The sequence below is a fragment of the Homo sapiens genome, chromosome 5 (assembly GCF_000001405.40).
Source record: "Homo sapiens chromosome 5, GRCh38.p14 Primary Assembly".
In the NCBI taxonomy this organism is placed as follows: domain Eukaryota; kingdom Metazoa; phylum Chordata; class Mammalia; order Primates; family Hominidae; genus Homo; species Homo sapiens.
The window spans coordinates 174226695-174782023 of record NC_000005.10 but is presented as its reverse complement, the minus strand read 5'-3'; the positions used below and the strand labels follow the sequence as shown (position 1 = coordinate 174782023).

Below are 555329 nucleotides of genomic sequence, written 5' to 3'. Positions count from 1 at the left end.
GGTGTAAGAGTTCTATACCTAAAACTACAGCACACTGCTCAAAGAAATTCTTAAAGGAGACCTAAATAAATGCAAAGACATCCCATGTTCTTGTATTGGAAGACAATATTTTTAAGACGCCAATACTCCCCAAAGTGACCTACAGACTCAATGCAATTGCTTTCAAAATTCCTGTGGCCTTTATGCCATAAATTGGAAAAGTCAATTCTCAAATTCATATGGAATTGCAAGGGACCTTGGTTATCTAAAACAATCTTAGGCAAGATGAATGTAGGAAAACTCGCACTTCCCTATATCAGAACTTTCCACAAGGCAACATTAATGTGGTACTGGCATAAGGACACACATACAGGTCAATAGAATAGAACTGAAAGCCCTAAAATGAAACCTCAGTTTTATGGTCAATTGGCTTTTGACAAGGGGCCCAAGACCATACAAGGAGAAAGAATTGTCTTTTCAAAAGATGGTGCTGGGACAGCTGCATACCCACTCACAGCATGTACAAAAATCAACTCACAATATGGCTGGGTGCAGTGGGTCATGCCTGTAATCCCAGCACTTTGGAGGCTGAGGCCGGTGGATCACGAGGTCAGGAGTTTGAGACCAGCCTGGCCAATATGGTGAAACCCTGTCTCTACTAAAAATACAAAAATTAGCCGGGCTTGGTGGCGCACGCCTGTAATCCCAGCTACTCGGGCTGAGGCAGGAGAATCGCTTGAACCAGGGAGGCAGAGGTTCAATGGGCCGAGATCACGCCATTGCACTCCAGCTTAGGTGACAGAGTGAGACTCCATCTCAAAAAAGAAAAAGAAAAAATCAACTCACAATAAATCAAAGATCTAAGTGGAAGAGCTAAAACTGTAAAACTCTTGGAAGAAAATATAGGGTAAATCTTCTTGGCCTTGGATTTGGCAATGAGTTATTAGATATAATGCCAAAAGCACAAACAATTTAAAAAATAGGCAAATTGGACTTCATCAAAATTAAGAATTTTCATGCATTAAGAACACTATCAAGAAAGTGACAGCATAGCCCACAGAATGGGAGAAAATATTGTCAGATAGTATATCTGATAGGAGTCTGGTATGCAGAATATATGAGGAACTCTTGCAACTCGACAACAAAAAGACAAGATGATTTTAAAATGGGCAAAGCATTGAATAGAAATTTCTCCAAAGAAGACATACAAATGGCCAACAAGCATGTGAAAAAATGTACAACATCAATGGTCATTAAAGAAACAAAAATCAAAACAACAATAAGATATCACATGATACCCTCCAGAGATCACTTCACACCCTCCACCCTCCAATTTTGTCGAATAAAAAAAAACAAAAGTTGGTCAGAACATGGAGAAATCAGGTCTCTTGTTCATTACTGATGGGACTTTTACTTGCCATAGCTGCTGTGGTAAAGCTAAGGTGGTTCCTCATAAAGTTAAACAACTATGTACCCATGATCACTGACGTCAGGTGTTCAAACAAAACAAGTCTTTAACATTGTATACAAATATTCATAGAAGCCTTAATCATAATAGCCAAAATGTGGAAACAACTCAAATGTCCATCAACTGATGAACAGATAGGCAAATGTGGTCTGTCCACACAAAGGAATATTATTCAGCCATAAAAAAGGAATGAAGTACTGACACATGCTCCAGCATAGAAGACCCTCAAAACCATGATGCTAAGTGAGAGAAGCCAGACACTAAAGGCCACATTCGGTGTTTTAGGCATGGTCTTGCTCTGTCACCCAAGCTGGAGTGCAGGGGCTCACCCAAGCTGGAGCACAGGGGCATAATCATAGCTCACCACAGTCCCATTCTCCCAGGCTCAAGTGATACTCCCACCTCAGCCTCCTGAGTAACTGGAACTACAGGCACATTCCACTATGCCCAGCTAATCATTTTGGTTTTTAGTAAAGACAAGGTCTCTATGTGTTGCCCAGGCTGGTCTCTAACTCCTGAGCTCAAGCAATTCTCCCACCTTGGCCTCCCAAAGTGTTGGGATTACAGGCGCAAGCCACCACATCCAGCCAAGCCCACATTTTATATGTTTTCATTTATATGAAATGTCCAGAATAGACAAGACCATAGAGATAGAAAGGAGATTAGTGGTGGCCAGGGAAAGAAGGAAATAAGAAGTGACTGCTCGTTGGTATGGGGTTTCATTTTAGGTTGAAAAAAACATGTACTATAATTAGATAATAACGATACTTGCACAACTTTGTGAACTAAAAACTACTGAATTGTATGTTTTCAAATTGTTAAAGTCATGAATTTTATGTCATGTAAATTTCAGCTCAATTTTTAAAAAAATGTTATATGTGCTCATTGTGAAATTTTTTAAAAATACAGTTATATAAATTAAAAGTGAACATTCCTGTCTTCTTCCACTACTCAGAAATAAACATCATGTTTTGCTCTGTGTCCTTCCAGACGTTTCTGTCATATAAACACACTATGATTAGATTTGAGGTTTTGTAAAATGGCATGACAATCATAATCCGTCTGTAATCTTCTCTATTCATTTAATGTGAGCACCTTTCCTCACCAGCGCAGATAACAAATGCTTTACATTCTGTTTTTAACAACTACTTAAGTTTCTGTAGAATAGAGAAACTACCATTTTTATAACCACTGTCCTCTAGATAGATGTTTAGAATGCATACAACTTTTTGCTATTATTAACAATGCTGCAACTATGGCCGGGCGCGGTGGCTCATGCCTGTAATCCCAGCACTTTGGGAGGCTGAGGCGGGCAGATCACGAGGTCAGGAGATCGAGACCATCCTGGCTAACACGGTGAAACCCTGTCTCTACTAAAAATACAAAAAATTAGCCGGGCGTGGTGGCAGATACCTGTAGTCCCAGCTACTCGGGAGGCTGAGGCAGGAGAATGGCGTGAACCCAGGAGGCGGAGCTTGCAGTGAGCGGAGATTGAGCCACTGCACTCCAGCTTGGGCAACAGAGCAAGACTCTGTCTCAAAAAAAAAAGAAAAAAAATGCTGCAACTAACATCTTTGTGCATTTATCTTTGCATACCTGAAGAGGTAATCCTACAGAATGGATTGATTAAATTTGAATTGCATTCATATGTATTGCATGTTCTGTCAAGAAGTCACCTGGGGGTGTGGAAGAATTAGCTGGCGTCCTTCCTTGCCACCCCCCCGCCCAATGGCACAAGTGGCAGTTCTGGCAAGGAAAGAACCTTGAGGGCTGTTACCATCAGAGGAATAGGGCTATGTAGGAGACAGAACTCTGGAGTTGCCACTTCCCAGAACTGTGACTCCAGCATTTCTCAGAGCTTCCATTTTCTAATTTAGAAAAACAAAGCTGAGCGCAGTGGCTCATGCCTGTAATCCCAGCACTTTGGGAGGCAGAGGTAGGCAGATTATTTGAGGTCAGGAGTTCGAGACCAGCCTGCCCAACACGGTGAAACCCTGTCTCTACTAAAAATACAAAAAAAAAAAAAAAAAAAATAGCTGGGCGTGGTGGCACCCACCTGTAATCCAGCTGCTGGGGGAGGCTGAAGCAGGAGAATCACTTGAACCTGGGAGATGGAGGTTGCAGTGAGCTGAGATCCTGCCACTGTACTCCAGCCTGGGCGACAGAGCAAGACTCCGTCTCAAAAAAATAAAAAAAAAAAGTATCCAAAACATGAAAATGATGCAAAAAGTCAGCTGTCTAATGAGCTCATTCAATTATTTAATACAATGATAACAAAACATTAATTCTCCAGGAGATGTACCTTTGTTTGATTTGCCATTTACTATTATTAAGTCTTTACCTCTGTGAAGTTGCAAATTAACTTGTAAACTTCTGAGCTGTAGATATGCATGATGCTGTTGGGTTCTCTGGGATCCTGCCTGAAATGGAGATGCACCTCCATGAGGCTCCTTACAGGGTGCTCTTGGGGTCACCATGTGTATAAAAGAAGAGAAAGAAGAATTGGACAGAAGAAGTTGAGCTCAGATTCTGGGCAACATATAAGTGTCTACACAATGCAAATGCAAACCGTTTTTATCTGAAATAGAAAAGATAACTGCAAAAGTGAGGCTGTCATTGCCCTGCAGGACATGAAATGGTTATGTCTCTAGCTTAGCAAATTTATTTCAGCATGCCTTACCCAGTGGACCATATACATCTCAGTTCCTCAAGTGCTCTTTGAACCAGCTCTATCATCCTGCTGCTTTCCCTGTTAGTAAGTGAAATAAATCTTTGGCATGTTCTTACCATGTATTTGAATGAGTCATATTTTCAGCTATTTTTAAATTATTCATTGATAGTTACTCCCTGCTTCAAATGTCTGTGGCTTTCCAGTGCTCCTAGAATAAAATCCAAACTCCTTCTTGTGGCCTGTGAAGCCTCGTACCTTCTGGCCTTTGCTTGACTTCATGACATCTCCCCCGGTCTGCTGCATTCTGGGAACACAGCCTTTATTCTAGAACATCTCAAGGCTTCCGAAGAAGCTAGTATCTCTACTGGGAATTTTCAGTTTATCCCAGAATCCCACCTTCCCATCACTCAAGTCTCAGCTTACAAGACACCTTCTCTGGCCACTAGAGCTATACTTCCTAAACCTTGCCCCCCACCCCATTCCTTGCCACTCTGTATCATCTCCTCCTTCTTCTGCATATAACTGAGTCATTTCTGATACGATCTTGCTCATTTATTTGCCTATTTAAATATTGTTCTCCCTTTCGACTGTGGGAGCCCCAAAAGACTACTAGAAAAACCTGTTCATCAAGCAAAGCTAAGTGTACCGAAGTTCTGCAGTAAAGGACAGGACAACCTTAACAGGGTCTCAGTAGTGTACTGAAAATGGAAATTTAAAAAAAAAAAAGATATTTGTGGCCGGGCACGGTAGCTCATGCCTGTATTCCCAGCACTTTGGGAGACCGAGGTGGGTGGGTCACCTGAAGTCAGGAGTTCAAGACCAGCCTGGCCAACATGGTGAAACCCCGTCTCTACTAAAAATACAAAAATTAGCCGGGTGTGGTGGTGGGTGCCTGTAATCCCAGCTACTCAGGAGGCTGAGGCAGGAGAATCACTTGAACCCGGGAGGTGGAGTTTGCAGTGAGCTGAGATCGCACCATTGCACTCCAGCCTAGGTGACAAGAGTGAGACTTCGTCTCAAATAAAAATTTAAAAAAAGATATTTGTAGGGTTTTAGGTCCTGAGACAGATGATTTTAAGGCAGGTTTTGCAAGGTAGAGAACTGATTGAAATTGGGCAGAGTTGATGACATACTGTCCTGGATTGGTGGGCAAAGGAAGGCAGGGGTCTTAAAGCAATTCTTGACAAGAAAACTGTTAGTTCTAAAAAGTACACTGTTTAGCTCACAGTCTTACCTTCTAGAATCAAACTTATTTTGTGTAGCAGGCAGCGAAGTTAGTTTTTGCTGGGGTCCCTGCATTGTTTAACCCAGGAACAAGGAACTATGCTAGTTCAATTCTCTCCCCATAAGTTGACGGCCTGCTCCCTAAGAGCAGAATCCCTATTTATCTTCTTATTCCTGCCTCTTCTTGTATGCCAAGAGCCTAGCCCAGGGTCTGCTGTGTATGTTAAATAAGCATTTGTTGATTATATTAGCACATTATTACTTTGTCATTAAAAGTGGTTGGGACCCTGGGCAAGACACTTTACTTCTGCAAAATAAAGATAGATAAAGATAAATGTATTGAGTTCCTGCCATTGGCCAGATACCCTCTTAAATGCCATGAATTCTGTTATAAACCAAGCTAGGTTTTCACTCGCATGGGACTGAAACTCTGGTGCAGAAAGGCAGACAATACAGAAGCTAACAAGTGAAGAAACAAAGTAATAGCAGACTGGGGGAAGCCCACATTTCTGTGCAACTCTTGTTAGTAAGCCAGGTGCATTTTTTGAGAAGGAACCTAGAGAAAAGTTACACTCCATTGAAACGCACGGCAAAGACAGGTTTCTTCAGTTATATTTCATTAGTGTTTTTAGTACAAAAGCAATATGTGCTTTTTGTAACAAGCGAAGTAATCTTCTTAAGTATATAAAGAAAAAGTTAATAAATCTACCATCAATGTCACCAAGCATCTGGCTGGTAGGGACCCTTACACATACTTTCCCAGGTTTATACAAATATCTAAAGATAGATATAGGGCTCTTGTCTTATTCTGTTTTTAAAAAATAGACACACTTGGGTCCAGCGTGGTGGCTCACACCTGTAATCCCAGCACTTTGGGAGGCTGAGGTGGGCAGATCATGAAGTCAAGAGATCGAGATCATCCTGGCCAACATGGTGAAACCCCATCTGTACTAAAAATACAAAAAAAAAATTAGCCTGGCTTGGTGGCATATGCCTGTAATCACAGCTACTCGGGAGGCTGAGGTAGGAGAATCGCTTGAACCTGGGAGGCAGAGGCTGCAGTGAGCCAAGATCGCACCACTACACTCCAGCCCGGCAACAGAGTGAGACTCCGTCTCAAAAAAAAAAAAAAAAATTGACGCACTTTATGTATGGCCCTGCAACTCAGTTTTTACACCTAGCAATGGATCATGAATGTTCCTTCCAGGTAATAGGTAAAGATCTTACTCAGTCTTTTCCATAGCTGTGTAATAGTTGAAAGAGTAAAAGCTGCCTCCCGTGTTGAATTAATCTCTACCATTCCTTGATGTTATAGATGCAGGACTAATGTTCCAGCTCAGCAAAACCTGACTCAATCAACCATAGCATTTTTGTCTGTTTTGAGACAGAGCAAGATAAACATTCTTTGTTAGGTGATCACACTCAAATAGCTGGTGTTGGCAGCAAGCTCTCAGACATGAAACGTAAGCCCAAAGGCTAACATGTGATCAGAATTCTTTATCATTTAAATTCTATTTTCTTTTATATTCTAGCTTTAAACTAGCACAAGCATTAGAGTGTGGCGATTTTATTGACAGTCATGGTGATGATAGTAATATGTGTCTGACACTTCTTTTGGGAATCTCTGTTGTAAATATGTGTAAGGGATGTACCTTTTGAATTGAACAGTGAATCATGACAATACTTTCCAATGGATGTAAATAAAGAGAATTTTTGTCAGAGTATTTGAAACTTAGATGGTAGTGTGGACTTAATCGTTGGAAAAAAAAATGTTCTTTTTAAGAAAATGCTGAGCAAATGTTCCCTTTTTCTCAATGATTTGTAAGATTTGCTTTTTGGTTGGGAGCTTTTTAAAATCCTCCCAAGGGGACTTAATACCTGGTCTCTGTCTGAGAGCTTTTCAAAGGTTCCTCGACTCCTTCAGGTTTCAAAATGTGCTTTGGTCGAGGGTTCCCAGGGTGAGGAGAGGGCAAACTTGGGGGCACTAAAATCATTTCAAACTCCTGGTTGATGCCCATTCACAGCAAACAATACAGAGTAAGGGGGAAACGCCTCAATTCCAAAGACAGAAGGTCCAGGCTCAACTCCTGGCCCTGCTTCCTCCTAAATGGAACCTTGGACAAAGCACTTAGCTCTTTTGAACCTTAGTTTCTTTATGGTAAAATGGGAGGAAAGGGAGCAGTTCCCGTGTCGAGGGCTCGCAATGACATATCTGGGGCTCCTGACCTAGCCCCTAAATCGTAGCTGTCATCATTATGAATAAAACATAATATCTGATCTCTAGAGCTTACCCCCTGTAGGGGAGAGAGATGCGTCACCAATAAGTATCATAGATGAAGGCAAAACTACAGGAGGAACCAAGGGCTGTGGGAACTCCGCAGCAGTGTGTGGAGGGAGGCCATTGCCACTACTTTGAGAACTATAGGTAAGAATTTGCAGAACAGAGAAGGTGGAAGCAGGAAGGTCTGACATCCTGGCAGTGGGACCTGATTATATGAAAACATGGTGTGAAAACAATAGGTCAGGTTAGGAACGATGTTACTGAGATGGGTGGGGAAGGGTGTGGCAGGAGGTGGTGGAAAGTAGGAAAACTCTGCTTCCATGGGAAGACCTGGATTTGGCCTCTGTTACCCATGATTGTAGAACTGCCCAATCGTTCAGCCATGCTGACCACTGTAGGTGTCCCGTGGTCCTGGATCCCTGGAGAAGCCCTTAGGGCCACTGGGAAGCCCCCATCCGAGCTTTCAAGCCCATTCCCAAGAGAGAGGGTGCTGTGGCTGCCTTGCCTCTCATGTGTTTGCTACAATCCTAGAACTCTTCTGACACTGAAGAAAAGCTGTTTCCACTTACAACCCTTAAGAGGGAATCAGGCCTTTCTGCGCTGAGGCCCAGAGTGGAACATAACCGTGATTTACACACCGTAAACTTTTGTGAGTTTTATTCACCTCAGTGGGCTGATATTACACATTAGGTGCATGGGGGAACCTCAGTGACTGCAGGCTTTCTGTGCAGCCCAGCACTAGGTTTGGAGAAAGACAAAGCAGGAGAGGCAAGAGCAGAGCATGCCCTGGTTTTCAGATGCCTGGTTACGCCCCCGTCAGCATCAGAGGTAGCAAATTCCTGCCCTAAAGGCCAAAGTCCAGCTCACTACAGTTCTGCTCAGCTGACACAATAAGGACCTATGCCTTCTTGAAAAAAAAAAAGTTTGTCAAATACAATGCAAAAGAGCAAAGTGGATGGGAGAGTAGTTGATGGGGTTATATACCCAACTTAGTCCCCCCAGCAGGGAGGCTCCATTAGAATGGGACTTCATATCTGGGTGGCTGTCCTCAGATCAGTTCCTGGCACAGAGTAGGAAGCTCAGAGTTGGCCTTTTCTGCTCCTCAGACACCCTGTATCCCTTCACACCCCTTCCCTAGTTCCATGACCTCGGAAAGTACAAATTCCTCCCCTAATTTCCAGCTCTGCCTCCTTCTCCTAGGTCCCCATCGCTGCCCTTGGACAAATCATCCAACAGTACAGAAAGGGTTGCTTCTTGGGGACCCACGAACACTTCATTGAGCACAAGTTCTGCCGAGTTAGGCAGCCTGATCAAAAACCTGGAAAAGAAGCAAACTTCCTCCAACTCTGCACCTTCCTTCTCTCCTCCCCATTCATTCTTGGTCCTCTCCCTTTCTCCTGAGTCACCAGGGAAGCTCCAAATGTTCTTCCTCAGTTATGGAGCATTTTGGTTCTCCCTGACAGCTAGTCCCAAGCTCTTGTACTCAATTAAATATCCATTTAAGTATTCCAATCATACCATCAGGCCCAACATTTAGGGGGATAACCCATGTTCAAAGGTGTGTGAAATTATAAATAGTAAGAAATGTTTTCTTTTTAAGGGATTCACACTTAGTTCAGAGAGAAAGGCCAAATCCCATTCAAGAGAAACAAGATTTGATTTTCCTGAGATTCATCTAGAATTGTTATATATTAATTATTGATTGCATAACAATTACTCCAAAACTTAGTGACTTAAAACAATATTAATCCTTTATTATCTCACATGTTTTCTATAGGTAGGAATTTGTGAGTAGCTCCACATGGCAGTTGTGGCTCTCTCATGAGGTTGCTGACAGAGGTCGGCCAGGACTGCTGCCATCTGAAGGCTTGGTTGGGGCTGGGGGATCCATATGAACAGTCTAGAGAGCAGTCACAACACAGCTGTTGGTGAGAGGCTGCAATTCATCTCCATACCATCATCATCTCCTCAGAGCTCTTTGAGTGTACTTACAGCATGGCTGCTGACTTCCTCCAGAGCAAGTGATCCAAGCCATCAATGTGGAATTTACAAGGCCTTTCACAATCTAGTTTCATAAATCACACACCATCTCTTCCACCATATTCTGTTGGATGCATGTGCAGATCAGCTCTGATTTCATGATAGGAAGAGGCTGCAAAAGGGCATGAATGGCAGAGGGCAAGGACACCTGCAGGCAGGTGGCATCTTGGAAGCTACCAAAACTACCACAACCAGTTCATAATTTATCTACGTTTTCCTAATGCCTGTCCTTTTTCCCCCATCAACCCCTGTTGTCACTTCCATTTCTGCCAGTTTGGTAGCTTGGTCCATTAGCTCTTACAGCTCTTTTACTTCCCTGATTTAGGGTTCATCTCCTCCTTCCTCTGACAGTTAAAAATAAATTATACTCTTAGTAGTCATAAGATGGGGATTTCACACCCACCTCCATACAACTGTTGTGTAATAAATGTGCATAACTTGCCTCCTGCAGCACCTGGCTCGTATAAGGTATACAATAAATGCTAATGGCTCTTATTATTATTATTATTATTTCTATTACCATTATTACTAACTTGATCACTATCAATACAACTATACCATTATGAACTGCCTTGTGAAAAGTCTAGCCTGGAAACTTACTCCTGTAAATGGGGAAGGAAATGAATGGTAGAGACCATGAAAAGCTGCATTTCCCCTTTCCCCACCTTCGTGGCCTTCAACACACAGTAGCATTCAAAAGAAACCCATATCAGTCCCCTAGCACCTTAGGGTTTCATCCCAGAGCCTAAAGCCACATCTAAATTTTTCTCTAGATATCCCTCCTCTCCCTGCCTCCGTACCCCAGCAGTTGTATTTCTAAGGCTGTGCTTTGCTGCTCTCCTCCAAAACTCTAGCCTGTCTCCCTTATCTTCTTCTGCCTAATCTTCCAAACTTTCCGACCTCCTTTTTTCTTCTTGAAGAAGATTCAAAGGAGAAATTGAAAGGAGTGTTTGCACTCAATGTTGTGCAACATCCAAGCACTTCCTAGAGATCACTTCGCAACCACTGTATCCTAGAAATCCATTGTTATTGTGTCTTATAGACACATTAGTCCGCCATCAATTAAGTGAAATAACAAAAACAAAAATAAGCTGATCATTCACCAAAAACAATTTTGAGTAACTCTAGAGTTCCCAGGAAACACCTGAGCTGTATGTCCAAAATTCCACTTCTCTGCTGCTTCTGGGATCTTCCTGCAAGCGTTGACCTGTGCATCCCCAGCGAAAGGCAGGCAGCCAGACCCCAGCTCCATCCCCACCAGTGTGTGGCTTGTCCAAAGCTGTTCTTGCCCATTGTCATTTTCCTTAGCCTCACAGAGTTATCTGAAGATGGATAAGATGGTGCTCACCAAGCATGAAGCACAGTGCCTGGCACTGAGAAAGTACTCAATACATAGTAGCTATTTGATCCCTGGTAATATTATTCATAGGATAGCAGAGCTATTCCCTTTCTCAACAAGTGACCTCAGTTCCTGAGACAGAACCAGAGGAGCTGTCTCATTTACAGATAGGGCCAAGAGACAGGAAGAAGTTTGCCTATATCACCCAACAACAGAACAGGTCTAGAACACAGAACTCCTGATGGGCAAGCCCGTAGTTAACCAGTGTATAAAAGATGATAAGTGGGAAACTGCTGGAAACCACAAAAGCACTGTGTTCCAGGAGTGGTGATTTGCTACAGAGTAAGGATTCAAGTCTGACACCACCACAGTGAGCTGGCACATCAATTGTTAGCCTTTCAGTTTCTTAATCTGTAGAAGGGCAAAAATAACATCTATTTCACAGAGTGGTGGTGAGGAATTCGTTAGAAAATATATGTAAGGAACTTGCTAAGTAATGGGGTATTGGGGTAACTCCTTATGCTTATGGGATTAGGTTGCACTTGTAGAAACACATAAAAAGAGGCTGAGTGCGGTGGCTCATGCCTGTAATCCCAGCACTTTGGGAGGCCGAGGCGGGCAGATCACGAGGTCAGGAGACTGAGACCATCCTGGCTAACACAGTGAAGCCCTGTCTCTACTAAAAATACAAAAAATTAGCCAGGTGTGGTGGCAAGCACCTGTAGTCCCAGTTACTAGGGAGGCTGAGGCAGGAGAATGGTGTGAACCCGGGAGGCGGAGTTTGCAGTGAGCCGAGATTGTGCCACTGCCCTCCAGCCTGGGTGACACAGCGAGACTCTGTCTCAAAAAAAAAAAAAAAAAAAGAAACACATAAAAACATAGGTCCCCTCAGCTGAGTTCACTGAGTCCCCTGGTATGAGCTTGCACAGGGAGGCATAGGCCATTGTAACATGGAAATATTCACTAATGAACTGGCCATTTAACGAACTGAGTCATGCTCAGATATGGCTTCCCTTATCCCAGTTCTTTCGGTGTGGAGGCGAGTCCATGCTTTTGTCATTTCTGCTGACTGTCCTGTGCTGTCACCCAGTAGTACAATCTAGCAAAAATACAGGATCGTATGAAATCAAGAGAGTCATGCTGGCTCCAATCACTCAGCAAGGCTTTGACAAGCGGGGAAATGGTGGAGTTAGAAGAGTTTACAATTGATGAAAAGATCTTTATAAATGATAGCACCTCAAAGACAGTCAGTTTAAATAGCAACATTTAAAATGAGGCTTAGGAAAACAGGCAAAACCCTCAAATATTTTTATAAAACCGATCCTTTCCATGATGTGCTGTGGAAGTCAGATGCGATCTGAAGGGTGCATACATAGCATCCTAAAGCCCAACACCATTCGTTAGGTTAAGATTTTGCACACCAGTGCATTTATAATGTATATTCTGTTGAACATAAGATAAAAATAAACATCCACTGTGACTGTTTCATTTCATTTTTCAAGATAAAACCCCAGTCACACTTTTTATTTCACTATATTTGCTATGAAATTCTAGTTTCATATTTTAAAGCATCTACTTAAGTGAACTTTTCCTGCTGCAACTTGTCCTGGAAAAATGAGAATCTCTTTCTCCTTATCCTGGTTTCTAACTTGCTCTTCCCTCCACCTGGGATGCTTCCCTCCGAGGCATTCAAGTGGCTGCTACCTCATTTCTTTAGGTTTTTGTCAAATCTCTCCTTTTCTCTCTCCTTTCTTTCTTTCTTTTCTTTCCTTTTCTTTCTTTCTCTCTCTTTCTTCCTTCCTTCCTTCCTTTTTCTCTTTATTTCCTTCCTTCCTTCCTTCCTTCCTTCCTTCCTTCCTTCCTTCCTTTCTTTCTCTTTCTTTCTTTCCTTCCTTCCTGCCCTCCTTCCTTCTCTCTCTCTCTTTCTTTCTTTCCTTTTGAGACAGTTTCACTTTAGTCACCCAGGCTGGAGTGCAGTGGCGCGATATCGGCTCACTGCAACCTATGCTTCCAGGGTTCAAGCGATTCTCCTGCCTTAGGCTCCCGAGTAGCTGGAATTACAGGTACCAGCAACCATGCCCAGCTAATTTTTGTTTTTGTTTTTGTTTTTGTTTTTTTGAGACAGAGTCTCGCTCCGTCGCCCAGGCTGGAGTGCAATGGCACAACCTCGGCTCACTGAAAGCTTCGGCTCACTGAAACCTCCACCAGGTTCAAGTGATTCTCCTGCCTCAGCCTCCCAAGTAGCTGGGATTACAGTGTGCCACCATGCCCAACTAATTTTTTTTTTTTTTGTATCTTTAGTAGAGACAAAGTAGTAGGGGTTTAGTAGGGGTTTCACCGTGTTGGCCAGGCTGATCTCGAACTTCTGACCTCATGATCCGCCTGTTTTGGCCTCCCAAAGTGCTGGGATTACAGGCGTGAGACACTGCACCTGGCTAATCTTTGTATTTTTAGTAGAGACAGGGTTTCACCATGTTAGCCAGGCTGGTCTCAAACTCCTGACCTCAGGTGATCCACCCACCTCGGCCTCCCAAAGTGCCAAAGTGCTGGGATGACAGGCGTGAGCCACTGCACCTGGCCAAATGTCTCCTTTTCAGAGTGTTCTTCTAAATCTGCCTCTCAAAAGAAAGCCTCATGTACACACACACATACACACTCACACACACACACACACACGCATCATACTTCTGCATATCAGTACTCCCGTGCACACATACACACTCCCACACACAACCTTCACACACACACACATCTACAACTACACAAAAACACACCACACACGTGCACACACATTCCTGCACACACCCACACACAATCCTCCTGTCTATTCCTCTCTACTCCCCATCATGCTTTATTTTTCTCCATAACATTTACATCTTCTGGCATGTTAAATAGGTTTTTTGATTATTTGTCTATTAGCTGCCAAAAGATCATAAACTTTATCCATTTTGCTCACTATTTTGTCTCCAGTAATAGGCAGATAGGAGGCCCTCAAATGTTTGTGGGATGGATGAATGGGTGGGTGGGTGGGTGGGTGTGCGTATGGATGGGAAGGTATATGGACGGGTGGATGGATGGAAGAGTGGATGGGTGGATGGGTAGGTGGGTAGGTGGGTGGTTGGATGGATAGGTGGATGGGTGGGTGGATGGATAAGAGGGTTTATGGGTGGAAGGATGGGTGGGTGGTTGGATGGATGGGAGGGTGGATGGGTGAATGGGCGGATGAGTGGGTAGATGGATGGGATGGGTGTGTGGATAGATGGGAGGGTGGATTGGTGAATGGATGGGTGAGTGGGTAGATGGATGGGAGGGCGGGTGGGTGAATGGGTCCCAAAAGAACTTATGGCATTTTGTTGAAATATTCTACTTAATTCTACACCTTCACTTCAGACTGGAGATGCCCTGAAGGCAGGGTCTGTGGCCTCTTTGTCCCTTTTTTAACTGGTGTTTTAGGAAGCCTGATACAGATTTTTCACAAACACCAGCTGGGCTGATATAAAGTCCCAGCAGAGTCTTTCCCACTCTCAAATTCTGAGTATCCTTTAAAAGGCCCAGCTCCAAACTCTGACATCTGTAGAAGGTGCTGCTCCAAGGCCCAGGCCCGTGGCTTTGCCCTGAGTGTCCCTGTGCTGTATAAGTAGGAAAACAGAGGACCACAGAGCACTGAGGAACTCCAAAATAAGCACTCAACCCTGAAGGGCTCAGGGCGTGGGCAGGAATAAGATGGAGAGGCTGCAGGAGGGTGTGCGAGGTGACTGTGGTAGGTCAGTTTGGAGCACAACGTCCTCAATGTTGGGTTCCACTGCAGATTTATTAAAAACACCAATCTAATATACAGCGGAGAAAGTGAGGCTCAAAAAGTTGAAGGGTCTCTCCAAGGGCCACATGTCAGTGAGTGGTGACGTCAAGACTCCAACCCAGGTTTGATGTACCCCAGGTTGAAAATTATCTCTTTTAAACCCAAAATGAAAGTAGAAAGGAGTTATTTTGTGGTTTTAGGAATGGCCTGGGAAAATAAACTGTCATTCTCCTTCTGTGTAAGGAGATAGTACGGAGTAGGGGACACCAGGGGGCTCTGGAGACTGGGACCACAGAGAATGCCCACTCGCCCCTGATTCATGCTGACTTGGGGGCTTACCCTTTCTGTGACTTGAGTTTCCTCATCTGTACTGCAAGAGCACTAACAGAGCAAACCTTGTTTGTGGTTATGAAGATTGAATAACATGTTGCCTGGCACAGAATAAGCTCTCAGCTGGGCGTGGTGGCTCACGCCTGTAATTCCAGCACTTTGGGAGGCCAAGGTGGGAGGATCACTTGAGCCCAGGAGTTCGAGACCAGCCTGGGCAACATGGCGAAACCCTGTCTCTATAAAAATACAAAAATTAGCTGGGCTTGGTGGAACACGTCCGTAGTTCCACCTACTCGGGAGGCTGAGGCAGGAGGATCATTTGTGCCCCAGAGGTCGAGGCTGTAGTGAGCTGTGATGCACTCAGCCAGGGCGACGAGCAAGACCCTCTCTCAAAATAAATAAATCAAAAAGCTCTCATATATACATTTACAATAATTACTGCAAATAAATGTTATTTATTACTATTCTCTGAGAGTTCAAGACAGTTGCAAGGAAACAGAGCTGATATAAAGGGAGTGATACGACACACATCCCCAGTGTCTTGAGCAAGTCATCCCCTCTGACCCTCAGCCTCTGAACAATTTCAGTGTTTTACTGTTTTATCTAGTCGCTTCTACTTTGGTGTCCCTGAAGCACTTTGTACAAAAGTTTATGACAAAACTTAGCCTCTCTTCAGTTTTCCTGCCCCTGTGCCCAGCCGACTGCACCTTGCCCCACACAGGGAATAGATGGCAATCATGGGGCTCTAAATCCTTGCCAAGGACTGCACCAAGCCCATTTTCTGAACCATCCCAACTAATCATCACAGCTACCCTAGGAGGGCTATTACTATCCCCACTTAAGGGGAGGAATCTAAGACCCAGAGATGCTAAGTGGCCTGCCCAAGAACATCCTGTATGTGGCACTGCTGGGATTTGAGCCTAAGTCAAGGGATCAATCACTCCAGAAAAAAAGAAAGACGAGAGAGAGGGAAGGGGCTCAGATAGGGAAGGAGGATGGGACAGGAATATCACTTTGGACAAGTTTATGGAACCAGAAAAAGACTGTAAATGAGCAGAGACTCATATCCCATTCAGTAAGAAATTGAAGTGTGTGCACACGCACGCGTGTGCGCGCATGTGTGTGTGTGCGTGGGTGCGTGAGTGTGTGTATGTGTGTGTGTGCTGCGTGTGGTCGTGTGCGTGTGCGTGTGTGTGCGTGTGTGTATGCGTGTGTGCGTGTGTGTGTATGCGTGTGTGGGGTGTGTGTGCATGTGTGTGTGCACGCTTGCATGCAGCTTTTACTTTCTCAAGTCATACTTAGCAAGTTCACTGTCTACACTTCATTAGTCCAAGGAAGCCCCGCTAGGATCTAAATGTAAATTCAAAAGAAGTGTCACACATTCTGCCTGTTCATCTCATCTGTGTTCCCTATCTTTTGTACTTTGTATCAGACAACTGAATAACTATAGCTATGTCCCAGAAACCCAATTTCCTTCCAAAAATAGAGGGCTTTAAAGGGATATATGCGTACATACATAGGTATTTACGTAAATACATAGGCGCATAGCTTTTTTGAAAAGATTCCTTCTAGGCATGAACAAGGCATCTGTGGTCTTCCTAGTAAAGAAGGCACAGGAATCTAAACTGCCCCTCCCTGTGGCCAGTGTAGCCAGGGGCACATTGACAGCCATGGGCAACTGTTGACCCCATTTGCCCCTCCCTCTTCTTGAACCTCCCCAGGTGAGGGAATGATGGCCTTAATGAAAACGTCTCTTTCTCCTCCCTCTGAAGACAGGGATAAGGATATGCTGGGCGCGGTGGCTCACGCCTGTAATCCCAGCACTTTGGGAGGCCGAGGTCAAGAGATCACGAGGTCAAGAGATCGAGACCATCCTGGCCAACATGGTAAAACCCTGTCTCTACTAAAAATACAAAAATTAGCTGGGTGTGGTGGCACGCACCTGTAGCCCCAGCTACTCGGGAGACTGAGGCAGAAGAATTGCTTGAACCTGGGAGGCAGAGGTTGCAGTGAGTCAAGATCACGCCATTGCACTCCAGCCTGGTGACAGAGAGAGACTCCATCTCAAAAAATAATAATAAAAATAAAAAAGACAGGAATAAGGACAATAACTACCATTCAGATAAAACTTTACAGTTCATGAAGAACTTTCAGATTCCTTATTTGATCCAATCATCTACCAGCCCTGGGAGGCAGAGATTCAGCGCCCACTCTTCAGATGGGGAATCCAAGACTCTGAGACAGAAAGGGTGGCCACGGTCTGCACCTGGAGGAGCCCACGGTGAGCCCCACGCCTGTCTGATTCCTGAGCCCTTGGGTGGGTGTCCAGGGGTGAACACCAACGGTGATCCCACATCAGGACCTCGGCCCAGCCACAGGCTTGAGGCCACTAGGGAGATCTGTGTCACTGAAACTGTGACGTCAGAGGCCTTCAGTTCTTTCACCTCCTGTCATGGCCAGCAGCTTCCTGGCAACTAGAAATTCACAGCCCGGCTCTGGGCGTGTCACTCTGCATGGTGGAGGGCACAGCCCATGGGTTCTCACCCAGCCTCGCCTTTGTGTGGGGCTCCTGCCCTCTCCAGCACCACCCTCAGTAGGAACAACTAGGGGCTAAACCTGCCCTGTCCAGCCTTGCCTCCCTTCCTCCCCCTTCTCCTAGGTTCTTCCCTTTTGTGCCAGAGACCCCAGGGCGTAGACCTATGCTTTTCAATGCGTAAAATAAAATACAGCAAATGACAAAGGAAATTTAGAAAACGAAAATACAATTTTAAGAATATATTTTACAATATGCAATAAACTCAGCTGACACCTATCCTATTGTGGACCTTACAGTATTAGAAACTGCAAGATCACCAGTGGTTCATTTTAGTTTTAGAAGAACATTTTTAGTTCTAGAATGAAATGAAAACAGGCAACTTTTGAAGCTACGCAGAGAAGCACATTTGTCCTTTGAGATGTATTTACAGAATTCGTTTAAAATTAGAGATAAAAAAATCTTTTAATTTTTAAAAAATTTACAAGAAACTTGTATATGTGCGTTTTGTTGTTGTTGTTGAGACAGAGTCTCGCTCTGTTGCCCAGGCTGGAGTGCAGCGGCGTGATCTAGGCTCACTGCAACCTCTGCCTCCCAGGTTCAAATGATTCTCCTGCCTCAACCTCCTGAGTATCTGGGAGTACAGGTGCACATCACCATGCTCAGCTAACTTGTATTTTTAGCGGTGATGGTGTTTCGCCATGTTGGCCAGGCTCGTCTTGAATTCCTGGCCTCAAGTGTTCTGCCTGCCTCAGTCTCCCAAAGTGCTGGAGTTGCAGGTGTGAACCACTGTGCCCAGCCTGCTTTCTTTATTCTACATTAAATAACAAGATCTGTTTGATTTAGCCATTCCACAGTGCATATGTATTTCAAAACTTTGTCATATGTCATACATATATACAATTTTTATTTGTCAATTAAAATAAGTAATATGAGAAAGGATCTATCAGAACAGCAGACAGTCAAAAACAAGATCAAAATACCGTGATTTAATATCTAACGTAATTTAAAGTAGTAATGAGCATAAGTGATATAAAATATCTGCAAATGTAATGTGATATGGGTATCACAGTTATCAAAGTTACTGGTTTGGCCGGGCATGGTAGCTCACACCTGTAATCCCAACACTTTGGGAGGCCAAGGCGGAAGGATCACCTGAGGTCGGGAGTTTGAGACCAGCTTGACCAACATGGAGAAACCCCATCACTACTAAAAAAAGTACAAAATTAGCCAGGCGTGGTGGCACATGCCTGTAATCCCAGCTTCTCGGGAGGCAGAAAAATCGCTTGAACCTGGGAGGCGGAGGTTGCAGTGAGCCAAGACAGTGCCATTGCACTCTAGCCTGGGTAACAAGAACGAAACTCTGTCTCAAAAAAAAAAAAAAAAAACAAAAAACAACTTACTGGTTTGTACCCTACATTCATAATATTTTAAAAATGCCCAAAATGCCCAAATTTCAGTGAGAGGTTAGTGAAAATAAAGAATTTGTTCCTTTCCCGTCTAAGCTGGCACATCCCTGGTGGGGGAGGGTCTATAGATTCTAACAGCCCTGCATACTAATTTTATGTGTGTGCATCGTTTAATCCTCTGCTGATAAGCAGGAGCGAGGGAGTAGTATCTAGAAGCTCCAGCCCTACCAGGAGACAACATGAGTCCAAATCCCCACTCTGTCCCTCAGTGACTGTGTGATCCAGGCAAATTACTTAACCTCTCTGTTAAGTAAATAAGTGGTAATAATTCTCACCTCATGAGACTGCCACTTCGCCCAGTACCTGGCACACAGTAAGTATTTTAAGTATCTTTAGTTTATATTGATTCCTTTTCTTTTGGCCTTTTAAGAAAGCCCTACAAGGTAATTAGTATATCCATTTTTTTCCCCAGAAGAAACTGAGGCCCATAAAGGGAAAGTCATAAGCCCAGCATCACACGGGGTTCAGAGGAGAATTTTGTTAATCAGAGGAAAGCTCTAGAAAGGTAACCTGAAAGAAACACAAGTCTTGTCCAGGTGCGGAGGCTCATTCCTGTAATGCCAACACTTTGGAAGGCTAAGTTGGGAGGATCACTTGAAGCCAGGAGTTTGAGACCAGCCTGGGCAACATAGTGATGCCTCATCTCTGTAAAAAAAAAAAAAAAAAAAAAAAAAAAAATTATAGGGAAAGAAACACAAGTCTGGACAGTGAGGAGATACTGGGGAAAAAGGCAAAAAATATTCCATCATTTGCCAACTAGGAGATTTGGTTTCCAAATTCAAAAACACCCTTTCTTTTCCCCTCAGCAGTCAAACTGCACTATCACTGCATGCATATCTGTGCCAGTCACCATAAGCAAAGCTAGGTTTCTGTACAGTAGCTTCCCCCCGTAATCCACAGGGGATATATTCCAAGACCCCCAGTGGGGTCCACAGATACTACCGAACCCTACATAAGCTATGTTTTTTCCTATACATGCACTCCTATGATAAAGTTTGATTTATAGGAAACAACAGATGCTGGAGAGGATGTGGAGAAATAGGAACACTTTTACACTGTTGGTGGGAGTGTAAATTAGTTCAACCATTGTGGAAGACAGTGTGGCAATTCCTCAAGGATCTAGAAGTAGAATTACCATTTGACCCAGCAATCCCATTACTGGGTATATACCCAAAGGATTATAAATCATGCTACTATAAAGACACATGCATACATATGTTTATTGCGGCACTATTCACAATAGCAAAGACTTGGAACCAACCCAAATGTCCATCAGTGATAGACTGGATTAAGAAAATGTGGCACATATACATCATGGAATACTATGCAGCCATAAAAAAGGATGAGCTCATGTCCTTTGCAGGGACATGGATAAAGCTGGAAACCATCATTCTCAGTCAACTATCACAAGGACAGAAAACCAAACGCTGCCTGTTCTCACTCATAGGTGGGAATTGAACAATGAGAACACTTGGATACAGGGCAGGGAACATCACACACTGGGGTCTGTTGTGGGGTGGGGGGCTGGGGGAGGAATGGCAGGAGAAATACCTAATGTAAATGATGAGCTAATGGGTGCAGCAAACCAACATGGCACATGTATACCAATGTAACAAACCTGCATGTTGTGCACATGTACCCTAGAACTTAAAGTATAATAAAATTAAAAAACAAAAAATAAATAAATAATATAAAGTAAATTTCAAAAAAGTTTAATTTACAAGTTAGGCACAGTAAGCAATTGACAACAATAACTGACAATAAAACAGAACAAACGTAATACACAGGCATCACTACTCTTGCACTTTGGAGCCATTATGAAGTGAAATAAGGGTTATTTGAACCCAAGCACTGTGATATAGTCCACCTGGTCACAAGATGGCTACTAAGTGACTAACGGGCAGGCAGCAAATCCAGTGAATACCAATGTGGATGCGCCAGACAAAGGGAGGAGTCTCATCCCCAGCGGGATGGAGCAGACAGCTTCAGATTTCATCACGCTCCTCAGAATGGCATGCAATTTAAAGCTTATGAACCGTTTATTTCTGGAATTTTCCATTTAATATTTTCAGACCGCAGCTAACCATGGGTAACTGAAACCACAGAGCGAAGCCGCGGATACAGGAGCTACTATATTCTCCGAAGCAGCAGTCTGCAAACTGGAGGAGGCGTGTGCTGCAGCACCGCAGCCATTCTCCTTCAGGAAGCCACCCCTCTGTCCCTCTCAGGACAGGAGGTTCTGGTAGGGCAGCCCTCCTACCATGATCCAGACCAGTGACAGTTCAAGAATCAACACGAGATCCACCCCAGAAGAATGAGGGTCAAATTGATGACTTCAGTTGGAGCATTAGGAAAAGGGTCCTTTCTTTCCCTGGGGCTGCTGGGTTGGTAGGATGGAAACATGGAGCCAATGTTAGTTCCAGGTTTTATCACCACATGGGGACAACCTGCCTGACCAAGAGAACAACGCAAAAGGAATCGAGGCCAATAACTGAATAAATAATGTCCAATCAAGCCAGGCCTGAAGGCAGTGCCCTGCCCTAAACTTTTCATTTCTGTCTAATGCATTTACTTTTTTGTTTAAACTATTATAAGTTGGGTTTCTGCCACTTGCAAACAAAATCATCTTAACTAATAAACTCCCTCCTTCATTTTCTTGCCTCTAACTTCCCTAGCTCAGCTCAGTGGGGTCTAGGGTGCTACCAACACTTGTAGGCGAGAGTCTGCTGTAGTTTCTGAGCCTATCTTTCTGATGAAAGGAGAATATCTTAAACCCCTCAACACTCACCCTCTGCCACCATCACCCAATAAAACCATTTGGAGGATCAGGGTCCCAGAGAAGCCCTTGAGGCTGTGTTGCTGGCTCTGGGGTTTGGCTCTGGGGTTCAGCTCTGGTTCTGTGCTGTGCTCCCCTGGCAGAATGTCAGGCCTTGAGCCCAGTTCTGCACCATGTTTGTAGTTCCTAGTACCAAGACTTCCATTCTGTTAGTGTGCAAGTATGCCTTACACAGGCTGCCCCAAAAACAATCACTTTCCTCCCTGCTGTTTTTTTCAAGGCATGTCACCAACATATCGGCATCTTTCAGCTCAGTCAAATCCTGACTCATATCAAATTTTTGACACTGTTTCTGTATCTGGCAAGAAAATCACTTGGGAAGTCAGACATTGGGTAGACCATTAAACCGAAAATAAATTCCTTATGGAGATCATTTAAACTTAAGCCATTACAAATCCCAGCTATAAGAAGGAGGGCTAAGACTTTCTAATGCCCTGACAGTTAAAATAGTCATTAAAATCCAGCCTGATTCTCTAAGCCGTGATTTTAAAATCCTGTTGGGAAAACTCAGGAGGACAAAGTGGGCTTATTTGATGGTGGGACGATTACAGGAGCAGTGAGAGGAAAGAGAGTGAGTTTTCTCCTCTTCCCAGCTTCAGGGAGGCCTATTTGTACAACTTGCAGGGATTTCTCCAGGTGTGACCACACAGCTCAGAATAGCTTGAAAACGAAGGCAATCTCTTTCCTCTGGTGCATAGAGAAAAGGACAAAACTCAGGCCATCAGTCACAGGATGGTGACAGGTGTGTGACTCCTCTGGCCAGGAATTTAGCTCTGCGCACTGCCTTGGATGAAGCCCATCTGACAGGGAGGAAACCACTGACCAGAAGTTCAGATGGGCATGAATGACAATAGCTAGTATCTGCTGAGTGGCTACCATGTGCTAGGCACCATTTGCAGGCTTTATCTGTACTGTCTCAGTTAAATCTAATAGCCCTATGGCATCGACACTAGCATCAGTTCCATTGTACACATGAAGGAGCTGAAGCTTACAAAGACTAACTTGCTGTATTCGTTATCCATTGCAATGTTAAAAATTATTCCAAAACCTTGTGGCTTAAACTACTTTTATTGTCTCACATTTTCTGTGGGTCAGCAATTTAGAAACTGTTAGCTGGGTGGTTCTGGCTTGGGATCTCTCAAAAGGTTGTAGTCAAGAAATTGGCCAGAGTTACAGTTAACTAAAAGCTGGAGGATCCACTTCCAGTATGGCTCACTCAATGGCTGTTGGCAGGAGGCCTCAGTTTCTCACCACGTAGGCCTCTCCCTAGGGCTGCTTGAGCATCCTCACAACATGGCAGCTGGCTGCCCCCAGAGTGGATGATCCAAGAGAGGGACCAAGGAGGAAGCCACAGTGTCTTGTATGTCCTTTTATGATATCTCGACTGTCATACAACATTTCTGCCATATTCTATTCATTAGAAGGAAGCCACTAAGAATAGCTCACATTCAAGGGCAGAGGACACAGGCTGTATCTTTTGAAGGGAAATGTATCAAAGAGTTTGGACATATTTTCAAACTACCACAGTACCTTACAGAAGATCACAGTGTGGCTGAGCCAGATGATAAGACCCTGCTCCTAACCACAAAACTATTTTGCATCTCAGGGAACAACAAAACCTTCCTTTATTGTGCTGGGAAACATGAACTTAAGGTACATTATTTGAACAGATAAGACATGTGCATGATAAAATACCGAAATGATACAAAAATGGTGTATAGTGTAATGGAAGTCCCCCTTCCTACCCTGGCCCCCTAGTTCTTCTTTGGACAGGCAGCCTCTGCTGAGAGTTTCTCATGAATACTTCCAGTGATAGTCTGGGCCAGCAGTTCTCAGTGTGGTCCACGACCAGCAGCATCAGTGTCACCTGGGAACATTCTAGAAATACAAATTCTCAGACCCCATCCCAGACCTACTGAATCAGAAACCCTGGAGGTGAGGCCCTGCAATCGGTATTATAACAAGCTAGTATCTCACATTTACTTAAAACAAGCCAGTATCTCACATTTACTTATAACAAGCAAGTATCTCACATTTACCTGGATCTCGTGGGGCCCTATGCCTGGCCTGCAGTTGGAGAAATCAGTTCAAGATGGTTCTACCACAAATCTCACATGCCCGGGCCCCATAGTGTTTTCTCTAGAAGTGTAAGTTCATTTACCTGTTGATATCCTGCAGTTTTCCTCCTCAGGAAGGGTGTGTGATGTCAGAATCTTGTTTCTGTCCATACCTTTTTTACTATCATTGGAACTCCCTATTTATGGAAATCTGACTGAAACCTGTGAATTTTGTTAAAGTCAAGAAAATGATAATGACAATAGGAATGATGCAGTTGTATCTACCTAAAGAAAACAGAATATGTTGAAATTGTAATATTGACAAGTCAGGAAATGCCTCTTTATTTACCAAATTTATTCCAGGTACAAAAGTGCTCACTATAGGCTCCTTTGGCTAGCAGTCCTCATCAATGTTAAGCATGATTCAATTTCCAAAAATGCCAGTATTCCCTCATGTAGTGTTCTGGGAATGCATCCATGGAGTAAAGTGATGTCTGCTAGACAACTAGTGTACGCTGACAGTGCCAAGGTCCTTGAATTGTGTTAACATAAGCAACACATCTTACCTTTTCATATTCCAGATGTTACAAAAGCAGTAACAAGGCCGGGCTCAGTGACTCATGCCTGTAATCCCAGAACTTTGGGAGGCCGAGGCAAGTGGATCACCTGAGGTCAGGAGTTCAAGACCAGCCTGGCAACATGGTGAAACCCTGTCTCTACAAAAATATAGGCATGATGGCGACTGTCTGTAATCTCAGCTACTCAGGAGGCTGAGGCAGAGGGATTGCTTGAACCTGGGAGGCGGAAGTTGCAGTGAGCTGAGATCACGTCATTGCAACTCCAGCCTGAATGACAGAGCAAGACTCTGTCTCAAAAAAAAAAAAAAAAAAAAAAAGCAGTAACAAAAATAAAACATTATACTTCATTATTTTCTAAGCATTAGATCAACAAGCAAGCATCTGAGACCTGTGACCATGTGCCAAAATATAAATTCTGTGTGTCTGCGCACACATGTTCCTAAGGTGCGATGATGCCACACCGCCTTGCGTGACCTGGTCCTTCCACCTTATTCTGTTCATTAGAAGCAAGTTATGGAGCTCAGGCGTGGTGGCTCATGCCTGTAATCCCAGCACTTTGGGAGGCCGAGGTGGGTGGATCACCTGAGGTTAAGAGTTCGAGACCAACCTGGCCAATATGGTGAAACCCTGTCTCTACTAAAAATGCAAAAATTATCTGGACATGGTGGCGGGCACCTGTAATCCCAGCTAATCAGGAGGCTGAGGCAGGAGAATTGCTTGAACCTGGGAGGCGGAGGTTGCAGTGAGCCGAGATCACACCACTGCACTCCAGCCTGGGTAACAGAGCGAGACTCCATCTCAAAAAAAAAAAAAAAAAAAGAAGCAAGTTATGGAATCCAGTGTACACTCAGAGCAAGAGCCTGAACTCCAGAGGGACAGGAATCACTGGGGCCATCGTGGAAGCTGGCTACCTCTGTGTGTGTATATGTGCATGTGTGTAATATATGTGAATCTGTCCATGTAAAATGTTCATGTATCTGAGAAAGTTTCATCTTCTTATTAAAGATGTTCACTGTTTTATGTTTAAAATTATGAGTCGGCTGATTTTGTTGTATTATTATACTTACCCAGCCTGCATCAAACTAGGGGGAACAAATGAAGCACCGACAATTTGACAAAACCGAGAGGATTTAAATGGGAATTGAGTGGAGACCTAAACACCTAAAAATAGGGGATTGTTTAATTATGTCTCATTCTAATGACAGACTACTAGACCATCATTAAAAATCAGCACATTGTCGAAAATATACAGTACCATGAAAAGATACTCATAATCTCAAATTGAAGACTATGAGCCCAATTTATTTCAGAATGATGCCTGTATATACACAACTAACATTTCTTGAGCACTTAACTACATACCAGGCACTATGCTAACTGCCACAAATTAATCCTCTCATCTAATCCCTACAACTTGCCTATAATGTAGCTATTGCTATTTTTCAGATGAGGAAATGGAAGCACACAAGGTTAAGACGCCACTCAAGAATGGGGGAAGTTACTTTCAAATAACGTATTTATTTTCCTTCCCTTTTTTTGAGATGGAGTCTCGCTCTGTCTCTCAGGCTGGAGTCTCACTCTGTCTCTCAGGCTAGAGACTCGCTCTGTCTCTCAGGCTAGAGATTGCAGTGGCGCAATTCAGCTCACTGCAACCTCCACCTCCCAGGTTCAAGCAATTCTCCTGCCTCAGCCTCCCGAGTAGCTGGGATTACAGGCAACCGCCACCACGCCCAGCTAATTTTTTGTATTTTTAGTAAAGACAGGGTATCGCCATGTTGACCAGGTTGGTCTGGAACTCCTGGCCTCAGGGGATCCACCCACCTCGGCTTCCCAAAGTGCTGGGATTACAGGTGTGAGCCACTGTGCCCGGCCTCAAATAACATATTTCATAAGGGCCTAATGTCCAGAATATAAAAAGAACTCTTATAACTCAACAACAAAAAACAAACAACCCAATTTTTTAAATGAGTAAAGAGCTTGAATAGACCTTTCTTCAAAGAAGATCTACAAATGGCCAACAAGCACATGAAAAGATGTCCAACATCACTAGCCATTAGGGAAATGCACATCCAAACCACAGTGAGACACCAGTTTCCAGCCACTAGATGGCTACAATAATATTTTCAGGGAAAACAACAAGTGGTGGTAAGGATGTGGAGAAAATGGAACCCTCGTACATTGCTGGTGGTCATAGAATACGGGGCAGTTGCTGTGGAAGACAGTTTGGCAGTTCCTCAAAAAGTTAAGCATAGAATTATTAGCACAGAATATGACCCAGCAATTCCACCTTAGGTATATACCCCAAAGAATTGAAAAACAGTGTTCTAACAAAAACTTGCACAAGAATGTTCAGAGCAGCACTATTTGCTATAGCCAAAAGGTGGAAACAACCCAAATGCGCATCCATTGTTGAATGGATAAACAAAAATGGGGCATATCCATACAATGGAATGTTACTCCACCATTAAAAAAGTGAATTCTGGCCAGGTGCAGTGGCTCACGCCTGTAATCCCAGCACTTTGGGAGGTCGAGGAGGGTGGATGACATGAGGTTAGGGGTTCGAGACCAGCCTGGCCAACATGGTGAAACCCCGTCTCTACTAAAAATACAAAAAAGTAGCTGAGCGTGGTGGTGCATACCTATAATCCCAGCTACTCAGGAGGCTGAGGCAGGAGAATCATTTGATCCCAGAAGGCAGAGGTTGCAGTGAGCTGAGATCACGCCACTGCACTCCAGCTCGGGCGACAGAACGAGACTCCGTCTCAAAAAAAAAAAACAAAAATAGAATTGCTGGATACATGCAACAACAGGGATAAACCTCTAAACATTATGCCAGACACAAAAGATCACATATTATGTGGTCCCATTTATATGAAATATCCAGAATAGGTAAATCCATAGAGACTGAAACTAGACTAGTGGTTGCCAAGGGTTGGAAGTGGTAGTGAATGGGAAGTGACTGCTTCGTGGTTACAGGGTGATGAAAATGTTTTGGAACTAAATAGAGATGTTGGTCGCACAACAATGCGAACGTATTAAATGACACTGAAATGTGCATTGAAGAATTGTCTACTGTATTGTTGTATTTTTGTGAATTCTACCTCATTTTTTTAAAAAAAGAAATCTGCCCAAGGTCATTCAGCTAATAAAGAGCATGATTAGGACCCAGATAGTCTGGGCTCTTGCACCCACTCTTCAGCAGACCAGGAAGAAACATACCAAACTATTAACTGAAGTTTCCTGGATGATGGGCCTGAAGATAATTTATACATTCTTCTGTAAAATCTTGTCTTCCAATTTTTCTTAATAAACAATAATAAATATATGTCATTGAATGATAGGGATCTGTGGGTGTCCTATATGTCACCATATAGCCAACGGCTAGTCTAGGGGATTAAGAAGGTAGGTGAGCCGTAGATTTGCCCCTGAGTTCCCCGGCCCAGCACTAATGGCTCCTGAGCTTCTGTTGCCTGTTCTACACGCCACACCCATCCAGCTACAGAAGACCCCAGAGATCTGCTCGAATCCACAAGCTGCACAGAAATCCACGCAAATCTAGGCACTGGGGGAATGCACAGTCACCTTCTCCAGAGAGGGCCTTTGTTCTGAGCTACCCAATGGGGATTCCAAAAAAGGGGCTCCTTGAAAGAGCCCTCAGGGACCCATGAGTTCAGTTCACTGAATCTTTCCTCAAGAGGGTGCCTTGGAACCCCAGGATTCATTCTGCAGATGGCAGGTGTTTGCAATTTTGGCAGTTTCACATGCAAGTGTTAAGATTAGTCTGTGAAGTTGGTTGTTTTTGAGCTTGAATAATACACCAGACTTACAGAATCAGAATTTTTAGGGATAGGGTCAGTCTTCCATACTACAGCCCTCCCTCCCTACACACACACACACACACACGCACACACACATACACACGGCAAAGAGCACAGGCTTCGTCTCTGCTCTTTACTGGGTGCCCTTAAGCTGTATAATCATCTGGAACCCTCAATTTCTTTATTTGTTAAATGGAAAGAAGAGGACCCAGAAAAACACCTGTCTCAACGGGTTTGTAGTGATGGAGTGGTAGGAAGCGTGTGATAGGCCCAGCCCTGCTAGTCGAGGATAAAGAGGCCCTGGACATAATCAAAAAGAACTTGGGAATCATTTCCACTGGGGTTCAAACCCACCCCCACCATTTATTGACTGCGATGTTTAGACGATCCTTCACCCTCTTTGGCCCCAATAGTACCTACCTCCTACGAGTTTTGTGAACATAATCCATTCTCAGTGCTCAGCTCATGATAGATACTAAAATAGTAGATGTCATTGAAAATGTTTGCTCCCTTCTTCCAAGGAAAAGCATGGGAACCCAGCGGGACTCACTGGGGATGGATGCACCTTTCCCCCTAATTTCTTAAAGCCAAGCTACAAATGGTGTGTTCTATACACTTCAGGTATTAAGGTAACAGTCATACTCCAAGGTGGCTCCAGGGTCATCCTATTTTGTCCCCAGCTTTGCCGACTGAAAGGGAGACAAGGAGAGAATGACAGAAAAGTCACAGCACTAGGTCGGTAACCAGGTAAACTGCTAAGATCCTGTCAAGTTTTATAATACTGGAACTCAGGAGCTGAAGCAGTTGTAGATTATCACATGCCTCAGAGCAGCCTGAACCTCAGGGCTACAAAGAGTGGGCCCGGAGGACATTTGTCCCAAGGTTCAGGTTCACAGTCCACTTTATCATTGAGATATTCTCCCCAAATAGGGTTACATAATCAGTTGCAGAGATTCTGGAAAAGGATGTGATTCGTCACAGGGCTCAAACCTGGGTCCCCTTTGCTGAGCAGGCACCTAGGACCCACAAGGAAATTAATATACAATCATGGCTGCATAAGGCTGTTTCAGGCCGCATATATGACAGTGGTCCCATAGGATAATAATGGACCTGCCCTATACAGGGTTTTTTTGTTTGTTTGTTTGTTTTTTACCTTTTACCCTGTATTTTTACTATACCTTTTCTATGTTTAGATACACAAATACCATTGTGTTACAGTTGCCTACAGTATTCAGGAATGTAACCTGCGGTACAGGTTTGTAGCCTAGAAGCATTAGGCTACAGCTTAGAGTCTAAGGTGTGTAGTAGGCTATACCGGCTAGGTTTGTGTAAGTACACACTATGATGCTCGCCAACAAAACTGCCGAAGGACACATTTCTCAGGATGTATCCCAGTCATTAAGCGACACATGACTGTATACCTATTTTTCCTAAATCTTGTAATAATCTTGTGTCACATGCATTGAGCTTACATGTTTGTTAAAAAGCATCAAGCTTTCAACACCAATACTTTGCACTTAGTGTAATCTATTTGTACTTGTTCCTGGCATTTTTCTTTTCATTATTTTTTCATTACTGAAGGAGCTTCACGAACTGGGTGTAGCCAGGCCCCTGGGGAGGCCGGGAGCCCAGGACAGCTCCACCCAGAACCTCTGGTCCTGGGAACAGACCCAGCCCGCCTGTGGAAGTCCCCGATCTCCTGCCGAACAGAGGGGAGCACGGGGCCTGTGCACCTGACGGCGGACACCCTCGCCAGGACTCGCCCCACAAAAGACGCCGGAAAGTGCCGCGGGAGAAGGGGGCTGCAGCCGGTGGGAGGGGAAACGCGGCCGCCCAAGAGCCCCGGGCCGGTCGCGCCGCCCTTGTCCCCGGAGTGAACTCTCCCTCTGTGCGCGCAGCTGATGGCGGGGCGCGCGGCCGCGGCCCCTCTTCTCCCTCCCTTTAAAGAGAAGGGCGCGATTGTGTGGATTTCACAGTCTGAGCACAGCTGAAAGGGAGAGAATTAAGTCTCCCTCACGGCTCTTTTCAAGGAGGCCGAGGCTGCGATTCGCCTTCATTCAGAATATATGAAGCTTTTGTGCGCCGGGGCCGGGCAGGCGCGGCGGCCCCGCTCCCCGGCTGACACTCTTTACAGTGGAAACGTACAGTAATTAACGCGGGTTCCGCTCCCGCCCGCGCCCCGAGTTGAAGGGGCCGCCGCCTCCGTGCGCCTGGGAACCAGCGCCCGCCCGAGGCCGCATTTGTGTACCTGAGAACGCGGCGGCGCATTTGTATCCGTGCCCTCGCCGCCCGAGACCCATCCATTTTGGCGCGGAGCTGCCGGGCTGTCAGGGTGCGCCGCGGCCCCCGCAAGTGTTGCTAATCAAAGCCGAGCCGGCTCCTCCGCCCCGGGAGCTCGCGGCGGGGGGCGCTGCCAGGGCGGGGTCGGGGGAGCCCGGGGGCCGGCCGAGGTGACCCGGTGGAGGCTTCGCCATCTCTGACTGCGGGGAGTCTGTGATTCGGAAGGGGGCAGGAGGGGTGCAGACAAAATACTTCAGCCTTCCTCCATGGGAATTGTTACCATGAGACTGAAATTTAATTTATTTTTATTTTTATGTTTTTGATTTAAAAGAGATGAAATCTGGCCCGTGTAGCTGGGGCCTGCCAATATTTTGGCTGTGCTTAGTTTTCAAGCTCTTTTTTTTTTTTTTTTTTTTTTTTGTCACTCTAGGTCGGATGATTCATGCTGGTAAGCATGTTGTATCATTTATGCAGTAATGCAGCCTAATAACTCCCTCCCCTTCAAATATGTTCCTTAAAGAGCCAGAAGAATTTGTTCCTGTAGACTCAAACCTATGTTCTTAATAAAGTCTGATTGAAGAAATAGAGCTCTGGAAAAAAAAAAAAAGAGAGAGAAAAGTGGGGGTGTGGGGGGCAACTTGGCAGCTTGCTGATGAAACGCCAACATGGCCCTTGTGCTCTTCCTTCTGTCTCTCCTGGTGGTGTTACAATGTGTGGCTTAACACAAAGTTTTGCATACAAAGTTAATTTTTAAAAACCATCCTTCTCTCAGGATCCGCACTAAAGGGATGCCAATGTTCTTATTTTGTGCTCCATAAGAAGGAAGGCAATTTACTAAACTGGTAATTACTGAACTCAGTGCCCCTGGTTCAGCGTCAGGTTGAGCAAGACATCCACTCTGGGCTGTTGAGGGTTTCAGAGTGGGAATCAGTGGTGGGTCACCTTATCACCCTGCAACGAGCCTCTGGAAGCAGGTACTTCCATCTCTGGGCAGAGCTCCACTTTCTTTGAGCAAGGTGGGAGCTAGTGACAAGCCCCCAAGGCTGACATGGCGGGCAGCTGCTGGACAAGATTCTTATTAAGGCAGCAAAGTGTGGTGTTCAAGCCCAAAGGCTCTGTCTGGGTTCAAGTGCTGCTGCTACCACTAACTTATATGTGGCCTTGGACACAGGAATCCCACCTACTGTATTTCGGTTTTCTCCTCTGTAAACTAGGGATAATGATATTCCTACCACTCCGGTTGTGGCCATCAAATGATGGAATACATGTGAGCTATTGATTGGTTCATTATTTCTAACAGTAACTGCAATTTATTGAACACTCAGTGTGTTAAATGCTTTACATAGATCACGTCTTTCCATCATCCCAATAACTGTACCAATGAATATTATTATCCCTACGTCACAGATAAGGAAACTGAGGCTCAGAGAGAAACAAACAGGTGAAGAAGCTTGCTCTGTTGCAGATTCTAAGGGCCAGGATGCAATTTCAAGTCTTACTGGGAGCTGAGAACAGGGGAGCAATGTGGCCAACAGTAAGATAAGAGGTGAAGGTTAAGATTAAGACTCCCAGCAGCTTGAGAAGCAAGGAACTTTGAACCCCTTTAAAAGGGGCCTCCAAGGTCGTGGAGCACAGCAGAATGGTTAAGAGACTGATCTCCAACATAAGAATAGTCCTGGGTTCAAATCTCATCTCCACTACTTACTAGTTGGGTGACCTCGAGCAACTTCCTTAACCTCATGGGAGCCTCAGACTCCTCATCTATTAAATGGGCATAATATTAGTCTTTGCCCCATGGAGTTGTCGTGGAGACTAAAGTGGAAAATGTTTGTCTCATTAGCGATTGTGACATGAACACAGTCTCCCCACTTTGATTTGAACGGTGCCAATGTTGGCCCACTGGTAGTAAATTCTTTCCCGCAGATTGGGTGTTTTAAATTCCACCACTAGAGGATTATTGTCTAGAATGGTACATTTTACAGATCAGTTTCACATCCCACCTCATTTAATCCTCCCCCTGAGGCTGGAAATCTAGTTACTGGCTGAGCAGGAAGTAGCTCCCCTCTTGTCCCAATTCTCCCCCCTCTTTTTCTCCAGAAGTCTCCTCTGAGCACTTGTCCTGACTAGACCATCTGCTAACACTGGCATGGCACTCTAAACTTGCCCTCCCTAGCACCTAACACCTCTCCCACTATGTGCTCCACTCCTGTCTTCCATGTCTGATTAGAGAGCCAGGAAGACAGGGACTATATCTACCCCATTCCTGTCTACAGGAAGCCCAGGACCAAGCAAGGAGCACCTCTAGTGCCCCGATGGCAGCCTCGAACTCCATTTCCCACTTAAAGGGACCAGCACTCATTTGGAGAAATGGTTGATCCCTTGTCTGGGGCAGGAAATATACAAGGTAGGCCTAGATCACCTTTTACCAGAAAGCAAAGGGGCTTTCGAAGATTATTGACGTTATATTAAAAACACGGGAGCCAACTTGGAAAAGCTTGTGTTGGACAACGAGGGGGGCATTTACTCATCAACAAGAAAATGACTGGAATGGATCGAAACACATAAAATATGTTTAAAGCCATGAACCCATTGTCCTTTGGAGAAGGCTGTAGAACCAACTCATTCTTTTGAGAAATGATAACTGAACAGAAAGGATCAACATTCCTCCTCTCTTTCACACACCGACTATCCCTCAGGGCAACCAAATTGTTGATGGAGAGAAGTTTTTCTTTATAGACCTATCAGGGCTAATAAAGGAGTGGAGAATGATAGAATTAGGATGTTGCTATTTCACAACCCCTAATGAAGAAATGGATCTAGGAATCGAATCGATCATCAACAACTTTAAACAACCAAAAGAGAGAAAACCAGCTATTAAGTGCCCTGTGATGGAAGAACATAATGCCATCCATAAAATCACGTTTCCAAAACCTTCATCTGATCAAGCTTCTAGATCTGACAATTTAGGAGGATTACAGGTGACAGAGGAAAATGCTAAATTATTTCTCAGGGATTCAGATTCCAGGAACACATACAGGCAAAAGTTCTAGTTTTATCAACACGTATATTGCAAGAAAAAAAGGAGAGGGAGAAGGAAACCCAACACATTAAAAGAAACTTTGAGACATCAACAGTTCCTAATGGACTTTCTTTCCATGCTAATTTCAATAATATGTAATTTTTTAAATTATAAGACGAACAAGGAAATTTAAATACTGCCTGCATGTTTAATGATATTAAGGAATTTTTGCTAATTTTTTGATGGGATAATGATAGTATGCTTACTTTTTTTACAATGTTTTTTTATTTTTTAGAGATAAATGCTAAAATGTTTATGAATTAAATCATATAACTTCTGAGATTTGCTTCAAAATAATCCTGGAAGAGAGAAGTGGGTGAGAGTGGTTTAGATGTAACAAGGTTAGACATAAATTGATCACTGGCAAAATGGGGTGATGGTAAGTAGGAGTTTTTAATATAATTCTCTCTCCTTTGTATATGTTCGAAATTTTCCATAATAAAAAATGAAGGAAAACAAACTTTTTAAGTATCAGTTTCTGTTCATTAGAAGAGACATTTGGGAGTCAACAAACGCTTATAAAAGGGGAGGCTCATACATTCCATGTAACTTATGGCTGATTTCACATAAATAAAGAACGTGTTCATTTGTGTTTATGAATTTCCTTGCACTGTTTCCTCTGCTAGAATGTGAGCTCCACAGTAGTAGCATCTGTGTTTTGTTGTTCCGTGTACCTGGCGCTGAGTAAGTGATCTGTAGATACTGAATGAATGAATCAGTGCTTCTCAAGTGGAAGGCCAGGGCTAATGTTTCCATTTTACAGATGAGAACACTGAGGCAGAGAGAGCTGATACTCTTGCCCGGGGTCAGATAGCTGGTTCATAGTGGGACTGGGACTCAAAGCCAGTGTCTCTGATGCTCCCCATTTAGAGTCTTTTACTCGGGGCATTGTAAGCTGGTGCGGGAAGCTAAGACTGGGCTTAAAGGTCCTGGCATTTATAAGCACGTACTTGCTGTTTACTGGCTGTCCTCTGTGACAAATGGAAATGATAGTGACAGTTCACATTTCTTGAGGTTGGCGTTTTACCACAATTAACTTCTTTCATGCTTACAAGCAACCCCATGAGATGGGTTCTGCTATTACCCCAGGAGACTGAGACACAGAGGATACACATGCTCTGGCTGGGCCCAGTGGCTCACACCTGTAATCCCAACACTTTGGGAGGCTGAGACAGGAGGATTGCTTGAGCCCAGAACTTCAAGACCAGCCTGGGCAACATAGGGAGACCCTGTCTCTACAATAAATACAAAAATTATTAATAGCTGAGTGTAGTGGTGTGCACCTATGGTCCCAGCTACTTGGGAGGGTGAGGTGGGGGGAACGCTTGAGCCTGAATGGTCGAGGCTGCAGTAAGCTACCACTGCACTCCAGCATGGGTATAGAGCAAGAGACAGTCTCAAAAAAAAAAAAAAAAAAAAATACACATGCTCTGACCCTACAGCTCAAACCCTTAGTCTCTTCGTTAGATCCTTACCCCCCTATATAAAAACCTTTGAAAAATAAAACTGTACTGTAGCATTCAACCAGGGGCTGGTGCTTCTCTTGAAGACAGCACGGCATGCTGGTCTGAAGTGTCACCTCAGAGGACAGGCACATGCAATGTCCATCTGACAGGAGCCATCGGTTAGTGGGTACTTCAGAACAACACTGCTCTCAACTCTCTCATTCTCCTAGTACAGGGAGTCAGAAATCCGGCAGTAAATCCCTACCCAGCCACACACTCCCTACATTGTTCTAGACAGGTCCCTTCCCCTATCTGGGCCTCAGTTTCTCCATTAAAACCAAGAAAGTTGGACTAGACAGATGTCCCCAAAGGACACCGCATGCTCTGACATCCTTTCATTCAGCACTGAAATTCTGTGATCCCACCAAGAGAGCCACTGGTGCGTCTGGATGTCTCCACATCAAGCAGTTGGAGGCTCATTTTTAACCCCTCATAGATGTCTCTTACAAATTATCCAGGGTCATGGATTAGTTTAAATACAAAAGCTTAATTTCCTCTGCTTGGCTACTGTTATAAGCAATGATCAAAAGGAGTCAAGGCACAAACACAGTTGGCTGGAGAGAGAATGCCGGGGATGCACTGGGGGCCGTTCCCTCCCTGCACCCCTCCGGGTTTGGAAATCTTTGGGGCCTGTAATTCACTGCAGCACTGAGCAGCGCTGAGATGAATCATAACATTTTGAGCCCTCAAAGAAAGGGAGAAGAAAGGGGACAGAGGCCAGGGAGAGGGGAGGCGCAGTGTTTTCTCAGTTAAATACATGTTTTCATTGCAGTGTGATGGGCTGAGAGCAATGAATGGCCATGATTTAGTTATCTTTTGGATGGATGATTTTAAATGCTTGTTGGAAACGGCTTTCATGAGACTGATTCTTAAAGCCGAGGCACAGAGTGGAAGTCTTTGGTAAGGGAGTGCTGCTGGTCTTTCAGAGGTCGTAAAAGCTCGGGGCTTTGAGATTCCTGGTGCATGCTTTCTGTTTCTAGGTTTTCAACTGGCACATGTTCACTTCCAGCCCGTAATCCTTCAGGCTGTCATCAGACACCTTGTTAGAAGCAAAGAGAAGAGAGCAGGGGAGGGAGGGAGGATGTGACGAAGAAAGGTATGACTGTAGAATTATTCTGGTCCATGCAGTGTTTATGTGGGGCCTGCTGTGGCTTGAATGTTTGTGTCTTCTCCAAAACTCAGGTTCGCTTAATCCCCAATGCAACACCTTCTGGAGGTGATTAGACTATGAGGGCTCTATCCTCATAGATGGGATCAGTGCCCTTATACAAGGGCCAAGGGAGTGAGTTCAGCCCCTTTTTGCTCTTCTGTCCTTCTGCCACGTGAGGACACAGTGTTCCTCCCCTCCAGAGGCTGCAGCGTCAAGGCACCATCTTGGAACCAGATAACAGCCCTCACCAGACACTGAACCTGGCCGGCCCCTTGATCTTGGACTTCTCAGCCTCCAGGACTAGGAGAAATCAATTTCCATTGTTTATAAATTACCCAGTATTTGATATTTTGTTATAGCAGCACAAATAGATTAAGACAGGATTTCTATGTGCCTAATACTGTGGTGGGCACTGGAGGACAGGAAAGGAGATTAATGAAGGATGACCAGTGCTGGATGAATTATTAAACCCAACACTCTGCCCGGCTGTTCTTGGGAAAAATGAGTCAGATTTGGAAGTCTTGCTCAGTCATACCTACTTGCCTCGAAATTCAGTAGTTTAGCCTTTTCTCCTGTGTTATCCCAAAAGCCACTAGAGAAAACAGCTAGTTTAACCTTCTGTTGGAGCCCCAGTCCCTGCCTGCAGTAAGACCCCATCAGCCCATCACTCCTGCTTGAAAACTTTTAAAGGCTACTCAACGCCCAAGGATCGGGACCAGAATCTTTCACACAAGGCAGCAAATTCCCCATGTAAAAGGACTTTCTTCAGGCCAGGCATCATGAGTCGTACCTGATACAATTTATCTCATTGTATTTTCACAGCAACTGTCTAAGTGCTGTTAGGATCCACCTGATGCATATGGAGAAATCAAGTTCCAGAGAGGTCAAGCAGTTTGCCCAAAGACAAGGTAGGTACAGCAAGGACTTCAACCCAAGAGCACTGACCTAGAGCCAATACCCTTGAACACTGGGCAATACCACCCTAGTTCATCTTTCCTGATGTTCCTAATAAGCCAATCCAATCACCTACACAGTTCGATAATATTCTATTCCATTTGTCTCTGTTCTCCTTCCCCACCTCCACCTGGAAAGGGATGTTTGTCCTTCAATAAATAGTTGGAAGTTCACCACCCCCACCAACCCTGAAAACTTAGGTTCTCCTTTCTCCCAACTCCCACAGCTCTGACGCTTCCTTTCGTGACTGTACTCCTCTGGGAGGTAACGTGTAATGCCCTGGCTCTTTCCCCAACAAACTGGAAGATTTTTTAGTATAAAACTCCAAGCAGTTTGCATAGTTTATAGGAGAAGATAGACATACATCATCAAATAAACATAAACTTTTTTTTGAGACAGGGTCTTTGTCTGTTGCCCATGCTGCAGTGCAGTGGCACAATCACTGCTCACTGTAGCCTTGACCTCCTGGAATCAAGTGACCCTCCTGCCTCAGCCTCCTAGGTAGCTAGAACTACAAACATGTGCCTCCACACCCAGCTAATTTTTAATTCTATTTATTTATTTATTTTTACAGACGAAATCTCACTATGTTGCCCAGGCTTGTCTTGAAATTCTGGGCTCAAATGATCCTCTTGCCTCAGCCTCCCAAGATGTTGGGATTACAAGCATTAGCTGCTGCACCTGACCTCCTTTTTTTTTTTTTAACTGGAAATCAGGAACTAAGACATTTGCACACCAATGTTCACAGCAACACTCTTCACAAAAACCAAAAGGTACAAACAACCCAAGTGTCCATCAATGGATGAAGACTGGATAAATGAAATGTGGTATATATGTACAATGAAATATTATGCAGCCACCAAAAGAAAGAAAGTTCTGATACATGCTACGGTATGGATGAACCTGAAAATATTATGCTGATATATAAACCTGATATTATGCTCTGTGAAATAAGTCAGACATGAAAGCATGAACACTGTATGATTCCACTTATATGAGGCACCCAGAGTCGTAAAATTTATACAGACAGAAGGTAGAAGGATGGTTGCCCGGGTCAGCAGTGAGGGGGATGGGGAGTTAGGGTTTAACAGGTGCACTTTGGGATGATGAAACAGTTCTAGAGATGGAGCATGTTGATGGTTGCAGAACACTGCAAATGGGAGGGAGGTGGGAGGGAGGGAGGGATGGAGAAAGGAAGGAAGGAAGGAAGGAAGGAAGGAAGGAAGGGGAAGGAAGGGAGGGAGGGAGGAAGGGAAGGAGGGAGGGAGGGAGGGAGGAAGGGAGGGAGGAAGGGAGGGAGGGAGGGAGGAAGGGAGGGAGGAAGGAAGGGAGGAAGGAAGGGAGGAAGGAAGGAAGGGAGGGAGTGCTCAAGGGGAAAAGAACTGAGATATATGAGAAAGACTAACAATAAATAACCTTCTTTTCTTTGTCTTTAATTTTAGATTCGGGGGCACGTGTGCAGGTTTGTTATGTGAGTATATTGCATGGTGCTAAGGTTTGGGTTTCTAATGATCCCGTAGCCCAAGCAGTGAACATTGCACTCAATAGACAGTTTTTCAACCTTTTCCCTCTCCCTTCCTCTCACTTTTGGAGCCCCCAGTCTTCATTGTTCCCATCTTTGTGTCCAGCTGCACCCAATGCTTAGCTCTCACTTATAAGTAGAACATGTGGCATTTGGTTTTCTAACTCTCTTCCCTCTACCATTCCCCTCAATTTTAATATAGTGGAACTGAAAAAAAATTGCAAAAGAGCAACTGGCAGCCCCAAGTGTGTTGGAGGGTATTCCTGCCTTTTCTGATCTGCCTGCTCTCCTGGAGGGGTTGGGGCGGGCCGGGGGGGGGCGCTGGTTATGAATTAACTGGGCACATATAAAGCCAATGATACCAGAAAAGTTGCAATTGCAGCAAACACCTCCCACCACATACCTGCCAGGACTAACTTCAAAAGGCTGCATATTGGGAGGCCAAAGTGGGCGGATCACGAGGTCAGGAGATCGAGACCATCCTGGCTAACACAGTGAAACCCCGTCTCTACTAAAAATACAAAAAATTAGCCGGGTGTGGTGGCGGGAGCCTGTACTCCTAGCTACTCGGGAGGCTGAGGCAGGAGAATGGCTTGAACCCAGGAGGTGGAGGTTGCAGTGAGCCAAGATCGCATCACTGCACTCCAGCCTGGGCGACAGAGCAAGACTCCGTCTCAAAAAAAAAAAAAAAAAAAAAAAGGCTGCATAAATATTACCACATTATCTCTCCTCCACCAATCTCTCGCATATACTGACATTCTTAGCCCCTAACTCATTAAAAAAAAAAAAAAAAAGCCAGGCGCGGTGGCTCACACCTGTAATCCTAGCACTTTGGGAGGCTGAGGCGGGCGGATCACGAGGTCAGGAGATCGAGACCATCATCGCTAACACGGTGAAACCGTCTCTACTAAAAATACAGAAAATTAGCTGGTCGAAGTGGTGGGCACCTGTAATCCCAGCTACTCGGGAGGCTGAGGCAGGAGAATGGCGTGAACCCAGGAGGCGGAGCTTGCAGTGAGCCGAGATCACGCCACTGCACTCCAGCCTGGGCAACAGAGCAAGACTCCGTCTCAAAAAAAAATTAAAATTGAAATTAAAAAATAAAAATAAAAAATAAAAATGTCACGTGTCATTTAGCTTAAATTTTCTGTTTCCTGTGAAGTCCCGCCTCTTCTGAGTACCTGTGACCCATCCCTAAATGTGTGAGCCTGCTTCCTCCTCTACTTCATGCTACCTGCCTCGCAGAAAAAACGTAGGTGACAGAACATTGTAAACTATAAAGAGGTGTCCAAATGTCTGGTCTTACTCATTGGTTCTGCAGTGGGCTATAGGCAAAGCTTTGCAGTAATGGTACCACGTGCCTACCATCAACTGAGAGTAGATGGAGTTACTTGGCGTTCTGAAATGCTCTAAATACCCAAATAAATGAACTAACACAATCAAACCGGAGCTCTCGGCATCACAAAGTGCTCTTTGTCCTTTTATTTTATGTGAGTCATTTAGTTTTAATTTATGATCATATTTCATAACCTACCAGCAAATGGCCTGCTGTATATTTTTGAAAAGTGATGAAGTCCTAGTAACGTGAGACCTCATTCTGGCCCTGGGTTTAGAAATCTGTGTTCTGATAAGTGCCGAGAGACTGTCAGAGTTTGGGGGAGATTTTTACAATGTATGAATTAGTAATGTGTGAAATGATCAAATTTCTTTTCAATTACCTCAAAAATCAAGATAAATTTCACAAAGGTTTACTGTACCCCCAGCTCTGGGTCCTGTGACCTACATATTAAGTCCTTAAAAAAGGTGTGTTTCCCTCAACCCCTAGAGATACTAAGAGTTGAACACAGTTCAGGCTAGTATGGATGACACTTTTTATTCTGAAATTACTACTTTTAAATTTCCTATCTAATCCCTACAAGTGCTCTTTTGCTTTAAAACCCTATCACTGGGCTGGGTGTGGTGGTTCATGCCTGTAATGCCAGCACTTTGGGAGGCCGAGGCAGGCAGATCACGAGGTCAGGATCACGAGGTCGGGAGTTCGAGACCAGCCTGGCCAACATAGTGAAACCCTGTCTCTACTAAAAATACAAAAAATTATCTGGGCGTGGTGGTGGGTGCCTGTAATCCCAGCTACTCAGGAGGCTGAGGCAGGAGAATCGCTTCAACCTGGGAGGTGGAGGTTGCAGTGAGCTGAGATCGCGCCATTGCACTCCAGCCCGGGCAACAGTGCAAGACTCCGACTCAAAACAACAGCAGCGACAACAACAACAAAAACCTCCATTACTGGCCTCGAGGGGGCAGAAATGTTAACTATGCCTTAATTATGCCTTTGAACATACATCTGAGGGCTATAAGAAGAACCAGGAGTCCCATGTTACAGAAAAGAACACTGAGGCCTTAAAGACAATAAAAGAAGGTTTTCTGAGGATTCCCCTCTCTTTCCAAACTAGCTGTAAATCAGAGTCAGAACTCTCTCCCCTTGCATCCCTCTGGGAGAGTGCATTAATTAACTACTGGACCATACTGTAAAACAAACTCTAAAGAAGAGTTTTAACTCTACACAATTTTATAACTCAGAAGGGTTTCATTTAATGCCGTGTTTTAAACATTTTTCACTCGTGAAATATAAGGACAAGTTGAACTGGCTCTATACAGTCTGGCTAACCCACCAGTAGAGGCTGTGAAAGTTTCTTTAATGTTCATCTGTGACTAGTCATCAGAGACTTGAACCAAATCAAGAATATTTTTATAACTGCCTTCATAACACTACCTGGCCCATCTTGCCAAAGGCAAATGATTTTTATTGTTTTGTGAACCAAACCAACTTTTTAAAGGTTTTAACTCATGGCAAACCTGTACATTTTCCAAAGCTTTAAAAAGTCAGCCAAACCCAGAGCCCTCTAGTTTTCCCAGAACTGTTATATGACTTGGTAAAACATTCACCTTCATTCATTGAATGGGCCCTGTGCTCACTGAGCACCTACTATGGGCCATGCAGTGCTCTGAGCACTAGGGATACAGTTCAGAATGAAACAGAAAAATACATTGACCTAATGGGCTTCCTATCTCTTTCCTGGCTGCTAATCCCTGCCCTGGTTTACAGATGCTAAAGTGAGGTGTAGAGAGCCATCAGTGGCTAGCTTGAACTTGAACTCAGTAACTCAGATATATCATTTGGTGCTCTTTGGTGTAAGCACCAAAATAAAAGGAGGAGTATAGCCAGAGCAATCTATTAGGAAGAAAGTATGACGGGGTTGGAGATTTGTCTTGTTGCCTAGCAAGCATACTATTTTGATCTTGATGGCATGTTAAAAGATTAATAAAAATAGCAATGTTTTCTAAAAATACTTTTACTCTGAGCTTGAGAAAATATTATGTATTTGATAAAATCAAATAATATACATATGGCCAGGCGCGGTGGCTCACGCCTGTAATCCCAACACTTTGGGAGGCCGAGGCGGGCAGATCACGAGGTCAGGAGTACGAGACCAGCCTGGCAAACATGGAGAAACCCCGTCTCTACTAAAGATACAAAAAACTAGCCAGGCGTGGTGGCGTGCACCTATAATCCCAGCCATTCGGGAGGTGGGAGGCTGAGGCAGGAGAATCTCTTGACCCAGGAGCAGGAGGTTGCAGTGAGCCGAGATTGCGCCATTGCACTCCAGCCTGGGTGTCAGGTCGAGACTCCGTCTCAGAAAAAAAAAAAAAAAAATATATATATATATAGTGTATATTATCCGTATAATGTGGACGTGGCTGTAGGGGATGGATAGATATTTTTGAAAACCAAAACCCACTTCCCATCCTGCTGTTCCTGATCCTGCTGCTTCTCTTAGTGAGCTACTTAACATTTAAGGTACAGAAGAACTGGATTTCAGGTTGCTCAGAAATCAAATCTCCAGAGCCATTTGAGCTAGTTCTATCTAGCTCAGCTGAACTGAACTAGAAATATGGCTCTCTCTCTCTCTCTTTTTTTTTTTCTTTTGAAATATTGTTCTTTCACACAACTGCTAAGTGACTTTGGGCAAGTCACTTTCACTCTGAACCTCTTGCATGATATGATAATAAAATTCCCTTCTGCCCTAAGATTCTATAGTGTTGCCCTTCAATATTATTCTGCCTCTGATTCGATATTAGCCTGAAATGTCATTTTGCCTCTGATGACAACTTCTTCTTTTTTTTTTTTTCTCTTGAGATGGAGTCTCACTCTGTTACCCAGGCTGGAATGCAATGGTGCGATCTTGGCTCACTGCAACCTCTGCTGCCAGGGTTTAATTAATTCTCCTGCCTCAGCCTCCCGAGTAGCTGGGATTACAGGCGCCTACCACTGTGCCTGGCTAATTTTCGTATTTTTTTTTTTTTTAGTAGAGATGGGGTTTCACCATCTTCGTCAGGCTGGTTCACACTCCTGACCTCAGGTGATCCACCCGCCTCGGCCTCCCAAAGTGCTGGGATTATAGGCATGAGCCACCGTGCCCGGCCTACTACTTCTTATTTAAATCAATTCAGAAACCCAAGGGACTCAAAGACCATTTCTTTCATCCTGGCTTCTGCTCCTATAGGAGACACAAACCCCAAACAGTGAATGCCCTGCAGCAGCAGTTTTGAGAGCGAGTTCCTTCAGAGTCAATAGCTCAAATCTCAGCTTTGTCGTTCACCAGTGGCAAGACCATGAGCAAGCTACATAATCTCTCAAGGTCTCAGTTTCCTTGATTATAAAATGAGGATGATGTGTGACTGTGCTACTATGTGTATTAAAATGAAATTATGGAGTCCTTATGTAAAGGACTTGTTGGCACACAGAAAGTGCTCATTTAATTCAATTATTATCTAATGAGATGCACAGTACATCTCTTCTTTTTCTTCTTAGTTATAGTGAATTTTAATAATTCTGTGTTGAGAATTTCAGGAAAGTCCTGGGGCAACACAGGTTCAATACTCAGGATAACTGGTATGTGCTGAAATTCAGCAATAATAATTATTAACTTACTGCTGATTAAAGGAGAAAGAAGGTTGAGTTTGTATGTTGTTAATATTGTCATTTTGGACCCCAAAGTGTCATTTCACATTCATCTTATTAATCTTATTCTTAAAAAATAGCCTGTGGGTCCTCGTTCTAGTCCCAGACTTAGATAGGGATTGCATGTGGAGAAAAATGTGGGCATCAGTGCCCTGAAAAACTATGTCAGCAGCCCCAGGCTCTGGAAATCTTTCCTTCTGAGGCCTAATTTCCTTGGCATTTTCCTGCTCTTTGTAAGGGGGAAAAACAGTTTTACCTTCTCATGAAAGTGGGCTGTGGCTTAGTGGTGTCTATGCAAGACACGGATGCCCCTAACCTGGTAATAATTTAGATCTGCACGCTCAGTCCCAAAGGCGGTGGCTACTAGATCTGCACGCTCAGTCCCAAAGGCGGTGGCTACTAGATCTGCACGGTCAGTCCCAAAGGCAGTGGCTACTAGATCTGCACGGTCAGTCCCAAAGGCGGTGGCTACATCGCACTACCCTGTGCCAGCACCTCTTGAGGGCACAGAGGCTGAAGCATGTTGCCCCGCCCCCACCCCACATCCATTCTCGATGACTTCACTGCCCAGTTGCTTTCCTGGAATTCTCAGTCGAGATCATATTCCCCACACCCACCCCTGGGATTTTCTACGTTGTCTTTTTGGCTCCTCTCTGTTCCCATTGCTAAACAAAGAGAAATCCAACCGGAAAGACTAGACGGGGCGAGCCGCTGAGGCGGTGGGAAGGAGGAGGAGATGAACACTTGCAGCCTTCAGACTTTCCCCAAATTGGGCAATTTCACATCAATAACTGCCTTATCCATCACCACTACCTTTCAGCTAATTTTCTGTGATGGGATTTCGAGAGGCACTTTAGCGTCTTATACACAATTTCTTTGCAAAGTCAGTTTTTCCATCATCAAGCATTCTCAGCACTGAAATAAAAATAGGCAGAGCTTTGCCACTAAAATAGTGCTTTTTATATCAGACCCTGCAACCCAGAAACCCTTTTCAGGGAAATGTACACTTTGGTGGTTACACACACACACACACACACACACACACACTCTTCCAGTCTATCAAAGACTTAACCTCATCCAGGTGAAAAGACGCTGCACAGCTATCTGTCAAGCTTGGCTCTGTTTCCTTGCTGTGTGACTTTAGGCAAGTCACCTCACCTCTCAGAGCACCCTTTTTATTTTATTTAAGATGGGAATGTAATTCCCCACCTATTGCTTTGAGGGCCACATGAGATCCTGAATATGAGAGTATTTGGACACTGGCATATATTTTATACAAAAATACAGGGGATTAAGAAAGGGTATGAAATAAAGGAAGTCACAGGCTGACTTCAGATGACACTCACCCCCTTCATCTTTGTTTAGAAGTGTAATTATTGCCTCCCCATGAATGGTAAACCACATAAAATGTAGACATGATGTGCTCTCTTGTAAAGCATAGACTCTCAGCAGAAGCAGGATGGCGTAATGCAAATAGCTGGGGCTGGGGCTGACATGGATTTCTGGGCTCTGAGCTCACCCACTGTGTGATTCCTGCCTTGCTGTGTCACCTCCTTAGGCAGTTTGCTGCTCTGGGAAAATGGGAGAAACCATAGTTCTTGAATTTCAGGGTTGATTGGAAGGTATAGAGTGAAAACGGAGTGCAGAATGCTGGGGGAGGGGGAGTGGAGGGCAGCCCGGGGTGGTGGAAGTGTTCAGGCTGGAGAGAGGCCTGGGCCTCAGTTGGAGGGTGAACTCCCCCTAGCTCACTTCCGGAAAATGGGGCTAAGAGTGCCTACTTCACAAAGTTGGTGAGAGGAACTAATAAAATGCTGCCTGAATACTGATTAAAGAGGCACCTGGCTTTAGGTGCTGGTCAGCACACCTTAGTGCCCGGGACCCCAGGTCAATATCTGGCCTCTGGGAGGCACTATTGCCTCGTGCTTTTGTCCATGGGCTGTGGAATCACGGGGTTGCAAAGTCCCATCCCAGTTGGGGCACTGCCTATCTACCCCACCTCGGACGCATTAATGAATGATCTGAGCCTGGTTCCCTTGGCTCCAAAGGAGATGGTAATACCATCTCCCGGACGGTGGTGAAATCCACGAGCACTCACTAGCACCCGTGAGTTGATTGGTGTAAATCGCCGAGCAACAGTGTCTGGCACTTGGGAAGCGCTCAGTTACAGGGGGCTGTTATTATCTGCTCGGCTTGCTTCTTTGGGCGTCGAGGTGTAAGTTTAATGATGGGGGACAAGGGGCAGGGAGGAGGGCGCCTGGTCGGCTGCGATCTTCCGTGCCGGTGGAGCGGGCCGGGCCGGTGTCAGTGCGTATTTATTGATGGCAGGTATTTGGGGAGTAATTGAGCGCGGCGGCCGGCCCGGGGCGAGAGTGGGCCTCCACGAGCAATTAAATGTGATTAGGCAGAGACCTTCGGGATCCAGCTGGGTGATTGATAACCCGGCCGCATTCCTGCCGGGCCCGCGACATCAAACGGGCGGCCGGCAGCGGGCGGGGCGGAAGGGGCCGAGCGCCTGGACGCTTCCCTTCTCGCCTGCGACGCCCACGGTTCTATGGGGAAACCGGGTGACGCGCCCCCTTCCTGCGCAAGGGTCACTCCCTTGCTGGCTTGCCAGGTGCAGCTAAGGAGGGAAGGGCGCCGGAAGGGTCGAGGTGACTAGGAGCCCCCTGCGCTGGGCGCACCGCTCCTGGCGCACTGGGCTGGGCTCCCAGAATCCGCCACGAAATCGCTGGAACAGGGGAAGAGAGAATGGAAAAGAGAAGAGAAGGGGGGAAATAGGAGACGGTGGGAATGAGAATCAATTAGAAAACAAAAAAAATTGAGAGATGCCATGGAGGAGCAAAGTGACAGGCAAAGAAGGCGGTGGGGGAAGAGAGGGAAAAGAGAATTAAAAATGATAACTTGAAAAGAAGTTACCGACAATAAGAAGATAGAGGTAAAAATTAGAAAGGTACAGAGTGCGACAGACAGGAGAAAGAATGAAAGGTGGAGGAAAGGTAATAAAAGCGGGACAGCAAAAAAGAAAAAAGGAAGAGAAAGAGGTGAAAAGGAGGGAGCGCAAAAGATGAGAAAGGAAAATGAGAGACAAAAGAATGAGGAAAATTGAGCCGAAAAGTCAGAGGAAGAAAAGACAGGAAGGAAGCTAGCCTGGGTCCTCCCCTAGCCTTCCCCCACCCCATCCCTGTCCCTGACTCAATTTCAGCAAATTCTGTGCCCAGAGCCAAGCGCTGCCTGGTGCCTGGGAGACCTGGCATTTGCCCCCAAGAGCCTGACTCCTTCCCAGCCCAAGCCATCAAGCCAGCTCCTTCCCCCTCCAGGCAGGAGGAGGGGAACCCCCACATCCAAGTCTGGGGTGAGCCTTGGGCTCTCTGTACCCCAAGCCTAGGCCGCTAGACATAATTCACAAGTGGAGGTGCTGGGGGTTCCCGGGGCTGTTGCCTCGGGATCCTGGAGTCTTCGGAGCCAGGGAACAGTTTCTGTCTGTGCTGACTCCACAGACAGGATCAAAACAGCATGAAAGAAATCAGAGGGAGAACTTCGTCGGCAGGAGCTGGACTTCTAAAACCCCCTTCCGCCCCCATAGGCTTCAATATTAAAAAACCCCCTAGGAGTCTCAGACACTGTATTAATTAGTGCAACCACCCATGAAAAGTTGGGTTTGGAGCGGCATTCTTTGCCCTGTGTGAAAAACCAAGTCTAATAAACAATTGTTAAGTTGGCCTGTTGCCGCTGGTAAATTACATAGCATTAAAAAAATAATGCTTTTCATATTAGGCACTAATTAAAGGTTGGGACAGCATTAAAACAAGATAGGGAGGGGGGAAATCAAAGAAAATATAAAAATGTTCTTTCAAGAGTTATGGGAGGTTAATAAAGTATGTCTGTTAGAGTGAGCCTACTTTGCCCCCAGCTACAGCCAAACTGGAGCCACCACAATTGGGTCTCAATAAGATAATGATATTCCTTTCTCTGCTATTAAAAGCCTCCCAGTGCAAACTTAAAATGATTTATTTAATTTAGGAAATTATGAGGTGTAACTTCAAAGCCTCAGCCGTTAGTAATGGAAAATACCAGGTTGTTTAAAATTATAATAATAATTGTTTGGAGGACTCAGGACATCAAAGTGTTTTCATCAACAAATGCAGAGAGGTCCGGAGGAGGTTGGAAAGAGTCAAGGGAGGTGGATGGAGTTTGGATTTGATTATTATGAACCTTATCAGGGCAAGACTCAGGATTCCTGCAGCCGGGTCCTCTGTTCTGCTTTGAAGCGGGCTATTCTGGAAAGTAATTTTACTGCTTTTTATTTAGTTTGTAGGAGGGAGGAGGTGAGAGGGTGGCTGGGGGTGGGAGAGCGGGTAAAGGGGTCCGGGAGTTGACCGAGGGCTTTTCCTTGTTGCTGTGACCACTTTATTTTGTTAAAGAAGCCTGCAGCATCACCAATGCGGGGTGGAAAACATTTTTGCTTACAAAAATGGAAGGAGAGAGAGGAACAGACACAGTCAACTTCACCAACCAGGCCCTGTGATTTCGGGGAGGGTGTGTGTGACGTGGGTTCTTTTATAAATGAGGTTTATGCTTATTTCAAACCCAACAGTGGAGACGGAGTGGGGGTGGGGGAATGGCCTCTCCAACCCGTGGCAAATGAGCGGCTTTTATAGCAAAGAATGGCCGTGGGAGTTTTCATTCGGTCAGACAAGGTTCTGCTCAAAGGCAGGGATCCTCTTTTCAGTCGGGTCAGGCAGACGTTTCGCCAGCCACCGCTCTCAGCCAGGCCTTCACTGCCTACCTCCTGCCGCCCTGCTCCCTCCATTCCCCGCAAGATCGCCCAGGCAGGGCTGGAAGGGGGAGAGGGGAGGGCTGGATCTGAGCCCCAGGTCCACTGTGTTAGAGGAGCAATGAGGGATAGGAAGGGGAGCTGGAGAGAGACTGCAGATCTGGGATCTCAGGGTCTGGGGATCCAGAGTGTTCCCCAGGCCCTGGCATCATTTCTGAGACACCTCCTGCCTGATTTGCCCTCACCATCTTTCATACCCACCTCCTCCGCTCACACTGAGGCCTGGATTTCCCTGCCCCTACTTATCAGCTCTGTGACCTTAGTGAGCCACCTCTTTGTGCCTCAGTTTCCTCAACTATACATGACATCTATGATACCTCTCCAAGGAGTGTGTGGCAACTAAATGAGAACACCGGCGGGGGGCGGGGGGGGGGGAAGCCTAGTTCTGCACTCTGCAGGGGCTCCATAAATGCGATTTCCCTGCTCTCTTCCTCTCTTTCCAAAAAGCAGAGCTGTGTCTCTTGAAAAGTTTCGAACAAAGCACTGAAAGTATGGAAGGGTGGGTAAATTTGCGTGCCAGGCTTCTGGCATCGGACGCAAGGATATCTAAAGCCCGCACGCTAACATCTTGCAATGCGCGCCTTCGCGGGTCCCTGGTGAGGGAGAGTCCTTTTGCCGCCACAGGTTGTCAATCTGGCCTCTGAAACGCCCTGTGTGCCCGACCAAGCCTGACCGAGGCCCGGACCGCGGTGACTCGGAACCCATCCCCAGACTGCAGGCTTGAAGGGAGGCCCAGAGCAAGGGGGCGGCCCGGCTTCGCGGACCTCCGGCTTGGTTCTCAGCTCGGTAACCCCATCCACCTATGAGGCTGGGATGCGTATGTTCGAGCCTGAACAACTCTTTTTCCCCTCTCCGAGCCTCAGGTTTTGTTTCGGCGTCTGGAGCGATGGGGATGGTGCGCAGTTCCCCAGACGGATTCCAGTCTAACCCGCCAGCCACGCAAGATGCAGCCCTTTTCTCCGGATCGCACTCTGGATCGCGACCCCGTCCTCCTGGGGACGAGCAGAGTCTTAACCCGGAGCCGGCGTCTCCGGATTCCCCACCCGGGCTGAGATCGCCCGGGGCTGCGGGGTCCAAGCGGCGCCGGGAAGGAAGCTCGGTGGACAGGCTAATTAGGGACCCAACCTGGCGGCTGATGACGAAACCGGGAAAGGCTTTGGCCTTTGGAAAACGCAATCCTTAAATGAATATGGCTGGATTCCGGGCTGAGATTAGGAGTTCGAGCCGGAGAAGTCCAGCGGGACTGCAGAGACGCGCTTTCAGGTAGGTTTGGGTCGTTCCAGCGGCTCAGCTCCGGCGGAGCGACTGAGCAAGACAAAATCAGCCTCCGACTTCGAGCCGACCCCTCGGTTTGGATCACTTCTGTGCTGGAGCTTGTGAAACCTCTGAACCACGTTGCCCGACCCCGGCCCCATAAGAAAAACGGAGTTTCCGGCGCCCACTTTCAAAGTGCGTGCGGGCACAATGGAAACGCGGGACGAAGCGCCAGTCCTGGTAGGTGCCAGGTGCCAATCTGCCCGCCGCGCTGTTTACGCAGCAAGAAGTCCTCGCATCCTTTCTGCCTCTGTTCCGAGTCACCGGAGCCTCCCATCTGAACACTGACCTCGGAAAGGTATCAATCATCAGGAACCACTTCAGATTTATTTGGGCAACAGAAAGCTGAGTTTAAGATCCTTCTCAGCGTCCTCCACCTGTCACCATTTTATCGTGACGCCTCAAAACCCAAGCCTGACAGCAGTTCTGTATTGTTTCCACTGGGAGAGGGAGGCTGGGTAGCAAAGGGACTTGAACGAACCACCTTCCCACTTCAAACCGAAGAGTGTTTGCTCGGAGTCCATCTCCTTGGAAGGAGATAGGAATGGTAAACGGAATGCGATTTCACACACTCCTGAAAGGGGAGCCGGCTTCCATCCCCCAGCCCAGCGAATGCGCCTCGTTACCATGTCCACTTGCAAACAGCTATAAGGACCCTTTTCCTCAGTTTTAAGTTTGATGTGTTGGTAGCTGGGAGATTTCAAGTTCAAGATTTTCCCTTGATCATGTACAAATGATTTAGATGCTGGCCGATCTCCGCCTCACCACTTATTTAAAGCTTATCTTTCACTGTACTTTTTCTGAAAAACTCCTCGCAGCAATTCCACCTCTTTTCCATAAGTAACAAGCTGCCAGAGGAAACATTTCAAAGTATTTCAGTAGTTTCAGTTCACTCCCCACCACCACCAATCACCCCAACATGGCTGAATCTGGCCACAACTCTTGGTTGACTTACATTAAAATATTAAAAAAGACCAGCTTCCCCCTCATGTGGGTAGCACTTTCGAGCTAAGCCCAGCTAAGAACAGAGAACACCTCTTAAAATAATTGTGAGTTTGGACAAACTTTACTGCAATAAAACAAATGCTTAATTTAATTCAGAATAAGAGATAACTCTTCAATAAAATATATCAAATTGTACAAGCACCCTTTCAAAGGGATAAAGGTATACCGGAGGGAGGGGACAGATGGACAGGAAGGTGAAATACCAGGGAACTTAATGGGCTGTTTGACAATCCCATTTTCACCAAGTCAAAACATGGCTTTACCTTCTGCCCCCCAACATGTAAAAAAGTATATAAAATTTTCTAATAAGTTTAGGACATACAACAGGTACACACACAGAGAAAGCATATTTTTTTTTCTTTCTGGATCTACTAATTGTTCAAGAATATTTAGCATATAGGTAATGGTTACAAGATACTCATTTTTTAAGCAGAAAATTACTAAACCCCCACCCAAATCACCTTTGCAATCTGTGAGGATGAATGTACCTAGTATTTCTCAGAAACCATCAATTCCTCTCAACAGGTTTTAACATTTTACTCTCCAATTATCTGAAATAAAGTTACCAACAGCCTTGAGAAGAATTAGGAAGTATTTCTAATTTTCTACCTCACCTCCAGGCAGTCTCAGGATTCTTCTCATCCCAGGTATTGGTCTTACAAAAATATTCTTAAAAAAGGAAAAACTTTAAAAATATGTGTGTGGTGGGGCGGTGGGGGGCGGGGGAGAGATAGGAACAACTGTAGTATATAAAGAGGTTTCTTTTAATGCAAGTAAAATGCAGAAATATGATGTGTCCCCTTCACTTTGAATAATCTCTCCATATCTAATATTTTCTGTGTGCATTGTGTCTGTTTCTTTGTTTTCCATAAGCAGAAGTCAATAATCCCGTAAAAATCATTGACTTTAGCACATTTTGCAAATAATTTGTCTCCCTCTTTAAGAAAATACAACAAATGGACTTACACAGTGTCTTTTGGGAAGGTGAGATATAGAAAAAAAGCACATATGTATATAAATTTTGCCTTTTAAAATAATTTGAATTTTTACGTCTGCTGTATAAAAATGTATTATATTTTATTATATATATATATTTATACATAAAAACCATCAGAGCCAATCTTTGTGAAAGGAAAAGGGGGCATCTGGAAGATTACACCAAGAAAACAGGGCTTGGTGCCTCCGCCTACAGAACAAATTTCAGCTATGTCGTGTGGCCCTGTCAGCCTAGCCGCTTAGGGTGGTGCACGCAGGGTTAGCAGAGCAGGAGTACTGGCTGGTACTGCCTTCGTGGAGAGGGAGAGGAAACCCTTTGAAACAAGCATCCATCATGGAGTCTATTGATCTGGTCTTCCTTAGGACAGGTGGTACATGCCATATCCCACTGGCGTGGCATAGAGTCCCACAGGCGGGATGGGAAGCACAGGTCTATGGAACGGGTAGGATGCTCCATATATGGACGCTGCCTGCAGGGGCGAGCTGATGGGGAAAGGGAGACTGAAGCTGGAGGGCAGCATAGGTTTTGCAGCCATTTTCAGCTTTTCCAGTTCTGCCTCCTGCAGTCTTTTCGCCTTGGCCCTTCGGTTCTGGAACCAGATTTTGACCTGGGTCTCTGTGAGGTTCAGAGAGCTGGAGAACTCTGCACGCTCTGCAATGGAGAGGTACTGTTTCTGACGGAACTTGCGCTCCAGGGCGAGGAGCTGGGATGTGGTAAAGGGCGTGCGCGGCTTCCGATTGGTCTTGTGTTTCCTCAGGGTGCAGGTGGTAGGGCTCATATGTCCTAGAGAACAGAGAGAGGAGCGGATTAGCAAAAGAAAGTTACATTAAAATAATACTAAAAAAAACCCATCTCCCCCGTCATCTCTCTAGGTTTTTTCCTTTCGGGCCTCCCCTCTCAACTGAAAGCACTTAGCTTTAAAAAAATCTATATATACATACATATACACACACACACACACACACACACACACATATCTATGTATGGAAAGACATACTTTGTTTCATCTTTGAAAAAGGTACCTTTGTCAAAACTATGTGTGTTTCTTGGGGGGAGGGGGACCATATATAAATGGGTAAGTTGCTTCGTTTTTTAAAAATGAGTTTTTTAAGAAAAGTTTTGGAAATGTAATGGTGTAACTGAACCTTCTATATGGAAAACAAACAGCATTAGAGATAACAGAAATAGAACATTTAATGTAAGACAAGGGAATCAAGTGGTCGGTGAGAAATGAACCGCTATCTCTTCTGAGCATAATTTATCTTCTCTTTAAAAATGGGAGACCAGGTTCATGATTAGCCCAGCCTCCCTTGGACATGGAGACAATCACATATGGGAAGGAAAATGAAAAAGGTTTTAGCAACCGGGTTAGCTGTTTCCCTTGGTCTCCTCTCTGAACCAGAAAAAGTGGATTGCGTCAGCATATTTATGAAGGATAATCGTGCAGATAAGGTCTGTGGTAAATTAATAGCATCTTTGAATTTGGGGGCAGTCCCACGCAATAAACAGTCACAAGCTGTCATTGCATCCAGTCCACAGATTATAAAATCTGAACATCATTTTACAGATCTGGATGTGGGATAAGGTTCTTGGCTGGGCGCTTCTGTAATATAAACTTTACTAAGACGAAGGGAAAAATTAGCTAGCCCATAAATGTAAATGTCAGGGGAAATCATGCTGCCTCCAAATTGAGAGCACGTGATGACATCTTAGTCATCCCCTCTACCCATTCTATGGCTTCGGGCAAATGTGTAAATGATTTGTTTGTCAGGGGGAAAAACAAGCAAAATAAAGGTATGCCAACAGCATCCAGACTCCACATTTAAAATGGATTCAATTACAGCAAATCACGGACTGGGACATCCTTGTGATTCCATAGCATCAACTAACTTTGGGCTTGTCTTCCTCAAGGGTGGGTGGGCGGAGGAGGATAGAGCTGTGGTGATAGAATACTTAACAATTAATTTTCTGCATTTGGCTTTTACGAGCTATGCTAATTTTCCAAATGTGGCCACAGTATTAACTCTAATGTATTCATGGGAGAATGTTGCATTTCTTGTTTAGTTACTTTGGTGGCCCAAGAAAGAGTTTACACTTCATACTTGAGGGTGACACAGCACAAGTCCCAACCCAGCTTCCATTTCCAACAAGAGATGGATTTGTTCCAGTGTCGCATTATTACCCATCACTTTACTGAATCAAAAAGAGATAAGAGGCTTTGTAACCAACCAAAGAACAGAAATCTGGGAAAGGGAAGGATAAGAAACTACCATAAAAGTCTATACTTTTGCATTTGCTAATCCCTAAGTTACTAGACAGCCGGGGAGCCAGCTTCTTAATTTACAAATTAACAACACTGTCAGAGACTCTCAAGAGACCTGCAAAATTCTCGCCCTTTCTAAACTAGGCCGGGCCCTCAGGAGGACTCAGGTGTCTCAGCTCAGATACCAAGTTCCTAGCGTGTATATACTCTTGCTCCTGGCTCTACGTGGGGTTTTGAAGCACTGTGCGCCTGGGCAGGGTAATTCCAGCTGGTCCTTCGGGTTACATTTGAATTATGAAATCCAGGTGACCGGGATCGCACATGTGTATCAAAACCATGAAGCTATGAGGCTTCCTCCCAATGCAACACTCCCCATCCCTCCACCCCCACCTAATTTTAAACCAGCCAGAGGAAGGATGCGATTATATAAGGCAAAACAGCGTTTATCCTACTTCCTCCAAATAACAAAATCAGGCCCGGGCGGGTAGCTCCCTCTCGCCCCAGGCTCCGTCGCCTGGCATTCTCAGGACCCACTACTCTGACCACAGGGTTCCCGCTGCCACCTCCAGGCCCAAAGCACCAACAATTCTTCATGGTGTTTTTTTTTTGTTTTTTTGTTTTTTTTTACTTTAAGTTCCGGGATACATGTGCAGAATGTGCAGGTTATAAACTCGGTTCTCAGAATTTCTGGTTCTTTTCATGGGAAGGTCACAGCCTGGGCCCGAGGTTGCCTTACCCAGAGCAGGGAAGCTTGAGCACAGGGCAGAGATGTTTAGAGGGGTAGTAGTCATTGCCTTTCCAGACCCACAGGCCTAAAGGATGGCAGGATTCCTAACCTCTGGACACTACTCCATTTAAGGCCTGTATCATTGGCTGGGCATAGGCGTAGGCTATGTACTCAATATTTGTTAAACAAATTAAGTCTTTTAATTTTCTGAGCCTCTACCTCACTGTCGATAAAGTGGGTAAGTAACACTAATCCCTCAATGTGGTCCACAGTACTAAAATTTTAAGAGTACCCAGAGCCCTGTCTGTCTGCCACCTGGTAGGTGATCATTAAATGGTCCCCAGCTTTTTTTTTTTTTTTTTTTTGGTCAGGCCCAAACTGCCGATTCCTCTCTGAACTTTGCTGAAATGTCCTCATCTGTTAAGAGGCCGGCTGCTGCCCTACAGAGGAGATAAGATAATACGGTGAAAAGTGCTATAAAGCACTATCCAAACTTGAGTTTAAATTCTTTGAGTCCCTTAATCTCCTCGCCCTTTGAATCTTTCAGAGTTTCTAACAGGGTGGAGAGAGACTGCCAGAGGGGACAGCCACTGACGCCTGGGTATATGGCCTTGTTTTGTTAACAAAATACAGTGCGTCTAGTCTTGAGGGCTGAATGATGTAAATAGTGAAAGGATCTCTCTCAGCTTTGGAGAAAGTCCCTCCACAGCCCCCACCCTCACCTTTCCTACAGGTAGGGGATGGCGTGGTGGGAAATTAGGGGGTAGAGAAACCATAAAAGCCAAGAGATAAAAGTAAAAGAGGCTGTAAAGGATGACGTCTCCAAATTGTAAAAGGACTCAGGGACCAAAAATGGATGCTGAAGCGGAGAATTCTCTGCAGCCTCAATTCTCAAGTGGGGTGCAGGTGCGGATCTCTACCTAGTCTCTCTGGGGAGAGGACGCAAAAGTGGTCAGGGCATATCAAACAGAGGAGCAGGGCGTGGGCAACAGGTGCCCCTGGCCAATCAGTGGTTGTTGGTAACCTGGGACAAGCAAAGGCCGTCTTCTTTAAAAGCCTCAGCGTCCACGTCTGAAAAATAGGGTAGTCACAAGTCCAGTGTCTACACTTGGGGGTTCTAGTGAGGATCTCGATCTGGTGAGCTAGTGAACATCACTCTGCAAACTCTCAAGCCCTGCTGGAATGCGGTTAATTATTACTGTGAGCCAAGAAGAGCCCGTGCGCTTCTGGCCCCAGCCCGCTCCCGGCGAAGCTCAGAACCTTGCCGGGGAGGTGCTGGCTGCGGAGACCACAGAGAGACATTTCCTCCCCGCACCAGACTCTGATGCCACCATCCCTGGTGCCACCATCCCTTCGTGGGATCCGGCTTCGACACCCGCGGGACTCACGAAAGAAAATGGTTTCTCCTCAATGTCTGGCTAAGCCCAGTTAGCTCATCTTTAAAATGGGGGCACAACTCTCAGGGTTGAGTTTTGAACCTGTCTCGTTCCTGGTACATCCAAGTGCTCACTGAACATGGATCCAACTCCTTCACTCCCCAGGCAGAGACTCCGGGGAACAGTGAAACAAAAACAAGCCAAGTGGCCAGAGCGCAGGGCCGAGGGCTGTAGAAACGGACCACCGAGCGACCCCGTAAACCCAGCTGGGGTTCGCTCTTGAAAAAACAATCTGTATGTCGAGGGAGTCTCAGACACACACAGCGCGGTTATTACCCAGAGGGTGTCTTGGATGCGGACGGCGCACTGGGCGCGCCGAACGCCCCGGGCACCCAGGAGTCCAGAGGCCCTGGGCTTGCTTTCCCGGGAGTGTAGCGCACGCAGAAGGGTCTCGGTACCCTCAGCCCTGGAACACCCGCCCCCCGCTCCCTCCAGTACCCCGCGCTACCTCCTACTCCTGCCCCGGCGCGCACTCACTTGGCGGCGGCGAATATCGGCCGGGTTCCTGCATCCACGCCGCTCCATCTTCTGAATTTTCCGACTTGACCGAGGCGGTCTCGAAGGGCTTCACCAGCGGCCCGGGGCTGTGCGCTTCCCGAGCGCCGTGCCCCGACAGCAGCAGTGGCCGCAGGGTGGCCCCGGCCGAGGCGCTTTCGGCCGGCAGCGGGGACGCCTCCTTGGGCGGCTTCTTGTCGGACATGAGCGCCTCCACGCTGAAGGGCAGGCTGGAGACCTTGACGCGGCGCTCCTCCGCGGCCCCCTCGGCGCCCCCAGGCCCCGGGCCTGGTCCGGCCACCACTGCTGGGCCCTCCTCGTCGGGCGAAAACAAGTCATTGCCTTTGGACGGAGAAGCCATGACTTCTCTGCCCTACGTAGCTCCCGACGCGCGACTCCGCTGGCAACCCGGCAGCGGCGACTCAAACTTTTTTGCTGCGGAGACGGGAGGGGCGCGCTGGGAGCTGAGCCTTTCCTCCGAGGGGAAGTGGGAGACGCGCGCCGCCAATCCGCGCCGGGCCTGGCGCTGACGCCAGAGACGCTCGCCCCTGATTGGCTCTTCCCGAAGGGGCTGCCCCCCCTCCTTTTTTTTTTTTTTTTTTTTTTTCCTGTTTGAAATAAATTAGGAGTTAATTACAGGAGCAGTCAGCAGAGTTGTTATTAGGCGATCCCTGAAGGGTTATAATCACGCCGAAACTGAAAAGCCCGAGACCTAATTAAGAGCGATTATTTAAAGCGGAAGTTCGCCGAGTCCCATTTCTTCTCTCTTTTGACCCTTCTTTAAAAGGGACCCTGCGCCCATCCCACTCTCCCTCTACCGCCAGAATAAGTTCAAGATTCGCAAACAGCATTGCAGAAACATTTACGAAGCCCCTACTATGCGTCAAAATTGGCTTACTTTACAGTTCCAGAAAGTCGGTGCTGAAACTCACAGGCCAGTATCCCTGTGAAAGAAATGTATGCACTTAGAAGAGTAACTCGCCACTAGCCAGCGCTCAAAAGCGCCCACTGTTATTATTACAACTCTTTCCCCTGGAAAAGAGGGGCCGGAAGGAGCCCGAGAAGTGGTCAGGAGTGCCTCTCTCCCAAATGGTTCGGAGTGAAGAATTTAAATCAGTTGTCCCCATCTCTCTCACTAGAAAGCAAATCCAGCGCACTTTTAGAAAGTTGAAATCTCTGTACTTGTCTCCTGAACCTCCTTTCTGAGCGCGATCCGGATCCGACCTTTTTCTCAAGACAGTGCAAGTGTGCATTCATGAGTTTGTTTGAGCCTGTGTTTGTCGTGCGTGTTTGAATGCCAGTGTTTGCCTCGGAGGGTAATGGGGGTGGGGGGGAGGAGGAAAAGTCGCCAATATCTAGTGCCTCCCTCTCGTTTGCAAGTCTCAGAAATACCGGCTTCCAAGTTTGCACACCCCAGGCCTACATATCATTTTGGGAAGCACATTTTTATTCATGGCACCTGGTTTTTTATAAAAACATAGATGTCTCCACCCCACCCCAAATTATACCCTCGGTAATTCCTTTCCAAAGCCTCAGTGATGACTGTCTCAGCCTGGGGAAGGGGAGAGCGAGCTTCGAGGATTAGAGGCCTCGGATCTCTCCGCTGGTCCTCAAAATGCCTGACCTAGAAGGTTAGCTTCAAAAGACTTTTTTCAGGCTGCGGCTGTCTTTTCCTATATCTGAACGATTATCCTGCGACTGACGAGGTAAATAGGAAGTCACCCAGTTCAGGACCTCGCCTACAGCAGATGCTTGCTAAACATTCCCTAGAGCATTGGAAGGGAGAGACATTGTTTTTAATTATTTAAATGACCAAGGCTTGGAGGCTACCTCCCAGTTCAGGAGTATTAGAAACTTGACCCCTAGACCTACAGACCCTTATGTACCCTTCCCAATGTACCTCTCTGAGGCACTGTTTGCTTCACCCCAAACCTTTCCCTGAAGTGAAACTGTGCTGGCCGGAGAGAACTGGAAAAAAGTATTACCTGAATCTTAGAGGATAAAGACAGTCTGCACAGGCCAGTTAATTCAGTTTGATTAAAGATGGTCCTGAAAAAGTAAAAGAGTAAGTAAGTCCTAAACACAGTCTTCTAAAACTTCTGAGTTTCTCTCTCACTATAAAGAATATGCACATTTCTTCTTAACCAACTGGAGGCTCAAAAAAGTTAAAAAAAAAAAAACTATGAAAACTACCTGGAGATGTATGCGTTTTCCCCTTGAGTCATACCTGGTGATAGTTGATTTGATATGCATCTCAAATACAGTACAGGTAAATCCAGATTAACTTCTGTACCTTCTAGATGTACAAGGCAAGGTGCAGGCTATATATTTTGGAAGCAAATCTGAAATTCGTTTAGCCCTCAGCTGCCAAAGTGTACAAAAGGGTTCAACTTTCAGTTAGGCTAAACGCAGCCAATGTTTTATAATTATTCCTGAAAACTCCTTGTTAATATCTGTCAGCTATAAGGCACACAGGCTCATTCCTGAGAAATTCGAAACAAAAATCAATACCACTGGAACTCCTTTATTTTAATGAACTTCTCTGGGAAAGGAAAAGCCAGGTCCCCTTTACTACTCTGGAATACTGAAGTCCAGGCAGAGACAAATAAATTACAAAGCCAGGAATAGGAAAACAGAGATAAAAAAATTACCGGTGTTCAAAATCAGAGTGCCAAGCTCTGACCATGAATAGGAAAGATGCTGAGAGAGGAACCAGCCTGCTCCTGGGGTCTTTGCCAGTTCCCTCCCCAGCTCTCTGCTGAGGTGGAGACAAATCGGGAAAGGGGCTCACTTCTGCTGGGAAAGGGCTGGAACCGCAACACAACGCTAGCCCTTTATGGAAAGCCCCAAGTCTGCATTTTATCCAACTTTGGCTGCGTTTTCAGAACGTTTTATTCACCTTTTCCTGGCGGAGTGACCTTGGGCACTCTAAATTGCTTCCTCCAGCCAGCGTTTTTTTTTTTATCTCCAAAATGAGAGATAATAATCCTTACCTGAGATGACTCTGGTGGTGATTAAATTCAATAGGCTACCTAAAGTAACTAGAAGGCATAGGAGGTCCAGGTTAAAACATTATTGTATATCAAAAGCAATCACAATGTATCGAATGCTTTCTCCCTGCCAAGGATCGAAAGATAAGGTGCATCCCAGAGCTTACGGTAGGTTCTTTGTAAAATTTCCGGGGCTGAGAATTTGGCTCGGTCTGAGAAGTGTCCAGGTTTGGGGACAGTGATCTAGCGGAGAACTGGCTTTGTCACGTAGAAGGCACTCAGTAAATGTTAGTTCCCAGGGATGTATGCGTAGCTGCAATATTTGCTAGCAAAAAAGCGGGGTTCCAATAGGAACTCAGCCACCAGGAAGCATCAACTCTGAAGGATGCTTTAGTGCCTGGACCTATCCAGGATCTTATTGGTTTCTTCCAACACACCGCTGCTAGCAGATTATTTTTCCCATTTCACAGATGAATGCCTAAGGCTGGGAAGCGCTAATACTCTGCCCAAGGTCGCGCAGGTAGAAGTGGGAGACACAGGAATCCCTCCCGCGCGGCTGAGGCCTCTGAGCGTAGATCCTCAACCCTGCACCTTCCCGCGCTCCCCGGGGCGCGTTACACCCGCCAGGCCCCTTCTTGAAGCAACCGCGTACGCGCGCTGCGAGTCCCAAGGAGAAAACACTCCTTGCAAACTGTGGAGCACTGCGCGCAGAACGCAGCGTTTGTAACCCCGAGGGCCGAAGGCTAGTTTGTAACCCCAGCGGCTAGAAGGGGGCGGGGGAGGGGCAGCGAAGGGGGCTGTAGACGGGCCTGGGCTTCGGGCAGGCGCCAGGCGCGGGGAGATGAAAGGCGGGCTCCGGGGGAAGGGGCTGCGCCGGGTGACCGGCTCCAGCCGCGCCGGGCGCCCCGCCCCCGCCCTGCCCCGCCCCCGCTGCCCGGGGCAGAGGCGGCTGCCCGCGCCGGAGCCGCGTTAATTGCTCTCGGCCCCAGCACTCAGCCTGCGCGGAGCCGGGACAACCTCGCTCCAGGAGGAATGACAATTCGCCCTAATGGGACAAGCTCGCTCCCAGAGGAGTGACAATTCCTCCTAATGGGAGCTCGTTAGCGGCCTATTCTACCGAGCCCGGGTATCAGAAGCAGGCAGACCCGCGGGCGCCAACATCCGCCAGGAATTCCACAACACCGCTCACCCACCCCCCAAAACATTGGCTGTGTGACTTCGGGCAAAAGGCTACTCGTCTCTGAGCTCATTTTTCTTACTGGCTTGTTGCAGAGTGAGAATGGGGAAGGTTCGGTCCTCTGGTGTCTAGAGAGATCACTTTCCGAGTTACACAGCCCAGGAAGTCGGGTAGATAGATATTCAGGGTCACAGCTGGAGGTTTTGGGGGTACAAACGTCTTGCTTGCGAAGCTCTGCAAGCCCAAGCTTGTTCTTTCCTGTTCTCCTGTTCCCGCCCCCTAAGGTCCGGAGTCAGGACCGAGCCCGGGTTTGAGCCGGGGCTGGAGAGAAGGAGCTTTTGCCAAAAGCACGATGCAGATTACTGAAGGCCCCCTAAAGCCTGAGCTTTCTCCCCATTCCACAGATGAAGTCGTCCAGGCGCAGAGAGGGGAGAGGTTGGCCTGACTTCAGCTGTGGTAAAACCTAATTCAACACGGTGTCCCTGGAAGAAGACCATCACAAGGATGGGGGCGGGGGAGGTAGAGGTAAAAGAAGCTGCATCTCCTTGCAGGTCCCACAGCCTGGAGAGGGGATGGCGAGTTCATGGGGACATCTAGTTCTGGAGGCAGCAGGTGTGAGGGGAGGAGCTGTGGGTCGGCCTTCTGTAGTTCTATATTCAAATCCAGGCCCTACTTCTCACCGTTTTCCGCCGTCACCTTGCTGGGTCTTGGTTTCCCCTTTCAGAAAATAGGCATGCTAATGCCCATCCACAGGGTTGCTGGTGAGAACTAGGTGACAAGCCTTACAAAATACCGAGTAGCGCTGAGTGTGCTGGAAGCAGGCACTGACCCAGGAGACAGCTCTGCTTCGGATCTCCTAGAGCTAAACTGGCTTCAAGATCTAGAGCTGAACTGGCTTCAAGTAAGGTTGAACCATGTATTTCCTGTGAGACTAGATAAATCACTTCACTTTTCTGCACTGCAGATTCAGCAGCTGTAACATGAGAGAGTGCCTAGCATTTAGTAAATGTGGGATATTATTCTCATTTCTTAAGTCATTATCGATGTTACTTTTTACCTCCCTTTCCAATAGATCTTCCTGGGCATCGTGCACATTTGAAATCGAATGATCTAATATTGGATGATTCGAGGCATGGAACTCATTGAATGATTTGAGGCATGCAACTTTCTGGAGCCTCATTTTTTTTTCTTCTGTAAAATGGGAATAACTACCTACCTTTTGGGAAGGAAGCAGATTGGCAGATCTATCTAGTGAGAGGTGGAGATTAAGGGAAGAAGAAACTTTAGGTTTAGACAAACAGCAGGGAGTATCTCCTGTCTCCCAATCCCTGGGTACAGCTCTCTGGTCTCTTCTCAACCCCTGCCTGATTGGAGGAAAGTTGCCACGAGCAGGGCCGAGGCTGATTTGTCTGCAGAGAAAGACCCAAAGGACTCCCTGGAAGAGGTGGTTCCAGGAAGCTGGTGGCTGCAGCCCTAGGGAACCAGCCCGGTCATCCAGGAGAACACCTAGGGGATCTTGCCCTGCCATTCACAAATCTCTGCCGTCCCCCACCCCTTTCAGTTTACCCATCTGTAAAACCAGAATAACCACCCATACAGGGCTGAGCAGAGGTGAGGTTTTAATCGAGGTTCAATAACCGTCAGCTCTCTCCCACTTATTCCTCAAGCAACCCTGTGATGTACGGGCCCTATTCCTCCTGAAGGAAGAAAGAACTGAAGCTTAAGGCTTGATAAGGTTTTTTCACAGCTAGAAAATACCTGGCAAAGATGCAAATCAGGATTTGGCTGATTCTAAAATTTATGTATTTTGCCTGCAGCAGAGGTTGCTGTAAATGTGAGAGGAGAGGCATCTGGAATTGCTCACAGCAATGAAGTATCTACTATTTCCATTTTCTTCCGACTTGACAGATGGGCTGTTGAGTCCAGGATGGGCTCAGTCACTAGCACGGACACACACATAAATTGCTCTCGGCCCTGCCACTCTAGATTATGGCAAAGGGTACCCTGGATTATGGATTCCCAAATAATTCAACAGAAATCTCAAGTCTGTCTTACTTGGTGGCCTCCAAGTTGTTTCAGCTTCAAAATGCAGCAGACTACACGTAGGGAAGATGGGAAAAGGAACTTTGAGGGGTTACTTAATAGGCATAATTGTATTTTTTAATTAAGGCAGATAATCTCTTCCAGTTGCTCCACCCCCTTCTCCCAGTTGCCTGGTGGGGAATAAGCAGGGTTTGTTTTATTTGGAGGATAAAGACAATTAGAAGCAATTATTCTAAGTGTTGTTAGTCATTTTTGGGCGAGGAGTTGGGGTGTTGGAGCTGGGCCCCAGGCTTGTGCCAGCCTTCGGAGGGAGCTGCTGGTCATCATTGGCAGGAAGAGCCCCTGCCTTGGTAATCAGAAAACTGTGCATTTAGCTTTACTCATTGCAATGCTTTCACATCCAAAACCTCACTTGTTACTAGGAGTGTGAATCCCCTCTCCCTCCTCCCTTTCTGCCTCCACCCCTTCCTGTCTATCACCCCATTTCACCGCGGAGGTGAAATGTGAAATGTAGGTCTGAAAGGAGAGGCCACTTGCTGGAGGTCACAGAGGGAGTTAGGTAGGAGAATGCATCACATTGCTTAGGTTTGCCCAGGAAATGCTCTGAGCCTTACAGTGCCCCACTGATGTGGAAACCATGCCTTTTGGGGCCTGGATCCATGAAGACCCGATGTGGGGGCCCCCAGGATTTGTCATGCATTCACAGCACTGTGTCCAGTGCCCAGAAGAGCCTTTGGCATGGTGAGGGACTCAATAAATATTTGTTGAATAAATGAGTAAATCCAGGTGGTGGTGGAGACTGCAGGGGTGACTCACTGAAAGGTTGCCTTCCCCGGTGACTCCAGAATGAACTGTGAATTATGAGGGCTGCTCTCAGAATTGTAACTAATGCTGGATTGGATTCTTGCAAGGCAGGGGCAGAATTTTAACCTGTCCACTGGGAAAACTGAGTGTTCATTCCACCCCAGACCCAGAAAGTCGTTAGACTTGCAATTAATTGTCACATTTCCCTATAGTTACTCATTTCACAAATGGGAAGAGTTGGGGAGGTTGTGCTTGCCCAAGGTTTTGTAGCATCTAAGTGTTTCAGTCAGCATGTGACCCCAGGTGAATCTGACTCCAGACCACTAACTGATTTCTCTTCATCATCCCTCAGATTGAATTTCTCTTATTCCTGGCTAAAATCAGCCAGAGACAGGCCAGGAGCAGTGGCTCATGCCTGTAATCCCAGCACTTTGGGAAACCGAGGCGGGTGGATAACCTGAGGTTAGGAGTTCAAGACCAGCCTGGCCAACATGGTGAAAGCCCATCTCTACTAAAAATACCAAAAATTATTTTGGTATCTGGGCGTGCTGGCAGATTCCTGTAATCCCAGCTACTTGGGAGGCTGAGGCAGGAGAATCACTTGAACCTGGGAGGTGGAGGTTGCAGTTAACCGAGATCGCACCATTGCACTCCAGCCTGGCAACAAGAGTGAAACTCCATCTCAAAATAATAATAATAATAATAATAATAATAATAAAATAAAATCAACCAGAGAAACTCGACATCACACTGTTATCTTTGCCAATTTGCTTTAGTAATATCTTGATCTTTCTACATGAAGGTGTGTTTCTACAATGGAAAAAAAGAGACCCATATGTATTTAGGAAAATATTAAACTGATAGTTTTAAGTTGCTCATCCCCCTAATAATAGCGGTTGATGCTTTTTGAGCACTTACTATGTGTCATGCACTGTTCTAGGCACACAACAGGCACCAATTCATTTACTTCTCACAAGCCTCTTGGTAGATGGTATCATTATTTTCATTTATTGAAAGGTTTGATTCTCAGACATGAAAAATCAAGACATGTATAATTTCTTTTTTTAATTGTGTATTGTTAAGATGTCATTCCCTTATCCTCTACCTACCCTCCAACCCTAAGAGAGAATAGTCACCACTGTTTAAATAGGAAAAAGAAATTAGAGCTATGGGTGGAATTTTTTGCAAAAGGCATTGTAATATCTTCACAATTTTATGAGATCCACAAACTTTAAATATAGTTAAGCCTTCCTCATCACGATAATACTATCTATAAATTGAATACCCCTTATGTATTATAGCTTGATAAAACTGGGACTTTTTCTCTTTGCCACCTTTCCACAGCTTATGACTTTTGCCAGTGAATTTGCAAGTCTTTGTAGGGAAGGTGGGAAAGTGAAGGGAAAAGACCTAGACACACCCCCTGCCCACTCCCACCCACCCCCACTACCAGGAAGGAAGAGTTCTGATCTCTACCTGTCACTCTCTTGCTGGGTGACTTTGAAAAGATCTTCCTGCTCTCTGGGTTCCTCATCCCCCTCACTAGCAAAAGGAGGGGGTTTAGTTGCATTCCAAGTCTGCTCTGGTTCTATAGTTGTTCTATGATAAAAAGGAGTGAATGAAAAATTCGGCTTCTTGTTCCTGTCTACCACCAGGCTGACTGAGGTTTCCAGTCAGATGGAAGGATCACAGGAGTCAGGCTGGGTAGGTTGGAAACCAAATTTTATCCTGTGTCCAGCTTGTCTTGGGACAAGTCCTCCCACTTCTCTGAGTAGGACTTCATTCTCCACATCAGAAAATGGGGGCCACTAATCCCTATTTCAGGGGTTGAGGAGAATTACATGGGATCATGCATATAAAATGCAAGGAACACAATTTCTTCTGTTCCCTGTTGCAGGTCTCCCATTCAAGAAAGGAGGGAAGTTTTTGACTCAGCAGATGGGAAGACTGGGAGGAAACCAGATGGATCATTGCTAATGACACAATTAATGCTAACGCTGTTGGTGTGGACAGTTGCAAAGAGGCTTATGAAAATTACATTGCTAAAAACCCTCAGGGCCTTTCGGGCAGCACAAGAAAGCTGTGCCCAAGTGGTGGCACCAGCTTTACCCAGAGAAATGATTTTGGAGAGTCTCTGGACAGGGTATGAAGTAACATCTAAGTACATGACAACGAAGTGATTTCATTTTCAATGATGTCTGTTAATCCTTCCACTTTACTCAGGAGACTGTGTTTGGTGTTTTGTTTTGTTTTGTTTTGAGATGGAGTTTCACTCTTGTTGCCTAGGCTGGAGTGCAATGGCGTGATGTTGGCTCACTGCAACCTCCACCTCCCAGGATCAAGTGATTCTCCTGCCTCTGCTTCCCAAGTAGCTGGGATTACAGGCACCTGCCACCACGCCTGGCTAATAATTTGTATTTTTAGTAGAGACGGGGTTTCACTGTGCTAGCCAGGCTGGTCACGAACTCCTGACCTCAGGTGATCCATCCACCTCGGCCTCCCAAAGTGTTGGGATTACAGGCATGAGCCACCGCGCCCGGCCAGGAGACTGTCTTAGTACAACTTGAACACCACGATAATGATCACCAGTGTCCCTGGGGACAAAGCACCAGGTTTCAGCCTTCAGGAGACCACAGCATCAAGCCGGAAAATAACACAGTGTTGCTTTCACTCTACTCATTTTCAGAGTTAACCCAGCTAAGGTTGATAAGTAATACTGTGACATAAATTTCACTTTACAAATTATTTTTTAGTGTTAAAATGAGAACTTAAGTTAAACATTAATTAAATAATAGCACTGTTGGTACTGGGATAAAGCCAACAATCATGATTGTTCTTAGGAACAATTGTGTAGGTGGATGCCTGAAATTGGGGTTAACACTGATTTACAGGAGAGAACACTGCATTTCCAACAGCACAAAATCTGGATGGAATCCTGCCCCACCTCCTTCCAGCTGGGTGGCCTTGGGCAAGTTACTTTCCCTCTCTGAATCTTGGATCCCTTATCTGTACTATGAGGGTTGTGATCATTCTGACCTCCCAGGTTTGCAGGAAGAATTTACTGTGGAGATAATAGAGGACCACATTATTATTATGAAGACAGAGATAATAGAGGCCTCCACATTTTCCTGGATGTTTGGAGTTGTTAGTATCATTAGTAAACAGTGAATAGGTGAATTTGGTCAAAACACAAACTTATTTACTCTGAACCTGGTTATCTACTAGCTGAGTAGTAATTGCAAAAGAGGGGAAGAATTCTTTGAAATCCTAGTTCTGTTTAAACATCACTGTATCCTTTGTTTCACTGGTTCATCTTTAGTGCCTGGATATGGAAACTGCCATTTCCCTAGCAGGCATTTTTACAGTATCCATAGAACATCTATACCGTGTGGTCAAAATTAAGATACACCCAAGTTGCAGGCCAGGTACGGTGGCTCCCGCCTGTAATCCCAGCACTTTGGGAGGCCAAGGCGGCAGTACCACATGAGGCCAGGACTTCATTGAGACCAGCCTGATCAACACAGTGAGACCTCTTCTCTACAAAAAATAAAACAATTAGACAGGCACGGTGGCAAGCGCCTGCGATCCCAGGACTTTGGGGCTGAGGTGAAAGGATCACTTGAGCCCAGGAGTTTGAAGCTACAGTGAGCTATCATTGCACCACTGCCCTCCAGCCTGGGCAACAGAGTGAGACCTTGTCTCTAAAACAAAAACAAAAACACCCCCCCCACTCAATTTTGAACAAAGGCTGGTTGCAGTGGTTCATACCTGTAATCCCAGCACTTTGGGAAGCCGAGGTGGGTGGATCACTTGAGGCCAGGAGTTCAAGACCAGCCTGGGCAACATGGCGAAAACCCATCTTTACAAAAAATACAAAAACTAGCCGGGCGTGGTGGTGTGCGCCCGTAGTCCCAGTGACTCGAGAGGCTGAGGCACGAAAATTGCTTGAACCCCGGAGGCGAAGGCTGCAGTGAGCCTAGATAGTGCCACTGCACTACGGCCTAGGTGAGAGAGTGAGACTCTGTCTCTAAAACAAACAAACAAGAGAACAAAAACAATCTGTAAGTTGCAAACAAGATGGAAAAAGGTTTTCACTTGTCCTTTTCGTAAATGATTAAACGCATTGCCTGGTGTGCCCTTTTATCCCTTTCTTTCATCCTTCTGGCTGTTTCCCGTGTTTCTTCCCTTCTTCCTTAAGTATGTGTGTGCTGGGTTGTGCTAAATCTGGAATGCAAAGACTACCCAGACAGGTTCTTGCCTTCAACAGTCTCCCACTCCAGTGGGAACACAGATCTACCAAATACCCAGTTACCCAATACTGATGAAGCCAGACATATCTCACAGAATTTCTTTCTTTCACTCTCACTGTGTTGGCCTGAAGACAGTTTATTGAACACTTCAATAAGTTGCCAACAGTTAAAAATCAGGGGGCTTCCCATAGAAATCTGGAATCCTGGGGGCTGGGCGCAGTGGCTCACGCCTGTAATTCCAACACTTTGGGAGGCCGAGGCGGGCGAATCACAAGGTCAGGAGTTCGAGACCAGCCTGACCAACATGGTGAAACTCTGTCTCTACTAAAAATAAAAAAATTAGCCAGGTGTGGTGGTGTGCACCTGTAATCCCAGCTACTCTGGAGGCTGAGGCAGGAGAATCGCTTAAACCCAGGGGGTGGAGGTTGCAGTGAGCCGAGATTGCACCACTGCACTCTAGCCTGAGTGACAGAGCGAGGCTTCGTCTCAAAAAAAAAAAAAAAAAGAAAGAAAGAAAGAAAGAAATCTGGAATCCTGGCTTCTCTGCATCAGTCCAAAGGAGGGTGGCCCTGGGCCGTCCAGGGCAGTTTCTCTAGGTGGAACCTGCAGACTCTAGTCGCCACCAGCCAGGCGTTTGAAAGTGCAGCCCCTGTAGCAGGTACAGTGGAATGTGGTACCAGAGGGTACAGGGCATATAGGAGCGCAGAGGGGGACTGACGGACCCTTGGAGGCAGGAAAAGGCTGTTTGGAGGAGGTGGCATTTGGGGTGAACTTTGAAAGAATTTGGCAGGTTGAGAAAGAGGAGGTGGTTTCTGGCAAAGGGGGCAGGATGTAAGAAAGCGTGAGAATTGAAATGACCTGGTCTGTGTATTTGGGTGCTAATACAGATGTGGGGAGTCGGGGCACAAGCAGTCGGGGAGAAGGACAGGTGGAGCGGGGAGCCGGGACTTGGAAAGCTGCGGCGAGACAGTGAAGGGTTTTTTTTCTTTCTTCCTTCCCTCCCGCTCCCTTCCCTTCTCTGCTGTTTACTTTTCTTCTTTCTTTTCTTTTTTCTATCATCTTATCTTAAATGACTCTTAGAATTTCAAAAGCAATAGGTTTCCACTATGACCAGCGAAACAAATCAAAGACATGAAAGCAATTAATAATCTCCCTTATCTTCTCTTCATTCTGCCATCCAAATCAACTAGTATTAACAATCTTGAGGCTGGGCACGGTGGCTCACGCCTGTAATCCCAGCACTTTGGGAGGCCGAGGCAGGTGGATCACGAGGTCAGGAGTTCGAGACCAGCTTGACCAAGATGGTGAAACCCTGTCTCCACTAAAAATATAAAAATTATCTGGGCATGGTGGCACATGCCTGTAGTCCCAGCTACTTGGGAGGCTGAGGCAGGAGAATCGCTTGAACCTGGGAGGCGGAGGTTGCAGTGAGCGGAGATCATGCTATTGCACTCCAGCCTGGGCAACAAGAGCGAAACTCCGTCTAAAAAAAAAAAATCTTGACTGGGTGCAGTCACTCATGCCCGTAATCTCACCGCTTTGGGAGGCTGAGGCAGGGGATCACTTGAGTTCAGGAGTTTGAGACCAGCCTGGGCAAGAGAGGGAGACCCTTGTCTCTACAAAAAAAAAAAATTTTTTTAAAATTAGCCAGATGTCTGTAGTCTCCGCTACCAGGGAGGCTGAGGTGGGAGGATCACTTGAGCCCAGGAGTTTGAGGTTACAGTGAGCTATGGTTGTGCCATTGCACTCCAGCCTGGGCAACACAGTGAGACCCTGTCTTGAAAAAAAAAAAAACAGTCTCATGTGTATCCTTAGATGCTAGTATCTATATACAAACACAAAAATAGCAGATACAAATTCAGAAAGGTGGAAATTGATGGTGCCTTTGTGTGCTTGTGTACCTGCATGTGTGATATGCAGCTATCTACCTATGCAACTTGCTTTCTTGTTTAACTCATATCCTAGACGTTTCATCATGTCAATCAATAACCCAATCCATTCTTTTTATATTCCATAGTAGTGGCATATTATAATGCGTTTAACCATTTTCTAATTGATGGATATTATTATATTTTTTATCCAAATTGTTACTGCTACCAACAATTCTTGAGAGAAAACTTTGCAAATGTTCATAGTTACACTCTTTTATTTATTTATTGAGATGGAGTTTCGCTCTTGTCCCCCAGGCTGGAGTGGAATGGCACGATCTCAGCTCACTGCAACCTCTGCCTCCTGGATTCAAGTGATTCTCCTACCTCAGCCTCACAAGTAGCCGGGATTACAGGTGCATGCCACCACGCCCGGCTAATTTTTTTGTATTTTTAGTAGAAACGGGGTTTCACCATGTTGGCCAGGCTGGTCTCAAACTCCTGACCTCAGGTGATCCACCCGCCTTGGCCCCACAAAGTGCTGGGATTACAGGCTTGAGCCACCGCGCCCCGCCACACTTTTATTTTTAAAGGTTTAATTTCCAAAATTGAGATGCTGGAGCCAGGTGTGTGTATTTTTAACCTGAATGGGCACTGCTGGATGACTTCCTAAAAACCCTGCTCTAGGGCACATGCCCACTTGCAGTGTTCAGCTCCCCCTTTCTCTGCCAGCACTGGAGATCATTGCTCTGTTTTAACTTCTGCCATGGATGGTTTTGAGCAGGGGAGTAATAGAATTCTATGACATACCTCTTTAAGAAACTATCTGGGTGGGGTGCGGTGATTCATGCCTGTAATTCCAACACTTTGGGAGGCCAAGGCGGGTGGATCATTTGAGGTCAGGAGTTCGAGACCAACCTGACCAACATGGTGAAACCCCGTCTCTACTGAAAATACAAAAAACTTAGCCGGGCGTGGTGGCGGGTACCTGTAGTCCCAGCTACTCAGGAGGCTGAGGCAGGAGAATCGTTTGAACCCGGGAGGCAGAAGTTGCCCTGAGCCGAGATGTGCCACTGCACTCCAGCCTGGGCAAAAGAGTGACACTCTCAAAAAAAAAAAAAAAAAAAAAGAAAAGAAAAGAAACTATCCGGGGAAGCATTATGCAAAATACTGAAAGCAATATGACCAGGCAGGAGGTTGCTGCAAAGTTTCTGGGATTGCTGAAGAGTCTGGAAGAAAGGAGTGGCATTGGAAATGGAGAGTCAGGGAGGAAACCGAGAGTGAACTCTGGAAGACGTAGAGATGCTACCTAACACATCCCGGATTAGGGGGACGCTGCGCTGGCACTGCAGGTCTGCATGGTAAACTGATGGGCAGTGGTCTCTCTTCATGCTGTCTTCATGCTATACTCATGCTATTCCCATGCCACCCAAACGTTCTGTCCTCAGAGTTCTTTTTTTTTTTTTTTTTGAAACAGGGTCTCGCTCTGTTGCCCAGGCTGGAGTGCAGTGGCACAATCTCAGCTCACTGTAACCTCCCCCTCCTGGGTTCAAGCAATCCTCCTGCCTCAGCCTCCTGAGTAGCTGGGATTACAGGTGTGCGCCACCACACCCCACTAATTTTTGTATTTTTAGTAGAGATAGGGTTTCACCATGTTGGCCAGGCTGGTCTCGAACTCCTGTCCTCAAGTGATCCGCCCGTCTTGGCCTCCGAAAGTGCTGAGATTACAGGCATGAGCCACCATGCTCAGCTCAGAGTTCCATTTCAGTAGCCGCATACACCTAAGTCCTGGGCCGAGGCAGCAGGCGACTTAGAACAGAAGAGCAGTGTTGCTCCATCCACTCCCGGTCTGGGTGAGTGGGCGGGGCAGAGAGGGCAGACAGATGTACCACTGTGCAGGGCAAGCCTTGGATACAGCCTTGCCAATGGAATCCCAAGGGACTTCACAAGGCAACTGGATAATTAACTGTGTTGTTTCATCTAATCCTCACTGATTTGCTTTCTAACCGATACAGCATTTGGCAATGGATGTGTTAGAAGCAGCAGCAGTAACGGAATTCCCAAGGCTTGAATTCCTAGAAAAGGGCCAGGTAGGACAGGCTGCTGATACTGAGTTTGGAATTCCTATTAATGCTCATGGGAGCCCTTGAGAGTTTCTTTCCAGCTCCCTTTGCCCTCTACCTTTTGCTCTATTGCCCTTTCTTTAATCTTCTGGCTCTATCCTTCTCCTCAACCAGTAGAGGAGACTTATTTCCCCACAGGCCCCTGTAATTTCTTCGAGCTCTTAGAAAGTCCTGAAGCCCAGGATTGGGATCATTTTGTTCTGAAGGATTTCTCCAGACTCTGTGGGAAGCTGAGGCAGCTGTTTAGGGCCTGGGGAGAACCAGAGATTGCCATCAGTACAGGACAACCTGTCCAGCCAGCATGTTTGCTCAGCCCTTAAATGGTCCAAGAGAATATGGTAAGTTTCCTTGACAATGGATCCATCCGACTTCGTAATTAGCCCCATTCTCAATGGAGCAGAATACGGGCAGCTCAGACCCAGTCACTAACATTTCTACTCTTGGCATGAGCTCAGAACTGATTCTTGAGCAGTCACATGGATCTCCAAGCTCATGGACATCAAATAGAAGAATTTAGCAATAGCAGTGCTGGGCATTAAAATGTGAGAGGTGGAATGGAAATTACCCATTCTGACTTTGACAATAGGTCCTCAAGTCAAAAATACCCAGGTCTTTTCTTCAAAGAAGCAGACCACATTTGCTAGCTTATTAGTTCTGATCTGGACGTCGCTGCCATAGGAAGACCACAGGCTTCAGAGTCAGACAGAAATGTGGGGCTGTGTGGCCTTGGGTAAGTCGCTGACCCTCTCTGATCCTCATTTTCCTTGTCTTTAGAAGGGGAGGTAATCACACCGAGCTTGAAGAACTGTTGGGAGTATTCGTGATAAACTACAGCAAGCATTTGCCTGTTTAGGCACAAAATAGGCATTTTAATAAATGGCAGCGGAGGTTTTTGAAAACCGTTGACTGAAATGACTAACAGAGACCAGCTGACTATTTGAGGAGGAGGAGGAGGCGGGGTGATGGGAATTGTTGCCCGGCTCCCACCCTATTCCATTTCTGAGGCCGGCTATCGGTTACCCAGGCGATGCCGCACAATGCAACCTGAGTGCCGGCTAGAACTGTGCGCAGCTGCCGAGGCTCCTGCGCTTCTGTGCGGGGCTCAGGATGAAGCCAACTTGGCCATGTGTTGACACCAGCAATAAGTCAGCTCTTGCCACTGGCAGAGGTTGCCGGGGCCAGAGACTAAACTCCCACGGTGAGAGGGAGCTCAAAACCAGTTGGTATCATATTAAAAATAAATAAATCAATAATAAATGAATTTTTTCAAGAAATGGTAATTTATTTCAATTTAAATACAGCAGCAGCAACGACAACAACAAAACCTAGAAAAAACAAAAGCAGGTTGGTGTCTAGGGGAGGGGACTTCCTCGGCATGGTTTATAAACATAGTAAAAAATAAATAAATGAAGGAAAAAAAAAGAGAGAGAGAGAGAAGCAGCCTAGAGCGTCTTTTGGGCTCACTTCCTCCGTTTCTCATGGAGCATGTTTCCCATTACAAGGGGAAGTGCAGGCCACACATGGGCAGAAAGAAAATATGCAGACGAGAAAGTAATTGAGGGTGTTGGGGTCGTGGGATAAATCTGTGAGTTCGTTTTCAAAATCTTCTTGAGTGCTCCGTTACTTTTACTATTAAAGGCGTTTTAAAAGTCAACTCTAAGTCGGATTCGGCTGGAACGAACCTATTCTGTTGTCATGATTTCCCATAGAATGTGTCTTCCCATTTACTCCAGGAAAGGACTGAGGTCATTTTCGTTGCCCTGCCTCCATTTTTCTACGATTCATCTCCTATCCATCCTGCATGATCGGGTTTGGTCAGAACCCGGGCACTGATTTCAGAGGGGGTTCCCTTGCTGGCCAGGTGTAGCACATATGGAGGAAGAAGGGTGGAGAGACAGCGTGCCACCAACCCGCACATAGCCTTGGTTTTCTCTTTGCTACTGACAGGTGAGGAAACTGAGGCTCGGAGGGAACAAGCTCTTTGCTCGGGCTTAGTCAGCTATTGTCAGGGTGAAGTAGGATCCGAACTTCGGTTTTCTGAATTTAAGTCGAGGTCTGTTTCCAGCACCACAATGGCAGCCAAAAATAATTCCCTTTCTTGGAAAATGCCTCCTTCTGGAGTCTCCTAGGCAGTATGGGGAGCAAGACAGCGATATTTATACCCTTGTCTCGAGCATGAAACTGGGAGGCCCTCTAAAGTTTGCAAAGGGGGCCAACGTATACAAATATCTGTTTCTCCCAATCTCCCTCACACTCTCTTATCACCCAAGCGTTTCACTGTGAAGAAAACCCAAGCGTCATAAAAAGTAATCGGGATAGAAAACAAATCAAGATCTGGTTTGTGAAGGGAAGCCAACATTCCTCATTACCAACAACACTGCTTCTTTGGATAAATATTTACACAATCCAATTCTTCCTTTTCTCCCTCCTTCTTTGACAAGAATGTTCCTCCGTCTCGGCAGCTACCGTGGCCCTGCTGGAACAGACGACGTTCAATGTTTCCATCATAAGGCATGTTTTCTGGGGTTTATTACTCAGCTGTAAAAATGTGCTCTAGGCAAAAACTTGGCATATTAAGTCTCATCTCAGAGGTAATTGGTGGAGGGTTTTTAAAAAACCTTATTTTTCCCTTTTTACAGACAATCTTGGAAAGAGAAACAAAAAGGTCAAGAATTTACTGCTGGAAACTATAGGGTTTGCCCCCATGGGTTTTCCTCTCTAGTTTGGTTTGTTCTGCATTATTTTTGGTTTCCTCTAACCAGATATTTGGAGGCCAAGTTATAGAGGCTATAATCCCAGACATTCATTTATTCTTTCTTCAACAAATATTTACCGAGTGCCTACTGAGCACCGGCCACACGGTTCTAGGATCTGAAGGTACAATGGCAGGCAGAAATACCGGTGTGGTCTAGAGTCTTATGAGGCTGAAGCGTGCACACAATCACACACAAACCCCACATGTTAACAGACAAAGTAAAACTTAACTTTGCAGTAAGCCCAAGGACAAGTGCCCCCAAGGAAAGGAGCAGGGATCTATGTGAGAGAATAACAGAGGGAAGATTCATAAATTAGATTGTGGCGGGTTTCAGGGACAGTGCTCTGGAGAAGTCACCCATCCCCTATCGGTAAGCACTGGCAAGGGGAAGAGTGCGTGTGTGTTGGGAAGGGAAGAGAATCATTCCAGATTTAAGGACTGGTAGAGACCCTCAGTTGGGATAGGGCGTGATGTGTTTGAGACAGTGAAAGAGAGAGAGTGTGTTTGAAGCTAACCCAGCAAGGAAGAGTGACAGGAGAGTGGCAGGGCCAGAAGGCCAGGATGCCATGGGCCACAGTCAGGAGTTGAGGTTTTATTCTAAATTGGAGGGAGACATGAATTTAATGTTTCAGGTGGAGAGAGAGAAAATCTGATTTACATTTGTATTTTTTTAACTTTCTATTTTTTTCTGAGATGGGGTCTCACTCTGTTGCCCAAGCTGGAGTGCAGTGGTGTCATCACAGCTCACTGCAGGCTCAACCTTTTGGGCTCAGATGATCCTCCCATCTCAGCCTCCTAGTAGCTGGGACTGCAGCTGCACACCATCACGCCCAGCTAATTTTTTTTTTTTTAATATTTTTTTGTAGAGATGGAGTCTCATCACCTTGCCCAGGCTGGTCTCAAACTCCCAGGCTCGAGTGATCCTCCCCATCTTGGCCTCTCAAAGTACTGGGATTACAGGCATCGGTTATCATGCCGGGCCATGACTTACATTTTTAAATGACCTCTTTGTCTGCTGTATGAGATGGGATTGGGTATGTGTGGAGAGAGGCAGGGAGGGTGGCAAGAGTGGATTCAGAGAGACTGTGTGAAAAAATAGGCTGATGCCACAGTTCTGGCAAAAGAGGATGGTGGCTCGGAAGAAGATGGCGATTCTGCAGGTGGAGCGAAGCGGAATAAGAACTATTTTGAAGATGAAACCAGTTCCAACTCCTTCTCCACAAGACTGCCATGGTGATTCATTACACATACAAATCTGATTGTGTCATTCGTCTGCTCAAATCCCTTCAATGGCTCCCCAGTGCTGTTAGTGTAACCCCTAAATTTCTTGCCTTGGCTGCCAGGCCAGCCTCCTTCTTCCCTGGAGGACCTTGCCCTCCTCTGCACCTTACCATCTGTGCCCTGGGTATCTTGGCCTTCTCTTGTCTCTCAGAATGCACCTTGCTGCTTCTCTCCACAGGGCCTTTGTACATGTTTGCTTTCCTCTCTTGGAAACTTGTTGTTATCCCTCCCAGAGCCCCAAGGATGAATGGCTGTCACCAGAAAGGAAGCCACTCGGATTTTTCCTCTGGACTCTATGTGTTCTTCCTTAGGTGTAGCCAGCCCTGGCATAAGGATGCCAAGCCTAGGTGTACAGTGAGGAGGTGTGCAGGCCTGCCTACCTCTTTCTGATGTTGATCGTAGTCCCCTCTCCCATAGCTGGGCTCTAAATGTGCTCACTTCAGTTGTTAAAGTGAAAAGTTGGGCACAGTGGCTAACACCTGTAATCCCAGGACTTTGGAAGGCTGAGGTAGGGGGATTGCTTTGAGGCCAGGAGTTCTAGACCAGCCTTGGCAATATAGTGAGACCCCATCTGTATATAAAACATAAAAGAAAATGAAAAAGAAAAGTTGGATCAGGCTTTAATGTGCCCAAGTAAACAGATCAATGCACTGTAGTTTAGCCATCAAAGGCATGCAATGGGCTGGGCACGGTGGCTCACGCCTGTAATCCCAGCACTTTGGGAGGCCAAGGTGGGTGGATCACGAGGTCAGGGGATCGAGACCATCCTGGCTAACATGGTGAAACCCCATCTCTACTAAAAATACAAAAAAAAAAAAATTAGCCGGGCATGGTGGGGGCGTCTGTAGTCCCAGCTACTTGTGAGGCTGAAGCAGGAGAATGGCGTGAACCCGGGAGGCAGAGCTTGCAGTGAGCCGAGATCACACCACTGCACTCGAGCCTGGGCAACAGAGTGAGACTCCATCTCAAAAAAAAAAAAAAAAAAAAAAAGGCATGCTATGATTGGCAAGCCCTCTGTAGTCCTCCTCATTCTCTAAACTCATGCTCTGTGCCATCAGCTGGCCAGGCCAGGCTCAGAGAAAGGAGCTAAGGCTTGACTGAGGACATGCTCAGGGACTGTGCTTCACCCACCTTATCTTGTCTAATTGTCTATCTTGTCACAACAAGTCTGCCAGGGAGACAGGGCAGGTAAGGACACTGGGGCTCACAGAGGTGAAGCAACTCACCTAAGGTCATCAGGTAGTAAGCAGTGGAGCAGGGTTCAGTCCCAGGTCTGCTGGAAGGCCACCTATTTACCAGGCCTGCACACCTCCTCACTGTACACCTACGCTTGGCATCCTTATGCCAGGGCTGGCTACACCTAAGGAGGAACACATAGAGTCCAGAGGAAAAATCCGAGTGGCTTTCCTTTCTGGTGACAGCCTTTTGTCCTTGGAAGAACCTGGGTCCTTTCTTCCTTCAGACCTTCAATCTCACCTTCTCTCCTTTTTTTTTTTTTTTAGATGGAGTCTTGCTCCTATCGCATAGGCTGGAGTGCAGTGGCACGATCTTGGCTCACTGTAACCTCCACCTCCCAGGTTCAAGCGATTCTCCTTCCTCAGCCTCCTGTGTAGCTGGGATTATAGGCGTGTGCCACCACACCCAGCTAATTTGTGTGTGTGTGTGTGTGTGTGTGTTTTTAGTAGAGACAGGATTTTGCCATATTGGCCAGGCTGGTCTCAAACTCCTGACCTCAGGTGATCCACCTGCCTCAGCCTCCCAAAGTGCTAGGATTACAGATGTGAGCCACCACACCCAGCCTCTCACCTTCTCTTGAACTGATAGGGAGGTGGTACCTCACAAGTTGGATGCTTGGCTTCCCCACCAGAACCCAACTTAAAACCCAGTAATTCAACAGTAAAGCAAGAAGAACCAGAATTTTATTTGCCTCTGTGGTTCCCATTTTCCAGGTGGCAATGTTAAGGCAAAGTAAGGTCAAGGTTAGCTCCAGTCTAACTCAACTCCTCTCAGCCAGGGCCCTGGAAGCCTTTAAGTGCAGACACCCAGACCCTGCACAGTTCTTCCTTGGCTGGTGCTTGTCAGAGCAGGCAGGGCCAGCAAGGCCATTTCAACCTTGCTGTCACACAGATCTAGAACAAAGCATGGAGACTTAGGCCTGGGGACTCAGTGCCCCTGGATCGCAATCTTATGTCTACTCCCTTGAGCCCCAGGACCTCCTCCTCTGTATTCAACCCCCCAGATCCCTAGCTTGGATGCAAGCCCTTCCTGAGAGCCCCCAGACCTCTGCTGGATCTTGCTGCCCTCAGGTCTTGTTCCTCCAGCCCCACCATGATCTGCAGGGAGCTGGACTGCAGCCTCATCTCTCCCTAGGAGCACTGCTTCCTGTGGTATATGTGTGACTGATTCTCACACATCTGCAGGGACAGACCTGCTCCCAACCCCAACCCAAGACCATCAAATCAGAGTTGTATGGGTTGGGTTCATGAATCTATTTTTTTTTTGAGACAGAGTCTTACTCTGTCACCCAGATGGGAGTACAGTGACACAATCATGGCTCACTGTAGCCTCAAACTCCTGGCTCGAGTGATCTGCCTCCCTCAGCCTCCAGAGTAACTGGGACTGTAGGAATGTGCTACCATGTCCAGCTAATTAAAAAAATATATTTGGCCAGGTGCTGTGGCTCACGCCTGTAATCCTAGCACTTTGGGAGGCGGAGGCGGGTGGATCACCTGAGGTCAGGAGTTCGAGACCAGCCTGGCCAACATGGCAAAACCCCGTCTCTACTAAAAATACAAAAATTAGCCAGATGTGGTGGCACATGCCTGTAATCCCAGCTACTTGGGAGGCCGAGCCAAGAGAATCACTTGAGCCTGGGAGGTGGAGGGTCGAGGTTGCAGTGAGCCGAGATCATACCACTGTACTCCAGCCTGTGCAATGGGAGTGAGACTCCATCTCAAAAAAAAAAAAATCTATCTATCTATCTATCTATCTATCTATCTATCTATCTATCTATCATCTATCTATAGATATATATAAATATACACACACACACTTTGTAGATAGTCTGGGCAACGTAGTGAGACCTCGATTCTACAAAAAAATCTAAAAATTATCCAGGTGTGGTGGTGAACACCTGTAGTCCCAGCTACAGGAGGCTGAGGTGGGAGAATTGCTTCTGAGTCCAGGAATTTGAGGCTGCAGTGAGCCATGGTTGTGCCACTGCACCCCAGCTTGGGTGACAGAGCAAAACCTTTTCTCTAAAAAACATAAAAATAAAATAATGAAATAAAATAATTTTTTTTGTGGAGATGGGGTCTCATTATGTTGTCCAGGTTGGTTTTAAACTCCTGGCCTCAAGTGATCCTCTTTTCTCAGCCTCCCAAAATGTTGGAATTATAAATATGAACCACCGTGGCTTCCAAATCTGTTTTTAAGAGCTTCCCGGGGCATCTGAAACAAGATGCAGAGCTAGGGGCCATCATAGAAAAGAATGAGAACTTTCTTATATATAAATGAAAAAATCATTACGAAAAACAATTAGTTAAAACACAAACCATAAAACTGCAAAGACAATTTGTAACATAAATGCCAGAGGGATTTTTTTTTTGCTTTTTTTGCTTTACAAAAGATTGAAATAAATACAAGAACAATTTGATACGAAAATTGGAAAAGGATGTAATTCAGCAGTTTGCAGAAATCAAAATAATAAGAATCAAAGTATACAAAAGAATGTTTAATCATTTTATGATTAAAGAAATCTAAGACCTGTGCAGTGTCTCACACCTGTAATCCCAGCACTTTGGGAGGCCGAAGCGCCCGTATCTGAGCCCAGGAATTCAAGACCAGCATGGGCAATGTGGCAAAACCTCATTTCTAAAAAAAAAAAAAAAAAGAAAGTACAAAAATTAGCCGGGCATGGTAGCACACACCTGTGTTCCCAGCTACTTGGGATGCTGAGGTGAGAGGATCACTTGAGCCTGGGAGGTTGAGGTTGTAGTCAGCTGTAATTGCACCACTGCACTCCAGCCTGGGTGACAGAGTGAGACCCTGTCTCATGAAAGAAAGAGAGAGACAGAGAGGGGGTGGGGAGAGAGAGAGAGAGAGAGAGAGAGAGAAAGAAAGAAAAGAAAGAAAGAAGAAAGAAAGAAAGAAAGAAGAAAGAAAGAAAGAAAGAAAGAAAGAAAGAAAGAAAGAAAGAAAGAAAAAAGAAAAAGAAAGAAAGGAAACAAAATTACGCTTCTGTTTTTTCCCTAACATATTGTTTGTAATGATTAAGCATTGCAGAGGGCATTGAGTAGTTACTTTCTTACTCTTCTGATATGAGTTCAAATGGGCGAATAGACATCAGTTAGGCAATATCTGTCAAAATGTAAAATGCACATGCTGGCTGGGCAAGGTGGCTCACACCTGTAATCCCAGCACTTTGGGAGGCCGAGGCGGATGGATCATCTGAGGTCGGGAGTTCGAGACCAGCCTGACCAACCTGGAGAAACCCCATCTCTACTAAAAATACAAAATCAGCCAGGCGTGGTGGCGCATGCCTATAATCCCAGCTATTCGGGAGGCTGAGGCAGGAGAATCTCTTGAACCCTGGAGGCGGAGGTTGCGGTGAGCCAAGATTTCGCCATTGCACTTCAGCCTGGGCAACAAGAGCAAAATTCCGTCTCAACAACAACAACAAGAAAAAAAAATGCACATGCTGTTTGACCTAGCAGTTCCCCTGGTCAACATTTATTCACCTGAAGGATCTACTCACAAGAGAATGGAAAGGTTATACACCCAAGGACATTCACAGCAGCATATTTTTGATAACAAAAAGTGTAAATGACATAAGTGTCCATTAGTCAGGATGCATTAAGTAACCGAAGATCCAGCTATAGAAAGGAATACCAGAAATCAGTGAAAAAGGTAAGGGGCAGGAAGTGATCCCTGTGATAAATAAAAAAAATACTTATGCAACAAGAATGTATTGAGTGACTCTTAGGTATTTGGTACCCCTCTAGTTACTCAGGATCAAGAAGTGAATCACAGTCTGGGCACGGTGGCTCACACCTGTAATCCCAGCACTTTGTGGGACTGAGGCGGGCAGATCACAAGGTCAGGAGATGGAGACCATCCTGGCTAACATGGTGAAACCCCGTCTCTACTAAAAATACAAAAAATTAGCCGGGTGTGGTGGTGGGCGCCTGTAGTCCCAGCTACTCGAGGCAGGAGAATCACTTAAACCCGGGAGGCACAGGTAGCAGTGAGCTGAGATCACACCACTGCACTCTAGCCTGGGTGACAGAGCGAGACTGCATCTCAAAAAGCAACCAAAATAAAACGGTTTGTGTTTTGACTAATTTTTTTACATTCCCTTATGGGAATGTAAGTGTGTGATGCACACAGACCAAGTCCATGGAACTGATTGGCCACTAGAGGAGACTAGGTAATAAATAAGTAGACAATACACTTCCTGTGTTAAGTAGTGGTAAGTGCTATGAAGAAAGTAGAAATTAGAACAGTGTAAGGTGAAGGCCAGCTGGGGAGGTAACTCTAAAACAGGATGGTTCAAGAAGGTCTCTCTGATGAGGTGACATTTGAGCAGAAACCTGAAAAAACTGAGGGAGTGAGCCAAGATGCCACATCTGTGGGAAGAGTGTCCCAGGCAGATGGAAAGGCAAGTGCAAAGGCTCTCAGCAGAACTGGCTGGATTTGTTGAAGAAATACCTCTAAGGTCAGGTAGCTGGAAAGCTGTAAGTGATGGGGATGGTGGGAGGGGATGAGAGCAGAGAGCCTGGACCAGATCAGAGGCAAAGAAATGTTGGAGAGAGGGCCAGGCGCGGTGGCTCATGCCTGTAATCCCAGCACTTTGGGAGGTCAAGGTGGGTGGATCACCCGAGGTCAGGAGTTCAAGACCACCCTGGCCAACATGGCGAAACCCCATCGCTACTAAAAATACAAAAATTAGCTGGGCCTGGTGGCCTGCGCCTGTAAACTGGCTACTCGGGAGGCTGAGGCAGGAGGATTGTTTGAATCCAGGAGGCAGAGGTTGCAGTGAGCTGAGATTATATCGCTGCACTCCAGCATGGACCACAGAGCGAGACTCCATCTCAAAAAAAAAAAAAAAAAGATGGAGGGAGAACAAACCTGTTTTCTGGAACAATAAATAGGAAGCTTTCAATAATTTACATGTAGTGAGATGGGTTCTAGCATAGGGGTGAAAGAGGCCTATTTTTCACTTCTTTATACTTTGCTGCTGTGTTTGCATTTCCTTGCTACATAGAGGTACTGTCATTACTTATGGTTATACTAATGTAAAAGATGTTATCAGGGTAGAGGGATTATGGGCATATTTTGTTTGCATTAGACAAACAAATGAAACTGCCTCTTGGTGTGATTTCCATGCACAGCTGGCGTTGGGAACCACAGACCCCAAGGCATCCTGACCAGACCCTCCCAGGCTCATGGCAAAGCTGAACTGGGCTATGCCCTGTCGTGAGGCACTCAACCCACTCTCCTGGGTTTTCAAACATTCCTGGGAACGTAAGTGTGTGGAAATGTAACAATTCCAAGAATAACCTTGAATCCATTCAGTGACTTTGGGAGTTTATCACTAATGTGAGTAACAAACTCCTCGCTGGATCGCCCCGGGCCCAGTACAGGCAGGGGCTCAGGGAAGCTCTGCCTTGGATTGCATGGAACTGGCTTTCCCACTGGCCCATCAGGTCCTGCCTGCGGTAAGCAATGGGCAGGCCCGGTCTTGAGGGTCAGAAGCCCTCTGGCTTGGTCTTCCAGCCTTAATTTCTAGCCTGGACTATCAGCCCATCTTGGAGCCTCGGCTTGCTTCACAATTGCAGCCCTGAGTTAAGACAAGTAAGGGTGCATCTGGAACTACATTTGTTGCTTTGTTTCCTACATCTCCCAACTTCTACAAACATAACCAAGGAGGCCTCGGTTGAGGCCTCTTGTACGTGTCTCAGATCAACTCAGACCCGAGTGATAGGACTCATCTGCTGGGAGCGTGGAGCTGAGCTTTTCCAGAAAAATGGCATCTTTCTTATCACCAAAAATGATGCCTGCATTTAGATCCTAGAGCCATTTGGAGATCCCCACCTAGAGAGGCCAGCAGAGGCCTTGGCCACCAGCAGAAGCCCCGGCCACCAGCAGAAGCCCCAGAGAGCAAGACCTACTCTGGAATCTGTGTGCATTCCCCACCTGCTTCAAGGGAGGATCTCCAAGCACATTATACATATTAATTTAAAAACGTAGCATCCCGAGGGGCTGGTGTAATTATCACCGTTCAACTGATAGGAAAGGGAAGGTTTGCTGGGCTTGGTGAGGAGAAGGCCACAGACAGCTGAACAAAGGCCTGTGGGAGGCAGTAACAAGCAGCTACCGCTGGGGCTGATCTGGGCTGCACCGGCGCTGAGCCTTTAGCATGCATTGTGAGTAGCATTATTATCTACATTTTGCAGACGGCAGAAACCAAGATCCAGAGTTTCTGGACTAGAAAGTGATATGGCTGGGTACAGTGGCTCATGCCTATAATCCCAGCACTTTGAGAGGTTGAGGCGGGCAGATCACTTGAGGTCAGGAGTTCCAGACCAACCTGGCCAGCATGGTGAAAAACCATCTCTACTAAAAAAATACAAAAATTACCTGGGCGTGGTGGCAGGCACCTGTAATCCCAGCTACTCCGGAGGGTGAAGCAGGAGAATCGCTTGAACCTGGGGGGCAGAGGTTGCAGTGAGCTGAGACTGTACCACTGCATTCCAGCCTGGGTGACAGAGTGAGACTCTGTTACAAAAAAAAAAAAAAAAAGAAAAGAAAAGAAAAGGAAAGAAAGAAAGAGAGAGATAGAGCAGGGACTTGAACCCAGGTATTTGGGATTCCAAGTCCCACGGTATTTCCACCGCCCCTGTGCTGTACCTCGGTAATTATTCTTTATAGCTGCATAGTACTTTATAGTTTACAAAGCATTTAAACATGCATTATCTTATTCATTCCTCACAATAACTCAGCTAGGGAAGGAAGGGCAGATGTTTAAATTAAATAAAATTAGCTCCATTTTATAGATGATAAAATGGAGGCTCAGAGAGGGGACGATAACGTGCCTAAGTTCTTATAATAGCAATAATAACTCATACCTATATAATGAATTATAGCTTACAAAATGCTTTCTGGTTTTAGACATTACAATAGCTCCAAGAGATAAGTAGTCTTGGTGCTATGATTAATGCTAGTAGTAGTATTCTTAGTATTCCTATATTACGGATGAATAAACTGAAATTCAGAAAAGTTAAGGAAGAAGATGAAAAGTAAGTATTGGTATGTCAGACACAGAGCTAGGTGCTCTGGTTATTCTATCTCACTGAATTCTTTGAAAAGCCCTCGAGAAAATATTTGCAGAGGCTTTTCATTCATTCATTCATTCACTCATTCAGTAAATGTTTGCAGAGTGCCTACTGTGGATCTGATACTGTTCTAGGCACAAGGAATACAGCAGTGAAGAAAACAAATCCGTGTCTTCACTGAGCATATATTCTTTTGGTATGGATGGAACAGACCATAAATAAACAAGTAAATATATACTATACCAGATAGCACTAAACTCAAAGAAGAAAAGTAAAGTAAGGTAAGGCAGCAGAGACAGAAGTGGGAGGCGCTGGTTTTGACTGAGTGGTCAGGGAAGGTCCCCTTGATATCGTGACATTAAGAAGAGACCTGAATAAAGTGAACAGAGAAAGGTTTAGGCTGGGTCTCAGTAAGAGCTAATATGCTTTAGTGGGAAGCAACAGAGACACACCAGTGTAATAAAAACCCTAGTTAAAGCAGCTACTGTGTCTTGAGGGTTTAAAATATGCCAGAATTTTACAGTGTACTGCTGGGCGCGGTGGCTCACGCCTGTAATCCCAGCACTTTGGGAGGCCAAGGTGGGTGGATCACTTGAGGTCAGGAGTTGGAGACCAGCCTGGCCAACATGGCAAAACCCCATCTCTACTAAAAATACAAAAATTAGCTGGGCATGATGGCACACACAACTGTAATCCCAGCTACTTTGGAGGCTGAGGCAGGAGAATCACTTGAACCCAGGGGCAGGGTGGAGGTTGCAGTGAGCTGAGATCAAGCCACTGCACCCCAGCCTGGGCAAAAGAGCAAGACTCTGTCTCAAAAAAAAAAAAAAAAAAAAAGAATTTTACAGTGTTCTTTCATTGAATCCCTACAACCGTGGAAAATGAGTGTTGGGGGAAATTGAGGCTGAAAGATTAAGTGGCCAGTTCACCATCTTACCGCGAATGAGTTGCAGATTTAAGATTTGAACCTGTCCTTGTCTGACCCCAAGGTCCCACCCCTGACCATCCCAGGTCCTCTGTGGGAAGGCCTGGAATGAAGCACACAGTGACTTTGATTGCATCCAGGCTAGAAGGAGCCACGGCAGGAGTGATGGGAAGGGCAGCTGGCCCTGTGAGCAGAACACAGCCTGAGGGGCCTGGAAGGCCGTGGTCCACTGCATGGAGAGGGAGGGGCTGGATCCAGGAGGGCTCCTGGTCCCTGGAGGGCTGGGGGAGACACTTCCTGACATTGGGAGGTGAGGGCAGGGCAGCTTCTTCTTTGGCAATCCACCTGTGAAAGAATCTCATCTAATGTAGAAGTTCTTAAACTGGGGGTCCACGGACTACTTTGGGGGCAGAGAGAGAGAATATCTGTGAGGTTCCATGGGAAAACATAACATTTTTATTTTTGTTATCCTCTAACTAAAATGTTTCATTTCCTTTCATTATGAATGTTGCCAGCAACCCACAGTAGCATGACCAGTAACTGCAATTTTACCACCAGTAGACACCATGTGTTTTCATGCCGCCTGACAGTTCTTACAGACATCTTTTTTTTTTTCTTTTGAGACAGAGTTTCACTCTTATTGCCCAGGCTGGAGTGCAATGGCACAATCTCGGCTCACTGCAACCTCTGCCTTCTGGGTTCAAGCGATTCTCCTGCCTCAGCCTCCGGAGTAGCTGGGTTTACAGGCATGTGCCACCATGCCTGGCTAATTTTGTATTTTTTTTTTTTTTTTGGAGAGATGGGGTTTCGCCATGTTGGCCAGACTGGTCTTGAACTCCCGACCTCAGATGATTCGCCCGCTTCGGCCTCCCAAAGTGCTGGGGTTACATGTGTGAGCCACTGCACCCGGCCTTTTACAGATATCTTGAAATATTGTTTCTATTTATCATTACTTCAAAATTAAGGAAGTAATTGGCTCAGCACCATATCTTGTTTTTGTTTTTGTTTTTTTGAGACAGTGGTCTCACTGTGTCGCCCAGGCTGGAGTGCAGTGTTATGATCTTGGCACACCATAACCTCTGCCTTCCAGGCTCAAGCGAGCCTCCCACCTCAGCCTCCTGAGCAGCTGGGACCACAGGTAAGTGCCACAGCACTCGGTTAATTTTTTTGTATTTTTAATAGAAACGGGGTTTAGCCATGTTGCTCGGGCTGGTCTTGAACTCCTGTGCTCAGGCAATCCACCCACCTCGGCCTTCCAAAGTGCTGGGATTACAGGGGTGAGCCACTGCGCCTGCCTTCAGATCTTGTTGATTGATACATTAACAAAGAAGTTCCTGTATTAGCTTATGGCAACATTTTGATAACTGTACTTAAATATAATCGGGCACCTTTGTTATTTGATTTCATGCATTTTTAAATATTCTGAGAAGTCCACCATTTCAGCAGACTGCCAAATAGACCCACTTCACCAAAACACTTTAGAATGCAAGAGTGAGACCCATCTGTTTCTTTTGCATCTTTTACCTTTAATTCTCTGCTCTGGTTAGCTAAGAGGCAGTAGTGACTCTGGCGTGGAGGCTCTTGCAGGCTGGGGTCTTGTCTTATGCAACTCTTTGGCTTCAGGGTTCGTGGACAGAGCTCAGGAATGTTAGTTTAATTTGAATTTGATGTCGACATTCAAAAACTAAGAGTTTGCACACATATCTGGATTTCTGGCTTCTCTAATAGAATCAGAAGCTCTGACGGCTCTAGGGTCGGCCTCTCCCCTCCCTGTGGTGCAATTTCAAGAGTCAAGTAGGGGCCGCCACTGGGGACAGAGCACCAGGGCTCTGCCAGCTCACCAGGGCTCCTCGCACCCCGCTTCAGATGTACATTCCCTGGTGACTCCCAAAGCATTCAAGTTATTGATCCTCAGGAGGGAGGGGACAGGTATGACTTCAGGATACCCCAAAGTCACGCTCCAACTCCAGGGACAGTCTGAACAGCACGTGGTGATTCCCCGAGCTGTTCTTAAGGAAAGAACTTCTGAACACAGAAGCTTTGACGAGGCCCAACTGACCTGTCAGAACGCAGGGAAGTCGGGAGCCACAGACAGCTCTGGGCTCCGTGCTCCTAGTCTTGCTTCTGGCTTCACCGCACTCCTTTACTCAAAACCTTCCGGTTGCTTCTGTTTGCACTGAGAATAAAACCCAGGCCCTGGAGAGCTTGCGGGGTGCCTGGCCCCTCACTCCCTGCCCTCTAGCCATGGGTCCTCTTTCAGCTTCTGGATGTCGAGTCTGTTCTCACCTCCTAAGTACATAGACTCATGTACTGTTGACTTTGCTTGGCTGGCCCTTTGCCAGTGCTCTCCTTCCTACCATTCAGGACAAACGTCACCTCCTGGGGTGGAGGGTTCCCTGACATCTCTCTCCAAAGTTATGCCTCTTTCTTCTACCGAGACACTTTCTCTCTTGCTACCCTGCTTTCCTCTCCTCGAAGTCCTTAACATTGTCCAAAAATCATGTTCATAAATAACTTACTCTAGGTCTCCCTCCTACAATGCATAGTTCTCGTGGGCGAGGTCCCTTTTGCCTAGACACTGCTGTTCCATAAATACCGCTGGACAAACAGGTAACCCATGGGTGGCTCTCTGCCATCCTGGCCCTGCATCTCATCTCTCTCTCTCTTTCTCTCTCTCTCCCCCCTCTCTCCATCTCTCAACCCAGGGGTCAGGGTCAGTCCCAGGGACTGGGTAAAGATGACACTTTGCTAAATTTTAAAAAGCTGATTTTTTTTTTTTTTTAAAAAAGCATTGTCAAAATATTCTCACGGCCAAACGCTGTTGCCTGCTGCTGCCTTCCCGTAGGTTATTGAAAAAAAAAATCACATAACTTTCCTGCCATTTCCTCACGCACATCACAGGGATAAATAATATTTACCTCCTGGGACTGTTTGTAGGGATGAAATGCGACAATGACTTGCCTAGGAAGTTCCCCATCAGCAGCACACAGTAGGTGCTTGAGTAAATAAACCGAACCCCTCCCCATTCCCTGCCCCAGCCCCCGACACCCCCCTTTAAGTCAGAGCTGGAAGAAAGAGCGTCAATCACGGGATAATTTATGCAGCATGATATGCCTTTATTATTCCACGCTGAGTCGGGGCTCCTACTGTCCAATGAAGGTCAAAAGGAGGTATGGCTTTTATCTCTCCAGCAACTCTGGAAACACAGGGGGGAGGGGGCAGGCTCACAGAGGCTTCCTCCTGAAAACAAACAGATCCTCGCCCCAGCCCTGAATAGCTTTCCTCAATCAAAGCTGTAAACGTCTCAAAGCAGCAGGACTTCGCCCTGAGACTTGAGGGGGCTAATAAAGCGTTGAATGGAGAGAGTGACCCCTAACTGGCAGAGGGGTCCCCGCTGGGCTCGGGGCCCGCGCCTGCTGCCTCGTGGAGAATCCAAAGGTCACGTGTCATTAGTCAGTGTCTTACAGCGACCCTTTCAAAATTATCGATAAAGGGGAAGGAGGCCCTTTCTGTTTCGAAACCCGAAACAGTTTTCTTCTTCTCTCTTTTCTTTCTTTTTTTCACTGTTGGAAGAACTACACAGCCCCATCTTTTTCTTGTTTTCTTTCAGAGGCAAAGAGAAGTGGTTTGAAATCAGGAGTTTCATGCCTTGGGAGAAATAAAGGTTGGGACCAGACTCTTTTCCTTTTGATGCAGTTTCTCTGCGAAGCCCTGGCTCTGAGAAGTTACTGGGTTTGCGTTCCCATGAAAACGCGTCTTGTTTCGTTCTTGTCCTAAAATCCTTTTTCAACAGATCCAAATTCTTCTGAGGCCCGTCTCGCCTTTCTTCTAACCTCTCCCTAGTTTGATCAAAGGCCTGGGATGTCTGTAAAGGCATGAGGAGGGCGTGGCAACTGTGAACTATCAGCAATTGCTTCCTCTCGTGTGACTCAGTTTCCTCGTCTGCACAGGAGGACACGCAGAGTCCGGGGCCCAGAGAGAAGTGACCCTAATGACCTCATTAGGCTCTGAGGAGCACTTTAAGGAGATCATCAGCCATGCACCTAATGGACAGGGTGACAATGATCTTATTTCCTTTATTATTTACTTAGCCCCAGCAGTTTACAGCTGAGGCCAGCATGTGGTTGTGGTCGCGTTAATCTTTAACCCATTAGCCACGGATTGATTCGATGACATTGCTGGGTTTATAGGTAGTCATTATATTGATCTTTATTTGCTGTACATTTTGTGAAGTAATTAAGGGCCACATCATTCCCCTTCTGAAAATGCCTATTGGGAAGACAAATCTTGATGCATTGGGGTGTGTGTGTGTGTGTGTGTGTGTGTGTGTGTGTGTGTGCGTTGTGTGCGTGTGTGTTTATTAAATTCCTCACTTTGCAGAAAAGGTAGAAATCACCTGTGGTCAAAGTTACTCTGAAAACTGCTGAAATCCTCCATGAAGTGCTGTATCTGTAGCTGTGTAAATATCACTGTATCACTTCCATGGTGAAAACGCTCATCAGCAGCAGGAACACGTTCCTATTGCTCTGGACATCAGATGAAGTACTTGCTTGGTATGATGTGAACACATGAAGTGAATTTTTTTTTATCTTTAAACACTAGGATTGTGCTTCTCAGGGCAGGATGCTCAGAGGTGCCCCACCCTATTTAAATCTCTCTTGTTAAAATAAAATGTGATTAAATCGAATGCCCTTGTCATGTGACCCCCACAGACACAGTTTTTCTTGTGCCATCTGTTAAGTGTTATGTTAACTCCAAATAAATTAATACTCCCACATCTCACTTGTCTCCTTGGAGGGGAACAGCACGTGTGTGGGGAGGAATATGCCACAGATAGCCACGTAGTTTTATAAAGCAATGACGATGACATTGAACTTCTGAAGCCACAAAACAGTGTCCCGGACTAGGAGGATGAGGGGCCTCCCTGGCATGGGCAGGCAGCTGCCTGGTAGAGAGCTCAAGGCAGGACCTCTGGGGCTGTTGCCTCTCCCTCCAACAGAGGGGTTCCTGGAGAGGAGAAGAGGGCTGTGTTATTTCTGTGGCCCTAGTCAACATCAGGCAGGATCTAGTAAAGAGCAGGTATCCATGAACGTTTGCTGGATGAGGAAACACTAAAAAGGGATCTCAGCCTGAAGTTTATAAAAGGAGAGGGTGGGCCGGGCATGCTGGCTTATGCCTATAATCCCAGCACTTTGGGAGGCCGAGGCGGGTGGATCACGAGGTCAGGAGTTTGAGACCACCCTGGCCAACATGGTGAAACCCCGTCTCTACTAAAAATACAAAAATTAGCTGGGTGTGGTGGTAGGTGCTTGTAATCCCAGCTACTTGGGAGGCTGAGGCAGGAGAATCACTTGAATCTGGGAAGCGGAGGGTGCAGTGAGCCAAAGTCACGTCATTGCACTCCAGCCTAGGTGACAGAGTGAGACTCCATCTCAAAAATAAATAAATAAAAATATAAATAAATAAATAAATAAAATAAAATAAAAGGAGAGGGTGGGGTGCTTGAGAAGGAGAGTGTCTAGGGTGTGTCTTGTTTTCTGTCCTGCGTCAGTCTGTCCCTGACAATGTGGTCATCATCTCAGATGGTCACAATAATAACATATGATACTTCAATATCTTACCTTTCTCTATTCAACTATGCTGGAAAATAAATACAATTATTCATTCATTTATTTTTATTTTCTTAAATCACAAAACAAGGGGATGAGGGTGGGCAAGGAGGAGTTGGGAGGCAGAGCTGGGAGAGCCAGGAATTAGTTGGAGAAAAAGATGGGGGGATGGAACTGTGAAGGGTCAGGTTTTTATGTGAAAGAAAGAACAGATAATGAAGCTGAGCTTATTTTGAAAACAAACAGTCCAAGGTCAAAAGCTGTGCGTTTCCAGGACTCCCTGAGCAGGATCTCACTCTTGGCTGTTTCCCAACCCACTCGGATCGCTTCCCTTCTTTCGATTCCTGCCGCTTGCCCCAGCCTGGTCTATTGCAGGAGGCTGCAGGATCCTGCAGGGCGAGGAGGCTGACCCATTCATCTCCAGTTCCTCCTGCCCCAATCAGGGCCTGGCCAGAGCAGCCAGCTGGTCACTCAGTGACTCAGTGTTTAGAGGACGACATCCCTCTAAGCTGTGACCAGGCTTTTTGCTCACAAGCATTTAGGAGCCTACCAGGTCCTCGCCCCTTTGTGTTTTCTGGTTGTCCCCAGAGAATCCCGAAAGCGAGGTGCCTACCCAAACTGTGGAGACCCAGTTTTTGTCCTACCCTTCCTGGACTTCTGCCTTGAGAAATGGAGCCCTATGGGGGACTGTCCTTCTGAGAAACAAGCCCCTGGTTTCCTGATGCCTCAGCTTCCCCACCTATAAAATGGGCTTTATGAGACTTCCTACCTCATAGAGTTGTTTTAAGGCTTAAATAATGGATACCCGAAAAGTGCTTAGAAGAGTGCCTGGCACATAATTAGTTGCTATTGTTACTATTATTGTTGTTATTGCTGATTTTAGTCTGTTTTAAATTATTGCTTTATGTTTTATTTTATTTCATTTACGATGATTTTTTTTTTTTTTTGAGATGGAGTCTCCCTCTGTCGCCCAGGCTGGAGTGCAGTGGCGCAATCTCGTCCCACTGCAACCTCTGCCTCCCAGGTTCAAGCAGTTCTCCAGCCTCAGCCTCCCAAGTAGCTGGGGTTATTTTTGTATTTTTAGTAGAGACAGGGTTTCACCATACTGGTCAGTCTGGTCTTGAACTCCTGACCTCAGGTGATCCACCCTCCTCCGCCTTCCAAAGTGCTGGGATTATAGGCATGAGCCACCACGCCCAGCCGTACGACTGCTTCTTATTTCGTTTCTTATAGATGAATATAGTTTTGCTATATTTGCTGCTGGCTTTGATTCTATGTATTATTTTTATTATTGATAATTAGCTATTACCATGATGCTTCTCAATGATTTTGTTTAAGCAGGCTAGATTATTTTCTGCCCCGTCTGAGTCTGTTTCTGACAATGTGGTCATCATGTTAGATGGTCACAATAATAACATATGATGCTTCCATAGATAAGCCTTCCCTATTCATCTCTGCTGGAGAAGTTATACAATTATTCATACATTATTTTTATTTTTTCTTAAATCACAAGGGGCATCAAAATGCAACATGTCTCCTTTGGCTCGACTTGGACTCTAAGAGAACACAGTTGCTAAGGCTGGGAGGGCAGGTTCAGAACCAAAGGAGGCTGGGGGAGCATCTGGACCCAGTAATATAGGCTCAGTGCGAGCCTCAGTGCCTGTGACTGGGGGATAACAAACAGCGCATGCTCAGCATCGAGATGGCTAGGAGCGGCTTCGGGTTCCAGCATCAGCCCTTTCATTTGCCAGCTGTGAGACTCTGGGGATATCACTTCACCTCTCTGAGCCTCAGCTTCTTCCTGTGTAAAATGTGGCTTGTCATGAGGAATAAATGGGACACTGCCGAGTCCTTAGTATCAAATGATTCACAAATGTTAGCCTCAGTTTCTTCATCAATAAAACGGACGTGGTGACCCTCCGTGCCTGGATTCCAGGAGGATTTCGGGGTATGTGGTGTGGGTAAAGTGCCCAGCATTTGGTTAGTGCTGCATACCTGTTGATTTCTTCCCATTCGTTCATCCTTGAATTCCAGAGAGCCCCTGTGAAAGGGGAAATAGAAAGCGTGTCCCTGCCCATTTCAGGGACTTACTCTTCCAGGGAGCCCTGAAATAGTAGCCCGGCCGACGGAGCAATGAAGTGAGCCGACAAATGGGTGCCTGTCCCCGCAGGAACAGAGATGACAGCACGATTCTTTTTTTAAGTTTTCCCTTGGGGACTGACATTTTATTAGCACAGAGATCAATAATGCCAGATAAGAGACCTCTGATTTTACATCTGGGGCTCCCGGAACGATGTCTGGGAGAGAAAACATGACGTTTCTTGCAGAGGCGAATCCCAGCCCGGGAGGAGGGAGGCCGCTGGGATGTGCCGCCGGCGGCTTTTGGGCTCGGTGGGAAGCAAGTTTTGGCAACGGCAATGCTAATTGATTAAATGTTCTCATCAGAGACTACGGTGCCGAGAGTGATCACATTTTTATTTCTTTCGGGAGGGTAGGGCATCCCTTCCTTTAATATCTCTATTTATCCATGTATTTTCTATCCATAAGTACAAGAAGCCCCTATAAGTTACTCCTAGACCCTGAGGCTCAGTCTTCGTTCCTCTTAAATAACAGGTTTACTACAAACGATCTTGTGCAATTGCCCTTGGTTTTCTGGGTCTGATTGGAAACAAAATTTGCAGCTGGACAGAGTGTTGGGCTTTGAAGTTGTGGCACTGAGTCCTGGCTCTGCTGTTTACTGGGTATACGGATTTGGGCAGCGCATTTGCACTCTCTGGGCCTCACTTTTCTCATCTGTAAAATAGAAAGTTAAATATATCGATATTGTAAAAAAATACACACATATATATTTTCACCTGTGCAGGAGCAGGTGAAAAAAAAAAGCAAAACCCATAAGCTTTTCTTAAAAAACAAAACAAAAAACAATAGAAACCTTTGTCAAAAGACCCTGTTAAGAAAATAAAAAGGCAGCTAGAGACTGAAAGAAAATATTCACAATGTGTACATTTGACACAGGATTTGCAATCAGAATTGAAAAAAAAAAAAAACCTCTTCAACTCAATAATAAGAAAGCAAACAACCCAGTTAACAAATGAGCAGATTTGGTCACTTCACTAAAGAAGTTATGCAAATGTGCAAATGGCCAATAAGCACATGAAAAGATACTCAACCTGATTAGTCACTGTCATTTGCAAATTAAAACCACAATGAGATACCACTATACAGTAATAAGAATGGCTAAAATCAAAAAGACTGCCAACATCTATGTTGGCCCAGACATGAAGCAACCAGAGCTCACACCTGCCAATATGAAATGTAAAATGTACAACCACTTAGAAAAACAGTTTGGCAGTTTTTAATACTAAAATTAAATGTGTACTTATTAAGTGACCTAGCAATCCTACTCTTAGGTATTTACTCAAGAAAAAGAAAAATAAAAACTTCTACAAGAATATTGACAGCAGTTTTATAGCTGTTATATACAGCTATATATATACAATATACAAGTTATATTGACAGCAGTCATAATAGCTCCAAATTGGAAAGAATGCAGATGTCTAAATGAATAAATTATGGTATACTCACAGAATGGGATCGTACTCAGTAATAAAAAATAATAAAGTAGCCAGTGGGGCGTGGTGACTCACACCTGTAATCCCAGAACTTTGGGAGGCCCAGGCAGGCCGATCACCTGAGGTCAGGAGTTCGAGACCAGCTTGGCCAACATGGTGAAACCCTGTTCCTACTAAAAATACAAAAATTAGCCGGGGGTGGTGGCGCATGCCTGTAATCCCAGCTACTCGGGAGGCTGAGGTAGGAGAATTGCTTGAACCCGGAGGCAGAGGTTGCAGTGAGCCGAGATTGCGCCACTGCACTCCAGCCTGGGTGACGGAGCGAGACTCCGTCTCAAAAAAAAAATAATAATAATAAAGTAGCAGTAATAAAAAAGAATAAGGTAGAGGAAAAATGAATCTCAAAAACATGATGATGAGCAAATAAATGCCACACATACAAGACATACTGTGTGATTTTATTTATGTGAAGTTCTGTTACAGGCAAAATGAATGTATGGTGAAAAAATGAGACCGGTGGTTATCTCTTGGGGAGTGGTTTGAAAAGAACCTAAGGGAACTTTCTACAATGTTGATTACTATGTTTGTCTGGGTGATGGTCTCTTCATTTTTTTGTGTGTACAAATTCACTGAGCTATATACTTAAGAATTGTACATTTTATGTGCATGAATTATACCTCAATAAAATGATGTTAAAAACATTATCAGGCACATTATCCTCATGACTGAAAATGGGGAAGCAGGACAATTATTTTCCAACTGAAGCTACCTGCTCAGGAACTCATCTTTCTCAAACTGACCACGAGCAAAGCCAGTTCCATCTTATTCAAAAACATGCTTTTTTTTTTTTTCTTGAGATGGAGTGTCGCTGTGTCGCCTAGGCTGGAGTGTAGAGGCGCGATCTCAGCTCACTGCAACCTCAGCCTCCTGGGCTCAAGTGATTCTCCTGCCTCAGCCACCCGAGTAGCTGGTATTACAGGCGCCTATAATTTTGTATTTTTAGTAGAGACTGGGTTTCACCATGTTGGCCAAGCTGGTCTCCAACTCCTGACCTCAGGTGATACTCCTGCATCAGCCTCCCAAAGTGCTGAGATTACAAGAGTGAGCCACAGCGTCCGGCCAAAACATGCATGTTTTCAACCAGAATGGCTACAATGAAAAAGACAGATGACAATGGGGAGCGACTGGAACTCTCTCGTATCACTGGGGGACTGTGAATTGGTGAAACTGTCCTGGATCTGGAAAACTGTTTGACAGTATCTACTAACACTAAACACTTGGGTAGCTTATGACAGACAATCCCATTTCTGGATATATATCCAGGAAAGCTGAGTCCGTATAACCACCAAAGACATAGACAACAATTTTGTTTTTTGTATTTTAAAAGCAACTTTATGGAGATTTAATTCACACATAATACAATTCACCCAGTTAAAGTATACCATTAGGCTTTTAATATATTTACAGAGTTGTGAAGCTATCACCATAATCGATTTTAGAACATTTTTATAACCCCCAAAAGAAATCCTTTACCCATAAGCCGTCATTCTCCATTCCCTCATACCCAACCCTGCCTCAGCCCTAAGCAATCACTAATCGACTTTCTGTCTCCTCAGCTTTGCCCAATCTGGACTTTCCATATATATATATATATATATATATATATATATGGAACTGTACAGTAGGTAGTCTTTTGGGACTGGCTTCTTTCACCTTGCATAATGTTTTCAAGGTTTATCCATATTTCAGCATGTTTGACTCCTACCCTCCTTCTTATTGCTGAATAATATGTCATTTGCATGTATATACCACATTTAATTTATTCCTTCATCAGTGGATGGCCATCTGGTTTGTTTCTACTTTTTAAAAAAAAAAAAAACTTTTTATTTTATTGTTAAATATAGACACAGTGTTGTATAGCAGATCTCTAGAACCTATCCATTTTTCATAACTGAAATTTTATACTCACTGAATTGCAGCCTCCCTCCAGCTTCTGGCAACCCCCATTCTACTCTGTTTCCCTGAGTCTATTTTAGATACCTCAGGTAAGTGGAATCTGCTGTATTTGTCATTCTATTATGACTGGCTTACCTCACTGAATGTTCTCCAGGTTTGTCTGTGTCGTTGCAGAAGGCAGGATTTCCTTCCTTTTTTAAGGCTGAATAATATTCCACTGAATAACTGAGAATGTTGAAATCAGCACCCTCCTTAATAGTTCTGAACTTGAAATGAGCCCCATGAAACTTGCAGTAGAATGCCTAAATAAATTGTTGTATAATTCATACATTGAAATACTATACAGTAATGGGAGCAAACAAAATCCAACATGTAACAACATAATATTGAGCAAAATAAAAAAAAAAAGAGTACACAGTGCGCGATCCTATTCATTAAAGTTAAAAAAACAGGCAAAACTAACCTATGGTGAAATAAATCAGCACATGATTGCTTTTTGTGTGGGAAGGACAGGAATTGACTGAGAAGGGGCACAAAGGATCATTCTGGGGTCATGGAAACGTGGAAGTGTTCTATACCTTGATGATATTGCTGCTTCCACTGCTGTACACATTTATCAAAAGTCATCAAACTTTACCCTTAAAATGAGTTCATTTTATTGTATGTAATGTATACCAGTATAAAATTTATTTTTAAAATATCAATCTTGGAGGTCAATTGGAAGCTAACTGGCACATAATAGCCTTTTTTCTTTTTTCTTTTTTTTGAGATGGACTCTTGCTCTGTCGCCCAGGCTGGAGTGCAGTGGCACGATCTCGGGCTCACTGCAACCTCTGCCTCCTGGGTTCAAGCGATTCTCCTGTCTCAGCCTCCTGAGTAGCTGGAACTACAGGCGCACACCACCACGCCTGGCTAATGTTTTTTGTATTTTTAGTAGAGACGGGGTTTCACGGTGTTAGCCAGGATGGTCTCAATCTCCTGACTTCATGATCTGCCCACCTCGGCTTCCCAAAGTGCTGGGATTACAGGCATGAGCCACTGCGCCTGGCCGTTATAATAGCATTTTTTTTTTTTTTTTTTTTTGGAGACCGAGTCTCACTCTGTCACCCAAGCTGGAGTGCAGTGGCGCGACCCTGGCTCACTGCAAACTCCGCCTCCCGGGTTCAAGCGATTCTCTTGCCTCAGCCTCCTGAGTAGCTGGGATTACAGGCGCGCGCCTCCATGCCCAGCTAATTTTGTATACTTAGTAGAGACGGGGTTTCACCCTGTTAGCCAGGCTGATCTCCAACTCCCTACCTCTGGTGATCCACCTGCCTCAGCCTCCCAAAGTGCTGAGATTACAGGCATGAGTCACCGCGCCCGGCTGTTATAATAGCCTTCTAGTAAATATTACGTCTATCATTGGAGAGAAACATGTAGAAGGGAACTGAAAGGGTGTTAGTTGATGAAGTGATAAAAATCTCTCTCCCCTAAATTTGTAAACATAGAGATGAATTTGCTGCTGGTTCTGATAACTTGGTAGAAGTTGCTGTGAGCATGTTAGGCCTTGGACAGACAATACAGAAAGGGACTGAGTCACCCAAGCTTCCTATAGCAAGCTCATCTTTTCTCCGGGGAGCCAGTAGCACTGCATTTTGGAGCTGGACTTCAAATAACTATCATTGTGGCCAGGTCTGATGTTGCTTTTCATTCTTTAATAAACATACTTGCTTGCATGTTTTTATTTGTTTGCTAGTTTTAAAAAAAATTATTAAAAGCCGGGTGCAGTGGCTGACGCCTGTAATCCCAGCACTTTGGGAGGCCGAGGCAGGTAGATCACAAGGTCAGGAGTTCGAGACCAGCCTGGCCAACATGGTGAAACCCTGTCTCTACAAAAAATACAAAAATTAGCCAGGCATGGTGGCACGTGCCTGTAGTCCCAGCTACGCCGGAGGCTGAGGCAGAAGAATAGCTTGAACCCAGGAGGCAGAGGTTGCCGTGAGCCAAGATTGGGCCACTGCACTCCAGCCTGGGAGACAGAGCGAAACAACGTCTCAAAAAAAAATTATTAAAATATAGTATATGCTCTTTAACAAGCAGAAAAGTAGAAAGAAAAAATCACTTCAACACTGCTCTCCAAAAACAACTACAGCTAAAGTTTAATAGATTTCCTTCTAATCTTACCTGAGTGTGTTCTTTCTTGCTATGGGATCACACCATAACATAAGCAATTTCCACACGTTTATAAGCTACCTGTCAATGTTATTCTAAGGTACCATACCGAGCAAGCCCCATGGATTTATTTATCTATTTATATTTAGATTTTCCAGACAGAGTACAGTGGCACCATCATAGCTCACTACAGCTTGGAACTCTTGGGCTCCAGCAATCCTCCCGCTTTAACCCCTGGAGTAGCTGTGACTACAGGAGTGTGCTACCATGCCTGGCTCATTTTTATTTTTAAATTTTTGGTAGAGACGGTGATCTCACTATGTTGTCCAGGCTGATCTCTAATTCCTGACCTCAAGCAATCCTTCCACCTCGGCCTCCCGAAGCACTGAGATTACAAGTGTGAGCCACCATGCCTGACCCCTCCATGGATTTATTAACTGTTCCTTCCTGTTGTCTATTTTTCAACATTACAAATAACTTTGTAATGATTTCCATCATTCAGAAAGGTGGGTTTTTTTTTTTTTTGCTTGTGATTAATGTGATTTCCTCAAGATAGAGTCCCAAAAATGGAATTATTATGCTATAGGAATTTTTTTTTAGACAAAGTCTTGCTCTGTTGCCCAGGCTGGAGTGCAGTGGCATGATCTTGGCTCACTTCAACCTCTGCCTCCTGGGTTCAAGTGATTCTCCTGCCTCAGCCTCTGGAGTAGCCAGGATTACGGGCATGTGCCACCATGCCCGGCTAATTTTTTTGTATTTTTAGTAGAGACGGGGTTTCACCACGTTGGCCAGGCCGGTCTTGAACTCCTGATCTCAGGTGATCTGCCCACCTCAGCCTCCCAGAGTGCTGGGATTACAGGTGTGAGCCACTGTGCCCGGCCTGCTATGGGTAATGTTTTTAAGGCCCTTGATACATAATACCAACTTGTACTCCAAAACATTTGTATCACTGTAGGACACCAGCAATAGCACACAAGTTCAGTTTTATCCCACAGCCAGTGCCAGGTTTTATTTTTTTAAAAGCTTGGTATTTGGGTAGGCAGAAATGATCTTTTCTTTCCAGGTATATTCTTTGGTGTCTGAGGCATTGATACTTTTCTTGTATGCTAGTTGGTCACTGGTGTTTCCTCTTTTGGTGATTATCAGTCATTGACCTTCCCCACCAGTCAGCTGAGATCTCAGATTCCCTTTCTTCAGGAGGATCACTGAGCCCAAAGATGAGTGAATGACTGTATTGACTCCCTGACCTCTCTGCACTTAGTACATTGAATCATGGGATACGCCCCAGACCCCAAAACACTGATTCTCAGGCTTCATTGTGCTTAAGATTTACCCAGGGAGCTTGTTTAATTGTGAGATGCCTGGGCTCATGCCCACGAGATTCTGAGTTAGCAGAACTGTAGTGGGCTTTAAAAATCTGTATTTTTAACAAATAACCCAGGTGATTCTGATGCTGATGGTCCACTAAACCAGCTCCAAAGTGAAAAACTGCCTCAGAGTGAGGACTGGTTATCACTATCATTATTTTCACATCGCTGTGGTCAGTCTGGGCAGTGTGGAATGAGAGCACTCAGTTTCATCAGCAATTGCCTGGTGTATAGTAAGCACTTGATACAGCCTTTTTTCATCGGTTGACATATCCTAATTCTAGGCATTCAGTAGGTGCCCATTAACTAGTATTTCTGCTTGGCTATTAGAGGCTAGGAATGCAGTAGACAGTCAATAAAGACTTATTGCACCAGGTAAATGCAAGTGCTGGGCATACAATAGGTGTTCAGTAAATGTGACAAGCAGCCAGGCGGCCAGTAGCAGCAGGGGGCCAACGATGAGTGAATGACTGTAACAAATCCCTGAGCTTTCTGTATTTACAACAACAAATCAGGATATATGCCTAGACCCCAAAGCATTGACTCTATGTGTGTTAGGGCACAGGTTTCAGTGTAGCCCTAACTTATTCTTAAGGAGAATGGGTTGCTGGAAGGTTTCTTGGATGCCTGGTTTGGGAGGCTAAGGGACGAAGGTATGGGATCAACGTACTTACATTCCAGACTCAACCAGAAGAACTTGCAGATCCTGTGAGAAGGGCCTGCTCCCCAGACCCTCAGGCCTGTGTCTTTCATCATGTGACTTGCTATTTGCTGTGGAGCATGTGACTTGTTGTTTGCTGTGGGTTTGCCCCATTAAGACGTGAACCCTTTTATTAGCTCATTCACCCCTAGCAGCAGGCTTGGAAAGGGCTGTCACCCAGGTAATCTCTCCCGTCTCATTTTTCTTTCTTCTGACCCCTCCTCCCATAGTTTCTGAAGCTAAGATCTTCCAGAGACCTGCAGAAAGAAATGCTAACCCAAAGGCATTCAGAAGACCTCTAGAGAAGACCTGTAAAGGCATTCAGAAAGCTGCTGAGGTGAAGCTCCCTTTGAAAGACAAGGACCCCTCTTCTGGGCCACTGGGTTTTGAATAGCAGTGCAGGAGGGACTCTCTGTTTTTGTGGACTGAATGCCTCACTTTTTAGGATTCCCCTTGGTTTTGTTTGTTTGTTTGACTTTTGGTGAACATTGTCCATAAGCCCCATGGCCCATCCAGTCTGCAAAATTCCATCAGCTCTCTGAGATTTCTGAAATACAACATTTCATAAGCATCCACTGCTTAGGAGCATGGTCCTTAGGAAACAGGAAGGATGTGTACTGAGCCTTCTGTTCATGGAGGAGTTTGGGAGCATGTGTCCATGTGTGTGTGAGCATGTCAGGCACACACTTCTGATTAGAAGTAGCATCCTTGTGTTTCAGCCAGCTGTACCTTCTGCAGCTAAACTCAGAGATTATAACAGATACTGGAAGGAATGAAGACCAGAAGCGTGGTTGGGAGGAAGGGAGTAAAACAACTATGAATCGTTAGCAGCCTACAAAAATAATGCCTGGAAGAATACACAGTGACAGAGGAAGATGTGCTAGAGCTAGTTATAATTGGAAAACACAAGTTACAAAGACCAAGCTCACTATTTCAGTTAAATAAGTAAACCAGAAAAAGAGCCTGCAAAGATATTTATTAAAATATTAACAGTGGCAGGTCAGGCGCAGTGGCTCACACCTGTAATCCCAGCACTTTGGGAGGCCGAGGCGGGTAGATCACGAGGTCAGGAGTTTGTGACCATCCTGTGCAACACAGTGAAACCCCGTCTCTACTAAAAATACAAAAAATTAGCCAAGCATGGTGGTGGGCACCTGTAATCCCAGCTACTCAGGAGGCTGAGGCAGGAGAATGGCTTGAACCCAGGAGGCGGAGGTTGCAGTGAGCTGAGATCGCACCATTGCACTCCAGCCTGCGTGACAGAGTGAGACTCCGTCTCAAAAAAAAAAAAAAAAAACTTTACAGTGGCAGTCAGTGGTGAGATTGCAAGAGATTTTTATCATCTTTTTATTTTTCATGTTTTCAAAAGTTTATACAGTAAATATATTGTGTTTTTACTCTGTATTCAAAATATATACCCAAAGACCATAAATGAAAAATGATATTTTTTACTTTTCCCAATCACTATCCCTATTCTTCAGGCCACATATACTTAATAGTTTGTAGGTGATCTTCAAAAAATTCAGAGCATAATAAAAATATATATATTATATATGTGTGTATCTTTTTAAAGACACAACAGAATCATACTGTATGCACTTATGTGCAATGTCACGTGGCCTTATTCTTTTTAATGGCTACATTGTATTCCATTGCGTGGATATGTCACAATTTTTTTAGTCTCCTCTTGTTGGTCATCAGTAGCATTTTTTTCTATTAACAAATATTATATTGTATTTTTAAAAATAAGGAAAAAGACCAAGCATGGTGGTTCATGCCTGTAATCCCAGCACATTGGGAGTCCGAGGCAGGTGGCTCACCTGAGGTCAGGAGTTCGAGACCAGCCTGACCAATATGGTGAAACCCTGTCTCTACTAAAAGTAAAAATTTAGCCAGGCGTGGGGCATGTGCCTGTAATCCCAGCTACTTGGGAGGCTGAGGCAGGAGAATTGCTTGAACCAGGGAGGTGGAGGTTGTAGTGAGCCAAGATCGCGCCACTGCACTCGAGGCTGGGCGACACAGCAAGACTCCATCTCAAAGAAAATTAAAAAAAAAAACAAAGAAAAGGAAAAAAAGTAGAAAGGCAGGAGGGCAAGTAGTTAGGGATTTGATTACCAGAGAGAGATATAGAGCAGAGAATTACGAAAGGCACAAAAAGCCAACTGAGCTAGTAAAACAAAACTCAGCAAATTCCAAACTCCAAAAACTTACTGGTGAGCCCCTTCCTGGCCCTGTTTGGTACCCCTCTGATGGGTGAAGTATCGAGATGGGCACAGCATAGGAGCTAATCCTCAGAGAATGAGGATCTTTTTAATAACCCACTGACTCCCAGGGGTGTCCAAGAGAGAGAATACAGTCATGGGTTCTTAGTTTCTATTTCTGCCTGAGCCAGTAAAGCCCCTTCCTCATCCCTCTTTTTGGCTTATCACTAGAGACAAAAACTAAAAACCATGGCTTCAGGCTGCTAAAAGCCTAGAACAAAATGAAACGGAACAACAAAATAAAGCGAGTTAGACAAGCTTGCGTGAAAAGAAGCAGTTCAATGATATTTCAACCATTTTCTCTTTAAATCCAAGCCACAAAATTCTTTAGATATTGACATGTAGATATCTATCACATACCTAGTAAAATTATTGAGTGTAGGATGTGCTGTTCAGGAGAGAGATCAATGCTTTAGTGGATACCACAGACATACAAACTTAAAACCTAATGTAGAATCATCTCTTGAACAGAGGAGAGAATTCCTGACTCTATCTGGAAGGCTCTGAAGGTTTCATAGATGAGGGCACAGTGGAATTGGGTCTTGAAGGATGAATAGGAGTTCTCCAGCCAGAGAGTAAGGGCATAGCCTGGGCAAAGGCACAACAATTTTATAGTAGGATTTGCTTATTTGGATAATGGTAAGTCAGTTGGTATGGCTGAAATATAGGGAAGTGGCAGGGTTAGGATAGAAAAACAGGTTGGATGAGGTTGTAAATGTCCTTGAATGCCAGGTTAAGATTAAATTTTTATTCTAAGGACAATGGGGAGTCTTGGAAGGCTTCAAGCAGGAAAATGACACAATCAGACGGACATTGTGGAAATGATCACATTAGCAGACAGATTGGGTGTACACGGAGAGTGTTTGGAAGCAGAAAGATAGATTAGTTCAATGCTAAAAGCCCTGGAATTTTGTTTTGTTTTGTTCCTTGGTGATCCAAATTCTTAGTAGGAAAGCTAGTATCCTGCTAAAGATATGCCAGTTCCAGCCATTTCTCTTATAACCCAACTCTTATAGGATATGTACATGGGTACTCACTGCAACATTGCCTGTATTACATGGAACCATATGAAATTGTTATTTTTGTAGGTCAAAAATAATCAAATATTGATTTTTTTTTTTGAGATAGAGTCTTGTTCTTTCACTCAGGTTGGAAGGAAGTGGCACGACCTTGGCTCACTGCAACCCTTGCCCCCCAAGTTCAAGCTATTCCCCTGCCTCAGCCTCCTAAGTAGCTGGGACTACAGGCACCCACCACCACTTCCGCTAATTTTTGTATTTTTAGTAGAGACAGGGTTTCGCCATGTTGGCCAGGCTTCTCTAGGACACCTGACCTCAGGTGATCTACCCACCTCGGCCTCCCAAAGTGCTAGGATTACAGGCGTGAACCACTGTGCCCAGCCAATGTCATATGGCTCACCAGTGGCAAAAAACTGGCCGCAATCTGAATGCTGATTGGCAGGGACCTGATCAGGTGTGGCATTCATATGAACGAGGTAGCTTTATGTGGGCACGTGAGCTCCATCCTTGTCTCCAAGACATATTAAGGAGGTTCTGCTTTTTTAAAGGTATGATAATAGTATTGTGTGTATACTGTAAATGGGATCTTTATCTTTCAGAGATATAACCTGATCTATTTACAGTTAAAATAGTATGATATCTGATACTTGCTTCAAAAAAGTCCAGAGCAGGGTGGGGTGGGTAGGAAGTAAGGTGGAGGCAAGAGTAAATACGAGAACAAACGTTTGTCAAAGCTGAGTGATGGATAGATGGGAATTTATTTTACTATTTCATCTGTTTCTGTATATGTTTGGCATGTTTCCGTAATAACACATTTCTGAAAATGCCAGAAGTGGATCAGTTTTCAAAGAATGCTGCCATTGGCCGGCTGTGGTGGCTCATCCCTGTAATTCCAGCATTTTGGGAGGTCGAGGTGAGCAGATCACCTGTGGTCAGGAGTTCTAGACCAGCCTGGCCATCATGGTGAAACCCCGTCTCTACTAAAAAAACAAAAAAAATTAGCTGGGCATGGAGGCACATGCCTGTAATCCCAGCTACTTGGGAGGCTGAGGCAGGAGAATCGCTTGAACCCGGGAGGTGGAGGTTGCAGTGAGCTGAGATGGCGCCATTGCACTCCAGCCTGGGCAACAAGAATCAAACTCTGTCTCAGAAAAAAAAAAAAGAATGCTGCCGTTGTATAAAAGAAAATAATATATGGATGCATACATATATAGATACTATGCGCTGGTATAGACATAGAACATTTCTGGAAGGAAGGTTAGGAGTGAGAGGGAGATGTACTCTTGTACTTTAAAAATTATGTATGTATTATTTTTAAAAAGTAAAACACGATGTAAAAATTTTTAAAAAAGTAGACCTGTGTTTTATTACTAGCTTGATACTAACTCAGAATGTGTGTTGGCCTCAGTTTCCTCATTCAGAGACTGCAGAAAACGGTCCCTCCCTACCCATTGAGCTCGGAAGAGGTTTTGAAATGATGTGTGCAAATTGCCCAGCCCAGGACTGGGGACATGGACGTTTCTCAGTCATAATAATAAGAATGGTGACGCCACTGTGTGCACGCCATGAAATTGTAGAAGGGAAAAGAATCTTTCTGAGTCCTTTGGAAGAAACACACTATAAGGTATCCAGGTGTGATGTCCGTTTCACACTCACTGTGTCCTCGCTACTCAATAGGCAAAGAGGTCAAGTTTCTGCCCCCAGCTGTCTACATTAATCAGATTCACCAGATAATTGCTCCACTCCCTCCTCTCCTGCCCTCCACCACTTCCTATTTGTGGACTACCCTCAAACTCCAGGCTCCTTTCTCCAGGGATGAACCCAAAAGCTGACTCAGTCATTTCTGTGTGAGTTAATTTCTAAGGGTGAGCCAGAGGCAGACCTTCACAAGAGCAATGTATGACTGTGTCGGCTCACATTTCATAAAGTTCTTCCACGGTGACATTGGGGACCAGCAGAAATGGTCGACCCATGCATGAACTCCAGTCCAAGAGAGGTTAGATTACCACCTGGGCTGTTTGTTTAGAATGGCTTGGAGGTCTTGGGGCTGTTTGTCCAGCACCTTGATGTATACAAAGGCTGAACTTTGGCCCTCTTTTTCACCAACAATCTCCATCCCTGTTAGAGTGTCTGTCTTTTCTTACTTGCACCACGAGGTCTCTCCAGGGTCCAGAAGGTTAAGGGGGATCAAGCTAAGAACGTGGTTCTGAATCCAACATTCAAAGTTGATCTCTCTGGGAGCTGACAGTGAGGATTAGATGCCTTAAGGCAGCCGCTCAGAGAGGTTATTTCTTCCATTTTATTTTATTTTATTTATTTTTCATTAGAAAGGGATTATAAAATATATTTGTCTTCTTCAATAACTCATCAAATGGATTTTAAATGAGGTACCCCTTGTTGAAAAAGAGAATGTGAAACGCATGTCTCAGAGAAGTAACATTTGCAAAATGAAAGTGATCTTAGGGGATTGGGATCTCTGGAGCAAGACTTTCAAAGGCAACAAAAGGTAACAGATACTTTCATCACTCACCAGGTGATTGTCATGATTAACTGCTCAGAGGAAGGAATGTCTGTTGAACACTCAGGAACAAAGTAAATGGGGATGGGTTCATTCTACCTGGGTTGGCCCAACGTGAGACATTGTGGCATTGTAGCTTTCAGGAGAAGGGCTTGACTTCTTACCTCCAGTGATTATAATGAGTGCCAACAGATATTGAAATATTTACCCTGTGTAATAAATTTGTAATAATTTTTTTTTTTTTTTTGAGATGGAGTTTTACTCTTGTTGCCCAGGCTGGAGTGCAATGGCGCGATCTCGGCTTACCGCAACCTCCGCCTCCCAGGTTCAAGTGATTCTCCTGCCTCAGCCTTCCCAAGTAGCTGGCATTATAGGCATGTGCCACCAAGCCCGACTAATTTTGTATTTTTAGTAGAGATGGGGTTTCTCCATGTGGGTCAGGCTGGTCTCGAACTCCCGACCTCAGGTGATTCGCCCACCTCAGCCTCCCAAAGTGCTGGGATTACAGGCGTGAGCCACCGCACCTGGCTGATAAATTGTTATAAGTGCATTTTAAGTGTGTTTGTGCATTTCACAACAACCTTTGAAAGAGATGTTTTTTATTGATATTTTACTGATGAAGCAGTAAAGGTACCAAAAGATTTAGTAACTCACCCAAAATTACACTGCTAAAAAACAGAAGATTTGAAGAGTTGACACCTGACTCACAAGCGTGTGCTTAATCTTCAAAAAGTACAGAAAGGAAATAAACGCTTTCTTTTTTTTTTTTTTTTTTGAGACAGAGTCTCGCTCTGTCGCCCAGGCTGGAGTGCAGTGGCACCATCTTGGCTCACTGCAAGCTCCGCCTCCCGGGTTCACACCATTCTCCTGCCTCAGCCTCCCGAGTAGCTGGGACTACAGGCACCCGCCACCACGCCCGGCTAATTTTTTGTATTTTTAGTAGAGATGGGGTTTCAACATGTTCGCCAGGATGGTCTCGATCTCGTGATCCGCCCGTCTCGGCCTCCCAAAGTGTTGGGATTACAGGTGTGAGCCACCGCGCCCGGCCGGAAATCAACACTTTCAAAGTGGCTCTCCGGGCTCTCTCTTGGTGTCTCACCTTGCTTGATAGCCTCACCGATACCTGTGAGGTTGGCATACTTACTCTAAGCTCTCATTTGGTTGCAACCACAGAAACCCAATTCAGACTGGCTTAGGAAAAAAGACAGAATATATTGGGGACCATAATTAAAAAGTACAGGCAAAGATCTGGTTACAGACAAAGGTCTGGCTTCAGGCACAACCGTCTCCAGGGCTTGGTTTCCCTCTTGGCTGCCTCAGACCTTCTGTGTCCATAAGCTGAGCCAATCTCCATGGCCAAGGTAATGTACTTTTTAAAAATAATACGTACATAATTTTTTAAGTACAAGAGTACATCTCCCTCTCACTCCTAACCTTCCTTCCAGAAATGTTCTATGTCTATACCAGCACATAGTATCTATATATGTATGCATCCATATATTATTTTCTTTTATAAAATGGCAGCATTCTTTTTTTTTTTTTCCTGAGACAGAGTTTGACTCTTGTTGCCCAGGCTGGAGTGCAATGGCGCTCTAATTGGATGGGCCAGTTTCACAGCAACCTGGATGGGATTGGAGAGTGTTATTCTTTTTTCTGTTTTGTTTTGTTTTGTTTTGTTTTTTGAGATGGAGTCTTGCTCTGTTGCCCAGGCTGGAGTGCAATGGTGCGATCTTGGCTCACTGCAACCTCCACCTCACAGATTCAAGCAATTCTCCTGCCTCATCCTCCCGAATAGCTGGGATTACAGGTGCCCGCCACCATGCCAGGCTAATTTTTGTATCTTTAGTAGAGACAGGGTTTCACCATATTGTCCAGGCTGGTCTCGAGCTCCTGACCTCGTGATCTACCTGCCTCGGCCTCCCAAAGTGCTGGGATTACAGGTGTGAGCCACCGCGCCTGGCCTGGAGAGTATTATCAGGAATGGAAAATCAAACATCGTATGTTCTCTCTCAGAAGTAGGAGCTATGCTATGAGGATGCAAAGGCATAAGAATGATAAAATGTCCTGGCCGCGGGGAGGGGGGCAGAGGGCAAATGGTGGGAAGGGGGTGAGGGATAAAAGTACAAACTGGTTCAATGAACACTGCTCAGTGCACCAAAATCTCACAAATCACCACTAAAGAAATTACTAATGTAACCAAATACCACACGTTCCACAAAAACCTATGGAAATAAAAAATAAAATAATTGGATGGGCCAGGGCATCCTTAAAACCCAAACCATATAACTGCGGATGGGCAAGAGAGTGTCCAGAAGGAAAAGTTAAGGAGCCATTACCAGTAGGGAGAACAAGGCTGGGTTGGACCAGTTAAGTGACGCCCTTCACTCTTTATCCCTGGGTGAGGAAGTGAACAGTCACAGACAAGAAGTGATTGGTCTAGACTCCACTGACTATAACAGTTGGTTTCTAGCAATAATAATAATTAGGGGGACTAGATGAAAAAATCTGTCACAGTGTCTGGCACATAGTAAATGCTCATTAAAAGTTTGCTGCACCAAATTGAGTAACAATTTTCATTAACAAAGGAATAACTTGGCAATACTAAAAAGTTATGCTCTAGAAAATCTAATATCATAGTATATTCTTTTCTCTTTGGGAACTAAAGTAGAAAATCAATATTTTTCTTTCTCTCTCTCTTAAGATTCAAAACAACTTGGGAGGCTGGGGTCAGGGGTCGGGGTCTACCCTCACAAGTTCTCCTAGGTACTTTCACACCAGAAGTCCTGCCTCCAGCAAAGACTTCCCATACACTCCCTACAGAAATCTGCCTGTTTGTTCCTGAGTGATAGTGGCAGTGGTCGCACAAACAAATTTCTCAAAAATGATTTCTTTACTTGCTCTAAGGTGAGCTCAAAAACTTTGCCTGGATTAAACTAATCTTTGATCTAGATTTAATAAAGGCACAAATACAGACATACGCCATTTGGGTTTGAGACATACTCTGGGAACGTGTCGGCAAAGCAATTTGCTAGGACTAATGAAAGGCTTTTGGCAAAGGGGTTTCAAAGCCAGTGTCAGAAGCGGCTCTGTTCGAGGCATGGGAGGGCCCAGGAGGTGCGCAGGCTGGCTGGGAAAAGGCCTCGCTTTCTAGACTGCATTCAGATATCAGCCCCTCACCCAGCCAGGCCGGGGTGGGGCTGAGTCAGCATGATAGGAGCTGGAGGGAAACCTGTGAGGGGCACAGGGCACGGGGTGGACACACAGGAGGGTCTGAGGGACTCAGCTGAGGATGAAGGAAATTTACAGGGGGCAGGACAAACCAGGCAGTTAGTTCTAAGGAGGCTTAGGAATCCAGGCAAATGCAAGTGCCAGACAGATAGATGGTCTTGGAGCAGTGGCTGTCCCTGGAAAGGCTAACTGGGACCCTGGATGTGGCGGTGGGAGGAAAACGTCCTCACCTCTCTGTCTACCCTTTTGCATCTTACCTCTCAGATGATAGGCATGCATATGGCTTCATTATTGCACATTACAAAAATGCTATTTGCATAGACATGTAGCCAGTAATGGATTTTTTTAATACACATGTATGTAAAAGTTTAAGAAAATGAATTGGAAGAATGTTCTTTGTTTCTTGGAAGGAAGAGATTGAAATGGGTGGTAGATGGTTAAGGGGAATTTAGTTTTTTCTCTAATTTTATTTCTTTCAAGGAAATGAGTGGAAGTAAATACAAAATGTTATGTGATATGGGAAGTTTTAATATTATTCCTAATGGCGTTACTGCGTTTTTTATTTTATTTTAGTTTAGTTTAGTTTATTTGACAGAGTCCCACTCTGTCCCCCAGGCTGGAGTGCAGTAATCATAGCTCACTGCAGCCTCAAACTTCTGGGCTCAGGCGATCTTCCTGCCTCAGTCTCCCATAGCTAGGACTATAGGCATGCACCACAAAGCTTGGCTAATTTTTGTATTTTTTTGTAGAGACAGGGTCTCACTGTGTTGCCCAGGCTGGTCTTGAACCCCTAGCCTCAAGCATCCCTCCCACCTCAGCCTCTCAAAGTGTTGGGATTATAGGCATGCACCACCGTAGCATGCCTACTGTATTTTAAAACACCTGCCAAAACAAAAGAAGAATTGTCCGAGCAAAGGTATGGCACATTTGGGAAACTAGAAGAGAGTCGTTAAGTGCCAAGTTCAGGTTCTAGTACAGGGAGACAGGGGCTGGAGGATGACAGACCCAGGCCTGATATAGGGGAAGGGGGTCTCCATGTGGTTTCAAAGCCGAAGGACTCCCAACCCCGGGCCGTATCCCTCTCCTGGATTGAGTAAACAGAGTCACTGATGAAAGTGCTTGGCCTTCAGTAGCGGGGGAAGGTGGGTTCCTTGGGGAGGTATGGATTGAAAGGAAGAAAAATCGAAGGCAGAGATGAGAACATCAGGCAGTCTCTGGACCCCAGACATGGGGCTGAGACCTGTGGCTGTTGCAGGGGAACTGAAAAAGAGGGATCCCTTCTGAACCTTTCCAAGGCCCCCAGGCACCCAGTGACCCTGCGGGGAGAGAATGGAAGAGGGAGGTCAGCAGCGATCTCAGTGGTCAGCGGGGATACAATCACTGAGGGCAGAAGAACAGGAAAATATCTGCCAAGTGGCGAGGACACCTATTAAAGAGACTTAAGGGGCAGCTCCACCAGATTCCAGGCCTCTGTGCCCAAATGAGATCCAAAGCAGGTCAGAGGAGACCTGGGGTGTGACGTGGGCTTTCATTCCTGCATAGTCAGGATTTTCCTGCTGTTCCTTTTCAACAAGGAGTCTTTATCCCTGGCCCTGGGTTGGCACTGCAGGCCTGAGTCAATGGAACACTTCACACCCACTTGGCCAAGCCCATTTATTTTCATTACTCTCATACCCTTGTCAAAAATGGCACCAAGGTGTATAAAGAGACCAATTTCTGGGATTGTTTCAATCTAATCATATTAAATTATTTGCTTTCTTGGCCCTGGGGGGTTCCAACGGAAAGCGATTGAAGTTGGATCCAAAAATAGCTACCTTTGATTTCCAATCCTGGTGCTAATGTGGGTGAACTTCTCAGAGCTTCTGGTGTTGACGTCAGTGAGCCGGGATCATCCGAATTAGGGACTGGGAAGGGGGTGCTTATTTTTCTCCCAAAGCCTGGTGACAAGAAGAGACATTTTAAGTAAGGCTCTCAGCAGAGACAGCTTCAAATGCCAGCTGCCCCCACTAAAGGAGCATAAATTCAATATCTGGGCCATGTGTTGGTTGGGAAGAAAGAGATTGTGGCCAACTCTAAAAGGGCAGAAGGAGGCCAGAGAGGAGAAATAATGTCTGAAAACTGGCATGCTTTGACCACAGACACTAAAGCCAAGTCAACCAGGCCTGATGGGAAGAAACGCAGTGTCATGAAATGCAGAGGCTTTGGAATAAGGTAGATATAGGTTCATTTCCTATGTGACCTTCGGTAAGTTCCTGAATCTCCCTAAAGTTCAGTTCTCTTCTCTGGAAAACACGAATCATAAGGATCATGCCAAGTTGTTGTGTCCTTTTAAGAATGTCTGTTGAGTGCCAAACTCTGGGCACAGTTTGCAGAGAACAAGCATTTTTCATGAATGTGTTCCCCTTTCCAGCTACTACAACAGCTGCTTTGCACCACCTTCAGTCCTGGGGCCCTTCAGTGTTTTACACATTGTAGGTGTTTGTTAAATATTTGCAGATTGAATAGAGGGCTATTCTCAATTCATCCTGCAATTATCTGGTCTTTAGGGAGTATCGGTCAGGGTGAGACATAGTCCCTCCAAAATCGGTTCTAAGTAGGAGTTGTGAGAACTACATTGAGTCAAGTGCATTGGAGTAGAAAATATTAGCCAGTGGGGTCTGATGGAGATGTAACTGCGCAGGTGCCCTCAGCCTGGCAGCTTCCCCCTGATGCCATTGACAGTGCCAGGCCCATCATTATGTCTCCACCAACTCTGGGAGTAGAACAAGGATTAGTCACATTTCAGCCTAGCAGCTCCTAAGTTGCAGAGAGACACTAGAAAGAAAGACAATGTCACCTACATCCATAGGATTCAAAGGCAAACATCCATATCCAACCCAATCTCTCCTAAGGTTTATCCAGCTGTCTCCTGAGCATCTCCAGGGGGTGAACCCCTTCATCTTCACTCTCCAGCATTACCCATCTCAATAACTGGCACCACCATCCATCTGGTCACCTGGAATGGAATCACTGGTAACATTGACAAATGCTCATGGAGCGCCTCCTATTAAGCATTACATATGCAGTAGAGAGCAAAGCAGAGGAGTGACTTACCCTCGTGGGACTCACATTCTAGGAGAAGCATGATGATTACCCTTGACTTCTGTTTACTGTGATTCCTAAATATGCTTCATAGAAGTTGTCTTCTTTCCATTTCTAAAGCCACTATCAGAGTTCTGCTTTTATTTTTAGAGATAGAGTTTTGCTCTTGTTGCCCAGGCTGGAGTGCAATGGCACGATCTCAGCTCACTGCAACCTCTGCCTCCTGGGTTCAAGCAATTCTCCTGCCTCAGCCTCCCGAGTAGCTGGGATTACAGGCATACACCACCACACCTGGCTAATTTTTTGTATTTTTAGTAGAGACAGGGTTTCTCCATGTTGGTCAGGCTGGTCTCGCACTCCCGACCTTAGGTGATCTGCCCGCCCCAGCCTCCCAAAACACTGGGATTACAGGCGTGAGCCACTGCACCTGGCCTTCTGCTTTTATTATTTAGATTATTTCAATGGCTTCCTGGCTGGTCTCTGGCCTCCAGTTTAATGCTCTTTTTCAACCTATCCTCCACACTGCTCTGGAATGATCATCCCAGTACTCAAATCTGATCATGTTACTCCCCACTTTAAAAAGCCAGTAACTTCCTATTTACCAGTGGAATCAAGCCTGAACTATTAGTCCGTTACAATGAATATAGAGGTTGCAAACAGGTGGCCTGAGGTCTGTATCTTCCAACAGACAGCTCCTGTTTGACTTGTACAATATTGGCTTACAAGGCATTTAAGACATGAATCAGTTACCACCATTTACATATTGGGAGATAACACCCGAAAGTTCAGATTTCCAGCCTCTCTTGAAAAATCCTAAGATCCGGCAACCTTGGGCCAGCATCCCTGCATGGCAGCAACCTCTCTGGAGCTGATGAGCCACTACGCTTTTAATTGCTCGTGCTTTCTCCCTGCCTCTATAGCCCCCTGTTGTCCATGGACACTGAGCTGACTATAAAAGCTATTTATCACATGACACCTGGTCCTTTTATTCATTTATGTTGCCCATTTGGCTTTGCGTAGGCATTGGAGTCTGTGATCCTAACCTAACTAATTCCCACATACCTTTCCAGCATTACCGTCTTCAGTTCATTGTCTATGTCCTGGTGTCCCTAAGTCATCATGGTCTTTCATGCCTGAATGCCTTTCCTCATGCTGTTCCCTTTGTCCCTCTTTCCCGAGAACTTGTAAGCAACTCAGCTCAAAGCTCACTTCTGTCCTTGGAAGGCTGCCTTCCCTTCTCCTCTGTACATCCTCCACCCACTGTAGTGTAAGCACCTGTTGGACTTCTCTCTTAGGCTGTGAGCCCTTTGAGGCCAGGAGCAATGCTATGATTCATGCTAGAAGTATGTGTCAAGTTCCTGTCATGTGTAGGTCTCAAATGTAGTGAAGAAGACACAGTCCTTGTTATCTTGGAACTTGTATTCTAATGGGGGAACATCAAAAAGTAGAACGGGTAAATGTATTTCAAGGAGAGTTAAGGTTTGTGAATAACCGAAAATGAGATATAATGAAGGATGACAAGGGAATGAGGGAGGGCACTAATTTAGCTAGGGTGGTCTGGGAAGATCTCTTTGAGGAAGTGACATGTAGCAAGGAGGGGCCAGCCCATTGAAAGTCCTGGCACAAAGTAAGCATTAGGAAACATTTTTGGAGTAAGTAAATGGGTGTGTGAAATACTCCCCATCACCATACAAACACTGAAAGATGATGATTACATCTTATATTCGTATAATATAATGGACTGAGATTTCCCAGCTTCATGAGTTAGGCTATGTTAAGTCCCAGCACCACATCCAGAAAGCCAGTATAGGGTCTATACTGACCTGTGATTCAGGAAACATGTAATTGTACATCACTTAGGATTGCCTTTGACTGCAAATAACAGAAAATGATGTCCAGTGGTTGAAATCACAAAACTATTTATAAAACACTTGACATTGGCATCCTTAACCTTTTTTTATACCATGGCAGTCTGATGAACTTCTTGGAAAAGATATTTTAGTGCTAATATAAAATATATACAATTACAAAGGAAACTAGTTATGTTGAAATAGAGTCACTGATATAACAACCTATAATACTGTAGATGTGATTTTTGTTAACTTATTACATAATAAATGTAGTGGCAGGTCTAATAGCTACTAAAACTTAAAGTCATGATGAATGTAAAGGGCATTTCAAAATATGTGCTCCAACTATAATAGGGTATGAAAATACCTGTGATTTCTATTGGTGACCATGGTGGACAGAATAACGGCCCTCAAAGATGCCCACATCCTAATCCCCCAAACCTGAAAATGTTTTCTTACATGGCTAAAGGAATTTTGTAGATGTGATTAAAAGGATTTTGAGATGGGGGGATTATCCTGCATTATAGGGGTGAGCCCGATGTTATCACAGGGTCTTTATAAAGAAAAGAGGGAGATAGGAGTGAGTGTCAGGGCCAGAGAAAGATCTGTGATGAGAGAAGCTGGGGCCAGAGCAATGTGGGATCATAGGCCAAGGAATATGGGCAGCTTCTAGAAGCTGGAAAAGACAAGCAGCTAGATTCTTCTCCAGAGCTTCCAGAAGGAGTGCAACCCTGCTGATGCATTTTGGATTTTGCTCTCCAGAACTGTAAGATTTCCGTGTTTGTTGGTTGGTTTTCTTTCTTTCTTTTTTTTCTCTTGAGACGGAGTCTCACTCTGTCACCCAGGCTGGAGTGCAGGGGCTGAATCTTGGGTCACTGCAACCTCCACCTCCCGAGTTCAAGCAATTCTCCTGACTCAGCCTCCTGAGTAGCTGGGACTACAGGTGCCTACCACTATGCCCGGCTACTTTTTGTATTTTTAGTAGAGACAGGGTTTCACCATGTTGGCCAGGCTCATCTTGAACTCCTGACCTCAGGTGATCCACCTGCCTTGGCCTCCCAAAGTGCTGGGATTACAGGTGTGAGCCACCTCATCTGGCTGATTTCTGTTTTGTTTTGTTTTGTTTTCCCACTAATTTTGTGGTAATTTGTTACAGCATCAATAGAAAAACCAATTCAGATTTTATACTGAAAGTGGGGTGCTGTTGTAACAAATTCCTAAAAATATAGAAATGGCTTTGGGATTGGAGGTTAGGTAGAGGCTAGTCAAATTTTGAGAAGCAGGATAGAAAAAGCTTAGCTTGCTTTGAAAAGACCGTGAGTACAAATATGGATGTTAATAGGGACTCAGGAGGAAATGAGGAGCATGGTAGAGAAAAACTATATTGTCTTAGAGAGTACTTTAAATGATCATAAAGAGACTGTTGGTAAAAATGTGGATGTAAAGGCACTTTTGGTAAGTTTTCAGAAGGAACTGAGGAATATGTAATTGAAAACTGGAGGAAAGGGCGATTCTCACTATGCAGTGTCAGAAAACTTAGCTGAATTGCATCTTACATTTCTGTAGAAAACAGTACATAAGTGATAAAACTGCATATTTAGCTGAGGAGATTTCCTAGCCAAGTGTTGAAGGTGCAACTTGATTTCTTCTTGCAGCTTCCTGTAAAATGTGAGAGGAAATAAACAGACGAAGGAAAGAACTGTTAAGAAAAAAAATGAGAACTTACTGATTTGGGAAATTCTCAGCTTATCCAGATGCTAAAAGATGTTATCAAAAGATGCTAAAACTAGGAGATTTGCTGTCAGAAAAACATGCTCTGAAGAGAAAGACAAGGGCGTGTCCAACCTTTTGCTAGTGCCTCAGAAGGATAAAAAGTCAGAGTATTCAGTCACACAGAGAGTTCTTAGAAAAGATTAAGTGTATGATTCTCCTCAGCCATTGCAGAAGAAGCCAGAACTAAAGATGAAGTTATCCAAGAAAGATCTGTGGAGGGGCCTCTTATCTAATGAAGTGAATTCCCATGGCATACACAAGAGACCCACAAGGTTCTTGAGAATTTTATATCAGCAGAAACACTGCCAGTTTGGACCGGCAATCCAAGGATTAAATGAAAGATGGCTGTCAGGCTCCCAAAATTCAGCAGACAGGAAACAGGCTGATAAAAATACTCAGTGCCAAACATTTGCTAGCCTTCAAGAAAAAAGAATGATTTATAGGGCAGAATATAAGAGCAGAGGGTAGAGCCATGAACTAATGGAATTATTCCCAGTCCTTAAAACGTAATGTTTTCCTAACTGGATTTTAAAAATTGTCAAAATCGGTAATTCCTTCTTTTCTTTTATCTTCTCCCTTTTTGAACAGGAATGACTATAATGATATCCTACGCTTGTTTCATCACAGCATTTTGGAAGCAGATAACTTGTTTTCTAGTTCCATAGGCCCAAAGATGGAGAGGAATTTTGCCTCAGGATGGATTATGCTCACAGTCTCACCCCTACCTGATTTAGATGGACAGATTTGAGACTTTTGAACTGATGAGATTTTTGAACTTTGAGTTGATGCTGTAATAGGTTGAAACACTTGATGATGTTGGGATGAGTTGAATGCATGTGGGATGGGGGTTAATCTTTGAGGGTTGTAGGATGGACAAATACAGTGACGTCTACTAGCAGCACTCCAGGTACTGCTAATGCTGCTCTCCATTGCTGCACACACTCTTGATCAAAGAAAATACTAAATTTCAGTTAGGAGTTTGTGAAAATAATGATGTCATTTTTTCACCAACCAACCTCAGAAACGCTGATGTTAAGAATTCCTAACTGGGAGAAAGAAGTCCCTGGGTGGTACCAGGATCTTTGCACCTCTCTGTTACTGAATCCTGGGTATGTGGGCAAGGTTTTCTCTCATGCCATAAAATGGTTGCCACAACCCCAAACATTACATTCTTTTTTTTTTCTTTTCTTCTCTTTCTTTTTTCTTTCTTTTTTTTTTTTTTGAGATGGAATCTCACTCTGTTGCTAGGCTGGAGTGGAGTGGTATGATCTCAGCTCACTGCAACCTCCGTCACCCGGGTTCAAGTGATTCTTCTGCCTCAGCCTCCTGAGTAGCTGGGACTACAGGTGTGCGCCACCACACCCAGCTAATTTTTGTATCTTTAGTAGAGACGGGGTTTCACCATGTTGGCCAGGATGATCTTGATCTCCTGATCTTGTGATCCACCATCCTTGGCCTCATAAAGTGCTGGGATTACAGGAGTGAGCCACCACGCGCGGCCCCCAAACATCACATTCTTATATACCAGCTTCCCAAGCTGAAATAAAAGAAGGAAGGAGGAAATAAAATGAAAGGTCTTTTTCTGTAATCTGCTCTTACTTTTTGTCAGGGGTGAAATCTTCCCTGGAAGTCCCTAGCAAGCCTCTTTTGTCCCATTCACATGGTCACTCAGGCACATGACCACTGGAAAGGGGGAATTAAGGTACCATGATTGGCTTGGACCAGGAGTCAGCAAACTTTTTCTGTTAAGGGCCAGATAGCGAATATTTTAGGTTTTGTGGGCCATACTGTCTGTGTCACAACTATTTGACTCTGCCGCAGTCACAGAAAAGCAGCCATCGCTAATACATAACAAACAGGTGTGGATAGGGCTGCCATTTGTCAGGTCTAAATGCAGAATGCTCCAGTTATATTTAAATTCCAGATCAGGCCTGGCACAATGGCTTACGCCTGTAATCCCAACAATTTGGAAGGCCAAGGTGGGAGGATCACTTAAGGCTGAGAGGTTAGTAGGTGTGGTGGTGCACACCTATAGTCCCAGCTACTTGGAAGACTGAGGTAGGAGGATCACTGGAGCCCGGAGATAGAGGCTATCGTGAGCCGTGATCGTGCCACTGCACTTCAGCATGGGCAACAGAGAGAGACCCTGTCTCAAAAACAAAACCAAAAACAATAACAAAAAACTTCTGCTCAAAAACAAATGGTTTTTTTAGTGTATGTCCCATGCAATATTCAAGATATGTTTAAGTATTCACTGTTCATCTGAAATTCAAATTTTCATCTTGTTGAAATCAATAAAATTTCATCTTGTCGTTTACATGGCAACTATAGGGGTGACTATCATGATGACCAACTCTTGGTTTGCTGGAGAGATTCCCAGTTTTAGCACCAAAAGTCCTGAATTCAAGGGATCCTCTCAATTCTCCAGCAAACTAGGACAATTGGTTACCATACCAATAAAACTTGTGAACAAAGAAATTTGAATTTCATGTAATTTTCATGTTTGTTTCACAATGACTCATCTTTTGATTTTTTTCAACCATTTCAAAACACAGTAGTTTTCCCTTATCCATGAGCGATTATGTTCTAAGACCCCCACGGGATGCCTGAAACTGCAGATAGTACAGAACCCTATATCTACTATGATTTTGGGATCTAATAACCAAGATGGCTACTAAGTGACTAACAGGTAGGTGGCATAGAAGGTGCGGATATGCTGGACAATGGGGTGATTCACGTCCCAGGTGGGATGGAGTGGGTCGGTGCAAGATTTCATCATGCGATTCTGAAAGGCATGCAATTAAAAATTATGAATTATTTCTGAAATTTTTCATTTAATATTTTTGGACCGTGATTGGCCACAGGTAACTAACTGAAACTACAGAGAGTGAAATTGCAAATAAGCAGGGACAACTGTCTTGAGAAAAACATTTTTAGCTCTCAGGCTGTACAGAAAACAGGTAGTGGGTCAAATTTGGCCCATAGACAGTTGTTTGCTGACCCCTGGCTTAAACCATCCATGATTCATCCCCTGAGGATGGGCATATTGTTACTCAAACAAAATTAGCATTCTGTTAACCAGAAAGACAGGGAATGACTGTCGGGAGGCAACTGAGGGTGCCTGCCAAAGATTGGACATCTCTGTCTCTGAATACCTTGTGTGTTTAATTCTGTGAGGCTGCCGCGGGTGCCGGATTACTCAATCTTTACCTTGCAGGCATCTCTGTTGCCTCTCAAGCTTGTGTTTCCCTTAAAAGTTTTTCAAACAAATTAGGGGTGTTCTAGGCCTGGAGAAAAACATCTGCCTCTTTTCTTCTCCTGAGTAAACTGTGATCTTCAGCAAATCTATTTCTCTCTCTGGGCCACAGCTGTCTGGGAGCCCCTGGCTCAGTGTGACCAAGAAAAGACCTCTTTGGTCTTTAAGGGCACTGGGGTTTCATGGTTCAACTCATACACTTTTATGAAGGTGACCTAATTTGAATTGCAGGAGGACTCTGTGATAGGACATTATTTTCTGTTTTCTACGGGAGGACATAGAACTCCAGCAAGTTCTCCTTCCTCCTGCGTCCCCACTGCTCCTTTTCATGTCTGATCTCCATCCTGGAAGACCAACAGGGAGGAAAGTCACATATTCCAAAATAGTGTAGGTTCTACTGTCCCTGCTCATAAATTTTCAACATATATAACTTCAGAGGTGCCTGTTTATTCGTGGTTCTAACCCAATTAGGACAAATTTTCATTTCTTTGGTTTGATGTGTCTCCTGGCATCCTTAAACAGTCAACAAAAACCACACGGAGTTTGTATTGGTTCAGCTTTTCCATCACCAACTTTTATGATCTGGTTTAGAAACTGGTTGTAAAAACTGGCTTTAGACCCCAACTTGGCAATGCCAGACAATTTGCTTCTCTCCTGTCCAAAATTTAGAAGAATTCTCCCCTAGGCTGCCTAAAGAGGGAAAGAGAGTGAGTGAGATGCTAAATGTCTTGCCTCTTAAAGGGCCTTACTCTTCTGAATCAGTGTGTAGTCTTTCCACTGGTAGCAAGAGGAGGGGATAAATGAATAGAAAAAAAACACGCAGCAGCCCTCACCAACGAATCTTTCTGTCTTTTTGGGTTTTAAGTGAGCAGTCCCACATGCGTGGAGTCAAAATCCTGAGAAGAAAGCTCTTGGGTCACTAGCCCATAAGGAGAATCGGTTAGTGAAACAAATGGTCACACTGAGCAAAATTGGGCATTTATCATTTATCATGCCTTCTGGAGCCACAAGTTCCTACCAGCTGCAGGTGGGCTTCGAGGAGGCACCACCAGTGGAGACACCGTGGCACTTCCCCTGCCTCCCGGCATATGGCTGCCCAAATCTCTCATGTCCAATGATCTCGTTGCCTTTTTCTTCCCCCACTGGCTCACGGTCAGGGAAGCAGTCTGGATGAATACAAGGAACACGCTGGCGTCCACCCTACCTAAAGTTTCTGAGCATTCAGGGGCCACTGAGTTCAGCCTGCCGACCCATCGTTCCTTCCCAGGGAGTACTTCAAGGGAAACAAAAGGAGTCCTGGAGGTGTCAAGCTGCTACTTGTTCTTTCCCCAAAGAGAACCTTCTCCACCAACAATTACCACATCATCATAAACACTCAGGAGAGACATGATGTAAAAATGAAATTACTGAAAAGATTTTTGGACTAACACTCGGCTTTATATAAACTCACAGACAATCCTATAAGGCACTCAAGCAGATTATGGGTTTGAGCAAAGCTGGAAAATTGCTGCCATTATATTGTTATTATTAACACCTTGTAATTAGCCCTAAGGAATCCCAAAGTTCTCTTTCTTGATTTGGCTTTAATGAAGGAAAATTGCTACCTTTGCAAGTTGGATGGCGCCCGTCCTGATTAACCTTAAGTATACAGGACTATTATTTTGAAAATGTTTGCTGTCATGTGAATATTAGGGTTACATACAACTGGGAAGGAGGTGGGGGCAGGGAGGGTGGAGAGGAGGAGGCCCTCACTACTCTTTTTTCCCCAAAGGAAGATGAATCATGGGCTTACTTCAGCTGTGGTCATTGCTTGAAAGATCAAGAATGAAAGTCCCTTGAAGGCCATGACCACGATGCCTTTAGCAAGCTCTGTGGGCAAGGCTGTTGGCTGCCAGTTTCTCTACCTGTTGACTGCACAGGCTGGAGGAGTAATTGTATGGGGTGGTTTTATCATTATCTTGAGAGTGACCTGTGGAGACGAGATCACACAGGAGTTAGCACCTAGTGCAATAAAGCACATTTTATTTGCATGTCCCAGAACTCTCCAGAGGCCCCTCTGCAGCCTTCACAGGCACCGTGTCTCCAATGAAACGCCGTCAACATTCATAAAAGATCCCTCTACGTATCCTTGAACTCCCCTCCCACTGGCCGTGCACTATTTTCATTACCTTCTCTGGGAAAACCATACATTAAAGAGAATTCGTTTGATCTTATCTATAATTAATTTGTATTTTGATAATATAGAGGAGGAATTCTTACATGTGATGACTTAGCTGCTCATTATTTTTCTCTTTTGAACTCCTGTGACCGCTTAATAACTCAAGCCAATGCATGGCAGATTAGGACATTTTCCCCACCCACCTTTCAGGAAGGGGAAGGTGTTGCCTCTCACACAGAGACAAATTGCTTTAAATAATGACTTTGTGCAAAATTAGTCATACATAATTGAAAAATTCTATAGATGAATACTGAAGTAACTTGAGATGATCAGTTTACATAGAGCTTGGAGCTTGTCCTCCTGATGGAAGCTGTTCAAACTCACCCAGGACCTTGGCAGTTGGTCAATTGGTTTTTTAAATTTGTTTTTAGAGTCTTTTCGCCTTCTCTCCCATTTCTTCATGAGAAGGTGAAAAAGCTTATTTACAGAGAGGGATGGTACAAGAATACTCATGTAGCAGCTTAGTAATAATAGCAAAAATAATACCCTTAAGGCAGCTGACACCTCCTCACTTTGGGTAGAAGAGATTGCACTCTGGAGCTGGACACTTTAGACATTTCATTACTCTCATCGTCCTCAAAGTTCACTGCGTACCAAAGGCAAACCTTTCACGCGTTACTAGGTGCCAAAGTCTGAAAACCCCCTGGAAAGCTGACATTTTGTACACCTTCCCAAGTGACCATTCTCAATGTGCAATACATTGTGGTAAATGTGGCCTCTGTGTGTGTGTGTGTATGTGTGTGTGTGTGTGTGTGTGTGTGTAAGAGCTGACTCCTACACAGCAGGCTGAGCCTATGCTATCTAGCACTGCAGACAGACTGGGGTCGACTGTCACCCTTGCCTCTGACTAGCTGGGGCAACTTTGGGCAAATCTCTTAAATTGCCCAGCTGGGAGGGTTTCTGTGCATCTAACTGGGGTTCAAGAAAGATTAAAAATTGAATAATGTAGCCAGGCGCAGTGGCTCACACCTGTAATCCGAGCACTTTGGGATGCTGAGGCGAGCAGATCACCTGAGGTCAGGAATTCGAGACCAGCCTGACCAACATGGCGAAACCCCGTCTCTACAAAAATACAAAAAAAATTAGCCAGACATGGTGGCACATGTTTGTAATCCCAGCTACTCAGGAGGCTGAGGCAGGAAAATCACTTGAACCCAGGAGGCAGAGGTTATGGTGAGCCGAGATCGTGCCGTTGGACTCCAGCCTGGGCAACACGAGCGAAACTCTGTCTCAAAAAGAAAAAAAAAAAGAGAAAATTGAATAATGCAAACCAATGGCTGTCATGGAGTAGGTGCTTCCTACGTTTCAGCGCCTTCCCTGCCACCTGTTGGTAATGGGCTTCGCAGAAGTCTGGGTAAAGCCTTTGTTCTTGCCACTCCTTGGTGCAGGTCTGCAGAGAGGCGTTTAATCTCCCTGTCTCAGTTTCTCTCCTGTATAATGGGATAATAAGACATGACAGCTGCACATCACTCAGGATAAGAAGAGGATTAATGAGTTAATGTTTATAAAGGGCTTTGAGATCTCCCTCTGAAAGTCTCTTCAGATGTATTTTATTGGCATAGTAAGACTTCTATCATCTGTGGGAAAAAAGTCCAAACAGGAAAACATAATCATAATTCAAAGGAGCTAATGAGGATATTATAAGTGTAAATTCACCACCTCGATTGCTTGTTTATGAAGTCGTTTCAGATGGCAAGGAGCACGTCTGTGCTGGTCCTGAGTTTGCCTTGAACTCCATTCAACTGTCATTACGTTCTCTAGGAGCGTGGCTGTCTCTGGTTGTGTTTAAAAGCCCATGGGCCCGTGAAGCAGGAAAATAAAACAGAGCTGCCCCACCTGGTGTAAATTTGTTGAGGGAAGGGATGACTCCGTTTATATCTTCTGAGTGTTGTCTCACACAGACTTGCTCAATCCTCCATCCTGAAGTAATGAGAAAAGTTATGCATTGCTTACCTCAGTCAGTAATTTGCCTCTTCTGGACTGGCAGTTGGAGGCTAGAAGTCACGGGTGAGTAGGAAATAATAGAATGGATCTAGTCTGAGTGGACTTTTAACACTTTTGTAACATAATGTTTATTATCATCCCCCTAGGGAGGCACTTTTAGAGGATTTTTTTCCCCTAATCTTCAATCTTCCTCACCTTATGAAATTTTAATATCATAGATCTACTGTCTGTTTTATGTACTGTGTGTATATGTGCTTTATACATGAAAAGAGTAAGTTTTTTTACCCTCCAAAAACCAATATTCACTCCCCGTGGGGAGATATCCAACCCTTTGAGCAGGCATGCTTTAGCATGAAGGGGGATGACAAACATCTCATTGTTAACAAGAGCCCCAGTCCTGACTTTGCTTCCACTTTGTTCTCATGCCCGTCTCTCAAAATAAGCATAATTTATAATAGGGAAAACTTGGAAAGAATCTCAATATTCAAAATCAGGGGCTGGTTAAATAAATTATGGTGTATTCATAAAATGGAACATTCTACTGCCAATGCATGTGATATCTACATACACATGTTGGTTTACATAGGGAGCTGCTCAGAGGACAATTATTAAGGGAAAACAGCAGGTTACCAAGTGGTATATATATTAGGCAGAGACATTTAGAATTAGGCCTGGAGTGGTACCTGCCATATTATTGCTGGGTTGCAGAATTTGAAGGACTTCTTCCTCCTTTCCCCTCCTTCCCTTCTTTCCCTCTTTTCCTCCCTCCCTCCCTCCCTCCCTTCCTTCCCTGTCTATTTCTCCCTCTTTTAATTTACCTATATTTTCTAGTCTTTCTATAAGGAACATGTAAAATTGCATATTGTAAATGGGGAAATTAAAAGGCATGGAAACAGCCCCCACAACGTAGATTTCTCAGAGGCAAGTCAGTCTTCTGGTGGTCCAGGCCATCCATCTGGTGAGGACTGAGTAGCCTCTTAGGTACTCGCTGGAGGACGATAACCACCTGCCCATTCTCCCAGTTGTTAAGTCATCAGGATCCTCCTTGAAGCAGCAGCTCAGGATCCCCTGACTACACTGCTTGGTTTAAGAAGATGATCTCCAGCCACGTGCTGTTCAGGCTCTGTGAAAAGTCTGACTGAGGCAAGGGCAATGAATGTGGAGAAGCATGGGCTGCAGCGCCTGGGTCCTTCATCACGACTTTCAAGGATCTCTGCTTAGACCCACTGAGGACTGGAAGGCTCGGAACTGAGCACAGCTCAGCCTAACCCCCTGACGAATAGTGTCCATGGAAGCCTTCTTTATCATTGCTTCCTCATACTGGGTTCAGCTGTTACACAAGTTGATGTTAAATTACTGTTGACTGTGGTTCTCCACTGCATTTGTTTAGCACCGAGGGCAGCATCAGATGCACAATAAACTTGAATGCTTTCCAAATAAACAAATACATTATTGGGCCTGGAGTTGATCCCTATCTCTGTAGAAGGTTCAACAGGGCTTAGCCCCGGTGCCTGCCGCAGAGTTAGCTCTAAAGATAAAGCAATTTCTTGAAGAATTTAACAAGCACAAGTTTCTCTTAAAGAGATGTTATTCTTTCTACCATCAGGGATTAAGAATTCTAGAATTCTTATTCCAATTCTTAATCTCATTCCATTTCCCTTCTTGGCTTTGATTTCTTTCTACTTGGGCTTTTGCACTTGCTGTAGATTGTACCCAGAAGCTAAGTCCCCCAAAATTATTTTCGGCTCTAACTCACCCCTGCCTCCAATGTCATTTTCCTAGGGCCCTCCTGATGCTCTCCATTAGGTCAGGTTCCCTGTTTGCTATTCTCAGAACTCACTATACTTCCCTCCTTCTCCCTTAGTCCTTATCAAAGTTGTAATTATATAGTTATATGTGCAATTATCTAATGATATTAATAACCAGCACTTAATGAGTACTTACCAGACTCCTAGCACTGTGCTGAATGCTTTAATTCTGAGGTCATCATCATTTAATCATCATGACAATATGATAAAATTCATTATTATTGTCATTTTACAGAAGAGGAAATGGAGGCCCAGTTAGTCTAAAGTTGCCTAACCAGTTAGTGGTAGAGTCAAGATTAGTATCCAAGCTGCTTGCCCCCAAAACCCTACACAGGGAGTTTTTGTAACAGGGGCCTGCACAGTGTGTCCAGCGGGGGCAAATCTAGACATTAAGAGGTTAGGAACTTCCATATGAATATAGAGATGTCCAGTTTCTCTTGAAAAATTGAAAAAAGTGGCAACACTGGATCCCGTTCCTTCATGCCGACAACTGCTATATGACTGCTTCCCCATTTGATGGAACAACCTAGCTCCCTCCAGCTTGCTGGCTCCTACCCAGCCCTCTTCTGCTATAGGCATTGGAGTTTGCAGTCCTGGCACACGCTGTGTTGCTTCCATCATTTCATTAATATTTATTCTCCCTGGGCTAGAATCCAAGCCATGCTGAAGGAGTTCACAGTTTAGTGGGGGAGGCAGATCTTTAAAGTCAATTACAGGGCAGTGAGATAAATTCAATAATGCCAATGGTATGACTGTGCTGTGGAAGTCCATAACTCAACCTGGGGGCATGGTGGGTTTGGGGAACGATGTCAGACTTCTCAGATTAGGACTTCTTGAGGAGTAGAATCTTGAGAATTAGGGAAGAGTTTTCTGGAGAATTAAGGGACAACTCCCTTGGCAGACAAAATAGCACATGCAGAGACATGGAGGTAATATACATAGGAAGCCTTAGAACTTCCAGTAGTGTAGTGTGGCTGAGGCCAGGGAAAGGGAGAGAGGACTGACAAGGAGGATGCAGGCAGGGGCAGAGTCAGATGACAAAGGGCCTTGTGTGCTAGGGTTATGTCTTGGTCCATTTGTGCAGCTATAACAAAATACTGCAGACTGGGTCACTTATAGATAATATAAATTTATTCCCCACAGTTCTGGAGGCTGGGAAGTCTAAGATCAAGGCGTCAGCATTTGGTGTCTGGTGAGGACCTTCTTGCTGTGTCCTCACATGGCAGAAGGCGGAAGGGCAAAAAGTGCTTAAGCTGTTTCCTCACAGCCCTTTCGTTAGGCACTAATCTATTCATGATGGCAGAGCCTTCATGACTTAATCACTTCCCCAAAGGCCCCACTTCTAATGCCACCACAATGGTGATTAAGTTTCAACACATAAATCTTAGGAAACATTCACACCATTGCAGATCATCATTAGGATGTTCACAGACATGCAATTCTTTTCCTCCTTCCAGGCTCATGGTAGGATTTTTCTTCTCTGCCCGCTTCCACATTGGAGGGGTCATGTGACTCTCCTGGCTGACGAAATGTGAATGTGAGAGACACATGTTGCTCCTGAGTGACAGCAACTCAGTGCATTCTGCTCTCCTGCCTTGTGTGATTTTGGCACATGTGGAGATGGGGGTTTTTGTCTGCCTGAGCCCTTGAATGACTCTGATTAGAAGAGCCTGTCCGTCAAGCTACAGTGGCCACATAGTATGTGCAAGAGTAAACATGCTATATTCACTGAGGTTTGGAAGATGTTTGTTATCACAGCATAGCAGGGCCCTTCCTGATGGATCCATCTGCCAATTGAAAGAACTTAGAATTTACTCTGCAGTCCAAGGGATCAAAATGTCAAATTTCCTAGAGGGACCATGCAGGTAACACAAATGCCTAAGGAGGCAGCGTAGGATGTTATGAGCACAAGAGCAGTGCTCTAGCCATTCAGCGTCTCCCCACTGATTCCAGGTATGTTGGGCTTTCTGGTCCTCCAAAATGTCACGTTCTGTTCTATCTCCCCACCTTTGCTCATGCCACTGCCTTGTCCCTTTGACTCCACCTGGAAAATTCCATGCCTTCTTTTCTTCTTTTTCTTTAACCAGAACTTAAAGTTCTTATTTATTTATTTATTATATATATATATATTTTTTGGTGGAAGTGGTGTGAAGAAAGGATCTCCTTTTGTAGCCCGGGCTGGAATGAAGTGGTGGGAACATGGCTTACTGCAGCCTTGACCTTCTGGTGCAGCCTTGACCTTCTGGACTCAAGCGATCCTCCTGCCTCAGCCTCCTGAGTAGCTGGGACCACAGGTAGGTGCCACCACGTCCAGTTAATTTTTGTATTTTTTGTGGAGATGGGGTCTCACTTTGTTGCCCAGGCTGGTCTTGAACTCCTAGGCTCAAGCAGTCCTCTAGCCTTGACCTTCCAAAGTGTTGAGATTACAGGCATGTGCCACCACACCCAGGCTATTTTTTTCATTTTTAATGTTTTGTGGGTACATAGTTGATATATATATTTATGGGGTACATGAGATGTTTTGACACAAGCACAAAATAATCACATCATGGAGAATGGGGTTTCCATCTGCTCAAGCATTTGTTCTTTGTGTTGCAAACAATCCAATGACACTCTTTCAGTTATTTTTAAACGTACTGTTATTATTGACTATAGTCGCTTTGTTGTGCTATCAAATACTAGGTCTTATTAATGCTTTCTAATTATTTTTTTGTATCCACTAACCATCCCTAACTCCCTATAACCCCCTACTACCCTTCCCAGCCTCTGGTAACCATCCTTCTGCTCTCTATGTCCATGAGTTCAATTGTTTTGATTTTTAGATTCCACAAATAAGTGAGAACATGCAATGCTTGTCTTTCTGTGCCTAGCTTACTTCACTAAACATAATGGTGTCCAGTTTCATCCACGTTGTTGCAAATGACAGGATCTTATTCTTTTTATGGCTGAATAGTACTCCATTGTGTGTAAGTAGCACATTTTCTTTATCTGTTCATCTGTTGATGTCTGTCTGTTTGGACAGACAAAATTTGCTTCCAAATTTTGGCTATTGTTAACAGTGCTGCAACAAACATGTGAGTGCAGATATCTCGTCCATACACTGGTTTCCTTTCTTTTGGGTATATACCCAGCAGTGGAATTGCTAGATCATATGTTAGCTCTATTTTTAGTTTTTTTTGAGAAACCTCCAAAATGTTCTCTATACTGATTGTACTAATTTACATTCCCACCAACAGTGTACAAGGGTTTCCTTTTCTCCACATCCTCACCAGCATTGGTTATTGCCTGTCTTTTGGATATAAGCCATCTTAACGGGTGAGATATCTCATGGTAGTTTTGATTTGCATTTCTCTGATGATCAATGATGTTGAGCACCTTTTCCTATGCCTGTTTGCCATTTGTATGTCTTCTTTTGGAAAATGTCTATTTAAGTCTTTTGCTCACTTTTTATCGGATTATTAGCTTTTTTGCCGTAGAGTTGTTCGAGCTCCTTATATATTCTGGTTATTACTCCCTTGTCAGATGGACAGTTTGCAAATATTTTCTCCCATTCTGTGGGTTGTCTCTTCACTTTGTTGATTGTTGCCTTTGCTGTGCAGAAGATTTTTAACTTGATGTGATCCCATTTGTTCATTTTCGCTTTAGTTGCCTTTGCTTGGCGGGTATTTCTCGATGAATTTTTGCCCAGACCAATGTCCTGGAGAGTTTCTCCAGTGTTTTCTTGTAGTAGTTTCATAGTTTGAGGTCTTAGATTTAAGTATTTAATCCATTTTGATTTGATTTTTGTATATGTTGAGAGACAGGGGTCTAGTCCATGCCTTTTTTTGGATGCAACTTAAATTTCAGCCTCGGATATAAATAATCCCCCAAATGTACATCACTGCCACTAAGCACCAAGACGTTTTGTTATCACGGCTACCACAACTGTCAAGAGGGATGGCAGGCTGAAATGCCTCTCGGGCTTAGTAGGTAGGAAGAGAGTTGGGTGGGAGGGTGAATGCAGCTGTAATTGGAGAGCACAGCTCCCAGCTTCACCAAGTAGACACATGGCTCTGCTCCAGTAATGGCAGCCCTGTGGGAATACAGGCCCTGTCTTATTCCATCTTCCGATTTTTTACAAGAATTGGGAAGTATGCAATTGCCTGGGAAATCTCCAGATCTGAAAATGTTGGAAACTATTTTAGATTTCAAAGAGATGTGAAAACCTAATGTATTTTTTTCCCAGTCTGGCCCTCAGGTAATTAGCGAGTCTACTTGGTTGTGGGGGTGGGGGACTATGAATACATTTGTGAGCAGAGGCAGGGCTGGTCCAGACCAGAGTAGAGACCCTTCAGAGACCTCTCCAGGGAGAGCAGTGAGGAATGAAAGGAGGAGGTGGACATTGAAGGTAGTTGGGTACCACCAGGACTTGGTACCATCAGGACTTGGTACCTGCATGAGGGCGGGGAGTCCAGTCACAGGCAGTTGGCAGGTTCTGAGGGTGATGAAACTATCAGCTTTAGTCAGTGGTAGACGTCTAGGTGCTTCCTGAGGCTGCCTCTAACTCTGCATTTTGGTCAGTGCTTGAGCCTGTTTTGCAGGGCAGGTACTGGGCTAGAATTGGAGGGTACAAGGTGGTTAATATAAGGGCCCTACCTTCAGGGCTTTTGACACAAGACTAATTAACAGGTATAATTAGGTTAAGCTGCAGATACCAGAAAACCCAAAATAACAGTAGCTTAAACAAGATGGAGGTTTATTTTTCTTGCATAAGGGGAGTCTGGAGGTAGACAAGAAGGCAGTCCAGACTGCTTGGAAAACTCCAGGGTTAGTGGGGCCCAGACCCCAGTTCTCTTGCTTCTTTGCCATCTTCATGATGCGGCTTTCACCTCATGCTCCAAGACGGCCTCTAGAGATACTGCCATCATGCCTGCATTCCAGACAGCAGGAAAGAAAAAGGAGAAAGGGAAGAGCACCTCTGTTTTTGTGCTATTAGCCCTAACTTAGCCACCTGATCACACTCAACTGCCGGGAAAGCTGAGAAATTTCTTTATTCCACGTGCCCAGCTACAATCAGAGGTTCTGGTACCAAAGAGGAAGATGAGAGAAAGTACTTCAAGGGCCGAGTGCGGTGGCTCACACCTGTTATCACAGCACTTCGGGAGGCCGAGGTGGGTGGATTGCTTGAGGTCAGGAGAGGTGGGTGGATTGCTTGAGGTCAGGAGTTCGAGACCAGCCTGGCCAACATGGTGAAACCTGTCTCTACTAAAAATACAAAAATTAGCCAGGCATGGTGGTGGGCGCCTGTAATCTCAGCTACAGGGGGAGGCTGAGGCACAAGAAGTGCTTGAACCTAAGAGGTGGAGGTTGCAATGAGCTGAGATCATGCTGCTACACTCTAGCCTGGGTGACAGAGTGAGACTCTGTCAAAAAAAAAAAAAAAAAGAAAGAAAAAGAAAATAAAAGAAAGTACTTCAGGGCAGCTAGCAGTCTTGGCCACAGATAGGGGCGGAATGTAGTTCTGTTGGCTGAGGGCATTTGGGAAGACTGAGTGTCCCTCGTAGCCCCAGGTTCCTTATTCCAAATGACAGGCTACATTATAGACGTATATTGCAGCAAATATAGCAGGTAATGTCTTGATTACAATGAGCTCACTGAAGGGTGGAGCGGAGTGTGTATGATGTCCCGGCAGCTCTGGCTGTAGAAGTCAATCTCAGCAGCAGGCTACTGGGAAACAGCCTGCAGAGAAGATGACATAAAGGCACATGTACTAGCCAGGTGCGGTGGCTCACGCCTGTCATCCGAGCACTTTGGGAGGCTGAGGTGGGTGGATCACGAGGTCAAGAGTTTGAGACCATCCTGGCCAACATGGTGAAACCCCGTCTCTACTAAGAATTACAAAAATTAGCTGGGTGTGGTGGCACACACATGTAGTTCCAGCTACTCAGGAGACTGAGGCAGGAGAATCACTTGAACCCGGGAGGTGGAGGTTGCAGTGAGCCGAGATTGTGCCACTGCACTCCACCCTGGCAAAAGAGCAAGACTCTGTCTCAAAAAAAAAAAAAAAAAGACACACACACACACACACACACACACACACACACACACACACACTCCCCACCAGCCCTGACAAGCCGGTGGTGGGGTCAGATGGACCACTTGTGGCTTTATGCCACCAACTTGCTGTGTGACCTTGGTCAAGTCACTTCACCTCTCAGAGACTCACTTTCATCATCCATAAAATGAAGCAAAGCACAACCCCATTGCCAGCCCTGGTGTCAAATAAATGAGAAAACACATGAAAAGCAGGTAGCACAACTCACGGGGGCTGGCGCTGGCAGAATTGTTGGTTTTCTTCTTTCCCTTCACATTAGTTTAACAAAAACATAATAGCCTGTGGGTTTTCCAGGGAAGATGAAGCTTTGGTTGCGGCCTAGGTACTGGAATTGATCAATGAAGTGACTGGAAACCCAGACAACATAGGGCCTGTTAGTTTCATAACAGGAGCATACGCTCGACAACTTTGGCAATAAGGGTTATTCATTTCAACTGATATTTATTGTCCAGGGCTGGGCTATGTCTGAGAAACACTCAGCAGAGGCACCACGAAATGGCTGGCTAAATTTGGAGTTTGAAAACCGATCACACAGCTATCATCATTTCTACAAGGAAAGACACGTACGTCATTTATTACCAAAGGGAGAAATCCTACAAATGTTATTAAGAAAAGTGAAACCACTGGCCTCCTTATGTTCTTAGCTGTCTCTTACTTACAGCCGCCTGCAGAAAAGCCTAGGTGAAGAGCCCAGGAGGGGTACCCTCGCTTTTAGGTCTTGCTCCCAGATTTTGTCCACAAAGCCAAAGGTTTGCATGGGCCAGCTAGGGAGCTGTGAATTTTATCTGGAGCTAAGTTATGGATGTGTTTACAACTGGGAGGGGTGGGCTTGGTAGAGGCCCTGCTCTGTAATCTGTTCCATGGATCTATGTATTTATACTTTCAGGAATACCAAACTGTCTTGATTAATGTAGCTTTATAATATGTCTTAAAAGCATCTGGGTCATAATGAGTCACAGGAGGCAGCCTGGGTGGCTGTCATCTTGTCATTAACTTGTAAAACTTCTTCTGTAAGGGAGACTGTTGAGACTCCTAGGTCAGAGTGAGAGGTGAAGCCAGCTGGACTTCTGGGTCGGGTGGGGACTTGAAGAACTTTTCTGTCTTACAAGAGGTTTGTAAAATGCACCAATCAGTGCTCTGTAAAAACGCACCAATCAGCGCTCTGTGTCTAGCTAGAGGTTTGTAAAATGCACCAATCAGTGCACTGCAAAAATGCACCAATCAGGGCTCTGTGGCTAGGCAGAGGTTTGTAAAATGGACCAATCAGCACTCTGTAAAATGGAACAATCACCACTCTGTAAAATGGACCAATCAGCAGGACATGGGTGGGGACAAATAAAGGAATAAAAGCTGGCCACCACAGCCACATAGGCAACCTGCTCGGTTACCCTTCCATGGTTGTGGAAGGGTTCTTCTTTTGATCTTCACTGTAAATCTTGCTGCTGCTCACCCTTTGGGTCCATTCCATTTTTAAGAGGTGTAACACTCACCATGAAGGTCTGTGGCTCCATTCTTGAAGTCAGCGAGACCACGAACCCACTGGAAGGAACAGCCTCTGGACACAAGAGGGTCTGCTCTGGTACCCCAAAGAGTTCCTGAGTCCTTGGAGCTCTTTCCTTTGGGCCACACAGACAGGCTCTTCTATGGGCTGCCCCTTTTTTCTGCAGAACAAAGAGACCATTCTCTCAGAAAGATAGCCAACTCGGAAGAAGGGCAACATTTCAAACATCTCCAAAAGCACAGCCTGCATTTCTCTTTCCTCTCCTCCCTTGGAACATCACTCATTCTCCCTGACCTGGCTCTCAGTGACAGGCCCCACCATCCACTCCACTGCACAAGATTTATCAGCCCCACAGCAGTCAGCCTCCACACTACAGCCTGCGGCTCCTCTCTGCCACTTAGTATGGGCTGCATGTGGACTTGCTTCTGTCTGGAAACCTCTTCTACTTTCTTCTATAGTTCCTGGGCACTCCCCTGGGCCTTTCCCTTGCCCTGGGCTGTTGGGGGCCTCCTGACCAGTGACCGGCCTCCCTGCCTCTCGCCTCAGCCACAAGGGTCAGTCAACGTTTCACGTATGCTGTGTGGGACCTTCTCAAAAGAACAACTGGAAACTGTGCTACCTTGTTGCCCTTTTTTTTTTTTTTTGAGTCAGAGTCTCCCTCTGTCACCCAGGCTGGAGTGTAGTGGTGCCCTTCATCCTTGGAAGAACCTGGGTCCTTCCATCAGCCCTTCAATCTCACCTTCTCTCTCTTTTTTTTTTTGAGATGGAGTCTCGCTCATGTCGTGCAGGCTGGAGTGCAGTGGCGCGATCTTGGTTCACTGTAACTTCCATCTCCCAGATTCAAGCGATTGTCCTACCTCAGCCTCCCGAGTAGCTGGGATTACAGGCGTGAGCCACAACGCCTGGCTAATTTTTGTATTTTTAGTAGAGACAGGGTTTCACCATGTTGGCCAGGATGGTCTCAAACTCCTGACGTCAAGTGATCCACCCGCCTCGGCCTCCCAAAGTGCAGGGATTACAGGCATGAGCCGCCGCGCCCGGCCTGCCCTTTGTTTTTATTGAAATTGTTTTTTAAGGCCATCTGTTTCTCTTATATTTATGTATAAAAACGTCAAAATCCCAGCCGTGAATAGGGTCAAGAGTTATTCCTTTCAATTCCTTTTCTGCATCCATTCTCCTAGATTCGCTATCATTCATTTTTATGTATTCTTAAGACCTTTTTCTCTCTGTCTATATTTACCTAGATTCATACAGTTTGGGGTTTTTTAAGAAAAACAAATGGAGAGGCCGGGCGTGGTGGCTCACACCTGTAATCCCAGCACACTGGGAGGCCAAGGCAGGTGGACCACCTGGGGTCAGGAGTTCAAGACCAGCCTGGCCAACATGTTGAAACCCTGTCTCTTATACTAAAAATACAAAAATTAGCGGGCCGAGATTGTGCCACTGCACTCCAGCCTGGGCAACAGAGTGAGACTTTGTCTCAAAAAAAAATATATATATATATAAATGGAATCATACTATGCATTTTTGTTCAATAGCTTACTGTTTTCCCCAAGCAACATCCCCCTCATGTCAGTATACAGGGCTCCTCTTCATTTAAAAAAAAATGGGTTAATATCCTATAGTTTGGCATTTATTGAACCAGTGCGTGCTGAAGGATATTCAGGTTGCATAGAAATTTAGCTGTTGAAGCAGTGCGCTAGTGAACATCCTCAAATACCTTATCTGTGTGGCTGTGCATGTTTGCAGGGGCAATTCCGTTGGGTAAGAGGGTGAATTGGTTCTGTGAGGTGGAACTGTGAGCACACTATTTGCTCAGAACATTCTATGGCTCTGCACAGCTCTCAGTCCCATCTCTTGATGCAGGTCTGGTTTGGCCTCATGCTCCTACTTGCCCCCGGCCCTGGTCCCCCAGTGCCTCAACCCAGACAGACTTGCCTCTGTTATCTCATTCCTTCTTGCTCTTCTAGGCCAGACTGAGATGTCCTCCTGCTCTTCTTCAGCCTGCCTGGCCCCTGCTTATCAATTAACCACTGTCACATTTCATGGTCTCTGAATCATCTTTCATCTGACTGTTCACAGTGCTTTGTTCACCAACCTTTGCTCTGGCACAGGGCACATCACATGGGAGTTTTTTACTTGGCTGTCACCGCACCCCTTCACACACACTAGGCCCTGAGCAACTCAAGGGCAAAGCTTGGCCTTATTTAGATCTATATCCCTGGTGCCCCAAACTGAGCCTGGTCAAGTAAACATAGCGCAGATGGTTGCTGAGAGAAGGGATGGAGGAATGAGTCCGCTTACATTCCTGGAGGTTTTTCGGCATAGGAGAGGTTTATGTCCTGGTCTAGCTTCCGGGAGAGAAGTGCCTCATTCTATCCCCCATGTCCATGACATACAGTATGGCAGGCTGAATAATGCCCCCTTCCAAGGGAGAGTCAAGTCCTAATCTCCAGAACCTGGAAATGTCACCTTACATGGCAAAAGGAACTTTGCAGATGTGATTAAGTTATATATCCTGAGATGGGGAGGTCATTCTGGGTTATCTGGGTGGACCCTACATGCCATCACAAGGGTCCTTGTAAGAGAGAGGTAGAGGGAGAGTTGACACAGAAGAACAGAATGTGACCAGGAAGGCAGAGACTGAAGTGATGCAGCCACAAGCCAAGGAATGCTGGCAGCCACTGGGAGCTGGAAGAGCCTGGATAAGCAGCGTGGCCCGGCTGACTTCCTGATTCCAGCCTATTGCTACTGATTTCAGACTTGTGGCCTCTCGAACTGTGAGAAATTACATTTCTGTCTTAAGCCACCAACTTGGAGGTAATCTGTTACAGTGGCCACACGAACTACCACATGTAAGTGTTCCTGGTGCCTGATAGGATGCCAGAGTTGTGGGAACGCTTCACCAGGTAGCGACATAGCTCTTTCCTTGTAGCTTGCAGCATTGCATTAAGAAGATAAGTTCAACCAGTGGGAGACAATCTGAGCAGTATAGCGCATAAACTAGGATCTTTAGCCTTAGTTTAAAACCTAAACCGTAAACATGAAATGCCTTAGAAGGTGAGGAAGGGAGAGACCTCATTCAGGGGGCAAGCTTTAGCTGTGGGAAATATGGTGAGAATTAGGAATGCATTAAGGCCAACCTGTAAGTGGTGTTTTGTGGTTGTCCATACACGGCTAGCCACACTGTGTGACTCTCTGACTCTTCTATATTTGGGCTTGTTGGGCCACATTGTCTTAATGCTTCAGTTATGTCTTGGGAGTTAACTTGGTAAATTTGGAAGCAGCATTAACTTACTGGCCTTTTTTTATACTACTATTATTGTTATTTTAACATTCAATGGTCCCACAGTGGTAATTTAAAGAGTTAATGGAGCTCTCCAGAAGTTCTTAATGTATTTTTAGCACTGGAGGAATTTGGCCTGATACAATCACAGAGCTATCATTTTTATGAGTGTGATGTTTTTCCTTCCTTGCACAAATATTGCATCAACTGTAACATAAAAAATTAGCCTCAATCCCACCACCCAAACAACCTGTTTTCATTTTTTTTTTTTTTTTTTGGTCCATGTTCCTTTCTTTTCTCTGTCCATTTGCAGATACACATTTTCATCATCTCAATCATAGCTTACATGCCATTTGGTAGACTGCTCTTTTCTCTTAATGTTCTAGCAAAAACATTTTCCATCATGCTACATAGTGTTGAGAATTAAAATTTTAAATGACCGTCAAAGTCTTCTAAATAGATGCCCCATGACTAATGAACGCAACAATTACTGTACTGTTGGGCATTTTGATGGTTTCTGATTTTTGTTTTGTTTTCTTTGTTATTATCATAGAGAAGGCTGCAGCACGGCTTTGCCTTCATTTTGCATTATTTACTTAGATTCATTTCCAAGCTTGGCATTACAGTTGAGGCATATGAAAATGTGGTTAACATTTGAAATATGCTGCCAAATTATTTTTCAACCAGGCAGAACCAATTAAACCTGCCTAACAGCTCTGCTGCTGTGTTTTAGTTTCTACTCATCTTTCCTAGCATTAGGTGTTATCATTATTTTCCACGGAATTTATTTGATGTTAAATAGCAAATTCTTGTTTTCATTTACATTTCTTTGAATGTTCTCAAAGGTCAAATTGGTTTTTAATTGCACACATCATGCTGTTCTCTGCTCACATATGTTAGGTTCTGGATTATTTTATGATCAAATGGAATGTACTTTTTATATCCAAGTAGGTGTTGATTTTGTCTAACACATTTACTGTAATTTGTTTTTTTTTCCGAGACTGAATCTTGCTCTGTCACCCAGGCTGGAGTGCGGTGGCACGATCTCGGCTCACTGCAACCTCTGCCTCCTGGGTTCAAGCAATTCTCTGCCTCAGCCTCCCGAGTAGCTGGGATTATGGGCGCCCACCACCATGCCAGGCTAATTTTTGTATTTTTAGTAGAGACGAGGTTTCACCATCTTGGTCAGGCTGGTCTTGAACTCCTGACCTTGTGATCCGCCCTCCTCGGCCTCCCAAAGTGCTGGGATTACGGGCGTGAGCCACTGCGCCAGGCCTACTGTAATTTTTTTTAACTTTTCGAGTCTCCTTTTCTTCTAATTACAGAATAGTTTAGGGCTCAATAGCTCATGCTTTGAAGAACAGCTATGGATTGGAAACCAACTCAGCTGCTGCTTGATCTTGGGCAAGTTACTTAATATTCCAGAGCCTCGGTTTTCTTATCTGCAAAATGGGGACAATGGTTTCTCCTCTCCGTAGGTTCGGCTTTCATTTCCAGTCTGCTTCTTTTCTTTTTCTTTCTTTCTTTCTTTCTTTCTTTCTTTTTTTTTTTGAGACAGGGTCTTGCTCTGTCACCCAGGCTGGAGTGCAGCGGTGCCATCTCAGCTCACTGCAGCCTCGACCTTCTGGGTTCAAGCTATCATCTTGCCTCAACCCCCCTGAGTAACTGGGACTAAAGGCACATGCCATCATGCCCAGCTAGTTTTTGTATTTTTTTGTAGAGATGGGATTTTGCCATGTTGGTCAGCCTGGTCGCGAACTCCAGGACTCAAGTGATCTGCCTGCCTCAGCCTTCTAAAGTGCGGGAATTACAAGCGTGAGCCACCAGGCCCGGCCTTCTTTGCTTTTTATATCAGTTGCTTTTCTCCCCTCATCTCCCTCACACAGAAGTATTTTTTACATGTTTACTTAGCTGACTCTGTCTTCTTGGTTTTTCTTTAAAGTTCCCAGTGAACTGTCTCTGGTGCATGTTCTCAGGATCACAAATGATTATGACCCTTGGTGCCCAAATGTGTTCCAGATGGGCCATGCTCACTTGGTGGCATCGGTTCCAGGGCCAGCCTCTCAGCATGTAGGCTCCTACTGTCATTCCAAGCAACGGGTGTCTAGACTCAGAAGGTGGAGATTTTCCAGTACAGAAGGAAAAATGGAAGGAGTTACTCAACTCCTGAAGGAACTGCCCATCAATGCTCCCAAACGAAAGTTAATATTGGTCTAGTCATGGGCAAGAATGCCAAGAATGCTTTGTAAAGTTTTATCTCTTTGCAACTCTCCATTTTAATTACTGTCAGGAGGTGACCTACATACCTGCCAGGGAACTGTCACCCCCTACGTGGGTGAGTGCTGTGACCCACTAGGGATGGGGGAGGCAAGCCCCTGCTCCCCACTTCCTTGTCATTTTCTCTACTGTCTGAGATGCAGAGAGCTGGTCTTTGGTGTTAGATGCACCAGAATCTGAGTTCTATCTCCACCACCATCTAGTGATGGTAAAGTCATTTGCTTCCTCAGAGCCCTAGTTTGATAATATAAAAATGGAAGTAATAATACCTGCCTGGGTTGATTGGTCATGGTGTTTCAGTGAGATCATAGAAATACAATGTGCTGCCTGGCTATTGGCTGAAATGAGGGTGACTATCATCTTTCTGCCCAGTTCATTGTAAATCTGACCATGCCACTTATTCAAAACCCTTTAGTGACTCTCCAGGTTTATAGGTTCCAATTCAAATTGGTTTTTTTTTTGAGACTTTTCATGATCTGAACTACATTCCTTCTCCACTTGCATTTCCAGCTCTGCTGCTTACTAGCTGTGTGACCCTGTGCTCAGGGTCAAGCTACTTAATCTTGCTGTGCCTCATTTTTCCTGTCTATAAAATGGACTGACACATACTGCACAGGGTTGTTGTGAAAATTAAATCAGTTGCCACATGTGAAGCACTCAGGAGAGTATGTGGCATCTAGTAGGTGCTCAATAAACATCACTTGTTATGGTTATGATAACTTAACCCTCATTCTCCCCAGTGCACCCTGGGCCTTCTTGCCCATAGCTTTGCAGGCAATAGTTTCCATGCCTGTGAACTCAATTTTTCCCTCTTTGCTGCCTGCTTCATTCCTGGGCATCCTTCCAGACTCAGGCCGTCTGTACCTCCCCAAGGAAATCTGTCCAGGTTGAACAAGGAGGATCCATTATACTAGCTCTGCCTCTTGGCAACTTCACTATCTTGGGCAAGTTATTTAACATCTTCGCCTTGGTGTTCTCATATGTGAAATGGATGCAACAGAAAGTAAACCTCATATGATAAAATGAGAAGATGTAGGTAATGGGTTTAGAACGGTGCCTGGCACATGATAAGCATACAATACAAGAAACTATTGTTTTGGCATAACTTATTACACTGTACTATAATTATCTGTATACTTTTCTCCTGCTCTCTCTCCAATACTGCAAGTACCTTCATGGCAGAAATTGTGTCTTACTTGTTTTTATCCCCAGTATCTGGCACATAACAGGTACTTAATACTATTATTATTATTATTATTATTATTATTTTTTGAGACAGAGTCTTGCTCTGTCGCCCAGGCTGGAGTGCAGTGGTGTGATCTCCGCTCGCTGCAGCCTACACCTCCTGGGTTCAAGTGATTCTCGTGCCTCAGCCTCCCGAGTAGCTGAGACAACAGGTGTGTACCCCTAGACCCAGCTAATTTTTGTATTTTTAGTAGAGATGGAGTTTTGCCATGTTACCCAAGCTGGTCTTGAACTCCTGGTCTCAAGTGATCCTCCTGCCTCAGCCTCCCAAAGTACTGGGATTACAGGCATGAACCACTGCACCCGGCCATCACAGGTACTTAATACTTGTTTGCTAAATGTAAGTATCCCAAAATGTCTTTATTTTTTTTAATTTACTGAGCTTTCTGCTGAGTGAAGCATTTGAACTGCAAGAACAAAGTAGTGGGCTTGCATCTCAGACATATTCAAATGTGTGGCTTTAGGCAGGCTGGTGAGTTCTCAGAGCCTCAGTTTACTCATTTGTAAGATGGAGATAATTATACCAACTTCATGGAGTTTTGTGAGTATTAGAAATAATGTATCTGAGGCCTGGCGCGGTGGCTCATGACTGTAATCCCAGCACTTTGGGAGGCCGAGGTGGGTGGATCACGAGGTCAGGAGATCGAGACCATCCTGGCTAACACAGTGAAACCCCATCTCTACTAAAAATACAAAAAATTAGCTGGATGTGGTGGCGGGCGCCTGTAGTCCCAGCTACTCGGGAGGCTGAGGCAGGAGAACGGTATGAACCCAGGAGGCGGAGCTTGCAGTGAGCCGAGACTGCGCCACTGCACTCCAGCCTGGGCGACAGAGTGAGACTCCGTCTCAAAAAAAAAAAAAAAAAGGTCATTTAGAAATAATGTATTTGAGTGACGTATCATGGCAATTCTTTCAAACTAATTCTGTCCAAATCACAATAGAATTTTTCTTAGAACACAACAAATGGATTCTAAGTTTACTTGGAAGAATAGTAAAAGACGATTTTGTAAAAGAATGAGTGAGCATTCTTATCAGATGTTATATATGCATTAGTAAGTTACAGTAATGAAAATGGTATAGAATTTGAACAGGAATGGACAAATTGGTTATTGGAATAGAATAGACCTTCTGAAACCAATTCCTGGGCATTTGAAACCCACTTTATGATAAGGAAGTACAACAGTGGGTAAGACATGAATTTAATCAATAAAAGGCGTTGGGGAAACTGAGTATTTGAGGGAAAAAAGACAGATCATCACTTCATACCAGACTTCAAAATAAATTCCAGATGGATTATACAGTTAAACCTAACAAACAATATACATATAAGCTTTTTGAAAAAAACTAGAAGAAAAATACCTATGCTTTTTTTTTTTTTTTTTTTTTTTTTTTTTTTTTTGAGACAGAGTTTCGCTCTGTCACCCAGGCTGTAGTGCAGTGGCGTGATCTCGGGTCAATGCAAGCTCCGTCTCCTGGATTTACGCCATTCTCCTGCCTCAGCCTGCCGAGTAGCTGGGACTACAGGCGCCCGCCACCACGCCCGGCTAATTTTTTGTATTTTTAGTAGAGACAGGGTTTCACCATGTTAGCCAGGATGTCCTCGATTTCCTGACCTCCTAATCCGCCCACCTCAGCCTCCCAAAGTGCTGGGATTACAGGCGTGAGCCACCGCAGCCAGCCACATTTTTTTTTTTTAATTTAACTCTACTATCCATCTGGAATCTCTCCTCAGAAGAGAAAGTTACTTTCTTAAGACAAAAATACTGAAAGAATCTACACTTAAAAACATAACAACATATTTGTATGAAATTCAAACTGGTTTTTACTTTAAAAATCATAAAATCTTTAAAAAGGGAAATGAGGAACATTATAAAAATTGGAAGAAATTAAAACCCTTCTATGTTCAAAGTTATTACAAATAAAAAAAAGTAAAACAAGAAATACAAACAGCAAACATGGAAAAACAGTCCAACCTCCCCAGTAATCAAATAAAAGCAAAATTAAATCATCAGTCATGTAACTCCCCTGGTCAAAATCTTTCAATGACTTCTCATTGTCTTTGGGATAGTATCCAAAATCAGTAACCAACATCCACAGCCTCTTACGTTTTGGGGCCTGGTTGCCTCTCTCTTCCCAGTCACTCCCTGGAACATCTGAGGCCTCAGTTACACATGAATCTCTCCATTTTTCTTTTTTTCTTTTTTGAGACGGAGTTTCACTCTTGTTGCCCAGGCTGGCGTGCAATGGCGTGATCTCGGCTCACCGCAACCTCCGCCTCCCAGGTTAAAGCAATTCTCCTGCCTCAGCCTCCGGAATAGCTGAGATTACAGACATGAGCCACCACGCCCGGCTAATTTTGTATTTTTAGTAGAGACGGGGTTTCTCCATGTTGGTCAGGCTGGTCTCAAACTCCCGATCTCAGGTGATCCACCCACCTCGGCCTCCTAAAGTGTTGGGATTACAGGCGTGAGCCACTGTGCCCGGTGAATCTCTCCATTTTTCTGCACACGACACCTCCTTGCAAAGTTCTGAGGTTCTGCACATGCTGTTCCCTTTGAACTGGCCTTTCTGATCGTCTCCTTGATGAAGCTCCATCTTTAATTTCTAGACTCCAATTCTTGTCTGGTCTGTGCTCTTGGGAAAGAAGTGTTGGAAAGTGCCTAGCAGTTCCTGGATTTATTACTCCTCTCACAAGGAAGGGAGAAGAGAAAAGGTTAACTTCTCTCAAACTGTTCCACTTGCATTTTCTCTGGGAGGCAGGTGTGAATCCTGAATTGACCCTCAGAGCTGGGATAAGGAGGGGGTTAACAGTGAAGGTTAAACTTCTGACAGCCTTGAATAAAGATTTGCAGAGTCTCCCTGGTTCATTCTGCCCCCTTCCTATCCAAGCTTGACCGATGCTCTGCCCCCAGCCAAACTTGGTGGTCAGCTGAAAGGAGGGTTATCAGATTTAAAAAAATCAAATGCTGTTTACCCCTAGATAATCCATCCTAATACTGAAAATGTATTTTTTTAAATTTGAAATTCAAACTTAACTAGGCATCCTGCACTTTTATTTGCTAAATTTGAACACACTACCCCAGAAGGAAAGTGAAGGGCAACTGCCTAATTGTAAAGATTTTGGGAGGGACCCCTGATGGGGATGTAACTCGGAGGGGCAAGTGCCTCACTGCTTGAACCATGAGTGGTAATGACAATCAGAGCTGGCAGGGCTGCTCTATATATGGTGGCTGCTACATTCCCTGAGTGAATGGCGTCTCGAAGACTCACATGCACACCACCTGTGGGCTGTCAGGAACATACAGTGGCAAGTGCAAGGCCTTTTGAGTTAAACGGATTTGGGTCCAATCCCAGCTTGTTAGCGTGTAACCTTGGGAAAGCTCTGGAACCTCTCTGAGCCACTGTTTTATCATCTGCAGAGCAGGGATCATGACCACTTCCCAAAGCCCATTAAATAACAAAAGATGTGAGTGCACAGAGCGTGGTACTTGGCATTACAGTAGCCACAGGTGTTTTGCTTTGGAATATTTATAGAAAACAGAGTAGCAAAAGTGTTCTACCTTATCATAGTCAAAGGGAGCATGGGCTCATTTTGTTTTCTTATAATAAGATGTATGCTGGCTGGGCGTGGTGGCTCATGCCTGTAATCTCAACACTTTGGGAGGCCGAGATGAGCGGATCACTTGAGGTCAGGAGTTCGAGACCAGCCTGGTCAACACGGCGAAACCCCCGTCTTTACTAAAAATACAAAAATTAGCCGGATGTGTTGGTGCGCTCCTGTAGTCCCAGCTACTCGGGAGGCTGAGGCATGAGAATCACTTGAACCCAGGAGGCAGAATGAGTGGGGATTGTGCCACTGCACTCCAGCCTGGGTGAGAGAGTGAGACTGTCTCAAAAAAATAAAATAAAATAAAATAAAGATGTATGCTGTGCCATATGTTTATCGTTTAATGTTACAAACATTCTCTTCTTAAATATTCTATGTAAAGCTTGTTACGTAGATCTTATTATCACCATTTTAGAGTTCAGGAAATGGAAGTGTGAAGTGGTCAAGATCATGCAGTGGACAAAATGAAACATCAACCACAGCGTGGCAGCAGCCGTGGGAGCAGGGCCCTTCCTATGGGAATTCCTTACACTGACGTCTTTACAGATCTGGTCTCAATGGACCTCGCAACAGCCCTCTGAGGGTTGTTCTGCTCACTCCGCCTCCTGGGCTCAAGCGATTCTCTTGCCTCAGCCTCCCGAGTAACTGGGATTACAGGATCATTTTTCCTGTTAAGAGAAGAAGAACTGAAGCTCAGAGGGGAAATGGATATTTTCACAGAGCAGGGAATGTTGGGAGCAGGATTCAAACCCAGATCTCTTTGGGTACAGATCCTCAGGTCTTACCTTTGTGGTTTTTTTTGTGTTTTTTTTTTTTGAGACAGAGTCTCACTCTGTCACCCAGGCTGCAGGGCAGTGGTGCACCCGGCCTTCTGGTGGAATTTAATTGCAGGCTGTTTGATTTGTGTAACTAGATATTGTGTGTTCAGCCAGTGCTCTGTGCAGCACCATTCTAAACACTTCTCATACATTTAGTTCTCGGCCCACTGCAACCTCCGCCTCCCAGGTTCAAGCGATTCTCCTGCCTCAGCCTCCTGAATAGCTGGGATTGCAGGCATACGCCACCATGCTGGACTGATTTTTTGTATTTTTAGTAGAGACGGGGTTTCGCCATATTTTTAGTAGAGATGGGATCTTGAATTCCTGACCTTAGGCAATCCACCCACCTTGGCATCCCAAAGTGTTGGGATTACAGGCGTGAGCCACCTTGCCCGGCCCTTACCACGTATAATTGCCCCACAACACCTGAATTGTAGAGGTGACAGGTTTCAGGGGCTTTAGGGGTTGCTATGCCAGCACAGGCACCATTTCTTCTTCCAGCTGCAGACTACTCTCACTTCTTGGCATGTAGTAAGTGCTCAATAAATCTGCATTGGCGAAATGAGTGGATGCATCAGTGGAGATGTAGGGAAATGGCTTCCATGTGCAAAGCAAGAATTTTCTGAGTCTTCAGCCATCTCGAGAAGAAAATTAATGTAGGAGAAACAGGTCTATGTCACCCAAGGTGCAGTTTTAAATGTTTGGCAACAAAATGGAGACCCCTAGGCATTGACTCTTAGAGACTTGCGCTATGGCATACGTGCAGCCCAAATCCAGCTTTCCTGGAGAGTGGGATGTCAGGCTGGTAGCTTCATCTGTTCCCCGGGCATTCTGGCCCACATTGACAAGATGATTGAGTTAATTCAGAATGCCCTAACAAGCATTCTTCAGGCACGTTCAGGACTCAGAGCGGGGGCCTGTAGCCAGATACCTTTGCAAGGTGCAGGATTTAGGGCCAGAGTGGCTGGTTGAGGTAGAGGTGTTGTGAAACCTCAGAACAGTCTGTTCCAGCAAAAAAAAAAACCACGTGTAGCCAGTCAGTCAGGATTCCTCTGCATCCTGCAGAGGACAAACAAAACTGAGAAAGCCCAGCTGAGCTACACAGACGGGAGGGTGGCAGGGCCGCCTAGCTGATCCTCCTCTTCCTATGTGAGCCCAGGAGTGGCTTCTTGTCCTGGCCTTGACTGTGTGGCCCTAATGTGGCACCACCCATCATGGGCCAAGGTCGGGCCATCTTTAGAAGATATTCTGGAGCAATTGCTTCCTAATATATCTAGCTCAGACGTGGTAACCCAACTGAAAAGCCCTCAAAGGAGGAGGGAGTGGACATTTAATCAGTGCCAGCTGTGTGCCAGGTGGTGTAACCAGCAACCCTCTGGTTGTCCTAACTGGCTTTTAAGTAACCACTGCCCTCAGCTTTGGACCACCTGCACTGGGGAAAGTCAGTGCCAGCTGTGTGCCAGGTGGTGTAACCAGCAACCCTCTGGTTGTCCTAACTGGCTTTTAAGTAGCCACTGCCCTCAGCTTTGGACCACCTGCACTGGGGAAAGTCAGAGAGAGGAGTAGATTCGCCTTCCCAGAAGCAATGCAGGAGCCAGACACACTAACGCTCCCTAGGACCTACCTGGCCCTTGACCTTCTCTATTTTTCAGATGATGAAATTGAGGTGCACAGAGGGGCCGGAGCAAAGCTCGGCCCTACCCACTGTAGGCTGGAGTAAGGCCTCAGCCCAGCACACAAGGCCCCCAGTGACCCGCGTTCTGCACGGTGACCATACCCACTCCCCTCCACCTGTTTTGGACGGGGATCCTTGAACTGCGCTCACCATGGCTATATGGTACGCAGCCTGCTGCCCTCTGCCATTGCACCCGCTGTGCCCTCTGCTCGGCCTGCCTTTCCTCTCTCCCTATCACTCCAGTCACTGAGTTCCAATTCACACAGCCTGACCCAGCTCAAAAGCGCTGGTCACTGCTGTGGAGAAATTCTCCATGATGCCCGGCTCCCTTGCCCCTAACCTTGCAGAGACCGTCACCCTCTCATGGATGACCTCACAGTTCCTAAAGTAAGACTTTTTTCCTTTATGACATTTAAAAGATTGTTTTTGTTATCATCAAAAGAAATGATAAATTATACAATTCTCATGAAACTCCAGTATCCTCAGGGATAAATCTCAGCGTCCAGCAAGCATGTCATACTGCAGTTGTTGTTTGCAGCTTGTCCCTGTTCTAGACCTCAGGCTCCTTGTGGGCAGGGCCATGTGGGGTGCCCCTGGCATCTCAGCATTCCTCCTGCCCAACGTAGAACTGGATCCAGGGGCTGCACCCAGCACGTGCTTGTGCAATAAACCAAGAAACAAGTGAGCAAGAAACTCGATAAAACCCATGTGAAATGACTTGCGTCGGGGCTGGAGCTCAGGTGTCCTGACTCCGGGCCCAGCACAGGTTGCACTCCATGGCCCTGCCTGGCCTCTGTGGTGTACTCCCTATCTAGGGGTGCATTCCGCCAGGCTGCTGGTCTTCCCAGATTTCCAATTTACATCTGAGCTAATTTTCCTGGGGGGCAATGAATGGTTCTGGTGCAAAGCAGTCCTTGAGAGTTCTTTTTTTGTTCCTTGCTCCTTTTATTAATATTTAATTTTTTATCATTTCCCATGACAGTTCATATTATAAACCAAGATTAAATGCACGTAAATGAAAACGTACTCTATATAGCACCACAGCATTACTATAAAGACCTTTTTTTTTTTTTGATATGGTCATTTACTTTTTTTTTTTTTTTGAGATGGAGTCTCACTCTGTCACCCAGGCTGCAGTGCAGTGGCACGATCATGGCTCACTGCAACTTCCACCTCCCGGGTTCAAGCAGTTTTCCTGCCTCAGCCTCCTGAGTAGCTGGGACTACAAGCGCCTGCTACCACACCTGGCTAATTTTTGTATTTTTACTAGAGACAGGGTTTCACCATGTTGGCCAGGCTGGCCTTGAACTCCTGAACTCAGGTTATCCACCCACCTTGGCCTCCCAAAGTGTTGGGATTACAGGCATGAGCCACCACACCCGGCAGGTTATTTACTTTAATAACAACACGTATACCATATTATCACCATGGAAGGTAAATTCAGTTAGACAAGAGAATTTCACAAGTGAAATAGCGTTCTGTAGTATATAAAAGTTTGGGTATAGGCCGGGCGTGGTGGCTCACGCCTGTAATCCCAGCACTTTGGGAGGCCGAGGCGGGCGGATCACAAGGTCAAGAGATAGAGACCATCCTGGCTAACACGGTGAAACCCCGTGTCTATTAAAAATACAAAAAATTAGCCGGGCGTGGTGGCGGGCGCCTGTAGTCCCAGCTACTCCGGAGGCTGAGGCAGGAGAATGGCGTGAACCCGGGAGGCGGAGCTTGCAGTGAGCCGAGATGGCGCCACTGCAGTCCAGCCTGGGCGATAGAGCGAGACTCTGTCTCAAAAAAAAAAAAAAAAAAAAAATTTATTCTAATATAACATCAGCAGAAAAACTAGAATGCATAAGTTATTCTCATGTTTACAACTGTGATTCTTTAATGAATACTGCTATTATGCAGCTCTATTGTAAGCTTTCTAGATCTGGTTTAAACATACACGTATATATTGTCAGTTGTGGGAAGGTTTACAAATTATATTCCATGCACTTTGTGGACAGAGTTCTAAAAGAGCCAGCCAGTCCACAAAACAGGCAGAAAAAAGTTAAATTAACTGGGGCAAATAGGACTCTTACGTAACATCCAAAATATGTGAGATTCTGCAGCAAACTGGGAGTACTACAGGGTTGGCTTGTTATCTTCTTTAGAACGAAGTTCATCTTGACAATTTAAGAAGGTGGACATTTCAACAGCATCAAGTGCATTTAGGTGACATACTTCTTTTAAGTTAACTTGACTTCCTTGAAGGACCTAGTTAGTAAACTAATCAGTAGTCATTTGGTCACCAGGCAAATCAAGCTTTCAAGAAAGGAAGCCAATATTCAAAATGCTGTGTTACCATCTAAACCCACACAAATTAGTTTATTTTCAACAATACATAACTTGAGTAATGAGACGTCTAACTAAAGCAAGCTCCTCCAACAAGACCAAGACAGCATCTCTTCTTTAAGGCTTAGGTTTTGCCCAGAATTCCTGATACATGGAATAGCCCATAACAACAGTCATTGCTCCTGCAACACAGCCTTGGGCTGCCACACGCATGTGGATCGGATGAAGGGACATTTTAGCATTTCCCCTGCTCTTCAATTTGTATAATCCATATGCAACAATTGCTGCAACACCTGCCATTCCAATGGGTACGAATGGGCCTCTTTGGCTCTTCAAATAAGTTTGGATCCCTGATCTTCATTATATGAAGAAAGGGAAACATCTGTGTCTGTTGATATAGTGATTGCTTGAAGACTCTCCCTAGAGCGAGAAAACCTCTCACGACAACTGGCTTCTGATCCCCACCCGCGCGCCCAGTCCTGCCGGCTTCTCCTATAAAGACCTTTTTAATATAGACAAATTAGTTGCTAAATTCAGAAACCGAAGTTACATTTCTGGATATCTCTTGTAGCCGAAGAATAAAAGGTTTTTAGAATCAGTAAAGATTTTATTATAAGCCTGTTATTAGCTTTCCCTTACTAGCAATTAAGGTTCGCAGGAGAGGGAGAGGTCAGGGACAATGGCAAGGACCCAGATGCAGGCATCCAGGATGGTCTGGGCTCAAACTCAAGCCTCTGCCACTTCCCAGCCAGGTGACTTTGGGTTAAGATCTCTTCCCCATGACTCTCTGAGTCCATTTCCATCAGATGGGAAAGGCCACCAGGACCTTGCTCAGCTATTACGGGGAGGATTCATTAGACTAAGGTTTGTACTAGGGCTAGTGCACATATATTCAAAGCTAACTAAATACTGGTCATTTTTAATTAATGCTTATATGAGTTAGCCAAAAAAACTACTTGACCAAAGTGAATTCGAACAAACATGCAATTTGGAAGAAAGCTAAGAACAACTTAGCCAAAACAAAAATACCATTGAAAAGCAATATCCCCAGTAGTAAGCATTTGAAACACTGCAAATTTGTCTTCCTCTATGCAAAGCATTTCTGTATTTTTCCCAAAGATTTTCTATTGTCTTTCAATTGTATTTCTTTTCTTTTTTTTTTTTTAGACAGAGTCTCGCTCTGTCGCCCAGGCTGGAGTGCAGTGGCACAATATCAGCTCACTGAAAGCTCTGCCTTCCAGGATCACGCCATTCTCCTGCCTCAGCCTCCCAAGTAGCTGGGACTACAGGTGCCTGCCAACACGCCCGGCTAATTTTTTGTATTTTTAGTACAGACAAGGTTTCACCCTGTTAGCCAGGATGGTCTTGATCTCCTGACCTCGTGATATGCTCACCTTGGCCTCCCAAAGTGCTGGGATTACAGGTGTGAGCCACTGCGCCTGGCCTGAATTTATTTTCAATAATTTTTTTCTTGCTCTTCATTGTAATGGGAAAACTTAGGACACAATAACTGTTCATTAATAAGAAAACAACTTAAATGGCCAAGAAAAGAGAAAATGCTTGAGACAATCTCTCCTACTAAGGTGATTTAAGTGAATTATGGAATCTCACAGAATAGTATATATAGCACAAGCTCGTTTTTTAAATTTTATTTATTTTTTTTATTTTTTTGAGACAGAGTCTTGCCTTGTCACCCAGGCTGGAGTACAATGGCATGATTTCAGCTCACTGCAATCTCTGCCTCCCAGGTTCAAGCGATTCTCCTGCCTTAGCCTCCCAAGTAGCTGAGACTACAGGCGCCCACCACCATGACTGGCTAATTTTTGTATTTTTAGTAGAGATGGGGTTTCACTATGTTGGCCAGGCTGGTCTCGAACTCCTGACCTTGGGATCCACCCACCTTGGCCTGCCAAAGTGCTGGGATTACAGGCATGAGCCACCGCACCTGGCCAGCATGAACTCATTTTTGAAAAACACTGTGTCTACAATAAAAGGGCACGGCAACATCCTGGCCAGGCACAGTGGCTCACTCCTGTAATCCCAGCACTTTGGGAGGCTGAGGCGGGCGGATCACTTGAGGTCAGGAGTTTGAGATCAGCCTGGGCAACACGGCGAAACCCTGTCTCTACTAAAAATACAAAATTAGCCGGGCATGGTGGCACATGCCTGTAATCCCAGCTACACGGGAGGCTGAGGCAGGAGAATCGCTTGAACCTGGGAGGTGGAGGATGCAGTGAGCCGAGATCGTGCCACTGCACTCCACCCTGGCAAAAGAGCAAGACTCTGGCAACAAGAGTAAATCTCTGTCTCACCAAAAAAAAAAAAAGGCACACACGGCGACATCCACATCAAAGGACTGCGAGTGGGTGGATAACGGGGTGGGACTATGGGGGCTCCTTTTGCTTATTTTGCTTTCTTTCTATTTTACTATTTCTGAGATGAGAGTGCATTACATTTGCTTTAGGAAATAGAGTAAAAGACAAAGCTCAAAAATTTTTTCAGGCCGGGCGTGGTGGCTCACGCCCGTAATCCCAGAACTTTGGGAAGCTGAGGTGGAAGAATCGCTTGAGCCCAGGAGTTCAAGACCAGCCTGGGCAACATAGTGAGACCTTGTCTCTAAAAAAATTTAGTCTTTCGATTAATTTTTTTAACATTAAAATATCTCATTTGTTTCAATCCAATTCTACTTTTTCTGCCTTTTTGATATTTTAAAATGTTTTCAAACAGGGATAAAAAAAATTAAAGTTGTTCCCCAGTCTGTGAAATGGGAATAATTATATCTACCTTGAATGGTGATTACAAAAGTTAAGTGAGATGTTTTCTTTACAATTTCTTGCATAGTCCCAGGCACATAATAGGTCCTCAGTAAGCAGTGACCAATGATTCTTCTCTTGTGGACATTGGACGTGTCCTTTTTTTTTTTTTTTTTTTTTTTTTAAGACAGAGTTTCACTCTTTTTGCCCAGGCTGGAGTGCAGTGCTGCGATCTCGGCTCACTGCAACCTCCACCTCCTGGGTTCAAGTGATTCCCCTGCCTCAGCCTCCCGAGTAGCTGGGATTACAGGTGCATGCCACCACACCAGACTAATTTTGTATTTTTAGTAGAGATGAGGTTTTGCCATGTTGGCCAAGCTGGTCTCAAACTCCTGCCCTCAGGTGATCCACCCGCCTCGGCCTCCCTAAGTGCTGGGATTGCGGGCATGAGCCACCGCGCCCGACCAACACTGGATGTGTTCTAACAGGTCTTTGTGGTTGGACATTCATTTTGCCTCTTCTTTGGCCTGCAGGTTGTTTTGGTGAATTCTCCTGGGTGGACATTAGGGGGTTCTCTCATCACTTTTACTTGGAGACCTGTGATATATTTCTTTTCTTTTCTTTTCTTTTCTTTTCTTTTCTTTTCTTTTCTTTTCTTTTCTTTTCTTTTCTTTTCCTTTCCTTTCCTTTCCTTTCCTTTCCTTTCCTTTCCTTTCCTTTCCTTTCTTTTCTTTTCTTTTCTTTTCTTTTCTATCTTTTTTGAGACGGAGTCTCGCTCTTTTGCCCAGGCAGGACTGCAGTGGCGCTATCTCGGCTCACTGCAAGCTCCACCTCCCGGGTTCATGCCATTCTCCTGCCTCAGCCTCCCGAGTAGCTGGGACTACAGGCGCCCGCCACCACGCCCGGCTAATTTTTTTGTATTTTTAGTAGAGACGGGGTTTCACCGTGTTAGCCAGGATGGTCTCGATCTCCTGACTTCGTGATCCGCCCGCCTCGGCCTCCCAAAGTGCTGGGATTACAGGCGTGAGCTACCGTGCCCGGCGCCTGTGATATATTTCTAAGCGATCACTGTCCTTCCACTCCCAGCCCACTTCCCATTCCAGGCTATTCTTCACACAACAGCCAGAACTGCTCCTTTTGGAATTTGAATGGGATCGTGTTGGTTTGCAATCCTCCAAAGGCTTTCTAACATTTTTGAGACTGTGGTCTGCAAGCCCCTGTGCTCAGGCCCTGGCTGCTTCCTCAGGCTCACGTCCTGCCTTGGTTCTCCCTTGTTCCCTGTGGACCACCTGCTCTGATCTAACTGCTCTCCAACACACCAAGGCTGCTCTACCTCAGGGTCTTTGCATGTCTCGTCCCCTGTGAGGAACATCCCAGCAGTGCATGAAAGCATCTGCTCAATTTCCCCTCCCCTAATCTAGGCCTTCCTTGACTGCCCTCTCTGAGGTCATACCCCTTTTCCCTCTATCTCTTTGCCTCTCTTCCTGGCATTTACTACATGATATTAAATATTTATGTATCTATTTGATGCTCTCTTTCTCTCACCAAAATGTGAGCTTCCCAAGGAGATAGACTTTGTCCGCTTTGTTCACACCTGTTTGTCCATCCGGGACTTAGAAGGACACCTATCACCAGACTTTCGGTAAGCATTTGTTGAATGAATGAATAAAATAAGTGAATGAAGTATGTCCTTAATCTCGGCTACAAATAGTTAAGTAGGAATACTCTCCTGAAAATTGGTTAGAAATAAACAACTTTGGCCGGGTGCGGTGGCTCACGCCTGTAATCCCAGCACTTCGGGAGGCCGAGGCGGGCAGATCACAAGGTCAGGAGATGGAGACCAGGGTGAAACCCTGTCTCTACTAAAAATACAAAAAATTAGCCAGGCGTGGTGGCGGGTGCCTGTAGTCCCAGCTACTCGGGAGGCTGAGGCAGGAGAATGGCGTGAACCCGGGAGGCAGAGCTTGCAGTGAACTGAGATCTCACCACTGCACTCCAGCCTGGGCAATAGAGCGAGACTCCGTCTCAAAAAAAAAAAAAAAAAAAAGAAATAAACAACTTTAACCTCCCAAAGAGGAAACAACCCCTGAAACATGGTTGAGATTCTTAAAGAATTCCAACCACTTGCCATACCACCCACTGATGCATGGAAGTGAGTAATAGTTGGCCAGGCACGGTGGCTCACACCTGTAATCCCAACACTTTGAGAGGCCAAGGTGGGTGGATCACCTAAGGTGGATCACCTAAGGTCAGGAGTTTGAGACCAGCCTGGTCAACATAGTGAAACCCCATCTCTACTAATAATACAAAAATTAGCTGGGCATGGTGGTGCACGCCTGTAATCTCAGCTACTTGGGAGGCTGAGGCAGGAGAATCGCTTGAACCCAGGAGGCAGAGATTGCAGTGAGCCGAGATTGCACCACTGCACTCCAACCTCGGCAACAGAGCGAGACTCCATCTCAATAAATAAATAAATAAATAAATAAATAAATAAATAAAATAAAATAAAATTAGTGGTAGTTGACAAATAGGAAACAAGGATATTCATTTCCAACCAATCATCATTTTGACCAATTATCAGGTCGACCAACTTGCTTGTGGCCAGGCTCTCTTTCAGCCATGTCCCCTGGGATCAGTGTGAAGGTGTGGCCCCAGAAATGACTCAAGCTTGGGAGCCCTTGGAGAGCGTCTAATGCTGCTCACCCCACTCCAGGAGGGCAAAGTCCAGATTCTCCAGATCTGGGGGTCAGGCTGTATTTCTGTGGGAAAACCGCCCTTTCCGTCCCACTTCAGCTCCACCTGGCGTGTCCCAGTTCAGAATGACCCCTTGTCTCCCAGAGGTGTATAGGGTACCCATACCTTCATTCCCAGAAAGGTGTGAAGAGTCAGTTTTGAGAATGGCAAGGGAAATTTTCTGTGGGAAGAAGAAAGGCTAGGGTGAGGTGGAAGAGCGTCATGGAAAGGGATAGGTGGAGAAGCTGGGAGGATTCTTTGGTCCAGTTTCCATTGTATATTTTGGAAGTGATTGTGAGTGTGTGTGCGTGACAGAGAGGGAGTGAGAGCCCACCTGTGTGCTTCTGTATAAATGTGGGTGTGTTTTTGTGTCTGGGTCTGTTGAGTGTTCCTCTGGGCATCTTATGGTCATCTGCTTGTTACGTGCATGTCTCTGTGTGTGTGATTGTGTCTGTGGGTTTGTGTCTGTCTGTCTGCTTACTCACGTGTCCTTTTGGTTAGCTCTCTCTCAGTGCGTGCAGGTGTATAAGACTTGAAGCTGGTGTTGGGGTGAGGGGCGGGGAATCACTTCTACAGACAAACCAATGTGAGTCCAGCCTTCGCCTCTGCTTGCTGGAACTCTTCAGAAAGTTTGTGCCTGATTTGGAAGAAGCTGGGGAGATGGACAAGACACGGCGTTACATCGAGCCATAAGGGAGTGACAGGCTGGGTCTGGGAGTTGCAGCTGGAAAAACAGCATGAAATGAAGTGTCCGAACCCTTCTCCGTGTCCAACCAGAGACTCTCATGTAGGTCTCCAGACTCCTGAGCATGATCCACAGGGGCCGCCTGATGGGTCACTGATGAGCTCTTACTACCCTGCCCTGTGCTTTCCACAGCTTCCCAAATACCCTCTGCTCTTCCAGACTTAGATCTTTGCTGCAGACATGGCTTTGTCCTTCAGAACTTTGCTTACACAGCCTCTCCTTCCTACTTCCCCAACACTCAGCCTCCCTTGCCTGTATCCCCATAGGCCTGGCCACCCTTGCATCTGTGCACTTCCATCCTTGCTGCTCCACTCTCACCCCAGCAGGCCTGGGAGCTCCTTGAACACAGGGTCCTGGCTTATCTGATTTTGTATAATCAGAGCCCAGCACTTGGCTTAATGTAAGTAGAATATGTCAACTCGGCACAGGGAGGGAGTGGGCTGAGCCTAGCAGACTTGGGTTCCAGCCCTGTTCTGTCACGAGCTGACATGGTCCATGTCTTGCACTTGTTGGGCCTCATTTCATCCCCTGGGAGGAAGAAGAGGAGGTGGAGAGCACACGAACCACTCGCACACATGGCCCTCAGCAAATGGCTCTCGTGATTGTACAGGCTTACATAGAACACTGTTTTTCTTCTATCCTCAAAATTACCCCCTAGAAAAAAGGGAGTTGTCTTTTGTCTTGAGCTCTTGCAAAGTGCTTCGTTTTTACGAAGAACCCTCTCAATTGCTTTATTTTGAACAGCAAAGAAATGTTTGGGGAATGTACATTAGCCTAAAACCACCTCAAACAACATGGGCTTAGAATTCTTAAAGAGATAATCTGACAGAATCTGTAAGAAAAGGAGTCAGAAACATTTTACACAGATTTAGCAATTCTTCCTCGGGGTATGACCTCAAATTACAAGTGCTGGATGTCATGGCAAATAAGCCTTTTAAAGCTCGGCTTGAAAAAGCAATGCTGAGTGGTTCTTTTGTGGAGAGCACGAATATACACACACCCACAGAATGAATACAAATCCCGACTGTGCTCATGTCATGCAAATGGGATGGAGACCTTGTTTCCAGCGACAGCCTCAGATGTGGAAGCAAAAAGTGCTGGATCTCAGGGCAGTCAGATGGAAGAGAGGAGAAAGGTCTGAAAAACGAAACTGCACAATGCAAAATGTGGCTCTGTGGAGCAGACGCTTTAAAAATTTCCAAAATTTTTTTATTATTTTATTTTATTTTTTAGAGATGAGGTGTCACCCTGTCGCCCAGGCTGAAGTGTAGTGGTGCAATCATATCTCACTGCAGCCTTGAATTCCTGGCCTCATGCCATCTTCCCTCCTCGGCCTCCTTATGTGTGGCAAAGAATGGAGTAAAGCTGTTTCATGCAACACGTATATGGAGAAAAGTGATGTTTCTAAATGAATATTATTGTAAAATTATAAGTAATTTTCTGTTTATTTCTACGTTGCACAACTGAGCTAATAAATTGAATAACCAGGACTTTGCCTAGTTTATTGCCATCCCCAAAAGTTTATATATTCAACCAGGTCCAACCACATGTTTTTTTTTTTTTTTTGGTTCTTTGAATTAGGAATGGAAGGGATTGCTTTATCTTTGGGCATATGCAGGAGACTGAGCTTTTAAACCCTAATGAGAATTGACAAGAAGCTGAGTATCTGCGACCCAGTTTGAAGATTTTTTTTTTCCTCTTAGATTTGTCTTTGTGTTTGGAGAAAGATAAAGAGGAACATTGAGAAAATGCTCTCCTAAGGAAGAAAGGAGAGAATTCCAGAGGAGTTGCACAAACACTGTCATGACATGGGAGAATCAGCTGCTTTCTAAGATGAGAAAGACAACTACGGCTCCATCTATTGGATACTCACCACGAAACTAGCATCATTCCGAGCACGTTTCCTAAATTACTGTTTCCCCTAATCCTACTTATAAAGTAGGCATTATTATTATTTGCGCTTTACAGATAAAGAAACTGAGGTTTTTAGAACTTGCCCAAGTCCCACAGATAGGACTTGCTGAAGCTAGAATTAAGAACCAGGCCTGACCTCTTAATCACCGCCTTGTAGCAGCTCTTCTGAACATTTCCTACTGTTTGCGCAAAGTGATTACATCAGAAAGGCAGGAAAGTGTTCTAGGGAGGAACTGTAACTCAATTCCTCTGGTCACTCCTCGTTTGCTGGGCTTTGTGGATCTTCCCACATATTTCATCACTAGAGAGCTGGGGCCTCAAAGCCGAATGCATAGGGAGGCCATGAATGCAATGGAGAGGAGTGAAGGGGCCGGGGCAAGCAATCGGGAGAGGTGGGGGCTGTGGAAAAACAGAGTGCCCATCCCTCTCTCAAGGTGGGCAGAGATACTGCTCCAGCCCATTGTTGTCATTCAAATCATGGTCCCACTATGACCAGGTCTTCAAATATTTTCAGATAGACAGCCAGATTTTTGAGTGAAGGGTTATATTTAAGAGTTGATCGCTAGCTCAGGTGAGTTTTTCCAAACCCATGTAGAACGGACAAAACACATGCAGTGCTGGAGCTGCCACTTGAGCTGCTGCATTGCCACCTCTGTGTCTGGACACTGCTCTACCATGAGGCAGGTGGGATAGTGCTGGCGTCAGCATCCTAAACCATAGATTCACATCCCACCACTGCCCCTATGTACCTGGGTAGCCTTCCCGAGCTTCAGTTTTCCTGTCTGTAAAATGGGAAACACTGATCGTCCTTACTTTATGGTTTGTTGAGAAGAGCAAGAACACACTCGAGTGTCTGACTGACATGGCAAACCTACTGTGTTTCTGGCTAATTCTCGTTTCCCTGCCTCCTGTCACCTGTACTGCCTCCACAGTCTCCCTGATTGGAGCACCATTATCTTCTTTCTGCCCCGTCTGGCAGAAGTGCAGACATCTTCTTTGAGCCCTGTTTTTGTTTTTTGATTTTGTTTTGTTTTTAAAAGACTCTGCTTTCAGAGCTTTCCATTGGCTGGCTCCTTCTTGCTCACATGCCACCTCTTCGGAGGGCGGGGGCAGTCTACCTTTTTTGATGTTGCCACCTGTCTCCCATGGCACATCATCGTCACGCTGCTACCACATTGCTTTTTCAGTAGCCTCATCATGATCGTGTTTATTTACTTGTTTCAGAGTTTATTGCCTGTTTTCCCAAGTAGAGCAAGAACCTCACGGGTCTTTGTTCACTGTTGATTGCCAGCACCCAGAAGACTTGGCACATAATAGGCCCTCAATGGATGTCCGCTGAATAAGTGAATGTGTGCCGAGTGCTGTGTAAATATGAGATACAATATGATACCATGGCCATTAGGAGCTGTTTCGTTAGACAGCAGAAAGGAGAGAGGCTACTTAGAGAGGGCTCTGGGGCTTGCCTGGAATCTTGCTTTAAATCAGCATCAGGTCATGCCTATTCCTTGCTCTTTTACCCAGTAAAATGTTTTTGCTTGAGAAGCTATTACAGAGATAGAGATAATGCCTCCTGGAACACAGATAGAATCAGAAATACAGAATTACACTTTAAGCCGGCTGAAGAGCTCACAAAATCAGGCAAGCCAGCCTGGGGAAGGTGGGGAGGCTGGAATCAGGGAAGGATGAAAGAGGAAGGGGACATCTTAGGGATGTCCAGGGCCCTGCTATCTGAGGAGGGAGCAACTGGCACTTTAACCCATTCCCTTCCTTCTCTTTTCCAACATTGGGGTCTCAGATTTTAGATTGTTTGAAAGACCCCTCGCTATCTTCTGGCCTCTTGCAGTTTGGGGATGTGACTAACACCCCTTCTCAATGTTCTGTTAGTCTTTCTGAGTACCTAAAAAGAAAGTTTGGATTGTTGCTACTTTGTCCTTAATACTGCCTCTGAAATTTGCTGACCTAGCTTTTGACCAGATTCTGCTGGGGCAGGAGTGTCTAGTGAGACTTAAAAGTTGTTTACTTTGACAATTTGTCTCTGCCTATGACAGGTGCCACTTCCATTTCCATTAGTGAGCAAAAGTTTCCTTTTATTTATTTATTTATTTATTTTTTGAGACAGAGTCTTGCTTTGTTGCCCAGGCTGGACTGCAGTGGTGTGATCTCAGCTCACTGCAACCTCTGCCTCCCGGGTTCAAGCAATTCTTCTGCCTCAGCCTCCCGAGTAGGTGGGACTACAGGCACGTGCCACCACACCCGGCTAATTTTTGTATTTTTAGTAGAGACGGGGTTTTGCCATGTTGGTCAGGCTGGTCTCGAACTCCTGACCTCATGATCCACCAGCCTAGGCCTCCCAAAGTGCTGGGATTACAGGCGTGAGCCACCATGCCTGGCCAAAAGTTTCCTTTTAGAATAAATGCTCTTATGCTTAAAAAAGAGGGAGGGTAGATTTATCTTAGAGGAGGATATAAAGTAAGGAATTGCGCACATGGCATGTGGATGTGATACTCCTGCTGTTGGGGTGGAAGCGCGAGTGGCTGGTGTTAAATGCAGCCTCATGGGACATGTTCTCAAACAACTCCAAGATGTGGCCCCGGTGCAACTTGCAAACTTTGTTGCCTTTTATTCCCCTTCATTTAGGATATTTGCCCCAAGCTTAACTCCTCCCTGCTTTTCCATGCCCCTGCCTCTGGGCTTTACTCACTCTGTTCCCCCTCCTGGCCTGCCCTTCTTTCACATACCATGGCCTACAAGATGCAACTCAGATTCAGCTTAGCTACCGGCCTTCCTTAACTCTTTGCGCCGCCTTTACAATAATAACAGCTACTGTGTAAGTACTTCTTATTGGCCAGGCACTATAGGAACATGCGTATTGAAGGCTGCAGCAATCTGAGAGGTTTGTCCTTATTAAGGGCTGTGGTCAGGACCTGAGCTGAAAGCAACAGGTGCTTAACCTCCTCACTCTTGGTCACCCTTGCCTTTTCTGTGCAGACTCAGAGTCACCTGGGTTTGTCTTCTGCTCTGAGATGGGGAAGTCCTTTTTTTTTCTTTTTTTTCTGTTTGTTGTTGTTGTTGTTGTTGTTGAGACACAGTCTCACTCTGTTGCCCAGGCTGGAGTGCAGCGGTGTGATTTTGGCTCACTGCAACCTCTGCCTCCCCGGTTCAAGCAGTTCTCCTGCCTCAGCCTCCCAAGTGGTTGGAATTACAGGTGCATGCCACCACGCCTGCCTAATTTTTGTATTCTTAGTAGAGACGGAGTTTCATCATGTTGGCCAGGCTGGTCTCAAACTCCTGACCTCAGGTGATCCTCCCGCCTCGGCTTGCTGGGATTACAGGTGTGAGCCACTGTGCCCGGCCTGGGAAAGTCCTTAAAGACACATTTGTGAATCACTCTCCAACCGTGGAGGGGCTGGCATCTTTCGTGGATTCTGTGAGCCTTGAACCAGATTTTGTTGCCATTCTCCTGATATTCAAGCTGGGTGGGGCTGCAAACCTTTAGTGGGAATATGTAACAAAAAAGTAAGTATACTAATTATTTCAGGAGATAAGTCCTCACCTACCTTCGAATCCTTGTAAAAGTGGGGTTCCCACTGGGGGTGGTGTCCCAGAGTAGTGGAACAGCCGGAGCTTGAGTTTTCTCTCCACAGGACCCTGGGCAACAACTTTCTCCAGCTCTTTGAGCCTCAGTTTCTTCATCTGTAAAACAGGGCTGCTGGGAGGCTGAAGTGCAATCAAGAAAATAAAATGTCTGACCCTGGGCCTGCACGTAGTAGGTCCTTCATTCATCCCAGCTGGCTTTCTGCCCACCTCTTCTCATCCTTCCTGCCCTTGGCTTGCGTGGCACGTTCCCATGTGCACAGGTCATTCAGACTGTTTGGATAGACGACTGTTTCACTAGCAGGAGACCTTTGAGCAATTGACTGCTGAAACCTCACTTTCCTAATCTGTGAAATGGCGATGATAATCTATTTACCCCCAAGGCTTGTTGTGAGCATTAATAAGATAATGTGGGATTCATAAATAGTACCTGGCACATAGAAAATTATCTCTTACAAGACATGCCTCTAAACCATCTCATTCATCAACCAAATCTGAACCATCCAATCCCCTTTAACTTCTTGTATTTTTCCCGCCTTTCTTGCTTACAGCCACAGAAAGATTTCAAATTCCACGGTAAGTACCAGGTATGAAGAGGCAGAGATAGGAAGGAAATATATGTACAAAGTTGAGGGCTCCTAACAGCTTGAATTACTGAACATGGGACAAAGACATGGAAAATCTGACTTAAATGTGTAATTCACCTGAAGTTCTCTTCAAAGTCCAGTTTTTTTCACTTTGTTCCAAACGTTATCAAGACAAACAGATGCTCCTAAACTGGGAAAATCCAGGTTATGGTGAAGTGAAAAAAATGTTCAGTTCAAGGCCTCATGTACCTATTTTACATCCACTGAGGGCCTTTGGACCCAAAGTTGAAAGATCATCCTGGTGTGTCCAGTCTTAACGGCGAACACAGACATGGGAGGAAGTGCTCCTGGAGGAGCTCCCTGGTGCTGAGAGAGGGGGTGCTGCAGGATGGAAAGAGGAGAGGTCAGAGCAGTTCCAAAAAGGCAATAGCCAAGACACTGATGAGGCAGAATGAACATTTCTGGTGAGGCTCCAATAGCTGGCCTTGGAAACCATGTCCTGGGGCATCATTTAGGATTTATCATTTGCAAGCACAGAAACAGACATTCACTGACTAAGGGGAGAAGGGGCATACTGGAGGGAGGTTGAGCAGCCATAAAGTGGACAGAAAGCCACACTCGGAAAAGGACAGAAACTGGAGTTCTCTGGGGCTTCTGAGGGCCAGAACCGCTGGACAGCCTCATCGGTGATGGGATGTGATGGGCTCCAAGGGCTTGTGTTTTTTCTTTCTCTGCATCACTTGGTTTACAATTCCAAGCCCAGGGAGAGAGACCTCGACTGTTTTAGCTGAGATCACATACCCACCCAAGACTACAGGGTGAGTGGCGGGCACTTCAGGTGATAGCGACCCCATAACCGCACCTAGAAAAGGAGGGGTACTTCTCCAGCTAGAAATGAGAGTGATACAACGATGCGGGACTACTATATCCAGTACAATGTCTAGCACGGTGAGTGGGCCAGCTCCTGGAGAGTGACAGAGAATGATGGTTCACTGCCTTTTGATCCTGTATTTATTAGCCTTCAGTCTAAGCCAGGCCCTGTGTTAGGTGCTAGGAAAAAAGATGAATGAATAAAGGAGTCCAAGGCTGTGAACCCGTTCCTTGACGCCAATTCCCTGCCTTCTAGGAGTGAATTTTCTAGAGCTAGGGAGGTATGAAATCGAGACAGCTAGAGGATGGGAGTGGGCCCCAGGGGCTGCCCATGATAGGTCCTTAATGATGTTTGCTGAGGGAGTGGATGTCAGAACAGCAAGGACAGAAAGAGCCTTGCTTAGGGGAAACTGCAAGAAGTGGCTTCCCCAGGCCACTTTTACTCCCACACCAATGGAGTCTCAAGACTTGCTTGGCTGAAACATCTTCACAAGATTATCAAAGCCTAAAATTTTTGGCAAACACTGGGACAAATCAGGCATAGGGAGGCACAGCCCAAAAGCCTCATTTGAGGAGGTCGACCCTGGAGGAGGTGGTCTCACATATCCCTCCCCAGCAGTCATCTGTCAGGAGCCCCATGTCCTGATGGCAGGGTGACAGGGCACACAGTAGGCTCAGGATGTGGTCATGGAAGGAAGGAAGAGACAGGAGGAAGACAGGAAGGGACAGAAGAAATGCATAAGCAAGAAGGGAAGGAACTTCAAAATGAACAAGCAATGGGAATATGAAAAACTGAATACATAAATGAATTATGAGAGGAAAGCAGGCAGGCAGGGGGAAATGGAAGAATAAATGTATGCAGGTTTAAGAGAATCCAGACCCTACCATTTACTAGCTGTGTGATCCCAGGCTCATCCTATTACTTAGCCTCTGGGGCTTCATTTTCCTCATCTGTAAAATGGGCCTAATTCTGGCACCTCTCCCAGAAGGTCATGGTGAAGACCACATGAGGGGATGGATGCTAAGCACTTGGCTTGGCGGGAGAGCTCAGAGCGTGTCAGATATTGTAACTAACAGGCTGAAAGATGCAAGTGAATGAATGAATTAATAAAAGAAACCAGGAGGAGGGAGAGAGGATCAGGAGAAGACAGTGAAGGGCCTTCATCTGGTTCTCTCTGTATCTTTTGTGGCCAGCCAGGGCTAGAGACTGTCAGCCTCACAGACAGGGTACCTCTCCCACCCTGCCCAGGCCCAGCCTGTTTGATTTCAGGAGGAAGATAAGATGCCTGCACTGCTTTTTCATCTCCTGCGTCTCCAGCCCTTCCCCCATTTCACCACCCCCTTGGCAATTGGGGCCTTCAAAGTCCTTGCTGGCTCCAGATCTGTAGATAATCGTTTACTGTAATCCTACCCAGGAAAGGAGCTGATAAAGTCCAGATGGAGTGTGAGGTCTTCAAACTCACTTTCTCTGCCCAGATAACGCTGCTGGGGCCTCTCAGGAGTCCCCTTCTCTCCTAGGGGGAGAGACAAAGCGGGCAGTGGTTGTGTAGCACATGCATTGTAGCACATGACTTGTTTATTAGGAAAATCTCTCGATCTCCTGGGCATGGTTCAGGGAGGGTGGGTGGATGGAGAAGGAGCACTAGATTTGAAGTCAGAACAGATTGGGTTCCAATTAAAATGGCAGCATGAATCCCCATTTTCCAGAGTACTGGGAGCATTCAGGAATGCACTGGACATGGAAAGACCTGGGCCAGGGGGAAGGCTGAGGCCTTACCTTTGTTCTGTGAGGATCTGGCACGTCAGTCAGACTTCCCCAGGTGGCCCAGGGAGGCTCTCCTCGCACCTGAGCCACAGGACGGAAACCAGCTGGGTCCCGGACCTACCCACCGGAGGCAGCCGTAAGACCCTGCCTTGCAGTCAGACAGGCCTGGTTTGATTTCAGCCCTTTCCTTCACTGGCTGTGTGACCTTGGGCAGGTTGCCAAAGCTCCCTGGGCTTCAGTTTCCTCATCTGCAAAGGGCGTGCTAATAATCCCCACCTCAGCGGCTGGTTGAAAAAAGTCAAATGAAATAGCAGACAAGAAAGCACGCTGTGATTAGGAAAACATGCAAAAGCAAGAGGCTACTCTTCTCGCCACTATCAAAGTGGAGAGGCCATGTGGTTAGACGTGGTCAGGGGATGAGGGAAAGTTCCACCCACATACTCAAGACCCAGTGCTCCTGGCCACAGTAACACCCATCGGCCCATCTGATCCCTGAGCTCCCCTGAGGAGGTCCACGACTTTCCAGGTTAAGGTGTGGTCCTGGGCTGTGGGGTGGAGGCCCAGGGCAGTGGCAGCTCTGGACATGCCCTGCAAAGGGTGAGGGATCAGGGATGGGCTAGGGGCCCCCGAGGGGGAGGGCTTTGACTTCGCATCATTCCCCCGCCTCACCCCCTTGCTTTGACTTTCTATCCCTTTCATAGACCCATTACGTAAATCCATCCAGATTGAAGATCTGACCCTACCTACTTCTAAGAGGATTTAGAGTATTTTAAGATTAAAACCCAGAGCAAAATAAGTCTTTTAAAGACATTGTCTGCTGCTCAATCTCATAATGAGAAAAATGCAACCGAAACTACAAGAGATGCCCTTTGTACTTACCAGGTTGGCAGAGATGAGAAGCCTGATAATGCTCTGAGCTGGTGAGTTTGTAGGGGAGCAGGCATGCTCACCACTGTTTGAGACAGGGAAACATGTGTACAGCCTCTTTGGAAGGCAACTGGGTTATAGTTGTTAAAATTAAAATGTGCTTTTTTTTGGACCCTGCAATTCTAGCATTTTATCTCCCAGTTATACTTGCAAACATGGGCAAAGGCATGAATACAAGGATTTTCGCTGTGGCTAATGCCTGTAATCCCAACACTTTGGGAAGCCAAGAGAGGCGGATCACTCGAGGTCAGGAGTTTGAGACCAGCCTGGCCAACATGGTGAAACCCTGTCTCTACTAAAAAATACAAAAAAATTAACCAGGCATGGTGGTGGGCGACTGTAATCCCAGCTACTCGGAAGCCTGAGGCACGAGAATTGTTTGAACATGGGAGGCGGAGGTTGCAGTGAGCTGACATCACGCCACTGCACTCCAGCCTGGGCAACAGAGCGAGACTCTTAATAAAAAACCAAAAAACCAAAAAAAAACCCAAGAATTTTAATGGTACAATTACACATTGAGAAAAACATGAAAAGTACCTAAATGCCTATTATTAGGGAACTGGATTAATAAATTACATCGTAGCCATTCAAAGAAACATAACACAGTCTAGAGCATGTATAGTATGCTCTTCTGGGTGTGTGTAGAGGATATACACAGAGACTTGTATGTGCACAAACAAGCTTTGAACTGACTACAATAATTGCGTCTAGGGAGGGGAGCTGAATGCCTGGGGCTCACAAGTGAGGGGAGATTTACACATCACTATATTTTAAAACTATCTGAACTTTTTACTATATGTATGTATGAATTATAAAATAAATAAATATCTAAAGATGCTCCTGTCAAAAAAAATCAAGAAAACGTCAACAATCAAAACCAGAAAACACCACACACACACACACATACACACACACACACACACAGACAACACATCTGAAATTCCCCATAGGACGGCATAGCAGTTTACCTACCCAGACACTCAATAAATATTAAAAACAAAGTTTTGAATTACCTCATGAAGGAAGCAGAGTAAATGTTCTCTGGCACTTGAACTGAACAGATTTATAATACTTGTGCAATATATTTTGCTGTCAGTTTGCGGATACAAAGAAAAAATGGCAAACAGGTTACACTACATAGTTTGCATTTTCTGACATCAGAAAGTCCATACGTTAGTCTACTGAGATAACATTTCTCTTGAACCAACAAGCAATTAGCAGCTTCCCCCTTGCTCTCTGGACCCTCCCCAGAAACCTGAAATACTGATGGGTTGGTGTCACTCTGTGAGTCTCAGTTCCCTGATCAGCAAAACAGGCAAAATAACCTCTCCATAGTGTTGTGAGGAATAATTGGAAACATGTGGGTACCAGCACATTGCAGAAGCTTTGAAGGCACTCAATAGGCATTAGTTTCTCTCCCTTCCTTTAAGCACTGGAAAAGACTAATTACTCTGGGCCAATGACATTTACCTTCATGTCTCACTTGATACAGCAAATTTCAGTGCAGTTACAATGACTGTTTTACCTCTGGATTAGTGGAAAATGGTCATCCTCATTCAGAAATGAGGGTGCCATCTTCCTGGAAACAATTGGCCAAGCCTGATTACATGTAGCAACTATGAATTACACATTATAGAGTACTGACATTACTTTTCAGTTCTTGGCTAGAACTGACATTATTTTACAGTTCTTCATATTCAATGGAAACTTGGCTAAGTTAACTATTCCTCATTGATATAATTAAGAGTTTCTATTCAGGTGCTCTGGGTTCCAGGTTTTTCTCTAGGAGAGTCATGTTATATTCAGATGCATTTAGACTGGGTGTGGTGGATCTTGCCAGTAATTCCAGCACTTTGGGAGGCTGAGGCGGGTGGATCACCTAAGGTCCAGAAGTTAAAGACCAGCCTGGGCAACATGGCGAAACCCCTTCTCTACCAAAAATACAAAAATAAGCCGGGCGTGGTGGCTCACGCCTGTAATCCTAGCTACGTGGGAGGCTGAGGCACAAGAATCACTTGAACCTGGGAGGTGGAGGTTGCAGTGAGTTGAGATCGCGCCACTGCACTCCAACCTGGGTGATAGAGTAAGACTCCTTCTCAAAAAAAAAAAAAAAAAAAAAAAAAAAGAAGATGCGTTTAGCTGCAAGCAACGGCAACCCTAACTCAAGGTAAAACAGATAGAGTGAGCTTTAGGTACAATTGATTCAGCAACCAAATGATGACATTGGAAAGCCAGGTTTCTTCCATCTTTCCGGCCTGCTATTCTTACGGCTGGCTTCACCCTCAAGTTGGTAGCAAGATGGTTGCTGCAGATCCAGGGTTCCAACTAAACACTAAAACATCCTGAGGAAGAAAAGAAACCATCATTTTTCCTAGTTCCGTCTTAGGAGCAAGGAAACTAAGAAGTTACTCAGTACACTTCTCACATCATAGGCTGGAGATGGGTCACATGCTCATTCCCAAACCAATCATGGAAAAGAGCATGGTTACCTTTGGACCAATCAGGCTTTCCCCTGGAGCTAGGGGGTGGGCTGGCTGCCGGGGAGCCAATTGTACCTGCTGCATTGTCATATGCAGACAAATTTTAAAATGGCTTCCCATGATCCTTAACTCTCACACCTTTGTGTAATTCTCTCCCTTTAAGTGTGGGTGGGACCTCTGGTTTCTAACCAAGAAAATATGACAAAGGTGATGAAATGTAACTCCTATGATTACCTTACATTGTGAAAGTTTCTGTCTTGTTAACTGACTCACTCTAGAGACTCTCTTTGTTGGCTTAAGGAGGTGAACAGCCATGTTGGAAAGCCTATATGGCAAGGAGAAGCTGCCTCTGGGAGCTGAGAGCACCCTCTAGCCCACAGCCAACAAGATGCTGAGGGCTTGCCTCTTCCAACCACAAGGAAATGAATTCTGCCAACAGCCCAAGCTAGTTTGGAAGTGAACTCTTCCCTGTCAAACCTCCAGATGAGAACACAGCCCTGTCAACACCTTGACTGCAGCCTTGAGAAGATCTTAAACAGAAAACCCGACTAAGTGGTGCCTGGATTCCTGACCTACAGAAACAGTGAGAAAATGCATGTGTGTTTTAAACTACTAAATAGGTAGTAAGTTGTTATGCAGCAATAGAAAATTAATACAGTCAGTATCTTTTTGTTTTAATCAGTGACAATGATTTAATTTTTAAAAATGTTTTGTGCCAGTGAGGAAGAAAATAGCTTTGCCTGGAGAAATATGTTGAAAAGAGCTTTGGAGGAAGGGGTCTTTCCTCAGGGTCTGGGTGGCAGCAGGTGGCAAATTCTCAGAGGATGTGGGAAACTGCTCTGTAAAAAAAAAAAAAAAAAAAAAAAAAAAAAAAAAAATGGAGAAAGCTCAGAAGGAATTTGAGCTTCCAGGAGCTTTGGGAACAGAGAGGGTAAAGGAGGAGAGTCTGAGTCTTCAGGGATTATGGAGAGTGTGCACTTCAGGACTGGCCTTGACTTGCATCCTTCTCAAACCTTTAGTAAGTTCACATAAGCTTCATATGAGTGCCCAGTGGTGGGTCAGGCAAAGAGGAGCGCAGTTTCACTTCTGGGTTGAGCAGGTATAGAAAAAGGCAGAGCTCTGGAGGCGGGTCCTGGAGGACCAAAGCTCCCATAACACCATCTCCTCAGTAGGGGCAGAGTGTATTCATTCGCTAGGGCTCCCGTAACGAAATACCACAAACTGTAAGACAGTGGCTTCAGCAACACGATTTATGGTCTTACAGTTCTGGAGACTGGAAGTCTGAGATCAAGGTGTTGGTAGGGTTGGTTCCTTCTGAGGGTTCTGAGGAAGGAACTGTTCTATGCTTCCTGCCTAGCTTCTGGGGGCTGCTGGCAGTCCTTCACATTCCTTGGCCTGTAGAAGCACCATCCCAATCTCTGCCTTCATCTTCCCATGGCATTCTCCGTGTTTGTGTGGGTTCGAGGGGTGGGGCAATCTCCAAATTTCTTTTTCTAATAAGGATGGCAGTTATATTGGATTAGGGGTTCACCCTACTTGGATGTGGCTGTACTTTAGCTAATTAAGTCTACAGCAACCTATTTCCAAATAAGGGCACATTCCAAGGTACTGGGGGCTGGGACTTCAACATATAAATTTGGTTGCCAATCTCCATGACATGGAGGTTGGCAGGAATCTGGGGTAGCACTAGATTTCTACCAGCTATGGAGTTGGGTTAGAAGAGGTAATTTTGGCTTCATTTGAAGAGGTTGATAGGGCCTAACTGATATCACCATGTGAAGAAACTTTCCAAGATTTGTCTGAAATTGCTCAAACATAACAGTATTCTTAGGAGCAGTTGCTTCCTCAAAACATTCTGCAAAATGCCCAATAACCATTTCCCTGAGAACAGTGTGTCCTGCTGTCCCACAGCCCTGCCATGCCATTCTTTTAACTATGATTTGTGTCTCATCTCTCCAGTGGCAAGGAGAAAGTGCTTGAACTTTGCTCCTCTTAGTGGGGAAAAAGTCCTGCAGATGAGATCAGGGATGAAGAGGCCAGCCTCCCTGGAGACAGGGTTGGATGCTCCAACACTTCCTGGATGCCACTGTCAAATGGCACAGCTCAGCGTTTCCTTGCCAGAGATGAGTAACCTTTGGGCGTTTCCCATTCTTCTCCTATCTGGAGACCCAGCCACCAAGACAACAGGTCTAATTGACTGCAATTAACTATCTACATGTCCTTTTTAAAGAGCACTCTTGCTTGAATTCTCTAATTGACTCATTTTCTTCTGTGACAACACAGGCTAAAAAGTGGTATTTCAAGGGAGAATGAGGCAGAGCTTATTACATTATCAACAGTTCAACTCAGCATGTGCTGAGGAGATAGAGGCAGTGTCCTTGGAGGCAGAAAAGACACTCATTCTTGTCTCTATGAAAGACAGCTTTCACAGATTGATTTCTCCCTCCCTTCACCTCTCCCTTCCTTTCTTTCTCTCTCCTTCCACTTAGTGTATGCCAGGCACTAAATTCACAGAATGTTAGAACTATAATGATCTTAGAAACTATCTAACAAGGGCCGGGCACGGTGGCTCACGCCTGTAATCCCAGCACTTTGGGAGGCCGAGGCGGGCGGATCACGAGGTCAGGAGTTCGAGACCATCCTGGCTAACACAGTGAAACCCCGTCTCTACTAAAAAACACAAAAAATTAGCCAGGCGTGGTGGTGGGTGCCTGTAGTCCCAGCTACTTGGGAGGCTGAGGCAGGAGAATGGCGTGAACCCAGGAGGTGGAGCTTGCAGTGAGCCGAGATGTGCCACTGCACTCTAGCCTGGGCTACAGAGCAAGACTCCGTCTGAAAAAAAAAAAAAAAAAAAAAGAAATGATCTAACAAGATTTCCAGATAGGGGAACGGAGGCTCAGAGAAGGGAAGCAACCTGTTCAAAGTTACACAGCTTTGTGAATACCAAACTTAACTCAATTCCAGGCTCAGGGGTTACTTCATGACCATCATGAATATTTTGGGAAGAGATAAACCATACTGGATTTTCCTGTAAAGGAGAGCTATGAAAAGTTGTTCTCTATTCACCACCATGGCCCTCCCCGACCCCTTCGGCCCCCCCGCCCCCGATAATGATCTGGTCGATAGATTGATTTCCGAATTCGCTTTTTAAGACTCTAGCTTTCTTTATTTGTTTTCTCATTGGAACCAAGATGTTTTTCTAAAGGACAACAATTCTGGAGATGTGCCTGGTACAAACCTAGAATAAAGGCAGAGAAAGAGCCAATGGCAAGAAGATTCATTACACAGCAACAGAACAAGCAAACAAAGCAGCAGCAGCAACAACAACAACAAAACCATGGAGTTTGTTGGCAAAAGCTGATGTGGCTCAGGTTCTGAGGTTCTCAGGTTCTGAAATCAGGTTCTGATTTCAGGTTCTCTGGAACAGTGGCCCAACCTTTGTGAATCTGGAGGGAAGCCACTCAAAGCCAGCCACTAAAATCACCTTACAAACGGCCTTCGCCAAAACTTACTGTCACATGACACTGAGCAATAAGCCCAGAGCCGTGAGTCCCTGGAGTGCTGCAGAAGACAGCCTTCGTGGAGACGATGATCCGGGATTCCAATGAGACATGGGTTCTCCACTTCGTCTCGCCATGCCATGGCACAGATTGACCTGTTACAGGTCAGTGCTAGTGCATCTTTCCTCCCTGGTTTGCTTTCAATCAGAATTCCCTCCTTGGTCTCAGCTGAAGAAGGGCAAGTGTAGCAGCTGTATTCTTACGCAAGAACTTTGGAGGCAGTCCCAGGTCGGAATTCCAGCTCTGCCACTACTGGTTGCGTGATCTAACACACATTACTCAAGCTCCTCATGCTTCAGTTTCCCCACCTGTTTCACGGTGGTAATAACAGTACCTGGTTTATTGCGAGGATGAAATGAAATGAGGTATGGAAAGGACTTAGCACAGTGCCTGGAAGATGGGGGTGGCTCAGTAAGCCCTGATTCCTTCCCCGCTCAAGGCCTGAGAGAGTGTACTAGACTCATGGACTCACAGCTGCAAGTCACCGTGGATGATCCTTTCCACCACGGCTGCAAGAGCTTTCATGTGGCTAAGGTCATCCTCCAGGGAGCTTGCTAAAAATGGAGATTTCCAGATTCCACCCCCGGAAGATCTGATTTAGCAGATTTGGGTTGGGGCCCAGGCATTTCTCTGCATCTTAACCAGATTCTGAGGGACCCATGAGGCACACTTTGAGAGACCTCTGCATATAGTCAACCTGTGACTGCAAGAGGGGAAGGGTCGTGTCACCTCTGTCTGCTTCACTGTTTCTCCCCAGGGGAGTGCATGACACATGATAGGGGCTCATGGGCCAAATCTCTTAAAACAAAATGAAATCAGCCAGGCTCAGTGGCTCACACCTGTAATCCCAGTATTTTGGGAGGCCGAGGTGGGTGGATCACCTTAGGCCAGGAGTTCAAGACCAGCCCGGCCAACATGGTGAAACCCCATCTCTGCAAAAAACTAAAACATTAGCCGGGTGTGGTGATGGGTGCCTGTAATCCCAGCTACTTGGGAGGCTGAGGCAGGAGAATCACTTGAACCTGGGAGGCGGAGATTGCAGTGAGCCGAGATCGCACCATTGCGCTCCAGCCTGGGCAACAAGAGTGAAACTCCATCTCCAAAAAAAAGAAAAAAGAAATCTCTAGTTCAGAGGCCCCAAACTCAAGTGGTCACAAAATCAGCAGGCTGGGAGGAACTGTTGACAACTGGGACTTAGGTTTCCTGAAGAAGTGGCAGCTGCTACCCAGCTCCTGCCCACATCTGCCCTCTTGGACAGCAGGCCCAGCATTGTCAGATTTCCCAGATTTTTGCAAAAGAATAAAAAAATGTAGAAAGTAGTGTTGAATCTCCTAATTTTTACAAGTTGGAAATAATTGACAACTAATTAAAAAAACAGCTGGGCACGGTGACTCACGCCTGTAATCCCAGCACTTTGGGAGGCTGAGGCTGGCAGATCACGAGGTCAGGAGATCGAGACCATCCTGGCCAACATGGTGAAACTCTGTCTCTACTAAAAATACAAAAATTAGCTGGGCATCGTGGCATGCGCCTGTAGTCCCAGCTACTCGGGAAGCTGAGGCAGGAGAATCACTTGAACCCGGGAGGTGGAGGTTGCAGTGAGCCGAGATCACGCTGCTGCACTCCAGCCTGGCGACAGAGCAAGACTCTATCTCAAACAAACAAACAAACAAACAAAAACTCACTTGTGGGCCAAACAAGACATGTCTGTGGGCCTGACGTGGCCCGTGGGCTGCCAGTTGGTCATTTGGGGTCTGATCCCACATTCTCATGTGACAGATGAAGAAACTGGGGACCCAAGAGGGGATGGGAGTTACCAAAGCTTTGCAGTCAGGGGCGCTTTGGAGCCAGGATTGGACTCTGCTTCTGCTCTGCAGTGGTCGGTGCCTTTACCAGGCACAGAGCAGCAGGGAAGTGTCCGCCTCCAGAAGCATCCACAGGGCTTCCCCCAAGCCAGGTCTCCAGGCTCTCTGGGTCGTCTCCCTAGTCCTGCTCAGCCACCACTGGGAGATGAGGAGAAGGCTTCTGGGGCCGAGGCCAAGCCTGCAGCGGAGCTTACTCATCGCCCTGCTGCCACCTTCGCCTTTGATGTCTCGATGTTCCAGTTCTGGCACCCGGGAGGCCGCGGCACCAGGCTGCCTGCCCCTGCAGCATCCTCACACCAGAACGGCTTTTGGCAGGGTTTTCCGGGGACTTCAAAGGTGGAAAATTGCCCTGGGATAACTTCTTGAAGGCGCCGTACTGGTGTGAACAGCAGCAAGGGGAACAGTGAGATCAAAGTGGTCCCCAGCCCCCGGTTACAGGAAGATGAGGCCCAAGCCCACTCTCTGCTGAGCGCGGGGCATGAGCTGGGGCCTTCGTGGCAGTGCAGAGTTACGTGGTCAGATTCAGAATCCACCTTCTCACCCGCTCCCCTCTTGGTATTACCGGAAGCCCTGGTGTGATTGGCAGGGATTATGCTGACTAAGTGTTTCTCACCCTGTCTTCTGAGCCCGTGGCCTATTCTTTGGCTTTCTTGGGCCTCCCCAGGCACAGCCCTGTGTCTGAGGAGGAGGGGCCACTCGGTGTGACCTACTGGGAGCCCGCGACTGTGCGAGCACAGGGCAGCCAGCCAAGTGCTGATAAATTTCTTCCTCTTGGGAAGTGCCAGGCAGCGCCCCAAAAGGGAAGTGATCCGTGGGCCAATCTGCTAATGATTTATTGCTTGGTCTTCAGGCCTGGTACCTGTGGCTCCAGCTGCAGTCGGGCTGTCTGGAGAACCCTTCCAGCAGGCATCAGGGAGCTTGAGGTAGGAAATCAAGCTGCCAGCCACCAGCCACCAGCCACTGCCACCACCGCGGCCCTTGCTACCCAGAAAGGGCTGCTTCTGTTTGTTCTGTTTTGTCTTTTTTTTTTTTTTTTTTTGAGACGGAGTTTTTGCTCTGTTGCCCAGGCTGGAGTGCGATGGTATGATCTCGGCTCACTGCAACCACTGCCTCTTGGGTTCAAGTGATTCTCCTGCCTCAGCCTCCCGAGTAGTTGGGATTACAGGTGCCCACCACCACGCCCAGCTAATTTTTGTATTTTTAGTAGAAACAGGGTTTTACCATGTTGGCCAGGCTGGTCTCGAACTCTTGATCTCAGGTGATCCACCTGCCTCGGCCTCCCAAAGTGCTAGGATTATAGCCACAGAACAGGAGCAGGGCTCTAATGACCAGCACAGGGCACTCTGTAGAGTGACGTGTTGGCACTCAGCTCTGGGGCTTGCTTGGCGCTGTCAAAATTACCCGGAGACTCGATGCTAACAAGCAGCTGGAGCGAGAGGAGGAGTCCTGCCCTGCGCGGCTCAGCAACTGCTCACCACCATGTTTTAAACATGAAAGAATTCCTTGTTTACAAAAGCAGTAAGTGCCCATGGTAAAAAATTTCAAACAGGCTTAAAATGAAACATATCTCCCCTTTTCCAGTCTCACCCCCAAGAAATAAACAATGTCAGAAGTTTCTGGTTTGAGAAAACATGTATCTTTTTCTATTTTTTTTTTTTTTTTGAGATGGAGTCTCGCTCTATTGCCCAGGCTGGAGTGCAGTGGCGCGATCTCAGCTCACTGCAGGCTCCGCCTCCGGGGTTCAAGCAGTTCTCTGCCTCAGCCTCCCGAGTAGCTGGGATTACAGGTGCCCGCCACCATGCCCACTAATTTTTTTGTATTTTTAGTAGAGACAGAGTTTCACCATCTTGGCTGGGCTGGTCTCAAACTCCTGACCTCGTGATCCACCCGCCTCAGCCTCCCAAAGTTCTGGGATTATAGGCGTGAGCCACCGTGGCCTGCCGAAAACATGTATTTTGTCAAATGCTCTTCAAAAATCAGCTCTCACTAGAGACAATCTTCTTCAATTTTATTTCCCTGTAATATGTCTTTCCATCATGAGGAGATACATTTTGTAAGCACCTCCACGGTGCTCTGTTGTATGAGTGTGGTTTATTAACCGGGTGTCTGTGGCTGATCTTCTCAGTTGCTTCTAGTTTTCCGCTTTTACAATCAAGTGACAATGGACATTTGTAGGTTCTATGCAGTGGTATACTTGTTTGAGTATATTTCTGGCTTTCATGAACACATGAAAACTTTTCTCAATAACACTTTGAGGGAAGGATGATGGCAGGCATTTTCCAGATGAGGAAAATAAAGCTCAAAGAAGTCAAGTGATTTGCCCTGGCTCACCTATCTGGGGTTTATAACAGCAAGGGTTTACTCATTCAACAGGGGTTATAGACGTGCATGAACGTGACTGCTGTCATTTCCAGCCACAGCACTGGACACAGGATCAACAAAACAGCTAAAGTTCTTCCTTCTTGGTGCATACAATCTCGTGGGGGAGGTTGAACTTGTACAAATTGTGCTAAGTGCTTTGAAGGAAAAGCCAGCTGGTATGAAAGATAATATCAAGTAGACTGAGTTTAGATTGTGCAGTCAAGGAAGACTTCCTGGAGAAAGCCACATTTAAACTGAGTTGTAACTATCGAAGAATGCAAGAAATGAGAAGCTTCCAGACAGAGGGAGAAGCATGCACAAAGGCCCAGACTGGGAAAGTTCCTGCTAGTGGTGTTTAAGGACGAGATGGAACATGGTTGTGGCTGGTGAGTGGTGGATCCAGAGGGAGAGTGGAGAGAGAGGAGGTCAGTGAGACAGGCAGAGGCAGGACCACACAGAGCCCTAAGGACAACGGAAAGGGATTCTGGATTTGATCAGAATTCCGTGAAAAGAAACTGGGGCTGGAGGAGGGAACCTTTAGCTGTTTTGTTTTAGCTGTTTTATGGGGAAGCTTTAGGACATTGTGGTGGAGCCCGGAATAAAACAAACCCAGCGGCTAGCAGGGTTTTCACCTTTTGAGTGATAATAATAAAAGCTAAATGTATGGCATGTGTACTATGTGCCAGCCGCTGTGCTTAGTGCTTTTCTTGTTACCTACTTGAATCCTGACAACAGCCTTTGGAGGTAAGTGCTATTGCTGTCGTCCGGCTTTTATATGTGAGTAAATTGAGACCAGAGAGATTAAGTAACTTGTCTAAACACATCCAGCTAGTTAAGTACCCATGGTACATATGTCAAGATAGACCATATCCTGGGCCATAAAACAAGTCCTAATAAATTTGCAAGGACTGCAATCACACAAAATGTGTTTTCTGACTGCAGTGGAATTAAATTAGGAATTAATAATAAAAATATATCTAGGAAAACCCCAAATGTGTGGAAATTAAATAACACATTTTGAAGTAATTTATAGACCAAAACCAAAATTATACAAGGAAGATTATAGCATATTTTTGTTTTTTGGGTTTTTTTGTTTGTTTATTTTTGAGAAGGAGTCTTGCTCTGTCACCCAGGCTGGAGGGCAGTGGCACGATCTCGGCTCACTGAAACCTCCACCTCCCGTGTTCAAGCGATTCTCCTGCTCAGCCTCCCGAGTAGCTGGGATTACAGGAGTGCATCCACTCGGCTAACTAATTTTTGTATTTTTAGTAGAGACGTGGTTTCGCGTTGTTGGTCAGGCTGGTCTCGAACTCCTGACCTCAGGTGATCCACCTCAGCCTCCTAAGTGTTGGAATTATAGGTGTGAGCCACCGCGCCCGGCCTAGATTATAACATATTTTGCACTGAAAGATAAATACAAATGCAATACATCAAAATAATGTCAGATGCAGCTAAAGTAGTGTTTAAGGGGAAAGTTACAGCTTTAAATGCTGACATTAGAAAAGAAAAAAATGTCTAAAGTCAATGACCTAAGTTTCTACCTTAAGAAAATAGGAAAAAAAAAACAAAGTCAATCAAAAGTAAATATAAGGAAAGAAATGATCATGATAAGGACAAAAACTTATGAAACAAAACAGACAATAGAGAAAATTAGGAAGTCCAAATCTTTTTCTCTAAAAATAATTAACAAAACTGAAAAGTCCCTAACTAGACTAAGTCATGAAAAAATCAATCATCCATATCAGAAATTTAAAATGGACGATTACCACAGGTCCTAAAAACATTGAAAAATATAATAAAATACTATGAACACCTTTATGCCAATAAATCTAATAAATTAGATGGAATGAGCAAATGTCTTGAAAAATAGAACTCATCAAAATTGACATGAGAAACATAAACTCTAGCCCTAACCTATTTAAAAAATTGAATTTGTTACTTAAAAATTTTTCCTTCCAAAATACTCCAGGACCACATGGTTTCACTGGTAAATTCTGTCAAATATTTCAGGAAGAAATAACACCAATATTTCATAAATATTTTTAAAATTAGAGAAGGCAGAATCATTCCCAATTGTATAAGTCTGGTATACCTTAAGCACCAAAATCTGGCAGATATTTTTTAAAAAATTATAAACTTAATATTTTTATAAGCATACACCAAAAATTAGCAAAAAAATAGAAAATTGAATCCAACAATATATACAAATGATAATAAATCATGACTAAGTAGGATTTATTACCCAAAATGAAAGCCTAGTTTAATATTTGAAAATCAAGCTATCAGCCGGACGTGGTGGCTCATGCTTGTAACCCCAGCACTTTGGGAGGCCGAGGCGGGTGGAACACGAGGTCAGGAGTTCAAGACCAGCCTGGCCAACACAGTGAAACCCCATCTTTACTAAAAATACAAAAAGTCCTGGGCATGGTCGTGGGCACCTATAATCCCGGCTACTTGGGAGGCTGAGGCAGGAGAATTGCTTGAACCCGGGAGGCGGAGGTTGCAGTGATCCAGGATCATACTACTGTACTCCAGCTTGGGTGACAGAGCTAGACTCTGCCTCAAAAATAAAATAAAATAAAATAAGTCTATCAATGTAATACCAAAAGCAACAGAATAAAGGTGAAGAAACCATAGGATGATTTCAATAGATTGTGGAAAAGCATTTGAAAGAAGAAATTCCACCCATTCAAAATAAAAACTTATAGCAACCTAGGAATAGTAGGGAATATCCTCAAACTGCTAAAGATCATCTATTTTTAAACAAAAATCTATAGCGAACATCATTCTTTTTTTTTTTTTTGAGACAGTCTCGCTCTGTCACCCACACTGGAGTGCAGTGGCAGAATCTCGGCTCACTGTAAGCTCCGCCTCCCGGGTTCACACCATTCTCCTGCCTCAGCCTCCCGAGTAGCTGGGACCACAGGCGCCCACCACCATGCCCGCCTAATTTTTTGTACTTTTAGTGGAGATGGGGTTTCACCGTTTAGCCAGGATGGTCTCGATCTCCTGACCTTGTGATCCGCCCGCCTCGGCCTCCCAAAGTGCTGGGATTACAGGTGTGAGCCACCGTGCCCAGCCCCATCATTCTTAATGATGAAAGGTTGAATTGTTTCCCCTGAAATCCAGAAAAAGGCAAGGATGCCTGCTCTCACAACTTGTATTCAACATTATTCTAGGGAATCTAGCCAATGCAACAAAGCAAGAAAAAGAAACAAAAGGCATAACATTTGGGGAGGAAGAAATAACTCTACCCCTGCTTTCAGGTGCTATAATAATTTATGCAGAAAATTCAAGGGAGTCTAAAAAGTAACTACTGGAACTAGTAAATGAATTTAGCAATGCTGCAGAAGACAAGGTTAATATACAAAATTAATTATAACCCTTATGTTGGAACATCAAACAACTGATAACATTAAGCAAACAATTCTGTGTATGGTAGTACCAAAACATTAAATACCTAGGAAAAAATCTAATATAAAATACCTAGGAAAAAAATCTAACATAAGACATGCAAGAGTTGTGGTGGCTCACGCCTGTAAGCCCAGCACTTTGGGAGGCTGAGGCAGGCGGATCACGAGGTCAGGAGATGGAGACCATCCTGGTCAACATGGTGAAACCCCGTCTCTACCAAAAATTCAAAAATTAGCTGGGTGTGGTGGCACGTGCCTATAATCCCAGCTACTTGGGATGCTGAGGCAGGAAAATCACTTGAACCAGGGAGTCGGAGATTGCAGTGAGCCGAGATTGCGCCACTGCATTCCAGCCTGGGCAACAGAGCAAGACTTCATCAAAAAAAAAAAAAAAAAAAAAAAAAAAAAAAAAAGACATGCAAGACTTCTACACTGATAATTACAAAGCAATGCTGGGGAAATTAAGAAGGACCTAAATAAATGAAAAAATATGTCCTGTTTGGTTTGGAAGACTCAATATCGTTAAGATGGTGCTTTTCTCCAAATTAAGCTACAGATTCAATGCAATCCCAATAGAAATTTTAGAAAGTATTCTAGTGGAAATTGACAAACTCGATTTCCACGAGAAAGTGGGTATAGAATAACAAAAACAAAGGGTGTAGAATAACAAAAGCAATTTTAAAAAAAGTTGGATAATCTACCCTATTTGCTTTTAAGACTTACTATAAAGCTACAGTAATCAAGACAGTTCAGTATTAGTGAAAATGTAAACATATAGCTCAGTGGAACAGATTAGAGAGTCCATAAATTGACACACATGTATTGGTCAGTTGTTTTGATACAGGAGCCAAGGCAATTCTGTGAGAAAAGACGACTTTTCAACAAATGGTGCTAGATAAATATGCAAGAAAAAAGTGAATATTGACACAAAACCCACACCATGCATAAAAATTGAATCAAAATGAATTACAGATTCAAATGCAAAACTTAAAACCACAAAACTTTTAAAAAGAAACTATAGGAGAGGCCAGGCACGGTGGCTCACACCTGCAATCCCAGCACTTTGGGAGGCCGAGGCGGGCGGATCACGAGGTCAGGAGATCGAGACCATCCTGGCTCACACGGTGAAACCCCGTCTCTACTAAAAATACAAAAAATTAGCTGGGTGTGGTGGCGAGCACCTATAGTCCCAGCTACTCAGGAGGCTGAGGGAGGAGAATGGCATGAACCCAGGAGGCGGAGCTTGCAGTGAGCCGAGATCCTGCCACTGCACTCTAGCCTGGGTGACAGAGTGAAACTCTGTCTCAAAAAAAAAAGAAAGAAAAAAGAAACCATAGGAAAATATTTTTGCATCCCATTTCTTACATAGAACACAACAATCACAAATCATAAAGAAAAAATGATAAATTATACTTCAATTAAAATAAGACACCTTTGTGCTTTGAAAGACACCATTAAGAAAGTGAAAAGGGTCTGCAACCCAGTGAGAAAATAGGCAAAGATTTCAACAGATACTTCTCAAAAGAAGAGATGAGAATGACCCATAAGCACATGAAAAGCTGCTCAACACCATTAGTCATCAGGGAAATGTAAATTGAATGACAATGAAATACCACTACATACCCACTAGAATGGCTGCAATCAATGGTGTGTTGGTAAATGATTAACAGCTGTTCTGGGTGGAGTAGAGGTGAAGGAAGTCTGATTAGTAGCATTTGCCAGTTTCTATGGAGTAAATATTTCCACCATGGTTGATTTCAAGGTACCAACAAGAAGTCGCTGAACCCAGAATTGGGAAAAGATGCAGAGTTGGCTCCCACAAGCTGGTGCAAGCTGGGTCCAGCACACCACTGGCTAAAATTTTTAAAACTGTACCAAGTGTTGGCAAAGATGTGGGATAGCCAGAACTCTCATGCACTGCTGTAAGGGACATAAGAAGGTAAAACCACTTGGCAAAAATGGTTTTGCAGTTTATAAAAAAAGTTAAACATCATCTGCCATGCAGCTCAGTCATTCAACTCCCAAGTGTACCCAACTACCCATGGCTGTTCACAGCAGCTTTATTTGTCCTAGCCAAAATTGGAAACAACCCAAATGTCCATCAGCAGATGATTGGACACTGTGGCGTTCATACGCTGGAGTATTAATCAGCAATAAAGAGGAATGAAATGTTGATACATGAACTATGTGGACGAATCTCAAAATCATGGTGTTGAGTGACACAAGCCAGACAACAAAAAGAGTTCATGAGATATGATTCAATATATAAAGTTTTTGTTTTTTGTTTTTTTCTTTTTGTTTTTTTTCTGAGACAGAGTCTCGCTCTGTCACCAGGCTGGAGTGCAGTGTTTTTGTTTTTTTTAAAGTATGCACGAATAGAGTGACAAAGCATATCAGTGGTTGTCGGGTAAAGTGATGGAAGGAAGGCTGGATTACAAAGGGTACAAAAGCCATCTTTGGTGGTCAAGGAAATTTTTTTTTTAAGATGAAGTCTTGCTCTTGTCTCCCAGGCTGGGGTGCAATGGCATGATCTTGGCTCACTGCAGCCTCTGCCTCCCGGGTTCAAGCGCTTCTCCTGCCTCAGCCTCCAGAGTAGCTGGGATTACAGGCACCTGCCACCATGCCCGGCTAATTTTTGTATTTTTAGTAGAGACGGGGTTTACCATGCTGGACAGGCTGGTCTCGAACTCCTGACCTCAGGTGATCTGCCCGCCTCAGCCTCCCAAAATGCTGGGATTACAGGCATGAGCCACTGCACCCGGCTAGTCAAGGAAATATTTATAATCTTGATTGTGAAGATGGATTCATGGAGGTATACATGTGTCAAAACTGATCACATTGTGCACTTTCAATATATGCCATTTAGTGTACTTCAATTGTATGTCAGTAAAGTTGAAAAATATTTTAAAATACAAACTCCAGGGTTTGACCCCAGAAGTGGGAAATGGGAGAACTGAGAAAGATTCTGGGTTTTCAGTTTAACAGACTCATCAGCTGGCTTCTGTAAAGTGTGAGACCTACTAAAGAAGAAACCTCCAAATTAGATCCGGTGGGACAAGTTTAACTCTTAACGTTGATAAAGGAAGATGTGTTTATACTTCCAAGTGGGGTTTGAGGAGTTTTAACACTCAAGCAGTAGTATTTGCTTATTCTAAGTGTCTGCAGTTGTGCTAGGTGCTCTCACCTGCGGGGAGATTTGCCTGACGTTTCCCAGCTGTGATGTGGCAAAGCTGGATTATTTGATGCAACGCAGCTGAAAGCTACAGGACTCGCTTCCCCTCCACCACTTTGTAGCTGGGTCTCTCTGTATCGTTTATCTTAAAACAACCACCATCATTTGTTTTGCTCATGATTTTGTAATTTGGGCAGGGCTTGATGGGAATGGTGAGTCTCTGCTCCACGCAGGGTCAGCTGGGGTTCTCCGCTGGAGGCTGAAGGAGCCTCTTTCAAGCCACCTGCTTTCCACCTGGGAGCTCCGGCACAGTTGTAGGGATCTCCGTAGAGATCTTGCCATGGGCTGCCTTAGAGGGCTTCCTTGCGGCACAGTGGCTGCCTTCCAGGAGAGGGTGTTAAGGAGCACCCGACTGAAGTTGCAGTCCTTTTAGTGATCTGGCAGGAGTACAAAGTGTTACTTTGACCACCTGATCAACTTCCTCCTTTAACACCCTCCCTCTTGTTCACCCTCCTCCAGCCATCCTGTTCTTTCTTTTTCTCTCAAACTCCAGGTGTGCTCCTGTTTCAGTGTGTCTGCACCTTTTGTCCCCTCTGCCTGAAACACATCTTCCTGCTCCACAGAACTGCCTCCTTCCCACCCTGCAAGTCTCAGCCAGACGTCTTCATCTCAGAGAGGCTTCCCTGTCTCCTCTTTCCTTCCCACTCCTGCAACTCTCACCAGCACCGTGCAACAAACAGAACTTTCTGCAGCGATTGAAATATTCTTTATCTGTAACATTCAATGCAGTGGCTACTATCCAGGAGACTACTGAGCCTCAGAAGGTGGCAAGTGTGACTACAGAACTGTATGTTTTTATTTAATTTTAACGAATTGAAAATTAAAAATAAGTAGCTAAAGAAATGTAGCTAGTTGCTATCATATTTGGAGAGATCAGCTCTATCCTGTTACTCCATCATATTTTTTATTTTTGGTTTTTAAGTTTTTATTTTTAATTCTCGTGGGTACATAGTAGGTGTATATATTTTGGAGCACATGAGACATTTTCATACAAGCATCCAATGGGTGATAATCACATCAGAAAAAATGGGGTATCCATCACCCCAAGCATTTATCCTTTGTGTTTCAAATAATCCAATTATACTCTGTTAGTTATTTAAAAATGTACACTTCCTGGCCTGGAGCGGTGGCTCATGCCTGTAATCCCAGAACTTTGGGAGGCTGAGGCAGGCAGATCACGAGGTCAGGAGATTGAGACCATCCTGGCTAACACGGTGAAACCCTATCTCTACTAAAAATACAAAAATTAGCTGGGCGTGGTGGCACACACCTGTAGTCCCAGCTACTCAAAAGGCTGAGGCAAGAGAATCGCTTGAACCCAGGAGGCCGAAGTTGCAGTGAGCTGAGATTGTGCCACTGCACTCTAGCCTGGGCAACAGAGCGAGACTCCATCTCCCCCGCCTAAAAAAAAAAAAAAAAAAAAAATGTATGATTACATCTTGTCTTCTTCGTAACAGTTGTCAGTATTCACAATTATCTTGTCTATATAGTTTTAAAATTCTGGTAAGAACATTTAACATGAGATCTACCCTTTTTACAGATTTTTAGGTATATACTATGGTATTGTTATCTATAGGTATTTAATTTATGTTTTTAACTAGTTATTATGACAAATGTAATTCTATAAAAAATGGCCAGACTGCTAGTATAAACCTGTGTCTATCCTTCATCTGGAATAATTTTTTTTTTTTTTTTTTGAGATGGAGTCTCACTCTGTCGCCTAGGCTGGAGGGTAATGGCGTGATCTTGGCTCATTGCAACCTCCACCTCCCCGGTTCAAGAGATTTTCCTGCCTCAGCCTCCAGAGTAGCTGGGATTACAGGCATGTGGCACCATGCCTGGCTAATTTTTTGTATTTTTTTAGTAAAGACAGGGTTTTACCTTGTTGGCCAGACTGGTCTCGAACTCCTGACCTCAGGTGATCCACCTGTCTCGGCCTCCCAGAGTGCTCGGATTACTGGCGTGAGCCACCATGCATGGCTCATTAGTTGTTAACCTTTTGTCAAATATGCTTTATTTTCAGTGAGAAGAAGGAAAAAGTTTAGGAGATCTATTGTACAACACGGTGATTATAGTTAATAACAATGTATTGTATACTTTAAAATTGCTAAGAAAGTAGATTTTAAATGTTCTTACAAAAGTATGTGAGTATTGCATGTGTTGATTAGTTTGATTTTTAGTCATTCCAAAATGTATGTATATACATAAAAAAATCATGTTGCATACTATAAATATATACAATTTCTGTCCATTAAAAAAGTATAAAGAAGATAAAGTATGCTTTATCTTCTATGTGGGCATATATAATCTTTTTGAAGTGCTGGCTGAGCAATTTGAGAGTCAGTTGCAGACATCATAGCACTTTACCCCTAAACACATCAGCGTTCCTAAGAATAAGGACATTCTCCTAAATAGCCACCATGCCATTATCACATTCAAGAAATTTAACACTCACACAGTCCTTCTATCTAATATTGATACATACCGTCGTTTGGTATGTAGTCCATATTCAACTTTCACAAATTGTCCAAGAATATCTTTCATGGCAGTTTCTTCTTCCAATCTGGGATGCAATCCAGAATCACTTGTTGTGTTTGCCTTGTCTCCTTACTGTCCTTGAATCTGAAACAGGTCTCAGCCTTTCTTTCTTTCATGAGTTTTGCAGTTTTGAATGGCAAGGAAACATCTTCGGTTTTGTTTTGTTTTTCTGTTTCCTCATGACTGAACTTAGGGGATGCATTTCTGAGCAAAAGTACTTAGTGATGCGGTGTTCTTTTCAGCTTGTTGTACCAGGAGGCACACGATGTCGGTTTGTCCTATTATTGAAAATGTTCACTTTGATCACTTGTCAAAGATGATACTCCCAGAGCACTCCATTGTGAAGGCACTATTTTACCCCTTGGCAAACTATAACAAATATGTAGGAAGATCCTTTGTGAATATGTGAATATTATTCTGCTCCTCATCAAGTTTTCATTCAATGGTTTAACATTCATGGATTTGTACCTGAGTCAGTTATTGCTGTGGACTTGCAAAATGTTTTTTTCTATTTGTTTCCTTCTAAATTTATTTATTTATATTTATTCATTTTTGAAACCGAATCTTGCTCTGTCATCCAGGCTGGAGTGCAGTGGCACGATATTAGCTCACTGCAACCTCCACCTCCCAGGTTCAAGCGATTCTCCTGCCTCAGCCTCCTGAGTAGCTGGGATTACAGGTGCCCGCTAAGCCCAGCTAATTTTTGTGTGTTTTTTTTTTTTAGTAGAGATGGGATTTCACCATGTTGGCCAAGTTGGTCTCAAACTCCTGACCTCAGGTGATCCGCCCATGTTGGCCTCCTGAAGTGCTGGGATTACAGGTGTGAGCCACCACACCCGGCCTATTTCCTTCTAAATTTATTAGTTGGCATTCCACTTTAAAGAAAAGCTTTCCCTCCTCCTTTTATATGAATGTATTTATTTGTTTGTTTGAATTAGAATGGACTCGAGATCTCATTCAGTGTGTTATCATCCATTACTGTGATAATTCACTTTGATCTTAAAATGTATCTAGATCAGGTTGGTGGGGGCCCTGTAAGCTGATGTCTTATGTTCTTTTGACCTGTCTTCATCAGTCTTTCAGGTCTTACCTTACTTTCTGGCACAGTAAGCTGCTCCAGGCTTACCTTATTTGTTTCCTTGTTAAAATACTTACTAGGTGTTAAATACTAACTGTCTGTCTCCTGCTAGAAGGTAAGCTCTTCCTTCTCTGCCACCATTCTGAGCACTTAAACCCTTAGGTACAAATTGACCAAGAGAAGCCCTAGAAATCCACTTCTAAAACCCCTAAAGATTATTCTGCATGAACAGCTAAGAAAGTTCAAATTCCATGCATTTCTTAGTTGTTTGATCATAACAGCAGAGTGTGGAGCCATAAGGCAGCCTAAGTGGTTAAGAACTTGGGCCATGGGGTCAGACCTTCCCAGCTTCCTCTCTGAACTGTATTACTTCTTAATTGTAGATCTGGACAAGTCACTTTTCTCTGAGTCTCAGTTTCATCTTCTTTAAAATGGGACACTACTAATGTACCTAGCCACGTGGTTGTCATAAGGACTAAGAGAATATACGTAAAGTGCTTAGCACAGTGCCTAGAATATGATAGACGACCAATAAATAGTAGCTATTATTGGCCAGGCGTGGTGGCTCATGCCTGTAATCCCAGCACTTTGGGAGGCTGAGGCAGGCGGATCACGAGGTCAGGAGTTCAAGGCCAGCTTGACCAAAATGGTGAAACCCCGTTTCTACTAAAATACCAAAAAAAAAAAAAAAAAAAAAAAAAAAAAAATTAGTGGGGCGTGGTGGCAGGCACATGGAATTCCAGCTACTTGGGAGGCTGAGGCAGGAGAATCGCTTGAACTAGGAGGCAGAGATTACAGTAAGCCAAGATTGTGCCACTGCAGTCCAGCCTGGGTGACACAGCAAGACTCTGGCTCAAAAAAAAAAAAAAAGTAGCTATTATTATAATGTACATTTTCTCATCTCATCTTCCCAGCAGCTCCATGAGGTAACACCATTTATAGAGGAAGAAACGTGAAGTTCAGAGTGGTTAAGTAAATGCCCATGGTCACACTGCTAGATGATGAGGAAGCACAGGTAGGAACAAAATGAGAGGTTTTTCCAGGTATAAAGAAGGGAGAATTAGGGCTGGGCACAGTGGCTCACGCCTGTAATCCCAGCACTTTGGGAGGCGGAGGTGAGCGGATCACGAGGTCAGGAGATTGAGACCATCCTGGCTAATATGGTGAAACCCTGTCTTTACTAAAAATACAAAAAATTAGCCGGGCATGGTGGCACGCACCTGTCGTCCCAGCTACTTGGGAGGCTGAGGCAGGAGAATCGCTTGAACCTGTGAGGCAGAGGTTGCAGTGAGCCAAGATCGCACCACTGCCCTCCAGCATGGGCAACAGAGGGAGACTCCATCTCAAAAAAAAAAAAAAAAGAAAAGAAAAAGAAAGAAAAGAGTGGAGAATTAGGAGTAAGCAGGGCCCTGGAAGGAGCTGGGATGGAGCAGAGCCCTTTCACCCAACTCTCTTGTACCTGTTTAGGCAGGGAGAGTAACTGTCCATTGTACAATGTTGGAAGTACTCAGTAAATTTTTACTCTCAGGGACTCATCTGTGACACCACAGACCATATGATGCTAGACTAAGAATAGTGGTTAATTAAGATCATGAACTTGAGTTTGATCTGGGTTTACATTTTGGGTGGGAAATCTTGGGTAAGTTACCTAACCTCTCGGTGTCTTATTTCCCTCATCTGTAACATTTCAGGGCGTTTGCACTGGCTGTTCCCTCTGCCTGTAATGCTGTTACCTCATTACCCGCATGGTTAACCCCTTTATCGCCCTCACATCTTTATGCAAGTCACTAAGGCCTACCTTGACCACCTTACTTAAAAATAAAATTCATCCTGGCCATTCTATTCCTTTTTAATTGCTCTATTGTTTCCATAGTATTTATCACTAACACTAAGTCACTTACTTATTTATTATTTGTGTTGCTTATTATCTTTCTCACCTCATTAGAAAGAATGTCATCTGCACTAGAACAGGGATTTTGGTCCATGGATCACTGCTGTATTTCCAGCACTGAGCAAAGTGCCTGTATGTAGTAGTGGCTCAGTGAGTATTCCTGTTGTTGTTACCGTAAACAAACCACATCAGGGGCTAAAATTTGAAGGAAAAGCTCAAAACAAGCAATGTTATCAAGTCATTCTGATGTTCATGTCCCTCTGGAATTTGATCACAATTTTAATGTCAAATTCCTATCATTTTTAGTTCTAGCCTGAGGCCTCCAAATATAGCCAGGGCGTCCTCCCTCTGTACCATGAGGGGTCCAGGAACCAGAGGCATTACAGAAACGCAGAATATCTTGGACCCCATCCCAGATTAACTGGGTCAGGATTTGCTTCGTTCTAAGATCCCTGGTGTGACCCGTGCATATTCAAGTTGGAGAAGTGCTAACTTAGATCACTTTCTTCTTTCCTGGAATCTTTCTCTTTCTAGCTCCCCAGGCCTTCATCCATCTCTTCTTTCCCTCGCTTCTAACTCAGTTAGAAGCTTCCTTTCTTTGCAAGTTTCATCTCTGCAAGCAAGCACTCCCTATTCCCTCTTAGCTCTGTGTCTCTGCAGCTCTGAGTGCATGGCCCACATTCCTCTGTCTACATATCTTATCTCCCTGGGTTCCTCTTCATTAAATGGCAAGCATGTTGAGGGCAGGGCCTTATCCCGTTTATCTCCTGATCCTAATTTCTTCATCTACCTTAACTTAATTAGGATCTGTCCGAGGAGCAAAGAGATCATTTTGTCTTTGTCTCCTTTGTTTATTCTAAGGATCTAAGATGTTTTATTGTTTTCATGCATTCTTAGGTCTTCTACTGCATGCTTCCTAAAAACAGGGTCATCCTGTCTCAGACCTTTCACTGAACTCAAACTGTGCTTCTCTTGCCAGTCTCCCGATGAAGGGCCTGCCAGGGAAATAAACTTGGTTGAGACAAAATTCTTGTAAATAAGCTCATAGAGGGGACAGACTCCTGCTCCATTCCTCCCACCCCTCACAAGGTCTTCCAAATTAGCGGAAAACAGTCTAAATGTCCATCCATGGGAATAAAACATTTATGGCACAATCATACTGTAACATTTTTAAACAGAATGATATAAATATGAAATTACCACCAGGGAAAGATCTCTAGGGCATGATGAATGAATAAAAAAACTTGTGAAATATGTGCCATTTGATATCAATTACACTTTAAATATAAACATAATTATATTTATCACATGCAAAAAGGTTTGAAAGTCCACAACAAATTAATGACAATGACCAAAGGAAACTTCAGCTTTGTCTGTAATGTGTGTTTGTTTTTACATGGAGAATATATGTGCGTGTTATTTGTGTAATTGTAGAATTCATAGTAATTGTAAAACATAACTATTAAATTGATTTAAAATTTAAAAGTAAAATGGGGCAAAAGCAATTAATGTTGGTAGAACTGGGAGGTGGGGAGATAGCAGGGGCTTTGGAAATGGCTCCACCACGCAGCCTGGCTCTGACTGTTCCCAGTTTATGGATGGCTTGACTGAGACTGGCAGAGGCTAAGTGACTTGCTTGGAGTTCCGTCATTACCCGGTAAGGTTGACTGGCACAAGTGCTTTGTACTAAATGTGGAGTGGTCCCTGAGTGGAGGATGAGACAGTGTCCCCTTACTTTCTCCAGGTTAGGTGTGGCTGTCCCCATCTGTACTGATTTGCCTAATCTGATCTGCATTAATTCTTTTCTTTTTTTTTTTTTTCTTGAGACGGAATCTCCCTCTGTCGCCCAGGCTGGAGTGCAGTGGCGTGATCTCGGCTCACTGCAACCTCTGCCTCCCAGGTTCAAGCAGTTCTTCTGCTTCAACCTCCCAAGTAGCTGGGACTACAGGTGTGCGCCACCACACCCAGCTAGTTTTTGTATTTTTAGTAGAGATGGGGTTTCACCATGTTGGCCAGGACAGGTCAATCTCTTGACCTTGTGATCCGCCCACCTCGGCCTCCCAAAGTGCTGGAATTACAGGTGTGAGCCACCATGCCCGGCCAAGTCTTTTTTTTAATGAAGGCTTTTGTGCCCTGCTGCAAGACTCTCTTCCCTGAGGTGATGAAGACATAGCAGTCCTCTCTTTCCCTGAAGACAACCACTTGCCAACTCTTGCTACCCACCCACCGTTTTTTTCTTTTTGTTTGTTTTTGTGACAGAGTTTCGCTCTTGTTGCCCAGGCTGGAGTGCAGTGGCACAATCTTGGCTCACTGTAACCTCTGCCTCCCGGGTTCAAGTGATTCTCCTGCCTCAGCCTCCCAAGTAGCTGGGATTACAGGCACCTGCCACCATACCCGTCTAATTTTTGTATTTTTAGTAGAGATGGGGTTTCATCATGTTGGCCAGGCTGGTCTTGAACTCCTGACCTTAGGTGATCCACCCGCCTCAGCCTCCCAATGTGCTGAGATTACAGGTGTGAGCCACCATGCCTGGCCTCTTGCTTCCTTTTGTCTGCTTTCCACAAACTTCTATCTTTGGCCCACTATCTAACTTTACAAAAGGAGCCATAAACTACCCCCACCCTCCAATATTAGGAGCCCTAGCCTAGAGATCTAGATTACCAGCCCCTTCTCCCACGTTTTCAGCTTCTCCATAAAGCCCAACCCACTCACCACACATGTAGGCAAGGCCAGTGTCCTCAGCACAGGTCTGATAAGGCATCACCTCTGGGGATATGGAGTCTCTAATTTTTATGACTCAGAAATTCCAAGGAAAGTGCAAAGAATAAATTCATCAGGAAGCCAAGCAGAGCACGTAAAATGAAATCACATTAGCAACGATGGCAACAAGAAAAATTGATTTCAGAAGTGTCCACATACTCATTTCAAAAAAATATAAAGCTGAAAATTGTCTCCTGGGCAATGAACATCTGGAAGTGATCAAGATGGGACAAGGTAGTTGCCCATGGAGCACCTTGCAGAGTGCTTAGTACATGGTGTGTTGGGGAAGGGGGCTTGAAACAAAGTATGGTCCTTGAAGGTGTCCCATGTATCTGGTGAAATGAACTGAGTAAAATTGGACAGAGAAGGCTTTAGTCTTTCTGAAAACAAGGCATCTAGCCCTGGAAGAAATGATGCAACATCACAATGTCATCAAAGGCCGAACGTGTAAATCAACTCTGCTTTGCATGTTTATTCCAAGAATGAGCACAGTAGACATAGCAGAACCAGATTTGGAAACGGCATCTCTAATTTTGTTTGGCCAAATTTGCCAAGCATAATAGATTATGAGCCCTTATGGGTGTTCCCAAGTAATTACACTTAATTGTTTGTGCAAATCAGAGGATCTATGAGCTACAAGCCCAATTAATTAAATGTAGACACACAAGTCGGATTGGAAAGAAAGAAGGAGGGCTGGGTTCCTTTCAGAACTAAGCCGGTGTTATTTTACTTTATTTTGAAAAGCCATAAGGGGAACACACCTAATAACAGTAGCTCGTATGGAACATTCCATCAAGGTATGGCAGGCACTATTTACAGCACTGGGACTTCGCGGGACCCCCGTCAGAGCCCCAAGACTCCCAATGCTGGGGAGGGAGGGAGAAAGGAGAGGAAGGCAGGAGCAGGGCTTGCTTCACCAACACAGCGGAGAGGAGAGAAGGCAGGTGGAGAATGGGCCAAGGCGATTGGAAAATCAAGTGAACTGAAGTTCAAGGCAGTCCTAACGTGGAGAATATAATACTATTTGGACTTGATCTAGGAGACCTCAAGGGAAATGGGTGATTTCTAAAGACAAGGTTTCCCACATTACCACCATTCATAGACTCCTACACAATTTTTGTAATATTCAAGTGTTGCTTGCTTTATCATTGACTTTACTTCTTTCTCTCTTTCTTTCTTTCTCTTTCTTTCTCTTTTTCTTTCTTTCTTTCTTCCTTCCTTTCTCTCTTTCTGTCTCTCTTTCTTTCTTTCTCTTTCTCTCTCTCTCTCTTCCCTCCCCTCCCCTCCCCTTCCCTTCCTTTCCTTTCTCTCTCTCTGTCTCTCTCTCTCTCTGAGACAGAGTTTTTTTCTCTCTCTTGTTGCCCAGGCTGGAGTGCAGTGGCACAATCACGGCTCACTGCAACCTCCGCCTCCCAGGTTCAAGCGATTCTCCTGCCTCAGCCTCCAGAGTAGCTGGAATTACAGGCATGCACCAGCACACCTGGCTGATTTTGTGTTTTTAGTAGAGACAGGGTTTCACTATGTTGGCCAGGCTGATCTCCAACTCCTGACCTCAAGTGATCCACCCACCTTGGCCTCCCAAAGTGTTGAGATTACAGCCATGAGCCACCGCACCCAGTCTACATTTTTTTTTTTAATTTATAAGGCAGTTTACAAAAGGCTCCTGCCCTTTTACACTGCTGCCACCATTTCATATCTGAGTATTTTCGTCACCTACACCAGCACCATCTACCAGACCCCACCTGCCCACTCACGCAGCAGGTGACTTCCTATTCTCTTGAACAAACCACAGAAGATGCAATGCCGTAATTTCTCATTTGCCACTTTTTAAATGCGCCCCCCCCCCCACCACCTTTCCCTTTCCAGCCTATGCATCCTAATTTTCTTTCTTTTTTTTTTGTTTTGAGATGGAGTCTCGCTCTGTCACCCAGGCTGGAGTGCAGTGGTGTGATCTCAGCTCACTGCAACCTCTGCCTCCTGGGTTCAAGCAATTCTCTTGCCTCAGCCTCTGGAGTAGCTGGGATTACAGGCGCCCACCACCACACCTGGCTAATTTTTTTTATTTTTAGTAAAGACTTGGTTTCACCATGTTGACCAGGCTGGTCTCGAACTCCTGACCTCAGGTGATCCACTTGCCTCAGCCTCCCAAAGTGCTGGGATTACAGGCGTGAGCCACCGTGCCCGGTTTATGCATCCTAATTTTCTTAATGCGATCCCAGAATTCGTGTTCACAAAGTCATTTGTTCTACAAGCATTTTCTTTTCCAGAGTATTTCTCACTCGTGGCTGAAAGTCAGCTGTCCTATCAGAGGCAGAAGAGAGGTTGCTCGCAGAAAAGCCGCCACAGGGATGGTGCATTCTTTGAAGTACTTTTGGACGCCTGGCAGGTTTCCAGGTAGGGTGATACAGGCTTTCTTGGTTAAGTCGGGTCAACTAGCCTTTGTTGTAAAGGCTCAGCCCTATAATTGCTTTCAGAGGCCGCCCTGATCGCCTCTCTGAGCTTCTCAGATTTAACTCTGCACTGCAGCAGGTATCCACCCTGCCTCAGAATTGGTGTTAAGGCGTCTGCTTCAGAGCCCTGCCTGTGGATTAGTGACGGACACGCCTGGAGTGCTCTGAGATCCGAAGCTGAAAGATGGAGATTTCTTAGAGACATTATCTCAATCTCTCCACAGACAGAACAAAGCCAGCCCAGGCAGAGCAGATGGCATGAGGGAGACCCTGAAATAGGTAGAAGCAGGAGGTGAAACATTGTTAAGGACCACACAGAGGCAGTATAAAGACCCCTCTGGCAACCATTTCCATCTGCCCTAACCCCTCCCAAACCTACAACTTCTTCTCCTAATCCTAGAATCATTTTGGGTCTAGAACCCATCCTCTGTCTCAGGAATCAAGCAAAGCGATGGCAGAGCTATGACCAAAATGTAAGGGATGAATTAAGCCATGGCACCAGATGGAAAGACAGCTTTATGATTCAAGCGCAAACGATGACACAGCAGGATCGGAGAGTCTTTGACACCTTGCTTGGCTGCTTATTTGTTTTCACAAGAGTTCCTTTCTAGAACCAGTGTCTCTTGCTCATCCTAGCTGGAATGGGCCTGAGGCACACAGCAGCTACTCTCTGCTCGAGATGGCAGCCGGTTACTGAGAGCCTAGAATGCGCCAGGCTGTATGCTGTCCATGAGCTCAGTTGGGTGTGAGCTTAACCTTGCCTAATGGTTTTTGGGTGTTTGTACTACATTCACCATCTTCTGCATTATGGAGACCTGAAGGTGATCAAGGACTTTATTTTACTTTAAATGTTGTTTATAGGGTCTCACTCTGTTGCCCAGGCTGGAGTGCAGTGGCACTATTATAGCTCACTATAGCCTTGAATTGCTGGGCTCAAGCAATCCTCCTGTCTCAGCCTCCTGAATAGCTAGTATTACAGGCCACCATGCCTGGCTAATTAAAAAACAATTTTTTTATTATTTTTTTAATTTTTTTTTTTTTTGGCCAGGAACCGTGGCTCATGCCTGTAATCCCAGCACTTTGAGAGGCTGATGTGGGTGGATCACTTGAGATCAGGAGTTCAAGACCAGCCTGGACAACATGGTGAAACACCATCTCTACCAAAAAATATATGCAAAAATTAGCCAGGCATGGTGGCGCACACATGTAGTCCCAGCTACTTGGGGGGACTGAAGCAGGAGGTTGTCTTGAGCCCAGGAGGCTGAGGCTGCAGTGAGCCATGTTCACACCACTGCACTCCAGCCTGGGCAACAAAGTGAGACCCTGTCTCCAAAAACAAAACAAAACTAACATATATATATATATATATATATATATATATATATATATATATTTTTTTTTTTTTTTTTTTTTTTGTAGGGACAGTTCCTTGCTATGTTGCTCAGGCTGGTCTCAAACTCCTGGCCTCAAGTAATCCTCCCACCTCGGCCTCCCAAAGTGTTGGGATTACAGCATGACCAACCATGCCTGGCTGAAGCTTTCTTTATAACTTTGCTTCTTTCAAGGCCTAGAGGTCAGACCTCTCTGTCTACATGCAAAAGATGATCCAGCCATGTATTGGTTGCTTCTAACCACAGGCACCGTAGAACCAACCACTAGCCTTAGGAGTTCCTGGTTATTAAATTCAGTGTGGCTAAACATGCATAGTGTAGAAGGTGGATAAAAAGAAGATTTGAGAGGAGAAAGTTCTCATTCTGAAATTCCACTTCTGCCATTAGTAATAATAGTAATACCATATTTATCAAATGTTTTGAGCATATACTATGCATGAGATGCTTTCTGTACATTATCTCAGTTTATCCTGACAATAATCTATAAAGTACATATTGTTATTAGCTCCAGTTTATACATGAGAAAACTGAGAACTAAGAACCCAAGGTGTCCCAGCACTTTGGGAGGCCGAGGGGGGTGGATCATGAGGTCAACAGATCAAGACCATCCTGGCCAACATGGTGAAACCTCGTCTCTACTAAAAATACAAAAATTAGCCAGGTGTGGTGGCAGGCACCTGTAGTCCCAGCTACTCAGAAGGCTGAGGCAGGAGAATTACTTGAACCTGGGAGGCGGAGGTTGCAGTGAGCCAAGATTGTGCCACTGCACTCCAGCCTGGCGATAGAGCGAGACTCTGTCTAAAAAAACAAAACAAAAAAGAACCCAAGGTGATATAGCTAGTAAGTAATAGAGCCAACATTACTTTCAACAGGGCCAATTATTTTTAGGGTGACCAACCATTCTGGTTTGCCTGGAACTTAGGGTTTCCTGAGACATGGAACTTTCAGTGCTAAAATGGAGAAAGTCTGGGGCAAACTGGAATAAGTCAGCCTAATTATTTTCTGAGCACATTTTATTAATACAACAAAGACTTGGTTAATTTATGAGTATTTTGTTCATATCAAGTTTTAGAAACCATAGCTTTAAGTATTCTTCATTGATTTAAATTCTGTTCCTCATTTTCTATGCCTCAAAAATACCTAATTTACATAGGTATTTTTCTAGTGGTGATATCATTTGAATTGGATTTTTTTTTTTTTTTTTTTTTGAGATGAAGTCTCGCTTGCCCAGGCTAGAGTGCAGTGGCATGATCTCGGCTCACCACAACCTCTGCCTCCAGAATTCAAGTGATTCTCCTGCCTCAGCCTCCTGAGTAGCTGGGACTACAAGCACGTGCCACCATGCCCAGCTAATTTTTATATTTTTAGTAGAGACGGGGTTTCACTGTGTTGGCCAGGCTGGTCTCGAACTCCTGACCTCATGATCCACCCGCCTTGGCCTCCCAAGGTGCTGGGATTACAGGCATGAGCCACCGAGCCCGACCTTGAATTGGATTTTTAAAAAATAATCTGTAATCATTTCTTGGCTAATGCATGATAAAGCCATATATAATTCTCATTAGTGATCCCAAAATTTTATTGTTTATCTCATTACTAATCTGATTCTTCCATAAACTTGTCATCACTTTGCCTACTAACTAGTCACATAATTGACCTGCAAAGAGCAAATATCACAGTGAAAACAGAATAATTAAACTCACCTGTGATTAAAATAGTACATCAAAATGGTGGGGATAGAGTCTAGCTGTAATTGCAACAAAAACAAATAAGTTGGGCCTAATTAAACTAGAGAGCTTCTGCATAGCAAAAGAAACTATCAACAGAGTAAACAATTTACAGAATGGGAGAAAATATTTGCAAAATTTGCATCTGACAAAGGTTTAATATCCAGAATCTATATGGAATTTAAAGAATTGAACAACCAGAAAACAAATAACCTTGTTAAAAAAAAATGGGCAAAAGACATGAACAGACACATTTCAAAAAACATACAAGTGGCCGACAAACATGAAAAAATGCTTTGTGACTAATCATCAGAGAAATGAAAATCGAAACCACAATGAGGGCTGGGTGTGGTAGCTCATGCTTGTACTCCCAGCACATGATCAAGGTCAGGAGTTTGAGATCAGTCTGGCCAACATAGTGAAATCCTGTCTCTATTAAAAATACAAAAAATTAGCTGGGCATGGTGGCGGGCACCTGTAATCCCAGCTACTCAGGAGGCTGAGACAGGAGAATTTCTTGAACCCGGGAGGTGGAGGTTGCAGTGAGCTGAGATCGCACCAGGCACTCCAGCCTGGGCAACAGTGCGAGACTCTGTCTCAAAAACAACAACAACAACAACAAAAGCACTACAGTGAGATACCATTTTATACCAGTAAGAATGGGTACTATTAAAAAAGCCAAAAAACAGCAGATACTGGTGAGGCTGCAGAGGAAAGGGAAGGCTTATACATTGCTGGTGGGAATGTAAATTAATTCAGCCCCTGTGGAAAGCAGTTCGAAGTTTCTTAAAAAAAAAACTTCATACAGAACTACCATTTGACCCAGTAATCACATTCCTAGATATATATCCAAAAGAAAACAGAACTTTTTACCAAAAAGATACATGCTCTCACATGTTCATCACAGTAGTATTCACAGTAGCAAAGACATAGAATCAACCTAGGGGCCCATCAACGGTGGATTGGATAAAGGAAATGAGGTGTGTATACACCATGGAATACTATGCAGCCATAAAAAAGGAGTCATGTCCTTTGTAGCAACATGGATGCAGCTGGAGGCCATTATCCTAAGCCAATTAGTGCAGGAACAGAAATCCAAATACTACACGTTCTCACTCCTAAGTGGGAGCTGAACAGTAGACTCATGGATGGAAAGATGGCAACAATAGAAACTGGGGACTAGTAGAGAGGAAAGGGAGGGAGGGGAGCTAGAGTAGAAAAATTAACTATTGGGTACTATGCTCAGTACCTGTGTGATAGGATCATTTGTACTCCAAACCTCAGCATCATGCTGTATACCCAGGTAACAAACTTGCGTATGTATCCCCTGAATCTAAAATAAAAGTTAAAAAAGGAAAAACAAAACAAAACAAAACAAAACAAAAAAAAGAGTCTGGCTTTGTAGAGAGAGGAAACCACACTTTTTTTTTTTTTCAGAGAGACTGTCTCACTGTGTCACCCAGGCTGAAGTATGGTTGTACGATCATAGCTCACTTATAACCTTGAACTCCTGGGCTCAAATAATTCTGCCTCAGTCTCCCAAGTAGCACCACCACACCTGGCTAATTTTAATTATTTTTTGTAGGGATGGGGTCTCACTATGTTGCCCAGGCTGGTCTTGAACTCCTGACCTCAAGTGATCCTCCTGCCTTGGCCTCCCAAAGTGTTGGGATTATGGGTGTGAGCCACCGTGCCTGGCCAAACACACTTTAAAAATGTTTTATTTCTTCTTACAGTCAACAAATACTATAAATTTTCTACTTTGTGCCTGGTGCTGTGTAAGATGCTGAGATGCAGTGGTTAATAGGACACAGTTCCTGCTTTCATTGTCCAGCAAAGTTGATCATAACAACCAATTACATAATTAATTATTTTACCTCCACGATGATCCAGACTACATAGAAGTATGGGAAGTACCGGGGCCTGTGGGTGGGGGACACTTAGCATAGCAAGGTAATGACTCCAGGAACCTGCAAGGATGAAATTAGAACTCTGTGCCTGACTCAGAGGAGGTGTCTGAGAGGTCAAGGTGAGGACAGAATGTAGTGCCTCCTGCATATAGGTCTTCCAAGGATTGAAATGATGATGGAGTGAATCCATAGTTGTTAGGAAGGGAGTTGTGGAAGGAGTGAGCAGAGAAGACACCACATGGTTGAGAACAGTGATGCCACTTGACATTATCACAAATTAGAAAAAAAGTACAGCTGCGCAGGAGACCCCTAGAAAATGACTATGGTGTCACAAATTCTGGGGCAAATGAGAGTATGTATTTGTGTATATGGAGGCACTAGGCATTTTTATTTAATCCTCACTACAATTCTTCGCATTGGCCTGATTATCATTGTTTTGCACATGAAGAAACTGAGGCTCAGCGAGGGGAAGCTAGAAAGTCACCCTGCTAGAAAATAATTAAACCACATACTAGAAAAAGCACACACAGTGGAGTCATTCCTCCTAGACACTCTCAAACGTTGTGAGCTCCAGTTTTTCTAAGATGAAAATAATAATCCCTCTTTTGTTAGGGTTATTCCCATGAAAATAATCATGTGTTTAAATTGCCCACGGATAAAGCACATAGGTGCTCAAGAAAGGGCAGATTCCTGCTTGGTGTGATGTCTATTTCATACCTCAGTTGCCTTATTAGTATTGCTTTATTCTTGTAAGAGGGTTTTCTTGGAGCTTTAGGGGAATACCAAATGGAAGAGAGGCTCTGAGCTGTGATCTTTGATGGGTTGGAACAAGCTGCCGTCAGCTGCGTGGCAGGGGCAGACACAGAAAGTCAGCAACTTCCAGAACCTCAAACTCGGTGCTCATCGCTGAACTAAGCCTTAGAGGCTGCAGGAACAGGAGGGAGCACCTGCGAAGGGCTGTGGGATCGGGAGAGGCTTCCCAAGGTGCTGAAAGAGGACTCAAGACAGCAACGTCATTTGCTCACCAAGCTGCACTAATAGAAGCTAGCATGGGGTTTTTTAAGCATCCCAGAAAAATGAACACATAGGACATCCTGCATGGAAAAAAGATCTGATTGTCCTCCCTTGGTCAATTTTTTCAAAGTTGCATAGCCATATCGTGAGGCAATAGTTCTTAATGTTGAAGCACTGTAAACACAGGTGTGCATGTGCGTGCACACACAAACACACACACACCAAAAAACAAAAACCACACCAAATTGAAACCAAAACTAGACTTTGAATCAGATTAACCTGGATCTTGGCTTCTCCACCTCCAAGCCTTGGGACTTGAAGCTAGTATCTGATGTCCCTACCCTTGGTTTCCTTCTTTATAAAAGGAGAATAATAGTATCTACTTTGCAGGGTTACTAGGACTGAAGCTATGTGTAAGGCACATAGCTGAGAATTTGCCACACAGTAAACATTCATTATCTGATTTTGAGCATTCTGCTGAGCACTGGAACATAAGGGCAGCATATTTTGTGTAAAAGCCAGCATATTTTGTGTAACAGCCTTTCCTAAATGCAAGTTATCAGTTCAGATTTTTATTATAGGCCAGGCGCGGTGGCTCACGCTTGTAATCACTTTGGGAGGCCAAGGCAGGTGGATCACTTGAGGTCAGGAGTTCGAGACCAGCCTGGCCAACAGGGTGAAACCCTGTCTCTACTAAAAATACAAAAAATTAGCCGGGCGTGGTTGCGGGCTCTTGTAATCCCAGCTACTCAGGAGGTGGAGGTTGCAGGAGAATCACTTGAACCCGGGAGGAGCTGAGATCATGTCATTGCACTCCAGCCTGGGCAACAGAGCAAAACTGTGCCTCAAAAAAAAAAAAAAAAAGATTTTTATTATGAAAAATTTCAAACATAAAAACCATGATTGAGAGAGAGAGAGAGAGCAGTTTAATGAATCCCCGTATGCCCAGCACCCAGCTTCAATATTTGTCAACTCATTGGCCAATCTTGTTTCATTTTTACCCCTTTCCTATTCCCCAAATTTGTCATATTTTGAATCAAATTTGGGCGTCATTTTATCCACAGATATTGCAAGCAATTTTTTTTTTTTTTAAACAGGGTCTTGCTCTGTTTCCTAGGCTGGAGGGCAATGGCTCGATCTCGGCTCACTGCAACCTCCACCTCCCGGGTTCAAGCAATTCTCCTGACTCAGCCTCCTGAGTAGCTGGGATTACAGGCACGTGCCACCACACCTGGCTAAATTTTGCTTTTTTTTTTTTTTTAGTAGAGACGGGGTTTCACCATGTTGGTTAGGCTGGTCTCGAACTCCTGACCTCGTGATCTGCCCACCTTGGCCTCCCAAAGTGCTGGGATTACAGGCTTGAGCCACCACGCCTGGCCTGCAAGCTATTTTTAAATCAAGTTTTCAGTTATTTGTTTGTCAGGGGAAATAATCCAATTCCTTTTTGTGGGTGAGGTTTTTTAAGGTAAAATTTACACACAATAAAATTAATCTTTTGGAGTATCGTTCTGAGTTTTGACAAACCGAAATTCTTTAGACAATTCTTCAGGCATTTCTTTATCTAATTTAAAAACATATATTCCAGTACAAACTAGATGAATGAATACACAAAGTGTTTTGCAATTCTTAGTGACATTAACAGAAGAAGGGGAAACGTCCTCCCTCAGTGGGTTCCTGAATCACAGTTTATTTTGACTTGGAAACACAACATGTTTGATTGGCTGGAACATAAGCCACCCAGGAATAGATTTACTAGCATCAAGCGTTGTTTAGGGCAACTGGGTTGATGCTGAGGCTTTCATTCCTAATGGCCATAATGGATGGAAGGTTTCTAAGAAGCTTGATTATTATTGGGTTCATTAATAACTAACCCTAACATGACTCTATTGGGACTGTGATTAATCCAAATAAAAGTAACTTTGTTCATGAAGAAGATTTTTATTTTTATTTTTTTCTGGTAACTGCTATATACTCAAATAACAAAGAAACAAAGAACCAAACTAGAAACAAGTGCAGATGCCAGGAAGTCAGTCACAACTACTTTCCTCTCCCGGGATCCCCTCTGGCGGCCTGAGAATGCCTCCCAGCAAGTGCGCCCTCTATTGTTTCCCAGTTACTTTGTCATCTCTTTGTCTGATTTTGAAGGACGGCACAGTTTCCTAGTAAGAGAACCCCTGTTGGACCCAGATCAGGACAGTTCAGGAAGACGACCTCACCCTCTGAGTGAGTCTAGAGCTGCAGTGTAGCTCAGAGCTCCTTGCTTTTAATGCCATCTGTAAGAGGATAATTATTTACTTACAGAAGCACTTGCCTGGGGGCTGTCAAGACTGAATATTGCATTTCATCACAACTGGCTCTAAACAGTTGAAGCTGTTAAAGGACCATGAACTTTAAGGAATCACTGTACCCGAGACCCCTACAGCACTGAACTACAAACAACATACAGACTTAGGACTCATTCTATCTTGTCCAGAGGGCTCATTTTCCATGCTTAGTACCACCATGAATTCCCCCTTTTTCAGCACTCAGAAACCCCTGACTTCCTCCGCCTTGGAGAACTACTAAGTGAATTTCTTCATTGGCATGTGTGGCCTTGCTTGGCAGAGTTAATAGCCTCATTTTGTTTCTTGTGTTTATTGTTTTTGTTTTGTTTTATTTTTGTTGTCAACTCTCTGTTTTTTTTTGTACGGCAGAAAGAATAGAGGTTCTACCGAAATGGCCTTGACCAGCCTCACTCACTGATGCTAGTGGACATCTCGGCCAGACAACACGAGTCCCTCTGTGCTCAGCTTTGGTCTTCTGCTGGGCCTGCACTGAGACAGGGTCTCCCGGTAGCCGTCAAGCTCAGCTGGTGTGATGTGTTTCTTGCATGCACACCGAGTTTACTTTATTTAATCTAGGTGGCCTGAGTTACCACGCTTTTGATTTGTTTTGTCATTCTGGTCAGCAATCCCCAGCAAGACTTGGTTTTAACTTAGAGTCTTTCCAGTGGCACTTTCAGTCTCGATTTGTTGTGTATTTGTTTTGTCTATGTTTCATCTGGGGAAGAGAAGCAAACACTGTTTCCTTGGAGTTACTCATCTGTCTTTTGGCTGATGAAGGAATCCATTCTATACCTGTTTTTCATTAAGCAAGTTCAAAAAGGGTTAATACATTCCCTTCAACCCAATATAAACTGTTTCAATTCTACAGTGGGCAACCTTTTCAGTTGGTTGTAAACTCTGTTATACCACACTCTAGGGATATCGGATCCAGATAGAAGCAAACTGATGAATCAGATGATAAATTCTCAAATTCTATGGGAGCTCTTAAGTTAATTTCTTTGTAGAGACTTAAAAGCACTTATATAAATTTAAAATAAGAGAACTTTAGAATTTCCAAAAACAACCTAACCTCTATTGTTATGAAACATTTTAGTTCTTTTAATGAATATTTTCTTGCCGAGCCTGCACCTCTGAAAAAGAAAGGTTTAGCTGTGAGTTAAGTTAATGATTTTGGTCACTGGGTTATATACTAAGATGAAATGGAGTTCATTTGGTGCTTTTATACAATTTAGAGGGTTAATTATTGTTATATAACAGGAGAAATTTATAATCATGGATATATTTATCATCAAGAAATATTTGAGGATTAGCCTATTTTGATAATATCTTCTTTCTGATTTTAACATGATATAAAAATAATTTTAGCGTAATATTCTAGTTTACACCAGAGAGCTTAAATAATTGGAATTTCCTAAATTTCTTAGACTTGTCTTAAGCTAGTGCTGCTTTCATAAATGTTTAGAATTATAAACATGTAAATATATGTATTCAATTAGATTACAATAACCAATGTCTTCTAGAACCAAGTCTTCTAAGACATTAGTCCAATGTTTTCTAATCTAACATCTTCTAATCTAATCTAATGTCTTTTAAGAAGACATTGGTTATTGCAACTTCAGTCATGCAACAAATTATGGGAATCTACAGAATTACTAGAAACTGTTGATGTAAATTCTAAAGTGGTATTTTTCTGATACTTTTAGTATCATTAAGTAATCTTTTACTATTATTATTTTTTGAAAGGTGACTTGAATTTAATTTCTAAGATCTCTAATTGACTTTGAAATCATAAAAGTTAGCAATCAATAATTTTTATTTCAGATTTCTAAGGGAAGAAAAGATGTGTGGAGTCTTCATGTGTATTGGTTTTCTATTGTTGCTGTAATAAATTACCACAAACTTAATGGCTTAAAGAAACAACTGTATTATCTTTCAGATCTGGAGGTCAGAAGCGTAAGTCTAAAATCAGAAGTCTAACCTCAAGGTGTTGGCTGCTCTGCATGTCTTCTGGACACTTCGGGAAGAATCTGCTTCCGCGCCTCTTCCAGCTTTCAGAGGCTGCCTGCATTCTTTGGTTCCTTCCTCTAATCTTCAAAACCAGCAGCTAAGCATCTTTTCTCCTCTCTGACTTCCTGCTGCCCTCTTAAAAGGACCCTTGTGATTAAATCAGATCCACTCAAATAATATGAGATAATCTCAAGATCCTCAACTTAATAACATCTGCTAAATTCCTTACGCCAGGTAAGATAACACAGTCACAGTTTCCTGGACTAGGACGTGAACATCTTTGAGAGACTGTTATTCAGGCTGTCATCTCATGTAACTAGTTTAACTTATATTCTTGCCTCTACATGAATGCATTTACTCTTTTATAACACTTTAATAAAAATGGTAAAATCAATATGACATATATATTGTCTTATGTTAAGATTAATAATGTAAGAAATTATGGAGCGCACCTATTTATGTATGTTTCAATGTATAAACACAATGGTACAGAAACATCAATGAGCAAAAGCTTCAAATATGACAGAAATGAGATGTCTAATAGTTATCAGCAAGTTATGACTTTGGACTATAGATGTTCTTTCCATATGAGGAAATAAGGCATTATTCTTATTTGATGTAGAGCCAGTTCCCAGTACTTAAGAGTTTATCTTTTTTTTTCTTTTATGTTCCTTCTTACCATGCTTCTAGGTTGTTTTAAATGAAGCAATAAGGATTCTTCAGGAAGAATTGACTTTTTTTTTTTTTTTTTTGAAACAGAGTCTTGCTGTGTCGCCCAGGCTGGAATGCAGTGGCATGATCTTGGCTCACTGCAGCTTCTACTTCCTGGGTTCAAGAGATTCTTGTGCCTCAGCCTCCCGAGTAGCTGGGATTCCAGGTGCCTGCCAGCACACTCGGCTAATTTTTTTTGTAGTTTTAGTAGAGACAGGGTTTCACCATGCTGCCCAGGCTGGTCTCAAACTCCCGACCTCAGGTGATCCATCCGCCTCGACCTCCCAAAGTGCTGGGATTACAGGTGTGAGCCGCTGCGCCCGGCCAGAATTGACATTCTGAATTATTATTGTGTAACTTCTCTTAATTTGTCCCTCTGTTTAATAGGTAATCAAGACAACTCTCCATTGTTCTTGCAAAAATCTATTCTGAAGATTCTTTCCTATTGCTTTCCCCAAAATGAGGCTCTAAACTTAGAATCATAAAGCTCTAAGGATATCTTCTTCCTCATTTTTTTTTTTTTTGAGACAGAATCTCACTCTGATGCCCAGGCTGGAGTCCAGCGGCATGATCGTGGCTCACTGCAGCTTTGACCTCCCGGGCTCAAGAGATCCTCCCACCTCAGCCTCCTCTGGGACTACAGGTATGTATCACCATGCCCAGCTAACTTTTGTATTTTTTGTAGAGACAGGGTTTTGTCATATTGCCCAAGCTGGTCTCAAACTCCTGAGCTCAAGGGATCCACCCGCCTTGGCCTCCCAAAGTGCTAGGATTACAGATGTGAGCCACCGCGCCTGGTCAAGGATATCTTTTAAACCCAAAATACCTTTGGATTTTCCTGGACAGTAATTGAGTAAACACAGGGATTTTTTTTCCCACTATATAAAAAGAAAAGACAATGAAAATAATTACGTTTGTCTGGCATTCTCCAGATTTTAAGTCAATCAAAATTTACTATGAGAATTTAGTTACCAAACTCAGTTTGAGTTTGTCATCCTTCTTATAGAATTCCATGGAGTTTTCTTTTAAGGCGCTGTGCTGAAAATGCTACTAGCTGCAGTTATGACAGGACACGTTCACGGAAGTTAATTTCCATATCTGGGCTACAATTAATACATTTATCTGTAAAAATGACACCTTCCAGGTTAATGTTCGGCAACCAACTTCTGAGAACAAAAAGTGTAGCTATAGTGGTCAGAATTTTCTCTAAGTCATATAATGTAAAATTTTGCTAATGGTAAATTGTTCCACAGGAAGTAATTAATAAAGCTTTTTCACTTAACTCTTTCCGTGAGGTCAAGGAAAATGTCCCTGTGCTGGTTAAATTAATTATACTATTTTCTGTTAAACTTTAGGTATATTTGGTTTTAATGGTGCTTAAACACTTGAGAGGTCTATTTAACAATATTTATCAATTGCCAGATGGTACTCCTTGTGGCTTTGTGTATTTCTGCTAAGATGATATCATCATCCAATGTGGACATTGGAGCAGAGAAAGAGTCTCCCATTCTGGTAGGCATGGGTGGATTTGCATGCCAGATTGGAGTTTCAGTGTTTACATACTGGCCATCACCCAAAGGACCTGCCTGTCTAAGAGCGAACGGCCTAGAGGTCACAGGGATACTGGTTTCATCGCCTTATGCATGGGTTTCTTCCTTGGCTTGGGGTTCCTGATTAAGACTTTGCATTAGAAAGTGCCCGTAACATTGGCAATCACAACCAATGAAATTGTCCAGAATGTGCCTGCTGGTCAAACTGAACTGTAAAACCTTCACTCACTCGCTGCAATGATGTCAAACAAGAGAATCACATGTGAGTTCTTTACTGACCAAACAAGGCCGTTGTGCACTGGCTAACACCTCTTGTGACATTTGGATTAATGTTTTGGGGTGAGTCAAGAAGTTCCTATATAAAATTTAAGAACAGGAAACTTTTTGTCTAAGATGGGTTGGACTGACCAGTGGACTCTTTTCTCATAACCTGGACTTGTCTCTATAGGGGGCTGATTAGAGCATGCTACTATTAGTTATGTTATGCCTGGTTGTTGCTGTTGTCAAGCATATTGTTAACAAGGTCTTAAATGCTGTTTCCCAGCAACCCTCTTGTTGGTTCATACATCAGCTGATTCTATTTCTTTTTCTTTTCTTTTCTTTTTTTTTTGAGACGGAATCTTACTCTGTCACCCAGGCTGGAGGGCAGTGGCTTGATCTCGGCTCACTGCAACCTCTGCTTCCCAGGTTCAAGCAATTCTCCTGCCTCAGCCTCCCAAGTAGCTGGGATTACAGGTGCCCGCAACCACGCCCAGCTAATTAGCTGATTCTATTTATAAAGGAGACTTAAGTGACTTAAATGAACACAGTGAGATCTGGGACAATGGCACTGAAACCAAATCGGCAGTGTGGACCCGAACACCCGACAAATTGCTTATCCTTTATGTTCTCATCTATTATCTCAGAAAAAGGGAGAACCAAGGGGAGGATAATTTCCACTGACAGCAGTGCTTGCCTAGGTAAGAGCAAAGCTGAATGTCATGTGTCAACACAATTGGTTCGGACAAATATTGAGTGACCCTTGTGTCTCAGACCCTTGATGGATGTAACTGAAGATGTTCCTGATGCATGACAACAGGACTTAGTTTAGCCTGCTGTTTTCAGACCTCTGGTCTACCTCTATCCTATCAGAATGCCAGTCTTCCATGGTAAATTAGACTAAACACCAGGAGCTCCCCACTTCTAAAACTTACAGAGCCCTGAGTTTTCCCACAGAGAACTTGGTGAATTTCTCCACTGGAACGTGCTGTGTTGGCTGGCAAGTTTATAGGCTTGGTTTTGTCATTTTCTTTTTCATTTCTCATGTTTTATATTTTATTTTTGCCCCAACAGTAACAATATGGTTTCTGAATGTAAGAGATCAATCAGGATGCAGATTCTGCTTCTTTCTAAAAAATAAAATGAAAAAAGAAAGTTGAACTCTGGACAATCCAGTTAAAATTCTTCAAAATTTACATATGTAGGTAATGAGTTGGTGGCAACACTTTATCTTGGTTTATCCAGATTTAACTTCAGCTTTTTACTTGGCTTCATCATCAAATGGCAGGTCCCAAAATCTGTATTATGAAATAATAAACAGTGCTACGTAGCTTCTTAAACCTCACTTATTTTTATGCATTTATGACTTTTGCCATATTATTTAAGATTTTTCTTTAAATTCACTCAGTTTTTTTACTTAATTAATTTGAGAAAATAAACTTTATGTTGCCATTGTAAATGGAGAGCAATATCATCATGTAAACATAAGATAAATATACAAATAAAAACATAAGTATTTTTTGAATTGAGCTTTGTCTTGGTACTACCAGAAACATGCTTATCACAACTTGTAAAAAACTGATGTGATTCAATGGCATAGGCTTTTGGAATTCTTTCAAATGGCCAACCCATGTGTGATGCCCTAAGATCAGATGTCAGTAAAATCCAAGCCTCTGGCAGTCCAGCCTACTTCCTCCATTGTCCTGAGGCCTCTCTCTTTACGAGCATTTTATTTTTATACCTTCACAAATCTAATGCATCTGGCTTGTCCCTCTCTCTTTGCCCTGTGTCTCCCCTGGACATGCGTCAGAATTGGGTGCCCTAGCTTTGCTCTCTAATACTTAGTATATTTACTATAGTAGTTAGGATTCTGGGTTGCAAGCAATAGGAACCCAATCCCAGCTGACTTAAACAATAAAACAAGATTTATTGGAAGGATTGGGGAGACTCACAGAATTGAATGAGAAGCTGAAAAAACAGGCTCTGAAAAGAATGAGAGCCAAACACCTCCGAGGATCAAGGGCACAGGAAGAAGTGGGTAGTTTCTGCATTGTCCTCACCCTGTGACACTTCCTCTCCTGGTTATTTGGGATCATCAAGCTGCATTCATCTTTGACTTCTGGGACACCATGCCCAGCCCTTTTCAGGAAACATTACAGAATTCCAGCCTCAGCACTCAAGGGCCTGAGTCACTTAGGGCAGCTCTCTTTACTTCTCTTAGCCTCAGTTTCTTCATGTGTTAAGTGGGGGAAGATGACACTTCATGAGGTTTAGGGAAAATAGTTATGAAAAGCAAAAGCTCCTCTAGTGAAGTAAATATAAGCAGAGCCACTGGAGCTACATAAATCTGGATTCGAATCTTGATTCTAATGCACACTAGCTGTGTATCTTTGTGCGATTTATTACACTTCAATTTCCTCATCTATAAAGGGGATAATGACAATGTTTACCTTATTGTAATTAACTTTGTACCAAGCAAATAATATATGCACATTAATGTAAGTCATACAAGGAAAACAGGCAATAGATGTGATGATAGCTTTGTGAAGTTATTAATATCAATCATTCCTTCTTAGGGGTGAGTAGTGAAGCCATACCTCCTCCCAAATATAATGTAACAGGACAGTTATGAGAAACTTATGTTTTGAAGTAACCTTTTCATAGATGAGAAAGGAAGCCCTTGTTATGAATGGTGGTGCTGGATCTCAACCTCTGTGTGATCCACAAAGCTCTGCCTGCTTCAGGCTCATGTCTTTTCTGGAGCCTGAAGTGTTCTTGGCACATCTTTTATAAAAGTCGGCCTTCCTTTCTTCCTGTTGCAAATTGCATGCACATTTCTGCTCCCTGAGACCAGCCTTCATTTCTCAACCAGCCTTCTTAGCTTCCCCTCTCCCTTCTCCTTAATGAGAATAAGTTGACTTGTAATTAAGGTCATATTTTATGGACCAAGAAAGGCAGTAGCTGATGTGGCTGGGGCGGTACAGCTCCGCTCAGTGTTCCTCTGGTGGATTACCCTTGCGTTGACCATCCGTTGTTGTTTCAGGCTGGAGATAGAAGAATGATTTTGATGGCTTGAAATTAACAACTGGATTTATAGCTTGTAAATAGTCCTTGTGGCGAGATTTTCCTTTTCTGCTGTAATCCCTTCTTCCCATTCAGACCTCATTTATGCATCCCTTGCCAGAAGGATTATCCTCAGAATGGAAAACAAGAGTCTTTCTAGCATTGCAGGCTGCTTCTGCTGAGAAGCCCACAAGCAGCCTCCGTGGGTCTTTGACGTGCCCCAGTTCCGCCCTCTGGAGTGGGAGCAGCTCCGCTGGCCCACCGCAGCCTGGCTGTCTGGGGCCAGCCAAGATAGTGATCACTCACCGCGCACTCTATTTTCTTCTCTCACAGCAAGAAAGTTTCTGACCTCTTCCTATTATTTTTAATCTATCTCTTAACGTAATAGTCACTGTAAAAAGACAGGCAGTTTTCCCAGACAGTCTGGCTGTGATAGTGATGGAGGAGCTGGTTTGGAAAAATGGGAACATTTTCCAAACCGCAAAAGTCAGTCTAAGCTATTAGAGGGGTACTGAGGAGCCTGGCTGACTTTTCCTATCTTCAAATTGCACTTGCTTTTCTGACTCAAATAGGAAATAAGCAGAAGTCACCAGAGATCCCTGCTGGAAAGAAAGTTCCACATCAGAAGCAAAAGAGAGAACAATCCATGTCCAAACAGCTGTTCTGGGCTATTGGCTCTGAGGTGGGTGGATGGGCCCAGTACTAATGAGAAAGTGAGGGGAAGGACCCCGTGTTGGCTTTGTGTAACTCACACAGCTGCTGGGTAGTTGGTGAAGGGGCTTACCTCAAAACCAGTGCCCCAAGATCCGGCATGGGCAATGACATTCAGTCCCGGCCTACGTGTTATCGACAGGAACGTAAGTCTCTCTCCTTTTGCTCTTCCCCTTCCCCCAGCATCAGCCCAAAATGTTTTAGATTAACGTCAGGGTTTTAAATGTGAACGACACGTCAGCAAGCCCCTTAGATGGCATGATTTAGTCTTCTAATGTTGGATGTTTGTAGTGACTGTACATTGTACCAGCACCTTCCTCCCAGTGACATTGACATCACTCTGCTCAGATCAGTTAATTTTCCCATCACCGACTGATTCATTGGGCAGAAACCACAAGTTCACATGCCGAGGCGTGGACTGAACTCTGTGACCCCTCCATTGAAAAGGCAAAACTGTATCACTGTGTTTTCATGCAAGCAGGCACTGGGAAGCAGTTCGCTTTTCTTTCGTTAGATTTTTATTTTCCCTCTTTGTGGCAATGTAACCTTTCATGACGCTTCTTTGTAGCATCCTCAGTTGGAATTGGCCTATGGCAATCAATATTTTTGGAGCTCATTAATGGACTATGCTAAGGTGATTTCCATATACTATTTTTTAAAATTGTCAGAGCAACTTGTTGGAATAGGTGGTATGATCCTTATTGTGCCAAAGATAGGAAAGAAGTTTGGAGAGATTAGGAAATTGTCCAGCTTATAGATGAGCTAAAAATACATTGACTATAAATGATAAATTCCAAAAGAGCATGCACAAGTGTTATGTCCATTCTTCTTCTCTATACCTCTTTACCATGGTCCCTCTCTATCTCTCCTCTCTGGAAACTTCTCTGAGCAGGTTACACAGGAGAAAGGGTGCTGAGGCTTGAGCTGTCCTGACAGGACAGAGGCCAAGTTGATTCTGCAGTGTCGATCCTGCCAGCTGAGACTTGGGCTTCAACACAGCAGGCTTATGACTTGCTCTTTATCATCTGCCTTGAGTTCAAAAGAAAGATGGCAAGCACATACAGCGCCGGGGAGGGACAGATGGACTTCCACAAATGTGAACACACGCACCAGCCTGTGGACTGATGATTTCAGCCCAGCCCAAACCAAACGCTGCTCTTTGAAGGCTGCAAACTTTTCCTCATGACTCATCCTTTCTGATTCCCAGCCAACTTTCCACCATGGAAGGGCCTAAGGCCCAGCAGAAAAGTGTCTGCTTATCCTAGGAGAGGAAGTATCCTGGAGAGCCGTGAAAACGCTTCTCAGGAGATCCCCCTGCTGGCTTTTCAGATCCACCAGCTTGAATCCTTGGGGAAACATCCAAAAATTCTAGGCTCTGCTCCAAATGGAAACTGAATCCCAAATCTTTGAAACTGTGTCCACATGCATTTCAGACCACTCACTGTGAATTTGGTTATGTTGTGGTGTGAAGTTTTGGACTGATGGCCCATCATAATACTTGGGTAAAATATGAGATTTCATGCTTTTGGATTATAGTTTCCACATAGCTTCTACCTGCCAGATGCCCCTGTCTTTCTACAAGTCTTTGTAAAAATGCTTCTGCAGAATCAGCAACATTAGATCACTGGTTCAGCCGCCTGCATTGATTAAGTACCTCCATGTCCAAAGACCAACTCAAAATGGTTTAAAAGGACAGAAAGGAATAATTGGCTCAGGAACCAGAAAGGTCCAGCAGTATTTTGGCATCAGGTGAGGCTTGATCCAGGTGCTCACAAAGTATTATCAACGATTAGTTTGTTGTGTATTTTGTCTCTGCCTTTCAAGGTGTCAGCTTCATCTTTAAGTCCCAGTGGTGGCCCCTAGCAGTTGCAGGCTCTTCCCTTGCTGCAAATCCTGAGGCAAGAAGGGAGTTGTCTGCAACTATCCAGGGAAGAAGGGAAAGTTTCTCCTGACAGTTCCCAGAGAAGACAGAGCTTCACATTCTACGAGCCCCAGCTAACCTCTCCTCTCAACTCCTTTGCACTGTTTGTGCTTTGTGACCATCATCAGACCAATTCCAGGGGTAAAAGGGAGGAGATGGAGTCTTTGGCTTAGGGCAATGAAAGTCCCCCACTGGAACTGGGGTAGGGCCAATCCCCCTCAGGCCTCCTGGCTGAGAAACCTGAGGAATAGATTACCAAGGGAAATCAGGGCACTATTTCTAGGAAGAAAAGAGAGAGATGAATGTAGGGGAAGAAAATGACAAATGTACAAAGTATGCTCCCTCCTGCTGGCGTTCACATGGAAAACAGAGGAAAGAAAATTGCCCAAGGTGTTTAAAGATATTCAATGACTTCCCACTGCTCTTGAGACAAAGAAGTCTTGGCCATGACCTACAAAGTCCTGTGTGATGTGGCCAGTCGTCCCTCCAGCCCCCCGGACCCCTCCCTCACATCCTCAGCACTCCCACCACACAGACCTCAGCTCCTTGAACTTGCAGGTCTCCGCCTGCCATCAGGACTTTGCATGGACTGTGTCCTCTGTCTTCCCTCTTCACCTCATTAGCTCCTACTCAGATCTCACCTCCAGGGCCTCTACCTTAGGGAGACCTTCCCAAGGGCCCTCCCAACCAAGGCAGCCTCCTCGGATACATTGCTCTTGGCCCCCGTTCTCTTCTTTTGCAGCCCTGATGAAATCTGTTTTTCCCACTAGATGATTCCTTTCATTTTTCCAGTAAATGCCGAGTTAGCACCTCCCGTGTGTCAGGCCCCATTCTAGATGCTGGGAATAGAGCAATTAACAAGAAATGCACCCCGTTCCTTGTGGAGCCTACAGGCTGCGTCTCATGCCACATGGCTCCAATATGAAAGCCAAGATTACTAGTCTAACATGCATTGCAATGCAAACACCATGGTGCAAAAACATTAAGTAACTTATGGGAAATTGCACGTGAGATTCAACCCTCTGAAAGGGACTCTGAGCACTGTTACCAGACCTAGAAGCTTCTTTGTTCTGGGTCTGTGTTAAAATTGCATGATCCTGAGATCAGACATTTTGTGCAGCAGGAGAAGTCCGCTCCGGTTCAGTCCTCCTCCCTCAGCAGGCCAGACCCAGTCTTATTCACCCAGGGGTCTCACCTTAATAGCTCCTGAATCCCTTCCCATGAGTCCACCACAGTGCCACAGCATCAGCTGAAGCCTCCCTAACTCTCTCCTGTGAATTTGAAATGTTCTGCAAGCTCCTTGAGGGCAGGAACTTTGGTCTACTTATCTCTGAATTCCCAGCATTCTATGTGGTGTCCGCATGCAGTAGGTGCTCCATAAATGCTAATTACGTGAATCAGTGGTTTCTTTGCCTTCTTCTGTTTTTCCATCTGGTCTATTCTCCCTACTGACTTTCATCTCATTCTAACTGGTAGGACCACCTGCTGAAGAAGATGTTAATATCGACTTTACAGCAGAGAAAACTCAGATTCTAGCAGGTGAGTCCTCAGGTCACAGGCGTAAAGTCACAGCATGGAAGACCCATATTCAGTGGGCGTCGTCTTGCCACATGCTTTGACCTGTAGCTGTGGTCCCTAATCCCAGCCAAAGGCTTCACTGTTGAGCCTCAGGAAACCAGTGAACGCTCCAGGATTCCCTGCAAAATGTGCCAAAGCGTGCATACATTTGCAGAAGCAAGATCACAGCTTTCATCCGATTTTCAAAGCTATCTGGAACCAAAAAACATTAAGGATAACTGGCCTGGGGGTGTTTTCTTTCTTTCTTTTTCTTTTGACTGACACCATGCTGACACACACTGCCCCACACCAAGTCGTCTTAATAGTGGGTTCACGTGGAACAGGGGCTGCTCTCCTCCTGGGGCACCTTGGCCACCTGCCCTTGGCATCTACTATGAGTCCCAACAGCATCGGCTGGCTGCCTCAGTCACATTCCTGAAGAATATGAATAGCAGAAGAAATTGAGGATACACGAGGTAAATTTCCAGACAAGAGGAATACAGCCAGTAATATAATCCTTACATGAAGAATGAGGCTACTGTTGGAATCTCAATGCTAAAAAAAAAAAAAAATTCCAAATTACAGGGGCACGCCCAGTTAGAAATTCTGGTTTTCACAGTCTCTTTGCTTGTCAAACTTAATATCAAGGAAAATAAGCTAATTTGATTTGGCAAAGGCTCATGAAATATGGAACTGATATCTGTGGCAGCGACCTTGGATGTTTCATATAAACAGTGTTTTCCCTGCTGTGGAGGCGAGAGTTGAATAATAAACAGCATCTTTCCTTCTCCACTCACTGCCCACCGCTTCCTCAGTACCCCCCAAAACATAAAAAGTAAGTCTTTTCTGTGTCTCACAGAATTCACGGAGGCAACACTTGTTGGCTAGTTTTACAGAGCAGGGTTTCTCAGCTTTTGCACTGACATTTGGGGGTAGATAATTCTTCATCATGGGGGGCTGCCCTGTGCCTTGCAGGGTGCCGAGCAGCATCCCTGGCCTCTACCCACTAGATACCAGGAGCATCCCCATCCCAAGTTGTGACCATCGAAAGTGTCTCCAAACCTTGCCAAATATCTTCTGGGGGGAGGATCAACCCTGGTTGAGAACCACTATCATGAAGGTAAGAAAGATGGTGGTATATAATATACACACACACACACATACATACATATATATGTGTGTATATATGTATATCTATATGTGTATATATATATGTATTTCTTTTTTTTCCCTTTTCTGTCAATTTCAAGTACTAGTTGCCATCCTCAGGATCTGTTGCCTTGAAGCTCTGGCTCATCATCCAACAGATCCTTAGGTGTCCCAGGGAAGAGGCAGAACAGGTATCATCTGTTGCACCCGCCTTTGCTCCCAGGGGCTTCAGGCCTGCTTGCTGCTGCACGTCTACCTGGAAAGGGCAGCTCTCAATTGTCTCTGAGTGATTACGTACTTGATAAATCTTCTGAACTCATAGATTCCCAAAGTTCAAGAATTGCATGGTCCCTGGGCAGCTCCTTAATGCCTCCTTCTCTGTGTTGCATGGCCTTTGGTAACACGTCATAGTAAAGAGGGTTTACCTGGAGTTAGGCAGATTCATGTCAATGACGTCATGAGTCGGCTTGCACCAGCTGTGAGAGCTGATGGTTACATCTTCAGGAATTCTATAAGCCGTTTGCAGTCCTGTTGGTAGCTTGAATTTACTTATGATGAGAGTATTTACACTGCAAAAATTGGCAAATGCCACCAATCAGGGCTTCCCTCCACCCCTGCCAGCTGACTGAGTAACACATCACTGGTTCAAGTCCAGGCTTGAAACTAGGGTGGATGGCATACCCTGCTCACTGCTCACCCAATATCCATTCTGCCCTTGTTTCTTACTGAAGGAATTCTTCCTGTTTGGCCTGGCAAGGAATGCCGCAGGATAACTGCATTTCCCATCTCTCTCGCAGTTAAGAGTGCTCAAATGACGTAGCTCTGGCCAATGGCATGTAGATGGAGTTTACTAGATAGGACTTCTCAGAGACTCTTTAAAATGCAGACAAACTGGCCTGTAACTTTTACTCTCTGCTCTTTCCCTACTCTCCATGTAGATCATAGATGCTATGCCAGGTGTGGATTGGGCATCTCCCAACTACAAGGTGATTAGTGAGAGGATAAAGATCACACACGGGGAATGTGTGAACTGAAAGACAAGCAGTCTTGTCTTGATGCCTGGATGGCATCAGGAGGTCAGTGGACTCCAGCCTTGGACTCCCTACTCCAGGCTGCTTGTTGGTGGATTCAGGAATATACCACTGAATGCCACCCCTAACCAAGACCCCAGACAAATCAACTGAAAGTTTATTAGCTCTGGTTTCCCTACCTACAAAATAAAAACCTAATTCATGGGACTGCTCTGAGGGTTAAATGAGATAATGGATATAAGGAGCCTAACACAGTCCTGGCATGTGGGGTACAAGCCTCCTAATGGGTGCAAGCTGCTGTTGTTAGTATCTCCACGGTCGCCATTATCTTGGCAATAGTTAGGTGTTTGGGCATTGGCCTCCCCCTCCAGCCTTTGTGTCTTCAAGCACAAGGGCCATGTTTCGTCCACTCTCTGTCTTCAGTCTTTACCAGGTGGCCTGATATTAGCACTGATTAAGTTTATTTATTTATTTATTTATTTTTAATTTTTTTTTTGAGATGGAGTCTCACTCTGTTGCCCACACTGCAGTGCAGTGGTGTGATCTCGGCTCACTGCAAGCTCCGCCTCCTGGGTTCATGCCATTCTCCTGCCTCAGCCTCCCGAGTAGCTGGGACTACAGGCACTCATCACCATGCCCGGCTAATTTTTGGTATTTTTTAGTAGAGTTGGGGTTTCACCGTGTTAGCCAGAATGGTCTCGATCTCCTGACCTCGTGATCCACCTGCCTTGGCCTCCCAGAGTGTGATTAAGTTTTAATAATAATTATCCTTTGTTAGAGTTTTATTCATATTTCTATCCTGCCCTGTAGCACTAACTAAATTCAATTCATGCTTATTGAACGATACAGAAGAATAACACAACAATGAATGATACAAGAACGAATAAAACATTCATGCCCCCAACCTACTCTAAGGAATCCATACTCAAGTTGGGAACATAAGGAAAGCCCCTACATGACTGGATGCAAGAGAAGCATGAGGGTTCTCAGGCAACGATGAACCAAAGGCTGCATGCAGGTGGACGATGGAAGTGATGGGGGTTAAAGAAAAGGCTTCTTGGAAGAGGAGGCGTTTGGCACAGGCCTTGGAGAGTGGTAGTTCGGGGTTTCTATTATGAGGACATTATGAGCCTCATGTCTTAGATGGACGGGGTATTAGGTAGTGCAGTGGGAAACCCTGGCTCTTGTCCTGGGAATGGAGCTAAGAGGAAGTTTGGAAAGCTGGGTGGAAGGTTTGCCTGCCAGGCTGAGATATGTACATTTCACTCTCTGGAAAGTAGGGAGCCACTGAAGGTTTGAGAGCCAAGAGTGACATTAGAATTGGGATTTAGATAGATGAATCCAGCAGCCATACAGAAGTTGTTTGGAAATGGAGACAGGAGGTAGGGCACCAGTAAGCAGGCTGTTTAATAGACTAGAAAGGGGGTGCATGTTCCCCTAGCCCTGTGAACTGTTCCTTCATAGCACATGAAATCATCGCAAATTTATATTTGTTTGGTCAGTCATTTGATTAATGCTTGCCTTCCTGTCTAGACCGGAAACTCTATGAGTGGGGCATGAGTCTGTCTTAGAGACTGCTGTGAGTCCTCATCACCCAGATAGGAGATGCTCTATGAATAGCTGTCGAATGGTGAAATAAGTCAGAGAGCTGGGGTCTCACTTGTGTCTTCTGGAGCACTGAGAATCATCTCTAGGCCTTGAAAACATGGCTGGATGCTGAGAAGGCTAGTCAGTGCCCAGTCCTGGGGGGAATTGTAAAGAACTTTTAGTTGAACTCAGACATCCTAGAGATTTCAACCAAAGAGCCAATTCTGCTGCGACTTGCTGCATGATCTTAGAAGACGCTTACCATCTCCAGGTTACTGTATACAATGAAATTGAGATACACAAGCTTGAAGTCTCCCAGAGCTCTATGCATCTCATTGGGAAAAAAAGAGAGAATTTCTTGGGTACAGATTACATGCCAGACCACTGAGCCAAGGACTTTCCCTGTGTGATCTCATTTAATCCTCAGAAGAACTCTTGAGATTGGTGAACATATCCCACTAACTCAGAGGGCAGCCAGGGTACCCTGCCTCTTATGTTCTGAATCGCCCGGCTCTAGGGAGCAAACCAGGCTCCACATTTTCATACCTGGGTGTCCTCGGGAAAGTGACTTAGCTTTCCTGTGCCTCGGTTGCCTCATTTGTAAAAGGGGCCTCCAAAGTATTACCTCACAAAGGAATGGAAAGAACTCAAGTAAAGAATGCATTTAATTCATGTGTGGCCCCTCTGCCTCGTCCTTAGAGGTCAGTCATGTCAGCTCTTAATATAGTGAGATACCCCATGGAATTGCAAAGCCGTTTCCAAGAGTTCCATGCATTTATACAGGGCTGAGACGCTCACGATCACCTCCCTCTAAACTACGTGCTGCTATTTCCTGAATATAACTTTTTTTAAAAATTTTATTATTATTATACTTTAAGTTTCAGGGTACATGTGCACAACGTGCAGGTTTGTTACATATGTATACATGTGCCACGTTGGTGTGCTGCACCCGTTGCTGAATATAACTTTTAAAATCATCTCACTGTATACAACTCAAGTAAATCTATTTCAAAAGGACTTCAGACGGCTACTGCAATGGCGATGTGGTAGCCAGGACAACTGTGAGACGTGGAGGCAACTGAAAAAATAAATGTAAGACAGGCAAAATAAAAGCCTGGCTGCCTGCAGAAAGCCATATGCCCGGTCCCTTGTTGTCAAAGAGGGAGGTCTTTAGGCTTCAGAGAGGTATCAGAGGGGTAGCACTAGACAGAAATAGAACTGAGAAGGGAATCATTTCTCTATGTTTCAATCCAGCGTACCTAAATGCTATGTGAAATGTACCATACAGACCCACCCCCAACTCCCCGAGTGTGTGAAGTACCACGCCAGGCTTTCCTGCTTCTTGGCTGGAAGGCCATTTCCCCAGGCCGTGGCGATGCCTGCAGCTAGGCAAAGTCAGCCTCTTCAGTATTCCCCTCTCCCCGCTCCTCCATCTTACTTGATCTGGGACATTATTGTGGGAGCAAGGAAAGCAGCCGGGTCCTTTAATCTCCTGCATTATGGAGGGATATTTTTTAAAATCCCATCGTTTTCTTTTTCATCTCTATTACCCATTTTAACTACTTAATTTGCCAAGTTCCTGTGAGCTGCCTATTGATAATTGATAGATTGTTCCTTCCTTTCCAATTTCCGCTGTTAGTTATCCCAGGAAGTTTATTTGTGCTTTGCATGTAACCCAATAGGTTGGAGAGTGCCCGGCTGGTTTGTGGGCCTGTGTAAATTAATACTGTCCAGAAATGCAGAGGCGAGATCAGCAGGCCCTCGACCAGGAAGCTATCCGGTTGCTTCCTGGCAGGCTTCTCTTCATTGAAACGGCCGCAGCGGAGGCACGGGGACTTCCCCTTGCTTTAATGGCTTTGAGTGGCCATCTGGGGGAGATCATTGATGCCAGGCCTGGCTCTTCCCTCAAGCCAGGAGGTTTTCTTTGGTCACATAGATCCCACCTCCACTCCAGTCCCACAACCTGGGCTTTTACAAAGTAGGGGTGGAGATTTCTAGCTAAGGACATTCATTTTAAGAGATCTCAGTTTCTCAGCCTCATCCAGTTCCTCTTGTTTGTTTGCTTTTTGCTGTTATTTGTTTTTCTTTCTCCTTTTGGGGTTTATCTAGGCAAGAAGCATTAACTATATAGAGAAGCGTCTCCAGTTGGGGATTTTGATTTGGGGCTTGATCACTTCTAGAAGTTGTGGGCGATTAACACTTCTCTTATGCTGTTATGTTTGAGTATGAATTCCTTAGGATGGGGTGAAGACAAAATGTTTTATTCATTTTTATGTTGTTCATTGTTGTGTTATTCTTCTGTGTTGTTCAATAAGCATGAGTTGAATTAAGTCAGTACTAAGGAGCAGGATAGAGATAAAAGAACTTCAGACTATTTCTTTTTTCTTTTCTTTCTTTCTTTTTTTTTTTTTTTTTTTTTTCTGAGACGGAGTCTCACTCTGTCGCCAGACTGGAGTGTAGTGGTGCAATCTCAGCTCACTGCAACCTCCACCTCCCAGGTTCAAGCAACTTGCCTGCCTCAGCCTCCTGAGTAGCTGGGACAACAGGCGTGTGCCACCATGCCCAGCTAACTTTTGTATTTTCAGCAGAGACGGGGTTTCACTGTGTTGGCCAGGCTGGTCTCCAACTCCTGACCTCATGATCTGCCCGCCTCGCCTCCCAAAGTGCTGAGATTACAGGCATGAGTCACCGTGCCCTGCCAGACTATTTCTATTGAAACTGCTGAGATAATCTTTTGAATCCAAAAGTAAGTACGATCATTGAGTCCATTGTAAGTATGATCTCCAGATTTTCACTAATCAGTTGTTTGAAAACCTGGAGATCATACACACAATGTCAAAGTTTTAGCTTCTGTTGAGGAATTGGGAGAAAGAGCAACCCTTCATCTACTTTCCTACAGAGAAACAAATGAAAGTGCTGGGAAGGGGCCACCTGGTCTTGCCTGGGGTCCACTCTCCTTCTGACCACAGCCTCAACAATGGGCAGTGTAAGACAATGGTCTTAGATGAATCACAGGTGCGTATTGCCTTTTGGGTCCTGTTGGTGACTGAGTTTTGGATCCCTGGCCTGTGCAACCCAAACTGTCGAGGCGGCACTCTCTCTTTTAGGGCACATTGGATTTGCTCACACCGCTGTCAGATATCCATTTCCGTTTATTTTATTCTGTAGTGACATAATCATAGTCCCTGATCCCTAACATGAAATAAAGGACATTCTTGGCCTTTGCATTCTACATTTTTCTTTTCATTTTAAACAAGAATTTTATTTAAACAACAAGACACTTGACTTGAAGGGAAAACTATCTAGGATTGTTTTTTGTTTTAGAGTAATTTATCCCTACCTAAAGACAGATTGCGCTACATGCAACAGCTACATACAAAAAAGTTACACAATTGTCCTTGGTTTTACAATGATAAATGAAAAACATTAAAATTCTCTAGTTGAACAAGGTATGCAAGGATTTTTATATTTTTGTTGTTGTTAAAACAGTGAGAGCAAAATAACTTACTGGAATATAAAGATAAGAGCTGAATGAGCATGCCACTAATGGAGGAAGGGGATATTTTCACAGAATCAGTATTTTTCCCCATCCCGTCTCCACTTGATGTCAATCAAAACATACCATTGGCTGTTTAGTTAAAAAAAATGCAATATGCTTGTGCACATATACCAGTTACTTTACATACAATAAAGGAATGGGGAAGGCGGAAGTGAAAGAATAGAGAAAACTATATGGTAGTAGTCAGGATGTGGTGGAACCAAGTTGCAGTTTTCTAATTGCGAATGTAATCTTGGTCTTTAAAGAACAGAGTTCTGGAGTAAAGAAGCAGGTTCCCTTTTCAGTAGACACCTCCCATCTGCTGTTGGAACGCATCAATTGTATCTCCATCCTCCATTTCCAACTGTGCAGGTGTGTCTGTTTCATTGATAGGTTGCCCGTCGAATCAGAATCTGATCTGCCTCATTGACAATCCCTGTCATTCACAATAGGCTTTCATTAGTTTACTAAGTGGTGTATGCCTCTTAATCTTAAACTGTGCCACAGAACCGTCCTGCCCCGCCACCTTCAAATTAATATGATCGTTGTTCTCAGTCTTGACTCCTTCCTTGGGCTTTTCGTCGGCCATGGTGAGCACCGGAGTCTCCTCAGCTGCCGCTTCACAAAAGAGGTACCAGGTCCGTACCAAACAAGCACACAAGCAGCACCAGGAGGCTTCATTCTACATTTGATGAGTGTAGGAACTATTCTGCATGTGCCAAAGTGTAGAAATCCTAAAATGAGTTACTTTGCACCTGTCTACCCCCATTGGAGTGAGAGTGTCATGAAGGTGGGACAGGGAGCTTGTCTGTAATTAACTGCTGCTCAGCCCCTTGCATTTAACACAGTATCTGGCTCATCAAAGAAGGAAGGAAGGGTTAAATGAATGAATGGCATAATCTCTGTCCTCAAGGAACTCACCCTCTGTAAACATACCAATGCAATGTTCTGCAATAGGAGCTCTGAGATGGAAGGAACAAGGGACTCTAGAAATTAAGGGAAGGGGTACCTGACCCAGCAGGGGGAAGGTCAGAGAAGTTTTGAGAAGGACGCAGTGATATACGAGCAGGGACTTACAGGGTGAATATAGTGGGTCAGCCTTCAAGGCAACAAGTATTGAGAGGTGGAGGGAACAGAATGTGCAAAAATAGGAAAGCACAGAGCACAGACATGGACATTGCTCCCTCACTAGACTGTGGGCTACCTCTTGCTCACTGTTTTCCCAGAGTCTAGAGTAGTGGTTGGCAAAAACTAGACATTCAGTAATTCAGTAAGTGTTTGTTAAATGAGTACGTGGAGGAGTAAGGAATGAAGCTTTAGCTGTGATGTAGACATGGCATTGAATCAAGCTTGAATGCACTGGAATGCTGGGGTGAGGATAGAGAGGAAGGGATCTATCTGATAGTGGTTTGAAATTAGTGGAGACGGTAGAGATGGGTTGGTTGGGTGAGCAAGTATGAACACGCTCTGCTTTATCCTATCCTGAAGACCATATAGGCTCTGTAAGGAGGATCTCAAAAAATCTCAAACCCAACTCCTGGGACCTTCCAGTTAAACCCCAGAAACACACCACCTCCTCTGCATTTTTCAGCAGAGCAAAAGGTTCTAGGCTATTTGGATTCAAAAGATTATGTCAGCCTTTCCCTGATTTAAGCCTATTAGCTCAAATTTAGAGGCTAGGAGCAAAGCAGTCAATCAGTATCTACCACGTTCTCTGGCGCACTTAGGGTAATGATTTTATATACTCTGCTCAGTTCTTGAGGTTGGGGGTGGGGGTGAGGGGCAGGAAACATTATTTCCTCTATTGAAATCTCCAACTACATCTATCATTCAGTCAGTGAGTTGTACGAGGACTGTGCCATGCCAGAAGGCTTTTCCATCACACTTATCACATCTCTTGAGGCAGGTGCTATGAGTGCCGAGTGCCAGCCTCTGTTTACTCTAAAAGCTGAGATCTGAGACCTTGTGCCTGCTCCCAACACCTGTCATGGTTCTACTGTCTTGCACTCTGTGAACCAACCCTATGCCACCCACAGTGCATCTGGGGCCCTGAACTGCCCCAGAGGGGAGAGGTCCTTCAGGAAGACTATCCTTCCTTTTGTTCCATCATGGTAAACCTGCCTTTCCCTGAATAACTTTGTCTTAGGTTTGTTCCTTAGAAGCAGAGCCTGGGATAAGGATTCTTGTGCAAATAAATTACTGAGGAAGTATTCTGCGAGAAAATGTGGGAAGCAGCAGTGGAAGCAGGATAGGGCAGGGGAAGAAGATAACTAAAATGTGGTTTCCAGAGAGTCCTGATCCGGGGAGGAACTCTGGAGCGGGAATTGGACTCCAGGGCTTATCCCACCCAAAGGAAGGGAACTGGCTGTCAGTCCTGGCCATGGGAAAGTGCAAGGCCAGTGGGGTGGGTGGTGGGTGGTGAAACTCTGAGGCAGCTCTGGTCAGCCCAGGGCAACCCCCAGCCCAAGGCAATCCCTAGGAAAAGGAAGCAGACACCCAGCAAGGGTACTGGGTGGGGCACTGACAGTATCTGCCGCATACCTGCTGACCGCCAAAGGCAGATGCTTTAGAGGTTATCATCTCAACAAATAGATCCAGCGCCAAATCCTACCTCCTCCACTCAGAGCAAGTGACCTCAGGCAAGTCACCTAACCTCACAGAGCCTCCATTTCCACTTTTGCAAAATGGGAATAGTGTGAATTTCTAACTTCCAGGATTGTTAGGATTTAGCAAGACAATCCAAGTGAAAGAGGTTAGCATAATGCCTGGCCCTTGGTAAATCCTGACAGCTGTTATGACATTTCTTGCCACTGCTGGTATCCTAACAGGTTCAAAGTTAGAAAAGGTTCTGCCCAACTGGGGTTCTGATCTTTTGCTGAAGGATTCCTTATTCCTCTGAAGCACAAAGGGACGTTTTGCTAGAGGGTAACACTGGAGAAATAGTATGTTTATGCGTAGTATGCATATTTTTGAAAGCTAAGCTTGGTAGGAGCCTAGTTACAAATCTGGTTGGCATTTGGCAGGTCATGACACATCCTTGGGGTCCAAAGCCTCCTAAGAACTTCTTAAAAAAGAATGAGTTGTTCAAACAGCCTTCGCCAAGAAGTATGTCAACAGTCAATACCTTATTTCCCATGTGAACATCATGCAAATACAGAGCCATAAATTGCTTGCAAATTGCTGTTGCCAGTTAACCAGAGTACTTACAGGAGAAGCTTCCTTCCCTAAATTCTTAGCGAGTTTTTGATACGAAATGTAAAGATTGTTACTATTAAATTTTTATTTTATTTTGACACAGAGTCTCGCTCTGTTGCCCATGATGGAGTGGAAGGAAGGAAGGAGGGAGGGAAGGAAGGAAGGAAGGAAGGAAGGAGGGAGGGAGGGAGGGAGGGAAGGAAGGAAGGAGGGAGGGAAGGAGGCAAGGAAGGAAGGGGGGAAGGAGGGAAGGAAGGAGGGAAGGAGGGAAGGAAGGAATGAGGGAAGGAAGGAGGGAAGGAAGGAGGGAAGGAAAGAAGGAAGGAAGGAATGAAGGAGGGAAGGAAGGAAGGAGGGAAGGAAGGAGGGAAGGAAAGAAGGAAGGAAGGAATGAAGGAGGGAAGGAAAGAAGGAAGGAAGGAAGGGAAGGAGGGAAGGAAAGAAGGAAGGAAGGAAGGGAAGGAGGGAAGGAAAGAAGGAAGGAAGGGAAGGAGGGAAGGAAGGAAGGAGGGAAGGAAGGAAGGAGGGAAGGAAGGAGGGAAGGAGGGAGGGAAGGAGGGAAGGAAGGAAGGGAAGGAAGGAAGGAGGGAAGGAAGGAGGGAAAGAAAGAAGGAAGGAATGAAGAAAGGAATGTAGGAAAGAATGAAGGAGGGAAGGAAGGAGGGAAGGAAGGAGGGAAGGAAGGAGGGAGGGAAGGAGGGAAAGAAGGAAGGAGGGAAGAAAGGGAAGGAAGGAAGGAGGGAAGGAAAGAAGAGAGGAAGGAAAGAAGGAAGGAATGAAGGAAGGAGAGAAGGAAAGAAGAGAGGAAGGAAAGAAGGAAGGAAGGGAGGGAGAGATGTTCTAAGTTAGAATGGAAATTACCACATTAAAAAATGCAAACTAATCTATGGTAGTATAAAGCCGATCAGTGATTGTGTGTGGTTGGGGGGAAGGGAAGAGATGGATTACAGACAAGCTTGAGGAAACTTTTGCAGGGGGATATGTTTGTTATCTTGATATTGAGGGTTTCACAGGTATACAGATAATGCATTAAATTGTGCTTTTTAAATCTGTGTAGCCGTTAGCTGTCATTTACACTGTGAAAAAGTTGTAAATAACAAAATGAATGACTTCCCTGTTTTTTAATACTATCTTTTAAAAAATTGATGGTGGATATGTTCCCAGCTTGAAATGTAGGAGCATAAGATCTGTCATCAGCCAATAAGAAAGGACAGCTGGGTCTCCTGATGTGACTTATATGCCTTAACAGTTCCAAGAACAGGGATGCCTACTTGTCTATGCATTCCTTAAAACTGGGTGTGTGGGCAGTGCTCTGGGAGGAAGCTCTCCAGCCCCTATCTGAGATTTCAAGAGATAGGTTATCTTAAAAATCTAGAGACTGGGCCAGGCGCAGTGGCTCACACCTGTAATCCCAGCACTTTGGGAGGCCGAGGAGGGAGGATCACCTGAGGTCAGGAATTCAAGACCAGCCAGAAACCCGTCTCTACTAAAAATACAAAATTAGCCAGGCATGGTGGTGCATGCCTGTAATCCCATCTACTGGGGAGGCTGAGGCAGGAGAATTGCTTGAACCTGGGAGGCAGAGGTTGTGGTGAGCTGAGATCCTGCCATTGCACTCCAGCCTGGGTAACAAGAGCGAAACTCAGTTTCAAAAAAAAAAAAAAAAAAATTAGAGACTGTTCATGGTGGCTCACACCTATAATCCCAGTGCTTTGGAAAGCCGAAGGGAGAAAATTGCTTGAGCCCAGAAGTTCAAGACCAGCCTGGGCAACATAGTGAGACCCTGTCTCTACAATTTTTTGTTTGTTTGTTTTTTTAATTAGCCAGACATAGTGGCACATGCCTGTAGTCCAAGCTACTCAGGAGATTGAGGCAGGAGGATCACTTAAGCTAAGGCCGTGGCGAGCTATGATTTTGCCACTGCATTCCAGCCTGGGTGACAGAGTTAGTCCCTGTTTCAAAAAAAAAAAAATTAATAAATAAAAAAATTTAATCTAGGTAATCCTGTGCCAAGATAATCCAATGTGTGGATTCCTTTGGTGGAAATCCGGTTTCAATGATGTGCTTTAGAGAAGCTTGTAAATATTTGCTGAATTGAATAGAATATTAAAGGTTTTTTAAATCTTCCTTGATTGAGCTGGTGGTTTTCCCAATTTGCCTGACGTTGAAAGGAAACATGTGGGGCTGGAGCCCTTTCAACTCTCACTGGGAGGCTGGACAGAGGACTTGGGTGAGACATTTAGTGTCTCAGTGTGGAAAGGGCTCCAGCGCCAAGTTCATAGGAGGACTCTAGACTCCTGCCTTCTCCCTGCAGCTGAGGGTGTCCCCATCCCTCACATTCTGCTTTCTAAGCTATGAACAAGTAAAACACACACACTGACACCAACACACAACTGTGAGGCATTAGTAGAAGTGAAATCTTTTTTTTTTTTTTTTGAGATAGAGTCTCACTCACTCTTTTGCCCAGGCTGGGGTGTAGTGGTGTGATCTTGGCTCCCTGCAACCTCCGCCTTCCAGGTTCAAGTGATTCTCCTGTCTCAGCCTCCTGAGTAGCTGGAATTACAGGCACGTGCCACCACCCCCAGCTAATTTTTGTATTTTTAGTAGAGACGTGGTTTCACCATGTTGGCCAGGCTGGTCTCGAACTCCTGACCTCAGCTGATCTACAGGCCTTGGCCTCTCAAAGTGCTGGGATTATAGGCATGGGCCACCATGCCTGGCCTGAAGTGAAATCTTGCTCCCATCCATCCATTCATCTATCCATCCATCCATCCACCCATCCATCCATCCATCCATGCTTTTATCTATCCAAGAACTCTCTGCTGAACACCTACTATGTTTCAGGTGAAGTGCAAGGACTAGGTGATCAAAACAAGCACAACGCCTGCCCTCAGGGAGTTTACATTCCAGAGCAATCGACACAACGGTCAAATCACTAGAAACCAAAGGTAAAATTACAAGTCGGGTAAGTGCTATAAAGGCAAAATAAATGCCTGTAAACAGCAAATCATGGGGAGATTTGGCTTAATCATGAATACTAAGAAGGACGGCTTCCTAGAAGTGATAAGACATTTGAAAGAAGAGTAAGAGCTAACCAGGTAAAGAAGGAAATTTGAAGGAAGAGTAAGAGCTAACCAGGTAAAGAAGGTCGGGAGCATTTCAGGCAGGAGGGATGGCATGTGCAAAGGCACGGTCGGGGGTGGGGGGAAGCATGGTGCAATGGAAGAATTGACCAAGGACCTCTGGGGCTGGAACTCAGACAGCAAGGAGAAGAGAAATCAGCAAGATAAGTGGCGACCAAGACGCATGACTCATTACAGGCCATGGTGAGGAAGTGCCAACTATCAATTTCCCCAGAAGACCACCAAGAAAACGAACAAAACAAAATCCAAGCGAAACAAAACGAAAGGCACATTTGTCCAGCAAAGCTAGGTTTACCAGACCTACTGCAATAAGGGAGAACACACCATTAACAGAGTTTTAGTAATGTCTTCAAAGGGAAAGGTCAGGGGAGGAATGTTTATAGAATTTTAAGGCTTGGACTGGAGGACTGAAGCCTGGTTTTACAAGGCTGAGAATTAGCTGGGATTAGGCAGAGCTGATACCATAGTGGCCTCAGATCTGTGGACTCAGTGAGGAGAGAGTCTCGCTCTGTCACCCAGGCTGGAGTGCAGTGGCATAATCTCAGCTCACTGCAACCTCCACCTCCCAGGTTCAAGTGATTCTCCTGCCTCAGGCACCCAAGTAGTTGGGATGACAGGCATGTGCCACTACGCCCAGCTAATTTTTGTATTTTTAGTAGAGACGGTTTTCACCACGTTGGCCAGGCTGGTCTTGAACTCCTAACCTCAAGTGATCCACCCACCTCAGCCTCCCAAAGTGCTGGGATTACAGGTGTGAGCCACCACTCCCGGCCAAGGAGAGTCTTAAAGTGAGGTTTGTCATTTGTCTTCTTACATAAATAAGCTCTTTCAGTTGGTTCAAATACTTATCTCCAAGGAGCAGGTCTTTCTTACAGTACATAACTGGGTGATCTTTACTTACCCTCAGTAGTGCTTAAGAATGGGCTGAAGGCTGGGCACCATGACTCATGCCTGTAATCTCAGCACCTTGGGAGGCCAAGGCAGGTGGATCATGAGGTCAGGAGTTCAAGACCAGCTTGGCCAAGATGGTGAAACCCCATCTCTACTCTCTACTAAAAATATAGAAATTAGCCGGGTGTGGTGTCGGACGCCTGTAATTCCAGTTACTCAGGAGGCTGAGGCAGAGAATTGCTTGAACCCGGAAGGTGGAGGTTGCAGTGAGCTGAGATCATGTCACTGCACTCCAGCCTGTGTGATAGAGTGAGACTCTGTCTCAGAAAAAAAAAAAAAAGAATGGACTGAAAAGAATGCCCGGCCTAGTATTAACACAGCAGCAGGGAACAGGTTGCTTTCAGTTCTGAGTTTTGATATTATCCTAAGTGCAAGGGCAAATCGTGAATGGGTTTTGCATTCCCCTTTACTTCTGTCCTGGCCATGGAGTAGTGGAAGGAGCATAGGATCAGCCACCATCACAATGTCACTCTCTCATCTGTCTGGTGGGAACATAGGAAAAGATGGCTTCCTATTTTTTTTTCCTTGCCTATATCCAAGTTTTTTTTTTTTTTTTTTTTTTTTTGGAGATGGAGTTTTGCTCTTGTTGCCCAGGCTGGAGTGCAGTGGCACAAACTCAGCTCACTGCAACCTCCATCTCCAGGGTTCAAGCGATTCTCCTGCCGCAGCCTCTCAAGTAGCTGGGATTACAGGCATGTGCCACCGTGCCCAGCTAAGTTTTATATTTTTAGTAAGACGGGGTTTCGCCATCTTGGCCAGGCTATTCTCAAACTCCTGACCTCAGGTGATCCGCCCACCTAGGCCTCCCAAAGTGCTGGGATTACAGACGTAAGCCACCATGCCCAGCCCCAACTTTTATCTTTACGTGTCCCTCTGTGTTAGCAGTGGTTGGGAGGAGACACTTAAGGGCAAAACAGCCTTGTATTCCTTACTCAGTGCTGTCACTTGGTATGTCTGACCCTCAGCCTATTTCATAAGGTCTAAGCAGTTTCCTCATCTCTAAAGTAAGGATAATAACAGTATTTACTTGACTAGAGTTGTAGTGCAGATTAAACGAGATCTGTGTGTAAATCCCTAGTGCTGCCTGATATATGACAAGTGCAGGAACATCAATTACTGCGGTTATTTTCACATTGAGCTACAGAGCTGAGAAGGCCTCCAGAAGCCCCACGTCATCCCATGGCCCTCTAAAGGCAACTGCTAACTAATTTGCCGAGGAATCTTGTCCAAGTCACTGCTGGGGTGATCTCAAGTATTTTGCTTGGCCTGCAACGCTGCCTCTGCTCCCAAAACCCAGGACCTTGCCTGTCGTGGTGTTTCTTCTGGCAATGCATCCTAACGGGCCATGTGCCCGAGTCTTTTCTCCACAACAAGTCTGCAAGTGACGCGAGGGCAGGGAATGTGCTTCCAGAGCTTTTATTCTGCACGCGGTAAGAGCTCAAGGGCTCAGTTCATTCAAATGACATGTCTCGAGACCCACTCTGGGCCGCAGCTGGGTGGGAAGCATTCTTAGAACCTGCTCCTGGGGTCCTCCCCTGAGTGGAAGGCAAAGAGCCCAGACAATGTTCTCGTAGGGTAAAACACTCACCAACTGAGGCCTTAAGGAGAGACTTATAGAAGGAGTGAAGCTTCAACAGGGTTTATCAAAACATGCTTATACATTATTGCTTTAACATAAGTAAAACATGCAAATGGCAAAAATGGAAATAGTTCTGAAATAGGTGAAGAAAAGTAAGTCTTCCTCCCAATCCTGCACGTTTCCTCCCAGAGGCCCCTGCACTACTTCTAGGTTCTACCTGCAAATCTCAGCACAGACATCCCTTCTATAAACTTCTCCCCCAGCACATTACGTGCTTTCACTTAATTTATAACTTGGGGATGGTTTTTTATCGGTCTACACTCATCTCCGTCATTGTTGTTAATATAATTAACTGTACATGAGCAGATTCCATTGATAGAGACAGAATGGCCATTTCCTGTTGTTGTTGTTGTTTTTTCCTGCTGTACCCAATCATGCTTCAATGAATAATTTCTTAGAGCGCTTATGTGAGGAGTGCATAAAAACATATAGAAAATTCCCAGAAGTAGATTTGGCTGGATTGAAATATGTATGCATGAACATTTTTTTTTTTTTTTTGTAGAGTTGGGGTCTCACTGTAGTGCCCAGGCTAGCCTGGAACTACTGGCCTCAAGCAATCTTCCTACCCTGGCCTTCCAGAGCACTAAGATTACAGGCATAAGTGACCACACCCAGCCCTGCAATTTTGATAGATATTTCCACATTGCCTTTCCAAGAAACAGTAAGCGTGTGTGACCCTTGTCAACAACCAGTGATGGTTGAGCAGGGCATGGAGGGTTTCCTAGCAGGTTTTCAGGTGGATCAGGTGGACCCCTGACCCTAGAAGGATGCGAGGGAAGAGGATCCCCGGTAGGGGGCACAGCCTGTGTCCGGGCATGGCGAGCTGGTGTGTGGAGGGAGTCCCCGGGGAACATGAGTGTTCAGTGCAAGAAGACAGGAGTAAGGCAGCCAGGTGGGCAACCTGGGCCGGCTGGGAGGACCCTGGACATCTTGCTGCCCTGCTGGGACAGCTCCTTGCAGGCCCTTGGGAGATTGAGGGGGTTTTAAGGAAAGTAATGCGATCAAATTTCTTTTTAAGAAGCAGCATTCTGGCAGAATGCAGAGAGGCTAGAAGAGAAGAGATTGGGTGAGGGGATACAGTAATCGTCCTGAAGAAAAATGATGAGACTTGAAGGAAGGGGAAGTTTTGAGACGTCAGACCAGGGAAAGCTTTGAGAGCTCTTTAGGAGGTAGGTTAGACAAACAATAGCTTAGTTTACCTACTATTTTGAGATTCCTTATCTATGTGATTTTCTCAAAAACTTGAAATATTTAAAAAAGCATCATTTTCATGTTTTGTGTAACTCTGGTAACATATTTTTTATTAGTCTATTTGCATAACAGGCCCAGTGTACTATGAGAGCGAACCCAGATGGAGTCGGGTTGGTATGGTGGTCTCAGGAGACCCGGGTGTGGCTATTTAGAAAGAATATCCAGTTCTCTTGGCATAAGTAAAGGGAATAAGGATGCCAGGATTGGGCTGAGGATTAAGTCTCCACAACTCTTTTGAGGGTTTATAAAAAATTTCCTTCTCTCACAGCCCAGGTGACAGAGGGAGACTCTGTCTCAAAAAGAAAAAAAAAAATTTCCTTCTCTCAGTCAAAGGCAAAAGAAATAATCAAGTTACTTTTCTGTGAAAGTTCCAAAAGTTCCCCATTGTCTCAAAAAAAGGCACGAAGTACTTACCTATGTTCTAGGGGTCACGAAGGACAGCTTATAGACATACGCAAGCGCTTATGCCCATTTCGCAGAGGACATTACTGAGGTTCCGAGAGAGGAAGTGGTTGCAGACTCAGAAATAGAGCCCAGCTTAGTAAAAGCCTGCACCCAGACTTGGGAGATCCTGGATATTTGGATGATGGCAATAGGTCTCTCTAGAAAGTTCCCTGGATTAAGACCTTTTGTGGAAGGCCACCGACCCCCAGAGGATTTAAGCAACAAGGTTCCACATTCAGAAAGCATCATCCTAAAAGAATTGTCTTCTGAAAATATTGAGTCCTTCGGGCCTGTGTTGAGTCTGAGGTTGAATGGTATTGATTTGTTGTACAACAGATGCTCAATATTAGTTCTCCAAATTAAATGTCAGTTGATTTCAAAGGTAGTGGGCACAAGAATGACCTGGAGAAATGGTAATGTAAAGAAACGTAAAGAAGAAAGTCAGCTGCTCCGAGCTGGTGCCTGTGGACAAACACCAGGAAAATAGAAAGCAGGTTGGTCTGAGGACCCCACTGGGAGAAACACTGCTGTATTAGAAAGTTCTATTAATTGAAGCACAGCTAGTTCTAATATAATTGTCACATGGAATTATTCCTGTAGTCAAGGAAGAAGAAATTAATAAGAAAATGAGCTCACAATTGGGAATGCTGGTGTCAAATTTTGCAAGTCAAATGGTCAGGTAGTGACTTAGACATTTGCCTGATTCAGTTCAGTGTTCTCTGGAAGGTATTGACTTGGTCCAGGGAAAAGAGTGATACATTGAGAATAATGGTCACTAAGGGAGGAGACAAACAGTATTTTCATTCACTTCATTTCCTTCTGACAGTTAGAAAACCTACCTTCTGCTTCAGCATGTGCTGGGCACTGGAGACACAGGACGAATCCGATGCAGCCTCTAGGAGTTGGTAGTTATTAGAAGCGAAGGACAGCAAGCTGGAGGAAAGGCGGTAAGGAGTGGAATCGAGGTGAAAGGAGGGAGGAAAAGAGAGAGGACAAAGGAGAACAGTAGAATTGAGGAAGAGCAAACATTTCCCAGTGCTACTCCCAAAGGTCCTTAACTGTGAGCCAAGCCTCCCAGGTTGCTGCAGCGAACTCAGAGGGTGTTCCAGGCTATTTTAAATTTCAAGGAAAAGCACAGTGAGCCTTCGATTTTTTTTTTATTTTTGTTTTTTTTTGAGATGGAGTCTCATGCTGTCACCTGGGCTGGAGTGCAGTGGCGTGATCTCGGCTCACTGCAACCTCTGCCTCCTGGGTTCAAGCGATTCTCCTGCCTCAGTCTCCCAAGTAGCTGGGATTACAGGTGCCTGCCACCATGCCAGACTAATTTCTGTATTTTTAGTAGAGACGGGGTTTCACCATGTTGGCCGGGCTGGTCTCCAATTCCTGATAGGTGATCTGTCTGGGCCTCCCAAATGTCTGGGATTACAGCCGTGAGCCACCGCACCCGGCTTGATCCTTGATTTCTACAGCACTCTGTGCACTACTAGCCTGAGGTAGCTCCCAGTTTCAGTGTTAGATCGTGCTGCATTGTTTTTGATGACATCATAGCTTTGGTTTTCTGCAGTTGCTGTAATAAAACCCAAGTAGAGCAGGAAAATCAATGTGGAATTGGAAATGAGGATGGTGGTGTCTCTGCTTCCCAAGGCTTGAGAAGTTGTGGGGTACCCAGCAAGCACACATGTCACTTACTTTGTTCTTAAGTAATCATGGCTATTGAAGAATGAAACAAACATATTATTGTTCTTTCTATTTATGTGTGCTATTTTTTTTTCAAATTGCTACTAAATTGTTAGGATATGGATACTTATTAACTCCTTTGGAGCTAATTGCTTAGTGAATAGAACTTTTAGATATTTCTTTTTGCCTAGGGGCACCATCAAATGCTGAAATGCTCAGGGCACTGAACAGAGAAAGTCTGGGAGCTGTTCATTACTCTGTTCTTTAATTTAATTCTTGTACTGACACTATTAGTTAGGTACTATTATTCTTTTTTACTTTTAAGAAAACAGGTTCAATGAAGACCGACATCCTACAACTAGTTAGTGCTAGAAAGAGAAATGCCTCTAGAACAGCCTGACAGAATGTTTGTGTTCCTGGCCACTACTCTTAGCTCTCAGATACTTAGGATGTCCAATTAGCCAGTGCACCCTAAGCATTAGGAAAGCTTAGTTTTACTGAATTACTAACAAGGCCACATTATTCTTTCATCCTATTAAACTGCACCCGCGTCTTATCCTCTAATTTGAAATCCCTTGATGTCTGGGCAGCGCAGCCCTGTGAGTCAGATCGCTGGCTCCACTGCTGTGATCGTGGACAGGAACAGAGCCCTGGGGACCCATGGAGTCATATGCCCTTTAAATGTGGCCAGGCCCTTTTCCAGGCACCAGTAGGTATTCTTTCTGAGGAATGAGAAAAACTTGGAGAGAGTTCAGAAAAAAAAAAAAAAAAAACAGCCACTGTGATCACAGGGTGGGAATCAAAGAATATTACAGTGTTAGAAACTAGCTAATCAACCCTTCATGACACCAAGGAGAAAACAGGCCTGGGATGGGGGTGGGTGGCTAAGACCTTGTCTAAGGCTACAGAGTGAGTTGGTGTCAGAGCTGGGGTGAGATCCAGCTCTCTTGACATAAGCCACTGGGCAAAAATCAGGTGCAAGAAGAAAACTGCAGAAGCCTCAGTTGGGGACTCAGACCTTATATGTTCACCTTCAGCCAACCTTCAGGGTGACCTTCAAGGGTTCCCCCTCAGGTGCCCACATTGATTGTGCCTGCCCCTCTGTGCTACATATTACACGTTTTAACCTGCCAGGTCTGACTTAGGCGCTACATTTTAAAAACCAATCAACAGAGGCTCAAAACAAAGAATACTTGCAAGCTAGGCAGGAATTGAGGTGGGACTCAAATCCAGCTCGGACAGATTCCTATGATACAAGATGCTCCTCATATACCTCTTGCCATGTTTAGGTGGATGGGAGAGTATTATATGAAACTGTGAGCTGCTGTTCCCAACATTATCATCATTTTGGGGGAGTTTTAAATTCCCACTGGACTTCAACTCTGAACACATGCAGAGATCTTCCAGTTGTCTGATTCAGAGGGGAGATTTCCTGGGGTTTTCAGAGGGAAGCCATGAACTCTCATCTATCTAGCTATGTCTAGTTCAGGAGTGGGCAAACATTTTCTGTAAAGAGCCAGATAGTAAATATTTCAGGCTTTGCAGGTCTCTGTTGCTGCCATTACACACCTCTTCTGCTGTAGCATGAACACAGCCACAGAGCAATGCACCCATGGTTGGAAGTGGCTATGTTCTCATAAAACTCTATTTATAAAAAACAATGACATGCTGTAGTTTGCCAACCCCTGCTACAGTTAGTCCTATATCCAGCCAACAGCCTCTTTCTGATTTAGCTTCGATATTTGCCTGAAACACATTTCAACACAGAGGCTGTTTACTTCAGGGGCTGTTATATTTTTGCAGGGGCTGAGGGTGAGGAGAAGGAAGAAGGCGCATAGCCCAATGAGAATCCCAAAAACCCTCTCATAAGGACACGCAAATGTGCAAACAATTTTGCACACAATTCTAGGGGCGTTGTGGACATATAACCTCTCCATTCTTAGGAGCTCCATGAATGCATCTTGGCTTTCTAGAAACTGGAGAGACGGAGACAGCTGGTTGGCATAAGAGCATCGGCCTGAGAATGTCAGAACTGAGGAAGATTTGGTAGTGTGCCAAAGTGCTGGTTATCACAGAGTTTCATCTCAGCACAAAACTGCCCAGCTAAAGGGTACGTTTCTGAACTCTCTTGGGGGATACGTGTGGCTACGTGATCTTGTTTTGCTCAATGGGATAGAGTAGAAGTGACAGGTACCACTTCCAGGCCCTGACCTTAAAGACTGGATATATGCTTCCCTGCCTTCTTTCCCCTGCCACTGACTAGGAGGTGGTAAGAATGGGACAGTCTTCTTGGACCCAAATGTAGAAGCTGCATGCTGGTGATAGAAATGATATCTTACTATCTGAACTGCCTACTTCTGGGCTGTTAGGTAAGAGAGAAAAAAAACTTCACTCTTGGCCGGGCGCGGTGGCTCACGCCTGTAATCCCAGCACTTTGGGAGGCCGAGGCGGGTGGATCACGAGCTCAGGAGATCGAGACCATCCTGGCTAACAAGGTGAAACCCCGTCTCTACTAAAAATACAAAAAATTAGCCGGGCGTGGTGGCGGGCGCCTGTAGTCCCAGCTACTCGGGAGGCTGAGGCAGGAGAATGGCGTGAACCCGGGAAGCGGAGCTTGCAGTGAGCCGAGATTGCGCCACTGCAGTCCGCAGTCCGGCCTGGGCGACAGAGCGAGACTCCGTCTCAAAAAAAAAAAACTTCACTCTTGTTTAAGTCACTGTATTTCTAGATCTCTTTGTTACAACAGCAAAACATGTACTTAGTACTGACTATCTATTTTGCAAGGCCCAGTGCAAAATGCAAATGTGGAGGTTCTTGTTAGAAATGGATTAAGAATTTAAGCCGGGTGCAGTCGCTCACGCCTGTAATACCAGCATTTGGGGAGGCTGAGGCAGGAGGATCACTTGAGGTCAGAAGTTCAAGACCAGCCTGGCCAACATGATGAAACCCTGTCTCTATTAAAAATACAAAAATTAGCTGGGTGTGGTGGCAGGTGCCTGTAATCCCAGCTACTCAGGAGGTGGAGGCAGGAGAATTGCTTGAACCCGGGAGGCAGAGGTTGCAGTGAGCCAAGATTGCGCCATTGCACTCCAACCTGGATGACAGAGTGAGACTCCCTCTCGAAAAAAGAAAGAAAAGAAAAGAAAAAAAAATGATTAAAGAATTTCAAGACAGTGACAGCAGAGTACAAAATCATTTACCCATCTTTCAGCCTTCCAAGGCAGATGGTTCGCTCCCATTTTCTAACACCTGAAATGTAAAGGTCTTGAGTCCAGAGGCTGCAAGGACAGGTTCTGGATAAGGCTGCCTAGGTTCAACACCTGGTTCCATTACTTACCAGGTGTGTGAGCTTGGGCAGACCTCAGCTTCCTCATCTGTAAAATGGCAATAAGAATAAAAGACTCTGTCTCATTGCTTTGGTATGAGGACTAAATAAGGTAGTACAGGCAAATAACTTGGCATTTAGTGAGCACTTTATAAATGTTTGCGTTCATTCTTGATACATAATAAATGGGTAAACTAGATTTTCTAAACTGTTTTAGACATTCATGTGCATCTGTTCTGCTCTCTCCAATCCCTTCTTGTTTCTGTCTAGCCTTTGGTTCCTCTCATTCACCTACTTCTCTTCCCTTGCTGCAATGTTAGACTAGGCAGGTGTTTTTTTGTTATTTTGTTTTTAAATCAGGACAAAATGGTTATACTCAACTGAGCATAATTTATTAAAATAATTGCCTTAATGAATACTAATTATTAAATGTTCATTTAGTTATGTGCTTCCCTTTGCTTGTATATGAACTTCATGTTAGTCATTATGAAACAAGACATGCAGCAAACTGTGTAATTACAGACAAAACATTTAAGACACAAACCAATAAAAATCAAAGGTAGGAGAAAAATGCTTTGAAGAGAGCTGGGGAGTTGTTGGGACTTCCCGTGCCCTGCCAAGAACCTGCGGTGGGAGGCAGGGGCAGGAGGTGGGGTGTGGGGCGATGGCCCTGAGATCTGTGTGCCAGGCCTCTCTATCCAAGACAGAGAGGAAATGAGAAAAGACCAAGGAGCCACCATGTCACATCTTTAAACAAGTGGAAAGAGATGAACTGCAGGCCCACAGAGCCCTCCTTCTCTTGGGGAGGGTATGGAGTACAGGTCGGGGAAGCATCTTCATGGAAGCCAGGCTTACGGTGGGTCCTTGCCTTCTCCATTCTCACAGTTTGCCGAGTGACTGTTAAGGGTTGAATTGTGTCCCCCTGCTAAATTCATATATTGAAGTCCTAATGTCCAGTCCCTTGAAATGTGACCTTATTTGGAGACAGAGTCTTTGCAGAAGTTATCAAGCTAAACTGAGGACATTAGGTTGGGCCCCAATCCCATATGACTGGTGTCCTTATAGAAAATAACACCAGCTGGGCAGCTTAAACAACCGACATTTATTGTCTCACAGTTCTAGAGGGCAGTAGTCAGAGAGCAAGGTATCTGCAGGGTTGGTTCCTTCTGCGGGCTGTGACAGGTCCCCTAGCTCTCTCCCCCAACTTCTGGTAGCTTGTGTCAATCTTTGCTGTTCCTTGGATTGCGGAAGCATCACCTGATCTCTGTCTTTGTCTACACACAGTGTTCTCCCTGTGTGCATGTCTGTGTCCACATTTTCTCTTTTCATGGACATCAGTCATACTAGATTAGAGCCCAACCTAATGTCCTCCATTTAACTTGATTACCTCTGTGAAGCCTTTATCTCCAAATAAAGCCACATTTTGAGATACTAGGGGTTAGGACTCCGAAGTATGAATTTTGGAAAGGACACAATTCAACCTCTAACAGTGACCTTGGGCAAGTATCTTCCTTTCTGTGAGTTCAGCTTTCCTTTCTGTGAGCTCAGTTTACCTATTTGCAAAGTGATACGTTGTGATTAGATAACCTCCAAGGGCTTTTCAGCCCTAAAGTCCTAGGTAGGTGAAACAAATTCCAGCCCCGAGTCACACAGGGGCTAGATACAGCCTCGCCCCAAAGGCTGCAGAAAGAAATGCGAAGACTCCAATTTACAGGAGGCAAATGAAGGTGGAAACTGCCCACTGTGGTAAAACCACACTTCACTAGAGGGGTCTTTGTGCGTTGTTTGTGGGAGGCCCTGATCACTCGACAAATCTCTGTGTCTAAGGACTCTGCCAAGTTCAGCAGAGAGACAGATGACAGGAGCGGAGCTAGCCCATCCAGCCAGAGGAATTGGCAGTGCTGAGACAATCCATGCCACAGATAAAGCCAGAATATATTCTTTCTGTATTGAAAATTTTCCATCTTGCATGGAATTTCATGTAAATTCATCATTCATTCATTCATTCATTCAGGAAAAATGTATTGAACACCTGAATGTCAGGGCCTGCTTTGTATATTGGAGATACAGGAATGAACAGAACATAGTTCCTGTTCACATGGAACTTTCGTTTGCAGGGGTTTGGTGGAGGAGGTGCAGACAACAGACAAACAAGTAAATCATTTCAGATAAGGATGATCGAAGGCAAAGAAGAAAGAAAAGCCATCCAAAGTCAGAGTGCATATGTGTTTACTCTCACCAACTTGTGATGGGCAGAGCCAAGGGACTTTTGCCCTGGCAAGTAGCTTTGCTGGCTTCTGGAAGGCCCCTAAGTAGAGATGCTTCCAGATGTAGAGTCTGAGTAACACGACAGAAGACCACAAGGAAGGAACCTCCACTTCACCAAATGTCTTCCCCTGGGTGTTGTATAAGGAGAAATACCTTTGGAGCCAGATAACTGTGAGCTTCAGTCTTGTATTTATCACTTTCCAGCGGCATGACCTTGAGCCAGTCCTTTCACCTCTTGCAGTCTGTCCTCCCATCGGTAAAATGGGTGAATAATTAGTAGGTTGGTGCAAAAGTAAGTGTAGTTTTTGCCATTACTTTTAAGTGGCAAAAACCGCAATTACTTTCGCACCAGTCTAATACAGTAATGACCTGATTGGGTGGTTATAAGGACTGGATGTGATAATGCCTATGAAACATGCAGGTGATGGAAATTCAATACATTTAGCCACTGTGATGATTAACTCCAGCTGTAGTATGAACAAAAGAGCCCTGGGCTTGGAGTCAGGTGAGCAGGGTTCAAGCATAAGTTTTGTTAGGTCAAAATTGGGAGACTCTGGGGAAGGAGTTCTCTGTGCCTTGGAAAATGCATTCATTCATTCAAATGAGAAAACTTGATCTTAAAAAAGGCATAATAATTTACATTTCCCTGGGTTGTTATGAAGGTTCACAAATCTATACGTAGAAACTTTATTTAAAGGCAAGGCATTTGTAAAATAGCTGTTCTTGTATCACACTAAGCCTCCCTCCTCCTCCCACCACACAGGTTTCCCAAAGCCCTTTATTTCTTTATTTGTCCCCACGTTGGCTTCTCCTTAAGCCATCAGGCAGCAGACCTCCAGAGTCAACATACATCAAGTGATATCTTAAAACAAGGAGGACCAGGGTCCCAGTGAGTAAGAAGAGAAATGGTACATGTGAGCATCTGAGCCTGGGATATTGGAAATATCACACTGACCTTGGAGACAGACACACCCAGAGTGGATCCGGGGTCATCCTTGAGGCTATGTGATCTTGGAAATGGTATGTGGCCCCTCTGAGCCTCCATTTCCTCATCTGGAACACAGAAAACCCAGTTTCCGAATCTTAGCTTCCATTATTGTGCGAATTATAGAAGATAACAAAGGCAGTAATGATGATAGCAACAATCGTAATAACTCCTCATATTTATTGACTGTTTGCACATGGTTCTGTGTGGTTTATGTGCTTTACCCCATTTAATCCTCATAATGACCTTATGAGATGGTAATTATTGTAATCCCGTTTTGCAGGTGAGGAAACAAAGAAGGGACAAAACAGCTGCCAAAGTCACCCAGCTGGGAGTGTCAACGCCTGGGTTGTGGCTGGAGTCTTCTACTCTAGAGCCCACATTTGTAACCATGAGACTGCATTGCCTCTGACAGCACAGTGGTCAAATCACACAACAGCTAGACACAAAGCCTAGTACATTTGAGGTGCATAGAACAGGGTGGTTATGATTGGCATTACCACGGTCAGTGTTCCCAGCCCACAGATGATGTGGTCAGGTGTCTTTTGCCAATACTGCTGAGAGCTGCCTGGGAACAGGTTTGGCCAATGTGCTGATGACCGGCAGCATCCTTGTCTCTATTTGTCCTTAGCAGGCAGCCTTCACTTTTATTTCGAAACAGAGATATTTAAGGCTAAGCTTCTGAGTAGCGGATTTTCTTAGGTGTCCTTTTAAGCTCCTTAGTTTTGGGGTAATCTGTTACACAGCAACCAAGTGGAGGACACCAAGTCTGAAAGGGCATCAGCATGTAGCAAGAGGGAGGCGTCTGAAGCCCGTCAGGCTCCAAAGTCCCCTTCCTACTCCGCTCGAGTCCTTCCCCCAAGAGCAATAACAACTCACTAATAACTCCTCACTAATAACTCCTCACTGTCAATAAATGTGAGGAGTTATTGCTGTTGGTATTTTGATGTGCAAAAAAGCTGAACATCAAGGAACCGTGTGTCCTCGCTGGCGGACCCACGTGTGTGGAACAGGTTGGGATGCGGTGTGATCTCTGTAAGCTCTTTTACCCCACCAGGGAAGATGCTTTTGGGGGAAGGACATGAGCGGAGTAGGGGGGGATTTTGGGGCCAGACAGGCTTCAGATGCCTCCCACTTGCCATACGCTTCTTTTTTTTTTCTTTTCTTTTTCTTTTCTTTCCTTTCTTTCCTTCCTTACCTTCCTTTCCTTTCCTTTCCCTTTCTTTCTCTCTCTTCTTTCTTTCTTTTCTTTCTTTCTTTCTTTTCTTTCTTTCCTTTCTTTGAGATAGAGTCTCGCTCTTTCATTTCTTTCTTTCTTTTTCTTTCTTTCTTTCTTTTTCTTTCTTTTCTTTCTTTCTTTCTTTTCCTTCTTTCCTTTCTTTGAGATAGAGTCTTGCTCTGTCACCAGGCTAGAGTGCAGTGGTACAATCTCAGCTCACTGCAGCCTCCACCTCCCGGGTTCAAGCAATTCTTCTGCCTCAGCCTCACAAGTAGCTGGGATTACAGGTGCGTGCCGCCACACCCAGCTAATTTTTGTATTTTTTTTTTTTTTTTTTTTTTTAGTAGAGATGGGGTTTTGCCATGTTGGCCAGGATGGTCTCAAACTCCTGACCTCAGGTGATCCACCCCCCTCAGCCTCCCAAAGTGTTAGGATTACAGGCATGAGCCACTGCACCCGGCCTACATGCTTATTTTCTTTCAGCCTTGATGTCCTCAACTTATCTATTGCTGTGTAACAAATTACCCCAAAACTTAGTACCTTAAAATGACAGTATCAGTCATCTCACAGTTTCTGTGGGTCAGGAATCCCTCTGCAGTTTAGCCTTGTCCTGCTTCAGGGTTCCTCCCAAGCTGGGATTAAGGTTGTGGACTCACTCATGTGGCTGCTGGCAGGTTCAGTTCCCTAAAGACTGTTGGCTGGAGGCCTCCCTCAGTTGTTCCCTGCCACCTGGGCCCCTCCAGTGTGGTGGCTGGCTTCCTCTGTGCGATCAAGCCAGAGTAAGACTGAAGCCTCACTCTTTTATAACTTATGTCTCAGAAATAACATCTTGTGTCTTTTGGGTTTTGTTGTTGTTGTTTTCTGTGAATTTCTTCTTCTTATGTTGTCCTTTTTTTATGTTAAAAATCGTTTAGGCTGGGCACAGTGGCTCATGCCTGACATGCCAGTATTTTGGGAGGCTGAGGCAGGAGGATTACTTGAGCCCAGGAGTTTGAGGTAAGCCTGGGCAACATAGCAAGACCCCATCTCTACAAAAAAAATTTAAAAATTATCAGGGCGCAGTGTGCATGTCTGTGGTCCCAGCTACTTGGGAGGCTGAGGCAGGAGGATCGCTTGAGCCTGGAAGGTTGAGGCTGCAGTGAGCTATGATCGTGCCACTGTACTTCATCCTGGGTGACAGAACGAGACCCTGTCTCCAAAACAAATAATGTAGTTTAAATCTTTAATTGTAGTAAAATATCACAACAAAAATTCCTATCTTAACCATTGTTAAAGGTATACTTTGGTAGTGTTAAGTACATTCATGTTTTGCAACTGATCTCCAGAACTCTTTTCATTTTGTAAAACTAAAACTCTGTCCTCACTAAACAACAGCTCCCCATTCCCACCTCCCCCCATTCCCGGGCAACTACCCTTCTACTCTCTGTCTCCCTGAATTTGACTACTCCAGGTGCCTCATATACGTGCAGTCATGTAGTATTCATCTTTTTGTGAAGGGCTTATTTCACTGAAGATAATGTCTTCAAGGTTCATCCTTGTTGTAGCATGTATCAGAAATACCTTCCTTCTTAAGGCTAATATTCTATTGTGTGTATATGCCACATTCTGTTTATTCCTTTCATCTTTTCAACACTTGGATTGCTTCCACGTTTTGGCTATTGTGACTGGTGCTGCTGCAAACATGGGTGTACACATATCTCTTCAAGATACTCCTTTTAGTTTTTGGGGGGTATATATGTAGAAGTAGGATTGCCAGATCATACAGTAATTCTATTATTTTGCTTTATGAGAACTGCTACACCGTTTTCCACAGTGGTTTCTCCATTTTACATTTTTACCAACAGTGTACAAGGGTTCCAATTTCTCCACATCCTCACCAACATTTGTTATTTTCTGTGTTTTTTTTTTTTTTTTTCATTATACTTTAAGTTTTAGGGTACATGTGCACATTGTGCAGGTTAGTTACATATGTATACATGTGTCATGCTGGTGCGCTGCACCCACTAACGCGTCATCTAGCATTAGGTATATCTCCCAATGCTATCCCTCCCCCCTCCCCCCACCCCACCACAGTCCCCAGAGTGTGATATTCCCCTTCCTGTGTCCATGTGATCTCATTGTTCAATTCCCACCTATGAGTGAGAATATGCGGTGTTTGGTTTTTTGTTCTTGCGATAGTTTACTGAGAATGATGGTTTCCAATTTCATCCATGTCCCTACAAAGGACATGAACTCTTCATTTTTTATGGCTGCATAGTATTCCGCGGTGTATATGTGCCACATTTTCTTAATCCAGTCTATCATTGTTGGACATTTGGGTTGGTTCCAAGTCTTTGCTATTGTGAATAATGCTGCAATAAACATACGTGTGCATGTGTCTTTATAGCAGCATGATTTATAGTCATTTGGGTATATACCCAGTAATGGGATGGCTGGGTCAAATGGTATTTCTAGTTCTAGATCCCTGAGGAATCGCCACACTGACTTCCACAATGGTTGAACTAGTTTACAGTCCCACCAACAGTGTCAAAGTGTTCCTATTTCTCCACATCCTCTCCAGCACCTGTTGTTTCCTGACTTTTTAATGATTGCCATTCTAACTGGTGTGAGATGATATCTCATAGTGGTTTTGATTTGCATTTCTCTGATGGCCAGTGATGATGAGCATTTTTTCATGTGTTTTTTGGCTGCATAAATGTCTTCTTTTGGGAAGTGTCTGTTCATGTCCTTCGCCCACTTTTTGATGGGGTTGTTTGTTTTTTTCTTGTCAATTTGTTTGAGTTCATTGTAGATTCTGGATATTAGCCCTTTGTCAGATGAGTAGGTTGCAAAAATTTTCTCCCATGTTGTTGTTTTTTTGATAGTAGCCATATTAATGGGTATGAGGTGGTATCTCATTGTGGTTTTGATGTGCATTTCCTTCATGGTTAGTGATGCTGAGTATGTTTTCATGTGCCTACTGACCATTCGTATATCTTCTTTAGAAAAACGGCTATTCAAGTCCTTTGCCCATTTGCATCTTATTTTATTTTACTTATTCATTTTGAGATAGAGTCCTGCTCTGTTGCTCAGGCTGGAGTGCAGTGATGTGATTATAGGTCACTCCAGACTCGACTTCCTGGGCTCAAGTGATCCTCCCACCTCAGCCCCCACAGTAGCTGAGACTGCAGGTGTGTGACACCAGACCTGGCTAATTAACAATTTTTTTTTAATCAAAGATGAGGTCTCCCTATGTTGCCCAGGATGGTCTCAAACTTCTGGGCACAAGTGATCTGCCTGCCTTGACCTCCCAATGTGCTGGAATTACAGATGTGAGCCACCATGCCTGGCTTTGCCCATTTTTAAATTGGATTGTTTTTTTGTTGTTGAATTTAGGGGTTTTTATATATTTTGGATATTAACCCCTTATCAGATATATGATTTGCAAATATCTTCTCCCATTTCATAGGCTGTCTTTTTACTCTGTTGATGTGTCCTTTGATGAACTGAAGTTTTAAATTTTGATGTAGTCCAATTTGTCTAGTTTCACTTTTGTTGTCTTTTGCTTTTGGTTTCATAGCCAAGAAATCATTGCCAAACACAATGTCATGAGGTTTTCTTCCTATATTTTCTTCTAATAGTTTTATACTTTTGTGTCTTACATTTATGTCTTTGATCCATTTTTAGTTAATTTTGTTTATGATGTAAGGTAAGGATCTAACTTTATTACTTTACATGTGGATACTCAGTTTTCCCAGCACCGTTTGTTGAAAAGACTGTGTTTTTCCCCATCAAATAGTCTTGGTGGCCCTGTTGAAGGGTGACCATATATGAGAGGACTCATTTCTGTCTATTCTATCCTATTCCATTGGTCTATATGTCTATCTTTATGCCAGTACCACACTGTTTTGATACTGTAGGTTTGTAACAAGTTTTGAAATCAGGAAATGTGAGACCTCTAACTTTGTCTTTTGTTCATTTCATCTTGGCTATTTTGCATCCCTTGAGATTCCATATGAATTTTGGGTTTTTCTATTCCCGCAAAAAAAACGCCATCTGGCCAGGTGCAGTGGCTCATGCTTGTAATCCCAGCACTTTGGGAGGCTGAGGAGAGTGGATTGCTTGAGCTCAGGAGTTTGAGACCAGACTGGGCAACATGGAGAAACCCTGTCTCTACAAAAAATACAAAAATTAGCCAGGTGTGGTGGTGCACACCTGTTGTCCCAGCTACTTGAGAGGCTGAGGTGGGAGGGTCCTTTGAACTTGAGAGGCAGAGGTTTCAGTGAGCCAAGGTGGGGCCACTGCACTCCAGCCTGGGTGACAGAGTGAGACCCTGACTCAGAAACAACAAAACAACAACAACAACAACGAAAACACCATTGGGGCCGGGCACGGCGGCTCACGCCTGTAATCCCAGCACTTTTGGAGGCCAAGGTGGGCGGGTCACCTAAAGTCAGGAGTTCGAGACCAGCCTGGCCAACTTGGTAAAACCCTGTCTCTACTAAGAATACAAAAAAATTAGCCAGGCGTGGTGGCACACGCCTGTAATCCCAGCTACTTGGGAGGCTGAGGCAGGAGAATTGCTTGAACCCAGGAGGTGGAGGTTTCAGTGAGCTGAGATTTCACCACAGCACTCCAGCCTAGGTGACAGAGTGAGACCTTCTCTCAAAAGAAAAAAAGAAAAAGAAAAAAAAAAACCACCATTGGGATTTTGATAGAGATTGCATTGAATCTGTAGGTGGCTTGGGGGTAGTACTGACATATTAAAAATATTAAGTCTTTCAATGTATAAATATGGAATATATTTATATTTATTGGTGTTGTCTTTAGTTTCTTTCAGCAACGCTTTATAATTTTTTTTTTTTTGAGACGGAGTCTCTCTCTGTTGCCCAGGCTGCAGTGCAGTGGTGACATCTCCGCTCACTGAAACCCTGAGACCTCCACCTTCCAGGTTCAAGTGATTCTCCTGCCTCAGCCTCCCAAGTATCTGGGCTTATAGGTGTGTACCACATCAGCTAATTTTTGTATTTTTAGTAGAGATAGGGTTTCACCATGTTGGCCAGGCTGGTCTCAAACTCCTAACCTCAAGTGATCCACCTGCCTCCCAAAATGCTGGGATTACAGGTATGAACCACCGTGCAGGCCTTATAATTTTTAGTGTCTAAATACTCAAGCATTTTACCTCCTTGGTTAAGTTTATTGTTAGGTATTTTAGTCTTTCTGATGCTATTGTAAATGGAATTGTTTTAATTTCATTTTTGGCTCATTCATTGTTAGTATATAAAAACATAACTGATTTTTGTGTGTTGATTTTTGTATCCTTCAACATTGCAGCATCCATTTATTAATTCTAGGAGTTTTATAAGTTCATGTCATTTGTGAGCAAAGATAATTTTTCTTCTTTCTTTTCAATTTGACTGGCTTTTTTTTCTTTCTTTTTTTTTTTTCCTGAAAATTCTGGCGAGGACTTCTTATACTATGTTGAATACAGGTTGATTCAAAAGTGGACATTTTTGTCTCATTCCTGATCTTAGAGGAAGCTTTCAGCTTTTCACCATGAGTATTATGTTGGTTGTGAGCTTTTCATTTGTGGACTGTCTTATGTTGGGGTAGTTTCATGTATTCCTGGTTTGTTGAGTGTTTTTTCATGAAAGAGTATTAAGTTTTGTTAAATGCATCAATTGGGATAATCTTGTGGATTTTTTCTCATCATTCTATTAATGTGATATATTACATTGACTTTTTTACGTTGAAATATCCTTTTATACTAAGAATAAATCCCACTTTGTCATGGTGCTTAATCCTTTTAATGTGCGGCTGAATTATGTTTGCTAGTATGTTTTCTTCTTTTTTGAGGATTTGTGCATCAAGATTCATTAGAAATATTAGTCTGTAGTTTTCTTTTCTTGTGTCTTTGTCTGGCTCTGATGTTAGGGTAATGCTGGCCTCATAAAGTGTATTTAGAAGTGTTCTCTCCTCTTCAATTTGTTGAGGAGTTTGAGAAAGACTGGTGCTAATTCTTCTTTAAATGTTTGGTAAATTTACCAGTGAAGCCCTCTGGCCCTGGGCTTTTCTTTGTCTGGAGGTTTTTGGTTACTGATTCAGTCTCCTGACATCCCATCACTTTTGCTATATTCTGTTTGTTAAAAGCAGGTAATTAAGTGTAGCCCACATTTAAAGGAAGGGGATTACCAGAAGGAAGGAATAATTAGGGCCATCTTAGAAAGCTGCCTAACAGTCTTTCTCTGTAAAATGGAGCTATTCCCAATCAACTGGTTAAACAAGATGATGAGTAGGGCACCCCACAGGGTGCCTGGTGTCTCAGAGGTACTTGGTAAGTGGTGAGTCTATCTCCCATTTGATTGGTTTCACAATGCAGTCTGGTAGACAAGCCATCAGATTCCATTCTGATAGCCTAGATTTATGGTCAGCGGTAACTGTTTTGCATCCTTGTGTATGATTCACATTTTAACACAAGATTGCAGTTTTCTCAAATCAATACAATTTCAGAGGAATTTCAGCCACACCCTGTGTGTTTGTGTTCTCAGGCTCAAGCAATGAATAGGATAAGCATCCGGGTCATGGTTTTCTGATTGTAATTCTCACGGCAGCTGTCATATTTGACTCCTTCAACCTGGATACGGCCCCTCCTATACCATCCTCAGTATCATGGGCTTCTTCTTACGTGACATTTGTCAAACAGTACTGTATTTGTCCATTTCAGGTCTTTTTTTTTTTTTTTTTTTTTCTCTAGATGGTGAACTGAGTCCAGAAATGATATCTTTTTGTTTTCTGTTTATTCCTGGTGTTCCTGAGTACAAGGTAGGCCCTCATTAAAGATTTGGCACATAAAAAAGGAAAAAGAATGAATGAGTGAATAAATATTGCCCTTGCCACTATATATACCTGTCTCTCCTGCTAGTCCTGAAGGCTCTGATTCAGTCTGCATGCCCAGGGTCCAGCCCAGGGCCTGACTGATTTAGAAGCTCAGTAAATGCCATGGGTTGAAGGAGAGAATGGCAGCTTAGCATCTCCTTACCTCGAGCCCATCAGCTATTGTAACCACTGGACAAAAATAGAAAGACCATTTTAAATTCATTTGAAGGAGCCATATTCTTGAGATGTCATTCCCATAGTGTTCTCACCACGGGAGCAAAATTCCCAAAGCAAGAGACTCCTTCAATCATTTTAATGGAATAAACAGCCAGATGCAGTGGCTCACGCCTGTAATCCCAGCACTTTGGGAGGCCAAGTGCTGTAATCCCAGAACTTTGGGAGGCAAGGAGTTCAAGACCTGACTGAAATAGTGAGATCTTGACTCTACAAAAAATTTAAAGGAAACTTTAGCTGGCATTGCTGTGCACGACTGTAGTTCCAGCTCCTGGAGGCTGAGGATTACTGGAGCCCAGGAGTTTAATATTGCAGTGAGCTAGGATTGTGCCATTTTACTCCAGCCTGGGTGACAGAGGGAGACCCTATCTCCAAATAATTAAATACATAAATAAAAAATAAAACACAGCATTTGCAGTTGGATTCTCCCAGAAGCCAAGTGTGAGACAAGGATTTGAGTATGTCTCAGGAAGCACGGTTGGGAAGTAGAGAAAGGGGCCAGGATACGGAAGGAATCCCGTGCATGTCACACTAATGAACAGGCGGCTGCAGCGGACACCTGAGGCCCAGTCTCACAGAGGATCATGCTAAGCATGCCTCAGCATTGGTCCCCCTAAGTAACATGAAAGCCATGAGATTTACACCAACTCCTGTCATCTTTCTTTGAGGGCTGTGCTCCCTGGTACCCTGGTCTGCCCTCCCTGGTACCCTGGTCTGCCCTGAGGCCAACAGAAACCTTACAGAGAGAGACTCAGGTGCTTGCAAGATGAGGATGTCTATGAATGCTGAGTGCTGAGGGGCTTGGGGAGGGACACTGACAGCATCTGCTGCAAATGTATGAAATTAGCTTTACAAACCTGAACCTGAGACCCAGTTTTGTTCCTTACCAGCAAGGGAAGTCCTATCAAACTTCCCAGCCCTCAGTGAGGCCCCAGCCCCTCTATGAGGCCCTGTTCTGCTCCACTAGGGTTTTTTTCCTCTATGAAGTCATAGGACTTGGGATTATGGACGGCGTTCCTTGTCAAAGTTCAGTTCCTAGAGTTTCCGTGTCCGCTGACTTCCTTCCATTTCCCTGTCCATGTTTCACATCAGTTACTCCAGCTGAGGTTCTGCAGAATTGAGTTCCTCTTTGCAGCTGATCTATGTATGTCTCACCACAAGTATGATTCACACATTGCCCTACTGTGGTGTTTATAGCATTTGATACTTTGATTACTTTGTTCAAAGTGATATCATTTGTTTATAAGCATTTGTTAAATCCTCAGAAATCCCTGCTCTCCTGTCCTCTGGGCTCCTTACCTATGGTCAGAGTTAAGTCTCCTGTTGCTGGGACAACCCAAAGTGACTAAGATGGTCTAATCAGTGAGTCACAGGCCTGTCATATTTCTTAATATAATCAGGGTAAAAGAGAGAAACAAAACGAATGCAAAAGAGTCTTGGCCGAGTTTTGTTAGTAGTAATTGATACTAACTTAGGTATGTGGGGATCGCACTTTGCAGTGTGCCCCATCTACTCCTTGCTGCTCTTTCTTGCACCTCCCACAACATCTTCACCTTTACTACTTTAGGACCAGATAACCACGTCCTAAATGTTCCACGGAATGTGAATGTGTGTATCAGGAAAAAAAAGAAAAGATTCCACAGTCTTTTCCTAGACTAGAAAAAAAGACTTCTAGTCTAGGAAAGGCTAGAATCAGCAAAACACAAAGGTGTCTTTGCTGCTGGACTTCTCAGAGACTTGTACATACCCAAGTGTACTGTGACACTTAGTGAGGAGGATGGAGTGAGCAGCATCTCCTAAGCTATTGTGATGACAGACACCATCTGATAGCTGGAGAAATCTTCTCCAGAACAAAGCTTGGGACATGCTTTCCCGGATCGTGCATTTGCTACAGGAGCGAGACAGACTGACGATTCAGAATGCTACCACCCGCAGGCTGCAAAGTCTTCATGATGACAGCTGCTGACAGAGCTACTTCATGGATTGAATATCAGCTATGAGCTGGGTGCTTTACCATAAGGAAACAGCTTTGCCAGGGAAGACAAAAGTTAAAGCATCTTCAAGGAAAAGGCTTTCTGGTAAGGCATTTGCTAAATCAGGAAAGCTGCTTTACCAAAGGATGGAGGCTGTGTGAGACTCACCCAGGGACCTGCCCTCAGTACCAGGACTGGCTAATTTGCAGGATCCAGTGCAAAATAAACATGTAGGCTCCCGTGTTTTAATGTGACTAAGAATTTCAAGATAATGACAGCAGAGCATCATAGCAAGCACGAGGTTCTCCTAACAACACAGAGGTTGCACCCCGTGAAGCCTACCATATGCAAAAAGTGCCTTCTGTAGGAGCCGCAGCCCTGGACCTCATGGGAACCAATCCGATTGTGCCAAACATCACCTCCTCCTCCCTTCCTTCAGTGTGCTGCTCCCAGACGGGCCTCCTCCCACTCTGCCTCAGCAGGAAGCTGGTTCTGCCGGCTCTCAATGACTCAGCAGCTGATTAAGCAACGTGCTGGGAGATTACCCAGAGGCAGCATGAAATCGTGGCAGGAGATTAGGAGTTCAAATTCCGGCTTTTACTCCTTACCTCTCAACTACGTTGGGCGATTTTATGTCCATTTTCTGTACCTTAGAAAGACCCTTTGGAAAAAGAGGTTGGAAATAATGCCTAGGCTGGAAACTGTGTGGTGCGAGCAGCCAGCAAACACAGTGACAAATGAGTCCGCCTTTTGCAAGTGGGCCAGTTCCTCACAGGTATAGGATTTTTTAATTTCCTCTCTTGGAGACTCTTGGCCACATCTCTCATTTACTTATTTCTCCATTCATTCCTTCAGTATTTGGAGGGTCAGTAAGAATGAACCAAGCAAAGCAGAAGGGGAAATAGCAGTGCAAGACCCCTTGACTGGAAAGAGTGTGCTACACAGAGGGAAGAGCCATCTCCTGGGTCTGGAGGAGCTTGGCTGGTGGAGAAAACAGAAGTTAATGGTAAACAAAGGCCAATGGGTTGTCTGTGGATTCTAATCATCCTTCTATCCCCACTGCACAGCAGCCCAAGTAATTGACGGTTGGCCACAAACCACCTCCAGGAAACTCCAGCCTCCTGGTGCCTTCAACCATCTTCAGCAATTAGGCTCAGCGTGACAGTTGTTTCTGAAATGAGGAGCCGAATGAATGGAATTAATCTCCCTGATTTAAATCCATTAGTGCCTGTGATATACTGGCACAGGCATTTAAGAGCCACTTCACCTCACCCCGTCATGCCCAAAGGGTCACAGGCTGACTCATAGTTAATAGTGGGGAAGACTTTAACGGAGGGGCGGCTTTGAAGAAGCGCAGGGTGTGTTTAGAAGCTTGAAGGTTTAATGCATTTTTAATTAAATGTGCTCTAATAGGATTCAGCACCAACTATCATGTCACTACAGATAGATTCATTATATTTGTTCAGTTAATTATGCGTGCATTATTACCCAAGTGAAAACTTCGATGACCTGGAAAGAAGCTTGACTTTGAGGGACACCCAAGAGTTCTGCTGGCACTTTCAGGATTAGATTAAGCCCTTCCCCACCCTCCAGCCCCTGTGTGTACTCTCACGACCACACATGTAGACACATGTGCACACACCAGCAAAGACACCCAGGCACAGGTGTGCACACACCAGCAAAGACACCCAGGCACAGGTGTGTACACACTCTCTCTGTCTCTGTTTTCTCTATCTCACTTCTATCTCCTTTCAAAAAGAAAGGAGTGGTAGGAGATCTTAAAGTTAGAAAAAAAGCATTACCAGATTGGACTCCATCCTGTTATTAGCTGAATGTCTTCAGATATGGCACTGATGTCTGAGCCTGTGTTCCTTCTCTATAAAATGACAACAATATTATTAATAATGAGTACATCTCCCAGGATTGCTATTGGCGCCAGTGTGATTTTGCCTATGGAGTGCTTTGTGCAATGCCTAGAGCCTTGCATGTGCTTCCTGTCGTTGGTTGTAACAACTCAATCCACCTGTATCCTCTCTGTATACTCACTCCCAATATATGCATCCACCTGTATTCGTTCTGTACACTCATTCCTCCCATGTGCATCCACCTGTATCTAATCCAGACACTCACTCCCCCAATATGCACCCACCTGTATCCAATCCAGACATTCACTGTCCCCCATATGCACCCACCTATATCCAATCCATATGCTCACTCTCCCATATATACCCACCTATATCCAATCCATACACTCACCCTCCCATATGCACCCACCTATATCCAATCCATATGCTCACCCTCCCATATGCACCCACCTATATCCAATCCATACACTCACCCTCCCATGTGCACCCACCTATATCCAGTTCATACGCTCACCTTCCCATATGCACCCACCTGTATCCAATCCATACGCTCACCCTCCCATATGCACCCATCTATATCCAATCCATATGCTCACCCTCCCATATGCACCCACCTATATCCAATCCATATGCTCACCCTCCCATATGCACCCACCTGTATCCAATCCATACACTCACTCCCCCAAATTCACCCACCTGTATCCAGTTCATAAACTCACTCCCCCCATATGCACCCACCTGTATCCAATCCATACACTCACCCTTCCATATGCACCTACCTGTATCCAATCCATACGCTCACCCTCCCATATGCACCCATCTATATCCAATCGATATACTCACCCTCCCATATGCACCCACCTATATCCAATCCACACGCTTACCCTCCCATATACACCCACCTGTATCCAATGCATACACTCACGCCCCCAAATGCACCCACCTGTATCCAATTCTTAAACTCACGCCACCCCCCCCCCGCATATGCACCCACCTGTATCCAATCCATACACTCACTCCCCTCTGTATACACCCACCTGTATCCAATCCATACTCCTCACCATATACACCCACCTATATCCAATCCATACACTCACTGCCCCCATATGCACTCACCGATATCTATTTTGTGCACTCAGGGCACAGGGTTCCTGCTTTATAGCGAGTGTTTGCATGCTGAAGCCTGACCTCATTTACTCATTCAACAAGCATGCACTGAACACTCGGCAATGACTTCCTGAGTACCTACCATGTGCCCAGCTCAGGGTCCTGGGCTTTTAAGTGTTTCTCATGCCTGGTGTCTTTCCTACCACAACCAGGTAAGTACATATTACAAGAGGGAAACTGAGGCTTAGATAATTGATTCAGTGGTGTTTATTGGATTTTTTTTTATGCTAAGTATTATGTCAGAGGTGGAGAATAAAGAGGAAAAAGAAACAAGTGTGGCTCTCGCATCAACGACCTGATCTTGTCACAGGAAGTTTTTGAGAGCTCACAAAAAAGTACTTATGTTTCTGGATCTTTTGTTTTCCCTTGGATCAAATCATGATACACAGATGGAGCTGTGTATCTCACAACGTGGTAGACTGAGCGCCTCACTGCCTGCTTCCCCACAATGTTGCTTCCAAGTTTGGGGAGTGGAGGAGGTGTCTAGGGGGCCAGGAAGGGGATCTGACATATCCAGAGAAGGCTCATGTGGGCATCCTGGATAAGCCTCAAAGGTGGTGCTTCTCAGACTTCCCTGCGCTTATACCTCTTCTGGGGATCTTGTTGAAGCACAGATTCTCTCTCATTCAGTAAGACTGGGGGTGGGGAGGGTATGATGGTCAATTTTGTGTGTCAACTTGGGAGGGGGGGCATGGTACCCAGTTGTTTGGTCAAATGCACAGGCTAAATGTTGCTGTGAGGGTATTTTTTGGGATGAGATGAGCATTTAAATCAGTAGACTCTGAGTAGAACAGACTATTGTCTTCTGTAGTGGGGACGGGCCTCACCCAAGCAGTTGAAGGCCAGAAGAGAAAAGACCAAAGTCTTCCTAACAAGAAGATATTATGGCTCCAGACACACTGCCTTTGTACTCAAGGTGCAACATCAACTGTTCCCTGGGTCTCCAGCTTGCTGACATACCTTGCAGATTTCGAAATTGTCACAACTGCATGAGCCAATTTATTAACAGAGGAATCAATGGATCTCTACCTCTATCTCCATCTCTATCATCCCTATCCCTGTCTCTATCCCATTGGCTCTACTTCTCTGGAGAACCCTGACTAATACAGGGGTTTGAGATTTTGCATTTCCTGCAAGCTCCAGGAGATACCAGTCCTTCTGGTCTATGAGCCAGACTCTGAGTAAAGTCATAGATAAATATCACGTCTGTAAATAGAAAGTCCATCACACAAAAAGCCGGGGCAAGTATTTTTTTTTTTTTTTTTTTTTTTGAGATGGAGTTTTGCTCTTGTTGCCCAGTGGTGCAATCTCGGCTGTCTTCAAACTCTGCCTCCCGGGTTCAGGCAATTCTCCTGCCTCAGCCTCTCGAGTTGCTGGGATTACAGGCGCCCACGACCACGCCCGGCTAATTTTTTGGATTTTTAGTAGAGACAGGGTTTCGCCATATTGGCCAGGCTGGTCTTGAACTCCTGACCTCAGGTGATCCACCCGCCTCGGCCTCCCAAAGTGCTGGGATTATAGGCATAAGCCACTGTGCCCGGCCAGGGGCAAGTCTTAAAGTTGCCCTGAAGACCTTCAGAGTGAGTTTTCGCTGAAGCCATTCCACTGTGTTCTCTCCAGTGATGAATTTCTACCTGATCATTTGAGTCCAGTGGTTTGTCCAAGCTGGTGAGCAACTGGAGTCTCCAAGAGTGTGCCCCCACTACTTTCAAGCTCATGGTTTTCAGTTGTCTAAACACAGCTTTTCTCACACATTCTCAAGTCAAGCAGAGGCAGCAGTATCCAATGCCAAACAGCTGGATGGAAACTGAGAAGAGAAGAAATCAGAGTTGCTGCAAAAGTTTTCCAGCAGCCCAGGTGTCTGGCATCCCACAAACACCCACGCTGGCCTCAGCAACCCCCTGCCTTTCCTGACACCTTTTGAACGCTAGACAAAAACAACGAGAGCAGAATTGGAAGCCATGGCAAATGCAGCAGGGGAAACAGTTGGTCTGCAGTGTGCTTCCTGGCTTGCAGCAGACAGCACGACAGCAGACCAAATGAAAAAGGAGGGGACGAATGGGGAAGAAAAGAGGATGTCATTAACAAATGATCTTTGCCTTCCTCTCCGATAGCTCAGACCACAAGAAAGCTCCCGCAGTCACATTCAGGTGGAAAGTGCCACTTTTCAAACATCCCAAGGCCTTGCCCTGCTGGTAAAAATGGGGTAGAAGAGGCCGGGCGCGGTAGCTCACGCCTGTAATTCTAGCACCTGGGGAGGCTGAGGCAGGTGGATTGCCTGAGCTCAGGAGTTCAAGACCAGCCTGGGCAACATGGTGAAACCCCATGTCTACTAAAATACAAAAGAAATTAGCCGGGCGTGGTGGCATGCGCTTGTAGTCCCAGCTACTCGGGCAGGAGAATTGCTTGAACCTGGGAGGCGGAGGTTGCAATGAGCCGAGATCGCGCCACTGCACTCCAGCCTGGGTGACAGAGCAAGGATCTGTCTTAAAAAAAAGAAAGAAAAGAAAAGAAAAGAAAAACAGAAAAAGAAAATAGGTAGAAGAGTCTGTGATGAGAAATGCATGGGGCCCAGTCCAGTCCTGTTCAATAGAAACATAACATGAGTCACATATGCGAAGTCCAAATTTTTTTCTTTTTATTTTGAGACAGGGTCTATCACCCAGGCTGCAGTGCAGTGACACGATCACAGCTCACTGCAGCCTCAATCTCCCAGACTCAAGCGACCCTCCCGCCTCAGCCTCCCAGATAGCTGGGATAACAGGCATGCACCACCACGCCTGGCTGATTCTTTTATTTTTTGTAGAGACAGGCTCTCACTATGTTGCCCAGGCTGGTCTCGAACTCCCGGGCTCATGTGATCCTCTCGCCTTGACCTCCCAAAATGCTAGAATCACAGGCATGAGCCATGATGCCCAGCTAATTTAAAAAACATTTTTTGTAGAGATGGGGTCTCCCTATGGTGCACAGGCTGGCATTGAAAAGTTTAAATTTTCTACCAGCCGCATTAAAAATGTCAAAAGAAACAGGCAAGTTAATTTTAGTAATGTATTTTATGTAACAGAAAATACCCTAAATATGATTTCATTGTGTCATCAGTACAAATATGTAAAACAAAGATACTTTACGTATATGGTTTTTGTCCAGCTCTTGGAAGTCTGGTGCATTTCCAGCCCATCTCAATTCACACTGGCCACGTTTCAGGCTGGGCGCTACCATATTGGGCAGTGAAATTCTGAGGGGCCTTGGGGAGCAGCATGGTGTGGCCACAGACCATCAAGTTGGTATTTTCCATCTGCCCCAGCCTCCCCTAAAAATAGAAACATGACAAAGAAAAAAAATGAGAAAAAAAAAATCTTTTGAGAACTAAGCATGCCCGGCAAATCCTGCCAGGTGAATGCTCACAGTGAAGTGAATAATCACAGTGATTCTACTCAAGCAAGCACCAAATGGGCAAGCATTCTTTAAATAAACAGAAATTGAGTATATTTCAGGAACCTATGTACCCTGTGGGTCACAGAGAAGGTTAAATAAAAATTTGTTTTAAAAATGTCTCCCAAGGGGCAGTCTCTGTTGCGCTTCTCCTGCCTGTTGTTGGAAGAGGGAGTGGCTCTCAGGGTGGAAGCTGGGGGCTGAGAAGTCAGGTTGAGGTGGACACCGGGGCCTCCAGATGGCCCCAACTGCCATGGCCATTCCCAGCTCTTAGAGTCAAGTATTGACCTCACCTGTGGATCTGCAGGGAGGGTGAAACCGCAACTCAAAGCCACTCTAGGAGACTTTCAGTTTCCGGTGGGGACCTTCCATTGAGTTTCTAGTGGAGACTTCAGCAGATGCTGTGCAAACCTGGAGGGGAACTGTACCCCAGATATCTGAGTATTCTTTCATTTGGTTAGCTGCTCACTCACTCCTTCATGCGTTGATTCACACATTGTCCCAGCTGGGCTCCCTGGGAAGCAGACAGGAGCTTTATTAGGAAGTATCTTGCAATCAACACTAGTGGAAGGGAGAGAAAGGAAGTGGGATTGGGCTTAGGGAGACAAGGAGCTGTGACACAGTCTCAGTGAAGGCCCAGCCATTACTAGGGGAGTTTTAAACATGGGAGGAGCTCCAGAGCTCTCCTGACTGGGCCCAGAAGACCAGGCCTTTATACCTCCATGCTGGTCAATCATCCGATGTGGGCTTTCCTGTGAAGGAGGCTGGACACAGGGCTAGGGGGCTTTCTTCAGCCGAGAGCTGAGGATCTGCAGGCGGCACTGCCAGCCTCTTGGCTAGTAGGTCTTTTATTCCCAAAGGGACATCTGGGTGGCACATTGTAGCATTCACCACATACATCCTTTAATGTAGTCACTCGTTTATGAACTCTTGTCTCTGGGCTCCACTTAATGACTCACTCATTGATTTAATTTATAAATGCATCTCCTTTGCTGAGAACTCTCCAATGGCTTCTCTTGACACTTTGAACCCTTCATGACGTGGGCTCTGGCCCCTCTGAGCACTTGCTGGATAAGACCCTTACCCTCACTCACTGTGTTGCAGTCACCCTGGTTTCTTCCTTTTCTTGGGACACACCAAGCTTTTTCCTGGCTTAGGTACTATTGCACTTATTTTGGTCTCTATCTGACATTCTGCTCCCTTGGGTCTTTGCAAGGCTGGTTCCCTTTTATAATTCAAGTATCAGCTCAGAGCACCCATCAGATGAACTTTGCAAACCACCTCATCTACAGCAATTCACTCTATCACTTCCTACCATCTGTAATCCTCTTCCCTAGTTTATTGGTTTTGTTTTACACAATCTATCACAATCTAAAATTACCTTGTTCATTTACTTATTTGTGCATTTTTTCTCACTCTCCATTAGAATGTAAGCTTCATGAGGACAGGATTTCTATCTAGTGTTTATTCTTATTAGTTACTCAAATATTTGTAAAATGATTAAATGAGTGATTCAGAAATTTATCAATTAACTTCATTCATTCATTTATATATTAACTCTTATTCATGTATTATTCTGTTTATTCATTTACTCAACAAACTTTTTATATGTATATGTGTGTATATGCAGCAAATTTACTGTGAGCTCAATAAAGATATTCTTTTTTTTTTCTTGAGACGGAGTTTCACTCTTTCACCCAGGCTGGAGAGCAATGGTGTGATCTTGGCTCACTGCAACCTCCGCCTCCCAGGTTCAAGCGATTCTCTTGCCTCAGCCTCCAAAGTAGCTGGGATTACAGGCATCTGCCACCACGCCCAGCTAATTTTTATATTTTCTTAGTAGAGATGGGGTTTCACCATATTGGCCAGGCTGGTCTCAAACTCCTGACCTCAAGTGATCCGCCTGCCTCGGCCTCCCAAGTGCTGGGATTACAGGCATGAGCCACCACTCCCGGCTCAATAAAGATATTCTTAGCAACATTATTGCAAACAGCAAAAACACAATTATATAAAAAACAAACTAGAATAACCTTGAGCTTGTCCAACTCTAGGGGATGGCCAAAAAAATGATGGTATGGCATGATAGAAAGTGAAGACCTCTCTACACATGACACTTTGTTATGACTTCATGGCGGTGTAGCAACATGGAACAAGGTCAGTAGGTCCACGAAAAGTGAAAGGAACACAAGTTTGATGAAAAGGCGTGCACACTATTATTGCAGCTATGCCAAATGTGTCTGCTTTGGGGCGAAGATGAGAAGGAAGCAAGCAACAGTAAATAGAGTCACTCTCAGGGAGTGAGATGTGGGAGAGTTTATCTTCCAAGTATTCCTTTGATACTGTTTCCCACTTATCTTTATGATAAGGATGGGATTATATGGCCCCCAAGGCAGGGACAGATCTGTATTTCTGAGACCTGGTAAGAAGTTATATTTATAAATCTCTTCCTGCATGTCTAGTGCTGAACATGCGTTTTTTTCAGTTTAACATTCAGAACAATCCCGTAAGGTAAACGGTATCTTTTATTGTTTTGGTGGATGTGGTAGGCAGAAAATGATCTAAAACCTGTGAATACGTTACCTTACACTGCAAAAGGGACGATGCTGCTGTGGTCAGCTTAAGGATTTTGAGATGAGTTGATGATCTCAGATCTTGGATAGGTCCAGTGTAATCAGAGTCCCTAGAAGAGGCAGACAGGAGGGGCAGAATCGAAGATGTGACAATGGAAGCAGAGGTTGGAGATATGCAGGATTACAAGACGGACAACACAGGCAGCTTCTAGAAGCTGGAAAAGGCAAGAGAACGCATTCTGCCCCACAGCCTCCAGGAGGAATGCTTACCATTTCAGACTCCTGCGCTCCAGAACTCTAAGTGTATAAATGTGTATTGTTTTAAGCCACTAAGTTTGTGATAATTTTTTAATGGCAACAATAGAAAACAAACACAGTTGCTAAATTGAAGCTCAGAAAGATAAAATAACTCATCCAAGGTCAGCGGCACAGTTAGGATTGAGGTCATAAAATCTTAACTCTTCATTGCTCTCCACTGCCACCTGTCTCTGGCCCATAACTGAAGTTGGAATTCTTTGCAATGAATTATCCACAACACTCTAGACATTTGCAGGCACCCAGTTGCTGCCTTAATTCTGGAAGGTTTAATTCTAAGGATTGGGCTGACATACATATGTTTCCTTTCCTTCTTTCTCCATCTTTTCTTCCCTCCTTCCTTCCCTCCTTCCCTCTTCTCTTTTCTTTATTTCCTTCCTTCCTTCCTCCTTTATATTTATTGAGCAGCTGTTATATGCCAGGCTCTGTCCAAGATTCTGAGAATATACTAAAAGTGAGATGGCCAGGTGCCTGTCCTTGGGGACTTCATGCCGAGATTTTGCACAGATTTTGAAAATATTTAGAATTTTGTGGATAATTTATGCTATTGAAGTTCAGCTTCAGCTTTAGGTCGTTATAGAAGTGAGGAGGCATTAAAGATTTAAAATTAGGGTCTCTTTTTCTTCAACCAGGTCCTACTCCTCCAGGAAGATGATGGAGAATGCTGAAACTGTGCTCCAAGGCCACGAGAAGGAAAAGGCCTGGATTTTCTCTTCACTCTCTTTCAGTCCTGCTGCCTCCCAGTTTCTCCAGGGGAGTTTTTGTCTCCCTAGGGCTTAAGGAGGATCCTGGGCTCACGTGCTCAGGATGTTTGAAAGAACCAAAAACAGGAAGGAGAAGAAACAGGCCCTGTTTGTTAGGAAGCAGAAAAACAAAGATGCAGAGTGGTATGGGAAGGAGAACACCTGCCTGAGAGACTGGGGTCTGAATTCCATCTCTGCCTTTCACTCCCCATGTGACCTTGGGCTGGTCCATGTACCACTGTAGACCTCAGTCTTCTCATCTGCCCAATGGGTAGGACAATATTACTTAAGGCTCCTTGTCCCAGTGTTAGGGATAGAAAGGATAAAATACATGTAAAGGAGCCTGTGAAGTGATGAATGACAGATACACATACAGCCTGCAGTGAGGAGTGAGCAAACACAGAAATGTTTATGGCCAGTGGCTGCTGTGCAGATTATGTGGGTAAAGATCACATTGTACCATGAATGGTCAGGAGTATTGTTATGTAGAGCTCTGGTTTTTCATCAGATTGTGCCTACATAGATGTGTATATACACACACACACACACACACACACACTCTGTCTCTCCTCTCTCTCTCACACACACACACACTCTGTCTCTGTCTTTCTTCTCACACACACACACACACTCTGTCTCTCTTTCTTCTCACACACACACACACACTCTGTCTCTCTGTCTTTCTTCTCTCTCTCACACACACACTCTGTCTCTCTTTCTTCTCTCTCACACACACATGCACACACTCTGTCTCTCTTTCTTCTCTCTCTCTCACACACACACACACTCTGTCTCTCTGTCTTCTCTCTCTCTCTCTCACACACACACACACTGTCTGTCTTCTCTCTCTGTCTCTCTCACACACACACTCTGTCTCTCTTTCTTCTCTCTCACACACACACACACACTGTCTTCTTTCTCACACACACACACACACACTCTCTCTGTCTCTCTGTCTTTCTTCTCTCACACACACACACACACACACTCTGTCTCTCTGTCTTCTCTCTCTCTCTCACACACACACACTCTGTCTCTCTGTCTTCTCTCTCTCACACACACACACACTCTGTCTCTCTTTCTTCTCTCTCTCACACACACACACACTCTGTCTTCTCTCTCACATACACACACACACACTCTGTCTCTCTGTCTTTCTTCTCTCACACACACACTCTGTCTCTCTGTCTTCTCTCTCTCTCTCTCTCACACACACACGCTGTCTCTCTTTCTTCTCTCTCTCACACACACACTGTCTCTCTTTCTTCTCTCTCTCTCACACACACACACACACTCTGTCTCTCTGTCTTTCTTCTCTCTCTCACACACACACTGTCTCTCTTTCTTCTCTCTCTCACACACACACACACACTGTCTCTCTGTCTTTCTTCTCTCTCTCACACACATACACTCTCTCTTTCTTCTCTCTCTCTCTCTCTCACACACACACATACACACACACATACTGTGCAATGCAGTAGAAAAAAATTCCCCAGTACAGGGAAGCATGAGACCCAAGTTTTGGTTCTTCTTTCTGGACTTCAGTGTTCCCATCGATAAAATGATCAGTGGTCACCAGCTGAGGGCTATGGGCCCCATCCTGACTGCAGATGTGTTGATTGATCCAAAGTATTGAAAAACAAAGCATTTAAACATTTACCTACATTAAAAAAAATCAGAGACTTTGCCTAGAAAAAAAAATCTTGTTCCTCACTTGAACAAGATTCTTTTGAAATTCCTAAGGTCTAGCAAAACTGGGTTTGCATTTTCCAAGGCTAAATCTGCCTGGCACTAAGTGGCAGCTGTCCCTCTGAAACCGAGTGTATTCTTGCGTGCAAGCCACAGTCCCCACCATTCCCAAACGCTGCACACCCTATGGGCTTCCCTATTCAATGATGCATCTTACTGCCTGGCCCTGCGGTGACTGTGCCTCCATCCGCACATTAGGAGTGTTTCATTTCTCAGCAGCCAGACCTCAGGCACAGTGCTACCCCCAGGGGCAAACAGATACACAGGGAGAGATAAAAATGGCTATGACTCCTGGAGATGAAAAGTGGCAAGTAAATAATACCAGAATAATTCCACTTCCTGCTGTGATAGAGAACAGGACTCCCAGAAGCCGGATCTTGCACAAGCCCTTTCCTCAGTTTCCCCATCTATAAAATAAGGTAGCTGGAACTAGAATCACCAAGGCTTTTTCAGCCCTTGGGTTCTTTGGTTCTCTCTCTCTTACACACATATGTGAAGGTGCACAATGTGCTGTGTTCTTACACACAAACACATTTCTACATCTTGCTGACAATCTCTTTCCATCTATCGGTTGGAAGCCCTGATTCCGCCTCCAATCTCCTGCACTTCTGACATCACTCCCTCTGCAGGCCTCCTTTATGACTAAATCCAGCCATTAAGCTTCAAATGAGTTACCTGCTGGCATTGTGTAAGGGCAGCCAGCAGATTTAGTCACCTAATCGCCTCTCTTATCAGTGTTCTCTCCCAGCGGGCAGACAACAACACGAGATTGTTCAGCAAGTACCACAAGTCCAGCAGGAGAGGGCTCAGATCCCGCCGCGGAGAGCTGGGGGTCAGGGAGAGGCGGGGAGAGGAGGGACTGTCACTTCTCAGTGGGCGGGATCTGAGAAAGGGTCAGCCGAACAAACGTTTGTTCTCATCCGCAGTGGGGTTCTCAGGACTGTAAGAAAGAGATTTCAAAGATCCTTGAAAGGGTTCGAGTGAGGCCGGGTTCTAATCCTGGCCCTTGGTCCCCTGTGATGTAAAACAAGCCCTTCTTGGGTGGGGCCTGCCTGACCGCCCCTCTATAAAATGCATGCTCATTTCTCACTCCAGATGCCCAGGGATTTTTCACAAAGACTAAAAGGGGGCACCCCAAATCATTTCATATTCCACTTTTCCATTTTCTTTTTGGTCCTTGCAGAAAAGGAGTGACTTTTTAAGAGCCTGGGCATATTAAAAAGTGAAGAGATGCCAAATCAGAGTTACAAATACGGTGATAATAATTTACAATGCATGCTAATAGCCAAGAATATTACAGTGTAATCAAGTTGTACTATGCGTAAGAAAAGGAGTAGCTTTCTTTTTGGAAATATGAAGTGTGATCCGGATGGGGGATGCTGAATGAAAACTTTGAAGTGGGCGTCCTCTTCGTATAATCCATGTGACACAGGTGTTGTGTTTGCTGAGGAGTCTAAATTGGAGGCCTTTGGTGGGTGAGCAGTCTGGGCCTTGAGGCCACCCAGGCTTTTCGGGGACAGGCCAGGATGTCACTGCTCTGACCTGGGCACTGATTAAAGTCCCATGAAATGGCTCCCAGGTAACAATGACCCTCACTTTGAAAGTGACTTTGTCAGAACTAGGCTTAAAGTCCTCTATGCTGAGGCCCACGCTGCTCCTCTCACTCCTTTGTTAAAATCCCAGTTCCTCCTGGGAAGGGCTGCAGAAAAGCGACCTTTAGACACTCACCTTTGAGTGTGAATTAGTTAGTTCATCAGCCCCCTTGCAATGTGGCTGTCTGCTGTTCTCTGTGACACAGAAGCACACTGGATGGCAAGACTTGGCTTGGCTTGACTTGGCTGGGTGGGGAAAAGCCACAGGCTCAGGGGCTGCAAGATCTGGAATCACTTCCGCTCTACTGTTAGCCCTAGGACCTTGCTCAAACTTCTTCACTCCACTTTCTCCACAAGCAAAAATGGAAATAAATATATCCCTCAAAGGGTGACAGTCCAATGAGCTATCCTAGGCATTGAGTTTATAAGAATAAATCTCTGGCTGGGTGCAGTGGCTCATGCCTGTAATCCCAGCACTTTGGGAGGCTGGGGCAGGTGGATCACTTGAGGTCAGGAGTTCGAGACCAGCCTGGTCAACATGGCAAAACCGCGTCTCTATTAAAATTACAAAAATTAGCCGGGCGTGGTTGCGGGCACCTGTAATCCCAGCTACTCGGGAGGCTGAGGCAGGATACTTGCTTGAACCCAGGAGGCGGAGGTTGCATGGAGTAAGCTGAGATCTTGCCACTGTACTCCAGCCTGGGCAACAGAGCAAGACTCCATCTCAAAAATAAATAAACAAATAAGTCTTCATTATTTCCCAGCTCTGTCAGGGAAGCAACCAATCAAGAAATAAATGATTCACACTAAATGGTGGCAACTGTGATGAAAATGATGCAATAGGGGATTTGTAGAGAGGGCTATTGGAATGGGGGAATAACTTAATTTCATGGCAAGGAAACATCTCTTTGAAGAAATGAGGTTTGAGCCAAAGGAGAAGAGCAAAGGGCATCCTGCAATGTGTACGGAATGGATGTCGTAGGAAGGCTCTGGGTGGATGCATGGGGTAGGCGGGTGGGGTGAGGAACAGCAAGGCAGCCCTGTCTTAGCGGAGGACATGGCGGTGGGGAAGCAGAGCCCACATGGCGGGGGGGGAGGGGAAGCAGGGCCTCCTGCGTCATGCTCAGGAATGTGCATTTTATTCTAAACAAGCTAGGAAGCTGCTGGAGGGTATTTAATACTGCAAAAGTTTTTTAAATAGATGGAAGTGCTTTGTAAACTTGAAAGCACAAAGAAAAGTACTATTATTAAAAGTACTATTATTATCATATATGTATAACAACTTTCTGTTGCAGTTAAAACTATTACATTGGCAGAGTTCCCTCAGTGAAAACTTGCAGGAGCAGGATCCTGCGGGACTAGATGTGCGAGGGCTTTGGGGCCACCTCTCAGGCCATGAGCTGCTCAAAGGGAGTGGACAGTCTAGAGCCCAGGCACCCAGGACCCCAGACAGCAGGGGTCTCAGGCAGATGTGGCTTCTCCTACGGCCCTTGTTTCCTCACTTTAGTGGGGCTGGAAGGGCAGAGGCACCCGGTGATTGGTGGATGAACACCCCACAGGGTCTTTGCGCTCCCGGGCCATTGCATTGGTGTTGCTTCTGCCAGAGAAACCACCATCTCTTTGCGGGTTCTCACTTGAATTTGATTTTTCTCTGACTTACCCAGACCATGCATTATCATCAGTTTGCAATCAGTTTGCAATTGTTCTTTTTATTTTTGTTTTTATGGTCTAATTAAGGCTGAACTTCCCCACTTGACTGGCAATTCTGAGTCGAGGGCCATGCTTGAATGTGCTTACTTTTGCAGTCAAGCAGGACAGGCTGAATTATGCTACAACCACAAGCAACCTCCCAGTCCCAGTGACTTACAGCAACGAATATTTATTCCTTGCTCAAGCTCCATGCGTCCATCACAGGTGGGCTGGGGAGCTCTGCTCAGGGTAATCAGTCGGGCACCCAGGCTGATGGATCTGCCTCCTTCTTAGGCAGCTTCTCAATGCCATGCTTCAGGGCTCACTACAGGAGGGGTGGAGTGTTGAGACCAGCAATGAACTTCTTTGGAATGGAAGTGACACCTGTCACTTCACCTCACAACTCCTTGGCCAGAACCAGTCACATGGCCATGCCAAACGTCAAAGGCTGGTGGTAGTAAAGTCTTCCACACTTACGTATCTGGAACCCAGTACTGAAGGATGCAATGCATAATTTTGGAAGTGTTGCAAACTGATCTAAGACAATCTGACCATTCACCAATTACAAGTTTCTTTTGGTAAATATCGGGGGGAGATTGGGGAGGTGGGAACTATGTATTTCTCCCTCCACAGCTTCACTACTGGATAGTAGGGTATAAGGAAAATGAGTCACAGATTGAATTTTGCTACATGTACGACATATGTTAGCAAATGGGTGGGGGGAGGATTTCACTTAATAACAAACAGACACAAACAGTTATGAGTGCCTATAAAATAAGTGAAGTCCTAGCTGTCTGTCATGAGAAGTATTTTTCTGGAAAGATTCACTCCACAGTGTATGCAGCATATTCTCATGGCAAATTTAACTGACCTCATAGTACAACCAGGTGGCTGGAAATGCACCAGACAGAGAGGACCTCAGTGTCTGTACAGTCTATCTGCCCCCCTTCAGTTCTTGGGCAACACTCATTTCACCAAAGAAAAATGATCTCCAACATTCTTTATTCTAGATAAGCAACTGGATATTTGAAGACCCTGTGGACATGGATTCCTAATAAAGGTCCTTCGAATTTTCACTACTTCTGGGTGTAGATAAAATTAATTCACATATAATGGAAAGACAAAATGTGGTATATCCATACAACAGAATACTATACAGGAATAAAAATGAATGAATCACAGATACAAGCAACCACATGGATGAACCTCAGAAACAAGACTCTTCAGTGAAAGAGGCCAGACATAAGAGACCAACCACTCCATTCAGATGGGATGTCCAGAAAAATGGAATCTATAGAGACAGAAAGAAAATTGGGGTTACCTGGGATGGGGGTGAGGGATTGCAGTAAATATGCATGAGGGATATTATTGGGGTGATGGAAATGTTCCCAAATTGATTTACTGTGATGGTATGCAACTTTGTAGATGTACTAAAATGTCATTGAATTGTGCACTTGAAACAAGTGAATGATGTGTAAAATGTGCAATACAGTTATTTATAAAATAAAAAATTAACATATATGCATCACACTACTTATAATGCATTTAAAAATAACTTATAGACAATGTAACACAAATAAATAGTTTCTTTCCCAAGGAGGTTTAAACACTTTTATCTGCATTTTGTGCTTTTTCTTTTGAGATCGGGTCACAAACTCCTAGACTCAAGCAATCTTCCCACCTTGGCCTCCCAAAGTGCTGGGATTACAGGGGTGAGTCACTGCGTCCAACCTTCTATATGAGCTTTTAAAGTAATAAATTTATACAATCCCAATACCAGAGAAGCTTTGGGATTTTCCTCAAAAGGCATCTAGACAAATCAGCTAGAAAACACAACTTGTAGCTGAGATTTTATATGTGTTATCTTTTCCTATCTATACATATACAACAGGGAAGGGGGCTTAGGAGGGGGAAAAAAGAAGCCGTGGAAGGCCTTGGATTTTAAGTTTCAAGTCAGTTCTTCAGCCCTGGTTCCTTCAACTGCAAAATGGGGATAATATCGGCTCTTTGTGGGGCGTCAGCATCTGGGCTCATGGCAGACGGTGTTATTGCCCAGGCTCTCTGCAGAAAGGTGTTGGTTATCTATCATGATGGAGTCAGATCCTCAGGAGACCCTCTGGGATGCACTGAGGGGATATAGCAGTGCTCCTCAAGCTGGAGAGCATGCCAAGATGCAGAATTCTGATTGAGGACCTCCTGGGGATGCCAGTGCTGCTAGGCTGTGCCCCTACTTTTAGTTGCAAGGAGAAATAGCAACCTTCATCCAGGAGGACTTTAAACTTCCTGTCAATCTCAACTTCTCAACCACATCTGCTGATGTTCAGAATTGCTTGGGAAGCACAGATGCCTGGCTTTGCCCATAGGCCTACTGAATTAGTATTTCCTGGGTGGGACCATGGAATCTGAGATTTCTCAAAGCTTCTTTGGGGCTGGGAGACACTGGGTAAGAGAATCCTGTAGAGACTAAAGAAATACCTAGGATTTGGAGAGGTCTTTCGAGTCCCCTCTTTGAGTCCCTTCTCTGCCACTGCGTGGCCTCAGTGAGAATATTTTCCCTCTCTGGGACTCAGTTTCCCCATCTTGACAAGGTGGGTTGGAAGAGATGTCCTCCACCTAACTCCTGTCCAGTACTTCTGTTCTGAGGCTCTGTGAGCCCCAGCTTTCCTGGCCTGCTCCCCATTTCCAATTGGCTGTGGCATTTTTTTGACTCAGAGGGGCAGGCCCAGCAGCCAGGAGGCGGGGAGCTGAGGGCGGGGAGCCAGGTTTTCCGCCCCATTGCCACTGGAGCCGGGCGCCCCGCTCAGGCTATTGTACTCATGGGAGGTCTTAGCTGGCAAGGCCGCCAGCCTGACTGCTCAGGCGCCAGGGCTGTTTCATTATTTCATCAAAGTTCATTATGCTGGGGAGGAGACCAGTAATAAAACATGATTACAAGTGTCTCCAATGAGCACTTAAAGACATAATTGGGGGTGTACATTCTGCTGCATCCCTGCTTGTGGTCACATAACGCTAGGAGATTTGCACCTCTGATATATGCCAGTCTTCGTGTTAATTGAAGTGAGAAAAAAAAACACCCAGAGAACTTGATTCAATTTGTCTCTGGACTGAGTTTGTTGTTGTATATGGAGGAATGATGTGCCATTTTTGAAAACACACAATTAATTATGTGTGCAAAAGGCAGGTACAGAGACACAGGAGACAGCGAGGGACTGAATGGCAGCCAAGCATATCAGCTATCAATGGCAAAGCACTTGGGGAGAAACGGCTTTTGTTTCTTTCTTTTTCTTTTCTCTATCCCCTCCCCAGCTCACCTCTCATCTTTGTGAGACAGCAGCTGGCGACGAATGCCGGCAAGGTAAGAGACGATACTTTACATGCCAGAGCTCACACAAAAGGGTCTTCTGCCCTGTCCCAGGTCATTCATCTGAAGGGATTGCCAGGGTGCTGGGGCAGTGTTGTCCTCTGATCCTCTGAGGATAAAGCCTTGATTGACATTGACTAGTGGGTTTGAGTCCAGTTGCTCAGGATGTAGATTGGAGACCTGTGGATTGTTTTTCGTTGTTGTTTTTTTGGCTGAGCACAGGGGACTTTATTGATGGTACATGACAAGGTGGGGCGCCCTAGGCCCCTCCCTCTTCAGGGTGTCTGCATGGAAACTGTGAGGAGGGGTGATTCTTAGTTAGTGTGGTGGGGGACTGAGTGTGGCAGGGACTCCCCAGCAGTGAGGGTCTCTCTCTTCCTCTGGTGCTCTCGCTGGGGCTGGTGGTCAGGGGGTCTTACTCCTTGGCGGCCATGTGGGCCCTGAGGTTCACCACCCTGTTGCTGTAGCCAAATTCATTGTCATACCAGGAAACGAGCTTGACAAAGTGGCCATCGAGGGCAGTGCCAGCCCCAGCATTGAAGGTGGAAGAGTAGGTGTGGGTGTCGCTGTTGAAGTCAGAGGAGACCACCTGGTGCTCGTGTAGCCCAGGATGCCCTTGAGGGGGCGTTGGATGCCTGCTTTACTACCTTCTTGATGTCATTGTATTTGGCAGGTTTTTCCAGATGGCATGTCAGGTCCATGACCAACACATTGGCAGTGAGGACACAGAATCCCATGCCAGTAAGCTTCCTGTTCAGCTCAGGGATGACCTTGCCCACAGCTTTGGCAGTGCCAGTAGAGGCAGGGATGATGTTCTGGAGAGCTCCACGGCCGTTATGCCAGTTTCCCGGAGGGGCCATCCACAATCTTCTGGGTGGCAGTGATAGCATGGACTGTGGTCATGGGTCCTTCCACGATACCAAAGTTGTGGATGACGTTGGCCAGGGGCGCTAAGCAGTTGGTGATGCAGGAGGCATTGCTGACGATCTTGAGGCTGTTGTCATACTTCTCGTGGTTCACATCCATCACGAACATGGGGGCATCAGCAGAGGGGGCAGAGATGATGACCCTTTTGGCTCCTCCCTGCAAGTCAGCCCCAGCCTTCTCCATGGTGGTGAAGATACAAGTGGACTCCGCAATGTACTGAGCACCAGCATCACCCCATTTGATTTTGGAGGGATCTCGCCCTGGAAGACGGTGATGGGATTTCCACTGGCGACAAGCTTCCTGTTCTCAGCCTTGACGGTGCCACAGAATTTGCCATGGGTGGAATCATACTGGAACATGTAGACCATGTTGTTGAGGTCAACGAAGGGGTCATTGATGGTGACAATATCCACTTTACCAGAGTTAAAAGCAGGCTTGGTTACCAGGTGTTCAATACGACCAAATCCATTGACTCCAGCCTTCACCTTCACCGTGGTGTCTCAGGGATGCGGCTGGTGATGCATGAGAAGATGTGGCTGTCTGTCGAACGGGAGGAGCAGAGAACTCCTGTGGATTGTTCTTGTGGGTGTATATTGGGTAGAATTTTCCTGGGCAGTGGCTGTGTGAGCCCAGACAGGCCATATCTCTTTCTGGGTCTCAGTGCTGCAGGTAAGACCATGCCCAGGCTCCAGCCCTGGAAAGCACGGGGCATGGCCCAGGCAAGGGGGTGAGGCTGCGTGTCAGCCCTGGGTTCAGCCCTGACTCCCCTGGTGCCTGGAGGTCAGGCCCTTCCCCTCTGTGGGCCATGTAAAATCCCCACACTTACTGCATTTCTCATCAAATGGAAAGGTTGGGCTAGACAGTGCCACTCAAATTTGCCTAATTTTAAGACTCATCTGAGAAATCTGTTAAAAACTGATTTTTCCAGCATCACACCAAGGATGTCAGGTTAAAATCTCCTGGGAGAGGCCATGGAATTAGCACTCAATAAATCTTCCAGGTGATACATGGCAGTCTTAACAATCTTTTAGATGTGAGACATTCATATCATAGATCTTTGACAGAGTATACATGAGTGATAATAAAGCATTTCCATCCACTTTGCCCCCCACCACCAGCCTCTTGGTTCCCATCCCCAATTACAAAATTAGTGGCTCTCTGTGTGTGTACTTGTGTGTGTGTGTGTGTGTGTGTGTCTGTGTGTGTATTCTTCCAGTGAAATCTGTGATACACAGGCCAGTATTTATATACGTATATATTTTTTACCCTCTCCTCTTTTTTTATGTTAATAATACCTACTATGTATACTGTTCTGTGTTTTGCCTTTTCTTTTATTCAATACATCTTGGAGATCTTTTCATATCAGTTAATAAAGGCAGTAATGGGCTAGAGTCAACAGAGATGAATCTTTTCTCAAGTTCAAGTTCAGTGACCTCATGTTGGTTGCTTGAAGTTGACCATGGTGGAAGTATCTAAACCACAAGCAAATGCTGCAGTCAGAGTGAACCCCACCCCAGCCTCCCCAGCTAGAGAACTGGATGTTAAACATTTGCCAGCACACCACTAGATAAAGTGCTCTCTTTTATTTCATTTTATTGTATTCTATTTCATTTCATGTTTGTAGCAAGAATACTTACCAAGAGATTTACCCTCTTCACATTTTTTAATGGCTGTGTAGTAATCTATTGTATAGATGAACAATAGTGTATTTAATCAATCCCCTGTTGATGGACATTTACGTTGTTTCTGATCCTCTGCCAATGCAAACAATGCTGAAAGAAGCAATTTTGTACCTACATCTCTTCACATGTGTACATGATTAAGAAACATTCCTAGAAGTGGCCTGACTGGGTCAAAAGCCTGTGCCTTTGTTGTTTTGAGTGGTATTGCCACATTGCTTCTGAGAGGCGGGAACCATGCCCATTCCACAGCAACAGATGAGACGCACCGCTGCTCTCACACCCTCCACGTTATCAACTTTTAGCTATCTCCACCAAGCTAATGTGCATTTCCTCATGATGATGAGACTGAGCATTTTCCCCATATTTAAGAGCAATTTGTAACCCCTTTTCTGTGTGACTCAGTGATTCTTCTGATTAGGAAAGTTTGGAAAAGTCAGACTAACCTAATCTTGTTTTTTTCCCCCTAACAAATGGGAACCCTAAGGCCTTGAGAGGCGTAAGGAGTTAATCAAGACCCCCCTCGCCCATGAGTGATGGCAGAGAAAGGATTAAAACTGGGAGCTGTGGCTCCTTAAAATCAAACAGGGTGCCAGGTAAGCAAGTCAACCATCCAATGAATCTGTAGTTAAAAATTCCGTCAAGTGTTACAAAATGAACTACAGTGGTGGCCCACAGGCTAGATGTGGCCTGCAGACATTGTTTATTTTAGCTTCTTTTCTTTTTTAAATTTTAATTTAAAATAGTTGACAAATTTAAAATAAGAAGATTTGACACTTTTTTTTTTTTTTTTTAAGACAGGGTCTTACTCTCTTGCCCAGGCTGGAGTGCAGTGGTACGATCTCGGCTCACTGCAACCTCCACCTCCCAGGCTCAAGCAATCCTTCCAGCTCAGCCTCCCAAGTAGCTGGGACCACAGGTGCACACACCACTACGTCTGGATAATTTTTGGTGTTGTTAGTAGAGACAGGGTTTTGCCATGTTGCTCAGGCTGGTCCCAAACTCCTGAGCTCAAGCAATCCACCCGCTTCGGCCTCCCATAGTGCTGGGATTACAGGCATGAGCCACCATGCCCGGCCCATAAAAAATCCTTACTTCTGGTTTCTCTTGCGGGAAAAATAAACACAAGAAGCTGTAGCGCTACTGGACTGAATACTCCAGCGGCAGCAACCATCTGGGTGTGGGTAGCAGCTGCCTCCCTGGACAGACACACGAGCTCCGGTTCACTGCACTTCTCACCACTCTGTAGTGACCCTCAATAAGCTGTGCAGCCACTACTTGTCCTCTGTCATGAGGTATCACACTTGTGTTATAACAAAGAGGGAAGTGAAATATTTCTTGTATCTACTGCCTATCAAAATAGGATGACAAAACCTAGACCTAGAAGGTTGTATCTTTAAAGACAAATCTCAGGGGTGTTTTTTTAAGCAAAGAGCATTCCTATGTGTTTAACATGTAGAAATGAATGAATGAATGAATAAATGAATGAATGAAGCAAGTATCTGTATAGATGACAACATACAGAATATGAAATTCACTATGGTAAGAACCCATCAGCTTCCATCATTAATATTGTCTGCCTGATCTTGGAAGTATTTGGTTTTGGGGAGTTTTCATACCCTGGTCTCAAAAACCAGCAAGGGTCTTTCACAGAGGTCATTCTAGAATTTCTTTATAGGAGGGTTTTAGAAATGACCAGCTGACTGGGAGTGGGGGTTGGAGGAATTGTCTTATACTTATTATGTAAGCATGCTGATTTTACCTGGATTTTCTTTTTATCAAGGACGGCTTGGGGAAGATGTTGGAGATGGGGAAGGGGAATACCTTAAGGCTCTTGAGGCAACTTATCATTTTTTTTGTGTCTCCATCTCTGATACCTGTGAACCTGTCTTTGGCCAGGATCTTGCACAGAGAAATATCCATGGACTTGAGACATCAGAAGCTGTTGTCCCAATAGTCCAGAGTGTGATTCAGATGCTCCCTGGTCTCTCTGGCCTTGCTCTGAGCTCTTTGGCAACGTGTGGGACCTCCGTTCATCTCACCTCCTAAGCTGGGATGAGGCTTAACACCGCAGGGCTCAGCCAGGCTTCCCAGGGCTGATCATGGGCATGACGGTGGTTAGCCAGCATCCGGGACCCTTTTTCTGCACACAGAAAATGTTCGGTGGCTCAAAGGAAAATGAGAGGATGCTGTGTCCAGGTGGGCTGGGTTAAACCATGTGCTTGGGGCAAATAAGGGGTACCACTCAAAACATTTGAATCAAACCTGCATGACTAAAAGAGGGTGGTGAAAAAAGCCAAGAAGATTAGAAATGTCTTTTGAGGGAAATTGTAGAAATTCTTATATCTAAAGGGAGGAGAGCCCCGCTCAGAGGCCTCCCATGGCTCACGCATGACTTGATGGTCATTCAGCTAGATGTCCAGTGGATGTCTGGATGGGGGTGCAGAACTGCCCTCCCTCCTTGCTCAAGGCTGCCCCAGCCCCCATCACCCACAGACTGATTGCATCACACTCTCTGTAACCTGTATTCTCTCTCCAGGTAGCCCAGCAGTGGGGGCACTTAGAGAAGGGCAGGATGCCTTTGCTTATGCTAGGCAGGCCAAGGGAGCTCCAGGTGGCAGTGGGATGAAGTAGGAAGGGCCATGAAGAAACTTCCGGGAGAGGCAAATGTTCTATATCGTGGAGGGGTCTGGGCTTATCAGCGTTTGCATTCATCAGCACTCATAGGATGGTAACACTTAAGATTGTGCAATTCACTATATATAAATCTCATCTCAAGAAAAGAAACTAAGCAAATGTTGAGCTCTAATGAATGACACAGATGGACACATGCAAGCAGAAGTGTTGCAAGGTAAAGTATACTGATGTTAATGACTTTGAAATGCATCAAAAAGAATATGAGCGAACGGAGAGATGGGAAGATAATCAGGTAAGTAATAAAACAAGTAGAGTAAAATGTTAATGGTAGAATCTAGGTATTTGGTGTTCACTGCACAATTCTTTCAACTTTTCTGTATGCTCAACATTTTTCATAATGCTGGGAAGAATTGCGAATTAGGAATCCAGTGCTAAGACAATAGGGAGTAGTGGGGACTGCAGTGAACTCGGGGGCATAGGTCTCTCCTACTTGGCTGTAATTGTTAATTGGCTTGTGATTGCAGGTTTGGTGTTGCCAGATATTCTCATTTTTACATGACGTTTAAATGTAAACATTTACATTTTTCTGATGTTTAAATGACAAGAAACAATTTATGCCAATGGTCAAGTGAAACATTTGCAGGTGCACTCCAGTGTGTTACTTCTGCCACAAAGCAAAGCTGATTCAGAGCACGTGTTTTGTGATCAGACTGTCTTCTGGTCCTGGCACCCATTCCCTCTGGCAGTGAGGCCTTGGGCAGGCGTCTCACCTCTTGGTGCCTCTTTTTTTCATCTGTAAAACGGAGCTAAAAATGGAGCCTATATCAGTAGGCTAAAGTGAATCTTAAATGTGATAATACTAGCTTAGCATAGTATCTGGCATACAATAGGCATTTAATATAACTGTTGTTGCATCACTGGTTACTGGCTTTCTGGAAATATGCACCAGGAAGTTTCTTCAAGACCCTTCCCAGTCTATCCCACTCCCAGCCCCCTGCTTTGCTTTTTAATGTTACCAGCCTACAGTCATTTGATTTTTGGGGTCATGGCATATGGCAAAGAAAGAAAGGGCAGAGAGAGAAAACAGCCTCACTACTGGATAGAGGAGGTAAAGGAACCCAGGTCAACCTTCCTTGCCTCATGGACCAACTCTTCCCAATGGGAGCCAGTTTCTGGCCCTCCGGATGCATTCTGCACTGCTCCCTGATACCCAAGGACGCCACCACACCCCTTTCACAGCATACCTTTGCTTGTGCTCTACCTTTTATCTGGGATGCTCCTCCACCTGGCCAACTCCTACCCCTTTCTAGAGTTAATTCAAATTGCATTCTGGCATGGTGAGCAAATGGTAAACCTGGCCTGCAAGCAACATGTAATCAATGTTCTCAATTAATGAGGTAATGGATGATCGGATGAAGTTTTTGTTTGTTTGTTTGTTTTGTTTGTTTTGTTTTTTGTCTTGGCACCTAATTCAGTGTTTGGCACATAGTAGGTAGATGAGAAATTAGTGTAAGGTAGATATACACCTGTAATCTCTGTGACCTGTGACAGATTTATTATAGTGGAAAAATGTATTTGCTTTCTTTGTTATCAAATTCATGATTCCTAGAATCACATAAAGATGTAGAATTGAACACGAGTCAAAAGATCTGACTCTAAGGTTTGACTCTTCCCTTCTCTCTGTGATCTTGGGCAAGCCACCTAATCTCCCCAAGCTCTTGGTTTTCCTCTTCTGCAAATTAGAGACAAATTCTAAGTGAGGTAACTCAAGAATAGAAAACCAAACATCATATGTTCTCACTCATAAGTGGGAACTAAGCTATGAGGATGCAAAGGCTTAAGAATAACACAGTGGACTCTAGGGACTCAGGGGGAAAGGGTGGGAAGGGGGTGAGGGGTAAAAGACCACAAATAAGTTGTGGTGTATACTGCCCAGGTGATGGGTACACCAAAATTTCACAAATCACCACCAAAGAACTTACTCATGTAACCAATACCACCTGTTCCCCGATAACCCATGGAAATAAAAAGTAAAATAAAAGGGGGAAAAATAAGACCTCAAGGAATTGTAATAACCGGCAAAAGAACATAGGCAAGGAGTGGAAAAGCTGATAAAGTCACTTGCCCACGATCTCTTTTTCCCTCCAGAAAACATAACATTCAAGGCAGTACCGCTTTATCATAGCAGCGACTTTAGTCTCAGTTGCATGAACTTAAAACTGGAATAAGATGATGTGGATTTGGAGCCTGGCTCAGCTGTGAACCCTGGGCCTGTCCCTTAACTTTCATAAGCTTCAACTTCCTTATTAGCAAATGAGGCATAATAGTTCTTTTTTTGTAGAGGTCACACAAATTAGATAAGATAATGTGTCTGAAAGCACAGTGTGAACTGAAGAGGACTGTGTAGCTCGAAGGGTTTATTATATTAGTGATGTGCTCCCCTTCGTTGCCCTGCCTTAGGTCCAGCCACCATTGTTTTTTTTGGTTTGTTTGTTTGTTTGTTTTTGACAGAGTCTTGCTCTGTTGCCTAGGCTGGAATGCAATGGCATGATCTCGGCTCACTGCAACCTCTGCCTCCCGGGTTAAAGCAATTCTCCTGCCTCAGCCTTCTGAGTAGCTGGGATTATAGGCGCCTGCCACCATGCCCAACTAATTTTTATACTTTTAGTAGAGATGGGGTTTCACCATGTTGGTCAGGTTGGTCTCGAACTCCTGACCTCAGATGATCCACCCACCTTGGCCTCCCAAAGGCTGGGATTACAGGCGTGAGCCACCGCTCCCAGCCACCATTGTTCTTATCTGGATTCTTGCAACAGCCTCTTTCTGTTCTTTTTCTACTTCCACTTTTGTCCCTTTCCAATTCAATTTCTCCATTTCAGCCAAAAGGGTCTAATCACATCACCTTCTTCAGAAGGCTCTGTGGCCTTCTGGAAAGGCTATCCTATCTGGACCTGCCTCCCTTGCCTGCCTGGTCCTTACTGACCCCCTCTGCACCCCAGCTTCCCTCTTGCTGTGTGACAGGCCTGACCTCAGTTGCTTTAGACCTTGTGCATGTGCTTCTGTTTGCCTTCAACACTCCCCCCTCCCTCCCTGTGGGCAAGGACTGCGTCCTGTGACTGTATCCCCCAGAGCCTAGCACTGGGTCTGGCAGGTAGTAAACACAAAGAAACGTTCATTCAGTGAATGAACCTAATCCTTAAGGAGCATTCACACGATGGCAGGCTCAGGGCTCAGGGCAGTAAGATGCTTTATCTCATGCATAGATATTTCTACTGTCATAATAACTCTTTTTATTACAAGATTACAGTAAGTAAATACATAAATAAATAATTTTTGGCCCTAAAGGGAACAAGGCCTTTTGCATTTCATATTCTAGAAGGTCTACATGTCCATAATACTTTCCTTGTTGCTGGAGAAAATTTTATGATTTAAAAAATAGTTTGTTGCCTTTTTATGACCATAAGCATGAATACATCCACTGTCCTTCATTTTCCTCTTGGGGAGAAGAGATGGGCTGTGCCTCAGATCTAATGTATCTCTGTCCATCCAATACCATAATCCTACCAGCAATCTACTGGGAACCCATAAAAACTTAACATAAGGGGAAAGCCTCAGAACCCTGTTGATTGATTCAGCGGAAGTGGCTTCCAATTTCACTGCTTCTCTCCCCAGCCGGGTGACTTATAAGACTCTTTGTACCTGGACGACTTCCAAGTTTATCATGTGAGTGTTTTAGTAGGTCAATGAGATCATTTTCGAAACTTTCTTCCTATTCTTTCCATGATCATCCCACAGCACCTCACTCTGACACAAGCCCATCTAACACACCTTGGGGGAGGAAGAGTTGGTATCTGTGAACTTAAAGCAACATTAGACTTGCACATGAATCCCAATGCCACCATTTACTGCCTGTGTGAACTTGAGCAAGTGATTTTATCTCTCTGTGCCTCACTTTCCTCACCTATAAAACAGAATAAATTTTGACCCTTGGGGTTGCTGTGAGAGTTGGGTGGATCAAAGGTGCCAAGTATCTAACATCACCCCAGAGGCAGATCTCAGGTATCAGGCACCAGGTACCGGTACCAGGGACATGTGCTCAGGTGCTTTCATGCACCTTATGACTTCTGGCAAGGATAGGGAGAGGGTTTCGCCCAAGGGCCAACTCTGATGGGGTGACGAGTCTACATTCTGTCAAGTTTTCTGGGACCACATTTGGTCTCATGAGGAAGAAGGAGCATGATCTCTCTGTCAAGGTGGACGGGAGGATGAGTAGTGGTTGCTGAGTCCACACCAGCCCTGATTTTTCAAAATGTCACCCTTTGGAGACCTTTAAACACCTTGAGAGAAAGCATTTCTCTCCCCCGCATTTGAATTCCCTTCAAAGTCTGGGAGGAATGAGGGCCACTGCTTAGGAAAATGAATGTTCCTTAATCAAGATCAGAGGAGCAAAGCGGGTTAAGTGGTGGTCAGAGAGACTGGATACTAGGAGAGCTCGAGGCATCACCGTTAGGGCCAGCGTGGAAGCTGACTGAGCCCAGATGAATGCATCTGCTGGCTGAGGCACGTGCATGGTGGAGGTGGCTTTGCATGAGTCTTATAGGCACTGCCTCCATGGTCACTGTGTCCCACCTGGTGCAGAGTGGGGCCTGGGAGGGTCTGTTGCTTGGTGGGCCTTCCTGGAGATGAGGAGATAAGGAACACTTTGAAGGAGGGTGAAGACATTGAGTAAAACTAAACCTTTATTACAATTTTCTTTCCATCTTGAGTTGAGCAAATACTTGGGAGCTTTTTCTACTACTATTTTCCTGTGAGATTATGAACTACAAATTCAGAGGGATGGAAGTGAAATGTTTCTGATTCATTTACAGTTGGGTCAGCAAAATGGGCATTGGTTGGGAGGAGACCGCCCAGGAAGTTATGTAAGCTTCCTCCCGGAACCAGGAATCCTCATTCCAGCCAAGCTTAACAAAATCACCAGGGTCCGTCCGCGCTTCGATTCTAAAGATAGAGCAGGAATGGGGGTTGGGGGATTCCCTTCCCTCCCCATCATTTTTCTGGTCTTAATTACACAAATCGCATCCCTACCTCCCTGCACTCCGGAAACAAATTTTAATTCACAGTAACCGAAGGAGGACCACAATCTATATTCCAATGTGCCTTATCTCAGTAATTTCAGAAGTGAAGTGAAAAAAACAGAGATTCAGAACAACTATTTGCCTAGTAAACGGCAGCCACCACCCCCTTCATTTCCTGCAAAGAAAGCTCTGTTGCAAGCTAATCCATGCTGGCTCCACGCAGAAAACATTATCATTTTTATCGGCCTCATAAATCGCCTTTCCAGATTACACAAAAATATACATTGCCCCACTGTAATTATTCCAGACCCCCCCCTTCTCCCTTTTCATTTTGATCCCAGGTAAACCCAGTCATTACCCACATCAGTGTGGCTTCCCAAAACGTCAAGATTAAAACGGACCAGGGAGACTTACGCAAGACTGAGTCAGCCGAGCAATTTGAACCAATAAATATCAAAGTCGTGTCTAAGCAGAGAACAATTCATTTGATACCACATCTGTCAACAGGACCATGGAGGATTTTCCTTCCTGGGGCCGCGCCCTGGTGGCCCAGCTTGCCTTCTTCCTGGTGCTGTAGAGAAGCTGGGTTTGGTCTCGCTGGAGGACTGTGTCCCGTGCCCAGGACAGGACTTGGTGCCCAGACCAGGGGGGTTTAGAGGTTGAGCTGCCTGCCCTCCAGCCACTATCAAAATGCCCTGCTCCAATGCCTCAGCTGGGCAAGCGCACTCTGCAATTAGCAATTCTTTTTTATTGGTTGATGTGGGCTTCTGGCCAAGAGGAGTTGGGATTGAATCAATATTCCCTTTATTATGTCATCGCGGGCAAAAGAATTATGAAAACAAAAGCTCAATATGAAGCTGCCAATGCTAATTACTGGGTAGGATGCAGAGGCACAATAAACAAAGGGTACTCTGTCCGGGTGGGAAGAGTGAGAGCTGCCTCCTTGCTAGGTCTGGGGGCTGCAAGGCCCATCTTCCCCTGTCCCCTCAAGCCCTAGGCTCCAAGAGGGAAGTTGAAAAGGATCTAGCTTGGTCTCCATGGGTCCAGAAATCTTGGAATGCCAGTATTTAAACCAACACAACCCAATTTAAAGAAGCATTTATTGAGCACCTACTGGATACCAGGCATTGCATTTTCCACATACTGCCACCATCATTATTTATTGCTGTCTCCAGAGTCTGGTGGTAAAGAGGGTATGGCTTTAGAAACAGACACACCTGTCTTTGGATCTCAGCTCAGATGGTATTTACTATGGAAACTTGGCCTCTCTGAGCCTCAGTTTCCTCATCTGTAAAATGAAAATAATAATATGCATGTCACAGAGCCCCAGGAGAATTAACTGAGAAAATATGTGCCAAATGGTTGGCACGAAGTAGTCAATAAATGTCAGTGATTCTTCCTGTCCTCTTCTTCTTCTTCCTTCTCATCTTCCTCCTTTTCCTTATCCAACTTCTTCTCCTCCTTCTTCTTCATCTTATAATCATCATCATCATTCAGTGAGCTTCCCTAGTACCCAGAGCAGGGCTCACTTGCACATTGTTAATTGATTTTATGAATGAGTGAATGAGAGGAAAGAAGAAAGGAGATCAGGCTTGGCAATGTGGAGTGATACAAGATAATTTACATCAGTCTTGGACCCCAGAGCTGACAGCTTAATGAGGAGACAGACATATGTCAAGTTAACTGTCACAGAACGTGAGGAAAGGACATACCATCTTGTAATGGTGAACACCCACCTCTGTCCACCTCCCTGCTCTGTCTCAGAGAACCAAGTTGGAAGAATCAAACATGTCCTTTGTGAGAATGTCCTTGCTTTCTCCTTGAGTGGAGGAATAAAGTGGCATCTGCAAGCCCAGTTTTGCTCTTCCCATCAAGTCATGGGTGGTAGGAGGTGGGCTGGTCAGGGGCGCATGTGGTAGGGGAGGGTGGAGTGGGGTGGGAATAGACAGCCTCCAGCCTCCAAAGCCCATGATCTTTTTGTGTCTCCCCAGAAGCCTCTAGGGTTCACTCCCATGCTTGGCACTGCCCTGGGTCCAGCAATGAGTGCCAGGTCAGTCTTTGCTAAATGAAGAACAGTAGTGGTAATAACCAATTTTTATGCCATGAGTAACAGCTTTCAAATAATTTCCCTTTCACAGGGTCACAGGAAGAGCGTCTGTTGTGGGAATTATTATATGATCATCTCACTTTTTAAGGAAAAACTGAGGCTCCATGAGGGGAAGCGAAGAGACAGTTTTCACACAACTACTCAGGGCCACTCACTAGGTCTAGAGCCTTTCCCATCACTCCAGGCCTTCTGGAATAAAGAGGGGAGCCAGCCCTCCACCTTCTGCTTATGGGATGACTCCAGACATGTGCCAGATCCCGCGTCCCTGGCTTTTTTAGGAAGGTGAGTGCTCCCTAGCTGAGTTTTGTGGGACTCTTTTCCTCACAGGCAGATGATTCGGTCTTAGTTACTAGTTAATTGGAGGCAAAGAGCTTTGACTTCCCTTTCACATCCTGGCATTGTGTGGCTCCCAGCCATGGGATTAGGTAAGTCTCTCTGAATCCCAGATTGGAAACATTCCCATGATAAAGGGCTTCTGAAGGTGATGGAATCAGACCGTGGGAGAATCACACTTCCAAAAATAGACAAACTGGACTTCATCAGAGTTAAAATCCTGTGTGCAGGGAGGGGAGAGAATTGGAGAAGCCTCATTTCCTATTTTACTACTAAAGAAGCACATGGGTGTGTCATCAGTGTAGCTGGTACTCAAACGGGCCCCACACTTGGAGTTTAATGCTCATGGTCATTGTCCTGCAACTTTCAGTAGCTGTCTTTGAATTCGTATTTTGTAAGTGAAGTCTGATGGGACAAGGAAGACTTGGAAACTTGAAGCCTCATCTCCCTCCTGGTCCCACCTCCTGTTGCCTTCTTGCCTACCTGGGATGGTTCCTTGGCTGTCTTTGTCTCCACCCAGTGACCACTGCCATCTTCTGACTCTGGCAGGAGCCTGGGCACAGAAGCAGGGAGGGTTGGGGTTTTGGAGACATGGTCCTGGCATCTGTAGGGGCTTTACTCACTTCATGAGTATCCCCATGCCCAAGGGAATGTGGCATTAAAAAACAAACTAAAAACACCATGACAGGTCAAGAGAGATGGTGGAAGAAAGAAAATAAGCTTTTCCCATGATTTTTGAACAAGGACCCTGCATTTTTCTTTTGAACTGGGTCCCGCAAATTATGGAACTGGCCCTGGTAAGACTTCAGCAGGACTAGACACAAATGGAGACTGTGGTTGTTCTAAATCATCATCATTATATGGCCCAAGAATGGCTGCTAGAGGGAAGTCTAGGTCCAAAACAGAACAGCCCAGTGGTTGCCAGCACAGGCTATGGAATCAGCCTCTGCTCCTACCTGCTGTGTGACCTTGGACAAGTTACTTTGCCTCTCTGATAATTTGTCTTCTTATCTGTAAAATAATAATAGGGTTGTCGGGAAGATTCAATGAGAGTATGCAAGTAAGAGCTCTTGGCAATGTGCCTGACACAGAGCCAGTGCTAAATAGCTGCTGATTGTTATTGTTTGATCATCGTCATTGTCCTTGTCATGGGTGTTATTGTTACGAGTTCTGCTTCTGCCAGCTGTGTGACCTCGAATACATTATCACCCCTTGGAAACAGCTGGCATCACACCCATTATGCTCCAGGGTCTCTAAAAGTAACAGTATCCTCGCAGATTTGGTCAATTGATTTTCATCAAGGGTGCCAAGACCACACAATGGGGGAAAAGACAGTCTCTTCAACAAATGATGTTTTAAAACTTGGATATCCACATGCAAAAGAATGAAGTTGTATACCTCATACTATATACAAAATTTACTTCAAAAATGGATCAAAGACATAAAAGTAAGAGCTAAAGCTCTTAAGAAAGAAGATGGGAGAATATCTTCATGATACTGGATTTAGTAATGATTTCTTAGCTATGACATGAAAAGCACAGGTAATAAAAGAAAAAATAGATAAACCGGGCTTCATCAGAATTAAAACCCTTTGTGTATCAGAAGACACTAGCAAGAGATGGGAAAGACAATTCACAGAAAGGGAGAAAATATTTGCAAATTATATCTGTAATTTATAATTGCTTGATATAGGAGTTATAGGAGTTCTCTACATATTTTGCATATTATCAGATTATTAACTAATATCAGAGTATCAAGTAATCTAATAATATCAAAAATATATAGAGAACTCCTATAACTCCACAGCATAAAAACAAACAATCCACTTCAAAAGTGTGCAAAGCATTCAAATAGACATTTTTCAAAAGAAGGTATTCAGATGAGCAATAAGCACATTGTATTAGTCTGTTTCCATGCTGCTGATAAAGACATACCTGAGACTAGGAAGAAAAAGAGGTTTAATGGACTCACAGTTCCATGTGGTTGGGAGGTCTCACAATCATGGGAGAAAGCAAAAGGCACCTCTTACATGGCTGCAGCAAGAGAGAATGAGAGAGAAGCGAAAGCGGAAACCTCTTACGAAACCATCAGATCTCATGAGACTTTTTCACTACCACGAGAACAGCAGGAGGGAAACTGTCCCCATGATTCAACTATCTCCCAGTGTGTTCCTCCCACGGCATGTGGGAATTATGGGAGTAGAATTCAAGATGAGATCTGGGTCAGGCCACAGAGCCAAACCATATCTTTCTGCCCCTGGCTCCTCCCAAATCTCACGTCCTCACATTTCAAAATCAATCATGTCTTCCCAACAGTCCCGCAATGTCTTAACTCATTTTAGCATTAACTCAAAAGTCCACAGTTCAAAGTCTCATCTGATACAAGACAAGTCCCTCCCACCTATGAGCCTGTAAAATCAAAAGCAAGTTAGTTACTTCCTAGATACAATGGGGGTACAGGCATTGGTAAATACAGCCATTCCAAATGGGAGAAATTGACCAAAACAAAGGGGCTACAGGCCCCATGCAAGTCTGAAACCCAGCAGGGCAGTAAAATCTTAAAGCTCCAAAATGATCTCTTTGACTCCATGTTTCACATCCAGGTCATGCTGATGCAAGAGCTGGATTCCCATGGTCTTGGGCAGCTCTGCCCCTGTGGCTTCGCAGGGTACAGCCTCCCTCCTGGTTGCTTTCACAGGCTGGCATTGAGTGTTTGTGGCTTTTCCAGGTAAATGGTGCAAGCTGTTGGTGGATCTACCATTCTGGGGTCTGGAGGACAGTGGCCTTTTTCTCACAGCTCCACTAAGTGGTGCCCTAGTAGAGACTCTGTGTGGGGGCTCGGATCCCACATTTCCCTTCCACACTGCCCTAGAAGAGGTTCTTCATGAGGTCCCTACCCCTGCAGCAAACTTCTGCCTCGGTATCCAGGCGTTTCCATACATCTTCTGAAATCCAGGTGGAGGTTTCCAAATCCCAGTTATTGACTTCTATGCACTCACAGGCTCAACACCACGTGGAAGCTGCCAAGACTCGGGACTTGCACCCTCTGAAGCCATGGCCTGAGCTCTATTTTGGCCCCTTTCAGCCACAACTGGAGCAGCTGGGATGCAGGGCACCAAGTCCCTAGGCTGCACACAGCATGGAGACCCTGGACCTGGCCCACAAAACCATTTTTTCCTCCTAGGCCTCAGGGCCTGTGATGGAAGGGGCTGTCGTGAAGACCTCTGACATGCCCTGGAGACAGTTTCCCTATTGTCTGGGGGATTAACATTCGGCTTCTTGTTACTTATGCAAATTTCTGCAGCCAGCTTGAATTTCTCCTCAGAAAATGGGATTTTCTTTTCTATTGCATGGTCAGGCTGCACATTTTCTGAACTTGTATGCTCTGCTTCCTTTATAAAACAGAATGCCTTTAACAGCACCCAAGTCACCTCTTGAATGCTTTGCTGCTTAGAAATTTCTTTGCCAGATACCCCAAATCATCTCTCTCAAGATCAAAGTCCCACAAATCTCCAGGGCAGGGGCAAAATGCTGCCAATCTCTTTGCTAAAACATAGCAAGAGTCACCTTTGCTTCAGTTCCCAACAGCTTCCTCATTTCCATCTGAGATCACCTCAGCCTGGACTTTATTGTCCATATCATTACCAGCATTTGGGGTAAAGCCATTCAACAAGTCTCTAGGAAGTTCCAAACTTTCCCACATTTTCCCGCCTTCTTCTGAGCCCTCCAAACTCTTCCAACCTCTGCCTGTTACCCAGTTCCAAAGTTGCTTCCACATTTTCGGGTATCTTTTCAGCAGCACCCCACTCCTGGTACCAATTTACTGTGTTAGTCCACTTTTATGCTGCTGATAAAGACACACCTGAGACAGGGAAGAAAAATAGGTTTAATGGACTCACAGTTCCACGTGGCTGGGGTGGCCTCACAATCATGGCAGAAGGCAAAAGGCACCTCTTACATGGTGGTGGAAAGAGAGAATGAGAGAGAAGCAAAAGTGGAAACCCCTTACCAAACCATCAGATCTTATGAGACTTATTCGCTACCATGAGAACAGTATGGGGGAAACTGCCCCCATGATTCAATTATCTCCCACTGGGTCCCTCCTACAACATGTGGGAATTATGGGAGTAGAATTCAAAATGAGATTTTGGTGGGGCACAGAGCCAAACCATATCACACATGAAAAGATGCTTAGCATCACGAATCATTAGGAAATTGCAAATCAAAACTACAAGAAGATACCACTTCCTACCTATGGCTATAATAAATTAAAAAAAAAAACAGAAAACACCAAGTGTTGACGAAGATGGGAAAAATTGGAACACTTACGCATTGCTGGTGGGAATGTAAAACAAGGTAGCCATAGTGGAAAAAGGTGTGGCAATTCCCGAAAAAATTAAACACATGACCAGCAATTCCACTCCTAGATATATATTCAAAAGAATTACTAGCAGGGACTTGAACAAATACTTGTACATCAATGTTCATAGCAGTAGTGTTCACAATAGCTAAAAGGTGAAAACAACCCAAATGTTCATTAAGGGATAAATGGATAAACAAACTGCTATAGCCATACAATGGAATGTTATTCAGCTGTAAAAAGGAATGAAATTCTGATACATGCTACAACATGGATGAACCTTTGAAACAATTTGCTAAGTGGAATAAGCCAGACACAAAAGGACAAATACTGTATATGAAGTGCCTAGAATAGTCAATTTATAAAGAAGAAAGTAAATTAGTGGTTATCAGGAGCTGGAGGAGGTGTGAATGGGGAATTACTATTTAATGGATACAGAATTTGGGATTCTCTTTGGGATGATGAAAAGTTCTGGAAATGGATAGTGGTGATGGTTGTGCAACACCATAAGTGGATTTAATGCCACTAAATCGTACACTTAAAAATGGTTAAAATGGTAGATTTCATGTTATATTTATTTTACCACAATTTTTAAAAATGGTTACTTCTTAATTTCCCAGAGCCTCAGTTGTCTCACCCATAAAATGGTAGTAAGAACATACGCCTAACCTAGCTCCATGAAATAATGCTGCAGGAACATCCCTGGACATGAACAAGTCGGGAGTAAGTGTTGAAAAACTGCCTATCAGGTGCTATGTTCACTACTTGGGTGATGGGATCCATAGAGGCCCAAACCTCAGCATCACACAATATACCCGTGTAACAAGCCTGCACATGTAACCCCTGAATTTAAAATAAATTTAAAAAAAAAAAAGTTGGGGGCTGGTGTCTTGTTTCTGGCCCTGCCATGCCATTCCAGCCAAACTTGAGGCCTTGGCTTTGACAAGTGAGAGCTGGCGGTTTGATTAAGAGCTGAGAATAACACAAGCATATATTTTTTGATCTTAGGCTTATCGTTTCCTAGAACAGCATTTTAGAAATTGTTTACCCTGGAGCACTTGTCCCAGTAGTTACTCATCAATCAAAAGATGAAATAAGGCTGGGAAATCATCAGCATTTAAGGGCTCAGAGAAGTCCTGCAATTTAAAAAGCATGTCTAAGATTTTCAAAACTTCTGTGAGAATGGGTCTTTTTCCATGTAACATCTACAGACTATGTTTAGGGAAATTCTTGTCTAGAGGCATTCAAAGGTGAAACACTAAGTAGGCCTATTAGGAAAGACACTTGGCCCAGACATGAAGACAGACACACCCATAATTCCATGATTTTTTTTTTTCCCTTCATCCACTACATTAATCTGAGTTCAATTAAGTTCCCCTTAAGCAACTCATTTATTCTCTCTTTATTTATTTGCTCATGCACTCCGCAGAGCTTTACTATGCACCTACTGTATGCAGATGCCAGGAGACAGAGGTGAGCCCCCAAGGCTCAGCCCTTGTGGCACTCACAGCCCGAGAGGGGAAATAGAGAGTAGGACAGCAATGGCACCCCAGGGTGAAAGGGGCTAGTTTGGAAGCTGGGGCACTAGAAATGTGGGCACACAGAGGAGCGCACATCTAGATAATCACCAGAGATTCCCCTACCCCGCTGTAAATTGAAGAAGCAAGAAAGTTCATGGAGAGATTGAGCCATGCTTCACCTCCCCAGGGGCCGAAAGTGGAGCCTCTGAATGGATTTAAAGGGATTTGGAGACACTTCCAACTGGTGATCTTCAGGTCAGTTTGTTTAATTAACATTCAGTCTTTAAGATGTAAGCTACCAGTAAAAGAATGGAAGGTTTCACATTAAAATTTGGATTTCATTTTTTTTTTTTTTTGAGTGGGGGAACAATGGAATGAGCTGACATCTCTGGGCCCACATTCCAAATGTTGCAATTGTTTGAAGCTTGCTGGTCCCCCTCAATTCCCCCATTTCTATCTGCCTGCTTTATTTATTTAGGCTTATTCATTACATTTTCTATGTGAACCTCAGAAATATTTGAGTTTTTATCCCTTTTGAAGATACCGTACCACCCAAACTGTTCCCCAAACATTAGAAATATATAAAAATATGTAGGCTATGTTGTTTGGGTCTTTTCCTTCAATTACAAAAAGTAATATATGAAAATGGAATCATAACGTAAAATGTCACTCCAACCCCCAGCTCTGAAACTTCATGCCCCTTATTACCAATTTTCTATATACAGTGCACTTCTCCTGACTTCTTTTCCCCCTCTGCCTGTAGTACAGCCAATTATTTTGAAAACAGTTACTGTTACCAAATGTTTTTAAAGACTGGTAACATTTCCCAGAAATTTTCTGTGTGGGACACACATCTCTTGGTTTCCAAACAATCAACTGTAACAGGGACCAATAGTTTTCAAAATAACTTGTTGTTTCAATGAAATTGCCCCTTAGTTTTCCCTTGTCGGTGTTTGTGGAACTTCTATCCATGGGTGACACAGAGTTCTCTCTCTAGTGACTGGCAAGATCAGGAGGGGAGGGAGGGAGAGCAGAAGGGGAGGGAGGGAGAGCAGAAAGGGAGGAAGTGACCAGCTTGTTGGTCACCTACTGTGTGCCAGGACCGTTCTGGCCCTTTCTGGGCCTCAATTTTCTCAACTAAACTCTGAGGATAGAAGAAATATTCTATCATGGCTTGTTCATCTCTGAGACAGCATCTTGTTCAACTGGCATTGCATGTTTGGGGAAACTGAGGCCCAGAGAGGTTGTGACTTGCCCAAGATTACACAGCAGTGGAAGAGGACCTAAGAGTTTGTCCTCCTTGTCCCTCTGGCCAGTACTCCTTCCTTTACACAGGTGTTTTTCAGATGTCAGTTATTCAAGCACCACTTTCATAATTTCTGCTGTATTATCATATCATTCATAGAATTATGTACTTAAAAGTTTAAAAAAATCAATTCACTATTTTTGCATAAAACTTTATATCATTACCATAAATGGAAAAACATAATCATTTTATGTTAACAGAAGGCAATTGTACAAATTAAAACTTTAAAAACAAAAGGATATTAAATTTTAGCTTGATGCCATTGTCTGCCAGACTTCTATTTAAAAATATGCCTATCAGTTGCTGAGGGAGGTGTTAAGACAGGCTAGCGCCTAACTGAATCCTTTTCCTTGATCTAATCAGAAGAACTGGAAGGAAAATGAAAGAGAAATAATTTTCTGTTGGGTAAGTTTGACATCCTTTAAAGTCACATACATGCCCCTCAGCACCCGTAAAACAATCTTTTCCATATCAGTGTCAGCCCACTGCCTCCATCTACCCCTGAGACTGGCTCTGTGGACTGTATCAGATCCTACCCTGTAGTGCATGGCAGAGAGTGGCCAGCCCTTTATTGAGGGGAAATATTATGATTACCAAAGCAACCAGCTCTGTGGTCATTTCTCAAAGCAACCAGCTCCAGGGTTGTTATTAGTTAACTTCTCTGAAGGCCTAAAGTCGCCTCTGAATCGAGTTGATTAGTTTGTCCAGCATTGTTAAGGCTAAGACCAGAAAGAAAATTAAAAACCAAAGCCAAAACCAAAAAACAACAGCTGAAATCACTCCTCACGATCCAGCTTCTTTATTTGGAGCAAAAGCAGAGCTTTTCCCTGAAATTGGAAGGTGGAGTCACGGAAGCCCCACCTTGTCTAAAGACACCTGCAGGCCAGATGATCCGTATCCTTGTCCTTCTCTGATCATTCTTTCCTCCTTCACTGTGAACTTTCTGTCCTACCCAGTAATTAGTACTGGAAGCCTCATATTGCCTCTTTTGTTTTCATAATTCATTTACTTTTGATGATATCATAAAGAGTGCAGAAATTGCATCCCCCTCCCCTTAACGTCCTGGCCCCACGCCCACATCCACTAATACAAAGACACTAATTGCTCCTCGCTCTTGTGCCAGGCGCTTTGAAAACATCTTTGGCTAATGGATGGAATTAACCTTGTTTAACATACAAATCAGCAGCCTAATTTGCCTTGAATCCCGACTTTGTGGCTCCATGACTATAGCTGGAAGGAAACGTCTTCTCACTTTCCTGGGCCACACCAGGAGAGAAAACCTCTGGTTGCTAGGATGAGACAAGCCTTCCTCCAGGCCTCCTCCTCTCCTTCTGTGATGGAATCATCATCTGCTTGTGGCGTGTGGGTCTTTTCTCACCACCTCTCAACCTCAAGTCCCTAGGGCCGAGAACAGCTTATTCACGTTAGCGCCCTACCCTGGCACAGTCATGGTGCATGGGAAGTGCTACGGCCTCCTTGCTGAGTGCATTGAGTGGCCACTTCTACATGGAGCATCTCCTGTGTGCCAGGTTGAGTTCTGGGCTCTGTGGACCCAGCAGTCAGAAGGCAAACCTCTTGCTCTCATGGAGCCTACTTTCCAGGGCGGCTGGGCAGCAAAACACAAGGAAATGCATACATTGACTCCATAGATAAGATGTGAGAGAGTGGACCAAGAAAATAAAGCAAGCGATGGAGTAGTGAATGAGGTAGAGGGAGAGGAGCTAGGGAGGCTGGGGAAGCCTCACTGAGGTGGTGACATTTGAGCTGAGACCTTTTCATGGGGGAGCATCCTTGGTGCAATGGTAGCCCCCAGGTATACTGCCAGGCAGGCTCTCCCAGAGGCCATGAAACAGAAAGACTCATGGACCAAACAATGATGCTCAACCACATGGTTTACTAAATTGATCTAAAATATACACTGAGAAACAAGGGGAAGAAAGAAGGTTGGTTACTACACTTAGGACAGGATGCCACGGGGCAAAAGCCCACACACTGTCTGTGTTCTGGGCCATGCAACGCTTCTACATCCTGTCTTTCTCTCTCCCCCTCTTTCTGTCTTGTCAGCCTGCTCTGCTGATGGTGAGGTTATAGACCAGAACTGAGGGCCTGGAGGTGCCAGAACTGAGGTGGGAGGTGCCTGGAGCCAGCACGCTTGTTCTTCCTGAGAGGTGGCAGGCCAGGCCACCTGGCCTGAGCTGTGGCTTGCCAGTGGAAGTTAGTGTTTCTCTCTGAGGGTTTTGGACACAGGATACATTTGGCCAGAAAGGGTGTCACTAATGGTGGGCGATTTGAGACCGTATGGACATTGAGTGCCCATGGATATTTACGATTGGGTGCTCTTGTGTCCCTTTACCCTTTTCTCCCCCTGGTCACACACAGGTGCTCTACTCACTTCCGCTTTGTCTAACGCAGCTCATGAGCTTCTTGCTTACTTACTGTTCTTATGTAGTTTCACCCCACCGCTTTATTTCTTTTTTTCTTTTATTCTCAGTAAATCAAAATTGAATGTTCTTATTAGTGGAAGAAATACACATAATAGACCTGAATGTTGAGCTGCAGCCACACACGGGAGGATCTGGAGAGAGTGTTCCAGAGGACAGAGAGGCATTCTCTGTTGACTCAGCCTCACGGCTTCCTGTTCCACAAGCTGATCAGGTCTCAGGCTCCCAGCAGCTCTGACCCCTTCTGAATGGGTATGCCCATGGTTAAGAACAAGGCCTTGGGGTTCGACATACCTAGGTTAGAATCCTGGTTCTGTTGTTTACCAGCTGGGAAACATGCAGCAAGTGTCTTCCCCTCTCTGAGCTTCCAGCATTGAGGTTTGAGAACATGCATGTAAAATACTTTGCAGATAGTAGATGGCAGGGGCTCACTTATGTATTTGTTAATGCAATAGATACTTATGGAGTGCTGATCACAGCACAGGCTGTGCCATGTGATGGGGACCATGCCAGAAAAAGGTAGGCATGGTCTCTGGTCTCACTTGAGCTTAAATCTAGTAGAGGAGAGAGACATTAAACAGGCAAATATAGAAATTATAAATTGTGCTAAATGCTGCAATAAGAACACAACACTCTGCAGCCTGACCCAGATGGGTCAGAACTCCCTGACCAAAGAGGAGCAGAAAGAACCGGGTGAAGGTGGGAGGGGTGCTTTCTGCAAGGGAGGATGGTGGCTGCAAATGTCTGGAACTGGAAGGGGCAGGAAGGGATTAGCTCAAAGGGTGCCCGTGTGTTAATAGGCATTGAGCAAGACAGAAGGCACAGCAAGAGGTGAGGCTGAGAGGCAGGCAGGGAGCTTGTTCATGCCTTCACCACCACATTAAGAAGGTTACCTTTTGCAATGAATGCAATGGGCACCACCGGAAGTGTCTAAACAGGGGAGCCACTTCATCCAGTTCCTGTTTTTAAGTGTTGGGGAGAGATATTCCATCGATGCAATGGTAGCCTTCAAGTATGATGCCTGACAGGCTCTCTGAGAGGCCACCAGATAGAAAAGCCGATGGACCAAATGAAGATGCTCAAACTGTGGAGTTTCTGGAACACATCTAAAGCATACAGTGAGACGCAAGGGGAAGGAGGTAGGGCTGGTTAACACACTTAGGATACGCTGCTGTGGGTGCAAGGACCACACTGCCCCATTCCTGTGTCACGCAGTGTTCCTATGTCCTGTCTCTCTTGCTGCCATGTCAGTTCCCATAAACTTTCCCTGTTGATGGGCCTCTATTTCCATATAGCCAGCAGGCCCTTCAATGAGTTATAAGCAACAGCGACCCATTCTCTTCCTGTTCCCGTGGTTACATCTACTTCCTCATTCCCACCTGTTGCCTGGATGACTTTTGTGAAAAGGACAGAAGTGGAAGGGTCATTCCTCACATTGCAGAACTGTCTTTGGCACCTTTCCATCGTATGGCTTCTGGGGAAAAAGATAATCTTTGGCACCTTTCCATCGTTTGGCTTCTGGGGAAAAAAATAAATCTCCAATATGGAGCCTGGTGTGGTGGTTGATGCCTGTAATCTCAGCTACTCAGGAGGCTGAGGCAGGAGGATTGAGTGAGCTCAGGAGTTGGAGGCTGCAGTGAGCTATGATTGCATTATTGCACTCCAGCCTGGGCAGTAGAGCAAGACCCTGTCTATAAGTAAAAAACAAATCTCAAATATGTGTCCTAGCCTTATGTTTTCTTTTTTTTTTCATGTAAAAAGGACAAAGTGAATTAAATGTTGAGTTCCTAAATTGTCATTGGTTGAATAGTTTTAAGCAACATCAGGAATGAGACACATCATCTGGCCTTGAGAGCCAGACTTAAGTTGGGATCACTGAGAGGGCAGGGAGGTAACCTCCCCTGCCTCACCCGAGCAGCACACATGCTTTTTCTTGTTAGGAAGGCTCTTCCTTGGCAGGCTCCCTCGGCCCTGCTGCTGCCTCTGCAGGTGCCACTATCCTGGTGGACATTGCCATTCATTGAGTCAGGCCAGCTGCCTTCTGCATTTATGGGACTCCCAAGCTGATTCCAATAGAAGGGGACTCCCCACACTGGTGTCAAGATTCTGTGCCTCTGCAGCTGCAATTCCAACAGCTTATGGTGCCTACACCTCCGTCACTCTGTCCTCCTGAGAATTATCTCTACTGTGTCCTCACTCAGGCCTGGTTATCTCGATATCCCCGCACCGCCCCCCCGCGCCCCCGGCCCAGTTTCCTCTTTCTCTCCATCAGGGCAAAAATGAGGTCAGTATGTCAGGATCAGATCATTCAGGGTTTGGACCTTATGCACAAATCAAAGGTATGTGCCTCATGTCTGATATTTCTAGCCTAACATCACCTTCTTGTGAGGATAAAATGAAACAAAACTACATACAAGAAAGTTCACCATGAAGCATCTGGCACACAGTAGATGCGTGGCCAATGGTAGCTATTGTTAATTTAAGTCTTGGATTTAACACATCCTGTCATAGATTCCTTGCTAGGTTTATGATGATATTCTACAAAATTAGGACTGGAGGAGTAAGATGGAAAGGGTCATTTGCAAATGATTTTGAAAGTTCAGGAAAGGCGTTTGCAACTAGGCCTTTCCACCATGCTCAGCATTAGGCCAGCCGCCAGGTGTTGTGTGACATTTGGAGTCCCTGGGGCTCGCACCCCTCTTTGCAATACCTTCTCTATAGCTCAAGGATAACATTCAACAACCTGGAGCTAAGATAGTGGAACTATAGCCCACAGTAACGTGAAAAGGAGCGTTTAGGGTCTTTCCCTGAGTCCTGAGATCTAGTCACTCAGTAGCCACTTATTCCCAGGAAACACTGGCCTGTGAACTCTGATCTAATAGAAACACAGCCTGTTGGCCGCTGTCATCCCTGATGCCCTTGTGACTATAGTATTACTCAGACAGGTTCACAGCACATAGGATGCATTCAGAAAATATTCAATGAATAAATGAATAAATGCTCTCAAATGGCATAAAAATAAGTGAGCTTGGCTTATGGAGCAGATAGGGCAGGCATCTAAGTGTAGGCTCCTACCAGCAACCACATACTGTCTATAAAATGTCTACCTCTAAAATTGTAGCACATCCCTCATGCCAGATGCTATGCTAAGCGTTGTGTGTGTGTCACACTTAGGAAGAGAAATTTCCCAGCCACACCTGCCAGGGTGAAGCACTTTCACCCATTCCCTCTACCCCTTTACTCCTGGCCAAGCACCTCCTGCACCCTCCTCCTTCCTACCACTGCAGGGTGGAAGTTGGACAAGGACGGGAAGGATGTAGACAAAGGCTTCAGGGTATCTTTGCAGCATACGCAGCTCTTAGGGGAGGCTGGCTGGGAAATGGCTGCCCAGCCTGCCGAGAGGCGAGACGGAGGCATACTGGAATGGAAGGAAAGCCAATGCAAATCCTGCAGGTCTGAGGCTGCTTGAAGGTGATTTGCGAGGCCGACTGCACTGGAGCTGAAGACTACGTGTGTGTGTGTGTGTGTGTGTGTGTGTGTGTGTGTGTGTGTGTGTGTGCACGCATGCAAGAATCCTGCCTATACAAACACAGCAACCAGCCAGAGGCAGGCGGATGTGCTGTTGATACAGTAAAGAACGTGGGAATCCACGGCTGTCATGCTGGGTTCACAGCCCAGCTCTCCTCATCCTGTGGCCTTGGGAAACCTACTGTTTCTCTCAGAGCTCAGTCTTGTCATCTGTATACTACGGTTCAAATGTATAACTTGAGATACTGCAGTAATAGTTGTATTTTAGACACTGGCCTCTGGGCAACCTTCCTGAGTCTGAAGTTGCAACTTCCTTTAATTTTTTTTTTTTTTTTTGAGATGGAATCTCACTCTGTCGCCCAGGCTGGAGTGCAGTGGCACGATCTCGGCTCACTGCAACCTCCACCTCCTGGGTTCAAGCGATTCTCCTGCCTGAGCTTCCTGAGTAGCTAGGACTACAGGCACATACCACCACACCTGGCTAATTTTTGTATTTTTAGTAGAGACGGGGTTTCACCATATTGACCAGGCTGGTCTCGAACTCCTGACCTTGTGATCTGCCCGCCTCTGCCTCCCAAAGTGTTGGGATTACAGGCATGAGCCACAGCCCCCAGACTAATTTTTTTATACTTTTAAAAAACAACAATAACAAAAAATTAGAATAGATTGAGATTTACAGGACAATTACAAAGACAGTACAGAGCATTCCCACGGACTCCACAGCCGGTTTCTCCTATTAGTAGTATATTACCTTACTTAGTATGGCACAATTTTCACAACCAAGGGGCTGACATTGATACTTTATTAGTAATTAATGCCTCTACTTTATTCGAATTTCTTTAGTTTTTATCTAATGTCCTTTTTCTCTTCCAGGATCTCATTTAGAGACACCACATTACATTGAATCATCCATCTCCTTAGGCTTTTGTCGGCCATGGTAGTTTCTCCGACTTTCCTCATTTGTGGTGATCTTGACAGCTTTCAGGAGTACTGGTCAGGTATTTTGCAGAATGTCACTCGATTGGGATTTAGCTGATGTTTTCTCATTGTTAAAGTTACATTGTGAGTTTTGGGGAAGTCCATGGAAGTGAAGTGCCATTTTCATCACATCATATCAGGGGCGTACACTAGCAACATGATTTATCACTGTGGATGTTGACTTTGATCATCTGGCTGAGGCGCTATTTGTCAAGTTTCTCAATGGTGGAGTCACCTCCCGTCCTTCCTCCCCTTCTGTACCACAGTCTTTGGAAGGAAGTCACTGTGGCACTGACGCTAAAGGAGTGAGAGTTATACCCCACCTCCTTGAGAGTAGATTATCGGTCTTCTCATCTATAACCTCCCACTCAATAGTGAGAAACCTACCATCATTCACCATCCGTTTATTTAATTGTCCAATTTAGGTACCCGTGTAAAGTGGCTTCAGAACTGTCAACCTGTACCTCCATGGGAAACAATTTATTAACTAGAGTACAGCGCTTATGTGCAGTTCCTTTTGCCATTCGTTTTACAGATTCCACTCATTTCTGAAGTTACATAAATCAGCCCCTTTATTTCTCCACCCTCTTCAGTGAGATCGTTTCATACATTTAAAATGCAGTTAGATTCTTTTGTCACAATCTGCATTCCATCCTGGGATTGTCAAACCTCCTAAATGATTTTTTTTTTAAGCTTACATGCATTAAGGTTCATTGTTTCTGTTACAAAGTTTCCTTCCTTCCTTCCTTCTTTTCTTTCTTTCTTTCTTTCCTCCTTCTTTTCTTTCTTTGCTTTTCTTTTCTTTCTCTCTTTCTCTCTTTCTTTTTTTCTTTTTTGAGATGGAGTTTCGCTCTTGTTGCCCAGGCTAGAGTGCAATGGTACAATCTCGGCTCACTGCAACCTCTGCCTCCCGGGTTCAAGAGATTCTCCTGCCTCAGCCTCCCGAGTAGCTGGGATTACAGGCATGCACCATCACACCTGGCTAATTTTGTATTTTTAGTAGAGATGGGGTTTCTCCATGTTGGTCAGGCTGGTCTCGAACTCCTGACCTTATTGATCCACTGGCCTCGGCTTCCCAAAGTGCTGAGATGATAGGCGTGAGCCACCGCACCCGGCTGAAGGTTTTGACAAAGGCACAGTATGATGTGTCCATCCTTGAAGTGCTATATAGAACAGTTTCACCACTCTAAAAAGTCTCCCATGCTTCATCTATTCAATCCTCTCTCAAACGCCCGAACAACTGATCTGCTTATCATTTCTATAGTTTCTCTTTTCTACAATGTTTATAAATGGAATCATATAGTATGTAGCCTTTTTAGTTTTTTTTAACTAAACAATATATCTTTCAGAGTCATCCATGTCTTTGCTTAACTTAATAGTTAATTCCTGTTCATTGCTGAATAGTATCCCATTGCATGGGTGTACCACAGTTTGCTTATCCATTCACCTATTGATGGACACCTTGATTGCTGCCAGAATTTGGTAATGATTACAGAAGTTGCTTTAAACATATGTGTTCAGGTTTTGGTTAAGTTTTCAAATCAGTTGGGTAAATAGCTAGGAGGAGGATTGCTGGATCTTATGTGCTGCAGTTACTTTTAATCTCTTTTCCCCGACATAACATTTAAATGAATGAAGCATTTCTTTTTCCCCATCTCTAATTTAATGGAATCTGCACAGAAGCCCTTGTGAGGTAGGTGAATCCAGTACAGTTCTTGGCTCAGATACCAGAAACTGATACTTATGAATTCAATGAATTCAAGCAGACAAGGAAATGGAGTGATATTCAGAGCTCACAACATCAATGGTAAGACTGGACAGCCTGGCATGGAAAAGGAGGGACTATAGGAAACTAGCAGTGGCAGGACCTCACAAAGTTTTTATATGAACAGCTTGGTTAAGACGTTGCTGCCACAGGCCACTGAATGGCACTGATGATGTTGCCAGAATTGGTCTTAATTAGTCCAGTATCTTCAGGTCACACTCCCTTAAAAGTCAAAATCCTAGGCAGGGACATCTGATTGACCAAACCTGGACTCCAAGAACTGACATTAAATATGAGAAGAGCAATTACACACTATTCATGCTTCTACTCACCCTGGTAGAAGGATATGGAGCCACAAAGTGAAAGTAGTTTAATTCCCCAAAGATCATGTAGAGGAGAGTCAGTTGCTCCACCCCATACATATCAGCAAGGAAATTTCTACAGTGATGAGCCATTACGTGCTAAAGTCTATTTGTTACAGCAGCTCTGCCTACCCTTACTATTCAAGAAGCCAGATTGCAGAGGGCACAGAAGACTTGAAACCAGGATTAGGGGCATGCACTTCATGCAGGATCCAGAGGAGTGTTTTAAGATGGGAAGTTCAAACTGCAGGCTTGAAATGAAGCTGAGGTGGGTGGATTGCCTGAGATCAGGAGTTTGAGACCAGCCTGGCCAACATGACAAAATCCCATCTCTACTAAATATACAAAAATTAGCTGGGTGTGGTGGAGGGCACCTATAATCCCAGCTATTCAGGAGGCTGAGGCAGGAGAATCACTTGAGCCCAGGAGGCTGAGGTTGCAGTAAACCAAGATCGTGCCACTGCACTCCAGCCTGGGCCACAAGAGCAAAACTCCATCTCAGAAAGAAAAAAAAAAAGAAAGAAAGAAAGAAAGGAAAAGAAAAGAGAAGAAAGAAAAAGAAAACAAGAAAAGAAATGTGAGCAGAAATACCTGACTGGGACTTGGTCTTGAGAGAAAAGGCTAAAGCTCAGGTACTAAGTCTGGGGTCTAAAATCTGAGAAAGAGCAAGAGTCAGGCTGACCCACTATTTCAGAATTTCTTATAATTTACCTTTCTAAGATGAGACATAACCTTTCAGTGGCTATTGAGTTGCTCAGCTAAAAAGTTTTTTCGGAATAGGGATATAAAGCCTAGTGTGGAAGGCTGAAAAGTAGCCCCCTAAACACATCAGGTCCTAATCTCTGGAACCTATAAATGTTACCTTATAGGGAAATAGAGGATCTTTGAGGATATGATTAACTTAAAGATTTTGAGATGGAGAGATTATCCAGATGGGCTCTAAAAGCAATCTCAAGTGTCCTTCTAAGAGAGAGGAAGAGGTGGATGACACACACAGAGGAAGCCATGTGACAATAGAGGCAAAGATGGGAGTGCTGCAGCCACAAGCCAAGGAATGCTGGCAGCTGCAGAAGCTGGAAGAGTGAGGAATGGATTCACCCCTAGGGCCTTTGGAAGCTCTTGACTTCAGCCTAGTGATACTGATTTTGGACTTCAGGGCTCCATAACTACAAGAGAATACATTTCTATTGTTTTAAGCCATCTTGTTTGTAGTAATATGTTACAGAAACCATAAGAAACTAAAACAACCAGGAAATTACAGTAGGGAAGGCTAAAATGGATATAGTAGAAAGAGTGGGTGCTTTGGATAAAAGTAGAACTCAAATCAAATCCCTCCTGGTATGACCTTGGGCAATAATAGTAAACCAGCATGGGAAATACATATGCAGCCACTCGCCCTCCTATGCCAAAGCAAATGTGGCTCATCGATACCAGCATTTTTTCCCAGATATGAGCTCAGAATATATTTCAGCACAGGTCTCTTGACAACCATAAGAAATGACATGTGATATTAAACTCAGTGACTATTCCTGTAATTACACTAACCATTATTCATTGGGTACCTACTATATGCCAGGTATTTTAAATAAAAATATACTTAATTGTCCCAACAAATTGAGGAGACAGTTTTCTTCTTTACCTTGGTTTACAGACAAGATAATCATATATCAGAGTTGAACTGGCATTTCCTGAGGCACAAAGCTATAAAGAAACAGGATGGGCATTCAAAGCCAGGTCTCCCTGACTCCAAATCCCATTCCACTACCAGACTCAACCAGACACTTGGATTTTCTGAGCCACAGTTTCCTCGTCTGTAAAATGGGGCTGCTGATCTCCACCTGGAAAAGCACATTTGAGGGTTGAGTGAGATCATTAAAAAAGACAGCGACCCCAGCAGACTGTTGTCTGGCACAATGCTGCACGGGCTAATGTTAGCAATCCAGGCCTCTTTACTGCAGTGCAACGGAGACAGGTCGGGCCTCAGTTGGTGTAGCATAAAGCCCTGACCTGGCGGCTGTTGGAAACTCAGCCCATTCCTTGACACACCTCAATCCCACAGCTTGGTCTTTTTTCTCTGGAGGGACCACACCTAGAGCCAGGGAGCAACAGGGTCACAGTGACCTGGGCCAGAATACTCTATAAGGTCAACATGAGCCAGGACAAGGAATTAGAATTACAAAACCAACAGTCTTTTAACCAGGATCTAACTAAGGACCAGTCACAGGGAGGACATCAACAGTGTGGAAGTGAACAGCATTTTGATCTGTTCTCCCTGGACTCTCTGGGGGCTCTTCTCCCATTGTGGGGAGGCAGATTGAATCAGAGGAAACAGCAGGCCATCAGCACCAAAGAACCCTGGGTTCAAATCCTGGCCTTCCTTACCTACTGGCTGAGTTGTCTTGGATGCACTTTTTTACCTCCCCAGGCTTCAGTTTCCTTACCTGTAAGATGGGGGTACGAATCCCAACATGCCATGTGGATCAAATGGATTAGTGCAGGCAACGGAGTAGATGCTCAATCAGTGTCAATTCCCCTTATTTTACCCGTTCCCCCAAGTCCATGCCTGAGCCTGCTTGCAGAGCACCCTCCTTCCTGGAAACTCTCCAGCTAGATTCCAGCAGCAAGTCTAGGGTCCACTGGGAAGGGCAGTAACATCCTGGGCAGGCAGGTGCTGTCCTGGGAGGAAGGAACCATGGAGATGGCAGGGCCTCCTAACAAGTTCTAGTCCCGAGAGGCTCACTCACAGCTCTCTCTCTGTAGAACGGGGGTGGGAGGGAAAGGAGTTAGGCACAGCCCTGCAAACCTAGTCTCAAGCAGATAAAATATAAATTGCATCTTCTAAGGAAAAAGAGTGCAGTCACCTTTGTATTTTGGTATCAACAATGTATGAACAGCAGGCTCTGGGCACAACAGGAAACCTACACCCACGCTACTCCTTTATCGCAGTTCTTCTCTTGGCAAATAATTACTCTCCCTGCAGGCACCCGCGTGCGAGCCTTCTAATTATACCATTGTTCAGTTTCATGTCAGCTGAACAATAAATCAAATGTGGACCAAGATGTCTGATCAAAATGTGCTGGGGAGTAAACGGTGGGAAGCACATGACATTAGTGACGGTACTGGGAATGGGGGCATCATCTTTCTTCCTAAGCTTTGTTTTGAGACAGGCTTCCTTTTTCTCTGTTAATCCTGTTAACGTTGAGACTGTAACCTGGACCCCGAGTGACCCAGATCACCCTACCTCTGAAATGGACAGAACTGCGTTCACTATCATTTCCCATCAAGGGACTGTGAGAGGGTTTGATTAATGAACGACTATAAAATGCTAGCAAATATATAGCAAAAAGAAATACTAGCAAATATATATATTTATAGCAAATATATATAGTAAAATACTAGCAAATATAGCAAATCTTAATGAATAATTTCTCAACAACTTTTTCCTTAGTGGCATTTGGCTTTCTTCTCTGAATTTTTGCTCCCATCAAAAGCCAAGTTCCTCATCAGCGAAAGAAAGAGGGCAGTGTTTATTTTAATATTTTATTTTAATATTTTGATTTATTTTATATTTAACAGTTTTTAAGGTTTAATTAAAAAAGTTATATATGTTTAATGTGTACAAACTGATGTTTTTATATACACACACACACACACACACACACACACAGGGAAATAATCACCACAATCACCACAATTAACACACCCATCACCTCACTAATTCCCTTTTTCTTTTTTCCTTTCTTCCTCCCTTCCTCCCTTCCCTCTCTTCCCTTCCTTCCCTTCCTTCTTTCCTTCCTTCCTTCTTTCCCTCCTTCCTTCCTTTCTTCCTTCTTTCCCTGCTTTAAGGTGAGGATACGTAAGATTGACCCTCTTAGCAAATTTCAAGTATACAGTATGGTATTGCTAACTATAGTCACCACACTGTACATTAGATCTCCAGAACTTATTTATCCTGCAGAACTGAAACTACACTTTGACCAACATCTCCCTCGCCTTTCAGCCCCTGGCAAGCACCATTTGACTCTCTGTTCCTATGAGTTTCACTTTTTTGGATTCCACATATAAGTGGGATCATGTAATATTTGTCTTTCTGTGTCTGGCTTACTTCATTTCGCATAATGTTCTCTAAGTTCATCCATGTTGTCACAAGTGGCAAAATTTCCTTCTTTTTAAAGGCTAAATAATATCCCATAGTAGAAATATACCACAATTTTTTTTATCCATTCATCCATCCAGGGGCATTTGGGTGTTTCCATATCTTGGTGATCGTGAACAATGCTGCAATGAGCACAGAAGTGCATGCTTCTCTGAGATCCTGATTTTATTTTTTTTGGATGTATACCCAGAAGTGGGATCATATGGTAGTTTTACTGCTAACTTTTGGTGAAAACTCCATACTGTTTTTTATAATGGTTGTACCACTTTAAATCCCTATAAAAATGTACAAGGGTTCTCTTTTCTCCACATCCTCACCAACACTTTTGTCTTTTTTGATAGTAGAGCCATCCTTGCAGGTGTGAGGTGATATGTCATTGTGTTTTGATTTGCATTTTCCTGATGTTGAGCACATTTTCATTTCCATGCTGACCATTTGTATGCCTTCTTTTGAGACATACAAATACACCACATCATACACAAAAATAAACTCAAAATGAAGTTTTGACCTGAAACTGTAAAACTACTGAAGAAAGTACAGAAAAAAGCCTTCTTGACATTGCTGATGGCAATGATTTTTTGGATATGACACCAACAGAACAGGAAACAAAAGCAAAAATAAACAAATGGGAAATATCTATTCAGATCTTTTGCTCATTTTCAAATTGGGTTATTTGTTTTCTTGCTACTGAGTTGTATGAGTTCCCTATGCGTTTTGCATATTAACTCCTTATCAGATATATGATTTGCAAATATTTTCTCCCATTTCATAGGTTGCCTTTCCACTTTGTTGATTCTTTTCTTTCTTTCTTTTTTTTTTTTTTTTTTGAGGTTTGAACAAATTTATTGAAACCTACAGGGTGTAAGCAGAGAAATCATTCATGGTGTGTTACATTTTGCCACTACCTTGAATGTATAATTACAAAATTATAAATACATTTTCCACAACTAAGCCTTTGTCCAAAAAAAGTCACTTAGCACATTTTTAAAGGTCAGTAAGAAATGGATTTTGGACATTAAAGAGATCAAGTCACTGAATTTAACAGCAGCAGCCCTCACTAATCTAGAATCCCATAGTGCCGAAGGTGTATGAGCTAGTCATTTATTACAGCAATCAGAAGAGACAGGGGCAGGCACATCTATCGGAGGTGGTGGCAGAGCTGGCAGGAGAGGATGGCTGGGCTGGTCAGGTGAGCATGTCCTGGAGACAGCAGCAACAGAAAGCAGTCCAGCAGGCTGTGAGGCAGGTGGATGGTTCCAACTCATGTCTTCTTTGGTCTTCTACCACATACACTGTGGTTTTAGGAGGCTCCCGAGGTCTGTCCTGCCAGCTGTACTGTGGGTATCTTTGTATCCTTGATAGGTGTATCCTTGAAGAGGTGGGTAGGGCCCCCTCCCATAGGTCCTGGGCCCATGTGTTTTTGTGGATAAGGTGGGTATGGGGCTGATGGACCAGGGCCTGGATGTGGTGGAGGGTTCTCTTTGTTCATCAGGGACCTGTAAAGTGCACCTCTCCTCTCCATGAACTGGCCGGGTAGTGGTTGGGTTGGAACCTGAGGAGACCAGACCAGCCCAGAGTAGACTCACTGCACCTGCCTCGAAGCAAGTAATGAGCCACCATGTGACAGAAGCTTTTTAGTTTGATACAATCCCATTTGTTTATTTTTCGGTTTGTTTCCTCTTCTGTTGGTGTTATGTCCAAAAAATCGTTGCCATCACCAATGTCAAGAAGCATTTTTTCTGTACTTTCTTCTAGTAGTTTTACAGTTTCATGTCTTCATGTCAAAGTCTTTAATCTATTTTGAGTTTATTTTTGTATGTGATGTGAGATAAGGGTCTAATTTTATTCTGTGTATGACTATCCAGTTTTTCTAATGACATTTATTGAAGATACTATCCTTTCCCCATTGTGTCCTCTTGCCATCCTTGTCAAAGATCAGTTAGCTGTAAATATATGGATTTATTTCTGGTCTCTTTGTTTTGTTACATTGGTCTACATGTCTGTTTTTATGCCAGTACCATATTGTTTTGATTACTATAGCTTTGTAATATATTTTGAAATGAGGAAGTGTGATGCCTCTGGTGTTTTTTTGTTTTTTTGTTTTTTGTTTTCTTTTTTTGTCCCTCAAGATTGCTTTGGATATGGGTAGTCTTTTGTGGTTCCATTTGAACTTTATGATAGCTTTTTTTTATTAATGTAAAAATGCCATTGGGGTTTTGATAGAGATTGAATTAAATCTGTATGTTTCTTCGGGCACTATGGGCATTTTAAAGATTTTAATTATTCCAATCCATGAACATGGGATGTCTATCCATCTCTATGTCTCCCTTAGTTTCTTTCATCAATGGTTTATAACTTTCAGTGTACAAGTCTTTCACCTCTTTAGTTAACTTTATCCTAAGTATTTTATTCTTTTTGTTGCTATTGTAAATAGAATTGTTTTCCTAATTTCATTTTTGGATAGTTTGTTATTAGCATATAGAAATGCCACTGATTTTTGCAATTTGACTTTTTATACTGCAGAGTTACTGAATTTGTTTATTAGTTTTAATAATTTTTTTGTATGGAGTCTTTAGGATTCTCTACATATATGATCATGTCACCTTTAAGAGGAGACAATTTTACTTATTTCTTTTCAATTTGGATAGCTTTTATTTCTTTTTCTTGTCTGATTGTTCTGGCTAGAACTTCCAGTATTATGTTGAATGGAAGTGGTAAGGTTGATCATCCTTGCTTTGCTTCATATCTGAGATAAAAAGCTTTCAAATTTTCCCCATCCATTATTATGTTAGCTGTGGGGTTTTCATATATGGTCTTTATTGTGTTGAGGTAAGTTTCTTCTATACCTATTTTTTTGAGAGTTTTAAATAATAAATGGAAGTTAAATTTTCTAAAAAAAATCTGAATCTTTTGGGATAATCATGTGGTTTTACCTTTCATTGTGTTAATGTGGTATATTACACTGATTGATTTGATATGTTGAACCATCCTTCCATCTCAGGGATAAATCCTACTTGGTCATGGTGTATGATCCTTTCAACATGCTTTTGAATTTCGTTTGTTAGTATTTTATTGGGGATTTTTGTGTTTATGTTAATTAGAGATATTGCCCTGTAGTTTTTTTTTCTTGTGGTATTTTTGCTAAGCTTTGACATCAGGGTGATCCTGGCCTCATAACATGAGTTTAGAAGTGCTTTCTCTTATTCAATTATTTGAAAAAGTTTTAAGAATTGGTATTAATTCTTTTTTTTTTTTTTGGGGATGCCCTCTCTCACCACTCCTATTCAACATAGTGTTGGAAGTTCTGGCCAGGGCAATTAGGCAGGAGAAGGAAATAAAGGGTATTCAATTAGGAAAAGAGGAAGTCAAATTGTCCCTGTTTGCAGACGACATGATTGTATATCTAGAAAACCCCATTGTCTCAGCCCAAAATCTCCTTACGCTAATAAGCAACTTCAGCAAAGTCTCAGGATACAAAATCAATGTACAAAAATCACAAGCATTCTTATACACCAACAACAGACAAACAGAGAGCCAAATCATGAGTGAACTCCCATTCACAATTGCTTCAAAGAGAATAAAATACCTAGGAATCCAACTTACAAGGGATGTGAAGGACCTCTTCAAGGAGAACTACAAACCACTGCTCAAGGAAATAAAAGAGGATACAAACAAATGGAAGAACATTCCATGCTCATGGGTAGGAAGAATCAATATTGTGAAAATGGCCATACTGCCCAAGGTAATTTACAGATTCAATGCCATCCCCATCAAGCTACCAATGACTTTCTTCACAGAATTGGAAAAAACTACTTTAAAGTTCATATGGAACCAAAAAAGAGCCCACATCACCAAGTCATTCCTAAGACAAAAGAACAAAGCTGGAGGCATCACACTACCTGACTTCAAACTATACTACAAGGCTACAGTAACCAAAACAGCATGGTACTGGTACCAAAACAGAGATATAGATCAATGGAACAGAACAGAGCCCTCAGAAATAACGCCGCATATCTACAACTATCTGATCTTTGACAAACCTGAGAAAAACAAGCAATGGGGAAAGGATTCCCTATTTAATAAATGGTGCTGGGAAAACTGGCTAGCCATATGTAGAACACTGAAACTGGATCCCTTCCTTACACCTTATACAAAAATCAATTCAAGATGGATTAAAGACTTAAATGTTAGACCTAAAACCATAAAAACCCTAGAAGAAAACCTAGGCTTTACCATTCAGGACATAGGCATGGGCAAGGACTTCATGTCTAAAACACCAAAAGCAATGGTAACAAAAGCCAAAATTGACAAATGGGATCTAATTAAACTAAAGAGCTTCTGCACAGCAAAAGAAACTACCGTCACAGTGAACAGGCAACCTACAAAATGGGAGAAAATTTTCGCAACCTACTCATCTGACAAAGGGCTAATATCCAGAATCTACAATGAACTCAAACAAATTGACAAGAAAAAAACAAACAACCCCATCAAAAAGTGGGCAAAGGACATGAACAGACACTTCTCAAAAGAAGACATTTATGCAGCCAAAAAACACATGAAAAAATGCTCACTATCACTGGCCATCAGAGAAATGCAAATCAAAACCACAATGAGATACCATCTCACACCAGTTAGAATGGCAATCATTAAAAAGTCAGGAAACAACAGGTGCTGGAGAGGATATGGAGAAATAGGAACACTTTGACACTGTTGGTGGGACTGTAAACTAGTTCAACCATTGTGGAAGTCAGTGTGGCGATTCCTCAGGGGTCTAGAACTAGAAATAACATTTGACCCAGCCATCCCATTACTGGGTATATACCCAAAGGACTATAAATCACGCTGCTATAAAGACACATGCACACGTATGTTTATTGTGGCATTATTCACAATAGCAAAGACTTGGAACCAACCCAAATGTCCAACAATGATAGACTGGATTAAGAAAATGTGGCACATATACACCATGGAATACTATGCAGCCATAAAAAATGATGAGTTCATGTCCTTTGTAGGGACATGGATGAAATTGGAAATCATCATTCTCAGTAAACTATCGCAAGAACAAAAAACACCAAACACCACATATTCTCACTCATAGGTGGGAACTGAACAATGAGAACACATGGACACAGGAAGGGGAACATCACACTCTGGGTACTGTTGTGGGGTAGGGGGAGGGGAGAGGGATAGCATTAGGAGATATGCCTAATGCTAAATGACGAGTTAGTGGGTGCAGCGCACCAGCATGGCACATGTATACATATGTAACTAACCTGCACGTTGTGCACATGTACCCTAAAACTTACAGTATAATAATAAAATAAAATAAAATAAAAAATTAATTAATTAATTAATAAAAAAAGAATTGGTATTAATTCTTCTTTAAATATTTGGTAGAATTCACCCATTAAGCCATCTAATCCTGGGCTTTTCTTTGTTGGGAAGGTTTTAATTACTGATTCAATTTCATTGTTAAAATTTGTTCTTCTTAATTCAGTCTTGGTAGGTTGCATATGTCTAGGAATTTATCTATTTCTTCCAAGTTATCCAATTTGTTGATGAATAATTGTTCATAATGATCATTTATGATCCTTTTTATTTCTGACTCATCTGCTGTAGTGTCTCTCATTTCTGATTTTATTTACTTGAGACTTCTTTCTTTTTTTCCAAGTTAGTTTAGTGATGGAGTTTGCCAAATTTGTTTGTCTTTTCAAGAAACCAAGTCTTGTTTCCTCGATTTCTTTTCTACTGTTTTTTATTCTCTCTTTTATTTATTTCTACTCTTATTGTTATCATTTCCTTCCTTCTGCAAATATGGGGGTTGGTTTGTTCTTTTTCTGGTTCCTGGAGGTGTAAAATTAGGTTATTTGCAATCTTTCTTCTTTTTTTAATGTAGGCATTTGTCACTATGAATGTCCCTTTACTACTGTTTTTACTGTATCCCATAAGTTTTGGTATGCTATTCCTTCAGTTTTGTTTGTCTCTGCATATTTTAATGTTCCTTTTGTATTTTTTTGACCCAATTGTTGTTCAAGTGGTTTGTTTAGTTTCAATGTATTTGCAAATTTTCCCAGTTTCTTATTGTTATTGATTTTTAGTTTTATTTCATTGTGATCAGAAAAGATACTTGGTATAATTTTGATCTTCTTATATTTGTTAAGAGTTATTTTGTGACCTAAGATATGATCTATCCTAGAGAACATTTATGTGCACTTGAGAAGAAGATGCATTCTTTGCTTTTTGATGGAAAGCTTTGTATATGTCTGTTATATCCATTTGATCTATAAAGTTGTTCAAGTCAGTTTCTTTATTGATTTTATATCTGGTTGTTCTAGCTGTTATTGCAAGTTATGTAGGGAAGTCTCCTACTATTATTGTATTGCTGTCAATTTCTTCCTTCAGATATATCAATATTTCCATTACATATTTTAGCGCTCTGGTGTTGGGTGCACATCTATTTATAATTGTTATTTCTTCCTGGTTGATTGACCCTTTTATTATTATATAGTGTCCCCTTTTGTCTCTTGTGACAGTTTTTGACTTGAAGTCTATTTTTTCTCACGTAAATATGGTCACCCTTGCTTTCTTTTTGGCTACCATTTGCATGGATATATTTTTTCATCCCTTCACTTTCAGGCTGTGGGTGACCTTAAGTCTAAACTGAGTCTCTTATACACAGCATATTGCTAGATCTCACGTGTGTGTGTGAGTGTGTCTGTGTGTGTTACATCCACTCAGCAACTCTGTATCTTTCCAATGGGGAGTTTAATCCATTTACATTTAATGTTATTAATAAAGACTTACCGTTGCCAATTTGCGAATTGTTTTTTGTCTTTTTAAAATTGTTTTATTCCTCTTTTCTGCCTTACTGTCTTCCTTTGTTATTTTTTGCAGTGATTTGCTTTTTCTTTACCTTTTGTGTATCTATATAGTTGTTTCTTTGTGATAGCACAAGGCTTGTATTAACTAAATTGTAGTTATAGCCATCTACTTTAAGTTGATAATATTTTAATTTCAATCATATACAAAAACTTTACACTTTTACTCCTCCCCACACATATTTTGTATTCTTAAAGCCAGCATTTACTTCTTTTTTTTTTCTTTTTTTTTTTGAGACGGAGTTTTGCTGTGTCACCCAGGCTGGAGTGCAGTGGCATGACCCCGGCTCACCGCAACCTTCGGCTCCCAGGTTCAAGTGATTCTCCTGCCTCAGCCTCCCGAGTAGCTGGGATTACAGGCACCCGCTACCATGCCCGGCTAAGTTTTGTATTTTTTTTTTTAGTAGAGACGGGGTTTCACCATGTTGGCCAGGCTGGTCTTGAACTCCTGACCTCAGGTGATCCGCCCGCCTCGGCCTCCCAAAGTGCTGGGATTACAGGCATGAGCCACTGAGCCCAGCCAGCATTTATTTCTTTTAATGTTATGAATCCACTAACAAATTTTTGCAGTTATGCTTATTCTAAATATTTTTTACTTTAATATTAGCCGACTATAATTTATGCACCACCATTAAAGTGTTATATTATTATGCATTCCTCTGTATATTTACTTTTTTTTTTTTTTTTTTGAGACGGAGTCTTGCTCTGTCTCCCAGGCTGGAGTGCAGTGGCATGATCTCGGCTCACTGCAAGCTCCTCCTCCCAGGTTCATGCCATTCTCCTGCCTCAGCCTCCCGAGTAGCTGGGACTACAGGTGCCCACCACCACGCCTGGCTAATTTTTTGTATTTTTTAGTAGAGACGGGGTTTCACCGTGTTAGCCAGGATGGTCTCCATTTCCTGACCTCGTGATCTGCCCGTCTTGGCCTCCCAAAGTGCTGGGATTACAGGCGTGAGCGCCCGGCCTTTTACTGGTTAGATTTATGCTTTTGAATGCTTTGGGGCCGGGTGCAGTGGCTTACGCCTGTAATCCCAGCACTTTGACAGGCTGAGGCAGGAGGATCACCTGAGGTCAGGAGTTCGAGATCAGCCTGGCTAACATGGTGAAACCCTGTCTCTACTAAAAATGCAAAAATTAGCGGGGTGTGGTGGTGGGCGCCTGTAATCCCAGCTACTCGGGAAGTTGAGGCAGGAGAATTACTTGAACCCAGGAGGCGAAAGTTGCAGTGAGCCAAGATCATGCCACTGCACTCCAGCCTGGGCAACAGAGTGAGACTCCATCTTAAAAATAAAAAAAATAGTTAAATGATTTGGTATTGTTGTTTGGTGTGTTTTCCTTCCAATTTGAAGAATCCCCTTAAGCAGGTCTTTTTGTAAGACAGATCTAGCAGTGACCAACTTCCTTAGTTTTTGTTTTCCTAGGAAAGACTTTATCTCTCCTTCATTTTTAAAGAGTAGTTTTTCTGGGTATAGTACTCTTGGTTGTTAGTTTTTTTCTTTTTCTTTTAATACTTTAAGTATATCATCTCGCTGTCTCGAACTGCAAGGTTTCTAGTGAGAAATTTACTGACAATCATTTAGGGGTTCCCTTATATGTGATGAGTCACTTTTCTCTTGAGGCTTTAAAAATTCTGACTGTCTTTGATTTTTGAAAATTTAATTATAATGTGTCTTGGTATAAAATTTTTATGTTCAATCTATTTATGGTCCTCTGGGATTCTTGAATGTATATGTCTATTTCTTTCCTCAGATTTAGAAATTTTTTAGTCATCTTTTTTCCTTTTTTAAATAAATTAACTTTTAATTTCAAAGGCACACTGATGCAAAACCAACATTTGGCCCCTTGTGTCAGATTAACAAGGTTTTCTTGGAGCATTAACCCACTCCTTAATAAATAATGATAATGATTATAAAAAGATTTATGAAAATTATATCTTATGACCAAGGTGATTAAAATTTAATAGATTTTGTTTATAAAATTTTGAGAGACAGATTTAATTGGCCTTATGCTATCTTTATTATTAGGGCTTATTGTTTGGGAAATTAAGTCTCCTCTCTCAAAGAATGAAAATTTTTGCCTTTTTTTGAAATCTTTGAGTTATCACTTTGACTAAATGAATGACTTATTTTACAATAACCTGTGATTCTATTTTGTGATATCAAGTGTTTTAAGCTTTTTATATTTGACTAACTTTCCAAAATCAAACTCTAACTTCGGTCCTCATTAATTTTTGATATTAGGTAAACTTGAAGTCCAAAAAAGACACATTTGGCTTGTTTGATATAATAAAATCGTTGTCAAATAAAATCATTTTATTATAACAAAGGTGAATATGTCTCTTTTGGACTTCAGGCTAATAGTATTGTCAAATATGAATGGGGTTTAACCTTATTTGGATTATATTCATACAAATGTGTTATTAGTGTGTATTCCAGGATTGCATGAGATTCCTGTGATTCTAATATGTCTTAGCATACACTTTTAGTAGTAATTATGATCATTATGTAAAATTGTTGTATGCCACAGAAGTAAGCAAATTTCCTTGTGAATTGTGTTTTTAACCATTACTGTTCTAAGACTCTTGTAATCCACAGTTGTTTTATCTTTTTCAATAATTTTTTAAAATTATTATACTTTAAGTTCTAGGGTACATGTGCACAATGTGCAGGTTTGTTACATAGGTATAGATGTGCCATGTTGGTTTGCTGCACCCATCAACTTGTCATTAACTTTAGGTGTTTCTCCTAAGGCTATCCCTGCCCCAGCACCCCATCCCCCAACAGGCCTCGGTGTGTAATGCTCCCCTCCCTGTGTCCAGGTGTTCTTGTTGAATTCCCACTTATGAGTGAGAACATGCAGTGTTTGGTTTTCTGTCCTTGTGATATTTTGCTGAGAACGATGGTTTCCAGCTTCATCCATGTCCTTGCAAAGGACATGAACTCATCCTTTTTTATGGCTGCATAGTATTCCATGGTGTATATGTGCCACATTTTCTTTATCCAGTCTATTATTGATGGACATTTGGGTTGGTTCCAAGTCTTTGCTATTGTGAATAGTGCCACAATAAACATACGTGTGCATGTGTCTTTATAGTGGCATGATTTATAATCCTTTGGGTATATACTCACTAATGAGATTGCTGGGTCCAGTGATATTTCTAGTTCTAGATCCTTGAGGAATTGCCACATTGTCTTCCACAATGGTTGAACTAATTTACACCCCCACCAACAGTGTAAAAGCATTCCTGTTTCTCCACATTCTCTCCAGCATTTGTTGTTTCCTGACTTTTTAATGATCGTCATTCTAACTGGTGTGAGATGGTATCTCATTGTGGTTTTGATTTGCATTTCTCTGATGACCAGTGATGATGAGCATTTTTTCATATGTTTGTTGGCTGCATAAATGTCTTCTTTTGAGAAGTGTCTGTTCATATCCTTTGCCCACTTTTTGATGGGGCTGTTTGTTTTTTTCTTGTAAATTTGTTTAAGTTATTTGTAGATTCTGAATATTAGCCCTTTGTCAGATGGATAGATTGCAAAAATTTTCTCCCATTCTGTAGGTTGCCTGTTCATGCTGATGATAATTTCTTTTGCTGTGCAGAAGCTCTTTAGTTTAATTAGATCCCATTTGTCAATTTTGGCTTTTGTTGCCATTGCTTTTGGTGTTTTAATCATGAAGTCTTTGCTCATGCCTATGTCCTGAATGGTATTGCCTAGGTTTTCTTCTAGGGTTTTTATGTTTTTATGTCTTACATTTAAGTCTTTAATCCATCTTGAGTTAATTTTTGTATAAGGTATAAGGAAAGGATCCAGTTTCAGCTTTCTGCATATGGCTGGCCAGTTTTCCTGGCACCATTTATTAAACAGGGAATCCTTTCCCCATTGCTTGTTTTTGCCAGGTTTGTCAAAGATCAGATGGTTGTAGATATGCGGCGTTATTTCTGAGGGCTCTGTTCTGTTCCATTGGTCTATGTATCTGTTTTGGTACCAGTACCATGCTGTTTTGGTTACTGTAGCCTTGTAGTATAGTTTGAAGTCAGGCAGCGTGATGCCTCCAGCTTTATGCTTTTTGCTTAAGATTGTCTTGGCTATGTGGGCTCTTTTTTGGTTCCATATAAAATTTAAAGTAGTTTTTTCCAATTCTGTGAAGAAAGTCAGTGGTAGCTTGATGGGGATAGCATTGAATCTATAAATTACCTTGGGCAGTATGGCCATTTTCACAATATTGATTCTTCCTATCCATGAGCATGGAATGTTCTTTCATTTGTTTGTGTCCTCTTTTATTTCACTGAGCAGTGGTTTGAAGTTCTCCTTGAAGAGGTCCTTCACATCCCTTGTAAGTTGGATTCCTAGGTATTTTATTCTCTTTGTAGTAATTGTGAATGGGAATTCACTCATGACTTGGCTCTCTGTCTGTTCTTGGTGTATAGGAATGCTTGTGATGTTTGCACATTGATTTTGTATCCTGAGACTGTGCTGAAATTGCTTATCAGCTTAAGGAGATTTTGGGTTGAGACAATGGGGCTTTCTAAATATACAATCATGTCATCTGCAAACAGAGACAATTTGACTTCCTCTTTTCCTAATTGAATACCCTTTATTTCTTTCTCTTGACTGATTGCCCTGGCCAGAACTTCCAACACTATGTTGAATAGGAGTGGTGAGACAGGGCATCCCTGTCTTGTGCCAGTTTTCAAAGGGAATGCTTCCAGTTTTTGCCCATGCAGTATGATATTGGCTGTGGGTTTGTCCTAAATAGCTCTTATTATTTTGAGATATGTTCCATCAGTACCTAGTTTACTGAGAGTTTTTAGCATGAAAGGCTGTTGAATTTTGCTGAAAGCCTTTTCTGCATTTATTGAGATAATTACGTGGTTTTTGCCATTGGTTCTGTTTATGTGATGGATTATGTTTATTGATTTGCATATGTTGAACCAGCCTTGCATCCCAGGGATGAAGCCAACTTGGTCATGGTGGATAAGCTTTTTGATGTGCTGCTGGATTGGTTTGCCAGTATTTTACTGAGGATTTTCACATCAATGTTCATGAGTGATATTGGCCTAAAATTCTCTTTTTTTGTTGTGTCTTTGCCAGGCTTTGGTATCAGAATGATGCTGGCCTCATAAAATGAGTTAGAGAGGATTCTCTCTTTCTCTATTGATTGGAGTAGTTTCAGAAGGAATAGTACCAGCTCCTCTTTGTACCTCTGGGAGAATTCGGCTGTGAATCCATCTGGTCCTGGACTTTTTCGGTTCGTAGGCTATTAATTATTGCCTCAATTTCAGAACCTGTTATTGGTCTATTCAGAGATTCAACTTCTTCCTGGTTTAGTCTTGGAAGAGTGTATGTGTCCAGGAATTTTTCCATTTCTTTTAGATTTTCTAATTTATTTGCATGGAGGTGTTTACAGTATTCTCTGATGGTAGTTTGCATTTCTGTGGGATCAGTGATACTATTCCATTTATCATTTTTTTATTGCATCTATTGGATTCTTCTGTCTTTCTTCTTTATTAGTCTTGCTAGTGGTCTATTTTGTTGATCTTTTCAAAAAACCAGCTTCTGGATTCATTAATTTTTTTGAAGGATTTTTTTGTGTCTCTATCTCCTTCAGTTCTGCTTTGATCTTAGTTATTTATTGTCTTTTGTTACCTTTTGAATTTGCTTCTCTAGTACTTTTAATTGTGATGTTAGGGTGTCAATTTTAGATCTTTCTTGCTTTCTCTTGTGGGCATTTAGTGCTATAAATTTCTCTCTATACACTGCTTTAAATGTGTCCCAGAGATTCTGGTACATTATGTCTTTGTTCTCATTGGTTTCAAAGAACATCTTTATTTCTGCCTTAATTTTGTTATTTACCCAGTAGTCATTCAGGAGCAGGTTGTTCAGTTTCCATGTAGTTCTGCGGTTTTGAGTGAGTTTCTTAATCCTGGGTTCTAATTTGATTGCACTGCGGTCTGAGAAACAGTTTGTTGTGATTTCTGTTCTTTTACGTTTGCTGAGGAGTGTTTTACTTCCAATTATGTGGTCAATTTTAGAATAAGTGCCATGAGGTGCTGAGAAGAATGTATATTCTGTTGATTTGGGGTGGAGAATTCTGTAGATGTTTACTAGGTCTGCTTGGTCCAGAGCTGAGTTCAAGTCCTGGATATCCTTGTTAATTTTCTGTCTCATTGATCTGTCTAATATTGACAGTGGGGGTTAAAGTGTCCCATTATTATTGTGTGGGAATCTAAGTCTCTTTGTAGGTCTCTAAGAGCTTGCTTTATGACTCTGGGTGCTCCTCTATTGGGGCATATATATTTAGGATAGTTAGCACTTCTTGTTGAATTGATCCCTTTACCACTATATAATGGCCTTCTTTGTCTCTTTTGATCCTTGTTGGTTTAAAGTCTGTTTTATCAGAGACTAGCATTGCAACCCCTGCTTTTTTTTTGCTTTCCATTTGCTTGGTAGATCTTCCTCCATCCCTTTATTTTGAGCCTATGTGTGTCTTTGCACGAGATGTGTCTCCTGAATACAGCACACCAATAGGTCTTGACTCTGTTCAATTTGCCAGTCTATGTCTTTTAATTGGGGCATTCAGCCCATTTACATTTAAGGTTAATATTGTTATGTATTAATTTGGTCCTGTCATTATGACGTTAGCTGGTTATTTCACCTGTTAATTAATGCAGTTTCTTCATAGCATTGATGGTCTTTACAATTTGGCATGTGTTTGCAGTGGCTGGTACCAATTGTTCCTTTCCACATTTAGTGCTTCCTTCAGGAGCTCTTGTAAGGCAGGCCTGGTGGTGACAAAATATCTCAGCATTTGCTTCTTTGTAAAGGATGTTATTTCTCCTTCACTTATGAAGCTTAGTTTGGCTGGATATGAAATTCTGGGTTGAAAATTCTCTTCTTTAATAATGTTGAATATTGGCCCTCACTCTCTTCTGGCTTGTAGGGTTTCTGCCGAGAGATCCACTGTTAGTCTAATGGGTTTCCCTTTGTAGGTGACCTGGCCTTTCTCTCTGGCTGCCTTTAACATTTTTTCCTTCAATTCAACCTTTGTAAATCTGACAGTTATGTGTCTTGGGGTTGCTCTTCTTGAGGAGTATCTTTGTGGGATTCTGTGTATTTCCTGAATTCAAATGTTGGCCTGCCTTGCCAGGTTGGGGAAGTTCTCCTGGATAATATCCTGAAGAGTGTTTTCTAACTTGGTTCCATTCTCCCTGTCACTTTCAGGTACACCAGTCAAATGTAGATTTGGTCTATTCACATAGTCCCATATTTCTTGGAAGCTTTGCTCATTTTTTTTCACTCTTTTTTCTCTAATCTTGTCTTCTCACTTTATTTCATTAATTTGATCTTCAATCACTGATATCCTTTCTTTTGCTTGATTGAATTGGCTATTGAATCTTGTGTATGCTTCACACAATTCTCGTACTGTTGTTTTCAGCTCCATTGGGTCATTTAAGCTCTTCTCTACACTGTTTATTCAGTTAGCCATTCTTCTAACCTTTTTCAAGGTTTTTAGCTTCCTTGTGATGGGTTAGAACATGGTCTTTTAGCTCAGAGATGTTTGTTATTACTGACCTTCTGAAGTCTACTTCTGTCAACTCATCAAACTCATTCTCCATCCAGTTTTGTTCCCTTGCTGGTGAGGAGTTATGTTCCTTTGGAGAAGAAGAGGAGTTCTGATTTTTGGAATTTTCAGCCTTTCTGCTCTGGTTTCTCCCCATCTTTGTGGTTTTATCTACCTTTGGTCTTTGATGTTGGTGACCTATGGATGGGGTTTTGGTGTGGATGTCCTTTTTGTTGATGTTGATGCTACTCCTTTCTGTTTGTTAGTTTTCCTTCTAACAGACAGGCCCCTCAGCTGCAGGTCTGTTGGAGTTTGCTGGAGGTCCACTCCAGACCCTGTTTGCTTGGGTATCACCAGCGGAGGCTGCAGAACAAAGAGCAAATATTGCTGTCTGATCCTTCCTCTGGAAGCTTCATCCCAGAGGGGCACTTGCCTGTATGAGGTTTCTGTTGGCCCCTACTGGGAGGTGTCCACTAGTCAGGCTATGTGGGGGTCAGGGACCCACTTGAAGAGGCAGTCTGTCTGTTATTGGAGCTTGAACACCGTGCTGGGAGAACCACTGCTCTCTTCAGAGCTGTCAGGCGGTGATGTTTAAGTCTGCAGAAGCTGTCTGCTGCCTTTTATTTAGCTATGCCCTGCTCCCAGAATCTAGAGTGGAATCTAGAGAGGCAGTAGGCCTTGCTGAGCTGCAGTAGACTCTGCCCAGTTCAAGCGTCCCTGCCACTTTGTTTATCCTGTGAGCATAGAACCACCTACTGAAGCCTCAGCAATGGTGGACGCCCCTCCCCCCACCAAGCTCCAGTGTCCCAGGTCCATCTCGGATTGCTGCACTAGCAGTCAGCAAGGCTCCGTGGGCATGGGACCCGCCGAGCCAGGGACAGGAGGGAATCTCCTGGTCTGCCGGTTGTGAAGACCGTGGGAAAAGCTCAGTATTTGGGCAGCAGTGTACCACTCCTCCAGGTATAGTCACTCACAGCTTTCCTTGGCAAGGAAAGGGAAGTCCCCTGACTCCTTGCACTTCCTGGGTGAGGTGACACCCCACCCTGCTTGGACTCGCCCTCCATGGGCTGCACCCATTGTCTAACCAGTCCCAGTGAGATGAACCAGGTTCCTCATTTGGAAATGGAGAAATCACCCATCTTCTGCTTCGATCTTGCTGGGAGCTGCAGACCGGAGCTGTTCCTATTCGGCCATCTTGGAAGTGACCTCAGTCATTATTTCTTTAAATAAACTTTTCGTTCTTTTCTTTTTCTTTTAACTTTCTGTAACTTCCAAAATGCACATATTCATTTCTTTGTTGGTGTCCCATAAGTCTAAGTTTTCTTCACTCTTTTTTATTCCTTTTTCCCCTTTTTGCTTCTCTGACTAAATAACTTCCAAATCATCTGTCTTTGAGATCACTAATTCTTTCTTGTGCCCAAACAAATCTGTAGTTGAAGCTCCATATTGCATTTTTCACGTCAATCATTGTATTCTTCAGATCCAGAATTTGTTTAGTTCTTTTTTATGATTTTTATCTTTTTGTCAAACTGCTAGTTTTGTTCATATACGTTCTCCTGATTTCAATGAGTTTTCTATCAACTTCTTTTGCAGCTCTCTGAACTTCCTTAAAACAATTTTTTTGATTTGTATTGTCAGACAATTAATAGACCATTTATTGGAATTGGTTCCTGGGAATTAATTTTGTTCTTTTGAAGGTTTCACGTTTCCCTGACTTTTTGTGTTCCATATAGCCTTGCATTGGTGTTTGCTCATTTGAAGAAGCAGTTACTTCTTCCAGGCTTTATAGACTGGCTTTGGGATGAAAGACCTTCACCTGAATACAAGGGCATCAACTGGGCAGAGTATGCATAGGTATTAGCTTCAGGAGAATGTCAGGGTGTCAGGTCTTGGGATGTATAGGTGTGCTGGGTCCAGTGGAAGCTCTGGATCAGTGGGTGTAGAGCAGAGCCAGGTCTAATGAGTGCATGGCAGCACTGGGTCCCATGGATGTGCAGGAACACTGGGTTTGATGGGGTTGCAGTAGTGCTGGGTCTGGTGTGTGCACAGTGGTGCTAGCTGTGAGGAGGTTGTAGCAGCACCAGCTCTGGTGGATACTAGGCAGTCTCAGCTGGGGGTCATGGTATCTCTGGCTTGGGAGGCTCAGGAATGTGAGCTCTAGGCAACTCTGGCAAGTGGAGCCCATGTTGGTAAAGATTGCAAGGGTCCTTGCTGGCAAAGGCTGCAGCAGTCTGCAGCCATCTGGGCTGCTGCGGTCCTCAGTGGCCAGAGCTTCTAGGGTCTTCTGGCTTTCTAAATAGTTTTTCTACAATGCTACTGTTTTTCCTACCCTTTTCTGTTTACTAATCCTCAGGATTTTTTTTGTTTGTTTCATTTTCCTTTTTTTGCCTCCACTAGGTGGCTACAGTTTCTTAACTGGGCTTCAGAGCTCTCCCATAACTACTTTTATTTGTGGATAGTTATTGAATCATTGTTTTTGTAGGGTACAAGGCCTGGTACATTCTAGTTCACCATCCTGCTGACATCACTTCTCCCCACATTGCCATCCCATTTTATTATATTTCACTGAAGGAGGAGTAGTGAGTGGTTCTGGAAGGAGGAAGGAGGCTCTGGACCTGGATTTTCAGGGCATATAGGAAAAACTCTTATTTTAATACCCTCTAGTATTCATTTCCATACCTAGTCATCATGGCCACAGATGAGAAAGGAGGTCAAAAGAGGCATCCTTGACGTCTGCCATCAACCATAAACCTCCTGGCATTGTCACCACTGCAGAGCTAGAATGAATCCTATCCAGACTCAGGAGTGGTGTTGGAGTTAATGTTCTATTATATTTAATTTCTCATAGAAAGTGAGTCTGAGCTTGCTTCAGGGGCTGGCCATCTCCAGCCAGGCCTAGATTTTCTGGGTCTTTGGCTAAGCAGAGCTGTAGACTCAGGCTCAGGGCCAGCACATAGACCAGTCAGGGCCTTGCTCATTCACTTAATGTTGCAAGTGTCCGTCAGCCCTGCTCTGCACAGGGACACAGGGATAATTCTCAACCTCTCAGGGTGCTCACATTTTAATGGGGGAAGACAGGCGCTCACTCTAATTTGTCATCAAATGACAAGCAGTGACAGAGGCCATGGAAGGTATAGATGATATGCAGGGGGAGCATGACCAGTTCTGCAGGCCGTATGATAATTTCTGTGGCTCACTTTTTCTGAACTCAAGTCCATACACTGGGCCAAAGTCCAGCACAGAAGAGTTCATTCAAGATTGTCAGTTTGGCTTAAAAAATATACCTGGCAGCTGCCGGATACCCTACCCTGTGCCAGTTGCCAGGGGTGGACACATGAGGAAGATATAGCTCTGTCCTCAAGGAGCTCCTCTGAAGTAGAGGAGACAGATTTAAAAACAGATAATCATTATGTAATTAGTAAGTGCGATGATTGGGGTATGTAAAGGGTATTTAGCAAGAGTAGTAACTGAGGCCAGGCATGGTGGCTCACTACTGTAATCCCAGCACTTTGGGAGGCCACAGTGGGTGCATCGCTTGAGGTCAGGAATTCAAGACCAGCCTGGCCAACATTTAATAGAGAAATCCCATCTCTATTAAAAATTAGCTGGGCATGGTGGTGGGTGCCTGTAATCCCAGGTACTTGGGAGACTGAGGCAGGAGAATTGCTTGAACCCAGGAGGCAGAGGTCGCTGTGAGAGGAGATCACGCCACTGCACTCCAGCCTGGGCAACAGAGTGAGACTCCATCTCAAAAAAAAAAAAAAAAAAAAAAGAGTAGTAATTGAGTAGGAGGTAATCATGGGCACCAAATTGACCCTACATCCATCAAACTGAGAAAAAAGATACCCCAATATTCCAGGTCAATAATGATGCTTTCTATTTTAAACCTCCAGTTGACTGAACAATTATTTTGTTCAGAGATTAGCGCTGTGCTAATCTCTTTTCTATCAGCTCATCTCATTCTTACAGAAACCTTATAGGATAATAAGAAAACAATAAAAAATGACTCAACATTATATGTCATTAAGGAATTGCTAATTAAAACAAAAATGAGATACCACTACACACCTATTAGAATGGCCACAATCCAAAACACTGGCAATAACAAATGCTGGCAAGAATGTGGAACAATGGCAGCTCTCATTCATGGCTGATGGGAATGCAAGAAGGTCCAGCCACTTTGGAAGAAAATGGGACCATTTCTTATTAAATTAAACACACCCTTACCATGTGATTCGGCAATTACAATCCTTGGTATTTACCCAAATGAGCTGAAAACTTATGTCCACAGAGGAACCCACATAAGGATGTTTATAGCAGCTTTATCCATAATTGCCAAATCCTGGAATCAACCAAGATGTTCTTCAGTAGGTTAATGAATAAATAATCTGTGGTACATCCAGACAACAGAATGTTATTCAATACTAAAAAGAAATGAGCTATCAAGTCATGAAAAGGTATGGAGGAATCTTAAATGCCTCTTACTAAGTGAGAGAAGCCAGTCTGAAAAGGCTGCATGCTATATGATTCCAACTTAATGAAATTCTGGAAAAGGAAAAAATATGGGGACAGTAAAAGGACCAGAGGTTTCCAGAGATGGAGTAGGAGGGAAATAAGTTGGAAGAACATGGAGAATTTTTAGGGCAGTTAAACTATTCTGTATGATACTGCAGTCGTGAATACAAGTCATCATTCATTTGTCAAACCCCACAGAACGTACAACGCTAAGAGTGAATCTTAATGTAAACTGTGGACTCTGGGGGATAATGATGTGACAATGTAGGCTCATCAGTTACAACAGATGTCCTCTCTGGCGTGGGATGTTAATCATGGGAAAGGCTGTACATGTATTGTGACAGGGAGTATAGGGAATCTCTGTACTTTCCCCTTAATTTTGGTCTGAACCTAAATCTGCTGTAAAAAAATGAGGGCTACTAAAAAATAGGAAAATAATTGTTCATATTTACTGAGGCTCACTATCAGCTGGGCAGTGGGTTACAGACTTTGGAATCACTTTAGTCCTTGAAATAAACCTTGGAGGAAGGTACTGTGATCATCGTCTTCTTATACCAATGGAGCAATCGAGGCTTTCAAGGTTGAGGAAGGAGCTTCCCTCAAGTTCTTCCAAGAGGAGCCAGATCCAATCTTCCAACTCGGGTTGTCCTGACCCCAGAATCCAGGCCATTTAACCACTGTGCTAGACTCCTACTCTGAAGTCCAGGCCATCACTCCATCTTGGTACAGGTCCATATAAGATTGGCAGCTCTCTTTTCCTCCCTCCCTCCCTCCCTCCTTCTCTCTCTCTCTCTTTCTCTTTCCCTTTCTTTCTTCTTTCTTTCTTCCTTTCTTTCTTTCTTTTTCTTTTCTTTCTTTCTTTTCTTTCTTTCTTTCTTTCTTTCTTTCTTTCTTTCTTTCTTTCTTTCTTTCTTTCTTCCTTTCTTCTTTCTTTCTTTCTTCTTCTCTTGCTTGCTTGCTCTCTTGCTTTGGTCAGCAGTTGTTTGGCTCCCCCTCTGCAACAGGCTCTGTTCATTATATGTTCATTTTCACTGTCCTGGGAGATAAGAACCTTGAAATACCTGTTCTGCTTCTCCTGACCCTGGCTGCATGGAGAGGATCAGATGTGAACACTGGAATTCCAACCAGTCAGCACAATGACCTGCCCTTTATTGAACTATTTGAAAATATGGCAGAGTCCCCTTAGTGAAATGACACAGTACCAAAGAATACCAGGAAATTAAAATACATATAAAGTACGAAGAACCTGGCACAGTTTCAAACCAGTGAGCCATCAATTCTAAGCAAAGCTGCACATTTGCCTTGGAACCAAGAAGAGTTCTGGGCTTAGAAATGAGATAGAGAAAATTCTTCCCCTCTGCCCCCCAGAAGCCAGGCTTTTGGTATGCATTATTAGCCAGATTAAGGCTCTAATTGTCCCTTTATTGTTAGTGAGATGTAGCCAGCTGGCATTATACTTGTAATTATACCTGTAAAATCATTGTAGTTGTAGTTGTCTGTGCAGACAATTGAATACACATATATGAATATCACAGTCAAGAAATGGACTTTGAAGCTTATATTGAGCTCCAGTCTGCCTTGTTTAATTTACAGTTACTTTGAGTGTTCTTTCTTCCTTTTTCCATATCATATAGAGTTTGTTTGCCAACACCAGTATGTCCAGACTGTGCAAGTGCAAATAAACTCCATTGCTTCCTAGCTATGTGACCTGGGGAAAATTACTAAAGCTCTCTGAGCCTCCATTTACCATCTGTAATGAGGAAAGTAATGACTTTCTTTGAGGATAATAATAGATGCTTCACAGGGTCTATTTAAGGATTAAATAAGACCCTTCTGTTAGTAACACATACAAGCATTTTTACTTTTCAAGTGCATTTACTGAGAAGCCCAGGGTTCCCACCCTGGGCTGCTACTGAGACACAAAGGTGACCAAACATGGGCCCCTGCCTGAAAGCTCACCACGGGGGGAGGGAGACAGATGCATGAAGGACTAATTTTCACACCAGCCAGGCGTCTTCACTACTATGACCCATCAACTGTGAGAAATGCAATTGACTCAAGAGCATCATTTTAGGGAACATAAGTTAGTATGTTACACACTCATATTCTGATATCAGAAAGGATAAAATATGGAAAAAATTATCTTAGCATTAAAAAAAGTAGTGTATCTCATAATTGATATACAAAGGGCTGAGGGAATAGAAAACCCTCGCAGCTTTGAGACTGGGGAGTGGTCAGAGAACAGGATCTTAGCCCTGGACTTTGAGGGGTAGCCTAGAAATCCACACGTAGAGAAGGAGCAATGGGTGGGGCAGGGCGCAGCATGAGTCCAGGTTTGACAACTGGCAAGACATCGAAAGAGGGGAGGGTGAGTGTGGCGAGAGGGCCTTTGCCCTGGACCCTCTGGAGAGGCCCTGGACCCTCTGGAGAGGCCCAGATGTGTCTGGGTTCAGACCCCAGCTCTGCTGCTCATGGGCAAAGCAGAGCTAGCCTTTTCGTGTTCTGTGAGCATCGGTGTTTCTGTGCAAAACAGCAATAGAAATCACCACTTCCGGTTCTGGTAAGAATGACACAAGGAAAAAATATGTGACCGTGTGGGGACAGGTCTGGCACAGAGGAGGGGGAAGGAACTAGTGTTGGACTTCTTTGCCCATTTTTGCCTCCCACAACCCCCACCCACCCCCACAAGCAGTAATCTTCAAAATCCCAGTTCAGGAGGTGGATGGGCTACCCTACTAGCAAGAAGGGAGGGGCAATTTATAGTTTTCCATAGGCAAAGCACGAAGACTGGGGTCCGGGAATGAGGGGAATGGGCGAGCACTGAAGCAGCCTCATCCTGCACCAGGCAGCCCAGAGCAAGGCACAAGGCAGAAGGGCCCCCAGTTCATGGAATTGGAACAGGGATCAATATTCCCATGCCCCTCTTATTCTTCATTTTCCAGGGTTTTGTTGTCCCCTTCCTTGCCCCATTCTCTGCCTCCTGGGTCCTGGCCCCTCACCACCCCACTTCGCCTTGCCAAAATTATCAGATATGGCTGTCACGTGGCCCAGGCAGGCCGCCAGGTCAGTTCTTACACAATTTGTGGCGCCGACTTAAAGTGTCTGAGAGACTCACCACTCCATCAGGACCTGGGGGCAGAGAGTAATTATGGCTCCCTCTTTCTTCTTTTTTGCCTTTGTAAAGGTATAGTATGAATTGGTATTTTCCTCAGCGTTCCCCTCTCCTCATCCCTTAAAGCGACAGAAAAATCAAAGGGTATGCTCTTATTAGACCACACAGGAATGTGGGCAGGGAAGGAAGCCAATGGCAGGATTCCTCCGTCACCAGAGGGTTGGTGGAAAGATCCATCCAGGAGAGCTCAGAGGAGGCCCAGCCGTTGGGTTGTAGTCCCTGAACGAGCTCTGGGCAATGCATTCCTCATACACCTCTAAGCAAAAGTGTGTCAGCCCAGGTCGCAAACAGACTGTTTTTCAGACTCGCATTTATTCCATCCCATATTATTCACCTTGGCAAAGTTGTACAACATACTACTTTCCCTTCGAAAGCTTACATTCCAGTAACTTCTAAGAATATAGTTTCTGGGCCAGGTGCAAGGGCTTACACCTGTAATCTCAGCACTTTGGGAGGCCAAGGTAGGAGGATTGCTTGAGCCCAGGAGTTTGAGACCAGCCTGAGCAATATAGAGAAAGCTCATCTCTACTAAAAATAATTTTAAAAAATTAGCCAGGTGTGGTGGTGAACACCTGTAGTCCCAGCAACTCAAGGGGCTGAGGTGGGAGGATTGCTTGAGCTCAGAAGGATGAGGCTGCATTGAGCTATGATCAAATCACTGCACTCCAAATTGAATGACAGAATGAGGCCCTGTCTCTAAAACAAAAATAAAATAATATGGTTTTCTGAATTTCACAAATATTTATGTGTGTGGGGAGGTAGGGAGGTGGGGAAGGAGATGGGGAAGGAGGTGGGGAAGGAGATGGGGAAGGAGGTGGGGAAGGAGATGGGGAAGGAGGTGGGGAAGGAGGTGGGGAAGGAGGTGGGGAAGGAGGTGGGGAAGGAGGTGGGGAAGGAGATGGGGAAGGAGATGGGGAAGGATGTGGGGAAGGAGGTGGGGAAGGATGTGGGGAAGGAGATGGGGAAAGAGGTGGGGAAGGATGTGGGGAAGGAGATGGGGAAAGAGGTGGGGAAGGATGTGGGGAAGGGAGGGATTGTTTGGGAAGCTCAGTGCACTGAGGTTTTTCAGGATTATGAAAATGGATTGATGTGAGAAGGTAAAAGAACCAGTCACCATGTAGAATTTAGAAGGTTAGAACATCATTCTCATTTCTCCATTTTTTTAAAATGACCATGACATGCCCTAGGGAAGGCAATGTCACATCACTTTTTTTTAAGGGATCACTCACCATACTTGATCGTATAACTTATTGTGAAACTGGGACACATTTGAGAGTGAAAGTGGGTAATATTAATAATTATGTTGGGACAATAGGTGTAAACCTGGGTGATGACAGGCAAACAAGGAGAGAAGATCACCCTCCCTATCTGGCACCCTCACCCAGCTGGCAGAAGGAATAGAGTCTTGTAGGAGCTGGACTAGCTGTCCCCAAGCTCATGTACTAATGTCCATGCATCATCCTCAGAGGTGAGCCGTCAGTTCCTCCTCACTCAGAACCTGTTTGATCTTTGTTTTCTCAAGCAGCAAATCAGAAAGGTGATAATAGGTGTTGGGTACAGGTAGCCAGATTAATGAATGGCGGTCTAAGAATGCATTGCCCCCCAAAACAAAGTCTAAAGAGAATTTTTAGTGCTTAGAAGAGTTCCATTCAGTCCTATAGCTCCTTCCATTTAAAACAATGATTGAATTATCGAGAAAATATAAAGTTCTTTGACAGCCATTTGTGGATTCACTTCATGGAGCTAGAGATTGGGGACTAAAGATGTATGAGGCGTAGTAGCTGACTTCAAGGAGCTTATAGCCTGGAGCAGGAAACAGATGAGAAAACAAACAATAATGCATGAAATGTGTGTACTAATAGAGGGGTAGACATATCATGCAGTGACACAGATGGGCACATTTATTCTGTCGGAATGACTGAGGGCTTCCTGGAGGAGGTCACATCAGAGCTGGGTTTTGAGGTGTGGTTAGGCATTCAGGAGGCAGAGAATGGCCAGAAAGTCTTCCTGGGCAGAATAAATATCAAGAGCAACAGCAACAGGCTGCTTGGGAAGCAGCTGGGTCCTCAGGGAGGACCCATTATCAGAGCAGCAGGAGGCTCCTCCGTCTGCAGGACCGAGAACATGAGCCAGATGGAGGGCAGCTTATCCTGTGTCTAAACGTTTAAAAGTTGAGAATCAACTTAACTGTTAAGTAAACTATTTCTACTTAAAGTATTTAAAATGTGGATCTATTTTATCAAAAACATAAAGTAACTGAAAAAAGCTAAACAATAAAAAGGATTTTTCCATTATATATTTTCTAAAAAGAAATTTAAAATTTTCAAAATTATTTATTAAAATTAAAGGGCAAAATATAAATTATAATTAATGAATATAAAAAGTAGAATTACTTGTAAGAGCAGTATGTTAAGATATAATTTATTTAATTTTGTGTATATATATATATATTTTAAAATTGCGGCAATATATATAACAAAATTTATCATTTTAACCATATTTTATTTTATTTTATTTTTCTTTTCTTTTTTTTCTTTCCTTCTTTTTTTTTTTTTTTTTTTTTTTTTTTTTTTTTTTTTTGAGACAGAGTCTCCTTCTGTACCCAGGCTGGAGTACAGTTGCAAGATCTTGGTTCACTGCAACCTCTGCTTCCCGGGCTCAAGTGATTCTCCTGCCTCCCTCCTGAGTAGCTGGGATTACAGGCACCCGCCACTGCACCTGGCTAATTTTTGTATTTTTAGTAGAGGTGAGGTTTCGCCATGTTGGCCAGACTGCTCTTGAACTCCTGACCTCAGGTGATCTGCCTGCCTCAGCCTCTCAGAGCGCTGGGATTACAGGTGTGAGCCACCACACTTGGCCCATTTTAACCGTTTTTAAATATAGTTCAGTGGGATTAAATGTGTTCACATTGTTGTGCCACCATCACCACCATTTATCTCCGGAACTCTTCATCTCACAAAACAGAAACTCTGTACTCACTAAATAATAACGCCTCATTCCCCTTTCCCCCCAGCCCCTGGCAACTACCATTCTAATGTCTGTCCCGATGGATTTGACTACGGTAATTGCCTCATGAAAGTAGAATCACGCAGTGCTTGTGTTTTTGCAGCTGGCTTATTTCACTTAAGACTGTGTCCCAGGATCATCCATATCATAGCATGTACCAGAATTTCCTTCTTTAAAAAGCTGAATTTTTTTTTTTTTTCTTTTTTTGAGACGGAGTCTCGCTCTGTCGCCCAGGCTGGAGTGCAGTGGCGGGATCTCGGGTCACTGCAAGCTCCGCCTCCCGAGTTCACGCCATTCTCCTGCCTCAGCCTCCCGAGTAGCTGGGACTACAGGCGCCCGCCACCACGCCCTGCTAATTTTTTTGTATTTTTAGTAGAGACGGAGTTTCACCGTGTTAGCCAGGATGGTCTCGATCCCCTGACCTCGTGATCCGCCCGTCTCAGCCTCCCAAAGTGCTGGGATTACAGGCGTGAGCCACAGCGCCCAGCCTGAATTTTTAAACATTTTAAATATTTTCACATTTAAACATTTTAAGAAATTGCTTCAACATCCACCTAGCTGCTAAAATGGAGTCAGTATCATGCTTCGTGCATGTTATATGTAGACCTACGTAGGTGCAAATTTGAGTGTAAAGCCAGATGCTCAAGATTGCAGACTGTCCCTCAGCCTCCACGTGCAACTGTTGCAAAACCTATGCCAGTTCATAAATTCATCTCAAACCCCTGATTTGGAAAGCAAAGCAAAGTAATAAAATAGAAAACCTGGCGTTTTTGTGTGGAATCATACACTCATACTATCCAAGAAGAAAGACTGGGCAAGTTAATTAATTTATCTTTTCTCTTACCCAAGCCCTCTTGCAGCTGTCATACTCTCTACTCTTTGAAGCTGCGGCAACTTCAGTGTTGATAAGGGTGGAATGCACAAAGGCTCCTAGCATTTGAACCTGTCTACCTTTTGTTTCAAGGACAGAAGGCAAAAGACATGGAAAAGCCTTCCAGGAGCCTGAACAGTGTTCGTAATGAAGTGGATGTTGAGGGGTTTGGATCATCCCCTGCACCTGGAATTTTTTGCATCCTTTCGACATGGAAGGTTCTATAAAGGGAAGTTCAGGGCACAGAGCAGGGCACCCCTTGCCTGGGTCTGAGGGAATTACTGACCAGAAGCATCAACTTTTAGCTTGAGGGGTTGGTGCCGTGATCCTCCTCTTTAGCTCCATCAGCCACTCTCGGCTGCACCAAATAAACTTACAGTGTAAGGAAAAGTAATGTGGCCTCAAGAGAAGTCCTCCAGTGTGCCCTGTACCATGTCACTGCAGTTCATTTCTATGCCAGGTGGGGATAATGAAATGTTTTGAGGACAGGCATCCTAGAAGTCAGCTAGTTCTTCGTGCTCCCTGAAAATTAGGTAACTTTTGTCCCAAGTTTCTTTCTTCAGAGCCTGTAGAAGTCCAAAGCTTTATCACCAAGGGCTTACTTCTCATCTCCTCCTCATCTTCCTCCATTTCCTTGAGTTTTTATCTCCTTGGATGTTGTCTCTGTTCTGCACTCTGTCCTTCTAAGATGAAATTTTGAGTTTAAAGAAAAAGCACATACAAATAAAAAGTCTGTGCAAAAATGATACAACAGTAAAATTTATTTAAAACATCCTGTGTGTGTTTATGGAGCAGGGAGAGAATGCAGAGCCAGGGCTTATCTCACAGAAGGGCAAACCACATCAAATACAGCAGCAGGCTTCCTTGCTCTTAAAAGGTGCTTTGACCACTTTATTTCCTGAGGGCGTTTCTGTGACTTATCACACCAATAAGTCACTGTTGTTCTCAATATTATTGGCTTGTACCGTTCCACCGTTCCTCCTCATTTTTTTTTTTTCTTTTTTGAGACAGAGTCTTGTCCTGTCACCCAGGCTGGAGTGCAATGGCGTGATCTCGGCTCACTGCAACCTCCGCTTCCCAGGTTCCAGCGATTCTCCTGCCTCAGCCTCCCAAGTAGCTGGGATTACAGGTGTGCACCACCATGCTCGGGTAATTTTTTGTATCTTTAGTAGAGACGGGGTTTCACCATATTGGCCTGGCTGGTCTCAGACTCCTGACCTTGTGATCCACCTGCCTCGGCCTCTTAAGGTGCTGGGATTATAGGCGTGAGCCACATCACCCAGCCCTCCCCACTTCTTTCTTCTTTCTTCTCCCATCCCTCCAGCTTCCCACTTTGGAGCAACAAATTCACTCCTTGTCATATACAGAACAACTTCCTATACCTACACATACACAAGCCTCTGGAACTTTGAGCCAGCCAATATTTTGACTTTCAACACCTCAACATCTTCTCACAAACACTTACAAAGATACTTTTCTCAAACAAAGGTTATTCCCTCCCTTAGAAGAATTCTGGTGTCAATGTTAAGAGGATAACATTTTTTGTCTATTCCATTACAGAAAAATGGATGGACATGTTTTACTGCCTGAACGCTGGTGCCAGTTAGGCCAACAGTCATGTGGCAATGGCTATGAATTGCAAGCATTGCTGATTGTTATCTGCTGCTACTGCCTTTGAGCTGGAGCGGAACAGATCAACATGGGCCAAACAAGAGCCTCTTTGGAGATTTCTCTACTGCTTCAAGCACACAGATTCCAAGTTTAGAAGCTCAAGAGAAGGTTGAAAATAAAATACATTTAGTTTTTGTCATCTACCTGGGATTACTTCACTATTGGAAAAGAATATCACAAGATAATATAAATAACAAATTACCATAAACCTATTCTCGGTGGATCCTTAACCTGTACAAATGAGACCAGGTGTTAATTTGATGACTGTCAGAGCTGGAAGGGCACTAAGGCATTATCTAGTCCAATGAATGATGGTCAAACTTAATGTGGCACAGCAGAACTCTTTTTTCAGAAAGACTCGTATTCAGATGCCTGATAAAAACAGAAATTCTCTAGCTGAAGCAGGGGTTAGGGACTTGAGGTTTTATGTATGTGAAATGTGTGTGTGTGTATGTATAAATGTATATGTGGGGGGGTGTATGTGTATATATGTGTGTGAGTATGTATATATGTATGGCATTCTGTGTGCCAGGCTCTGTGGTAAGCCCTGGACTTAGAGCAACAAATAAAGGAAGACATGGCCTCAGACTTCATGGAGCGATTAGTCTAGTGATAAAGACCATTTTGCACTTCCCCTACAAGATATGTGAGGGTTTTAAAAAATTTTTGTTTTTATTTTTATTTTTTATTTTTTTGAGATGGAGTTTCGCTCTTGTCGCCCAGGCTGGAGTGCAGTGGTGTGATCTCAGCTCACTGCAACGTCTGCCTCCCGGGTTCAAGCAATTCTCCTGTCTCAGCTTCCTGAATAGCTGGGATTACAGGCACCTGCCACTAAGCCTGGCTAATTTTTGGTATTTTTAGTAGACATGAGGTTTCACCATGTTGGCCAGCACTCCTGACCTCAGGTGATCTGCCTTCCTTGGCTTGCCAAAGTGCTGGGATTACAGGTGTGAGCCACTGCACCTGGCCAAATTTTTTTTTTTATTTTTAATTGACATGTAATGATTGTACATATTTATGGGGTACAGAGTGATATTTTAATATATGTATACAATATGTAGTGATTAAACCAGGGTAATTCGCATACCCATTATTTCAAACATTTTTCATTTCTTTGCGATAGGAACATTCAAAATCCTCTCTCCTAGCTGTTTGAAAATCTACAACAAATTCTTGTTAATTGCAGTCATCCTTCAGTGCTGTAGAATGCTGGAACTTATTTTTTCTATCTAGTTGTAATTCTCTATTCAATAACCTATACAAATGAGAACAGGTGTTAATTTGATGACTGTCAGAGCTGGAAGGGCACTAAGGCATTATCTAGTCCAATGAATGATGGTCAAACTTATCCCTATCCCTACACTACCCTTTCCAGCCTCAATTCTACTCTACTTCTACTCTACTTCTATGAGATCGACCACAATTCTACTCTACTTCTATGAAATCAATGTTCTTAGCTCCCACATATGAATGAGAACATGTGATGCTAGTCTTTCTATACCTTGCTTATTTCACTAATGTAATGCACTCCGGGTTCATCCATGTTGCCGTGAATGACAAGATTGCATTTTTTTTTATGGATGAATAATATTCCATTGTGTATACATATCGCATTTTCTCTATCCATTCATCAGTTGATAGACACAACAGGTTGATTTTATATCTTGGCTATTGTAAATAGTGCTGCAATAAACACAGGAGTGCAGATGTCTTTTTAATATACTGATTTTCCTTCCTCTAGATAAATACCCAGTAGTGGAACTGCTGTATCGTATGGAAGTTCTATTTGTAGTTTTTTGAGGAACCTCCATATTGTTTTCCATAATAGCTGTACTACTTTACATTCCAACCAATAATACCTAAGTTCCCTGTTATTTTTTGTCTTTTTGATAACAGACATTCTAGCTAGGGAAATATAATATTTTGCTGTGGTTCTGATTTACAGTTCCCTGATGATTAGTCCTGTTGAGCATTTTTTCATATACTTCTTGGCCCTGTGTATGTCTTTTTTTGAGAAATGTCCTTTCAGATCATTTGCCCATTTTCTTAAATGGGATTTTTTTCTTTCTGTTGAATCATTTGAATTCCTTATATATTTTAGATCCCTTGTTGGAGGAATAGTTTACAAATATTTTTCCCCATTCTTCAGGTTATCTCTTCACTCTGTTGATTGCTTCCTTAGGTATGCAGAAACTTTTGACTTGATATGAACCCATTAGTTGAAATAGACTTTTGTTGCCTGTGCTTTGGAAGTCTTATTCATAAAATATTTTCCCAGACCAATGTCCTGAAGCATTTCCCCTATGTTTTCCTCTAGTAATTTTATAGTTTCAGGGATCACATTTAAATCTTTAGTCCATTTTTAGTCCATTTTTATGCATGGAAAAAGGTATCATTCTGGTTTTATTTTTCTGTTCTGGTTATGGATATTCAGTTTTCCCAGCACCATTTTTTGAAAAGAGTGTCCTTTTCTCAATATATGTTCTTGGCACCATTTTACAAAATCAATTTTCTGTAAGTTTGTGGATTTATTTTTGGGTTCTCTATTTTTCCATTGGTCTATGTGACTCTTTCTATACCAGTACATATAGTTTTGATATAGTTTTGTAGTATATTTTGAAGCCAGTAAGTGTGATGTCACTAGCTTTGTTCTTTTTGTTTAGAATTTCTTTGGATATTCTTTTGTCATTCCATACAAACTTTAGGATTTTTTTCTCTATTTTTGTGAACATAGAAATTGCACTGAATCCGTAAATTGCTTAGGTAGTATGGCCATTTTGATAATATTAATTCTTTGAATCCGTGAACATGGAATATTTTCCCACTTGTTTGTGTCCTCTTCAATTTATTTCATCAGTATTTTATAGTTTTTATTGTAGAGATTTTTCACACTCTTGGTTAAATTTATTCTTAAGTATTTTTTTAAACTATTGTAAATAAAATTGCTTTTTTGATTTCATTTTTATCTAGTTTGTTATTGGTGTATAAAAACACTACTAATTTTTATATGTTGATTTTCTATCCTGCAACCTTACTGAATTTGTTTATTAGTTCTAAGAGGTTTTTTTTGGTGAAGTCTTTAGGTTTTTCTATCTATAAGATCAAGTTATCTGCAAACAGGAGCAATTTGACCTCCATTTTTCCAATTTGTATGGCCTTTGTTTCTTTTTCTTGTCTAAATATTGTATTAAATAAGAGTTTGTGAAAGTGGGCATTCTTGTCTTGTTCCAAAAAGCGTAGAGGAAAAACTTTCAACTTTTCCTCATTCAGTATGACATTAGCTGTGAGTTCGTCATATATGGCCTTTATTATGCTGAGGTATGTTCCCTTTGTACATAATTTGTTGGGAGATTTCTCATGAAGGAATGTAGAATTTTACCAAATCCTTTTTCTGCATCTATTGAGATAATCATATAATTTTTGTACTTCATTCTGTTGATGTGAGGTATCACATTTATTGAGTTGCATATGTTGAACCACCCTTGCATTCCTGGGGCTAAATCCCACTTGATTATGGTGTATATTTTTTTTAATGTGCTGTTGGATTTAGTTTGCAAATATTTTGTTGAGGATTTCTGCATCTATGTTCATCAGGAATAGTAGCCTGCAGTTTTCTTTTTTTTTGTTGTGCCCTTGCTTGGCTTTGATATCAAATAATGCTGACTTCATAAGAATGAGCTTGGGAAAATTACCTCCTCTTCAATTTTTTGAAATAGTTTGAGAAGAACTGGTGTTAGTTCTTTTTTAAAGGTTTGGTAGAATTCAGCAGTGAAACCATTCAGTCCTGGGCTTTTCTTTGTTAGGAGACTTTTATTACTGACCCGCTCTCATTACTTGTTATTGGTCTGTTCAGATTTTCTATTTAGTTCTGGTCCAATCTTAGTAGGTTATTTGTGTCCAGGAATTTACCAGTTTCCTTTTATTGCTATAAACTTCCCTCTTAATACCACTTTTGCTATATCCCATAGGTTTTGATCTGTTTGTGTTTCCTCCTCCTCCTCCCCCTCCTTCAACTTCCTCCTCCTCCTCCTCCTCCTTCTTCTCCTTCTCCTTCTTCTTCTTCTTCTTCAGGGTCCTGCTCTGCCACCCAGGCTGAACTGCAGTGGCATAATCATAGCTTACTGCAGTCTCAAATTCCTGGGCTTAGTCGATCCTTCCACCTCAGCTTCCCAAGTAGCTGGGACTACAGGCACACGCCACCATGCCTGGCTTTTTTTTTTTTTTTTTTTTTTTTTTTTTTTTTTTTTTGAGATGGAGTCTCACTCTGTAGCCCAGGCTGGGGTATAGTGGCATGATCTCAGCTCACTGCAAGGTCTGCCTCCCAGGCTCAAGCGATTCCCCTTCCTCAGCCTCTCCAGTAGCTGAGATTACAGGCGTGTGCCACCATGCCCAGTTAATTTTTGTATTTTTAGTAGAGATGGGATTTTGCCATGTTGGTCAGGCTGATCTCGAATTCCTGACCTCAAGTGATCCACCCTCCTCAGCCTCCCAAAGTGCTGGGATTACAGGCATGAGCCACTGTGCCTGCTGCCTGGCTAATTTTCATATTTTTTGTAGAGACAGAGATCTTACTTTGTTGCCCGGGCTGATCTGAAACTCCTGGGCCCAATAAATTTTCTGCTTTGGCCTCCCAGAGTCCTGGGATTACAGGCGTGAGCCAGCACACCTGACTCCCAACCAATTTTTATGTATTTGTAACATTTCCAAAATTCCTCTTGTTACTGATTACTAGTTTTATTTCATTAGATATGAAAAGATACTTTATATGATTTAGGCTTTTTAAGAGTTGTTGAGACTTGTTTTGTGGCCTAACACATGGTCTTTCCTCCATAATGTCCCATTTGCTGATGAGAGGAATGTGAAATCTGCAGCTGTTCTATGAAATGTTCTGTAAATGTCTGTTAGGTCCTGTGAGGTCTTTTGTAACAAATCTAGAATAGCCTTTGATGAAGCTCATGGAAAGTCAAAAGCTCCAGGAGAGATTTTGCTTATCTTGTGAAGAAAGTTGATAGACTCTGAATGACAGAGGCATTCTCTGAGTATGAGTAACACATTTCAGAGTTTGGTCTGGCTACATGCATATGAGGGATTTGTTTAGTAGGCAGCTCTCTTAAGAAAATTGACACTGTGTCATTTAAGCACAAGGCAAAGGGGGAAAAGAAGAAATAGGTCTATTTTTCCATTCATTCATTCACTCATTCATTCATTCACTTCTTTAGTCACTATTTCTTCTGAGCCTGCCTCATCCCCTGAGCTAGAAGCTTAGTCTGGCAGGGACAGAAAAATAAAACAATTATAATATGATATGTAATTAGTCATTTTTTAGAAAGACAAACATGGTACCATGGGAACACTTTAGAGAGGAAGACAAATGATTCAGGGAGGAGGGGATGAGGGATACCAAAGAAAGTAATAATTGCATCCAGGTGCACAGGTGCCACAAGCTTCTGCCACTCATCTGGCTCCTTCCAGGAGTGAGCAAGCCTGGGGATGGAGTCTGCCTCAGCCTCTGGACTTAGCCCAGGCCCTCCATCCTCTGTAGTGTTTTAAAGAATTCATGCGCTCTATGCTCTACGTTTTGCTTAATTAGGCAAATGCTTGAAGTTAATTACCTGGCAATGCCTTATGGGTTAGTCATGCTACTCCCAGGGCTGGCCATTTAGAAGGTTCCTGGAGAGTGACTTGGGTCAGCGTGTGCTGACTCTGCACTGAACAGGAGATGGGAGGAGGAGGTGGGGGAAGGGAGGGCATCAGAGGGTCTGGAACATGACCCCTACTAGAGGAAGGGATTTAGCCCACATCAAGGTGTTGGGGCTTTATGCGTGGATCTGAAGTCAGACTGACTAGCCCCAATGCCCGACCTCACCCGTCAGCTGACTTCTTAGCAGACCTTTCCACCTCTCTGAGTCTCAGATTTGTACTGCTCCCACCCTCCTCTTCCCATGCCTGTCTCTTTCCTCGTGTCCACATGTCTTAAAAGAGGTTTTCAGTTTTTTAAAAATTGCATTTATTATGGAATAATTAATTTCTTCCAAATTTTATGAAGCACAGATTTGAATAACTGATGATAAGTATAAAATAGCCACAGTGACCACCTTGGGGTAAGTCCAGTCTGTAATAAAGACGCTTGTTGATTTCATGACCATGGGGACGTGTACAGCTTCTTTTACAATATGAAAGTGAGGCTTCCATCAATACCCTTGGAGACCTTGAGAGACCTGAGAGATTTTCAGTTAAAAAAGAAAAAGTTTATCTCAACCTCCATTTTATAGAGGAGGAAACTAGGACCTAGAGAAATAACAGCAAATCCAGAACTTGACACAAATCCCGTAAGCCTAGCCCAGCGATTTTTGCTTTACAACTCAAGCCTTCCTCTGTCCTCCTCTCTTCAGTGTGTGTGTGTTGGAAACACAAGTTTGCTGGAGAAGGATCTGCTGAAAGGAAGCCACAGTAGGCTGGGTTACCCAATCAGATGCTATATTTTAACAGCGCCAAATGGTGTAAAAGCTTTAACGTCTTTGTCTCTGAATATTTCCACCAAATAATTTAATCAAACTGGAAAGGATGATGCTTGCTGAAAGCAATATTTGTATTCTGCATTCCTAAACCGTGCCCGATGCAAGGAAGTGGACAGCTATGACTTCATCTGCTCAGCCCTCTCCTCTCTTCTGGGTTAAGCACAGCCTGACCAATCAGAATCCCTCCTGGGAGGCTTTCCACAAATGCTGAGGGAAGATCGGTAGTGTCACTTTTGTAAAAACGTGAGCCAGAAGCTGTAGGAAATGCTGAACTCTCGCTGGGTCGTGAAAGTCCATCACGGTGAGTGATAATGCCATCTGCCCTAACAGAGGCCGAGAGAGAATTCTGGGGATATTGCCCTCTTTGGTTTTTATTTTCCTTGGGGCTTAATTGTGCATCTGCTTTTCTGCGGGTACAGGGACCTCCCAATAAATTCTCAACCACACCTAACCTAGTTCATTGTGTAGCTCTGTCCCTTGCAACTCCAGCATCCTGACTGGATCACATTCCAGTAAATGCTAATGCTGCTTTTTTCTCCTTTTAACTACCCGTGCTGAGCACCTCTGATACACAAGGCATGATGCTGGGCATTTTTTTAATGTGGAATTTCCTCTTAGCAACTGCATGGTGAGGTCAGAGTTATTCATTTGACGTTTGCGAGGAGGAGACAGACTCAGAGCAATTTTCAGTACTTTTCACGCTCACCGCAGCCACTGTAATGAATTACCACAACTTGGTGGCTGTGAAACAGCTGAAATTTTTTCTCTCTCAGTTCCGGAGGCCAGAAGTCAAAAATCAATGTGTCAGCAGGGGGTGTTCCCTCCTGAGGCTCTAGAGGAAACTATGCTCCTTGCTTTTTCCACCTTCTGATGGTAGCCTGCATTCCTTGGCTTGGGGCTACATCACTCCCATCTCTGCCTCTATGGTCACCTTGCCTCCTTCTCTTCTGTCTATGTCAAATCTCCCTCTGCCTCTCTCTTACAAGGATATGGGCCATTGGATTTAGGGTTCACTCAGATAATCCAGGATGATTTCCCCATCTCAAAACTCTTAACTTCATTACATCTGCAAACATTCTTATTCCAAATAAGATCACATTCACAGATTCCAGGATTAGTATGTGGACACGTCTCTGGTGGGGGAGGATCACTGTTCAACCCCTACACTCACATCACTAGGAGCTGCAGAGCAGGCACCAAACCCAGGCTACCCAAACCTCTGACCAGGGCCCTTTCCAGCCAATGACATAGATCCCAACAGGAAGAGGGACTTAGAGTCACAGAATTGAGGGTTACCCAGACCTCCTTTTATAATCTCCTCTCTTTAATTTATAGATGGTAAAACTACAAGACACAGTAAGTGATTTGCCCCAAATCTCATGTCCATCCTTTGCCAGAATCATCCACAATCTTCACATGCCATAAGACAAACCCAGCCTCACTTCCAGAAGATCCAGAGCTCCCATTTTTTAAGGGTGTGACCTGGAACTAGCTCATTAGTTCATCCTAGAAGACCCTAGGATTTATTGTTATTATTTGCCTTTTTTGGTAGAGGGAGAAGCATCCCTTTGCAGACAATCATCGTGGTCCACGTTATAAAGGGGTTAGCCCTGTGCTTGACGGATTGCCTACTACACTTTATTAAAGCCCATTACAATTTCCAACATTTGTCATATGAAAATGCCTTCTAACAAATACCAGCTTGTTAGAGAATGGCTGTTAGCAGGATAAATTGGTCTTGCTTTGCTCCTACCTCGTCAACTCCAACCCTAGCACCTAATCAAACTTTGACAATCAAAACCCTATATAGGTTTCCTAATGGATGCAAAACAGGTGGGGAAAGCACGGTCCGCTGCAGTAGCATCCAGAGAACACAAAATATATCAACTTCCACTCCCACAGTACAGGCTTGCTTCCCCACAAAACTGGACAAGAAGCAGAGCTAAATGAACCATCTCTTTCTGTGCAAGCTATTACCAGCTAAATGACTTAAAAAAAAAAATCCAGAGCAGCCCGGGTTGAGCTTCCATCCTAATGAAATGCAGTCTGGTTGAAGTGTTGCTGGTTATACAAGGCCCGGTGCAGAAATCCTGATCAAAGCCTCTTGGCATCTGAAGTCATCAGTAATTCGACAGCCTATTTGGGTGAAAAGAGCTCCTTTCTGGCTGTTTCACTTCAGGCCCACCCCAGAGAGGGGCACAACTCAAGCAAACAAGACTGCTGGCAACTCAAGATGCCTCTTCCCAAGATGTGACATGAAACACAAGTCAGCAGCAGCAGCCGGATGCAGCGATCAGGTTTCGCGGGGGGAGCAGCTGTGTACATCACACATGCTATTTGCATGTATGTCATCTGTTCTGGTGAGGCTGAGACATGTTTCACAGAGACATGAGCAGTGGCCTTTTGACCTGTATGAGGCTGAGAGCAGCTCTCCCCAGGAGCCACTGCTCTTCCAGAGAAGGAGCAGTGACAGTGTAAGCAATGATGAGAACGAGGTGCTCCTGGTCACTCTTGGATTTCATTAAATATTGCCTGATACCTGCTTGTGCCGGACATGATGCTGGTTCCTGGCTATAAATATTCACAACCTCTGCCCTTTATGAGTTCACAATCTAGCAGAAAAGATGAAATATCGGAATACAATTACAATTCACTTAGTCAGTGCTATGACAGTGCAGTCCTAAGACTATGAGGACACAGAGGGCCCTAACTTGGTGCTGGGAAGATAAAGAACAGTGCTCAGCTGAAGGGACAGTAGCCAAGCAGAAACATAGTGGAGAGACCAGGGAGGGGGGAAACTGAAGTGCATACTCTTCCCAAGCAAACTCCTCTCCAAAGTGGTTTGTTTTTAGCCTTTAAAGGTAATATTTATTGACAAATTGTTATTAAGACTATACTAAAATATATTAGCAGAGTTTGGGAGCATTGGCTCCTGCCTATAATCCCAGCACTTTGGGAGGCCGAAGTGGGTATATCACTTCAGGTCAGGAGTTTGAGACCAGCCTGGACAACACGGTGAAACCCTGTCTCTACTAAAAATACAAAAATTGGCTGGGTGTAGTGGCGGGCACCTGTAATGCCAGCTACTTGGGAGGCTGAGGCAGGAAAATCAATGGAACCTGGGAGGCGGAGGTTGCAATGAGCCAAGATCGTGCCATTGCACTCCAGCCTGAGTAACAAGATTGAAACTTCGTCTCAAAAAAAAAGAAAAAAAAAAAAGAAAAAAAATTAGCAGAAAAAGTGTATAGTATATGACTGACATATCAGTGATCAGACTGTGTTATGTGCAGAAAAGGTGGTAGAAGGGTAAAACATTATTTTTCTGTTTGCTTTTTAAATACTCAATTGCACAGCCATACACCCTGTAGCCCTATTCCTAGAAGTACACCCTCTGGCAGCAGAATCTGGTTATACCTTTTTCTCCCAAATGAGGTAGTAGGTGAAGAGGAGTGGAGGCACGGAGTAAGGGAGGGGAGGATGGACCAAGCTGAGGCAAGAGTATATGCAAAGGCACTGGGGTAGGAAGGCACATAGCAGAGTTGGGAAACCCTGAACACATCCATTTGGCTGAAATGAAGATTTTGTTCAGGGGAATCCTGAGAGAAAATATTTGAAGAAGAGATTAGGGCCAGTTGTAAGGGTTTTTGATATTAAGCCAAAGATTTGGGTTGGGTTTTCTTTGGTAATGAATGGGAAACGCAGCTTCTGAGAAAGGGGCTGGCAGACTCCAAGTTTTCCTTTATGTACTTGACAGTGAAGCTAACCCTGTTCTAGGTTGTGGGAGAGGCACAAAATTTAACCACGTTATATCCCTAAAGGACTTAATAATTCTGATCGGGAGAGAAAAGGCATACATCCAGCACCAACTAGAAAATGATTACAAGTTCATATTAGCAAGCATGTCCTGGTCCTGTCTTGCACTAGCAGTTGGTCCCCAGGACCCCCAAATCACTTTCCCTTCTAGAGTTTCAGTTTTCTGATCTTTGAAATGGGCGTTATTTTCCCTACTGCATGAAGACATGGTAAGCAGGTGCTCTGTGTAAAGCTGAGACCTGCCAAGTTGCAGATTCAGAACAAATGGAGTTTTTGTATTGAAAGGTAAGTTTATAATCTTTGACGGGTCAAATAATAATTTTCTTTCTTTTTTTCTTAAAAAAAACCAGGATACATGTGCAGAACATGCAGGTTTGTTACATAGATATACATGTGCCATGGTGGTTTGCTGCACCTGTTAACCCGTCCTCTATGTTCCCTCCCCTCACCCCCCACCTCCCAACAGGCCCTGGTGTGAGTTGTTCCCCTCCTTGTGTCCATGTGTTCTCAATGTTCAACTCCCACTTATGAGTGAGAACATGCGGTGTTTGGTTTTCTGTTCCTCTGTTAGTTTGCCAAGGATGATGGCTTCCAGCTTCACCCATGTCCCTGCAAAGGACAAGATCTCATTCCTTTTTATGGCTGCATAGTATTCCATGGTGTATATGTACTACATTTTGTTTATCCACTCTATCATTGCTGGGCATTTGAGTTGTTTTCATGTCTTCGCTATTGTAAATAGTGCTGCAGTAAACATATGTGTACATGTGTCTTTATAGTAGAATGATTTAGATTTCTTTGGGTATATACCCAGTAATGAGATTGCTGGGTCAAATGGTATTTCTGGTTCTGTATTACTGAGGAATCACCATACTGTCTTCCACAATGGTTGCACTAATTTACATTCCCACCAACAGCCTCACCAGCAAGTATTGTTTCCTGACTTTTTAGTAATCGCCATTCTGACTGGCATGAGGTGGTATCTCATTGTGCATTTCTCTGATGATCAGTGATGTTGAGCTTTTTTTTCATGTTTGTTGGCCACATAAATGTCTTCTTTTGAGAAGTGTCTGTTCATATCCTTTGCCCATTTTTTGATTTTTTTTTTTTGTCTTTTTCTTGGAAATGTGTTTAAGTTCCTTGTAGATTCTGGATATTAAACCTTTGTCAGATGGGTAGATCACAAAAATTTTCTCCCAGTCCATAGGTTACCTGTTCACTCTGATGGTAGTTTATTTTGTAGTGCAGCAGCTCTTTAGTTTAATTAGACCCTGTGTGTCAATTTTGGCTTTTGTTGAAATTGGTTTTGGTGTTTTTGTCATGAAGTCTTTGCCTATGCCTATGTCCTGAATGGTACTGCTCAGGTTTTCTTCTAGGGTTTTTATGGTTTGGGGTTTTACATTTAAGCCTTCAATCCATCTTGAGTTAATTTTTGTATAAGATGTAAGGAAGGGGTCTAGTTTAAGTTTTCTGCATTTTCTGCATATGCATAGTTTTCCTAGTACCATTTACTGAATAGGAGATCCTTTCCCCATTGCTTGTTTTTGTCAGGTTTGTCAAAGATCAAATGGTTGTAGATGTGCGGTGTTATTTCTGAGGTCTCTGTTCTGCTCCATTGGTCTATGTGTCTGTTTTGGTACCATTAGCATGTTGTTTTGGTTACTGTAGCCTTGTAGTATAGTTTGAAGTTAGGTAGCATGATCCAGCTTTGTTCTTTTTGCTTAGGATTGTCTTGGCTATATGGGGTCTTCTTTGATTCTGTATGAAATTTAAAATAGTTTTTCTAATTTTGTGAAGAATATCACTGGTAGTTTGATGGGAATAGCATTGAATCTATAAATTACTTTGGGCAGTATGGCCTTTTTCATGATATTGATTCTTCCTATCCATGAGGATGGAATGTTTTTCAATTTGTTTGTGTCCTCTCTTGTTTCCTTGAGCATTCGTTTGCAGTTCTCCTTGAAGAGGTCCTTCATATCCCTTGTTAACTGTGTTCCTAGATATTTTATTCTCTTTGTAGCAATTATGAATGGGAGTTCATTCATGATTTGGCTCTCTGCTTGCCTATTGTTGGTGTAAAGGAATGCTTGTGATTTTTGCACATTGATTTTGTATCCTGAGACTTTGCTGAAGTTGCTTATCAGTTCAAGAAGTTTTTGGGCTGAGATGATGGGGTTTTCTAAATATAAAATCATGTCATCTGCAAACAGAGACGACTTCCTCTCTTCCTATTTGAATACCCTTTATTTCTTTCTCTTGCCTGATTGCCCTGGCCAGAATTCCAGTATCATGTTGAATAGGAGTGGTGAGAGAGGGCATCCTCTTGTACAGGTTTTCAAAGGGAATGCTTCCAGCTTTTGCCCATTCAGTATGATACTGGCTGTGGGTTTGTCCTAAATAGCTCTTATTATTTTGAGATATGTTCCAACAATACCTAGTTTACTGAGAGTTTTTAACATGAAGCAATGCTGAATTTTATCAAAGGCCTTTTCTGCATCTATTGAGATAATCATGTGGTTTTTGTCTTTGGTTCTGTTTATGTGATGGATTACGTTTATTGATTTGTATGTGTTGAACCAGCCTTGCATCCCAGACATGAAGCCAACTTGATCACGGTGGATAAGCTTTTTGATGTGCTGCTGGATTTGGTTTGCCAGTATTTTATTGAGGATTTTCTCATCGATGTTCATCAGGGATATTAGCCTGAAGTTTTCTTTTTTTGTTGTGTCTCTGCCAGGCTTTGATATCAGGATGATGCTGGCCTCATAAAAATGAGGTAGGGAAGAGTCTCTCCTTTTCAATTGTTTGGAATAGTTTTAGAAGGAATTGTGTCAGCTCCTGTTTGTATTTCTGGTGGAAATCAGCTATGAATCCATCTTGTCCTGGGCTTTTTTTTTGATGGGTAGGCTATTAATTACTGTCTCAATTTCAGAGCTTGTTATTTGTCTATTCAGGGATTCAACTTCTTCCTGGTTTAGCTTTGGTAGGGTGTATACATCCTGGAATTTATCCATTTCTTCTAGATGTTCTAGTTCATTTGCGTGGAGGTGTTTATGGTATTCTCTGATGGTAGTTTGTATTTCCGTGGGGTCAGTGGTTTTATCTCCTTTATCATTTTTTATTGTGTCGATTTGATTCTTCTCTCTCTTCTTTATTAGTCTGGCTAGAGGCCTATCTATTTTGTTAATTTTTTTCAAAAAACCAGCTCCTGGGTTCGTTGATTTTTTTTGGAGGGTTTTTCGTGTCTCTATCTCCTTCAATTCTTCTCTGATCTTAGTTATTTCTTGTCTTCTGCTAGCTTTTGGATTAGCTTGCTCTTGCCTCTCTAGCTCTTTTAATTGTGATGTTAGGGTGTCAATTTCAGATCTTTCCAGCTTTCTGATGTGGGCATTTAGTGCTATAAATTTCCCTCTTAACACTGCGTTAGCTCTGTCCCAGAGATTCTGGTATGTTATCTCTTTGCTCTCATTGGTTTCAAAGAACTTCTTGATTTCTGCCTTAATTTCATTATTTACCCAGGAGCTGTTTAGGAGCAGGTTGTTCAATTTCCATGTAATTGTGTGGTTTTGAGTAATTTTCTTCTTCTTTTTTTTTTTTAATTTTTATTTTTTGTTGAGACAGAGTCTCACTCTGTCACCCAGGCTGGAGTGCAGTGGCACAATCTTGGCTCACTGCAAGCTCTGCCTTCTGGGTTCACGCCATTCTCTTGCCTCAGCCTCCTGAGTAGCTGGGACTACAGGTGCCTGCCACCATGCCTGGCTAATTGTTTGTATTTTTTTTAGTAGAGACAGGGTTTCACCGTGATGGCCAGGATGGTCTTGATCTCCTGACCTCATGATCCGCCAGCCTCGGCCTCCCAAAGTGCTGGGATTACAGGTGTGAGCCACCATGCCCAGACTTGAGTAATTTTCTTAATCCTGAGTTTTGATTAATTTGATTGCATTGTGTTCTAAGAGACTGTTTATTATGATTTCAGTTCTTTTACATTTGCTGAGGAGTGTTTTACTTCCAATTATGTTGTTGATTTTAGAATAAGTGCCATGTGGCACTGAGAAGAACGTATATTCTGTTGATTGGGGGTAGAGGGTTCTACAGACGTCTACTAGGTCCACTTGATCCAGAGCTGAGTTAAAGTCCTGAATAAGCTTGTTAATTTTTTGTCTCATTGAATGGTCTAATACTGACAGTGGGATGTTAAAGTCTCCCACTATTATTGTGTGGGAGTCTAAGTCTCCTTGTAGGTCTCTAAGAACTTGTTTTATGAATCTGGGTGCTCCCGTATTGGGTGCATATATATTTAGAATAGTTAACTCTTCTTGTTGAATTGTTCCCTTTACCGTTATGAAATGCTCTTCATTGTCTTTTTGATCTTTGTTGGTTTAAAGTCTGTTTTGTCAGAGACTAGGATTGCCACCCCTGCTTTTTTTTTTTTCTTTCCATTTGCTTGGTAAATCCCTTTATTTTGAGCCTGTGTGTGTCTTTGCATGTAAGATGGGTCTCCTGAGTACACATTACACTGGTGGGTCTTGACCCCTTATCCAATTTGCCAGTCTGTGTCTTTTAATTGGGCATTTAGCCCATTTACATTTAAGGTTAATATTGTTATGTGTGAATTTGATCCTGTCATCATGATGCTATTTTACATACTAGTTGATGCAGTTTCTTCATAGTGTCATTGGTCTTTATATTTTGGTGCATTTTTGCAGTGGCTGGTACCAGTTTTTCCTTTCCATATTTAGTGCTTCTTTCAGGATCTCTTGTAGGGCAGGCCTGGTGTAACAAAATCCCTCGGCATTTGCTTGTCTGTAAAGGGTTTTTTATCTCCTTGGTTTATGAAGCTTAGTTTGGCTGGATATGAAATTCTGGGTTGAAAATTCTTTCTTTTAAGAATGTTGAATATTGTCCCCCAATCTCTTTTGGCTTGTAGAGTTTCTTCTGAGAGGTCCGCTGGTAGTCTGATGGGCTTCCCTTTGTAGGTGACCTGGCCTTTCTCTCTGGCTGTCCTTAACAGTTTTTCCTTCATTTCGAAGTTGGGGAATCTGATGATTATGTATCTTGGGGTTGATCTTCTCATGGAGTATCTTAATGGTGTTCTCTGTATTTCCTGAATTTGTATGTTGGCCTGTCTTGCTAGTTGGGGAAGTTCTCCCGGATACGATTCTGAAGTGTGTTTTCCAGTTTGTTTCGATTGTCCCCATCTCCTTCTTGTATTTCAATCAATCGTAGGTTCGGTCTTTTTATGAAGCCTTTTCTTAAAGGCTTTCTTCATTTCTTTTCGTTCTTTTTTCTCTATTCTTGTCTGCCTGTCTTATTTCAGTAAGGTGGTCTTCAATCTCTGATATCCTTTCTTCTGCTTGGTCAATTTCGCTGTTGATACTTGTGTATGCTTCACGAAGTTCTCGTGCTGTGTTTTTCAGTTCCATCAGGTCATTTATGTTCCTCTCTAAACTGGTTATTCTAGTTAGCAATTCCTCTAACATTTTGTCAAGGTTCTTAGTTTCTTTGCATTGGGTTAGAACATGCCCCTTTAGCTCAGCATAGTTTTTTATTACTCGTCTTCTGAAGCCTTCTTCTGTCAATTTGTCCATCTGATCTTCCATCCAGTTCTGCGTCCTTGATGGAGAGAGGTTGCAATTATTTGGAGGAGAAGAGGCACTCTGACCTTTTGGGTTTTCAGCATTTTTTTCATTTATTCTTTCTCATCTTTGTGAGTTTGTCTAGTTTCAGTCTTTGAGGCTGCTGACCCTTGGATGGGATTTTTGTGGGGGACTTTTTGTTGTTGCTGTTGATGCTGTAGTTGTTGCTTCCTGCTTGTTTGTTATTCTTTCAATAGTCAGGTCTCTCTTTTGTAGGGCTGCTGCAGTTTGCTGGGGGTTCACTTCAGGCCCTACTCATCTGAGTCACTCTTGTGCTTGGATATGCCACTTAAGGAGGCTGGAGAACAGCAAAGATGGGTGCCTGCTCCTTCCTCTGGGACCTCTGACCTCAAGGAGCACCAACCTGATGCCAGTAGGATCGCTCCTATATAGGGTGTCTGACAACCCCGGTTGGAGGGTCTCACCCAGTTGGGTGGCACAGGGAGCAGGACCCATTTAATGAAGTATTTTGTCCCTTGATGGAGGGGGTGTGCTTTGCTAGAGGCAAACCTACTCATCTGGGCTGCCTGGATTCCTCACAACTATCAGGAGGAGAGGCTAAGTCAGCTGGTCTGCAGAGACTGTGGCCACCCCTCCCACTAGAGGCTCAGGCCCAGGGAGATCTGAATATTGTCCCTGAGCCTCTGGTGGGAATTATTGGAGTTTCTGCAGAGAATCCCCTCCCAATGAGGAAGGATGGGTCAGGGTTAGGCCTGAAGAGGCGCTCTGGCCACAGACTGCCAGAGCCGGTGTGTTGTGCTGTGGGGACAAATCTTGGGACCAAGCTGTCCAGACTCCCTGGCTCCAGCAGGGGAAAAGCAGAGCCTGAAGCTATAGAAATGGGTGCTGCCCTTCCCCACCCCCAGGGAATTTAGTGTGTTAGGCAGTTGTGAGTCCCAGTGCTGGCTGCTGCCTCTCCCCGAAGGAGCTTAAACAACTTAGACAGTAGTCAGCCACAGCTGGTGCTGGTTGCCCCTCCCACTGGGAGTTTGGTAGGCTTGAGCAGATTCCAGCTGAGAGGCTTTAAAAATTTGCACGCTCTGGGGTTGGGATGCTAGGCCCCAGTGGCATGGTTTCACAAGTGGGATCTTCCGTCTGTGGGTTGCACAGTTCCGTGGAAAAAGCACAGTTTCCCCAGCTGGGTAGTGTGCTCACTCACCGCCTTCCTTGGCTGGGGGTGGGGGGGTTCCCCTGCCCTGTGTGGCTCTCAGGTAGGCCATCCCATCATACTGTTCTTCCTTCTCTCCATGGGTCATGCCATGGAGAGAAATCTAGTCAATTTTGATGAAAGAACCTGGATACCTTGGTTGCCGGTGAAGGATTCACAAACTTATTATGCTTTTTTTTTGTTTTTTTTTTCGGATGGGAGCCTCCAAACGCCACTGCTCCTAGTCGGCTGTCTTGTACCCGCCCCCAAATAATAATTTTCTAATCAAAGATAGATCTCATCTTGTAGGAAGCTTTATGCAGGGTTAAAGACAGGGTTTGTTTTCCTCCAAATTTTATGGTTTTTTTTTGGGGGGGGGAAAAGTGAGAGGAAATACTATGTAAAATGAAATAATTTTGAGGAAAGGGTAGAAGAGTGTAGCCCTCTTTGAACCCCACCCCCCCCCACAAAAAAACTCTCAAAATAAGCTTGTAATTCTTGCCTTCTAGAAAGTCTTGGATTCTGTAGCTAGGAAACATCCCTCAGCTGTGAGTTTAAATCAAATTCTGATTCAATTCAGGAAACCAGATGAGAGACAGAAACTGAAGAAGACCCTTCAACTTCAAGGGTCAATCCCACTGCGAATCACCTGGGAGAAAAGCCTTGCCTGGAATATCCAAACCCATGGATCTTCAGAGTCAGATATCTGTTTACAGCCTGATAGTATAAGAGAGGAACCAACTCCTAAAATGGAAAATACCCCAAACATTTGCAAAGCTCATTATTGACACTGCCTATTTAACTTTGTATATGTCAGTGATAGTATTATTGTTCACATGAACTCACCTGAGAAGTTTTATGAACACCCCAAGGATCAAAGGCCATCACAACAATTCAAATTAGTTGGCATATTTTGCAGTCCAACTTTGTCTTAGGCACCATGCTGGGCTGGGGCTAATTTTGTCTTTGCCTCAAAGAGATGAACAACCCAGTGGGGGATGAAGGTGAATATGTAACTAGAAACAAGTAATCATAATGCAGATAGGATGTTGAAATAAGAGCTGAAATTGTATAAATTTTATTTCCTTTTGTTTGTGTATATGTGTTCTAAGTATAATTTCAGAACCCAAATCAGGGTACACAAATGCAATTATTTGGAGGAGAAGAGGTACTCTTCTATATACTATCTATATACCCACTTTGGTTGGAAGAGGCAAGTTAAAAAATAAAATATTATTGGTATTTCTAAGGACATAGCTTAGGTTTATGGGCACTACTGAACAAACTATTTTAAATTGAGACCATCTGATAGATTTATTATAAATAAAACAGAGATGCATAAAGCAGCTGTAGGAAAATTTAGTCAACGAAATTCTTTCATAGAGCATTGCATTAATTTGGAAGAAATGTCTTGATATCTCGTTTGGGGTGGAGTTTGAGACTCTAAGGGAATGTTTAAGTAACAGATTTTAAGTTTCTAGGGAGAAACCTAAAGAGGAAAGAGAGGAGACAGTAAGTTAGGTGGCGTTATGAAGGAGAGAAAGAGACTCCTCACTGGCAGCAGAACTTCAAAGAAGAGAGAATCTGGAACTTTGAAGATGACTAATGGGTGTACATGATTCCTCCTTAGAATCCTCCAGAAAACACAGTAGGGACTTAGAAAATGCTTGATGCTTTGCTGTGGGAATCGGCTACAATACGCCCAGGGTGACCTGGGGGAAGGACAGTGGTGTGCAGTAGGACCAGGAGGTGAAACGTGACAGTAAGCCCTTGGAATCTAGAAAGATCGGAAGGACATGATGATGGGGTTTTGATGAAATACCACTTGATTCTCAAGAGCTGAGGCAAGCCTGGCTGACCTCTGAGCTAGGGGTGAAAACATGCATGCTATGCTTGGGAGGGAAAAGGAAGAGTTTGAGTCCACCTGAGCTGGAGCATTCCCTCTTCATGGGGGGAAATACATGCTAAGTATTCAAATTTATCCTCTAGAGTTCTCACTGTGGACAGGACGCAGTTGGCTGATGGATTCCATGACACATGAGCTTTTCCTTGTTCTTGAAAATCTTCACATAGCGGTGTCCCAGGAGCAGGGTTCTTAATTTAAGTACATAAATTTTTTTTTTTTTTGAAGCAGAGTCTTGCTTTCTCTCCCAGACTGGTGTGCAGTGGACATGGGCATGAACATGGCTCACTGCAGCCTCAACCTCCTGGACTCAAGTGATTCTCCTCCTGCCTCAGCCTCTCAAGTAGCTGGGACTATAGGTGCATGCCACCACACCCGGCTAACATTTTTATTTTTTGAGGAGACAAGGTTTTGCCATGTTGCCCAGGCTGGTCTTGAACTCTGGGGCTCAAGTGATCCTCCTGCCTTGGCCTCCTAAAGTGCTAGGATTATAGGCATAAGCCACTGCACACAGCCAAGTATATAGCTTTTTAAAGCAGGCATGCCTTTAAATGCAGCCATTCTACCCCTTAGAATTTATTTTCAGAAAACAACTGAGAATGCTCAAAATCTCAGCCATATGGTTATTCATCACTGTACTGTTTGTAAAATGAAAATGTTAGAAATAATCTAAATGACTAACAATGAGAGAACGGTTAAACAAATTATGACACCTGCATAAAATATAATATTGCATGGTCATTGAAAACCGTAATGTAGGGCTGTATTTATTGACACGGGGAAATGCCCACAATATAATATTACAGAAAAAATAACCACTCAAAATGCTAGAGGTATGGTCCCATTTGGAGTAAAAATGTAGTATATATAAATTGTTCTCCATAGAGAAAGGCTGAGAAAGAGACACACAGCAAGGTAAATGGTGATTACTTCAGGCTGGTGAGATTGGGGTGATATTTTACTTTATTCTTCATCATTTCCTGCATCATCTAAATGGTTTGTGCAATATGTATCTATTAAAATAATCACATGAATTCATAAAGCTATTTCCACGTCAGGACCAAACATCAAAACAAAAGCTTATGTATCACATAATACTGTTTTTTGTTAGATGTAAAAAAGTATGTATTTATATACATGGAAAGATGTGGGAAATAACACTCATCAGGTGTTAAGAGTTGTTACCTTTGAGTGGGTGGGATTATGGATGGTTTATAATTTATTATTTTGGCTTACTTGTATTTTGAAAATGTTCTACCATGGAAAAGTTGTGCTTATTTAACGGGCTGGGGGCAGGAAACCGACAGTGGAGGATTCCTCTCCGGGCTTCTCGTGTGGATTGGCCAGTCCTCTCTCGGATCTGCCACCTCCAAGATTCTCAAAGGAAGAAGGATGACATTGGAAAGTTCTAGGTTGAGCCCAGTTATCAAACCCAGATTCAGCCATAGGAACAGAAGGGGAAGGAAATGAGTATTTGAGCCCGAGGGCCTGGGTTTGAATCCTGACTCTGTCACTTTTTAGTTGCATGACTTAGGGCAAGTTATTTAACCCCTCTGTGCCTCAGTTTTCTCATCTGTAAAATGGGCATGATAATAGTTTCCCCTTCAGAGAGGCTAAGAGAAGATTTAACCAGCTCTGTCTATATTCTCCCAGGTTAAGTTACTTGCCCAAGGTCAGATAGCAGAGCCGAATGGATTCCAAAGGCTCCAAGTTCAATTCCCCTCTCTTCTCAGAAATGAGCCTTTTGTTTTTGTTTTAGTTTTAGTAGAGATAACTGAACCATTTATATGAAATCTTTGGAATATACAACACCATTCTTAATCCCTGTGTCATACCTTGGATATAATTTTTGTATTGTGTAAGGTTTTTATTTTCTTTTTTATATTTTTTAAATTATTATTTTATTTTTTATTTTTATATTTTAATAGTTTTGGGGAAACAGGTGGTGTTTGGTTATGTAAATAAGTTCTTTAGTGGTTATTTCAGAAATGAGCCTTTTGAACTGGAGTCCAGCAGTCATTTGTGGCCATATTTCCATTGCAAAAACCAGATTCCATAGAGGCATGAAGGAAATAATGGGGAAAACTGTCTCCCAGTGGCATTTAGCCGACCGTACGCATCTGGTCTTGAATGCCTCCATGCACCTCCAACCCTCTGATCCCTCTCACTCTTCTTATGCTTTGTGGCTTTGAGAAGTCCGGATGAGTTCTCTTACATTGGTGTGAATTTGGCCAAAAATAAAAAAAAAAAAGAAGAGAAATTTAAAAAGCAAAGAAAAGCACAAAAGATGCTGTTTGGGAGGAGATGTATGTTCTGAAGGGCCTGGTCCAGTCATGGCACCGAGGCTGCAGTGAGAAATAGTAAAGCTGGCACTTCTGCAAGAAGCTGGCCACTGTCAGCCCGGCTGGTAGCATGGAGATGGAACCATGACATCTGCCACAGTGTGTTCAAAGCACTTTCTCTCCAGCCCTCCCTGGACACCCAGCAATTCCTCACTCATCCCTAGGGTTGCATCTCCTCAGGAGGACAATGGAAGGAGCTTGAGGGATGACAAAGGATGGGTTTTATTTCCACTCTAATATTCTAGATTAAAATCTAGAAATGAGTGAGAACTGGCTCAAGTGGACCTAGAATCAGTGGATGACCCTGAATCCACACAGTGCTCTGCGTGGCCTTTCAAACCTTAGCTGTGGGTCGTGTCATTCCACCTTCCAAGGGTGAAAAATCTCCATGCTGCCTGCAAGAAGATGGCGGGGTGAGAGTTAACAGGGAGAAGAACAGGCTCCCTGGGGACAAACCTGACTGCACTTCCTGCCGCTGGGACCTGTGCTAGTTGTGGTTAAAAGCTTGGAGTCTGGGGTGATCCCAGGGTTGGAACCCTTGCTCCACCGCTCATCCCCGAAGATCCATCTAAGCTTCAGAGTCCTCATCAGTAAAACGAGGGTGATAGTAACAGCACAGTACTTCACGCAGCTGCAGCAAAGCGGGAATGGGCTATTGCAGGTAAGGCCACTTCACGGTCCCAAGCACTCAAAAAACAAGCACTGTTATTATTCAGTTAACTTCCCTGTGCCTCATTTGCCTTATCTTTAAAATGGCTGTAATAACGCTGCCTTCATGAAGGTGTCCTAAGGGCTCAATGAGACAATAACCGTTGCAGATGACTCATCAACACTAAATTTCTCTTCTATTAGCCAGGCTTATCTCAAGAAATTGCTCCCAACTGTGGGCGGTAGTCTGGAACTAACCTTGTGAAAGCCTCTGGCACACAGTAGGTATTTAATTTAAAAAGTAACAGCAAGTTCTTGGCTGTGTCTGCGCAGGCCAGATAAATGATAGAGCTTTCTGGAAACAGGTAAACTAGTTATTTCATGCAAAACAAAGAAGCAAATGTCCATGATTCTTTCCTCAACAACAGCGTGCAGGACCCTAAATTATCCAAAGAATCCTGCTGAATCTCTGGTTTCTGTCTTCTTAAGTTAAACCCAAATCAACCCAGCACAGGAAGAAACAGCCACCCCAAGGGTGAGTCTTTGGGTAGCTGCGATACAGTGGTTCAGGGTCATACACGCCCCAGAACCAGCTGGGGGTTGTGTGTGACATTTATAGCAGCTCAATCATGGAACTCAAAGATAATTCCCCAAGGCACCCCCAGACCTAGATCTGGAGAAAGCCACCTTGGCTGCACCTGTGCTATAGCAGGTGGATGTGGGCTGGCTGCAGCTCAGCTTCCTTCCTGGGGCCCTCCCAGCTCTACCAGGGAGCTGCATGCCAAGGCCAGGGGCAGTAACTTTGCTTCAGTGTGAGGCAGCCCGACATGCTTGTTACAAGCATTTACTGATCTCCTGTTGTTCCCAGGCACTGAGCAGGGCCCTAGAAAGAATACAAATGATGATAACTAACTTTATTGTATTCTGTGTACCAGGCTCTGTGCTAAATACTTTCTTTTTTAAAAAATAATTTTTTAAAAATAGACACGGGGTCTTGCCGTGTTGCCAGGCTGGTCTCAAACTCCTGGGATCAAGTCACCTGCCTGGCTTAGCCTCCCAATGTGCTGGGACTACAGGCATGAGCCACCATACCCGACCACTAGACACTTTTCAAAGGGTAGCCTCTTTCATTACCACCATCATCCTTGGTGATGGTCTGGACTGAGCAAGCTCTAGTTCACAGATGGAGAACTAAGCCAAACAAATGCCCCCATCCCCACACCTCCCCTAGAGCCTGGGGACCAGCCTCCATGATCAAGGTGAAGTTTGTGAGCATGACATTCAAGGCCTTCTCTTCCAGCTTCATTTGCATGTTCATGGGTGCTGTGTCTACGGGAACACTTGGCAGTTTCCACAAGCCCTTGACTGTCTCCCACTCTGCCTTTGTGCATTAGCTCTCCCTGTCTGGAATGTTCTTCCCCTGAATTCCTACTTGTCTTACATTAAGAGTTAGTATGTGAGGGCATCTTGTACAGCCCAGGCACTTTATCCACAAAACAACCCTGTGATTTAAGCATTTTGATACCCATTTTACGGAATAGGAAAGTGAGGTACTGAAAAGGGAAGCAACTAACAACAGGGTCACAGAGCCAGGAAGAGGCAGAGCTGGGATTTGAACTCACAGAAGTTGGACTTTGGAGGTCATAGTCTTTTCTACACCACAACGTACTTCTCCTTGGCTCAGGAATCTCCTTCTCTGAGAAGCCCTCCCCGACCTCTCCTGCTGGGTTAAATACAGGAATGTGCCAGAGCCTGCCCTTACTGGCCTACAAGAGCCAATTATTAAATTGTCAGGAATTTTGCAAGCTGGTTGTTAAATACAGCAATTATTAAAGATTAAATTATAAAAACTTATAATTAAGTAAATTGTATTAAAAACACAGCTCGTAAATACTCAAAACTCATCACTTCCTAATTATTTTATTAGATTTTACTATTATCTAATGCTCTTAAGATTATTTACCTCCATCACAGCTGTACAATGGAAATTGTATATAATAGTATGCTACTGTGCCTCTCTCAATGACATCTCATTGGTAACTTTGAAATTGGCCACGATTGGAGTATTTATACCATGGAAATTGGCAAATGCTGGAAATCAGAGCTTAGTTTATTGTTGTGTTGATTATCTAGACTTTAAAAAATGATGAAAAAAAGTATTAGCAATGCAGATTAAACTTCAAGTGTGTCCTGTCTGTAGTTATTACATTGTGAAAATCTCCCCAAAATTGAAGAACTAGTCTTCCAGTACAGTCACGCATTGCTTAATGATGGGAAATGATGGGAGTACATTCTGAGAAATGCATTCATTGGGTGAGTCTGTCGTTGTGAGAGCATTGTAGAGTGTACTTACACAAGCCTAGAGGGGACAGCCGACTATACGTCTAGACTATATGGCCTATTGATCCTAGGCTATAACCCTGTAAAGCGTGTTACTGTCCGGAATACTGCAGGCAATCATAATACAATGGTGAGTATTTGTGCATCGAACATAGCTAAACATAGAAAAGATAGAGTAATAACATGGCATTATCATCTTACGGGACCTCTGCCATATATGCAGTCCAACTGAAACATTGTTAGGCAACACATGACTGTCTTTGAAAACTGTTACCCAATTTAGCGAAGAAATTCCTCGCGTCATTGATGAACAAGTGGGGTTCCAACAGAGTCTTTGTTCTTTTACTTTTATCTTGTGAATGCAAATGAAAATATAGTGTCAGAACTACACTCAGAGAGCTAGTGGTTAAGCACTCAACCACAGACCACTGGCCAGGTGCTCCCCGCCGTGGCTACCAGACCCACTGTTTCTCTCCAACTCCTCAGTCTCCTCTGGAGAACAGGGTTGAATCTCTTTCTTTTTTGTATCCCCAGTTCTTGGAGTAGGCACTCAATCATGGTTGAATAAACAAACAAATGCATGAGTGCCCGGATAGATAAAGAACTAACCCTATCTCCAGCCATCCTTCCCAGGAAAGACTTTCTTAAAATATTCATTTATGCGAGTTTTAGTCCTTTATTGCATGCTGCTGACTGTCTGCCATGCACCAGTTGAGTTAATAAGAACTCCGATGGCTTGGGCCCATCACTTAAAGAACACTAGAAGGGATAGCTTAAAAACATTCTAGACGCAAGGGTTCATTCTCATGTCCATGTTCAAAACAGCACCCAAATCCATCTATTACTGAAGGAAACACAAAGTCATTAACCCCACAATCCTCCCTCAACCCCAAAGGCAACAGAGGACTCTCAGGAGGAGCTGGTGGAGCTCCGTAGAGTGATGTGGTCATGTCCAGGGCTGAGGAGCTATAGTCCATAGAGAAACGTGGTGGTGTTTTTGATTTTCCACAAACGCCTTTAAACGTAATCTCATTCCTGATGACAAGACGCAGGCAGTTTTCCTGTAAGAATAGCTAATTTCTAGTGTCCAAACCATGACCGAGTACTTGGGAGTGCCACCCTAGATCTGCTAAGGCAGAAAGGAGAAAGAATGGCTCATAATAATTTACAGCAGGCTGGGCGCGGTGGCTCATGTCTGTAATCCCAGCACTTTGGGAGACGGAGGCGGGCAGATCATTTGAGGTCAGGAGTTTGAGACCAGCCTGGCCAACATGGTGAAACCTCATCTCTACTAAAAATAGAAAAATTAGCCAGGCGTGGTGGTGGGTGCCTGTAATCCCAGCTACTCAGGAGGCTGAGGGAGGAGAATCGCTTGAACCTGGGAGGAGGAGGTTGCAGTGAGCCAAGATCGCACCACTGGACTCCAGCCCTCCAGCCTGGGTAACGGAATTAGACTCCATCTCAAAAGAAAAAAAAAAAAAACCACCAAAAACCAAACAAACAAAAGACTTACAACACAGGCTTAGAGGATCAGAAACAGCCACCAACATTCCTGATGTTTCTTTCGACAGAGGACCCCTGTAAACCCTCACTTTCCTCTTCCCCTTCCTGGATGCACACAACTGGAACTTCAAGGCCATCTTAGCAGATAAACAACGTAACATGTATCCCACTATATGATTAATACAAAGATAGGTGGTCTTAAACTTACTAACGAATAATTAGTCACCAAATGAATTAGAGCAAAGAGCAACCATGAGCACGTTAAGTCACCTGTCAAAGCTGGTTGTGTTTATGTATTGGAGGTGGGCCCTTTCCCAGGGCCAACCAGGTATGATATCGGGTGCAGCAGCCTCAGAACCTCTTCGAACATATGTTTCTTTCCCTTAAAAAGAAGAGAAGAACAGGGGAAATTCAATTGCTTCAACTTGAAAGTCAGTGCTAAGGGAGGCATTAGGAAAATCTTTCTTGTGGCTCAGCGCCCTGATTACCACAATTAAAGTCCAAGGTGTGGTGCCATTTGCTCAGCATGCTCTGGCACATGAAAGAAAATGATTCAGGCAAGGAAAATAATTACACATTAATTTGTGTTTGGCAACTGTGTTTTATTCCCTTGGCCCACAAAGCAAAGATAAAAGGTGATATTGTTGAAAGTGTTTTATCTGCCTTCAATGGGTTGCCATGGGCTGCACTGAGACGAGCTTTTTGGGTCGGGCATTTTCCTGACATGGTGGGCCGGCCTTTTATGCTCCGTTGCTGTGGCCAGCCAGGAAAGGTGTAGTGACAGCTAATAAGCTGTTTACTGCCCTGGCCCCTTTGTGTTTGCGGGGTTCCCATGGATCTGGCCAAGTGGAGAGGAACAGTGACCCTCTAGGGTAAAAGTTCCAGTCTCCATCCAAGGAGCACTCATCCTGCATCATGGTACCGCAAAGAGGCCACCTAGCAAGGGACATGAACCCAACCACCTCTGGAGACAAGCAGAGGATGTCCAGGAGCCAAGCTGCACAGGCAGGCAGGGTTGTGAACAGCTGGCTGTGCCAGGAAGGAATACAGGCCCCACGTGGCCAAACCGCCTGGTATCTTGGAAAGAAAAATAAGGAAATCTGTATTTGGAAAAGTACAGTCTCAAATTTTGAATGTGGGCTTCATTAAAAATATAAGAAAGCATGTCTGTGGGCCACAGCTGGCTTATTGGCCACCAGTTTGAACCTCTGCAGAATAGCACGGAGGTTAAGCGCTAGCTTCTAAAGTCAGACAGACCAAGGTTCTAAGCTCAGTTCCATCCCTCCCAGCTGGGTGACTGTGGACAAGTTATTTAATCTCTCTAAGCCTGGGTTTCCTGTTTGTAGAATAGAGACAATAACAATTATACCTCCCTCCAAGAGTTATTGTAGGGATTAAATGAGATAATGCAGGCAAGTTCTTTGCACAATCCCTGGCAAATAGTGAGCTGAATAAATGTCAGTGATTATAGCTATTTATAATTGAACCCCTGGGTGAAGCATCATGGGAGGATAAAAGAATAATCATTGCCCCAGGCTTTTTGTTGAATATGCAGTTTGTGACACAAAAGCTGCTCTATAGATAACGACATAGCCACTAAATATGTGAGTGAGTGAGTGAGTGAGTGAGTGAGCGAGTGAGTGAGTGAGTGAATTAATGTTCCATCTTCTCTTTCTGGCATCCTTCTCTTTCTGGCATCCGTTGTTGTGTTTGTGCCAATGACTTAGTCTCCTTGGACCTCCATGTATTCATCTTTAAAATGGATAGGATGTGTCTACCTCGGCAGCTCAGATGGATGCTTTACTGCCTCCTGACACTATCTGTCAAGGGCTCTTAGCAAAGATTAGAACCGTCCCCTGGGGACGTTATCCCTGGCTCTGGGAGGTGGCAGACTTAGCACTGGGATTGTTCTTCATTGGAGGAGGATTGTTCCTTCCATTGCCCCCACCCCGCCTCCACTCTCTTCCCTTCCCCAGTCTGATTTTTGCCCCAGGAGGCTGACCTGGATGGAAAACAGGCTCCCCAGTCAGTGGGATTTGGTCATCGAGGAGCCAAGCTGGAGGCTGAGGGAGAGAGGGCAGGGAGTGAGTGACGGACACTTCTCCAGCCTCCTGCCTCACCCTGCAGGCAGTGTCCTTCTACTGAAGGTCACAGCTCTTCTCCTGGGAGCCCTCTCTACAGACCTCCCTCCTTGCAGGTTCCAGGAGCTGCAGCCTCTCCTAATCCCCTAAGGTCTAGGGGTAGTAGCTACACAAGGTCCTGACCCACACATTTGCTTTTCCTCCTCTTGCCCACACCTTTGATTCTCACGGATCTTCAGGGGCTCAGCTGTTTCCTGCCATGACCCTGATGGATGCAACAGGATATGCTCTTCACCACCCAAAGTGTGAAAAATGAGTTCTCTAATAAAGAAGGCTCCAAGTGCCCTAGTAGAGAACAGAAGCTCGGGGATCAGACAGGCTGGAGCTCATATCCCTGTTAGCCATTTACTGGCTCTGTGAACCTGGACAAGTCCTGTCATGACTCCAGGCCCACTTCCTGATCTGCAGAGCGAGATCCCGCCCTGTCACCCAGTGAGGCTGTGGGGCTGAGATGGGCCATCGATGGCCCTGGCTTGGTGCCAGCTGGTCAGGCTGCTCAGGGCCACTCCTTCACTTCTTGTTCTACCTCTCTTTTCTTTTTTAAAACTCCTTTCTTCCTTTTTAGAGGCAAGACTGTTTTTTTGGCCTTTTTACTTTTGTTAGACTGTGCCTAATACAAATTGCTCCCACTGGCAGGGTGCCTACCAGATATCCTGTGCTCAGGGGATCAGGAGGACATTCTTTCCGACCTCCCAACAATCACCAAGTGTTATTATGGTGGAAGCACTGTATAGCACGAAATCAGGGTGTAAGGAAGAAAAGGATGGTTAAAATTATCCTTGTAAATCTTTTTTAAAAGATTCATCTGCAGATTTTGATATATCCGATTTTGGATGTATACACTGCACCACGGGTCTACACAGATACAATGCATGCAGCAATGCACAGTGTATTAAGAACTATATATACAAAGCACAACTTTACAGTGAATTCAATTAAAGAGGAGTGGAAGCACATGTAGCTCTCATTGTAGGCATCAAAGGCATCTAAGGTACAAGCTACACTGATGTTACAGATAAAGACATTGAGGCTCAGAGAGGTAAAGCAATTTGTCTAAGGACACACAGCTAATAAGCGACAGAGTGAATATTCAAAGCCAGGTGTGTCTGGCTCCAAAATTTATGTTCTTTCCCCTATGGCATAACGTCTGAATTTCAGTTAGAACAAACAGAGAAACAGAAACTCAAAGACAGCATCCCTAAGATGACTTCCAGATTATTATATGGGAAATGGCTCCAACTACTGGCCCTGCTGTCTTGTTCACTCCCGGTTTCTTGGCTGTGTGGGGCTCCAGCCTCTGGCATGGTGAGACCCAGGACCCTGTGCCAGGCCGGGGAGCAGGTGGGGGTACTCTCTGCTGACACCCCCTGACGACCCAGTGGAGGCAGCAAAGGACAGAGGCCTTCACTGCTTGGCAAGCCAGGTTGAGATTTTTTTTTTTTGTTGGCCACCGATGAATGGTGGTAATTGTTGGGAGATTAATTTAAGATTCTCAGATGAAAGATATTACAAAAGTGCCAGGCCCAGAAAGAGGAGGAGGGAGCTGAAGCCCTGGCTGAGCCTGTCGCTCTCCCTCTGGCTCCAGTGCTGACTCAGGCCCTGACCTTGGGCAAGTCATTTAACCTCTTTATGCTGATTTTCCTCATCTGTATAATCAGCTAATGATGGTTCCTCTTCCAGACCACTTTGATTCTCAGATGAAAGCATCCATAAAAGTGCACAGGATTGCTATTAATTGGGCCATTATTATTTTTATTATTAAATAGATTAAGTCCACTAAATTTTAACTATGTTTTGACTTCCCCTGACAGGCAGGATGAGCAGTTAACTATCAGATGACGGGCCTCTCTGAAGTCACCGTGTGTAGAGAAGCCCAGCAGACAGGCGCTTCCTTCAGGGAGGCCACTCGCTTGGGCAGAAGAAGTCTGTGCTGGGCCTGCTCAGCAACTTCTGTTTCCAGCCTTAAATATCAATGTATCTCATTAACTGTAAGCGATGCTTGCAGCAATTAGAAAGAACGGAGATGGAAGTGCCTATGCTGTACGCCTCGGCTGTGTGATTTTATAGGCAAACTCTGGCAACCCTTTGCAAGTCGGCTTCTGCAGTCGAATAATGGGACCGGCATTTTCCCACCCCCTCCCAGGCAAGGCTCAGAGGAGACAGGGCTGAGCAGGTGTTCATGCTATGTCAGACTGAGCGTGACAGCTGTTGGTCTCCAAAATAGCCCGCTGTTCCGAGACAAGAAATCAGTGTTGGAGTGTGACCCTGGAGCTCTGATCCCGTTTCTACACCTTCCAGGTGCTGCTGGAAGACACAGGTAATATCTAGCTTAGAAGGATTTGGAGAAATCCTTGAGCCGGTGCTCAACACAATGCATGTACTCAGCACACTGTGACCACTGTTAGTGTCAGAAAGCAAGCCCCGGGGAAACAGCAAACAAAATGAGGTTCCCCCTTTATTTAGGAGGCGATAGACATCTTTCTGGATTTGTGAGACATATGTATTATAAACATATACAAGTAGCTTGATCTTTCTTTTTACATAGCTACCAAAATGACATCAGTAATGCACAGTTAGTGAGAAAAGACCAATAAGCTCAAAGGAGAAACTGCATCACCCATAGCCCTGCCATCCAGGGTGCCTACTGGGAGGCCTTTGGCAGGGGTTGTGTCTCCCACTTTCTGACACTTTTGTCCCACACAGCTCTAGGTAGCTAATGTTACAGATCTTAAGGTCAAAAAGAAGACACTTGATGGCAAAGAGCCCTAGATTCTAAGGAAAGCGACTTGAGTTCAAGTCTCCCTGTGGTACTAAATAGCAGTGCAATGCTTTCTGCTTTGGTGCTAAATTTTCTCCTTTACATTGTGAATTCATTTGAGTGGATTAATTGAGTTTCCAGAAGTATGGAATATGGACATATTTTAATTTTTTTTACATACTATGCCTTTATTAGGCACAGCCAAATTGAAGCACAGGCATATATTTTTACAAAATCTGTACCCAGCAAATCAGACCTTTGATTTCATAAATGTGTACTGAAATACATTCATCTAAATAAAAAAGCTAGTTGACTCAAGGCAAATTGTAAGTAACAGTGAGATGGCATTCAGACAAGGCAAACAAGCTCGGCGTGGCTGGGGATGCCTGAGAGTTGGGAAATGTGGGACCAAATGGTCTCTAAATTATTTCCAGCTCTAAGATTCTTTGGAGGGACTAGTGGAGTCAGTCACAGGGCCTCTCCCAGGCCTGTGCTCCCCCATCTCTGACAACGCTCCATCGCAACCCCAAGTTTTTCACTGGATGGCATTTTGTCTAAAAGTTCTCTCTGTGCCATTGCTGAGAACTGTCCTCATACCACACAGTGGCAGAGCTCACACTTGGAGGAAGAATGAATGAATATGGTCTGGGAAGACTTTTTCAACTCATTCAGATCCTGTGTGCATTTATTGAGCACCCATTGTGTGCCAGTTGCCATGGTGAGTACTCTTGCATGAACTGTCACTTTTAATTCTTATGGCAACTTTGCAAAATTTTACCCACAGCTTTGTCTCCAAGGGGGCCTTTGGTTGGTCACTTAGCCAGTGGGACTCTTTGTCTTTGGTAAAATGGGATTAATGAAGTCTTTCCTGTGCACTTCATGGGACTAGCATGAGGATCAAAGGAGACTGTGTGTGTGAAGTTTCCTGAAAAATATGAAGTTCTGGCCGGGTGCGGTAGCTCACGCCTGTAATCCCAGCACTTTGGGAGACCTCGGATGGATCACAAGGTCAGGAGTTCAAGACCAGCCTGGCCAAGATGGTGAAACTCCGTCTCTACCAAAAATACAAAAATTAGCCAGGTGCGGTGGCAGGCACCTGTAATCCCAGCTACTCTGGAGGCTGAGGCAGGAGAATCACTTGAACCTGGGGGGGCAGAGGTTGCAGTGAGCCAAGACCATGCCACTGCACTCCAGCCCGGGTGACAGAGTGAGACTCCAGCTCAAAAAAAGAAAAAAGAACTTCTACCCAAAGGGACAGGAAAAAAGACACCAGAAAACCTCTCCTGTTCTGTCCTTTTTCTTTGCTGATGCTCACACTCTACGGTTAGATTATTGTGAGGACTGAAGATGTCATTTCAGTTGTCAGAGCTCTCCTTGCTCCCCGTGCAAACTCCAATTTGTCACAACCCCTCTCAGATTTCATTGGTGATCCCTGGCTTCTTCTACGATCAGTAAGTGGTTACATTCTAAGCTCTTGGGCCTGATAAACCTGACCTTGGGTTCCACCTCTGCAACTTAGGTGTGTCTGTGGGCTGGTCGTTCGACCCCTCTGCATCCCACACTCCTCACCTCCTGTGGGAATGGCTGCCCTGTGGTCTGCTGGGAAGATGAAATGTGCCGAAATTTATAAAGCGGTGGGCACAGTGCATGGCTCATAGCATGTGGTAAATGCATGAAGTTATTATTAATAACTACTCTGTAAAATATGAGGATTATTATACCACTTAAGAGATAAAGAAACTGAGGCTCAGAGAGGTAAAACTGCTTGTTCAAAGCTGTACAACTAGTAAATAGCAGAGTGGAGATTTGAGCCCATTTCTCACTCAGTTCATGCTGCTTGTTTTCACCCCCTCCCTGGGAAGGGATAAGGTGTTTCTATGAGAGAGAGAGAGGTGCCTTTGATCTGGATCACATATAATCATCTCTTTCTTCTGTTTGTATGGTGCCTTCCACTTTCAATAGCCTTTTCATTCATTCTCTCATAAAATGTGGCTGATGTGGTCACCACCAAGCCTGGATTATGCTTTGGACTCCATCTCTGGCATCTTAATTCTGCTTAAAATGTCCTTAAGTTCCATAATTTGCAGATAAAAAATGAGGATGCCTCATTTGACCCATCACTTATGCACCACCTGACAACAGCTATTACAAAATATCTGGAATTAAATTGTCCCAGAAAACTTGTTTATTTGGTTTCTGCACAGAAATATTTCATCTGCTTATAAATCATGCTGTCCCCACCGAACTCACTGCTGTCAGTGCACAGCTGGGTGCAGGAATAGAAAGGACAGGAAGTGAGGGCTGAGCTCTGTTGAGTTCCATATGCATGGTGGTTAAGAGCATGTGCCTTGGCTGCCTTCAGGAAGACTTGTGTTCAAATCCTGCATCCCCTCTTCTCAGCTGATGTGATCCACTCAGCCCTTCTGAGCCTGAGTTTCTTTCTTTCTTTGTTTTTTTTTTTTTGGCAGAATCTCTATCTGTGGCCCAGGCTGGAGTGCAGTGGTGCAATCTCAGCTCAGGGCAACCTCTGCCATCCAGGATCAAGCAATTCTCCTGCCTCAGCCTCTCGAGTAGCTGGGATTACAAGCACGCAACACCACACCCAGCTAATTTTTGTATTTTTTAGTAGAGACAGAGTTTCACCATGTTGGCCAGGCTGGTCTCGAACTCCTGACCTCAGGTAATCCGCCTGCCTCGGCCTCCCAAAGCGTTGGGATTACAGGTGTGAGCCACCGCACCAGGCCCCGAGTTTCTTTATTTGTAAAATCATCTCTGTCTTTGAGGGCTTTGATGAAATGAGAAAACCCATAGACTGTAAATCATTGAGCTCAGCACAATTCCTGGCCCATTTAAGTGCTCAATAAATAGTAACAATGATCATTTGACCTTCACTTCCAGTGGGAAGACCAGGCTCCTTTGATGATACCCATCCTGAGATCAAGTAAAATCATGTCTGCCGCTATTTCCTGGGCGCTCGGAATTTTCTTGATCAGTACACGAGTCCCAGCTGTGGGGATGGCCTGCAATCAGGCCTCGGCATAGATGCCTGCAGAATTTGTAACCAGCAATTATTACCGTATTTTCTTCTTTTCGAGGTCCACTTTGTCTTTTTTCCTTTTTTTTAACTTGAGTGAAATCAGAGCAGGTTGTAAAATCTATGGGTACACTTAGCATAGTGGTAAATCTCTTGATTTCCTTTTGTTCCAGAAAAGCTGTCGAACCATCAGTGGCAACGCAGAGTGAGAGAAAATGCGAAACTTCCGTTTCTTGCATTGCTTCCAACCCTGGGTCTGTTCTGTGTGATTGTGATTGCAGGAGCTCAACTCAGGCTTGTTCTGTGAAGCCGGAACCCTTGGTGATGGAGCCTCCGGGGAATGAGCTGGTGCTGTGGCGCCCTCTGGTGTCCACGTGGCTTCCGCCAGGACTTGCAAGAGGCTGCGCAGAAGGCGCAAAGGAAGATTTTTAAAAACATCTGTCCAACTTTCCTTCCTCCTGCAAAAAGAATGCTGCAGGTAGTGTGAGAGGTCTCATGCCTGTCTCATGCGCAATAGTATGAGTGATAAGATCGGCCTTTCATGAGAAGATAACGCAGCAAGCATAACCCAAATGGTGGGTCCCGGCCAGGGGGATCTCTTCTCAGAACAGGTCTACGAAAGCCCAGGTTTGCTTTAGCTGTTTCTTTGCTAAAGCCAAACCCAGCTCTGCTTTCTCGAACAACCTGAGCCCGAAGGTCTTTACTCTACTCTGCTCTGTGTCTGCCAAGGACAAGAAAGAAGGAGAAAGGATGCTGGGTCCGGAGAACGACTCCTTAGGAACGAGAAGAGAGAGGGACTAACATATACTTCCAGGACCCTGGTCCTGCCTCTGTGACCCGTCCTGCACTTTGATCTCCTGGCGCTCCTCAGACTGGGCGGCTCCAGCTGTTTGACTCTGCAACTGACATCGGTCATACGCGCTCTGCTTTCACTCGGAGGCCGGGATCTAGTCCCCAGCACTGGTCGGACCCCATTTCCCTTTTCTTTCTCTTTCTTTGTTTCTTTCTTTCTTTCTTTTTCTTTCTTTCTTCTCGTTCTTTCTTTCCTTCTTTCCTTCTTTCTTTTTCTTTCTCTTTCTTTCTTTTCTCTTTCTCTCTCTCTCTTTCTTCCTTCCTTCCCTTCTTCCCTTCCTTCCCTTCTTCACTTCCTTCCCTTCCTTTCCTTCCCTCCCTTCCCTTCCTTTCCTTCCCTCTCCTTCCCTTCCTTTCCCTTTCTTTCCCTCCCCTCCCCCTTCCCTCTCCCCCTCCCCTCTCCCCCTGCCCTCCCTCCCTCTCTCCCTCCCTCCTTTCTTTCTTTCTCTCTCTCTCTCTTTCTTTCTTTTTCTTTCTTTCTTTCTTCTCCTTCCTTCCTTCCTTCCTTCCTCTTTCTTTCTCTCTTTCTCTCTTTCTTTCTTACAGAGTTTTGCTCTTGTTGCCCAGGCTGGAGCGCAATGGCGCAATCTCGGCTCACCACATCCTCTGCCTCCTGGGTTCAAGTGATTCTCCTGCCTCAGCCTCCTTAGTAGCTGGGATTACAGGCATGCGCCACCACGCCCAGCTGATTTTGTATTTTTAGTAGAGACAGGGTTTCTCCTTGTTGGTCAGGCTGGTCTCAAACTCCCGACCTCAGGGGATCCACCCACCTCGGCCTCCCAAAGTGCTGGGATTATGGGCATGAGCCACTGTGCCCGGCCGGACTCCCATTTCTGAATTTGCTTGTCAGGTCTCATAACAGATCACTGGAAGGAAGAAGCATAGCCTGATCACCCAGCCTGATTGAGGATGAAATGGAAATCTAGGGGTCAGAAGAAAATGGGAAAGGAACCATCAGCCTCAGTCATTTCAACAGAGCCAACCCACAGACCATGACCAAGCAAATCTTGCCATCGTGATCATGACCAGTTAGCATTTAGAATGTATCGCTGTATGCTTTGATGATTTTGATGCTGCCTTTTTGGATTTACCCTATAAGAAAGACTCCCTGAACTCCAACACTATCTCCAGCATTATTCACATTTTCAGGCAGTGTGGTCCCCCAGCTAACAGCATTAGCACCAGCTCAGAGCTTGCTAGAAATGCAAATGCTTAGACCTACTGAGTCAGGAATTTGGGGCACGGGCCCAGCAATCTGTGTTTTACAAAACCTCCCAGGTAAGCGATATATGCTAGGACCCTTACAAGGGAAAACAGAGGGGATCCAGTATGTGCTGTGTACCTTCCTTGGCGTTTTCTTGTATATGATTATATAGGTGGGGTCAGTTTGAGTGGTTGGTGATCTGAGATGATGCTGAGCTTCAAAGAGGAAGACCTATTGGACAGCTTTCCATGTATTTGCAGATGAAGTGCCACCATTTTGTTTGAAATGAGTTTATGTATAATACATATACATTATATTTAAACAAGAATACGTGTTACTAAGTAAAGTATAAAAACCAAACATACTCCTACCATGTGATCCAGCAATTGTATTCCTTAGTATCTATCCCCAAAGAATTGACGACATCGCTGGATGTGATGGCTCATGCCTGTAATCTCAGCACTTTGGGTGGCTGACGGGGGTGGATCATGAGGTCAGGAGATCAAGACCATCCTGGCTAACACGGTGAAACCCCTCTCTACTAAAAATACAAAAAATTAGCCGGGCGTGGTGGCGGGTGCCTGTAGTCCCAGCTACTTGAGAGGCTGAGGCAGAAGAATTGCTTGTACCTGGGAGGCGGAGCTTGCAGTGAGCTGAGATCGCACCACTGCACTCCAGCCTGGGTGACAGAGCGATATGCCATCTCAAAAAAAAAAAAAAAAAAAAAAGAATTGAAGACATATCCACACCAACATCTGCACATGGATATTTATAGTAGCTTTATTCATAATTGCCAAAATTGGGAAGCAACCATGACGCCCTTTAGTAGACAAGTGAACAAACTGTGGTACATCCAGATAATGGAATAGTATTCAGCACTAAAAATAAATGAGCTATTAAAGCCATGAAAGACAGGGAGGAAACTCAAATGTATATTCTAAGTGAAAGAAGTCAGTCTAAAATGGCTACCTATTGTCTGATTCCAAGTATATGATATTCTGGAAAAGGCAAAATTACGGGGATAGTAAAAAGATCAGAAGTTGTCATGGCTTGGGTGGGGGAAAGGATAAATGGGAGCTCAGAGGATTTGGGGGCCATAAAATTCCTCTCTATGACAGTGTAATGGTGAATACATGCATACATTTGTCCATACCCATAGAATGTACAACACCAAGAGTGAACTCTAGCGGAAACTATAGAGTTTGGATGACAATGATATTTCAACGTAGGTTTATCCATTTTCACTAATATACCTCTCTGGTGCAGGATGTAGTTAATGGGGGAAGCTGTGCATGTGTGGGGTAAGGGGTATATGAGAAACCTCTGTGTCTTCCTCTTAATTTTGTTGCGAACATTAAACTACTCTAAAAAAATTAAGTAGGCCAGGTACTTAAAAAACTAAATACATGCCTGTAATTTCAGCACTTTAGGAGGCCAAGGTGGGTGGATCGCTTGAGCTCAGAAGTTGGAGATCAGCCTGGGCAACAGGACGCGCAGCATTTTCTCCCCAATTCCTCCTTTTTCACCAGGTTTGCTGACTTCAGAGGATTGCCTTTGTGTAATTTCGGCACAGTGGGAAGTGACAGAGTATCAACAGTCATACTTCTAGAATGAGAGCGAACCTTGGCGCTACTTTCCTGCTGGGAACATCAGTGGCTCCTCTCTGCCTGGAGGAGAGGTCTGTGCTCCTTTGTCTGGCTTTCAAAGTCTGCATAATTTGCAGACCTTCACCCTTAACCTTCCTGTCCATCTTGATTACTGCATTCTCCTTCACAGGTTTCTCTGCTCAAGTCCAGCCCAGCTACTCACCATCTCCTAAAAGCTTTGCCTCTGTTCTGTGCCTCTCCACTCTGCCTCAATTCATGGTTCCCTTCCCGACTTAGTGAGCTCTTCTATGTCCGCCTAGGGCCCAGCTGAAAAGCCAATACCTCTATGAGATCTTCCTAATCCCCAGGGCAGAGTTAAGCCTGTCTTCCTCCCCATTCAAGTCATCAGACTTGCATACACCAACATTTCAGTAAGAACATGTTGGAGTGTAATTATTTATCTGTATCTCTGTCTCTTCTACCAGACTGTGTTTTGCTCCTCAATGACTCAGTTCTACTATTCTCCATGATCAGTACCTGGCATATAATGAGCGCTCAATAAGTTTTCTGAATGGATGAATGAATAGATGAGCCAAAAGTAAGGAAATAACTCAGGCTAGGTTTTATGGCAGGGTTTACCAACAGAGCAAATCATCTGCCACCGCCATCACCAGTCCCAAAGTTAGTTGCACATCAGAGGTCCCAGCGGGAGACAGGCCATCCCAATGGTGCTCACATCACCACTGCCATCTGCAACCCTCAAAGAGGGGGCCTGCCTATTTCCCCACTTTGAGAATCATTGTGAGTTATGAGAGATGTTACTGATGGGACTGTGTTGGCCTATGAATGGTGTGAGAACAGAAAAAATAGTTGAAGATCATTGTTTTCAGGGTTTTCTTTAGAGAAAAAAAGGCATTACACTACAAAAGATACATAGGTACCTAATATTCATCAGAAACTTACTCGCAACAAGATCCTGATGCCAGTTAGTATATTTCTAGTACTAGAACCCCTCCTGGGCTCTTTTCTCACTCAGCAGTTTATCAGTGGAGCAAGTTGTCCACCACCACCACCACCACCAGCAGCCCCAAAGTTAGCTGCACATTCAAGGATATCTGCTCTCAAGAACGCAGAATTAGCCAAAATGTGAAGGGTACATCAATCCAACAAAAATAAAACTTTTGTCTTGAGGGCGTTATATCTCTTTGGGGCTTGTTGAATTTTCCATTTTTTTTTCTGAAAGCAATATGAATAGTTTCTTTTTTTAGTTTTCATCTTGTTTACATAGGTGGTTGATGGCAAACCCAGAAGATTGACTTAATTTATGGAAATGATTCACATTTGTAGTTAGGTTTTCCATAAAGTGAAAAGCTGATCAGTTTTCATCTGTAAAAAGGAGCAGAAGTCTTCACCAGTCTGTAAAAGCTCAAGTGCCAGCCACCTTTTTATATTTTCCAGGAGTCAATGAAAATCCACAGAGGATTCAGAGACAATTCAAATCAGTGACACATAAACAGGCACCCTTTACTATGTACTGACTTTGTGCCAAGAACTTTAAAATCATGATCTTATTTAATTCTCATGGCAACCCTGTGGGCTAGGTATTTCAGTCCTTGCTTTATAGACATGGAAACTAAAGCTCAAAGAGGGTAAGTCACTTCCCTAAGGCCACAGAGTTATGCCCCAGCTCCAGCCAGTCCGTGTCACATCGTCCAATTCTCCCACAGAAACTGAGTATCCTGATTTTTATGGAAGGATACTAAAATGTTGGTAATCAATTAACAAACAATTTAAAACTCTGAGCAGGCATACAGGACCCATCTGGTCTGTGGGCCCTGGTGGGACCAGCTGTGGTCCTTGCTGTGACTATTTCTCTGTTCAGCCTCTCCCTCTCCCCAGTCCTGCTTCCTTCCCTCCTTGACAGTGCTGATGTTGAGAGCATGTCCCAGTAACTTCCTGCACTGCATTCCCCATCCCCGAGTCTATTTCTGTCTAAGAACCTAGTAGACATGGAAAGGAGGAACAGTCTGATTAAGTGAGCATTTTATCCCCAAAAAATTATACAAAGTTCTAAATGATTGAGTCTGAAGGAGTTTTCAGAATTAAACTAAATTTACTGCTCACTTCTTTGACCTCTTGTCCCCATTGTTATCCAGCAAAGTGGCAGCTCATGGGAAGGATTCAACCCATCATAGATAAAGAAGCTACGTATAGATGTGTGTATAGATTAGTAGCTCTGCCATCTCTGCTTATGAAACGGAATGAACCTGAAATGGCAGTGAATCATGGTGTGCTGGCAAATGTTTAACAACTGGCAATCTAAGAAAGGAAAAAAAAAAGTCCTAATTGATAGTGCTGCTTATTTCTGCGGTGTAAATACTCCCACCATGGCTGATTTCAAGCTACCTACGTGAGCTCACTGAATGCTGGTTGGGAAGAGACATACCCGTCAGCTCTTGCAGGCAGGTATGAGCAACTTCAGCACACTGGCCGTGAACTTCTTTTCTCCTTAGCAGGACATTAATTTTACTTATTTTACAAACTCCGATCAAGTCAAAGATAGTAGTGTCATAATTCCAAAGGTCAAGCTTGTCTGTGTTTTGTTTGGCTTTTTAACATTTATTTTAGTTTTGGGAGTACATGTGCTTACCAGTCAGCAGTGATGTAAGCACTTGGCTGAGTAATGCAATTCAATTCAACAGACATTTCTTCAGCACCAGCTGCATTCAGGATGGTGCGTTAGTTCCTGTGAGATGCTCAAAGAACAAAGGACGAGGCTCTGACATGATGCTGCGTCAAAACTACACAGAGATTCTGGAGAGTAAGCTCTTGCCCTAGGGAACAGCTGGACAAGACCATGGGTTTTTATGTCCTTTTCTCCTGGGACCCACATTCCAGAGGCAATAACATCTATTGTTCCTGGGTTCTGATCCTCAATCTATTGCTTTGTCATCTTTCACTAGTGATAACCCAGTCTGGGTGTAGATAGATAGATAGATAAATAGATAGATAGATAATGTCCAGCTTTTCTATTTACTCTTAGTGGGAGGGTTGCTCTAAGACAAGCTATTCCATCATAGCTAGAACAGAAGATGCAAACCCTGATTTTTCAATGCTGGCAAAGAATCTAATTTTTTTTTTTTTTTTTGAGAAAGAATCTAATTTTTAAAATATGTTGTGTGATCCAACACTTAAAAGCCAAATAAAACATATCTTTAGGCCACAGCCAGTTTTGGCCCACAGGCTGCCAACCTGTGACCTCTGGTGTATTGGAATGCAAGCGAGTAAGAGTTCTGCTTCAATCGGGAGGCCTTGACTCTTATGATTTATGTTTGTAGTGTGTAGAGTCCAGCTTTGAAGAGGACTGGACTCTCTTTGGTCAGCAACCAGAGTATAGACATCTGAATCCACCTTCCCCCCGGCTTTCCCCCAAATTGGTTTCTTATTCCTGGGGACCCAAAAGAGAAAAGTGATTGCATGAGATCAATGAAATAAGTACTGGGCCTGGAGTCAGATTGGACCTAGGTTCTAATCCTGATTCTGCCACTTATTAGTTACGTGACTTTGCATAAGCCACTTAACTTGCTTTGGGTGTAAGTTTCTTGAAATGTTGTTAAAATTCCCTTCATAGGATTCAAATTGTTGACATAATTTAATAATAATGAGACTGTCCTGGGTATGTGGCAGATACCTAACACATATCATGCTAGAGCCAGGTCCCACTTCCCAGGGAATCCTCTTTTCTTTGGCCTCTCTTTCTCTTGCCCCTGTTCAGACCTGCAGGTCCTTTGATCCATTGTGTCTCCAACCCCAGATCCTTTGGTCTTTGAAACAGGAGACGAAGAGGCAGCTCCTGTCTGCTCCCCACACTTAGTCACTGTAATATATCCACCAGAGGAGTCAGGAGCTCCAGCCCATAGGCCATCAGAGCAGCATAACTCCACCCTGGGCTGGTGTGATTTATTTCTGGGAAGGCTGGGGCTTGAAGAGAGGGGAGGTTTAAGAATTAACTCCTCATAAAACTTAAACAAGTAAAGAAGAGAAAGCAATAGAGTCATCTGGTGTCACTTTAGGCTCATCAGCTTTCCAACTTTCCCCAACTTTGGAGAAAAGAAGACATACTGAATTGTTAATTAATGGGGCCTTCTAGATGTTACGCGTGCAAGATAATATGGGTATCACACTGCCTCCAATCACACAATGCTGGCCATATATTTTGCTGTTGTAGTTGTTTTAAACAAACAGAAAACTGTGAGGTCAGTGATAAAGCATTGAGAAACGCCCCATGCCGTTTCTTTTGGGGTTCAGCCGTTTCTGAAATCAAAGAACTGCAAGATGATTTAGAAACATCTTCAGCCAAACCCAAACTGTTGACTGATTTTGGGAAAAACCCTGAAAGCAAATATTCTACATGCCATAAGACTAAGAAGAGCTGAAGAAGCCAGCCAGAATCTGTAGGCCTTAAGAATAAATATTGGGCAGAGATGGAGAAAGGAGAAAGTATGGTGAAGAACAATTAATGTGGATAATTCAAAGACATTGGACAATCCAGAGGTCCTCATTTGACCTGTGTTGCTATAGTCTAATGTTCTAGATTTAATTTATATGGTGTTTAAAGGCAAGAATAAAAGACCAAAGAAAGGAGAGGCCTTTTTGAAGTGTCTCTGTTAATTTTATTAACCTGAAGAAGAAATTATTAATTTGGTAGAAGGTGAACCTATGTTCACCAGCCAGGTAAGGTTAAAAACTCATTGAATGCTCACAAAAGCCCCGGGAGGTCATTGTTTCTTATCTGATCTGGTGCCAGCAATGCCAGAATTCAAACCCGCCTCTCTCCTGTGCTCCAACCCCAGTCCCTCCCTGCCTGGCTGGAAGAAAACGCTTGTTCAAAAAGGCACTCAATGTGACCGTGTCTAGATCCAAAAGCTCACTTGTAGCTGTGTGTGCAAATTCTCTTTGAGCTTTCATCGGGGAGAATTATATAATAATATCATATGATTTTGCAAGAAGTTCACCAGGGCTATTTCAGAGGCTGTCAGCCAAGACACTGTTCAGACAGTGAGGCGTCAGAGCTGCCACTACAAAGTGGATGTTAATTACCTAAAACAATGGGTGTAATAGGCAAAGAAAAAAAAAAAAACAAGACCTGCTCCCTCAGCCCAAACCACTCATCTATTACGTGCCAACTGCACAGTTATTTAGCCTGGAGGAGTTGTAATCAGCTGGTTTGCAAATTAATAAGATCTTTAAAAAAAACAAAAACAAAAACAAACAAAAAAAAAACAGAGGCTACAAGAGGAAAAGAATGGTGGAAAACTTTTTATCTCTGATTCTTGAGGAATATATTTATTCTGCAATTACCTCATGACCTGCCCCGAATTCATTTACTATGTGTCATGCACATTCTGCCTGAATGGCGAAGTGGGGGCACAGCACAGATCCAGCAAGCGAGATGGGCAGTGAGAGATGACCAACGAGAACAGCAGATTGGCCTGTTTATATCTCGAATGTGAATCGCTCGTCTGGTTTGAGTTTGCAAATGTTAATTCCCATACTTCATTCTGCCAGAGTCATTAAAACATACCCAGGTGAATCAAATGCGAAATCACGCTGGTTCTTAAAAAGCCAGAAACCAGGCATGACTCAGTCCTAGTAACAATGGATAATGCCTAACCTAGGACACTGTAATTAGCTCTTTAATCCTGTTGACCTTTAATAACAAGACAGACATAATGAATGGTTAGCTGGTTTTGTTTCATGGAGGATGTTTTCTCTCCCAATAAAGAAACACTTTTTTGCTTCTTTTTTTTCTGTTTTTCCTATTGGCAAAGGAAGTTTCAAGATGAAAGAGGATTCAGCCAGCTAGAGGACTGGTGTTATAGCATACTTAGCCAATCAATGGAGTCACTCCAAATCCTCTTAATTCCAACTTAAGGGCTTCCCACACACAGGTTACAACTATGAAAACTACTATAATATATAAACTGTAGTAACAGCCATTAATTTAGCACTTACTATGCTTTAGCTAAGCAAATTATTTTAATCACCATGTCAACTTTCCAAAACGGCTATTATCAGTCCCGTATTACAGATGAGGAATTTGGTGCCCACATAGGTTAGAAAGTTTGCTCAGGACACAAGCAAGGGGGATTTGAATCCAGACAATTTGTCTCCAAAGTCTTTTGCATGATGTCTCCTGACCACAGGAGTCTCTTGTAAAAGATTAAGGCCAGGTCTATGCAAGGGGCCAAGGAGTCACTATCAAGTTATCTAAGCTTATTTTGCTGTAATCAGCCTACCCAGTGAGGGTCAGACAGGCAGAAAGAGTAAACATCAGCCTAGAGAATACAGCTTTAGCTGCCCTAACTACAAAGTCTCCAGTTTTCCAAAGAATATGACCCCTATTTACTGGCTAACCCCTGACAATCCATCAGTAGAACTTCATTAACTTAGCTTATAGCTTTGAACTTTGGCAAAATTAAAATGCCAATGCATGGACCATCTACAATATATGTCACAGGTATGAACGGAATATGGATGGGAAGAGGCAAAGTGAACTTTAGGAAGGAAGCACCAGAAATAAGGAAAGGGCTGGAAACAGGAAGGTGGGGGACACTTCACTGGCCGCTTGATCATTTGACCAAGGGTCAGGAGTGTGCAGAGAGGGAGAACCCACTGACGCCAAGTCAAAGGTCAGCATGTTGGACTGGACCGGGGGATGGGAAGGATGCTGGTAACGTTTATGTGTAAGCTTCATGAGGGCAGGCTTCTGTCTGTTTTGCTTAATGCTGTAACTCCAGCAACTAAAACAGTACCTGGCACATGGTGGATACTCAAAAATGTGTCGAATGAATGAATAAGTGAGGGAATGAATGAATGTGTTCTCCTCTCTTGTCTCAAGGAGACCACGCCACTTCATAAAAAATAGCAAGGGTCATTGACTGTCAAGTTGAAGACATCTCATGGCTCTCTCTTAGAATAAAAGAGTCTTCCCAGAATGGCTTTGGCAGGCTTTCTGCTGCATCTCATGAGCCTCAGCTCATCTCATGGGTCACACCACCTTTCCTTATTCCATCTCTGGTAGGGGAAGTAGAATTATTCTTGGATCTACAGCATCACCCTCAATGGTCGGGGAGGAATCAGCCCTCCCTGATTTATGTGGCCACATGGGGCAGCAGAGCTACTTGGACAGAATTGAGATTTTGTTAGGAAGAAAGAAAGGGGAACTGGGGGAACCGGATGCTGAGAGGTCAACCAACAGCAAAAGATTGTTAGTGTCTGGCATAGGGTGAGTATGCAATGACTATTTAAGGAAATAAAGGAAGGGTCAGTAAAAGTTTAGAGCCCATCCCAGCACTTTGGGAGGCCAAGGCGGTTGGATTACTTGAAGTTAGGAGTTCGAGACCAGCCTGGCCAGCATGGTGAAACCCCGTCTCCAGTAAAAACACAAAAATTAGCCAAGTGCGGTATCGGGCACCTGTAATCCCAGCTACTCTGGAGGCTGAGGCAGGAGAATCTCTTGAACCCAGGGACCAGAAGTTGCAGTGAACTGAGATCACACCACTGCACTCCAGCCTGGGTGACAAGAGTGAAACTATGTAAAAAAAAAAAAAAAAAAAAGTTTAGAGCTCAGTGTAGACAAAATTCTGACACATCAGTTAAAGGTGATCTTGTCCCTATGTCTCAAGCAATGCTGGAATAGTGTAGGTTTTCAAGTCAATGACTGATTAGGTGGCTAACTGGGGAGGTAGGTACTGTTTCAATAATGTGACAAGGTCACAGGACTTGTACATTATTTTTTGTTTTGTTTTGTTTTGTTTGCTTGTTTTCGAGATGGAGTCTCGCCCTGTTTCCCAGGCTGGAGTGCAGTGGCACGATCTCGGCTCACTGCCACCTCCACATCCCAGGTTCAAGCAATCCTCCTGCCTCAGCCTCCTGAGTAGCTGGGACTACAGGTGTGCGCCACCATGCCCAGCTAGTTTTTGTATTTTTAGTAGAAACAGGGTTCCATCATATTGGCCAGGCTGGTCTCGAATTCCTGACCTCAGGCAATCCACCTACCTCACCCCCACCAAATGCCTCTGGATTGGGCCTATCAGGTTTAGAGATGCAAATTCAAAAAGATCAAATGACATACCCAAGACCCCACTCTCACGTGGCTACTCTCAGCATTGTATTTCCTATATCCTTTAGTATGAGAAATAGTTTAAAAAATTTTAATATAATCATAAGCATGCTTATAATATTACTTTTATAAGTGTTGTGGGATAAAAAAATTTACATTAACAGTTGACATCAGAGTTCCTCCTAAAAAGTAACCTGCATTCAAAGGGAAAATACATTTAATTACAAGCAAAAGACAAAGCATCACACAAAAATTACTGATTGTTTTGCATTAGACATAAACAGAAATTTGGGAGATATGGGAAAAGGGGAGAGAGGGGATTATTAGAAATGGAGGTGAAATATTTAAGAACAGATGTGTCGAGCATTCATTTTTAAGATATGGTGTGTGCTTAGATGAGACCGCTGTTCTCTGTCCTCCAAACCTTCAGCAAAATTGTATATACATACAGAGGTCTTATGTAATTTTTTTAAATAAAAAAGAGGATGAATTTGAAGACCTGGGACAAAGAGATTCTGAACAGGAAAAGCATGTACCTTTTTAGCTGCACACTGATCAAGCATGTCAGATGTTGTCCTTAATTAATTATGTTTTTAGGTCTTTGGCTCTACATGGTAAAGAGAGGAAGAAGGGGTTGCCTGTGGAACATCCTGAAGGATCAGAAGAAGAAGGAGGTGACATGAGATCATAGCTCACAAGTGGGGACCAGGTGAAGAGGTAGTTAATCAAACAGCCATAGAAATTCAAGGCTAAGCAAGGAGAGGGGACCAAGATATTTGCCCTTCACTAAATTTTCTCATCACACTATTTCGAGAATACAAATGAAAACATAATCTTTACTACTAAAGGTTTAACATATCTGGCCGGGCATGGTGGCTCGTGCCCGCAATACCAGCACTTTAGGAGGCCAAGGTGGGCAGATCACGAGGTCAGGAGATAGAGATCATCCTGCCTAACATGGTGAAACCGTGTCTCTACTAAAAATACGAAATATTAGCCGGGCGTGGTGGTGGGCACCTGTAATCCCAGCTACTTGGGAGGCTGAGGCAGGAGAATGGCGTGAACCCAGGAGGCAGAGCTTGCAGTGAGCTGAGATTGAGCCACTGCACTCCAGCCTAGGTGACAAAGCGAGAATCTGTCTCCAAACAAAAAAAAAGATTTAAAGTATCTGCATATTGTATATACTATTAACAGGATTTTTAAAAATGAGAAGTTGGGGGAAATACTTGTAACATACATAGCAGAGAGTTAATATGTTTAACATATAAAAAGCTTTTTTAGGTCAATAAGAAAGTGAATGCCCTATCAGAGAAACTGGCAAAAGACATGAATGGGAACTCACCAACGAAGACCTATTTATACAGATTAAGGGTATCATTAGATACTATTCCCCAAAACACACTGAAAATACATAAAGAAAGAAAGTTGGACAGGCAAGAAGAAATCAACAAAAATACCAGGGTAGAGGAGATCGTTAATCAAACTTCCTTCTCTTTGAGACTCAAGCAAGCATCAAATACACAATGGAAAAACTGGATGAAGCAATTGTTTAGCTCAGTTTAATGGGTATGTATCAAACTTAGTACCTACAAAGAATCCACATTCTTTCCAAGTTTCTTTGGGACAGTTTAAGAAAATGACCATTCTCTAGACAGAAAATCTCAAAGAAATCTCTTTCAAAATGAGAAAATTTGTAGAACACATCCGTTGACCACAATAATGGATATTTAAAACAAAATAATACTCAAATAACAATAAGAATACATTTATGGGAAATTAAAAACATTAAGCAACTCTTGAAAATAGAGGAAATTAAAAGTGTAACTATGGACCATTAAGACAATAACAATGAAAATACATCTTAAGAGATGTGGTCAAAATTGAACTCAAAGGAAGCAAATAGCCTTGAATTCTTCAATGAATGAACATAAATGAGCAGAACATCCCACCAAAAAACAACTTGAAAAGAAAATAATAAATTAAACCTTAAAAAAGAAGGCATTACTAAAAACATAAGTATCAATTAATCAATTAGATACAAAAGAAATAAATACCCAGGAGAATTGATAAAACTGAGAACTGGATGTTTCAAAGACCAAACAAAGAGACAAAGTTCTAGAAATTCTAATTCATTTTAAAAATAAATGCATGCCTTTAATATAATTAAAATACTTTGTGGTATAGTAGTAAATAATCAGATCAATGGAATATAATACAAGGTCCAGAAACAGAGCTAATTATAATACATTTAATGATTTTAAAAAAGCTTAAATAAGCATAGAAATAAGATATTGGAAAATAATTAATTTAAAAGCCCCATGTTTTGCTACCTCAGACCTCACAATGAATAAATTTCAAGTTGATTAAAGTTCTAAATATATAAAATATACCCATAATCTGGAAGGATGTATGAGTGAATTATCAATACTCGTTAGAGTAGGGCTTTCTGGACAAGACCACAAAACAGAAACCTAAAGAAAAAGATTGCAGAAATTGGCTATATATTTAAGGATATTTATTTATTCAATAAACAAATAATGTCTCCTATGTCCAAACACTGTAAGAGGCACTTAGCGAATGGCTATGAACAAAACCCACAAAGATTGAAGCTCTCAGGTGAAGGAGACAGAAGAAAAGCAGTAGTAATAGTTAATTCGTAAGTAAGCACTACCATTTGTTAGATGAAGTGTACAGCTCATAGAAAGCGATAAGAATAAATAGACCCATAGCATGGTGAGAAGATTGAGGATGCAGAGAATGAGTTGCAATTTTATATAATCTAGTCAGTGTAGGTCTCACAGAGAAGATGACAGCGGTGACAGCCTTGAAGAGATGGAGGGAGCCACACGGCTGTCTCAGAGAAGCGTGTTCTGGGCAGGAGGAGCAGCCCATGCAAGGCCCCTGAAGTGGGGACATGCCTGGGCCACACCAGGAATAGCAAAGGGGACCTGTGACTGGAGATCGGCTGGCCAAGGATAGACACCAGGCGATAAGGCCAGAGAGGTGATGGGGCAGAAAAAAACATGGCAGGATCATTGACTTTAGTCCCAGAGAGATGGGAGCCACCGAACCGACAAGGGGCAAGGATCTGTTTTGTCTGAATCGGGTCACTCTGTGGCTACGTCCAGAATAGACTGCAGGAGGTCAAGGGCAGAGTCAGGGAGATCAAGCAGGGGCTATTGCAGCCACCCAGGCAAGACCCAATGGCAGCGTGTATCAGGGGGAGCAGTGCATGTGGTTGGAGACACAGTCTCCAACACAGTCTGAAGGCAGAGCCAGCTGGATTTCCTGTGAGGTTGGATGGGGAGTGAGAGGGAAAGCTCACTCCCTCACACTGTGCTCAGGGTGTTTGCCTGAGCAGCTCCTGGGAAGATGGGCAAGGCTGTGGGTGGAGCGGGTGTATAGGCAGAAGACCAGGATTCAGTTTTGGACACATTGAGCTTGAAGTGTCCCTTAGACACCAGGCCGAGGAGTCAAGGAGTGGCTAAGTGAAGGAGTGTGGAGTTCAAGAGGAGGGTCTGGGCAGCAGGTAGAGATCTGGGCAGGTTCAGAGCATGTCTTAGTCAAGCTGCCATAACGAAATACCACAGACTGGGGGGCTGAAACTACAGAAATTCATTTTTTCACAGTTCTGGAGGCTGGAAGACAGATCCGGTACCAGTGTCACTGGGTCCTTGGGAGAACTCTCTTCCTGGCTTGCAGATGGCCACCACCTTGCTGTGTCCTCTCATGGTGGAGACACACAGAGAGACAGATTTTTCTCTCATCCTTTTTTTTTTTTTTTTTTTTTTTCATAAGGATACCAGCCTTTAGAGTCTGGCCTCACCCCTATGAAGTCATTTCACCTTAATTACCTTATAAAGACCTTATCTCCTAACACAGCCATATTAGAGGTTAGGGCTGGAACATATGGATTTGAGGGGGCACCATTCAGTTCATAGCAGTGTACAAATGGCATTTAAACCTATAAGACTGGATGAGATGACCAAGGGAGGATGTGAGAGTCAATGAGAAGGGAAAAGGGGCCAGACACGGTGGTTCACGCCTGTAATCCCAGCACTTTGGGAGGCTGAGGCGGGTGGATCACAAGGTCAGCAGATCGAGACCATCCTGGATAACATGGTGAAACCTTGCCTCTACTAAAAATACAAAAAAATTTGTCGGGTGTGGTGGCATGCACCTGTAGTCCCAACAAAAAAATTTGTCGGGTGTGGTGGCATGCACCTGTAATCCCAGCTACTTGGGAGACTGAGGCAGGAGAATCACCTGAACCCAGGAGGTGGAGGTTGCAGTGAGCCGAGATCGCGCCATTGCACTCTAGTCTGGCCGATGACAGAGCAAGACTCCGTCTCAAAAAAAAAAAAAGGGAAAAGGAACCACAAAAGCATCATACAAAGCTAACTGATTACAAAGCAAATGATGCTGGGAAATATTTGCCACGTGGAAGGAACAAAGGATTAATACGCTTGTGGCACACAGGATGCCTTGAAATGAATGACACCCCAAGGAAAACTAGACAAAGGACATGAGCAGGTAACTCACAGGAAACTCAAACGGCCATTAGACATACTAGGCACTACTTTACCTCCTAAATCATCAGACACATGCAAACCAAAAGAATCATGAAATATTATTTTTATCAATCAGATCCTTTAGAATTAAAGAAGGATGACTGGTTTGTGGCTTTTAGAAAAAGAGGCATTTCATGAATAGGTAATGAGAAGATAAATAAGTAGATCTCTACCAGAAGGCAGTGGGCCTAAGACATAAAGCTTTAAAAATATGTCAATTGCAAGACACATTTATGGGATCAGAAGTCAAAGATAGGCTGGGCGCAGTGGCTCACACCTGTAATAGGATTACACTTTGGGAGGCCAAGCCAGGTGGATCACCTGAAATCAGGAGTTCCAGACCAGCCTGGCCAATATGGTGAAACCCCATCTCTATTAAAAATACAAAAATTAGCCAGGCATGGTAACGGGTGCCTGTAATCCCAGCTACTCGGGAGGCTGAGGCAGGAGAATCGTTTGAATCGGGAGGTGGAGGTTGCAGTGAGTCAAGATCGTACCACTGCACTCAAGCCTGGGCAGCAGAGCAAGACTCTGTCTCAAAAAAGGAAAAAAAAAAAAAGAAAAGAAAAAAAGAAAAAGAAGTCAAGGGTAATTTGGGGAAGAGGAAGGTGTTAGTGGTGGGGGAGACATTGGGGTGGTATCTGTGGGAGACTTGGCGGGGTATCTCGGGTGGGCATGGGAGCATGGGACGTGTCGAGGGTGAGCTTGAGGAGGTTTCTAGGATGGGCATAGATGTCTATGGTGGACTTGGATAGGTTTCTAGGGTGGACTTAGGGAGTTTTCTAGGGTGGGCATGGGGAGATGTCTAAGGTGGGCTTCAGGAGGCATCTAGGGTGCTAATAATCTTCCACTTGCCGGACTAGGTAATGGTACATGAAGGTGTTCACTTTGTGAAAATTTATTGAGATACGTTTCTCCTCCATGCAATTTACACCTCAATATAAAATTTAAAAAATAAAAACACCTTTCATTTGACGCAGAAATCCTCCTCCTTCAGTGGGCATAGGAAGCAGCAATTGAGCTGGCACCGAGCACAGCATTGAGAGCTACGCTTCAGCCCCAAGCAGGTGTGTCCACATTCCTATGCTCCAGGGATACAAAGACAACCTGGGCTGCCTTTTTGTCACCACTATCAGCTCCCAAATGCCAGGTACCAGCAACAGCCAGAACAGCCACAGGCTCTTTCTCTTTGGACTATTGGAATTCAACTCCATGTGAGCACTTTTTATTCAAAGAGCTTAAGGTGAAGGGGGAACCAGATTTCCCATTAGATGAGAAGCACATGTGTTGCTGTTGCTGGTGGTTTTCAACAGTGCTGTTGCACAAATAGAACTACCCAGAGGAGACACCTAATGGCAGTGGTTGAAATTTTCCTCTTTGTATACAGAGATTTTTTCAAGGACAGGGGAACAGCTGCAAAGCTAATATTGTCAGATAATATTTAATTCATCCGGACATCCTCCTCAAAGTGATGATGCTAAGGTTATCATCCCCATTTTACAGATGATGTTGTTGAGTCTTAGGCCAAGTCACTTGTCCTGAGCTTTCATACCTGGCGGTCTTGGTGCTGAGGCAGGGCAAGGGGTATTGACTTTAGAGCTTGCTTTCCTCTGTCAGCCCCAGCCATCTCTAACTGAATCGTCTTATAAATTCAGAGTCAGGTTTCACCAGGGAAGCCTATGAAACATGAGCCACATTTTTACAAGCAATGGGCTTAACAAGTAGAAAATCAGTTTTATTGTTAAGGCAAAAAAAAAAAAAATAGGTGCTGATAAAGTGAAGACAGATTCCCTAGCCGGCTCTTTCTACTCCTTCAGATCTTGGGTTAAATGTCACTTCCCCAGAGAATTTTCACTAATCTCCTCCCCATTCGTCTCTCAGCACACCTTGTTTTCTTTCACACCTTCATCACGAGGGATAGGTGACTCTGTTCTGTGTTGTCATACTCCACGGGTATAAGGATAATTTTATCACTGCTGTCTCCCAGGGCTTGAAGCAGCATCTGACAAATAGTAGGTGCTCAGTAATACTAACAGGACAACTCAGTGGTCATTTGATTCCCAGTCTCCACCATTTACCTATGGTTAAGAGAAAGGAGAGAGAAATTCTAGTTTTAAATTCTCTAAGAAAAATCCAATCATTCTGTTTGCCCTGGAAAATGGATTTCTGAATCTGGTCCCTAGGCAAGCAGCTACATAGTCACTGGGCCAAGAGAGCAAGGGCTTTGGGAATCAGAAAACCCAAGTCGAGTCTCAGTTTTACCTCTTAATAGCTGCATAGGCTAGGGTACATTTCCAAATCTCTCTCAGGGTTTGCTTCTTCATAGGCAGGTGCTCATATAGTCTCTCATCTATATTGAAACACTTCTGAGAGGGAAAGGGAGATCGATTGATAACGCTACTGTACATCAGAGCTGTCCCAGGCTGGGGAGGCCAGGATGCACCCTACCCCTACTATGTATGAAGACTGCTGCTGGTTCACAGAAATAATGTGAGGAACTGAGCACACAGCAGGGGCCCAGGAAGTGGCGGCTTTCTTCTCACAATTCTCTGATGGCTGGACTTTGGGGAGCAAGGATCTAGAGCAGTGGTTATTCACCTTCACTGCTGAAACGGTTTGGGTCTGTGTCCCCACCCAAATCTCATGTCAAATTGTAATCCTCAGTGTTGGAGGTGGGGCCTGGTGGGAGGTGATTGGATCACGGAGGCAGAGTTCTCATGAATGGTTTATCACAATTCCCCCACTTGGCACTGTATAGTGAGTGAGTTCTTATGAGATCTGTTTGTTTAAAGTGTGGTGTGGCACCTCCCCAGCCCTTCCACCTGCTCCGGCCATGTAAGGTGTGCCTGCTTCCCCTTTGCCTTCTTCCATGACTGTAAGTTTCCTGAGACCTCCCCAGAGGCAGGCGCCACTATGCTTCCTGCACAGCCTGCAGAAATATGAGCCAAGTAAACTTCTTTTCTTATAAATTATCCAGTCTCAGGTATTTCTTTATAGCAGTGTGGACTATTACAGCTGTCCACTGGAATCACCCAGAAGCTTATGAATCACAGATGCTGATGGAATTGGTCTGGGGTGCCGCCTGGGCATTAAGAGTTTTCAAACTTCCCATGTGATTGCAATGAGCAGCCAAGCATGAACTCCACCCCAGTGCAAGCAATTCCAATTCCCTGCTCTCCTCAACCACTCTACTGTCTCTCTTTCTATTATAGTAAAACATAAATAACACAGACATAACGTAGAACTTACCATCTTAACCTTTTTAAGTTTATAGCTTGGGGTCATTAAGTATCTTTACGTTGTTCTGCAGCCATCACCACCATCCAGCTCCAGAATTTCTTCATCTTCCCCAACTGAAACTCGGTACCCATTAAACACTAACTCCCCTTTTTCTTCACTCTCCAGGCCCTGGCAACCACCATTCTGCTTTCTGTCTACATGAACTTGCCTACACTAGGACCTCCTATAGGAAGAATCATACAATATTTGTCGTTTTGTGTCTGGCTTATTTCACTAAGCATATGTCCTTGAGCTTTCTCCATGTCGTAGTGTAGGTCAGGACTTTCTTCTGTTTTAATGCTGGAGAATATTCCACTGGATGTGTATACCACATTTTGTGAATCCATTCATCTGATCATGGACATTTGGTTGTTCCCACCTTTTGGCTATTGTGAATACTGCTGCTATAAACATGGGTGTGCAAATATCTCTTTGAGATTCTACTTTCATCCTTTTGGATACATACTACCCAGGAGTGGAATTTCCAGGTCATCGCCCTTCTCTTTTTAATCACTCTCTTCCCCACCAGCCAACATATTTTTATTTAAGACAAGTCATTTACTCTAACTGAAATCATCCTGAGTCCACATGAAGACTGGGCTGAAGAGAACTTACACAAAAGAAAGGAATAATATGTAAGTTAATGGCTTCTCAGCAGAGCAAAAATCAGTCACAGATTTGCAAAGTCCCTGAACCTGGTATATTCTGTGCCTGTAGTGAAGATTTTTGCTGATAAAGCACAGGTGTGTCAATGCCGAACAGCCCAGGCTCATTTTAGATGGATTCTGACATGAGATGATGGTTTCCTGTCTGAGCTCATGGCTTGGATGTCTCCAAGCTGTTGCTCCTGCTGAGCCCAGCCCTCCTGATGCTTGGGGGTTGTGACAGATCAGGGAGGAAATGACTTTGACTTTGTCTTCTTCATGACATAAACAATAAACTGCGGACTTCTCAGGAAGCCTCCTGGGACCCTCTCTGCCTCTTGACCATACATGGCTCTCCCAGATGTCAGGAGGATCTTCCTTCTCTGTTTACAGGAACAGTCCATCCCATCAGAGACTGAAAGGCTGTGGCAATGACAGCAAAAATGACACCACATTCTTCTAGTTCAATGCCAGTGTTTGCACCCGAGAGGGATGTAATTCACTGAACACAGAAATTGAGCTCATTCCTGCACTAGGCAATGATGATAATCAAATATGGTAAAAATTAGTCAACTTGTACGATGGAAGCCGTGATTAAGCTGATTTCAAATTTTCTGTAACAGAGATGGTCAGTCTTGAAATGCAAGAGGAGAGCACCAGGACGTGAGAGCAGGTCCAGGCGACAGCTGCTCCTAAATGGAGATTTTCTTGTATTATTGTTTTACAGATTTCCACCTGCATCTCTTAAACAGTCATGTCCTCATTACAATTTTTCCTGGGCACCAGCCATGGGACAGGCTCTGTACTAGGAGGCTGGTTAGTTCCATTGTTCAGTGCATGGGCTTGGTTTGGGTCATCATGCCTGTGAGTTCTCAGCAGGCACCTCCTTCTTCAAAGCCTTGACAGGGATGTCAGTAGGCAGAGAATAAGAGTCCGTGCAATGTTAGCTACAACCATGGCAATACTAATGCCAAATCAATGTGAGCTCTGACTCCCAGCAGCCTGTAAAGTCAATAAACCATCTCCACTTGGAAGATGGACAAATGGGGGCTCAGGAACATTAAGTAATGTGCTGTATTAGATTCCTACTGCTGCTATAACAAATGATCACAAACAGTGGCATAAAAGCAACACACATTTATTCATTTGAAGTTCTATAGTTCTGAAATGGGGTTCACTTGGCCAAAATCGAGGTGTCAGCTGGGCTCTAAGGCTCTATGGGAGAACCTGTTTCCTTGCCTTTTCAAGCTTCTGGGGCAACCTCATTCCTTGGCTCTTTCTCCCTGCCCCCTCATTTTGTGTTTTTTCCCCTGCTTTCCTCATCATGTTCCCTTCTTCCTTTTCTGTAATTGAATCTCCCTCCTGCTCACTTTATAAGGGCACTTGTGATTACATTTAGGGCCCACCCTGACAATCCAAGGCAATCTCTTCATCTCAAGATCTTCAACTTAATCACATCTGCAAAGTCCCTTTTGCCATTTAAGGTAACATTCACAAGTTCCAGGGATTGGGATGTGGACATCTTGGGGGTCATTATTCAGCCTATAACAGTAGCTGAAGCTACACAGCCAGTGAGTGACAGAAGTAGGACTCACCTTCAATTGTCTGATTACAAAATTCGTGCTTTTCGTCTTTCAAAAAAGTTGTAATTACATAAGAGATAGAAATATTTCCCTTTTAAAATGCACAACGTTATACGTAAAGCTAAAGCCTTCTTTGACACCCGCCCCTCAGTGCAATCTTGGCTTCTTCCCATCTGCAAAGATGTGTTTGCTCCACTGGTTATCACTTTGAAAGATTGCTTGTCAGAACTTTTTTTACTCATTTATATACGAAGTTATCTACTTATAATATATTTACAGCATTTTTATTGTGTGTGTCTAGCGTGTGTTATTCTGCTATTCACTCTTTCTACAGCTTGTTTTGTCTTCTAACGATATATCTTGGACACCTATCCATATGGATGCTAGAGAAGTCCCTCATCCTTTTTAATAGCTGTGTGTTATTCCATTTTACAACTGTACTCGTTTTTAACACCCCATCTCCCATTGTTCTCAGTTTTCCACTGTACATTCTTACGTATGCCTCTGGGGCCACACATGGGGATGCATCTCTAGGGTGGATATGGAGAAGTGGAATTAGTGGATGATAGATTTTAAATTGTGTTAGATGCTGTAAAATTGCCTTCGAAATGAAACACAGGCTTTTCCTGCTACATTTGCTTTCCTAACAAGAGAAGAAAAGTGTCCTGGGAAAACTTTATCATGCTCAGACCTAGATACCCGAGCTCCCTCAACAGATAAACTTCAGAAGGAGCTCCCTCACTTACTGGTGAAGTCCTGCCCTTGTCATTCATTCCAGGACAGTCTGGTCTGGTGCAACTCAGTGGGAATGGGTGCTCAAGGCGTTTGCTTCAATTAATCATCAAACCCTTTTGTTGGTAAATCGTACTACTGGAAATGGTGTTGGCATGAAGCCAGGAGCCTGGAGTTCTAGGATCCCCTCCAGTTAGGGTGATCAGGTATCTTGTATGGATGGGGCATGTCCTATATTTAGTGAATTTATCCTGTATTGACTTTGTCAGGGTTCCCTAAATGCTCTATACTCGGCTTCCTACAATAAGTTAGAAAAATTCAGTAGTTAGAGCTACCTTTCAAATGTAACTGAGTGTCCTGTATTTTTATTTGCTCAATCTGGCTACTAGATATTCCATCAGATTTTTTTTTTTTTTTAATCTGGGAGGCCGATTAACCTGGAGGTGTCAAAGAAGCCTGGGTTCAGATCCCAGCTGGATTAGTTTGCTAAAGTTGTTGTAACAAATATCTCAGACTGGGTGGCTTAAACAGCAGAAATTATCTCACAGTTTTTAGCGGGAGGTTTTAATCCTAATCCTACCCTCCGCTCTCACCCCCTGCCACCACCAAGAGTGGATGTTGGCTCCTCTTGAAAATCCCTCTTAAAGATTTGGCACCCTGGACCTGTATCCTTCAAGGCCCTGGTCAGTTACAGTCACGTTTAGGTGGAGTCTACACATGCCAGGCCCCTCCTTCACCTCCATGGCTGGTTGTGTTTTTTCCATCCTGTTACTTGCCTGGCTCCTGACCCACTAGATACTCAGACTCAGGGATTCAGCTTTGCAGGGACACCAATCCCCACTGTGCTATGGGGGTGGGTGGAGGGGCCTCCATGGCGGAAGAAGCAGCCCGTTAGTTCCTCCTCATCCTGTCTGCATCCCCTGCACCAGGACCTGAGCTCCCCAAAGACTGGGATGCTATCTCATTCATCTCTGTAATATCCTAGAGTGACTTAATTGGAGTCTCCTAATTTTAAAATTACATTCTACTTTATTCTAGAATAGAATAGAAAGTCTATTCTACTTTTCCTGCCATATGTAGCCTAAGATGTTTTATAACCACATTTTAAAAACAAGTAAATAGGCTGGGCATTGTGGCTCACACCTGTAATCCTAGCACTTTGGGAGGCTGAGGTGGGAGGATTGCTTGAGGCTAGGAGTTCAAGGCCAGCCTGATCAAAAAAAGAGACCCCATCTCCACAAAAAATAAAAATAGAGCAAACTAGTAAATATATTATGTAATACAATTGCATCGTTCTGTTTTTGCTTACATTCTTACTGTAAAATCAAATGACAGAGATTAAAGAAAGAGAAGATGAAAGCTCCCTGGCTTATAAAACATTTAAAAAATTACTTACTTTTTTATTTAATTGACAAATAAAATAGTATGTAGTTATGATGTATGACATGTTTTAAAATTTGTTCACCTTGTGAAATGGCTAAATTGAGCTAATTAACATTTGCCTTATCTCACAAATTTATCTTTTTTTTTTTTTTTGAGACAGAGTCTTGCTGTCACCCAGGTTGGAGAGTGCAGTGGCGTGATCTTGGCTCGCTGCAACCTCTGCTTCCCGGGTTCAAGCAATTCTCCTGCTTCAGACTCCAGAGTAGCTGGGATTACAGGCAACTGCCACCATGCCTGGCTAAATTTGTAACAAATTTATCATTTTTTATGATGAGTACACTTACAATCTATTCTCTTAGTGATTTTTAAGAACACAATGCCTTGTTAAGAACTGCAGTCACCATGGTGTACCATGAATCTCTTAAGCTTATTCCCTCCTGTCTAACTGAAATGTTGTGTCTTTTGACCCAAATGCCCCCAACCCCCAGACCCTAGAAACCACCATTCTACCCTCTGCTTCAATGAGTTTAACTTTTTAAGATTCCACATATAAGCAAGAAAGGACAATAAGGAGAAACAAACTAAACCCAAAGTCTTTTGATTTAAAGAAATTCATCTTTCCCCCCATGGTCAGTCTCAGAGAAGATCAAAACATCCAGGGTACAAGAATTATATCAGCATATTAAGAACACATGCAAAAACAGGGTCAAGGTTGGAAAAGACGATGCCCTCCCCAAGTGTCATCTTCTGCCCAGCCCTCCCCACCCTCCCAGTATACTGGGATCTCCATGCACAGTGGCCAGAGCTCTTTATCTAAATAATCACTACCATTTCTAAGCAGCACGATTGTTACCGGGGAGACAATGAGACACTATACTTGACTTAGTCCTAGAAAATCCAGAGGTACGGATCCTGTTACTATCTATTTTTTCTTAAAAAAAGAAATGACACTCATCAGATGGGCACAAATAACAAAGCCAGGCAAAATCTATTGTTGGCGTGAAGCAATAAAACTCATTTACAGCACATGCTTACCAGGCGATATGGGGGAACATGGTCATCTTGGCAATTCTTCTGCTAGTGATAACTGAGCAAAAGCCTGAAAGCTGGTCATTAGGCGAATTGGTAAATCAACTGCGTCATGATTACGCAGCAGATTATTGCTCGGGAATGACCACTAATGAACTAGAGCTACCTGTATCTCAAAAACCATGTTGACTGTGAAAAGTAAGCTGCAGAAAGATGTAAATATTAGGATGCTGTTATATCAAGTTTAAACACATGCACAACTCAAAGCTGTACAGTTTTGGAGACCTATCTTTTCATGGTAAGCATGCAACAGTGTCACCACCTTCAGAGAAGGTGGAAATCCAATCAAGTAGGGGTAGCCAGGGAGAGCCAACCATATGTGTAGTGGTTGATGTCTCTAAAAGTACATCAGAAGGAATCAAGCAAAAGTCCGGGTTTCACAGTGGTAGGTGGTGACTAATGAATGCTTCGTATATTATTGGCTACCCTATAATGTCTGCTTCAAATACTTCAAAACAATAAAACAAGAAACGCTAATTCATCACCTACTGGATGTCAGGCTATGTTATATGTGTCACTCACCTTTAATTAAAGTATCCCGTGAAGGAATTATCTGTATCTCTGTTTTACAGGTGAGCAAACAGGTTTCCAGGCATTCGCATTCCACGATTTGCCAAGGCCAACAACACACTGGTAAGGATGGAGCCAGGTCTCCAGGCTGAGTTTGTTCAATTTAAAAATGCATGTTCTTTCTACTACAGCCACAGCCTCTAAAGACAAACTGTTTTCATGAGTCTGTCTCCCATGACTAAGCTGTCCTCCTACTCCCTCTTCATATCTCTCCTCCCATCTATCCCTGCCTCCTGGTACCAGACCCTGTCTTCTGCCCTCACCCTCATCCCTTGCCTGGCGTCAGTGGCCTCAGCCTAGCCTCAGAGCAGTTAGGAGTCTCTGGTTTAAGGTAAAAAGTCTACTGTATCTGGGTTGTTTCTAGATCCCATCTGGGCAGGTTCTCCACCCTATGACACTGGGTGCTTGTGGGCTTTGGCTGAAGCACATGGGCTAGTGGGAAGGCCATTGATCCTGCTCTGCCCTGATCACTGATTCTCACTTTTTTTTCCCTAAAATCCTCTTGAGAGTCAGACAACAAGATCCTCTGTCCTTGTCTGTCTCTCTGTCTGTCTGTTGGCCACAGTCCTTGTTCAGACCACAGCCTCGCTCACTGGGCTACAGCCTCATCAATCTTGCCTCCAGTTCCACCATCTTCAGCCTGAACCCCACACTGGTACTGATAGCCAGAATGATCATTCAGCCATTCAACAAACATCACTGAAGAACTGTTGGGCACCAGAGTTTCAGAGGTTGAGAAAATATATGCCTTTGAAAAACTTAAAGTGTAAGAAATCTCAAATATATCTTGGAAAAAAATGGACACTTCTTTGCTTAGAAATGCTCAGTGACTTCATAAGCCCATTCACCAGACAATCAGAGGGAGGTCCTTGGAAATAGGCATTAGATAAGCTCTCCAGAGGAATCAAACACTAATGTTTGAGAACCCTGGCCTAAGAGGGTAAAGCCCAAGGCTCTTAGATTGGATTTGATGGTGTTAATAATCTGCCTTCTATCAACCCTTCCATTTTCCTCTTCATCCTCTCCCCTCCCAGGAGTCCTTGGTTTTGACTACATTTACCTGTAGATCACTTGTTTGGATCACCCCAGATCTAACCTGTAGTAATATTTCATAATAAATATGTCATCACTCGAAGAGCACAATGATTTAAAGAAGACGTGCAAAGATACATATATATGTATACACACATATTTAACATATATTATTCTTCTCATCTGCAGTTCAACCCAACAGTTGTTTTCCACTGAAATATACAAACGATTGAGGACATTGACAACATAGTGCCTTTCTAGAAAGATGGCCATGACATCGCTGTGATCACTGCTTACATTCCACGCTACCTGATTTGCATCATGTAGATGTCGCTGCTGTGACATTGATAGCCTGTGACTCCCCAGCCTTGTGAATCATGTCAGCGCACATAATGTGCATGAATGAAATGGAGTGTTTTTAGGATGGAATGCCACTAAAATCATCCTGGGTTAATCCTGTCATCTGGCGGTTTCCAGTGTCTGGACATCTGGATGAATGATCTGCTTGAGAGCCCCCCAAATAGAGTGGAGGCAGGGATCAGCTCTCTCACACCTCTGAGCTGCTGTACGTGCTCATCCTTCTCCCTAAAATGCTTGCCCTCTGTGTTCTCCTGGCTGCCTTCTGTGCTTTATTGAAGCTGTCTCCTCAGCATGGCAGTCCTTGCTCTCCCTTCCCTCCTTTTTCCTCCCAAAGCACATTAGAGCTTCCTTTTTTGTCATCTGAATTACAGCCTGTGGGGGGACACTGCATTCATTCTTACCCTGGACTCCGCTAGCTCCAGTGTCGTGTGCTCACATGGGAACTCTAGTCCCTGCATAGGATCCTGAAACATTTTGGGGTGTTCTATTTCCCTAGACCCTTGGTGAGTTCTCCTTTATAGTTTCACAGGTCCCTCTAACACTCTCCATACATGCAAATATTTTTCCCTCCTCCTTTGAGAAAAAGATGGCAACAAACACAGATAGAATGATTAATGATTATTCTAAAGTAAGCCATAGCACAGTATGTGTGCATATTTTCCAGAAAGCTAAATTCACTTGTCTGCAATAACATAAAATATGATGCTTGTAAAGTTGAAATAAATATTAGGTGTGATACTTGTAAAGCATGAGCAGTGTGTGTTTAAAATCATGCAGCTAACCCAAATGTTCATCAGCTGATGAGTGGAAAAATGTAGCGGATCCATACAATAGAATATTATTCAACCGTAAAAAGGAATGAAGTACTGATTCATTCTACAACTTGGATGAAATTTGAACATTATGCTGAGTGAAAGAAGCCAGACACAAAGGACACATATCATATGATTCCATTTATATGGAATGTCTAGAATAGGCAAATCTATAGAGACAGAAAGAAGATTAGTGGTTGCCAGGGGTTGGGGGAAGTGACTGTTTAATAGGTATAGGGTTTCTTTTGGAGTAATGAAAATATTTTCAAATTAGATGGTGAAGTTGGTTGTACAGCTTTATGAATATACTAAAAAACACTGAATTGTACATTTTAAAAGGGTGAATTTTATGGTATGTGAATTATATCTCAATTTTTAAAATTATGCGGTTACTAAATTGCTGCTAAAGAATAGAGAGGCAGTTGCTCATTGAGCCTGCCTAAAACGTGGTAATGGCCCAAAGATTGGGTGTCATTGATGCCAATCATGTCTGTCCCAGGAGAGGTTACAAGAAGGTACAGAACACCCTCCTTCCTTGAAGCAACCTCCTGGTTGTGGGGAATACCTTCGGGTCTCAGGTTCAACACCCCCACCCCACCCTACCAAGTAGAAAGATTTCATATAAGCCCAGAAATATGAAAAAGAAGAAATCTCAAAAGCAAAGCAATAACATTAGACTTGCCATGTATGTTTCATTTGCCCAGGATAGTCTCATTTTACATCTATAATCCCAGGGAAGTTGTTAATGTTGCCCTCTTCCATTCTTTAAATTATAGGCTTGGGTGGGAAATTATTTGGTCACCCTAATAGAACCTGTAGGGGAAATAGCTCTGTGTTATGCTGTGCCATATTGAATACAAAATAAAAGGCAGCAGAGCAAGTCGTTGACCATCTTCCATGTCTCGTTGTGTTCTGGAGCGTCCATCTCAGCGGTTGTACTGTAAGAACCAAAGCCTCAAAAGGGAGCTCCCTTCATTCTGGCAAAATGCTCGAGTCTAGTCTCTAAGGAGGACTTACCTGCGCCGGCAAGTTCATGCGGCTTCTCTTTGCACTGAATGCTGCCTCTGGGATGAAGGCTACTTCACTTGGTCCTGAAAGATCTGCGCTGGGGTGAAAACTCTGTCCTGTTGCAGTGACAACTCCCATCACCTCCACCAGCCACTGTTGCTCCTGGCCATCATGGCATCACAGTGGCGCAGTTACCTTCTGCCACAGAGGCCTTCTGGAGCTCTGAAGTGCTGTGGGGTGTAGGGTGAGGATTCTCTCCATTCCTATGCTCTTCCACGGTTACTGGCTTGGGGCTTGGGGCTGGCTCAGTTAGTCACTGCCACTGACTTGCCAGAACAAGGAAGACCCTCTTCCCCTCAAGCCCTGTACTGGGATCTGGTTTCTTGCTCCAGGCTTCTTCCTCCCAGCCTATAGAGAATCCTCCCTTGGGGGTCCACTGACCCCTTCTGAAATGTGGCATCCATTGTTCCCCTGGGACACCACCTTCTTCAGAGACATCTGTGTAGGTCTGAATGCATTGTGGACATATCGTTCAGGCTTTAGGTTTTATCCTAGGAGAAGTGGGGTGGACGATGGGAGAGAAGAGGAAAGACGCAGAGAGAACCATTTCCAAACTGGTACTTCAAGGAGAAGATCATTGGTTAATTCTTTAGCAGATATGCTTGCTTCTTATCTCTGGCTCCACCAGGAGCCCTGGAATATATTTGTATTTTGCATAGTATTATGTGTTTATGCATCTGTTTTCTCCCCTTAACCACGAGCCCCTTGAGATCAGGGACCATTCCTCACTGTATCTACCTCCTGGCAGAGGGTCTGGCATATAGAGATGCTAATGAATACTTGTCAAATGGATGCATTAATTGAAATTCAGTTACTTATCACAATCTTCCCTGCCAAACATGTACAGCTCTGGATTTACTAATGAATAAGAAAACCGACTTCATTATCAGTGGAAGTTCTGCTAAACTGTCAAAAGAGAGAAGAGTTGTGTTTTATAATTAATTTTAGTTCACAGAAATCAGCAAATGTCTTCTACAAACTTTGATTAAATCAGAGAAGAACCCAGAATGTGGTCTGCCTGCTTTAAAGGAGTGAGCTCTAAATCTTACTCATGGGTTGAAATAATGAGATACAGAGTTTAGTTCAATTTATTGCTGAACACCAAAATTTGACCAAAGACCATGACTGGCATGTGATATATTTCTTTTCTTTTGCTTGACCTGAAGATGCCTAGAGAGAATGCTAAAGGGTAGTAAAGAATGTCAGCTGACCACTGACAGCCAACTAGAAAAAACTGCAGCATGCACATTTTCCCTCTTCCAGAAGAAAACATTATTTGTTTAGTTTTGCTTTATTTTGATTTTTTTTGGGTGGGAAGCTGGCTAGTATGCATATAAAGAGGGGGTACAATGCATGTATTAGACTCCTATTATTTTTGCCTCCCAGTGTTCCCGCTGCCTGTGAATAGTGCTTTTCTTTTTTTAGGAATCATTTCTCCCTCTTCTCCAAAGATGGGGCTCCATCAGTAAAGCCATATTCTCCCAGGAGCCTGCTCTTTGACTGTCTAGGGGTGAGCCCTCAGACATGAGCTATATCAATTAGAGCCCTCTCCCAGGGTTAGAAACAGTCAAGGAAATTGTGAGTGTGAGGCTTGAGGGAGATTGAAAGTCATATTTATTGCCACATGAAGGAAAACCAATTAAGTCAAATTGATTAAGGTTTGCACAGTATATCTGTTTCAATCCTTTTGTTTTTAATCTACCTGTTTCAAATTTAAAGTGAGTCTCCTATAATTTTTTATCGGGTTATAATTTTTTATCCACTCTTTCAATCTCTGTCCATTGACTGGATATTTACACCATTTACATTGAAGGTAATTATTGATATGCCAGCATTCAACTCTGTCATTTTATTATTTGTTTTCTATTTGTTTCTTCTGTTTTTCATTCCTCCATTTCTCTTTTCTTGCCTTCCTGCAGGTTACTTAAATATATTTTAGGATTCCATCTTGACTTATTTTTAGTGTTTTGGGGTAATTTCGTATGATTTTCATAGTTGTTTCTCTAGGTGTAACAACATACATATATGACAACAGTCTAATGTTGTCAATATTCTGCCACTGTAGGTGAAGTGTGAGAATTTTGCTTTCATTCTGATTTTGGAGAGGGAAGGATTGGATAGTGACCATATACAGACCTTTACCTTCCCTAGTTTTAAATATTATTTTCTTGGATATCAGATAGTATTATAATTTTTGTTTTAATCTTCAAACATAATTTATAAACTGCATGAGGAAAGGATAGCTTATCATATATGCCCATTTCTCAAACTCTTTCCATTGTTTCTTCCTCCATCCTGTTGTCCTTAGTCCTGATGCTCTGAGAGTCCTCCTTTAATCTTCTCTTTTCTGTTTGAACAATTTCTTTTACACAATCTTTGAGTTAGAGAAAATTATTTTAGTATTCTCTCCTCCCAGAATATTTTATTTCTCCTTTATTCCTTGAGAGTTGTTTCAGGATATAGAATTTGTGGTTGATAATTTTTTTCTTTCAGTACTTGAAAAATATTGTGCTGCTTCCTTCTGGCCTCTGGTTTTAGATGAGAAATCCATTATCATTCAAACTGGTGTGTCCCTATCAAAGATGTCATTTCTCTCTGGTGACTTTCCAAATTTTTTCATTTTTCTTTTTAATTTTCAGAAGTCTAATTAAGATGTATCCTGGTGTAGATTTATTTTGGTTTAAAAATCTTTATTTTGGAATTTACTCAGCTTCTTGGATCTGGAGGTTTGTATCTTTCCATGGGTTTGGGGAGTTTTCAGCCATAATTTATTTGAAGGCTTTTTAACTCCACTTTTTTTTCCTTTTGGACTGTGACAATATAAATGTTGGCTATTTCATTATTGTCCGACAAGTCCTGAGGCTTTGTTCATTTTTTTAAATGTATTTTCTTCCTGTTGCTTGAATTGGGTGAATTCTACTGTTCTGTTCTCAAGTTTACCGATTCTGTCCTCTGTCATCTCTACTCTAATATTGAGCCTATCCAGCATGTGTTTATTTCTGCTATTATATTTTCCCATTCTATAATTTCCATTTGGTTCTTTGGTTCTTTTTCTTTTCTTCTTTTTCCTTTTTTTTTTTTTTTTGTGGTGGAGTTTTGCTCTTGTCACCCAGGCTGGAGTGCAGTGGCGCGATCTCTGCTCACTGCAACCTCCATCTCCCGGGTTCGAGTGATTATCCTGCCTCAGCCTCCCGAGTAGCTGGGACTACAGGTGCATGCCACCATGCCCAGCTAATTTTTGTATTTTTAGTAGAGACAGGATTTTGCCATGTTGGCCAGGCTGGTCTCAAACTCCTGACCTGAAGTGATCCGCCCACCTCAGCCTCCCAAAGTACTAGAATTACAGGCATGAGACACAGCACTCAGCCCATTTGATTCTTTTTTATAGTTTCTATTTCATTGCTGAGGTTTTCTGTTTTGTTTTGTTTTTTATGTGTTTCAAGATTTTGTGATTGTTAAAGCATTTTTATGACAACTAGTTTAAAATTCTTATCAGATTTATCAGATATTTTCAACATCTTGGTATTGGCCGCAGTCTTTCCTCATTCAACTTGTTATTTTGTGTGGTTCTTAGTATGACAGCTGATTTTTTATTTTTTACTGTAGCCTGGACATTTTGTTTATTATGCTAAGAGGCTCCAGGTTAGACTTAAATATTTTATTTTAGCATGTAGGTCTTAGCCTACTTTTATGGGCTGTGGTTCAAATGGCAATTTAATTCTTAGAGCATTTGCAGTATTATTTTTATCTTCTTTGTTTATCTGGTGCCAGGAAAGCTCTCACTGGTTCCTGCCAGGGCTGCCCGAGGGGACACAAAGAGTTTCCCCAGGCTGGGCCACTTGTGTGCTTCTTGGTGGGTAAGGCATGTGGTGGGATCACCCTATGGCTGCCTCCTCGCTGCCCCGGTGCTTCTTGGCAGGGAAGGAAAATCTTGGACCTACCAGGTCAAAGAGCCTTCCTGGGCCAGGATAACTGCTATAGTGGGGTCTCTCCTGTCAGCTCTTCCCACCTTCCTCAGTATCTGTCAGTGGAAAAGGGGTGTCCCAGGCCTGGTGGGGAAGGGGAGTGCCTCCTTTGGCCACTGTGTCTGGCAGAACTCCCAGTCAGTGTCCCTGCTGGAGGTGTCAAGCTCTCCTGAGGTCTTCAAAGGGAGACTCTATTAAATCCAGGGTGGGAATGAACCTAGCTGACTGCTTTCTACTGCTGGGTTAGAGGTTGGGAAACGTCGGGTCTGGGTGCTCTCTTTCTCTGTTAAGTGGAGGGACACAAAATACCCTGTTGCTGTGCTATTCTTGGGGTTCCCAACTAGCTTGTCTTTCTTTTTTTTAACAGCATTTCAGAGTTCTCTTTTGATTATTATTCAGAGTTCTCCAGAGAAACACAACCAACAGGGTGTGTGTGTGTGTGTGTGTGTGTGTGTGTCTGTGTGTGTGTATACAGAGAGAGAGAGACTTATTTTAAGGAATTTACTCATGCAGTTGTGTAGGCTTTGTGAGTCCAAAATCTAATGGGGTAGGCTGGTAGGCTGGAGATTCAGGGAAGTGTTGCAGTTCAAACCAAAAACAATTTGCTGGCAGAATTACTTCTTGCTCAGATATCTTAGTCTTTGTCCTCTTAAGGCCTTAAACCAAGTGGACGAGGCCCATCCATCCCAAGGAGGGTAATCAGCTTTACTCATAGTTCAAGCATTTAAATGTTAATCTCATCCAAAAACCAACCTCACAGGAATATCTAGAATAATGTTTGACCAAATATCTGGGCACCATGGTCAGCCAAGTTGACACAAAAAATTAACCGAGTCATCTCTTGTTCCATTTCCAGGATTCATCCTTGTGCTTAGCAGGAAGGAGTACGGGAAAACATGTCTACACTCTGTTGACTTGACTGGAAGATCAAAAAAATAGGAAGGCCGATTTGTAGTAAGAGAATGAAGCTGACCCACAGAGAAAAACAGGAATGAGACCCCAAGAGAAAATGGGTTTGTGTCCTGAGTCCATCTGTCCCCTTCCCTTACTGAAACTTGGTCTTCCAAGCCCTTTGTTGTTTCATTAGTTTGACTGGAGTCTTTTTTTTTTTAGATGGAGTTTTGCTCTTGTTGCCCAGGCTGGAGAGCAATGGTGCGATCTTGGCTCACCGCAACCTCTGCCTCCTGGGTTTAAGCAATTCTCCTGCCTCAGCCTCCCAAGTAGCTGAGATTACATGTGCCCGCCACCATGCCCAACTAGTTTTTTTGTATTAGATGGGGTTTCACCATGTTGGCCAGGCTGCTCTCGAACTCCTGACCTCAGGCGATCCGCCCACCTCGGCCTCCCACAGTGCTGGGATTACAGGCATGAGCCACCACGCCTGGCCTGACTGGAGTTTTTGTCTCTCACAACAACTCAAGAGCCTGGGAAGTTTGATTAACAAGACATCGATGGCTGGACTAAAAGCTCAGCTATCTCAGCAGCAGTTATTCTCCTCTGACATGACATCTTCTTCTCTGTCCTGGGATGAGGATAGATCTGGAGAACAAGCCCTTGGCTGGGCCAGTAGGAGTGGATTCCTAGCAACCAGATTGGATTAGGGTCTCTCTCAAAGGAAGAGCAGGAATTATGTCTGAGGAGTGGGGAAGACCCGTCATGGAGAGACGTTATTAGGATCCTGTCTGATGGCTAAATTGGGGACAGGGTCAGGAGACAAGGATCAAGAACACGCTGAGGTGTCGCCTCATAACGGCAATGCAGAGAGTTTCACATTCCTTAGGCATGGTGGCTTATGGATAAAAAAACATCTATCCAGACTATTACTATTCCAAGTTTATTGATGGATTCATAATATCCTCATTGCCCCAATCTGCAGCTCCTATTTCTATGAGGCCTCCCTGAATGCACCATAAGAATTTTAAAATATCTTCAACTTTGAACCCAGGGCTATTGGATTTCCCATGACTCCAAAGCCGAGTGCTTTGCCCAGGAGAAAACATCCATGAGAAAATATTCCCAGACCAGTTGGGTCCTTATAACCAGACTAGCTTTCTCGATGAGGTGAAAAACCAGTCAGAATTGGAGCCCTTCAGACTGTGCCTGACAATTTAACCTTTACGTTTCAGCATAAAACACCAAAGGGAAAAGGGGAAAGTGGGAGAAACAGATGTCTTTCTCAAAAAAAAAAAAAAACAAAAAAAAAACCATGAAAAAAGAGAGAAAGAAAAAACACACCACTCTAACCTCAACTTTATTTGCATTTTATCCATTTTATATATTTCATTTTATAAAAACAGTCAAGCCCCAACCACAAGATTTCATAGATAAGAGGAAAAAGCCGGACTGTGCTTAATTCAATATTTTAGAGAAATGCTCTTATGGGCAGTCAGCAAGCGGCGTCCCAGCCAGACCAAGTCTGCTGACGACTCTGAAAAATGTGACTGATTCACACTGGGGACACCACATCTCATAACACACCGTGTGTGCAAGAGGCTGTAATTACGAAATGTTTGCATTAAGGAACGTGGGTGCCTAAATACAGATGTTCCTCGTTGACATTAATTGGACGTGACGTGGCTTTGGCCTGCTTTATAACAGTTGCCGGAACAGGCAGCCCGCTTCGGCGTGCGTTCTCTGAAGGCCTCTGTTTCATATCGCCTTGATTAGAAGGGGGAGTGGGAGCGGGAGAGGACTGTGCATTAACAGTGGGCCCTCTTCTGTCCCAGGACTTGGTGAAAAATGCCTCTCAATTGAAGGGGCACTGTTCTCAGCGGCTGACTGTGCATTTTCATTCAGTTCTTTCTCTTTCTATTTAAAAGGGAAAGTTCTTCCTTGGTATACCCACCTCTGCAATGAAGATGGAGTGAAGGTGCCATTTGTTCTCCTGCTACTTCTTATTGTGTCCAAGATGTGCTGTCTGCCTACAAACATCCACAAAGAAAGCCCTTCTCTTGCCTTCTCTGAAGCTCCAGGCTCTCTACCCACTGACCTCCCTTCCACCACAGACACTCAGAGCCTTCAAATGAAAAAGGCCATTTCTCTACAAGAGTCAGTAATTGACACACACACATGAATTGGGTACCTACTTTGCCTGAATTCAACTACAAATAGAAATGTAAACAAACAGGTGCAGACTTTCTGTGGCTGATGTGTACATTTCTGTTGCCTTATGGATCTATTTTCCAAAACAGAGCAGTAATTGATGGTGTTATTGCTGTCGTTTTATGATTGCTGTTGTTGTTTTAAGATTGCTAAATTTCTGTAAAGACATGAATCAGGTGACCAGTTGCATCAGGGTTTTATAAACCACTGGGTGAATAGCAGACAAAACTCATGCTCATCGGTGAGCTGTAACCATCTTTGATGAGATAAGCACAGAAATTGAGAGTAGAATTTGTTTTTTTCTATAAATGTTTACAGTTATTTGACATTTCTACACCATTTAAGCTCATGACCAGTGGACTTATCTGGCTGAATAGGGTATAATAATATAGGAGCTTGTAGGAGCTTGTTTCATGTAATTTAGAAAGAAAGCAATGAGGCATTGGTTGAAAATCTGTGCCCCAGGCAATGTTCAGAGAGCTTTGCAGATGGAGGTAGTGAGGGCAGGGGTTAACAGGGTGGGCCCTGGAGTCACGCTGCCTGGGGTCACCCAGTTTACCTATGGGACATGTGATCCAGGCAATCTGACCCTCAATTTCCTCATCTGTAAAAAGGACTCTAATAGTTTGGAGGAGGATGTAAATGAGGTGATGCATATACAGCCTTCACTGCAGTGCTTGCTGTAAAGAAAATTAGTACTTAATAAAGCTGTCATTGACATGCAAACTTCATTCCACAGAATATTGTGAAATAGCCTTAGAGGTGTGAATCTATCTGTCATCCTCTGTATGAATGTAGGTATGAATGCATCTATCTCTCAAGCCTCAAGGCTATTCTGTCAAAATAAAAAATCATCACCTATTTATTTATTTAAAACCAATAGGCCATTAGATTAAAATGAGATTATATTCAACATAACATGAAGACACACTTTTACAAAGCAAACGAATCGAGACTTTAATGGCATAAAAGAGAGACACAAAGGTCACAGTGACGGCAGTAACAACACAAGCTAGGCTATGAGGAGAGATGAGCTCAGGCCTTCCTGGGTTTGGCGGCTTTTTTTCTGAGCCTAGAGATCTGCCTTTTGAATCCTCCAGCATTTCTGCCTCCCTTACAGGTTTGCCCTTTGACCCTTCTCTTCCACTTATCTACCCTTGGGTAACAAACCACCCCAAACTTAATGATATACAACACCAACAATCATTTCTTTTGCTCATAATATGCAAATTTGGGCAGGGCTCAGTAGAGCCAGCTCTTTTCTGCTCCCCAGGATGTCAGCCAGGATGAGTCAGAGACTGGGGGCTGAGGTCACACGCAGACTCACGCACTCACTTCCTGGTCTGGTGGTGGCGACCGGTCTGCCTCTGTGGCTGCTTAAACTTTCTCACACCATGGGTTCCAACAGCAAGCACTGCAAGAGAACAAGACAGGGCCGGGCACGGTGGCTCGCGCCTGTAATCCCAGCACTTTGGGAGGCCGAGGCTGGCGGATCACGAGGTCAGGAGATTGAGACCATCCTGGCTAACACGGTGAAACCCCGTCTCTACTAAAAATGCAAAAAAATTAGCCGGGCGTGGCTGGGCGCGGTGGCTCACGCCTGTAATCCCACCACTTTGGGAAGCCGAGGAGGGTGGATCACGAGGTCAGGAGATGGAGACCATCCTGGCTAACAGAGTGAAACCCCGTGTCTACTAAAAAAATACAAAAAATTAGCCTGGCCTGGTGGCGGGCGCCTGTAGTCCCAGCTACTCAGGAGGCTGAGGCAGGAGAATGGCGTGAACACGGAAGGCGGAGCTTGCAGTGAGCCGAGATAGCGCCACTGCACTCCAGCCTGGGCGACAGAGCAAGACTCCGTCTTAAAGAAAAAAAAAAAAAAAAAAGAGAACAAGACAGAAGTGTATCACATTTTTATACCTAGCCTTGAAAGCTACATAGTGTTCCACCCACATGTTCTGTTGGTTGAGAAAGTGACAAGCCCATCTAAGCTCAAGAGGAAGGAACATAGACCCCCACCTATCAATGACAGGACTGACAACGGCACTTGCCAAAACAGCCTGTGGGATGGGCTTGTTTGGGAAGGAATTCTTCTTCTTTTTAAATTTTAAATCCCAAAGCTTTGGACCTGGAGTTGCATATTTTTGCATTTATATCCTTCCCCAAATGCATTTTTTTCAATATGAATTTATTGGAAATCCTTACCGTCAAGATGGTTATAGTCTAGCGGGAGAAACACACGAGTAAACAGATGACAAAAGAAAAAAAAAGCTGAATATCAAGTATTTTGTTAGAGGAAATTAGAGAAGGCCCCACCTAAGCCCAGCTGGGAAGTCAGAAAGTCTCCAGGAAGAGGGGTCTCTGAGTTGAGTAATCAAGCATAAGGAGAGGGAAACTGTAATGATGAATTTTATGTATCAATTTGGCAAGGCAATGGTATTCAGATATTTGATCAAACACCAATCTAGATGCTCCTGCAGGTGTTTTTTAGATGAGATTATCATTTAAATCAGTACACTTTGAGTAAAGCAGATTATCCTCCGTAATGTTCGTAGACTTCATCCAATCTTGAAGACCTTAAGAAAAAAAAAAATGAGGTCCCCAAGAAAGAAGGAATTTTTCAGCCTGCCTTCAGACTCAAGATACAGCATCAACTCTTCCCTGAGTCTACAGCCTGCCAAACTGCCCTGCAAATTTGGGAATTACCAGTGCCAACAATCATGAGTCAAATCCTTAAAATGAATTTCTCCTCTCCCCCTCTTTCTTCTTTCTGTCTTTGTCTCTTTCTCTGCACATGTGCACGTGAACACATGTGCATACACACACACACACACACACACACACACACCCCTACTGAAGAACCCTGGCTAACACCGGAGCTAGACATAGAGGAGAAAGGAAAGCAAGGGTCATTCTAGAATGAAAAACCCCCACAAAACCAGCATGAGCAAAAGCACAGGAGGGAGACATACATGAGAACTGTGGGAGTGTGCACTGCAGTTTCTGTAAAGGTTCTTAATGAGTGCCTAACTGTCAGATTCAGATATGACAGAAGAATCACTAAGCTAGGCTACTTTGGAATCAACTTATTATCACAGCTCCTTGTAGAAAGTAGGGGCAGGTATTCAGAAACATCAATCCTATCCCAGTGAGTTCTAGTTTTATCTGTTTCAGGGATTTCCAATACTACTATCTTAAGTGCTCCTTCTGATGCCATTAGGCTAATTCAAAGGAGTCAGTAACTTTTCTTGATCATTTTTCAACCCCCACACCCCCGGCCAAAAACTAAATTAGTAAATAACATCTATGGACCTATCATGCAGACGACATTGTGCTAGTCTTTATTTAGGAAGAAAAAGAAAAATAAAGCAAATCCCTGCCCCTAAATTGGTCACAGCCCAGAAAATTCAAAACAAAACAAAACAAACCAACAACTGGTAAGTTTTGGCACTCTATTGTTAATGATCAGTTATCTCACACTAAACACATTTTTTCTTACTCTGTTTCATTATCATCACCATCACCAAACAATTACTGAATGTCAGATGGATGGAGGCATGGATGGATGGAAGAATGGATGGATAGATGGGTGACTGTATAGACGAGTGAGTGGATGGATAGATGGATGGATGGATGGATGGATGGATGGATGGATGGATGGATGGATGGATAAATGAGTGGATAGACAGATGGACGGATGGATGAGTGGATGGATGGAAATACCTCTAAAGGAAGAAGATGCTGGAAGCTCTGTTTTTTAAGGACAAGACAAGCCCAGAACACCTTCAGTGCCACAGAGAAACAGTCAATATAGTGTCTCCAGTATTGTTTCTAACACCCTCAGGAGTAGATATTATCATTCTTATTTTACAAATGGAGGTACATCTGTTGAAGCAGTTAGAATCCCCTAGTCAATACTCTAGTTAGTTGCAATGCAGTTAGGAAAGTGCTGCAGTGTGGGTATATGCAAAATTTTATAGCATATGGTAAGGTGAAATTACCTGCTTTTGAGAACAAAAAATTTTAAACCATTTTCTACCAAATTGGAGGCATAATTGGGCACTGAAGAAGCTGGTGTGTTAGAGATGGTATTTAAAATGTGCCTGGAAGAGGGAATGGGATTTCTCCTGAGAGTGAGTAACGGAAGGGCATTGTAGGCAGAGGGTGTCCCAGGGTGTGCACAGGCTTTGGGTGTGAAAGTGCATGGCATGTTCAAACAATGACAAGTTTCCTTACAGTACTGGTAAACCCACGTAAGAGAGGAGGAAAACGAGTTAGGAAAAGAGGTTGAGACTAAGTGATGCAGAGTCACGAATGGTAAGACCTACCTGAGGGTAATGAGAAGGCAGTGAAAAGTTAAAAAAATAAAATGAGGACGTAAGTGAGATAGGCTCTATGTCTCAGTAAGATAACAATAGCACCCAAGGTAGCATAGATTATAGTAGGAAGAAACTGGAGACAAGAAGCTCAAGTCACTGAGAGTTATTTAAAGAAATTGAATTATCTTAATTCAGCATTTACTTTTGCCAGTATATATATCTACAAGACAGAAAATGATTTACAATTCGGTTAAATTCAGGAGTGGGTGGAAATGGTCGATTCGATATTTTTAATCAACCAAAAAAAGTTTGGCATAAAGTTAGCCAGGCTTTTTGATTTGTGGGTGGTTAAACTTAACCCTCTTTGAGTCAGTATTTTATTGACTCTTTGGCAAAGCACTATTTTATATTTTTGAGAAAAATCCACTTCACAACTTTCACATGAAATTGGAGGACTTGCTGTCCATCAAATAGTTCTTAGTAACTTGAATTTCAATACTTTTATGTAAAGGAATCAAAAACATTTAAATCAAATTTTCTTTCAAGCAGACATCAACTTCAAAGTGATGGGAAAAGTAGATTGACAAAATGTGTTAAGGAGTTTGGTGGGATAACATTATTTTGGAGAAAAATTATTTTAAAAGGTACATAGTGAAAGCAAAATAAAAGAATTCACCTACGTTCCAATCCAAATGCCAAGAAATCCAATCCTGAATCCACCACCTCTCCTCAAGTTTCAATATAATTTGAATCCCAAATGTAATTCTAATGATTTTGACCAGGTGGAACCAATTTTTCTCACCTATTCTCTGCTGTGGGTTAGCAACCAAGTGAAAGCCCACGTTTTGAGACTCACTCTGTGGCAGGCATCCTCCCACACAGCCCCCAATGATCTCTTTCTCCTGGTATTCCCACCCTTGAATGCCCCATAGTGCTATGGTTAGTCTGTGTGACCACTGCAAGTGGCAAAGGTGATGGCATGTCACTTCAGAGACTAGGTCATAAAAGACTGTGGCTTCCGTCTTGGGGACTGGCTTTCTGTCTCTGAGACTGCTTACTCTGGGGGAAGCATGCATGCCTATGGAGAGGCCTGGGGGGCAAGGCACCCAGCAGCGAGTGAGGAAGACCCAGTGAAGAATGGTATTGCCTGAAATAAATCATGTGAGTGAACTTGAAAGCAAATTCCACGCCTCAGTTGAGTCTTCAGATGACTACAGCCCAGACTGACAGCTTCACTGCAACCTCATGAGAGACCCTGAGCCACTCCAGGTTCCTGACCCTTGAACACTGGGAGATAATAACTGTTTGTTATTTTAAGCTGCTAAATTTTGAGGTAACATGTTATACAGCAATTGCTAACTGTTATACCCTCTGCTATGAGAGTTTTCTTTTTTTTTTTTAACATTATAGTATGGTTTGATTTTCTTTAGAGCTATTTTAATTTGCCTTCAGACCTAACCCTCCTTTGTGTAAGTTGAATGGAATGTGAGACTGCCTACCAGTGACTCAGTTTAAATATATATATATATATATATATATATATATATGTATCCCAGGTGTGTTCCAGCCCTAAACCAATGGGCTTTGTTTCTCCTCTTTCTGAACTGAAAGATTATCTCATTAACTCTTCTTCCTGCCTTCGAATAGATGTGTATTTAAGGCTGTAAATTTCCCTCTAGGTGTTTCAGTAATAATGTTTTCATTATCTGCTATAAATATTTGGTAGTTTTCATTATAATTTCTTCTTCGACTAATTATATACAGTGGGTTTTTTTTTAGTTTCTAAATGTGTGTTGTTTGTGTATATGTGTAAGTCTATATATATATTATATGCACATACCACACATATAATTTTTTCTGCTTTTTGCTTTGAATTTTATCACACTGCAGTTAGAGAGCATTATCTCTATGATATCGATTCTTCAGTATTTGTTAAGGCTTCTAATAGGCTTGATATCTACTAAATAAATATTTGCAAATATTTCATGTGAGTGTGAAATACATACATATTATATTTATTGAATATAAGGCCCTAAATATGTCAAATATATGTCAAATCCCATCAAGCTTGTGAATGTGCATATTAGTCAAATTTTTTATATCATTTATATATTCTTAATTTTTTCTGTCTTGATCTCTCCACTTATGAGAGGTACATTAAAATATCCTAAAGGAGATTGTAAACTAGTCAATTCCTAATTGAATTTCTAATGTTTTTTTCCCATTGTGCAACTATATATTCATTTATTTAAATTTGACCATGTAAACAATAATTACTGAAAGACACATAGGTAAACATATTTAGCACAAGCCTAGACAAGATTGAGATTTATTATAGGGAAAAAACAAACTAAGCACACACACAAAGCCTTCCAAAATCTTCTCGAGTGTGTATGTGGCATTCCAATTTCCTAAGTCTCCTTGTTCATACAAGTCAGTTTCTTTACCTGCTTCTCATCCCAGCCCCGACCTCATAGAAGTAAATGTTAATTAACTTGAATTGAATAATCATTAAATATTTGGAACAACAATCCAGGGGCCTAGAAAGATAATAGGTAATCACTTATTATTAGCATTATTAATAGTGAATTTTACACAAACCGAGGGGAAAAGTGAGTCAATGAAACACCTCATTCCCCAGGTACTCCAACTTCCTGTGACTGTATCAAATGCCAATGATCTGTTTAACAAAATAATTCCAGGTCCTAGACATTGATCACTCACTTCTAGCAAGTTTCTATATGCAAATTCTAGTCTAATAATAAATCATTTCATTTTTACTTAAAATATGACTATTGTTATTATCATAATTATTTTGTTATTATGGCTACTCTTACTATCGTACGCGGGAGTAAGAAGTTTCACTTCCTGAACACACTTCTTTATTTCTAAAATTTCTTCTAGCTCTAGGTTAGTCAAGCTCCTCATGTCCTTTATTTGTCTTCACAACTATGAAGTAAGCTCCACGAGGCAGGGCCTTGGTCTTCATTTTCTATTGTGATATTCCTAGCACCTAGAGTTGTGTGTGTTAAAGACACTGAACCCATGTCTAGTAAAGATGTTGAATGAATGAAGATTTAAACTTGTATCTTACCTGGGCCACCTGTGCCAAATTTTAAAGGCTATACCCATGGCAGTTGTTCTGACAGTTCTTGGTAAGGGATTGTGGCCCAGCACAAATTTACAGATGTCCCCTGTCTGACTGCCAGCTGCCATGAGAGTCAGCTCCAGAGCTGGTAGGGCAAGGACAAGGGAAAACAGAAAGAGTTGATCCCAGTAAAGAAAGTGAAGCTCTAATTATCTTGAAATAAGTTGTCAAACAGAGAAGGGATGGTGATTATCCTCAAATAAGGGACCTCCTCTCCAGGCCTCTAATTTGCAGGGCCTATAGCATAATCTGATTTCTTCAGGGTCCTTGAAAAGATGCTTTGTTCACCTGGAGTGACACAACGCCAAGGGAAGAATGCAAAGGAATGGACTAAGAGGCCATTACACATCAAAGAACTGAAGCAGGGGAGGAAAACTGGGTGAGACTGGAATGAACCACAGAGCGTCATTCCCCCTGGAGCGCTAGAGTCCTCACAACCTGGTTGTCTGTGTAGGGATGGCTCTCTCTGCCCTGGAACCCCCCTGGGTGGCTTCCTCATTCATTTAGTACACATACTATACACCTGGCCTGGTGCTGGCTTCTCTAGGCTGGTTCACAAAGTCCAGTGACGTGGGAACATAGAAAGACTGATTTGAAAAAATTAATTTCAACTCCTCAGTCAACAGGAATTCCTTAAGCACACAAAGTAATTATAAAGAGCCTGAAATCTAGACTCAGACAAAGTGAGTATCCTCCAATCCTGCCTCTCTTAGCCTGTGACCCTGGAAATAGAATTACCTCTCTATGCCTCCGTTTTCTCAATTTCAATACAGGGAGAATGACAGAACCCATCTCACAGTGGTGTTGTGAGGATTTAAGGGTTGGTGCATGGAAACCCCTTAGCACAGTGTCTGGCACAGAGTAGTAAATGGTAGGCATCAGGCTGATGTTATTCAGCCAACTGTCCTGGTGCAGATACCAGCTCTGTCTTTTCCTGACTCTAAGGGGTCCACACGGGAGGGAAGTAGAGGAAAAGGGGTTCCCAACTCCTCCTGCAGAAATAATTTTCATGGGACCTGGGGACTCCTTGTTCCTATTCAGTGAAGAGTTTTGGGGCTTCCACCACCTGGAGGCCAAGTAATATGCAAAATTCAGAGGGTTTAGCTTAATGATATGAAGATCTGCTGGCCAGCGACACAGGATTAGGATGAAGAATCAAGGGTTTGAAGACAGGCTGACATAAGTTCTAATCCCAGCTCAGCACTTCACCATCTCTGCTACCTTGGGCAAGACAATGTGGCTCTTTGAGCTCAATTTCCCCATCTGTAGAACGTGGATGATAAATATATATCTCTTTGTTTGACAAAAATTGAACAAGGTAATGGTTGCAAAATACCAAACATAGTTTCTGAAACAGAATAAGGCATTGATTAGCATAGGTTTCTTACCATAAAATATAAATGGATACCAACTTAAATCCAAACCAAGGCTCGTTTGACAAGAAATGGGAGTGTATGAGCTCTCTAGTCAACAAGAAGACCAGTATTTTACTTGCCGCTTAAATCCCAAGTGCCCCAGCACGTGGTAGGAGCTTAGTAAATATTTTCCCAGTTAACGATTGGCCGTCCCAGTGACTCATGCCTATCCATCTCTTTCCCGGGCCTCAGTTTCCCTATCTTGCAGTGAGATGGTGACCTCTATGAGGACTCTTCAGTTCTGAGTGATTAGCAGCAATTTGGCTGGTCTGTAAGTGGGTGGGTGCCACATCACTAGGGTGGGCCGGTGATAGCATTCCACAGTAAAGAGCTCCCTCTTACAGCTCTGAGCTACTAAACAGAGAGCAATTCATGTTCTCCTGGAACCCAGATCTTAATGCTGATAATAACTGGATTCTACATGAAGCCTTCTAGACCTAAATTCTTTATGGAGGACTCTAGGGGAAATGGATGTGATAAACCCCAGCAGAGAATGAGGTGGGCATGTGAGGATCTGTCAGAATTTTGCAAAATGCAAATCGGACTGTCAGTGTCTCAGCTCCCAAATCAAGTTACAACAGCTTTGACACCCCCTTTCTAGTTTTCATTTCCCCAGTTCCCTCACTACAGTTGTGACATTCGAATCCTGCAGCAACTGCCATGAAGCTTATTTTAAAAACTCAGCAGCAGAGAGCCTTTCCCAAAGACAAATGACGATGGCCTTTCGTTTCTACTTCTCAGTGCATGCTTAGTGCCACACATCCAAAATGCATGCAGGGCCTATGCAGGGCCTGTGCTCTGTCACTCCAAGTCCTCTGGGAAGTTCAACGCTAAGTCAGACCGAGGCTGGCCCATGGGATTCATGAAGCACCTGGCGAGGGCTTAGCATTCTTGAGTATTAGTGACACGATAGGTGGGGAAACAAGTCTAACCCCTGACATTCTAGAAAGCGTTGTGTATGGTAGAAAGCAGACGAGGAATGTTGGAGATAAACACAGATTCCATCCTGGCTCCTAATACAAACTCTTCCCACCTTCTCTCCTCCTTCAATCCATTCTCCTTGTGGCACCCAAAGCAAGGCTTCTAATTCATTCTTTAGTGTAAAACTCTCCAGTGGCCCTACTTGCCTTCAGGATCAAGTATGTATTCCTTAGCCTGGCCCATAGGGCACTGCGTCATCTCCCGCACCCACACCCCTCCCTCCACCCCACTCTCCAACCTTTTCTCTGGACACCCCTGACTCTCTTTCGGCTTCCCAGCCTCTCATATCAGTGTGACCACTTTATGTTGCCTGTCCTCTGCACGCCTGCCTCTCATCACATGTTACTATGCTTACATTATTTTGAGGGGGATGAAGTCTCACTCTGTCACCAGGCTGGAGTGCAGTGGTGCGATCTCAGCTCACTGCAACCTCTGCCTCCTAGGTTCAAGCGATTCTCCGGCCTCAGCCTCCCAAGTGGCTGGGACTACAGGTGCACACCACCACACCCAGCTAATTTTTGTATTTTTAGTAGAGACGGGATTTCACCATGTTGGCCAAGATGGTCTTGACCTCTTGACCTCATGATCCACCCACCTCGGCCTCCCAAAGTGCTGGGATTACAGGCATGAGCCACCATGCCCGGCCTACTATGCTTACTTTTTAAATCACCTGCCTTCTCCACCGGACAAGAAGCTCCTTAAAGGCCAAGGAATTGGTCTTACTCATTGTCCAAGCCTCAGCACTAAGTATATTCACACTGTTGTGCAACCATTGCCACTATGTATCTCTAGAACTTTCATCTTCCCCAATTGAAACTCTATATTCATTAAACAACAACCCTTCATTCTCTGCCCCTGGAAACCACTATTCTACTTTCTCTATGAATTTCAATGCTCTAGGCGTCTCATGTACATGAAGTCATAAAGTGTGTTTATCCTTTGGCGCCTGGCTCATTTCACTTAGTATAATGTCCTCAAGGTTTGCCCATCTTGTAGTGTGTGTAAAAACTGAGTTCATTTTTAAGGCTGAATAATATTCCATTGTATATTTAGACCCCATTTTGTGGACTGTTTATACATTGAAGGACACTCGGGTAGTCTCCATGTTTTGGCTATTGCAAATAATGTTGCTATGGACATCGGTATACAAATATCTGTTCAAGACCCTGCTTTCAGTGCTTTTGGGTATGTACCCGGAAATTGAATTACCAGATCGTTGTTAAGTCTAGGTTTTAATTTTCTGAGGAACTGTCATTCATACTATTTCTACAGTGGCTGCTCCATGTTACCTTCCCACCAACAATACACAAGAGTTCCAATTGCTCCACAGCTTGGCCAACCCCTTTGTTGTTTTCTGTTTTTTTAACTAACCATCTTAATGATGTTTCCCAAGTTTTAAAGCATTCAAGCTGTCCTCAAAACCACTGTCTGCATTCATCCAGTGAGTACTCATTTAGTGAACAGGCACCGTTCTAGCTTCAGGGATGGAGTGGTGAGCGAAATCAATTTCTTCTGCCCAGGGAGCTGACATTCTCATTGGGAGAGAGAAAATAAACAAATCTAAACAACAAATAACACATCAGATGATGATAGGCTTTATGAACAACTAAAGCCAAGTGAGGCGACAGGCAAGGGGGTAGCATTTCGGATTTGTTTGTAGTGAAGGCCTGATTAGGAGAGACAGATTTTTAATTGCACTTGAGAACTGAAGAAACTGAGGCTCAGGCGGGGCACGTGACTTGTGAAGTTTGGGTAGCTGAAGTGGGAATGCAGCACCAGGTGTGCCTTTGAGACTACTGAGTGAGCTGCACACTTGTGATTGTGTGCTTACCTGTATGTGTGTTATTCTCCAATAAAAAGCATAAAAAACTACAGTGTGCTCAACTCCAGAACTTGCCATCCTTAAAGGACACCACACCATCCATCTTCTATAAGTTTGGGAGAGTCAAGGACATGTTGGGTCCAGTAGACAGATCTGAATGACGATGGTTAGGGATCACAAGATGACCCAGTGGGTGGATTTCTGAAAGGGAGTAGTGGGAGAGCTGTGGTGAGCTTGGATATTCCCTTCAATCCTCTGCTGGGCTGGGCCCGGGGTCCAGCTGCTCACCTTTTCGTTCTGGTGTGCAGTTGCTGAATCCCACAGCAAAGGAAATATTTTTCTCACAGGCCGCTCAAGAGACTGCAAATGGCAAAGAGGCTTTTCCCTCTCACCAATCCCACTCCCAGCCACTATTCCTGCACCAATATCACGGGACAGACCCAGGGGAGACACAGTTTCCTGAAGAGATGAATCACTGTAAGTGCTGTGAGGTTACCAATGGGGTCAAGGCAGTCACTCAGAAGTTGCAATAAAGTTTGGAATCTGAAATAAAGGCCTCCTCAGGCTCAGGAAATCGAACGGCTGCCCACAAAGGTGTCTGTAGACAAACTCTCTGCGGGTCACCAGCCTGTGTGTGCAACGACCAAATGACTCATTCTCTAAAGAGCACTTTTGGCTGCTGCAAATGATTACCAGCAGGTCCCCAAGGTTCACGTCATGCTGGAAGATTGACACCGCAACAGAGGCAGACTTCCCGATAAGATCTCGTGGTTGGGTCTGGCGCAGGCATAGGGACAAAATATTTAGGAGCCTTTCCTCATTGTAGAGCCAGCTAGAGTGTCAGACCCATTCATTCATTCATGAGGGCTTTGCAGTGTTGCAGAAGGCATGGTTCCCTTCCTCAGAGGGCTCACACCCTCCAGATTGGGAGGCCAACCTCTTCACAGCCCCCATAACAAGTGTTAACAGTGGAGGGAAGCATTTGGGCTGGGGACACTGAAGAGGGGCTTGAGCATATCTGGGGAGTGCATCAGAGCTGAGGTCTGGGGTAAGTTTGGAGGGAACACGGTGTGCAAAGTTACCATGACGTGAAACCTTGGTGCATTTCATAAGGAGGGTGGGGGAAGAATAGAGATAACAAGGCCCAGAACATGGAAAGCTGTAATGCCAAGCTACCAATGAGACATGAAAGCCTTCTGAGACTGGAAGTGACATGCTGAGATTTGTGGTGTAGATGATTGGCGTAAAGGGACACAGGGAGAAACTTGAGCAGGAAGACCAGTGAGGAAGCCCATTCAGGAGAAAGTAAAAGTATCATGGGAATAGAGGTGGAGCAAAGAGATCATGGCTTTGCAGAATTTTAATTGGCATGCCTTGAAAATGCCTGAGATGTGATCCTGAAGGGAGAGAGGAGTAAGGATACCCGAGAGCTGGCCATGCCACCATTGGAGCCAGCAAGAGGTGTGGGTTTGGAGGAAGGAGATGGAGGAGAGGATAAAGCACCTAAGTGTGGGCACCTGGATGGCTGGTAGGGCCTGTTACCAACAGCAGGATGATACCATATGTCATGGAGCCAGCCTTCAGGGTCCTGTGACACTGTGTGGGCACAAGAGGTAGCATATGCAGGAACCCAGCACATGTGCTGGAGATGACCAGATCATCACTGTACTGCAGTAAATGAGAAATTACAAGACCAAGTACAATTAATGAGGGATCTGATTTGTGTATGTGTGTTTCTTCTCTCGTGATCTGGAATGTGTTTTCACAGCCCAGAGAGAAGAGAACAATCTTAGTAAAACAGACTTGCTCATTTCCTTCTGCGTGGAGGGGGCATAGGTGGCTGTGACTGCCTGTTTACATGTCTGGCTCCCCTACTGCACTTTTTGCCAAGCAAGAAGAGTGTCTTGTTCACCCCCAAATCCTGAGCACATGACACTGTCCGCCTATAGTAGGCACACTGTTGAATGAATAGCTGAATGAGGGTGAAGCTGTCCAGTAGGGAGGTTGGGTGGATACGTGGGCCTACTCCAGACCTCGACAGAAAAATCTGCAGACAGTTATGAATGTGGAGTTGTCCACCTATAGGAGTCAGCACCCAGTATATGCTGGTTAAATCGAATGTACCCAAGTTTCTTCCTGCAGATGCCAGGCCGTGAGGGCTGGTGTTTCTCATGGCATCTGCCTTTTCCCCAGCATCTCCTCCTCTCCCTACAAAGCCATGCCTTCTCCTTATAATCTGCCAGCACTGGACATGATCTAAAGGCAAAATCTGCCTTGGGACAACAAATGATTTGTTATGTCTCTTGCTCCTCCCTAGAGAGGCAACACTGGGTGATAAAAAGAGCGTAGATATTAAAGTTGGGCAGATTTGGGCTGGAATCTGGCTCTGCTCCCACCAGCTAAGTCTTCGGGTCAGTGTATATACAACTCTGAGCCTCAGGTGAGCCTCCCCCTCCTTAAGAATGGGGATATGAATGGCCTCCCCCTCCTTAAGAATGGGGATATGAATGGGGATATGAATGGCTTTGCCATTAAGCATGCTGGGTCTGGAGTAGGTGGTCTTAGCTTGACTCTTAGAAGCTGGAGACCTCAGACAAATGATTCACATCTTTGGTGCCTTCATTAGTGGGAATGTTAATGGCACCGGCCCCATCATGCAGTGCCCAGTTCCTAGTCGACATCACCATATGTCAGCTATTATTGTTGTTAATTAAAATTATATATTCAGTGGCCGGATGCAGTGGCTCACGCCTGTAATCCCAGCAATTTGGGAGGCCGAGATGGGCAGATCACCTGAGGTCAGAAGCCTGGCCAACATGGTGAAACCCCGTCTCTACTAAAATACAAAAATTAGCTGGGCATTGTGGTGGGAGCTGTAATCCAAGCTACTCAGTAGGTTGAGGCAGGAGATCCCTTGAACCCGGGAGTCGGAGGTTGCAGTGAGCCGAGATCATGCTACTGTACTCCAGCCTGGGTGACAGAGGGAAAATCTGTCTCAAAAAAAGAGGAAAAAAACATTTATATATGCAAGTTCCATGGCACTTAGTAAGTGCTCAATAAATTGCAGAATTTCCCATTATTAATAATGTTGAATATTCTCTTTTCATACAATATAGTGCCCACTCCCTGTTCACCAGCACACCTAATCCTACATGAATGTATCTGTGCATGCCAAGGCTGTGGAAAATTCAGAAGCAAAAACACTGAGGAATGTGGAAGGCTGCTCAGGAGAGTGGAATATGCAGGAAACAGACCCAAAGAAAGCTAAGTTCCAATCCCAGTTCCACAACGTCCTACCTCCAAGATGCTTAACCTCTGACTTAAGGCATTTTGCCACTCTGAGCCTCAGTTTCTTCATCTATTAGATGGGGATAATAATTCTTATTTCATAAAGCAGTCATGAAGGTTATGAACTAACAGGATGGTGTCCATCCATTTCTCCAGTGACAAAGACTGAGACAGAGTCTTGGAGTGCAAGATGTAGATTGAGGATCAGTGCCAGGGAAAGGAAGGAGTGGCAGCAGGCTAGGCAGAGAGAGAAGACACCCTGCGCTCCAGGCCTGATAAAGCCTTGGCCAACAGAGCAGGGGGCTTCGGGTTGAGAATTGCCCATTAGGGGTGTCTTTATGCACCTGCCTTGCTCAGTCACCACACTGGAGTGTGGGCTGACCCAAAATGCTGTGGCTACTGATGATGAGGCTCTCTGCAGCTGAGGCTGACTCTAATGGAGCTGACAGAGGGAAAACATCTACAGATAGCAGACCTGCCTTGAAAGGCAATCTAGGTGGCTCCTCTCCTTGTCTACAACTGTAGGGAAGCCTTTTGCACAGGATAAATAATCAGTTACAATCAGTGACTCTTTTTATTTTTATTTTTTAGACAGAGTTCTGCTCTTGTTGCCCAGTCTGGAGTGCAATGGCACGATCTCAACTCACTGCAACCTCTGCCTCCCAGATTCAAGCAATTCTCCTGCCTCAGCCTCCTGAGTAGCTGGGATTACAGGCACCCACCACCATGCCCAGCTAATTTTTCTATTTTTTTAGTAGAGACGAGGTTTCCTCATGTTGTCTAGACTGGTCTCGAACTCCTGACCTCAGCTGATCCACCTGCCTCAGCCTCCCGAAGTGCTGGAATTACAGGTGTGAGCCACTGCATCCGGCCACAATCAGTGACTCTTACTCTGCCTCTGATTGTATTATTGGAGTATTAGCACCTGCTGGTACCAGATCACTACCTCAATGATCTGTTAGAGCCAAAAGAGCTATTAAAACTCTTGCCTCGGTTGGGCGCAGTGGCTCATGCCTGTAATCCCAATGCTTTTGGAGGCCAAGTTGAGCAGACCATTTGAGGCCAGGAGTTTGAGACCAACCTGGCCAACATGGTAAAACCCCCTCTTTACTAAAAATATAAAAAAATTAGCTGGGCGTGGTGGTGCATGCCTGTAATTGCAGCTACTCAGGAGGCTCAGGCAGGAGAATCACTTGAACCTGGGAGACGGAGGTTGCCTTGAGCTAAGATCGTGCCACCACACTCCAGCCTGGGTGACAGAGTGAAACTCCATTAAAAAAAAAAAAAGGCAACAAAAAGCCATCTTGCCTCTTTTTCTCCTACTGAGCTGCAACAGAAGGACTATTAGTGGTCTCAATACCCACGGCCAGGCCCTCTATGCAGCTGCTCACCTTCGAAGATGTGGTTTCACAGCCTGGCTGACATGGTGGAGAGACAGTGGTCCACCTCCTCCAAGTCTCTGTAGTTCTCTGATGGTTTCCATGGGCAAACTCCTCTTGGTAACAAGCAACCAAGAGTAAACTGTGGCATGGGGAGATGTGGAGTATTCCTTTCACCCTAATGTACACCAGCACACCACTATCCACCCACCATGCCACAAATCTAACAACATCAACCCCAAATGAACCAGTGCCCCCAACTGGAAAACACACTATGTTGAAATACCACAAACAGGCTCACCCAACCTATAATCTGCCAAACAGACCCTCTTTAGGGTTCATCAAAAATAACAACATTTTCTTTTTTTCAAATGATTTGGGTTTGAGAAAACCCCAAGCAAATTTTACCAAACTGTTTATATTATTTGGTTTATGCCCAATTTAAGGGAAATTTAATCCACATGTTTCTGATTTGCTTACCATTAGATCCTCAAAATATTACTGTTCAAGAAGCATTTCCTATTTCTAATGTTTTTTTTTCAAAGTCTATGCTTTTCAAATAACATAGAATCGCAATACTTAAATTTTGGAGGGGGGTAGTAGAACTGGGGTTATCCTATTAGAAAAATGAACATGCATGCAAAGCTCTGGATCTAAATCGAAGAGGTTTACAGACCGCCCCCAAGATAGGTGAAGATCTCATACTCTAGAAGCCAGCATTTGGAAAGCAACATCTGCCTTAGAAAACCATGGGGGAATATCACAGACAGAAGAGCCCCGGCATGAATATCCCATTGCTGATGAGGTGTGTTACCTAATGGCTAATAAGACCTCATATAGCTGTTACAAGGATTAAAAACAATAAGAGCTGTGAGGTGATCTATGATAATCAGCAACTATTGGGAACTTCCATCTTATAGCACAACATGGAGGACTCTTCAGTCTTGGGGATACCATCTCGTCACCTTTTATGGATCTGAGCCTTTTTCAGCCTCCTCAGTCTGGAAGCCAGTTCTCTGACTCACTACTGAAAATGCCTGATATTGTCAATCATGTATTTTTAAAATAATAGAATTTGGATTTTCTTGTTATCATGGTAGTATCTGTTCATTTTAGAAAAAAAATTACAAAGTGCAGAAACTATCCAACAGAAAATGAAAATCTTCCACCATTCTACCACCTAGGGAAACTGTTGTTACTTTGATATATTTACAATCAGTGATATAAATGCAAATAATATCCCCAAGTTTCCACATCAACATATATGTACAAATGAGGTCCCTGAACTCATATAAAGCTGGTTTTTGCCTCCATCTGCCAAGCTCCCTTTTCAATGTTTCCCCAAGTGATCTCAGGGAGCCCAGGGTGGGGGAGTCTCATGGGCACTCACAAGAGGGCCCTCCTGTTCTATGCCCACCACGCTGTCTCGTACTTAGAAAACATCTCTCAGCCTTGGTCGATGCTGTCTATGTCAGTGCTCACTACAACAATGGTGACATCTGAAGCTTGCTTTCTGATACCACTGAGGGAATGACAGTGATCCTGTGTCCTCAGAACCCCCACTTGACTCCGTACTACAAGAAGATGTGGAAAATGCTCCTAATCTCTACTCAACATCCCGGCATGCCCTCTGAGCCTGCAGCTATGCTGCTTGGGCCCTGGTCACACTGAGTCCTTGAGCACAGCTCCTTCAGTTTCTGCCTGAGGCCCCTTGTTATTGTTCAGGTAAGTGCCCACGGAGCTGGCTGGGGGGCCACAGGTACTTTGCTGTCCTCTCCACATCTCTTTCCCATATCTCTGTCAAATGTCCTCTTTGATATTTTCTTACCCCCATTAAGAAAAACTCATGCAATTAAGCACTTGCTTAAAGAGTTTCTCTAACATGCAAAGACGGGTCTAAATCCCAGAGGTTCAGGCTCAGCTGGGACACAGGCTATTTTTATAAAATTGGAATCCTATTTTATCTGTTCTCTAGCATTATGTGCAAGTCAGCCTGTAATCAAAGATTCTTCTAAAATATAATTTTTAAATTTGCCTGTAAGTATTATCACATATAATTTTTCTACCCTGATTTATTTAAGCAATACCATATTCTTGGACTTTTAGAGCCTTTTTTGGTGTTATAAAAAGGGTTGCAATAAATGTTTTTGCATATTCATGTTTCCATGCAGGTATTTAACAGAGTTCCAATGGTTCTTCCAGTTTTCTCTGTGACTGGAAAGACACAACCCCTCCCCAATGGTTGACTTTCTCATTCTTAATGGATTTTCTCCAAGCTCCCTTCCACTTCTCCAACTCTTAAACTGAAAAGCAGGTGTTTTTCAAACTCTTGGAACAGAAAGTCTTATTTAAGGAGGAAAGCCATGTCCTCAATGGAGTATCAAGGTCAAGCCTTTAGAATAAGGATTACAAACTGGCAGCCCCTGGGCTGAATCTGGCTCACAAATTGGTTTTGTTGGGTCTATACCACCCTTTCAGTATTGAACTTGAATCCTTTAGCCACATACTCTCCACTCATTTGCCCTGCCACCTCCACACCTCCATGTTTCACATTCAGCCTTTCCATTACAGGACCTGGCTGGCTCCCAGAGTCATGAGTTGACTTCCCTGCTTCATAGTTCAGTCAATTACTCTTGTCTTGCCCGCATAGGTTTCCAATTAATTAATCAATTAATCAAATGAATCAAATACTTATTGAGCCCCTTCTGTGTTGGCTTCTGTGCTTGGTGCTGAGGACATGACTATAAACAGCAGGTCTGTGCTTTCAGAGAATTTACTCACAGGTAGAAAAGACTGACAGTTAACACAGAGACAGACATACACCTCAACAAGCAGGAAAATGTTGGGTAATGGTAAGAGCCATGATGAAAATAAAGCTGGGTGACATGCTAGAGAGTCATGGGGAGGATAAGGTTAGGGAGGGGCTCTGAAGATGTGATGAGTAACCTGGAACATGAATGACAAGGAGCAGCCTGCTCGTGAAAACCTAGAGCAGCCATTCTCAAACTCTGGTGAATCACACACACTCGGAGTGCTAAGTAAAACCCAGATCTCAGGGTCCCACCTTCAGGGTTTCAGATTCAGTAGATTTGGGGTGAGACCTGAAAATTGCATTTCTAACAAGGTCCCAGGTGATGCTGATGCTGCTGGCCCAGGGACCATGCTTTGGGAGCAACCGGACTAGAGGAAGAGTGCTTTCAGTAGAGAAAACAACTGGTGCACAAGATCTGATAGATTTAAGTTTGGTGAGTTGAAGGAATAGATGGAAGAAACATGATGAGCAGGAGGAGGAGTAGGGGACTCAGAGCAGTGTGCAGGGGACAGATCTAAGAGGCCACTGGAGGTCAGGGTAAAGGGCTAGGTTTTGGACTAGTCTAAGTGATATGAAAAGTCTTCAGGGAGGTTTAAACAGTGAGTGCTGTGATCTGTAATATGAGGATAATAATAGTATCAACCTAATAGTTTGCTGTGAGGATTAAGAGAGTCAATATACATAAGGTGTTTACAACAATGCTTAAGAAATAGAGAGTACTCAGTAAATGTCAGATATCATCACTATCACTATCACTGTCAGCATCACCATCATCACCATTACCACCACCATCACCATCACCACCAATATCATCATCACCATCACCACCACCACCACCATCACCATCACCATCATCATCATCATCACCATCACCACCATCACCACCACCATCATCCTCATCATTACTGCCACCATCATCATTACCACCACTACCTCTTCTCTCTTACTAGTAATGCCTCAGGAACATCTTTGTACCTGTTTAATTGAGCATGTGGGCTGGTGTTTCTCTAAGGTACATGCCTGAAAGTGTAATTGGCAAACTTCAAAATGTGCCCAAATTTTATTTTCTACCTCTGACTGTTTTCCACAATCCCTGGCTGTTCTTACTTTAACAACACCTCAGACTCCAGTAGCACAAGGAGAATTCTGGAAGACAACAGCCTGGCTGACCTCCTCTCCTGCAAAGGATGGAAAGTCTTATTTCAAAGCTTCCATTGACAAAATGATGGGTATGTTGTGGGCTCCTGATAATGCCAGGTAGGCATTTTAGGTAAGATTGGGCTTGCTCTCAGGTTCTCCCCTGCTCTAATCCCTAAAAGCTTGGTTCTCTCACTTGTGCTCCCGATTATATTTTCATGAGTGTGTGACTTTAAATGAACTCTGAAGGCCATTTATACAAAATTCTGTCATTGGAGAATAAAATTAATTTGACATATTTGGCATTTTCTATTTCCTAAATATTTTTTTGCTCTCATAATGACAATCCTAAAAATATTTTTTTTTCTGATATAGTTTTTCTTTCTCTACAATCCCTCTGGAACTCAGGGTCATCACTCTTCCAGTCTGTCAGTTGGTTGTGATAATAATCGTTCACCTTCATTGAGCATGTACTCTGGGCCAGGCATGGTATTCAGTACTTTTTATGCATTCTCTCATCCACCCCCATTTTATAGAGAAGGAAACTGAAGCCCTAAGAAGTTAGGTAACTGGCCCTGGGTCTCAGGAAACTCCAGCAGGCTGCTTTTGAACCTTCACTCTTAGCCATTGTACCCTATCATCTTCTGGATGTAACACAAGATACATAAGAGTTATTATTTTATTTTATTTTATTTTGAAAAGCATTATTTCTTTTTATTTATTATTTTTAAAATGCATGGTATGTGTTATAATTCATATACCATACAATTCACACACTCAAAGTGTAGTATACAATTCAATTTCCTTTATTATATTCACAGAGTTGTGTACCCATTGCCACAATCAATTTAGAAACATTTTCATTACCTCAAAACAGAAACCGTACCCCTTGGCTGTCATACACCTTCATTTGCTCATCATCCTCTGCCCCTGGCAGCCACTAAACTTCTTTCTGTCTCTTTGGATTTGCCTATTGTGAACATTTTATAGAAATGGAATCAAATGCTGTGTGGTTCTTGGTGTCTGGCTTCTTTTACTGAGTATAATATCTTTGAGGTTCATCCATGTTGTAGCATGTATCAGCACTTCATTCCTTTTCATGGCTGAATAATATTCCATTGTATGGATATACCACATTGTGTTTCTCCATGTGTCTTGTTGATGCACTCTTGAGTTGTTCCCACATGTTGGTTATTATGAATAATGTTGCTGTAAACAGTGTACAAGTTTTTGTGTGCACATATGTTTTCAATTCTCTTGGCTATATAGGACTGGAATTGCGTGTCATATGGTCACTCTATGTTTAACTTTTTGAGACGCTGGCAGACTGTTTTCTAAAGTGGCTGTACCATTTTACATTCTTCCAAGCAGTGTTTGAGGATTCCAATTTCTCCACATTATCACCAACACTTCTTCTTATCTATCCTTTTATGATAGCCATATGAGTAGGTAGAGAGTGGTATTTCATTGCAGCTATAATTCACATTTCTCTGATGGCTAGTGATGCGGAGCATCATTTCACGTGCTTTTACACTATTAGTTTATCATATTTCTAGAAATGCCCATTCAGATCCTTTGACCATTTTTGGTTATTTGCCTTTTTAAATAATTGAATTATAATAGTTACTTATGCTCCAGATAAAAGTCCCTTATCAGATACATGATTGGCAAAAGTTTTCCCCCATTACATGGATTGTCTTTTCACTTTTTTGATGGTACCTGTGGAAGCACAAAAGTTTTCCATTATGATTCTGTTGTCCAGTTTATGTTTTCTTCTGCTGCTTGTGTGTTTGGTATCATCTCTATCTTCTCTCTCTCTCCCTCTGTCTCTCTCTCTCTCCTCTTTTCTTTTACGCACATTTTCCTCTTCCTGTTTTTATCTCCTGCTCATCCTTAGGAAGTCAGTATAAAATCTCCTCCTTTAGGCAAACTTCTGTGGTTTCCAAGACAGCTGGGATCCTGCTGGTGATCCCACAGCCTCCTGGCCTGCCCCTGTTGGATCTGATCGTTTACTCACCCCTCTCTCCTGGCAGACTTTGAGCTGGAAAGGACTGGGTCTTCTTTCCTGCTGAGTTAGTTCATCAGGCCGGGGACAGAGTAGCTCTCTATAATGTCAAAAGAAAGAAGGAAGGAAAGAAGACAGAGCACCCTGGGAGAGTGTGAGAGAGGACAGGACAGCATGTGCCTGGGACAAGGAAGGGGCCTCTGTGGCTGGACGGCAGGTTTTACGTAGAAGAAAAAGCCAGCAGGTCTGTATCTTTGTGGGAGATAAAGCTGGAGACATGAGTGGTGATTATGTCGTGAAGGCCTTGAATGCCCGCTTTCATGTCTATGGATTTCAGACCCAAAAGGAAGCAACTCACGTTTTGAGCTAGAATTTCATTTGCTTCTACGAAGTGGATGGGAAATCAAACAGGATGAGAAAAGGATGGAAATCAAGGCATTTTCTCTACCTTATTCCTAGAACTCCCCATTTAAAAAAAAAAATCTCTAGGTGCTGTGCAAAGAGTTCTGAACTTGGAATTAATTGATTCTGCACCCAGATCCAACAAACTTGCTGTGTGACCTTGTCCGGGTCACTTAATTTCTCTGGCTTCAATTTCTTCACTGCGGTGTTAATTAGTATGCCTTGGCTCTAAGCTAGCAATTAAAATGGAGTTATGTTGGAAGGCTTTCAGGGACCAACAAACTCAAGGGGCAGTTGTACAGCATGCTGGGACCATGGAAGGGATTCAGGGTCCCTCCTTCCAGAGGCTGGAAAGCAGACACTCAAGTGGGGCCTAAAAGCAGAACAACAGGCCCAAGAGCCTGTGCCAGCGTGGAGCCCCCCACCTTCCCCCTCCCCGCCATTCTATATCAGCCCTTTCATGTTTCTGTTTGGGATTCCACTTCCAGGAAGGGAGGGCTCACTTCACTGGCTTGGGAGTTGTCCTTGCCCCTTGACTAGGGCAGGATGGGCACCCCAAGTAGCCCCATCAGATTGTACCTAATGAAGAAGATGTAATTCCTCAAAAGGAGACCGAAGTGAAGGGAAATAGGTATTGTTGGTACCACAGAAAAATTTTTGTATTTTTTGTAGAGACAGGGTCTTCCTATGTTGCCCAGGCTGGTCTCAAACTCCCTAGTTCAAGTGATCCTCCTACCTTGGCCTCCCAAAGTGCTGGAATACCCATTATAGCTACAAAAATGAGCAGGGGCTGGCATTACCACCTTCAAAGTCCCTTCCACGTCTAACAATTTGTGATTCTATAATTCCAGGGGGAAAGTAAACATCTTTCCTTTTTTTTTTAAACTGAGAAAAGCCAATATTAGAATGAGTGGTCTCAAATTTTGAGGATTTTGCTAAGCACAATATCCTCACCCTCAAAGAAGCAAGGTGATAGCGAAGCCCACTCCTGTTATCAAAGGTTAGAAACACCATCAATTTCACCTATCTCAGGTCAACACGTTTTGAACATACAGGCCAACGTGTTCTGAGCATACGTTACGTATCAGCCACTGCATTAAGTAGTATTAAGTATTGCTGTACGTATTTTCTCATTGACTCTCCCAAATGACCTTGCATAGTAGGAGTTACGTATTTTACAGAAGAGGAACCTGAGGCTCAAAGCATGAAGAAACTTGCCTAAGGTCACAGAATGAGTAGGCGCTGGGACCAGATTTTGACCTGAGATGCATTTGTCTTCCAGCTGGGACTTGTGTCAAACTTATGAGCTTTCAATAGCCTCACATGAGAGTAGAAATCCTTAACTGATCCACATGGCCCTTTTTGACTCGATCATTGCCTCATCTTATATTGCAAGAGCCTTTACCCTCTGCCCTCAAATCGTACTGGCCTTCTCTGAGTTTATTAGACATGGCCTACCGGCTCCCATGACGAGCTTCGGCCTGTGTTGTTCTCTCTGCTGCAGACACTGTTCTCAAGTCTCTCCCTCTGGCTTCCTCTTCATATCTTAGCCAGATTACTTCCTTTCCTGATTTGCCAACTAGATCGACAGTTCACTTATAAGTTCTTACCATCATCTTTGCAGTGAGTGAATGTGTGTGTGTGTGTGTGTGTGTGTGTACAGAGAGAGAGAGAGAGATTATTTCATTAGTGTGTTTCCCCAGGAATCTGTAAGCTCAGGAGTGAAGATGCCATGTAGTATTTGCTCTCAAATATGCCTCTAGTGCCTACCAGGTGCCCAGAGCAGAGTAGGTACTCAAGAAACAAACTGAATGCATGGACTAGGCTACTACAGTTGGTCCACATTGCAGTTGGCTGAGCTCTCCCAGAAAAAATAAGAGTAACTAGGAGAAAGCTGCCTTCCATACCATGTATCAATAGTCAGCCCCAACACATTCTGAGATTGTGTCCGAAGAGTAAGTCAGGCATAATTTTTCTTTTAAAATTAGGCTGAAAAGCCACCCTCTGCCCCCGAGAGAGCAAAAGTATGTCATATTGGCCGAGATTCTTGACTGGGTTCATTAAGAATCAAGCACACGATGGTTATTAATTCCTTTTGTTCTGCTCTGTCTTCCTCTCTCCAGTCCCATAAACATTTTCAAAATCTATAAACAATTAAAGAAGAACAAATGAAGTGAGTAGCTGCATAATCCCAGCCTTTGAACCCCCTCCGGCCCAGCACTGAGATCCTGCTAGCTAATCATTTGCAGGCAGTTTAGAAATTAGAGCCCCAGGAGAAGTTGTCATGTCAGATGTGACATTTTGATCAGGGACAGTTGTTGGCCACCCATTGTTTGTGGTACTGTTTCATGTATACTGTAGACTTCTTTGGCATCTGTACTTTTTAAAACATTTTGCTCTGAAGATTTGATTAAACAAAGTGAGCTAAAAACAAATCAGCTACTGTTTGCACATCCAGTGCCTACGATTCCACAAGTGATTGGTGAAAAAAGATTATTGAATAATTTTACGAAAAAGTGAACAATAAAATTAGTGAATTCCTTAAACCAATTAAACTTTCACAACACCGAGGTGCACTCACAGATCAGACCAATAGACTAGGGTGCTAGGCAGACACAAGCTTCTTGAGCCAAACTGCTTTCAAAGAAAACCATCCATGCCTTTGTAAAACTGAAACTGCCTTTAAATTGTCCTCTAGCCTGCGTTTCTTTTATGTATCTTAGCCATTTCAGTTGACAATAAATTTAATTGGCCATTTATTTGGGCCAATTAAATAAATGTCAGCTATTAACTGAAAGCACTATTTGTTTTTAAACAAAAATAGTGTTCTGTGAGAATATACTCAGCAAAATCTATTTGCTCTGGTCAAATTTGCAGAGTGTTAACCCCGAAGTCCCTGACACCATTGTAGAAATCAGCATAACTTTTTTCTACAGAGGTGGGGCTGTTGCAATCACATATGGGGCCCACTTGCGCTTTGCCATAATTGCAACATAATCACCATCAATCCCTCCTTTTCGTAAAGATCTTTTGTTGTTCAAAGTCATTTCCCTTTAGATGACCTCATGTCACAGAATGGTCTTTTAAAACTAAAAATAAGCTCTGAAATTATCCTTTCTAAAACATCCCCTCCCCATCCAAACATTTTGTAGATGTGAAGCTGGGATTCAGGGCAGTTGAGGGGGATGACCGAGGCCTCGCAGGCACAAAGCACATAACTAGAACAATGTCCTAGTTCATGCCCCCCCACAACCTCTCTATATGACCTTGGCACATGCATTACTCTGTTTTGTTTTGTTTTGTTTTGAGGCAAGGTCTCTATATGACCTTGGCACATACATTACTCTGTTTTTTTTTTTCTTTTTTTTTGCGGGGGGCAGGCTCTTGCTCTGTCACCCATGCTGGACTGCAGTAAGTGGCACAATCATGGCTCACTGCAGCCTCAACCTCCTGGGTTCAAGTGATCCTCCCACCTCAGCGTACTGGGTAGCTGGGACAACAGGCGCACGCCACCACACTCGGCTAATTTTTGTATTTTTTGTAGAGACAGGGTCTCCCTATGTTGCCCAGGCTGGTCTCGAACTCCCGAGTTCAAGTGATTGTCCTACCTTGGCCTCCCAAAGTGCTGGAATTACAGGCATGAGCCACTGCTCCTGGCCTGCTCTCCCTTAAGGCAGTTACATCATCAACAAAATGAGCACAAAGCCATCTTTCCCAGTGGAAATGAAAGACAGTAACTGTAGGGGTGTCCCTGCAGAACAGAGACTCAAAAATATGTTGATTTTAGGGCCCATGCCTTGGGGAGCAACCCCCAACAACAAACTCTTTGCAACCTGCAAAATATCCTCATTATCTATCAAGAATCATAGCAGATATTTTTTATCAGGCTCCCCCCTATAATAACAGCACCTGCGTTTATTCAAGACTTACAGTGTGCCAAGTGGTGCCTGGGGTGGAGAATCCCCATGCCCATCAGTGTCTTTGTTGTCTCCTTCTCTTAATGCCCACAGCTAAACCCCATTTTGAGCCACTTTTCTGGGTTAGCTGTGGCCACTGGAAGATGATGTTTATCCCCTTATATCTAGGCCTGGCCATTCCTTCCATGATCCTTGCTCTTTCCCCATCTGCCAGCTCAAGAGAGAGAAATCTCAGGACCTAGAGGAAGCTGAGCACCAAGATGGAAAGAGCCTGGATCCCTGAAAGACTCTGTGGAGAGGATGCACTGAAATGTGACCATGAGCCACTGAGACTAGGAGTTGACTTGTTACAGTAGCTAATGTTGCTCATGCTCTCTAAATTACAGTTGTATTTGTAAGCGACTGTCATGTACTGACTTATTCATCCTCACAAGTATTTTCATTCTCATTTTGCAGGTGAGGAAGTTGAAGTACAGAGAGGTTAAGTAACTTCCCCAAATTCTCACAGCTAGTAACAGAGCAGGGGTTCAGCAGACAGTCTGCTCCCAGCATATATATTATTGGCAACACTCTGGAGACTTTGACAATAAGGGACTACAGGTGCTTTTTCTATTTCTTTTGGAGAAATCACCCTTCCTACCCCCTCCCTCACATCCTCACTTCCTTCTTCCCTTACTGATTTTCTTTCACATTTACTATATATCTACTACGTGCAGAGTTGAGACATGCAATAGCCTGAGGCTGTTATGAGAATCGCCATGGTCCCTGCCCTTATGATATTCACTGCCTAGTGGAGACAGAGAGACATGAGAACAGATAATCATCACCTAGTGTGACAGGTGCTCTGATAGGATAAACAAAGAGTACCATGAGGTCACTAATAGGGGACATAGTGATGCTGTGTGATTGGGGCCATGTAGAGGTTGTAGGCTAGAGAAAGGTAGATGCTTAAACTGGATCTTGAGGGCAAAGAGAAGTTTGTAAGGCCAAGGAGCTGGGGAAGGTCATTCCAAGTGGAGGGTATAGCTTGAGCAGGGGCATAAAGGCAACAAATGCTGTGCCATGCATGTAGACTTGCCAGCCTCGAGAGAAGGTAGAGGAAGAAGAGGAAGGGAGGACAAAAATGATGAAGAGGTTGGAAGGAGCTGATCATGAGGGGCTTGCATGACTAACTTAAGGACTTTCGACTTAATCATGGAAGCAAGTGGTGTTGGGGTCAGATTCACATTTCAGAGAGATTACTCCTAGAATGGCTCAGGATATTCAGGGCTGGACTGGCCTGGTGCTGGTGCAGAGCCAGGAGTGTCTCCAACATCCCTGCCAGCTTCCCCTGCCATCTAGCCCAAGCCGCTAGGCTCCTTCCCATCCATTATCATGAACAAGGATGCCAAGCAGTTTATCTCCTCTCTTCAAGAGGCTTCTAAAAACAGACTGAGGGGATGTAACAACTTCAGACAGCAGCCTCCCATCAAGCTTCAGATGGCCTCTCCAAGGCAGCTCATCTCCCTTGCTAGAATGGGACCAGAAAGCCGGCAGTGCTCAAGTAACTGCTATCAGAAAACATGCAAAAATTTTAAAAAAGCTTCTCCAAGAAGAGCGGGATGTCTCCCGAGTCCAAGAGCCTAGTCATTGAGATCCAAACCACCTCAAGTATCTCCCACTTCAGTTTAGAGCTGACAGCCAAAGTCAAGTGTTTGAGGACTGACTTTTAAGCTCACAGAATAAATAGAGGTTATGCGGTCACCACTGAAGATTCCACTCAAGGACAACACTCGGGGAGCCTGGTGGCTTTAAGAAAGCAGTATTCCCTGATCAGCCCAGAAAGGATTCATTTTCTGTAACCCTTGGAATCCATAAATGTCAGATTTGGAAGGGATGTCCAAAATCAACTGGATTCTACTGGAAGTGATGTCATGATGCTCAGGGCCTGCCCTTCCTGGAATCTTCTGAGGACAGCCACTGGGATTTCTGCCTTGTGCAATAGGGTGTATCCCTGATTAATTTTGGTCTCATAGATGTGGAGCAGAGGTGGGAAGCAATGACCCTGGACCTGAGTCACCAGAGTTTACCTCCCAACTTACAATCTTATTGTCTTATTGGGCTGTAAAATTTTGAGGGTTACGTAAGCTCTCTGAACCTCTCCTTCCTCTGTAACATAGATAAAATAGCATTGCCTCACCATACTGCCATTATGAGGATGACGTGAGATATTATCTATGAAATGACTCAGCTGAATGCCTGCCACATAATTGTTAGTTCCTTTCTCTCATTTGTGAAATGCAAGTGTATCTTACAGGCTTTATTGTGAATTGTGACTAAAATTCTTTTTAATATCCCAATATTTCCATGTGCACGGTACCATGTAGTATTGGCACTGCTTTCCCATCCCACGTGGATCTCATGTGCAGCCTACTTACCTGCAGCTCTACAAAGCTGGCAGGGCAGGTGTGGTCTTTATTTTATGGACCAAGGGACTGAGAGTCTTACAGGGCATTTTACTCGCCAAAGTCCATTGTTTGGGCTGGGCCTGCTGTTGCTATTGTTGTTTATTTCTGTCCCCTTTTGATTTGTGATGGAGAGAAAGAGCTGTGTGTTCGAGAATGTTCCCTCCTAAGGAAATGCTAGGCACTGGCTACCAAGCTCACACACATCATCAGGTGGCCCTCATGTCTGGGCATCTGTGGAAATCTAAACCCACAACCCCATGATACCACAAATTCGTCATTGCTTCCGTGGCCACTTTGGGCTGAGTCTCAGTTCTCAGCAAGGCTCTCCTATTTCCTCCATGTCTGGAAGAAGAGAATCATCCCATCTGTCTCCACGGACAGAAACTAAGGCCAGCGTGGGCCCTTGTCCAGGAATATAGTCAAGTTCTTCCCAGAATGGCCAGCTCACATCAACTTTAGCATAGGGCAGAAGTCTTTAAGAGGCTATAAAACAAGCTCGTTTCTTCTTTCTGGCAGACCCAACAGGGCCCAATCTGAAAGTAGGATGACGTTCAATGCATGAAGAAAGGTAATTAAACACTATTCAAAATAATAACCTAGAGTTCTGACTGTGTCAAGAAAGACGCATCGTACACATTATTTAATGGTTAGGAAAAACTTTATTTTCCTCCTTATAACTTGGGACTCCATTTTCTCTGAGAATTCATGAGTTTGTTCATGAATGACACATGTGTACAAGTGTACGTGTTTGCATGTGTGTATGTGCGCACAGGTGAGTATGCCATGTTTAAGACAACAGTTGCCCCCTGTACAACTGGGCAAAAGAGAAGGCAGGCCTATAGCTCATGGGGAGGAAGAGTACCAGGGCTCTGAGTACTAGGGTTCCAAGTGGTGATCTTGTGCCCAAGCTGACCTGTGTTTTGAGACTTAGAGGACTCAGAGTAGTGCTCTCCCAACCGAACCCCCATATCCACTTCCACACAGGTAGCCATAAAAAGGGAAGTTTCTCCTAAGGAGGAGATGCTATCCAGGAGTACCAACTGGTGACCACTGTCACATGAGCCTGCTGATTTGGGGAAATACACAATGGTGTGTTAACAGGAGACAAAAAAAAAGGATCCTTCTTAAGAAAAGCTGGAGGCCAGGCACGGTGGCTCACGCCTGTAATCCCAGCACTTTGGGAGGCCGAGGCGGGCGGATCATGAGGTCAGGAGATTGAGACCATCCTGGTTAACACGGTGAAACCCCGTCTCTACTAAAAATACAAAAATTAGCCAGGCGTGGTGGTGGGTGCCTGTAGGTCCAGCTACTCGGCAGGCTGAGGCAGGAGAATGACGTGAACCCGGGAGGCGAGCTAGCAGTGAGCCTAGATAGTGCCACTGCACTCCAGCCTGGGAGACAGAGTGAGACTCTGTCTCAAAAAAAAAAAAAAAAAAAGAAAAAGAAAGAAAGAAAAAGAGAAACTAGAGCAGGCCGGGCGCGGTGGCTCACGCCTGTAATCCCAGCACTTTGGGAGGATGAGGCAGGCGGATCACAAGCTCAGGAGTTCAAGACCAGCCTGTCCAATATGATGAAACCCCCGTCTCTACTGAAAAATACAAAAATTAGCCGGGCATGGTGATGGGCACCTGTAGTCCCAGCTACTTGGGAGGCTGAGGCAGGAGAATAGCTTGAACCCGGGAGGCTGAGGTTGCAGTGAGCCGAGATCACGCCACTGCACCCCAGCCTGGGCGATAGAGTAAGACTCCCTCTCAAAAAAAAAAAAAGAAGAGCAATGTTTTTCAAACTGAAGAAATAACATAGGAGTAGGGACATCCATTCAGTTGTGTATGACCAGCTTTCAATTTAAAACAATACTTAAAGAAAGAAACAGAATAAACTAGAATGTATTGGATGAAGTAATGGTAACTTTTTTTCTTGAAACTTTTGTCTGATGTAGACTATAATTTGAAAGCCCATGGCTAAAAGATACTAACCTTTGAAACGAAGTAACGTAGATATATTAGTAATATAAAAACCAATGTGTTCAGTGCTCTTTTTATTTTGGAAAGTTATGGGCCATTTAAGCTTTTACATATTTTTTTTCTTTAAAAGTCGTTGACTCAGTAATTGAGCATCTAGATGTTCTGGAATCTGTGCAGGCTCTGGAACCACCAAGCTAAGTAAAATACAGCCTGTGACATGGAAGAGCTCACCATTTGCTGGGAAAGACTGACTCAAAAACAGATGTAACAGAGACAACAGTAATTAATGAACTAGTATTCATGATCTTCTACCTTCTCCCATGGCTGTTGGGAGAGAGATCTTTGCTTGTTGAGTCAGCATCCAGAAACTAGCTAAGGGAGAAAAAGCTAGAGATACTAAATTGATATACGCAGAACAGAGCTGAGAGAGGGATGGGAGCAGATCTGCTGTGTTGCAGGGAACACCATTCACATGGTATTCTATGGAAATAGCATCTTTGGAAGCTCCACTCCAAAGACTATAGTGGGAATGGTGTCCGTCATGTGTGTAAGTCAGTGGCCTTGATAAGAAGGCAGAAATAAATAAACACGCAAGGCAGATGTCAGAGGTAGCTTTAGAAAGTTAGGATTTGGGAGAGAGAGAATGAATGAGTTAGTTTAGGGAACAACTGTTGACTGAGAAGGATATTGAAAGAGTCAATCATTGGGATATAATTTTTTTTATTATACTTTAAGTTTTAGAGTACATATGCACAATGTGCAGGTTTGATATATAGGTATACATGTGCCATGTTGGCTTGCTGGATCCATCGACTTATCATTTACATTAGGTATTTCTCCTAATGCTGTCCCTCCCCCTATCCCCCACCCCTGACAGGCCCCGGTGTGTGATGCTCCCCGCCCTGTGTCCAAGTGATCTCATTGTTCAATTCCCACCTATAAGTGAGAATATGTAGTGTTTGGTTTTCTGTCCTTGTGATAGTTTGCTGAGAATGATGGTTTCCAGCTTCATCCATGTCCCTGCAAAGGACATGAACTCATCCTTTTTTACGGCTGCACAGTATTCACTGGGAGATAATTTTAAAGATGTGTAGTATTAATTGGAAATTCATTCCCCTCTTTGCCATTTCCATGGCATGTCTCAGCAAAGATTTTAACTACTTTTTACTACTTGTGTGTTGCATAGTTGTGCTTTTTGGGACTTGAGACTGGGCTGACAGTGGACCACTGTGTTGTCTGAAATTTACTTGAGTTACAGAACCATGGTAAAATTATGGTATAGTGTATTAAAGAGACAATAGTGCCTGAGAACACAGATGAAGAACCAATTATTTTATTCTTCCTGGATGGGAGGAACAGGTTGGGCTAGCTAAAGGAGAAGCTTTTTGAGCTAGGGCTTCAAAGAAAAAAAAAAACTAGCCTGGTAGCATAGGTGAATAAAAATTCCAAGCAGAAATAATACGATGGGGCAGGAATGGAGATGTGAAAGTTATGACATGTTGAGAAAATGGGATGGCTTGATAAGGTTGGGTTCTGGGGTGATATGGTTAGGCTTTGTGTCCCCACCCAAATCTCATCTGGAATTGTAATCTCCATAATCCCCATAATCCCCGTGTGTCAAGGGAGAGACCAGGTGGAGGCAATTGAATCATTGGGGGCGGTTTCCCCCATGCTGTTCTCATGATAGTGAGTGAGTTCTCACAAGATCTGATGGTTTTATAAGGGGCTCTTCCCTCTTTGCTGGACATTTCTCCTTCCTGCTGCCTGGTGAAGAAGGTGCCTTGCTTCCCCTTCACCTTCCACCATGATTGTAAGTTTCCTGAGGTCTCCCCAGCCATGCTGAACTGTGAGTCAATTCAGCCTCTTTCCTTTATAAATTGCCCAATCTCATGCAGTTCTTTATAGCAGTATGAAAACGGACTAATACATGGGGTAAGTGAAGGAGAGTGGAGATTATTCCAGAAAGTTCATTTATTAACAGATCTGCAGATCAGAGATGTCTAAAACTCTTTATCCTGAGGAAAATGGGAATCAGTGAATGACTAGTGCATGGTCGGATTTCCATTTTGGAATGGCCGCCCTGCGGTGTGGGGAAGGTCAGAAGTAGCAACAAAGAATGCGGATGACAAGTCTGGGGCTGGCACAGCTCCCCTGAGAAAGCTGAGGTGGTGCAGTTAGGGTGACAGCAGTTGTGATGGGGATGAGAGATTGGACGGGAGGGTCATCAAGGATGGCTTTAAATATGGGATTGAAGGACAGGGAATAATCACCTGGGTGAGGTTGTTGGGCCAGTCTGAGAACACTGGATGGGGAGCAGGCTTTGGAGAGAAGATGGCCAGTTGAATTTTTGACATATTTTAAAATCTGTTTTGGTGGCTAGGAAAGAGTTACTTGGGCTGGTCCATCTGATTCTCCAGCTAATGTTCCTCTACTCTAACCCTGCACCATCATGCAACACGGCCTCATGAATCTGCCTTTTCATCCGCCACCCCTGACTCCTTTAACTCATAGCTTCCTCTACCTAGAGGGTGCTTCTCTCCTTCCCTCACCTAGCAAACTCCTCCTAATCTTGGACATTCCAGGTGTTCACTGCCTTCCCTGGCTTACCACTTCCCATCCTTCCAGTCAAGGTTGGGCTTCACTCCCTCCCTGAAGGAATTCTTGGTTGTCCTCTTTTATGTGTACCATGTTAGCCCAGTGCACATGATTTGCCTGTCTGTCTCATTCATAAGACTGTAAACTATTTGAAAGAAGAAATCAGGCATTTCCTGAATCCAGAAAAAGGTCTGGGGCAGGGTTGATGCTGAATCCTTACAGAATAAATGAATGAGTTACAGTATTTTTAATTACCTTAGCTGAGTCCAGACTAGCTAAATTATTTTCTCTTTCCATAGCTACTCTGCCTCTGTGCCTTTTCCAAGTGACTATTTACACATATTCATATGGACGAGAGTTTTGGGACACTGAGAAATGAACATTTTTATTAGAGGACATGCCAGGAGAGCTGGATGGATGAGGAAAAAGCAGTGTTTGCCTTCCCCAGGGTTCTTTGGACTAGCTTGGAGACCCTTGAGTGGAAGAGTAGAAAAGGGATAGAGTTTCCATGACACCATACTATCATTAGAATAGGTATGATCTTTGTAGACAAAGGTTGATAAGGCGTGGGACATTAAAATTAATTCCACCTATTTCTTTGTACTTTTTTTCTAATGTGGCTACTAGAAAACTGACTAGCATTATATTTCTACTGGACTGCACTTCTATAAACTAGAATATAACCATTTAATGAATGAGGTACCCCTATAGATACCAGGAAGGATGATCTCCAATATAAATTCACTATTAAGGGAAGAAGGACAGTTGTGTTGCCCTAGATGCTAAAGTGACTCCATCTTGGAAGATAATCTGACATGTTGATCTCTGATTAATGCAGGTTCTGGGAATCTCTAAGATTTCCAGTTTCGCTATTGTTCCCTGTAAATCCTGCCTTTAGATCAAATCAACCTTGATAAACTCATACTTAACTTATGTTTCTGCCCTTAGGTTAAATTAAGCAGGTACTCCCTTTCCCTACAGTATATAATTCCTGAGTCTGGAAGCAACGGTGTCCATAAGTTTCCCAGTAAAATCGCCCTATAATGACAAGCTGGACTTGTTTGCCTCCTTCTCTGGTTTCTTGAATCCTTTTGTGTTTGGGGGGCAGCTTTGCATATATGGCCCTTTAATGGAACAGTAGCTAAATATATCACCCAATTAAAAAAAGAACAAGTATATACACATTTCAAAGAGAAAGAGGAAAGATGAAGACAGAGTATCTGAAAGGGCCCAGAAGGGACCCGATGGTGTACCCAAAGCTGGGAAGTGAGCAGTAGTTAATAAGAGTACTCTTGACAAGCTTCAGCAGAATTAGGAAAAGTCAGTAGAATGGTGAACCATCCTGGGGAAAGGTACAGTTTTGAGGAAGAGAGATATGTGGGAATTTGATATTTTACTAGATTTTATGATAATGACATGTATGCATTCTGTAACTTCTGAAATAAAAATTGATCATAAGACAGGCAGATCATCATTGTTGACAGCTGACACTGGTCCTGGAGGTTGTATCCGGACTCTTCAGAGGCTGGCCTGTTTCACCTGGCTCCCACGCACTTTCTCCTCTAGTACTAATTCCACGGAGGCGGCTGCATGCCCCATTTGATAAATTCCTTGTCGATAGCTCAAGCCAACTGAAATAATAATGGAAGAAACTTCTGCTTCTGCCAAGAACTGAGAAGTGGAATGACGCTAGTGAGTGTTTCCTGAAGCCAAAGGCAGGTTTCCTATAATTAGAAGCAATTTGCTGGCAAGTTTACTAGGCTCTTCCAAAGCATACAATATGGCAAATTGTTAAAGGTTTCTTTATTTTTCCTTTCCTCTTCATGACACACTGCAGATGGAGAGTGTGAAATACTCCCTTTTCTTGGGCTGGGGTTGTTATTTTAGAGGATCACATCTTTGCCGAGTCAGTGGAGTGGGAAGAATGAACCAATTTTTTGTGTATCATTGTGGGAAATGGGAGCAAATTCAGAGTCATATTCTAAATATTTTGAAGCTCAAGCCTTTCCAACTCTCTCCACTGAGAGACCTCAGCTTTAGCCAAGCAGGATCTAGAAAGTGAAATATAAACCAAGACCAAGCCCATCAAATTTCCATTCCAGTGTATAAGAAAATAGGAAACTCGGCATGTATTTACTCAAAGAGATATTCCCATTTTTGTATTCCGAAGTGAGTCTCAAAGGCCAGAGGTGCAGAAATTGATAGACTGACATCTACTGAGCACCTAGGATTTTTCCAGCTCTGTGCCAGGAACCTGGCCCATTACTATGTAGTGTAGTCCCCACCACTGTCCCCACCCCCATAGCCCCTCAGCCCTTTTGTAGGTAATAACACTATTCTCAATTTACAGACAAAGAAACCAAGACCCGGCAAAGCTAAGAAACTTTCCCAGGGTCAGAGGCAAAGCTAAGACTCAACCCCAAGTCTGACTGACTCCTAAACCAGTGCTCTTCCCCGTGCACCTGTCTGCCCTGCTCTTGGGGTCAGTCTTAAAAAAATGGAGGGTTGGTTCCCAACGTCAGAGCTGACTACAGGATTCGCAGACCCTCCTAGTCTGTAGCATCTAAGAGAGGGAGTCAGAGTAGGAGTCGTAAGACTTAAGAAACCTCCTCCCTGACCCAGGAGCCATGGCTTTACAGGATTTTTGACAGTCACCTTTCTAGGAGTCTTTTGATCTGGATTTAGCTGACCACTTTACTCAACAACAGGAGCAAGTGTTCAGCCAAGCAGTCCTGGAAAACCCATGACTCAGGATGCCATTTTCTCAGCCCCGCATTGTAACCTTGGTCATGCTGATGTTCTTAAACACCAGGAAGATGGTCTCCTCAATCTTGCTTGCCCATTTCTCTATTGAAGAGAGAAAAGCAGTGAGTGCTGGGGGTCATGCAGTGTGTCTGTACAGCATGACTCAGAATGAGAGGGGCATTATTCCAGGAGAAGTCCTCCATGCAAAGGAAAAGAAACTGGTTAATTGATTAGCCTCCCATCTGCCACCTACACACCCATCCATCCATCCATTGACATTCTTCCATTCATCCACCCACCCATCCATTCACACATTTATCCATCCATCCACTCATCCATCCATCCATCCATCCATCCATGTATCCATCCACGCACTCATCCATCCATACATACACATACATCTACTCACCCACCCATCCATCCACACCCATCCATCCACTCACCCACCCATCTATCCATCTACTCATTCATTCATCTATTCAGCCAGTGCAATGTCTGAAACAGAGCAGACAATAATTGAGATAATAGCCCCAAATGAAAAGAGATTAGGGTGATAAGATAATAGACTCTTGATTTTCATTTAAATTTTTTTGATGATTTTTAAAAATCTGAAGCCTTAAGGAAACAGGAAGATCATCAAGAAAAAAATGTGGGTTTTGGCAATAGGCATAAAGTCAAATTCTGACTCTGCCCTTTACCAGCTGGGTGAAGCTTGAACACTTTTCTCGGCTTTTGTTTCCTTATCTACCTTACAGAGGCAGCAACATCCACTTGGTGGTGGTGAAGGATGATTGAGATACTTGGACTGGAAAGCTTCTAGCCAAGGCTGACACATAAGGAAGATTTTAGGATGACTTTGTTGAATGGATAGAGAAGGAGGAAGAGCATGGTATATGGGGTCTCTGTTACCCTGAATGGTGAATTTCAGCTGATGTTGTAACCAGATGCCACCTTCTCTTTTTCATGATTAGATAACACATAGATTACCCACCTACGGGATGGAAGCTGTTAGAAGCTGGCCTTTCGGAGAGCAAGTGGGGAGGCAGGTGATGGTGTTTCAACGCCTTGCTCTAAGCCTCTTTATCAAAGTGGCTACATATCCCACCCAAATTGCCTTTGAAACTTGGCAAGTTCACTTGACCTGAGAGGTTAAGTGCTGCTGGAACCCCAGCTGAACACATTGTCCTGGGAATAGAAAAGTTTTGCCAGCTATGCCTTCCTGCATAGGAAGGTTTAGTCTGCTTACAGCTCTCCCACCCTTAAACTGGTTGGAGTGTGGCTTCTCTGGGTACCTAGAGAAGAAAGCCACTCCAGGATTTTGATGAACCTCTTGACCAAGCAGCACATGCCTTATATCTTGGGAAGTTCATGGTAGAACCAATTTAGCAGGTGAGGAAAGAAACAAACAACGAGAGAGGATGGTGGCGGTGATCAAGATTATCGCTCATGAATTCACATCGTCAGCTGCACTGTGATAGCATCACTTTTGGATTTGCCCAACCGTGTTGAACAGGCCTTTGGAGAATACCAGCAGCTTAGAGTCCCAGGTTATCCCTGAAAGCGGCCTCCAGGGAGCCAAGCTGCATCTCATTAATCAAGATTCTAATTATTCAGATGTTCCAGCTGTCTTTTTTTCATAGCATAGGAGGCTTAAAGCTTCTGCTGGCCTGGGGGGTGTGTGTGTGTGTGTGTGTGTGTGTGTGTGTGTGTGTGTGTGTGTGTGTGTGTGTGTGTGTGTGTCTTACGTATCAAGAAGAAAGCTCCTATTGGAGCACAGGTGAGTCAGGCTTGCATCAGGAGGTTCCTACAGGTGTGTTCTTGTAATGATAAGAAACTAGAGGTAATCAAAATGTCCCCAAATAGGGAGTGGTTAATTTTTTTTTCAATTCTAGCCATCTTATGGAACACCATGTAGCTGTTAAAAATGAATGAAAATTTCCTTCTCTAGACATTTTGTATAAGTATATTTCATATCATGTTTCTTTCCCTTTACAAATATGTATTATTGTGTCATGAAAAAACAAATGCATTTTGTTAAAGAAGACAAGGGCAAAGTGGGTCACTGAGATGTTTCTGGGGACACTGAGATGAAGCATAACAAAAATGCATCCACACAACTTCCAGAATGAAAGCTCCCAGGGGCTAGGTGCTGGGCTGGCCACTTGGCATAAGTACCTGTTTAACCCTCAAAAAAACGATACATTGAAGTGACCTTATTTGGAAATAGGGTCTTTGAAGATGTAATCAGGTTAAGAAGAGGCCATTGCGGGAAGTGGGGAGGCTCAACTCAGTATAACTGGTGTTCTTTTAAGAAGAAGGGGCACAGAGACCCAGGCAGGGAGAGCTCCATGTGGCCACAGAGGCCGAGAGGGGAGTGATGTGTCCACAAGCCAAGGAAAGCCAGGAATTGCCGGCAGCACCAGGTGCCAGGAGAGAAGCCCAGAACAGATTCTCCCCTAAAACTTCAAAAGGGGCACGGCCCTGCCAACACCTTGATTTTACACTGCCAGCCTCTAGAACTGCGAGGGAATATGTTTCTGTTTTAAGCCACTCCATTTGTGGTACTTTATTATGGCGGCCTCGGATACTAGTACAATTGTTGCTCCCTTTTTACAGAAAAAGTAACTGGGGCTTAGACAGGAAAAGAGGCAGGTCCAATGTGACACAGGCTGGAGGTGGCTGAGCTGGGATTCTAACCCAGCTGTGTGGTGAGCAGGTGGTCTGTCTGGTTCCACAGGGCTCCCTCCCACTTCCCACGCAGGCATTATGGGCAGCGTTACCATTCCTACCCTACTCCGTTAGATAGTACTGAGAATGTATTTCAGTCCCTTAAGTGAAATATATGAGGGGGGTAAATTTTCAGATCAGATAACTAAGCCTAAGAGAAGCAATCAGAGCAAGAGGTTACCTCCCACATCCAAATGGCTTTTTAGGAAAAAGCTCCTTCTACTTGGTTCTTGGGAACATTCAATGGAGACACAGTTTTCACCTCCCTCACCTCCCAACGAAATTTTCCTAAGGATCAGGTCTACCAAATCTTGCCAGAGGAAGAATAATTCTTTTCCTTTGGCCACCAATGCAGAAGCTGGCTGTGTTGGAGGCAGGTAACAGGGAAAGAAAATTTCACCCAGCTCTGCCCTCCTCTGGCAGAACTGTACTCCACTCCAAAGGGGCAGGTTCAGAGCCCATGGCAGACATTCCCAGGTCTGTCCCTTTTTCCTGTGCTCAGAGTGGATCTAATGAATATGCAGATATGACACCTGGAATGACCAGAAGGCAGATGGTGGCTCCTACTCACGCTAGGTATTCAGCTGCAGTCGTCCAGCCCTGCACAGGCAGGAAGCCCAGGCGGCGCTAAGGGCTTTGCTTGTGCTTTCCCATTGAATCCTCACAACACTGCCTTGAGTTAATTACTGGTGTCATCCTCATTTTACAGCCCTGGAAATGGAGGCCCAGAGAGGGGAAATAACTTGTCCAAGCACACACAGCTCATCACAGAAAAAGGCATGGCGCTAGGCAGTAAGACCCCAGGGCTAAGCTATACGACTGTCTTCAGTGATTGGGAGCTTGTGCTGTGGAATCACACAGCCTTTGCCCAAATCTTCTGCTTCGGGCTGTAAATGAGGATAATATTTGCACTTATCTCCAGATTGTCAGGAGGATGGATTGAATGTTTCAGCAGTGAGTGTCTGGGAGTGTCCGGCAGGGCTTTACAAAGGCGGCAGTTGTCATTCGGGCTGGTCCCCATCCTGGAATGCCTCCCTTTGTTCTTGCTCCTCACCAATATGAGGGTCCGGGCGGGGAGGATCCATATCTCACCTTTCTTAGTTCCCAACTGAGAGGCACAGGCCAGGCCCTCAGGACAGTCTCAGGAGGTAGCATGACATGATGGCCTTGGGGTTTTTCAACCCCAAGGTTTTTCAAGCCTTAGGGTCTCATTCCAGATAAGAGGGAGCTGGGGTCACATAGGGGCCTTGCTGATTTCCGGTGGGCTACTTCTCCTCTCTGAGCCTCAGTTTTCTTAGGTATAAAATAGGGCCCATAATGCCTCCTTCCTGGGTTGTTCAGAGGACGCAATTCAATCTCCTATGTGAAAGGTACCTGCCAAAGCAAGTGCCCATGAAGTCTCTTTCTTTCCCATTCTCTCTTCTGTCCTTTCTTTTCCACTTCTGTCCTCACCTGTAAAAGGGGCTGAACTGGAAGGTCCATCTCCCTGGGTCACATAAAGGACGAGTGAAAGCCTTCTATCACCCCTGCGGCACTGGACACGTCCATCAGAAGTGAATTGAAAAGAAACATCTAGAAACACAGAAATCATTTGCTTTTCCTGCCAGAGAGGACTGGGTCCATTCCCCATCTACCGCAGCTCATGGAAGTTAGAGGCCGAGGGATAGAATGGTTTCTTGGCAAGAAAAGAACAAAGCCCTGCAGAGTGAAGAAAATCCTAACACACCTTTCCAGAATATTATACCAAGCGAGAAATGGTTTCAGCTGAAGCTGTCTGAATAAATTACTGGCAGTTGGAGGGTGAGGAAGTGGAGCTAGGAATGCGTTTATAGAATGTATTTCTATGTCAAACTTAGATCCTGCTCTGTATATTTTTGTGGCTTTTAGACACAGGATATTTTACCAGCTTCTTTTTTCCTCAAAAAGCAGTTGTGCAAGTTAGGAGAAGGCTCCAGACAGAGCTCCAAGAGGGATATAAACTCTCCCTTTCTTCAAAAAATTGTATAAGAAAAAAGAGACCTTTTACTGAGAGGTACACATTCAGAGACATAATTCTTAAAGTTGAGTTGGTAAATCTTTGAATGCAGCCTTAAGATACTCTACTTGGTAAACTCCTACACATACGTCAAAGCCTAGATAAAAGTTGTCCAGCTCTGAGACCCTTCCTGACATGCTCCTAAAGCCAATGGGCCCCCTCCTTTTGTGCTTGAACTACCTATTGTAGAGGCCTCTGTCATAGCTCAAGATACCCTGTTGATTTCTGATAGAAATAGACACCCTTGTCTGTGTCTCACCAGAGGCTGTGACCTCCTTGGTCACATATTGACCATATTGATCTATATTGGATCACTTTTGATCCATATTGTTACCAAATAACTCAGCACAGGGCCTTCCACAGAGCAGGTGCTTAGCTAATGGATTAATGAGTGAAGTACGTGCATTCATTTATAATAAGCAAGGGAAGAATACAAGGTCATGAGGAAACATGGCACAGAAGATTCTTCCGAAGGAGGGTAGCTGGGCAGAGGGGTGGCTTGTAACATTTTCTGAAAAGTCACCAGCACCTCATTTTGCCAGACCAACAATATTAAGAGTGACCTATTACACACTGTTGAGGTTGATCTTATTGGGTATGAGGTCAGCACTTAAGAGAAGAGTAGAAATAGTGAAGACTTACCCCCTACCCCTGAAATTCTTTACGCTCATAAATAACAATAAAAAATGGCCTTATAAGCCGGGTGCGGTGGCCCACGCCTGTAATCCCAGCACTTTGGGAGGCCGAGACAGGTGGATCACAAGGTCAGAAGATTGAGACCATCCTGGCTAACATGGTGAAACCCCGTCTCTACTAAAAATACAAAAAATTAGCCGGGCGTAGTGGCGGGCGCCTGTAGTCCCAGCTACTTGGGAGGCTGAGGCAGGAGAATGGCGTGAACCCTGGAGGCAGAGCTTGCAGTGAGCCGGGATCGTGCCACTGCACTCCAGCCTGGGCGACAGAGCGAGACTCCGTCTAAAAAAAAAAAAAAATGGCCTTATATATCCAACCTCATAGATGATTTTCTCAATTTATCCACTTTTTTTTTTTTTTTTTTTTTTGGTGGCTCTTAAGTGTTCCTTCAGTTTTCTCTTTGGAAAAGTAAGATTCCATCATCCCTCAATTCCCTGTCTTTGATGGCTGAGAAAACCTTAAAATCATCCCCACACTCTTTCCACCCATTTTGGGAATGGGAATTAATGGCGTCAGGCCAGAGGACCTCCTGGCCCAAGGGCCTATGCCCACAGAAGGAAGGGCAGGCAGGGCCCTGGGCATGAGCTACACTGCATCTCATCATGCCATTAGGTCAAGGTAGAAGCAGCATCTCCATGTTTATTTATTTATCTTTTTATATAAAATATCATTTAATGCTATTATTTTTAAAATCTGTACATACACCGTAATGTATACGTACACACCACACATCACACACAAACATTTGCAAGGGACAGGAAACCCTCGCAAAGTAGCTTAAGAAAAAGTTGAAGGGAGTTCCTTGTCTCAAACCTCAAAAGGGCAGGAATCAAGCAGGCCTTGGGGATGGCCGAGCCTGTTCCCTCTTTTCTTTCTCTCACGGAAGATAAGCTTCTTCATGTGTCAGGGAACAGGGCTGCTGCCAGGCATAGATTCACATTATTCCAACTCTACGTCTGGAAACACAAAGAAAACTCTTGCCCCTGATTCCAACAAAAAATTCAAGGAAGAACTCTGACTGGTGAAGCTTTGAGACACTCCTGCCTCTGTGTTGGTGGTGGAGGGCGCTGTTTATCCAAGAGGGTGGGTGACTGGGTCTTGGACAGACATGGATTAGCCATGACAGTATATGACTTGCTAGGCTTCAGGTAGAACCTTGGAATCCATATTTTTAAAAATTCCATAGGTGATTCTATTGTGCACTCCCAATTGGGAAACACTGATCTATCTATACCTTGAATATATATGGATATAATGTATTAAGGAATGCATTCTAAGACCCAAGGAAGCTGAAAGAAATCACCTAATTTCTACCTTCGGTAACTACTTAGGTGTCTACTCCATGCTAAGTTTAAAGACATGCAGACAAATAAGATTTGTATCCCATTGCTAAGGAGCTACTGTTTAGTGAGAGAGACATATACAAATAAAAAGTGACAACTGGGAATAGTCTTCGGTACCTTAATGCATCAAGGAAGATGCCTGAAGTCACTAGGGAAGTATTTCCCAAGGAAGGAACATTTGAACTTGGTCTTGAGAGATTAAATAGGAGCTTGGTCATGCCAAGGAAATGCACTTAGCCTCAAGGGAACAGGATGTTGGAGGATCTGGTGAAGCTTTAGTGCCTAGTCCTTGGATATGCCCCTTTCTCGTTAGGCTTCATGAGTTCCAATCCCACCTTTACCACTTACCAGCCATATGACCTCAGAAGAAGTGCCCGAGTTACATGCTATTTCGGGTACCTTAATCTTCTCATTTATAAAATGGAGTTACTAATCTCATCCTCATGGGATGTTATGAAGATCACATTAGACGATATTATAAAATAGGTTTGCATACCAGGCTTTTGAATCACACAGACCTCGGTTTGTGTGCTGGCACCATTGCTTGTTCACTGTGGTCCTGGGAAAGTTGTTCTACCCTCTATTTCCTCATCTAAAACACTGTGGAAAATAACAGCACATCTCTCAAGGGTGATTATGAAGCTTAAGTAAGAAATGGTGTATGCAAAGTATTTGGCTCAAAGTCGGATACATGGTAAGCACTAAATACACCTTGTAAATCATTATGTAATAATTACTTTGCAAAGTCCTTAGTGAAGTGCTAGACACACAGTAGGTGTTCTGTGTCTTCCCATTACAGCTGAGACTGGCCTGTGCCTGGAAAGCACTCTTGAAAATCTAACTGGACAGATACCAAGAGGGAATGTGGATGGGGGACGGGGGGCCCAAATCCACCCTTGCTGAGGTTGTGTGTCAGGCTGAGAGGTTGCTCCATGCAATCCAGCTCAGTTTTCTTAGGCGGAGACCCAGAGTCTAATGAATGGAAAGCTGACATGCCAAGGAGTTCATTCTGGAAGAGAATTAGACCCATTTGAAGAAAATACTTCAATCAGCTCACCCATTCCACATGGAGTGGCATCCTGGCATATGTCATGAAATCACCTAAATCATGGGATGGTACGGTCTCTCTTTCCTCAGGAATGTCTGAGAAGCAAAAAGCGTGTTCAGATGGCCATACAAACAGGCAGCCAGGATATGCTCCTGAGTAGGTGAGCCTGCTGGGAGTGGGTAGGGATGAAGTCATGAAGAGATCAGAGCTTGGTATCTGCATGCCCATGGCCTGAGCAATGTCTTCTACCTTCATCAGACCTAACCAGGGCCTGGAAAACCCAAGATGCCCCTTGAGCCAAACTTCATCAGAAGAAGGGTGGTAATGTTTATGGAGTGCCTTCAGTCAGACAGGCTCTAGGCTGTTTTTCCAAACCTTGAAACCCTGAGATGAGCAGGGAAGTGACATGCCCAAGGTCAGAGTCTGTTTCCAATGAGGGTCTGCCGGGTGCCAAGGCCTGGGGTGTTCCATTGGCAAATTCCCACGAAGCTCGCTGTGGTGAGGAAACCTGTTCCAGAGTCATCCAGACACTGGTGCTGCACTTAGCAGCTGTGTGATCTTACAGGCACCTTTCTCCCTCAGAGCCTCGATTATCCCCATCTGTGAAATGGGAATAGCAATGCCTGTCTCAAAGGATCATGGTGGGGACTCTATTGCAATGAAGGCTGTGAAAATACTATGAGAATGATAAATTGTCTGTACACATGCACAGAGCTTATTTTATTCTGAGTTCCCAAAGGGATTCAGAAACCAAGAGAAGACAGGGGGAATGGCAGATAGGGCGGAGAATTAACTCTTAAGGGTGGCCAGGCTGGAAATTCCCCAGGGAGCAGCTGGTCCTTATTGGGCATCTATGAAAGGTTTCGCAAAATCTTGGCACAGGGGAATAAGAAAGAAATGCAAGACAGGGGACTTCTAAGGCTACATTTTGAGCCCTTCGAACATGGTGCCCCAACCAGCACCTCTTTGATTTCCAGGCTCCTGGAACAGGATACTGATGCTGTAATGTGCACACTGTGTGAGCAGAGAAATGGGCTCAGGTTTCAAACTGAAGCCACGAACCTCCAGTGTGGAGTCTGGCTGGTGAAGCTCCTCCCCACTGCAACACAGCTTAGAGATGGCACAGGGGTTGTTGTTGTTTTTGTTTGTTTGCTTTAAATCAACCTGTTCTCTTGAGGCTTTCCTTAAACGTGCTCCATCTCCAGGCAGTCCTAAGCCATTTTTTTCCTTTGCTAGGGATTTTTCATTCTCATCTCTAAAGGCATTTATTCTCTTTCAGTTTTCAAACCAGATATGAAGGGCACTATTTAAAAATTGGAAACCTTTCCTTGTGCAGTCAGTTGATAAGAAAGTTCCAAGGCCTCAGGGCACTGAGAGCAGGGAGAGGCTGAGTCCTGGACAACCTCACAGCAGGCAACGCCCGCCCTGGGCTTCTGGAGAACAGGGAGAGGAGTGTGGGTTGGGAGGCCCGCAGGGGTGTGGGCATGGCCAAGGCATAATTGCCAATCGCTGGCTGGAGGTGGGAGAGTTTAATCTTCTTCAGGAAATCCTCAGAGTGTGAAAAGTCGGGCCGATATTATAAAAACCCTGCTGAGAGGTTTTAATGGAAGCGGACACGGTGGGCACATTCTCCAGCTCCAATTTTCTCATTCTGAAACTGACCGAAGGAGTGTAGCAAAAACCCAATGCACATCATCTAATATCTCTAATATGCAGCCGCCTTTTAGCCTCTGGAGAAGGACAGGTATTCATTTTCATAAATTACTTTTTAACCATTTTTTTTTCAAAGTTGGCGGGGAGTGGTGAAAGAAAACAGAGACAAAACAGATGCCTTCAGCCCTTTGATCAGCCTCCCTGCAGACAACCCGGCTGCCCGATAGCACCTCTTAACTACAGCTTGCCGGGAAGAAAATGAGGGGTTTTAACGCTGCAATTACAGTGCCTGCTGAAGGCCTGTCATCGCAGCCAGAGGGACCTGATCCCACCAGTTCGGCTGCCCCCAGAATTACAACCATCGGGCAGAAAGTTAAATACCCCCTGCGGCCAGGCAGCTTCCACAGGCCCTGAAGCTCTGGGCCAGCCGCCCCCAACCCCCTGCCCCCTACCATGGTTCCCCCATCCTTGTCTCTATAAATATAGAAAACTAAGACCATACACGCCAGCTCAGCCAGGCCAGACAGAAGAGAAGGGAACAGGAGACAGCGGCCTTATCTCACACCCAGGAGTCGGGGAATGTGGCCGAGGCAGAGGTCAGATTTCTGGAAACAGAAGGGGGGAGGCCTGTTCCCCCCCAACCCCCTGCCACCCCACCGACTATAGCCTCTTGCTTAATCATCTGAGAGCAGTCAGGCTGGCTTTCTGAACACTGAACATCAAACACCTATTGGCTTATCTCAAGAGGAGAGACAGGGGAGGGTAATATTGACTCAGGCCTCTATACTCGCCTCAGGCTCAGCCCCCGGTGCTTTCCATGGGTCCTCCTGCCCCCTGCAGCTGGTATCTACAGGAGATGTTATTACCCAACCCCCTAGCATGGCCCAGGGCCACACACAGTGGAGCCCCCAAGTTCTCTCTGCCACATCTTCCTTTACACTTGGCGCAAATCTACTTGGGATGTCTGCAAACAAGCCTAGCTTTCTTGCCTCTAGGCCTTGGCAGACGCTGTTTCTTCTGCCTGGAGCCCCCTCCTTTGCTGATTTCCCAGCGGACTCCCCCTGGGGAGGCTCTCGCCTTTGAAGGATCTCTCTGAGAAGTCTTGGGGGAGCCCCCTGCCTTGTCCCCAGCATCCTGTGGCATTCCCGGCGCCCCTTCCACGTGAGGCTGCAGGGGTCTGACACCGGGGGTCTTCCTCACTGACTGTGAGCTGCTTAGGGCATTGATGGGTCACAGTCATGCCACACACACTGTGCCTGGTACATGGTAGAACCCTGAAAAGAACTGGTTAGATAAATGAGGGACTGGGAAACTTTCAGAAGAGAAAATTCTTGCTCATAGAAGTTCAGTCACTAGGATGGGGATGCTGGAAGTGGGGTTAAAACCTGGGTCAGCCCGAACACACAGCCAGTTCTTCCCAGAAGGGTGCTCTGCCTGTCTGGGGAATGACAGTACATGTGCCAACAAGGGAATACGCATCCAACACAGTGCCCTGGCTCTCAGGGCCAGGACTAGCCTTGGAAGCAGAACTGAAAGAGGTATCTGAAAAACTCCGTTATCAAAATGAATCATATTTTAACCTGATATCTTCCAACATCAAAACGAACACAAAACCCCACTCTGAACAAAATACCAAATTTTAAAATACAGACAGGGTCAGATTTGCTGACCTCTTCTCTTACCTCAGGTTCAAACATGACTCAGGATGATGCTGTTGGCTTTACGTTGCTGATGACCTTAGACATCCTTCATTGCTCCCTCTCTGGGACTCAGTTTCCCCATCTGTAAAAAGAGTCCAGGCTGGAGGCTCCTAGAGGCTCTTCTGACTTCAGGCTGGTGTAGGTTCATTCCCAGGCCAGCCTGCCTGCGGTTTCTGTCCCTCTGTGGCCCCAAAGCTGGGGAAGGTGTATGGATGGGCACTCACTTCCAGATCACGTCTCAGCCTCCTGATCCTGGGCAGCACCTGGGCTGAGTTTCACAAGTGCCTCCCGAAGAATGCTCAGGAAGGTGCCCGGAACCGAGGTCAACTACAGACGTGACGTTGCTACGTTTTTGGCTCCAAGGGGCTAGGATGACTCAAGGGTAGTGCTTTTGGCTTTTTATGGCCTCAGCGATGACAGCCCATGGTGAAGTCACCCTGGGATGCCAGCTCTCGAGAGTCACTGCTCTTCCTTTATGTGGCTTTTTCACTTATTTGCCTGACTCCGTAGCAGAAATGCTTTTATTTTAAGAACAATGAGAGGGACAACTGGGGAAATGTTGCAGTTATTTGCTTCAATTCTTCTGATGTTTGCTCATTGTTTTGGAATTACATTCTCATTCTGTCTTCTCTCACAAATTAGTGCTATACATCCATTCCAGCCACTCTCTAACTCATTCGTTAGTTGATCCGCTTAAATAAATGGTGCTGGTACCTGTTGAGTGTCCTCAGTGAGCCATGCCAGGCAACCATCCATTTGTCTGTGTAGTCCCAGCGTGCATCATGCACCTACCCCATGCCAGGTACTGGGCTAAGTTCTGCATTTACATGTTGGAGCAAATAAACCACATCTGTATCTTGCAGAGCTGACAAAAGGCTGGAGAACACTGGCATTAGACTAAAAGTAAATCAACAAATCTGTAGCTACCACTTCTGAGAAGAGCTGGAAAGAAAAGGCGCACAGCACTCTAAAAGCTTAAGACAGGAGGATTTAGTCTGGTCTAGAGATCTGAGGAAGCTTCTCCAAAGAAGTGCTAATGCGGGTAAGATATTTGAGGAACTGGGGTACGATGGCTCACGCCTGTAATCCCAGTACTTTGGGAGGCCGAGGCGGGCAGATCACTTGAGGTCAGGAGTTCGAGACCAGCCTGGCCAACGTGGTGAAGTCCGTCTCTACTAAAAATACAAAAATAGCTGGGTATGGTGGCATGCACCTGTAATTGCAGCTACTCAGGAGGCTGAGGCACAAGAATCACTTGAACCAGGGAGGCAGAGGTAGCAGTGAGCCAAGACCGCGCCACTGCACTCTAGCCCAGGCAACAGAGAGACTCTGTCTCCAAAAAAAATTTAAAAAGCTATTTGATGAACTAGGTGAAGTAAGGGAAGGAAGTGCATCTAGCACTTGCAAAGGCCCTGAGATAAGGGGCTGATGAGTTTGAGAAACTGGAGCAGGGCTTAGGTGGCTGGAGTGCAGAGAGCCGTGGGCCTCCGTGTGAAATGCAGCTGAAGAGGTATGAATACACTGAGAGCAGCATGCAGGGCATCGCAGGCCAGATCGAGGAGTTGGAGCTTGACATGATCATCCTGACTGCAGTAGTTGTTACTATTACCATTGTTATCACTATTTTTCCGATGAAGAAAATAAGGCCCAGAGAGGTTCACTCACTCATCCAGCAAACATTTATTAGGCAACTACTATGCGCCAGGCATGGTTCTGGGTGCTGGGATATAGCTATGACTGGGACAGGCTGGGCCTTGTTGCTGTGGAGCTTTTATCCATACATGCAGCAGAGGCAGGATGGAGATCTGGGTCTGCCCGTTCCAAAGCCTTTGCTATTTGCCGACCTTACGGTGTCTTGGGCCCAGCCCTGGGACGAAACATACTCAGGGTACTCCTCAAGAGCTTACCGTCTGGTGTGAGCTGCCACTGTGGTTTGTCCACTGGACCCAGAATCAGTATCCTGCCCCTGCCAGGTATTACAGTTGCTTCCTAAATCTCCAAAGAAAGAGGCTGAAACAGGAATAGGGCTGTGGCCCTGGTGAGGGAAGTGGCAGAGTAAAGCTCTCCAGCCCTGCAGTTGCCGGGCCAAATTCAGACCCACCTTTTAATCTCATTTCCACTTTCGTGGATTAAAGATGGTCACAAATTCTTTACTGATCTTTTCTTCGAGATAGAGACTGCTTCCCTCTCCGTTTTGACTCTGGGCTGTCCTTGTGACATGCTTTGACTAATGCACTGATGAGGCTGGGGTGCCAGCCTCAGCCTCTGTGCTCTGGGAAGCAGCATCCTGGAAGTAAAGCTGCTCAGGCTAACTACTGAATGATGAGCGAGCATGCAGAAAGGGCAGAAGGTAACCCTCCACCCCCTAGAATGAAGCGTGAGAGAGAAGCCTTCTTGGACCCTCCAGCCCAGCTCAGGGGCCTGCTGAATCATCTCAGAGCAACCGGAGGCCAGACCAGCAGAGGGACTGCCCAGGAAACCCAAGGACTCATGGGAAATAATAAACCACTGGGTTTCAAGCCACTAAGTGTTGGGGTGGTTTATTGTTCATTAAGAGATAACTGAAAGCCTGTGGGATATGCCTCAGGAGAAAACGTAAAGGGTGATCTATGACCTGAATAGAAGTTTCTCCAAAGAAGACATACATGTGGCCAGCAGGTATAAGAAAAAGTGCTCAACATTTCTAAAACCCAGAACCACAATGAGATATCACCTCACACCTGTCACAATGACTGTTATCAAAGAAATAAGATATAAGTGTTGGTAAGGATGTGGAGAAATTGGTCCGCTGTTTGTAGGAATGTAGAATGGTACAGCCACTATGGAAAACAGCATGGAGGTTCCTAAAACATCTAAAAATAGAACTACTATATGGTTCAGCAATTCCACTTCTTGGTGTTTATCTAAAGGAAATGAAATCAGGATCTTGAAGAGATATCTGCACTATTGACAAATAGCCAAGATGTAGGAACAGCCTAAATGTCCATCGACAGATGAATGGATAAAGAAAATGTGACATACACAAACAATGGGCTATCATTCGGCCTTTAAAAGGAAGGAAACCCTGCAACATGTGACAACATGGATGATCCCGGATGACGTTATGCTGGGTGAAATAAGCCAGGCACAGAGGGACAGATGCTGCAGGATTACACTTACAGGAGGAATAAAAAATAGCCAAACTCACAGAAGCACAGAGTAGAATGCTGATGGCCAGGGGCTGCAGTGGGACAGAGAAATGGTGAGTATGTGTTCAATGGGTACAAAGTTTTGGTCATGCAAGGTGAATAAGAATGCATCGCACAACATCGTGTCTGTACTTAACAATACTGTATTGAGCACTTAAAAATCTATTAAGAGAGTGGATCTCATGAAGTGTTCTTACCACAATTTAAAAACTAAAATAATGATTTATGGAGAGGAGACATCTGCTGTCCTCACTCGTATCCATTTCCCTTTCTCCTGTTATCAGAGGATCCAGCCTGGTCAGCCCGTTTTTTCCCAGGGTTGCTTGGGGTACCCACTCAGACCACGTGGTGATGGGGGGTCATGTGGGAGGTAAAGCTGATCCTCCTCCTGCTCCAGGAGTGGGCAGTTAACTCAGGACTAGCCGATCAGAGCATGGCATCATCCTGGCCACAGGGATTGGTTCAGAGATGGGCACATGACCCAGTCTGAGCCAATCAGAGCTATTCCTGGGACATTTGCTCTAAAGATTAGGAAAGAAGGAGGAGGGCTCTTTTCTGCTGGATTTTTTTTTTTTTCCCTAGACGGAGTCTCGCTCTGCTGTGCAGGCTGGAGTGCAGTGGTGCAATCTTGGCTCACTGCAAGCTCCGCCTCCCAGGTTCATGCCATTCTCCTGCCTCAGCCTCCCTAGTAGCTGGGACTGCAGGCGCCTGCCACCACCACGTCCAGCTAATTTTTTGTATTTTTAGTAGAGACGGCATTTCACCGTGTTAGCCAGGATGGTCTCGATCTCCTGACCTTGTGATCCGCCCGCCTCGGCCTCCCAGAGTGCTGGGATTACAGGCGTGAGCCACCACGCCTGGCCTTCTGCTGGATTTTAACCTGGGAAGAGGTGCCTCCAGAGCTGGTGATGGCATCTTACCTCCACATGGAGAGAGCCTTTGCAAGAATGGAGTCCATATCAAAGAAAGCAGAGCCATATTGTGAGGAATATTGTGGAGATGTTGTGAGGAATATTGTGGAGATGTCATCTGAAAACCTGGGCTTAGCCATGCCTGAAGCAACTCTAATTCTGGGCTTTTTGTTTATGCAAGCCTACAAGTCTTTCCCTGTGGCAGCCATGAAAATGTGCCACTCATACCTGCTGCCGTGGGACCATGGTTGACTGACAGCCCAGCTGCATGCTCCCCTGCATTTGCCCCAGGCCGTGCTCCTCACAGCAACCCTCGGCTGCTCCCAGCCAATGCCCGACCCCTGGGGGAACTAGTACTGTCCCATTCCTGTGGGTCCCCTCCACCTGGTGACTTAAACTCCAGGACTCCCCATTGGCCTGGCCAAAAATTTTTGGAAATTGCGTGGCAGTCTGAGGCTCCTACCCAAGGCTCCTTCCTCCCCTCTCCCTTCCACAGGGTCAGCCCTGAGTTATCCTGCCTTCCTGCCTCCTCCAGCTGCCTGGCGGCAATCCTTCACCAGTGAACCCCCTAGTAAATCTCCTGTGTGTCTAATTCCATCTTGGCATATGCTTCTTAGAGAACCTCCAACCCCTTTCGAGTACTTTTTAAAGCCAGTTTGACTGGGATTTCTGTCAGTTTCAATGGAATGATTTCTGCTAAGCACAATTCTCCTGCTAAGGCACTATGGCCTTGTCTGGAAGGTGACAAAGACCACGAGATGAATTTAAGTGGAGGGATGTGGTCAGATCTCTGTGGCAGACCTTCTGCCACAGGGGTAGACAAGAAGGGACTGGGGAAAGGAGACCAGTCGGGGTCACTGATAACTCCAGGTGGCATCCGTGTGAACGAACCCAGGCGGGTGGGAGAGTGGATGGAAAGGAGGGGATGGATTTGGAAGATATTTTCAAATAAGTCTCTTTTTTTTTTTTTTTGAGACCATCTCATTCCATTGCCCAGGCTGGAACGCAGTGGTGCAATCATGGCTCACTGAAGCCTCAACCTCCCAGGCCCCCTCCTGACTCAGCCTCCCAAGTAGCCGGGACCACAGGCACTTGCCACCATGCTCAACACTCCTTCTCCACCATGCTCAACATTTCTCCTTCTCCTCCTTCTTCTTCTTACTCTTCTTTTTGTAGAGTCTGGGTCTCTCTGTGTTGCCCAGGTTGGTCTTAAGCTCCTGGATTTAAGTGATCCTCCTGCCTCAGCCTCCCAAAGTGCTGGGATTACAGGCATGAGCCACCACGCCTGGTCTCAAGGAAGTCTTAATAGGATTTGGTGACTGGTTGGAAAGAAGGACAGGTGGAGTGGGCAGGGAGTAACAGAAAAGGCTTCCCCTCACCAACTCCGAATTCTCCTACTATAAATGATCACAATGATGACTCCCCAGTACTGGACACTCCCTGTAGCTGTTTGCTTACATAATATCATAACAGACCCAAGAAGTAATGAACATTATCCACTTTGCAGATGAGAGAACTGAGGCTTGGAAAAGTTTAAAAAGCTTGCCTAACATCTGACAGCTAGTAAATGGTGATGCTGGGATTGAAACCCAGGTCCCACTGGCTCTAAACATCAGGGTGCTCAGCTACCACCCCATGCTGCGGTGTGCCTCAAGAGCTGTTCTGAGGGAGGAATGAGGTGAGGATAGGGAAGCCCTGGCTTGCTGCCCAGTTCAGGACTGCCTCATCATCAATGGGGACCCCTTCTCCTGCCTCCTCCTGAACTGCCACCTCTCAGGCCATCCTCAGATTCACTCTCTGAATGGCCAGAGGTATAGCCCTAAGTTACTCACCACCTTCCGTCCTCTTTCTTCTTATTTCTAGATCATCAGCTGTACTTCTAAAATAGCTTGTTCATTGGCTGGAGAGAAAGAAGGAATAGCAAATAGACCTTGACAAAATGTGACTTCCTTCACTACACTATGATTGGTTTTCTGTATTGTACACATGGTATCAGAACAAGAAGAAGCAAGATTTTGAAATGAACACCATCCCCTCAATCCCTGGGACCCACCGTATCTTATCCTTATGCAGACATGGATGTCATTATGTGGCAGAGGCTCCTGATGGTTAAAATGAACCACTACAGGATTTTATTGCCTTCTTGGAAAGGAAAGGGATTTCGCAGGGAACCCCATCTTCCTCTTGTCCTTTGGCAGCGGCGGATGTCATTTTTGGCAAGCGTGGAAGCCTAGCTCTTCCTACCTTGCACCATCTTCCCCCGTGGATTCCTCATTGATGGTTCTGTGCACCATCCTCCTAATCTCCCACCAGCAAACACACACCACACGGTGGCCTTTTTCAGCAGGAGCCTCTGACTTCTCTTAAGTTCCGATCTTCAGCTGGCCTCTTCAGGAAAGAGGGATGCAAAAGCTCTAGCCCGGGAAGAGCAAGTTGCTGTGGTCAGTGATGGTAACTAAATGGAGCAAAAATCTGGTTTCATGGGGGAGCTAATGAAAACCAGATGGGTCCAGAGAGGTTCCTGGCCTGTCTAACAGACCAGCTGCATTGAAACTGTGCCTACCAGATGCACTGAGATGATTATTTCTTGAATGCACATTTGCTTCTAACTGTCACAATGACTGTGAATTGGCTTAACAAAGAGTAAGTCTACTCTGGCTATCAGCACAGCCAAAATGACCACATCGGGCGTTACAGGTTATTTTGAATGAATAAAGAGGGAAGGGAAGGGAAGGGGTGCGGGAAGGGAAGGAAGCAAGGTGAAATAAGACAAGATGAGCAAGTACCACCTGCTGTGTCGGGCACATCCATGCAGTGTCTCATGAAGTAGCCCAACAAGCTGGGACTGGGGCCCTTTGACCTCTATTTTGCAGGTGAGAGAAGCAGAGGCTCCGAAAATCGAGATTCCCCTTGTGTGCACAGGTGGGGCTGAGCTTTGAATACAGAACTACAAACACAGCAACTACAGATCTAACACTCTGATTTTCCCCTGCAACAGGGGCAAAGCCGTTCCCCTCATTCATACTCAGTCTCTACAAATTCAGTCAGAAAATGACCCCCTCTTTCTGCATTTACTCCTGGGAATGAAAAGCAAGCCCAGACATTGCCGTGGCCCTTTGAAGGGGATCCTCGGCTTTCTCCAGACCTGACCGTGGCATCGGCTTGATAGCAGTAACCGCCTTTTGTTTCAGCTGTGCCTCCACCTGCACAGGCCCCATACCCTGCCCCTGCCCCCTCCAGGTACACGCATATCTTTAGGAGCCCCAGAGGAGGGTCTCCTCGCAGGAGCTCTCCCGACAGTCCCCTTGCCTGCTCCAGCCACCTCATGAGGCACACTGTCACTAAGTCACTTTGTGCCCTGGTTCCAAACACGTTCTGGGAGTGCTGTCACCCCAGGGATCCCCTGGACCTCCTTGCCATCCACAGGCCCACAGGGCTGAGCCGGCAGGACGCTGTGCAAGACAGACCCAGGGGATCCTGTCCCCCACCTTCCTTAGACTCAGTGTGCAAAACCACTTCTGCATCCTCCTTCAATCAAAGACAACAAAAAATCTCACTAAGTCGACTCTTGGAGGACCTGCCCAGACATATCCCAAACAGGCCCAGGCTTGCCCAAATTCCTGAGTGGGCTCAAGCTAGAGTTCCTGCCTTCCAATTTGGTTTAGGAAACAATTTTCTACACAGTCTCTCAAATGAGCTTCCGAATAATCCTATGAAGTTGGCAGGAAAAATAGTTCTCCTTTGCAATTGGGGAGGCGGAAGCTCAGAGCATCACGTGGAGGGTCCGGTTAGACTCCTGTCTCCTGAGGAGCACGGCTTCCCACTCCTCTCAGTCACCTGCTTCTCATGGTCTGGCGCCCAAGAGCAGGAGACTGGATTCCCACCCCAGCTTCTTAACTGGTTTCTTGACTCCCTTCAGCCTCAGTTTCCTCATCTGGAAAATAGAAATAGAAATCATCTGGACCCCATAAGCCCCATAAGCTGTGAGGATTGAATGGACGGATGTCTGGAAAAAGCCACGCGACGCTCCCGACACCCAGAAACTACTAGCTGGCCAACAGCTACCTACGCTGATGGGCCAGAGGGGAGATCGGTGAGCAGAAGCCTGTGGCTTTGAAAGGCATTCACCCTTCATTTGAAGAGATGCTCTCATCCCAACTCGGCGCTTTTGCTGTACAACGGGTATAAAATTCCATCTCAGTACACAGAGTTATTCTTGTAAGGATAAAGCAACAGTTAATGTGACCATTTCTTTGGAAACGGTGACTGGTTAATGTGTTATTATTGTCACTAGCAGCCCGTCACCAGCAGCCTGTCCCCAGGTGTGACCGGGCCCCCTCCAGCCTTCCCTGCAGAAACCGTAATGGACGGGTCTCTGACTCTGGGAAAGGAACTGAGACATGTCTCACTGACTGACTGAGCCCCCAGGGTGTGAGCAGCACATTCGCTTACCCCGGTTCCTCCAACTCAGGTGAAGCCGTCCCATTTTTACAGATAAGGAAACTGAGGTTCAGAGGGGTGGCCCCACATGCCCAGGGTGGCACAGCAGGGGAGTAGAGAATCAGGGATTCCAACTCAGTGCCACCTGACTGCCAGGCCGAACTAGCCTGGAGAAGGGAACCAGCAGGCCCACGGACAGTAGATAAGCAGAGCCTCCTCTACCCATCTCCCTGGGGGCTTTTGTGAAAAAACTGGGGTGTAGCCTGAAAAGAGGTGAAAACAGCAGATGGTGCAAAGACGGTGGCATTATGAGAAAAAGCCCCAAACAGCCATCCAGGCCCAGGCTCCTCGGACAGGACTGTACCAGTAAGGAGCGCAGCAGTGGGCTGAGACCTGACAAACTGAGTTATAACCTGAGGCCCAGAGGCTCCCGCAGTGCCCCCAGCCAGGCTGAGAAACCTGATCCCAGATGTATTATTAAGTGACTGCCGCCTGGCTGAAGGTGGTTGGAGGCCACTGGGCCTCTTTGTCAGATAATGGCGCCCTCTGCTGGCAGTGCAGAGAGAAGCCGCTTCAAGGGAGAGGCCTTAGCTGCAGGCTAATAATAAAAACAACAGTTATGATGACAATAATAGTAATAACACATAATGACATCACAAAGAAGAGGAGGAAGAGAAAGACGCTTTTATGGAACACTTCCTGCAGTTACTGTACTAACCACTTTACAGATATTATCTCATTTCTGTTTTTTTTTTTTTTTTTTGAGACGGAGTCTTGCTCTGTCGCCCAGGCTGGAGTGCAGCGGCGCCATCTCAGCTCACTGCAACCTCTGCCTCCCGGGTTCAAGCGATTCACCTGCCTCAGCCTCCCGAGTAGCTGGGATTACAGGCGCCTGCCACCATGTCCGGCTCATTTTTGTATTTTTAGTAGAGATGGGGTTTCACCATCTTGGCCAGGCTGGTCTCGAACTCCTGACCTCAGGTGATCCCCCCGCCTTGGCCTCCCAAAGTGCTGGGTTTACAAGCATAAGCCACTGTGCCTGGCCATTTTTTTTAGTACTAATATTTTTGTCAGCTTGAGGAAGAGTGAGGTTCCGAAGTTAATGAACTTACCCCCGGTGAAGCTGTGGCATGAACTGACATGCTTGTCACTTTCCTGTCCTCTCTAGCTTGGGGAAAGACACTCTCGGCCCACCACATGGTCCATTTCTGTCCCTTGATATGCAGGTGGCTGGCATGCTGGGGGGATTGAGGGCAGCTTTGCTGTGTGACAGAAAAGCAGGGTCCTCACTCTATAAGATTGCCAGGCTTAGCAAATAAAAATAAATTGAAATTTAAAGCCAAATTCAAATGAGTATTCTATATTTATCTGGCCCATGTCCCCAGACCTGGAGACCCAGATTGAAATCTCATGCCACCACTTTCAAGATGTCTGGCCTCAGGCAAATGGTACAACCTCCCAGCTTTCGCTGTGACATCATAGCCAGGAGCCAGTTGAACCCAGGCTCAGTTAATTCATCAGACTGGCACTGCCAGGGCCTGGGTCGGCTTCCCGGTGACTCTCTTGGCTTCCCATGGTGGGCAGAAGACCCACATCTTGTGACCTGTTCCCTGCCCCCAGCACCATGTCCTCACAAAACTGTGACTAAAGGCAAGAAAGAAAGGAGGTTTCCATCCAGCGGATCCCCCACTCCGGTCTCGTTGTCTAGACATGGGCCAAGGGAGGCTAGGAAAATAAATCTCTGGCATTTCAGCCTCCGTGGTGGCAGATAGTCTTTGCCTGCAAGCCAGGGGTGGCGGGGGAGGCGTGGAAAGACAGAAAAAACAACTGTCAGTCAAGAACAAACACATCATGCTCTTTTCATGCCAGGCATTGCCCTAAGGGGATTTGCTATGTATGTTAATGCATTTAACCCTCACCATTATCCCATTTTACAGATGAGGAAAGTGAAGCCCAGAGAAGATAAGCAACCTGTTGAGGTTCACAGAGTAGCAGGTGGCAGAACAGGGATATGCACCCAGGCAGCTGGCACCATCACCTAGGAAGCCAGCCCCCAGCCCTTCTGCTTCTCTGGAGACAGCGGCAGACAGGCCGCACCCCCTCCAACTCATCTCTCCCTGGTTAGTGCCAACACAGCACAAGGCTGGTATTGAGTAAGTCCTTAACTAAGTACCTGAAAAACACCTTATGAGGACAAAGGGGCTGCTTCCTGGTAGGCACCTGATAAGTGTCAGCAATTCTTAGTGACTGGCACTTCCTTTCCACCTGCCCCTCTCCTGTCTGTGTGGATGGCGACATTGCTCTTCACCCGTGCATAACACCTAACTCCATGGGCAGAGCTCGGGGCACTGCCTGTGCCTGTGGAATGAGTTCTTGCTGTGTGACCTGCGCCTGGTCCCTGTGCGATTAGTTCCCATCAGTTTCTGGAATGTGAGTTGCTGATGAGACAATGCAACCGCTGTCCCAATTAGAAAGCAGGCGGCAAGCTGGAAAATGCCAAGTGTGGTTTTATTCATAGCTCTTAAACTTTTTGGTCTCATTCCTAACAAATTCTTCTTCCTATTATTTCTTATTTTTACACATTTATGTTTATTATTGATTATATGTATCAATTTAGAGTTTGAATTATCATTATTGTTGATGTGGGTTAGGTCTATCCATATTTACTGGGTTATAAATTGAACTTGATAAATGTATAAAATACTTATTTTAACTCATCTTTAAACCCATTACATATTTTTATTAAAAAATAACTTTTTTTGGTAAAACAATAAAAAGTAGAAAAATGCCATTGTGTTTTGTTTATGCAAATGTCTTTAATGTCTGTCTTAATAGAGGACAGCTAGATTCTCATATGGGCTCCTCTTTCAATCTGCTGAGATGTATTGGTTTTAGTATATGAAGAAAATCTGGTCTCTTAAAAATATGTGGTTGGAAATGGAGTATTTTAATTGTCTTTTTCAGATAATATTGCCTATTCTTCTTTGATATGAGACCCAAAATTGACAAATGGTTTTAGATTTCAGATTTGCTGCAACCTGGAATCCGAAATCGTATCATGGAATTATTTTCTACTCTGTTACATAAACTCCTTTGTTCTCTCTTGGATGGATCTTTCCTCATGCATGATTTTGTACCATCATGCACCAGTCATTTGGAAAACATTGGTTTACTGAGTCATGCTGAGCTTCCAAATGTTAGCACATTTATCTTAAATATCAAAAGATCCTGACCACTAACGTTACCATAGGTCTTATCAGAAGAGTGTTTAGTTATTAGGAAATGGCCAAACTCATAGTAGTGGATATAGATTTTCTGAAATTCTAATTTTGACTTGAGAGATCAAATTTTTATCTTTGGTAACAAATGTCATTTTTTTCCCCCTTGAAGCGACAAGCTTACTTCATCTGCTTTCAAGAAAATGTCTACTAAATACTCAAGTCTGAATCATTTGCCACTTGTACTTTCAGGTGAAATGGTTGTCCATAAAAAAGTGGTGAGTTCAGCCGAAGAAATTGCTCGTGTTTTTCCTCAAGACAGCTATGAAGCAAAAGTGCTTCATGCACAGCTTCCATTTTGTCACAAAAAGTTGTGTATGCAAGAGTTGAGACTGAATAAAATTAATTCATACAGCTTTGTCAGGGACATTCTTAAGTGAAACTAGCATCTGTATTTTTTAAAGCAACAAGTACATGGTGACACTGAAGAATCCAACGATGGCCACGGCAGCGTGCCGCCACTTCCCTCCACCCCTGCCAAAGCTCCAGCAGGTTCCCCTCTGCTGCTTCTGCACCCTCAGTGCACGCATCACTTAGGAGCCAACCACACTTCTAAGCTCTCTGCACATATGACCTCATACACCAGCCTCCACAAGTGGCCTTGTTTCCATGGAGACAGTTGCCCAGCTGAGGACTACATTTCCCAGCCTGCCTTGCTTCCAGGGCCGGCCACCTGACGGGTCCTCACCCTTGAAACAAATGCAGGCTGAAGTGACTCCTGCCAGCTCCTCTGACTCAGGTGTGCCTTCCTGGCACTCTCTTCCCCTTCCACCACAGGATGTGTGTGAATGGTGGATTAGAGACGAAAAGAAGGAGATATAGTCTGGACATCAATAGGCAGTGGAATGAGAGGAGTATGGAAGGAAGGGTGTGAAGGAGGAAGGAGTAGAGAAAGATGCTCAAATTCATCACCTTCCCAACAATGTGGACGTTGATGTTGCTACCAGCATGACGATCACCGAAGGAGAACCGGGATATCAGTTAATGTCCAGGCAGAAATCCTGGGCTGTTATTTTGAGTATGAATTTCTATTACACAAGGACTTTAAAAAATGTAAAGCTATAATCACATCCAATGAAATAAACCATATTTATGTAATATTAGTAGCATCCAATACCGAGTCTATGTTCGTTTTTTGCCCCCATAATGTCATTTAACAATCGGTTTGTTAGAATCCAAGTAAAGGATCCAACGCTGGTTTTTTTGTTGTTTTGTTTTGTTTTTTGTTTTTTGTTTTTTTGATGGAGTCTCACTCTTGTCGCCCAGGCTGGAGTGCAGTGGCACAAGCTCAGTTCACTGCAACCTCTGCCTCCCAGGTTCAAGTGATTCTCCTGCCTCAGCCTCAGGAGTAGCTGGATTACAGGCATGCACCACCACGCCCAGCTAATTTTTTTGGATTTTTAGTAAAGACAGGGTTTCGCCTTGTTGGCCAGGCTGGTCTCGCACTCCTGACCTCAGGTGATCCACTCACCTCAGCCTCCCAAAGTGCTGGGATTACAGGTGTGAGCCACTGCACCTGGCCTCAATACTGCATTTTTTTTTTTTTTTTGGATGTTGCTTAATTCTCTTTTAATCCCTAGTGATTTTCTCCACCTGACACCTGACTGCCATTAATTTCTCTAAGAAACTGGGTAACATTTTTCTTGTAGAATTTCCCAAATTATGGCTCTGACTGATTGACTGATGTTGCTTACACGTTCATCTCTCCCACATATATCCTGGAAACTTAGTTCTAGAAGCTTGATTACATTCATGTTTTTTGTTTTTTGTTTTTTGCGAGAAAATCTGCCAGGTGGTGCCTGCTTACTTCCTACTATGTCAGGGGTGTACCGTGCCTGGGTGTCCCCCTTTGGTGATGTTAAAATTGTCCAGTATAAGGTCGCATCTGCCTGGTCTGTCAAGTGTAGGTGGCCACATCAGTCTGTCCCTTGCGAGTCTAAGCAGACATTCATGATCATTGCCGAGATACAGTGTTTCATTTGCTATTATCCATTTTATCATTCCTCCTGCACTTGTTAGCCTTGACCTTCTAAAAAGAACTTTTTCTCATCAACTCTTTTCTTATCCTGAGCTATGGTCTTTAGAGGGAAGGCAAAATAAATATTGTATTCTTTCCCTTTATTTATCAATTTTCAGAATAATGAACTTGTACCCTAGCCACCTCCAAAAAGAATTAGTAGTGCCATTATGAACTCATAGCTTTTATACATTTGCTGCATTTCAATCCATTGCAGCCAGTATTCTTTCTGATGCTAAAGTTATCCCATCCTAAGACAGTGCAGGGGCCCTTCAAATTGGCCCCTCTCTCCTAGAAGTCTTTGATCATGTTTTAATTCCAGCATGACAAGAGATTCCAGACTCATCTTGTACATTTCCTGCTCAGGACCTGGAGTTGGACAATCCAACTTTACTCCAAGAAGCCCTGGCACCTCTCAGTGGGGAACGGTACTTAGACTTTCCACACCCTTCCAAAATCTAAGCAAAATAATAATGGATATAAAAATTAAGAAATATCCACATCAGCAAGGCAAAACCAGAAAGAGGATCCATGGTGCCAGGAACAATAGGGTTATCTGCACATAAAACACAGATAGAGTCCTACCAACCCCAGAGAAAGAAAACATGCCTGTCTGGGGAGGAAGTAGAAGGAACCCTGGCAGCTGCAGGGTTGCCCTCAGAAACTCAGCTGGGAAGAGTGAGAGGAAAGCCATGATTATTCACACCTGCGCTGTGGGAAAGCATGTCAGTGGTTCGTCTCCACCACCAGTGCAGTTCTGAGCCAGGCCCTTTTCACACAGCTTTGCCTGACTGTACAGATAACAAAACAGAGACACAAGGAAGCAAAGTTACCTGCCCAAGGTCACACAGCCAGTGATAAACTGAACCCTCAGCTCTGACTTCCACACCTGCCACTCTGCCTCCATCAGCACCTTCATTCTCACTATTGCCCTCACCTCCTTCTCCAGGGGCTCAGCTCACCCTTAGTTTCTCCCCAACCAGTGACTTGGGAGGTCCAATTCCTGGCCCACCAGCTCTGCTGTGCTTCCCTGGGGGGTATGAACGTTGATGTTCATTCCTTAGGCTGACAAATATCTATTGTGATGAACCGTTCAAGGTTCCACCCCCGTGATGATGAATTTTACGTGTCAACTTGACTGAGCCCAGGGATGCCCAGATAGCTGGGATGCATTATTTCTGGGCATGTCTGAGAGGGTGTCTCTGGGGCAGATGAGCATTTGAATCAATAGGCTGAATAATATGGTTAGGTACCATCCGCACTGTTGAGAGACCAAAGAGAAAAAAGTCGAAGGGTACATTTGCTCTCCTTGTTTGAGTGGGGGCATCTGTCTTCTCCTGCCCTCAGACATCGGTGCTCCCGGCTCCCAGGCTTGCAGATTCAGACCAGGGCTGATCCCCATCAGCCCCCGGATTCTCAGGCTTTCAGACTCAGTCTGAATGACCCCACAAGCTTTCTTGATTCTCCACTTGCGGATTAGTGGGATTTCTTGACCTCCATAGCCTCGTGAGTAATTCCTATTTTAAAAAAAACCCTCATCTATCTATCTATCTATCTATCTATCTATCTATCTATCTATCTATACATTTCTCCTATTGGTTCTGTTTTTCTGAAGAAACCTGACTAATACAATCCCTTTGTGTCTCATCTAGGGCTTAGAATACTTGGCGGTGCTCCCTAAATAGCTAGCAAATGAAAGACTGAATCAGTAAGCTCATGAGGGAAAGAAGGAAGGAAAGAAGGAAGAAAGGAAGGAAAGAAGGGAGGGAGGGAGGGAGGGAGGAAGAAGGAAGGGGGGAGGAAGGAAGGAAGCAAGGAAGGAAGGAAAGGAGGGAGGGAAGGAGGGAGGGAGGGAAGAAGGAAGGAATGATGGAAGGAAGGAAGGGGGAGGGAGGGAGGAAGGAAGGAAGGGAGGGAGAGAAGGAGGGAGGGAGGGAGGGAGAGAAGGAGGGAGGGAGGGAGGGAGAGAAGGAGGGAGGGAGGGAAGAAGGAAGGAATGAAGGAAGGAAGGAAGGGGGAGGGAGGGAGGAAGGAAGGAAGGGAGGGAGAGAAGGAGGGAGGGAGGGAGGGAGAGAAGGAGGGAGGGAGGGAGGAAGGAAGGAAGGGAGGGAGAGAAGGAGGGAGGGAGGGAGAGAAGGAGGGAGGGAGGGAGGAAGGAAGGAAGGGAGGGAGAGAAGGAGGGAGGGAGGGAGGGAGAGAAGGAGGGAGGGAGGGAGGAAGGAAGGAATCACAGTAGTAGCAGCCAACATGGTTGAGACCCCCGAGTCGTTCCAGCCTCTTCCAACAGGCAGGGAGACAATGCACTCTCCTGAAGCCACTGTAAGCTTTATCTGGGCCCCACAAGGGCAAGGAGAGAAGCCAAAGTCATTTCAGGGAATGTGGATTGACAAGATCGGCAGCCGGATGCAGGTGGTGTCCTCTCACAGCTGTCCATCAGGGGCCTGCAAACAAGAGGCATTCGTCAGGAGAGACCTGTTGTTGCTAGGAAGTCAGGACGTCCACTGTCCTGGAAACCAGTTCTGCACTCACTCAGTTTCAGAGGGCAACCCTGCGGCTGATGAGTAGGAGACAGTGATTCTGAGAACTCCAATTCCATTCCGATGCCAGCAGCAGGTACAGAGGGAAGGCATCCTCCCCTTCAACACAGGGGCCTCTGAATATACCCCAAGGACTTGTCAATTTACAGGGATGGCGAACTGCAGAAGGGTAGATATGGGTGCTAGTGAATGATCAGATATAGTTTGATTAAGGGAGGTGAAAGAGAAAGGGAACTTTATTGGGCTCCTATGCTGTGTGAAGCTCATGGAGTCAAGGTTTATGATCCCTGGTTTATAGATGGAAGAACAGGTGGAGTGAGTCAGGGTACTTGGCCGTAGGAACCCAGCGCACAGCGAGCGGTCAGTTGGATGCCTCACCCACTCAGCCAAGCTGACCCTTGATCATGCTGTCTCCTGAGTGGGCCGTGCGAGGACCTGAAGAGGGCCCGGCTGGGAGGAGGCTGCCCGCTGCCCAAGGGGCCATGGGAGCCAGCCAGTGATCTCTACTGTCATCACCAACTGGACGCAGTTGAAGCCCAGTTCTCCTCACATTGACTTGAGCTAAGATTTGGGAAACAAATCTCCTCAGTTATGCCTTTCTTTGAAGGTCCTGATGAAATCAATGGCTTTTCTCTGCATCAGCACTAACCATTTAGAAGCAAAATAAAAAAGGAAACACAGAAATGAAATTATTTACTTCAAAGATAAATTATAAAGTATCTAACCACAGAGTTAATACAACTAATACACCACCTGTATGAATAAAGCTACCTGTGTTATTGAGATAAGCCAAGAGAAATTTTAGACTACTGAATAGGAAGATGGAAAACCACAAAAATGTTCATTCTTGCCAAATTAACACATACATTCAATCCAATTTTAGTTAGGATCCCAACAGTTTTGAAAAGGAATACATTTTTGAGTTCCTATGGAAGAACAAATGTCAAAACAATGCAATATATTCGTGAGGAGGGAAAATACCTAAACTTACTGTAAAGCTACCATAATAAAAACCATGTGGCATTACCGCAGAAACAAACAAATAACAAAAAAAAAAAAAACCAACACAACAGATGACAAAGATGAAACAGGGCAATGAACCACAAGAGAACAATGATACAGGATAGAATATTGAGAAACATATGCAAGTTCACATGGAAGTGTAATAGTCATAGTGCCATTTTATTTTAGTGAGAAATAAATGGTATTGTATATCTGGAAGAAAACCTAAACTGGGCTATATTAATCACAACATTTTTTAAAAGATTCAAAGTGAATTAAGAATCAAAATGTAAAAAGCAAAGTGAAAAATAACAAAGCATTTTAGGAAAACATTGGATGGAGAGAATCTTCTTAGGCAAGACAGGAAACCTAGCTGCCTTAAGAAATAGGAGAAATGGCTGACTTTGCAATATAGTTAAATTTTTGTATAGCAAAGAAACCATAAATACAGTCAAAAGATTTGAGGGGAAACATTGCATATAAGACCAACAGAGTTAATATTTTTCAGTATATGAAGAGCTCCTATAAATTGATAAGTAAAAGGCAAAAAATATCATCTAAAATGGGCAAAGTATATGCAAAGACAAATTCATCTTACTTGTCACAGGGAAATGCAACATTTTAAAAATGCAATATTGTTTTCACTCATTAGACTCAACAAGAGTGGGTCATCTCTGACGTGGGGAAAATGTCATTCTCATACACTGGTGTGGCAGTGCTAATTGCTACAACCATCTTGCAAGGAATTCTGGAAATATTTATTATACATCCACAAACACCTTTTGGTCCAATAACCTCACTCTTCAAAATCTCTTCTTTAGATTTAAAAATATGAGTATGAAGATGCATAGTTCAGCACTGAATGGGGAAACAGAAAAGGTAGAAGTCGTCCAAATGGTCTTGAGTGGGATGTGGTTGAGCAAATCGAATTATTCCCTCAAGTGCATAGTCATGCACCTGTTACAGAGCATGCAGCTTCTGCCTGGGCTGACCTAAAGAGATGGCCATGATCCTTAAGCAGAAACAGCAAGTTACAGAGAAATTCATGAGGCACCACCTTGCTTTTTGTCAAAAAAGCAAAACAAACAAAATGAATAGATGTCAATGTATGTATGAGAGCAAAAAATATTTAGGAAGCTTAACCTCAAGCCTGGTGAGATCTGAGGCCCAAGAACAATGAGTTCTTCCCTCCCTCCCTTCCTTCCTCCCTCCCTCCCTTCCTTCCTCCCTCCCTCCCTTCTTTCCTTCCTCCCTCCCTCCCTTCTTTCCTTCCTTCCTTCTTTCCTTCCTCTTTCCCTCATGAGCTTACTGATTCAGTCTTTCATTTGCTAGCTATTTAGGGAGCACCGCCAAGTTTTCTAATGTGGGTGGACTCTCAATGTGGGTGGTGCTGGGGCTGGAGCTGTAAGCTGACTGTGAGCATCTCTTGTGAACTCTGTGTTCAGTGACCTCGCGTTGGTTCTTTGAAACTGGCCACGTTGGTAGCATTTGCACCGAGGAAGTTGGCAAATGCTCCCCTCAAGAGCCCGTTGTTAAACCTTTATCACCTGCTTACTCTTTGTACCGGGAAATGCATGGGCACAGATAATTTTAGAGCACACAGGAGACCTTTCAGCTCTAATTTTCCAGGGGTCTCTGGCCCCTGGCGGGGAATAACATCCTTTCCCAAGGATACTGTGGTCTTTGCAGCCTGAGTCACGCTATGCTGCATCCTTGCCACTGGAGAGCAGTGTTGCCCCAGGCAAGGCGTCTGCCCAGCCAGGAACAGTTGGGAAGAGCTTCCAGTCTCAGCAGTGAGCAGGCAGTGTCTCAGCCCTCAGGGCCCTGGGACCCCTCCCTGGGGGGTGGAGATGGGGGAGAGGGAGGAATCAAACCTTAGCATCCTTACACCCAAAAAGCATGGATTTGAAGAGCGGGGATAAGATAACAATAAGACACTCAGCACGTTACCATTCAGGCCAACTGGCTCTGATACTTACAAGCAGTGTGAGAAGTTAATACCCCACTAGCCTCAGTTTCCTCATCTGTAAAACGGGACACACAGCAGTATCAACTTCACATGGATTTGAGATGATTAACTGACTCGATGCACTTATGCACTTGATTGAGCTTAGAAAGGTGCCTGGCACCTGGTGATCCCCCAGGAACGGCAGCTCCTGTTATTATTTAACACAGTGTGTTTAGTGTCTCGTTAATATTTGTGCTCATCCTCTGAGGTATGAACTATAATTTTCCATTTTAGAGTTAACACTGAGGGACACAGAAGGGAAGGCGCTGTCCCAAGGCTACACAGTGAGTGGGGGACAAGCAGGGCCTTGAATCCCGGCCTCAATAATGCCATGAGACTCCCCTTCCTCATTTGGCACAGAAGCGACAATGAAGAGAGAAGAGGGTCTGGAGCCTGCAACGGGGTCTGAGCTGCCCTCCCCAGCCCTGCCTGCACACCGTGGCAGGCTGCTCAAGCTCAGCATCCCCTCTCTGAGCCCCTGTAAAATGTGACTTGCACTGACTACCTCAGAGTTATTGTGAGATCCAGTAATACAGCGAATACGAAATCCTTCAAAACAAATAAACAATCCATTGATGTCTTCATTCAACTCATGCTTGTCACACTCCAAATGTAGGCCAGGCCCTGGGCAATGGTGTTTCGTGAACGCCCAGGCTTTGCCCAGATGGGCTCACAGCCTGTGAAGGGAGGGCTGATGCAGCCTCAGTTTTCTCCTGTGGCTACAAACACTTTTACCCGGCACGATCTGGCATTTGGGAGGGTAGGCAGGGCACCTTTCTAATGTCCCACCACCACACACACATACACACACAGGCATACACTCACACACAGGCACACACTCACAAAGGAGATATTGGGTCACTCATGGGCTCATGTTGGGGAGCAACAGAGATGGCTGCTTGTTGACAGGCAGCGGTTCAGCATGGCAAGGACTTGTCCGGGGAGAGGCTGTCCCATGTCCAGCTGCAGCAGGGGCGCCCTGAGCTTTACCCGTGCTTAGGCGGTGTTCATTCCCTAGCAAAGCTCTTGGTATCCATTGCTGTCCCCCTGGAAGGAGGCTATCGATACAGGAGGCCACAGCCAGGCAGCGCATATCCAGTTCCTGAGCTTGGCTTTCCCACTTTTGAGCTGGGCACAGCGCCAGCCCCTACACCAGTATTGAGGACTGACGGAGGTTCTGCACGCAGCAGGCCTGGATCCCAGGGAGCGCGGACAGGACAGCGGATGCCCACATAGTTAGTGCTCATCTGCGAGGCTCTGCTCCCAGCTCCCGCCCGAAGCCCAGTGTCGCTTCTCCTTTGCAGTGTCTTATAAAGTAAACAGATGCTAGTGATCTCCACCTGTAGAGCTGTGTGAGGACTGAATAAGGCAGACATGAGTGCCAGGCACATGGGCTGGCAACGCAGAGGCCAGACCAGACCCAACCTCTGAAGCTGGCACCTCCACCCTTCCTGGTGCTCAGGCCGAAGCCACACTTCCACCTCAATGCCCTCTCTCCTGTCCCAAGCCACTTGGTCTTCAAAGGCAGCCGCCCCACCTCCAGCCTGACCACTACTCCCCTACATGCCCTTTCTGTGCCAGCCATGTTATCACCATGGCTGGGCCAAGCCAGTGGCTCCAGGGACCTCCTGGCTGCACTCTCCACGAGGTTGACAGAGTGGTCCTTTTAAAGTCGAAGTTAGATCCTGTCTGTTTCCTGCTCTGAGCTCTCCAGTGGCTTCCATCTCATTCACATGGAATAAAATCCAAAGCCCTCACCTGGCCCTACAAAGACCTCACCACCTGCTTCTTATCCACGCCTCGGAGACTCTGCACCTTCTGTTTCCTGTACCCGGCACACCCTTCCCACACAGCCACAGGTGTCTCCTCCATTCATCCCGGTCTCTGCTATGGCCACCGGGACAGAGCTGCCCCTTCCTTCCCTGTTATGTGGAGGCTGCTCTCCCCTGCACTTCCTTGGGACTCCCCATCTCTTCACCTTGCTGTCTGGTTCCTTTTAGCACCCAATGCCACATGATGGGTTTAATGCCGTCACCGTGCCCCCTCACCTGTGAAGCTCCTAAAAGGCAGGGGCTCAGTTTTGTTCTTTCCAAGCTCCCGCCTGGCACTATTCACTAGCCCTCTGCCTGGCACTACTAGTAGGCACTCAATAAATACATCTTGAAGAAATAAATGAATCAGTAAATGCAGGACTGAATGAGTGAATGAATGAAAAACTCTGCATTAACCCATGGATGTACTCTGAAGGACTGGTTCAGAATCAAAGGATTTTGTTCGATTACCCATATGTACCAGTGTCCTCTCCAGACCCAAATTCCTCCAAAAACAGACTCGCCTCTCCTTAGGGAGACACAGAATGCTTACTCCTAAACTCATTCCAGAAACTCTGGCAGCTGGGTCAATGAAAATCAACCCGGAAGAGCCCAACAGACCTCCCATAAATGGAGCTCCTGGTGGCCCTGCCCTTCCTCTCGGTAGGTGGCCTTGTGGAGGGAGAGTTAAAGACTCTACTGAGACAGTCCTGGGTCAAATTCCTTCTTTCTCCAATTGGTGTGACTCGGGCCTGTTGGAGCCTCAGCTTCCCTCTACAGATAAGGGGCACGAGCCCACTCTTCATGCCTAGCTTGCCGTGATGTTGAAGCAGGGATGGGGCCTTTTTGGCGACAACCTGCCACAGGCCGGGTGCACACAGAGCACTCAGCCTCTGGGAACATTCAGCAAGTCTCGGCTCCCGTTCCCCACTGTGGCCCCAGCCATGGCGCCCCTGCTGCCCTTGCTCCCCTGACAGGGGAAGTGAGGACAGGAGAGGAAACCGCTTGCCTAAGGTTATGGAGATATTTTGCAAAGCTGGAGCTGGATGCATCTCAAATTCCTGAGTCTGAGCCCAGAACTCACCCACTGCCACCCACTGAATGTGTTGACTTTTAAAGGCCGTCTGAAGATGTGGTTCCCCTGCTGAGCACTGAGGAGGGGAAAGGATGAGAAAGAAACAGTGCTCAAGTGAGCTCCACGCCTGAAGAAATCTACTGAGGCTGCGGTGGACTTGGGGACTGGCACTGACTGAGGGCCTTCCATGTGCCAGGCTCCTTGGCATCAACTACTTCATTTGACTCAATTCTAACGCAGCTCTGGGCAGTAGGCATCACTGTGCCCATTTCACAGAGGTAAAACTGAGGCTCCCAGAGGGGTAACCACATACCCAGAGTCACACACAACTTGCAGATGGCAGAGCTTCGATTCAAACCCAGGTCTGCCTAAGTCCCAGCTTTCCCTCACTGTGCTGTCCACATCCCCAAGTCCTCTGAACACTGCCTTTCCAGCCCAGCCAGCCAGGACTGAGACACACGCTTTCCTCCCACAGCTGGGTCTCCAGCTCAGCTCCCTGAAGGTCCTGGGCAGGTGACAGTGGTGTGAGAGGGGGCCGGCGGTCAGTGTGGGGGACCACACAGTGAACACGCCCTGAAAATAGGCTCCACTCAGTCTTAATGCTAACCCAGGGTTCTATTGTCAAGAGGAAAGGAAAAGCCAAGGTTTCATGGAAGATCTCCTGATCTTTCCATGTTGTCAGTTGCATTTGTGCACGGTTTTGGGTCCTTGAGCCACTGTCCCGTCACTACGGCACCCACACATTGGCAAGAGCCAATACGGGTTATCTGTTTCTGTTTGTTTCTTTCTTTCCGTTATGGGCTGAGTCGTGTCCCCTCAAAATTCCTGTGTTGAATCCCCAACCCCTAGTACCTCAGAATGTGACTGTATTTGGAGATAGGAAGTTTAAAGAGGTGATTAAGTTAAGGCCATCACGGTGGGCCCTAATCCAAAATAACTGTTGTCCTTATAAGAGGATATTAGGACACAGACAGGTACAAAAGGAAAGACGGCGTGAGGACACGGTGAGAAGGTAGCCGTCTGCAAGCCAAGGAGAGAGGCCTCTGCAGAAACCAACCCTGCTGACACCTTCGTGGCAGACTTTTAGACTCCAGAACTGTGAGGAAATAAAGTCCTGTTGTTTAAGCATTCTGTCTGTAATACTTTGTCCTGACAGCCCTAGCAAATGTCTCCTTCCTTCCTTCTTTCTCTTTCTTCTTTTCCTTCCTTCCTTCCTTCCCCTCCTTTCCCTCCTTTCTTCCTTCTTCCTTCCATGCCTCCTCTCTCTCTCTCTCTTCCTCCTATACCTGGTGGGACATAATGCGATAAAATTAAAGAAGGAAGCGATGGCTGCAGGGTGGACTGGGTCAGACCCGTCTGGAGAAAGGTGCTCCTAAGCACAGATCCACCCCCACACGCTTCCATGAGACATTCCACTCAGCTTCCTTCAGGGACCAGGGTGGACTGTGCTTGGGAACAGTAGGGGTGAAGGGCGAGGCCGGAGGGCATGTTCTCTACACTGATGGCTGCAGGGCAAGGTGGTGGGGCTCCGGAGGGCTCTTGTGAGCAGGGCTGCGGAGAGAATGGAAAAGAGAAAGAAGGGTGGAGAGGGAGGGCCAGGAGGTGCCTGCCTCCTACCCCCAAATCTCTAAAATTCTACTCAATCTCACAAAAGGAAATCTACCATGGATTTCCTAATGGTGCTGACAAAGCGGCTACCATCAGGGTCAGGGGGAGACAAAGACCCCGCCAGCTGGTGCAGGAGGTGAGGAGTGGGTGTGCGGGGAAACCGGGTGGGGCAAGTCGCTAGGAGGCCTCGACCGGCGCCCGAGCCACGTGTGTGCACAAATAACACCACAATCAGCGCCCCCACCACAATCAGCGCCCCCACACCGAGTGAACCGGTGCCGGTGCGCGCTTCCTCCCACTGCAGCAGCGGGAGACTCAGGCTCTGAGCAGGCTGGGGAGCCGGCCCTTGCCGCCAGCGAGCTGCAGGGCTGGGACTCGACCCTCGGCTCACCAGGTTCCCTGCGCGGCCCTGGCATCGTGGCCACCCGCTCTGGAAGCCGGGGCTTCAGACTCTCTCCAGCAAGCCTGGGCCGCAGAAGCCGGGACCGCAAAACAAAGGAGCTCGCGTTTGCGGGGAGCGGCCTGGCCACCAGGGGGCAGCGTGCGTCCTCCGATGCCGCCGCTGGGCCGCCTTTGTCGCGGTGCAGCCCGGCCCGCACCCCGCAGCTGCCCGTCCGGGGATCCCTCACAGGCCCCCGAGCCCCCGCGCCCCCGCGCGCCCGGGTCTGCCTCCTGAGCTGCTCCTGCCGCCAGCCCTTCCCTCCTTTGACTGGCGGGTTGAATGTCGGCCGTCCCTCTGGGCCTAGCTGGAAGATCTGCCCACGCAGCCTTCCTTCGGCTTCGGCAGAGACAGGCATCCGCCGCCGCCGGGCCGCAGCCCACCCGCCCCTCCAGCAGCCCCCGCTCTGCGGTGAAAGTCTTCCCAGCGTCCAGTGCAGCGCAAATGCAGATTCCAGCATCCCAGTGCCGTCTAGATGGAGCCAAGACGCCTGCAGAAATACGGGGGCTGCCGGGCCTCCTGGGTCAGGAGAGCTGTAGGGCCCATGTCTGTCCCATGCTGGCTACACCGGGCTGGGGGCTGGGAAGGTCCGTTTAGTTTACGGATCTTTCTCCACCAGCCCACGGCAGCCTCCTTGGGCCAGGACCACGTCTGAGTCGCCCCTGTCCCCCCAGGCCCAGCTTGGTGCTTGCTGGTCGAGACCTCTGTGGGTTCCCAGGGGTGCCCTGGGGGCCCCTCTCAGGCATGGCCCCCTTTTGAGGGGGGCCCGCCCTCCCGTGTTTCTCCTGGTCTGGGGCGCCTGTGCTTCGAGTCCTCTGTACACCCAAGGAACCCTCCGCTGAGGCAACATGGCAATCAGCAGAGTTGGGATCTCAACCCCGGCTGGCTGTTCCCATGGGTGCTGCGAACCCCAGCCTCCTGTCCCCGCCCCCGGGCCTCCTCACACACAGAGGGAAGAGTGTGCCGCTGCTCTGCACCGAAGCTTACACCCAGCTGGAAGATGTCCTTCGTGCGCATTTCCTCATTTCACCCTCAAAAAGCCCCACAAAGTCGAAACGCTGCCACGCCCATTCCACAGATGAGGACGCTAAGGCCCAGAGCTGGGGAGAAACCTGCACAAGCTCAGCCTCCTGGCGGGGCCTCCCAGAGCTCTGCACCCTTCCTGGAACCTGCCCACCCCCATTTGCTGTCCCCTGCCCTCTGATTCTGAAGCATTCTCCTGCCCTCTCTCTCAGCCCCCCGTCTGTTTCCTGAGAGGGTGACACAATATGTTCTTGCATAGTTTCTCATGACTGCTACTGCCTGTCTTTCCTCAATTCTGAGCGCCATCCAGGCAGGAACCATGCTAATTTTGTTCACCACCCTATTCCTGCTCATAGCAGTTTGCCTGACACATAGTAGCTATTCAATGAAATGTGTTGAACGAATGACTGAAAATTCAAAACATCCTTGAGGGAGTATGTTATATCATCCTCATCACCACCCCATGTTACAGATAAGGAAGGAATCTGAGCTCGGAATTAGAGCTGGAATTTAAAAGAAGGAAATTTTCGGATACAAATTAATCAAGAAGTCTATCAAAGTATTGTATTTGGTTAAAGAGTTTATAAATATGATATTACACATATGTATATTGCAGATACCCGGCATGTGTTAATAACAGAAATAGAACGGATAAAAATAGTCAACTTGATGAAACGCACCACATGAAGACAAAGGTGACGGACAGAGGAGGCTTTGGAGCGTTTACGATGCTGTTACGGTGGGTGTGCTGTGAGCCAACAACACAGTTGGAATTTGACCGAGTGGAGCAGAGAGCCAGGCTGAGGCTTAAATGTCCCAGCACTGTGCGGGCTTCCCTGGTCATGCCCCCCTCCTGCTGCTAATGGATTTATGAAAATAATAACACAAGCTACAGGTAAGTAAGTAATCAGCCGGGCCCTGCCAGTGGTAGCCTTGCTAGCTACACCTAGAAGAGAGGTTGGGAGAGATTGCAGTGAATTTGAGTTGCTCATGAAATGCCTGTACTGAACGGTGGGTTTGGAGCCCTTAAGAGACCCCATGCCTGCTGGGCATGGTGGCTCACACCTGTAATCCCAGCAGTTTGGGAGGCTGAGGCGGGCAGATCACGAGGTCAAGAGATCGAGACCATCCTGGTCAACATGGTGAAACTCCGTCGCTACTAAAAAAAATACAAAAATTAGCTGGGCGTGGTGGCTCACACTGTAGTCCTAGCTACTGGGGAGGTTGAGGCAGGAGAATGCCTTGAACCTGGGAGGTGGAGATTGCAGTGAGCCAAGATTGCGCCACTGCACTCCAGCCTGGCGACAGAGTGAGACTCTGCAAAAAAAAAAAAAAAAAGAGAGAGACCCCATGCCTGCTGGGGCACCCTCTTATACACTGCCCTGTGGAATGAGTTCAGATTGTCTCCATTTATGAGTGAGAGGAAGTCATGGAGGGAGAGAAAGGGGTCCGCAAAGAGAAGGGACTCCGCTGGCCTTGGCCTCACAGCAGGTGGCAGGGAGAGGGCACCCACCCAGCTCTGCACAGCTGCCTAGGCTGAAAACTGTTCCTGGGGCAGGGCAGGAGCTGAATCCTAGCAGGCTTTGCCATCTCCAGCTCCAGTCGTGTGCCATGAATTATTCCTCCAGCATCAGGGACACTGTCCAAGCCTGGCGACATGATGGGTTTTTAATTTATGATGCTTCCCAAAAGGAGGCTGCTGGAGGCCGAACTGTGAGCCACTCGGGAGAGCCTGCCGTCCTTACGCCCTCTGCACATTTGTCAACCCCACAGCACAGGCCAGGCCCTGGGCTCAGAGCCCCGTGAGCAACCTCAGGGGAGACAAAAGAGCTGAATTCAGACCTCTGATTTGCCTCTTACTAGCTGTGTGATGTGGGGGAAGCTACTAGGCTTCTCTGGGCACTTATCCTCATTTGAGAAACGGGCCAACCACTCACAAGGTTTGGGTGTCATGTCGATGAGAAATTGTATGTGAAATGGAAATACGCCTGATGCCATCAAGGCAAAAGGACTATTAGGCTTCTGGCCTCCAAGCCAAGGCTTTCTCCAGATCAAAAGGCAGAGATAGTAGCGGCGTGGGGAGGGGTGGGGGACAAGCCATGGGGCCTTTGAATGCTGGGCACTGAACTTGGATTTGATCCTAGGGGGCAGGGAGTGTTTGAAAGGAAGTGTTCAGGTTTGCATTTCAGGAAAGGCTCACGGGAGGCTGGAGTCTGGGAGAGGCAGGCACGGGAGATATGCAGGTAGGTGTCTGCCAGGGTGATGGGGGAAGCTGGGGAACACAGGAGCAGGGCCAAGGACCTCAGAGCTGCTCTGTTTCCATTCATGTCCCTATTATGGGTCACATTTGTGCTGTGCCAGGGAAGACCCACACCCCCTGGCTCTCTGCAATTTGGGGGCCTCCTCACTTGGCTTTTACCCTAATCTTTGAACCTGCCTCTTTCTGTCCATTCCCTGTGAAACATCAGAATTTAAACATTTTCTTTTCAAGGAGGCTGTGTGGTATCCAGAAGGGGAACTGAGGAAAATGTCCTGAGTTTCGCTTCCCACTATTCCTACTATTCACACTGTACCTTGGGCAAGGATCTCGAGTTGGGAGAATATCCGGGTTAACCAGGGGGACCCAGTGGTCTCAGAAAGGTCCCCCTGAAAGGGAGGTGGGAGAGAGAGATGAAGATTCTATGCCACTGGGCTCTGGAGATGAAGGGAGAAGCTACGAGTGGAGGAATGTAGGCAGCCTCTAGAAGCTAGAAAAGACGATGGAAAGCATTCTCTCCTAGAGCTTCCAGAAGGAACGTAGCCCTGTGATACCTTAATTTTAGCCATTGAGACCCGTTTTGTACTCCTGATCTCCAGAACTACAAGAGAATAAATGGATATTGTTTTTAGGCAGTACATTCATATGTTACAGCAACAGTAAGAACATAATGCCTCCTCTCTCTCTCTGGGCCTCAGTTTCCCCACCAGGGTTGTGGACACAGGGCATACTTCATGCTCAGGCTCTGTTGAGTGGGACCCAAGGCTGTATGGAGACCAAGCCGACCTTTCCCGCTCAGGACACCTGGACCGTCCCGGTGCCCACCATGGTAAAGGCCGATGCCTGTCCCATGGGTTGTGGGTGAGGTGAGTGGGTGAGAGGGACAATAGGGACTGGTGGGGCCTGTGGAAAAGCACAGAGCAAAGGCTTTGGCTACCAGGGCAGCCCCATGCATGTGGCCAGGTGAGGAGGTAGGCCCAGGTGGCCGGAGGGCCCAGCTCTGCTTAGAGAAGCCAGAATGATTGGTTTTCATGTGAAATCTCCAGCCTTTAGATGTTGCCAACCAATTAGAAAGAATTCAACACCGAGCGAGCCAAACCAAACACATGTGCAGCCCAACCTAGCCTCGGGGCTGCAGCAGCACCGCCTCCAGCTTGTTCATGCAAACTCTGGGCTTTGGAACCAGCCAGACTCGGGCTAGAAGTCCGGCTCTGCCACAGCCCTATGTCCTTGGGCAATGTACCCACCTCTTTGAGCCTCAGTTTCCTCATCTGTAGAAAAAGGGTAAAACTGCTCACCTCACTAGGTTGGATGAAGAATAAATTATGGAGTGCATGTGAAGTGCATGGAGTAGGCCCAGGCTGGGAATTCACTAGCTGTGACATGTGCGTCATTATCACTATGACAATTATTTTATTGTGTGGGTGGGAGGACAGCTGCCCACACCTCTGTATCCTGTGCTGGTCCTTCCAGTAAGAAGGGCCTCTGTGTCAATTCATGATGGCAACTTAGAGACCGGGCTCTGCAGAAAAGAGCCCGGCAGCCCGCTGTCTCTGAGTTCGTATCTCGGGGGGGACATGGGAAGTGTAGTGAGCTCACAGCATACCCAGCCGGGTGCGGGAATACTGTACGGGAAGGTGCTACAGAGAGAAGGCGAGTTCACTGCTGCATTGAATCCCAGTGGCATCCATCAGCATCCCTATCTGTTCGCTTACAAAGCAGCACTTGCCAGCCTCCTCAGATTGCCTCTGCTCCACCAGGCAGACTGATGGATAGCTCTGCAGCCGCCACACCCCCCCTCACCACTGGAGGTAGCGTTCTCAGTGCTTCCCAGACTTTATCCATTACACTATAGCCAATGTCGTCTTCTGCAATCTTTTACTTACTGTTTTACTTTAGGTTGACTCATTTCTCATATACATTTAGGTCGATCTTAGCAACACCATATGTAAAATAATGAGTTGGATGAGTACTTTTTTCTTATGTTTGTTAAGACAAATGCATCTCTGTTAAAATTTACAAATTTGTCATTGGAAGATCAGCCCGCCTGCCCCCGTGACGGTGGGGGCATCTTTGGATTGGGTGTGATCTCGCCCTCCCTGTTTCTCCCTGTGGGGTTTTCTCCCATCCTTGGTTGCTGCCGCGGCCCCTGCCCTGGGGACTGAGACATCAGAGGGAGCAAGCAGAGAGAGTGATCATGAGTATGTTCCTTCCGGCATCCTCATCTGCTCTCGATTCTTTAAAGACGTATTTTACAGTGTGTTTGACTCATTCATTCATGCCTTCCGCCTGTAGAATGCTTCCCAGTCCTTTCATTGCAATTAAATGTGTGAACTAAGTATGTGGCTTCTAGAGCTCCCACTGCCTGTGAGACAGTGCCTGAGCTCTGGGCATTGTACTGGAGGCTCTCCATGGCCCCCTTCCCAGCTCTCTCCCCTCCCATCACATCCCCATTTACTGGTTGTATTCCAGCACCATCCAGCCAGAGTCACCCTTGTGGAATTTCACACATGCTGGCCTCATCATCAGGAGAGGCCCCTTAGCCTTCGCTTGCTGAGCAAACTCCTACTCAATTTTCAAAACCCTACTCAGCACCACCTCCCTTGTGGAGCCTTCCATGACTCAATCTTTCTCCAAAAATACTTTGGTTTTTTGGCATCTCCTTTACCAGTACTGTGGGCTGAGTCTTCAATATTTGTTACCCAGCTAATGACAATCACCTCCCCTCCACCCCTCCAACCTCCCCTCCAATCTGATCTTCACTGCCAGAGGAACCCTAGAAAGACATCAGTTGGAGCATGTCATTCCCCTGTTTAAAATCTTCCAATAGCTCCCATTGTACACAGAATGAAATTCATGCTCTCGATAAAGGCCCCCAAAGCCTCGTGTCACCTGGCCCCTGCCTCCTCTCTGGCCGAATCTCCAACCTCTCTCCACCAGCTCCCTGGCCCAGACTTTCTGCCTCAGAGTCTGCAACTGCTCTCTAATCTAGAATGTTCCATTCCTCTCTGACCTCCACTTGTGTACTTTCCAAGCCCTGTCCTACCACACTCTCTTTACCTGCCTGCCTCTCGGTCATCACTCAGGTCTCCCCTGGACTACCACCCCCTCCAGGAAGCCCTCAGTGACTTCTCCAGTCTGCCTCCCTTACCTGGATGGGCCCTCCTGAAGGGGAGGGGTTGCATTGCATTCATCTGTGTGTCCTCAGGCTGAGGACCAGGTAAGATTCATTTACCTGTGGAGACAGACTCTGCCCCACTAGTCCCAGAAGCAAGACCAGCTCCTCTAGTGACATGGTCCTCAGCCAGCCTTCCTGAGGGCTGGTGCAAGTGAGCATGAGCACCCCTGACCGCACACAATGTCCCTTCCCTATAGTGGTCATTGGAGGCTTGGCGAGGACACAGCCTACCTGGAGATCAGGTAGTGGATTTACCAAGAGAGCAGCCAGCATGCCGATCTGGGTGGCGGAGACACATCCCCTCGAGATCAGCCAGGTGTGAGCAGAACAGTCACAAGATAGGGAGCCAGGAGAGCCAGGCTGCACACCCAGCTCCACTCCGAGTTCAGCGCAGCCCTGTGGGTGCCCTGCCTTACTGGGCCCATTTCCTGGGGGCCAGGTTAGAGTGCACCAAAGGCCCTCCCGGCCTGGGGTTGGTGCAACTCAAATTTTCATAGACCTTTAGTTCCTTCACCCAAAAAATGGGGACAGTGATGCCAACCACACCACCAATGAATGAACAGGAGCAACACGTGCAAAAGCCTCACTCGGCCACCCCAAGGAGCTAGGACCCCTCCTGGGACTTTCATGGGCTCCAAGCATTCTTGCCTTCATAGGTCCCTTCCTCAGAAAACTTTTAAAAATTATATTTTACAGCTGCATTGGTATAAAGACAAATATAATTCAGGCTGGATGAGAGTCACTATTCTCTTCTTGTTTGAAGAAAACTGAAACATTTTTGTGGGCCCCTAAGAATACCTTCTTCTCCTCCCCAGCCCCCCTGCATTTCATGTCCCACCTAACCTCCATGGCATAGGGTCCTGGGCTTTGTCAGGCGGCTCTGACTTCAACATGGCAGATGAGGGGTCAGCCTTGCTCACTGTGCCTAGCAGGTGGGAGAAGGCAACCCCTAGGGCAGGTCTGTAAATGTGCTCAATGTTTATTGAGCACCTCTGATCTCCAGTACAGCTAGTGTTAATTTCTCAGTGCTATTCACTCCCTTTGTTTTGTCTTAGTATAGTGTCTTCGTTCATGTCTGCCTGAGAAATTGGCCTTATTTGAAATAGGGCTTTTGCAGCTGTAACTAGTCAAGGACTTTAAGAGGAAATAATCCTGGGTTTAGGGCAACGCCCTAAATGCAATGATTGGTGTCCTTATAAGAAGAAGAGAGGGCCGGGCGCAGTGGCTCACCCCTGTAATCCCAGCACTTTGAGAGGCCGAGGCGGGTGGATCACCTGAGGTCAGGAGTTCGAGACCAGCCTGCCCAACATGATGAAACCCCATCTCTACTAAAAATACAAAAAATTAGCTGGGCGTGGTGGCAGGTGCCTGTAATCCCAGCTACTTGGGAGGCCAAGGCAGCATAATCACTTGAACCTGGGAGACGGAGGTTGCAGTGAGCTGAGATTGCACCACTGCACTCCAGCCTGGGTGACAGGAGCAAAACTCCGTCTCAAAAAAAAAAAAAAAAGAAGAAGAAAAGAGGACACAGAGACACAGAGACACAGAGGTGAAGAGGATCCAAAGATGGAGGCGGAGGTTGGAGTGACACCTCCGCAAGCCAAGGAACCCCCAGGATTTCAGCAGCCCCAGAAGCTGGGAGAGAGGCCCGGACAGTTTCTCCCTTGGAACCTCCAGAAGGAAGCAACCCTGCTGCCACCTCGGTTTCTCACGCCTGGCCTCTTGATCTGAGTGAGAATACATTTCTGTTGTTTTAAGCCGCCCAGTCTGTGGTCATGTGTTATGGGAGCCATAGGCAGCAAATCCACTCAGCTAATCCTTACCGAAGCCCCATCTCTGAGGGGCCGTCCTGATCGTGCTCTAGTTTAGAGACAGGGAATGAGGCTCACAAAGGTTTGGTAGCTTGTCCAGAGCTACCCCTCACACCAGACCCTGGCCAGAACAGGACCAGCACGCAGGGTCTTGGGGAGGTCAGGGTAGCAGATCTGGGAGTGGTGGGAGAAGAGACTGGGAGGTGAGACAGAGCAAGGCCACCAAGGGGGAGCCACATTCTGAAGCCATTGACACTGATCATTAGAAGCACCACTCGAGAAATGTTCACACACGACCTCGAGTGAAAAAAGAAATGTGAAAGCAAAACGGCTTCTGCACCAGGACCTCAGCTATGCAAAACCAGAGCTGCCTGTGCACAAAGTCTGCAAAGTATGCCATGTTGCACCTATAGGGTGCTAGATTTGTGAGAGATTTTTTTTTCATTTCTTTTCCAAAATTTCCCTGATGTGATAATGTTTTGTTTTGTTTTGAAAAGGGACAACACACGGAGGGACCCTTTGCCCTGCTCCTAAAAGTGACAAAAACCTGAAGCCCCCAGCGCACAGCTCCCTCCACTTGCTCTGTCAGTTCTGCTGCAGAATCCCAGTTCTCTCCTATACTGTCCGCACTGCGGGAGCTGCAGCTCTGCTGGAAGCTCGGCCCTTGGCTAACAGAACCCACCAGCTCAGGCTCACTTGTCAGGGAAAGCACAAAGAGAAGACTCCTTATCTCCTGGGCTGATGTCAGAGGGCCCTGCCAGAACCCAGGACCCTGTGCCTGTGGGGAAGTGCGAGTGGAGAGGGGAGAAGCATTGCAGGGTGGGGGCGAGGGGAGCAGAAATGGCCTTGGGTCTCCACTGTTGAGATGCTGCCTTTGCACAGGCTGTATTTTTCTGGAGAACCTGCTGCTTATTAATTAACGATTCCTTCCACTTGCCGGGCGAGCTCATCTGCAGGGCGTTGGGAGCACCTGGTAGAGGCTCAGAGCCATCTCCTGGAGTGGGGGGCAGCTGAGCCCTTTTGTGTCAGAAGCCCCTGCGGAGAGATGGGGTGGTCTGCAAGACCATCCTGATTCCCTTCAGAGGGCACGAGGATAGGTTCAGTTCGCTATTCAATCATTTATTTCTGTATATTGACAACTACATATGGAGCCACTGCTTTGGCCAGGCATAGTTCTAGGCCTGGGGATCCAGTGGTGGATAAGAAGTGTGTGATCTCAGCTCTTGAGGGCTTCACAGGCTAATGTGAGGGACAGCTGTCATCATCCTTCCACACATATTTAATTACATGTTTAATTACAAAGGTAAGAGGTGGAAGGAGACAGGAGAAGTGCCTCTGGGGCCCTAGGAGGCCGGCTTCTCCACGGAAGTGAAGCTTAAGCAGAATGCTGAGGGATGAAGAGGTTCCAGGCACAGTGTGGGAGAAGGGAGGTGGCCTTGCATCCGGGGAGAAGGAACAACAGCAGGTGCAAAAGCCCCGAGGCAGGAGGGAGCACAGTGCATCAAGGAATTGAAAGCAAGCAGTGTAGCTGGGGAGAGAAAGTGATCAAAGAAAACAGCGAGAGATGGGGCTTCAGGGAGGAGGGCTCAGGGAGGAAGAACTGAGACACAGGAGAGGTTCCTGGTGGGTTCCGCAATGGTTTTGGTCTCTAGCCTAACACAATAGGAAACACCAAAGAAGTGCGAACATCCGAGTGACGTGGTCAGATTTTAACAAGACTGGGACCTGCAAGCCAGGCTGGAGCCCCTAACACCCACCATGGCTGGAGAAGTCACTGAGATGCCCCCAGCCTCTTTTCTCCTTTGTAAAGTGGGAGTCAGCAGGACCACCTTGCTGGACCACTACCATTTAATTAGGTGTCAACTTAATGCCATAAGGGTATATTCTTCCCCACCTATAGGTGAGAAAACTGAAGCTCAGAGAGGTGAAGTGACTTGTCCAGGGACACACAGCAAGCAGGAAAGTGGCAGAGGTTGAAGTCCAGTCTGTCGCTATTCAAAAGTCTATCATTACATGGACCCAAATGTAATTCAGTTAAGATAAAGGACAGAAAACAGACATGGAACTGACAGTCTTCATCTCTTCCCTTTCCCTTCTGATCCAACCTCATCAGATGCACAGAAAGACTAGGGGTGCCTCTGTGTGGTGGGGGATGGGAGGGGGGTGGGTGGGGGCCTGGTTATTTTTGGCAGCCAGGGAACTTAATTAAGAATTGAGTTCACAGCTTTCCTGCTGAGAGTTAGCCGAGGGGTGCAGGATGAAGAAAAGGCATGGAAACCAGAGCAGCCTGCAGACAGTGACTCCAAAATAAAGAAACTCACACACAGCCTTCCAGCGGGACAAGGGAGGGGGCGTGGATACTATTTTGGGACCCGGTCATGCATCACAAACCCAACTTGATAATGTTCTGTTTTCACAGGCAGAATTCTTTCTGAGCTGGAAGAGTCTGGGGACTGTTGTCCTTGGTAGCAGCAGCGACTGTCATTGGACAGAGGGTGTTGAGGCAGAGCCTTTCATTCGGGGAAGAGCCTTGCCCAGGGAGTCGGATTCCCTGGAGCCCTCCCTGGTCCTCCTTATCTCTCCTTATCTCTCCTGCCTCATCCAGGCCTTTCCCTGTGGTCTCCTGAGCTCTGGAGGCCATGGGTCCTCGCCCCCACTTTCAGATTTCAGAAAGCTTCCTGGAACATCCATCCAAAACAGGCAGCTGTGCAAGGAATGCAGCTTAGAGAGAAGTTTTGTTTGGCCTGCACTGTTTTTTAAAATAATGTGAACCAATATTCTGAAAACACGAGATTGTATGTAGAAAGCACAGCTGTGTGTCAGGCCCTGAGCTAAGTGCTGAGGGTACAGTGAGACCCAAATAGAGGCCCGGGCAGACTCATGGCAAACACGTGTGTATGCACACCAGTGACACTATTTGGATGCTGATAAGGGCCACACAGGGTGATTAATAAGACAGGAAGAAGTGGCTACAATACACTGGGTGGTCGGAGAGTCTTCAAGTTGAGGAGGAGGCAGATAGTTAAATGAGGAGGAAGGCATTTGGTAAAAGTAAGAGCTGGTACCAACGGAGAAAGAAAAAGGAGAATATCAGTTTCAGGTAAGGGCACACAAACTGTGGGGCTGGAGCTTTGCATTCAGAGGGAGGCCAGTAAGGAGGATGGACAGACGGGTGAGGTTAGAGGACTGTTGTCGTCAAAGTCACATGCTTTATGGTCAGGGCTAGGAGTGCAAAAGGTAGAGGGACTACTCCGGTGCCATAAAGAGGTCATTGTTGTGACTCTCTTGTCATTGTTATCACTGTAACTGTTACATTAAACAAGAACGTCTTGCACAAAGTGGTCAAAAACCACCTTTCTCTGTCTCCTGAATGAGAAGGAAAGTCCCCATGCCTCTCCTGCCCCTCCCTCCTGTGTGGCAGAGGCAGACCTAAGCCACTTAAATCCCCAGCCACAGCCTCAATTCAGAAACTAACAGTGTCCGTCCATGATATTAATCAACCTCTCCCTCTCCTCCCAAAGGTAAAGCTGCTGCTCCTCCACTCCTTCCTCAGGTAAAGCCAACCTCAGTGGAAGGGACAGGTAGGGTCAACAAGTAATCTTCTCTACTGACTGCACCTGCCCTTCCTCTGCACTTGCCAGCTGCTCTTTCATAACCCACTCAGGATGGAAAGGAGGAGAGGAAAGGGGAAGCAACATTTCTTACACAACAGGGCAGCTTTGCATTCTCTGGTTCGAGAAGGTGTTAAAGCTGAGATTGCCCACTGAGGGTGTTTCCGTGGGTTCTCTGGGGGCTCCTCTGCTGGGATCCTCTGCTGGAACTCATATGATAGAGATGCCTTTCCTTTTGCTGTCTCCAGTCTCCCCTTAGGCCCTTGTCCCTTGGCCATCCCTTTATTTAGTGCTGGCTGCTCCTTCCAGGAGATCCTCTCAGCAGAAGTTAAAGCCGTGCCCAGCTGCCCTCCTTTACTGCTGGGTCCACATCTGGTGGAAGTACTCACACATTTCTTGGCGTGACTTAAGGTAAATCAGTTACATCATTATCATCATCACTGACATCGTCACCACCATCATTATCATTGTCATGATCGTCATCATCATCATCAGTCTAAACCACATTTGTCTAATAGACAAACATTTTCTTAAAAGTCCAGATAGTAAATATCTTAGGACTGGCTGTCCATTAGGTCTCAGTCACAACTACTCAGCTCTGCCTTCACAGATCTGCTTAGTAATCACAGACACTAAATGAGTGATTAGATGAATGAGTGTGGCTGTACTCCAATAAAACTTTATTTCCAGCCAGGCATAGTGGCTCATGCCTGTAATCCCACCACTTTGGGAGGCCAAGTGGGGTGGATCACTAGGTCAGGAGACCAAGACCATCCTGGCCAACATGATGAAACTCCATCTCTATTAAAAAATACAAAAAATTAGCCGGGCGTGGTGGTGCACGCCTGTAGTCCCAGCTACTCAGGACGCTGAGGCATGAGAATTGCTTGAACCCTGGAGGCAGAGGCTGCAGTTAGACCAATAACAGGCTCTGAAATTGAGGCAATAATTAATAGCCTACCAACAAAAAAAGTCCAGGACCAGATGGATTCACAGCTGAATTCTACCAGAGGTACAAAGAGGAGCTGGTACCATTTCTTCTGAAACTATTCCAATCAATAGAAAAAGAGGGAATCCTCCCTAACTCATTTTATGAGGCCAGCATCATCTTGATACCGAAGCCTGGCAGAGACACAACAAAAAAAGAGAATTTAGACCAAAATCCCTGATGAACATCGAAGCGAAAATCCTCAATAAAATACTGGCAAATCGAATCCAGCAGCACATCAAAAAGCTTATCTACCATGACCAAGTCAGCTTCATCCCTGGGATGCAAGGCTGGTTCAACATACACAAATCAATAAACATAATCCATCACATAAACAGAGCCATCGACAAAAACCACATGATTATCTCAATAGATGCAGAAAAGGCCTTCAACAAAATTCAACAGTGCTTCATGCTAAAAACTCTCAATAAACTAGGTATTGATGAAACATATCTCAAATTAATAAGAGCTATTTATGACAAACCCACAGCCAATATCATACCAAATGGGCAAAAACTGGAAGCATTCCCTTTGAAAACTGGCACAAGACAAGGATGCCGTCTCTCATCACTCCTATTCAACATAGTGTTGGAAGTTCTGGCCAGGACAATCAGGCAAGAGAAAGAAATAAAGGGTGTTCAATTAGGAAAAGAGAAAGTCAGATTGTCCCTGTTTGCAGATGACATGATTGTATATTTGGAAAACCCCATCGTCTCAGCCCAAAATCTCCTTAAGCTGATAAGCAACTTCAGCAAAGTCTCAGGATACAAAATCAATGTGCAAAAATCACAAGCATTCCTATACACCAAGAACAGACAAACAGAGAGCCAAATAATGAGTGAACTCCCATTCACAATTGCTACAAAGAGAATAAAATACCTAGGAATCCAACTTACAAGGGATGTGAAGGACCTCTTCAAGGAGAACTACAAACCACTGCTCAATGAAATAAAAGAGGACACAAACAAATGGAAGAACATTCCATGCTCATGGATAGGAAGAATCAATATCATGAAAATGGCCATACTGCCCAAGGTAATTTATAGATTCAATGCCATCACCAATGACTTTCTTCACAGATCTGGAAAAAACTACTTTAAAGTTCATATGGAATCAAAAAAGAGCCTGCATTGTCAAGTCAATCCTAAGCAAAAAGAACAAAGCTGGAGGCATCATGCTACCTGACTTCAAACTATACTACAAGGCTACAGTAATCAAAACAGCATGGTACTGGTACCAAAACAGAGATATAGAGCAATGGAACAGAACAGAGGCCTCAGAAATAACACCACACATCTACAACCATCTGATCTTTGACAAATCTGACAAAAACAAGAAATGGGGCAAGGATTTCCTATTTAATAAATGGTACTGGGAAAACTGGCTAGTCATATGTAGAAAGCAGAAACTGAATCCCTTCCTTACACCTTATACAAAAATAAATTCAAGATGGATTAAAGACTTAAATGTTAGACCTAATACCATAAAAACTCTAGAAGAAAACATAGGCAATCCATTCAGGACATAGGCATGGGCAAGGACTTCATGACTAAAACACCAAAAGCAATGGCAACAAAAGCCAAAATAGACAAACATGATCTAATTAAACTAAAGGAGCTTCTGCACAGACAGCAAAAGAAACTACCATCAGAGTGAACAGGCAACCTACAGAATGGGAGAAAATTTTTGCAATCTACTCATCTGACAAAGGGCTAATATCCAGAATCTAAAAAGAACTTAAACAAGTTTACAAGAATAAAACAACCCCATCAAAAAGTGGGCAAAGTATATGAACAGACACTTCTCAAAAGAAGACATTTATGCAGCCAACAGACACATGAAAAAATGCTCATCATCACTGGTCATCAGAGAAATGCAAATCAAAACCACAATGAGATACCATCTCATACCAGTTAGAATGGCGACCATTAAAAAGTCAGGAAACAACAGGTGCTGGAGAGGATGTGGAGAAATAGGAATGCTTTTACACTGTTGGTGGGACTGTAAACTAGCTCAACCATTGTGGAAGACAATGTGGTGATTCCTCAAGGATCTAGAGCTAGAAATACCATTTGACCCAGCGATCCCACTACTGGGTATATACCCAAAGGATTATAAATCATGCTACTATAAAGAGACATGCACATGTATGTTTATTGCAGCACTATTCACAATAGCAAAGACTTGGAACCAACCCAAATGTCCATCAGTGATAGACTGGATTAAGAAAATATGGCACATATACACCATGGAATACTATGCAGCCATAAAAAAGGATGAGTTCATGTCCTTTGCAGGGACATACATGAAGCTGGAAACCAGCATTCCGAGCAAACTATCACAAGGACAGAAAACCAAACACTGCATTTCCTCACTCACAGGTGGGAAATGAACAATGAGAACACTTGGACGCAGGGTGGGGAACATCACACACCGTGGCTTGTCATGGGGTGGGGGACAGGGGGAGGGATAGCATTAGGAGAAATATCTAATGTAAATGACAAGTTAATGGGTACAGCAAAGCAGCATGGCACATGTATACCTATGTAACAAACCTGCATGTTGTGCACATGTACCCTAGAACTTAAAGTATAATAATAATAATAAAAAAACTTTATTTCAAAAAATAGTCAGCCATAGGCTGTGATTCTGCAGACCCCTGATCTAAACAGACTTCGGAAATAATATTTTCTGACTGCATGAGAATCCAATGACCAAGCAGCCCTTCACCACAGGACACAAACCCGCCTTGTCATAGACCCTCATTCTGGGCAAATGTTCACACTGAGGCAGAAGTAGAGAAACTAACAGTGATCCCCGTGTACCCACACTTGGCTTCAACTATCACCTTTCTGCCATTCTTAAGACTGTCTTAAAAGAAAAAAAAAACATTGAATGGCAGTGGTGGGGGCTAGGAGAGAGCCAAGTAGAATGTAAGATTAAAAGGAAAAAAGAGCATCCAAGAAACATCTTCCCTCTGTTGGAGAAGCTTGTAGCTGTCTCTTTAAGTCATTTCAGAAGCTCTGATGGTTTGAGGTCAGGGAACTCCTAGATCTTCAAACCTCAAGGCAGAGATATTTTCTGACACAGCTGCCCTGGCCTTGTCTGACTTCCTAGAATAGCTGAGGAGAGCTGCCAGGATGAGTCTTCAGCGTAAGTTAAATGACTTCAGTGATTCTTGCTGATGGTGGCATCTTGGGGCCATGGAAAGTTCCAGGGGCAACTGTGAGTTGGGACACCAGACCCACCACCTGTCTGACCTTGGGCAAGGCACTTTGCTTCCTGAGCCCCAGTTTGCACCTCAGCACAATGGGTTAATAGTACCTGCCCCCAGAGGATGGTTGTGAGGATTAAGTGAAATAATGAACATCATGTAATGTTTTCTTGGATGTTCTGAACTCCGAGGAGTATAAATGTGAAGCTGTTGTTTTTCTCCCGTTCCTGCTTTCAGCTGTGTGTGGTTACAACTTGGTTTTCCATCCTTTGTCTCCATCTCTGGCAGAAGATGAATATTACGAGTTCTTTTTCCCTGGATACAACCCAGCTCGTTTTCTTTTGATTTCTCTCCCGTGCAAAGCCACTAATGCCCTCATTTATTCATCGCATAAACACACACTGGCATCTGTTCCATGCCATGGGCACAGTGATGAAGAGGACAGGTTCCCTGCCATCCGAAGCTCGGGCCGAGAAGGTGGCTGCACAAGGCCAACTGACCAGGGCACTTGGATGGGCAAGGTTTGCCTACCCTTGAGGGTTTACTAAGAAGGGTGGAATTGGCACCACAAAGCCACCTCAGTCCTATCCCATGCCTGCCCTACTAGCTAAGCAGAAGACAGGAAAGCATGGAAGAGAAAATCTGGGGGATTTGGAGTCATTCATCTGCTAAATGCAGACTGCAGGGGTTCTGTCCCTCTCCTCCTCCACGCCACACACATGTGCCCCTGTGAGAGCCACTCCGGCACCTTCCACACTGAGGCCATCGAAGACTCATCAAGTGTTGGCCAGAAACTTTGGCAGTGACAGCCAAAAAATTGAAAAGGACAAGAGCATTTGGCAAGCAGACTCATTTGTCCTCATCCCTCTTCCTCCTCCTATTTCTTGACCCCAGAAGAGGAGGCAGGCTGGAAGTGTCTCCAAAATAGGTGGCTGCAGTTCCCTGTTGTGCAAGGTAAGGGAGGGCAAGAAGGAATAAAAGAACAGCCTACACCCTCTTCCCCTCCAAGTCCCCTGAGCCTCCAGCCTGGCAGGTGAAAAGGAAAAGTTGGGGGGAAAGGGAGGAAATGGAACTTATATCAGAGACGAGGTTGTACTTCCACCCAGGTGAGACTGGACTTTGCAGATGGCGTCCCACTTAGGCCTCACCACAAACCTTCGTGTGAGTCAGGACTCATGGTGGCTAGTTAAGGAAACCTAAATCAAATGACAGTAAACAGAAAGAGGATTGATCACTCTCATAGTTGAGGAAGAATAAGTGGTTGAAGGGGAGGCTGCAGGAGCCAAAACCCCAGGAATTAATACCTTCAGCTTATTTCTCTCTCTCTCTCTCTCTCTCTCACCCACCCCTGGACCCCCAACTCTCATCTCTCCCTCTGTGTCTCATTGCATAATTATTTTATATTATTTGCCTATTTATTTTCCCAACAGCACTGGGCAGCTACTTAAATGTCTGTATTATTAATAGTTTCCCTTTTTTTTTTTTTTTTTTGAGTTGGAGTCTCCCTCTGTCACTCAGGCTGGAGTGCTGTGGCGCCATCTCGGCTCACTGCAACCTCCACCTCCTGGGTTCAAGCGATTCTCCTGCCTCAGCCTCTTGAGTAGCCGGGATTACAGCTGCGTGCCACCACGCCTGGCTAATTTTTGTATTTTTGTCAGGGTGTCACCATGTTGGTCAGGTTGGTCTCAAACTCCTGACCTCCTGATCCGCTCACCTCGGCCTCCCAAAGTGCTGGGATTACCGGCGTGAGCCACCCTGCCCAGCCGATTATTGCCATAACAAGGTCTCACAAATTCGGTGGCTTACAGCAATTTAAATTTCTTCTCTTAAAGTTCTGGAGGTCAGAAGTCCAACATGGCCTCACTGGATGAAGGTCAAGATGTGGGCATGGCTGTGTTCCTCTGGAGGCTCTAGGGGAGCATCTGGTTTCCTGTCTTTTCTCGCTTCTAGGGCTCCCCTGTGTTCCTTGGCTCCTGCCTCCTTCCTCCATCTTTAAAGCCAGCAACGGCCAGTTGAGTCCTCACATCGCATCACATAACACCACTCTTACACCAACTCCTCTTCTGCCTCCCTTTTCCACCTTGAAGGACTCTTGTAGTGGCATTGGGCTCACTCACACAAATCATAAAGAATACTCTCCTTATTTTAAGGTCAGCTGATTTGTTACCTTAATTCCATCTGCAACCTTCATTCCACTTTGCCATGAAAGGTAATATATTCACCCATTCCAAGGATTAGAATGTGGAAATCTTTAGGGCCTATCATTCTGCCTGCTGTAATGTCTCCCAGGCCCCTCACAATTGACAAGTTCATATCTGACCCCAGCTCTTCCCCCTGCAAATCTGCTCCACCTGCAGCCTCGCCAGTCTTACCAGAGGGCAAGATCAGCCTTCTGGATGTGCAAGTCACAAAGACTCAGCTCCTCCTCTTTCTCACGTCCTGCCTCCAAATGGTCAGCGAATCCTGCTGGCTCCACCATCAGCGTCTCACCAGAACCTTCTCACTTCTTACCAGCCTGAACAGTCTCCACCCTCTTACCCCATGCCTGCCAGAGCCTCTCCTCAGGTCTCCCTGACTTGACTCTACCACCTGCAGCCCATTCCCAACAGAGTGGAGAAAGGGGCCCCTTTAAAGCCTACATCAGATCACATCCCTCTCCACTGGCTGCCTCACATGATTCCTGCACTTACCGAGAGGAAGCTTTGTTAACTGCATTTCCAGCTTCTGTGCACTTGAGGATTTTCACGTTTTCCCTACACATCTATGCCAGGGATGCCTTGTTCCGGACAACCCAAAAATATACCTGAGTCACCTCACCTTGGCCTCCAGACTCCCTCGTTGCCTGCCACCCCCACCCCTCCCCTAGGGAGGAGCCCTGCTCCCGAGGACCCACTTTTCAAAATACAAACCAATCAATCTGGAGTTCACAGCCCCAACCGCCTTCTTTATCAGGCACTCATATTCTGTCCACTGTGCATCTGCCCTAATCACCCAGGGCAGGTATCAGACAACTAAGATTGCCCCAGTGCCCCAGAGCCCATGGAAATTACTCAAACGGGCCAAACCTGCTTGCCCTGCCTCCCCCATTCCATCCCACAGTGACCACAGTAAAGGCTCCTGCCACAGGGCCCCTCTCCCTCTGCCCTGTGCGCAAGCCTGGTCCTTCCCCTTGCAGGCCCCTGTGGCACAGCATGCTTGCTCCTTTTGGGAACTGTGAATAATAAAATATCTTTTCAATGGTATTTATTTCCTGATCTGCTGACTTCAATATACCTCAATTTTTTTTACTAATACATTCTATTTTAGAACACAACTAGGAATCAGCAAGGTGAAGATTAAAGTGCAACTTTATCACTGATGAAAGCTATGCTAGATGTGACTTAGATGTGACAAAAAGCTTTTTAAAAGTCCCCCGAATTGAATTTCAGTGTCCCCCTCTGAAGGGCAGAGCTCCGCTAAGATGGCCAAGCAAGCCGACCAGGATACTATCTTCCCATAGACAGGCAAATGTAAAGGAGAGAAAAGAAAAAAAGATATGATTCAGCATCATCTCCCCAACTTCCTACCCAGAAGAGGAAGTAAGGGGTGTGGAGAGGGGCCACGAATGCTCAGAGAAAGTCTCCCCCAGGGAAACAATACAAGTGGGGAATAAATGTTCCTTCTTCATTCTTACTGATGCTTTGGCATGAAGGGACTTGTTTTCATGGCCCACAAAGAAGCATAGTTTTGCACCTAGATTTGTCTGGGGAGGGGGAATGGATATAGACCATGGGGGAATGGGTACTAGGAGGTGCTGTGGAGAGCTGAGCCTTTGTAATGTATGCTAAGGTGTGGGAGGCATTTCTGGCGTGGTTCACCTGATCCCCATCTCCTGGTATCACCCCATTGTGTAATCTTCCCCCACTGAGTGCAGGCTGGACCTAATGACTTGCTTCTAATGAAATGAACATAACAAAAGTGTTGGACTATCATTCCCAAGATAAGGTTATAGAAGACCATAATGTTGTCTCTCTCTCTCGTCCCTTATGCTTGGCCTGATGAAGCAGGTGTCATGTAGGAAGAGGCCCACATGTCAAGGAACTGAGGGTGGCCTCCAGTCAACAGCTAGTGAGAAACTGAGGCCCTCAGTCCAACAGCCTAAGTGAAATGGAATCCTGTCAACAAGCACATGAGTGAGCTTGGAAGCAGATCCCTCCCCAAGTGAACCTTGAGATGTGACAACCCTGGACAACACCGTCAGTGCAGCCTGTGAACAACCCTGAAACAGAGGGCTCAGCTAAGCCATGCCCAGGTTCCTGACCCCTAGAAGCTGAGACGATAAATTGTTTCAAGTGACTGTTTTGGAGTCATTTGTCATGCAGTGATGGCTAACTAATACATAATTCCTTAGCACAATGCATGGCATATAAACGCTCAAAACAGATGCTATTTTGTTATATCTGACTCCAAGACCACTTTCCCAGCTATCCCCCAAGAGTGGCTGCTTTACTTCCAAGATTAAACACATTTTCCAAATATTAATATTTTACTTTCTGTGGTTCTCAGCTGTCTGTCTCTGAGTCTCAAAATATTTAGGACACAGGGTGAAGAAAGGCTCTTCTTCCCTTTAAATTGAAAGGCATCAAGAGACCGAAACTTAATGGGTTTTTTCCCCCTTGCTGTGATTTTACTGGTCCTGAATTTCCTCCTCACTCCCTGAATTTAGTTGCCACCCAAATTCAGCCCAAGCTAAATGGCTCTAAAGTGGTGCCAGATAAAAACAGCACGGCCCACATAGAAACAAACCTCCCATCCCCACAGTTGCCATAGAAATGAGGGAAAAGGTGACTAATAAAAAGCCTTGGCTGGATCTTGGTAAAATGGACCCGGTAATGATGTCTGTGAGATTGCTGTCATACAAAACCTCTGGAGCTTTATTCAGATGAATTGTTCCAAGAAAGCTAGCTCCACTGAACTCCCAGAAAGGTCATGGATAAACTCATAAGACAAATCATGCTCTAAAGGTATCTATGTGGTTCTTTCTATGTCTAACCATAATTTTCCTTGAGGAGCCACCCATTCTGCCCTAGGCTGTATCACTGATTCCAGATAAGCACATTCTCCAAACCAGCATGTGAAGCTTCATTCTGGAATCAGCAGTCACTCCTTGTTTTGTTCTTCCTTTTTTTATTCTTTCTTTTTTGTTTTGGTATAAGTGTAGATTTCTTTGTACCTCTTTTTTGAAAGTTCATTTCAGTGGGTCTCCTTGTTGGGACTTTCATATGATATCCCTGTTTTGTCTCCCAGCAAAGGTAGTTTCTTTCATTCTTCTCCATTCAGCCTCCTTCATGAGGAGGGTGACTGACAGATAACAAAAGCTGTCAGACTGATAGACTACTGGAAAGGAGATTCAGTTCCCAGTTGACAGCATGAATTCATCTCAGAAAATTGCTTGTTAAGGGCATGGAAAGGAAGATGGAGACAAAACTTTTGGCATTTTCTCCATTTGGTTATTGATTTGCACGACCTCGTCATTCTTAAAATGGGTGGGGCATGCAGACTACTGACTCTCCTTGTTTCTATCTCTTAGAGATTCCTGAGAGTTGTTGTGCTTCCTTGGGAATTGGTGAAATGGGACAGCCTGTCCATGAGCATTCCCTGGGAGAATAAGAGGGAGAGAGGAGGGAGGGCCCCACACAAATAAAACTGCTAGGTTATGGATCAAAATAATTAATATTGTTGCTATTATTGAAATATTCACCCTACCCAAAGCAATCTACAAATTCAATATGATTTGTATCAAAATCCTAATGACATTTTTCACAGTAATAGAAAAAACAATCCTAAAATTCATATGGTCTTAAAAAGCCCTGGAATACCCAAAGCAATCTTGAGAAAGAAGAACAAAGTTAGAAGCATCATACTTCCTGATTTCAAATTATATTGCAAAGGTATAGAAATCAAAACAGCATGGTACTGGCATAAAAAGACACATAGACCAATGGAACAGTCTAGAGAACCCAGAAATAAACCCAAACATATAGAATTAACTAATTTTTGACAAGGTCATGAAAAATACACATGGGGAAATGAGAGTTTATTTAATAAATTATATTAGGAAAACTGGATATCTACTTGCAGAAAAATTAAATTGGACCCTTATCTCACACCATATACAAAAAACAACTCAAAATGGATTAAAGACCTAAACCTAAGACTTAAAACTGTAAAACTACTAAAAGAAAACATAGGGAAAAAGCTTTTTGCCATTTATCCTGGCAATGATTTTTAAAGATATGGCCCCCAAAACACAGACAACTGAAGAAAACTAGACAAATGGGGTTAAGTCAAATTAAAAAGATTCTGCACAGCAAAGGAAACAATCAGCAAAATGAAAAGACCTATAGAATGGAAGAAAATATTTGTAAAACATATAATTGATAAGGGGCTAATATCCAAAACATATAAGGATCTCAACAAAATAGTAAGAAAATAACCCAATTAAAACTGGGCAAATGACCTGAATAGACATTTTTCCAAAGAAAACATACATACGGCCAACAAAAGACATGAAAAAAAATGCTCACACCTGTCATCTCAGCACTTTGGGGGGCCTAGGTGAGAAGATTGCTTGAGCCAAGGAGTTTGAGACCAGCAACATAGGGAGACTCCATCTCTACAGAAAAATTATATATGTATATTTGTTGTTCAACATATATATATATATATGTATATCATACATAGTTATGTTCAGTTTCACTAATCATCAGGGAAAAACAAATCAAATCCACAATAAGATATCATCTCATACCTGTTACAATGGCTATTATCAAAAAGAGAAAATATAAGTGTTGGTGAGGGTATGGAGAAAAGGAAATCATTGTACATTGTTGGTAGAAATGTAAATTGGTACAGCCATTATGGAAAATAGCACAGAGGGTCCTCAAAAAACTAAAACATATCATTCTCCCTGTGTGTGTGTCCCCAATTTTGTCTTTTTATAAAGACACTAGTGACTTTGAAATAGGACCCACCCCAAAAAATAATGTCACTTTAACTTATCTCTGTAAAGATCCTATCTCCAAATCACATTACATTCTGAGGTGCTGAGGGTTAAGACTTCAATGTATGAATTTGGAGAGGACACATAATTCAAACTCTAACAGTCCTATGATTCAGTTTGACTAATTCTGCATATGAAATGACCCATATTTCAACAAAGAAAAAAGTTGAAAACACGTGTGCATGTCTCTGGTGGTCTTTATGCAAACATTCTGAAGGCAAATCCCTGTCTTAGGCAATGATGGGCAATTGTATATTTCCAGATTCAACAGCAGGTGTATACCGTAGTCTGTGACAGTCTTACCCATATAAGACCCTGACTACAAGTATGGCTGCTTTGCAAGCTTATTTGGGAGGCCAGAATGCCAACTTTCACGTTTGGAGTTACTATTGTTGCACAAATGATTAAAACCTGGCTCTTCGAAGTTTAAGTAATTAACACCTTTGGTGATTGTCTCCGAAGGGATATCAGCTTGACTGAACATGATGGATTTTTAATTAACTCTTATTTTTGGCAACATGGGATTTCCCCATTAGTGTGGGCTTACGAAGAGGTGTTCCATTATGTTGCTAAATATGCTGTCACCTTGCTGAACTATGGTGAATCCACACTTTCACCCTGCCACGTAGAGAATGAAAATAAGTCCAGATGACTTGGAGGAGTGATGCCAATGTAGATGAGCTTGTCCCGTAGACCAACGGGGTCAGGGAGTATGTGGTACTACCCGGCTAAACTACTGTCATTTCCTAGGTAGAAGTTACAATGGGACTGAGAGACAGGCCAGTGTGGAGGGAATGAAAACATATATTTGGTGTATGGAGGTAAAGAACAGACCCAATTATAATAGCAATGAAAAATATATTATTAGCTATCTTTCACAAAAGGAAAAACTCAACCTCAGAGATGTTAAGAGGTTTGCTGGAAGTCACATGCCTTTAAGCAACTGGGCCCGAATTTAAACTTTAGTTTGATGCCCCATAGTTCTTTAGACCATATAGTACAAGTCCAGCCCTGGAGTGGCCATTTGTTCTGTCCGCTGGTTTTTCTTATGAGAATCACCATTCCTTCACTCTTGGATCATTCGGCTCAAGTGTGGCTGATCTCACCTCTTTCACTATAGGGTTGGACACATGACACTGCCTGTTCAATCAGAGTCATGATAGTTATTTCAGAGGAGGTCATGTGACTCATTCGGGCCAGTGCAATCTGGCAGAGGGGCTCTCTTCCCATGCTAAATTTGGAGCTGTTAGTGGCCATCCTCACTTGGGCATGGGTGAGCGAGCCTGCCTGGAAATGGATTGTGAAAGAAAATAGTCATAGCTAAAGTCAGAGTTACCCCTGGACTTTTCAGTTAATTGAGCCAATATGTTTTCTTTTTTGGCTTAAGTTTGTTTTATGTTTTTGATATTTGTATTCAAAAGAAAGAGTTGAGATTACTTCAAGTCTTTATAGTTTATGGTCTTCAAAGCACGTGATTGAATGGTGCCAGAGGGACAAATCTGATGAACAGGGACCATGAAGTGTAGGCAATGCTGACATTGAAGGTGGCATTGCTGGTTGTGTGGTCTCTTGGGGCCTGTCTTGTGGTTGGCACAAGCTGACAGGTGAATTGGGCTTCCAATGAGTGGGGGAAGTGAAAAATGGACCCCAGCCTCACTTTATTTGGTGTTTCTGATTTCATGAACTGGGTTAAAACAGGATTGTGGTTCTAATAGTTACATCAGGCAGTTCCATATCACTTTATGCCTTTACTCTAGAATTCTAGCACACTTTCAATCAACATGTTTTAAAAATTCCTGGAATATTATTAAATTCAAGGGGTTAACAATACCTGTTCCAATAGTCTTAAAGATAATCTTTTTAAAAAACTGGAAACTATTAGCATGCAAGTGAAGCCCATTTACATTTATTAATACAATTAATATGTTTGATCTCAGTTCTAATTATATTATTTATTTATAAGATAAATATATTAAAAGTTTCCTATGTATGATCTCTGTTCTTTTTTATTTACTTCTGTATTTCATTTGTTATTTAAGAAGGTTTGTGTCTGTGTTTTAGTGATTACCTTTACATTATTATCTTTACATAATGCCTAGAGTCATTTTCCTTTAGACAATGTCTGCTGGCTCTCTACTTTGATGGACAATATTAGATTGCAATCTTTCCTTCTTTCCTCCCTCACTTCTTCACCACCCAATAGAAAAATGTTGATTTTTTTCTATTCTTAACTAGACTTAACCTTCAGTTATTTGGTTTGTCCACTTTACATGACAATCTTTGATTCTCATCCATCAGCTTTAAGGCACACAATTAGCTTATTTCATTCTCCCTCCGTCTTAACCTTTCTCTCATTTTTAAAGTCAGGTTTTTTTCTATTATATGAACGTATTTACCATATACATGCATTCCTCTCCCTTCCTCCACTTTGCTCTTTTCATCTTAACTCTTCAGGTCAATATATTCAGTGTTTCTCATTTGCCATTTGGCAACATTGATTGACTACTTCGCTATCTTGTAGATTCTTTAGGAAGAGTCCAAGGGTACAATTGTCCTTGAGTTTGTGCATATTCAAAACTATTTTTCTTTAGCCTTGATACTTAAAGAACAGCTTGGTTGCATTCACAGTTCTCTACTCACTCTTTCTCTCCTCATTTATCTTACAGATCTTATGACTGTTACTCCTTGGCTTTCTTGCCATAAAGGCTGCTCTTGAGAGGACTAATGCCAACCTGATTTTCTTAATTTTGAAAGATGCTTTGGTTTTTCTCTCTCTTCCTCCCCCTCCTCCTCCCCCATCTTTCTCCTCCTCTTCCTCCTCCTCTTCTTCTTCCTCCTCTACTAGGATATGTTTTGGGTTTAGCCTCTCTGGATTAAATTTTTAAATATTATTTATGCTTCAGTGTTTTACTTTTCTTCTGGAATTCCAATTATTTATATGTTGAGTCTTCTTCGTATGTCTTCTACATCTGTAACTTTCTCTACAATCTTTTATCTGTATTTCTTTTTTAACTCCTCAGCGTCTCTCATTTCTATATTCTAAGTCCCTTCAGAATTTTTTGTCATATTTATTCTCCTTATGGTAATTTAGTCTTTGACTCTGAAATAATTTTGTCCTTCTGTTTCATTTGTTTAAAAAATTGCCCATTTCCATTTGACATCTTTTAGTGGGTCTGTTGTAGTTCTGTTCTGTGGTGTCCTTACGTGGCTGCAATTGCTTACAGATTTATTTTAAACTTAGGCTAGAATATTATGCTGCAGCTTTCCTCTGCTTCTTCATGAGATTTTTCTGGTGTTTTTTTCTTTGCCTATGTAAAATCTTTTATTCTTATTTTCTGTCATTTTTCTTATAAAATTTTGAAGTTTTATGTATTTATTTATTTTGATATTTGAGTGTGTTGGATTTTCCTGAACTGGTTAACATTGGTTTCTATGGCAAGAGTGGTAGAGAAAGAGGAGTTTAAGTGGCTTTTCCAGTTTCTCAATTCCAAGGTTCCCTCTCCTGTTTCATAGTGAAAGGGTGTTTTCTTTAATATATGGCACCCCTGTGTTGAGAACTAGCTTCTTCTAAACTTTTCATTCTCTTTTGTACAGAAATAGAGTGACCAAACTTCTTGAGTTGTCTGGGATTAAGGGCTTTCCCAAGATGTGAGACCTTCAATATGAACATTGAGAAAGTCCTAGGCAAAATGAGAGGAGTTCCTCCAAAAATTAAATAGTTACCATACCCAGGAATTCTATTCCTAGATACATGCCCAAGAAAATTGAAAACATATGTCCCCACAGAAACTTGTACGCAAATGTTCCTAGCAGCATTATTCAAAAGTCAAAAGTGAAATCAACCCAAATATCCATCAACTGACAAATGAATAAACAAAATGTAGTATATCCTTACAATGGAATATTATTCACCATAAAAAGGAATGAAGTATTGATCTATGGTACAACATGTATGAACTTGAAAAATACCATTCGAAGTGAAAGAAACTAGACACAAAAGACACAGAGTCTCATTTTGCCTAGGACTTTCTCAGTGTTCATATTGAAAGTCCCACATCGTGAGAAAGCTTCCAGTAAGCCCATCCGCCTTAGACTCAGAGGGCTCTTCTGCCCTCCACTTTCCTTCCTTTATTAGGATTCTGGCATCTAGGAACTCCAGCATCCTCGAGGCACTCTCCTCTCTCTTCCCCCACGCTAGTGTGTTCCTAAGTCTGTCCCTCTAGTCTTGTGTAATTTCCATGCCTCTCCCTTTTGCTCACCCACCACATTTCAAACTTGATCTCAGTGATTCTTACTGAGGGAGGATCTCTTTCCTTCTGGGTAAACCTTGGTGACATGTTCTTTATATTCTGTGTTCTTTATATTCACGACCCCCGTGGTCCTCCTTGCACTGGTCTGAGTTAGGCTCCAGCTCTTATCATTCAAATATCTGTTTCTTGACTCATGTGTAAATTGGAGTTTGCAATCTCCTCCTCCTCTTAGCCAAGCTGCAGTTGTATTTGAAGACTAATGATGTTTTGTTTTCTCTTCTGGTTGGTTTCTGGAATTTTAGGAGATGTGGGAAGATAGAAATCCAGAGTGTCCCAGGAACCCAAATGCCCAGAAAGATGGAAAATTTTATCAGACTGTTGATGGATCTCACACTCCGATGCCATGGTGGACACTGCTGTTGAGATTTGAACAGCCCAAGCATCCTACCCAGCCAGTCAATCTGGCAATTACTCTCAGGTGGCAGACTCAGGAAGAACTATTCACCAGTCATCTTAACATTCCCAGAAAGTGTATTAAGTACTTTCATGCCTTCATGCCTTTGCTTATGCTGTTATTTCTGCCTCAAATATCCTTTGCCTACTTTGTCATCTGGAAAAATTCTATGCATCCTTCAAATTCAGCTCAAATGTCATCCTTCTTTATGAAGCTTCTCCAATTCCTTCCCCTCATCACCATCAACTGATTCTGCTGTGTTACAGCATCACTAGGCTAAAATCCTCATGTTGTAGTGCTTATTCTGTGGGAGGCACCATACATTCTCTCCCCTCATGGACCCTGAATTTTTCCAGGTCGAGGAACATGCCTGGTTCTTCTTTGTGTCCTAAGCATCCAGCATGGTGCTCGACATAGAGTAGGTGTCATCAAACCTTTATTGCATGAATAAGTGAGTACAATATCTTAAGTCAGTCTTGCGTCTAAGACAGCTCAGTGGTGTAGACAGCATTCACACAGGGCTCCTCTCACCATTCACAAAGGCACAGCTGACATTGCAGACTCAGGCCTGTAGTTAGGAAGCACAGGGCTCTTTTATTCTGCTTCATTATTTTTTTTCAAGAAAACAATATGATGCATCCTTAGTGCTCCCCAAAGCACACCAATCAGCATACTAATCACCCTGAAGTGTCATCTGAATCTTCCAATTTCATAAATTTGCATATTTTCCAAACAGTCCCTAGTTCCCCTCCCTCCTTTTATTAGCTCTTCTTGGAAGAGCTGCACTCCCTCCATATAGCTCAAACTGACTTGATTTTTATTTCTCTTTGTAAAGACAGATTTGTGAGATGATGAATTAGTCATTGCCAATTTCATGCGTTTACGCTCCGTGCGTTTACACCTTATATTTATTCTGCCCCATTCTCCCCTTCTGGCTCCAGATGGTGTGGCAATACAGCCTCAGGTGTGGAAGGCGGAAAACTCATTCTCTCTTCTTCCCTCCTCCCATGGTCTCAGCTCCAGCATGACCGTGCCAGGTTTGAATGGCACAACACCCTCTGGCAAACATGGCTTTTTTTCTGCAGATTTCACTGGCACTTAGGAACCGGGAAATGCTAGCGAGACAATGGGAGCCATCACATACAGGCTCTTGTTGCTCCCTCCACTGTCCCCCTCCCAGATGAAACCACAGTGGGACCATATTTTGATATAGTCACAGATATTTTTTTTTTCTAAAGCCTTCATTTATTCAGGCAGCGGGCTGCAAGCATCTCAAGAGAAGACTGACACAATGGAACTATGAAACAAAAGAGTCAAATATTTAGGTTTTCAAAAGCCAAAAGTCCTGGTGGCAGATGAAAATGATTTGGAAGAACACGTGATCAGGCCAAATCCGCTTTTTCTTGTCATTTTATGCCTGAAATAGGCATCAAGATAAATATGTCAGACAAGGAAGAGTATAGAAGAAGTGCATCAGAGACAAAGATGTTTGTGATCTGTGAGAGGTGCACCCCATCCCTCCCCATCCCCCAGAGCTAGAGCCAGAGGACAGAGCAGACCACAGGCGTGGAAATCCTGGGTGATTATTGGGAATACCTGAGCATGGACAAGATCCATCCCTTGCATTCTATATAGGGCCACGGAGATGGCAGTTTTGTGTGGCTGCTAGCCGCCAGGTTCAGTTGAGGAGAAATGGTGACATGTCACGTCTACACAAAGACCAGAGATAAACAGTCAGAATCTGCAATTAGAAATTTTCCTATTCATTCCCATGAGATGGAAGCAGGAGCAGCTAATGGGGGTCGGGCCTGGTGAGGGTGGGAGTCAGGGGTCAGTGCAGACATCACTGATATGGCAAAGGTGCATGACCCAGGATGATTTAGAGTGCTGGACTCTCAGCGAACATCAGCCAGGACACAGCACAGCCCACAAACAGATGGCCTGCTCTCCATGATGCCATGGCTCTACATTAGCTCCAAGAAATAGACATGGTAGGGGCCAGGGGAGCAAGGAAGCCCCTGACTTAGCCGAAGAGACCCTAAATTGATTGAGATGATCCGGAATCACCTAAGATGACCCAGAATGAACGGCAGACTAGAGGCTGGAGGTAGCTGTTAAGGCTAATTATAGGACAAAGAGGAAAGGTTTATTTCTTGCACATCCATGTTTGGGTTTGCAACTTACAAACTCTATATGCCTTACCGAGCAAAAATACATGAGTTGACTTCAATGTTTCTGTGAATCCTAGATTCCTAGAGGGAAATGTAGAGATCATTCAGGGCAACCATATGTTTTAGGGATTTGGCCACTTTAAACAGCGATCCTGCCAGTACACCCCACTGCCACTAAGAAGAGGAACTGAATCTTCTTAACCTGCAAGCTTTCTAAAACCTCCAAAAGCCATCGATTGTATTAGAAAAGCTGGTCGTATTTCTCAACACAGGTGTCCACACAAAAACATTTTACAGGGATGTTTTAAAATATTTGTGGGGTATGTGTGTGTGTGAGTTTACGTAGAAAATGAAGGCTAGAATGGCATCTGGGAGCAGAGGGTCTTCAGCTTGTTTAGATGGTGGAGTTTCTTCAGGTCGTGGGCTCCTCACTATGAAGTAGGGACAGCTGGACTAAGAATGATATTGGCAGGAATATGACCAGTTATTTAAAGCTGTTAGTAAGGCTTAAATATAGTTACATTTTCAGGCTGTGAAACATAATGAATTATAAAAACAGTGGTCAAATTAAGCCCGATTGTCTCTTCCCAAGTTTTCTCATTAATTTTCATTTGCTCTCTTTGCATCCCATATGTTATCTATGCACACGGCCAGTGGAAACTGGCATGGAAGGGACAGAGAAAGTATATGGGAAAAGTGCCAGCCACTGTTTTCACTTGTTCTGCAAAATGGGGTTGGGGTAAGGAGGGAAAACTAGATTATTTGATTTTAGAAGCAATTTTCTTTAATTTGGTAAATGCTCATTGGGCACAAACTCAAAGTCAAGAACTCCAGCTGGCACTGAGGAACTAAGACAATAAGGGTGGTCTCCATCCTGAGGAGCTGCAGGGCTACAGTGGCAATGACTCGAGGGCCAGACAGTCTGGCCTGTCTGGAGACCCTATGTCAGCTCTGGGTGGACAAAGATATTAGAAACAGAGGGAGAGAAGTGGTAGCACCCACGGAGGCCAGGGAGTGTCATGGATGAAACATCATTTGTCAATCACCATTCCTACCACTTAGGCAGAGGGAAGACTCCTTAACTGTATGGGCATAAATAAAATCCTGGGTCTTGGCCATTCTAAACAAGGTCAAGATATCATATGATCATACCACTTTGGTATGGTCTCAACTCCTAGAGGGAGGAAAGTTAGAATAATTGCACTGGGCCCACAGTAGATTACCAGCCAAACTAGACTCCTACCTAACTTCCTGAAAGCCCTTTCGAAAGGCAGCTTCTTGCTGAGACTGCACTTGGGAAGGGGCAGAAGAGGCATCTCACATGGTTGTCATAACCACGGGCTTTCCCATTCCGATACAGGCTGGGAGGACTTCCCAGTGGTGGTGCAGGTCTCCCTGGATTCAGCTCAGGTTGTTCCTATCACTACAGCCCCTGGTATTGGGAATGGTGGGGATGATGTGGAGACCAGTTTGCAAGGAAGCTAAAGTGTGAGCCTCTCATCACAAATGAGTATGGAGAAGGAGAGCAATTTGTTCACTGTTTCTGAGCTCAATAATAGGATGCAGAAAAAGTAGAATGAGTTCAGCAGCCACAAACTGAAGAGTCTGTGAAAAGGTAAATCCTGCAATTCACACATCCCTTCTGAGTGAAAAAGTTCCCACAATATGTTGTTGTTGTTGTTTTTTCTTTTTGAGATGGAGTCTGTCTCTGTTGCCCAGGCTGGAGTGCAGTGGTGCAATCTTGGCTCACGGCAACCTCCACCTCCTGGGTTCAAGTAATTCTCCTGCCTCAGCCTCCCAAGTAGCTGGGATTACAGGCATGTGCCACTATGCCCAGCTAATTTTTGTATTTTTAGTAGAGACAGAGTTTCACCATGTTGGCCAGGCTAGTCCCAAACTCCTGACATCAAGTGATCAGCCTGCCTTGGTCTCCCAAAGTGCTGGGATTACAAGTGTGAGCCACTGCAGCCAGCCCCCACAACCCTGATTCTTGAGGATGGACTATCAGAGGCATTGGCTGCTCTTTCTCGAATGAATGAAAGCTCAGCACTACTAAGGCAGCTTATGCAGAATCTCTTCCTCTGTTACAACCAGGGCACCTGAGACTCATCATTTCATCACTCTGGGCCTTCATTTTCTTTTCTGTGAAATGGGTGTGTCAAGCAGGGTTCAGTTGCAGAAAACAGAATCTACTTGAGCACAAATGGTTAGAGCATCTTTAAGAGGGTTGAAGAAATGAATTCTAGAGTAGATTTTCAAAACACTGTAGAACTGGCCTGCCCAGGAAGCTGCTGCCTCTGCCCAGGGAAGAAAGGATAGAATCTCGAAGCTCTTTTCCAGGCTGGGATCCCATGACACTCCAGCTCCAGAATCATGTTGCCTCGGCCATGATGCGCACCTGCAAGATGATGCCCTTGACCCCATGTAGCTTGGGCGTAGATGCTAGAACCACTACCACAGCTGCCACAGAAAAGCCAAACACCCCCACCTTGCAGCCTCCAGGCAAAAGTGCACAAGTGGCTAAGTGCAGTCCCTGCTCCAGAAGTGCCATGTCTGATCTCAAATCTTGTTGCTGCTTGGCCAAAAGCAATCACATCGCGAATGGTAAATTGCCTATTGGAAATTGCCTATTTTAGGGCCCATCCTCTGTAGGTGGATGAGAGCGAAGTGGGAACGGATGTTGAAAACAAACCCACAGTTCTTCCACCAGACTGCTTCTCACAGAGCCATGGAGGTAATTCAGGAGGATGAAGAGGATCGTGCCTGGAATGCTACAGGTTCATAGCCAGCAGCAGGTCCCTCCTATTTCCCCTGTGAGGAATCCCATCAGATTTGTTCTGGAGGTGATCAGAGATGCCTTGACCTATGGTGTGAATGACTCAATGACCAAGTCACCAAAAGGTGAAAGAGGTTCTGTTTAGGTAATAAACAACCATTATAAAGTCTTGCATTTTGTTTATTTATTTCATTGTGAAGATAGCAGCCCCTCAGTTCTTGCAAAGAAGATCAAATGTAAAATAGAGCTGCAGGCCAAGTACGGTAACAGCCCTGAGAGGTGATAAGAGATGGATGAGAGAAGAGAAAGGAAAGAGAAAAGCAGAGAGAGAGAGAGAGACCTGCAATGTTAGCAAGCAAAATACTCCAAAGAGAGTTTTATAAAAACAAGTGATACAGGACATAAATTCTCTATATCTTAACACACGTTTTACCATTTTATCCTTACTTCAATTAAGAAATATTGGTTGGGCTCCTACCAGAGTTGGGCACTGTGCAAGACTCAGTAGATGTAGTGGTGATGCAGCCGTAACTATTGTTGACAGTGTGAGCTATCTCTTCCCCATGCCTGCAATGGATAAACTTGGTTGGCCTCCAATCCAGACTCCCCAAAGCTCCCCTCCTTGTGTCTGAGGCAGCAAAATCCCAGGTGCTAGTGCTTTAAAAATGCTGGCTTCCACTTCCTAAGAGATCCAGACTGAGGCTGACAACTGAAACCCCACAGGTGTGAGGATACAACTTGGCTTCATTTTTCAGACATTAATTTCTGACCCCAGATTCAGAATCGAAGAGGGACAATAATAATGTGGGATGGTATTTCCTGTAGTACAAGGTTCAATTCATTTTGTCTAGTGGAAATATAAAGGTTTATCAAATGAGATTATGCCTAAGGCAAGTTCTCAGAATGACTTGTGCCAAGGAAGACAGGCAGGAAGGGTGTTTCCAGCACGTTTGTAAAGGCTCAGAGTATGAGACAATAAGGTGAATGTATTAGAGTTCTCTAGAGGAACAGAACTAATAGGATACATATATATTCATATATGTATACATAAAGGGGAGTTTATTAAGTATTAACTCACATGATCACTAGGTCCCACAACAGGCCGTCTGCAAGCTGAGGAACAAGGAAAGCCAGTCCGAGTCCCAAAACTGAAGAACTTAGAGGCCAATGTTCAAGGGCCGGAAAGGTCCAGCATGGGAGAAAGATATAGGCTGAGAGGCTAGGCCAGTCTAGTCTTTTCACATTTTTTTTTTTCTGCCTGTTTTATATTCTAGCCACGCTGGCAGCTGATTAGATGGTGCCCACCCAGATTAAGCTTGGGTCTGCCTTTCCCAGCCCGCTGACTCAAATGTTAATCTCCTTTGGCAACACCCTTACAGACACTCCCAGGATCAATACTTTGCATCCTTCAATCCAATCAAGTTAACACTCAGTATTAACCATCACAGTGAGCTAAGCTGGCATGGGCCAGTCAGGAAATTATAGAAGTCCTTGTGCTACTCTCCTGATCAGCAGACCCAGTCATAGGCTAAGTGAGGACTGGCTGGGATGACCCTTCATAGAAACCTCCCAGAGCCAACAAGAGCTGAGAAGACTCAGTACTTCTGCATTGAAGCACTGGTTTATCTTTAATCCAGTTAAGTGCCTGAGAGTTCACTTGGTGTCCACTTTGGGTCTGACCCTAGATCTGAGCTTTGAGCTCAGAGAATAAAAGGAGGGCAAAGACCCAGTCCCAGCCCTTAGTATTCTCTCTGTGATGGTTCATTCCAGGTGTCAACTTGACTGGATTAAGGGATGCCCAGATAGCTGGAAAAGCATGATTTTTGGGTGTGTCTGTGAGGGTTCCCAAAATAGATTGGCATTTGTATCCATGGACTGAGTAAGGAGGATCCACTCTCAACATGGTAAGCATTGCCCAATCAGCTGAGGGCCTAGATAGAACAAAAAGGCTGGAAAAAACAAGAACACGCACTTTCTCCCTTCTGAGGCTGGAATACCTTTCTCCTCCCTCGGACATCAGAGATCCAGGTTCTCCAGCCTTCAGACTCTGAGAGCTGCACTGGCAGCCCCCCAGTTTCTCAGGTCTCAGACTGTGAGTGACACCATCAGCTGCCCTGTCTCTCAGCCTTGGGACTTGGTCTGAGCCATGCTGCCGGCTTCCCTGGTGCTCTCGCTTGAAGATGCCATATCACAGCCTCCATAACCATGTGAGCCAATTCCCCCACTGAGTTGCCTATCACATATCTGCTTCTCTCTACATTTATCTTACTGGTTCTGTTTCTCTAGAGAACCCTAATCCTCAGTCTGGTAGGAAAAACAAATAGGTGAGTCAGTGCATGGTGAAGCATTAGGGATAGAGCCAGGGGCCAGGATCAGTCATCCCGAGAAGTATTTCAGAGAATAAGAATTGCACCTGAGGACCAGATATGACCCATAGCTGTATTATTTGGGGGTCACTATGTTTTCACGCTTAAAAAATGTAATTGCCAGGATTTTAAACATTGAGCTGTCAGATAAAAATGCAGATTCCTGATCTCTCTTGAAAAATTAGAAAGTTAAGTCCAGAGTGGCCCACATTCTACCATGGCCTGCATGTTTTCCTGGAGCTGCATAGACATCCCGTTCAGATGGGGCGCTTTCTCTTCATCCCGCCTCATCTGGCTTTCCTCTTTCAATCGCATTGGTGGTGTGGTCCCCACCGTCACCTGCATTTGAGATCTCCGCACAAACCAATCCCCAGTTGGGTGCACAGCATACCACCAGTGGGGACTCGGGATCATGGTCTTAGTAGTGACCATGGAGTATCCCCCCTTCCTTTCACTGATTGCCTCCTGTGCTGGCCCAAACCCTTCTGACTACCTTCTTGTGCTCTGAGAAATCGGATGAACACTGAGGCTTTCATTTAAGCATCAGAGGCACAAGTGAAATATCTGAGAAGACCCCAACCTGCAGTACACAGCCTCTCAATGACTCATGTTCAAGTTGCCATGAAGGGAGGAAGTATAGGGAAGATGTCATAGTGAGTACAGCAAGTATGTGCCCCAGGTAGGTCCCAGCAAAGAAGTCACAGCAGAGAGGCAACCACTGCAAGCAAAACAGAGGGTTGCAGCACAGCCCATACTTTACTTTGCAATGGGCAGAACCCAGCTCCATCCAGGCTGGGTCTATTTTGTAGCAAATGAGTACATTTCTGACAGAGCCAAATATGGCTCCTTTCTTGGGTCTCATCTATCCAAACACCTGTTTTGCTCCATCTTCTTCCTCTAATCGGCATCCCTAGGGAGCAACTCAGCAATTAAAGCTTCACTACCATACTGGGGTCTCTTGTTCCTCTGTAGCCTGACTCCTTCCCTCCATCTGGGCTTGTGTCTGTATCCACAAAGCATTTCCACCAGCTGCTTCACCACTGTTTTATGAATGGCAACATTGGGAGTGCAGCATGCCCTTAAGTATGGTGATGTGCAGAATGATTTTAGAGGGCACCTGGCTGAGCGTTTTTAGGCTTGAACTTACTTTAATGTGTGTTATGGACTGAATTCTGTGCCCCCCAAATTCATATGTTGAAGCCCTGACCCTCAGTGTGATGGTGTTTAGGGAATAGAACCTTTAAGAATGCAATTAAGGTTAAATGAGGTCATAAGGGTAGGGCTTGGATTCACCAGGACTGGTGTCTTCATAAGAGGAGGAAGATACACTGGGAGTGCACGCACAGAAAGAAAAAAAAAAAAAGCCAAGCGAACTCACGCGAGAAGGTGGCCAACAGGCCAACATAAGCCAGGGAGAGAGGCCTTGCCAGAAGCCAACCCTGCCAGCACTTTGATCTTGGACTTCCAGCCTTCCGAACTGTGAGAAAATAAATTTTTGTTTTTTAAGCCACCCAATCTGTAGTGTTTTATTATGGCAGCCCTAATAAACAAATACAATGTGTACCAGGAAAAAATAGGTAATTGGCATCTTAAAATGCAACCTCACAGATTATGTTGATCAGGGTTAAGTTTTTGAGATTAATAAAAATATTAAAAGAATAATAGTAATTGCAGCTACAAGAAGTGGTGAAAATTGTAAAGGTCTTATTCAAATAATTGAATATTAGGCAATAGTGGTTTATTGGAAAAGTGGCATTGGAAGAAAGCAGTCCCAAATTTGAATTTCAGCTTTGCCCTCCTTACCTGTGTGAGTTTGGAAAAGTCAACTTTTCTGAAGTCAGGTCCCCGATGGTCAAAAACAGGCACTAAGATTTTGAATTTGAATTTTCTTTTTAATGTGTCTGTCAGCCCCAGGGGCTGGGAGCACCTCAAGCCCGTGTCCTCATTGGTGTTCTTTCATGTTTTCCATGTGCAGCCCTGGACCTGCCCCCAACAGAATGAGGAAGGACATGAACTTCGTCACTTACTAGCTGTGCCACCTTGGGAGAAGTATTAGATCTCTGAAACTCAGATTTCTTATCTCTGAAGCAGAGACGATAATAACTGTCTCTATCTTAATGGTCTTGTTTTGATAACTAAATGAGGTAATCCCTGTTAAAGCACTTAGTGCACTACCTGGCATACTGTAAAAGCTAAACAAAGTGTTATCATTACTATTGGTTCTTAGTCAATGTTAGTTGAATATAAGAGCAAATGAGTGTTTATTCAAATGGATGGATGTATACTTGGTGAATAAGTAGGTGAGTGGTGGGTGGAAAGATGGACGGATGGATATATTTTTCAATCATTGAGTGTGTATGTATATTTATAAGTAAATTAGCTGATTGATGGATAAGTAGGTGGATGAATGGATAGATAAATGAGTGGATAGATGGATGGATTAATGGATTCAATGGTTGATTTTTAAATCAATGATTATAAGTATGTTCTTGGAAGTAAACAAGTTGATTCATAGATGAGTGCAAGGATGGATGGATGGATGGATGGATGAATTTTTCAATCAGCGAGTGTATGTATGCATTTATAAGTGAATGAGTTGATAGATGAGTAGGCAAATTGATAGATGATGAATGGCTTTTTCTGTCAATGAGTGTATTATGCATTAATAAGTTTATGAGTTGATTTATAGATGAATAGGTGGATGAATGGACAAATAGATGGATAAACTTTTTGAATGAGGAGTGGTTACAGAGGATTGGTGGATGGATGGACAGATGGATGGATGGATGGATGGATGGATGGATGGATGGATGGATGGATGGATGAACAGGCTGTAGCTGATCCATCTGAACCATCATCTGCTTCTTCTATATAGATAATGGCCACACGTTAAAAATAGACAGTGAAGGTGGCCTTGGGAATACAAGTTTTAGATGACAGTTAAGTGACAGTCGGAGGCGGTTCTTTCTTTTACATGGAAAGCCTGATTATGGGTTTATGGCAGTCTTCTTAAAGCTACGGAAGTGAGAGGATGATTTTGGGTCAAGAGCATTATCATTTTCAATGTTCCGAACTATTTAACTTCCCCTTCTCAGAAGTACATTTGCCTCTAATCTGATAAGCAAAAGCTCCTTGAAGCGCAATTGGACTTGGCCCCCAGGTACAGCGTTATTTGCAGACAGGCCCTGGGTAATCTGTCATACCTTTTTAATTACCAAGAGCCACCTGGAGATCATGAGCCTTTCTGTGGAGTCTGAGCAGGTTTTGAGTAAGATTGGGAAAATGTCAAAAGAGTATCTGCCACAGGAATTTTTATCAGAGCTATGGTTTCTTTCAAATAATCTGGCAGGGGTCTCAAGATCTCCAAAAGGGCCAGGTTTTCAGCAGCCAGATGTTTGTGGCATTGTCCAAAGAGCCTAGCTGGAGTCTCAGGACATGCAACAGAGATTGTGCTGCAGGCCAAGTGTCACGAGCCCACAAGTTAAAAATAAATGTGGTCGCTTACACACACACACCTGTTCTCTCTCTCTCTTGTCCCCCACTTTTTTTTCTTTCTGTTTCTTTTCTCACTTCAGTGACTATCTGTAACCACTACTCACAAATTCCACGGCAGCATTATTGCTCTGCAATATACAGCTTCTTCCCACACCTACACATCAGAGGCTTTGAGACTTTGCGTGGGGCTCCCACTCCTCTACCCTGTCAATTTCCCCTCTATATCAGAGGCTACAACAGACTCCACTCAGAGACTGGAGTTGGAGGCAGGCAGGCCTGGCTTTCAGCCCTGGCTCTGTTTCTTACTCTCCATGAGGTCTTGGGCTGATTACTTTAAACCTCTCAGAATCACTCTTTCCTTGTCTCCAAAATGACATTAATAAGCCCTTTCTCATAAGCTTGTTTTAAAATGAAATTATATATACTTTGCATGCTTCTTTGCTCATATTAGAAACTTACAAAAATGTTTAACTGATTACTCAGTATCCCGGCAGGCTACAAGTGAAAACTCAAAGGGTTTACCTGAAGGGAGGCTAATGAAGAGGCTATTTACAGAGGTGTGTGCAGGGTCAATAGGACCCATGGGCAGATCCCGCTCCTCTGACCTGTATCCTTCTAGGCCCAAAGGGGCAAGAGAACGGAAGCTGTTCCCAGGGCCTGGAGACAGCTTTGGACACAAAGGGGTTGTGTGACAGGACCTACAACAGTAGAAACAGCCAAACAGAGGTAAGACAGGAAGCAAGTGAGGAGGGAGATAGATGCCCCACCTCTCTTTCCTCCTGCCCTGGGACCAGACCTCCCTCTGTCCCTACCAGAGTCTCCCATTGTCTGAACCCCCAGGATGTTGCAAGACAAGGGAGCCAGATGATGTGGCCCATAGATGATGTGGGCTCAGAGCAGGCTGGGGGGAAGATTTGAGGTGGGGACATGCAGAGAATGACTAGCACAATGGCATGTGATATTTTCATCTTACTGTGTCTCCCAATAATGCAATATTCATAGGACCTCCACCACTAATCATAAGAATATCATAGTTGGCACTTTCTATGTGCCACACAGAAAACCATGCACTTGACTTTCATCATCTCACCCAGTCCTCTCTGCAACCCGATGAGATAGGTGCTCTTTGTGTTCCTATTTTATAGATGAGGAACCTGCAACAGGTACTGATTTGTGAGGTCTCCTTGGCCCCCTTTTCTGTCCAGACACTACTCACAGTGGTCCTCCCAACAAAAAGGCAGAGCCTAATTGTGGGTGGCCAGGGTTTTACCTGGCATCCTTGGCATACAGACAGCCAGGCTTGGTAATTATGCTTTATGCAGCTATATCCAAGTCATGGTGTCCACCACCCCTTAGGTCAGTCAAATATCTTGAGCATTCAAGCTAGCATTTATTTAAAATCTTGCCAAGTGCCTGAACTTCACAGAAGCATGGACATTTTGGCTTGCACAGAGACCACCGTGCTGGCATCCACAGGGTTTCGACCCAAAAGCCTCTTTCCCTGTGAAAGCTGCAGCCCTGAGATGCTTACAGAGACCCAAGGAAGACAAGATAGCTCCTGAAGGCATTTTTTGGTTTTTGTTTGTAATTTTTTAAACCAATAATAGTATACAACTTCTTTTTACCTGAGTTTAAAGAGCCATTTTCTGTCCCTTAAATAACCTGCATATTCTAATTACTAACTCATAAAGAAAACAAAATTATATGAAATTAGGCAGAGTGAATTATTCATCACCGTATTTTCTGTCATCATTTTCCACTGGCATCTCCCTTCGAGAAGGAAACTTAATAATGAGAGAGTGAAAAATTCCCTCTTCATCTCTTTTTCTTCATAGAAGCCCATTTACTATTGTGGTTGAACTATGCCATGGTAGAAAGCAAAATAATTATTACAATAATTACAGTCATAATCATAGCCAGTGGGATTTTGTTTTGTTTCTGTTTGTGAAAAGGAAAAAAAAAAAAAAGATGGTGATACTTCACCCAACCTTCCATTCTCTATTTATCAACAATTGCTTATGGAGAGTTCTACTGTGTGGCAACTCCTGGCTCTTTGGCAAGACTCCCAGCCCCACCCACCCCAGCTGGGCTGGGAGGTGCCTTGTTGTTTACCTGACTGTCCCTGTCATAGAACGGTGAGCTCCTGACATCTGGATCAGTATCTCATACAGCTTTCCATTCCCCCAGGACCTGGTATTCTTCTCATCATGAAAAAGGGTTTGAAAACTAAGTGAGGAATAAAAGTGTGAATAAAAGGGATATAAAAAATGGAAAATAAAAACTACAGATACTCTTGGTTGAGTTCTGCAGGATGGATAATAGAGCAAACACTCAGAAGATGAAATTTATTTTTCATTTTTCATTGTGCCATAAAAACACATAACACAAAATTTACCCTTCTAACAATTTCCAAGTGAACAGTAGAATACTGTCAACCACATGCACATTGTTTGCAACAGAGCCCCAGAGTCCACAATTCTACCTTAGACCCATTAAGCAACTCTCCCTCCCCAAGCCCCTGGCAACCACCCTTCTATTTTCCATTCCTATGAGTCTGACTACTTTAGACTCCTCACATAAATGAAAGAGTGCTGTACTTGTCCTTTCGTGACTGGCTCATTTCACTGGACATAATGCCCTCAAGGTTTATCATAACATCTGACAAGATTTCCTTCTTTTTTTTTTAACACTGGGTAGTATTCCATTGTATATGCCACATTCTCTTTATCTATTTATCCATTGAGGCACATTTTAGGTTGCTTCCACTTCTTGGCTATCGTGAATGATGCTGCTATAAACATTGGTGTGCAAAAATCTCTTCAAAATCCAGTTTTTAATCCTTTTGGATACCACTATGGTCTGCATGTCCTAACACGTTGAAATTTAATTGCCATTGTAACAGTATTAAAAAGTGGAACCTTTAAGAGGTGATTAGGTCATGAGAGTTCCACCCTTAAAATGGATTAATGCTGTTATTGTGGGAGTGGGTTCCTGATAAAAAGATGCAGCTCACCCCTCATCCTCTTTCCGTACTTGCTTACCCTTTCACCTTTTGCCATGGGACAATGTAGCAAGAAGACCCTTGTCAGACACCAACACCATGCTCTTGGACTTTCATCATTCAGAATTGTAAGAAGGACAATTATTTTCTTTATAAACTACCTAGTTTCAGGTATTCGGTTTTAGCAGTAGAAAATGAAATAAGAAAGACACATACCCAGAAGTGGGATTGCTGGATCATATGGTAGTTCTATTTTAAATTTTTTGACAAATTTTCATACTGTTTTCCATAGAGGCTGCACCATTTTACAATCCCACCTACAATGCCCAAAGTTTCCAATTTTTTCCACAGTCTCACCAACACTTGCTATTTTCTGTTGTTGTTTTTTTTGATAGAGACCATTCTAATACATGTGAAGTCATATCTCATTGTGGTTTTGATTTGCATTTCTCTAATGATTAGTGATACTAATCAACTCTTCATGTGCTTGTTGGCCATTTGTTTATCTTCTATGGAGAAACATCTATTCAAATTTTTCACCCATTTCTAAATCAGGCTGTTTTTTTTGTTGTTGTTGAGTTGTAGGAGTTCTTTACATATTCTGAATATTAACCCCTTATCAGATAACTGGTTTGCAAATATTTTCTCCCATATGTAGTTTGCCTTTTCAGTCTTGATTGTTTTTTTTCCTGCAAAGAAGCTTTTAAGTTTGATGTCATCCCATATGTTTATTTTTGCTTTCATTGCCTGTGCTTTTGATATAACATCCAAAAACCTTTTTTCAAACCCAATGTCATGAAGCATTTCCCCTGTGTTTTTTCTAAGAATGTTATAGCTTCAGGTTTTATGTTTGTCTTATGTTTAGGTCTTTAACCCATTTTGAGTTAATTTTTGTATATGGTGTGGAATAAGTGTCCAGATTTTTTTCCTTGAATGTGGATGTCCAGTTTTCCCAACACCCAATACCATTTGTTGAAGAAATGATCCCTTCCCCTATTGTGTAGTCTTGGCACCCTTCTTTTTTTTCAACTTTTTTAGGTTCAGGGGTACATGTGCAGGTTTGTTATGCAGGTAAATTATGCGTCATGGGGGGTTTGGCGCACAGATTATTTTGTCACCCAGGTATTAAACACAGTACCCAATAGGTAGTTTTTAAATCCTGACCCTCCTCCTCGCCTTCTACCCTCAAGTAGGTCCTGGTGTCTGTTGTTTCCTTCTTTGTGTTCATGTGTACTCAATATTTAGTTCCCATTTATAAGTGAGACCATACGGTAGTTTTCTGTTCCCGTATTAGTTTGCCTAATGGCCTCCAGCTCCGTCCATGTTGCTGCAAAGGAAATGATCTTGTTATTTTTTATGGCTGCATAGTATTCCATAGTGTATATGCACCACATTTTCTTTACCAGTCTTCCATTGATGGGCATTTAGATTGACTCTCTGTCTTTGCTATTGTGAATAGTGTTTTGATGAGCATACTCATGTGTGTGTCTTTATGGGAGAATTATTTATATTCCTTTGGGTATATATTCAATTGTGGGATTGCTGGGTGGAATGATAGTTCTGTTTTAAGTTCTTTGAGAAATTGTCAGACTGCTTTCCACCATGGCTGAACTAATTTATATTCCCACCAGCAGGGTACAAGTGATTCCTTTTCTCCACAACCTCTCCAGCATTTGTTATGTTTTGACTTTTTAGTAAGAGCAATTCTGACCGATGTGAGATGATATCTCACTGTGGTTTTGATTTGCATTTCTCTAATAATTAATGTTATTGAGAGTTCTTTATATGCTTGCTGGGCATGTGTATTTCTTCTTTTGAAAAGTGTCTGTTCATGTTGTTCATGTCATTTGCCCACTTTTTAATGGGGTTGTTTGTATTTTGCTTGCTAGTATTTTTTAATTTAATGTTTAATGTTTAATTTTATTATTACTATTTTTCCATGAGTTGTTGGGGTACAAGTGGTATTTGGTTACCTAAGTTCTTTAGTGGTGATTAGTGAGATTTTGGTGCCCCAAAGTCCATTGTATCATTCTTATGCCTTTGCATTCTTAATGCTTAGCTTCCACATATCAGTGAGAACATATGATGTTTGGTTTTCCATTCCTGAGTTACTCCACTTAGAATAATAGTCTCCAATCTCATCCAGGTCATTGCAAATGCTGTTAATTCATTCCTTTGTATGGCTGAGTAGTATTCCATCATATATACATGTACGTGTGTGTGTATATATATATATATATATATATATATATATATATATATATATATATATATATCACTGTTTCTTTATCTACTCATTGATTGATGTGCATTTGGGTCTGTTCCATGATTTTTGCAATTGTGAATTGTGCTGCTATAAACATGGGTGTACAAGTATCTTTTTTGTATAATGACTTCTGTTCCTCTTGGTAGATAACCCAGTAGTGGGATTGCTGGATCAAATGGTAGTTCTACTTTTAGGTCTTTAATGAATCTTCATACTGCTTTTCATAGTGGTTGTACTAGTTTACATTCTTACTACATTCTCACAAGCATTGTAAAACTGTTCCCTTTTCACCACATCCATGCCAACATCTGTCATTTTTTTATTTTTAAATTATGGCCTTCTTGCAGGAGTAAGGTGGTATCTCATTGTGGTTTTGATTTGCATTTCCCTAATAATTAGTGATGTTGCACATTTTTTCATATGTTTGTTGGCCATTTGTCTTATCTTCTTTTAAGAATTGTCTATTCATGTCCTTAGCTTATTTTTTCGATGGGATTCTTTATTTTATTCTTGCTGATTTGTTTGAGTTCCTTGTATTCTGGATATTAGTCCTTTGTTGAATACATAGTTTGCGAATATTTTCTCCCACTCTGTGGGTTGTCTGTTTACTCTGCTGGTTACTACCTTTGCTGTGCAGAAGCTTTTTTAGTTTAATTAGGTCCCATTTATTTATCTTTGTTTTTGTTGCGTTTGCTTTTGCGTTATTAGTCATGAACTCCTTGCCTAAGCCAATGTCTGGAAGAGTTTTTCCGAAGTTATTGTCTATAATTTTTATAGTTTTGTGGCTTAAAGTCTTTGATTCATCTTAAGTTGATTTTTGTATAAGACGAGAGGTGAGGATTCATTCTTGTACATGTGGCTTGCCAATTATCCCAGCAACATTTGTTGAATAAGATGTCCTTTCCCCATTTTACATTTTTGTTTGCTTTGTCAAAGATCAGTTGACTGTTAAGTATTTGGCTTTATTTCTGGGTTATGTGCCTATTTTTATACCAGATCAGTTGGCTGTAAGTATTTGGCTTTATTTCTGGATTCTGTATTCCATTCAGTTGGTCTATGCACCCATTTTTACACCAGTATCACGCTGTTTTGGTAACTATAGCCTTATAGTATAGTTTGAAGTCAGGTAATGTGATGCTCCAGACTTGTTCTTTTTGCTTAGTCTTGCTTTGGCTATGTGGGCTCTTTTTTGGTTCTATATGAATTTTAGAATTGTTTTTTCTAGTTCTATGAAGAATATGATAGTATTTTGATGTGTATTGCCTTGAATTTGTAGGTTGCTTTTGGCAGTATGGTCATTTTCACAATATTGATTCTACCCATCCATGAGTATGGGATGTGTTTCTATTTGTGTCATCTATGATTTCTTTTAGTAGTGTTTTGTAGTTTTCCTTATAGAGATCTTTCACCTCCTTGATTAGGTATATTGCTAAGTATTTTATTTTATTTTATTTTATTTTATTTTATTTTATTATTTTTGCAGCTGTTGTAAAAAGGCATTGAGTTCTTGATTTGATTCTCAGCTTGGTTGTTGGTGCTGTATAGCAATGCTACTGATTTGTGTACATTGATTTTGTATCATGAAACTTTACTGAATTCATTTATCAGATCTAGGAGCTTTTTGGATAAGTCTTTAGGTTTTCTATTTAAACAATCATATAATTGGTGAACAGTGACAGTTTGACTTTCTCTTTGCTAATTTATTGCCCTTTATTTCTTTCTCTTGTCTGATTGCTCTGGATAGGACTTTCAGTACTATGTTAAATAGAAGTGGTGAAAGTGGACATACTTGTCTTGTTCCAGTTCTCAAGAGGAATGCTTTCAACCTTTCCCTGTTCAGTATAATGTTGGCTGTGAGTTTGTCATAAGTGGTTTTTATTACCTTGAGGTATGTCCCTTCTATACCAATTTTGCTAAGGGTTCTCATCATAAAAGGATGCTGGATTTTGTCAAATGCATTTTTGGACCTATTAAAATAATCATGTAATTTTTGTTTTTAATTCTGTTTGTGTGATGTATCACATTTATTGATTTGTGCATGTTAAACCATCCCTGCATCCCTGGTATGAAACCCACTTGATCATGGTGTATTATCTTGTTGATATGGTTGGATTTGGTTAGCTAGTGGTTTGTTGAGGATTTTTGCTTCTATGTTCAATGGAGATATTGGTCTGTAGTTTTCTTTCTTGTTATGTCCTTTCCTGGTTTTGGTATTAGGGTGATACTGGTGTCATAGAATGATTTAGGGAGGATTCCCTTTTACTCTATCTTTTGGAATAGTTTCAGTAAGAATAGTACTAATTTTTCTTTGAATACCTGATAAAATTCAGCTGTGAATCCATCTGGTCGTGGATTTTTTTTGTTGGCAATTTTTTTTATTTCTGTTTCAATCTCACTGTCTGTTATAGAGTCTGGATATTAGACCTTTGTCAGATGCATAGTTTGCAGACATTTTCTCCCATTCTGTACGTTGTCTTTTTACTCTGTTGATAGTTTCTTTTGCTATGCAAAACCTCTTTAGTTTAATTAGGTCCCATTGTCAGCCTTCATTTTTGTTGCAATTGCTTTTGGCATCTTCATCATGAAATCTTTGCCAGGGCTTGTATCCAGAATGGTATTTTCTAGATTATCTTCCAGGGTTTTTATAGTTTTAGGTTTTACATTTAAATCTTTAATCGATCTTGAGTTGATTTTTGTATATGCTGTAAGAAAGGGGTCCAGTTTTATTCCTCTGCATATGGCTAGCCAGTTATCCCAGCACTATTAGTTGAATAGGGAGTACGTTCCCTATAGCTTGTTTTTGTTGACTTTGTCAAAAATCAGTTGTAGGTGTGCAGCTTTATTTCTGGGCTCTCTATTTTGTTGGTCTACGTTGGCACCCTTTTTGAAGATCATTTGATCATAAACATAAGCGTTTATTTCTGAGTTCTATTTAAGTCTATTGGGTTATATGTCTGTCTTTACACCAGTACAATACTGTTTTTATTACTGTCACTTTGTAACATGTTTTGAAATCAGGAAGTGTGAAGCCTCTAGCTTTGTTCTTTCTCAGGATTGTTTTAGCTATTCATAATCTTTTGAGATTCCATACACAATTTAGGATTGGTTCTTCTATTTCTTCAAAAAAATGCCATTGGAATTTTGATAGGGGTTGCATTGAATCTGTAGATCGTTTTGAGTAGTTTTGCATTGAATCTGTAGATCGTTTTGAGTATTGTTAAAATGGGCATTTTAACAATATTAACTGTTACAATTCATGAACATAGGGTGTCTTTTTATCTATTTGTGTCTTCCTTAATTTATTTCAGTAATGTGTTGTAGCTTTCAGTGTAAAAGTCTTTCATCTCTTTGATTAAGTTTACTCTTAAGTATTTTATTTTTTAAATGCTATTTTAAATGGGATTGTTTTCTTAATTTTCTTTTCAGATTGTTCATTACTAGTATATGAAAATGCAACAAATTTTTGTGTCTTTTTTTTCTCCTGCAACTTCACTGATTTTGTTTTTTCTAACAGTATTTTTTTGTGTGTAATCTTTAGGGTTTTCCACATATAAGATTATGTCATCTGTGAACAAAAATGTTTTTAATTTTTTCTCTCTAATTTTGATGACTTTACATCTTTTTCTTGCCTAATTGCTCTTGCTAGAAGCCAGTACTCTCTTGAATAAAAGTGGCAAGAGTGGACATCCTCACCTTGTTCTTAATCTTAAAGAAAAGCTTTCAGTTTTTCGCTACTAAATGTGATGTTCACTGTGGGCTTCTCACATATAGCCTTTATTACGTTGAGGTAATTTCCTTCTATCGCTAGTTTGTTGAGAGTTTTTATCATAAAAGTGCTTTAAATATTGTCAAATGCTTTTTCTGCATCAACTGATGTGATCATGTGATTTTTATCCTTTGTTCTGTTAATGTGGTGTATTATACATGATTTTCACATGCTGAACCATCCTCACATTCCAGGATAAATCCCACTTGGCCATGGCATATTATCCTTTTAATGTGCTGATGAACTTAGTTTTCTAGAATTTTGTTGAGGATTTTTACATCAATATTCGTCAGGGATACTGGGCTGTAGATTTTTGTTGTTGTTGTTGTTTTGTTGTAGTTCTTGTAGTTTTCTTTCTTATAGATCTTTGTCTGGCATTGGTAGCAGAGTAATGCTGGCTTCATAAAATGAGTTTGGAAGTGTTCCCTTTCCTTCAAGTTTTTGGAAAAGTTTGAGAAGAATTAATATTAATTATTTTTTAAATTCTCCAGTAAAGTCTGGTCCTAGGCTAATCTTGTTGGGAAGCTTTTGATTATTGATTTCTCTGTTCAGATTTTATAGTTCTTCATGATACAGTCTTGATAGGCTGTAAGTTTCAGGAATTTATCAATTTTTTTCTAGGTTATCCAATTTATTGGCATATAATGGTTCATAGTAGTCTCTGATCATCCTTTGTATTTCATCAATTGTAATGTCTTCTTTTTCATTTCTGATTGTGGGGACAACAGTGATTCTATCTTGAATGCTAATCCAACATGTTGATTTCTGACTAGCCCCAGTCCTGTGAATGTCTCCTGAGTCCTACTTTAGTTACTGTCCCTAGAATACAAACATGTGAACCTTGATGTTATAGCACAAATTATAGGTCATAATGCATGTAGCACACATGCCTGTTCTGAAGGGTTGCCCTTAATTATCTCCCTGGAGCATGTACCCCCTTTCCCCATGGCATTTAAGCCCTAGGTCTGGGGAATAACAGTGCAGAGATCTACCTGCCTTGCAGCCACCCAGGACTACACTTCTGTCTGTAAGTTTCTCCAATAAAACACCCATTACTGACAAACTGGATTTGTCTGTCTCATTCTTTGGTTTCTTGGTTCCTGTAGCATTTGGGGATCACTTTGCATATACGGCCCTTTCACAGAACACGGATTCTCTTTAATTGAGTCTTCTCTTTTTTTCTTATTCTAGCTAAGAGTTTGTCAATTTTGTTGCTCTTAAAAAAAAACACAACAACAAACAAACAAACGAACAAACAAAAAAATGGGCCAGGCACAGTGGCTCATGCCCATTATCCCAGTACTTTGGGAGGCCAAAGTGGGAGGATCGCTTGAAGCCAGAAGTTTGAGAACAGCCTGGACAGCAAAATGAGACTCCATCTCTACAAAAACTTTTTAAAATTAGCTAGGCGTGGTGGTGTGGGCCTGCAGTTCCAGCTACTTGGAAGGCTGAGGTGGGAGGATCACTTGAGCCCAGGAGTTCGAGGCTGCTATGAGCTATGATAGTGCCACTACATTCCACACTGGGCAACAGAGTGAGACTCCATCTTTAAAAAATTGTTTCAAACCAACTCTTAGTCTCACTGATTTATTATATTGTTTTTCTATCCTCTATTTCATTTATTTCTGCTCTGATCTTCATTATTTCCTCCCTTCTGCTAACTTTGGGTTTAGTTGTCCTTTTTTTAGTTCTTTGAGGCATAAAGTTAGGCTGTTGCTTTGAGATCCTTCTTTTTAATGAAGGTGTTTATCATAAAAAGCTTTCCTCTTATTGCCTTTGCTCTATCCCATAAGTTTTGGCCATGTTGTGTCCTCATTTTCATTTGTCTCAAGATATATAATAATTTTTTTGTTATTTCTTCTTTGACTCATTGGTTGTTTAAGAGTGTATTGTTTAACTTCCACATGTTTGGGGATTTTCTAGTTTTCCTTCTGCTACTGATTTCTAGTTTCATTCCATTGTAGTCATAATGTGGAATAATTATTGACAAGCAAAAATTTATTTATAAGTCTTTCATTGAAACCTCAGGATCATGGTCACTAAAAACATGTTTGAGAGCAAAGAATGGTAATTAGAAATGAATTCTAGTGCTCACTGTAAGTAGTGCTTATTGTAAACAAATTCACATTTGTGGCATGTCTTTGATATGCTCTATTTTATGTAGCCTGTATCTTCTGTTATTTTTATTTATGTACAGATAAAAGGGCTCTACTAGGTCTCTTCCCAGTGTTACCCTGGGTCTGCTTTTTAAAGCTTGGCTTCTGTCTTCTGGATTCTCACTCTACAGGGCACTCTGTTCTCACTCTGGGTCAGGCATGGTACCAAGTACTGCAGTTACAAAGATGAACCAGTCATTGCACCTGCACTTAAAGGGCTTTCAGTGTTTATACATAAGGCAGTGATGGAGCAGGTGGGCCATTCAGAAAGGGAATCCACTGTGTTGCAGGAACTTTAATATGTCAGCTCATTTAATATAATAATATCCTGTGACAAAGGGATTCTCTCCAACAAGTAAAAGAGAAAAAATAAAGCTCAAAGAGGACACTGCTTTGTTTAAGGTTACCCAGCCAGGAAATGGCAGCACTGAGACTTGACTAGGTCTATATAATCTCAAAACTAACATCTTTACAAATGTATTGTCTTCCTACCACACTTCCCATGGAAAGGAATGACTCCATAAATTGCATGCTTCCTGTATGAATCCAGGGATTGTTTACAGAATCTCAAATAAGGCTAGAAAACATTCACAACAAAAAACCCTCAAAATTATTCCCATATCTAGAGAATAAAGTAACTCTTTCTTCCGTTGTCTTTATTTAAGATGTGATGGAATCACTCTTGGCATCTGCCTAGACTTTTTCTGAAATTAGTAACTTTAACTCCCCATTAAATTCTGGAGGAAATGTATTTTGGAAGTCAGAGAAGCTAAATTCAATAAAAATATGTATGAATTCATTTTATTGCACAATTGGTATGCTCCTGCTGGATAAATTTCTTCCAGTAGCTTCAAAATTAAGAGCACGTCACATATTATGCTATAGGCAGAACCAGGAGTCCTGTAGAAAACTCAACCTTGGAGAAAGCTTTAGACCCTTGGAGTTAGAAATGACCTCAGGACAGGTCATCCAGCTTCCTGCCCACTGCAGGAATCCTCTCTACAACATTCACAGTGTATGGTTGATATGGTTTGGATCTGTGTCCCCACCCAAATCTCATGTTTAATTGTAATCCTCAAGTTTTAGGTGGGGCCTGGTGGCAGGTGATTAGATCGTGGGAGCAGATGTCTCATGAATGTAGCACCATCCCCCTTGGTGCTGTTCTTGTGATAGGGAATTCTTGCAAGACCTGGTTGTTTAAAAGTGTGTAGCACCTTTCCCCTCTCTTTCTTGCTCCTGCTCTGGCCTTGTGACTTGCCTGCCCCTACTTCACCCTCTGCCATGACTGTAAGTTTCCTGAGGCCTCCCCAGAAGCCGAGCAGATGCCAGCATTATGCTTCTGGAATAGCTTGCAGAAACATGAGCCAATTAAACCTCTTTTCTTAATAAATTACCCAGTCTCAGGTATTTATAGCAATGTGAGAACAGACTAATACAATGGTCCTTTAGCTGCTGCTTGAATACTTCCAGGAACAAAGAACCCACCATCTCTTGAAGTCCCCTATTTCATTGTTGAATAATTCTACTTACTCCCAAGGTCACTCAGCACCAAGCTAGGAATCAGATACACTGAGGTTCTAGTCCCAGATCTGCCACTTAGTAACTGTATAATCTTGGGTAAGGCAACTGACTAGAATCCTTTTTCTTCACCAAGGCCCCACGGACACGCCAAATTGCTGCCTTGTCTCCCCCATTTAGTCTTCTCTTCTCTAGGCTGAAAATCTACTGTATTTTCAACTTCCCCTTATATGTTGCTTTCAGATCTCTGAGAAGGAATGCACTGAGCATCTTCCTTGGTAGATATTTCCCTCAAAAACAGAATCTTCCAGTTTCCAAGGCACATGATTTCCCCAAGCCAATGAGTGACACCTCCCAAACAAGCAATATAATCAGATTTATTATCCCATCACCTGGCTGGATGGTCTCAAAGCCACTTTCTAACACATTTCTGCAAGGTTCAACCACAATATTTTTTTCCAATCTGCCTATCTTTTTCAATAATAATCACAAACATTCGTTTATTACCTAGCCATGCCAAGCCAGTCGTCATTCATAGAGATTCTCAATTAATCATCATGACAGTCCAGGAAGATGGCAAAATAGGCACAGCTGCTTGCTGCATGCAGTCCCTTCCTTTGATGAACTAACCCACCACGCATTCTAGGTGGCCTTGAAGAGATGGTTGCAGTGCCTTGTCCCTCCCCCATCTCAGTCACATGAGAGGACCTGCGATTCATGGAGTAGCAATTAGAATTTTGTCCCCTCCTTCATATTTAGATGCCTCGTATTTCCACCTCCAACCAAAATGGAACAATGGAGAGCAGATTTAACCTCCTAGTTGAAACAACTGAAAAAAAAAAACTGGACAAAACAGATGAAACAATGGTTTTCAGCCATGGGAATCCAACAGTACAGGACATTTTAAGCCTGCTTCCCTTTGTTATTGCAAGACAGCTGCCAACATCTCCTAGGGCTACTTGTTCTTTCATCCATGAGAGGGAGAAGGGAAACATCTGTTCTGTCATTCCAAGCAAGAGTCACAGTGAGATAAGTCTAATTGATTGGACCAACTGAGGCGACGGCACAACCACAATGGGAGTGGAATGAATGTGCACGGGGGGTGAAATATGATGTTTGGTGCTGCCCCTGCAACTAGGAGTGCAGCAAGATCTTCCCACAGTCCCTGTGCTACATGGAGAAGCCATGGTCTTCTGAATAAAAATTAGACAACTGTTAGAAAAATACTTATGTGAATTCCGAGTAAACAACCAACAAGGGTCCATTACAATATGTAACAATAACAGACCAGTTAAATAAATTATGGTACATCCACAAAATGGGCTATTTTGCAGCCATTGTGAAGGATTATGACATGGATTTATATTTATTTTTGTAGGAAAATGTTCATTTTAAGTAAAAAAATTGAAAAATACAAAATGGCTTACATAGAAGCATCCCTATATTTTTCTCAAAGGATGGGTGCATAGAGAGAAAGATAGCAAAAATATCTGGAAAGAGTATGCCAAAATATGAATAATGATTGAGTGGTAGAAATATATGTGTTTTAATTTTTTCTTCCTTCTTCTTAATTTTTTAATGTATTTGCTTTATTTTATAATTTTTAATCTTATTTTCCTATAATGGACATTTATAATAATAAAATTAAAGAAAAAATTTTCAAGGAAAAATATCCTCTTCCAGAATTGGAGCCTATGTTTATTTTTGCTTTAACCAGATGCTTCATTTTAATAAAGCAAATACTCTCAAAATCCCCATTTCTCCCTCCAGTCACACAGACACATCTAAAAGCAGCATTTTGCTAGAAGAAGACAGATGGTGCCGGGAATAATGTAAAAGTTTGAGAAGAATGAGTTCAGCTGCCTTCCTTTCTCCAAAGTTATTAGTTTTCGGACAACCAAAGGTTAGATGGTTTGGAGGAATCCATGATCAATGCAAGCATAGAGTTTATAAACCAGCTCTTCTTGGAAGGGTAAAACAAGCACCCAGGAAGTTAGTCAGTAGGCAGGCCCCTGTTTACAGCCATCTTGGAAACACAGACATTCATCCTCACTGTTCATCCTGCAAGCTGAGGCATACCCTTGGCCAGAGCACCAATTCAGTCTCTCACTTTGGGTCTCAGTCCTCATGGTGACATTAACAGCAGCCAGTTACGGAGGGCTCCACTGTTTCCATGCTGTATTTCACTTAATATTCCTAGCAATGTTTTGAGCTAAGGTCTCTCATTTTCCCACTTACAACATACTTACTGAGTCCACGGAGGTGAATTGATTTCTGTGTGGTCTCACAGGTAGAAGAAGAGCCCAAACTTGAACTCAGGGCTGTGTGGGTTGAACACTGCCCTTTTTACTGTAGCGCACCACCTTCATCTTTGAACTAAATTACCAACAGAACATAGAGCGTTTTTTCTCGATATAATTTGGAATAGTCTATATCCACTATTAGGAGTTCAGATTGAGGGTGATGATAATGAATTCAAGTGCATCTGGATACTTCCTGGTCCATCTCTTCACCTCCCATGGGGTTGCAGGTGTAGTGATTCTCATAAGACCATTAGCAAAGGAAAATCAAAGCATCAATTTATCATTGTTTGGGCTCCTGGAAAAGCTGATTGGGTTATATAAGCCTAGCTTCAAGGTCTAAGCAGGGAATTGTATTTCTCCCTAAGCTAACTAGATTTTATAGTCTTGATATTATCTCATAAAACACTTGGTATAGGAACATGGCAATGGCCATGATGCTTAGTCATGAATGCTGAGAGAGAGAGAGAGAGAGAGAGAGAGAGAGTGTGTGTGTGTGTGTGTGTGTGTGTGTGTGTGTGTGTGTGTGACTCTCGTTTCTCTTGGGTAACTAAGATGGCAGGACTAGGCAACTTGCCCTCCAGCTGAGTGAAAGAGAGACTTTGCCTGATGTTTTTACACTCTAGTGAAGCTGCTGTAGCTCTAGGCAATCCTATTAACCCTCCTCCCTTGGACAAGAGCAAGGAAGAAGGAGGGATAAAAGAAAGGATCAGGGGATCTTCTACTTTCAGAAGCATATGACATCATTTTGCACACACCATCACATTGAGGGAATAACCTATTTGGGGGAAAAATATGACTGTTTGGACATTTCGGTGTATATTAGGGAGACATGCTTGGCTTCTAAGCCATTTCTTAAGTCATTCTGAAGATAAGCAACCCCTAAGTGTAATCAGATAGGTTGTTTTGTGGGAATTCTGTCTCCATCCTCCTCCAAGCATGAAAAAAAAAAAAAAGATAGTCAAGCAGGCATGATCTCTAAGAGGTCTGTGAGCCAGACAATTGAGCCAGAACTAGACAGGGGCATTGAACATGCAAGGCCATGGTAACAGTCAGCCCAGAACATCAGCTCCATTTCCCTTCAAAGCATTTTGAATTAATTTTTAATTCACTTTCTGCCTTGTCAGTTATGAATGGAGATGCCAGCACCAGCATAACAGCTGGAGTGTGGCAAGCCCTAAAACTGATTTTGGAAGAAATATGGACAATGATCCAAGGCTCAGCCTGCAGTGAGCAGCAGCCGTGGGCCTTCGGAAGAAACATTTTAGCCTTGTGTTACATAATTTCCCCTGTTTGCATCATGACCACAGTGGAGGAGTTAGGTCATCTGCTCATGGCACGTCTAAAGTAAAAATGGCCATATGCCCTTCAAGATAGAGTGAATTCCAGCTCATAACCCAATAAAGGAGTAGGCTGACAATGACAACCACAACAGAATTATAGATTGTAATGAATTCTTACTATGTATTGAGCATTGAGACATATACATATATATTTTTTAATCATGGTCAAATACCCACAACATAAAATTTACTATCTTAATCATTTTTAAGTGTACGGTTCTGTACTGTTGAGTGAATTCACATCATTGTGCAAACCAATCTCCAGAACTCTTTTCATCTCACAAAACTGAAACTCTGCATCCATTAAACACTAACTCCTCATTTTCCCTCTTTCCAGCTTCTGACAATCAGCATTCCACTTTCTGTCTCTATGAATTTGGATGACTTTAGGTACGTCATACATGGAATCTTCAGTAGTTGTCTTTTTGTGACTGGCTTATTTCACTTAGCGTAGTGTCCTCAAAGTTCATTCAAGTTGTAGCATGTGCCAGAATATTCTTCCTTTTCAAGGCTGAATACTATTCTCTTGTATGGATAGGCCATACAAGATGGTCATTCATCCATTGGTGGACACCTCAATTGCTTCCACCTTTTGGCTATTGTGCATAATGCTGCTATGAACATGGCTGTAGAAACATCTCTTCAAGTCCCTGCACCCAATTCTTTTGGATACATACCAAGAAGTGGGGTTGCTGGATCATATGGTAATTATATTTTTACTTTTCTGGGGAATTGCCATACTATTTGACATCTACATATTTTCTCATTTATTCTCACAACAACGCTGTGATACAGGGATAATGATGAGGAAACAGACTCAGGAAGATGAAGCACCGTTTTACAGATGAAGAAACTGAAACTCAAAAAGGTAAGTACTCAGTAATTATGGGATAGTGATCAGGAGCTTGGGCTTGGGAATCAGACACACCTGGAGCTCTGGTGGATTGAACTCCAGATTTCTCTGGCTCAAACATGTCAGCCTCCACAAAAAAATGTGAGTTTTTTCTTGTTACTTTCCAAAATTGTATATTTCTACTTCAAATCACCCTGGAAGTTAACTCTTTTGGTTTATTCCCAATCAAATTACTGAGTAGGGAAGAAGGGAGCTCCTGTAAATAATCCTGCTGGGAGAACGTGAGGTTACATTTCTATTTACATAGCAATGATATTTGTATGGAAAATACATTTCTAGGTCTGGCCTAGGTATAAAAGAAAGAAATGTAAGGAGGGAACAAGAAAATTGGCTCTTTTTTTTTTGAGACATAAACAATAACCAATTATGTTGAACTGGAATCAAAATAGGTGGCTGGTGTGTCCAATGGGATATTGCGGAAGAAAGCAAGGAAAGTGACTGCATATAGTATCTCTCCACTCACTCATTTTAATCTTTACAATTATGAGGCATATCACATACATATGTTTCAGGATATAATATGTGTTGTTTCAATAATAGTAAGTATTTGTGCCCTACCTCCCAGTTTAAACACTGAACATTGCCAGTATATCAACAATCTAAACTTGCCCCTCTCCAACCCCACCCTCCTCCCTTCCTAATACCCAGGGGGTACTCAAATCCAAAATTTTGTGTTAATCATTCATTTACATCTCTTCATATTTTGTATATGGATTTGTACTTGCCAGTTTTGACCTTGATATAGTTGGAATCCTAATGTCTGAATGAATGGCTGTGTCAGTTTCCTTTAGATCAATATTTTGATTGTGAGATTCATAAATGTAGCTCTATATATCCATGGTTCATTTCCATAGCTACAAAGTGTTTTATAACTTATTTATCCATTCTCTTGTTGATGGACTTTTGGGTTGTTTGCAGTATTTTGCTGTTGTGAGCCATGTGGGAATGCACATTTAATTTGGGGTATAAACAGCAAAATGGAATTGCTGGCTCAGGCAATATGCCTATATTAAGGCTTACCAGATAATGTCAAAAATTTCCCCAAAGTATTTGTATCTTTTTTTTTTTTTTTTTTTTTTGAGATGGAATCTTACTCTGTAGCCCAGACTGGAGTGCAATGGCACAATCTCTGCTCACTGCAACCTCTGCCTCCCGGGTTCAAGCCATTCTTCTGCCTCAGCCTCCCAAGTAGCTGGGACTACAGGCACGCACCACCATACCTGGCTAATATTTGTATTTTTAGTAGAGACAGGGTTTTACAATGTTGGCCAGGGTGGTCTCGAACTCCTGACCTCAAGCGATCTGCCTGCCTAGGCCTCCCAGAGTGCTGGGATTACAGGCATGAGCCACCGTGCCTGGCCTCATATCAATTTATACTCTTACTAGGAGTATCAGTTTTTGTATTGTTGTTCAACCTGCCCTTCAATACTTAATAGTAACTGGTTTTTAAAAATTTTGCAACTGTGCTTGGTATTGAGTTGTATCTCATTGTGGTTTTAGTTTGGATTTCCCTAGTTACTTATAAGTTGATCTTTTTCTATGCTTTTAGCCCGTTTGTATTTTCTCATCTCTGAATTGCCTGTTCAGGTTTTTTGGTCTCTTGTTCTATTAAGTTACATGCTGGAGGGGTGGTAGAGGTGGGAGTGCTTTCTTATTGACGCCTAGGAGTTCATCATGTATTCTGCACACCAAAACAGTTTAGGTTTAAAATAAATTTCCCTGCTTGTGAATTTTCTCCACTCATTATGGTTTCTCAATTTAATATGGTTAGACGGATTGATATTCTTTATTGCCTGCATTTTTATTTATTTATGAAATATTTCCCTACTATAAATTTCTAAATTCATTCTCACTGGTTTATACTTTTCACATTTAAATATTTTATCTATCCAAAATAAATTTTTAGATAAGGAAGGCATTTGATTTCATTTTCCTTATATGAATAAGAAATTGTCCCAACACTAATTAGTGAATTGTTTCACAATACATACATTAATAATTTGTGTATAATTTTTTAAGTTTTATAAGTGAGTGTTTATATAATCTATGCATAATTAAAGCTTCTTCCTTTCTATTCCTTACAACTCTCATTTCTTTTCCTTGCCTTGTGTACTGGTTTAGACCTGCAGCATAAAGACTGCTCACTGGTAGAGATGGTAGTCTTCCTTGTTTTATTTCAAATTAAAAAGGCATGCTTTTAACATTTTACCTTCGAGTAGGACATTTTGTTGTTGTTTTTCTAAACTTCATCAGGCAAAGGAAGTTACCCTTTATTTCCACTATAAAATTGTTGTTTCGTTTTTAACCCATTTATGCCTGAGGTTGCAATTTTTTTGAATTTTTGCAATCAGACCTTAGTGATGACCTTGAGCAGTAGGATATAAATAACTCCCACGTGCTTAGCGTTCCAATAATGGAACACTAGGCATAAGTATAAACTTTGGCTTAGCTTTGTCAAATCCTTCTCCTGTGTACTAATATGATTATCAGACAAATTTTTCCCCTTTTAATCTGGTAATCTTGTAATTTAGATAAATAGGTTTTTCTACTGTTAAGTCAATCTTGCTTTTTTGAAATAACCTAGTTATAGTATACTCCTATCTATTGTTGGATTCAGTTTGTTTTCTTGTATTTGGTTTAGGAATTTTTCATCTACAACCTTGAATAAGATTGGCTTATATTTTGCTTTTTAACATAGTCCTTCTCTGGTTTAAATATCAAGTTTGTAACAATTTAAGAGGAGTGTTTCCTCTGCTTTTCTCCGAATTTGTGTGAAGAGTGAAATTATCTGTACCATCACTATTAAGTAAGCACGATGTTTTATGTATGAGAAAAAATGAATTCTACAATTACGTACCATGATAACTCTTGTGCCACTCAAGGTTTTCACTTTTTCTTGAGTCAGTTTTAATGATCTATATTTTTCTATTATTTGTCTATTATGCCTGCTTCTAAATATATTGATATAAAAGTATTCACATGGTCTTTTACTGTTTCTAAAATCTCTGCTGAATTTGCATTTATGTCTATTTTCCTACTTTTGATATTTTTTAAAATTTGAGTATTTTGTCATATTTGGGGTTTTTCAATATTGCTAGAAGTTTCTTAATTTTTTAGAGTTTAAAAAAAAACAACTTCAGGCCAGATATGGTGGTTCACCCCTGTAATCCAGCACTTTGGGCGGCCAAGGCAGGTTTGGATGGCTTTAGCCCAGGAGTTCGAGGCCAGCCTGGGCAACATGGCGAAACCCCGTCCCTAGAGAAAATACCAAAAAATGTAGTCAGGTGTGATGGCGCATGCCTGTAGTCCCAGCTGCTCAGGAGGCTGAGGTAGGAGGATTGCTTGAGCCTGGGAGGTCCAGGCTGCAGTGAGCAGTGATTGCACCGCCGTACTCAGATTAAGTGACAGGGTGAGACTCCGTTTCAAAAGCTAAACCAAAAAAAGAAAAAAACTCAACTTCAAGATTTTTATACTTCTTTCTCTTTGTTTTCTATCTCATTTTATTTTATATTTGCATTTACTTTTATAATTCCACTCTAATCACTTTGAGTTTATTTGCTTGTGCTTTTTCCAGCTTCTTAAGTTGAACACTTAGTTCATTTTTTCTCATCTCATTTACTTCTTTTCCAATATCATCATTGAAGGCTATAAAATTCCTCCTAAGAAGCAATTTAATGCCATCCCACATTGTGTTAAATAGCAATTTTATTATCATTCAGTTATAAGCATTTAAAAATTTTTCTTTATTAATTCATCTTTAATTCATAAGTGATTCAGAGGTTTGTTTTTAAATTATAAAAATTTGTAGATTTTATCATAGAGTCCAGGGAGTCAAATTCTAACTCTTAAATTTCCCCTGTCACACCTATCCCTATCATCACAAATTGAATCCAGCATCTTTCCCACCATTGCCCTAGCCATCTTCTAGGCTTTCTAGGGAAGTCTGGAAGCCTTCCCCACTTCAGGACTCCAGGCAGCCTCTGCCAATCAACCAGGGATGAAACGTTAAATGTGGAAACTATTAAGCATCCCTGTTGTAGGCCCTGGGGAGCTATTTGGGCCTGTGTGCCAAAGCTGCTAGGCTCATCTTTGTGGTTAAGAAAATTCACTCTGATCTAGAGAGGGTAAAATATCACAACCTTTCCAAACCCTAGATTATTTTAAATTACAGGTATATAGATGCATCAATTAGATCAAAGGCATTTACTGGAAACCTACTGTGTTTAAGGCAATGGACTGTAAATAATGAAAAGGACTATTGCTGCCCTCAAAGAGTTTACAGTCAGCCTTGTAACATGACCTGTTCAACTCAAAAAGTCTTCACTGGGTGTGTTGCGTGTGTGTGTGTGTGTGTGTGTGTGCACCTGACACTGCTTTATGTGTGCAATCTCATTTCCCAGCCACTCTGGGAGCGAGCTGGTGTTATCTCCACTTCCCAGATAATGAAACAAGGCTTAGAGAAATGAAGTAGCTCACCCACGTTTGTCCAGCCAGTATTAGAGCTGAAATCCAAAGCCACATTTGTCTGACAGCACTGCACCGTGCTGCCTCCTTGGAAAAGATTACAAGGTTTTATTTTTTTCCCTTCCCATTTTGTCCACATGCTCTGCAATGGGAGAGCTGGATGGGAATTGATGGATAGGCAGTCACTGGCTTCTCTGCTGCAGAAAGTACATCCAGTCTTCAAGCTGCCCTGAATTACATAACGGTTAGTTGACTAAAAGAATCTTGCTTTGGGGGCCTGTTGTCTGTTTCCCTTATCTCCTCAGTACATTTTGGCCAACCAAGCAGAATGCTTATCTTGTAGCATTAGGGCTTTGGAAAAATGTATTCTCTCATGCTGAGTGCCCTTCCCTGGGGGCCTGTGTGACACAGAGTAAACAAGTCTTTCTGACCTTTTTTCTCTCTAATCTATACTGCCCAAGGCAGAGAAGTGGCCAGAAGTCTGGTCTGTGCCATGGAGAAGGCAGTTAGGGCTGCACAAATGCATATGTAACCATACAGTTCACATTACCTGAATATCGGCTATATGCCATGTGCATACATGACTTACACTTATCCCACTTCATCTTTAATTACTAGAATAAGTGTTATTATCCCCATTTTACCAATAAAGGCAGGGGACTCAGGAAATATGCATGATTTACCCACCACCACCCAGCCACTAACTGCCAGAACTGAGATTTAAACCTTGGTCTGTTGGACTGTCTTCTCTTAAAGACATGTATTTATATGCCATATGCTACTTCAGTTTCTGCAGATGTAAGAAGAAACAGTGAAGAGATAAAGGTACCCAACAGATGCATCATTATACACTAATGAGTTTGTTCTAGAAGGAAAAAAATACATATGCTATACAATCTCTGGACTATAATAAGATTTGTTCTCAGTCTTGCTAATCAAAGCATGGCCCTCAGACCAGTAACATGGCTTTACCTTGGAGCTTAGAAATGAAAATTCTTGGGTACCACCTCATACCTATTGCATTTTAACAAGAGCCTCAGGTGATTTTTTTTGTATATTGAATTTTAAGATTTCTACAAGACTCCAGGAAGGCCATTAAAATAACATTGTTTTTCATTTACAACCAGGTCTTTAATTCTGTATAGACACAGCCCTGTGGGTCTAGGCATGTACTCATTTATACATCTCCTCAAAAATACCAGTCTGTCCCTTGGAAACTACCATGGTCAGAATGTTTGTCTCCCTCAAATCTCCTATGCTGAAATCCTGAAACTGGATCCCTTCCTTACACCTTATACAAAAATTAATTCAAGACAGATTAAAGACTTACATGTTAGACCTAAAACCATAAAAACCTAGAAGAAAACCTAGGCAATACCATTCAGGACATAGGCATGGGCAAGGACTTCATGTCTAAAACACCAAAAGCAATGGCAACAAAAGCTGAAATTGACAAATGTGATCTCATTAAACGAAAGAGCTTCTGCACAGCAAAAGAAGCCACCATCAGAGTGAACAGGCAACCTACAGAATGGGAGAAAATTTTTGCAACCTACTCATCTGACAAAGGGCTAATATCCAGAATCTACAATGAACTCAAACAAATTTACAAGAAAACAAACAACCCCATCAAAAAGTGGGCGAAGGATATGAACAGACACTTCTCAAAAGAAGACATTTATGCAGCCAAAAGACACATGAAAAAATGCGCATCATCACTGGCCATCAGAGAAATGAAAATCAAAACTACAATGAGATACCATCTCACACCAGTTAGAATGGCGATCATTAAAAAGTCAGGAAACAACAGGTGCTGGAGAGGATGTGGAGAAATAGGAACACTTTTACACTGTTGGTGGGACTGTAAACTAGTTCAACCATTGTGGAAGTTGGTGTGGCGATTCCTCAGGGATCTAGAACTAGAAATACCATTTGACCCAGCCATCCCACTACTGGGTATATACCCAAAGGATTATAAATCATGCTACTCTAAAGACATATGCACACGTATGTTCATTGTGGCACTATTCACAATAGCAAAGACTTGGAACCAACCCAAATGTCCAACAATGATAGACTGGATTAAGAAAATGTGGCACATATACACCATGGAATACTATGCAGTCATAAAAAATGATGAGTTCATGTCCTTTGTAGGGACATGGATGAAGCTGGAAACCATCATTCTCAGCAAACTATCGCAAGGACAAAAAACCAAACACCACATATTCTCATTCATAGGTGGGAATTGAACAATGAGAACACATGGACACAGGAAGGAGAACATCACACACCGGGGACTGTTGTGGGGTGGGGGGAGGGGGAGGGATAGCATTAGGAGGTATACCTAATGTAAATGACGAGTTAATGGGTGCAGCACACCAACATGGCATAAGTATACACAAGTAACAAACCTGCACGTTGTGCACATGTACCCTAAAACTTGAAGTATAATAATAATAAAATTAAAAAAAAAAAGAAATCCTAACCCCCAAGGTCTTAAGAAGTGGGGCCTTTGGGAGGTGATTAGGTCATGGGATTAGTGCTCTCATAAAAGAGACCCAAGGGAGGGAGTCTGTTCACCTTTTCCACCAAGTGAAGACCCAGGAAGAGGCAACATCTATGTGTCAGGAAACAGGCCCATACCAGACACTGACTCCACTGATGCCCTGATCTTAAACTTCTCAGCCTCCAGAACTTGAGGAATACATTTCTGGGTTGTTTTCTTTTTGTTTTGTTTTTGTTTTTGAGATGGAGTCTCTGTCTTGTCACCCAGGCTGGAATGCAATAGCTTGATCTCGGCTCACCGCAACCTCCTCCTCCCAGGTTCAAGCAATTCTCCTGCCTCAGCCTCCTGAGTAGCTGGGATTACAGGCGCCCACCACCATGCCCGGCTAATTTTGTATTTTTAGTGGATACGGGGTTTCACCATGTTAGCCAGGCTGGCCTTGAACTCCTGACCTCAGATGATCCGCGCCCCCCTCGGCCCCACAAACTGCTGGGATTACAGGCATGAGCCACCGCAGCCAGCCAATTTCTGTTGTTTTTAATCTACCCAGTTTATGGTATTTCATTTTAGCAGCCTGAACAGAAACTAAGTCTCAATTCAAGGGTAAGATACTATCAATTATCTCGTTAGACTCATGGTTGTTTTTTTTACACTTTCTCTTTCCCTTCTTCCTTTTTTTTTTTTTTTAACGATTTACTGTTTGATTCATAGGCTTACATGTCTCTTGTCTCTTCCTTTAACCCACTCCCTAAATGATACTTCTTAAACTCAAACATAAGCATGCCATTTCCCAGCTTAAAAGTCATCAGCAACTCCCTATTGTTTTACAGGAAAGTCTCAATTTTCTTGGCTTCAGTGTCCTCCAAGTTCTGGTGCCATTTTAATTTCCCACCTCATACCTATACTTGAACTACTATCAAGTACTATCATTCCTCATGGATCTCAGAATACCACACATCCTTTACATGGCAGGGACACTGCCCACATTGCTCCTTACCTTGGCTGGAATAGGCATCTGCCCCTCTGCTGCCTCTCAGGCTCCCGCTGGAAGGTCCGTAAAGCCTACCCCATCCACTAGGAAGGGTTCATTGCTCATTGTCCCATCATCCCACATACCGTAAAAGTGGTTCTCAAACTTCAGTGAGCATCAGAATGACGGCGAAGGCTGGTCACCCCACGCCCAGGGTTTCTGATTCGGTAGGCCTGACTGGGGTCTAAGTATGTGCATTTCTAACAAGCTCCAGGCTGATCCTGATGCTGCCGCTCTGGGCTCCAGGCTTTGAAAGCCACTGTAATACAGGAGCACCAACCACATCGTGTGGTAATTAGTAGTTTTCCAAATCCGCCTCTGCCACGGGATTCTGAGTTCCTGAACAGGCTCAGCTGTGCCCATCCCTCACAGCTGTGCCCTCTCAGGAACTGAATGAAGGACTGGACCAGCACAGCATGGTGCGTTTGGAAACAGTCCTGACTGGGATCATGTCTCCCCCACTCGTTATCATGAAATGATTTCTTCATCTAAGAAGAAAATGTATCTCATGAAGCTATTGTGAGTGTTGAAAGAGAAGAGGCGTGAAGTCCCTAGCAGGTAATATGTGATCAGTCAGTATTAATGAGAGGAAGGGTGGGAGAAAGGAAGGAAGTTAGAAAGCAATGAAGGGAGCAGAAATCAGCCAACGTTTTGGCATCCTGGGCTGTGAGCTTGGTGTACAGGCAGCATTGCATGGGGACATTCTAGTCCCAAGCAAAGCGTGAGTGGAATTGTATAGGCAGATCCCAGAGCAGCGGCATGATTTTGAAACATTCAAGCTCTCTAAGCTCGTAGGCTTAAAGGTTACAGGGAGCGTTTTCCACTCTGATGAATAACAGAAGAGACACTCAGATATTCCTAAGTAGAACTCTAGCAGGAGAATGCGTTCAGCGGGGATTAGCAATCCCAGGTGCAAGCTGGGTTTAAGGAACGGACCAAGCTAGCAAATGAGACCAATCCCAGCGTGAGGCCTGGGATCTCTGGCTAGGGAGGCTGGTGGCTGGAGATTAAGCTCTATCAAGCTCTCTTATGTAAAAACTCTTGAACAAAAAGGCTTGATGAGCTTCTAGGTTGCTGAACACGTGCGCTGGGAAGGTGGAGCACCGAGAAAGGGTATGCAGGCTTCACGTCCTTCCTCCCATACCTCGCTCTCTGCATCTCTTCCATCTGGCTGCTCATCTGTAGCCTTTGTAATGTCCTTTGTAATAAATGGGTAAACATAAGTAAGGTGTTTCCCTGAATTCTATAAGACATCCTAGCAAATTAACCAAACTCAAGTTGTGTGTGGGGGGTGAGGGTCATGGGAAGCCCAGTTTGTAGTCAGTGTAGGTGACAACATACTACTTACTTTTTGTTTGTTTTACAACCTACCACTTGCATCTGGTGTCTGAATCGGAGGCAGTCTTGTGGGAGTGAGCCTTTAATCTGTGGGATCTGACACTGTCTCTAGGTTTGCTTTTCCTTCAGACCATATAAGGTATCATATTCACAGATTACAGGGATTAAGGCACTGATAATTGTGGGGGTTGGGGGAACATTACCCAGCCTACCATAAATAATAAAAGAAATACTGCTGAAAGCTTTGTCAAACTGGACTGGGTGTTTTAATTATATCATTTCTTTTTCTTTTTCTTTTTTTTTTTTTGAGATTGAGTCTCGCTCTGTTGCCCAGGCTGGAGTGCAGTGGTGCTATCTCAGCTCACTGCAACCTCTGCCTCCCAGGTTCAAGTGATTCTCCTGCCTCAACCTCTGAGTAGCTGGGATTACAGGCACCTGCCACCACGCCTGGCTAATTTTTGTATTTTTAGTAGAGACGGGGTTTTGCCATGCTGGCCAGGCTTGTCTGGAACTCCTGACCTTAGGTGATCCACCCTAATCCACTTAGCCACCCTACAAAGTAGGCATTAGAGAAGAGGGCCACACATTGTCATATACCAACTAAGATTTCAACCTTGACACCTCTGTGGAAAGTTCATCTGTTTTTTTTTTTTTTTAAGCATGATGATGGTTATAACCCTGGAGAACACCCTAAGTACAGAATATTCAAGTTGGTACCTGCATTACCTCCTGTCTTCACCCTGACACAAGAGTTCTTCTGTCCCCAGCTTAGGGTGAGGAAACTGACTGAAAGCAAACAAAAGTTCACCAGATCAAAGAATTCATATGTGACAGAATGTGAGGACTCTTGAGCTCCCTGCTTTCCCCCGAAACACTGTAGTTCCCATTGTCACGTTCAATGGTGGCCCCCGTTGGCCCCAGGATGAATGGCCTGCCATAGACACATTTTGTTGGCACCGTCTTCATTTCAGCCAATCTGCAGGTGCTAGTACACAAGGGCTTACGCGGCTCACTGCCAGCATGTAGTTGTCAGCTGGAATAACTATATTCTACTTGCTAAATTGGATTTCTTTCAGAAAAGGCTAGGACGGCAGATAATAGCAGATTTTATGGCCATCCAATCAGAGGAAGCTGAATTTCATTTGAACAGGTGAGCCTGGATATCTTTCAGCTTTCTCTTTTAAAACCAGAGGGAAGCACTTACATGCTGAGGCCAATTCATCAGGCTTTAGGAGGCTTTTTTATTAGTCGCTTACAGAAAACATTTTCTCCTTACAGATGGTTACGTATTGCAACAAAAATTCCTGTCTAGGCTCCATGCCTAGCTCAGACGTGAAAAGCCATGGTGGGGGGCAGGGAGGTGGGGAAGTAAATGGCAGCATCTCATTCCAAGTCAGGAATGAGAGATCACAAAGATGCCAGGGTAAGTCAAAGGGGAAAGAGGAGACTTTCCAACACGTGGTGTTGGAGCAATTCAATATCCACAAGCAAAAATGAACGTCAACACTTAGCTCACACCATATGCAAAAATCAAAGCAAAATTGATCACAGACATAAATGTAAAGCCTAAAACTATAAAGCATCTAGAAGAGAATGGAAGAAAATTTCTGTTACCTTGGGTTAGGCAAAGATTTTTATAGATAAGCACATACAGCAAAAACTATAAAAATAATTGATAACTTGGACTTTATTAAAATTAAAAACTTCTGCTCTGCAGAAAACACTGTTAAGAAAATTTTAAAAGCAAGCTTCAGACTTGTAGAAAGTGCTTGTGGAAAAACATATCTGATAAAGGACTTGTATCCCAAACATATAAAGAACTCTTACCCCTCAATGATTAGAAAATCAACACCATTAAAAATGGACAAAAGATTTAAACAGACACTTAAGTAAAGATGCAGATGGCGAGTAAACACATGAAAAATGCTCAATAACATTAGCCATTAGGTAAATGCAATTTATTTATTTTATTTTTTTTTTGAGACAGAGTCTCGCTCTGTTGCCCAGGCTGGAGTTCAGTGGCGTGATCTCGGCTCACTGCAAGTTCCGCCTCCAGGGTTCACGCCATTCTCCTGCCTCAGCCTTCCAAGTAGCTGGGACTACAGGCACCCACCACCACGCCTGGCCAATTTTTTGTATTTTTGGTAGAGACGGGGTTTCACCATGTTAGCCAGGATGGTCTCCATCTCCTGACCTCGTGATTTGCCCGCCTCGGCCTCCCAAAGTGCTGGGATTACAGGCGTGAGCCACTGCGCCCGACCAGGTAAATGAAATTTAAAACCACAATGAGATACCTCTACATACCTATTAGAATGGCAAAAACAAACAAACAAACAAAAGTCATAAATAGCAAGTGCCATAGAGGATACAGAGCACTGGAGCTCTCATGCATTACTGGCAAGGATGCAAAATGGCTCTCCTGGCCACTTTGAAAGAACAGTTTGACAATTTCTTATATAGTTCAATATATACCCACCATATGACCCAGCAATCTTATTATAGATGTTCATCCAAAAGAAATGAAAATATATGTCCACAAAAAGACCTGCATGCAAATGTTTATGGCAGCTTTATTCATAATCACCCCAAATTATAAACAATCCAAATGTTCCTCAACTAAAAAAAGATAAATTGCTACTGCTATGGATTCAATGTCCCCTCCAAAACTCATGCTAAAATTTAATTGCCATTGTGACTGTATTAAGAGGTGATTAGGCCATGAGGGCTCATGAAAGGATTAATGTCATTAGGAAGGGAGTGAGTTTGTTATCTCGAGAGTGGATTGTGATAAAAGTGAGTTGGGCACTCTCTTGCTCTCTCACTTTTGCTGTCTCTTGCCCTTTCACCTTCCACTATGGATGATGCAGCATGAAGGCTGTCACCAGATGCAGGCACCATGCTCTTGGACTTTCCAGCCTCCAGAACCATGAGCTACATAAACTTCTTTTCTCTGTAAATTACCCAGCCTCTTGTATTATGTTGTGTCAACACAAAACAGACTAAAACAGCTGTGAAGCAATAAAAAGAAATGAACGACTAGTATATGCAATAACATGGATGATCTTTAAAAGCATGATGCCAGTTGAAAGCAGTCAGACACAAAAGGCCACATACTGTATGGTTTTATTTATATAATAACACTTGGAGCAAAACAACTCAAAAATATTTGGACAGAAATCAGGTGAATGGGCTGAGAGCAGGGGCAGAATGGGGAAGATTGTTGATTGCAAAAGGGCATGAGGGAACTTTCTAGAGTGAGGGAAATGTTCTACATCTGAATTGTGGTGGTGGTTATATGACTCTGAAACTTCGGCAAATATGTATTGAATTGCATACTTAAGAAGGATAAATTTTACGTTTTGTAAATTATCGATAAAGCTGACTTTGAACAAAAAGAGTGAAAGAATTCACATCCTACTCTTTCCTCCTCCCTGTAATAATATATGAAAGTGATAATAAAGGTGAAAATAACAATGCCAGCACAATTATTCCAATAGTAGAAATTTACACTGTAGCACATACATTTAATATCAAGCATCAGTCCTGTATTCCCCAGAGCACAAAGCTTGTAGAATTGGATAATCCTTCCCTTATCTTCTGTTTCTATCACAAAACAAAACAAACACGGAAAATACACTTTCATTTTCCAAAATGTTCTTTTTCTGAAAAAAAGATAATATTTTATTTCCTTACACTCTGTTTCAATCCACAAAGGAATAGAGGCAGCTTACAAGAGTGCTTTCAATAAAGTAGAAGCTATAAATAAAAAATCAGGGTCAAAGAAAATACATGTCACACAAAAAGGTCTAAAGGAAGAAGGAAGTTGGGACGTGGACGGGCAAATCATAAGCTTTTACTCACTCATTTAACCATGATTTTCCTGATGGACCATGGAGGGAAGGATGGAAAAAAAAGAATGAGCCAAAGAATTTACATAGCACATAACCAGAAACCCTCTAACTCCTCAGTGGGAGAAAATAATATCGATGCAAGACAAGCCACCAAAGGTATTTCAGTAGCTTCCCCCATTTCTAACTGGCGTTGTTCTAGGAGAGAATTAACTTGGCTTGAGAAACAGAAGCAAACATGGTCTCAGAGAGAAACTTTCCCATATCTGGTGCCCTCTGTGTCGCCATGGTGCTGTCCAGGTGGCCTCCTTCCCTAGGGCCAGATTGTCCTAGAAGATAAGCAATGCAGGCTGTCGAAAGGACCTCAGACAAGAAGGCAGACTGGGCTCTGGGCTTTGGTCATGACTCAGATACTGGCTGGTTGTTGCATGGCTTTGTGCAGGTTTCTTGACTTCCTGTGCCTCAGTGTCCTCATCTGTAAAATGGACATACCTAATGTAAGCATCTCATGGGACTATTGTGAGAATTCACTTACCAGATGTAAAAGTCATTTGTGAACTTGTGAGAAAGGAGAGAGTGAACCACAGAACAGAAGCGTCTCCCAGGAGGGAGCATGCCACAGGCTGCATCTGATCTTTCTAGGCTGCTGGGAAGACAAGAGACAGAGGATCAAGAGAGGGAGAATGTTCTTAACACCTGACCTGACCAATGTCCTCAACCATGACCAATCCACGGGAATGCCCCTCTTCCTTTTTTTTTTTTGAGAGTCCCACTCTGTCACCCAGGCTGGAGTGCAGTGGCCTAATATCGGCTCACTGCAACCTCTGCCTCCTGGGTTCAAGCGATTCTCCTGCCTCAGCCTCCCTCATGGCACTACAGCAAGTGCCATAGAGGATACAGAGCACTGGAGCTCTCATGCATTACTGGCAGGGATGCAAAATGGCTCTCCTGGCCAATTTGAAAGAACAGTTTGACAATTTCTTACATAGTTCAATAGACACCCACCATATGATCCAGCTGGGACTACAGGCATGCACCACCACACCCAGCTAATTTTTGTATTTTTAGTAGAGATGGAGTTTCACCATGTTGGCCAGGATGATTTCGATCTCTTGACCTCGTGATCCACCCACCTTGGCCTCCCAAAGTGCTGGGATTACAGGTGTGAGCCACCGTGCCCGGCCGGGAATGCTCCTCTTCTTGAGGTTGAAACACACTTTCTTTGATCCAGACCCATCTTTGAGACTAAGGGAAGGTCAGGGGGAGGGAGGAAGGGTGACCTCCTTTTAAACGAACAGGAGTCATGAACATTTTTCATGTGGTTATGGACTCTGCATAAACAAGCTTTTAAATGGCTCCGTTGAGATGAGATGACATTTCACTAAATCATTTCCCTATACCCTCTTCTCCCAGATCTTGCTGTTATAAAGCACACTGCAGCCAGGATCTTCATGCACTCAGCTTCCCTGACAGCCTCTGATTAGTGGATGGGTGACTAGACACACTGAAAGAACATGTTACTGGATAAAACAATAGCTCTTATTATGGGTTGAATTGTATACCCTTAAAATATTTCAAAGTGATCTTATTTGAAAATAAGATCACAGATGATCAAGTTATAGTGAGGTCTCTTTTTTTTTTTTTTTTTTTTGAGACAGGGTCTCACTGTCATCCAGGCTGGAGTGCAGTGGCGCAATCATGGCTCACTGCAGCCTCGATGTCCTGGACTCAAGTGATCCTCCCACCTCAGCCTCCTGAGTAGCTAGGACTACAGATACAGGCCACCACACCTGGCTAATTTCTTTGGATTTTTTTTAGAGACTCGCCATGTTGCCCAGGCTGGTCTAGAACTCCTGGGCTCAAGCTATCCATCTGCTTTGGCCTCCCAAAGTAGTAGGATTACAGGCATGAGCCACCTCACCTGGCCATGATGAGGTCACTAAGGTGGGCCCTAATCCAATGTGACTGTGTCCTCATAAAATGGAGAAATTTGGACACAGAGACAGATATGCAGAGAGGGACAGTGATGTGAAGACACAGGGAGAATCCCTTCTACAAGCCAAGCAATGCCTGAAATTACCAGCATCTAGGTGAGAGGCATGGAGCCAATTCTCCTGCAAAGCCCTCAGAAGGAACCAGCCCTGCTGACACCTTGACCTTGGACTTCTGGCCTCCAGAACGGACACAGTACATTTCTGTTGTTTAAGCCACCCAGTTTGTGGCACTTCATTATAGCAGCCTGAACAGATTATCCAGACTCTCAAATGCTGGCTCAAAGCCAGCCCACGAACAAGTTTTTAGTGGTCTGCAGTCAACCAAGAAAAGAAAGGACACTGTAGAAAATTCTTTGTAATTTAAACTCATTCAATGTTTTATTGTCACAGATTACCCTTTTTTGGTACTATGTGGCAGGTTTATTGTTACATCATTATCTGGCCAAAGTTTTTTTAAAATATATATTACTCCAAGAAAGTGAAAGGCATAGAAAATCCTGGAATAAATCCACTGAAGGGCACTTTCCACCTCTGTTTTGGTGAGTCTAGTTGAGCAGTAGAACCCTGGAGAAGGCAGGAAGGACACACAGCCACGCAGAAGGCAGTCTCTAGATGGCAACCACCGTGAAGGACTTTTCTTTGTCTCCACAACATTTTAGCACAGACCTTTCGACATAGACTTGCTCTGTGATTCCTACTGATTGATTAATAAGTTAGCAAGATGGAATGTAATTTCTGAACCAAAGGGATGCCTGACATTGGGAGAAAGAGCCAGGAATGCTGATCATTGCAGGGCAGACACCTGCTGAGAGGGCTGCCACTGCCCTGCTGGGTCTATGGTGCACCTCGCTACTCAGTCACAGCCATCCTTCTCAAAACCTTCCTCCACAAGGCATCCAACACAGCTGCTAGGAACTGAACTTGACACTTGAGCTGAGTCCAATGTCTTCACTAAATACCCAAGTAACAAATACTCCCTGAAACTCTACCAACCTAGGAAGTGTGCTAAGTTGTCACTCTCCCAAGTGGAATTTCTGGCTCCCTCTCACAAGCCAGGCTGCTGACAAGAAGCCCCCTCCATGCCTTCCTCGGATTTACAGTGATGCAGGGCATGTTCCCCTTTAGTACAGAAGAGCTTTCGTCCCTTTAGGCCTTTGTCCCAGTGGCCTGTAGCTGCCTCTGATGATCAGGTCTGGGACCAGAGCCCAGGAATCTGCTGTGTTGTGTATGACACACACTCCGGGTGTGGGTGGGCGTCCCTAGCATGAAATCATCATGTGTCAGGATCCAATCTGGGTCACTCCAACTGGTCTGTTCATGACATCCTGAAGACCAAACCCCTGAAGCAACATTGCCTGCATTTCCCACCACTACTTCTCACTCTGGTTAGACCTGGTGTATTGGTTTTCCATGGCTGCTGTAACAAATTACTCAGGGGCTTACAACAATAGAAATTTATTCTCTCACAGAAGTCCAAATTTAGTATCACTGGGCTGAAATCAAGGTGTCACCAAGGGCCGCACTCCTTCTGCAGGCTCTAAGGGGAGGATTCATTTCTTCCCTCTTCCAGCTACTGGTGTCTGCCAGCATTCTTTGGCTTATGGCCACATCGCTCCAATCTTCTAGGCCAGCATCTTCAAAACTCTTTCTGCTCTTACGATCACATCACGTTCTCCTCTCCGTCTCAAATCTGTTTCTCTCTTACAAGGATACATGTGATTGTATTTAGGGCCCTCCCGGATAATCCAAGATACTCTCTCTATCTCAAAACCCTTAACTTAATCACCTCTTTTGCCATTTATGGTAATATTCATGTTGCCATAGAAGGTAATATTCACTTTGCCATAGAAGGTAATACAGATTCCAGGGGTCAGGATTTGGAATCTCTTTTTTTATGGGGGAGGGTGGCATTTTTCAGTCTGCCAGACTTGGTTTTATCTCTGTACTCCATCCTAACCATGCCCATTAAGGCCAATGCAGCTGATGTGTGTAGAATTCATGGGCTATATGGGATTCACGTGAGCTCATATCTAAGGCTGGGGTAGGAATGGGGAATCACTGATGAGGCTTCTGGGCTGGTAGTTGAAGAGATAAAAATCAAGGTGGTGGGCCAGGTGCAGTGACTCACGCCTGTAATCCCAGCACTTTGAGAGGCCGAGGCAGGTGGATCACTTGAGGTCAGGAGTTTGAGACCACCTGATCAACATGATGAAACCCCGTCTCTACTAAAAAGTAGCCAGACGTGGTGGCACACACCTGCAATCCCAGCTACTTGGGAGGCTGAGGCAGGAGAATCACTTGAACCCGGGAAGCAGAAGTTGCACTGAGCCAAGATCACGCCATCGCACACCAGCCTGGGCTAGAAGAGCGAAACTCCATCTCAAAAAAAAAAAAAAATTACGGTGCTGTTGGGCTTATCTTGCAAATAAGATGAGAATAAAGCTTTGCTCAAACTCCAGCAATCATGCTCTAGAGAGAAAGAAGCTCATGTGTATTTATGCAAGACCCTATTGCAGCCTCCAGAACAATAGAACAGTGTTGCCCACGGCCTTATGGAAACTTTTCTCTGTTTTCCATTCACTTCCCCTCTCTTGAAACAGGTAACACGGGTTATCTACCCGAGGTTTAATTCCTCCTGCCTCTCCTTCTTAACAGAACCCACATATTCTTCGGAGACCTACTCCCCTCCCTAAGGACTTGGCTACCTCATCCCTATGAGCTTGCAAGATTGGGCTCTCATTATTCTAGACCAATCATCGTGGGTTCAATCATAGTGGGAAGTGCTGCACCTTTTTTTTTTTAATTTATTTATTTATTTTTTTAGTGAGCACATAGGGAGCCAATGTAAGAACACCATTTACTTACTAAAGATGTCAGCGTGAAGATGGGAAAATATGAGTCCTTAGTGAGTTAACTGAGCTGCTGAATCAGCCAACCCAGAGCCTCCTCATTCTCAGAGTTCTTACGATGTTGAGCTCGTACATTTCCTTGTTTAAGAGAATTCAAGTTGGAGCCCGAAGTACTGTAAGCCGCTTTCTGTGGAAGGACCTGATACTGCCCAGGCAAACCCACTTTTCCTTCTGGCAACACAAAACAGGAACTGTCAACATCACAGAGAAAAGCTTACATTAGATTTCAGATCAGGGCCTGTATTTATGTAACAAGTTGGAGAAAGATGAATTCACCAAAAATCTCTTTAAAAGTGATAGCTGAGGCTGGGCACGGTGGCTCACACCTGTAATCCCAACATTTTGGGAGGCTGAGGCGGGTGGATCATCAGGTCAGGAGATCGAGACCATCCTGGCCAACATGGTGAAACCCCATCTCTACTAAACTACAAAAAATTAGCTGGGTGTGGTGGCACATGCCTGTAGTCCCAGCTACTCAGGAGGCTGAGGCAGGGGAATCGCTTGAACCTGGGAAGCAGAGGTTGAAGTGAGATGAGATCCTGCCACTGCCCTCCAGCCTGGAGATACCAAGACTCTGTCTCAAAAAAAAAAAAAGAAAAAGAAAAAAAGTGATAGCTGAGTTAGTGAGAAAAATAGTTTGATAAGTATTTAAAGTCACAGTAGTGATTGTGAAGCATTAAGCTTCGCTAGAACAGAGGAGAGGATATTATTTGTTGCCTAGGAAAAGGTGGAATGTTGAAATAAGAGGACAAAAGAGAGAGAAGGGATTCAGGAGACGGCAGAAAGCTAGGAACCTGCGTGGTGTCACCACTTTCTCTGGAAACTTCTCATATCTCCCCACATCCCCCCATTCTAGTACAGCTCAGAAAAAACACAAAATGCTAATAAAAGTGGACCACTTGTAGAAATCAGTGACACAGCTGATTTTGGTTTCTATAGGGTCATAGAGGTAATAGAATAAATAGCATACAGGGAGTAAGAAAATGAAGACAGAAACATAACAAATAATTCCCCATCAATTTCTCCCAAATCAATAAGAGACATTTGGTTTTCATGAGACTAGTATTGGGGCCTAAGCATCAGGGAGCTTTAGATTATATCTAGGTTCTAATGCTGTTTCTCTACCACAAATCACACTGAGCTGTCTGGCCCAATCTCTCCCCAAATTTGGACCACTAGTCCACTAGTGGGCTTTGTTTTGAGCATTTTGTTAGTCTGCCCCACTCTGTGGCCAATGCAAGCCATGCTTACCAGCCACATTTGGAAAAGCATAGCCTCCAAACCTCACATCCTTCCAGTACGACTTTGGTCTTCCCACCTTGCTTGCTGCTCTCTTTCTTTTTTTCCTTTCTTTTTTTTTTTTTTGAGACAGAGTCTTCCTCTATCACCCAGGCTGGAGTGCAGTGGTGCAATCTCAGCTCACTGCAACCTCTGCCTCCCGCCTCCCAGGTTCAAACAATTCTCGTGCCTCAACTTCCCAAGTAGCTGGGATTATAGGTGGGCACCACCATGCCCAGCTAATTTTTGTATTTTTAGTAGAGATAGGGTTTCACCATGTTGGCCAGGCTAGTCTCGAACTCCTGGCCTCAAGTTATCCACCTGCCTTGGCCTCCCAAAGTGCTAGGATTACAGGTGTGAGCTACCGATCCTGGCCAGCCCTCTTTTTATGCATCCATGGCATCGTGTTTCCTAGACTTTTCAGCACTTTGAGGATGTGAATATAGCCTTTCCTAAGGAAATGACTTCCTAGCAAAATTTCCCAACATGAGCACTCAGACCTGCCATTTGCTTAAGTAAGCAGTCATTTGTACAGATGAAATGAGCAGTTACATATGTGCAGATAGGTCCTAATAGGTACCGTATGTTTCAATTACCCATTTTCCCAGCCCCCTGGATGGATTGGTTATTAATGCAACAGATGGAGCAATTTAGCACCAGCAAACTCCCCAAATGCCACCCTTCCCCTCCCCTTCCCAGACCCACAAGCTTTTCCTGGCATCCTCCACTTCTTTGTCATTGCAGAATAAATGCCACTACGCAGTATCCAACACATGCCCTTAGTTCTGCTGTCAGTTAAATTGTGTTTCCTTAACGAGAGTGCCACTTGGGAAATCGACAAGCCTTCATTGTCAAGGAGACTCTCGACTGACAAAAGCTGGGTTTCTAAATTGCATCCTCTGTAAAAGCTGGTCTGTTTGGAGTTCTGTCAGCTCAAAGTCTTCGAAGGGTCTGAAGTTCAGGGATAACTGATGTTTGGGAAGATGACCCAGAGTTCTTATGAAATCCTGGGGTTTCTTGTGAGCCATCATGAAAACGTCGATGATGTTCACTGTTCAGCACACCCCCATAATACCATCAGAGACGCTCAGAAATCTTTAGAAACGAAAGCAAATAGGAAATCATATAAGCTAACAGCTTTCAGGCTGTTTTCCCTGCAACGCTGGGAGTCCCTGGAGAAACCTATAGGTGGGAGAAGTCTGAGTGGGCTGGGATCCTGCCCTTCACAACGCTGCTTTGACCAGACCTGTACTATTTATACTTTATAGGCTTTATTATTTATTGAGCTTATTCATGTGAATAAAAGATTCCACAGCCAAAGGAAGTAGAGAAACCAAACAGGTTATTGGTTTCTGACCTGGCCCTCCAAAATCTTTTAAGTTCTTGAAGTGATGGGGGCAGGGGAGGTGGTGGAACAGAACTATTTTTAAATATTTCGCAAAGCTTAATAGAGCTTCTCCATGTACTGAGTGCACCCTGAAATGTCAAGCAGTGATCTCATCCGCCCCTCCCACCCCCTGGCTTCATTACCACCTTCACAGCCATGACTCACAGGCCATGTCTCCAGCGCAGACCCCTTTTCCAGAATCCAGACCTGAATAGACACTTGTTCAAACCACAGCCACGTTGGGAACGCATCTCAAACTCAGCATGCTCAAACCCAAAGCTATGTTCCCCTCCCCACCATCCACTGCATGGGCCAACGTGACTACCTCAGCAAAAGGCAGCTTTCTCTCTTAAGCTGCACACAATAGAACCCAGAGACCATCCTTGATGATGCCTCTCTCTTTCCTCGAGGATCTGGGCCATCACCACGTCGCCTCCATTCTCCCTTCTCAACAGCTCTGTAAAGCGTTCTCATATTTCCATTTCCTCTGATATCACCATACTACAAGAACTACTTGAACAGGCAACTGGTTTCTTTGCTTCTACTCTCCCTTCTCTACTCCAAACTCCTCCCTACTAAAGTAAACGGAAATCAACATTTTCCAAGACGAATCTGACCGTGTCCACTTCGGTCCCCTTAACGTCTTCACATCTTATGACGAAGCGCGCAGTCCTTGACGTGGCCCAGGACGGGGCAAGGCCTACTGTCATCGTTTACCTCATGCCCCTTGTAACGCATGGTCCAGCCACTCTGGCTTCTTATCAAATTCCTGATGGAGCCGGTTGCTGTCACTTGAAACATTCGGAAAGGCTCTTTGAGACCCCTGTGCCTCAGAAGATTCTATCAGTGTTGGGAGAGTGAATCAATTCAACTGCCCACCTTCCTTCTTCACTGGGCCCTAACTCTCCACTGCTGGATGCACCACCGTGGGTGAGACAGAGACAGGCGGAGGCCACAGCAGGGCTGGATGCTGAGTCGCTGTCACCATGACAGTGGCCGGGCCTTATGAATGTGGAAACAGTGCATTATATTGCCAGGGCTGCTCCTGCTGTGATACAAGCCAAGTGACCCAGCCCAGAGGCAGCTGGGGCCCTGTGGGGTATGTTTCCTAATGTTAAATTATTCTCTTTCTGAGCTCTGATACAACGCGGGGCAGGGAAAAGAGCGTGGACTTCACAGTGAAAACAATCTGTTTTCAAATCTCGACTCCCAACTCATGAAATTTCTGAGACTCTTCTCTCACCTGTAGAATGGGGGTGATGGCAGCATCTGCAGCATCAGGTTGTGGTAGGACCATTTTTCAAGCTTTTCTGGGACAGTAGGCAGAGAAGAATGCACGTGCGGTTCCAGAAGGCTGGGGTGCAGGTTAAAGCAGCCTATTGCATACATGAAATACCCTTGAACTGGAGTTGCTGTTAAAAAATTAACTTGAGATGTGTATTCTAGTTCATAGTTTGTTTTAATTGTTAAAAATTTCCCTCGGCTGGGCACAGTGGCTCACACCTGTAATCCCAGCACTTTGGGAGGCCAAGGCAGACGGATCACCTGAGGTCAGGAGTTCAAGACCAGCCTGGTGAACATGATGAAACCCTGTCTCTACTAAAATTACAAAAATTAGCCGGGCGTGGTTGCGCACACCTGTAATCCCAGCTACTCAGGAGGCTGAGGCAGGAGAATCGCTTGAACCTGGGAGGCAGAGGTTGCAGTGAGCTGAAATCACACCACTGCACTCCAGCCTGGGTGACAGAGCAAGACTCCATCTCAAAAAAACAAAAAAACAAACAAACAAACAAAAAAATTTCCCTTTACAAAATTTTACATAAAAACCCAAGTTCTAGAAACAGCTTTATCATGCAAATATGTACATTTTCTCAAATACCACCCATCTTCTGAAACACACCACCAGAGTCCCCCTGGGGGTGCCTGAGTACTCCATTTTGAAAAGCACAATTTGGAATTGGCAACAATAACCAAAATTACTACTCAATTTATTGAATGCATGTTAGGGACTTAACTTGAATTTTCTTATTTGATCATCTCAAAGACATTAGGAGGTAGGAATTCTTTCCCTAATTTTACAAAGCGAAAACCAAGGCTCTGAGAGATTAAGTGTCCAGCCCAAGTGTGTAACAGGAGCAGAGAGAATTTGCACCTGGTTTGTCATAGCCAAAGGTCAGAACTTTATGCACCAGGCTACATGAATTGCTGGTGTGTGTGGGGGGCCTGGCCCAGTGGCTGGCACGTAGTAGGGACCAACGGCAGTTCCCACTGTGACTGCCCCTGAGCAGGTGAGTCAGGGCACACCACCAGGAGCAGGCACTGAGAAGCCACTCCTGTAGGTCACCAGGGTGGGCCAAGCTGGCATTTGCCAGGGAGGTGGCTGGAATAACTTCACCTCTTGCTCACCAGTTGAGCCTAAATCTCTTTCTGCCTCCTTCCAGATTGGGTAGTCTGAAAATCTCCCAGGTGTTCCCCAAAGCTAGTCAGCTGTTACCATTTAATAGTGAGCCTGGGGAGGCTAATGGCAGTGTCTACCCTCTATCATAGGGATCAGTGGCCCCAAAGAGAGAAGTGGCTGCCGTCAAGAGGACGAGCCATTTTGCAGGCCAAGCCAGCCTTCGTGGCCTTGGGAATCTAAACAGCCCCATTAAAGGGATGTAATGCAAGTTTTTTGCTCCAAGTAAAAAATAAAATAAAATATAGGATGTTGAGTTTCTGAATAGAAAAATATAAACCAAAAGGTTATCGCTATTATTCTGCTAAGTTGTCATAACAAGGATTACAGTTTGAGTGTGATATTACTTTTTCATACGTTTTCTCTTCCTGAGCAATCGCTTGATAATAAACAGTCATGTATGACAGCAATATCCTTATATCCATCCATCCACCCACCCAACCACTTGCAAGGGCCAGGAAATGCTTTTGTCACTGCAGAAGGGCCTTCCACATCCCTGACTTCTTCTACCAACCAGAGGCTGAAGACACAGATATGTTGCCTCCCTGGCCTGGCCTCGCTGAGCTCCACACAGATGTACCGAGGCTTATGAAGCAGAGCTCCCTCAACTTATGCAACACAATCCCAAACTGACACATTTCCCTCTCCTGTCCCCAACTTGCTTCTCTTATAAGATCTGTCCTGGCATCACCATCTAGAGTAATTAGAGGTAGTTTGGACACAAGTAAAAATCCTGAAAATTTCTACATATACTGCATCTCTCAGAGTAACCAACTAGTTGGTGAGGGGAAGTTCCTCTTTACCTCCTGGCAAAGAGGGAAGGTATAATTGTATGATCAGCATTTTGCAACCCCTAATGAAATAATGGATTTTGGCATTCGTGATCAAAGGCCACTAACATCAGGAAAAGAAAAATAATCGGATCCGAGCTGCTTCCTGTGCACAGCACCACTTATGCGGTGGGGCTGGCAAAGTTTCAAACCTGGATCCGAGCAGCTTCTCGAGCCAACCACCAACTTAACAGGAAACACAGAAGACATAGGAGCTTGTTAAGTGCCAATAATTAGCAAAATCCAGACTGTGGGAAACGTAGAAGACACATGACTCAGTTCCTTCAACAACAACAAATGACAAGACAGTAGAGAAGGGGTCTATAGACTTTTTTAAGTTTTAAGAGACATGTTAACTGATTCAAAGAGATTAATTTAAGAAAAACATGTATAAGACAATTGGGAAGTATCAACACCAACTAGGTGTTTAATGATATCAAGAAATTATTATTGATTGTTCTGGGCTGTGATGATGGTATAATGATTATATTTTTAAAGGGCAGTTTTGCTTTTAGAACTACATGCTGAACTATTAAGAAATAAAAGGGCTGGACACGGCGGCTCACATCTGTAATCCCAGCACTTTGGGAGGCTGAGGCAGGTGGATCATCTGAGGTCAGGAGTTCGAGACCAGCCTGGCCAACATGGTGAAACCCCATCTCTACTAAACACACACACACAAAATTAGCTGGGCTTGGTAGTGGGAGCCTGTAATCCCAGCTACTTGGGAGGCTGAGGCAGGAGAATCGCTTGAATCCGGGAGGCAGAGGTTGCAGTGAGCCGAAATCATGCCACTGCCCTCCAGCCTGGGCAATAGAGCGAGACCCTCTCTCTTTAAAAAAAAATAAAAATAAAAAGAGAGAGATAAAAGGGCCAGGTGCAGTGGCTCACACCTGTAATCCCAGCACTTTGGGAGGCAGAGGTGGAAGGATCATTTGAGCTTAGGAGTTAGAGACTAGCCTGGGCAACATAGTGAGACCTCATCTCTAAGAAAAAATGTATGTATATAAAAAAGAGATGAAAGGATAGAATGTCTGGGATTTACTTCAAAATCATCTAGGGTGCAGATGGGAGGCTGTGTACATGGCAAAAGCTTGTTCACAGTTACAAGTGTTGAAATTGGATGATGGATATATAGGCATTTGACATACTGTTCTCTCTATTAATTTGTATATATTTAAAATATACCATTATATCTTTTAAAACTTCAAAAATAATGTCTTAAACAAGATTCATTAACACATTTTTTTCAACACCTACTATGTGTTGTGTGGGAGCTTAAAATACATTAACAATGGCCGGGCGCGTTGGCTCACGCCTGTAATCCCAGCACTTTGGGAGGCCGAGGCGGGCAGATCACGAGGTCAGGAGATGGAGACCACGGTGAAACCCTGTCTCTACTAAAAAAAAAAAAATACAGAAAATTAGCCAGGCGTGGTGGCGGGCGCCTGGAGTCCCAGCTACTCGGGAGGCTGAGGCAGAAGAATGGTGTGAACCCAGGAGGCGGAGCTTGCAGTGAGCCGAGATCGCGCCACTGCACTCCAGCCTGGGTGACAGAGTGAGACTCCATCTCAAAAAAAAAAAAAATACATTAACAACAAAACAAAATGCTTGCCTTCATGGAGCTTCCATGCAGGTGGTGGGAGACAGACTGTGCACAGTACACACAATAAATAAACACAAGTACAGCAACAAGCACTGGACGTCACTGGAGGGGGTGGGTTGTCATTTTTAACTGGGTGGCAGAGACATTTGCACGAAGACTTGATAGAGACAAGGAAGTCAGCCGCAAGAATATTTAAGTAATAGTACCCCTGGGAAAGGAAACAGCCAGTGCAAAGGCCAGAGGTAGGAATGTGGCTGCGAAGTGTGAGCAATAGCAAGGACACCAGTGTAGCTGCAGCAGAGTGAGTTTGGGGAAGAGTAGTTCTAAAGAGGGGTCAAAGAGCTAAAAGGATGGGGGAAAAGTCATGTAAGGTCCTGTAGACTCTCTTAGGGACTTGGACATTTATCTTGGACGGGATGAGGAGCCATGCAGAGTTCTGAGCAGAAGCAATATGACTCAACTACATTTAAAAAGAAGCCCTTTGACTGCTATGAGAATAGACTGCAGGGTGCAGGGAGGCTTCTGTGGTGAGGAGCCTGGTGACTCAGACCTGGGAGACAGCAGTACAGATGGACAGAAGTGCTGGATTCTGGATATATTTTGAAAGTAGAGCTACCAAGATTGCAAGTGGAGTTTGAGAGAGAAAAAAGTCATGGATGACTCAAAGGCTTAAAGCCAGAGCAACTAAAAGGATGGAGTTCTGTGTCAACTCCATTGACTGAGATGGATTTGGCATAGAACTTGGTATTTCTCTCACATACAGTGAGTTCAAAATAAGCCATCCAGAGTTAGTGTGGCTGTGCCTTGGTCTTAGACACAGACTGTCTGCAGCTTTTTCCTGCACCATCCCCTGGGATTTGGGCTCATGCTCCTGGTCCAAGGCAGAGTTCCAGCCATCTCATCTGCATTCTAAACAGCAGTATGAGGAAGGAGGGGAAGGGGAACAAATGACATGGCCCAGTTCTATTTTAACGACATTTTCCAGAAGCTGACACATGATGCTTCTTCCTGTATCCCATTGTCCAGAACTTAACCACATGTCACTGCTATTTCCCGGGATGCTAGGAAACAGCCCCTATTTCTGGTACCCAATGAAACACTGGAGGTTCTAGTACCAACAAAAATATAGAGAATGGATATTACAGTAACCATGTACAGTTTGTGACAGACCATCCATCCAGTTGCCTCAAGTGGAACCTTAATCACTTTCAGTTGTTCATCCTCAAATGGTGTCAGTTGTGTCTCCTCAATAGAAGAGAATACTCTCATCATTGGACTTCTGAGTCAATCAAACATGAATTTAAATCCCTGCTATGTTCCTTACTAGCCATATGTCCTTACACTCCCACCCTTATGATACTTTGCATAAGCTTCCCCCAGATTGGGAATGCTCCTTATCCTCGCCCTTCATGTAGCACACTCCTATGCACTCCTAGTCATCCCTCAATACCCTTCCCAAATGGCCCCTTGGGGTCATTTCTTTAGGTAAGCCCTCCTTGATTTTATCAGAGTGATATGTATCCACCTTCCTAACTGACCTAATCTCCCCTAAGCACTATATCTAACTCATTTATGTGTATCCAGAACACAATCAACATTCAGAAAATGTTTCTTTTATTTGAACTGTGTTTCCAAATTTTAAATGTTTGCATGTAGTAAGAAATAAACGACAGCTATTGTTATCTTTGTGGTTACTATTATTATTACAATTATTTTGTTGTCATGTGTACACAGTGTAACGTGGTGGCCTGGCTCTTTCTCCATATCCTTGTAAAGCAAGTCAACAGAGTGAAAATTATCAATGAAATCTCAACTAAAGAAGGATCTTTGGAAAGTGACCAAAATAAGAAGTTTTTTTTGTTTTTTTTTTTTTTTAGGAGGGCTGGCCACCCTGTCACAGCTAAATGGGCCTTCATTTTCTCAGTGTGTGGAACCTAGAGCAAAATCCAGGCACGACTGAAAAAACTTCTGTCCTCTTTCCAGAGTCTTAAATCAAAGAGAAATTTGCGTGCAGCATCAACTCTGAGTCTTAAAAAAGCAATGCATTAGCATCAACAACGGGATTAATTAGGCTTCCCTAGAAACTGTTCAAACAAAGAATTGTGCAGTTCTCTAGGAAGGTCAGGCTTTTTCATTCTTTTCTGCAGCAGTTCAAGTTATCACTTCTGCACAGGCCCACGTTCTGCCACAGGTTGGAGGAACATTCATTCCACTGCCCTGGGGTCTGATGGGATCAGACACTGGTTCCCAGGGGTGGTGCTCTGAATGGCCAGGCCTTCAAGGGTATTAGCCAGAGGTGCTGGGTTCCAGGACCAAGGCCTAACGAAAAGATGAAGGGCTTTGAAGTCCAGCATAGTAAGCTCTGCCATTCCCCCCACTGGACTTCATTTTCCTCCTCCGTGAAATAGGCCTGATATTCTCTATAGAGCAAAGTTGCCATCAAGGTTAAAAAAGGTAACGTGATTTTCCCAAACTCCAGCACACAACTATCCCAATCTCATAAAAATAGCATAATTGCTTAATTATGCTATTAATTACTTAATATTTTCTTTCAATCAATATATTTTATAAGGAGAGGCTATATTCTTTAAGTAGAAAGAAATATTTTCTAAAATTACATAACCCAAAACTACTAAAATAGCTATTAAAATATTTTTTGAAAATGTTATGTACCACTAAAAATCATCCTGTTAATTAGCAAGGTATTATACAAGCCAAGCTTTGGGGAAAACTGTGATGTTGTCTGTAGAAGACGAGATCTCCTCTGGGACACAAACGTGTAGATCTTTGTGAAGTTTGGCAGTTGTCCTCCCGGCCCTCTCTTCCCACTCCTTCCTCCGGCAGGGTCTCTTTGTTGTCTCTGTGCTGAACAGTCTCCTCACCATCTTAAAAGTCCTTGCTTCCTGGTAGGCTGATGTGTGCTTACACTGAAACGGTAGGAGACACAACCCTTGTCCAACCCATCAGGGGAGGTGCATTGCTTCCCTGAAGGAAGCCAAACTACTCTATTTTTCCCCAGTGGTTTTTCAGTTGAACCACAGTGTGTGTGTGTGTGTGTGTGTGTGTGTGTGTGTGTGTGTGTGTTTCTGTTGAAAGCCTACTATAACACTACTTTGTTTTGGACTAATGTGTACTCAGCGAGAGCTCTTTTGGATGCAAATGACAGAAAAACCCTTCCTGTGCACACTGAAATAATGATAATTTATCAGCTCACAAAACTGAATAGACCACTGGCTTCAGGCAAGGTTTGAGCCAGGGCTAAAATCACGTGACCAGGATGACTTTTTCTCTCCATTTATTTGCCTTGTTCTCTTCACTGTGGCTTCCTTCTCTGCAGACTTTCCCATCATGGTCATAAATGACTAACCTGAGCTCCCAGGGCTCATGTGTCTAGGCTTACATGCAGCAGAAATAGACAAGGCTCCCTAAGCCGGCAGCCCCTGCAAAATCCTGCGATCTGTTCTGATTGGAAATTGTAGGGCACATGCCCGCCCCAGAATCAATCCCTGTTACCGGGGATATGGCCTTTGATTGCTCTGCCCAAAGTCAGTCAACTCTGCCAGAAACATGGGCTGAACGTGGAATAGGAGGTGGCCTCACAGAGGGAAGTTGGGAGGTGGCAACAGTAAGAATGAATGGATGTTGGGGGCAGAAACCATGCTCATTCAGCCTATCGGTTAGTATCATGTGCAGCTGCTTATAAAAGAAGAGCAAAAAAGGCCTTAAAAAGATAGAAGGATAGTCCCTTCTCACACAAAATACATATGGGATTGGGTATTGCAAAGCTGGTGTGATGGTCCCACGGTATCATTAAGCACTTGCATATAGCCACTCTCAAAGTTCCATCATAATCTTAGATGAGTACTGGAGGAATAGCCTGTTATCCCGGGTTGGGAGTGGGAGGAAACAGATATATGGGGAGAATGGGAGACAAATGGGACCCCTCCCAGCTGAGTTCACAACCACCAAGTCTCATGGGCATAACTAGCTCCAATGGAAGAAA

The 555329-nt window shown here is 44.2% G+C and overlaps 1 protein-coding gene, 4 long non-coding RNA genes, 1 other non-coding gene and 4 pseudogenes across 8 annotated transcripts, besides 28 other annotated features; 1 reads left to right on the top strand and 9 right to left on the bottom strand.

Annotated features, from left to right (window-relative positions):
• Positions 1-30236: 30236 nt before the first annotated feature.
• On the bottom strand, positions 30237-30290 carry MIR4634 (microRNA 4634). The gene has a single exon (NR_039777.1). It is a non-coding gene; the product is annotated as a microRNA 4634 (primary transcript).
• Positions 45896-46826: an enhancer, noted in NCBI's record as "NANOG-H3K4me1 hESC enhancer chr5:174162201-174163131 (GRCh37/hg19 assembly coordinates)". NCBI's record gives its function as "activates a minimal SCP1, AML or CMV promoter by ChIP-STARR-seq in naive H9 embryonic stem cells {active_cell/tissue: H9 hESC(naive)}" and the evidence as "EXISTENCE:reporter gene assay evidence [ECO:0000049][PMID:30033119]".
• Positions 47193-48853: an enhancer, noted in NCBI's record as "VISTA enhancer hs1256". NCBI's record gives its function as "enhancer in: hindbrain (rhombencephalon)[7/9] | forebrain[9/9] | limb[7/9] | nose[3/9]" and the evidence as "EXISTENCE:transgenic organism evidence [ECO:0001131][PMID:17130149]".
• Positions 49345-49907: an enhancer, noted in NCBI's record as "H3K4me1 hESC enhancer chr5:174159120-174159682 (GRCh37/hg19 assembly coordinates)". NCBI's record gives its function as "activates a minimal SCP1, AML or CMV promoter by ChIP-STARR-seq in naive H9 embryonic stem cells {active_cell/tissue: H9 hESC(naive)}" and the evidence as "EXISTENCE:reporter gene assay evidence [ECO:0000049][PMID:30033119]".
• Positions 49908-50471: an enhancer, noted in NCBI's record as "H3K4me1 hESC enhancer chr5:174158556-174159119 (GRCh37/hg19 assembly coordinates)". NCBI's record gives its function as "activates a minimal SCP1, AML or CMV promoter by ChIP-STARR-seq in primed H9 embryonic stem cells {active_cell/tissue: H9 hESC(primed)}" and the evidence as "EXISTENCE:reporter gene assay evidence [ECO:0000049][PMID:30033119]".
• On the bottom strand, positions 51128-57442 carry MSX2 (msh homeobox 2). 2 transcript variants are annotated; one of them, NM_001363626.2, is made up of 2 exons: positions 56957-57442; positions 51128-52865 (listed from the first exon to the last, which is right to left on the bottom strand). In NM_001363626.2, the coding sequence occupies exon 1, from the start codon at positions 57362-57364 to the stop codon at positions 56960-56962; it is 405 nt and encodes a 134-aa protein (NP_001350555.1). In that variant the 5' UTR covers positions 57365-57442; the 3' UTR covers positions 51128-52865; positions 56957-56959. The 2 variants fall into 2 exon arrangements, with proteins under 2 accessions (NP_001350555.1, NP_002440.2); NM_002449.5 differs by having other exon boundaries at positions 56986-57442.
• Positions 60848-61377: an enhancer, noted in NCBI's record as "NANOG hESC enhancer chr5:174147650-174148179 (GRCh37/hg19 assembly coordinates)". NCBI's record gives its function as "activates a minimal SCP1, AML or CMV promoter by ChIP-STARR-seq in naive H9 embryonic stem cells {active_cell/tissue: H9 hESC(naive)}" and the evidence as "EXISTENCE:reporter gene assay evidence [ECO:0000049][PMID:30033119]".
• Positions 72834-73334: an enhancer, noted in NCBI's record as "H3K4me1 hESC enhancer chr5:174135693-174136193 (GRCh37/hg19 assembly coordinates)". NCBI's record gives its function as "activates a minimal SCP1, AML or CMV promoter by ChIP-STARR-seq in naive H9 embryonic stem cells {active_cell/tissue: H9 hESC(naive)}" and the evidence as "EXISTENCE:reporter gene assay evidence [ECO:0000049][PMID:30033119]".
• Positions 73335-73835: an enhancer, noted in NCBI's record as "H3K4me1 hESC enhancer chr5:174135192-174135692 (GRCh37/hg19 assembly coordinates)". NCBI's record gives its function as "activates a minimal SCP1, AML or CMV promoter by ChIP-STARR-seq in naive H9 embryonic stem cells {active_cell/tissue: H9 hESC(naive)}" and the evidence as "EXISTENCE:reporter gene assay evidence [ECO:0000049][PMID:30033119]".
• Positions 88488-88988: an enhancer, noted in NCBI's record as "NANOG-H3K4me1 hESC enhancer chr5:174120039-174120539 (GRCh37/hg19 assembly coordinates)". NCBI's record gives its function as "activates a minimal SCP1, AML or CMV promoter by ChIP-STARR-seq in naive H9 embryonic stem cells {active_cell/tissue: H9 hESC(naive)}" and the evidence as "EXISTENCE:reporter gene assay evidence [ECO:0000049][PMID:30033119]".
• Positions 88989-89489: an enhancer, noted in NCBI's record as "NANOG-H3K4me1 hESC enhancer chr5:174119538-174120038 (GRCh37/hg19 assembly coordinates)". NCBI's record gives its function as "activates a minimal SCP1, AML or CMV promoter by ChIP-STARR-seq in naive H9 embryonic stem cells {active_cell/tissue: H9 hESC(naive)}" and the evidence as "EXISTENCE:reporter gene assay evidence [ECO:0000049][PMID:30033119]".
• Positions 100426-100949: an enhancer, noted in NCBI's record as "NANOG hESC enhancer chr5:174108078-174108601 (GRCh37/hg19 assembly coordinates)". NCBI's record gives its function as "activates a minimal SCP1, AML or CMV promoter by ChIP-STARR-seq in naive H9 embryonic stem cells {active_cell/tissue: H9 hESC(naive)}" and the evidence as "EXISTENCE:reporter gene assay evidence [ECO:0000049][PMID:30033119]".
• Positions 109398-109898: an enhancer, noted in NCBI's record as "H3K4me1 hESC enhancer chr5:174099129-174099629 (GRCh37/hg19 assembly coordinates)". NCBI's record gives its function as "activates a minimal SCP1, AML or CMV promoter by ChIP-STARR-seq in primed H9 embryonic stem cells {active_cell/tissue: H9 hESC(primed)}" and the evidence as "EXISTENCE:reporter gene assay evidence [ECO:0000049][PMID:30033119]".
• HIGD1AP3 (HIG1 hypoxia inducible domain family member 1A pseudogene 3) lies at positions 148618-149190 on the bottom strand (annotated as a pseudogene).
• Positions 151850-152077: a silencer, noted in NCBI's record as "fragment chr5:174056950-174057177 (GRCh37/hg19 assembly coordinates)". NCBI's record gives its function as "represses an EF-1alpha promoter that drives an FKBP-Casp9 reporter gene in an ReSE screen in HepG2 liver carcinoma cells and K562 erythroleukemia cells {active_cell/tissue: HepG2 | K562}" and the evidence as "EXISTENCE:reporter gene assay evidence [ECO:0000049][PMID:32094911]".
• On the bottom strand, positions 160944-166443 carry LOC105377740 (uncharacterized). Of its 2 annotated transcripts, XR_007059140.1 has the most exons (5): positions 165599-166443; positions 164538-164610; positions 163671-163942; positions 163305-163407; positions 160944-161404 (listed from the first exon to the last, which is right to left on the bottom strand). It is a non-coding gene; the product is annotated as an uncharacterized LOC105377740 (long non-coding RNA). The 2 variants fall into 2 exon arrangements; XR_941262.3 differs by lacking the exon at positions 165599-166443 and having other exon boundaries at positions 163671-164787.
• Positions 172889-173514: an enhancer, noted in NCBI's record as "H3K4me1 hESC enhancer chr5:174035513-174036138 (GRCh37/hg19 assembly coordinates)". NCBI's record gives its function as "activates a minimal SCP1, AML or CMV promoter by ChIP-STARR-seq in naive H9 embryonic stem cells {active_cell/tissue: H9 hESC(naive)}" and the evidence as "EXISTENCE:reporter gene assay evidence [ECO:0000049][PMID:30033119]".
• Positions 208365-208866: an enhancer, noted in NCBI's record as "H3K4me1 hESC enhancer chr5:174000161-174000662 (GRCh37/hg19 assembly coordinates)". NCBI's record gives its function as "activates a minimal SCP1, AML or CMV promoter by ChIP-STARR-seq in naive H9 embryonic stem cells {active_cell/tissue: H9 hESC(naive)}" and the evidence as "EXISTENCE:reporter gene assay evidence [ECO:0000049][PMID:30033119]".
• Positions 208365-210009: a biological region, named in NCBI's record as "BRD4-independent group 4 enhancer GRCh37_chr5:173999018-174000217".
• Positions 208810-210009: an enhancer, noted in NCBI's record as "BRD4-independent group 4 enhancer chr5:173999018-174000217 (GRCh37/hg19 assembly coordinates)". NCBI's record gives its function as "activates an origin of replication core promoter dependent on BRD2, P300/CBP, MED14 and CDK7 cofactors, and independent of BRD4, by STARR-seq in HCT116 cells {active_cell/tissue: HCT116}" and the evidence as "EXISTENCE:reporter gene assay evidence [ECO:0000049][PMID:35650434]".
• On the bottom strand, positions 219762-220333 carry SUMO2P6 (SUMO2 pseudogene 6; annotated as a pseudogene).
• LOC105377739 (uncharacterized) lies at positions 233911-258879 on the top strand. Its single transcript, XR_941261.3, has 4 exons — positions 233911-234069; positions 246490-246557; positions 257334-257436; positions 258800-258879. It is a non-coding gene; the product is annotated as an uncharacterized LOC105377739 (long non-coding RNA).
• Positions 248903-250102: an enhancer, noted in NCBI's record as "CDK7 strongly-dependent group 2 enhancer chr5:173958925-173960124 (GRCh37/hg19 assembly coordinates)". NCBI's record gives its function as "activates an origin of replication core promoter dependent on BRD2, BRD4, P300/CBP, MED14 and CDK7 cofactors, with strong dependence on CDK7, by STARR-seq in HCT116 cells {active_cell/tissue: HCT116}" and the evidence as "EXISTENCE:reporter gene assay evidence [ECO:0000049][PMID:35650434]".
• On the bottom strand, positions 254885-445670 carry LINC01411 (long intergenic non-protein coding RNA 1411). The gene is made up of 6 exons (NR_125806.1): positions 445448-445670; positions 354274-354385; positions 264119-264265; positions 257863-257962; positions 255576-255796; positions 254885-255160 (listed from the first exon to the last, which is right to left on the bottom strand). It is a non-coding gene; the product is annotated as a long intergenic non-protein coding RNA 1411 (long non-coding RNA).
• On the bottom strand, positions 267511-268791 carry GAPDHP71 (glyceraldehyde-3-phosphate dehydrogenase pseudogene 71; annotated as a pseudogene).
• Positions 301300-302081, bottom strand: LOC724105 (cysteine rich transmembrane module containing 1 pseudogene; annotated as a pseudogene).
• Positions 445063-446262: an enhancer, noted in NCBI's record as "P300/CBP strongly-dependent group 1 enhancer chr5:173762765-173763964 (GRCh37/hg19 assembly coordinates)". NCBI's record gives its function as "activates an origin of replication core promoter dependent on BRD2, BRD4, P300/CBP, MED14 and CDK7 cofactors, with strong dependence on P300/CBP, by STARR-seq in HCT116 cells {active_cell/tissue: HCT116}" and the evidence as "EXISTENCE:reporter gene assay evidence [ECO:0000049][PMID:35650434]".
• Positions 452382-453000: an enhancer, noted in NCBI's record as "H3K27ac-H3K4me1 hESC enhancer chr5:173756027-173756645 (GRCh37/hg19 assembly coordinates)". NCBI's record gives its function as "activates a minimal SCP1, AML or CMV promoter by ChIP-STARR-seq in primed H9 embryonic stem cells {active_cell/tissue: H9 hESC(primed)}" and the evidence as "EXISTENCE:reporter gene assay evidence [ECO:0000049][PMID:30033119]".
• Positions 452382-453777: a biological region, named in NCBI's record as "MED14-independent group 3 enhancer GRCh37_chr5:173755250-173756449".
• Positions 452578-453777: an enhancer, noted in NCBI's record as "MED14-independent group 3 enhancer chr5:173755250-173756449 (GRCh37/hg19 assembly coordinates)". NCBI's record gives its function as "activates an origin of replication core promoter dependent on BRD2, BRD4, P300/CBP and CDK7 cofactors, and independent of MED14, by STARR-seq in HCT116 cells {active_cell/tissue: HCT116}" and the evidence as "EXISTENCE:reporter gene assay evidence [ECO:0000049][PMID:35650434]".
• Positions 453001-453621: an enhancer, noted in NCBI's record as "H3K27ac-H3K4me1 hESC enhancer chr5:173755406-173756026 (GRCh37/hg19 assembly coordinates)". NCBI's record gives its function as "activates a minimal SCP1, AML or CMV promoter by ChIP-STARR-seq in primed H9 embryonic stem cells {active_cell/tissue: H9 hESC(primed)}" and the evidence as "EXISTENCE:reporter gene assay evidence [ECO:0000049][PMID:30033119]".
• Positions 453737-454236: an enhancer, noted in NCBI's record as "H3K4me1 hESC enhancer chr5:173754791-173755290 (GRCh37/hg19 assembly coordinates)". NCBI's record gives its function as "activates a minimal SCP1, AML or CMV promoter by ChIP-STARR-seq in naive and primed H9 embryonic stem cells {active_cell/tissue: H9 hESC(naive and primed)}" and the evidence as "EXISTENCE:reporter gene assay evidence [ECO:0000049][PMID:30033119]".
• Positions 454237-454738: an enhancer, noted in NCBI's record as "H3K4me1 hESC enhancer chr5:173754289-173754790 (GRCh37/hg19 assembly coordinates)". NCBI's record gives its function as "activates a minimal SCP1, AML or CMV promoter by ChIP-STARR-seq in naive H9 embryonic stem cells {active_cell/tissue: H9 hESC(naive)}" and the evidence as "EXISTENCE:reporter gene assay evidence [ECO:0000049][PMID:30033119]".
• Positions 457980-458029: an enhancer, noted in NCBI's record as "active region_23675". NCBI's record gives its function as "activates an Ori minimal core promoter by ATAC-STARR-seq in GM12878 lymphoblastoid cells {active_cell/tissue: GM12878}" and the evidence as "EXISTENCE:reporter gene assay evidence [ECO:0000049][PMID:35858748]".
• Positions 469912-469991: a silencer, noted in NCBI's record as "silent region_16642". NCBI's record gives its function as "represses an Ori minimal core promoter by ATAC-STARR-seq in GM12878 lymphoblastoid cells {active_cell/tissue: GM12878}" and the evidence as "EXISTENCE:reporter gene assay evidence [ECO:0000049][PMID:35858748]".
• Positions 474149-474649: an enhancer, noted in NCBI's record as "H3K4me1 hESC enhancer chr5:173734378-173734878 (GRCh37/hg19 assembly coordinates)". NCBI's record gives its function as "activates a minimal SCP1, AML or CMV promoter by ChIP-STARR-seq in naive H9 embryonic stem cells {active_cell/tissue: H9 hESC(naive)}" and the evidence as "EXISTENCE:reporter gene assay evidence [ECO:0000049][PMID:30033119]".
• Positions 508385-508654: an enhancer, noted in NCBI's record as "active region_23674". NCBI's record gives its function as "activates an Ori minimal core promoter by ATAC-STARR-seq in GM12878 lymphoblastoid cells {active_cell/tissue: GM12878}" and the evidence as "EXISTENCE:reporter gene assay evidence [ECO:0000049][PMID:35858748]".
• Positions 538523-544474, bottom strand: LOC124901139 (uncharacterized). Its single transcript, XR_007059061.1, has 2 exons — positions 543727-544474; positions 538523-539342 (listed from the first exon to the last, which is right to left on the bottom strand). It is a non-coding gene; the product is annotated as an uncharacterized LOC124901139 (long non-coding RNA).
• Between the last annotated feature and the right edge of the window lie 10855 nt (positions 544475-555329).

Bases quoted from the DNA above. Each gene is read 5' to 3' on its own strand.
- MSX2 (NM_002449.5), bottom strand. From the start codon at position 57,364: ATGGCTTCTCCGTCCAAAGGCAATGACTTGTTTTCGCCCGACGAGGAG. The intron at 52,866-56,985 runs GTGAGTGCGCGC...TCTGTTCTCTAG, and splicing joins CCGATATTCGCCGCCGCCAA to GACATATGAGCCCTACCACC.